The sequence below is a fragment of the Ochotona princeps genome, chromosome 18 (genome assembly GCF_030435755.1).
Source record: "Ochotona princeps isolate mOchPri1 chromosome 18, mOchPri1.hap1, whole genome shotgun sequence".
NCBI classification, from domain to species: Eukaryota; Metazoa; Chordata; class Mammalia; order Lagomorpha; family Ochotonidae; genus Ochotona; species Ochotona princeps.
Genome location: NC_080849.1, coordinates 38,469,036 through 38,920,288, shown reverse-complemented (window position 1 = coordinate 38,920,288; position 451,253 = coordinate 38,469,036). Strand labels below are relative to the sequence as shown.

The window sequence follows — 451,253 nt, the reverse complement described above, 5'->3', positions numbered from 1 at the left end:
GCAGAAAAGCAAACCAATTATTATTATACTACTAATAACTATTTGGTTATGTCCATTTGCCTTTAAATTGTATGTTATTCCTCACAAATCCTTGATTATATTATTCACGTTGCTTTGATATGTTCTTTAGAACTGTATTGTTTCTCGAGTCTTTGTAGAACATTCTATTCCATTGGATGAAATTACCTTAATGTGTTTCACTCAACCTCTATTTATTAGATAATTGCTTTGGTTCCTTTTCTGCACTTACAAGCAACCGAAACATGAAGATGTTCTGGGATACAAAGGTATTTCTTTTCTTTTTTTTTTTTTTAAGATTTTATTATTATTGGAAAGCCAGATATACAGAGAGAGGAGAGACAGAGAGGAAGATCTTCCATCCGATGTTTCACTCCCCAAGTGAGCTGCAACGGGCCGGTGCGCGCCGATCCGAAGCCGGGAACCAGGAACCTCTTCCAGGTCTCCCACGCGGGTGCAGTGTCCCAATGCATTGGGCCGTCCTCAACTGCTTTCCCAGGCCACAAGCAGGGAGCTGGATGGGAAGTGGAGCTGCCGGGATTAGAACCGGCGCCCATATGGGATCCCGGGGCGTTCAAGGCGAGGAGGACTTTAGCCGCTAGGCCACACCGCCGGGCGGTATTTCTTTTCTTAAAATAAATTCTTATAAGTAAATTACTGGGTCAAACAGCATGAATAATTTTAAGTTCATTAGTCAAACTGTTCCCCAAAAAGTAACATCCACTCGCACTCCATCATTTTTTTTTTTTTTTTTAAAGATTTATTTTATTTTTATTACAAAGTCAGATACACTGAGAGGAGGAGAGACAGAGAGGAAGTGGAGCTGCCGGGATTAGAACCAGCAGCCATATGGGATCAAGGCGAGGACCTTAGCCACTAGGCCACGCCGCCAAGCCCGCACTCCATCATTTTAAACTGGCCTTAGCCACTTTTGTCCATAATAGAAATCTACCAGGGTCTACACCTGCATGCCTCCAGATGGAAGCAGGTGTCGGAGGTCTGTCATGATCCTGGCTGATCTATCTAAACTCACACCACCTGGAAACACGTGGTCAGCTGATCGGAGTGCGGCTCTCACAAGTGACTGAGGAGCGAGCAGTTGGTTTTGTTTGTCTCTGAGAATCAGTGCTGAGCCACGGACAAAACCAGGATTGCAAAATGTGTCATCCTTGGAGGACTCTGAACAAATGCCAAGCCCAGGCTGTGCTTCCAGAAAGGAGCAAGATATTGTTGGAGTGGTTTCCTGAGCTCTGCCGGCTTCTCCTGAACCTTGTGAGTTTGCTTTGTTGCCATTGACGCTTTTGTGTCATAGATTCTTTCAGTTGGGCGCATTCACTAGAGATACCCGGAGCAAAAGCCAACAGAATGCAACTTAGAAATATTGACAATTCCCAGAACCAGAACGGGTTGTTAAAATCCCAGCCAGGAGTGGGGTCAGACAACCTACACAGACAACTGGGGCTGAGACACTGAGAAAAACATAATTGGCTACAGTCTGATCAGTCAACCAGTCAACTGATTATAGTTTCACTGGCTGTGAACTGCTTAATTAGATAATTGGCTACAGAGCCTCCTGCAACCAGCTAATACTATTAACTGCGATTGACTTCTGCATTGTGGACTGTTGGCCTAACGTGCTCCATCCAAATCCAAAGCCTCCCACAACATCTTATTTTACACGGGTAAAATTCCCATGATTTGTATTTGTAAACCCAAGACCCAGTCCTTCCCACGATCTTGCCCTCCAACAGGAAACCCACAGCAGAAACTTTTTTTTTAACGATAGAGTAATTTTACATCTTTATGGGTTAGTGTGTTGCTTTAATACATGTATGAGGGTACTTAAAGATAAGTTGATTTGGGTACAAAAAAAAAATTGAATTGGCACAGGTTTTTAAGTTCCTCAGGTATTTCCTTTTGAGAGATGTCTGTTGTGATCAATTGTCCATTTAGAATTTATTCATTTGCTGTTGAGTTTTTGAGTTCCTTGCAGGCTCTGGATACTAATCCTTTGTTGGATGAATAGTTTGCAAATATTTTCTCCCACTCTTGCCATTGTTTCTTCACTCTGTTGATTGTTCCCTCTGCTGTAAAAAAGCTTCTTAGTTTGATATAATCCCATTTGTCTGTGTTTGCTTCTGTTGCCTGTGCTTCGGGGGTTTTATCCAAATACTCATTGTCTGCGACAATGTCTTAAATGCCTGTGCTTCCTTCTAGCATAGTTTCATAATTTCTGATCTTAAATTTAGATCTTTGATCCATTTTGAGTTGATTCTCAGATATGGTGAGAGACAGGGGTCTGGTTGAAATCTTTTCTATGTCAATACTCACTTTCACCAGCACCATTTAATGAAGAGACTATTCTTCCTAGGTATGTTGTTGGCATCTTTGTTGAAGATCAGTTGGCTGTAGATGCGAGGACATTTTTTCTGGGTTCTCTATCTCTTACTAATCTATGTGTTGCTTTGGTTGCTATGGATTTAGAATATGTTTTGATGTCAGGCTTGACAATACTTCCAGGTTTGTTCTTTTGGCCCAAGATGAGCTTAGCTATTTGCAGTCTGTTGTGTTTCCACAGTTTTTTAAAAAAGAAACAAAAGGCAAAAAAACAAAAAAACATAGATAACACAATAGCACTGGTGGGAAGTGACAGATGTATTATATTTCCAGTTTCTTCATTTGCTAACCAATATAAATTGATTCCTTAGCACAGGAATTCTGGTACATTGCATATCTGACGATAGAAAAGCAGGGGCAACATTGGTATATCCTTGGGACTCAGTCTCGAGGCAAGGGCCAGTTATTGTCCCAAGTTAGAGGGCAGAGTCTTGGGAAAAAGAACATTATTAACTGGAAATGACTGTCCTTCCCTTCCTTCTAAAGGCTTCCATGATCCCAGAATGCAAGATGCCAGTTCCACTGCCAACAGCTCGAGTTCCTCATACATTTTGAATGTGTGGTTTGTTTTGTACTACACTGAGTCCTTGATGAGAATTGAGCATTTTGGAGGGGAGAAGGCCTAGAATTTTCTGCTGACCTTAAGTCTCCATGAACACATGTGGCTAGCACAGCACACACATTGCTGATTAAAATGTCCTTTGCTCAGAAGGCTTTTACTAATTAATCAGTAACTTTCATTGCTTCATACCCAGGCAGCACACATTCCTGGAGTACGCATTACAAGATCCATGTTTCTGGTGATGTAATTCAGCAGTGGTGTCTATCCTGCTTTAGAAAACAACTAACTACAGTGCTGTTAACAGAAAATATCATCTTTAATGTTTTCCCCAAGAAGACTAAAGCCCTTGTTGAGGGCTAGTTGTTTCCTGGGCCAGAGCCCAGTAGGGACTGTGACAGCACATGGCAAGCCCAGCTCCTAGTGGAGTCTGTCTCCTGTTCTTGGTTTCCTGTAATCCATTTCTCCCATTTCTCCACCACAAGAGGAAAGGCCCCTACTCCCATTTGACCTTGATATCTCAGGAGACACACTTGCATGGTTTGGTGGGGACTTCCACCTGCACAGCCTGTGTGTGCTACTCATTTTGCCAGCCGGAAAAGAAAATAAGAACAGGAACATAGACTAAGCATATTATCCTGGCTTCCATGGACTTGGGAGCTTGTCCTAAAAGCCACACAAGTACTCAGAGTTCCCAACTGGCAACAAAGGCAAGTTGTTCCACATAAGGATGGTACTGGGAGGGAAAAGGTAGGCAAGCAGATTAGTGAGGGAGGCTTGTGACTGGGGACGGAAAATTCCCAGCACCAGTGTGCCATTCACAGTTGTGTTTGAGTGTTTTGACGAGTCCTTCAACAAGGGCTTTAGTCATGTCCTGCATGAACAGGGTTGGAGAGAGAGGCAACATGCAATTGAGAAAATGAGACATGACAGATTCGCAAGATAGACTACAAAAGAGGGCAGCCAGAGGAAAGCCCCCTTCTTTGAAGAAGGAGGTTGACCTAGAAGACTCACCACCACAATCTTGTATTGAACTGTTTGGGGAGTCAAATTACAGGAATTGATGTGGCACAAACATTGATAGCTATGCCCCACATTGGTGCTAATCATCCAATGTGTGGTGACCAGGGAACAACAGTGTGGCCCATGTACAAAGTTGGTACGTGACTGTCTCAAGCATATCTTGCAGCACACAGGTTTGTGGCTTTGGACCATTTCCCAACTGCAGACCTTCACCCACAGGTTTCAACCTTGGTCTTTTACTTTTGCTCTCTTAAGGAATGTTGCATGCAGAGTTTGACCTTGGTCTCCAGGCACCAGCAGTCTGTGAGCTCAAGATTCCAGGCACAGTCTGTCCTGCACTTCTTTATCAAGTCTTACACTGTTTTTAAAAACTGCCTTCAGCAATGGGAAGCAGATGAAGGATGAAGTCCAGGACCTCCACAGCCCTCTGGTTACAACCAGCTGCTTTTGACTTTGTCAGTGGCCTTCTCAGCTGGTAGCCCAGCAGAGGACAGGCAGTTGAAGGCCCTGGGATAGTCATAACTCCCGAGGTTTGTCTGCTGCATTCCTGTTTACACCACCTGGTCACAGCTCTTGCCTTGAACCCTGACCAAGACGCTGACCGTTACCCTAGTTCAGGCAAGGGGGAATGGCTGCTTGCCTCTTCTAATCCTTGCTCCCACCCTCAGGTATCATTTGCAAGTTGCTAGAAGTTGTGCATTAGAAGGCTTTACTTTCACTACAGGCGCATGAAAAGCCTGTGACCACAGAGATCCTGGGTACTGCTACCATGATACCTCTGCCCACCTCTCTCCCTGCCTCAAACCTGGTGCCATCCAGGTCGGATGAGTTCATGGGTGCTGCTAGGTAGGAAAAGGCTGAGCAAGATGACTTGCAGGTTTCTTATCACTGACCCTGACACCCCATACGTGACAATAGGAGGTACTTGTGGATGTCATTCAGCCACACCCCAATGATTTGGTCCTGGCTTCTTGAGGAGTTACATAGCAACAAGCACACGCTGGCCACCACCCTGTGAGATCCACCTGCGGCTCATGTCTGTGACAGGAAGTCAGTCTTTGATGCTAGCCTGTGGATCAGGGCTGTAGTGTGGGACAACAGCTGAGAATCCAGGAAACTGCAACTGGAATCTGGGTGTTCCCTTTGCTGACCCGGAAGGGCCAGAAGGCAGGAGCCCTGAGGGCACCTCCCTCAGGGTCAGCTGCTGTAGTTTTGTTATGTACTGTTGCTGTGGCTACTGCTGTTTCTGTGTGCTTTGCTTTTGCATTCTCATCTCACAAGTCCTGATGTTGACCCCTTCAGGTTTCAATAGAGACACCTAGGAAAGAAATTGGACTTTGAGCTCAGTAGATGAGGGCTGTGGACCTTGGCCAGGGGCAGGTGCCCCAACTCAGCAAAGCATAATTCACCTGGCCCAACTCTAGCCATATGATTGAAAGGGTAACCCCCCCCCCCCAGACTCACAAGGAGTGCAGCTCCTTATACCAGGGGAGGAGTCATGGCAGAGTTGAGTGAAAGCCTTCCTGGTGCAGAAAGGGTTGTCTTTTACCTGGGATATCCTGTATTCCTCCTTCTAAAGGAAGTTACTGCAGCGCTATATGGGCTGGTAAGCAACCCATGAGCACTCTGAGCTTGTCTCCTTCCAAGAAGCATCTGACCATGGGACTGATGATGTGGCCAACAGGAGTGGTCATCTCACCCCTAGCTTCTGTCTTGCACAGATAACCATTTTAAGCACACACGTGTAAAATGTACAAAGTGATAGCAGATTTATTCAAAGTGTAAAAAAGTGAACACACATACACATGTGAGCTTGGAGAAATGCCTGTTGTGAGTGGGCAGAGGGTTAGAAGACTACCTAAAGGTAAGAGGTGGAGGAGGAGATGGAGGGGGCATCTCTGTAGCGCATCCAGCTGTGGTCACCAGCAAAAGAGAGAGCCTTTTCCTACTGTATTTTTTTAACCTTCATGCAAAATACAAGATCAATAGATATATAGGTAAGCATGCATGTACATATAGTCATCAAGAGGAACAGTATAATAGAGGCTGTCATCAAGATGTCAAGATACAAAGTAGTGTGCATCTCTACTTCTAAACCAAAGATGGACTCCCAATGAAACTTGTACGTATCTTAACAATAGGATGCTGGACTCTCTGCCCTTGTCTATACATTCAATGGCAGAATGATGGACTTAGAATTGTATTTGAAGGACTGTACTATTGTAATAATATAAGAGAAATCAGTAAGTGTAAGGAATTAGGGAAGGTAGGGGGAGGGAATCCCAGAGCCTATGAAACTATCATAAAAGAAATAAATTGATTAATTAATAAAAAAGATGTATTTATTTTTATTGGAAAGGAAGATTTATGGAGAGAAGGAGAAACAGAGAGAAAGATCTTCCATCTGATGGTTCACTCCACAAGTGGCCACAACAGCTGGAGCTGAGCTGATCTGAAGCCAGGAGCTTCTTCTGGGTCTCCCACACAGGTGCAGGGTCCTAAGGCTTTGGGTCATCTCTGCTGCTTTCCCAGGCCACAGGCAGGGAACTGGATGGGAAGTAGAGTAGCTGGAACATGAACCAGCACCAATGTGGGATCTCAGCATTTAGAAGTGGAGGATTAGCCAGTATAGCCATTGCACCAGACCCAGCCTTTTATTTATTTATTTTTAAGATCTATTTATTTTTGCATTGCTTTGCATGCACCAATCTGGGGTTGGATTACAGAAGCCAGGCACAAATGGGGAAAGCAAATGTTTCTGCTTGGCTGAGGAATGGATGAAGAAAAGTTGTAGGGAGCAGTTTTGGAAAGATCTGGCCTCTTTTCAAGAGACTTTCTCTACATCTGAACTTCACCTGCTGCTGACCTTGGGCTAAGAAAAGCCCAGTCAGCTAAGGGGTGGATATTTCAAACCCTAATGATGCTGTAGTGTTTCCAGTGATGACACAAATCCAAGAGCTCATGGGGCTTTGGCTTGAGGACACTCAGGATAATCAGAGGCTGGACATGGCCCTCAGGAAAAAGGCAGGGGAATGTAAAACACAGCCAACTCATTAGCTTTTGACTTCAGCTAGATGCCCTCTCTATATCCTTTTTTTTGTTTGTTTGTTTTTTCATTTTTACAACTCACTGAAATAGACATAAGCCTAATATAAAAGCACATATTATATAGCCAGAAAATGTGAAGTGCCCTGAACTGCTTTCCCCCATTTCCTTTCCTTAAACTATTTTATGTAAATGATTTCTTCTCTGTGCCTAGGGCATCATAAATATTCATTTCATTGGAGGCAGGGAAGAAGAGAAGACGATACACAAGAGGGAGAGGAACTGAAATATGAAGGTTTCCAAACCTTGCTCTTACTAGCACTATGTGTGTCATTACTCAAGGTTAATGGGCAATTGATCCATCACCCAATCAATGGGAATAAGAAGGAATGTGGTTGTTCATCTCTGTTGCAAATGAAGGAAACCACATCTTCTTCTGAGTCCCCACTATCTGTGGGTTTAGCTCAGTGAAACCATCAGCTATAGACAAAGAGCCTCTACCAGTGTTAGAAATCATTAAAAAGGAAAAAGGACCTTCTGGCTGTAGACAAGAACTATCCAACTAGGAGAACTGAATCCAGTATTGAAGGAGAACACCTGCCCTTCCTCACTCGGTACCACCAAGCACGCCTTCCCGTATCGTTTGCCAAGTGCTTGCTAGGTGCTGGACACTGTACCAACCCCTTGCCTATACCTCTCATTCAATCCCTGCAGTGACTTTGAGAGCCAGGTATTCCATTTCACAGGTGAGAAAACTGAGGCCCAGAGCATAAGCCCTGAAGGGACACAGCTGGTCCTGCTGTAAGTGTGACTCACATGTGAGCACCATGTGGTTCTGCCGCTTTGGCATCTGGGGCCTTTGCTGACCCTGGAAGAGCTGCCCTGCCAAGGGCCAGCTGATCCCCAATGATATAAATGTCTTGCCCATGAGAGTGTTCCATACCAGAATTCAGCAATTCAGAGCCCACAAGGGACCGGCAGAGCCTGCTGAAATTGTGGCAGCCAGGTAACCAAACCTGAGCCAGCCTTACTCATTGCTCCCCATGCAAACCCCACTCACAGCTCTGGCCCATTTCTTCCCTTACTCCTCTGTCTTCTAACAGACCCCAGTACTTCCCTGTGTGGCTTCCTATGGCACAGCATGCTACCTTCTCTTACAATCTGTAGAGTGTAACAAGGTTATTCAAGACCTAAATAATAAGACTACACTTTGATATGACCAGGCTCGAACCTGCACCATGAAAGATGAACCACGAAAGGGACACATCACATCCTGAGTAGTAGTATTAGATCTCTCAGACAATTGGATGTCTTTAAGAGTGTATGCCAGGGATTGGTATTGTGCTGATTTGTATCCCAGTTGCTTCGCTTCCCACCCAGCTCCCTGTTAATGCACCTGCAAAGGCAGAAAGGATAGCTGTCATGCTTGAACCCACGCTACCCATGTGGGAGTCCCCAGTGAAGCTCCTTGTTTTGGCCCTGCCCAACCCCAGTTGTAGCTATTTGGGGAATGAACCAGAGGATAAAAGATTCTCTCCCTCCCCCCTCTCTTTCTCTCCCTCGCTCTCTGCTCCTCTTTCCCCCTCTCTTCCTCCCTCTGTTCTCTGCTTTTCAAATAAATAGATCTTTTTAGCAAAGCATATTGCAAGAGGATGAGGAAGAGGGACTACTGTTTCATCCACTAATCCTCTTGAAGACCCAACCAGCAGCTATTTGTTTTCCCACTTGGAGGGGTGTGGGGGCTTGACTCGCATGTTCAACAAAAGGGCCTCTGTGTCTAGCATAATGGTTAAGACACCATTTGGGATGCCCACATCTTAGATTGTGCAGGTTCAAGGTCAAGCTCTGCTCCTGATTCCAGGGGGCATTTGTGCATCTGATGAAAGACCCCCTCTCTGTGCTTATCGAATATATATATATATACATAAAGTTTTGTTTAGAAGAGGGCCTTAGGAAAGGTTGTAAACAGCAGGCTTCCCTGTGGTAGGCTGACACCTTCCTTCCTCCACAAAATGTTCTTCTATCATAGATGAAAACCTTGTATCAGGAGGAAAGTTTACTTCCTAAAGCCAGATGGACAGAGCAGCATGCTTAAAGCAGAATATGAAGACCAAAGCTTTGGTTGAAAATAACAATTAATCACCAGAATAACCTCATCCTGCCTGCTGCTTCCTCACATTTGTCAAGGCTGACACTCACAGGAATGTGTGTTTCCTGGAGCGTTCTCATCCCAGTGACACATTCATCCAAAGCAGCTGACACATAAGTGAGCTCAACACCTTCAGCTCTGCGCCTACTCACCTTCCCTGCTCTAAATGACTTCTGTAGGCAGGGGCAAAACCCCATGCAACTGTCTAAAATGCAAGCCCTAAAACACTACCGAAACCCCACAGCTTCTTCCAAAGCCATGCTTTTTAGGGGTAATGTAGCTAGCTAAGACACAGTCAGCATGCAGTGATCAAATCACATGGATAACAGGATGTGCTGACCATGTGCACCCCGTGGAGTCACGGTCAGCACTTGCTTCCATTACTTGTACCAGATTAATTAACTGATGGGATACCTCCTGGAAATAAGGTTGCAGATTCTACAATACGGTGCATCCAACTCAAATTTTTCCAAAGGAAGGTTATCATTTCACTAGGATCATTCTTTTTGGTATCAAACTGCATGTCTAGAATGGGGCTGGAATTCTGTAAATATCAGCATGCCTGTAGCCTTGACAGCCTCTCTCTCTCTCTCTCTCTCTCTCTTTCTCCCCTCTCCCTCCCTTCTATTTTAATTTTCTTCTGTTTAATCATATGCTGAAAAGAAAAATTGGCTTTTCCTTTTCTTTCAAACAGACTTTTTAAATAAGGAAACATTAATGCGAAGGGAAAAACTTCCTCTGATAATTCCACGAACAACTCAACATTAAAGCAACATTGTCTTTTATCATTCCTGGTGGATTTCAGGGCTTAAGCATCTGAATTTTTTTTTAAGATGCTGTTAGCAACTCCACGTCTTGACTGCATCACTGTGAAATCATTGAATCACTGCTCTTAGGAAGGTGCGGGTATCTTATAGCTGACCCAGGAAGGAATAGCACACGGTAAACAGCACATGATCTGAAATGATGGTTCAATGAACACATTACCCATTTAACTACTGGCAACATATGTGTATTTCTACACTGCCACAAATGCTTTATGTTTACATGTCCAGTTTCTGAATAAGTTTTCAACGACATGGGGACTCCTTTTTCCATATCCACTTTGGTGTTGAATCCACACTCGTGTGTATCCAACTGCCAGTATCTTGAGCAGAGTAAGCACAAATCTAAATGATTTATTTGCCCCAAGTTGTTTATCTCCCGAACACCCAATTTCAGGAAATAGCATCATATCTGCCTCATTGCTCGAGATAAAACCCTATGGGTCATCTTTTATTCCCGCAGCCCATCCTTAAAGCTCCACGTCCTACATACATCTCAGATCTGTGCGCATGTTGAATCTTCCTCAAACAAAGGCATCAGTCTTTCTCCTGCCAACTCTCACTCCTTTATCCGTCATGCTTCCCATTGCAACCAGAGTATATTTTAATGCATCAGACTGATTAGGTCTGTCAAGAAAATTCTTTATTAAGACAAATGTTTGAGACACTTATTACCATGAAAATGTTAGAGTCACTTTTTTCAATCAGGTCTCAAGGGAGGAAGCCAAGGACTTGAGACTTTCTTGGGGTAAAAATATATCAATAAATAAAAGGAAGAATTCAAATCCTGTGGGAAATTCAGATGTAGGCTCAGTACAATTTTGTATGGCAATCAATGAGGCTTTTGCTTTAGGATTGATTATTTCACTCTAAGGGAGACAGTGTTATACCATTCAAATTGAGCTATCTCTTTCAATGTTCTTGCACACGAGCTGGGACATGGTCAGAAAGGGCAAGGACAGAGTGGACCCCAATCTGACACACTGAGCCCATGGTTCAACACCACTCAGGATTCATATTCTAAGAACCTCCAAATCAATGTCTATAAATATTCCAACCTTTCTCCCTAAAGATGAGCTGTAAAAGGCTTCATTGCACAGCCTGTCTCCAGGACCACTGGGTCTCTCACCTTCTCAAGGTTCTTTGTTAACAACTGCTTATGAGAGGCTTGTAGTCTCTAGCTTCAGCATACTTTTTAAACACTCTATCTTAATAGCCCTATGAAAATGATAGGTCTGCTCATTTTTCAATTCTACATTAAAGAATGTGAGATTTACAACTTCCTGCCTCCACTTGTCCCTCCCTCCTTGAGCCTGTTGTGTAGCTTCACATAGTAAATTTTTTTAAAGATTTATTTTATTTTTATTACAAAGTCAGATATCAGAGAGGAGGAGAGACAGAGAGGAAGATCTTCTGTCCGATGATTCACTCCCCAAGTGACCACAACGTCCGGTGCTGCGTTGATCCAAAGCCAGGAGGCAGGAGCCTCCTCTAGGTCTCCCACGTGGGTGCAGGGTCCCAATGCATTGGGCCGTCCTCGACTGCTTTCCCAGGCCACAAGCAGGGAGCTGGATGGGAAGTGGAGCTGCCGGGATTAGAACCGGCGCCCATATGGGAAATCCCAGCGCATTCAAGGCGAGAACTTTGGCAGCTAGGCTACAGCGCCAGGCCCACTTAGTAAAATTTCTTATGCTGAGGTCAAGGCCCTTGGCCAGTGTCCTCCCCAAGCCCCATCTGCTCATGCTCCAGCTCCAACTCTTCCGATCTTTTCTTCTTCTCCCTGTCTGAAGGCTTACCCCTGGCTCCTTTCCTAAGCTCATCTTCTAGTTCTTAAATGAGTCTCAAACCACCTCCATCAGCAGCAGCGGGTGAACAGAAACCAGACAGCTCTCTCATGAGCCTTCCTGACACTCTTTGCTGACTTTGGAGATGACATCAGCAGGGACGCGCCCTTTGGAGCACTCTGCTCTGGCACGCTTTCACTTTCATGTTTGTTTGATCCCAGTTTTGGAAAAGGCCCGCTGCCAGCCCAAATGGCTCATTCGTTTTGCACTGGAGACAGAGAGATTGGGGGAGGCCAGTAAAAGCCTTTCTGGGCAGGTGTGCACCACACCGGCAGCCTGGCTCTTCAATCTCATTGAGTTTCATGTCTGTTCTCAAGTCAGTTAACTCACTGAGGGCTTGAACTTCCACAGTGATTTAGTTCAGTTGGAGTGAGGGGGATTCACAAGCGAGGATTCCCAAGTGCCATAAACACACTGGGTCCCACTAAGAAGGAAAGGGAACAAGAGCAATCCATGAGTGACCCACTGGACCAGTGAACAAAAATGCCTACTGCCATGCCTGGACCATTCACAATCAGCTGCTCTGCATATATTAGCACACAGAATATTCATTATTATCCTGTGTGTCTCATATAAATCTCATCAAGCAAATGAGGCTTAGGACGGGGGCCTAACACCTGTGAAAGCTTCACAGATGGGAAGAGGGCAGATCCTTAGTCCACTAAATAACACACCATTCCTGGGTTGTGGCAGTACCTACTGCTCCCCTGTTTCAGATGCCCTTGACTCTGTTTTCAAGACAGTCCTCAGGAACAATTCCTTGCAGGCAACACTTGATTTGTGCAGTGTGAATCCAGGATGTTCCTATGCCCTAAGGCCACTACGGTGCACCTGTCCCACCAACTACAATCTGGTAACGTGTATGCACTCTGTCCAAGGAATACACTCTAGTTGATAAAGTCTGGCTTCCGGACCTTGGATGTACAACTGTGGGAACTTCTGCTTTCCCAGAACCCCAGAGGTAGAAAGCCCCCTGCCCATCACCGTTTGTTGGAGGCAGAACAGTGGCCCACAGAAATGTCCACAACGCAGTCTCAGAATCAAAGCACATGTCCTTGTGTGGCAAGGGATGTTTTGTAGATGTGACTGCCCCACAGACTTGGACTGGGGAGCTTTGCTAGCTTATCCAGGCTAAGCCCGATCTAATACATGAGCCCTGACCAGCCAAGGAATTTCACTGGCTCCAGTCAGAAAAGGCTGTGATGACAGAAAGGGTCAGAGAGAAATGGCCTTGTAGGCTTTGAAAATGGAAGACGGGGCCACAAGCCACGGAAAGCAGGTAATCTCTGGAAACAAGACACAGGGCAGAAAAGGAGTGTGTCGCAGAGGCTCGAGAGGAAAGCAGCCTTACTAAGGCCGTGGCTTAGCTCAGCAAGACCCACATGAAGCTTCCAGCCTACAGAATTGTAAGGTACTAACTGTACCGTATCGAGCAGCTCTGTTTGTTCTGTATTTTTAGAGCAGCAATGTGGTATTTGACGGACAGTGTCACTGTAGTGCGGCTATGTTGATTTTTCCTCCTCCTCTTCCTGTCCCCCCTCCCTAACTCCTATTTCCTAGGATTCTAATTATTCATACTCAAGCCCTTGTCTCCATTCCTTTTTAACTGCAGCCCCCTTGAAGATAAGGGTACACTTCTTACTGCCCTGTGCCTTTTTCAGTTCTCTGCCTCCTGCTCCCATACCCAGTCTTTAATCATTCTGGAACTAATTCACGGAGCAGCTAAGATCCTTAAAACAACATGTGTCTGGACAAATTTACAAGTCATAATAAACCTATACCTTTCTTGAGTGAGTAATTCAGATGCTCTTGGCCCCTGTGATCATTTAAAATTACTTATTTGATGGATAGATAATTCCTTCTAAATGTTGTCACTAAGATTTAAGCTTCTTCAAGGGCACTCAATGCCTTTTTAAAATGTTATTAAAATGGAATAGAGCCCAATTATTTTAATCGAGTCAAGATTTGGGGAAAATGTGCTTATCTATATTTCCTGATGATTTTAGCCTGATGTTTCACTATGGAGGATATATTAGTGATTATCATATTAGAAAGAACACAGTTGGGGCCGGTGTGGCACATCAGGCGAATTCTCTCCTCTATGATGGGCGCCAGCATCTCGTGTCAGTGCCCGTTAGTGTCCTAGCTACTCCACTTCCCATCCAGCTCTCTGCTAATATCCTGGGAAAGCAGCAGAGGTTGGCCGGAGTCCTGAGCCCCTACACCATGTGGGAGACCTGGAGGAAGCTCCTGGCTCTTAGCTTCAGATAAACTCAGCTCTGGCTGTTGCAGCCATTTGAGGAATGAGCTAGTGAATGAAAAACTTTCTATCACTCCTTCTCTCTCTGCAACATCTGTATTTCAAATAAAAACATCTTTAAAGAAAAGGAAAAAGAAAGAACCCAGTCCTCTGGCATATTCAGCCCAGGTAGCTGTGTGGGTCCTACAAACTGTCAGTGTATCACAAAGAGTTTGATAACTCATCTTCCTGCTGTTTTCAGGAAACACAGAGTAGGCTTGTGTCGTGGTCCCTTGGCCCGTGCGTAGCAGTCGTGCTGTGATTCACAAGGCAGCGTGCAGTCTCAGCGACCAGAGCAGATCCCACGGCACCAACCAGGCAAGAGCTGCACATTGCACAGCTGAGATACACTCCTCATCAAATTTCTTTTCCTATAACAGTTATTTTGCTGAAATCTGAACAGGCATAGGTCATGGTCTTTGCAAAGATTACTCACAAAGCCACTGGAAGCTCTAAGTGACAGGAAACAGTCTGGCTAAGAACTCCCCAGTGTCTGTGCCTTAACAGAGAGGTTGCTATAAATAGCCAGCCAGCCAGGAACCCACAGGGCTCCGCTCTGATGCATCTGTGACTTTGGTCATCCATTGCCCATGCGAGCAGTGGGCAGCTGTTTGCCATGTTCACTCTGATTGACAGCAGCTCAGTGTTAACAGCAGGAAGGGCTGCCACAAAGCCCCTCCTTTGCTTCATTTGCATGACTCATTACAGTGTGTCTTTGCAAAGGGAAGGCTTATAAAAGCAAAGGGTTGCTCCAAGGAGACTTAAGATCTGCATCCAACTGAATGACAAATAAGCCTGCAAATGCAGTGTCCCCATTCCCAGCCACACTGGCAGGTCCGTGGCTGCTCGTTTCCCTGCCTCACAGTGGCAGCTTTAGGCAACTAGCAAACAAAAGGTAGCAGCTGTTTTCAGATCAGCAAGAAAAGCAGGTCTGCAAGATAGGGCACAGATCAAGAGGAGAGCATCATGAACTCAGGCTTGAGATTTTTATTATTCCATGCATCAAAGCAAAGGAAGGGAAGCAAGGAGGCTGGGCTGCAGGTTCTGGAATGGAGTCTGCAGAAACTTTGGAAATGTGACTATGCTGTCTCCATCACTCAGCACTGTGCTGGGGACCTCACCTATCCCAGGGATGCTGATCAACCCAGGGCCCATAACTGTGCCACCTTGTTTGATTATGTAGAGTCCCACTCCCGGCCCTTCCTCTTTAGAACAGTTTGTCCTGTGCCCCCAGCCTCTGTGTCCCGCTGTGTGTCTTTCTACAAAAAATTAGTGTTGAGCCAATAAAGGAAGGGCAGTTAGGTGAGAGAGTGCTTCTCTTAGGCAAGGCTTTTCCGCTTTCCCACTCCAGGCAAAGCTGAAGTTTCACTATACTACTGACTCCCACAGAGTCTGGGTATTAGAACTGGTATCTCTCAAAGGCCATGTGTTAATGGCTTGGCCCTAGGATGGTACTTTTAGGAGATGGTGAAGACTAGATGTGTGAGCTGGTCCTTTCAGGAGGGCCTTAGGTCATAGTGGGTGTGGCCTCAGAAGGCAGTGCTTGGGGAAGGGCTGGTAATATAAGCCTTAGTTGAGCTCAGTTGGGTCTCTGGACTAGCTGGTTCACCATCTATGTTTTTATACCTGCTCCATGATTTTCCAGCCTTGCCTGATGTCAAGACCACTGAGGTCTACCCCATGTTAGACTGTGAGCACTTAGAATTATGAGCTGCCATAAAGCCTTCCTCCCTCCTAAATGGCTTCTCTCAGGGACTTGTTACAGTGATGAAGCTTTCTATTCCTATGCCAGCACAGCCCTGAGTCCTGCCTCTGGCTGCCTCCTCACTCTTCCTGCACCTCCTGCCGATTGTTTGTTCCTTCACTTTAAGCAGAGCACTGTTTGCAAACCAGCACCCCAGACACTAGCTCCTTACTAGAGACACTACTACTCAACATCATAGCCCATCCATCTCCTCTTGCCTTGCTTCCTTTTCCTTATGTTTAGGCACTGCTTACTTTCTATCCAATGCTCCCATGCTCTGAAAACCTGGTTGTGTCCCACCCCTGTATATAATCGCCCCTGAACAACCCATGAGCTATCTTTTTACAAGGGTGTCAACTAACTTCTCCATCACACACAGATCGTATGGCTGCCAGGACTGTTGGCATTCGTGTCATCAGAAAGCAACAATTTCCCTGGCAGCTTTAGTCTCTGCTATGATTGGAGTAAGAGTTTTTCCCCTGACTTTGCCCACCATGAACCCCACTGTGACAGTGCCCTGAGGTGGGGCAGAGTGTCCTTTAAGAGGTGGGGCCTGGATCATGATGGGTGGTGCCCTTGAAAGGGATGGTGAGGTCTCAGGAATGTGGAATGTTACAGAGCAGGGCCCCACACGTGCTTGGTCTGTTCTGTGTGTGGCCACTCCTTTCGCTTCTCCACCCCGTGTGAGGCAGCCCAAGGGGCCCTCTCTGGAGGCCACACAGACAGCAATGTCCACTCTAGGACTTTCAGCCTCCAGAGCTTGAAGCCAAATAACCTCTTTTCTTCCAGAATGTCCAATATCAGGTATTTTGTGATAGCAATACAAAGATGAACTAAAACAGTCTGCAAACCATGGGCAGCTTAAAGCTGTGCACACAGTTCCTCAAGCAGCTTTTCCATCTTCACAGCCAGAACTCTTAAAAAAAGGGGGGGGGAGGGAATCCGTGATTTTAAACAAATAATCATATATCCTGAACACAAGATCAATAATTACCTTTATGTAAATACAACCAGATTTAAAGCTATAGGGTGTTTTTGTTTTGTTTTGTTTTTTCCGTGAGGAACTAAGAATTGAGAAGAAACAGGAATATAGTCATTCTGGAGCTTTCTGCATTTTCAGGACAGATGACCCCAGGTGGCTCCCTACAGGGACCAGCTAAAGAAAGAATTCAAAGTGAGAAAATCGGAAACAAGAAAATTCTGATTCTTCCCATCAGAAGTGTCTAGCTGCCCTGCATTGCCCCTTATCATCCTCCCACTGGCCCAGCTGCCCGGGGCCCATAAACTCCCTTTCTCACCCCTTGCTCATCAGAACCTGCTCGTTAGAAAGGAAAAATGTATCCAAGTGTGGTGGAAAAGAATGCTTCAACATCAAACAGCAAGTCTCCGAGGAGTTGTGGTATTTTAAGTAGGAGAGAGGAATTCATCCTTAGAAGGAAAGCTTAGCTATCCCTTCCTCTGGGAAGCTTCCCCTAATGCCCACCACTGTGTTAATTGCACCTCTTGGGGCTCCCACAATAGTCTGTATGTATCTCCATATTGCAGCGGCAAAACCTCACGGCAGATGCATTTTGTAAGTTCAGTGGGGGCACAGAATAGACTGATCTGTATAGGTGGTTCCTGACTTGGAGCAGCAGCTGCTGAAGAGATGTGGAAGGCAGGAACAGGTGAAGGAACAGACTGTGTCTGCTTTCCCTTGTGGACCAGGGCACCTCAAGGACTAGGGTTATCTTGGTTACCTTTCCTAATGAGAGACAGTACAACATAATCCAGGAAGGCTCCAAATTCCATCACTCTGTAGCCAGTTGTCACTCCATTTCCCTCTTTGTAAAGATGGTTTAGCACCTGCCTCACAGGGTGTAGCAATGATGAAAATGACTAATATCCTTATATTAAACTGTAACATACCTTATAGCATCATGGGAGTGTAGTGTATTATTCCTGCAGGGGCTACTTGAATTCTCAGCACCTGTCCAGCAGAAATCCAGAAAATGATCATCGGTCACATGGTCTCACCTATTTTATGATCACAGGCTGCAGGTCCAGGGCACAGAGAGCAAGAAGATGAGAAAAAAAGGCCCCAGGAGACACTGTACCAGCTAAGAGCTTCATGGCCCTAGAGGATAGTTGGTGATGAGTTTCTGAAGCTGTGTGCTTATCAGTGGAGCTTTAATTCCTTGAGCTCATATCTCAAGTACCTGGTTCCTCTTCAGCCAAGAAGATTTTGTCTTTGAGTAGAGAGTTGAAAGCATTCCTGGTGACAACTCTTGGTCCTTTCATAGCTTTGTGTGACCCTTAAATAAAGTTGTAAATCTCTCAATGACTCAGCAGAAATATGGATCCCCATTCCTGCAGGGATTAAGATTTCAATGTTTTTAATTTGAGCATGACACAAACTTTGTGACCACAGCATCTGTCTAGTTTTAATCTTCAACTCCAAGAAGACAATATTCTCAAAGCAAACGTTTGTCTGCCTCTAGTTGAATTGTGACTTGAAAACTCACACCAAAGACAGCCATTTAGCCTAGCAGTAAAGGTATGTTTGGGATGCCCACAACCCAATTCCTAATGTCAGGGTAGGAGTTCCAGCTGTATTCCAGCTCTGTGCTACTGCTGCCTGGGAGGAGACAGGTAATGGCTCAAGCTGTTGGCCCCTGTCAACCACATGACTCAGCTTGAGCTCCCAGCTTCTGTCTTCAGCCCATCACAGCCCTACTGTTTTTCTTTCTTTCTCTGTTCCCCCTCCATTCTAGTTACATGTCAAATAAGTAACGTAAAAAGAAACATTGATATTCATCAAGTCACTTATCAGATATGTGTAAAAAATATCCTGGAGATAAAGTGACCTATATGTCATTTATCCATAATGATGTGTTTATAAAAGGAACGCCAAGTTTCAGATTGACTTGCTAATTTATCAAAAAGAAAGCTAACACATCTGCAGAAAAACATTTCAAGCAAAATCAGGACATCAAGAAAAAATGAAATGTAGAATCCAATCCCTTCAAAAATTCCTTGACTTTCTGGTTGAAATTCCTTAGACAAGATCTGATATCAGCTGACGCCTCAATTAAATTACTCCTGTCTGTTGCAGTGAAATAATTATAGGTACATATATAGGTGCTGCACATACAAACACACAATGAATTCTTTGTTTTTCATGCTTTTTGTCTGGCCTGATGCATTTTTACATACATATACCATTTGAATATAACATCTGTATGGGAATGATTTATTTCAGGAACTTGGTCCACTTCTATGTTAAAAATGCCTGGCAAATAGTAGATTCTCGATAAAAACAAATTGTCTCAGGAATAATAACCTCTCCTGTTCTATGGCATCACGTCACATTCTCCTGGGAAATTTAAACACTAGATCAAATTGTGAAGGCTTATGATGTCTCTATAAAACTCAGACCAGAAATTTCCAGAACAGAACCAGTGCTGTATTCTACAGGGGAAGGAGCTACTGGCTCCTCTGAATAGCAGCTGGCTCTTCCATCCAGATAGCTGGAGAAAGAGGCCAGGACATCAGCTACCTGGTGACTCTGAGGATAACTTCTGCTTCAACAAGGAGAAAAGGAAAGTGGAACAAAAATAGAAACATTTATGGGAACTCCTCCCTTGCCAGAAGATGTTCTAAGAAGAGAAAAAGATTGCAGACTAAATTTGCACATACAGATGATTTGGTTTGCACGGTACACATTATGTGGCAAATGCTTTCAAAAGGAACAATCTGCTGCCAATGAATGCACGGCTAACTCCCCTGTAAAGAACTGTGGTTATCGAATGTGTGGTCAAAGTTTGAGTTTAAATGAGTTTGCTGTTTCAACAGAGCAATGAGTATGACCTTGGGCTTATGACTTAATTGCTCTGTGTCTCTGTTTCTTGTATAAAAAGAAGAGAATAACAATCCCTACCTCTCATAGGGTTGCTTTGATTGGCTAAGAAAGTGCAAGGAAAGCCATGAGTGCCCTGGGACAACCACTGTTGATCATCATCGTCATCATCACCATCAGATCGTGCCACCAGGAAGTTTGGACTCTTCCTTGAGGACATAGTTTCACAGGAGGCTTCCTCTGCTGCTCTGTGAGCTCAGAAGATCCAGTCACTGTTTTCCAAACATGCCACACTTTGATTCGGAGCAAAACCTCTGCCCACTGTCGCTCTTGCTTTGCCCATCTGCTCCCTTGCTAATCTGCCCACCTCCAAACAGACAAAGAGAGTGTGTATTCAGCACTGCGTCCCCAGCCTGGCCAAACAGCTCATGAAAGAAGTTCAAGACATAATTATAACAATGAGAAGTCTTAATAATGTTAATAGTTTGTGATTCTGTTAGATAACTCCTTCTGCCAATGAGCATGACTACTCCTCGCATCTGATTTCAACAGCATCCATCATAAATACCAGAACAGAAACCCAAACTCTTCTAAAAAAGTAGTGAGAATATCTAAATGCCATACCCCACAGCAAGCTAGGGAAACAACACAAAAATGCTGAGACAGAAGTGATCATGGGTGCTGAAAAGTTCAGAGTCTCAAAAATACATGTATTTCTGATTAAAATGAAGTTGCAAAGAATTTTTTTTTTTTTAAAAAATTTATTTGGAAGGCAGAGCTACAGAGGAAGGGAGGTGAGAGGGAAGGAGGGAGAGAGAAGGAGTGAGGGAAAGAGGGAGAGCAAGAGGGACGCAGATAGAATCTTCCATTAGCTAATTCACTCCCCAAATGGTTGTAATGGCTGTGGCCATTTTTTGGGCCAGGCCAAAGCCAAGAGTAGGGAACTTCCTCCAATTTCCCCAACCACTTGAACCATCTTCCACCACTTTTCCAGGTGTATTAGCAGGGAGCTGGGTCAGAGTAGAGTGGCCAAGACTCTAACTAACATGGGATTCCAGTATTGCAGGTAAGCAGATTAACACACTGTAGCACAACACCAGTCCCACAAAGTCTAGATTTACCATTATACATGACACTAACAAAATGTACGAAAGTAACAAGAAATTAGGCAACAAGAAATGAACAACAAATGAAATGAGCCTAAGACTTCCCCAAAGTTACTGCCTTGAGATTATCCAGGCCACTGCACAGAGAGGGTCAATCTGGGTAAACTCCAGGAGACACTATGTATCAAGATGAAGCTGAGAGTCAAGGAAGGCTAAAGTGGCAGAGTTCACAGGACAGAACCACCCCTGGAGGAGACTGGGTGGGGGAGGTAGGAGGTCCCCTTCAAGTTTCCAGCAGTATCCATCATTGCCTATGTGCAAGCAGCAGCTGGAGGCTGGGGAAAGCCCACTCAGAATGGAAGGTAACAGATCCAGGAACATCAGTTCCCATCAGCCAGGCACAACACTTGATCCCAGGCCCACAGGTGCAGTGGCAGAGACCTTGCCTAGGTCATGGGGAGCAAGCAGTCCTGAGCACCCTCCTGGTCCACCAACACACCTTAAAAAACAAGACTGGAAAGGATCAATGTGTGCTCAAATAACACTATGCATTCCAGGACAAAGCTCAGTGGTATTTTTAGCAATACCAAAATACCAGTGTTCGGCAAGGTCAAGTTTACAATGTTTGTGTTTCAGGCTGGAGGTTTAAATATTAAATCTCAGTGCAATGGTGTTAGGAGCTGGGGCCTTTCAGAGGAAAGTAGGTCTAGGATAGTGCCCTCATGATCAGAATTCATGCCCTTATTCTCCTCTCTGCCATCTTCCACGGGAGGACACCATGAGAAGTCGGCAGCCTGCCACCAAAAACAGCATCCTCAGGAAACCCACCTAGGATGGCACTCTGCTCCATGACTGCCAGCCTCCAGAACTGTGAGAAGGAAGCACCTGTCACTTGCAAGCCACACAGTCTGTGATGATTTGTTATGGCAGATCAAACTAAGAGAGTCTAGAATTCAATAACAAGAGGAACAAAAATTTAGAAAAGAAACAGGACATGACTCAAAATGAGGATGAAAGCCAATCAGTTGAAACTGTCTCACAACCTACACTACAGCCAGCACTGATGGTATAAATACATTCTATGTGCTCAAAAATTAACTACATATGGGGAAGGAAAAGCAAAGATCCAGGAGCAGGCACCTGGCCTCATGGTTACAATGCCTCTTGGGAAGCCTGCATCCTGTATCAGTGTGCCTGCGCCTGAGTTACTGCTCCACTGTCAATTTCAGCTTCCTGCTAATGAACATTCTGTTCAGGGGAGACAGGATAAATATGCAATAATTAATTGAATTTCTCTTTACTATCAAAGACTATTTAGGATTTAGAATTTTGAAAAACAAGACCATATATAATATCAGCAAATATATGAAATGCTAAAGGATAAATCTGGCAGAAGAGGGGAAAATCTTTTACATTAAAGACTACAAAACATTGATGATAGGAATTAAATGATATCTAAACAAATGAATGGATTCAGCATTTTCTAAGGTCAGAAGTCTCAGTATTGTTAAAATATTTCTTTTTTTTTTTAATTATTTATTATTTAACTTCAGTAATTACATTGTATTATGTGACACAGTTACATAGATACTTGGGTTCTCCCCACCCCTCCCCAAACCCTCCCACCAGGGTGGATTCCTCCACCCTGCTGCATAACCACAGCTCAAGTTCAGTTGAGATTTCCCCATTGCAAGCGTATACCAAACATAGAGTCCAGCATCTTATTGTCCCGTCAAGTTCAACGGCTTCTTAGGTATACCCTCTCTGGTCTGATGACAGAGCCAGCAGAGTATCATCCCAGTCAATTGAAAGCTCCAACATACCATCAGCAAAAATTTACATCATTATGGAATTAATTGACATAGTAATGAGTAACCAATATGTTAAAAGTAAATGCGGGTTCCCAGCCACCTTCTGTGACCACCTCTCCGCAGATGGATCTGTAGATGTCTGTAGATCAGATTATTGGTGGAGTTAGATCATGGCTCGCTGAATGCCACTGGGGTATCAGTCACTGCAACATCACACGGTTGTGTTCGCTGCTTTCCTGTGTCTGTCAGTCTCCAGGTGCTTCTCTTTTGTTGTTCTGTCCTCCCATTTCCTGTAATGTGGCCTCTCTGCTTCACACTGGCTAATATTTCTCTGTCTGTTTAAATGTGTCCTTACCCTTTTTTGCCATCTTGATTCTCCCCAGATCAGATTATCAATGTGTTTGCAAAAACTGACAAACTGATTCTAAAAATGCAAGAGAATTAAACTATTCAAAACCAATATTCAAAAGAAAAATGAGGCTGGAAGACTGACAGTACCTGCTTTCAAGAAAATGTAACCTAAAGCTACGCTAGCCAAGATAGGAAGTGTTGGCATAAACATAGTCCAGCAGAGGAATGGAACAGAATAGTCCAGAAATAGACCTCCAGATGTGTGGTGAGGCTTGACAAATGTACAAAAGCAACACACTGAAGAGAAGACCTAGAATATCTGAGTGTCCATATGCCCCCAAAACTGGATTTGGATTTTATCAAATACTTTATCAAATAATAGTGGTGGTAGATTAAGCACACAAAAGTACACTTAACATTTTCCATTTAGAAGATATTGTACCAATGAGCTTTTGCAACATACTCATTACAATAACTAAAATTAAAAATATCAACCATATCAAGTGTAGATGAAAATGTAAAAACTAGAACTCTTGGATATGCTATTCAGAATAAAAATAGTACATACTCCAGCAAAGAACTGGCATATTCACTGAAAGTTAAATATACACCTTCCCTATTATCCAGGCATTCTGCTTCTAGGTGTTTAGCCAAAGGAAAAGTGAATGTGTATCCAACCAAAGACATGTGAATGAATGCTCATAGCACTTCATGTGTAAGAGAAGACTAGGAAAAGCCAAAATTTGCACGAGTGGCTAAATAGATATACTGTGTCATATTCAGTCAATGGAATACTACTCAGTAGTAGAAAGGAATGAGTATTCATATATGTTGTAAGTTTGCTGAATCTCAACACTATGATGCTGAGTCAAAGAAGCCGGACCAGAGTAAGCCCTCTAAGACACAATCTATTAGGCTCTTGACAAAGCAAAGTAACTTAGAATGACAGAGAGTAGATCCATTATTGCTGGGATGATGGGCTAAAGTATAGGGAGATGGGAAAAAAGGAAGCCGATGGAGCGTTAGGAAACTTTGGGATGATAGAAACGTTCACTGCCTTAATTATGATGTTTTTACAAGTTGATATACGTGTCAGAACTTATCAAATACGATGTTTTCATATGTGCAGTATGATCTAGTCAATTATATCACAATCACTCATTATTTAGTTACAAGGTAAAAAATGTCTGTGAGTAATAACCTTTGCCTTCAGCCCTTGGCCCTGGCCAAGAGGCTCTTTTTGCATAATTTCTTACAGAGAAGGCCACATCTTTACTCTTAGTAACAGGTAGCTGCTTCAATCACTGTAATAGTTGTGTTTCTAGCACTTGATTCATAGGAAGTACTTACCCTGTGGAAGGCAACAGTACACACAGTAGCTCTTTGGAGCTAAAATGTAATTTCTAAATAATTTTTATTTCAAAGGTGACATCCTAGAAATCGTGTGCATACAAGAACCTACATTTCAAACACAAGGAGAAAAAGAGCAACCGTTTAGTGAGACCCCGGCTTCAAGTGGTTCTGAGAATAATGATGCAGTTTGTGACCCTGAATCTGACTTGTGCCCAGGAACCATCTACCGCATGCAGAGCACGAGCAATATCAAAAAGGCTGGGGAGGGCTCAGCACAGTGGTTAAGACACCTGGGACCCAGGAAAGTCCTGGGTGACTTCCTGCTAATGCAGATCCCAAGAGGAAGTGGTAGCAGCTCAAGTACTTGGGTCCTTGCTACCCACAAGGAAAACCTGGATTGAATTCCCAGCTACTCGCTTTGGCCCAGGCCAGTCCTGGCTGTTGTAGGTATTGAGGGGCTAGATCAGCACATGGGAGCTTTACCTGACTCCCTCTGTCTTTCTGCCTGTCAAATTAAAAAAAAAATGGGATAACTGCTCACTGGTGGCAGGAAAGCTGCCAGTAAATTGGGTCCTGGAATGAAAGCAGCTTAACTCTTGCAAACACCAGTGAGCTAAAAACAGATTAAAGAGGCCTGTTTTTACACCAAATACTTAGTAGCTAAAATTTTCATTTTTGTTGCTAAGTGCAATCCACAAAAATGACACTATTCATTTAACATCTGTCATGTGTCAACAGGTGGTAGTCCTCATTTAGACTGTTACATACTAAGGATAAGTCACTGACTGCAACAAGATCTCCTTCCCAAGAAATTCTCATCGTTTGGACACAGTCTGCAGAATGAGGTAAGTGCAGTTCTTCCACAAGCCTGCAAAATTGACATGATTGTGAGCTAAGGTGCCTCTTTGTCTATGAACTTTTATATTTAAGTCTTTGTGGCCATCATACCTTCCATAAAACAAGAATTAAAAGGCCACCATGTCATTTTTTACAGGTCTAGCCCAGGAATAATCATGAATAATGCAGAACATACACCGAGTGTTGACATTAACATAGTAGAGTAAAAATCTCAATGAATACAGGGAAATCTATTTGGAAGATCTTACAATCCACCGAAATACTACAATCACCCATTCATTAAGCAAGTACAAGTGATCCATGCCCTACCCCCACAACTTAAGATGATTGGACATAATGATTTTCAACTTTAAAATGACGCAAAAACAGAATATATATTTCAGACTTTAAATGTTGATCCTTTCCTGGCCTTACAACACGTGGCAAGATGATGAGGGCAAACAACTGATACCCTCCATGTTTCTAGGATGTTGGGTGGGCCAGGTTAGTACATGTGGTTCCCACTTAGAGCATTTTCAATGGAGCAGGTATTGTCAAGGAATATCTGTCATCACTAAGGGCCTTCTATGGCCTAGGCATGTGTTGCGATGACCAAAACACACCTGTTGTCTCTGCCCTCATGTAGCCTAATGAGAGAGAGTGATCCAAAAACACATTGTTACACAAAAAGTGATCAAGATCTGTATATACTAGGAGATAGAGAAAAGTTTATATGCTGCTCTCCATAGCATCAGTTCTTTCCAGAAACAAGAACTCACTCCACTGTTGCAGCTTTGCTGTGTCTTTGCCCTAGTAGTAATTATGGACACTTGACATTTTCATACTTGGAGAGCAGCAACTTGCCTAACAAGCATGGCCTGCTCCCTCTTGGCATAGCCTCTGAGGCACTGGCAGGTGGACTGACCCAAGTGCGCACCCTGGACCAGAGTCAGCAGTCAGCTCCCTCCGGCTGACTGCCTTGCTCTGGAGCCATAGTATAGACACTGCTGGATTGCTTCAGGCTTTTCATTGCATGAATGGGTGAATCAAATATAAAAGCAGGTTCTGAGCAAAGCTGGGGAGGAGGGAGGAGAATTTTTTTTTACAGCAGTGGCAGAATTCAGAATTTATTTCCAGGTTCACTTCTTGTCCTTCCTGGTCACCCAACCCCAGCTACAACTGCACGCACTGTTTCTAGCTCAGAAAGACTGAGTTCAGGGAGAAGGGGCTCAATGAAACAGGATAAGTAGTAAGGAAAATCACCATTATCTCATGTCACTTCGTGTTTGTTTGTTTAAGATTTATTTACTTTTATTGGAAAGGCAGATTTACAGAGAGAAAAAGAGAAAGAAAAATAAATCTGCCATCCACTGATTCACTCCCCAAGTAGCCACAATGGCCAGAGCTCAGCTGATCCTAAACCAGGAGCCAGGGGCTTCTTCAGGGTCTCCCATGTGGGTGCAGGGTTCCCAAGGTTTTGGTTCATGCTCTACTGCTTTCCCAGGCCCCAGGCAGGTAGCTGAATGGGAATTGGAGCACCTGGCACATGAACCAACACCTATATGGGATCTCAGTACATGTAAGGTAAGGATTTAGCCCCTGAGCTATCAACCCGGGCCCACTACTTCATGTTTTTATCATTGTGTTGATTAAATTCTTCTTTGATGTTAGCATTCTAATGCAAACTTAAAATATGGTAAAAGACTTTTCCGTTCAAAACACATAATAAGTATGATAAGCAAGAATGCTTCAAAAATAGATTTCAATAAAATGTACAAGATTTTCTCAATGCCAGTCATACAAATCTCTGCTATTACCTGAGAGAATACCAGATGTTAAAGAATTTTCTGGTATCCCATGGAAGATCAGTTGCAAAATATACATTGATGGCAGATTAACAGAAAAGATGGGCAAAACATAATATTGACTAGAGTACTTAAAAAAGTTTAGGAAAATGTGGGGCTGGCATGGTGGTGCACTGAGTGAAGACACAAGCTTCCAGTCCAACTCCTTGATACTGTGTCTGGGAAAGGAGAAGATGAGAGACCAGATGAAGCTCATGGTTTGTTGTGGCCAGTTTGGGAATGAACCAGCAGATACAAGATATTCTCAATCTCTCTCTCTGCTTCTCCCTTCTCTGTTACTCTGACATTTGAATAAATACACAAATTTAAAAAACAAAGTTCAGGAAATTGGAATGAAAAGATAAATACGTATATGTATGTATGTATTTAAAGATTAATTTACTTTTATTGGAAGACAAAGAGAATGATCTTCCATTCACTGGTTCACCTCCTAGATGGTTGCATGGCCAGAATTGAGCCAATCCAAAGCCAGGAGCCAGGAGCTTCCTCTGGGTAGATGCAGGGTCCCAAGGCTTTGGGTCAGCCTCCACTGTTTTCCCATGCCACAAGTAGGGAGCTGGATTAGAAGTGGAGCAGGCAGGACACAAACCAGCACCCAAATGGATGCCACCCCTTACAGGCAGTGAATTAGCCAATTGAGCCATCGTACTGGCCCCAAGATAAATATGTTTTGGTACAAAAACATTTGAAATCCATGCATACAAATTGTGCACACAAGTGTATGCAAAATCTTCCAAAAGTTTATGAAAAGTGTGTTTTATGAAAATGAGAAAAAAAAAACAAAGCATGACTTTCTAAAACCGACTTTTCCACAAACTCCTTGAAGTGCCTTCATATACACAGATGCTCAATGAATGCCCACAGCATTTATACTACTAGGAAGCACACAATCCCCTTCTGACATCAGTAGGTCCCTTCTGCTCCCCCACCCGACTGAAAGTTCTTGTGCTCTTACTTGATTGAGGATTTTGAAAATAGCCCAAAACATGTGTCTGTGGAGTTCAGTGGAAGATTATAGTGAGAGCAAAGGGGAACCCTCCAGCTGTGAGAGTCGGAAGCTCCTCTTCTCCAACCTTGAGTTGCTGGCAGTCAAACGGCAGATCAAAGTTCGCTTCTCATAAATATTTAAATAGTGTCACCATGTGCAGTGCTGTTCTGGATAATAATTTAAATATACTATCTATTACAAACCAAAAAATATGTTTGAAAAATAAAGTGTGATACCAATTAAATTATCTTGGGAAATACAATAGGAAGGAAACAGAGTTTGACAGTCCATGTTTTGGTAGCTCACTTGATGTCACCAGCAATCAACCAGAAAGCTTCAAATTAACCCTAAGTGTGCTGTTCCCACTCACAAAGCTTTTCTCTGTGAGATTCAACTGCAGAAATTCATTTTGGAAAGCATTTAAACTACAGGACACTCTGAAAAGACCTGAAACTCTTGCGATGAGTCAGCAAGAAAGAAACGAAGGCTAAAAACAACAGAAAACACCCAGAACAAGATGTGCTCAGCTCTTCCAGTGAGCAGTCCTGAGCTCTTTAGGCTAAAGATCTGACCAGAAACACGAGACAACCGCAGCCGTGCAGCAGCCAAGCCAGCACCTGCTAGGCCTGCATCCCAGGCCAGAGGGCCTTGCTTCCCGTCACATCTAGCCTCCTGCTAACACTCCCCTGGGAGGTAGGAAGTGATGGCCCAGCCATCCACATGCACCTCACAGGGAGTTCCTAGTTCCCAGCTTCAGCCTGGCTCTACCCTGGCAATTATAAGCATTTGGGGTGTGAACCAGTAGGTGGAGGATTCTCTCTCCTCCCACTTGTGCTGTCTCTCAAATAAGCTTGAAAATCTGAAAAGTTTTTAATGTCTTATTTAAGAACCATCATACTATATTTTTTGTGTAATATTTTACAGTTTGAAAAATAAGATTGGAGAGAAAAAATTAGAGATCAAAGGAAATCAGTCTGTGTCTTGCAAATCTTCATGTGAAAGCCCACTCGTGTGGTTGGTAGAGGTTTGACAAATAAACAATCTATTATGAACTTTAAACGAAAGACAAGGAGAGCTTTTTGTATAAGCAGAATTCCAAAAGTTCCAGTGGAAAATGGAATTAAGAGACAAGTTGATTAGTGCAGGAAATACTGAAATCCATGCACAATTTTTGCATAGTACATTTCCATTATCTTTTGCAAGACTCCTATATGTGTTTTTACACCAAAATGAATTTATATTTTCATTCCATGGGCCCCAGAGTTTTTGAAATGCCCTTGTGCTTATATAGGATTCAGGAGAAATGAAGTGAAATGAAACCCTTCATTAGCCTGCCTTAACCTACTTCAGCACCATGTGCTTCCCAATTCCATCAGCTCATTTCCAGGGCTTCCACTCACACACTGAAGGGACAGCTCCTTAGGCAGTCCCATCAGTTGGCCACATTTCAAAGCTTTAAACAGCCTCATCATTATACAACCAGTGCTGGCATGCACAGCCCTGCTGTGCTGTTCCCTGGATGACAGTTTTCTAAATATCATGCTCAATAGATGAAAGACTCGCGGCAGCAGGAGCTAGGAAAGGCCACCTGACTACTGGTAGACCTCAGTACCACCTGATCATACTGCAAGCTGGGTCTCACCTGGTCATCTCTTGGGTGGGAGTAACCTGCTGGTGCCTGGACCCTATCCATTGAGATACTGGTTTCATTAGTCCAAAAGGAACCTAAACATCAAGATTTCTCTTACCTGCTCACTCACTGGTTCTCTCTCCCTCTCTAATTCATTAATCTACAGATTCACAGGAGGTTGCAATGTTTTCCCTAATGGTTACATCTCAAGTCACTAAATATTAAAATGAGGAAATTGACATTCGTAGAAAGAATGCGTCAATTTTTCTGATTCAGTCACATGTCTAGTTCATATGACTGTCAGTGTGATTAAGGTAAGACCCTTCCATGCACATGAAGATCTCTCTGTACTAACCCCGTAGAGTATCCTAAACCCCCTTCTTACCACCCCAAGCCCTGCTAACACTCATCTCTCATCCAGCTATTGGTGCCATTTCAAGAATGCCACACTGACAAAGTCAGCCAGTATTTGCCCTGGGGGCACTGACTTTTTCATCAGTACCATGCACCTGAGGTTCACCTAAGTCCTATGAATCAATAGTTCATTCTTTTTTGTTGCTAATATAGATGTATTGTAGTCGGGGGCTATTATCTTACATAAAGCTGCCAGGCCCATGTGCATGAAGTTTTTTGGGTAGGAACAAAAATTTTTCATTTTTTGGTGTAAATGCCAGCAGTGTGACTGCTGGATCATATGCTTAGTTTTTTCCTTTTCTTTAAGAAACTGCCAAACTGTTTTCCAGCATGCCTACACCATTTTCCATTTCCACCCTCAAAAGATGAAATCAGTTTCCTCCACCTCTTGCCAGCTTTGGGTATTGTTACTCTGTTTTATGTTAACCATCCTAATGGGTATGTAGTGAAATGTTGTGGTGGGTTCCAGTGCATTTCCTCTTGACTGGTCCTGTTGAACATCTTCTCAACATTTGTCATCTGTGCATCCTTCTCAGACAAATGTCTCTTGATTTCTTTCACTCATTTTCTGATGGATTTGGGCATGAGCTAGAAACCGGCCAAGATTTTCACTAGGTGTTTCTTTTCTTTTCTTAAAATATTTATTTATTTTTATTGGAAAGGCAGATCAGATTTACAGAGAGAAGGAGAGAAAGATCTTCTGTCCATTAGTTCACCTCCCTGCCACACACACACACATACATAGGCTGCATTGAGTTGAGCCAGTCCAAAGCCAGGAACTAGGTCTCCCACATGGGTGAGGGTCCCAAGGCTTTGGGCTGTCCTCTGCTGCTCTTTCAGGCCACAAACAGGGAGCTGGATGGGAAGTGGAGCCCTTGGAATTTAAACCAGCAACTATATGGGATGCCAGATCAGCCAATTGAGCCATCACTACCACCCCACAGCCGGTGATTCTAATGCAAGAATATATCGTAAAGTTCATGGAAAATGTGAATTAAATGATTTTTTAAATGTAAACTTTACTTTTCAACATTAGCTCAAACAAGTTCAGAACATTTCTGTAAGTGAAGCTACTAGCCGTTAGTTCCTCCCCAAAGAACTGAGTTAGGAACTTGGACTGTAAATGGTAATACTGCTGCCTCCACACCAGCATGGGAACTGGTTTGTGCAGCGGCTGCTCTGCTTCTGATCCAACTGCCTGGGGAAAGCTGCGACAGATAACTCAAGTGTCTGGGCCTGTGCCATCCACGTGGGAGACCCAGGTGAATCTCTTAGTTCCCAGTTTCAGTCTGGCACAGCCCTGGCCTTTGCAGTCTGTGGAAGCAGACGATTCTCTTTCTGGATCCCATTTGTTTAAAATCATTGAAACTCTTGCTCTTGTTTGTAACTGATCCAGGCACACAGTTTTGGCACCCATGAAGCTACATTAATTTCATTTGTTCCACTTTATTTCTTCAATCAACTGTGCAACCTAAACTATTTAAGACACCTGTAGTGCTGTTTACTGTTTCTGATATTATCAGTCCCCCTGAATCAGGCCACAAATAAAGATTAATTTTTTCCTTGAAAATTGATGTGGGTATTTTCCTATTGCAGGCCCAGCTATTCATTAGTAAGCTCATGATTCCTTTGGGACTTTATATACTTTTCTTAAAAGCATCACTGATTTTGCCATTTCTTCACCCAAACCCTAAGTCGGGTGTTTGTTGGAGCTTCAACTTTAGCAGAAGTCATATTCCTCTGATAAGGGCTCTTTAAAAATTAATACCTTATCCTTCTTAGGATCCTGTTCAGACATGTTGTAACACTTTAATGTAACATGGTTTTTTGGTTGTTGTTGTTCAAACAATTTTTTTAACCTGTGCAGTTTTCTTTTCTTTTCTTACATGATACACATTTTCCATGAACTTTTTGAACATACAATGTCTACAGCAAGGTTTGAGAAGTCCTGTTTATAACTTCTCTCTATAGGCATACTCTAACTAAGCGATTGCACCCATCGATACTAACATGAGGCCTGTGCAGCTACTGGTTAATTAGTTACGCCTGAGAGCCAAGGGAAAGACAACTGGATATGCCTCCCATGACCAAAGATGGTTTGTCTATTTTCACCATGGGGCAGAAAGCATGTCTGAGATGCACAGAGGGTAATGAGGGAAATGTGGTCCAGACACGTCCAGGAGCTTCAGAATCCCGGCATGTGTGTCTGTGAATGTACACACCTCCATGCAAGTGTGCAAGCTGTTGAGTCCCAGTTCCCAAACCCCAAACTTCTAGATCAGAACTGTGAAGATGAGACCTAGACATCTGCCTGGATTAGAAGATTTCTATGCTATCATGTAATTTAAGACTCACCTTGCTCAAGGAAAACTGGGGACCCCTGCTCTCCACCTGGGGGTGCCCTCCTCTTAAGAAACAGGTTTAAGGCAGAATGGCCTTGAGCCAATTTGAGGCATAGAAACTTACATCCTATCTCAGTGGTGTGGGATCCAGGGAGAGTAGGAGAGTGTGTTTGTGAGATTTCATTTGGCTAAGCTGGTCTTCCAGAAGCAACGTTTACATACAATCATCCTGTGATGAGGAATAATAATTTGCCTGATCAATATTTCTAATAACATCTGACATTTATAGTGTTAATTGTGGGATAGGTTCCCCCACTAACTCCCTTAATTCTTTTTTTTTTTTAAGATTTATTTATTTGAAAGGCAGATTTATACAGGAGTTATGGGAGAAACAGAGAGATATTCCCTCTGCTGGTTGACTCATCAGATGATTCCAATATTTGGAGCTGGGCCTGGCCAGAGCCAGGAGCCAGGAGCTTCTTCTGGGTCTCCCATGTAGATGCAGAAACCAGAGCATTTGGGCCATGCTCTAATACTTTCCCAGATGCATTAGCAGGGAGCTGAGTGAAAAGTAAATCATCCAAGACATGAATTGGCCCCCATATGAGATGCCAGTGCTACTGCTGGTGGCTCCACCACTGTGCCACAATGCTAGCCCTGGATTTCTGCATTCTTTTTGTAGGTATGGAAGGAGGTTTTGAGAGTCTGGTCATTTGGCTAAGTTCGTGGGGCTAACATGAAAAATGTAACCCTTTTACCTTTTTGAATCCCCTTTTATTGTTGTCCCAAATTCTTATTTGTTCTGTTTTGGTTTGTTTGTTTTTTGTTAGAGGATGCAAGAAGTCTTATTTTGTTCTCAAAGAAGCTGTAAGAATTTGTCAGTCTATTTACACAGTCTTGAATAGCCCCACAGGTCAGCACTTGTGCCACTGACATGGGTGCTGCACCCAAGTTGTTATATTGTTTCCCTTATGCAGTGCTACAGTCAGACCGGGGAGCCTCAGCAGGTGCTACAGAAAAAGACAAACTCCCCCGGTCACTGCAGTGGTGGGCCAGGGAATAGCGCTAGAAATGGCTTCCCTCCTTCTCTCAGGCATCTTTAATTAAAAGCAGAATGAGTCACAGTCTTTAACTACACAGGTGTGGCCCCAGCAGCTATTTCCAAGGTCACCAGTACCTGTTCATACAGGAGAAAGGCCTTTTATTTTCTAGCATGGGTGCTGAATAGTCTTGGATGGCTGTCTCAGTTCTCTGGGTTGGCTTAGCATGCCTGACATTTTCTTAACATGCCCAGCCTCATTGTTCCTGATTCCTGCCTTTGTGTTAGAGCCTCTAAGTTGAGAGCCATGGACAGATGGGTGTAAAGAGACAGTTTTCCCCATTCTCTCCGCAGATCCTAAACAAAAGTTTTTTTCCTCCAAGGTAGCATTCAGGAACCAAAAAGTAGAGATGTCTATGGAGATTCAGAGGCCAGCATTGTAATACAGCAGGTTAAGTTGCTGCCTACAGCATTGCTCTTGTGTAATGAAGTGCCAGTCTGAGTCCCAGCTAATGAGCCTGGGAAAGCAGCCGAAGGCTTAGGTCCCCTGCCATCCATGTGGGGGACCTGCGTAGAGTTCCAGGCTCCTGACTTTGGTTTGGCAGCTGTTGCAGCCGTTTGGGGAGAAAAACAGTGCATGAAAGATCTCTTGGTCTCTGCCTCTCTCTATATAATTTTGCTTTCAAAGAATAAATCTTGAGATGAGACAGAGAGAAATGGAGGGGCGTAGAGAGGAAGGAAGGAAGAAAGGAAGGAAGGAAGGAAAGAAAGAAAGAAAAGAAAAGAAAGAGAGAAAGAAAAGAAAGAGGGAGGGAAAATCCAGCCTGAAGCAAGTTCTAAGGTGGAGGATCTCCACCCAGGCTTGGCTGGTGACTTGCCTGTGTTTGTGGTCCACTCTGGTCTGTTCTACCAGTGCTTCTGTTATACATCACATCCCTGGAGAAGCAGGATTCTTGCCTTCCCGGGCCCCAGGTCAACCTGGATCAGGTTCCAGTAGAGCTGATGGCTTCAGGTCACTGGATCTATATTGGTCAAAATCTTTGATAAACACCATTAGAAATCAATCAATGAACCTCTTCCCTGGGTCTAAAGATTCAGTCTCTCTTTTTCTTGGGATAAACTTACACTTGTAGTCCATTTTGCAGATTCACCAACTTTCCCAACATAGTTGCATTGTCCTTCCTCTTGCCTCTCTTCTCTGTTGCTCTTGCTTTGCTGATATTTTTAATATCAAGCCAAATGTCCATGTCCCTTGACTTCCCTTTAACTTTGTCCAGCTTTTCCCTGAGCAGTTCTCACTGCAGTTTCCTAATGCCTTCTTGGTTCTTCACAGCCTTGCCTCCAGCATTACCAACATATCTTACCAGCAGTGTCCTGAAAAAGCAATTCACGCTATTGTGTTGCATTTGCTCTTGAGTGCCACTCAACTACCAATTTTCTAAATCCACAAAAAAATGTTTCAAATGATGTAAAAAGAGATCTTGAGGTTGAATTATTTTCTTTTCTCACGGAACCCAACATTTGTTGATAGGATGAGGGCACCATAATTCAATCTTGATGTTCCTTACTCATCCACCTGAGGGGGACATAGGTTGTTTCCTGCATTCTTGCTTTGGAAACAACTTCTTCCCCCACTGTGTGTGACTCTTGGCTGCCTCCCCATAGGATCTTAGTTGCCAATCATGGTATCCTGTCCTCCAGTGATTGGATCATGGTTGTCATGTGTCACAAGAAGAACTAATCAGAATCATCCTTGACAAGGGACAGAAACTGTGAAGAAAACGTCTCTAATCCTCTAAGGGTGGGCAAGCATGGAGATTATGCTAATTTACTGGAATGTCATAGAGAGGGAGCTAAAACAAGTGAGATGTAAATTAAAGACTTCAGCTTGACAAAATCTCTATTGGTGGCTATTAGCTCACAAAGATTAGAGATTGAATTGACCCCAATAGCTATCTAGAACTTGAAGGGCTAATGATGTGTGAGAAAATTCATCTGGCAAACAGGAGTTGGGAATACTTACAGCAGTGGTTCAAGATTGCAGTTAGTACAAACCTCAAAGTTAAAGGATCTGCATTAGCAAACAGCTGGAGTCAGGAGCCAGAGCCAAGACTCAAGCTCAGGTAGTCTGATGTGGAATGCAGGTGCCATAACCACTAGAATAAATGTGTACCCCTTTGTCTTACATTTAAGAGTTTTTGGATTGTTGGGATGGGGTGCCTGTGGCCTTGGGAGGCAAGCGTTCTAAATTATTGCTGTGTGCAGTACAATTCTCCAGAATGAAGTATTCTCCATTATCTACTCCCCCAGGAGAGAAAAAGGCTAATGTGCATGGAAAAGCAGGGTCCTGGTGTCCCTGATCACACTCTGCAGGTTCCTGGGGTCCACCTCATGCTGGGTCTTTTCCATTCAAGCCTGCTTGCATTACGTTTGGTCACTGGCAACGGAAAGGGAACTAGTCACTTCCCATGCAGACGGAGTAACAAGTGCTCTGACGTTCTGTGATTGTCCTGTTAAGTCCCTCATCTTCTTCACATTAAGTTAACCACTCGTATTAAATCCACCCACAACTCTTACCATGTCATTGCCATGGTTATTCTTTGCTCGGAGACTCCATAGCAAGAATGCAGAAAAGCCTCATCCTCTGAGCTCTCACCACCCCTCCAACCTCATCTCTGGCCACTTCCTGCCTCCCTCTACATTCTAGAGCTGCACAAGCTGAGGCTTTCTGTGGTTTCACCTGCCCACACTATTCCTCTTGCTGACTCTCCTTTCAGAGATGCTTGCTACCTTTTTCTTCCAGGGTCAGCTCTACCCTCAAATCTCTTACAGGTAGCCTTCCCTGAACTCGTGTGCATCTCTTGTGCCCCAAGGCACGTAACATACCACTGTGGTATGATCATCTTACATGAAATCATCTGCTGTTGTCTCTCACTCACTTGAGTGAAAGATTCTAAATCAGGAGTGATATCTTATTTAACTTCGTCATCCTTGGCACCTAGTAACAGTGGCTGACACACACTTGGTCTTCATAAAAGATACTATTGAATTGAACCAGCTCCTGTGATGGGTTGAATCTGATAGTACTTCTGATGTAGCCAGTCATCGGATCACTTTGGACAACATCTGGGATAACCTGCAATGTGTATCATGCATCTTTTTTCATTTTTTTAATTTGAGAGGAAAAAACCAAATTGATAAGGAAAGAACTACCACTCACTGGCTTACTCCCCACATGCCTGCAATAGCCAGGGCTGAGACAGGCTGACACTGGGAGACAGGAACTTAACCCAGGTCTCCCATGTGGGTGTCAGGAGGTCTGCGTATGCAAGAAAATAGAATTGGAAACAAAAGCCAGGAGTTGCACCCAGGCACCGTGATGTGGGGGTATGACCGAGACGTTAGCGGACTTGTGACTCTGGTTCTTGTGAGAAAAAGAACTCTTTAAAGACAGTTGCTAAAATTGCTTGAATCAATTTGTGGAATAAATTAAAAACAACCCAATTGCTACCTTAAAACTAACAGAAGAAGCAAAAGCATTTTTATGCACATAAGGGAGTGACAGTGAGGCAGGCTGACAGACCCTAACACCCCTTAGGCAAAGGTGGGGTCTCCTTTCTGGAACAGTAAAGGAAGTAAGATTGTTGGTGAGCCCAGCCAGCTTGGATTCTTTCATCCTGGTGTTTGGGAATGGAGCAGGTGGTCCCTGCAGTGTCTGGGCCTCCACTCAGCGCTCTGCGACTACGAGGTACCTTCTCATTTTCTCCTCGTTTCACAGCAGACTTTGCTGGTCCCTGTTTTTTATCTCAGAAGACACAGCAGGGGTGAAAAGGGCGAGAAGAAGGGAAAAGTGAAGAGATGTGTATTTATAGCCACGACACTGCTGGATGTTCCAATGCATCTTTTATAACCACATTTTAAAATACATGTCAAGAGTTTGGAATGAAGTGATTTCTCATTGTCCACAGCCTTTCCAAATGTGAGCCTGTCTCTTCATGGCCTGGTGACACCTGTGCAGTGTCTCCAAATTAGACATCAGAGCCACTGGGATGTGAAGAAAAACAAATTTAATGTATTACCTGAAAGAATTTGTTGGAAACAAAATCCATTTGACTCTAAGTTTTTTCATACACAAAGTTATTTAAATAACTTACCATCAACATCATATATTCAGCTGTGCCTTCCCTTGTGTATCCGTGCAGTAGTTCTCGAATGTGTAGTAAGGATATGAACTCAGGCCAAGGGACATAAACATGAGTAGTCACTCTCCATTGCCAGAGTTACCAACTGGCCAGGTCTTCCTCACAGGATGACTTAACATCTTCTGACATTGGACTCACCTGGAGTTTTGATAAAATTTGATGCCCGGACTTTATTCTAGTTCTAGTAAGTTAGAACAGAGTTTAGATCATATATTTTCATTTCTTCAAAATGTTTTCTAAATAACAAACATTACTATCATCGCTCTCTGCACAATGACTTCTCAGTCAATGGCAAACATGCATATGACAATCTGTATAAACAACAATATACAGTGTTTAACCTAGGTGGGTAGTAGGCACACCATCTAGGTTTGTGTGAACACTCACTATGATGCTTGCACAGGACGAAACTGCCTGACACACATCTCAGGATGTAGCCCTGCTAAGAAGCAACATGTGACTGTGGTTTCAGTGATAATCATATACCCACGAAATTCACACATGTATATAACCTAAGGTCTGCAAGAGATAACAGATTTTACTTTAATAGCTAGGATTTTATCACTGTGGACAAAGGGATCAATGTTTAAACCACAGTTTAATCCTTTCAGACTGTGTGGCTTCATGCAAGTTAACCAAATATCTGAACTTATTTTCACATCATAGACGTGGGATGCAGCCCACCTCACATTTACTTTGAAAACTGGTTGATCCACCCTTGCAAAAGGTGAATAACTACAAACAGATGGTGATGGCAGTCAGCACCCATTCCTGACTGATTAATTTTTCACAAGAAATTGTCCTCCCCCAGATACATGAAATCACAGAAATCAAACTATGAACTTCCTTTTCTGCACCCTGTGGCTTATACATATTACATATTGGAAACAGCCATTTAAAGTATTCAACTCAATGTTTTTTATTGATTTTATAAAGCTCGGTAACCATCTAAATGTTTTACAACATTTTCATGATGTGTTTATTTTCTCTCTCATTCTCTCTCTCTCTCTTTCTCTCTCGTATGTGTGTACTTTCCTTAGCCTGGGTGAGCTTATCCAACAGATTTTTTTCATCTAATTCTGCTTCTAGAATTGTCTTAAAAATGTATCCACGTTTGGTTAGGATCTTCGATGCTGGTACATGTCCTTTTGAAGATAGATGGACAAATGATCCAAAAATAGTGGCTGACTCACTTTGATAACAGATAGGGTGATTTAAACTGGCTAACACTATTGGGGGGATCAAAAACCAAGGACTGGCAAGTTAGTGAGTGGGATAATCTGTGGCGGCCCATATGCGAACTCTGAAGGCATAAAGAAGGAGCAAGTTAATGAAAATACCAGTGAATGGAAATTACAAGATGTGAGTTTGTTGCAATCATTTAGGAGATAAGTAAGTATAGTCACAACCCTCAAAATGACATTTTCACAAATGATGAGTCATATATGTAACAGTGACCCCAGAAGGTTATGATAGAGCTGAACAGCGGCTATCACCTGCTGATATAATCATAAACAAGGTCATAGGTCAACACATTACTCATTTATTAGTGCTGATATTGGTGTATTAAATATGTGGAGATACACAAATACCTACCTTCATGCTTAATTGCCTACAATGTTTAGCACATGCTATTCAGGTTGTTAGAAGCAATGAACTACACTGTATACCCTTGGTATGTTGTTGATTACACTACCCTAGCTTTGTGTAAATCCACTCTCTGATGTTTGCACAATGACAAAGTCACCTAATGATGCATTTTCCAGACCCTATCTCCTATGTTAAGCAAATGCCAAAATTAAATAAATTCTAACAATATTTGCATTAAGGTCCAGTAAATACTCTTGCTATATTGTATTGTGGGTGTATTTCTGGCTGAATTACTTTTCTTTTTGTAAGATTAATTTCTTTTTATTTAAAAGGCAGATTTTACAGGGAGAGAAAGAGAGAGAGGGAAACAGAGAGATGTCTTCTGCTGGTTCACTCCCCAGATGGTCTCATTGGCTGGAGCTGAGAAGATCTGAAGTCAGAGAAGATCAGAGCCAGGTGCTTCTTCCGGGTCTCCCCGCATAGGTGCAGGAGCCCAAGGACTCGGGTAATCCTCTGCTGCTTTCCCTGGCCACAAGCAAGAAGCTGGAATGCAAGTGGAGCAGCCAGGACATGAATCATCACCCATACAGGATGCCAGTGCCAAGGGTGGAGGGTTAGTGTGCCCCTGAGCTGCAGTTCTCATCAGCAGTTTCTCTGGTGCAGGGGCTTTGTGATATAGAGGGTCTTTAGAAAGTTCATGAAAAATAGAAGATGTTTATTTCAGTGCAAAAGGTTTAGAACTTACGGCATTTTTAAGTGGTCTTCAAGAATTCATGGAAATGTATGTTCATGGATTCTTGCATTTTATACCAAAATGAACTTACTTTGTATTTGCACATTTGCATGAATTTTCTGAAATGTCCCCATATTTATCTCAGTATTGCCAATACTTAACCTGTTCCTAATGGTGAGCGCCCTCAATGAGTGTTAGAGAAAACCAGAGGTTCAAATTCCTTGGCTCTGAGCCCCATACACTGGCACAGAGTTTATCTGCATGCATCACTCGCATTGACAAACTTTTCCTTCAACTGGTTCCTTAAATTACTGCAAGGACAACTGAGAGATGCAGAATTCTGGATGGAACACTGAACCACTAACCTAATCCTGGAGCTAAACACAAGTGATATATGTACGTGGAAAACATTATTTTATGTTAACAATGCATCTTTCTTTGCAAAGTAGACACAAGCTGACATAAGAGAGGCGTGCCAAATAGTATATATCTCCTTTCCCAATACCTCAGTGTCAGAAAATAATGAATTATGAAAGCAAAAATGACTCAAATTGAAACGCAGATCCTGGAAATGTAAGATATTTCCACATTTTGGAGAAAGCGTGTACTCTTCCCCTACTGCATTAGTAATAGTAAATATTCACTGATGACCTTAGGAATGGTTTAACTAGGCTTGGTGCAGTAGCCAAATGGCGAAAGTCCTCGCCTTGTATGCACTGGGGTCTTATATGGGTGCTGGTTCATGTTCCAACTGCCCTGCTTCCCACCCAGCTCTATGTTTGTGGCCTGGGAAAGCAGTTGAGGATGACCCAAAGTCTTGGGACCTGCACCTGTGTGGGAGACCTGGAGGAGGCTTCTGGCTCCTGACTTCGGATTGGCACAGCTCTGCCCATTGCAGCTGCTTGAGGAGTGAATCATCGGACAGAAGATCTTCCTCTCTGTCTCCTCTCCTTTCTGTATATCTGACTTTCCAATAAAAATGAAAAAATAAATCTTCAAAAAAAAGAGAAAGAAATGATGTAACTGTCTCCAAATGATATATATATAGCTATTTAATCACACAGATTTTCTTTTTTAAAATTTTTTAAAATTATTTTTTAATAATCTTTCTTAGTTGATTAGGGAACAAAGTGTCAAGGGCTACAGGGTGAAAGTGGGTAATACCATTGTTTCCACATCAATATCATTTTACCCTGTATCTGGGGTCAGGGAAAAAACAAAGGGAAAAGCCCCGCCCAACCTCCCACCCATCCCAGATCCCCAATGGGAGGCGTGCTCTGAGGGTCCTGCTCATACAGTTTTAATAGTTCATCAGTTCTGGATTGCTGCCAATCTCTCAGTTCCAATCGCAATGAACCCTATTCAGAGTCCACTGGCTGACAGTCTCTTCATGGTTGGGGTTCTAAGATCAGCAGTTCAGTTGGAGGGATCTCTAAAGAAACTTCATCTGAGATGCTCCCAGGCCTGATTCTTGTGCGAGTTTGCTAGTACAGAGTCCGACACCGTCTGTCACACCAATCAGCTTATGCTCATGCTGGTCGTTGGGACTGCTGGGTTCATTCTGTTTCCAGCCCTGTCTTCCTCATGAACCAACGGGTGTTGTAGTCCAGTTCGATCCTGCCCACTTCATACTCGGTGCTCACGCAAACTGGTTGGAGCTGCAGCCTAGTTGGGGTGACTCCCCATAACCCCCACCAGTTCTGCCCCCTACCCAGGTTCCCATGCTTGCCAGTATGCACTGCAGGCTTGTCAAGTCTGTCCCACATTCCTGTTTAGCTCTCGCACGTGTCGATGGGCATTGAAGCCCAGCTCAACCCAACCAACCTACTATCCAGCCCACATACCTACTGGCAGGTGCCCTTCTGTACAGCCACCCCTGCCCCTGTCCTGGTGTTCGTGCTGTCCAATGAGAGTGGTAGCCCTGAAGGAGGTGCCCACTCTTTCCCTTCTAGGCCACACTCACTCCCAGATTATGCACTCTCCAGGTAGTTCTGGCATTTGACTTGACAGAATTAGCTCCAACTGCCAGCCTCTGCCAGCTAGTACTGCGGCTAGCCCAACCAACCCTCACCCACTCTAGTTTTTGCTTGCACCAGTTGGAACAGTCAGCCCACCGTGGCCCTTCCCTTATCTAGCCCACATGAGGCCCACAGTTGTAACAGCCCTGCCTATTCTGATCTGCCCCCATCCCGACTCATGCTTTCCAATGGAAGTAGTTGTCCAACAGGGGAGCCCACATTCCCCTGTCAGCTTTGCCTCCTCCCCCTGATTATCACATGTGCTGTTTGGGCGCTGCAACCACATCTGGTATGGCTCATCTCACCTTGGCATTCCTTATTGTGTACTAGTATGTGTTGCAACCGAACCTGGCTCGACCCAGACTCTGTTCTGGTGCTCGGACTCACCAGCGGGTGATGTGAACAGGTTCAGCCTGGTCTGCCCCCAATCCATGCCATGTGTATACCAGTGGGACAATTTCCATAGCCTGTTCTGGGCTGTTTCCTATTGTGCTTCTTGCGCTTACCTGCAGGGACTGTGTCCTGCCAGAGGAGTTGCCCAGGCTCCTCCATCAGAAACTCTCCCAGTGCCAGGTTTCGCGCGTACCAGTGGGTCCATGAGCCAGCCCTGTTCAGTTCACTTCCTATCCTAGCAGAAACAGTGGTGTTTCCTGACTGTTCTTCAACCCAATCTGGTTCTTATTGTTGGATGTTTCAACCCAGCCATGGCTCTTCCATACCCCCATACAGCTTACGCATGGTTCAGTAAGGGCTGAGACCTAGCCTAGTCTGTCATACATTTCCCCTGGTCCTGCAGAGCACCAGATGGTGTTGGGGTCTGGCCCGACTTGGTGCTTTCATTCCCAGTCCACACTTGTGCCAAGTGGGATTACACTCATATCCTGATCGGAATGCAGCCCCATTTACAGCCCATGCGCTCATTGGTGGGAAACTCAACCCAGCTAGAGTATCCCCTTAGTTGCCCAACTGGGCCTATTCCCAGCCTTAGATCTTGTGAAGGCCAGTGGTTGCTCTGATTCAACTTGGTAGAGCCCCTCTCTTGTCGTGTCCCCTTAGATGCTGTGGCTTAGCATCCCTGTCTTACGCAGATCAGTAGGTGCAAGGACCTACTTGGCATGACCTGTGCTCCAACCTGATTTCTGTTGTTTCTTGTGAGTTAAGGTTTGTTCAGCTCTGCCCATTCTGTCCCCTTCCAGTGGTAGCACGGCCCACCCCACATCCTGTTAAAGGATGCACTTTCAGGTGCTGCTGCCTTGACCTGCGCTGACTGTTTTGGGTTCCTGCACCCATGTGTGATGGCAGATGGCATGGTCACATCTAGCTTAGTCCATCCCAACCCCAACTTGCGAGCTAACCAGGGGAACTTGTATTTCCACAGGGTTGGGCCCACACAACCCCATAGAGTCTACCCCCAGACCAAGTTCTCTCACGTGCTGGATAGAGTCTTGACCCTGCCAGATGTGACCACTCCACCACTCCACCAAACAGTTGGGTAATGGTACCCATCACTGCCAAAGAGGCCCCCATCCATAGCATTGGTGTGGGCTGGTGTGTGACGATCAGTGATGTTCTAGGCTAACAGGCCATTTCTGTATTCTGAATTGGGTTGGTATATCTAACTAACCGTAATTGTCTCCTGGGTACTTCCCTCCAAACCACCAGGTCTCAGTCCCCATGCCTGCCTAAAACTTCCATGACCCTGTCCCTGGGAATCACCCAAGATTCACTACTCACCTACACTAAAATTGGACTTAGTCATGGGTGTCCCCAAGCAGCAAACATATCTTAAAAAAACCCAGAGTTTGCCGCCAGATTTTCTTTTAGCTGGATATTTCAAGTTGATAGTGTTGACAAGTAAATGTATGAATGGAAGGATTTGCCATATTTAATATCAGAAAACTAATGGTCCATATTCAGATAACATTTTGGTATTACAAATTGACAAAGTACTTTTGTACATCCTCTATTTCATTCTGTTGCTTTGAAAGGACTGCTTTTCTTCACATTACAAATGAGGACATGGAGGCCAAAAGATTTGAACTAAAATCACTCCAGGTCACAGAGTTAATGCACCACAGGACTTACTGGAGTCCTAATCTATGATTTCTCTCCCTGGCCCAACCTTCTCTCCCCCTGATTCTGTCTTATACCCTTGGCAATTCATCTTTACCATGCAACTTACAAGCAGACATTGAGCACCTGCTTTGTGTTCTGGACTGACCTGAGGAATCGGATCACACTTTAAGGCTAGACAGCAAATCCACTCAACAGCAAATTGTCAGTGCTGCTGTTCTTTTCACCCCAAGTGGATCCGCCTGTGGGGTCTGGGGAACACACAGCTCTCTCCTCCTTCCTCCTACAGTCAGGGCAGCAGCCTCATCCTAAGAAGAGAGAGAGACCTGGAATGGCGCCATTTTTCCCCTGCTAAGGGAGGAGAGGATTGAAAATCTTACACTATATGACGAGGTTTATTAATAAGAAGTAAGGTAAAGTTACATGCGTAGAAGGAAAAAAGGGGTTCCAGCAGGATTATTCAGCGGCTAAAATCCTCACCTTGCAAGCGCAGGGGTGCCATAAAAGCATGGGCTCATGTCCCAGCTGATCTTTCTCTTTATCCTTCTCTTCTTTAAATCTGACTTTCCAATGAAAATAAATAATAAAAAAGAAAGAAGAATTAAGAGAGGATTCCAAGACACCTGAATAGGGAAAAGACACACTGATGTGTCATGGAAGATATCAGAAAAACAGGGGCGGGTGTGCATGCCTGGGAGATAGTTGGAGACAAGTTCTCAGTGCAGAATCTAAAGAGAGACTCCACGGAGCAGCAAGGCAGTTAAGAGGTCATCACCAGTGACACCTGCAGCTGGCAGCTGGCAGGGAAGCCATCTTCCCAGAGCCGCGTGAGAGGAGTCTGTGCTGTGCTGGTGGTCCTGTCTGGGATCAAGCCTCATGGTCCCCACTGAGTCCAGGAGGACGAGTTGGCAGGGAGCAGGATGCCCATTGAATTCTGTGAATGAAGGGCACATTGCTACTTTTCTCTCCCCCATCAGGCATGGGGTGAGCAGCAGGGGCAGCCGCCTTCCCAGGGTGAGGCACATGGAGGCCATGGCAGCCTGTGCACCCCTGGTGGATTTTGTCAGAGGGAGAAATTAGCACTCCCCAATGTGAGTAAAGGCAAATGAGCTGGGAAGGGGGAGCAGAGCATTCTCTTAACTGTGTGAATGAAGGGCACATATCCCCCTTCCCTCCCCCAGCCAAGGAACCCAAGAACCAGTGGGGAAGTACTAGCTTCCCCTAATAAGGCAGCTGGGGGTGGAGTCCAGCCTGAAGAGTTGGCAGGGGGCAGGGTACCCACTTGGCACACAGTTCCCTTCTCCCTCCCAACAATGCACCAAACTCAGGATCAGATGCCTGTCTCTGTGGATGGGGAGGCTCGAGGGGCAGAGAGTAGACCTCCTGCATTCTGTGACTATGGGAACCTTGCACCCTATGGCTGTGGGAACCCTGGAACTATGCAATAGCCAGGGAACCAATAAGGGTGTGGTATATGACTGGGTCTTAGGGAAATTACTGAACTTGACTGCAGAACCTCAAAATTCCCTGTAGAGTGTGTGCCTGAATGAAGGGGAGGTGCTGGACCAGTGAGGCTCCCTTTGGCATGGAAATTAAAAGGATAGGCTAAGATATTTCCATCTTAATAGAAAGACAAGCAGGAGTTGCCCTCTTAATATCATACAATGAAATAGACTTTAAGACAAAACCTTGGACTTGGCTCTGTAGCCTAGTGGCTAAAGTCCCCACCTTATATGCACCAGGATCCCATATGGGTGCCGGTTTGTATCCTGGTTGCTCCGTTTCCCTTCCAGCTCCCTGATTGTGACCAGGGAAAGTAGTTGAGGACAGCCCAAAGCCTTGAGACCCTATACCCATGTGGGAGACCTGGAAGAAGCTCCTAGCTCCTGGCTCCTGGCTTCAGATTGGCTCAGCTCTGGCCATTCCAGTCACTTGGGGAGTGAACCAGTAGATGGAAGATCTTCCTCTCTGTCTCTCCTTCTCTCTGTAAATCTGACTTTCCAATAAAAATAAGTACATCTTTAAAAAAAGACAAACATTTTTTTAAAGATTTATTTTATTTTTATTACAAAGTCAGATATACAGAGAGGAGGAGAGATAGAGAGGAAGTGGAGCTGCCGGGATTAGAACCGGCAGCCATATGGGGTCCCAGCGCATTCAAGGCGAGGACCTTAGCCACTAGGCCACACTGCCAGGCCCAAAAAAACCCAAACATTTTCAAGAGAGGCAAATGAGAGCATTAGATAATTATTAAGGAATCAGCTCAACAGGAAAATGTGATTATAGAAAATGTATCAGCACCCGATGTTAGAACACCCAGTTATTTAAAACAAATGTTAGTGGAGCTAAAGGAAAACACAAGCTTCAATACACTCATAATGGTACACTCCAACATCACACTGGCATCAACAGACAAATCCACAAGTCAAAAAATCAACAAGTAAGCAACAGTGCTCATCTATAGTTTGACCAAATGGATCTAACTGATGCCTATTGAGCATTTCATCCAGCAGTTGCAGAATGCACATTTTTTATCCATCTTTGCATGTAACATTCTCTAGGATAGACCATGTGGTAGGCCACAAAACAAGTCTCAACAAATTCAAGAATCTCAAAATCATTATGTGTATCTTTTCTGATCATAATGAAATCAAGCTGGAAATTAACAACATAAGAATCTAAAAAATATGAACAAATGGAAATGAGTAACATGCTGCTGAACGAACAGTGGATCATAGAAGATGTCAAAAGGGAAATTTAAAAATTCTTGAAACAAATGAAGATGACAGTACAACACAAAATTTATGGTATACAGCAAAACAGTGTCAAGAAGAAGTCTTACAACAATTAGTACCTACATCCAGAAATTGGAAAAAATAACACACACAAAAAAATTTAACAATGCATCCCAAGAACCTAGAAAAGCAAGAACAAACCACACCAAAAATTAGCAGGAGGAAAGAAATAATAAAAACTAGAGAAGAAATAAGCAGAATTGAAACAAACAAAACACATACACACAAGATCAATCTAGTAAAGTTTTTTTAAGTAAAAAAATTGACACCATAATGCCAACATACTTGAAATCAGCTGGAATCACCAGTCCCAATTGCTCTACTTCCAACCCAGTTTCCTGCAAATGGTCCTGTGAAAATAGTGGAAGATGGTCCAAATGGTTGGTCCCCATCACCCATGTGGGTGACCTGCATGGGTCCCTGGCTTCTGCCTGGCCCAGCTCTGGCTGCTCTGATGATCTTTTTCTGTCTCTCCCTCTCTGTCATTCTGCCTTTTGAGTAAATAAATCTCTGGAGAAAAAAAACAGCTGACACGACACGAAAACACAGTGATAAGTTTTCCTAGTGTCAGAATTCCATACACTTTGGGTATCTGCATCTATTTCAACTGATAATGCATATTTATAAAAATATCAAGACATGGAACATAACTATTAACATAATCAAAACAACTTATTATAACAAAAATACTCACCATACTAATTCTCTTAAGGTCGTTTATTCTCTAAACATATATAGAAGGTAATTTGAAGACCTCAAACCCAGTGTCAGAAGACAAGAGTAAGGGTGTTTTTGATTGCCATTCCGATATCCATTCCTTATCTCCCTGTTTTAAGGGACCTGGAGTTTCCCAATGAGATGGTTTGAGTGAAATGGAAATCATCTAGACTACTACTCACCCCCACCCTAGACTTCAAGGACGTTAATGGCTTAAGCAAACCAGAATGCTCTACCCCTCCTGGCCACATGGACTGGTTCAGGGATGAGCACTTGACTACAATCAAAGCACTCAAACCCAGTGAAATCTAATTAGGGGGTTTTCGTGAAGATATCAGAGAAGATGCTTTTCAGCAGGTGGATGCTTCTGGAAGTCATTCTGAGACCAGGCAAGGAGAGTGCATGAATAAAGCTCCCAGGCCCCACAGTGGCAGAGGTGTGAGGCGATAAGAAGCTGTTTGCAACCAGCCTAAGCTGCAGTTCTGGATACAGCTGCGTTTTTAGAGACCCCTATGCAAGAACCAACAAACTTGCTTCTCTGTTCCAGTCTGAGCCGTATTTTCCTATTATCTGAAACCAAGACTACTTATTATTTTTTTAATCCACCATGTGAAGGGTAACAGATGTTTGGGTTTGGGAGTTTCATTTTCACTATGAAATCAAGCAAAGAACCACAAGCTACTGGCAGTGCTCACAGGATGTGTAGAAGGGCTCTGTCCTTCTTTCGGTAGCTTTTCTTCTCTTGCTTTCCAGAGCAAACACTTCTGTGAATCCTATCTGACCCAGGCCAAGTACACTGGAGGCTGCACTGGCTTTGCAGGAACATGTAAGAACTTCGCACATCAAGAATGCAGTGTCCCAGAGTGTTGGCAACCTACATTTCTTTCCTTCTGTGGGTGAGACACACCATGACCTCTCAAATACCCATGACGATCTGCCTTTGCTCTCTGCCATTGTTAGTTATTGAATAGTTACTGAATACAGCCAAGCCTCCATTTTGCACTAGCTGGCTGAACCTTGGGCAGGAGTCCATGTCAACCACAGCTGCCACCATATTGCTGGCTCATGTGTTCACTTCCTTCAGGATTCTGGGGCCAATTTGGAATCTTTCTTGGATCCCTTACCACAGGCAAAAATTAAAATGTCCATTCATGATAATGATGCCAATCTGTCATACAATTAAATCCAACTCTGCATCTGTCTGTGTATACTAAATGGTAGAATTTGCCACTGATCTTCCTTGTCTACTATGGGGAACCGGGCAGTTATACTGAGCCTTGCGCTCAGTCATTCAATAGTTAAGTTTCCCCAAGTCTGCACATTACAGTGTTCAATTCTTGAGGCAGCAACAACTTCACAAAGATCGCTTTGACTTGGCTCCCTTCCTCCTCCCTTCCTCAGCTGCAGGGCCCAAAGTACAACTTACTAACAATGCCCATGGTGTCACCAATTCCTTGAGATCCTTTTTTCCCCCTCCCCCGTAACAGGGCCACAGGGGACTGTACTTGGCTGTCTTCCCTGGTGGGGGGAGGGTAGGCTGACTCTTAAGTCGGGAATGAGCCCTTGGCTTCCCTCCCTTATTTATGAGATCGTCTCAGGGTGTTGGGGCGGATGGGTCACAGTTCAGGCAGCCTGATAATGCTAGGTGTGCGGACAGGGACCTCACGTGGGTCTCATTGGGCAGTACAATGCCTAGCACCTGCTTGTCAAAACATACAAAGCCATGAATGTATGAAAGAATACCCTGGTGCCTCTGTCACCTGACCCTGACACTGGCCCGGTGGGATGTAGAATCCCGATCATCCATTCTCACAAGATCTGAATCTAGGAGAACATGTCTCATCTTTTTTCTTAAGTTTCCTGAATACAAACAGTTACAGCCTTTGAATGCCATAAGGCACTCTGACACTGCTGATATTTCAGCCTAACCCTAAATCCAGGAATGCTTAAATACAAACAGCCCGCTAGGCAAATCCTCCTCAGGCAGCAGGAACACACAGCTCCCTGCACTTCTACTCCGCTGCTCTGCATCATCTCCCAAGGGTGAGAACCACCCATTCTCTTTCTTTCTTTCCTGTTCCAATTTGTGGTTCCAAGCGCTCAAGAATTGGCATGGTGTTGCCAACAGTCCCTTAGGCCAGCTGGGAAATAACAACAATTCATGTTCCTCTTAAATTTGTAGGTGTGAGCGCTGGGAATGGTGCAATGATTTAGATGGTCCTGGAAGGGGTGGTCTAAGTCACAAAGTGCCAGCAAGTTGTACAATGAAAGTGAGTTACGTTGCAGTGTTTGCTGTGGATATTTATCATGCCCGGCTCATTATAATGCCGGCCATGTTTAAAAATCCCTGTGCTGTTTCTAAGTTCAAGTACTGTTTTTCATCCTCAAAAAACAATTCTGTAACAAGCACTGCAGCAGGAGAAAGTCTCTCCCACATTGAAATGATTCAAGTGCAGTGTGAAAACCTGCAACTCAAGAAAAGTGGACAGCTTGGACAATAAGAGCCTTGTTTAGACTGTAGCAGTGTGTATTCGGCGATTTTGCTAAGGCAGAGACAAAATTTATGGCAAAGCAAAGGTGATTTATGAATTTTCTCTAAATTCGGCATTCAGACACTACCGGCACAGAGACCTGGTTGGCAACGATTAATTTCAATCACCTACTAAAACCACACATACTAAAACCACACCTTTGCACTTATTTTTCGGTTGCTTTAGCATGAACGTCTAATCGTCAAAATGAGAACCGAAGACGCTTTAACGACTTAAGTTTGTAATTCTTAGCAGTTAGGATTCCAGCATTTGGGCCTCTGTTTCTCTTTCTCTGCTGGCCCCATCCTGCTGCTGACTGGGTCGGTGGGGTGCGAGCTGGGCTCCCAAGAGCGGTTCTGCAGGTGCTGGAGTCCCGTCCCCGCCGCCCACCACCTCAGCTGCCTCGGTCCTGGGTGCCTCGGTCCTAGCCGGTAGCACGAGTGGAGATGAAGTTGGGGGTGTCACGGGCGCTGGCCATCCCGGATTGCAAGCACTCGTGGCCAAAGCTCCTGGCCGCGGCTAGCCGGTCTGCAGCCTTGCGGGTGCCTTCCCCACGGACCAGGCGGAGTTGCTCGTGTCCCTTCCTAACTCGTTGGCTTTGCTTCGGCTCAGCGGTGCTTCCCCTCAGACTTTCAGGTCCAGCCCTATCGGGGCCGCGCGTGGTCCGAGCGGCCTCGCGCGCGCTGGCCCGGGGACGCGTGTGGGGACCGGGCGGCGCGCGGGGGCTGCAGGAAGCGGGGGTAGCGGCGGAGGCGGCCGCTCGGACACCGGCTCGGCTCGGTTAGAGGCACCCGGAAACGGATCCGATTCGGTGCCCGCGGGAGCCAGCGTTTAGGAGGGAGCGAGGGCAGCGCGGGCGGTTGCTGAGTAATCCCCCGCCGCGCCGCAGCCCTGCCCGGCTCCTCCCTCCGCGCCCCTCCCCGCCCCCGCCGCCCGCTGCGCTCGGCTGGGGCAGGTGCAGCCGGGTTCCGGGCGCGCGCGCGCGCGGGGCCGCAGCAGCCGCTGGCCGACCTCGCCCCAGCGACAGCGCAGGGCCTCGCGCCCCATGGCCGGCTCCGAGCAGCAGCGGCCGCGGCGGCGGGACGACGCAGACTCGGCCACGGAGGAGTCGGCGCCCTTGCAGGACGCCGAGCTGGCCCTGGCCGGCATCAACATGCTGCTCAACAACGGCTTCAGGGAATCGGACCAGCTTTTCAAACAATACAGGTGACCCGCGCGCCCCTACCGTCCGCTTGCGCGCTTCCACCTGCGACTCCGCACCCCGAGGCCCCTGCCAGCTGTCCCTCGGCCCCGAGCCGGCACCGTTCGCCCCGTTCCACTCCACCCCCTCTCGGCTGTGTTCTCGCTCCCCGGGACCCGCAGCACTCCCCTGCAGCATCGCCGCACTTTTTGTCCCAGCCTCGCCCTCTCCCGGGCTGTACCCCCTCCGGCTACCGCTGCCCCAGCCCGTTAACCCTCCGACGCTGCGGCGAGCCCAGGATTTGGCGGGGCGGCCACTAGCGCTCGTGCGTTGAGGGGCACCCTTTGTACCCCGGAGCACACACACGAACGCAGCGTGCCGTGCTTGGCGCCTCGCGTTGCTTTCGCGTCATGGTGCGCTCCAGGCGCTTGCATTGTTTGGGAACAGACATGCGTTTAAGTGCGTGGTCGTGCAAGAATTTTACCACCTCAGCCCAGCTCTGCTCCAAAAACTCATTCTTCCAAATCGTGCTGTCTCCCAAGTAAGCGTGTTTATTCAGAATTCCTCTAACTTCCAAAGAGAAGGAAATTGGGGGGGGGGGTGCTTTAAAAATACGTAAATTTGAAAGGGAATATACATGTGTTCCGTTATTTTTTTTCTCCCTTTAAAAAGATACAAACAAAAGAGCTGAAACCTGGTAGTTTCTTTTGTAGATATGGGAGGAGCCTTATGCTTTTGGGGACCAGAGTCATCATTCTCTTTCTGGTTTTAAGGCACAAGTTTGCGATTTGCCCTTGGCGGGTTGACAACGCAAAGGGCTGCGGAGGAGGCGCTGCTGCCACGCAGCCTCTGGAGTTTGGCTGGAGTGCCAGCGCCCGAGTGCAGTTGGTCTGGGAGCGCAGTTAGCAGGGAAATGACACTGAGGTGCTGACGCCTGGGGTTTCCACATCTCACTGGAGGGCGCTTTCTGCCCAGCCCAGCTCCCATAGGCTTCCTGGCGCAGCAGGGCACTTCTCACTCAAGCGATTTGACTTTTAAATGAGCTTCCCAACACCTCTTGCCCCTACCCCTTTGGGGCTGCAAAGAAAAACTTGGCTTTACAAGGTGTTTTATTTTTCAAGCGTGCAAAGCTCCCAGGTCAGGCGGGAATTTCCTTAAAGCCTACTGTTGGTGGAAGATTTAAAAGATTTGTTTGTCTCATGGCCTCTTCTGTAGTGGGCCTTTTTTTTTTCCTTGTGAAATTTTTTTAGCCTTTAGAATGTTTTGTGTACCGGGCTCTGACTTTAAACCTGCAGCTTTGTGTCCTAAGAAAGTTGGGTGTGTGGAGACCTTCTGAAGATTACCATCACTGATGAGTTAGTTGCTGAGAGATGGCCAAGCGAATTGCAATCTATCTTGTTTTTTAATGGTCCTCTCCACTCCCCACCCTCAGCTCCTTCACTGCAACTGTAGCATACCTAAACTGCTGAACTGCTACCCTGTTGTTCTCTTTCTGTTCAAAGTAAGAAACCTTTGCCTCCTGTCCCCCAATGGTGTGCAGTGCACAGGAGGCAGGGCTGGGCCACAGGGACCTACATTATCTTTCAGGTGTTTTGTAAGTGAGCCTGTGTTGCAGGGACATGAAGGAGGTGTCCATACAGGCTTTACTATTTATGGCTGGGAGCTGGAGCGAAGTGCTTGTGTTTGGGAATGGGAACTGGAGATAAGGGAGGGAAAAAATGCTGTGGTACCTGTTCTCTGCCAAGCACAGTGCTAGACAAATTTCCTTGTATGTTCTCACTGTTCACAGTGGGAGGAGTGAGGTGTAGCTGCTCCTGACAGCCCCACAGGGAGGGAGCTGAGATTCTGAGATGCAAGCGCTCCGCTTCTAAATCAGGCACTCTCAACTTGCCTGTTCTGCCTCCCTCATGAAATGTGTTACTTTGTGTTGTCTGCCTTGTGACTTTGTTTTCCTGCCACATCAGAGCTTTTTCCTGGGTGATAGGGAGGGTAGTAGAGGGTGATGGTGTTACCCTACTAGCCTTCCCTTGCTCCAACTGTTTTGTTTGTGGTGTAGAAAGTCACTGTAGTCTTCGCTCTTTTCCAAGTGTGCTTCTGCTCTCTGTTAACACAGAGGTGCCCAGAGGGGTGGCCAAAAGCCTCACTCCAGCTGCTAGGGTTCCAATCCCAGAATAACACTTTTGTAGCTGCGCACTTGGGCTTCTCAAAGTCTGTTTCTTTGCTGATAAGAGAGGAGTAGCAGATCTGACCCCATGGTGTGGCTGTTGGGATGAAGAGCCCCAACGTGAGGTGTGTGCCCCAGGGTGAGCCATCACTGCATACCTGCTAGCTTTTGTATTTAATGCTTTCCTGTCTAATCCTATGCTCTCATCTTGACCGCAGAGTTTGCAGGTGACTTGCAGGTCACGTTCTATATTCCAGCTGAAAGATTTAAGTGAGAGTAGATTGGTGGCCACATTGGTTTGAAAGAGTTAGAGGGTGGCCAGCATGATTGACAAGTACAAAATTGTAGTTAGGAGTGACAAGTCCTCTGTTGGATAAGAGCTAGAGAGGCGCACAAAGTTATTGCATAGCAAGGTGGCTAATGATAATAATAATAATAATAATAATAATAATGTGTTGTAGTAAAAAAAGCAAATAAGAGGATTTTGAATGTTTGCACCGCAAAGGGCATGATGAATGTTTGAGGAGATAGGTATGTTTGCCCTGATTGAATATTATACAAAGTATTCATGCATTGAATCACAGAGATGTAGAGTTTTTAATGTGTCAGTTAAAAAGTTAAAGATCCTTAAGTTAAAATTCTACTATGCGTCGCGAAACTTCCCTTCCTGTCCCAACATTGCATGGCCTGCTCCCTGGTTCAACAGGTGACCAGTGTCTGTGCAAGCCCTCTGGCCCAGTTTATCTGCAGCAAAGGGTTTGACCGGACTGTGTTGGTCGCAGGTGGCTGGTCTCCTCTTCCTGGTAAACTTCCTGCTGCCCCTTTGTTACAGGCACATGCTTTGCATCTGGCGTTAACAGTTTCATTTTTGTTAAAGCTTGAAGGACATCTTCTCCTGCTGCATCTCAAACAGAGGATGATACAGGATTGATCAAAGGGGAGCTGACGTTTAGCCTAGCGGTTCAAATGCTTCTGTTGCACATAGCTGTGCCCAAGGTTCAGTCTCCTACACTGGCTCCTGACTCTAGCATTTTACTAATGCAGATCCTGGGCAACAGTGGTGATGGCTCTTGGTACCCCTGTGGGAGACCTGGATTGAGTTCCCTGATCTTAGCTTTGGCCTGACCCAGACCCTGCTGTTTAGGCATTTGTGAAGTGAACCAGTGGCTAGAACATTCTCTCTCTCATTGTTTCTCTCTCTCTGTTTTTCTGCCTGTCTGCCTTTTGACCAAATAAAAATTTAAATTTTTAAAATTCCATCAAGAACTGCCTTATGACAAATGGTTGCTTTATAGAAACAGACTATATGAATAGAAGTAGAAAGTGTTTACGTGAAGGTCATTGAGTGAAAAATCTGATTCCATAGTTCAGATATTGTACATTTTGGAATTGGAAATGTCAGCACAGTAGAGGACTTTTCTGGCCTCTAACTCTGTCATGACAGTAGCAATAATACAGTGACAGGCTGCCCCATCTAGGAGATATTTCTACAATTACCGGATAGATGTGTGCTCCTTTGGGGCCTTTTGAGTCCAAGGGTATACAGTTGCAAATTTGTGATGTCCCCTACCTGAACTCAAACTCCTGATCTTGCTTGGTCTTTGGGCTCAATGCTCTAATCCAGCAGAACACAACACACACACACACACACACACACACACACACACACACACACACACACAGAGGCTGTGACCCTTAGCTCCACGTGCACACAGTAAAATAGACCATGGGTTATGCACACACAGCAGGGGCTGGATTTTAGTGGATAAGGTTGGCAGGCATAGGAAGGCTAGAAGCATATGGCAGAGGAGTGCCACCCAGCTCCGCTCGCAGGCCTGTTTTGCAGGGGTAATGATATCTGAGTGTCAAGTTGGACACATCCCAGTCAGGTGTGTGGGTAAGAGTTGGGAGGAGCAGGGGCAGGAGAAAGGAGAATGTAGAGATGTCTAGGAGGTGACAAGTGAGCAGCCTGCCTGGTGCCATAAAAGGGCGCTGGGAGAAGAGGGGGTCAGGTCTGTGAGTCAGGGTGACTGGACTTGCATGTTAGATGGCTCATTCTGCACCTGCCGTTTCTTTCTCCCCACTGGCTGGCCTATTCTTCTTGTAAGTCAGTGCTGTTTTATTGTTGCATTGCCACTCGGTGTCTGTCCAACTCACTTTTCTCTGTGAGCCTGGTCCACAGCATGGCCATCCCAGCTGTAATAAACTCCTGCCTGCTTGGGGTCTTTGGGGCCCTAACGTCACCATCTTTTCTCTCTTTGACTTGAAATGTTGCTCAAGCCAAGGGACTGGAAGGAGAGAGGAAGTCACTGAGCTGTGGGGGGCTGCTGGTGCAACAGATCTTTCCCTTGCTACTTTTGGAGTCCTTATGTTTAGGCTCTCTTCTTCCACTGGAGGCCTCTGTCCTATCTCCTGCTCTAAGTCTTGACACCTGCAGTCACTACTCTTAAGAGTACCTAAGAGTCCCTGGCTTCCAATATCATCATAAAGTTCTATTTAGCTAATGTCAAATCATCATATAATGGTTTTTATTCTGAATGTGCCCTGGTAGCCAGCATGCATGATGATACATATGTCCTGGAGATAGAATTAGCATATAGTTGGAGATCCATTTTAAATTCTAAAATGGCAAAAGCGTATTAAAGATGAAGAGCCAGAGAAATTCATGGTGGAGTTTGTGTGTGTGTGTGTGTGTATGAATCTGTGGGTCCTAAATTGCTGCAGTTCATGGCACATGACAAAGACATGAGATCTGTGGTCTTATTTGGTGAACGTGTTGACTATGGGGCCAGTACTCCCATAGGAATAGTTCATTGTTATCTCAGTGGTTGGCAAACCTTGGCTTATGGGCCAAATTTGGCCTGCTACCTGTTTTTTGTAAATAAAGTTTTATTGGAACACAGCCTGATTCATTGGTTCTGATGGTCTATGGCTACTTTTGCACTGCAAATTCAAAAAGAGTCGTTCTCATCAAGCAGAGGGTCTGCATAGCCTCGCATGCCTATTCCCTAGCCTTTTGCAGAAAATGAAACGAAAGCCAAGAAACCGAAAAGCATGGTTCAGTCCATAGGCTTCTCTGGGAAGACTTACAGGTGTGTGTGAGAAGCATTGGGGCAGCAAGTCTCTGAGCCTCCAGACTCCAGAGAACAGTACTAATGGGCACCTGCAAGGCACTCTTGTTTCTGGATACTCCGGCTGCTCACAGACAGCAGCCATCGCTGCACGTGTCCTCAGGGGAGTCTGCGATGCAGGAATGCAAGGCAGGGAGAAACAACAGAAAGCAGAAACGGTTGAAGGAAACAGGCAGAGCAACTGGAAACTCATCTGCTGCCATTCTCCACCCTGCGCAGCTCAGTGTTGTGTTTGTGAAAAAGCTCATCTTTTTTTTCCCTTCCGTCCATCACACTATTGGAAAAGGTCCCAATTAAATATTCATTAAAGATTCATCTGGCTTAATTGAGGTTCTTTGAAAAACGCAGCTGCCTGTGGGGTGTTGGGAGAGTTCGGAGGAAGTAATTAGGAAAGCAGAATACCTATGCTGGCATGTGTATATGTACGTACCTTCGTGGAGTTCGAGATGTGAACCCTGAGAGAATCTCTTTGCTTGGAGTCGTGTCTGCTCTGCTCACTGTTCATGAGCATCCCTGGCTGGGGGAGTTCTGATGCGGGTGAAAACAAAGAGGGGGCAAGACAGCTGAAGCAGGGAGCATTTTGTGCTCTAGTTGTGTGAAACCACTTGAAGACCCCCTGAATATATCGTGGTATTCCGGGATTCACACAGGCTGCTGTGGCTGCTAAAATAACCCTTTTTGCTCCCAGTCTCCTTTGCCAGGGAACATACTCCTACGTACTCAGCAACAGCAGGGGACTTTCAAGAAAAGCTGATACTGAAAAAGGCTCAAGGAGAGCACATGTGGGAGAAGCAGGGAAGCAAGGGGCTGTGTGGGAGAGATGAATTCACCTGTTGTTTCAGAATTGTGTCCTGTACTGCTGCACACCATGGACCAGGATGGGGTTCTGTCGGGAGGAGGGAGGTTCTCTCCTAGAGAGAATGCTCTGTCCTAGAGAGCAGCCCCTCCCATCCCCCGCCCCTTCCCTGCAGCGTGGCTTTGCATGATGTCACTAACCTGCAGGCAGCTGTGGCCTGAAAATGTCAAAAGGAACATTTCAGAGATAAGCAATGTATAAATCTTTCTGAACTATATTATAGTTGCTCTGCTTCATCCCTGGCTACTGTTGTTCATGTCATACTGTGGCTGAGTTGCAAATGAAGCTTTTTCAGTTATGTATATAATGGAGTGGGGGCAGAATCCTGGTATATGTAGGATTTAGAGACATTTGCAGTTTTTGCCATCCACTGGGGGTCCTGGGTAAGGGGGCTGGCTCTGCCTGTTTCAGCCCTTTCCATGTTGCCAGCACCCTAAATCCATGCATACGCCTACAACTTGGTCCAGTTTGGAATCAAACTGGGTTGAGCCTTGAGGATAATGCATTCCAGTTCCTGAAAAGTATCTGTTGCTAGACATTTTTGTATCAAGATATTCAGAAAGTTGCTGTGCAAAGTATAGAGTTGGCCTCCCTGAGATCAATGTGGAGATGGAGACAGGGCTTTTCTTGAGTAAAGATGGTGGGCAGGTGACCACCTAGTTTTGCCCGTGCTTGCTAAGCTTGCTTTCCCCATCTCTTGTTCCTTGCTCAAGAATTTCAGAACACAGGAGCCACATACGAGAGAGCAGATAGCGGTTCCCTGCCTTACAGGAAGGCCGTAAGTTACACAGTAGGGACTGGAGAGCAGGAAGTGTCTGTCTCCATTGGCATCTGTGCTGCGGGTTGAGTGACTGCTGGGTGTGGGGAGAGGGGGAGCGCGTGGCTGGGCTGCAAACAGGTGTTGCTTACCTCCTGTTTGCATTCAGACACTCCTCAAATGAGCCGATCACGCCCTTCCTCCTGTCCAGAGCTGGAAGATGGTGAAGTCCCTGGTTGGGGTGGCTTGTCCCCCACCCCATCATCCACATCTAACCAAGCTGCCAGCCAGGCTTGCTAAGTGCCAGGCTCCCCGCAGCTGGCCTTCCCTTGCCTGCTCTCCCCTTCTGCCCCCCACCATGCCACCTTCCCAGCCCTGGGTATCTTCTTTTAGCCCCAGGCCTGGCAGCAGGTATTGGCCCTGCTGGCTCTGTCACTGGTCTTTCCCAGAGAAAGGCATTTACACTGCTGACATAACTCCTGTGTCAGTGGGCCTGATACAGTGACATAACTCCTGTATCACCCCTGCCACCTGGAGGCCACTCCTGAAGTCGTCAGACACTCCACCCTCAGGGAATAGGCTGCCCTCTTCTCCAGTCTTAAACCACAGGTGGCTGCCAGCCTTTGGTTACCCTAAGGCCCAGCCCCTGGGCCTGGCGTTTCCTCCCCTCTCCGCTCGCTGCTCTTCATACCACTTCCTGTCTCAGGCTGTGTGGAGAATTGTGTGTCATCCAGTTAGGGAGGCCAGTTGCTCAGTTGTGAGAATCCTCCCAGCCTCGCCTTTGTGCAGCCTGCCTAAGAGAGGAGAAAAGCTCTGGACACAGTAATGCCTGGGCTTGCTCTCCAGGCCTCCCCTGCCTTTTCCGCCTTCCCCAAGTTGTTGGGATTGTGTGGGGACCAGCATGTGTTATAAAGCAGGGCGCCTCCGTTTTATTTGCCAGGCAGCAGGTGTTGCCCATAAGAACCCTGCAAGTCCTGTCTTCTCATTGCCCCCTCCCTGGCTGACACCAAAGGGGTGTCTCTTGACCCAATTTGGGATGCTCCAGAGAGGCCCTAGGGGGATGCTCTAGTTTCTCAGCAGCAGCTAAGGAGCTCCTCATCCAGTCCCAGCAGCTTTTTTCTTTCTGGGTGTCCCAGACTACTTGGCTAAGTAAGGGGGTTGGTAGAATCAGGGTTGCCACAGAATATAGCTGGGCTTTGCCATGGGCTTCCAGTTTGGTAGGGCCCTGGCCTGGGCAGGGTAGCTCTGGGGAACGCAGCTGTCCTACTGAGCTGAGTTCAGTCCCACAAACAGGAAACCAGCAGGCTTTCCTCTCTCAAGAGTTTTCATCTCTCATTTCTCTCCCAGGTCATGGCAGCCCCCAGCTGTTGGTGCTGCCAAGTGCCCTGGCATGAGAAGGCACAGATGTAACTGCCAGGCCCCAAGAGTCCCAGGTTGCAGGAAGAACCTGGGAAAACAGGGAAGTGGTGCTTCCTAAAGAGGCAGCTCTGTGCTGTGTCAGATCCCCCAGTGCTCTCTGTAGGTAACAGTGAGTTTGTAAGTTACCTGATCCTTCGATGAAGAGAGTGGGTGGAATAACCTACTGACACATGCAGTCAATGGAATGGCCAAATTGTATTATCAAAGCGAAGTGAAAATTCGTCATGGAGTGCATGTGTGGGTATAAAATGCAAATGCTCATACAACAGGAGGTTGTCATGCACTGGCTTAAGCCATCATTTGGGGTGCCTGCGTCTCATTTTGGGAAGCCAACTCAGCTGTTAACCCAGCTCCCTGCTGTTACACCTGGGAAGGCAGCAGAAGGTAGCCCAAGTACTTGGACTCCTGCCGCCCATGTGGGGAGAGACCCAGGTGGAATTCACAGTCCATGGCTTTGGCCTGTTGGCTGTTTGGCTCTGGCTGTTGTGGTCACTTGGAGAGTGAAGCAGAAGATAGAAGATACCTTTCTTTCTGTCTCTCCCTCTGTTTTGCTCATGCTGCCTTTAAATAAATAAATCTTAAAAATGAGAATCACAATCAATATATAATATTCATGATATAAATTTCAATATGTTATAAATTCTTAAGATTTTTGGATGCCAATAATGCTATACATGTATTGATTAAATTCATTGGTATCCAATATTTCATGTGTTCAACAGTTATAAGCATATTACCAGGAGCTTTTTGCGTCCCTGTTGAACATCAGCATGTGACAGCTGCAGAAGCAGACTGGCATCGTGGTTGGCAGTTCACACCCACAGGCAGTGTTTACTTTTTGGTCACATGATTTTCTTCCATTTGTGAAAAAATCCTGATAAAGTAGATATTTAAACTCTGCAAGGAATACAGCTGTTTCCACATCTGTAGATTCAACCAATAGTGGGTCAAAAATACTCTGAAAAAATTCTATGGGGCTGGACCCTGGGATGCTAGACTAAGCCTCTATGTGCTAGTGCCAGCATGCCATATGGGTGCTGGTTTGTGTCCCTGCTGCTCCACTTCTGATTCAGCTCCCTGCTTGTGGCCTGGGAAAGCAGTGGAGGATGGCTCGTCTTTGGGACCTTGGGACCCTGCATCTGTATAGGAGACCTGGAGGAATCTCCTGGCTTCAGATTGGCGTAGCTCTGGCCATTGAGGCCATTTGGGGAGTGAATCAGTGAATGAAAGACCTCTCTGTATCCCCTCTTTCACTCTAGCTTTTAAATAAAAATAAGTCTTTAAAGCAAAAACAAAGTTCTGGAAAGCCCTGGGAAGCAAAACTTGAATTTGCCACGCTCTGAGTACTGTACTGAATCCGCATGAATGGAGTGAGATACGAGTGTTGTGTTAGGTGCTGTAAGATACCTGGAGGTGAATTCAGCTATACAGGAGGATTTGTGTGCATGCCATGCACATACTATGCCATTTCTCATCAGGCACTTGAGCATTTCAGAATCTTGGTACTTTCTGTGGCGCTTGGAACTAACTCCCTGTAGCCAGCAGGGGACATTGTGTTTTATGGGTGAATGGAGATAGGTTCTAGAAATGAGTAATTGACTGGTTCTTTATTCATGTGAATTTCAGATGTTTCAGAGTGGTATAGCGTGGGAGACAGTGTATTAGAAGGTAGCCCACACTGCAGGATGCCTTGCTGCCTGGGCCCATTATTTACATTTGCCATATCACTCCCACAAGGCCCCATAGGTTTTCAAAACACCCCTGCTGAGAAGCTCTGAGCTCAGAGCTAGGAAGTTTAGGACAAAGTTTGGGGCTGATGCGGTAGCCTAGTGATTAAAATCCTCACCTTACACGCACTGGGATCCCATATGGGCACCGGTTCTAATCCCGGTGGCTCCACTTCCCATCCATCTCCCTGCTTGTGGCCTGGGAAAGCAGTCGAGGACGGCCCAAAGCCCTGGGACCCTACACCTACGTGAGAGACCCGGAGGAGGCTCCTGGCTCCTGGCTTCGGATTGGCTCTGCTTGGCTCAGCTTGGGCTGTTGCGGCCACTTGGGGAGTGAATCAGCGGGCAGAAAATGTTTGTTTCTCCTTCTTTCTATATATCTGACTTTCCAACAAAAATAAATAAGTCTTAAAAAAAAAAGACAAGGTGTGGACTCAGTAGCTGGATTCCTGGGGGTGATGACTTTCTCTTAGCCAAATCAGGCTGTGGGAAGGGGAGAGGCATCCTGACTGGCCCAGCTGTTGCTGAAAGAGGGCGTAGGTGGCCTCCGATGCCTCTGTCAGCACATGGGCTAGGCTGAAGCCCGGGTGGAGGTCCCTGCAGGCTGAAGAGCCCAGGCTGGGCCCCACAGGTTTCTGGCTGCTCACAAGCAGCTTTCCCGTTCTCACACACATTGCTTCTCAGGTCCAGAGAGCTCCTAAAAGGATGACAGTATTGTCACCCTCTGTCGTCTCTCATTGCAGGGCTGGAGAACCAGTGAGGGCCCTTGCCATCTGCCTTTGCAGTGCAAGCACTAGCCTGTGGGACTTATGTCTCTCTGGCTTCAGGGAGACTATTCCCCAGGGCTTGCTTTCCTGGCCCTGGCAGCACTCAGGTTTTCCTGACTTTGAAGTTCAGACTGTATGCTGGCCTGCATCCTTCCTGGGAAGTGGATTATGAACATTAAAGCAGTGTTAAAAAAAATTCTTTTAAAGGTACAAATCCCCAAGAATGAGGGTGTAAATTATCCTGAAGATATGCAGCCCAAGGGACCACCACAGAAGTGAGCTTTTTTATTGGTTTATTTTATTGGAAAGGCAGATTTACAGAGAGAAAGAGAGGCAGAGAAAAGATCTTCCGTCCAATGAATCACTCCCCAAGTAACTGCAATGGCTGCAGCTGAGCTGATGCGAAGCTAGGAGCCAGGACCTTCTTCTGGGTCTCCCATGCAGGTGCAGGATCCCAAGACTTTGGGCTGTCCTTGATTGCTTCCCCAGGCCACAAGCAGGGAGCTGGATGGGAAGTGGAGCAGCTGGAACATGAACCAGTGTGCATGTGGGATCCTGGTGTGTGCAAGGCAAGTATTTAGCCACTGAAACATCGCTTGAAAGTTAGTCCTCTACATGATGAGGGGGTAACACCAAGGACTTCTTTGGTGACTTCCGAGTAGAAACAAAAGGCCCACAGGGTTTGTTACAGAGCTTTCCCTGATCCCAGCCTTAGCAAAAACAGCAGCTGCATCCCATAATACTTGTGAGCGCAACCTGCTCTTGCAGGCTGAGTTGCACCAGAGTTTTCCTTGCTGGGTGGGGCTTGATGGCACTGATCATGATGCTTTGGCTTGCCAGTGCTTGCATGTGGGTGGCACTTGCCACACTCTCCCCTGAGGCCATTTGGTTATGTTGATAACTGTCTTTTGCTTTGAAATTGCACTTTCCACCTCATCCCTGCAGCCCTGCTCTCTACTTTAATTCATATAAATTATTTATGCGTGAACTAGCTTCCAAAGAGAAACAGATTTGTAAATGGTTGTATCCTTAAACCTCTATCACAATCTTTGCTGCTTTTAAAATGGAGAGAGAGAAATGTTTTTCATCCAAACTGAAGTTGAATTTGTGACATGACAAAATTGAACAAAGAAGCGGTGGGATTAAACTGAAAGCCATGCTGGTGGGCCTCTTTAAGATTGTTTCCCGGGCCCGGCGGCGTGGCCTAGTGGCTAAAGACCTCGCCTTGAAAGCCCCGGGATCCCATATGGGCGCCGGTTCTAATGCCGGCAGCTCCACTTCCCATCCAGCTCCCTGCTTGTGGCCTGGGAAAGCAGTTGAGGACGGCCCAATGCATTGGGACACTGCACCCACATGGGAGACCCGGAAGAGGTTCCAGGTTCCCAGCATCGGATCGGCGCGCATCGGCCTGTTGCGGCTCACTTGGGGAGTGAAATATCGGACAGAAGATCTTCCTCTCTGTCTTTCCTCCTCTCTGTATATCTGACTGTAATAAAAATGAATAAATCTTTAAAAAAAAAAAAAAGATTGTTCCCCGTAGGATGAGTCACCGCCCAGGTCCTGAGTGTTTTTGCCGCCTCTCATTAGGAGCAGTGAATTGCAAAAAGGCAAGTTAAGTGTTGTCAGCTCCGAAACAAGAAAGAACTTGATATCTTTGTGTCTTGCAAATCTTGCTAGACTTCTTTATTTAGGTCTGCGTAGAAGCGTGTTGAATTCATCAGCCGCCTGCTTGTCTGACGTGACTCTTGAACGATCCCAAGACTGGCTTTTCTAGTCCTGCAGTTCTTTGCGTAATTGAGCTTCTGACTTTGTTCCACAATTTACCCAGGTTTACATCAGTTTAATTGCTCAGAGTTTTTTTTGGAGATGTATTTATTTTGCTTGAAAGAGTTACACACACACGCAGAGAGGGAAGCAGAGATGAAGCTATCTTCTATCTGTTGGTTCACTCCCCAGATAGCCTCAATGACCAGAGCTGGGCTGGTCCAAAGCTGGGAGTCAGTAGTCTCTTCTAAGTCTCCCACGTGGGTCCAGGGCCAAAGGCCTTGGCCATCCTCTGCCACTTCCCCAGGTCATCATCAGGGAGCTGAATTGGAACTGAAACACTGGGACGGGAACCAGTGCCCATAAGGGATGCCAGAGTCACAGACAGGGGATCAGCTGGCTATGCTACTGCACTGGCCCTCAGAATCTTTTTAAAGACATGGAATGCCGGTTGCTTCAGCTATCAACCATGTGGATCCAGACGCTATCTGGTTATTTTTGTGTTGATGGTTGATGAGACATAACATTACTCGGAAGAATGATCCAAATGCCGTGGTGGCATTGTATGTAAAGATGCTACCTGTAACACCCACATCCTGTGTGAATGCCCATTCAAATCCTGGCTGCTCCACTTCTGACCTAAGCTCCTTCCTAAGGTACGTGGGAAAGCTGCAAAAGATGGCCCAGGTGCTTGGGCCCCTGGAGCTACATGGGAGACCTGAAAGAAGCTTCTGGCTTCTGACTTGAGCCTGTCTCAATACTGGGCATTGTAGCCATTTGAGGAGTAAACCAACAGATGGGAGATCTTTTTCCTTCTCCCTCTCTCTCTTTCTTGCTGCCCACCCCACCCTGAATTCTGCTTTTCAAGTAAATAAATAAAAGCTCTCAAAAATAAATTATTCTTGAAACAGTACAGGAAAAAAGAAAAGGAAAGGGGGGGTGAATAATTTAGCCAAGTGTTGGGACTTTCTGTGGAAAAATTCTTAGAAATGTTTTGTTCTGGAGAAATTGCTAGTGCGGAAACGCTGCCCGGATGTTTTTCTTTCGCCATTGTGTCGTGTTTTGGATCTGGGCTGGGCCAGTGAGAGAATAATTGAGGATAAGTGGAAATTGAGAGATTTTCTCTGGATTGAAAAATGTTGGGTTGTAAGAAGAAACAAAAGCTCATCAAAGAGTTCAAGGCGGTTAAAAACTGTAGGTTAAGATACCTAACAATAGTGAGGGGAACCCTTGGGGAGCTTCCTTGCCTGTGCTCTGCCGAAGCCAAAGGAAGACGTGGATGGCCTGGAGCATAATGACTGAAAAGAAATATTCAGAATTGGAAGGCCAGAGGATTTAACTTGCTTTTGCTTTCTATATTCTGCTAAAATGTTTTTTGCCTGCTGTAGTCTGCTTGCGGTGGAGAATAGTGAATAGCTGAACAGGCATTTTACAATTAGGGAGGGGAGTAAGGAAGTCTAAACATGACCTGCGAGTCTGAGAGATAAGGGGCTCCTGCAGCTGTATCCTGATGAGGCATGGGAAGGGTCTCAGAAAATATAGCCCAGAAACCTGAGAGGTCTTAGAATGGGCATCTCAAGAATTATGGCCTGGGAGTGGAAAGCCCCTAATTATGTGACTCCCCCCTCCCTGCTTGTGACTTAGCCTTTAAAAAGAATGTAATTAAAGGACTCGGGTTGGTGTGCTCAGGCTCCTGCGTGAGGAACTGGCCCTGGCCCCAGCGCGCTGGTAATCAAATAAAGCCTCTTGCTTTTGCATCAAGCCTCGTCTTCGGTGGTCATTGGGGGAAACACACTCTCTCGAGACAGACAGTAAGGTTTTCCCTTTTGGGGTGCCTTACATGACCACCTCTGGATGCTCTGGGTTTGCTTGGGTTTTTTTAAGAACTAGTTACTCCCCAGGAAGATGAGGAACTAGATTGGACTATAAGATGTTGGACTCTATGTTTAGTTTATGCTTGCAAAGAGGGACTCTCAACTGTTCTTGATCAGTGGATATGCAACAAGGTGGAACATTCCACATGGGGGGAGGGCGGGGGGAGGGGTGGGGTGATTCCCAGTTCCAACGAAACTGTATCACATAATACAATGTAATCAATGAATAAAAAAAAAAAGAACTAGTTACTGAAATTTATGAAGAAGTTAGTGCCTAGAGCCTCATTCTGAAACACTTTGTAACGGAAAAATAGAGCATCCCGAAGACCTAAGTGATGGTCAGCAATCAGCGTGGTTGAATCGCTGTGCAAACAGGAGTGTGCTTAATCCCCAAACTGTTGCTGCCGTTCGCAGATGATTGCCGCGTCACAAAGGAATTTGTTAGAACAAGGATGAGAAAATAATGAAAACATCCTGATCCATTTCACTGCTTGCTAAGTAGTCCTCCATGAAGGGCTTTTTCATTAGGTGATGAAATGCCATCTCGAGTGTTCCCCAGTTGCTTCTCAGTGCCATCTGCAGGTGCCAAAAGCAGTGACTGAGATGCTTATCTGTCTGTGTGACTCAAGATAGAGAAGGAGCTAATGCTGAAGAGGAAGGAAGATATTTGATACACATTAGTGGCAGATGAAGGAAAAAGAAATTGAATCTGAAGGATTAATTTCAAAATAGATCAGTTGCTATAAATGACCTTCAGGGTTTGCTAGTGTATCAGTGGGAGGGAAGGAAGGCTGGAGAGGAACTGAAACAAAGCTAGGAGGATAGGCCTGTCTACAGGCTCTTGATCTTAGCTGGAACGACTCCTGCACGGAGAATGATGCTGAGTGGGGATCCGGTGGGTAATAAGTGCTTTCTGTTCATGAGTCCTTGTGTCCTATGCATCTCCTCCCAGATGCCAGTTCTCTCAGTCCAGTGGGTAAGCATTGATGTCATTCTCAGGTTGCATGTGAGAGAGCTAAAGACTGTCCCGAGCTCCAGTTAAAAGGATGAAGAAAAGGTATACCCCTGGCCGGAGTGTATGCTCTTGAAACTGCTGTCTCCAAAAAAGCCCTGTTATTACACTAAATAGTGTGACGTGGAGCTAGCATGGGTACCGTTCAGTTGTTTAACTCCGAGCCTGTCATCCTGTATGCTTCCAGTGCTCTGCAGCTCAGCTCATGGCACTTGTTACAACTGGGTTTTACACACTCAGCCTAAAAGGATCTCCTGGCACCTCCTTTTAGCTCCCCTCTGTGTCTGCCAGTTTAACTCCCAAGTGTCTGTTGAGCCCATCCACTGCTAGCTTGGCAGATGCACTCAGGTTAAGGATCTTGAAGTGGGGAGCTAACACCCCAAGTTATGGGTGTGTGTGTGTGTCTTGGTCTTGTGGGCTGATTTCAATCACACATATCCTCAGAAAAGGGAGGAAGAGGGAGATTTTCACACACAGGGGAGAAGGCAATAGGAAAACCGAGCAGAGGAAGACAGGTTGCAAGGCACTGGCCTGTAAGATTGGGGAATGCAGACGGCAAGGAAGAGGTTCTCCCCACAGGCTGCAGAGAAGCAGGCTTATCCCAGGCAGCACTTTTGCCTTTCTGGCCCCAGCGCTGGGAAACACAGAGGCTAGAATATTGAGCACTGACCACAATTCAAAGCATGGTAGAGATGCTCACTGTGTATAACGAATGAAGTCACAGAAAATTGAAAGCTCTGTCCAAACTATTCCTTATAAGTCTTATGAAAAAGAAACCCTTTCATGTTTCTAGTATTTTAAATTATATCCGCTGAATAAATATCCTGTTATGTTTTTCATTTCCCTGTATGCTTATAAATAAAAGTCTGAGTTCTAAGATTATGTTTTTGGTTGCGGGAGTATATATGCAAAATACAGTTCACCACTGTGACCAGTTTTAGATGTTCATGGACATTGAATGCTTCGTCTTGTGCAGCCGTCACCAGCATCCATCTACTGCTTTTCTCATCTCCCACACTGAAACTCTGCACCCATCAGGCTCTGATTTCCCGTTACCTCCTCCCTGAAACCCCTGGGCCACCATGCTACTTTCCATCTTTGTGAATTTCACTGTATTAAGTACCTTGTATAAGCAGAAGTAGTAGACACTATTTACTTTTTTGTGATTGGCTTATTTCACTTAGCATAGTGTCATTAAGATTCATTCATACTGCCACATGTGTTAGAATTTCCTTCCTTTGTTAGGCTGCATAATGTTCCGTCTGTTACACACACACACACACAGATACACACTGTATATTTTGTTTATCCTTTCATTTATTAATAGGCACTTGGCTTGCTTCCACCTTTTGGCTCTTGTGAATAGACCTGCTGTAAATATGGGAGTCAGAATACCCATTTGAGCTCTCGTTTTCATTTCTTTGGGATATGTATACACAGAAGTAGAATTGCTAGGTAATAAGGTAATTCTGGGTCCAGTTACTTGAGGAATCATGACCCTACTTTCTATGCTGGTTTTTTCCATCTTATATTCTCCAGAGCCACGAATAAGGGCTCCAGTTTCTCCACATGCTCACCAACTCTTGTCTTCCTTTTTAGATAATAACTATTGAGACATTGTACCGGATTTGCATTTCCCTAATGATTGGCAATACTGAGCATTTCTCCATGTAGTTGTTGGCTATTTCTATATATCTTTGGGCAAAATTGGGTCCAAGAACCTTGAATCATCATCTGTTGCCTCCTAGGATGCATTGGCAGGAATCAGGATTTGAAGGAGAGTAGTCAAGAAAGACTCAGAGTGGCCTTCTGACAAGAGATGCAGGTGTTATCGCAAGTGGAAATGTAACTGGCTTCACCACCAACACCCACCCCTGGTCTTGATCTTAAAGGAAGAAATCTTCAGTCTATCACCGTCGAGAATGATGATAGCTGTAGTTTAGTATCTTGTTATCAGTCACAAGATGAGTATGATTTTCCCAGTTATTAGTAAACTCCATTTGCAGGATTCCACTTTTTGCATGGTTCATGGTATGGTGTCACAATAATGTATAAAGTGGGGTTTACAACATGTACTGCTCAGAGAATACTTTCCCCCAAGAGCTGTGCCCCCCCATGGGTAAGAACCCTAACTCCTCGGCTCACTGCCATGTCCCCGGCACCTGGCCTAATGTCTGGCATGTGGTTGGGGTGCTCAGTAGATGTTGGAAGAATGATCCTTATGTTCAGTGTGAGGTTTCCTTGTGTCCCCCTATCTTTAAATGTGTGGATTTCTTGTGATAAATATTTGTCCAGATTGTGAGGATGTATAAATAATTTGCAAAAAACTTCAAAGAAGTGTGCATTACGGAAAAGCTGTTGCATGGATTTCAAAATGTTTTTTCTGCAAAATGAACATCTTTTAATTCCATTTTTCTACAACTCTTTTTGTAGAGATTAGACTCTGTTTCTAATTTCTTCGTTAGTATTTAATTTATTCTCATTTTATTTGAAAGGCAGAGAGACATAGTGACAAAGAAAGCCCTTCAATCTGCTGGAACTCAGTCCAGGTTCTCCTGCACAGGTGACAGGGACCTGAATACCTGAGCCATCATCTGCTGCCTCCCGTTAGCAGGAAGCTGGATCAGACTCAAACCAGGCCTTCCAATTTCCCAAGCGGTACCTTAACTGCTGTGTCCATCATCTGCCTCTCTCATGTGTTTGAAGTCTTATGTAGATGAGGCATTCTGTGTGGTACTGACTGATTCTTCGGTGTCATCTGTAGCACGTAGGCACCAGATGCAATCCCTTCTGAAACACAGCATGCAGTAGAAGATGGTAGGAAGTGTGGTTGGTGGCTGGGTTGTTGTTGTGCACTCACAGTGCTACAGGCTCTCTAAAGGACTGTTTTACAAAGATGTGCAACTGCAGAGGGCACAGACCTACTGTGGCTCAGGTCAAGAGCAAGACATTTCAGTTCTTTTCATTCTGCAGTCTGCATAGTTCTTCAGAGCCTGAGGGCCAGAAAAACGCAATGGAATCTGTTCTGGTGGTACTGTGTAGCCTTGGTTCCTGGGTAGTTCAAGTGCATGTTAGATGCAACATTTCGCTGATCTTTTTTTTTTTTTAATAAATCCATTTACTTCAGAGACAAAGGCAGACAGAAAGAAGTCTTTCATCAGCTGATTCTTTCCCCACATGCTTTCAAGACTAGGCCAGGTTGAAGTCAGGAACCTGGTACCCCAGCCTGGTAGGCCACGTGGATGGCAGATTCTGAAGTATTGGAGTAACTGCCTGCGGCTTGCTGCCTCCCAGGGCTTAGACCAGCGGGAAGCTGGAATCCATGTCTCATCATTCAAAACAGGCTCTGTTGAATGGTAATGTTTGTTTGCAATGGAATTCTTGTGATTGTTTTACTTTGTGTTGTCTGCCTGCTGTGTTGAGTCTTGAGAGCAGGGACTGGGAGCCCCATTCCAGCCCTCAAAGAAGCACTAGTCTGATGAGAAAGGGCCATACAGCATGTGCTGTGATGAGTGGCCTTGGGAATGGTGATGCAAGCAGGTGGCTGTCAGTTTGGGCTGCCACACAGATGGGAAAGAGTGGTAATCTTAGGGGCCCTAGGTAATCGGGGCTGGAGGTCTGAGATCAAGATTGATGGTGGCATCTGCCTAACTTGCAGGTGGTCACTTTTTAAAAGGTATACATTTTATTTCTTGAAAGGCAGAGAGGTTTCGCATATGCTGATTCACTCCCCGTTCCAGGTCTAGGGTGACTGACCCAGGTCTAGGGCGAAAGCTGGGAACTCCATCCAGGTCTCCAACTTGGGTGCAGGGCCCATCAGCTGCTGCTTCTTAGAATGTGTGTTAGTAGGAAGCTGAAATCAGGAACTAAACAGGGGACCCCAGCACTCTGATGCGGGATGTGAGTGTTCCTAGCAGCATGGCTTAACTAGCTAGATGCCACTGCTATTTACTGAAAGAGAAAGGATACAGGAAGAGGAACACGTTTTTGAAGGATTATGTAATATGACAGTTTCTTTACTGATTTGTCATCCATTGAGAAATGTTACACTGTGTATTTTAATCCTCTTCAGTTTGTCATATTTGGTGTTGAAAAAGGACTTGAAGCACATTGCTGAGTATGTTAGAGGCCTCTTGGCTACTGTGATGGCAACCGCTGATGATTGAGTTAAAGCTAAAACAATAAGAATACAGTAATATCCAGTAAGCATTTTGTTCTAACTTTTGATGTTAGGCCAAGGCTTTTCCTTTGATTGGGTGTGTCTGTTGGTGATTTTCGGTGTACCTTTCTTGCATAAGCCACCCCTAGGTTGTATTCCTGCACTTTTGAAGATCAGGGGACTTTGAAGTGGAACAAGAGGTCAGAGTCATTTGCAAAGCAGTGTGGGCCGATGCTGCTTGTTCTGTCTTCTCACTCTCACCTGATTCTGCAGCACCTTTTATCTTTTGCCAAAGCTTTTCAAAGTATTTAATTTTATTTCTCACAGAGCTTAACATTTTTTCATGCTCCTATTTCACCTTTTGAATAATAAACAGCAAATTATATAATTGCAACAACAAAGGCATAATGCACAGCATGATTGTGAATAATCACTAATGACTCTTCAGTAAGCACACAGCTTAACTACGCGTGAGGGAAAAGCCTGCTAGCTTGAGTGTTCTAGGTGAAGGGCATCTATTTCTCTCCTGTAGTGTTGGTTAATCCAGAGATTTAGGAGGTTGGAGATTGGTAGACTTTCTCTCTCTCTCTCTCTGTCTCTCTCTCTCTCTTTCAGTGTGTGTGTGTGTTTATAAAACAAAGACAACTTTAGATATCAGTTGGAAATGGTGGCACTCTGTTTTGGGGGACTACATTCTAAATTACTGATTAAGTTTAGGAAAGGTATGTCAGGTGATATAGATTATTAGAAGAATTGTTGCAATGAATGTTCAGAATGGACTTGGTGTTAGTAGAGTTTCTCATTAGATATGGTATCAAAATGAAATGGATGGAGTTCAGGTAATAAGGTGGGGTGATGAATCTAGGGACTGTTGGGTAACAAGAGAGAAGCAAGATATAGTATTTTCCTATAAAAATCAATGTCATTTCACATATTTATAATTTCTTAGTCTCCTAATGACATCAGTTAGAATTATCATTGCTTCAAAGCGAGTCCACCTGGCTTTGACTTTGCTAAAAGCACAGGTTAGTATAGCTTCCAGAAGAGCCTGCACGTAGAGCCCCTTGTGGTCGGAACTCAGTCTTATTCCCTTGATGACAGGGTCAGCATTGATTGGCTAACACAGGAAGACAATGCCGGTGGCATTTGCGAACACTTGGCTCCTTGCAGCAAGCCTGGGTCTGAGAGATCTGTGGCCTGGCACGAGTCAGTGCCCAGCCAGTGCCCGGTGGCTTGTTCATGACACCGTAAAGAAGACCAGGAGTGCGCCTGCCAGGTCAGAGTACACTGAGCAAATGTGCAGAAAATTCCCTGGGGTGTGGGCCAGCAGCCCTGTTGACCTGGATCGTTATGTTATAATTGTGAAATAGCTTAAAAATCTTTGTATTCTCATCCATTTCCCTGATTTTCCCTTATTACTTTTTTCTAACAATTGAGCCTTTTACTATGTTTTTAACATTTCTTTTAAAAGTTTATTTAATTGCAAGATAAAGGTATAGGAGAGAGACTGAGTCATCTCCCATCTGCTAGATTTACTACTCAAATGTCTGTGACAACTGGGCCTGGCCAGGCCACTGTTGGGAGCCAGGAACTCAATCCAGGTTCCCTGTGTGGGTGGCAGTGACCCAAATAGTTGAACCATCACTGCTGCCCCCCAGGATCTGAAAGAGTAGAAACTTGGACTCATGAGCCAGAGCTAGGATCTGAACCCAGGTCCTCCAGTGTGATGAAACTGTAACCATAAGGCAAAATGTTCATCCTGAACGTAGTGTTTTAATGGATGTTATAGAACCTTTGCCTTAAAAAAGTTAAATATACAAAAAGGATAGCATAGTCTAAACATGCAGCTGCCCTTCCACTCAGTTAACAAGTGTTAACGTGGGCAGAACTACCTGAAGACTCTGAGAAGGAAAAAGCTTCAGGTCCAGCGACTGTCCCTGGGCAGCCCAGTGCAGGTCCATGTTCCTCTTTCCCCTCGTAGAGGCAGGTAGTGGGTCAAGTCAGCAGGTGACTTCCCGACCTGTGCATTTCTGTCATACGTTTCTGCCCGAACACAGCATTACAGAGGCTTTGATTTTCAGCCGTGAATGAGTAGCCTTCGTAATTTGCTGCTTTCATTCCTTGTGTTAGTTTTGTCGTCTTCTCATGTGGAGCTGTATAAATCAAGAGTCATCATCAGTGCGCTGAGATCAAGCCTTTCATGTCAGTGTGCGGTGTACCTTTTCACTGCTCCACTCTGCAGTGGAGAGTGCCTTGGGTCCCTCTGTGTTCGTGGCGGTCTACAGTGTACAAACTGTTGCTCAGGTGTATATCTAACCTAGACCTGGAATGACTTGGTTTAGGGATCAGTGATACTTTAGGTTACCTGATCCCTTGCCAGGGTCCCTTTGGGGGTTTCTCTTTTTTTCACCATTGCCTCTTCCCCACATGTGTCTTATTTTATTTTAATATAAAAAGACTATTCAAGCAAAAATGATTATGCCATATATAGTACACAGCATGAAGAAGGGGTATGCCTAAGGACATTTAGAATCGCAGGGTCGTTCAAGTAGCCATTGATTGATAACACCCTGTGTGCTGGGGCATTGTGGAAGCTTCTAGGATGGCCTGAGAATAGGACTTTAGAGTCTCATGAAGAAGCACAATATGAGCAAAGATGACATTTTGAGGTTAGATTATTGTTTATAGCCCTTTTCCTGCTAGTGTTTGATGAATTCTGTATTCATTGGAGGGTTAAGCTTGTGATTTGAAAGTGTGTCATTGTAAAAAGTTTAAAAAAGAAGGGAAAAGGGAGAGTGGGAGGGAAGGATGGAGGATGGAATGGGAGATGTCATTATGCTCCTAGAACTGTATGTATGAACCACCTGAAATTTGTTCCTCTTACATAAACTTTAAAACTTTTGTTTTAAAAGAAAATGTATTGTAGCACCTGCAGAGTCAAACATGTTAGTGATAAAATAAATGAAATCACCTGAAAGGAATAAGGCCTGGTCCCTGCTCACAAGAAATTCGTAGAGTCTACCTGGGATTGTACAATACAAATAGATATGAAAGACAGACATTTATGAATCAGCCTAAGAGTGATAGGAAAATACATCATGTGTAGAAATACCTTGAGAGACTAGTACTGTGGAACTGTGATACCAGCATCCCGTATGAGTGCTGGTCCCACTGCCTGTTCCTCTACTTCTAAACCAGCTCCCTGCTAATGTGCCTGGGAAAACAGTATCTAGGATGGCCTAGAGTCTTGGGCCCTTGCTGCCCATGTGGGAGACTTGGAAGAGGCTCCTGGTTCCTGGATATGCCTTGGCCCAACCTGGGCCTTTGGAAATTTTTGAAGCCATGGAAGAAATTTCTTCCTCCCTCCCTCTCCCTCCCTTGCCTTCCTCCCTCTGCTATTCTGCCTTTCAATTAAATAAATAAGAATAAATAGCTTGAAAATTAAATCAAAGTACTGTATATTTAAAAAGAAAAAAATGAGCTAAAAACTGCTCAGTGGTTTCATTCTTTTTCTTTTCAGGCCCCTCCTTTCCTCATCTTAGAATGAAGCCTTGAGTGGATCAAATTAGAGTATAGTTTTCTTTTTGGAAAGCTTCACATTTCAACCTCAGAAGGTTTTAGTTAGCACAATTCTGTCTGCAAGCATTCTTCGCCAGTCCCCTTTTCAGAAAATGTATTTATTTATTTCATTTCAATGAAAGGCAGAGATCTGCCCTATCTGCTGGGCCTCTCCAAGGTCCTACAGGAGCCAGGCCTGGGTCAATCCAGAGCTGGGGACCAGGAACTCAATCCAGGTCTCCCAGGTGAGTGTCAAGTGCTGAACTACTTAAGCCATTACCTGCTGCCTTGTAGGATGCATCTTTTAGCAGGAAGCTGGAATCAGAAGTGGAGCCAAGGCTTGACCCCAGACATGGTAATATGGGAGTTGCAGGTGTCTTAACCACTGCGTTGGATGCCTGTCCCAAAGTTACTTTTTTCAGACAAAAATCTACCAGCGTGCCTAAGACTATGGTGATCAAAATGTGGTTTGGAGACTGGTAGCCTTGGCATCAGCTATAGCTTGCTGAGAGGTGGGTTTCCGGTGGTCTGGACTGGCTGCGTGGGCCTGTGTTTTAACCCTCCTCTTCCCTGTAACACGCTGTGCTCACCTGCATGGTAGCCTGCACTTCCCTTCTGGGACCTCGCACTGAACCTATGGAGAGCTGTGTTCTGACATGCTACCTTCCTGTGGTGCCTTAAAAAAACCCCTGTAACTTGAAAACATTGCATGGCCAATGAAGTCGGGTGTCTGAAAAGCTGTAATACATGCTAAGCATACCATAATTTTCTAATCAGTTCTAGAACTGATGGCTTCATGAAAAGGTATGCATTTGTCATTCTCAGTATTTCTCCACTGCGGAACGTGAACCAGTGAGAATGGGGCAATTTCCATGATAGCCCAACAGGTGGTGGTTCCTGGAGTGGGGGATCTGCATACAGAGCATGGGGCTCTCTGTGTTCTTGGGAGTCTCCCCCTAATGCACCAGCAGTGGCGTACAGCTGGAATGGATGGCCCAAGACCAGGGCTCACTCAAGTGTGAAAAAGCGGGCTAGCATGGCAGGTTCAAGCCTTAGCTGTTCTATTTCCTGCTTCCTGCTAATGACTTCTCACCATGAAGTCTGGCCTACCGAGCACTCCCAACCCAGATTTCTTTCTCAAAACACTGGTGACAACTGTCCTCCTATCTAAGCATCCTTCATTTCCATACCTGGGGTGGTGAGCTGTTTTCCTGGGAAGAGAGAAGACATGATATACAATGACGTGATCCCCTCAACCATGGAAATTTCCTACTGCTTTGAATCATCTATGGAAAGAGGAACAATTTGTCCCCCAGGCGCCTCACAAACAAGTGAGGGGCCTGCAAGGAGGGGCATAAAATGAGCTGTTGGGTTTGTTGAGGATAAAAATGATTTTAATATTTAATTTGGGCTCCCTATAGGTACTGGAACAGAATTCTGTCATAAATATAATTGTACTTTTGTTTTCTGCATTACAAGCTGAAAAGTTTCCATTTTTTAAAGTGTCCCCATGGGAAAGTTTGGATTCTAGTTGCTGGAACTGTGATGGGATATACTGGCGTTCAAACAACGTTGGTTCCTTTTTGCTTTTCTGCCTATGGGATGTGCTGAGGAAGCTTCGTTCAAGTCCATGGCCACTGTGTCTGCGTGCTGTGTTGGAATGAGAGATTCACACAGCCAGTGCTCCACGGGCTTCAGGGTTGTCCCCTGAGCCACCAAGGAGGAGGTGTGTGCAGGGCCACACAAGGTGGATGGAGGAGTACAAAACCAATGGAGACCCTGACAGGAGTAGATTCCCCAAGACCAGGGCTCACTCAAGTGTGAAAAAGGGGGGGCTAGCATGGCAGGTTCAAGCCTTAGCTATTCCATTTCCTGCTGCCTGCTAATGCACCTAGGAAAGCAGAGAAAGGTGGCCTGAATGCTTGGGTCTCTGTACCCACACAGGAGATCTGGAAGAAGCTTCTGGCTCCTGGATTCTGCTTGGCTTCCTACTGGCCATTTGGGATGTGAACCAGCAAAGGAAGATCTCCCTCTCTCCTGCTCTTAAAAAACTGTGTGAAAAAGATCTGTGTTGAAGAGAGTCAAGAGGACAGTGAAACACCTTACCTCAGAGGTTATTTTGAACAGTGTGGGGAACTTGTAAGTGGCTGGAATCATGACTGGGGCAGTGGCAAGAGGGACTCTGTCTTTAACTGTTGTCAACCGTGAGTGTGGCTCAGAGTGTCATTTGGAAACACCTACCTGTGAAGTCAGGAAAGCCCCATGGGGAGAGACACCCAGTGTTTTGTTTAGCCAAAGAGGTTGAAGAGATTCTGGAAACTTCAGTGGTGCTTGTGGAGGTGGTTTGTTGGCAAGGACAATTTAGGCCATGAAAGAAACCCCAGGGACCACTGTTATAGCTCAGCAATTTCAGCTGTAGCCCTCGACACCAACATCCCATAGGAATGCTGATTCGAGTTCTAGCTGCTCTGCTTCTAATCTTGCTTCCTGCTAGTGCACCTGGGAAAGCTTCAGATGGCGCAAGTATTTGGATCCCTGCCAGCCATGTGTGAGACACCAGGCCCAGCCCTAGCTGCTGTGGTCATTTGGGGCATGAAACAGTAAGTTGAAGACTGTCTTTCTGTTTCTGCTCTACCCCCACCGCTTACTCCCCCAAATTAGGAAACTTTAATAGCTGCGGTGGCTTGGGTGGCAGCCTTATTGGCAAGGGGTTGATCATGAAGATTAGGTAAGGATAGAAGCAATGCTGGAGGTGATGATTTTGTCCACCACAACCACCAGTGTTCAAATTTTGAACCCCAGTAGGAAGGAAGCTTTGGAGACAGAAGCTGTGGTCACAACTTGGCCACACTAAGAAACCAGAATGGCTGTGGCCATCGCAGCAATAGCAGTAGGAAGGATGAGCCAGAGAAGCATCAGGGAGGCTACAGATCACAGAGGATTCATGACCTCATCCACACATGGGGTAGCAGGGCCAAGTGGCTACCTGCAATGTATGTTTTAAATGGTACTTCTGTGCGTGCGCAAAACTGGAGGCCTAATGTCGTTTCTATTCTGTGGAGTGTTGAAAGTGTTCCAATAAAGGATTTTCATGAAGAGTTGACTTTTTATCCATGCTGTGGATGGCTGAATGCAACCATGCGATCATGACATTGAACAAACACATCTGTCAACCTGAGCTGTGTAACATGAATCTTCTCTGAGGTCATTGGACTGAACTTACCAAACAATATAAAGCTGGCATTGCTTTGAAGTGATACTAAGCTCCAGTTAGAATGTATACGCCACTTGTTGGAGACCATTATGTCTAACAGCTGCTTTGGTCATTGTCTGAAGTTCACTGTGGAAAGGGTCACTCAGGCAAAATCAGATTGTTTGGTATGAAGTTGGTTATGAGCACACTCTAGGCCAGCTGAATAATGGTATCAGGTAAAATTATAGATAGGACTGAAGGTTGTGTGCTATCCCATGCTAATGAGTGGAATTTCATAAAAATATTTTGTCACATTTGAATAAGCAGCATGGATAAAATTCAATTATGCATTGATGTTTTTAAAATTATACATGTCTATTTTAAAGCATATAGTTTTGTTAATTTATTTGAAAGGTAACGTGACAGAGAAAGAAATCTCGCCATCTGTTGGTTCACTGTGAAATGCCTCTAGCAGATTAGTCTCAGGTCAAAGCTAGAAGCAGAGGGCTCAACCAGGTCTCCCTCGTGGAGGTGGGGTCCCCAGTGCTTGGGCCGTCATCTGCCTCTCTACCATACACATTAGCCAGATGGTGAATTATAGGCAGAGGACTCAGGACTCAAAGTGGCATTGGTAGTGGGTGGCAGCATAACATGTGGCAGCTTAATGTGCTGTGCTACAATGCCTGCCCCCGTTTGTATACATTTTAACACCATGTCTTGTGTCAATAAAATGAAAAACTCGTCAAGCTGTAAAGACGACAAAGCTTATTCATTAGCAGCTTAAAGAAGCAGAACATAAGAAAAATACACCTTGAAACTGCCATTGCTCCTGGTAGGATGTTTCCATGTGTATGTTTACATAATCTGTCCCACTGCACATGTTACTTTACATTCTGCCTTTCTGTGTGTCATCATGACAAGAAACTGCTCTATTGCATATTGAGTATATGCCAAGCTTCAGACTAGGTGTTTTCAGTGCCTTTTACAAATTTGTGCAAGGTGGTATCATTTTTTCAAAGTTTCTGCTGAGGAAACATGAGCTCAGGAGCATGCATTTGGGGCCAGCATTGTGACAGGCTAAGCCACCATGTACATCACCAGCATCCCATAAGGGTGCCAGTTCACATGCCAACTGCTCCACTTCTGATCTGGCTCTCTGCTGACATGCCTGGGAGGGCAGTGGAAGAAGGCCCCAAGCTTGGACCCCTGGCACCCACATGGGAGTCCTGGAGGAAGCTGCTGGCTCCTGGCTGGGGTCTGGCCCAGCCTGGCCATTGGCAACCATTGTTGCAGGGGTAGCGGTAGGGATGAGCCAGTGTAGCCCATGTTTCAAACACAGTGGAATAAGTGTTTACTTATTGATCACATTTTTTGGTAATCAACACTAAATATCATTTTTGCAAGGTGCCTAGATCAAATTGGCCTAAGTGGCTTCTATTCTTCAGTGTTATGTTCCTGTTTCTTGATATTATACAAACAGGCAACACTACATTTTAATGTAGAAATTTCTTTCTGCATTTGATTTGTGTTCGGTTCTGAGACACATTTGAGAGTATTTGCTAGATACATAGATGCAGAAATATAGAACTGTTCAAAAGGTAGATATCAATTTGTTTTTATTCCCATCACTCACTATCTATGCTATGCTATATATCTGAATACAAAGTAGGGCCACTCATACTTCTGCAGCAAAAAAAGGCATTGTAGTGTGTGTTTCCTTCAGACAATTTGAGCTTTTTGAAATATTTATTTGAAAGGAAGAGTTAGAGATGGAGGGCGGGGGAGAGCTTTTGTCTGCTGATTCACTCTCCAAATGGCTGACCAGGCCAAGCCCTGGAGCATGGAACTCCATCCAGGTCTCCCATGTAGCTGGCAGAGGTGCAGCCACTCATGCCACCACCCGCTGCCTTCCCAGGCACATCAGCAGGGAGGTGGATTGAAAGTGGGAATGGCTGAATCTTGAACCAGCACTAATGTGGGCTCTCAGCCTCACAAGTGCCACAACACTTCGACCCCCAATGTGTTTTTTAATTATTATTTCGTGAATATTTTCCTGAAATATTGAGCTGTGCCCTAGTTTTCTGATACACAGATGTTGACATAAGATGCATGCTGCCCTGATCAAATATATCCTGAGTTTCACGGAGTCCTAAGTTTGTGCCGAAGACACACACTGATATTGATATTTATTCCTTCATCCCAGAATTCTTTTTAATGAAGTGCAAGTCATGTATAGTTGCACACCCAATTCAGCGTTAAGGTGCATTTACTATCCCTTGCTTGCAAAAAGCATTGGTACCATGGTTAGGCTGTAGTACATTATTTCTCTGGGTTTTTTTCCTCTTTTCCTCTTCCTTCCTCCCTCCCTTCTTTTCCTCTTTTTTTCTTTCTGTGGCAGGGAGACACGTGATGTACAACGAGGAAAGCCTGTATATGTTTTAGCAACAGCCTAACCAACCAAACATACCCTTATGCACTCATGCATGTGGCTTCACTGGATACTTCAGTAAAACTCTTGAAGTAAGAAATATCTTCTGCTAATAGTTAGAATACCACCAGATGACTAGAGGATGTAACAGCTGTATGTTGACATTGGAAACAGTAGAGGAGTGTGCTGAAGATATGTGAAAGAAAGAACACCATCAGATTCATTTGGGTTAATTTTATCCGTTGCCAGCTCAGTGTTGTCTGCAGTGTAACTTTCTTAAATATTATCCCAGCAGCTATAATCTGTCATAAAGCTTTTCAGTTAGTTATTAATCTTTTGGAGGTAGTTTTTAAAATCAAATATGTGTTTTATTTTGTGTTATAATAATTAAAATGCACTATTTTAGTTTGATAATTTGCAGGAGGTTCATATACTAGTGAATTTGGAAAACAGATACATACACATGCTGTCCAAAATAAACTTCACAATTTTGAAATGACTAACCGTAGGAAGACATTAATATGTCTTTATTGTTGCTCGAAAGGAAGATCCACAGAGAAGGAGAGACAGAAAGATCTTCCATCACTGGTTCACTCCCTACGTGAACCCAATGAGGAGCTGAGCCGATCTGAAGCCAGGATCCAGGAATTTCTTCCAGTTCTCCTTTGTAGGTGTAGGATTCCAAGGCTTTGGGCCATCCTTGCTACTTTCCCAGTCCTAAGTAGGGAGCTGAATGGGAAGTGGAACAGCCGGGACATGAACCGGTGCCTATATGGAACACTGGAGCTTGCAGGCAGAGAATTAGCCAATTGAGTCATTGTGCTGGCTCCAGGAAGATATTAATACAAATTTAGGGCTTGTGTGAGTGAATTTATTTTGTTAAAATTTATATATGTATATTTTTAATTTTAGAGACAGCAAAATACAAATAGACAGACACAGACATCTCTTCTGCTGGAACACTCCCCAAATGCCCACAGTGACTGGGCCTTGACCTAGGGTTGGAACCCCAGTCCATGTCTTCCATGAGGGTGGCAGGGCCCCAGCTGCTGGAGCCATCACTGACACTTCCCCCGCTCTGCATTGGTGAACAAGTAAAGCCAGGGGCTGGAGCCAGGACTCAGTCGAGGCACTGCAATGTGGGAGGTGGTATTTTAGCCTGGATCTGAGCACTAGGCCAGTAGCCCATCCTTCAAGTTCAGTTTTAAGTGGCCTATTTCAGACTTGCTTAAATAAATGAAGTAGTTTTACTTTTTTCCTTTTTTCATTGATAGAAAGCTGCCCCTAGCCTCCAGGCAGCAGGCAGTCCTGCCAGCAGAAGTAGGAAATTAAAGGCCATAGCATTCTGATTTGAATGGTTCATTTCATTTCATGCGTAAAGTTTATTTTATTTATATGTCAGGTAGAATGACAGGAAGAAAAAAGCATGACAGAGAGAAAGAGAGAGAGAATATCTATCATCTACTGATTTACTACCCAAACACCTGCAACAGCCTGGGCTGGGTCAGGCCAAAGCCTAGAGCCTGGAATGGGATTTCCCACAAATTCTTGGCAAAAACCCAAGCATTTGGACCATCGCCTGCTGCCTCCCAAGCACGTTAGCAGGAAGCTGGACTGGAGGGAGAGGTGAGGTTTGATCCCACACCCTGCATATTGACTGTGCAGGCACCCCATGTGGTGGTGTAACTGTGCCATAGTATCTACCCCTGAATTGCTTATTTAAAAAACAATTGGGATGTGGATGCTTTTGTGCAGTGGGCTAAGCTACTGCTTGGGAAGCCTGCAATCCCATGTCAGAGCCCTAGTTTGAGTCTATACTGGTCTGTTCCAATTTCAGTTCCATGCTAGTATGTTGGAAACAGCAGCAGATGATGGCTTGGGTCCCTGTCACCCATGTGGGAGACCCAGATAGAGCTCCTGGCTCCAGATTTTGGCCTGGCCATGCCCAGGTGGTTGTTGAGGCCATTTGGATACGTGAACCAGTGAATCTCTCTCTCTCCCTCCCTCTTTTTTTCTTTTTCTTTCTTCCTCTCCCTCCCCCTCCTCCTCTTTCTAACCCTCTCCCTCCTTCTCTGTCACTCAGACTTTCGAGTAAGTAAGTAAGTAAATAAATAAATCTTAAACAGAAAGCTGTGATAAATATTTGAACTAAATGTATACTTTTAAGTTGAAACATAGCACAGTATTTTTCCTCCTATATTCTTCTGAAATACATTTAATGTCCCTTGAGCAAATATTGCTCTGTTTGTGCCCTATACTCCTGTTCCTTAAAAAATGATCACAATATTTCACCTGTAGGATACCACTTTCGTGTGGACTATCAGTGGTTGCTATCTTGAGGTTTTCTTCGTCTACCTCAAGTAACTGAACGTACAGATATTCCTTTAGTCATTGGCCATTCACTCACTCATTCCACAGGTGCCCGCAGAGACCAAGAATGGGCCCTGGGACAGGCGGTGGGCAGGTAAGAGCATGTTTTGATGGACCAAGACAAGGGGAGGAACCCAGCCTGAGCAATGCGGAGGGGTCAACAAGCAGCATCCTTGCGCCAAGACCCAGAAGCTGAGCAATGAGTCACTGGGCAAGAAAATGAGAGATGTGTAACCCGGTTCCCCATCCCAGGGTCAGTGGTGGCTATGGACACCCACAGCCCCACAGGGGTAGGCACACGGTAAATACCAGACAGAATGCACTTGTTCTTAGACAGTGATCTCATGCAGGTGCCTCTCTTTTGACTTCTTTGGGGCCCAGCACTCTGCCAGCCCAGTGCGAGGGGTGCCCAGGCCACAGCTAGGGACGCCTGGGCCTCAGCTTGCCCTGCAGTGAACAGCTCGCTCCCCTTGGTGGTTTCGCTGAATTGCCCATCATTCTGTCTGTTTGGCTGGATTATACGTTCTGTTGAGCAGTTGTGTCAAAGCAGCAGCTGAATTACAGGACATATTTAGAACAGGAAAATGGACCGAAATGATGGCATTTCTTCCCTGTCTTTGAAAGAGATATACAGCGTAGGGAGGAGGTCTGTGATGACTATAGAAACAGATCATGACTAGAGCAGCCCATGTCAGCACTGCGTAGATGGGCTTGTGTGGGAAAGGACAGTCTTCATCGCAACACGTTTTCATTCCTCTTTGTCCTTATGTGTTGGAACATGGTGCACAAGAAGCTTTTGTTCTTACATTAAATCCTATCAAAAAGTTTTTTATGTCCTAGGTCTGTATGCTCTTACGGATAGTTTTTCTCTCATGGGAAACATTTGAAACTGTGGCAAAATACACATAATGTGGAGCTTATCATCATAACCATTGTTTTATATCTGTGGTTTGGTAATGTTAAGTGCATTCATAATGATTTGCAGCCCATCTGCAGAAATCTTTGTGTCTTACAGAACCCAAACTCTATACACATTAAGCAATAACAGCCCCTTCCTTCCGCCACCCCCAGTGCCAGAGAATGCCCCCATTCTTCTCTCTCTGTGAATTTGACTATGATAGATATTTCTTGTAGGTAGAATCATGTAGTGTTAATTTTTTTGCGGCTAGCTTCATGTTGCATTCAGCATCATGTCATCAAGGTTCATCCATTTTGTAGCATGAGTCAGAATTTCTTTCTCTTTCATAGCTTAGTAATATTCCATTGTCTGCCTATTCCACAGTTTATATTATCCTTTTATCCATTCATAGACACAGAAATTACTTTCACTGACTGAATATTGTGAGTCATTCTGCTGTTAGAGTGAGTGGGATCTTATTGTGGCTTTGATTTGCATTCCCCTGGTGATTAGTAATATTGAACATCTGTTCATGGACTTGATAGTCACTTGTATGCTTTCTTTTTTTTAAGATTTATTCATTTTATTACAGCCAGATATACACAGAGGAGGAGAGACAGAGAGGAAGATCTTCCGTCCGATGTTTCACTCCCTAAGTGATCCACAATGGGCTGGTGCGTGCCGATCCGAAGCCAGGAACCTGGAACCTCTTCTGGGTCTCCCACGCGGGTGCAGTGTCCCAATGCATTGGGCCGTCCTCGACTGCTTTCCCAGGCCACAAGCAGGGAGCTGGACGGGAAGTGGAGCTGCCGGGATTAGAACCGGTGCCCATATGGGATCCCGGGGCTTTCAAGGCGAGGACTTCAGCCGCTAGGCCACACCGCGGGCCCCACTTGTATGCTTTCTTTGAAGCATTGTCTAGTCAAGTCCTTTGTCCATTTTTTAATTGGGCTGTTTCGATTATTTTGTTATTTAATTGTGGGCATCCTTGTTGTAAGTTTTGAAATGCATTTTCCTGATCACTCACCATTTTTAGTACTTTTTAATGTACTTATTTTTTATGGATTGTCAGTCATTTTTATTGATTCCTGAATGTTTCTTCAATATAAGAGGCCATGTATGTTATAGGTGTCCTCTTCAACCCTTGAGTTTGCCTTTTGCAGCCTCAGAAGAATGAACAGAAATTCCTAATTAGATCTTGATACCAGGTCATGTGAGTCTCCAGCTTTGTTCTTTGAATTGATTCACTATTCTAAATATTTTGTTTTTCCATTTTAACTCCAAAATCAGTTTTGAACACACATACACATACCACATGTATGCATGCGTTTTCTTTGGGATACACTGAATTTGTAGTTCAACTTAAGAGAAATCAGTATCTTAACAGCGGTGCGTTTTCTAATCCATAGAAATTGTGTATCTCTTCATTTCTATTAGTAGTTCACAACCAGGGTTGATTTCAGTCTCTGGAGACATTTGACAGTGGCTGGGTACCTTTAGGTGGTCACAGCTTTGGTTGTGGTTTGCCGTCTTATGGTTAGAGGGCGTGGATCTGGTTAATAAACATTAGATTAGGGACAGCCCTTCAACAGAGTTATGCCGGGCAGCCATTTGGTGCAGTGTTACTTGGGGCAGAGCCTGGTTCAAGTGTGGCTCTTCTCATTCCAATCCAACTTGGTGCTAATCCGCACCCTGGGAGGCAGCAGATGGTGGATTAAGTTCTTGGACCCCTGCCACCCACGTGGGAGACTTGTGAGGAGTTCTGGGCTCCTGCCCCGGCTATGGTTACTGAAGGCGTTTGGGGAGTGAACCAGGGAGTGGAAGAACTCGCTCTGTCTCTCTTTCTCCTTGCTTTTTTTTTTTTTTAAAGATTTATTTATTTTATTACAGCCAGATATACACAGAGGAGGAGAGACAGAGAGGAAGATCTTCCGTCCGATGATTCACTCCCCAAGTGAGCCGCAACGGGCCGGTACTATGCCGATCCGAAGCCAGGAATTAGGAACCTCTTCCGGGTCTCCCACGCGGGTGCAGTGTCCCAATGCATTGGGCCGTCCTCGACTGCTTTCCCAGGCCACAAGCAGGGAGCTGGACGGGAAGTGGAGCTGCCGGGATTAGAACCGGTGCCCATATGGGACCCCGGGGCGTTCAAGGCGAGGACTTCAGCTGCTAGGCCACGCCGCCGGGCCCTCTCCTTGCTTTTAAAATAACATGTAAATAAAGCTTATGTTAAGAATGCCTCTATTGGGAAACCCTGATTTAAATCTGTAGTTTCTGTTATGTTTTGCATTTTCAGTGTAGACTTATTGTTAGACTTACTTTTAGAAAATTAATAATTTGGTGCTATTATGAATAGTAAATTCAAGTTTTGCTCTAATTGTTACTACTATGTGTGTGTGCACGTGTGTCTGTGTATGCACGTGTATTAGTTTTTAATGTCTCTTATGGGTTATCTTTAACTGTTTCTACCCTCAAAGGTGGGCAGCATGTTCCATGTTTGGCAGGTGGGAGCTTCCATAAGACCTTACTGTGCTTTTAAAGCTTTTTCTTTGCTGCTGCTATAACAAGGTATTATGTGATCTTCTTGAACATGTCAGAGTCCTGACCATCAGCTTCCTCAAGGAGCTGTAATTTCTTTTCCCTAATGCATTTAGGGAGGAAGCTAGACTTGTGTGGTGCTACTGAATATCACTGTTTCTGGGTCATTTGGGGAGATGAAGCCAGGAAATGTGTGCAATGGCTTGATTGGATAATCCACTCCCTTCAAGTGTCTGGGTCTCATATGGATTCTTCTTCATGCCCCAGCTGCTCCACTTCCCATCTAGCTCCCTGTTGATGACCTGGTAAATCAGTAGAAGATAACCCAAAGCCTTGGAACCCTGCATCCACATGGGAGATCCAGAAGAAGCTGCTGGCTTTGGATTGGCTCCACTATACCCATTGTGGCCATTTGGGGAGTGAACCAGTGGATGGGATATCTTTCTGTGTCTCCTCTCTACAAATCTGCCTTTCCAATAAAGATATTTTTTTAAAAATCAGAATTCTAAAATGACTTATTTTTTGAGAGGTGAAGTGAGAAAGAAAGGGGTAGAGGAAGAAAGATTTTCCACCTACTGGTTCACACCCCAAATGACTGCAACCCTCAGGACTGGGCCAGGCCAAAGCCAGGAGCATAGAACCCTGTATAGGTCTCTACAGGGTCAGATTCTGCTGTTCTCAGGCACCCGGGACTCAAATTGGCACTATGGTGTGGGATACTGGTATACTAGGTAGTGCTTAACTTGCTGTGCCATAGCACCAGCCATGTGTATTTTTTTTAAGATGAAAAATACATGATCAGTTTGCATTGCTTTTGCTGGTTCATATTTGGAATTTTAAGCCCTTTAAAATTACCTTCATCCTTCTTCCTGTCACAGCATGCTAGGTTTCAGCAAGTGCCAGTTGATGTACCCATTGCTGGATCACAAACCTCACACCTAGTAGACTTCAACAATAACCTCCCAGTTGTCCAGGAAGAGTATGATTTCTACAATCAAAGAGTTGCTTGGGGATTATTTTGGGGGTGGGGTTTATAGTAGCACTAGATTGTTGGATTGCTGTGTCTTAAAGTACTTAGTGTAATTCTACTCTGTGTAGTTATGTTGCCAAATGGATTTGTATCTTCGGATCCTCACTCATTTTACTTCCAATGTTTAGAGATAGCATATTGCAGCTTAACTTGGTATTATAATTATATAATACATTTGTAGGGTTTGAAACCAAATCTAAACAACAAAACCTATAAAAGCAACACCTTATGGATAGTCATTGCTTTTTCAGTATCAAAATAGTACATGAGGGTACTTCAAATTGTTTCTGGAAATGGAATTAAATGATAAATTTATTTTGGTGCTAAAATATTTTTGAAACCAATACATAGACTTTTATGATACCAATTTCCCATGTATGTCTAGCAGACCACTCATACTTGCATAAACTTACCATCCAGTTCCATTCTTTCCACAAGCTTTTTGAAGTACCCTGGGACACATTTATGTCTTCCATGTGGCCTGATTCATTGCCCCATCTCCTTTTCAAAAGTACTTCCTTGTATTTAGAAAGCCTTGTAATTTGGTTCTAATACTTGCCTTTCTGTTGAACTATTCCCTGATACCCTCTTGAGCCGGCTCTTGACCTGAACAGTCTTGATGTGGGTTGGGAGCCTCTTTCCTTTTCTCCCCTAGGTGGACTGGTCTTGTAGTAATGACCCATGTGCTTTTATGAAAACTTTTCCACCTCTCCCAAGTGATTGCAACTTACATAGACACATGTGGTTCCAAACTAGTAAAGATGAAGCCACTACACTGAAGATCACTTGAAGTATGTTGAACTAAAACGCCAAGTGCATTAACTGAGCGAATCTCATTCCAGTGAAATCTTCTAGTGCTGTGTAGCACCTGTTTGGCACCTGTTCCATGAGCAGTCTGCGGGGCTGATGCTCCCAAATGCTGTAGAGGTTACAGCCAAGGAGGGAAACTGTTCTAATGAGCCAGGTTTCCATTTATTTTCCAACCTAGTGTTTAGAGGGCATGTGAAGTCTTAAGGGCTGGGCCAGGCACCATGAACCATTCATTGCCATGGCTCTCACAAACATTATGTTTGTCAAGAACCAGCACAAATGCAATAATGCCAGGCCTTCATTTCCAGCTGCTTTCGTTTCTTAAATAACACAGGGGTTATCACGTCAGCAAGGAAAGCGAGGAAGTCTACCCCGAAGCACGTCTGTTCCTGAAAGACAGAGTTCTTGATCCTTCCTCCAGCTACCGTTTCCTCTTTGAGTTGGAAGCCTGAGTGTGGAAGGCACAGGGGATACATAGAAGTGGGTATGGGAGGGCACTGTATGGTTGGGACTACTCTGCAGCAAGGATAGCTAGCATCCATGCCGGACAGGGCGTAGGGAGAACAGGGGCTTCACAGCAGTGCCCTATTGGAGCTGGGTCTGTGGTGTGAGTTGATGTTCCCATTTCATTTTTTTTTTTTTAAGATTAATTATTTTATTTGAAAGGTAGGGTTACAAACAAAAAGCAAGAGATCATCCAACTGCTGGTTCACTTCCCAAATGGCCACAATTGCTAGTGCTAGGCCAGGCGTAAGCCAGGAACCTGGAACTCCATTTGGGTCTCTCACGTGCGTAGCAGGAGTCCAAACCCTTGGGCCAGCTTCCACGACCTTCCCAGGCACATCCACAGGCAGCTGGATGGGAAATGGAGCAACTGGGACTTTAACTGGTGCCCATATGGGTTGCCAGCATTGCAGTTGGCATCAAAATCCACTGTGCCACAATACTGGTCCTCCTATATTTGTTATAGGTTTAAGTATCCTAGCAAATGAAATAAATCAGCTTGTATTTACTGCATAATATGGGTAGATGACAAATAGGTGAAAAACAAATGGTTACTAAAATTAAAAGTCCAGAGATGGATTTCTAGATATATTCCCCACCACACACACACTGGATATATAGGCCTTTTGGTTAAGTAATGCTACCTTCAGCAACTAATCCTCAGGTTATATTTATATTTGGCCTTGTGTGTAAAAATGAATGTACAAGGTCTTCCTCAGGTACATGTGTAGGCATGCATCTCATACGGTTGTGCATCTCCTAGCCTGTGTGCACTCGTGCACACACACAATCACTTTGGTCACACATTTTATTTCTAATAGAGAATTGGTTATCTAAATAGCTTTGTAAAATAATGACCACAGGGCTGCCCAGTGGCATAGGAGGCTAAGCCTCTCACCGTGCCAGCATCCCATATGGGCACCGGTTCGTCTCCCATCGGCCCCACCTCCCATCCAGCTCCCTGCTTATGTCCTGGGAAAGCGGTCGAGAACAGCTGTTCTGGAGCCGTATTAAATGTTCCTGAATGGAGCAGTGAGGCAGGGAGTCTGGTTCAGGGCTGAGACCCTTTGGTATTCTCTAGAAATAATGCTGAATTTATAAGTAGAAACTTGTGAACAACTTTTGCATTTTAAACATGCATGATATAATCTCTGGTCAGGTTTTTGCAAATGTCACTTTATCTTTACCATCTTTGTATTTTCTGAGTCAACTCTTGAACAGCTGCAATTTCAGAGTCTGTGTAAGACAGTCACTGCTGTAATTTGATGCTGTGGTACACCTTACTTGGAAGCAGCAGGGACAGATTCGGTCCCAGCAGCCAGAGCCACGAGCCTTCTTGCCTCTTTAACCGGGGGACGATGGGCATTTAATTTACTAATGACCTTAACTTGTGTCTAATTAGTAGGGTTATATCATGATCCTGATATATCCCATGTTTTTGAAACACCAAAGGTTATGAGAAAAATAATTTTGTTCTCTTTTCTTCACAGAAATCATAGCCCATTAATGAGTTTTGGAGCCAGCTTTGTCAGTTTTTTGGTAAGTTGATATTGGAAGAGCTATTGGCATGAAGCAAATGAATTTATAAAGTAACATCTGCTAGTGGCTATCACCACCATAGGTTTTCAGTGGGAGAAAATCTTTTAGGGCTTAAAACTGACCGATATTTCTCCTAGTAACCAGTGCCTAGCAGATAGCCTCTCTTCCCTAACTTTAAAATTAAAATGCTTTTATCTTACTTCTACAATATTCTATTTTCCCAACCAAAGTTGATTTGGGGATCAAATGAAAGAACCTCAGAAATTAAAACTGCATTAGAAGGAGAAGTGATCTGAATTTGGGTCACAAAGGCTTGCTCTGAAGTTATCACGTCCATACGGACTTTGAGGAAGCCGGGGTCACTGAGTGGAGGCTCTTTGTTAGTTAGCACCGCATTTCCAAATACTGACACTGGAGAATCAAGGGAACACATTGCAGTAACGATTTTCAAGAAAATGGGACAATGAAGAAAATTGGCTGTTTTTGTTTTACAGAAACACCGGTCATGCAAAGAGTTGTCAAACATGTAGTTTAAGGCTCCGATCATGTAGAACTGGGGCAGGGGAGGGGTATGTTGTGCTTGAGTAGAGGCTCAGAGAGAGAAAACATTTAGTTTTGAGTCTGGGAAAAATATCAGTGAGTTAGCAAGTGGTGCCCAGCTAGCTGGTGGCCCACCACAGGCACAGACCTGCTTGCCACGAGAGGGGGCTTCATTCCAGCCATTTAACTCCTGTGGCACCAGTGAGTATGCCTTCTTGGGACCATACTCTTTGTAAAGATATATAGCTCCTCACCTCAAGGATCATGATAGACACTAGTACCCAAGTGACTACACAGGCTGCAAGGGGCGGAGGAGCCAGGCTCTTGGCCAAGCCCGGCTGTGGGGGTAGGAAAGGGGTGAACAGGGTCATGGCAGGGAGCAGCTCCCAGCAGCTTGAGAAGACGGTCAGGAAGCAGAGTGCAACCACAAGGCTTGGGTAGAGGTGACCAAGGCCTGATTTGACTGGAAGGGGAAAGCAGGGGGCTTAGAATAGCTGGGTGGCACTGGCAGAATGAACATGGAGTGGAGAGCCAGAGTTCGCTAGGGTCCTTCCAGCAGCCAGACATCCTGCAGCTGCTCCGCCTCTTCCTAGGGAGCCCACTTGGCATGGTGGTTGGGCAGACTTTTAGTCGATTGCCCCCACCCCTCTTCAGTGGGGCCGATTACAGTTCATGTGAATTCCGTACCTAGAGGTGGGCTGTCAGTAAGCGCTTTGACCAGAGACAGTCCAAAATGAATCCCTCGTAAGTCCACCTGCTGCAACTGCTGTCCCTAGTGATTTTCTTTTTTCTTTCTTTCTTTATTTATTTAAATTTTTATTACAAAGTCAGATGACTGTTTTTATGAACAACAACAAGAAGTGCAAGGACCTCAGCATCTGTTTTCTGGTGCTGGAGTAATAGAACTATGTTCTGACGTCATGCTGGGGTTGTGTATCTGTGAGTGCACAGGGTGTGCTGCAATGCTTTGAGCCTTCACTTGGAACCAATGATGTGTTTTCCTAGTTTGGGATTTTGTTGTAATGAATTGGTCTGAAAGTTTAGACACGGAGTGACTCATTCATGCTTGCTTTATTTCTTGGAAGAATGCCATGATGACATTTGAGGAAGAAAAAATGCAGTTGGCGTGTGATGACTTAAAAACTACGGAAAAGCTGTGTGAAAGTGAAGAGGCTGGAGTGATTGAAACCATCAAGAATAAAATTAAAAAGAATGTAAGTCCTTCAGCGTGAAGGTGTGGCCTGTGTGCCACAGATTGAGGATATCACGCACTGACTAAATACTACACGGTTGCCATGGTTGTTGGTTGTATAAAATGTCTAGTAAAGCATTAGAATCTTCTGTAAGTCACCGAAGCCATTCAGAGTTCTTTGGCTGTCAGAATTATGCTCCTTGATGACGTGGGCATCCGGCAGAATGATTAGGACACTGCTCAAGAAACCTGCATCCCATATCAGGGTGCCTGGGTTCAAGTTCAGGTCTCCTTCTGATCACAGCTTCCTGCTCATGCGCACCTTGGTAGGCAGCAGGTGACAGATGACTCAAGAATGTGGGTCCCTGCCACACATGTGGGAGACCTTGATTGACATTTGTCCTTGGCCTGGCCCGTTCCTCGCTGGTACATGCACCACCAGATGAAGGATTTCTGTATCTCTCTGTCTCTCTGCATTTCAAATAAATAAAAATAAACTTTAAAAGTGGTTTTTTAAAGAATGATCTGATTTAATAAAGGGTCCTTGGTAAGGCTGTTACTAGGAGACTATCATATATATCATTCAAAAATGATGCAGTGGTAGTTGTCAGTGAGCACTAAAACCGTTGCATTTTTGGCAGGCTTCTGGAGTTCAGCTGTGTTCCCCAGGCCTCACATGTTTTTAGTTACAAGTCACAATGGTGTTGTAATCCGCACCCCTGGTTTTGCCTTCACCTTTCTGAACAGAAGGTCCACTTTGTGACAAGCCATGCTCCTGCTCTTATCGTTCCTGGAGTGCCGAGGGAGCTCCAGTGTCACATGTGTAACAGAGAAGCCAGTCTGATGGTTCCAACCCTGGAGCTGCCCTTTCTTTGAAACTTCCTGCATGCCAGCCCCCTATGCACAAACATAGAAGATGGCCTCCCCTCTGCTCTAGCTTGTCATGTCCACTGATGGGCCATGTATGCTGTGCTCTGATGCTGTAAAAGTCCCAGTGCTTTCCTTGCTTCCACCCTCTCCAACTCAGAGACCAAGTCCTATGAGGCTCTTCCTTGAGTTCCTCAACTTCCCTCCACCCTCATGCCATCTCTTCTATGCCAGCCACCATCCCTTTTGTTGGAGACAGATGGATGTTTCTGGCCCGTCTCATCATTTTCTAATTTGTTCTCTATACCACAGCATCAAAATGCAAATAATTGCACTCTTGTGGTTTTCAGTTCCCCACCTCCACTAGCCATTGTTACTGCCATGAAGCCTAAACCTTTGGCGTGGGTGGCTTGGAACTTTCCTGTTTTCCTTCTCCTTGATGTGGTTCCTACTTGTTCTTTTGTTCTTCCTGAATGTCATTTTCCCCAAGGACTCCTGCCCAGGGCTCCAGGTCCTGATGAGTATGTCTCCTACAGGCTCCCTCATTCTTTATACTTTACCCCACAAAGCACTCAGACTGTGAGCTTGTTTACATCTGTAACCTCAATGTTGACTACCATGCCTAGCACAGATGTTAATGATTAACATCAGTAATGGGTCCCTACTATTTGAAAAGTATTTTCTAATACAAAGACAGGATCTCATTAGCCCTTCTGTCAACCTGTGTAGAAACTGTTATTAGAAGCAGAAGCATGGGGCCTGGAGTGGTAGCATAGCAGCTTAAGTCCTCACCTTGAACACACCAGGATCCCGTATGGGCGCTGGTTCTAATCCTGGAGGCCCCACTTCCCGTCCAGCTCCCTGCTTGTGGCCTGGGAAAGCAGTCTAGGATGGCCCAAAGCCTTGGGACTCTGCACTCACATGGGAAGCCTGGAAGAGGCGCTGGGCTCCTGGCCTCGGATTGGCGCAGCTCTAGCCATTCCAGCCACTTAGGGAGTGAACCATTTGATGGAAGATCTTCCTCTCTGTCTCTTCTCCTCTCTGTATATCTGACTTTCCAATAAAAAAATAATAAAATAAATATTAAAAAAAGAAAGAAACAGAAGTATGGGTAAGGTGTGCTGGTGGTAGGAAGAATAGTGACCATGATGGTTTATGCTAAAATCTAGAATTAAAGGAAGCAAATTATTCTGTGTCATGCATGTTGTACCTGTAGATTTGTGTGTATGCCTATATAGGGACAAATTCTATCCTTCCTAACTCATTGGAAAAGCATTTGAAAGCTATTTAGCTGATTTCATTCAAGTTCACTTAGTGTTAAGAATTCAGAGTGTGATATTGTGGTGTGGTATTTTATGTAGAAAGTGGATTGACCTCCCTTGTACTCAGCATTGTGTGATAGACATGTCACTGTGTCAGCTACTTAATAACTATTTAGAATTTCATTGCATGGTTTCACTATGACTTATATATAATCAATTCCCTATAGGCAAAGACTTTGCTATTGAATTTTTTTTTGCTATTATAAATACATTTCAGAATTTTAAAAAGCAAACAAAAAGTGACTTGACCTTTTACTTTATTTGCACAGGTTAAATTTTAAGTAATTTTAAGTATGACTTGTGATTTATTCAAAACTGTTTTTTTAAATTCTTGCTTTATAAGAATTTTGTGCCTTCCATAGATACAGTTCCAAGAAGATGGGCACACTTTCCTCACCCCCCGCTGTTGCTCCTCATCCCACCTCCCTTACCTCTCACCAATAGTGTTTGCAGAGGCAGTTTTAACCCACTCTGTATTCACAGGCTTAGTTTTCCACTAATGATATTAAGTAAAAAGTAGGAAGACCATAATTCCACTGGCGTATAGGTATGGGGTAAATTGACAGTCCTATCCCAAAGTGACCATTCCATTCTTACTTGGTTTTTAAATTTTGTATTCACTGCTGCATTATCAGAGAAAGCAAATACTGTTTCTCTTTTGGGGAATGGCTTGTTTCACTAAATGGAGTTGTTGCCAGTTGCATTCATTTTGCTGCAAAAGACAGGATTTCCTTTTTTTTTTTTTTAAGCAACTGAGTGGTGCTCCATACGGTGTATACACCACATTCAAAGCTGATTTCCTCAACAGAAATGTTGTCAATTTCTTTCCCTCCCATCTCATTTGCTTGTACACTTCTATTAGTCCTACCGAAAGATTACTGGTTGTTAAATGACTTTTCAAGGAATAAGGTGGGTTTTCAGTTTTGAATAAAATTTAACTTCTTTTTTTAAGGTGAACCTCTAAAGTTTTGCGTTGATTTTCATGTTCTCCATAAATCTTTTTGCTGGAGTTAGCATGCTCTTCTGCATCATATGGGCTCGTTAACAAAACACAGCTAACCGTGGGAGTAGAGAGATACAATTACCAAGGCATAGCAGCAATTTGGTCTTGGCTTAAGTGACTATCACGTTTCACAATTCCTAGGTGCAGTTATTTTGTATAAGAGAACAATAGCTGTCAGGGTTTATGAGTGTGTGCTTTCTTTTCACCAAATAGGTTGATGTCCGGAAATCCGCCCCCTCGATGGTCGATCGGCTTCAGAGGCAAATCATCATAGCTGACTGTCAGGTGTACCTGGCCGTGCTTTCATTTGTAAAACAAGAATTGTCAGGTATGCCATAGGATTGCTTTCCAAGGCTTTGTTGCTTAATACACACAAGTGCACTAATAATTTTGCTTTAGAACGCCCTAGATGTCAGTCTTTGAAAACATGTGGCGCCTTTCTGGAGGGGGATATTGATTTATTACTTTAGAAATTGAAACCACAAGTGCTTAATGTGTGTTTCGTGGAGTGGCTTTAGTTCCGCTGTTTATATTTCTTCCTCTTGTTGCCACATAATGCTGTCATCCTTAGAGAGATTACTGGTGCCTTTCCTAGGCGTGGATGTGTAGATTCCTGATGTCCTTGGGCTCTGTGGGAATCAGGTTGCGATCATAGCCTTTCAGCTAAAATATGATGGGTTTAGTTTAAGTTTTTCAGGAAATTGTCACTGAAGGCCTGGGCATCTTCAGTGGTTTCAAAAATATTAGAAAATCATTCAAAATCATTGAAGATCCCCAATGTAATTAAATGACCTGAATTTTGCCAACCTTGGGCGAGGAACATAAATTAGCTCCTAAATTTGTCTACCATAGTATTGTAGGTTTTCACTGAATGCATCTCTGACAGCCTGTGCCAAGTGGGACTGGGTGTAGCTGGGCCTGATTCTTGCTTAGATGACTAGGCATTTCTCTGCAGCCACAGCAGGAGCCTGCACCTGGAGTGGATAGGATTTACTCAGAAAAGATGAAAGTTCACAACAGAAATCAGCTAAAGCTCAGTCAGGAAGAATTTTCTTCCAAACCTAAAATGCAGAAGGCGGCATTCCTGCTAAACCGGCAGCATCTGGATTGCTAGAAGCTAGTTTGTCTCTCTCCTCTGTCAGCTCTGCCTCAATCTTTCTCTTCCTCTCTTCTTTGCTTTTTTTTTTCATTTCTTCCTCTCCTCTTTCTTTCCTTTTGTCTCTATTTCATTTGGGGAGCTCTCTGGTCCTATTTGACTCAAGTCGGAAGTAGAATTCCACTTTTATTTTGACCTCCACTTGAACTTATCCTATTCTATTTGTTCTGCGGTGCACTTCCACCATTTTTCTTTGGTGCAATTCTTTTCTCCCCTCTTCATTCTTCTTAGCACCCTCTCCACACCGTGCTTACTCTGGGGAAGCTCACGGTGTCTGCAAACCGCAGGAAGATCCCCACTGCAGTGGCAGGGCTTATCACAGGTTAACTCTGGAGCTGTGGATTCTTTCTGATTTCTTGTATCTCCTTTTCCTCATTTGTTGAGAGAGAAGGATAAAGTAAATGCAGGGACTGGCATTGTGGTGCAGCAGGCTATAAGCTGCTGCTTCCAACCCTGGCATCCTGGATCAGAGTGCTGGTTTAAGTCCTGCCTGCTGTGCTTCCGATCCAGCTTCCTGCTGATGCCCTTGAGAAGGCGGTGAGAATGGCCCAAGTGCTGGGGCTGCTGCCACCCACATGGGAGACCCAGATGAAGTTCCAAGCTCCCAGCTCATGTCTGGCCCAGCCCCGGCCTGTGTAGCCATTTGGGGAGCAAACCAGCGGATGGAAGCCCTTTGCATATTTTTTCCCACTCTCTCTGCTATGAAATAAATCGGTAAATGTATCTTTAAAATAAAAAACTAAATGCAAGGCAAAATGTAAAATGTGTAAGTGCAAAAGTAAGCCAAAATTTTAAAAATGAATGACTCTATCTCCATTTGTTCATTGACTCTTGCGTTCCTGACATGTAATACGCAGTGTACATTATATGCTAAGCACTGTGTTCAGTGAACAAACACAGGCTGTCCTCCCATCCCCATGAACTTAAGAGCAATCAGATCAGATTACTGATTTTTAAAAATTATTCTGCTGATAAAATGACTAAATATTAGCATGGAAAATTTTCAAGAGATCACAAAGAATAAAACAAAGTAAGTCATCTTTAATTTCATTCCGGGGAGAAAATCACTTATTAATGTTAGTAGTCTGTTTTTCTCCTTGCATTTTTAAAAGATTTATTTTTATTGGAAGGTTTGATGTACAGAGAGGAGGAGAGGCAGAGAGTAAGGATCTTCTGTCTGCTGACTCACTCCCCAGGTGGCCGCAACAGCCAGAGCTGAGCTGGTCCAAAGCCAGGAGTTCTGAGTCTCCTCTGGGTTTCCCACGCAGGTGCAGTGTCCCAAGGCTTTGGTTCGTTCTCAACTGCTTTCCCAGGCCACAAGCAGGGAGCTGGATGGGAAGCGGGCACTGGAATAAGAACCGGTGACCATATGGGATCCCGGTGTATGCAAGGCAAGGATATCAGCCACCATGCTACCACACTGGGCCCTCTGCGTTTTTTTTTTTTACAAGATTAACCTACAAGAGCTTTGTGTCTTATTTCCGCTCCTAGATTGTATTTTGAATATTGTCCCTGTGACTCACTTTTAAAAATAAAATTTTAAATAATAGTATATTAATGTCTTATGGATGTGCCATGATTTATTTAACCAAGTGTTCCTGAACACTTATGTTCTTTTCTGTATTTTTTTTTTGGATGTTCATAAGGGAGCTTGAATCAGTTTCTTGCATTTTATCACTAAACTGTGTCTTTCATAAACTGCCTTCACGACCTTTATTCTAACACTTGGATATGAATTATTTATTCCATTTGTCATAAATGTTTGCAGCATTCTAAGTTCTTCCTAAAGCCTTATAATTTATTGAGTGTGATATTTATAATTAAGTGAAAATCTCACAGGCATGATCGTCTCAGGTTCTAATAAATATGTGTAGTTGTCAGTTACTTTAGGATTTTTTTCAAATGAATAATCATAATCTGAGTGCTTTATTTGCCTTTGTGACACCTACCAGTTTGGTTTTCTTTTTAATTTATTTAAGAGAGAGAGCGAGCACTCATATGACCACAGAGAGCATGTGCTCCCATCTACTGGTAAATTCTCCAGATACCCACAGTGAGCAGGGCTGGGCTGAGGGCAACGTTGGGAGCCTGGAACTCAGGCCAGGCCTTTGCAGGTGGGTGGCAGGATCCCAGTTACCTGAGCCAACACCATTGCCTCTCAGGCTCCCCATTAGCAGGAAACGGGAGTCAGGAGCTGAATGGAACCCAATCGCACCAGCAGGGGACACAGGTCACTTAGCTGATATTTACCTGCTAGATCAAATACCTGCTACATTCCCCTGTTTATTGCCCCACAAAAAAAAATGCATTATCTCATTATTGGAGTCCATTTCTTAGAAAACATCCAGATGGATTTTTTGGGAGCGGAGGGAATTACCTCCTTCTCGGGCACCTTTATTCAGGTGCTCCATCATAACCTCAGAGCAGTGTGGCAAGGAATGTGGGGGCTGGGGACAGCTCGGGGCATGCACACATATGGACCTGGGCTCTGGCTGGTCATGAGTCTGATTGAAATTGTTTTTATGATTTTTTAAATTTGATTTTTATTTGAAAGGAAAGGTAACAAAGAGAAGGAGAGACAGAAAGATCTCCCATTTGGCTCATTCCCCAAATGGCCACAGTTGCCAGGCCTGAGCTGATCTGAAGCTGGGAGCCAGAAGCTTCTTCTCAGTCTCCCATATGAAATCAGGGGCCCAAGGACTTGAGCCATCCTCTGCTTTCCAAGGCCAGAAACAGGGAGCTGGATGGGAAGTGGAGCAGCCAGGACTAGAAGCAGCACCTATGTGAGATGCTAGACTCACAAATCTATCAGATGTCCAGTTAGGATTGGGGGTAGAAGGAAGTAAAGTTTTCTGCCAAAACCTACAGTCTTTCTTTTGTACCTTCTAGTTCATTGATATGCTTGTTACAAAGAAAGCAATTAAGTGACAAAAGGCAAAGAGAACAGTTTGCTTTAGCTTTTTCTGTTGTGATGCATTGCAGCATTTAAATGTAAATTTTGTCTTAGGCTGCATGCTTGTATTTATTTTTCTTTTCTAATTGTACCGTGGGCATTTGGAGGGCTGGGATTATGTTCTTTAGTTTTTTGTGTGCTTTAAATGCCAAACACAGCCCAAGGCAAGTAATAGAAAGATAATCAATGACTGAGTCACATCTTTGGGATTCCTGTACAGTTTTTCTTTCATTAAAAAAAAATATTGTACTCTCTTGTTTCTCAAAACTTTAGATCCTAATTTCTTCCTTCTTTCATTTTTCCCTGATTTTGAAATGGATCTTTGGCTTCGTGGAATAGAACTAAGAGCTATCTTCTTCCTGATTTGGCAGTTAAGGGGGAATGACATCTCTCAGCAGTAAATACTGTGATCTGTTTACACAGTCCACGTGCATCCTTTTGTTTGTTGGCTTGCTGGTTTTGGGGCTTGTGTTCAGAGTTAGCAATGAACTAGACCAAAAATTCACTCTTAGAGAATAGGCAGGTGAGAGAGTTTTGAAGATGGTAGTAGTTCAGAGGATGTCTCAGAACACCTGAGGATTTCTGTTGGATTTCTGTAGCCTTCCCTACCTCGCTTCTTTCCTCCTTTACTCCCTCGCTTTCTATCTTTCTCTCCTCCCTCCCTTCCTTCTGGCATATGTTACAGTCATAATGCTATTTTGTAGTTGTTGAATAAGGGACTTGATATAACAATGAATAAAAAATATCTTACGGTTCTTACCAGTGGTCATATGGTCTAGAGAAGAAAGATCGACAACAAATGAGAGATTTAAATAAGCACAATGAAGAAAATTGGGGGCCTTGATCCATAGTAATTTTTATAGTTTGTACAGTTTTGCTCGATCCTTGTGTTTTTTTAAATATTCTTTATTATTTGGATACAAAATTGATCAAGAATACTTATGTGTTCATACTTTTTGCCCCCCTCTCTTTCTAGCTTATATAAAAGGTGGGTGGATCCTTAGGAAAGCCTGGAAGATTTACAATAAATGTTATCTGGACATCAATGCACTCCAAGAGCTGCACCAGAAGAAGCTAACTGAAGAGCCCTTGACTTCTGACGCTGCAAATGATAATCACATTGTGGCTGAAGGGGTGTCTGAGGAATCTCTGAACAGACTGAAAGGTGCTGTGAGCTTTGGATATGGCCTTTTTCACCTTTGCATATCCATGGTGCCCCCAAACCTGCTCAAAATCATCAACCTGCTGGGTTTTCCTGGAGACCGCCTACAGGGGCTTTCTTCACTGATGTATGCGAGCGAAAGTAAGGACATGAAGGCCCCTTTAGCTACGTGAGTAGCTGTATTGCAATGCTTTGGTAGATAATGTAGTGTTGAAAGTAAGTAAACTACAATCAGAATGTAAAGGGAACTTCAGGTAAAATGTGTGGTTGATTGACACCATGCGGTACTTGGTGTCCTTGGAATGCGACCCTGATGACTGCTTCTTGTCATCCTGTCAGGTCCTGGGGTGGTAGCTGTGAGGCAAGCAGCTGAGAACAAGGCGCTGTTCTCAAGTCTCCTGAGTTCTGTCTTTTAAACAGGTCAACTGGCATTGTCTTTCCTCCTCAAGCAATTTGAGATGTTCTTGTCACGTGACCACAGGCATCACCGTGACTTGTGATCCTGAGTTTGGGTCTTAGGACATAGAAATTTAAGAAGCCATTTCCCTGGTCCTAAATTTTGTATTCTTGTGAAGAATCCCCACTTTGGGTGATTTTTCTCGATTCTATTTAGCCAGTTGGTTTCTAATAGGTGGTGCTTCAGAAGATTTTTAGAAAGCTGAAAGTAAAAGTTAAGTTTATTGTGGTGCAAGCAATTTTAAATCCATGCACATTTTTTTTTCATAATGTGCATTTTCCATGAACTTTGTAAGGATCCCTCATTTACTGGAGGGATTCAGCTTTGATTCATGATTTAAAAATTTTTTTCTCAGGAATCTAGCACAATATAGTTGGACTGTTTTATGCACATCCACTAAGCTGAGTCATGGTACATTGTTCAGAGTAAACTGAAGTGAGAACTGTTGAAACCAGGCAGCGTGGGGACTCGGACAAGACCCTCAGAGGAAGGACCGACCCCTTTCTACATCAGTTGAAATGATGTAATTTTCTTCCAGTCTGGCCAGTATCTACCACTTTCCATTTGAGCAGTTTTGCTAAGTCAGTTGTTTTTGACATGACACCACAAGAATTTTTACAGAAAAATTACCGTTACAGATGTTCTCAACAAACTCTATTTCTACTTAGTGTAGAATGTGCTTGTTAAAGCCATGGTTAGCATTGTCAATTTTTCATTGGAAAGACGTTTATGCCTTCCCAGACTAATGACGTTTCACCAGCCATCGTCCTTCACTAACCTGAGTTCACAGACTTGTCACCCGTGGTCACCTGTCTAACTTACATCTTAATATCAGTTGGTGCTTAAAGGAGTGAATGTCATTAGGAATGTGAAATTGTGTGATTTCCACAAAAGCACTGAATGTCTGAGCACACCACAAGTACACATTTACAGAAAAATATTCTGTGTGCTGGCTAAACATTTTCATTTGTTCGTTAAAGCTGTTTACAATGAATCTGTTCGATTGCCCTAGATTTAATGTGTTCTTTTCCTTGAAAGTCGTGGCTTTGCAGTACAGTGTTTGAAACTGACTTGCTTATTTGCTTGTTTCCTACACTGGCATCCTCCAGGGCCAGAGGAAAGGCCTTTTATCTGTTCCTCTCACTTATTTTAATCTAACTTAGTAAAATTTGTGACTTTAGTTTCTGTGGTTAAATTTGAATTCTGAGCCTTGCGCCTTAACTTGGTAGAACTCAAGAGAAAGCAGGGTTCTTCTTCAGCACAAATTAAAGCTTTTATTAGGAGGGGACAGTAAATTCAAGGTCCTGGTGACTGTTTCTAAGCTGGGCATTGACAAAGGAGGCTGCTATTTTGGGAAAGCCAATGTGCCTGTGACCTGGCTCCAGCCAGCTGCGGGAGTGGGCATCTCCCCTTACGCCCCGTGCTCCAGCTACAGTGTCCCAAAGCAGACACAATTACAACCAGTGAATGTACTCTTGATTTTACTTCCTTCAAGACCACATGGTAAGCTTTTCGGAAAGACTGTTTGGGAAGGGCACATGCTGGGATTTTTGAAAACAACAGAAACTGTAAGAAAAATCACGCGCTCTGTGTCTCTCTCCTCCCCTGTAGATTAGCTCTGCTTTGGTACCACACTGTAGTCCGCCCTTTTTTTGCCTTGGATGGCAGTGATAACAAAGCCGGCCTGGATGAAGCTAAGGAGATTCTTCTCAAAAAAGAAGCTGCTTATCCAAACTCTTCCCTCTTTATGTTTTTCAAGGGACGGATACAGCGACTGGAGGTACGGTGCCTTCCTGCTCTTTTTGTTTGTTCCCTGAGCAAATCTCGGATTCTAGCCTGGGGACTGCTATCACCATGAGCCAGAAAGTACTAGGGCCTGGGAACAGTTTGTTCTCATGCCTCTCATTGCATCATTGCTAGGGAAGACTCTTCCAGGAACCCTGCCTATTAGTCAGTTGCCTTCTGTTCAGGGAATGTGGGCGAACCAGGGGTGAGTTGTCTTGTTGGTAATCAGACGAATCGGTGTGCTTGAAGCCTAAGGCACAGGAGCATGATGAAATCTGTCAGCTGCAGAACACAAAATACAATGGGTTTCCCCTCTAAGCTACCAGCAGTCTGTTTCTAAGCTTTGATCTTGATGGGCAATTGATTTCTATGGAAGTGAGTGCTGCAAGTGCCAGGACAGTATTGGCTTTGAGGTGACAGTAGCATCCCATTGTAGTCTCGTGTTTTATTTGGTGAAGCACTCCGCTGAGAACTCTACTTGTGCTGTTCCATTTCCTCCTCAGCACTCCTCAATGGCTTAGATGTACTGGTGTCATCTGCCAGAGAAAGAAAAAGACAAGCAGGGATCCCAGAGTTTTCAGGCTCACTCAACAAGGGGCATAAGGGTTCTCCCTCCTGCACATGCCTATTTTTCATTCTGCTTCCCAGGGGACATGAAGAATGACATTTTAAGAAATTTATGAGGGCCCATAGCAATGGCCCAATGGCTAAATCCTTACCTTGCACGCTCAGGGATCCCTTATGGTTGCCAGTTTGTGGCCCAGCTGCTCCACTTCCTATCCAGCTCCATACCTGTGGCCTGGGAAAGCAGTAGAGGGAAGTCCAGAGTCTTGCTACCCTGTATCCATATGGAAGATCCAGAAAAGCCTTATGGCTCCTGACTTCAGATGGGCTCAGCTCTGGCCATTGCGGCCACTAGGGGAGTGAACCAGCAGATGGAAGATCTCTCTGTCTCTTCTTCTCTCTGTAAACCTGCCTTTCCTAGAAAAATAAAGCAGTCTTTTTTTTAAAGATTTCTCTATTTTTATTGCAAAGTCAGATATACAGAGAGGAGGAGAGAAAGAGGAAGATCTTCTGTCTGATGACTCACTCCTCAAGCAACCACAATGGCCGGTACTGTGCCTATCCAAAGCCAGGAGCCAGGAACTTCCTCCAGGTCTCCCACGCAGGTGCAGGGTCCCAAGCCTTTGGGCCGTCCTCCACTGCTTTCCCAGGTCACAAGCAGGGAGCTGGATGGGAAGCAGGGCCACCAGGATTAGAACCGGCGCCCATATTGGATCCCGGTGCGTTCAAGGCGAGGACTTTAGCTGCTAGGCCACCGCGCTAGGCCCAAAATAAAGAGGTCTTTTTTAAAAAAAAGAAAGACAATTATATGGATGGAAGAAGGCAGCAGTGGTATTGGAGGTATCCTCTGTGTTCTTATCAATGGGCTCCAGTTAGTCAGTGGGAGGTATGAACTCTGTGCTCTACTTGGCCGGTGCCCATGCTGGGGATGTGTCAGTCGCGCGAACCCCCTGAGTGCTGTTGAAGGCTTTTCAGGAGGTTCTGAGAAGCCCAGGGATTTGGGTGGGTGTGTGGATGTGTGGGTGGTTGGTGTTTGCAGTGGAGTTTATGTTACTGCTCCCAGTCATTTCTTTTCCTTCACTAGGCAACTCCTTGCCTTACAGACTCCACAGAGCAAGTTCCTGACTTGTATTCTATAAGCCCCGTTAGAAGGAAAATATTCTTTAGAGAGTCTAATAGTTTATAGCTAGAGCACAGTACAGAAGGCTTAATAGGTTCTGAATTGTTTAAGCCCACATCCCAAGTTATTTTTTTATCTCATTATTTTGACACTGTTTTTTCCCTTTGCATTTAGGCGTGTGAGTCTTTGGCAGTATTTCTTCCTTTTCTCTCTTGCTCTTTAAAATGTAGCACTGATCAGTCTCCCACGCAATCAGCTCTATTCAGCAGAGTTCTTTTCTCTGGGACTCAGGGTGAGTGCCCTGCTAGCCGCAAAGGGGTTTAGGCTCTCTTCAAGGTTTGCTGCTCCCTTGAGTTGGTGCACCGTATCACTGTGACTTAACACTGTGAGGGGAAATCTGAAGTCGCCTGAGCCTCCTTACTTCAGTGCTCATTTCTGAGCTGAAAGTTGGGTACAGGGTGACTGCCCTCTTAGGTTTGCGTTTCTTAAAGGGCAGGTGTTATGCATTTGGAGTCGCTTTGAACATGAGGATTCTACATGAAGTGTTCAGCACACATTTGCTGCCAGGAGGGTGAGAGGACAGAATTTGAAATTGTGTACAGCCCAGCCATAAGGAACACGCACTAGGCGTTTGTGGGAATTCTCTCCCTTCACTGCACTAATGAGTACAATGAGCTGAGTTGGGTTTTTATAGTTAGATTGAAGTAAGAACTGGGGCTGTGTGACACAGCAGGGGACCATAGATAGTGTACTATTTCTTGGTTTAAAAGACCTGCAAGATAGGATTTGGAACACTTTCACTATAAAGAGATGTTAAAGGTATCTGTCCTGCTTGGATAGGAAACAGTGTCTCCATGTAACAAAATGTCATACTGTACTGCAAAAATACACACAAGTTTTATATCCCTGTTCACATTTTCTTAATAAATTTTTTAAATCAATTAAGTAGATTCTGACTTAAAACTGTTAAACACAAGTGTAAAGTCAGGATTTACATTTTGTTATGCTTGTCTTTTTGAGTGAATGTTCTCATTTGAAAATGACAATGCTTAGTTTTGGACAAGCTGATAACCACCAGCACCACCCATCAAAAAAAAAAAAATGAGACAACTCAATTTGACAATTTTGCATGGTTTTAATTGTGTGTGATTCATTCTCCCATTAGAGACTGAGTAAATGCAAAACATGATCATTCGTTGTGTTGGAGTGGGTCTGGAAAGCCACTCTATCAAAGGATTCTCAATAGTAGGGCTTTGATAGGGGTGGGGTACGTGTCCACAGGGAAGCTCTCAGCAGGTGCCTCTTTCAGAATAGAGCTTAGTGCATGAACTGCAAGTGACAGGGGGCGTCTGGGAGGGCCGCGGCCAGCGTGGACGGACTGTTTGGATGTTGGCAGAGTGTCCCTCAGCATCTGCCGCAGGGCAGGCAGCCCTGGCTCTTGGCATTTGAACTGCCTGCTTTTGTCAGCATGATGTCACGTTGTTATTTATAGGCTCGGGCAAGCGGCAATGCAGGGAAGGAAGGAAGTCCCTGGAGCTCTCTTAATTGTAATATTCTCTTGCTGAGACCTGCGTGATTCTCTTAATTACTTCAGGCACCAGGAAAAAAATGTAGGCCTGCTACTTATCCTCAGAAGTGCACAGAATGAGAGATGGATCTCATCTGGTGTGGGGGGAGAAGGGGGATATCTTTGTCTTCATTCTTCAATGAGATGAATCCATATCGTGTGCTGTAATGACCGTTGGCTGAAACAAGAACATCCTAGCAGCCCACATTTGCTAGTGAGTAAAATACATTTGCTGTTCTTTTCACCCTATCTTTACAGGCTGTTGGGGTAATGGCAAGTAGAAGGCCAATACTGGTTTATATCCCTAAGCTTACTCAGTGTGCATAAGAGGATAAGCTTTTGCTTGTCCTACATCAGCCGAGGTTCAATGGTTGGGGTCAAACACTTAATCTCAGTGTCCTTTATGGCAATATTGCTAACCCCATTCTCAGCAGCATTAGTTGCTGAATGGCATGTAACGGGTGGTCCCAGCATGTCTTTTGTATTCTTCAAGAAAATCCTTTCATTGTAAGACATATACATAGTATTTTCAGATGTGAAGCGATTTCATAGAAACAATAGCCCAGTGCTAATTAAAGTTTAGGCTTTTGTAGCTCAAATTGTTCTCTGACCTTTAATATACACCCAGGAAACTTTATGCATTTTGTTTATAAATCTAATGTTTGTGTGTATTAGCAGATTTCGTAAATAACTCGTATATGTTTATACAAATATGTATATAAATATTTCAAAGTAGGATATGCTACTACTTCATCATTTGCTATTTCCCTCATGTTGGGATATGTGGTGGTTGTTTTCCAATGTTTTCCTGGAATAGCAAGTTATACAATGTATGCCTTATCATATTTTTTCCTGAGTTGTTTCCTTGGGCTGCAGCTCTTGTATTGATCATGGTGAAAGCCAACAATTTTGTACAGTTCTGTAGTTCTTGTTAAATGGTGAGAGATGTCACTCAAGAAACAGTGGGCCAATGGGCCCGGCGGCGTGGCCTAGCGGCTAAAGTCCTTGCCTTGAAAGCCCCGGGATCCCATGTGGGCGCCGGTTCTAATCCCAGCAGCTCCACTTCCCATCCAGCTCCCTGCTTGTGGCCTGGGAAAGCAGTTGAGGACGGCCCAATGCATTGGGACCCTGCACCCGCGTGGGAGACCCGGAAGAGGTTCCAGGTTCCTGGCTTCGGATCGGCGTAGTACCGGCCCGTTGCGGCTCACTTGGGGAGTGAAACATCGGATGGAAGATCTTCCTCTCTGTCTCTCCTCCTCTCTGTATATCCGGCTTTCCAATAATAATAAAATCTTTAAAAAAAAAAAAAAAAAGAAACAGTGGGCCAGGGCATGGCCATGCCTGTCTTGGTCATGGTATAAGCATCAACATCCCACCCCACAGTTTTATTTCTATATTTGTTTACTTCTGTTATGATGCAAATTAAAACAATTTAAAGATAATTTTCAAAGGATTTAATTATTTGTATTGCAAAGACAGGTTTATGGAGAGGAGAGGAGAGGAGAGGAGAGGAGAGAAAGAAAGATCTTCATCCATTGGTTTACTCCCCAAGTGGCCACAACAGCTGGAGCTGAGCCAATCCAAAGCCAGGAGCAGGAGCTTCTTCCAGGTCTCCCACTTTGGTGCAGGATCCCAGGCTTTGAGCCATCATCCACTGCTTTCCCAGGCCACAAGCAGGAAGCAGGATGGGAAGTGGAGTAGCTGGGACCAAACCAGTGCCCATATGGGCTCCTGGCATGTACAAGGCAAGGGTTTAGCCACTGGGCCAGCCCTAAAGATACTTCTTAAAATATCATTGATGAAACATGTTCAAGGATCAGAAGACTTGATTGGCAGTCCTTCCCTAATTGAATCTCAGATTCAGTGCAGTCCTTACCAAAATCATAACTAGCATTTTCTGGCATAAATTCACAAGCAGAATCTCTACTTGAGGGGCCTAGAATATCTAAAGCGATCCTGAAAAGCTACAGTATGAGAAGATGCATACTTCATAATATGAAAACTTAAAACAAAATGACCAAAGTGCGTGTTGTGCTGGCATTAGATATAGAGATCAGTGAAAGTCTGAAAAAAAAACTCTTATTGTTATGATCAATAGATTTTTGACAAGGGCACTGAGACAAATGGACAAAGAATAATCTTTTCATCAGAGGGTACCAGGACAACTGAATATGCAGAAGAAAAAAGTTGAATTCTTATATACCAAAAATAACTCATAATAGATTGTATCCCTAAATGTGAGGTTTAAAACCATTAAACCTTTGGGTTAGGCAATGGTTTCTTAGGCCATTTCTGATTCGTGCTACCTTGGAAAAACTTTGAAAATGTGCTAAGCAAAACATCCAGTCTCTGACTATGTGTTGTGTGATTCCTTTCATGCAAAATCTTGAGAATAGGCGAAGGTAATAGTTTCAGAGAACAGCTTGTTGCTTGCTTCCGGGCAAGATGGAACAGTGACTAAGCGGTACAGGTTTTCTTTTAAGGTGCTGAAGATATTCTAAATTTAGATGTTGATAATGATTTATAGTTCTGTTATCACCTTTCTGTTTCTACTTATGATTTTTAAATGCTTTTTAAAAGTAGATATATTTGAAAGGCAGAGTAACAGAGAGAAGGGGAGGAAGGGAGAGAGAGCAAGCACAAGCACCCCCATCCACTGATTCATTTCCCTCATGACCATGACGGCCAAGTGTGGGCCAGGCCAAGCCCAGGAACTCCTTGTTCAGGTCTTCCGTATTGCTGAAAGGAGCCCAACGCTTGGGTTATCTGCTGCTGCCTTTCCAGGCAAATCTACAGGAAGCTGGATTGGAAACAGCAAGCAGGACTTGAAGTGGCACTTTGATATGGGATTCCATTATCATAAGCAGTGACTTAATCCACTGTGCCAAAGTGCTGACCCCCACTTATATATTATCAATCCTCCAACTTCAAGTGCCAGTGGCCCATATGGACACCCATTCATGTCCTGGCTGCTTCACTTCAGATCTAGTGTCCTGCTTATGGCCTGGGAAAGCAGCAGAGGATGGCCCAAGTCCTTGGGACCCTGCACATATGGAAGACCCCAAAGAGGCTTCTGGTTCCTGACTATGGATTGGCTCAGCTCTGACCATTGTGGCCATTTGGGGAGTGAACCGGTAAGTCTTTCTCTCTTCTTTCTCTCTCTCTCTCTCTCTCTCTCTCTCTCTCTCTCTCTCTAAAGCTGCCTTTCCAATAAAAATAAACAAATATTTTTTCTAAACATTAGTATTACTTTTATGTTATTTATTTGTGTTTTCTCAATTTTATGGTTTTGATTTTGGATAGTCATGTTGGCTTTTAGAGACATTTGAATTTTTCTGTTACTTTTTGGGGGGGAAGTCAGAAACAGACAGAAAGATCTTCCGTTCTCTGATTGGTTCCTCAAATGCCAAACCAGCCAGTGGGTGTAAATGCAGGTGTGACTGTGCTTTGAGACTTAGAAAAACAAGGCTGACCAGAATATGAAGTGTCATGTGACTTGCCTGTGGAGCTACCCCGCAGCTGGGTTAGGCTCCAGGAGCAGGAGTTATTGGGCTCATCTTGAAGAGTCAGTAGGCATTTACAGTCAGTGGCAGGTGCATGGAAGATGAACTCAGATCCAAAACAAAGCCACGAATTCAGGGGAGAGCACAGCCCAGTGGAGCCATTGGTTCTGGTGGGGCGCGAGGGGGCACAGGTGGAATCGGGGTGACTGGGAAGCCGCAGATCATTGTGTTTGTCAGTCCAGCCGGAGGCTCTCCTTCATGGAGGGGCTTCCCTGCTGCCTTCCCATTTACATGACACAGCTAGTTGTTCTCCATCACCCTTACTATTGTTGTTTATTTCTGGTTCTGCCTACATGTCTTCAGGTAGGTTTTCCTTAGAAGGTGATCTTAGCTGAGAAGTTCGCAGATCAGTGTTGTTGACAACAGGATTCTGTACTTGCCCGGCCGGGGAGATACCGTGCTCCAGCAGGAGGGTTTCCCAGGGTGAGGCTCCTCCATTGCACCCCGAGTGTGCTGACTCCCGTGACTTCCCCAAAGGTGGGAAACTTGACTGCATAATTGTGGTAGTAGGGGACTGTGCTCATACTCTCCCATGAAAACCAGAGAGAGAGAGAGAGAGAGAGAGAGAGAGAGAGAGAGAGAGAGAGAAAGAAATCGAAAAAAACAGAAGAACATGATTCTGGTTTCACTCATGTTTCTGTTGCAGCTTCTGCGCAGTCCCGCAGTCCCGCAGTCCCGCAGTCCCGCAGTCCCCCAGTCCCGCAGTCCCGCAGTCCCGCAGTCCCGCAGTCCCGCAGTCCCCTAGTCCCCCAGTCCCGCAGTCCCGCAGTCCCGCAGTTCCCCAGTCCCGAAATCCCGCAGTCCCGCAGTCCCGAAATCCCGCAGTCCCGCAGTCCCGCAGTCCCGCAGTCCCCCAGTCCCGCAGTCCCGCAGTCCCGCAGTCCCGCAGTCCCGCAGTCCCCCAGTCCCGCAGTCCCCCAGTCCCGCAGTCCCGCAGTCCCGCAGTCCCGCAGTCCCCCAGTCCCGCAGTCCCGCAGTCCCGCAGTCCCGCAGTCCCCCAGTCCCCCAGTCCCCCAGTCCCGCAGTCCCCCAGTCCCGCAGTCCCGCAGTCCCGCAGTCCCGTGTTTCTAATTCCTGCCTGTTTTTCCTTTGGCTAATGCCAGTGTCTACTTGTTGAGCTCTGAGCAACTGCGGAATCCAACTCTAACAAATTGTATTTCTCACTCTGACCTAACCTCTTATTCATTCAGTCCTATTCTATGAAATATCATGTTTTCTTATAATATCATATGGAATTCCTGTACTGAGTTTTCTGTACAAGTTTGGACTCTAAATATCCAAGCACATTTGTCCCTTAAACCTAACTTAGGGTAAATTAAAATTTTACCAGTCAAAAATGCCAACCTAGTTTCTTTTATTTTAAATTATTTTTTATTGCAAAGTCAGATATAAATATACAGAGAGGAAGAGAGACAGAAAGGAAGATCTTCCATCCAATGATTGACTCCCCAAGTGATCACAACAGCCGGTGCTGCACTGATCCAAAGCCAGGACCCCGGAGCCTTTCCGGGTCTCCCACATGCATGCAGGGTCCCAAGGCTTTGGGCTGTCCTCAACTGCTTTCCCAGGCCACAAGCAGGGAGCTGGATGGGAAGCGGGGCTGCCGGTATTAGAACCGGCATCCATATGGGATTCTGGTGCATGCAAGGCAAGGACTTTAGCCGCTAAGCTACTACGCTGGGCCTGAGTCTTGGGTTTTTAAGCTACCGCTCCCTGACTGCTTGTCTGGGTGGGAACCTGTATCTCAGCCAATTAGCAAATGGCTAGGCAATTCCTGTGCCACCCACTTGAAGGTATGGCCAAGATTTTAGCACACTTGGAGAGTCTCATCTTCCATCCACTGGGTCACTCCTCAGATGACCACAGTGGCTGAGACTGGGCCAAGCTGAAGCCAGGAGCCAAGAGCTTCATCTGTGAGTCTCCCTTGGCATAGGAGCCCAAGCAGTTAGGTCATCTTCCACTGTTTTTCCCAGGCACATCAGCGTGGAGCTGGATCTGAAATGAAACAGCTGGGGTACAATCTGGCACCCATATGGGATGACAGCATCTCAGGGAGTGGCCTCACCCATTATGCCACAGTGCCCACTGTATGATAGTGTTTTTAACGTAAGTCTATTTCCTGATTAGTTTTCTGCGTTTTGTCTTCAGCTGCTCTTCCATGATTTTAAAAGGCATCTTGGTGCAGTAGAAAGCATCAGGCCTATCTCAAGATGGGCTCTTCAGGTGACTGGCCAAGCTGCTGAGCTGGAGTTCTTGTCTTCATCTGTGGAAGGGCAGTCCTGCTCATGCAGACTGATGTCAGCCTTAAGTGATGTCACATGGGGAGGTGACATGGGGCTTCTCAAGTGTTACTTTCCTGTTTGGACAAAATTGTGTCTGCAGTGTAACCTCCACTTCCCATCACGTACTGTCAAAGTCATGTACATAACTCTTGCAAGACCAAAGAAATCCTGAAACTGGTGCATTATTCAGTTCCTTGGCCATTAGCGATGAATTGGAAGGGAATTCCACTCACCCACGTGGAATTGCTGAAAACATAGCTGTGAGAACCATTATTGTGTATAATGTATAAATTGGATCCTTATTGCCTCTAGTGTAAAATACCTTGTGGTGGAGATCAAGAAAAATATTTAAGAAAGTTCCTGCCCACAAGAAACTTACAACTGAAGTGTACTGGCAGAGGTAGGGGTACCTGCAAAGATAGTCATGTGATGCCATACAAAGGAAAGTTCTGGATGAGTGGATAGTGGGTGGTGATAACTGGAAACAGATGAGGAAATCTGGGAGACAGGATGCACAAAGATGGGGCCCATCTGAGGGGGCTCAGCCAAGCAGCCTGTCATTCAGGGGTCTGCCTGCGGAGATCTGTTGCCCTCAGCAACGCCCACAGGTGGTTGAGATGGCCCCCCAAGGAGTGGCAGCTTGGCCACTGTGCCACCAGTTTATTCAAGCAGCTTTACCTAAAGGCTCTGCATCCCTATGCGTGTTGCCCAGCACCTTGTTCTGTCTGAACAGTTCATGTTCATTTCAGAGCATAGTAAAATGCAAAACTGCCTCAAGGAGCACATAAAAATCTTGGATCCCACTAACAGCTACTGTTCACATATTGCCGTTGCCTATAATTGTGGACCATTTACATCAGTTGACTCTTGCATTGTAATTATTCATTGGAAAGTTCTGTCACTCATTACGGGAAGAAGTTCTTATACTGGGAATTTATCCAACCCAGGAAGAACATATGGGGATTTATCCAGACCAGGAAAAACACATGGAAATTCCCCTCAGAACCTCCCAAGGGTGCAAAAAGCTGTGTGTGATTTACCAGTTGGTTGTACCGGTGACGGTTCAGTGCTTTTTCATGTCTCGTGTTGATCATTTTGTTACATGTGGAGTTTTATTAACTGATTAGGAGCCCTATACCCCACAACCCCAACCTCCCCAGTCTAACCAGTGTTTTTCTTCTAGATGATGATAGCGTTGTCTGGTCTGACCCCTGGCTCTGTGCTCTGGTCTGTGCTTAATCAACCTGCTGACGCCATCACCTGCTGCCTTCCAGAGCGCATGTTATCAAGAAACTGGATGAGATACCAAGTGGTCAGCTCTCTAAGCACAGACTCCCACATGGCATGCAGCCGCTCCCCATGGTGATTTAACCATTGCACTAAAGCCCACCTCCCACATTCTTATACTGGCCTACAAGGTCCTAGATGAACTGGACCCCTGCTACTTCTGCAAACTCCCCCACCCTGTGTGGTCACCAGCACAGGGGGTGGCTTCCTTGCTTCTTCAAATGTATAAGGGTACTTTTAAAAATGTGTGCAGATGGGCAGAGTCTCATAGGTATTTATTGAGTAGAGGACACATCCTGCCAGAGTGGATGTCACCAGGGGGTGATCAGACTCCGACCTGGAGGGTGTTGAGTTCTCATGTACATTTAACACTCCAGTTCTTTGCATGATTCGTTCATGTTTATTTAGCAACCAGATGCTTTGTGAATAGTAGGTATCTCAGTCTTCTCTCTCTCCCCCCACCCCACTCACACTGGCTTTCTCTTTCTCTCAGTTTGCTGCTTTTTGTCCATAAAGCATCACATGACTTTTGTCTGTATTATTATTATTTTTTTTGCTTCCTACTTACTTAAAGCAACATTAGCAGATTGTGCCTATGTTTTATGAGAAAAAAACACTTTTTTAAATCTAACAGAGTTGAAGATTCCCAGACTCCAGTATGCACCTGACAGCTGCCGAGGGGGGGAACAGCCTTCGCAGCAGCCCTAGCAGGGAAAGCCTTGTATTCTGAGCTCTCACTGCCTCTCTTCTGTGGTGTTTAACCCAGTGCGAGGAGAGAATCCAGTGTGCTTTCAGTGCCGGCAGGTCAGCTCTGAGCTGAAACACATGTGTTTGTGACCTTTGTTGTTGCTCATAGTGCAGCATCTCTGGAGCTGGTGCAAAAGACACCTGCTGTTGGGTAGACGCCTCTTGCATGTGTTACAGATTCGGGCAAGTCTGAAGCTCCATGTCCCTGTGGTGCCATATTCTGTGCCAGAAGAACTTGGCCCTGGGTCCATTTCTGTTTCTCTTGGCATCCTGGAGATGGGGCCTCTTTGCTTGGGAGCTGGATTCACTAATTTCTTCTTGGTCTATGTGACATGGCTGGTGAAGTTGTTTGAAAAGAACGACCTGCGAGACTGTTGGAGCCCAGGACTAATGTGCTTACTCAGGGAAGTATCAGGCAATTTTGTGCCCTCATGTTTTTACTTTGAGATATTTACCTTCAAAGGGATGTTCAAAGTATTTGAATGTGGCACTTCACAAGGAGAATATCTTACATTTTTTAAATTGCATGGGAAGTGTGGCCTTGGGTCCTTCCAAGCCTTCATGTTTTATTTTCCTGTTTCTGCTCTCTCCAAAAATCCTCCTTGTGTGTGGATTTTAGACAAGAGTTTGTCATCGTATGTTTTGGTAGAATCTTCATTTACGCAGTTCTTAATTATACTTGCTTGATAAGTCTGGAATTTCTCCTGGTGAGTCTGAAATGTCGCTGGGAAACTTAATTGCCACTTACTGTGAGTGCTCATTCTGAATGCTGGAAAACAGTGTCATGAGTTATTGCCTAGCAGTAGTAACAGGTGACACTAATTCATTTTTAAGACAAGAAGTGTTGGCACAGCACTTGGGACATTGCTATGTGATGCATGGGCTCCTGTGAGTCCCAGTCGGTGTCTGAGTCCAGCTTCCTGCTACACACACCCTGCGTGAAGCAGGTGACAGCTGAAGCATGCCTCGCTCTGCCACCACCTGGGATACCTAGATTCAATTTCTCGTTCTTAGTGTTGGCTTGAATGAGCCTTAGCTGTTGGAGGCATTTGAAGAAAGAATCAAGGAGTAGAAGATCTCTCTCTACCCCCTCCCTCTGTCTCTCTACCTTTCGAATAAATCAGCAAACAACATGAGGCTTTCTGAAGGACCACTTATTTATGCCAGTTTCTTTCTTTTTTAATTTTTTATTTCTTTGATGGTAATTGCACAGTTGATCAGGGTGGGCAGGATCGAGGATCAGAGAAACGTAGGTAAAATCACTGCCTCCTAATTCTCCATTTCTTCTTGTCTCTGAGGGAAGTGGGAAGAGGAAGCAGGAGTCCACACCTGCCTCCCGGATGTTCTAGCACCCAGGGATGGGGAACCGCCACCCAATATCAATCCAGAGTCCAGTTATAGTGCATGTTCTGAGGGTTCTGATCAAGTGGTATGGATAGATCTGCAAAGCTGTTCCAAAGGTGACGCAGTCCTCTTAATGCCACTGGCTGATGTAGTCGACCTCAAGTCTCCATTCACCCAGATTCTTGCTGTCGTCACCTGCAGGCGTAGTTGTCCAATTTGCTCTGTTCTCCTTGTTCTACAACGGAACCAAATGGGCTGCCATATTCTCCATGTACATCAGGGTCTGTGTCCACAGGTAGGCCTTTTTTACTCGTGGACATGACCAAGCACCAGGCCCAAGTGACATGAACCTCGTCAGGTCCCCTATCCCCAGGTCTCACAAAACAAGCACCCACCACTCAGGCAGGCCACAGGATCCAGGCCAGGGTACTCAAGCCCCACCATACCCTCCACCCCTGGGGCTCACGAACCCAGCACCTACTGTTCATGTGAGCCAAAATACCTGGGCCAGGTGACCCAAGCCCACCAGATCCTCTGCCCAGGGGACTCATGAACCCAGCATCATCTGGCCGCAGGCATCCACTGGGAGTATAAACAATAGCTAGAAATTTTCTAACTATTTCTAAAACCAAAATCATGTTGATTATGGAGTGCTGCAACTTGAGAGCGTTGCTGGAAGTTTATTATTCGTTGTTACATTATGCACTTGCCAAAGCCAGGCCCACCCAGTTACCTCAAAAGGTTACACAGATGTCTTAGCCTTTAACGCAAATGCTTCAGCTATGCAGAATATTTTTAAATGCCCTATGAGAGCCTGACTGGGTCTGACTTACTCCAAAGATAATTGTGGGTCAGACTCAGAGAACTTAGTTCTTAGCCCTGCACTAAGGAAGTAATTGATAAGCCCTTACAATCCTATCAGTGATAGTGAAAGGCACTACTCTATCCTGATTTCTTAAAATGAAAGTGTTAGCTATTCCTAAATGGCAAGTTAAGCTTTCTGGTTGTGTGTATGTGTGTGTGTGTGTGTGTTAATGGCATCTAGAAACAGCCTGCAGCAAACTGTGTTTCAAGGGAGACATTTAGGAAGATCCTGGCGGAAGACAAGAGTGTTGCCAGGATGCGGGCTGCACCTGTTGTTCCCTGTTGTCTTGGCTGCTCCTGGCTAGTTGATGTGTAAGTCTTCTCTGGGGGAAGGTACAACACGGGCATTATTTGAAAATGGTTTGAATATTTCCATGGAAAATCTAAGAGATAGAAATGGCACTTTCTGAGCACATAATCATGTGATGGAGACCAAAGTAATATTGCAAGCATCTGGAGCTTTCCTGTGTACTAGCAACACTGGGGTACAGGATAAGATGGAGCAGCAAATCCAATCCACAACCACCGTAAGTGTTACTTACGGTGCAGCAGGGTTCAAGGGGTAGGGGGTTGATATAAGGCTTAAGATCCCCTTGGGATGTCTGTGTTTGAGCCCTAACTCTGCCCAATTCCAGATTCTTGCTGGTGTGGGAAGCAGCTGGTGACGGCTCCAGTACTTGAGTTTCTGCCACCTGTGCTATATCTGCACATGGAGTTTCTGGCTCCTGGCTTCAGCTTGGCCTGTCCCCTGCTGTGGAGGGCATCAGGGAATGAATCAGTAGATGGAAAAATCAGTCTTTCTCTCTCTGGCTTTCAAATACACAACTGATTTAATTTATTATTATTTACAAAAGGAACAAGGCTTAAGTAACTGGAGAACTTGCTCCCTCTGTAGTCACCGAGTAGGGGCTGCAGACTGCAGATTTCAGGCTAGCGACAAGTGCACTGTGTGATTTGGCACAGCTGTGTGGCTTTTGTGTGGCTTCCACGGGGAGCAAACAGAGCCAGCCGACGTTGTCTCATTTTCCTGGGGCAGAACCTGAGGCTCACGAGGGTGTGTGACAGGCACGGCTTGTCAGTGTGTTCTGTGTGGTTCTCACTCTTGGCTTTGTGGCTTTTTTTTTTAGTGAGCCCATTTTCTGTGCTCTTTTCTTTTTCTTTTTCTTTTTTTTTTTTTCACAGAATGGGATAAAACTTAATTCTTTGTAAGTTCTGCACATAAACAAAAGGCTGAGAATGCCCTTGCCGTCTCTGACAGGGAAAGCAGAGCAGCTCTGTTTCATGTAGGACAGCACAATTAAAGCTAAAATAATACAAAAATAATTTGAAAAAATCCCTTTTACTGTACACTCTCAAATAAAGCAAGAAAGATAAACAACAGTTTTCTTTTTCTGCTAGCCAGAAAATGTGTTTCTGTTCATTTGGGCTTCAAAGTTCAGTGTACCCACCAAGTGTGTGCATACAGGTGTGTGCCTGTGTGTGTTCTATGCAGTGCAGCAACCCCTAATCTTTTTAACTAGTTTGCCTAATCATTAAGCTACTTAACCAATTAGAATACTATTATATCACATTGAACAACTTTACATAATTGCTTCTTTGAAATACGAGGAACATTGACACATTTATTTGGCTTGTAAAGGACAGAAATAATACAGATATTATCTACCATTTTGTTGTTGTTTGTTTCAAGAATATGGCTCTTAATAGATTGGTTTTCTGAGTTCCAGAGCGAAAGATTCCTTTTAAAAAAATTTCTGAAACTGACTTGAAGCAGGAAGAATGTCTTCTGATTTGGCCAAAATTATGAAGAGTGTGTCATAGCGTCTAGAATTTGACGGATATGTCTCTCGGGGGGGGGCCCCGGTCGTCAATGGTTTTCGGGCAAGCTTGCCATGAAGCACATTTGTCGCAGTATCTCCACTCGGCCAGCAGAGGGCTCTTTAAACATCTCTACATTGCTTGGGGAGCAAGTGCAGATGATGCAGAAACACAGTGTTCGCCCTACATCAGGAAAAGTCTCGCAGGTTTTCTTTTTGAAATTCACAAAAATATAGAACACAGGGACTGTGCCACAGGGTTTCATCTGGAACGTAATGAGCATGTGTGACGTCAAGGAGGGAGGGGCATGTGCTGTCTACGGCATTGACTTCCGGCTGGCTTCTCTTCCCAGTGACTTCTCCCCTTTCCCAACTGAGGGTAGGGGGTGGAGGGAGTGGTTTGACTCTTCTGTCTGGGGCAGCTAAATCTGTGCTCTTTTCAAGCCAAGCTCTGCGTTGTTTTTGTTTTTTTTTCCTAAATGAAGTTATGAGTTGAGTGTCAAATGGAGGCTAATTCTCCTTTGATTCTGTGCTCATAGAAACTTGCATGCATCTTTTTATTTTTCCTTTGTCGCAAGTTAGTTTGGTGAAAGTAGAGGCTGGTGTGTTTGTGCTGTTTCCAAGGCTGCTGACTGCGGTTTCTCTGGGGGATCGGGGCAGCCCAAGGGCCAGCCCTGTGGCTGTGCTTGTCTCTGGGACCACGTCACAGAGGCCCATGACAGGACCTTGGAAAGTTCAAGGTCTGTGTCAGTCCTTTCTGCAGACTTTGCTGTTTAGAGAAAGAAGCAAACAGTATTTGTTTGCCAAGATCATATAAGAACTTACCACAGACTGGGGGCCTTAAAGCAGACATTTGTCCTTACACACTGTGGGCACCAGGGCCAAAGTCAAGGCACTGGCAGGCGTGGCTCCCTCCAAGGCTGCAGGGGAGAGTCCATGCCTTGTCTGTGCCAGCCTTAGCCCTTTTCTTTTAAAAAAAAAATTATTTATTTATTTGAAAGGCAGAGCTACAGAGAGATGGAGAGACACACAGAGGGAAACCTTCCATCCATTGGTTCCTTCCCCAAATGGCACTACAACTGGAGCTATACCAATCCAAAGCCAGGAGCCAGGAGCTCACCATGTGGTTGGTGCTGGGTCCCAGTGATTTGAGCCATCCTCAGCTGCCCTCCCAGGTCATTAACAGGAGCTGGATCAGAAGTAGAGCAGCTGGGCCCAGTGCTGTAGCCTAGTGGCTAAAGTTCTTGCCTCGCACGTGCCAGGATTCCATACCAGTGCCAGTTTGTGTCCTGGTGACCCTGCTTCCCATCCAGGTCCCTACTTGTGGCCCGGAAGAGTGGTAGGATGACTCAAGGCCTTGGAACCCTGCATGCACGTGGGAGACCCCAAAGAAGCTGCTAGCTCCTGGTTTTGGATTATCTCAACGTTAGCCATTACAGCCACTTGGGGAGTGAACCAGTGAATGGAAGGTGTTTCTCTCTGTCTCTCCTTTCTATATCTGACTTTCCAGTAAAAATAAATAAATCTTTTAAAAAAGAAAAAAGTAGAGCAATTGGGACTCAAACTGGTGCTTGTATGTGATACGGTGTTAGCGCTGCCAGTGGTGGCTTAACCCACTGTGTCATGGCACTGGCTCTTCTCCTTTTATTGTATACCTTTACGTTTAAAAAATTATTTTATTTGAAAGGCAGAGAGACAACAGGGATCTCTCATCTGCTGCTTCACTCCCCAAATGCCCACAACAGCCAGAACCCAGGGCCAGGGAGCCCCCCGGGTCTCCCAGCTGGGCAGCAGGGACCCAACTACTTGAACCTCTTGGGGTACATCTGAGCTGGAAGCAGGTATAGAGGGCAGAGCCAAGACCAGGCACTCCAACATGGGGCCTGGACATCCCAAGTAAGGTCTTTATTTTGTTTTAATGATTTATTTATTTATTTTTTATTGGAAATGCATATTTGCAGAGAGGAGAGGTAGAAAGATCTTCCATCCCCTGGTTTACTCGCTTAATGAATGCAATATCCAGAGCTGAGCTGATTCGAAGCCAGGAGACAAGAGCCTCTTCTGGGTCTCCCGTTGTTGTGGGTTGTTAGAGACATCACACCAGACAAGTCTATTACACATTAAGGGGTCTTTATTAACCAAGCCTGGTGATGGCAGGGCCCACTAGAAATCAGCCAGTGACGAGTCCGCATGGCAATCTAGTCGAAACCCTGAGAGGAACAAACAGTCATTACCAAAAGCATGTCTGTTAAAGTAAAGACTGACATTCCAGCTTCCATGCAGTATAAATTATGCTAAGACAGATAGCGAACAACCTGGACACACTTTAAAAAATGCAAGCATTCACCTTTTCCTGGCTTCTCTGCCCACATTCCACTACTGCTAGGCCTCAGCTCTCCTGGAAACTTGAAAATACAGATTAGAAATACAAAGCATCTTAGTATTCACACCTTCACTGTCCCACCCAAGCAGTGAACAGAGGGTAAGGAATACAGACATAGGGGCTGTGTTCAGGGGCTACCTGTCCTTGGAATCTGTCCACGGGAAGCCAGAGAGCACGGAGGTGCTAGGGAGGCCAAGAGTCGGTGAGCAAGAGCTATGGAAGCACATGACCAAGAGAGCAAGCCCCTTCCTATCCTGGGCCCTTATGGGGGCTCGAGAGGGGAGTGGTTAACAACAACACAATCATACCCCGTCTCAGGTTCCAGGTGATGATAGATAAGCGTCCCCAGTGGACAGAAAGGACCATGTAGGTGGAGGAAGAGCGGCTTCCAAGCTCCTGACCCTGAACTCGCTGCCTAAGACCACGACACCAGTGCAGGATCCCTAGGTTTTGGGCCGTCCTCCACTGCTTTCCCAGGCCACATGCAAGGAGCTGGATGGGAAGCAGAGCAGCCAGGACATGAACCAGCGCCCGAATAGGATCCCAGCACTCTGAATTGACAGATTTAGCCAACTGAGCCATCGTGCCCTCCAAGTAAGGTCTTCAGCACTGCCCTGAAGGCCTAGCCCTGCCTTCCTCTGCATGGGACTGCGTGTGGCTACACGCAGACACCCCCACGTGATCCTTTGTCACAAGAGCCTTCATTTACTCACACTTGCATGCATATGCTATGAAGAAAACAGACTTTGGAGACAGATTTAACCGAGCTCCTTAACTTCTTTGAACTTCATCTTCGTCATCTGCAAGTGAAACTAATACCCCTGTGCACCGTATAACATCTTTGAAAGGGTTGGGAGAAAGGATGTTAATTCAGGTATCCTTGCCTGCTACCTTCTTTCCTTGCATGCAAAGCCTTATTTTGATTCATTTTAGTGTCTACACAGCCTAGCATAGTGGTTCCTTGGTCAGCTTCCAGCCACATTCTTTTCTGTCCTCTGAGGGGCTTGGTGGCATTTCTCAGCCATGCACTGCACCCACAGCTGGGGACAGCTAAGTGGCGGTAGCTGTATGTGTTGCCTGAGTGCCATTCGCTGTGTGTCCAGCAGCAGCCCGAATGCTGTGGTTCCTGGGGAATGTGCTGAGTGCATGTTTAATGTAAGAAAATTGTGAGTGCCAAAAGGGAGAAGGTAGAGACCAGATGTAATGAACAGCTGTCTGTATGCATGCATCATGAAAGATGGGTTTGATTTTGACCTCCTTGGCCTTTTGTACTTGGGCTGTGCCCTTGGAATATGGGGCTACAGAGGCAAGGACTTGCCATGCTCTCCAGAGGGGTTCCTGTAGACCACTCCCACAGTCCAGGATGTAGAATTCAGGGTGCAGTGAGGCGACACTGCTATAGCTGGAACCATCCTGGCAGCAGTCTGCGGTGGGACTTTGGGACTTTGGAACCCAGACATTGATGAGTCCAGCCGTGGCCTTGGCCAATGAGTCTTTTGGCTTCCAGCCTTCCCGAGTCCCGGGCTGCCCTCAAGGTCACCTGACTCACAGGTGCCCTCATTCCTTTGTGTCCCTGGAGCTACCTCCAGGAACCTAGAGTGAGCAGGTCGGGGCTGGGAGCCTGGGCTGGGCCTCCACAGAGCCTACAGCTTCTCTTCCAGGACCTTTCTGTCCCAGGCTTGCTCCTTGGTGGAGAGAAAAGCCCCAGGCCGCATGGGGCAGTGTGTTGGTGGTATGGCAATGGTGTTATGTGGGAGCGATGGAGGGATGAGGGAAGGCCCCAGCCTGCTGATCCCACAAGGAAGGCAGCCCCTTTCCAGCTGGAGCAAGGTGGGAATACCCCAACCCACGTGTGCTACCCTGGGCAGGCTGCACCAGACTGTTACTTATAAATGAAACGTGAGGGCCCAGCGTGGTAGCTTAGCAGCTAAAATTTTCACCTTGAACATGCCGGGATCCCATATGGGTGCCAGTTTTAATCCTGGAGGCCCCGCTTCCCATCCAGCTTCCTGCTTGTGGCCTGGGAAAGCAGTCAAGGACGGCCCAAAGCCTTGGGACCCTGCGCCTGCGTGGGAGACCTGCAGGAAGTTCCTGGCTCCATTGCGGTCACTTGGGGAGTGAATCATCGGATGGAAGATCTTCCTCTCTGTATATCTGACTTTGCAATGGAAATAAATAAATCTCTTTAAAAAAAGGAGACATGATATCTACCACCTCAGTGCCTATGTGGGTGGCTCTTTTAGATGTTCTTATCAAGTGCTGTAGCATCTGCTTGGCAGACTTTGAAGGAGCACTTCGGTGGAAAGACAAATGCAACGTGTACAGGTCCACTGTGATCCACAGGGGATGCATCCCGAGTGGGTGCCTGAAACCACATATTGTCCTGAACCTTCTTTGTTTGTTTAAGATTTATGTTTATTTGGAAGGCAGAGAGAGGAGGAGAGAAAGCGATAGAGATCTTCCATCTCCTGGTTGATTCCCCAAATACATCAGTCTCAGGAACTGAGCCAGTCTGAAGCCCAGAGCCAGAAGTTTCTTCGGGGTCTCCCATGTTGGTACAGGCACCTGATGACTGTGGCCACTCTTTCCTGCTTTCCCAGGCCATAAGCAGGGAGCTGGATTGAAAGTGGAACAGCCAGGACTTGATAGCACCCATATGGGATGCAGACATGACAGATGGAGGCCTAGCTTACCATGCCACGGTGCCAGCCTGGGTACTGAATCTTCTATATCCTTATTTTTCTTCTATGTACCCACCTATGATGAAGTGTAATGTGTATGTTAGAATGATTAAAAGATTAGCGATAATACAATTCAGTGAGAGTAACAAACGTGTGGATGTGTTCCCTCTCAGAATACCCTACTATGTATAGCTTTTTTTTTTGTACAACCAAGACCCACAGGTCACTGACCCTGCAGAGACGGTAGCCTTGAGGGATGGGTGAGTACTGTGTTTTCCCGGGACAAAGCAGAACAAACATTTGGGAAACTGTTGAGTTCTGGGTAGCGTTTGGGGAAACTGAAGTTGGCTGTGTCATCTGGATCCTGAGAGAATTTGCAGAATGTTGGAGAACAGCATTTTGGGTGTAAGACCCCAGCAGGCGATTGAAGGGCAGAGTCTGCTGGGCCACCCAAGGGAGAGGCTGAAGAGGGCTGGCCTTGGTGCACCTGCTCAGGATGGAGCAGGAATCTCTCTGGCCAACACTGAGTGCACACGGGAGGATGGAATACTGTCCCCTTGCTTTGGGAAGCCATCCGCTAACAAAGAGCTAGATTAGTGGACATTAACAGTCACAGCCTGTTTGCTGCCCAGGCTGAAGAGAGTGCCAGAGGAGAAGGTGGTACCTTGTCTGCCTTAGGGAAGCCATGTGCCCTGTGCCTGGGTCAGCCTCACAGCAGTGATCGCTAACCCACTGGCATCGCAGCAGGCTTTTTGGCAGCACAGTGAGTACCAGTTGAGTCACTCAAATCCCTTCTCCAAGGGTCTGGGTTCAGGTCCCTGCTCCGCTTCTAATTCCTGCTTCCTGCTGATTCATACCCTGAGAGGCAGCAGGTGAGAATGGCTCACGTGTACGTGGGTCCCTGCCACCCACATGCAGAAGTCAGATTGAGTTCCCGACTGGCAGCTTGGACCTGACCCAGCCCTGAACCATTGAAGGCTTTGCGAGTGAACCAGCAGGTGGGAGTCCCCTCTCCCATCCCCTTCCCTTTCAAATTGCAGAAACGCACAAGTTGGTAAGTGAAGAATCCAAAGACCTCTCTTCCGCGAAACTTCATCGGTGCGAAGTGACTGTTAGGCTGTGAGTCCCCTCCGAGTGCTGGCAGCTGATGGAGCTTGATCAGTAACTTTTCTCCTCTTTTCTCTTCAGTGTCAGATCAACAGTGCCTTGACTTCCTTCCACACAGCTTTGGAGCTCGCAGTGGACCAGAGAGAGATCCAGCATGTCTGTCTGTATGAAATCGGTAAATACGAGATGCCTGTCTGACTTCTCCTTTTACAGAGGTTGAGGCGCCAAGTTCCCTGTTAGCAGTGCTACTCAGCGTGCATCTCAGCCAAACCTCTTGCCATGCCTGGTCATAAGGACACCGATGGTGTGGTGGCATGGCTAACAGCTCTGCCCTGCCTGATGCTCGTTGCCACTGTGGAACGGTTTTGGTCGTTTGTAATGTTTCATCTGCCAGTAACCTGAGGTGAACCCAATGAGGACCCATTTGCAACCACGATGTGAGACTGCAAGCTAGAGTTCAAAGTACTTGATTCTGCCTTCCCACCAGTGCTTGCTTGAGAAGAGCTCAGCACAGGAAGAGGCTCCAGTCACAGCTCCGCCCACCTGCTCTTAGGCCTCAGGGGTTGAACCCTGCGGGGGTTGTCTGCCTGTGGCTGAGGGTGTCTCCTCCTGCAGCCACTGGGGGGTCTAGAGGCAAGGATGGGTAGGAAACCCCCAGGGGCGCCTCTTGCCAGCTGTCTCCTCCTTGGCCTCTGCTGGGAATCCATTTGTCAGTGGACTTGGCAGTGTCTAAGACTCCCCACCACCCCCGCATCCATCTAAGACTCCACGTGATAGAGTCCTTTTCTGCAGCATTTTATCACTTACATTGAGTAGGGTAAACACAGGTTTGAGGTTGACAAAAGCACAATTTCTTAAAAAGATGGATTTTGTAAATGTGAAAGGCAGTTGCATAGAGGTAGTGACAGAGAAACAGAGATCGAGAGAGATCGAGAGAGAGAGAGAGAGAGAGAGAGAGGAAAGAGAGAAGGCGAGAGAGAGTCTTCCATGTTCTGATTCATTCCCCCAAATGGCCTTAACAGCCAGGACTGGGTCAGGCTGAAGGCAGGAAGCTGCAGGTCTGTGTGGGTCACCCGTGTAAGTGCCAGGTGTCCCCGTCCTTGGGCCATCCTCTGCTGCCTCCCCATGTGCGTGAGGAGGGAGCTGGATTGGAAGTGAGAGCCAGGACTGGAACTGGTGTTCATTATGGGATGCTGATGTTGAAGGTAAAGTAATCCCCCTTCTCCAATTTTTCTGAACAACAACTTTGCACTATAAAGTTTCAGCTTAGCTGTAGTTCTACAAAGTCACATCCCATACACGAGTGGAGAAGGAGTGGAGAAAGCAGAATGGAAAGATGAGGTCAGACTCTGGAGAGCCATGGACCTCCAGAAGGTGTCTGCAGAGGGACAGAGGGACGTGGAGGGGCAAAGCAGTGCATGGCAGCAGAGACACCTGGCAGTTCTCCACCCTGGGACTCTGACCGTTCAGTCACCTGCTGGCATCTGGATCGTCTTCCTGGATCCTCTTAAAGAAAAATGCAAACCGTAAGATTGGCAGCTGGATAATTAGAATAATATAAAATGACTATTTATGGATAAGGAAGAGGAAATAAAGAATGATCCCATAAAAAAATAAATCTGCATGTGAGCTGAACCCCGCAGGAGCTGTTTTGCAGCCGTAATATATGATTCAATGTGTCTGGGCTCCTGATTGGAAAGCCTAGCTGTTGAGGTGTGTATTTGGTACAGTGGTGAAGACACCCCGTGGGATGCCCATAGCCCACATCCAAGTGTTGATGTTTTGAGTCCCAGCTTCTCTTCTGATTCCAGCTTCCTGCTAATGGGCAGCCTGGGAGGGAGCAAGTAAAGATTCAAAAGCTTGGGGGCCCAGCGTGGTAGCCTAACAGCTAAAGTCCTCACCTCAAATGTGCTGGGATTCCTTATGGGTATCAGTATTAATCCTGGTAGCCCACTTCCCATCCAGCTCCCTGCTTGTGACCTGGGAAAGCAGTCGAGGATGGTCCAAAGCCTTGGGACCCTGCGCTCACATGGGAGACCCGGAAGAGGCTCCTGGCTCCAGATTGGCACAGCTCTAGCCTTTGTGTCCACTTGGGGAGTGAACCAGTGGATGGAGGATCTTCCTCTCTCTTCTCTTCTCTGTGTATCTGACTTTACAATAAAAATAAATAAATTAAAAAAAAAAAAGATTCAAGTTCTTGGGTCTTTGCACTTGAGTTCCAGCCGTGCCTGGCTGTTGCAGGCATTTGGAAAGTGAACCAGTGCATGGATAAGAGCTCTCTCTCTCTCTGCCTTTCAAATGAGTAACATAAAATTGTAGTAGAAGAAAAGTCTAGCTTGGTGGCCTTTTCTGCATGCCACACCAAAGTCTGTGGCAGCACAGAATGTTAGAGCCAATGGGAGCTTAGTGGTTGCCTGGCCCAGTTCTTAGGAAATGAGTTCAAGAGAGAAGTGGTGCCCCCAACATCTTTCTGTCTCTATTTTCTACTAAACTCAACCTTTGTCCTTGTGGCTGTTACAGGATGACAACAGCCCCAACTGGGACTCTTACAATATGTCAGCATTGTCTTTTCCTTAGTATGTGTGCCTTTTACGTGTATACACTTACTTCTGGGAGCTTCAATGGTAAAGCCAAGGTCATGCAGCCACTTAGTGGTGCCAGACTTTTCCTTTCATGGAGGCGGTATTGTCTCAAGGGAAGGGTATTGAACCTTGGTCCACAGAGCTTCCCTCTGAGTAACCGCATAGCCTTGACCACTCAGCCTTCTGTGCTCTCCTCGCTAAAGGAACAGGGAGAATTCTGTCAGTGTTTGACACACACACACATGCAGTTCCATCACTGGGACACATACCGGGTTTAGCCACGAGGACAGGTGCAGACATTTGGCCGGCAGGTGAGAGGCTGGCTGGGGTGCCGTGTCCCACGATGCAGTGCCTGTGTTGGAGCCCTGCGACAGCCAGCTTCCAGCTCCGGCTTCCCACGAATGCCTACCCTGGGAGGCAGCGGCGACGGCTCATATCGTTGGTTCTTGCTGCCTGTGTGGGAACTTGGATTGCGGACCCAGGGCATTCAGCAGATTGGGCGTGCTCTCTCTCTCCCTCTCAAATAGTACATATTTCTTAAATGTACAGAGGAAATAAAGCATTCTGTTTCAGAATGCCAGTCCCAAGAGAGTAGACAGAGCGAGCGAGCAGGCTTAACTTCTGGCTGGCTTGATCTGTGCTTCTCACAGAGGTCTGAGGATGCTTGGGAATAATTAACCTTCAGGGCAATCCTTAAAGACTCGGCTATCCCAGAGTGTCTCACCACCCAAGTGGATGTGACATCCACAGTACCGTGTTCTGCCCGGACTTTGCATAGCACACATTTAAGAGGCAGTGTTCTAAGGCTGAGGATTTCTGAACATCCCTTGGCATGATCCCAGAGGAAGGCAGTGAGCCATTTCCGGAGCTCAGGGGCAAAACGGCTCTATGGCTGTGAACTAACTGGGTCTCTGTCACAGGGTGGTGCAGCATGATCGAGCTCAACTTCAAAGACGCATTTGATTCCTTCGAGAGGCTGAAAAATGAATCCAGGTGGTCACAGTGCTACTACGCCTATTTGACTGCAGGTGAGTGGATGCGGTCCCATAGTATGCCCTGTCCCCACCCAGTGCCCAGCACGAGTCAGCCCATGGTGGGGCACGGGGAAGCAGCTGTGTTCTGCTGTAGCTTTCCGCAGCATATTGGCAGTTCATGCAACCACGTCAACAGAAGCAGCATAACTGTGTTCACCAAGAACTTGAGCCCCATCGTCCTGGCCCCCTGCTTGCCTGGTGATTCTGCTTTGGTGCCAGCTCTTTGAGCACTGTGTGACATCATGGAAGAGCACCTACCATGTCTGTTTTGAATGGCAGGGGTTTTTAGCCTTGTAGCTTGCATGAAGAGATAATTAATGCTGTGCTGCCACCTGGTGGACAGCAGGGTTGTCTGTACCCGAGATCCTTAACTACGCCATGTGGTTCCCAACTGAGGGGGAGTGGATTGAAGAAACACAAGTGCTTGCACATTTCCTGCCTTTGGGCAACCTCACGTAAACCGTGCAGATCAATATAGAGAGACACTCTCTATGTTATTAAAAATTCAGACTAATCCAAACACTATTTTAAATGCTTCCCATTCTTGTAAATCTGTGGGTTTAATGCAATATCCTACGCTTTCACTCCATCTCCTTAAATGCTCTATTTAAGAGTGTTATGGAGGAGTTTGCACTACAGCCTAGTAGGTCAAGCCTCTACCTGTGGTGTTGGTATCTCTTAGGGTGCTAGGTTCAAGTCCCAGTTGCTCCATTTTCAATCCAGCTCTCTGACTATGGCCTGGGAAAGCAGCAGAGGATGATCCAAGTCCTTGGGCACCTGTACCCAAGCAGGGAACCCAGAGGAGGCTCCTGGTGCCTGGCTTCTGGCTGTTGTGGCCACATGGGGAGTGAACCAGCAGATGGAGGATCTCTCTTTGTGTCTCCTCTCTTGTAGCCCTGTCATTCAAGTTTTTTTTAAAAATGAATAAATAAAATAAAGCTTTAAAAAAATTAAAGTTTAGTGATGTGGTGGTGAAGTTCCTGCCTACAGCGTCCGCCTCCCGATAGGCTCCTCCGTTTTGGATCCAGCTCCCTGTTAACGCTCCTGGAAAAGCAGCAGAAGAAGCCCGAGTGCTTGCATCCCTGCACCCACATAGGAGACCTGGGTGGAGGTGTGTTTGTGCTCTGTGTCTCACCGGTGTCACCTCACAGTGTCCTCAAGGTGCCACCAAGTCACGACACCTCTCAGATCTCCTTCCTGTCTGAGGTGATGCCTCACTGCGTGTGGCGCCCACATTTTGTCTGTCCGTTCATGCGCTGGCGGCCACACGCCAGGCTTGCACCCTCTAACCCTAGTGCCTGATCTGTGCTGTGAACGTGGATGTGTGTTCCAAGCTTTTGCCTTCGCTCCGTTGGAGTGCATGCCCGGGAGCGGAATTGCTGGATCGCATCCCTGTGCCTCTTGTCCCTTTTCTGGAAGCTTGAAATCACCCCCAGACAGATCAGCTGTTGAGAAAAGATAAGAATACTGCCATTTATGGGAGGGTGTCAACTTAGTCTTGTCAGGCATCCTGCTCTCTGTAGGGCTTTGTGTGTTAGGATACACCAGAGCCTCATGGACTTCAAAACCTCAGGGTGTTTTTTTTATTTGTTTTTAAGGATTTATTTATTTGTATTTGAAAGGCACAGTTAGAGACACAGGAGGAGAGACAGAATAATTTTCCATCTGCAGTTTTATTCCCCAAATGACCACAAAGGCTGGAGATGGATAGGTCTGAAGCCTGGAATCTCTTCCAGTTCTCCCACAGGGGGGCAGGGGCCCATCCTTGGGCCATCCTCTGCTGCCTTACCAGGCACATTAACAGAGAGCTGGATTGAAAGTGGAGCAGCCGGGACTTGAACCAGCACCTATATGGAATGCGGGCACCGTAGGTGGAGAATTAGCCCACACCATGCCACTGGCCCCACCCTCAGGATCTTTAAAGTCTCTGTGATGTAACTGTGCGAGGAGTCCCAGCAGCCCAGCACTGGGGCCCGTGACCTGGGAGTCGCAGGCCTTAGCCGTGGCTCTCATCCCAATGCTGTTACTGTGGTTGTAAATTTGAATGTACTGTCTTCATAATCCAAGAAAGGGCTCAGGCCAGGGGACAGCAGCAGTGGATCTTTGTCTCTGGTTTCTGTGTGGCCTTGGGCACACCCCTTCTGCTTGTGACCTGTGTGTTCAGGCCCTGATGAGGTCGTATGCATCCCTGTGGAGCACCGCATCTGGCCCCGTGAAGCTCCTGCCACCAGCTGGAGTAGCCACTCCGTTGGATGAGGCCCAGCCTCATCTGTCTGATACAGCGGGAATCTGGCAGCCTCAGCTTTCTCCATTTTCTGCATCTGACTAAACTTTTCTTTATATGTTTTTGAAGATTTACTTATTTTTATTGGGAAGGCAAATTTATAAAAAGAAGGAGAGATCTTCTCTCTGCTGGTTCACTCCCCACATGGCCACCATGGCCAGAGCTGAGTCAATCCAAAGCCAGGAGCCTCTTCTGGGTCTCCCATGTGGGTTCAGCGTCCCAAGGGTTTAGGCAATCCTCTGCTGCTTTCCCAGGTCATAAGAAAGTTGCTGGATTGGAAGTGGTACAGTCAGGACATGAACTGGCACCCATACGGGATCTTAGTGCTTACAGGCTAAGGATTATCCTGTTGAGCCATCACACCAGCCCCTAAGCTTTCTTTTTATCATATTAGATGCATGTGTGTGTATGTATGAGAGAGCAAGCAAGCTACAGTGGATCCCTCCTGCCCGTTTCTGCAGGGTGCAGGTTCGTGTGTGTCTCGGTCACTTTTGTTCCAGGACTGGGATTTCTTCTCCTATCAGAAGTCTTCAGGAACATTGTCTCCCTGTTCTTTCCCAGATTCCTTTCTTTTTTTCCTCCCTGACCTTCAAGGAAGCTGCATGCTGTGGCAGTAACTATGCATTTTGTTACCTGCCAGACAATGTCCCCAACAAGAGTACACGGACAATGGCTTTCCCTGGATCCAGGCTTTTCCTGCACAGTCGGGGGACACAGGCCCCGGGAAATGCCGGGCAGGTGGTGGCAGTCGGTAGGGCCAGACAGCCCTGCATGTGGCCATCCTTGTGCACTTGGCACTCATTTTGTCTCTGGGGTCAGCTCCCAGTGTCATGACCCCAGTTACTCCTTGGGGCACTCTACTCCTGCCCCAGCCCCACCCAAATACTCAACGGTTCCAACAATGGTTTCTTACAGTGTGTCAGGGAGCCACGGGGGATGTGGATGGGGCACAGATCGTCTTTAAAGAAGTTCAAAAACTCTTCAAGAGGAAAAACAACCAGATTGAGCAGTTCTCAGTGAAAAAGGTATGGGGCGGGGGGGATGTGGGAGGGGAGCAGGCAGGGCCTGGGGTCTGGGTTGGGACAGGCATGGGCATCTTCCGAGCAGCTGACTCTCCAACTGCTTCGACCAGGCTTTATTTTCCAATGAGTGGAGGCCACACTGTGCTGCGGGGCACATGTGCGTGTCTGCGGAAGGCATGTGTCCATTTCAGAGTTTCAGAAAAGTTCTGTAATCAGAGCCTGGGGAGATGTGCACCTGCTGCATGCTCAGGGCAGCAGGTGTCTGGCGTGCTGACACAATAGAAAGCAAACATGTACATCCCATTTCCAGCAGAAATGCCCAGAGCGACAATGCCCACTTTTATTCTTCACTCTTAATCACCAAACTTGGTCGCGTAATCTTGAGTTTTATGACCTCTCTCAGACCCTGTGTTCCCCATTATTTTACTTGTATGTGTTTTTATGATTTTATGATTTAGACTAGGATGGAGAAGGCAAATGACAGCCCAGGACGCAGGAGGAAGCTGAAAAGTCAATGGAGCCCAAATCACAAGGCATCTTGTCTTAACTCCCCCGTGTGAACCAATGGAATCCCTGTCGTTGTAACCCAGCTTTAGAAATTCAAATGATTTGAACTGAGATCCACCTTGCTTCATCCCTAAGTTTTCAGACCTATATCCTAGGTCTTGATTGGAGATGAGATTGAATAAGACATGTCTTCCAATGCCTTCAAACTAAGAAAGTAAAACTGTTTGAATGGAGAGACATTTCCATGCTCACCTGGTAGAGGCGGGCCTTTCCCACTGAACACAACTGCCTACCTTTCAGTGACCCCGAGGGACATTTGTAAGCTGATTAGGGTTTTGGAAACTGGAGCCTGATCTTTCTCCTCACAGGCAGAGAGGTTCCGGAAACAAAGTCCGACTCAAGTGCTGTGTGTGCTGGCTTCCATCGAAGTGCTGTACCTCTGGAAGGCCCTTCCCAACTGCTCCTTCGCCAACCTACAGAGGATGAGCCAAGGTAAGAGGTGGGGCAGAGATGCCATACACTGGCTGCTTCTGCTTGCACCGCACACCTGCTGTTGCCGTAGCACCATGTCCTTCAGTTAGTCAGCCTCTGACACAGTAAGCGTCCATCTGTCGCACCCTGGGAGAAAGTGTGTAGATCCCTTGCAAAAGAAGCCCAAGTGCCTACAGATCCACCTGCCCTGTGTGAAGTCCAGGCTGCTGCTGGCTCTGGAGAGGTACTTCATTCATCCTGTAGCCTCGGGCGTGGCTGGGAGCCTATGCTTTTTTCCCAGGAAAATCATTGTGGTTTAGTGGGTATGAGCATACACATTCAAGCGTATCTTCAGGTAAGCGTGTGCCTTGGCATCCATCACCACAGTCAGACAATGCAACTTTGCAGCACCCCTAACACTTTCCTTGTGCCCCTCCTAGTGGCTCCCCATCCTGGTATAACCACAGCTCTGATTTCTGTGTCTGCTGAATAGTTTTGCTTGTCTTGAACTTCCTATTAATGGAATCATAAAGGGTGTATTTTTCTGCACGTGGCTTCACGTGTTCCTAGCATTCGTGGGATTTATCCACGTGGCAGCCTGTTGTCAGTAGTTCACTCTTTTTTATTTGCTGAGTAGAACTCCTCTGGATGACTATGCCTTGTGCCTCAGGTTGTTTATTTGTTCTCCTGGTGATAGATATTTGTAACTTTGGTTTGGTGTGGTCTTTGGTATTTTATCTGCCTTGAGTAAAACTGCTTTGAATGAAAGTGTACAACCCAAGTTAAGGGCTCTTGTGGAGTGGTGTGCTTGGTTCTCTTGGGCAAATGCCTGGGAGTGTACACACTTTTTCTTTATGGATTAAGAAAACTAACACCATAGACAACCCTGGTAAAGTTATTCTTGTTGTGGTTGCAAGAAATGTCCGCAGCAAGGATGAACTCATGCTTTTATTTATTTGAGAGACAGAGAATTCTTCACTGTTCTACTGCCTGAATGCCCACCACAGCAGGGAGTTGAGTCAGGCTCGAACTAGGAATTGGGAACACTGTCTGAGTTAGTCTCACAAGGGTGGTGGGAAACCCAGCTGCTTGGGCTGTCAGCCCCTCCTCTCTTGGTGCGCATCCACAGGATGCTGGAGTTGGGAACACAGCCAGAAATCAAACTCATTACGCTGATGGAAGTGTGTGTGGTCCTCCCAATGGATGGCTTAACTTCTGGGCCAAATGCCACTTCTGCAAATGACATATTCCAATGACCCAGAGCATTGTTAAGTATTAAAGAAATAACCTACCATTTCCTGCAGGGGTGGGGAATGTCTGACCAAAACCCCAAATGTCCATCACTAGGAGAATGTGTTAAGAAATTGGGGTGCAGGCATAGCCATTGTTGTGGAGAATTGCTTAGCAAGTAAAAACCACAAAATCATTGGATCTGGTCCTGCCAGTGCAACCCCAAGAGGTACTTGAAATTCATTAAATCTCTAACAGGCTAGGATTTTTTTTTTAAGATTTATTTATTTTTATTAGAAAGGCAGATTTATAAAGCAGAGATGGCAAGATCTTCCATCGGCTGGTTCACTCCCTTAATGGCCACAACCAATGGAACTGAGCCAATCTGCAGCCAGGAGCCTATTCCAGTCAGGGTCCCTAGGATTTGGGCTGTGTTCTACTGCTTTCCCAGGCCATAAGCAGTAAGTACAATTGTGACGTGGTGCAGCCAGGGCACGAACCGGCACCCATATGGGATACCAGGGCTAGGAGGCGGTGGATTAGCAGGCTAATTTTTTTTAACACATGTATTTTTATTGCATTTCCTTTTTTTAATTAATTACATTGCATTATGTGATACATTTTTTTATATGCACTGGGATTCCCCCCGCCCCTCCCCAAACCCTCCCCCCACAGTGGATTGCTCCACCCTGTTGCATTTCCATAGTTCAAATTCAGTTGACATTCTTTCATTGGAGGTATTTACCAAGCATAAAGTCCAGCATCTTATTGTCCTGGTAAGTTCAATGGTTTCTTGGTGAGACCATCTCTGGTCTGAAGGTAGAGCCGGCAGAGTATCATCCCAATCAATTAAAAGCCCCAACATAATATTTCCAACCATTTACAACATTATGGCATTAATTGACATGGTATTGATGAACCAGTATGTTAATAAGAAAATGCAGGTTCTCAACCACAACCTGTGACTTCTTCATAGACATGTCAATTTTGGTTTACATTCAACCGTGTTCAATACACCTTAAAATGGCTTAGATTGCTATTCAGCTGTCTCATGCCTATTTTAATTTTAGTCTTTAGCAGTTTATAGCATTGAAGCATGATTTCGCTGAACCTGGCTGATTTTCGGGTGGTCTAACTCTATAATTCTAACAGGATATATGTCAACAGTTTAGGTGAGCATGTTTAGGAGGGGTGTGCAGAGAAATCTTCCATACCCCAGTGAGGAGTAACTAATCTTTGTGTCCCACCCAGTGAGTTATAAGTGCATCCCCGCTGACCATTTCCTGTCTGTTTCTAAGCTTTCCTTGTTGTTCTCTGTCTATCTATTCTAGTTTTGTATGTTTGTTTGTTTGTTTGTTTTGAGGGGTTTCTGGAGCGCTCCTGATGGTTATTACGAGAGGGGGTGGGAACCCAAAGTTGGAAGCAGGCAAGGACCAGAGAAAGCTCCTCTCCCTATTCCCGAAGGAAGTTTACTGTTCTTCTGTTTCTGCGGACCGCTCAGGGATCCTGGTTGTTGTTCCGATGACCTTGGATCAGGATTTGGACTGCTTCCATCCCATGTGGTAGATCCAAATGGGGGTGGTTGATCTCAGAGTTTCTGGTCTCCAAAGGCACTCCATTTCCCCGTGGTCTTCTTGGCAGTAGGGATGTAGTCCTCAGTGCTCGTACTGATAGTCCTTGGTGAGGATCTGGGAGTCATCAGGGTTGGGATAAAAGCCTCCTCCTGTCCGAGCAGGCTAATTTTTAACTTGATCATTTTGTATAGCCCACAGATAATGTTACAAATATCCGAATGGCCTTTCCTAGAGAGCAGGGATTCCCAAGGGTAGGCATCGGAGTGGCATCTATAGTTTAGCAAGTCATTTGCTGCACACTGTGAGTGGTGGAAGAGGAGCTGCAGACAGTACGGTCTGACCTAGTTTGTTATTGGCACATGAGTTTATTTTTACTTGATTTGAAAAGCAGAGCTCAGGCTCGGAGCTGTGAGGGGGCTGGCTTAGTTCCCTGGAAGCCAGTGGTGGTGCTGCCATGGGAGGGCAGCAGGCTCAGGGGCAGAGCTTAAGTTCTCATTAGACGCAGTCTCTCTTTGTGGGAGGGTGAAGGTACGTAAACCATGTAGCTAGAAGTACAGGTGTGAGATTGAGGTGGGAAAATAAAAATTCATACGTCCCAAAGGATTCTGTCCTGAGAAGTAATACTGTCTCTTTTTGGATGAATTTAAAAGAATAACACATGTACGCATGCGTACTTGTATTTAATTTGAGCAACTTTGGGGCTAGTGATGTGGGGCAGTGAATTAAACTGCTGCTTACAGTGCTGGCTATCTTAGAGTACTGGTTCAAGCCCTGGCTACTCTGCTTCTGGTCCAGCTCCCTGCTAATGCACCTGGGGAGGTGGCAGATGGTGGCCCAAGTGCTTGGGCCTGTGTACCCAGAGGAGAGACCAGGATGGAGCTCCTGGCTCATGGCTTCAGCCTAGCCCAGACCTGCTGCTGCAGCCATTTGGGAAATGTACCCATAGTTGAAAGAATTCTCACTCGCTTGTTCCTCCTCTTCCTTCTACTCTTCCTCTCCCTTTATCTCTCCCTTCCCGTTTGCCTCTCCCTCTCCATCCTTCTCCCTCTCACCCCCCTCTTCTCTTTCTGTCTCCCCCCTCCCTTCTCTGTTCCCTCTTCCTCACTCTGAGGTACATTTGAGCAAGTGCAAGCAAGAAGAGCAAGACAGAGAGAGCTAACCCTTGCACCTACATTGCTCAAATGCCTTCATTGATCCCCAACAGAAGCTAAAGCCAGGAGCCGGGACTCGGCCCCAGCTTCCAATAGGGATGGCAGGGACGCATTCACGTGGGCCCTCATCAGCAACTCCTCCCAGGCTCTGGGTTGGCAAGAAGCTGAAGCCAAAAACTGATATCCCCAACTGATTTGGGATATGTACATACTAATTAGCGTCTTCATCATGTAAACAAACAGCTGCCCTCGAAGGCGATCACACAGTACAGTGTGCATTTGCTGTGGAAATATCTGAAGAAAACATGTTGACTCACACACGTCTTAGACTGAATGTGGTGTTACACATCGAGTCACAGACAACTTCGCCCATTTCTTACAAGAAAAGCAGTCTGTCCACAAAGCTTAAGTCTTTGCCAATGTTGACATTCCAGAAATCAAGAGAAGCTTTGGTGGTGTCCCTGTAACTGGGTTAGGGAGGCACTTTCCTCAGGGAGGGCATGACTTGAAACAAAATCTCCTTGGATGTGTTAAGCTCTGCTGTGTTCATTTTAAAAAAGGGCGGGAGATGGCTTGCATCATTTACAATGTGTCCCTTATTGTGGAAGCAGATATATTATACCTGCCGGTGACTCACTGAGAGGAACAGGGAAGATCTTAAGTGTCCTTTCATGTCCAAGTGTGGGCTCTTATATTTCAACATAATTAAAACCCAAATGCAAATGTAAGCTAGACATCATTGACAGGCCCAGGAATGATTATTCCTCGCATGCAACTGGGTTGAACAGCCTCCGAGGCCTCTTCCAGGTATGGAAATGAGCACACGGGTAAACAAGGAGAAGTCTGCAGAGGCAGTTGGCTTCTGGAGTGGACACGAGACCATGCTTTAGTATCTAGCCCAGTGCTGAGATCTGTTCATTCAGTTCTGTCCCTCCACAAGCCCGTCCAGCAGGTCATGGTGTGGTGGAGAGCTTTGCAGAGCAATTGTCCCGTTCCAGGAAGGTCTGATGGCAGCCGCGTGGGCCTCGGTTGCTTGAAAGGCTGTCCCACTGACCCTAAGAGGCTTGTGCGTTCATCTGCCCCTGGAGCTGCTACTGGCCAAGCTGGTTGTGTTACTCCATTCTTGTCTCACGGTTCCAATCACAGCCCTGCCGGGCTGCCCCGTCCTATTGTGAGTTTTGCCTGATTTTAAAAGTCAAGGCATATGGTGTCACTGCGCTTCTCAGAAGTCTCTTCCATCTTTTACCTCATTCACTGGTTAAAAAAAAAAAAAAAAAAAAAAAAAAGATCCGAGCCCTTTCAGTGGCTGGCAGTACCCAGTGCCAACCCCGTCCTGCTCCTGCCCGCTCCCACCCCAGCACTACGTCTAGAACTCTTTGCTCTCTGTCTGCAGCCATGCACTTCCTCTCGTTGTCAGACACCCCCAGCAGTGTGGCCCCCTGGTCTTTGCACTAGCTCTTCGCTCAGCAGCTAGTAGCACTCACATGGTTCCTTCCCCCGTTTCCTTCAGGCAGCAGCGGGACCTTTTCCATGAACTGTACATCCCCATCCGCTTTCCTTGTCTGGCTTTCCTTGTCTGGCTTGATTTTTCACTTTGGCGTTAACACTTGTGTAAGATCCTGTATCTGTTTATCTTTTGTTCTATTTGTTCTTTTGCCTCCCACCCACATATAGAAGCTTCTGAAAGGCAGGAATAGTTTTTCCTGGCATGCTTTTTTTTTGTTTTTAGGATCACAGTTTTTGTTTTTATTTTTTTTATTTTTTTTTTAATAAAGCAAACATTTATTAAACTATAATAAAAACATTCCATCAAATTACAAAACCTGAGCAAGAAAAACAAACAGCACATGCTTAACTGTAGTTGACATTCAAATAAAATTTGCATTCCCAAAATATTATACAGTAATTAGAAAATACCAGCCAAAGTAATATTAGGATACTTTTACGTGCGATCTCAACAAATTTGAACAGAAGCAAATTTTAACAAAGGTAAATTTTACAGTGAAACATAGCAGTAGATTAAGGATCTTAACATGTTTATTTTACTGCTATTTGACACTATGATACAAAAATAAAAGGATTTACTTGACATTTTTAATAAATATCTCATGGGCTGTTGAGTGCCTTACTGGTGAAAAGATTTAACTGGCTAATCTCATCAGTCCATTTTGTACATTTAGTAAGCATCATCTCTGCCCTACATAACTCTTAATGCAATTCACAGCACACAAATGGTTATCATATTAAATACATAATCAACTCGGACTTCTCAACAACAAGGAAATTAGTAAATCATCAAATGGACTGCTTACCATACACTTTCCTCATAACTAAATAACACACAAAAAAATCAAAATAATATTTGTCATCACTCTAAACTATTGCCAGCAACTGACGGAAACTGCCAATTTGCCATATTGTTCACAACATGCTAAATATACTCTGCTGTTACTTCATCCATGAAATGCCAACATGCCTAGAACAGAGAATTTTCACCATCTCTTGCCGTGGGACCTGACTTGCAGCAATCAATATTTAGATCAGAACTCCATGGGCACTTGATGAACTCTACCTTTCCATGTTGGCTTTCTTATATGAGAGAGAATATATGGTATTTATTCTTTTGTGATTGACTCATTTCGCTGAGCATAATAGTTTCTAGTTGGGACCACCTGGTTTTGAATAGAATAATATCGTTCTACTTGACAGCTGAATAATATTCCATTGAATAGATGTACCACAATTTTTTTAACCATTCTTCCTTAGACGCACATCTGGTTTGTTTCCATGACATTGCTATTGTGGATTGTGCTGCTGTGAATATAGGATTACAGATCCCCTTCTCGTATGCAGATTTCACTTCTGTTGGGTATATTCCTAAGAGCGGGATTGCTGGGTCATATGGCAGGTTTATTTGCAATTTTCCAAGGATCACAGTTTTTATTTTTAAGTCATTCACAGACACGTGAGGATATTCAGATGATTGAAAGGGATGGGGAAAGAGCAGGATGTATGCATCTCTCCCATCTCGCCCCGCGGTCTCCCGTCCGAGGGCTCTCACTGCTCCTGGCTTTGTGCGGTGACCCTCCGGCAACGATGCTGATGCGTACCTGGGGCAGGCTGTGGCTGCGCATGCGCACACGTGTCGACACACAGACACATGGAATTACCAAGATGGGAACGTTCGCCTGTATGATTTTTTTTATGTCATCTAACATCAACATGTATATTTTCCTCATTCTTTTGAATGTGTTGGTGGCATTCCAAAATAAGAGTGATAGCTTGTTTAGTCCCCTGCCTGTAACACATGGGCCATCTCCAGTATTTTCCACTGCAGTGGACTAGTCCTCTTTTTTCCACTTAATAGTTTAGTTTTTTTAAGATCACGTATTTTAAATTTGCGTTACATTCAAAAGCTAAATGGTTCTCCTAAATAAAGTATTCAACAAATAAAACATCAAACGCTAAGTCCAGCAGGAAAATAGGCAAGAGCTTCAAACAATAATTACATGAAAGTATTCCAGTTCTACTCGTGGATTTTAGGGGGCAGTGCTGTGGCATAGTGGGTAAAGCCTCTGCCTATAGCACCAGCATCCCTGGCTTTGGGAGGCATTGAAGGATGATCAACTTTTTGGAACCCTATTCCTATGTGTGGGAGCCAGAAGAAGCTCCTGGCTTCAGTGTGGCCCAAGTTGTAGCCATTGTAGCCACTTGAGGAGTGAACCAGCAGATAGAAGATCTGTGTGTGTGTGTGTGTGTGTGTGTGTGTGTGTATATATCGTTTTCTCTCTCTCTCCCTCTCTGTAATTCTGCCTTTCTTGAAATAGTCACTGATTCATTAATACTACAATCATATGTAATTTCTGTACCCTGTTGGATAAGATGATTCAGCGAGGGCCTAGCACGGTGGCCTAGCAGCTAAAGTAAACATGATCTAGCTGACTCTCAATATCTTACTGGTCCATAAAAGTGGTAATTGTATCACTTCCTTTGTTGGCTCTGATAGGTTTCCAATCTCTCCCCCCCCTTTCTCATTTCCTTAGGAAAGTTCCCTCATGCCCAGCCTGTGCACCTAGGTTCAAAAATCCCAGCTCCACTCTGGCAGTGATATCTCAAAGAGTTGAGTCCCTGTCACCCATGGGGGACACCTCCATTGAATTCATGGTTTCTGGCTTCCACGTGGCCCATCTCTGGTCATTGTGGACATTTGAAGAGTGAATAGCAGATGAAAGTTTACTGTTTCTCTGTATCTGTCTCTTCCTCGTGTATTAATAAAAAGTAGTGTAAGTTCTCTTTGAGAATAGTTTTCACTACATGCTTGTCTCCTTTTTCTACCCCTGTCCCCATTAGCATCCCCACCTCAGGGTGGAATTTTTGTTACATGTCATAATCACCCAGGGTTCATAGTTCACTCTGTGCTGCACTGGTGTGCATTCTGTGAGTTTAGGCACCTGTTTAATGGCAATGTATCCACCATTGTAGTGTCACACAGTGGGTTTTCATTGCCCTACGATCAGCCATGCTCCACCTGCTCATTCCTCTGTCTTCTGTGTTCTGGGAGTCTGACTGTCTCCACTTGGCCTTTTGCAGCGTTCTACTTACAGGGAACATAAAGAATGCAGCCACTGAAGACTATTTTTTCTCACTTAGTAAAAATAGGATACAATTTTGAGTTTTCTTGGCTGGCTGAAATTTGATGCTTTTGCCCCTCCTTCATGCAGGACACCACTCACTAACGGAGAAGGAGAAAGTGCCCTCTGAGTTTTAGAGACATGAATCAAAGTAAATAGCCAGACACTACACTATTCACTTGGCTTTTGATGACATGAAAGAAATTCAATAAGAGTGTTTCCTGCTGTTTTTGCTCTCTCTCTCTTGAAGCTTGCCATGAAGTGGATGATCCGTCTGTGGTTGGATTAAAGTATTTGCTTCTTGGTGCCATACATAAGTGTCTGGGAAACTCAGAAGATGCTCTGCAGGTACAGTGGGAACGCGGTCATGAATCATGCAAAGAGGTCAGGTGCCCCTGCATCTGTGCTCACGAACAGGGGAAATGGAAGTGTTCAGCCGGCCCTCCCACTGCACTCGGTTAATCTCATCTCAGTTGCTGGGAGGCGCTGAGGCTAGTGCAACTCCCGTGCGGAGGATGCTCCTTTTATAGGTGGCCTTCCTTTTGGTGATAGTTGTTGATCAGCGATGATAGTCTCAGCTGACGGAGGGGAGAATGAGGATGCTGACAAGCCTGAGGAGCAGAATGTAGCCTCTGAGTCCGACAAATCAGGAAGGAGCTGCTCCGTTTGGCCTGCTGACTTTTCCTCTCTTTTATCACTGCAGGTTCCTGGAGCATAGGGGGGATGAGGTCTAGAAGGCTGCTAAGTCTGTGTGTAGCATATGAGAAAGAACTATTTATTATTTTCAAATATAGTTGGAAGGATTTTTCCAGCTAAGCATTTTGTTTTTTGTGTTTGTAAACCAATAGCACACTGACTTGTCTTTGAAGGAGTCGATTTATATATAGGCGAGTCTGGGCCTTAGAAGCCCTAGAATGATAATACTCTTTTATTACAAGTTTAAATTAATCTTTCAGTGTAGCATTCCAGTTATTACACAGCTCATTTTAGGTCACATGCTGGCATACTAGCAAGAAAGAATCAAGAGAGTTCAGGGCTGTGTAGACTTTTAGATGCAGATAAATGTGTTCTCTGCAGTAGGCTCCGTAAAGATTGATGTGGCTGCTGGAAGAATAAGGAACAGATTGGACTGACTGATGAGTCAGTTGTTTTAGAAGGAGGTCATCAAGCAAGTGTATAAAGAACTTCTCCAATATGGATGGGGTGAATGGGGGAGGAATGAGATTGGAAAGAGAAAAATCCGGTCTGGAGAGAAGAAATGTTTGTCTGCTTTGATGCCTCCTGCTCTAGGCTAAGCAGGAGCATAAACTCCTTCCAGTAACATTTGTATTGCTTCCAGTTCTTTCACCGAGCTGTTAAAGATGAATTGTGTCGTCAGAATAACTTGTATGTTCAGCCATATGCGTGCTATGAACTTGGCTGTCTTCTGATAGACAGGCCAGAGGTAAGATTCTCTCTCCCTTTCTCTCTCTGTCTCACAAACACACACACAGTTTAAAATTTTATTTATTTGAAAGGCATCGTGACAGAGAGGGAGACACAGAGACAGAGCTTCCATGCTCCGGCTCGTTCCCGAGTGCTTACAATAGCTGGCCCTGGGCCAGGCTGAAGCCAGGAGCCTGAGCCTCCTGTGTGGGTGACACCTGCTGCCTGCTCAAGTGTATTACTGAGCAGCGGGATGGAGCAGAGCAGCAGGAATCGGACATAGGCAACAGAAATAGTGCCTGACTTGCTGTGTGACCGTGCTGGCCCACTTTATTCAAAATAATGTTTATGGGCAAAAGCATGCAAATGAGCAGTCCCTAAGTATTCCTTCCTTTAAAATCAATTGATTAAACATCGCATTCTTCATCCACCCACTTCTTGGATGAATGTAAAAACACATAATCCTAAGGAAGTAGTATCTTCTTCGGAATTTGAATTACCCATGTACCTTTCTGGGCCAAGATTCACTTGAGGGAAAATCATTGTCTTTTTCATATCGGTGTCCTAGGTTGCTGTGTGCTGTATTCAGAAAATACAGAGTAAGTCAACCCGCCAGTTATCTCAGTGTATGTCACTAAGCATGTAACTTCCCTACAGAACTTACTTGTCTGTAAAACAGGAGGCAAGCCTCCTGGCCCGGTGGTAAGACACCCATGTCCCCTACCAGAGTTCCTGACTCAGAGCCCCGGCTCTGTTCCTCATCGCAGCCTCCTGCTATGGCAAACCCTGGGATGTTCCAGCTGCTGGTTCAAATCTGTGCATTTCTGCCATTCACATGGGAAACCTAGACTCTGTTCAGGTCCCTGGCTTCAGCCTGGCCTGGTTCTGACTGTTGTAGGCATTCAGGGATTGAACCAAGGGTGGGAGAGCTTTCTCTTCCCTCTCTCTCTGCCTGTCTCTCTCTCATCCCCTGCCTCTCTGCCTTCAAATGAAAAAATAAAGCAAAAACAAACAAACAGGAAGCAGAAACTGCCTTGGCAATTAATTGTAGTACAAATAAATGAAGATGAGACATGTGATCACTTAAACATTTAGAATACTATGCAAATTTGACTTGATAACTAAGACATGTATGTAAATTGATACATATGTTTTTTGTTTGGTTTTAATAGAGTTTCAAGAGTGTTTGAATTTACTCGAAATTTTCTTTTAGAAGCTCAGTTCCATGAGCTTCATGTGTTAATTTTACAAAGTTGTATCTATTAGTAAATTCAGCTCATCTTCCAAATGTATTGATTTTTCTAAACATTGATCTAAATCAATAAAAATGTAGAAAGTTTTTTTTAATTGGAAAGTCTAATTTTACCTAAACAGAATGCAGGTTTTCCGAATTTGAATAGAAAATTCAATACCACATTCTTTATTTTAATGAAAACTTTGTTCTTCATACAATATTAATAATACATGCAGAAAATAACAAACAAGATTGGCTGACATTTTGTTTGAAAAAATTGAATTGAGATATCATTTAAAAGGATATCATGATAAAAGGAAATATCATTTAGCAATTTCCGGTGAAACCTTTGATAATCGCTAACATCAGGTTATATATCAAGCTTTTAACTTAAGATATTACACTGCAGTTATGTCTTTTATGGAATAATGTGACTACAAGAAATCATTTGCAAGTAATGCCTTGGCGTAAGTGAATAAATATATTAAAGAAAAATCAAATCATTCTTGAATGAGCAATTGACTTGTCTGTTTGTTTGCCGTGAATTATATTAACTACCATGACCTCCCAATCTAACGTTTTCTGTCTGTGCCTGTATAATTGTAGATACTAAAAGACATCCTTTTCTTTTATTCCTAGACTGTAGGAAGAGGCAGAACTCTTCTTCTTCAAGCAAAGGTAAGAATCTTGATGCTGCCTCTTTCCAAGACCCTTCCTGTCCTGGGCCGTGGACCCTCAAGTCTGACTTCTAGAAAGTTTGTGAGGTTCTCACTGAGAACCAGAGAAGTGTTACCCTATTGGACAGGCAAGCACCTGACTTTTAAATGAAGTTGCCAAGATCTTAAGAAGTTATGACATAGTTCATCCTGGTTTTAGAGTGGGGAAATAATTCTTGGTAATGTGACTGTGTCCTTGAACTGGGCACTTAGACCGAGTACAGCAGAAGACAGCCCTAAAGTGGCATGAAGACAGTTTTGTAAACAGAGCGTTACCGACACTCCTATGGCATTTTTTAAAAAGATTTATTTCCTATTGGAAAGACAAATCTACAGAGAGAAGGAGGGACAAAGACTTTCCATCTGCTGATACGCTGCCCAAGTGGCCACAGTGACCAGAACTGAGCCGATCCAAATCTAGGAGCCATGAGTTTTTTCTGGGTCTCCTGTGAGGATGCAGGGTCCCACTTTCCCACCGTTTTTCCAGGCCACAGTCAGGGAGCTGGAAGGGAAGTGGAACAGTCAGGACACAAACCAGTGCCCACAGGGGATCCCAGTGGTTTTAGCCACTAGGCTATAATGCCAGGCCCACCATGGCACTTTTTAAATGAATGCAGCAGGCTGGATTGTGAAAGCCCCAGTGGTCGTGCAGCCTTGCTGGCAGCATGAGTGGTTTGGCCTGGGGCCACCCCATTGCTGCTGCTGGGGTTTCCAGTGCAGCCCTGGCACTGGCCTCACTCACAGAGCCTGTCCCTGTCTTTGTCCCCCTTACAGGAGGATTTCTCTGGCTACGACTTTGAGAACAGACTCCACGTCCGCATCCATGCTGCTCTGGCCTCCCTGAGGGAACTGGTTCCTCAGTGATGGGCCTTGAGGAAGCCTGCCCTGTCCCTCTCCTTCCGGGGACCCCCACCTTATAATAAAAGCAGAGGACAAAGCTCACATGAAGATCGGCTTTTCTTCCGAAAACCACGTGTGCCAGGGACATATTTTCCCAGTTAAGCTGACCCATTAAACATGTCCTCTTTCAAACAGTTTGCCGAAGGGTGGCCATGGTAATAATGATGGTGATGCTGAGAAAGTGACCACCTCGGGAGAAGGTTAAGTGACCTTGTTTAAGCATTTTAGGTTTTTTGACTCTTATTTTTAACATAAAATTCAACTAAGCATTCCGGCTGTGATCTTGCAGGGGCGCCTGGCTGAAGCACACCTGGGGAGGGTGACGTTGAGAGGCACCTGTGAGATGTGCAGGATCATGGCATTGCATTTATATTGTGTTTTGAAAAATAATAAAAGCACTTGCTAGTGTTTTACTTTATTCCCAGAACATTCCTATAAACAGTGCAGCACAGACAGTCCTAGCCCCACCGCACAGACAACAAAACTCAGGCGCAAAAGGTGAATGGACTGAATGAATTGTTTCTCTATTCCAAAGAGCGACAAATAGGTAACCGATCTCCTGACCGCCAATGGAATATTCTTTAGCTATTAAAGAGAACCATGTTAATAACCCAGAATTTCATGTTTCCCTTATTAAAAGAATGAACACTCTAAGTGGACATGTCATCAAAAATACTTATCTGTAGATTGTCTGCAAAAGGTTTCCCAGTGATAAACACTTTTTCTCTTGGAAGCAAATCAAGCAGGTAGTAATAGAAGAAAATGTTCCAACTGGAAGTCTGCTTTGCTGGTCATGAGAGAGCCTCAATTATAAATAAATATTACCTATGTTTTAGAAAATTGTCTAATGACTAACTTTTGGAAATGTTTGAACAGATTACTTGGGAAGTTCATTCTCAAATGAACGATGGTGAAATATTTGCAAGATTGTATATATCAAGATACCATTTTCCCCTTGGCTCAGGTTTTCAGATATTATAAAAGGAGTTTAGAGTTATTTTTAAAAATTCATTGCTGATTTTTGCATTCCTTTAGCTGATCTCCAAGCCCAGTTCTGCACATATATAGTTTTAAAGAATCTAAATACCTCAGTCAGAAACTTTGTTAAGAAACTTTGCCATAATTTGGCTGAATTTTGAGGTTGCATTTTTTTTTAAATTTCTGTTGAGCTAAATGATGTTGTTTTAGAGCATCGTTTCCATGCTTCTGGATCTCATGTGATGTTGATATTTTCGTATTTCTTTTCAAAATAAAACATGAGAAAAACAGCTAGAGTGTTGGCAATTTAATCTTGCTTTGAAAGACAAATTTTCTGTAAGATGTGTTTTATTTATTTATTTATTTATTGAAAGGCAGAGTAACAGAGAAGGGAGAAGACAGGCAGCTTCCATTCTAGTGGTTTGCTGCCCACATGGCTGTAACAGATACCGGGGCCAAGCTCTTGTTTTGGAGGTTCTCAGATGAATCTGCTGATTTCTAAGTGTCAGCTCTATTTTTGTATTATACTGTACCTATACAGAGAGAATTGGCTAAGGTATATTTGATGTACACCGAATGCATTTTTATAATTGAACATAGGCAGAAGTATGATCTAGTAATAATAATGTCAATATGTACTTTGCTGGTTAATATATTTAAGATTTTACCTTGATTGGATTAGATGTGTTTTTGTTTTAGTCCATAATAAGTAAGTCTACTAAGGGAAAAGAAGTATAACTTCTAGTTGTCAGAAAGAATTAGAATCACAATAATTGACACTATGTCACTTGTTGTATTTGCACTTTATATTTCTGTCTACTAAAATGACAGTGTGTATCTGATTTTTAACACACACACGGAAACACACACACACACACACACAATCCCCTTTGCTGTATAAACCTTTCTGTTTCTTCCTTAAGTGGATTGTAATGACAGGAATCAAATATAGTGTTATACCCATGAAGACAGACATTTACAGAGTCATGATGCAATATTTGGTTTTTCGGGGCATTATGTTTTTTAAAAATAAAATTGTCAAACCTGTATCATCCCACAAAGAATTATAATAGAGGTGAACAATCTGGTAGGTGGGAAGAGAGAAATGCTGGAAATGGAAAGAGGGAGAGACACAGAAAGAAAAAGAGAGACTGGGAGGTTGGGTCCTAACAGGTGGTGGTCCTCTTCAGTAGAGTGGCACAGGCCTGGAGTCTGCAGCGTAGCTGGCTTTCTCCTGAAACCCAGCAAGGGTGCATTTCAGAGTGATTCAAACCATCATTGACAACATCGGGGAAAAGTAAAGGCTTGTCTTCTGAGTTACAAGTCTTTCTACACAGGACCTGACATTTAATACTTGTTAAAGATCACCCAGTGGGGCTGACTAATCCTCCACCTGCAGCACCTGCTTCCCATAGGCGTTCCCAATCCTGTCCCAGCTGCTCCATTTCTGATCCAGCTCTCTATGGCTTGGGAATGCAGTGGACAATGGCTCAAGTCCTTGGGACCCTGCACCCATGTGGGAGACCCAGAAAAGGCTTCTGACTCCTGGGTTTGTATTGGATCAGTTCCAGCTGTTGGCAGCCATTTGGGGAGTGAACCAGCAGATGCAAGATCTCTCTGTGCGTCTCCTCTCTGTAGATCTGCCCTTCTAATACAAATAAATAAATCTTTATATATATATAAAGATGACCCAACAAGATTAGACTATTAAACCGTGCCTCCAGTTCCAAAGATAGCATAAATGATTCTAAATGTTTATACTTGGGATTGTAGCCACACAATTCACTATACTTTTGACAGTTGGTGAAGACAATGTATCTCATTTTTATTTAACCACTAAAGGGGCTGGAGGCAGATGAGGAAAATGGGAAGTGTACCAAAGGCAGACCTAGCGGGGAGCATTTCTTTATTTCCAACGTGCAGTCTTTGGAGAAGAGGGAGCATATTGGCGTGCAGTTGTCCTCAGAAATAATTATTAAAGTAAATGCAATTATCTCCAGAACATACTGTGTGCACAGAATGATGTGCAGGGAAGCCTTAAAATGACCCTTTAAAAAATGTTTATCTACTGGAAGAAGTATACTTCCATCTGCTGAATCACTGTCCAAATGCCTAAAACAGGGCTGGGCTAGGCTGAAGACGGGAGCTTGGGATAGCATCCCCGGCCCCTGGGAGGGTACCTGAGGCTGAGTGCTGGAGCCATCAGCTGCTGCCTCCTAGGCACCGAAGTTAGGACGGTTCCAGGACCCTCCACCAGGGTTGAGGGTGTCCCAAGCTCAGCTTAACCCCTTCACCCCGACCCTGGCATGCAGTCATGAGTTGGGTCAAATTACTCCTTTCTTTAATAATGATTTGTTTGTTGTGTAACTGCAGCAGAGGTGACAGAGGATTTTAAGAAGTCGTGTGTGGAAAGAAAACACGGCAAGACGGAAAGTGCCATGCTCGATCTCTTGTTTACCAAATCAGTTCTCTGAATTGAGCGAGCCAAGCCGCCGAGGCTAACGCCGCGGCCTCCCGCCGGCCGTTTGGAAACGCCAGTTTACCGCCCGCCCCGGTCCAACAGCAAGACTCAGGGCTCCGCCCTCCGCGCCGGGTTCCGTCCTCTCCGGCTCCCCATTGGCTGGAGTGACCATGGCCCCGCCTTCTCCCGAGGGGGCGGGGATTTGTGACGCACACTCTGACGTCTCCGAAGCTATAAAAGGCACTGCCCGCGACGGCGGTTTCACAGGAGCCGCCGGCAAGGGGGCAACGAGGAAGCTCGTTATTGCATAGCCGGAAAGAAAAGGTGGGGGAGGGTCCCGGGCGGAGGCGTCCCGGAGGCAGTAGGGCCCTTGGAGTGTCTCTGGAGTTGGGAGAGCAGACCAGGGCTTCCTTGTCGCGGAATTCGGGGTGGTCCCTGGAATGAGGGGTCTGTGGGTGGCTGGGCTGGCTAGTTCGGCCACCGCTGGTCCAGCGCGAGTGGCGGTGCCTGGCGTCCCTTTTGTCGAGCAGACTCGCCGGTCTCCTGCGTTTCCCTGTGGTCTGCCCCTGAGGAGCCACAGCCCCAGCTGCGGTCCTGAAGAGGCATTGGGCGCCGCTTCCTTTTCGTGTGCCCCCGCGGTCTCCACGCGTATCCTCGGCTCGGGCTCAAAGTGTCGCACCTGTGGCCGGCTAGGGGCAGGCTTTGGGGGTGGAGGGAGCTTGCCCAAGGGGGCGGGGCACGATGATCAGCCTCCGCAGTTTCTTCCGAGCGAGTACTCCAGAAAGAGATTGGAGAAGAATTGTGAAGCTGGTGCTTTTTTGAAATTTTTTGTTTTAATTTTAAATTTCTTTGCGAGGCAAATGTTCCTTCTGCTGGTTCACTCCCCACGTGTCCGCCAGGCCCCAGGCACTCCATGGGGATCAATCCCGTTGGGGGGGGGGGGTGTGGGGACCCAAACACTTGAGCCACCCATCACCTGCCTCGTAGGGTGAGGGTTAGCAGGCAGCTGGAAGCTGAGCAGAGTTGGCACGGAAGCACACCGGGCACCTTGATAGGAGATACAGCCAGTGTTCGAAACGCAGGCCCCAAGCTAGGGCTTCGAAATCATATGCTGTCCTTGTGTTTGTGACTGTACTTGACCCATTTGTGTTAGTCTTTATGTACTTTTCAAACCACGCCATTTCGGGGTGGTTTAGCATTTCTGGATTGCCTATCAGGGTCTCACATACTTAGGTGTGGTTCGTCCTGCCTCAGGTGGGAATGAGGAGTGCCTTGGGCTCAGGGAGCTCCTCCCCACCCACCTTCTGAGTTGGGAGCACAGCTGTCTACAAAAAGGCGGCTTTGGGAGTTGCGTCTGATTATTGGTGTCTGCTTTGAAAACACCTTTTCACCCCGGGGCATCTTAACAATTGAGTACAGGTGAAAGTGTACGTCTGTGTGTGTGTCGCGTGTGCTGATTGCTGCCGATGCCTTTAGCGTCTGGGCCAGAGCTGCACTACTGGTTCTCTTCAGTTAAACCATCTTAAAAAAAATTACTGTTACATGAAAGGATTTCATAAACTTCTTTGTAATCCAAAGGGTTTGCTTTGATGGACATTTTGTCATGGCCTTTGGGCAGATGCAGTGCGTGTACAAGTACTCAGCATTTTGCTGTGACCTGTTAAATGATTTTTAGTGGCAGTTGGCTTTGGATAGAATTTGCTCTAAGTGAAAGGTGCCTTCTCAGGCGGTGCTGTGGGAGTGCTGCTGGGGTGTTTCCCTATTCTCGGTATACGGACCAGAGCGGCTGTGTGCTATTCAGCCACTAATGAAAATAAAGTCAACCTGAACCATCGAAACACCGGTTTCCTGTTTCGTGTTAGCCGCTTGCTAGCTTGGGGCTTCAGTTATCCCATCTGTCAAGGAACTGTGGCTTGCATTGGGCAGCTGACCTCACTCACCCTCCTGGGATTTCACCCTGCTTTTCCTGCCATAACCTGCCACTCACCACTGAATTGATGCCCTTGTTTAAGCTTGTTATTTTAGGTTTTTAAGATTTATTAATTTTTATTGCAAAGTCAGATATACAGGGAGGAAGAGAGACAGGAAGATCTTCCATCTGATGATTCACTCCCCAAGTGGCTGCAATGGCTGGTGCTGCACTGATCCAAAGCCAGGAGCCTGGAACCTCCAGGTCTCCTGTGCGGGTGCAGTGTCCCAAGGCCTTGGGCCATTTTTGACTGCTTTCCCAGGCCACAGGCAGTGAGCTGGATGGGAAGCAGGACTGCCAGGATTAGAACCATCACCCATATGGGATCCCGGTGCGTTCAAGGTGAGGACCTCAGCCACTAGGCCACCATGCCGAGCCCATTATTTTGTATATTTACCAGCCTTCACTGAATTTTTTTAAGTGTACACACTATTCAGTGACAACACAATTTAGAGCAGCAACCTCTGCAGTTCTGAGGTTTCTAGTTGTACTGTGTGATTGATACCTTTGGTACCACTTCAAAGTCAGAACGCTGGAAGAAAGGAAGCCGAGGGAGAAGTAGAACCAAGAGGAGAGACGTGCTGCTGAGGGTAAGGGGACGTAGTATGAAAGGTAATTTATACCTATTGATTAATGCTGAAAATTAGGTGTAAAGCCAAAAATGTGTTCTTAAGGATAAGTAGCATGAGATGTCTGTGGAAGAGCGAGGAGACATTGTCTTCTTACACAGAATTACTGTGGTGCGACTGAGAAGTCAGGAGCGCGGTGTTTGGAAATAGACACACGAGGGGAATGGATCTTATTCAAAATGCTGCTGCCCAGCTGGTTTACTGAATTTTAGGGGAACAGTTGTGTTTTTTTTTTTTTTTTTTTTGGTTGGATTTTTTCGTTGCTTGCTTGGGTTTAACCAGTGTAGGGGTCCTTCAAAGCCTCGTCTAGGCATGGTGTTAGCTGCTAGCTCGCTCAGCTGCATGTCATAAGTAGTTTACAGTGGAACTTTTAAACTACCATCAGGAATTAGCCCATTTACTAGAATAAATCCGTGGAGATTTAGAACCAGAACTAGTTATGATAATGTAAGATAGACTTGTTATAGAAGCTGTAGTTGACTCGTGAAAAAGTTAAAAATCTGATACACTGTGTATAAGACCTTGTTTTCTTTCTTCATTATAGTTGAGATTACAGACATCCTGCCAGAATGATTTCTTCAAAGCCCAGACTTGTGGTGCCCTATGGCCTCAAGACTTTGCTCGAGGGAGTTAGCAGAGCCATTCTTAGAACCAACCCACCAAACATCACCCAGTTCGCAGCAGTTTATTTTAAAGAACTCATTGTATTTAGAGAAGGTTGGTTATTGCTTATTTACAACTATTTAGTCATCAAGTTGTGGCATATTTGTTGCTTTGAAAAGTGAAACCATTTTAAATTGTATTTGATTTCCTGTATTTCTGCAGGGAATACATCTCTGGATATAAAAGATCTGGTTAAAAGATTTCATCAGATTAGAGGTAAGTTCCATAAAGAATGGTCTTTAATAGCACTTGTTATAAATTATTACATCATTGCTACATACAAACTTAAGAATGACTCATATAAACTTTTGTTTTAAAACTTTAAAACTTTAAAAAAATTTATTTGATCCTAATCAACTAAGTAAGATAATTAAAAATAAATAAATAAAAAGGCAGAGTAGAAGGTCACAGGGGGAGTGAGCGAGCTAATATCTGCAGGTTCACTCCCCAAGTGGCCTCAGTGGCTGGGCTGCTGCAGGCCAGAGTTGGAAGCCCAAGTCTTTGGACCATTATCTGCTTCTCAGGTGCATCAGCAGGGAGCTGAAACAGAAATGGAGCAGACAAGGACTTGACCCAGCCCTCTGGTGTGGGATGCTGGATGGTTTAACCTGCTGTATTTCAAATGCCAATCGCCACATTTTCTGTTTAGTCACAGTGACGCTTTTATTTTTATTTTTAGACCTAAGGACTAAAAAATTGAGATTCTAAATCTCAAATGGGACAAGCATCTGTTGCTAACAATTTGATGCGATAAATATACCTGAATACTTGGTATGTGTGAATTTTGACTCAAACTTTCCCCAGAGTGCCTGTCTTTAGAGACATGTAATGAAATTTAAGGATTTGGGCACGGCACGATGGCCTAGTGGTTAAAGTCCCCGCTTTGAACACACCATGTGGTTGCTGGGATCCCATATGGGCACCGGTTCTAATCCCAGCAGCTCCACTTCCCATCCAGCTGCCTGCTTGTGGCCTGTGAAAGCAGTTGAAGACGGCCCAAAGCATTGGGGCCCTGCACCTGCATAGGATACCTGGAGAAAGTTCCAGGCTCCTGGCTTTGGATCGGCCCAGCAGTCACTTGGGGAGTGAATTGTTTGACAGAAGTTCTTCCTCTTTCTCTCCTCTCTGTGTATCTGACTTTGCAAAAAAAAAAAAAAAAAAAAAAAAAAAAAAAAATCTTAAAAAAAAAAATCGAAGAATTTTATTTCATTAAAGACTTAGAGTGAGATATATTGCTTCAGAAAGCTGTGCAAGTTGAGCATCAATAGTGTGAAATCCCTAGTCCATGATGAGCTGTGCAATGATGCTCAAATAGTTTGATTTTGGAGCAGTTTGGATTTCACATTAGCATACTTAGCTAGTAGAGTCTGCAGATATTTCAAAATCCAAACACTCCAAATCTGAAACACCGCTGGCCCCAGTGATTTCAAGGAAGGGATGCTCAGCCTATGTAAGCGCTTTTCTTGCTTGGAAGTTTTTGTTTTTTAAGAAAATGCTAGTCACTCAGTGTTGATCTCATGATGATTTTACCGCAGTTCAGGCTGGAGAATGAGATAAATTCGATTGCTTTGATCATGTTTTCTGTCCATTTTTCTCTGGAGAGACATTTTTTCCTGAGCCAGTGGTCTCTAGCATGATCTCAGATTTCAGGTTCTAGTCTTCTTTGTCGGCTCGGAAGAAACTTGTCTGTATTTGTAATAAATATATGAACATGACAGCATGGAACAGTTGATAGGAGTAGTTAAAAATGTTTGAAGAGAATAAAGTAGAATTTACATCACAAAATTTTGTAAAGATCACTATAAGTAAAAGATAAGATCAAGGACAGGCGTACATGCCTAAAAGAGTGGCAAGAACTAGCTTTTCGCACATTGTGGAGAGGTAAAATGGCATCCAGTGTGGGAATTAACTAGTTCTTACTGCATTGACTTGATTAGCACAATTCAGTGAGTTGTCAGGCACTTCTATGCTGTATCAGTTTGGTGATACTAGTAGACATTTGGCAGGGAAAGGAGGAGTAAGACCTAGGAAAATATAAAGATCATGAGGGTTTGAATCTGCAGGAACAGGGACATCACAAACAGAAAGCCAGATTAAGAACAGCAAGGGTGAGTATTTGAAGAGTTGAACAATGAGGTGGAATACTTCGGCTGCTTCCCTAGAGGACCCAAGGGCATTCTCACCGCAGGGACCAAACCTGGTGCTTGTTACTGCCAGCAGTGTATACACACAATGTGAGAACATGAACTTTCCTCCCCTTTCGCACGAGCAGTTGTGACAGTATTGTCTTTGCACTTGTCTCGTCTGTATTGGTTGCAGTTTGAAAGTTTTGAGAATGTGCAGATTTTCTCTGTTTGGGAGTGGTTGTCTTGGTCCATTTTCTGGGTAAGATACAAGAGGCTTATTTGGGACTTGTATCCCCCAAACACACACACACACACACACACACACACAGTATTACATATGGTGAAACAGCCCTGGGCAGAAGGGGCCAGGCAGGTGGGGTGGCTTCATTTAACTCACTCTCATGAAAACTAGCCTACTTCCACAAGAACTATACTAATCCTTTCAGAGGTGATCACCTCCATAACCTAATCACTTTCTACCAGGCCCTGCTGTTAAGGATCCACCTGCTGTTCAACCTTCTACCACATGAACTTTTGGAGGGCAAACCATGTTCAGACCCCAGCAAGAGTGATAAAGCTCCTGATGGTAACTAACTAGTAGTTTTAAGTTTAATTTTTCTTTTTAAATCAGATTTTACTTATTTGAAAGAGAGAAGGACAGAGATCTTTCATCACTGGTTTGCTCTCCAAATGCATAATTGCTTGGGCTGGGCCATGTAGAAGCCAAGAACCAGGGGCTTCCTCCAGGTCCCCTACATAGGTACCAGGGCCCAAGGTTGTGGACCATCCTCCCCTGCTTTCCCAGGTACACTAGCAGGAAGCTGGACCAGGAGTGTAGAAGCTGGGACTCAAACCAACACCCACATCTAGCATTGCAGTGCTGGCTCAACTTTCTGTACCACAGTTCCAACCCCAAGTTTAATTTGTTTACACCCTTCAACCTGTCATGTGGAGTAAATGTAGATTTTGGTCTCAGTCAACATTTTTTAGTTTCAGTGTTCAAAATTAATAGACTTAGCACAGTAAGTGGAGCAGTCACACTTTTGATGGAAGTAAAGAGTAAGAGATACTGCTACCTTAAGGAGATTGACGTAGAACAGATAATCCTGAACGCAAGCTCACAGTATTATCCCAAGACTGCTGTTGAGGCTTGTTCTACCGTATTGGTAAGACGAGGGTCTTATGAAGTTAGCCAAGAAATACAATGACAGAGCTCAGTGTTGGTGTCTGTTATCAGTTTGGTTTATTTTCCTGTCTGCTTTTTATTGTCCTGAATGGCTTCTTGCTGGACAGATGGTATCCGTTCTGTTGTAAGGCTCTATGAGTCTGTCTGCATCCAGGACTGCATTACTGAGGGCTAAGGAGGGATGGACTGATGGGGGAGAAGGGGCAGTGTTATGTTGCCACTTGGCAGGGCCTTTTCTCCCTAACTTACACCCTCCTACCCTCTAACTGGTTTAATTTACCAACGACTGTTCCAGGGGAAGTTCTGGAGTGATTTGCCTGTATGGTAATTGAATTGTCTACAATAAAATGTAAATGTAACAGGCATCCTTTCATCCAAATCTTCCCTTATGTTAAACTCAGTTTTAAATATGGATAGTGTGAGATACAATACCCTGAATGTTTCTTGGTCCCAAGGATCAAAGTCTTCCCAGGATTTCAGTGACTTGCAAAATGGGTAAATGAACTGTTCTTTGGAAACCAAGTTAACTGGCCCTTATTGTAATTTTTGAGTCTCAGGCATGAAGCAAGATCAACCTAAAGATAGCACCAGGTGTTAGACTTAGTGTTACAGAATGTATCTAATTGCTATCCAAGTATCTGATATGAGAAAGACATGATTCCTAAGAAAGCTAGTAGGGATGTTGTATTTTCCAAAGTTACTCCCAAACTTGATGCTTTGCTGCTCAATAGCAAACGTACTTAGTTGCCTGTACATATGTAGGATGTATTGATGAGAGCATGCCTGCCACACAAATGGTTTTGGATAAGTACTTTATTCTAGGATTCTTTCCTGGAAAATGCTTCATTTTTTGTGGGTTTCATCATGGGACCAGTAAGACTTGAGAGCAAATAGTTCTCCGCCGTCATCTTGTGTTCTTCATTTTCTGGAGAACTGCTTCTTTGGGCTGCTCCCTGGCCCCATCCAGGATGGTCTTGTGGCATATTCCCAACATGTACTCATTTCCAAAGTAGCTCACACTGTGAAGCTCTTTCTTGGACCTGCCTTGTGCTTTTCTGCGCTTGGTTGAAAAGATTCTTGCTGTCATGGGCTTTCCAGAAAACTCCCCCACTTCTCAGCCTTCTCTGGAGAGTTCTCATTATCCCAGTCAGTCATTACTTGTTGGGACTTTTTTTTCTTTTAAGATTTTTACTTGTCATCTTTTTTTAAAGATTAATTTTATCGTAAAGTCAGATATATAGAGAGGAAGAGAGAGAGGAAGATCTTCTGTCCATTGATTCATTCCCCAAGTGGCTGCAATGGCTGAAGCTAAGCCAATCCAAAACCAGGAGACAGGAGCCTCTTTCAGGTCTCCCATGTGGGTACAGGGTCCCAAGGCCCTGAGCCATCCTCGACTGCTCTCCCATGCCACAAGCAGGGAGCTGGATGGGAAATGGGACTGCCAGGAACAGAACCAGCACCCATATGGGATCCTGGGGGTTGCATGCAAGGCGAGGCTACCACGCTGGGCCCCTGTTCGTGATTTTTAGAAACTTGGGTGATACATTAAGACAAAATTGTCATTCCCTCAAATTATACAACTTAGTATATGCTAGGAAAAGGAAAAAAACTGTTTAGACACTTATCTCAATTCAGACAACCTTAAGCCATAAGGAAGAAAAAAGATGGGATAGGAAATACGTGACATCATTGTCATTTTACTCAGGAGAAATATGAGACTTGGGAGTAACTAAATAACATGTTTTTTACTATTAAGAAATTGGTTAAGAACCATGCTCTTTCCACCATAGAGTAAATGACATTCTCAAATCCTTTTGGGAAAACCTTAGGCTCTTGTACTCAAGTAGTAAAGAGCAACTTCAGCCCCTTTCCATGATGCAGTCTTCCATGGTTTTCTTTCTCTCTCTGCTGTTACATTCCTGGGTTGCAACCAAGATAGTACTGGTTCTGAACTTGGCAGAACTTGGTGAAGAGGACACTTCTTTCCCCTTCAGCCCTGTATCACCTCCCATCCTTCTAAGCCTAATTGGGTGCAATTTCCAGGGCCAGAGCTGTCCTAACTGCCAGCAGAGGTAGGAAATAGCCACAGCTTTGATGTCAGGAAGGTGACCCAGTCACCTGGATCCCCGACTGAATTCATTTTTCTACTTGATCCCAGACATTTTTGACTTGGCCTTGTTTCAGTGGTTGTAGTCATGAATTGCTGCTGATCGTTGAGTCCAGTTTAAATTCATATACAATAAGGAAAATAACATATATCACCACATATTTATTCCTATTAAATGTCCATAATATTATCCTGAGTTTTTACTTTCTTATGCTAAATTCTGTTGTTTGTTTCAGACTGGGTTACACATAGCTGTAACCATCCATTATTTAAACATGGACTATGTCCACTTTTAAGCCCATCCTTAAGTTGTGAGATGCTGGTGCTGCTATGAAACTTTGCTGACTCCCTGAACTGGGATGGGTGCTATACTAAAATGACCCTTTTATTTCTTGAGTGCTTCATTTGCCTACTCAGGTTGGTAATCATTTGTACCAAGGTGATCATTGCATTGTAGGTCCATTGGGATTTTCTGTTACAGTAAGTTTCATCAGTTGGAGAATGACTTTGACTAAGGAGAGGTAAATGATTGATAGAAAAAAGCTTTGCTCACAGTAAAGATCAGAAACATGTCAGGATTAAGCAAAGGAGGTCTGGGTAGGGAAGGAGAAAACCATTGGGCAGGGGGCCACATTGCCAAGATGCTGTCGGAGCACTGGAGGCTAGTTAGAACACAGGGAAGGAACGTTGTGGTTGTTGGTTTTCTAGGTTGGGTCTGTTGGTCTCCTAGCCAGAAACTTTGGTAACCGTAAAATCTACACTTTGTTGTCAAAATGTACTGCTACCTTTTTTTTTTTAAAAATAGTGTACTTCTGAGAAAGAATAAACTAGTGTACTTCTGAGTTTGGAAAGGCAGATACACAGGGAGAAGTAGACAGAAAAATCCTCTGTCCACTGATTCACTTCCCAAGTGGCCACAATGGCTGGAGCTAAGCTGATCTGAAGCCAGGAGCCTGGAACCTCCCCTGAGTCTCCCAAGCTGGTGCAGAGTCCTGAGGCTGCAGGCTATCCTCCATTGCTTTCCCAGACTGTCAGCAGGGCGCTGGATCAGATTTGGAGAAGCTGGGACATGAATCAGTGCTCATAAGAGATGCTGGTGCTGCAGGCAGCATCCTAAGCAGTTACACCATAATACGGGCCCTCAGAGACAGGTATTTTAACGATTAGATTCTGCCATAAGTGAGTATTTTAATGCAAGACAGGATAAGTTCGAGAAAGTAAATGAATACTTTCTGACATGTCTGAGTAGCAGTGTGTCAGTTTCTGGTTTCCTTGCACGAGTGTGACATGCAGAGCTGTGATATGAGTCTGTTCTGCCTTTGCAGTTGTCTCATTTCATGTCTTCCTGGACCTTAACACACTGGATTGACATGTGTCATATGAAAACGTCATCTGAAAATATGCAGTGACTGCCAATTTGCCAGATGTTGTGCTAGGTGAAATTCATTGGAGGAGAGATTTGTTTCAGCTATAGTGGAGTAGTTGATATTGGACTTGCCCTTCTATCATAAACAACCATAAAAGCTAAAAACTTAAGTCTGATGTCTGGATTCTTAGGAGAAGGGATTCATAGAGATTTAGTGCCGTATTCACCCTAATTTTCTTCTGGAGTGTATTAAAAATTCTTGTGCAGGGAAGTAGAGCCCAAGCTGTGAGGGTAAGTCTGGGAAAAAGAAACAGAATTTGTAGCTGCCAATGTGGCTGCAATTTGGGTGACAGAGTGCCAGAGAGGAGGTATTTTTCAGAGAAAGATCTCCAAAAGTAATTTTAAAAATTATCTTGAATTTTGTTTTTGTGTAACTTTCATGCTACGCCTATGTGAAGAGACTTATAGTTGGTAGGTGGGAGACTGGAACATAAGTAGAGATTTCAGAAGTGGTACAGTGCTGAGAAAAACTTCTCAGTGTGGTCCTGACCAAGATGTAGAGACTTCTGGGAGGCTTAGAACAAGTTTGAAATATACCAAGTCTAAAACCAACCCTTGAAAGATCAAATTGATCTGCTATTTTTAGAACAAATCAGTAGCATTTAGAAGGAAATAATCAGAACCTCTACAGTACATCAAAATTGCTACATACACTAAAAATTGATTTTGAGGGGCAGCATAGTGGTGTAGAATTCTAAGCCATTGCTTGCAGTCCCACTGTTCCATATGGGAACACTGGTTCAAGAACTGGCTGATCTGCCTCTGGTCCAGCATCCTGCTAATATACCTGGGAAACCAGTGGAAGATGGTCAAAATCGTTGGGCTGTAACCACCCTTGTGGGAGAATTGGATGGAGTTCCCGGCTCCTGGTTTCAGTATGGCCCAGAGAGATGGCTGTTGGGACTGTTTTGGGGGTGAGATCTAGCAGATGGAAGATGTCCCCCCCTTTTAATTTTACTTTTTATGATGATTACATAGTTGAGAAGGATGTATACCAACGTGGACCACTAATAGGGCAAGAAGGGCAGAGTAATAGGAAGGAGAAGGTAGATAAGACTGTTTCCAATTTTCTTTTTCTTCTTCCTGTATTTGAGGGCAGGGGAAAGAGAAGGGGAGAAGCTGCACCTAGCATCCTAAATGCATCAGTATCTGGGGACGGGGGATGGCCACCCAACGTCATCCCAGGGCCCCCATGGAGCATGTTCTGAGGATACTGCTCATGTGGTTTTGATAGTTCCGAAATGCTGTTGATTTCATTGCTCCAAGATAAAGAAATCCTTCTGACATAGTCCACCTTAGAGTCTACATTCACCCAGACACTTGCTGTCAAACCGCTTGGCTGGGAGATTGTCCAATTTGTTCTGCCCTCCATCCTCTGCTGTGGTACTAGAACTGCCATAACCCCCATGTGCATCTGGGCATACTGTCCATTGTACCATCTGAGGAGGCCCAGTTCTGACACATGCACTCTGGAGTCAGACCACAGATCCTGCAATTTTCCTTGTGGTTAGAGTTCTGAGTCCAATGGTCCAGTGTGTGTGTGTCGGGGGTGTCCCCAAAGAAACTGACTCCTGTATGTGTGTGTAAGTACGGGGTCTGGCTCAGTCCATCATCCATATCAGCTTACGTACACACTGGTGGTTGCAGTTGTTGGGTCAGTTCTGTCCCCAGCCCCATCTCTTAGACAAATCAATGGATGTTGCAGCCTAACTAGACTGACCCCTGGTAACCCTCAACAGACTCATCCCCAGCTCTGATTCCTGTGCACGCCAGTGTGTGCGACAGACTGGTCCAGTCCATCCCCATCCCATTTGGCTCTTGTACACATAAATGGGTGTTTGAACCTAGCTCAGCTTGACCAACCCCACTATCAGCCCACACTCATGCCAGCAGGTGCCACTGCCTGTCCAGCCAAACCTGCCCCCAGCCCTGGTTCCCATGCTTACTGGCAGGAGCCGCAGCTTATCAGAGGGGTTCCCTCAATTTGCCTGCTAGGCCACTCCCAGCCCCAGATCTGGTACTTTATAGGTGGTACTGCTGTCTAGCCTGACAGGACTCCCTCTCCGACCCCTCACTCCCAGCACCTGCTAGCCAATGCTGTAACAAAGCCCGACCAGCTTGCACGTACTCTGGCTCATGCGTGCACCAGTGGATAGGATCACTTAGCCCAGCCTGGCTCCCCCCAAAGCCTGGCTCCTCCCAAAGCCTGGCTTACATGCAGGCCAGTGGGTGTTGCAGACCTGCCCAGCCTACTCTGCTCATGATCCTAATGTGAACTGGCTGGTGTTGGGGCCCAACTTTACCTGACCTGTACCCTGTCTCAGTTCTCAGATTTGCCAGTGGGTGTTATGAACTGCCCAAGCCTGGCCTGCCCCCAGACCTTACCCATTCATGTTGTTGGGTACTGTAACCTGGCCTGGGCTGGGCTGCTCCTAGTCTTGGTTCTTGTGGTCAACTGTAGGGACTCCATGCTGACAGAGTTCCCCAACCTCCTCTATCAGGTTACCTCCCAGTGGCAGGACTTGCATACATTGGAGGGTCCTTGCCTGACTGGTTCTGCCTCTTACTGTTGGGTGCTGCAGCTCCGCATTCCCTGTCCACCCACAAACCCAGCTCTCATATGGGTCATCTGAGATCTAGCCAAGCCTATCATACACACAACCTGGCTCTTGAGAGTAGCAGCAGGTGTTGGAGTCTAGCCTAATCTGGCACACCACAGACCCAGTCCACGTCCATGCTGAGGGATACTGCAGCCATGTCTAGCCCGGTTTGATGCCCCCATTCAGACTCTCTCATTCACCAGTGGGAACCACAGCATAGCCAGGGTATCCCTTTAGCATCCTGACCAGACCTGCCCCCAGCCAGAGTTTGTATGTGCCAATGGTTGCTCTGACCCAGCCTGGCATAGCCCATCCCGTCTTGACCTTTGCCATCAGATACTACAACCTGGACTGGCCTGCCCTGTGCCCAATCCCAACTCTTGCTCCTGGGTGCTGCAACCTATCTGTGCCCAGTCTGCCCCCATCCCTGGCTTTCATGCAGAATGGTAGGTGTGATAGCCTACCCCAGCATGGCCTGCACTTTATCCTAAATCCTGCAAATGCCAGCGTGCTAAGCTTTGGCCTGGCCCTACCTGGTCTACTCCCACACACTTACAAACAAGTGGAGTTGCCCTGCCTGGCCTGACCAGTACCCAGCCCTGACTCATGCTCATCAGTGGGAGCTACAGCCCACCAGTATAGTTCTCCAAGTTCCCCCACCAGGTCTACTCCCAGACTCAGATTTCACATGTGCCAGTAGTTGCTAAGCCCTTACCTGACATAGTCTGCACCATTTGTCTTGACTTTTGTGTATGCTGGTGGATGTTGTAGCCTGGCCCACCTCACATCCTGTTGTTCAGTGTGATTGAATGCTGCAGCCTGGACCAGCCTGGCTTGTTCCCAACCCCAACACCCATGAGTGTCACAGGGGAGGTTCTGTGGTCATACCTAGCTCAGCTTGTTACTAACCCCAGCTCTTGAGCAAACCAGTAGAAATTACAGTTCCATAGATACCCCCATAAAGTCTGCCCCCAGACCTGGTTCTCTTGCATGCTGGTTAGTGTCATGGCCCAGCCTAACATTACCCATCCCCTGTGTCAACACTCACTGTCAGGTACTGTGATCTAGCTTTACCATGTAGGCCCCCAGCCCTAGCTTAATTATACACTGGTGGGTGGTGGTCACCAGTGGTTGATGCTAACTAACCCAGCTCAAGTTTCCCATCTATCGTTCTGATCAGGAAAGGTCCTCCAGCTTCCCTTCTTCAAACCGCTCAGTCTCTTTCTCCTCTCTTACCTGCAAATTCAGTGGTCTTGTCAGTGGAAGTCCCTCAGTAGTCATTCCTTACCTGTAACATATTCCCTCATTGGTCCTCCCTCTTGCACATCCCCAAACCCCTTCCCTGAGCAATCCACAGTCCCTGCACCCGGGAGTGCATGGGTTCCCCAGCCTGGTCTTCTCAAGCCCAGTCTTCTGGTGGGGTGGCATGCTGGCCTGGAGTTCTGCCTGCCCACCAGGTATCCACGCTCCTGGCATGTGTGCTGGCCAGGGCCCCCACCCTTCCACCCCACCAAGATCCAAGCACATTCACAGTTCCCCAAGCCCAGTCCACCAGCACACCACGCCATCATTACTAATTTAAGGCTCTACCCCATTATCCACCTTAGCCAGGATCAAGCCCATGCAGAAATCCCCAGGCTCGCTCTTTCTGCCTAGGTATGATTCCCAAGTCCTCATGCACCATTGCTAGCAACATCCTCCAGGCCCCCACCAGCCTGCCTGCCCTGGTGGAAGCCAGGTGCTCACAACAGCGGAAGCCCTGCCTCGCCGCTTCTCTGTCATTCTGCCTTTCAAATAAACAAACACATCTTAACATTACTATCCATTCAGTGAAGCAGAGAAGTGTTTGATCATCAAGGATTGGAACATAGAATGCTGAATAGAAGAGCAGTAGAAGAGCCAGATATTGGATTTACTATATGAGGACCGAAATTAACTGTGATTAATGTTTTAGAATGATAGACAAGAGGTATAAAACCTCACAGGGTACAAATCCACAAAAATAAATGGTGATTCCATAATTATTTAAAAGCTTATTGGATGACTACTAGAATGCAGATTTAGAAACTGTAAGCAGGGTAACAGGCACTCAAAGTAAAGTGGAGAGAATACAGATGTATTTGGGACATTGCAAAATATCTGATGTGTCACTGGAGCTGCAGGAGTAGAAAATGGAAAATGAGAAAGTAGTAATTAAAATGCAATGGTTCCAAGTCTGACTGAAAAGGACAGCTTGCAGAGTCAAGAAGTCTGGTGAACATAAGGCAAAACAAATGCTTGGGGGCAACCATCTTAGTCAAACTGTTAATATATATATTTATACACGTAAGAAATATATACATACACATACATACATAAGAAAGCAGGCAGGGTTAAAGAGCTGTTAGTGGTTTGTCACCTGGGCCAGGGTCTTTATGGCCCCAGACCTGTTTAGGATATTTGGAGCAGAGGAGGAAGAATACTTGCTAAGCTTCTCACTCTTTGCCTTAAAGGAAGTTGGGAGAGATGAGTGATGGTGCTCCAGGGAGATGTGGGGGGGGGGGGGAGAGGGAAGAGGGTGGAAGCTGAGAAAGAGCCTTTGGGGTTGCTCTCTATGGCTCAGGTTGAGTTTGCTGGTAGAGCTGGGGAGCCCAGGTCAGAATAGAGGGTGGAGGGTTTGATGTTGGCAGCCCCACTGGAATACAACCAGAAGCTGTTTCTCCCCAAACTAGCCATTTCCATCTTTGTTTTCCACTTCCTACATATGGGCCACTCTTCTGCTGGCACCTTTTCTTTGCCGAAGCTTAGCATCAATGACCAAAGCCATGGTACCCCATGGCACTGTCAGCAGTGTCCTATGGTCATCTGTATAGGTGCCACTATCCTTAATCACACTGTGATCTTCATAAGGTCTTTTTTTAAGCTTTATTTTATTTTTTTATTGGAAAGGCGGATATGCAGAGGGGGAGAGACAGGGAGGAAGATCTTGCGTCTGATCATTCACTCCCCAAGCGGCCACAATGGCAGGAGCAGAGCTGATCCAAATTCAGGAGCCAGGAGCTTCCTCCAGGACTCCCATATGGGTGCAGGGTCCCAAAGCTTTGGGCCGTCCTCGACTGCTTTCCCAGGCCACAAGCAGGGAGCTGGATGGGAAGTGGAGCTGCTGGGATTAGAACCGGCGCCCATATGGGATCCCGGGGCTTTCAAGGCGACGACTTTAGCCGCTAGGCCACGCCGCCGGGCCCTAGTGGGTTAATCTTGATAAGATGGCTCAAACTCTGGCAAGCCTAGTGTGCAAATTCATTTTTAAATGTTTCCCACTTGAGTTAGACTGCCCGTCTTTGGAGTGTCTGGTTTGAGTCCTGGCTGTTCCAAGCTTCTCCAGCTTCTGCTCTGGCACCAGGTAGGCAGTGGATGATGATCCGAGTACTTGTGTGCTGGCCAGTGATGCATGGGACCTGGACTGAGTTTCTGGCTTGGCGTGGCCGATTATAATAATAAAAGTTTCCCACTTCACACATTATCTCAAGGTTACAGCTAGCAGTTAGTAGGCTTCTTAAAGCATCAGCATTTTTTTTTTATCCTTCTTGAAAGGATACCAAGAGGAACTCAGTCTAGATTTATGTGTGGTAACTAGTGTATGTTTCTGTACACTGTCTCATGTAGTCTAAATAGCCAAGCCACACTCTAATGATGTAAAAGTTTGAGAAATCAAGACTTTTTTGAAATTATGAAACACTGTTGAAAAGGTTGTATGTATGCTTGTGTTGTGAGCATATGGCTTGTGCATTTAGGGTTGCTGAATGATGTATCTACCTTTAAATCCATGAGGCCGTTTTTTTCTTGTAGAAATGTAAGTGTATATTGGTTAAGCTAAGATGGCTGTGATGTCACTAGACAGTGTCTTATGGACCTGTCACCTTCAACAGCAGAGCACTGTTGACCAGAATGGCCCTATGCAGCACAGCTGTGCCCACGTTTACACTCCCTGCATCCTACCCCCAGCTGAAGAAATGGCCAATTCCATCTTTCTTTTTCAGACTTATTTGAAAGGCAGATTTACAGAGAGGAGAGGCAAAGAAAAAGATTTTCCATCTGCAGATTCACTCCCCAAGTGGCTACGATAGCAGGAGCTGAGCTGTTCCAAAACAGGAGCCAAGAGCCCCCTTGGGGTCTCCCATATAGGTGCAGGGTTCCAAGGACTTGGACCATCCTCCATTACTTTCCCAGGCCATAAGCAGGGAGCTGGATGGGAAGTGGAGCGGTCGGGACAAGAACTGGCACCCTATGGGATGCTGGCCATTGCAGGTGAAGGATTAGCCAATTGAACCATTGCACTGGCCCTAGCCAATTTTATTTTAATCAAACCTAAATTAAGCATATTGAGACTTTTGATTTGTAATTTGATTACAAATTTTCAAAATTGTACTGTATCTGTTTTAAAATGGCTCCTTTTTCATTTCTTTTGTTTCTGGAGGACTTCCAAGGGTGTTATTTCATCCATAAAAACTCCATGAGGTGAGAACTATCCCTGTATGGAGATGAGGAGGTTGAAGCTCACAACACCTGCCTTAGTAACTGTTAAATCACAGAGCTGGGACTGAAATATAACCATTACACTTTTAATATAAAGTTATGGGGATGAAAGCAAAATAGACTATCTGTGTGAATCATTACTGTCTCACATTTACACAATACTTTCTAGAATGGTTGGTCTTTAATCAGGGGTTAGGAGAAACGATTATTTCAAAGGCAGAGTTGCAGAAAGACAGGAGAGACACAGAGATGGTCGTCCCTTCTCTGATTCACTCCCCAAATAGCCAGGGTGGACCAGACGAAGCTTAGAGTCTGGGTCTCCAGCCAGGTCTCCCATGTTGGTGGCAGGGGTCCGAGTGCTTGGGCTGTCTTCTGCTGATTCCCCAGGTACATTAGCAGGGAACTGGATCAAAAGTGGAGCAACTGAGACACAAACCTTGTACTCATGGGATGCCTACATTGCTAAGACTACAATGCCAGCCCCATAAAAGTCATATTTTAAAAATAAAAGCACTTAAATAACATATAACCCCAGGGTTCTACTCCTAGATAAAACTTCAGTTATGAAATCCCTTAAGCAAAGGGCAGAAGTGCCACAGCCTGTTTCTTTGTCCGCATTCCCTCTCAGCTGTTAGCCTAATCGCCAGCCTGCCTCAGTAGGCAGCTCAACATGCTCTTGGCCCTCACCCATGGGGGCATGCTGCTTTCATTACTCAGTGTTGGTTGCTGGGCAGGTTCATTGGCTCATCTCAGGCCTAAGCCAGTTGTCCTCTGCACCTGGGAGTGGCTGGTTTGGATCTGCGATCAGTGTGGGCTATTGTTTCCCGTCTGTGCTCCCAGGGCAGGATGCTTGCTTAGTATTGGTATAGGATCTCACTCTCAGGCCTGTGGAAAATTGCCTGTATGAATTCCTCCTGAGACCGTAGTCCCAAGGATAATTCAGACTAACATCCTGCCCTACTTTTGTCCACTGCAGTAGGTGGAGAATTTAGTTGACACCTCCTAACCCACTTTCCTCCTGGGTTCTGCCACAGCTGAAACAATCCTTGTCCCTTTCTCCTGGGAGGGGCTTGCATCTCTTTGGAAGTCAAGTTACATATGGCCTCTCTGCTCTTGGATGGATTTTTAAAAAGTTCTGATTTCATGGATTATCTTTCTCTTGGGAACAATGTTTTTGTACCTTTATGTATATTAGTCGTAAGAGTAACTTTCCCACAGGCTTACTTACAACATTCTTTTCATCTTAACCAGTTCCAGGGTATTGGTTAGTACTGTTGGCATTAGGTACTTGAACTTTTTTACTTCTAATATTAATATATTTTCTCTATTGCATGTAAGCTAAATAAAGTTTCATCTTAACTGTTCTTTGGGTATTAAAGATGTTGGCTCTGCTAACTGGTGTGTGTGTGGTGGGTGGAGAATGTTCCAGAGAGATGACTGCAAAAATGAGTTTATTCTAAATAGAAGGAGATAAATTTTTTGTTTATCTTTTCGAATATTTATTGTGAATACATAAACTTTGGTTTTGGTGTCCAGAATTAGACACTTCAGTTAAATTTTTAAAAAGTCAGCAGCTGACGTTGAGGGAGACAGTGTTCTTTGGGAAGCAACAGAACATATGAAAGCATCTCCAAACAAATTCTTGACTTGAACCAAACACAATGGCAAAGCAAATTCTACTTTTCTCACAGACTTAAGAGTCTTCAGCCAGCAGGTATGAGAATTCAGTGAGCAACAAGTAAGGTGGGCTGTCAGGTGTCTGATGGACAGCATGTTCTCTGACAGCAGTTTTGTGGCTTTGGGACTTCCTGGAGCTGGTCGGTGTGGACCTTCAGCTGGTGAGAATTTTCCTCAGGCTCAAAGATTCAGAGACCACACCTGGACTCAGCTCTCCTTTTGCTGTCTTTTCAGCGGGTCTTTATGATGTTGGCCACATGATTACACCCTGCCAGCAAGTTTTCTATTTTCAAATTAGAATATATGATGCTTCCTAATGTGGAAGTAAAAGTCTGTAGTTACCTAGTCTGCCAGTTCATCGAGTTAAATTTATGTACCGATTTTCTTAAATGGAGAAGTGCCTTTATTTTGATAGCCCCTCTTATTATTAATTAGGACACCTAATTGTCCAAGATGGTTTCTGTTTCTTCCTTCCCTCAGTTTTGTGTGGAATTTTGCATCAGAAGCTTTTTCCATGCAATTTTTGACCTCCTTTTTTCTAGAGTTATGATCCTTCCCTTAATGCCAAATGGCTTAGGTAGTGTCTAATTACCATTTTAAATTTTATTTATATAAAGTAACTTTCATGAAACACATTTAGAAGCATAGGGGCTCCTCCCGGTGACCCTCCTCTTTTCCTACTGCCTCCCTCTTTTTTCCTTCCTAATTATTACAATGGCATATTTTATTCTCACTTCACAATCTGAGGCCTGACACTCCAATAGGGAAAGATATCAAGACATAGCAATTAGAGGGGAAAAAGGAAATTCTGTTAGGAGTAAAGACACAGGCTGTGAACAGTAATCCTTTATAAAGATTAATTTTTTAGTGCTCTATGTATTGTCACATATTAGGAAAAAATGTGTTTCTTTTGGGGACTGGCTTATTTTGACTAACCATAATGTTTTTCAACTGTATCCTCTGAGTTGCAAAATACTTCATTCTTTATTATTTAGTATTCCATTGTGTTTATATACCACATTTTCTTTATCCAGTCATCAGTTAACTATTGTAAATTGTGCTGCTGTAAACGTGGGTTTAGGTACTCCTTCATATGCTGATTTCCTTTGGATATATTTCCAGGAGTTGGATGGCTGGGTCATATGATAGATCGGTTTTCAGTTATTTGAGGACTCTCCATGCTGTATTTCATGATGATTGCATTAGTTTACATTCCCATCAGCAGTGGGTTAGGGTATTTTTTTTCCCCCATATGCTTAGCAGCATAGTCTTCTGATTTCTGTGTGACAGCCATTCTGACTGGAGTGAGGTTGGCCCTCATTGTGGTTTTTATTTGCCTTTCCCTGCTGGCTAGAGACCCTGAGCATTTTCTTCACATGACTGTTAACCATTTGAATTTTGTCCTTTGAAAAATGCCCGTTACGTATTTTGCCCATTTTTTAATTGGATTGTTTTGCTGTTGAGTTTCTTGAGTTCTTTATAGATTTTTGATATCAATCCTCTATCAGTTGAGTAGTTAGCAAATATTTCCCCCCATTCTGTTGGCTGCCTCTTTGTTGATGGTTTCCTTCTTTGTAGTGCAGACACTTCTTAGCTTCATTTTGCCCTTGTTTTTCTTTCATTGCTGTACTTCTAGGGTCTTTGCAAAGTATTTTCCTAAGTCTGTGTCTTGCAGAGTGTTCCTGTTGTTTTCCTCCAGTAATTTGATGCTGTCAGATTGTAGATTAAGATTCTTGATGCATTTAGAGCTAATCTTTGCATAAGGTGTGAGGTCAGACTTGTTTCTTCTGCACTGTACGTGCAATTTTCCCGGTGCCATTTGTTGAAAAGATTGACCTTTCTTCCTGGATTGATTTTGGTTTACTTGTCAAAAATTAATTGGCAGTAGATGTGTGGGTTCATTTCTGTGGGTTCTATTCTGGTCCATTGATGTCCATGTCTGTTTTTGTGCCACTACCGGGCTGTTTTGATCACAAACTGCTGTGTTATGTACCTTTTAAAGTCTGGTGGTGTGATGCTTCTAGCTTTTGTTTTGTTGTCTTAAGGCTGCCTTAGTTTGTTGTTGTTGTTGTTTAAGACTGCCTTAGCTATTTGGGAATACTTGTATATCCATACGAATTTTAGCATCATGTTTTTCTAAATTAAAGGTGGTGGTGTAGGTATTTTGGTTGGGATCCCATTGAGTCTGTAAATTACTTCTGGTAATATGAACACTGTGATGATATTCTGCCAGGCCAAGAACCTGGTTGATTTTCCTATGTTTTGATATCATCATCTATTTTTTCTTTAATGTTTTTGTAATTTTCATCATGCAGATCCCTCATATCCTTGGCTAAATTTATTTCAGGGTTTTAAACAAGGTCTTTAAGTTTTTTGGCAGCTATTATTACTGGAACTGCTCTTACAAATTCTTTCTCAGCCATGGAATTGTGTATACAAAGCCCATTGAGTTTTGTATGTTAATTTCATATTTTGTAACCTTACCAAAATCTGAGTTCCAGTAGTCTCTTGGGACTCCTTTGGTTCCCTATATATAGAATTTGTAATCTGCAAATAGGAATAGCTTGACTTACTCCTTTCAAGTCTGTATCCCTTTATTCTTTTGCTTTCTAATAGCTCTGGCTAAAACTTCCAGGACTATATTGAGTAGCAGGGGTGACTATGGGCATCCTTGTTTGGTTCCAGATGTTAGTGGAAATGCCTCCAACTTTCCCCCATTCAATCAGATGCTGTCAGTGAGCTTTCCAAATATCACCTTGATTGTGTTGAAGAATGTTCCTTGTATGCTCAGTTGACTTCAGATTTTTATTATCAAGGGATGTTGCATTTTATCAAATGCTCTCGCTGCATCTATCGGAAAAGCCATATGATTTTGTTCTTCATCTTGTTAATGTGTATTACATTTATTGATTTGTATATGTTAAATCATCTCTGCATACTAAAATCCCACTTGGTCAAGGTAAATGATCTTTCTGATGTGTGGTTAGATTTAATTAGCTAGTATTCTGTAGATTTTTGTACCTATATTCTTCAGGGATATTGGTCTACAGTTGTCTTTATGGTAGCTTTTTCTGGTTTTGGAAGTAAAGGATGTTGGCCTCACAGAAGGAGTTTTGGACAATTCCCTTCCTTTCGGTTGTTTAGATTCTGAAGAATTGGAATCAGCTTTTCTTGAAAGGTTTAGTATACTTCAGCAGTGAGGCCATCCACTCCTGCACTTTTCTTTGTAGGAAGAGTCTTTATTACTGATTCAATCTCTATCATTATTGCTCAGTTTAGGTTTTTGATGATGTTATAGTGGAGTTTCAGTAGATTATATGTATCCAGAAATCTATCCAGTTCTTCTAGATTTTCCAGTTTGTTGGTGAATAGCTGTTTGTAGTATTTCCCAGTGTTCCTCTGTATATCCATAGTATCTGTTAAATTTGCCCTTTTTCATTTTAATTTTTATTGGAAAGATCTACAAAGAGAAGGACAGAAAGCTCTTTCACCCACTGGTTGACTCCTCAAATGGCTGCAATGTCAGATGAGCTGATCCAAAATTAGGAGACAGGAGACCCTTGGGGTCTCCCGTGTGGATGCAGAGTCCCAAGGCTCTGGGCCATTCTCCACTGCTTTCCCAGGGCGTCAGCAGGGAGCTAGACAGGAAGTGGAGCAGCTGAGAAATGAATTGGCACCCAAATGGGATGCTGGTACTTGCAGGTGGAGGATTAGCCAGTTGAGCCACCATGCTGGCCTCTAAAATTCCCTTTTTATATTTGATTTTCTTGATTTGGGTCTTCTCCCTCTTTGATTAGCTGGGCCTATGGTGTATCTTTTCCCCCCCCAAAAGCCAGCTTCTTAGTTCACTGATCTTTTGTATTGTATTTGGTTTCAGTTTTGTTTATTCTCTAATTTTGATGCCTTCTGATTTTGTCTTCAGATTGCTGTTGTTTTTCTATGCCCTTGAGATGCTTTGAGAAATCATAGATGCATCTGATTTGTTGACGTACATACCAACATACCAACTGCTATGAACCTTTCTCAGCACTATTTTTGCTTTATCCCATAAATTTTGATATTTTGTGCTCTTTCCAGAATTTTTTTATTGCCCTTTTGATTTTTTTCTGTGACCCACTATTCATTTAGTAGTATATTGTTCATTCTCCATGTGTTTGTGTGTTTTCTGGAGTTTGAGTTGATTTCCAACTTCATTCCCTGGTGGGCAGAAAAAATATGTGGTATGATTTCAGTGCTTTTGAATTTGCTGAGGCTTGCTTTATGGCCCGCCATGTGGTCTATACTAGAATAAGTTTCATGAACTGATGAAAATATGTATTCTGCATCTGTGGGATGAAATGTTCGTAAAATGACCCTCACTGATATATATATGTAATATATAGATATATAACATTTATCAATGAGGACCATTTTAATCCATGATATAAATTAGCTATTCGTTTAATTTCTTTCTAGTTGATGTGTCCATTGATGATAGTGGACTGCAGAGAAAACCCATTATTACTGTATTGTGTCTCCCTGTAGATCCAGTTGTTTTAAATAGCCAGGTGCCTGGCAATGGATGCCTATGTGTCTACTATAGTCACTTGTTGAATTGCTCCTTTCATCATCAGGTAATGCCCTTCTTCATCTCTTGATAGTTGTGTTAAAGTTTGTCAGACATTAGAACGGCTATACCTGCTCATTTTTCTTTTCTATTATGGATTATCCTTCCATCACTTTACTTTCAGTCTGTATTTTTGTTGGCGAGGTGTGTTTTCTCTAAGCAGCAAATACATGGATTGCCTTTTGTAATCCATTCACCCAGTCTGTATCTCTTAATTGGAGAGTTTGGGCAATTTGTGTTCAGGGTTATTATTGACATTTTAACATAAATATTCTCATTGTTTTAGATTTCCTTTATACATTTATTAGGGAGTTTCTCTACCATCTTTCATTATGGTGATTATTTTTTCTGTTTGTAACACATTTCTTAAGTATCATTTGTAAGGGTAGGTGGTTGGTGGCAACTTTGTTTTGGAAAGTATTTCACTTTCATGTATAAATTAGAGGATATATTTTTCTAATTTTTGCTATGTATACTGAGTTAATTTCTTTTAGGACATGAAATATGTCTGTCCATTCTCTGCTGGACTGTAGGGTTTCTGGTGAGAAGTCAGCTGTTAAGTCTTGAGATGAGTCTGAAGGTATCTGTTTTCTGGCCATGCCTGTTAGGCATTCTATGCCCTTGCTGTACTTGCATACTCCTTTATTTCTCTGTGTTAGCTAAGTCTTCCATTATTATGTTTTAAAATAGGCTTTTTAATGCATTCTTTCTTACCATGCCTTCGGGAACTTGTAAGACACATATGTTATGCCATTTGATAGTATCCTATAAGTTGAACACTGTTTTTTGGTCTTCACTTTTTTTCCCGAATTAGAATATTCAGAAGACTTATTTTCTAGCTCAGATTCTTTCTTCCGCCTTTTCAAGTCTGTTGTTAAGGCTCTCCCACTCTATCTTGTATTTGGCATATTGGATTCTTCATTTCTGAGTTTTCAGTTTGATTCTCCTTCAAAATGTCTGCCACAGGAAAAGTTTTTATTCATGTCGTCTATGGATCTTTGTAATTCTTGCATTTGCTTTTTATTTTTTAGTAGCCTTACAATTATTTTGAAATCTTTTTCAGGCATTTCCTTGATATCTTCAGTTCCCCATTGTACAACTGAAATGTTTTTGCATTCCTTTGCAGGACATATTGTCTCCCTTGTTTATGTTGTTCATGTGTCTGCATTTCTTACACATTTCAGTAAAGACTTGTGGGTTTTGATGGTTTTTATCTTTGAACTGTGCCTCTGTGGCTTAATGGAATGATGGTTCCTTTAGTGGATATCTAGGGATGTGTACTGGGAGTGTGTACTTCCTGGTCCCCATGAGTGTACAGCTCCCTGCCTGTTCTCTTAAGTTATGTGCTCAAAGTATAGGGTTAAGTAGATGCTTGAGAAAAGCTAGGCATGTACTGGGGTTACAGATGTTCCTGAATGTGGAAGAATCTGCCAGCTGATCCAGGTCCCTGCCAAGATGGCACTTTATTCCACTGGTGTGGGTGTTCCATAGTTAATGTGGGGGGAGAGGTGTGTTCTCAACCCTCACAATAATCCATGGGGGCCTCATGACTCCTATTCAGTTCCCATCCAAACCTGGGGTTGGTGTGGTCACACAAGTTTCTATATTAAGCAGTGTTGCCAGCTACTCTGGCCATCATCACTGTTCCCACCTTTCTACCCAAACTCCAGATTCTCTTGAACTCTCCCCTGGAGCATGCCTCATTTGCCTCTGCCCGTCTGCCCCTTCCCAGACAAAATCAGCATGTCTTTATTCAGCCAACTTGGACCTCTTAATTATTTTTTACTGTGCTATTTACAGTCACTTCTAAGTATCCTGAAACACAGGAAAGTTTTATTGTACTGCATCAGAGTTGCTGGGAAACAAGGTAGATCTCTTCTTTGTGTGTGTGTTGATCAATATCTGAATGTTCAGTGTTTTTGCTTGCTTTGAGGTTCTTTGGGAGTAGATGCTAATTAATCCATATGGCTGTTATTTTTAGTGGAGAAATGGTCAGAAGGAGCAACACAAGACAAGAAACTAGGATGCAAAAAAGAGCGAGAAGGAACATCTGTAGTTTCCCAGGAACCTACAAAAATGGAAAAATCAACGGACACAGAGGAGGACAATATAACTAAACCACAGTACAGCAACAAAACCACCCAGTTTCCATCACTTCATGCTGAGTTCGTAGAGCCTGAGATGCCAGAATCAGCACGTGGTCCTTCCAAACCAGGCTCTCCTAAGGTTACCACGCCACCCTCATCACCATCTCCAGCAGCCGTCCCAGCAGAGTTTGCTTATGTGCCCGCTGACCCAGCTCAGTTTGCTGCTCAGATGTTAGGTAACGTTTCATCTGTTCATTCTGATCAGTCTGAAGTGTTAATGGTGGATGTGTCAACAAGTATGCCTGGTGTGCCCAAGGAGGTCCTGGGCTCAGAGGCTGCTGAAGAATTCCAGGTGACCAGTTCTCTTAAGTATTCTGGAGAAGTGGTAACTATGGAGGTTGTGAGCCAAACATCTGTCCAGGTAGATTTGGGTTCTAAACCTAAAGACCTTAAGGCTGAACCAACAACAGCTTCCTCATCCCCCTTGCAGGGTGAACAAGAACCTCCTGCTCCTGAGGTCCCTTTTCAGGCCGATGTAGAGATCACATCAGCTGTTCATATTTCATCCATATATAACAATGAGCCTGTGACTGAAGGAGTTGTTTATATCGAACAAATACCAGAACAAATAGCTATTCCTTTTACTGATCAAGTTGCTTGTCTTAATGAAAATGAGCAGTCACCACCAGTTAGCCCCAGACCTGTAGTGGCCAAGACAGCCTCAAGCATGTCTGGAAAATCTATAGAGCCTGAAAAACTTGCACAGTTGGAGAACGAAAAATATGACTCCCCGATGCAGACAGTTCTGTTTGCTGACACCTCTCTGAGCGTTCAGCCTGAGGGACCTGCAGAACCCCTGGATGCAGAGCGCTTTATCAGAATAGGCTCTGCGAAATCTCTGCACCTTGAAGTGGAGATCATGTCTGTAGACCCTGACAATACTGGGCAGGAGTCACGGGAGAACTCTGCACCCCGGGATACAGGGGGCGACCCTGTAAAGGCATCTAGCGGTCCCTTCCCTCCTGCTCCAGAAGGTCTTACTGAAACCGAAATGGAACCACAAGGGGAAGTCTCACCTGATGAACAGGTTTGATGAAGTCAGGTAAGAACATTAGATACTTAACACACACAATGACAAATTGCATTTCAGGTGGCATCTGTACTTCAGGTCATCATCTAGGTGCAGGATAGATGACTGGGCAGAATCTTTATTGTGAAATGAGTTTTTAAATGCCAAACCCATTTAAAGGCTTTGCTGTACTTGAAATTTTACTCTATTGTAAGGAGAGAGAGTTTTCAAGTAACCTCCCAAAAGCTTGGCTTCAAGATTGAGTAACCTAGTACTGCTGTGCCAGTGTTCTGCATATATATTAAATATATTATTAAAGCCTGTTACCAGGCAGCAGAAATATATCTGTGTGATCTGAATGATGCTGTTGCAAGACTAATGCAGGAGTATCAGTGTGAAATCTCTCTTGTGGGGTAAACTCAACTGCAGCACTGCATTTCCATGGGCTGTGGCATTTAAAAAGTCAAAGAAATGGTGGTGTGTTGACTGCTTCCGCGCTGTCGGGAGAGCTCTGCAAGCAGCTGTGGGGTGCCAGGGCAAGCACTGTTTCCTGCCTGGGAGCCTCCTGTGGCTGAGGGATGGGGAGAGGGAAGGTCAGGGCAGACCTCTGTGATGCAGGGCAGCAGGCAGGTGGCAACCACAGAGCAGAGCCTGGCACTGGACCCCCAGTGCAGTTCAGGCCCCCCAACAGGTGCCCCGCCTTGGCTGCTGCCCTGGGACATGGACAGGCTGTGACTTCCACCTCCGTTTCATGCTGGCATTTGGGCCGCCCACCCTCCTGCCCAACCATGGGTTACTGCAGGGGGCTCTTCTGTCTTCAGGGATGGAAAGAACATGCACAAGCCAGTGCCCCCATTCTTTTTGCAGACTCTTTGGCCAGAGTTAGAATTACCTAGAAGTGTTACCAAAGTAGGTGTTAAGAATAAAGACCAGATTCTGTCTGGCAGTGTGAGAGACTCTGCACAGTGGGAGGCGGTGCTGGGAGTGCAGCATGTAGGACTGGCACTGTATTTGTGGCTTAAGCAGTACTTCCAGGCCAAGCCAATGTTTCCAAGTACTTTTTTTTTTTAAAGCAAAATGGAGGTGTGTCCTCAGCACATTTAGCAAGAAAATTCAAATTGAGTTTATCAAACTGCAAAAAAAGATTTGGCTTTTTTATAAATAAGCTTGAGAGGAACTGAATGTGTTATCTGTAGGAAACATCCCTGCTTAATCATGTGTCTGGTGTGCTGTTTGTTCCTGCATCAGGGATGGATAGATCCTTTGGGCAAAGTGGACCTCTGCCCTGGGAACTTCTCTCAGGACCTATTGTGGCACTCAGCTCTGAGACCATATTGTCTTCATTAGACAAGCGACACCTGACATTCTGGAGTCCTTGGAGGTCATGTCTAGGCCTCTGTTCTCATAGCCTGCTGTGGGATGGCCTAGACTTTCACTGCCCCCTAGGATCCATAATGTCAAGCCTTGCCTAAAGGGGCACTCTGGGATATTCTAATTACTGTGGAGGGTAATGGTGCTGTGAAGGGCCAGAATACTTAGTGATGTGTCACTAAGACAGCATCTAGTGCTTGACTTGTTTAGGAATGTTGGTAACTGTCTGTTTCCTCTCTGAGGACCCCCAGGGAGCCATGTCTGAAGTTCAAGTACCTGGAAACAGCAGCTTAGAATGAGATTGCTACTTCTGCCCCAACACAGTAGTGTCCTTGCCACGGGCTGTCACCACTATATTGTTACCGTTTTCCAACTGTAGAGAATCTCTTCTCTCACATTACCAGGCCTAATTGACTTAGTCCTCTCTATAGCATGCTCTATGGCACATGTTATTACAGCTGTTTGTATGTAAAAGAATGACAGACATTACTGTGCATAGCACCTGATAGAGACCAAACCTTTAATGGCTGCAAATTTTGTTTTTTTTATAGCACTAGCAGCAAGCGAAGCAGGACAACCACCACCATATTCTAACATGTGGACCCTTTATTGTCTAACTGATATGAATCAACAAAGCCGCCCATCACCGCCACCTGCGCCTGGGCCTTTCCCCCAAGCAACCCTCTATTTATCTAATCCTAAGGATCCACAGTTTCTGCAGCATCCACCGAAAGTCACTTCTCCAACTTATGTGATGATGGACGACAGCAAGACGACCAGTGCCCCACCTTTTATTTTAGTAGGTTCCAATGTTCAGGAGGCTCAGGAGTGGAAACCTCTTCCTGGACATGCTGTTGTTTCACAGTCAGATGCCATGAAGAGATATGCTGCAGTACAAGTGCCCATTGCTGTTCCTGCAGACCAAAAATTCCAGAAGCCTCCCCCAAATCCCCAGAATGCTAGTCCTCCTACAAGTGGACAAGACATGCCCAGGCCACAAAGCCCAGTTTTTCTTTCTGTTGCTTTCCCAGTAGAAGATGTAGCTAAAAAAGGTTCAGGATCTGGTGACAAACGTACTCCCTTTGGAAGTTATGGTATTGCTGGAGAGATTACTGTGACTACTGCCCATGTTCGCAGAACAGAAACTTAAAACTGGTAGGTAAATTTTCCTACCACCATATGTAGGCCTTAATATTGAGTTTTCTACATTTCAATTTATTGGAGACAAATATTTAAAATTGAATTAATTGGGATATAAGCTAATGCTATTGTCTCCAATTGAATCACTAGTCACTAAAAATGTACAGCAGGTATCTCACAAAGGGGCTTTTTGTTCTTTGTCTAGTGCTGTGGTAGATTCTGTGGAAAAGGAAGTCTAGCGGGGAACTGCACAGCCAAGTTGAGAGAATGGGTAAATTGGAAATAGCTGGAATTCACTGTAGATAAAATATTTTAAATGATTATTTCTTAGCCCTGCGCTACAGCCCCTTGTTGCACTGTGGACAGCAGAGGCAGCTGGAAGACCACAAAGTACCTTACCCAATAGGAAGTATGAGGAGACAAGTTATTTTATTGGACACTGAGTTAGGGCATGCAGGAGCCAGAGAAGGGTGGAAATGTGAAGGGATGTGGGAAGCCAGCTGATGCTTTTAAGCGGAATGACAGTAGCTAGAAAAACACATGAATAAGTGGCAATAAATGGACTGAAAACCAAAATTACCTCAGTTACTTAAAACAAACTGAGCAATAGATAAAAGGTGTCATTTATTCAAAGGCAGGCTTCACTGCCACAGTCTAGCATTTCCTGGTGAAAAGTTTTCTTAGAGTATTTTAATACAAAAGCAGAGGTAATTGAGCTTGGTAATCAAGTGGAGGTAGATAATGCAATTCTGATTTTTCCACCCAGCTTAAATGTTGTTTCCAGGATTAAAAATTTTGATGTTTACATTACTCCTAACAGATGCTGAGAAAGACGCTGTTTGATCAACCTTCAAGGTGGAATCTGCCACCAAGCGTAATTTATCAATAAACTTCATGCAAGCATAAACCCTTGTGTCCTGATTTTTATAAATTAGGATCAATGCAGACCCCCAAAATACAAGACTTGAGTCCTTCCAGCTTTGGAAAGTAGCAGCATTTCCAGCTCAATTTTGTACTTACCAGAGAGCCTTACTGCTAAATGCCTGGGGGCAGCCCTTGGGCCCTAGAGTGGTGACACTATAAGGATTTCTTTGATGATGCCACTTGACTGATGAGAAGTGTCCTTTCAGTGTATTTAAAATTTTGAAGAAACCACACTATAGGGGGACATTCTAAAAGCCTTTATTTAGTATCAGGTAGATTATTTCATAACACTTGTTAATTTCAAGACAGCATTAAAATAACTTACTGGCAACTACCTAAGGCCCCTTAGAGCAATATTTCAATCTGGGTTTTGGGTGGATAAACACTCTAGGATTAATGCACCCCAATTAAAGGGGTAAAACTACTGTACAGTAGGTCTCCATACATATTTTAAGTACACAGGTACCTTGCAAACTTGAAATGCACAAGACCTCCTTTGATATAGAGTTGAACACTTACAGTACACACAGGAGTGCAGCTTAGTTTCTCTGGTGGCATTTGCCACTGGAAACAAGCATTTAAAAATCTTTGTCATTATGTAATGATTAAAATCTATTTCTACAATATTGTGAATGACTATACATTTTTTTCAATTCATACATGTACAATTTAAACATTTTAACTCATTGATTTCAGAAAATTAAAAAAGTGAATTCAGAACACTAAAGTAAATGAAATACCTTGTCCAGTTTAATTCTTTCACGATTTTTGTATCAGAATTACCTATTCTGAATTTTCAGCCAGCTTTTCCTTTTGGAGGCAGGAAGGGGTAAAATTGAGAGGTTAGTATGAATAAACGGCATCTTATCATTGTAGTGTTTACAAAATGACATCACCTCTACATCTGAGCACATAAACATTGTGTAGGAGGATTCTAAACATCAAAGTTTATCTAAAACATTCAAGCATGACAGCATAAAAATATTCAAAATAACTTGGTTTGGGATTTCTATAGAATTTCATAAAGCTAAAGTTATTTGGGTATAAACCTTCAGTAAATATGGCAACAGCAACCATAAAAAGCAATCTCCAGCACTTTGTCTTACCTCTATATAAAATAGTTCTTGAAGTAAGTAGGTTGGGATAGCAAAATTATGCATTTTTCCTAAGGCCTTCATCATCAACTTCACCATGTGCCCTACTTCTGTGGATCAAGTGCATATTATCCCATGAGCATTTTTTTAAAAGATGAGTAGAAACCAAGGGGAAAAAATTAAAAACCTAGATTTAAGACTTATTTGTAAATTAGCCAAACACTCTGACTTGTCTGCCATTTTAATAAATGTCAGGCAAATTGGAGTAGTTTCTGTCCCAATAGCTGCCGGAGTAGATCCAGTCTTGGGCTCCACTGTACGGATTAGGACCTTGGTGGAACCACCTGTGTAAAGAGAAAGGCCAAGATTTGCAAGGGCAAGAAACCACCCGGGGCCTTGGGGTCTTCCCATTCATGCAGGCTTCCCCTACGATTCAGTTCTTCTGTAGGTCAGGGATCCCCGAAAAGACTGTGGAACTAATGCTATTTCCCTCTGGGGACATGTACTTACACTAATATTCCAAAGGGAGTAATAATAGCAAGCATAATGGGGAAGGATTTTCCACAGCATTTAGCAACATCGAATCACTCAACACGAACGTGATCTTCAGAGTTGAGAGAAGCTGTGTTCAAGATCCTTGGCCTCATGTTTCAAATTGTCTAGGGCCAGCACTGTGGCCAGGCAGGTAAAGCTTGTGCCTGTGACACCAGTACTCCAGATGGGTGCTGGTTCACGTCCCAACTGCTCCACTTCCAGTCCAGCTCCTTGCTAACAGAAAGCCCCAGCCATCCCTTTGATAGCCCTGACTGAAGCTCCTGGCTCCACCCTAGTGCAGCCATCTGGGCAGTGAACTAGGGGAGTGAAGATCTCTGTCTCCCTTTCTTTCAAATAAATGGACAAGGTGAAAAAACAAAAGTGTACTAAGTCATTAATTGCTAAAAATATTTGGTTTGACTTTACAGAGTATAATTTTTCTAATATGCTCCAGATAACTCACTGAAATCAATCCAGAGAAAATCTGCTCACAGCTCCTAGAGCTTTAGGGTGCATCTGGCTTTTCTTATTTGAAAGAGGTTCTCTTAGTGACCTTTAAAACACACATTCTGTTTTCCACAGTACTAGTTTGCTTCCGGTAATGAAACAAGATCACTTGCTCAAAGGGTTTTGTGAAACATTTTCTAGATATGATTTAGCTTCTGCTGTAACAGTTTTCTACACCTCTGCTATTTCTTCCCAAATAAGCTGCTTCTAGAAAATGTGTGAAAGAGTAAGGTTAGATCTGTTTGGCGAATCTCCAATGTTCCTATTGTTACCACCACAACAACAGAAACCCTAAACGAGGGGAAAAGAAAGTTTTATCATAGGCTATTTCTTCTATGATCATACCAGGGTACTTGAAAAACCTTGCAAAAGATGTGTATTATGAAAAAACTGCAAAGAATTCAAAATTTTTTATACCACAAGTGCCCTTTTTAATTCCATTTCCACAATCTTTTGGGATATCGTAAATGCCTACTAGAACATATTTCCAAGTACAAAAATTGTTTAAAAGTCCAAGCAGTAAAATTACTTTCACTTGCAAACTTAGCAAAGTCAAGTACTTTAAAAAAAATCAGAGAAATCAGAATCAAGGGAATAACAACATGAAAAGCCACTCCATCCAGGAGTGGGTGGTTGAGGCTGGACTAGCAACAAAGATACCGACAGCTCCACATCAGAGTGCCTGGGTTTAATTCCCAGCTCTGGCACCTGACTTGGCCTACCAGCAATGCACGCTCTGAAGCTGCAGCGGTGGCTCCACAGCTTGGGCTCCTGTCACTCACATGGAAGACTCAGCCTGAGTTCCTGGCTTCTGTCCAGGTGTGTGGGCATCTCAGGTGTGAAACTACATAAAGGAATGCCTTGTGTGTGCACTCAAAGTCACAGACCCCTGTGCCATTAGATTTTTTTCCTTGTACAAAACTGAGAGGAGCAAAGAGTTATACACTGTACAGTGGGTCTATGTAAAAGCAACGGCTACCCTTGTGGGAGCATCTGCTCTTGGTTGCAGCTCTGTGGGAAGCCTTCTGGAGTGCTGGACAGAGGCAAGGCAGCAGGGTTTCCTTCAGCCTCCAGGCTGGGAGCACTCCTGCCATCTCCATCCTGCCCACCCAACAACAAAGAGATGCAGTCTCTCAAGTCTGAAGACTTTCAGACAAGTATATGTAACAGCAAAGGGCAGGAAAAGACCTCCTGAAATGATTTCTACAAGGGGTCATTAGTTCTAGCCAGGAGAAAATGCTTGGGGCATACAGCTTGGTGGTTAGGATACCTGCATCCCACATATGGGATAAAAACGAAGGAATGACTGGAAATCGCCTACAAAAGAGCAGTTTTCTTGCACAAGAGATTGGGAAAATGAGATGCATGAAACCTTTTCCCTGAGGGTGCAGTGAGCATCGTTTGTGGCTGTGACTGAGGGATGAGTGAAGCAGAGGCTCCTGTCTTGGGGTCTGCCCTTACACACAGGGATGCCTAGACCGCAGATGTTCACCCTGGAGACCACTGAGCTTTAGGTCCCTGGAGTATATAAATGGGCGAGGACAACAGGTGGCCAAGGTCCTGCCCCTCAGTAAACACAGTAGCTCTGACATACGTTTTGTAATAGCACATTATTTTAGTTTATTCAGAAAAATATTCCAGTGTCAAAGGTCATTTCTTGTTTTAATAATCATCTTTCTCTAAAATGCAAAAGAGCTAACAGTATCTACTGGAATGCTTGAAAAAATCATATCCATGCTGTATCCAGGATTTAACTGAATTATGGGATAATAGCTTATAAAGTGACAGATGTAGAAAATGTTGTTATTCCTGTTATTCAATACAAGTGATTATAAGAAAATTCCTGATTTTTTTCCCTAAAGTTTCAGAAATTAAAAGTTCCACTGCCTAGTTGTTTCTAAATGGAATCCAGGATGTGAATTTACACAAATCCATGTCCAATACTCATCAGAACCCTGTGTCTGGGAAAGTGCAGGAACTCTAAACATCAATAATACAGGGATGTCCATCCAAGACACAGGACTTGGAACTCAAGGGGTGCTGAACATTTCTATGCCGCAAACTGCCAATCTGGATTTCATTTTGCCCCTTGAAGGAAGGACAGAGCTTGCCAGAAGGGAAGAAGCAAGTTCATTAACTACCCATGACCATGTGTGGAAATATTTTAGCCTCAGTTCCCCAACAGCCAATTTTCCTTGTCATCCATGCAATCCTTTTAGCTTAACCAAGTCAGTGGAGGTAACTTTCCCTTCCAGGCCTCACAGTCAGGCCCTAGTCCTGTGGCTCCCCCTCACACCACAGAATACCCCGGGGGCTCAGCCACCTGCCCCTGTAAGGCACGCACCTTGTCTTCCAGTCCTCTTCTGACTTGGACCTGTTCTTCCGTGCTGCTCTTTGTTTTTCTTCCAGTCGTTTTTTTTCTTCACTAGCTTGATCTATAATAAAAACAGCAATGAGAAACAAGCTGTGTGTGGACCCTGTGAGGTGCAGGACTAGGCACAGCTTGGAGAGGGCCCACCACAGTATCTCACAGCCCCACAGGAGCAGTGTGGGAGATGGGGCACCTGTCCTGGCCCATGCTGTGGTGCCGCAGTCCAGATGCAGCTCAACTCCTTCCCAATCAAAGCATTCCGCAAGCTCTGCATCTGCTGAAACATTCCTGCTGGTGCTTAAGGCCAGAACAATTAGGCTTAAATGCTTTAAAGGAAAAAAAAATGGGTAGAAAAGCTGGAAGTGACATCCCAGGTTTTTGGGGAGGTCTCAGCCCCATTAGCATCTGTAAGAGGGTCCAGCAAGTCCCAGGATGACACTGCAGGGCATCCACGTTGAGCTGGGACAGCATCCCTGCACCTGGACCAGTGTCCCTGGCCCTGACAGGCCACCACCCCAACATGTGACAGCCAGAGTCCACAGATATTTGTCCCATATCCCTCATGGTATGGACCTGCCCCTTTGGGAGGAGGATACAGATCTTACAACTGAAGAGGAGAAGGCCATCCACTTGGAGGCCAGAGGGAGGATAAGAAAAGATCCAGAGTGTGCAGTGATCAGGCAAGCGACAGCACGCAGCTGATGGAGATGCTGCTGTTTCCACAAGATCTCCTCTGACATTTACCATCTGCCTCTGGTCACAGAGTCCATTACATTACCAAGGGAGGATTAATAAACTAACATGAGCTAATAAGGTCTTCCTCCAATTTCCAAACTAAAAAGAGGTTACTGAATTTCAATCCGCAAGTCCCTCAGAAAGACTAACGGAGGCCAGTGCCCTGGGGATGCTCCCAATCACCAGAGGGCAGTAGCCACCAGCCCTCAGGACAGCATCTTCACCAGAAGCACCATCACAGCTGAATTACCTATTTCTCCATTCTCCATGGCTCTGATATCAGGCCGTAACCTGCAGTCCGTCTTGGGAATCACGCTCTCCATCTCCTTGTCCACTTCGTTCAGAACCATGGCGAAGCTAGTGAAGTTATACATCTGCAAAGAGGCAACAGTGTCATGCCCACAGGTGCCATGGAGCAGCGGCAAACAGTCCTGATCACAGAATGGGTGCCGCCCCAGCACATGCTTCTCCCCACTGCCCTGTGACTGACAGTCACCTTCCTGGTTCATATACCCATTGTCTCCCCCAAAACCCATGGGTTCTTCATCTGAAAGAACTCCCGGAAATGGGACTCTCAGAACACCCCCTAACACCATCAACGTTAAGAATAACTGTAAGCAAAATAGACACTCTCTCTTCATTGACCCATCACGCATGACTGAGTCGGGATGAGTTGGAACAGGAGTGTGCCACCTTGTGTTTACTGAGGACCAGCCTTACCCACCCAACACACCTTCCTAGCCCAATGCCAGAAGGGATGTGCTTGCCAGGTCTCAGGGCAAGGAGGGGTAGTGGCACATAGGAACCAAGCCTGGGTGTTGGGGGGAGACAAGCATGCACAGGAGGCATTTGGGACAGTCGACCTCCAAGGCAGCACCTGCTGCTGGGCTGGCCCCATGGGAGCCAGGACAGCCCTGTCAAAGCATAAAAGAGGACGACTCACCTGGGCAGAATTGGGTGGTCGTGGGGCTATTCGCCAGAGGAGGACACTCCCGGGGATGACAAACACGCTTTCTGAATCCGGCATGGGCATTTCATCTGACTCCTCAGAGGTGCTCATCTAGGGAAGTCAACACATGGGCACGGCTTAGACAGAAGGCTTTAAACATGTGGGGACACACAACAGAGGCTAATCCTAACTAATGTCTCTGTTCCCTCAGAGAAGGACCAGGAAGCCCAGGAGTGACTGAGCTCTAGATGCTGCAGCACTGGCGTTAGCTGCATGCAAAGCAGCATCACCACTTTCCACTGCTCTCCTTCATCTTTGCACCTTCTGCCTCCCCTTTGGAAGACAACACGGCTCATTGCATGTTTCCTGAGGAACATCTGAACCCTCCCCACAGACTGCAATTGCCTGCTGAGGCACACCCTGCGGGGCCAGCAGCATGAGAGCTGTCTTGACAACAGCAGGTGCCGGTCATCCCTGGGGTGGGCCAGCAAAATCAGCAAGGACAACCCCAGGAGGAACTGTGAAGCAATCTGATGAGAGCCTAAAAAGATGGTGTACTGAAAAGAAACGGTCATTTCCTTTGCCTACCAGCCTGCTCCATGGGCCACAGCTAAGCTGGTGGGCCTACATGTGCAGTGCTGCTGTAACTACCTGTGAAGAAATACGCCTACAGTTTTACAGGCAGAAAGTTCAAACCTTTGCAAGGATAAGAGTCCGAAGTGACAAATATCAGCACATCTAGAACCACAGGTTAAGACACCTGCAGTGAACACAGACCAGGAACTATATAGTGTGTTGGTCAGTTCGCCTCCGCCAAGCCTCCTCCTGTTGACAGGAGCTATAGCCAAGAAGCTTAAGTCAGAGGCCCTGGGCCCCAGGGCGCTTCCTTTCCAGGACCACTGGCGACAGCCACAGAAAACAGAACGCAGGTCAAGGAGGCAGGAAGGTGGGATGTGAGGAAGAAAGCAGAACTGTGCAAAGGCAGCTGAAGAGGACAGAAAACACAGAAATGTGCCAAAGTCACAGGGGAGTGAGATGCTGAGTGTTCAACAGTACTCCTCATCCGGGACCCACGCAGAATCCAGCCGTCAGTCAGTCACTCACATGCCCACCCTCCACTTGTGAGGAACATCAGGATTTCTTTATCCTTGCTGTACATGTGGAATGCCAGAAGAGCCCCCAGACTGAAGCTGACCTATAGGTCTGAATGAGGCGTGGGAGTCTGTGGTTGGAAGGGGTCTAAGCCAGCATAGGCAGACCCAGGACACATGAACAGGACCTCAGGCCTCGGCCATCAGTCTCCAAGCAGGCCCCCTCCAGAGCCACTGCCATTTGTTAACTCACTGAATACACCGCTGTTGCCAAGAACAAACGAGGGCGCTCAGACATTGACCCGAGCTTCCATTACTCACAAACACTGGAGACAGGATGCTACAGCCTGCACTCTTAACCACTATGCTACTTACTGGAAAGGGAATCTATCTTCCAACAAAGATGCCATGCCCAGCTCTCAGTGTTCCTGCCTAGAGGAAGGGCAACAAGCAGCTGTGCGCCCCATGAGGCAGTCACCATCCCACAGAGTGGGAGTTTATAGGAAGGGACTTGCAGCCCAGGATGACCCTTTTAATTCTGATGCTCTTAATTGTGGTGATTTAATGACAGGAGGAGAAAACGAGTAGCACCCTTTGAGGAAATCTTACCTACCCAACAGGAGGAAAAGGAGATGAGGCCCACAACAAGATGGAGCCCAGATTTCCAAAGCTATGTGTATGGCATCCAAGTCCCATGCATGACTGCTATACGGCTACAAAGTGGCACATATCCCTGTGCTGCAAGGTGATGTCACACACTTGTGGCCAAGGCAGCTACCCGTGTGAAAGACACAAGGAGAGCATCGGCAGGCATCGGCAATATGAACACTTGTAACCAAGGCCGGCAGCGGGGCTGCCTCTCACGGGGTTGGGACAAAAGCACGAGACCAGCTTCTCACTGATAGCACCAGCAGGACATTCACCTGTTTGCTGTTCTTCTTCTCTTCAGTGTTCTTCTTATCATTTTTTTTGTAAGCTTCAAAAGTGGCAGGATCAACACTGTACAAACATTCAGTCCACTTCCCATAGAGGGCACAGAGCTTCTTTTTGCTGTCCAAAAGAGTAGACGTTTAGCCAATGATTAAACCAGTGTTTATCTGCAGCTGACTATTACTGTGAAGATGCTGATGAAGACATTCTTTAACAGACACCTCCATCTCAAACATCTCCATCTTGGGACCATTGTTGTGGCATAGTGGGTTAAGTCACTGCTTATACCATTGTTGTGACATAGTGGGTTAAGTCACTGCTTATAATGTTAGCATCTTACAACAGCAGTTCAAGTTTCAGCTCCTGACTGATGCCCTGGAAATGCAAGGCAGGACAGCCCAAGTACCTGGGCCCTGCCACCCATGTAGCAGACCCAGATACAGTTCCAGGCTCCTGGCTTTGGCCTGGATCAGCCCTGGCCATTGGGGTCATTTGAATCAGTGGATGGAAGAACTTCCTCGTATCTTGTTGTCTCCATTTCACTCTACCTTGTGAGTGTGTGTGAAATTTCATTATATACGTGTATATAATTAAAAAAATAAATATGGAAACATATGCATGATAAAAGGAATAAATATATAAGTAAAAGAAATACTGGTTTCCCAGGTTTTATACAGCAGTTTTATTTAGTGGCCATCACCCATATTATCTGACACCTATAGTGTAAACTTTACCTTTTATCTTGAATGTAGCCTTCAACTTTGTGCAGCTCCTTACCAAAAAGGCCACATGGCTTAAAATTCAGCACACATTTGTCCCCAGTCCTGTGAAGGGAATGTTAAGTCAGATTACTACCTGATGCCAAGCTGATTGTCCCCATGTCCTGGGCCCCAGACAGAAGTAATCATTCCTAGTTCTTGTTCACTACAGGACTCACCATCACACATAAGACAGGCAAGAGTCACCTAGAATAAGCGTCCTGCTCACATTCACAAAGCACACCCAACTGTTCTTAGTAATTCTTAAGCCCTGCCTGCCCAGCCAACAACTCTGTGTGACTAACACAAGCCTAGCAACCTGAGAAAACGAGCCAAAAATGGAATCAGGATACACAGGGGCTAGGAAGTAGAGCTCACCCAAACTCTTCCATCAGAAACTCTAATGGGCCTGATTCAGTGAGCTGATGAGCTTCTGTTGGCTCAGGGGTTGCATTTTCACCAAGCTCTGTGAAAGCCGCTTTGAAGACAAGGTGAGTCTGTGGGATCAGTGGAAAACGGGAGGAGTGGGCAGGAAGCCTGCTGGGCCTTACTTGTGGTTTGTGATCTCCACACTGCCATACTGTTCGATCCAGAGCTTCCCCACGATGATGTTGTGCACACAGCAGGTGGGGTTAGTCCATGTGTAGGCTTCACTGTGTCTGAAACAAACCCAGTATACACGTATCAGTAAGAAGCATAGGTCCGTGTCAAAATGTGTGTGCTCCAAATGCTAGCACCCAGGAAAAGAGACCATGCTGCTAAAGATGATTAAGCTTGAAGACTCTGCCAACTCCCTTGAGAACAACTCACAGTGAGAAACAGGTAGGACTGGGGCTGGTGCAATAGCTCAACTGGCTAATGCTCCACCTCCAAGCACTGGCATCCCATATGAGTGCTGGTTCGTGTCCCAGATGTTCCACTTCTCTTCCAGCTCCCTGTCTGTGGCCTGGGAAACCAGTGCAGGATGACTTAACACCTTGGGGGACCCTGCACCCATGTGGGAGGTCTGGGGGAAGCTCCTAGCTCCTGGCCTCAGCTCTGGCCATTCTGACCATTTAGTAAGTTAGCCAGCAGATGGAAGATCTTTCTCTCTGTCCTTCCTTCTCTCTGTGATTTAAATATTTAATAAAAAATGAATAAATCTTAAAAAATAAAAAGGTTGGCCTGGCACAGTAGCCTAGTAGTCCTTGTCTTGTAAATACCCGGAATTCTATATGGGTGCCGGTTCGTATCCCAGCTGCTCCACTTCCCTTCCAGCTCCCTGCTTGTGGCCTCGGAAAGCAGTTGAGGATGGCCCAAAGCTGCGTGGGACCAAGCACCCACATGGTAGACCAGGAACAGGCTCTCAGTTCCTAGATTTGGATCGGCGCAGCTCCAACCACTGCCATTTGAGAGTGAATCAATGGACGGAAGATCTTCCTCTCTGTCTCTCCTTCTATCTGTATATATGACATTCTAATAGAAATAAATCTTTTTTTAAAAAAGGTAGGATTTACCTATTTAAATAGAGAAGCAATGGAGTAAGAAAAGCCTATAGATTATGCATATAATTATCTTTTTTTTTTAAGGTTGTTTCTTTAAAAAAAAAAAGAAAAAAGATTTTTTTATTATTGGAAAGCTGGATATACAGAGAGGAGGAGAGACAGAGAGGAAGATCTTCCATCCGATGTTTCACTCCCCAAGTGAGCTGCAACGGGCTGGTACACGCCAATCCGATGCCGGGACCAGGAACCTCTTCCGGGTCTCCCACGCAGGTGCAGGGTCCCAAAGCTTTGGGCCGTCCTCGACTGCTTTCCCAGGCCACAAGCAGGGAGCTGGATGGGAAGTGGAGCTGCCGGGATTAGAACCGGTGCCCATATGGGATCCCAGGGCTTTCAAGGCGAGGACCTTAGCCGCTAGGCCACGCTGCCGGGCCCTTTCTTTTTTTTTAAAGATTCATTCCCCAAGCGGCAGCCTTGGCTGGAGCTGCGCCAATTCAAAGCCAGGAGCCCGGAGCCTCTTCCAGGTCTCCCACACGGATGTAGGGTCCTTTGGACAGTCCTCGACTACTTTCCCAGACCACAAGCAAGGAGCTGAAGGGGAAGTGGTGCTGCCGGGATTAGAATTGGTGCCCATATGGGATCCTGGAGCATTCAAGGTGAGGACTTAAGCCACTGGGCTACAGCACCAGACCCTATCTTATTTGTTTACTTGAAAGAACATCAGAGAGAAGGGAAAAGCAGACACAGAGAAGAGACAGAAACAGATGGAAGGAAGGCAGGAGGGATCCTTCAGCCACAGGTTCTTTTTCCCCAATGACTGCAACTGCCAGGTCTGAACCAAGATGTGAGTCAGGAGCTCCATCCTGGACTCCCACATGGGTGGCATGGGCCCGAGCATGTGGGCCATCTTCCACTTCCTTCTTAGACACACTAGCAGGAAGCTGAATCATAAGCAGCGCAGTCAGTGCTTGAACAGCACTCTGACACTGGACACTGGCATCAAGTGGAGGCTTAGCCTGCTGTGGCACAAAGCTGGCTCCCAGTTACTTTAAGCTTACATTTTTAAGCTTAAAGTTTAAAATCTGGTTAAATGTATGAAAAGTAAAATTAAATCTGAAGCAAAAAATAAAAATGAAAATTTACTTCGCACTTTCCAGAGAAAGTGCCCTCTAGCTCATCCAAAGCAAAAAAACTCCTGTTAACTCCAAATTTATACATCCTTTATCTTTGAAAAAATGTTTTGTGTCTTCGTGTACTTATTCTCATGCATAGTGTTCTAATTTATTTTAATTTGCATACAGTAAAATGCATTTCTGGCAGTGCACAGTTCTATGAATTCTAATGTCTGGAAAGATCTGTATAGCCCCAGCGACACAACCGGGATCCCATACAGGTGCAGGGTCCCAAAGCTTTGGACCGTTCCCCACTGCTTTCCCAAGCTACCGGCAGGGAGCTGGAAGGGAAACGGAGCAGTTGGGACACTAGCTAGTGCCCATATGGAATCTCGGCACTTGCAAGGCGAGGATTTTAGCCACTGAGCCATTATGCCAGGCCCGGAGCCACTTCCTGAAGGCACTGCTTCCCCCACTGTTGAGTTTTCAGACTGCTTTACATATCCTGCATGTGAGTGCTTTGCTGGATATATGATTTGAAAATAATTTTTAGTAGTTTATACTCATTCATTTTCCATTAATTCTGAATATTATTATAAGACTTTGTGTTCACATGATCTGGCAATATGAATTTTCTTACTCTGTTTTAGGAAGCAACAAGCAGTTCTAAGCAGGCCCCGATGCTCCTTCTTCAGGCTCTGATTCCTTTGTGGGCTCACTTTCTAAAACCCGTGCAGCGTCACTCACATCCAACCCTCCTCAGCCACGCAGGCACCCAGCTCTCACGCCTTGGGTGTATGCACCACTGCAGGTCACTGCAGTGCACAAGTGCAGATGCAAGCTTAGGCATTCACACACAGGTTCAGGGCTGCTGTCCTTGAGTGCTCTCCTCACTTTGGCTTTCTGCAGCCCCTTAGATACCTGGCAGCCCCTTCCTCCACACTCTGTCTGCCAGGCTGGGGTTGAGGTCTCTTCACTGAATAGCACTTTCCACACCCAAGGCTTCCTTTGTGTCAAAGAGGTGACGTGGAAGAACAAGAACAGGGATCCCATTCATATTTTTGGACCCTAAGGGCCTTTTTACCCATTTTCTCTGAGTTTTAGGTCCTTGTGCGGGTTACTGCTGTTGCCACCACTACTGCAGGAGCATGGCTCCAGTGCTTATTACTCTGAGGTGAGGCTGAGAGATCAAATAAAACAGGACTTAACCCATTAACCCCCTGCTCTAAGGACATCTTGTCCAGGTCCTCTACTGAGAGACAGAGAGAGATGGAGAGACAGGATTCTCACTGCCATCTTGGTCTCCAGGACGTGACTCCTCAATCTGCCTGCCTCCATTTACTTCTCAGAGTCGGAAAGTTCTTGCTTTATGCCTTCCATCCAGGGCTCCACTGTAAACACTGAAGAATCAGGCTCAGTGTGCTGACTGTGCATTCGCTGACAGTGCCTCAGGATTCAGACCCAATTTTCCAGTAGCAGCTCCCAACCGACCTGATGTCTAGCCTGCACCGCACAACTGTCATTGTGGTATTTTGCAAGGGGAACATATTTAAACAAAATATTGGTATCTTGACAAGCAGGAAATCTGTTTCATAAGAACCATCATAGAATGACCAATCCATTTATCTTACAACAGATCTAAGCTTCATAATCAACTGAAACATCCTACACCACCCAAAGACTAATTAGCCATGGCTATTGCCACATCTCTCAAGTTCTCCGACATGGTGGTAGCTAACACTTGAGAAACATCTTTTTCCCCTCTTCTGTGCTTTCGTGAACATCAAGGTCAGGTCTGTGTGCCCCGGTATCCACTGACACTTTCCAGCAGGTACCCAGGAGCAGAGCCCAGTGGAATGATGGACTTACTCAAGGAGCTCTAAGGTGATGGTTCCTTTGGGTTCTGCTTCTACGCTCTTCCCCCAGAACTTCAGTTTGGGGTAGATGGAGCCATGAAAGATGAAATCATTGTTTAATCCTTCTGCGTGAAATGCACTGATTGGTGGGTGATGGCTGACTTGTTCAGAAATGAGTCTGAATCCAAGGTCATCCCTTCGAATTAAAAAAAGAGGCAGCACTGTCATTAGTTTAAATAGCGAATGCGTGTACTGTTGATATATTTCAGTCAAAAAGCAAAATCAAAGTATTAAACAGGTCTGACACAATCAGCAACTCTATCAACATGATGAAAGAATTTAGCATTTGGCAAATTGCCCAAATTCAACCCCAAGTACTAAATCCACTGGTTACAATCCTACTTACCAAGACATATTAAAAGAAAGAACACATACATGAATTTTATAATTATACTTGAAACTACACTATTAACCATGTATAGGCAAAACTTTATATTAAGACTGGAAAGTTTGATGTGTTCATTTTCAAACAACCAGGGAATATATGAGTGATAAAATTTGTACAAAGAAGAGGAAGATTCAGAAAAGCTACAGCTAACTAAGTCCTCTGGTTGCAAATAAACAAGAACCAGGCTAATGAAGGCAAACAGAACTACAGTTCCGGATGCACTCACTAGCTTTTGGCCACAGCAGGTATTTATGCCAATATGTCTTATACGGTTATTGAAAATCCTATCATGTCATATGATGTATGCAATGGGAAATAGACTAATTATTCCCATGAATTCAGGAATACTAAAATTCCTGCACTTACTTTTTATAATGCTGCAACACATGTATGTCAGTGCTTTGGACACAAGCTCTAAAATAACAAGCTCCACAGAAACAAACAACAAAACTATTACTGTGCTCCAATCATACATGATTGCAGCCGGTGATGCTCACGACAAGAAGATTTTTCCTCTTTATATGAAAGATTCTGTAAAATCACACAAACCCAACCACCCAGAGGGAGGGACCTCACCGAACTAACTCGTAGGTCTCGCCCAGGAGTGGGTTGAAAGGCTTTCCGGTCCGTTCCCACTGGGAAGCAACAGCCGACACCGCGAATGCAGCCACACACTGGGGGACAGAGCAGTGAACCAGTTATAACCAATTGGCTCTTCATTCTTTAGGAACTGAAATTTTGCTAAGGACAGTCATTTACCGAGTTATTTTGAACTAATTACTTTGGGTTTTTAAAATGGCAGCTTCGACATTCAGAATGAAAATTAGCCCTGAATCTCTTAAGCACTATTCCCAAACATGGGCACGTGTATATTTTTTAACATCCTGTGACTGCCACAAATTCTCTGGAGGACATTTTAAGAACTTTCACAGCCAAATTACTTTTAATTCATCTAAAACCATTTTTAAAGGCACAAGAGTTTCAGTCACAGGGAAGAGATATAAACTAAATTGTACTGGTGTCAAGTCCAATGAGGCTGGGAAGGACCTATTTACATACATGAAACAACAGAATTCTATTCAGGATAGTTCCGCTTTGTTGGAATGAGAAAATGTGTCTTCTCTACTCTTACCTCATCTACCCATGTGTAAATATCTTCTATGTAAAACAAAAATGAGAAGTGCAACCTCACTGCCTTTTAATACACGTGAATGTTTTTGTGTGTAGATTTATACACACCTGGGGACAAGCATGTGTACATGTGTGGCAACACAGTCAGGAAATCTGCAAGAAACAATGCTGAACCGCGACCACGACAGCACTTCCTATAAAAAAGAGCTCCCGATGCCCATGTGTGGTCACGACCACCTTCTGCTTCTCCACTGGTCCCCGTCAGTCTTTCCTCCCAGGTCACACTCTGGCTAGCAGAAGGCAGGGGCCACAGAGGCCACGCCACAATGAAGCCCTTGTGAAGGTGACCCACCCCAGTGCTGGATTTCACTCTGTGTGTTGGCAGGTGGCTTGGGGAGCAGAGGTGGGAGATAAATCCCTAAGACTTAAATCTGCCATGGTCTGGCTGACACACACCTGCATCCTTTCCACAGGATCCGAAAAGGAGCTGGCTTTGTGGATGAGGTAAGTGTGCTCCATGTACTCCGTCAGCCGCTGCAGGAAGCTCAACGGCTCGTTAAATATCACTGGCATCGTGATCTTGGAGAGTTCCTATTCAACAGGATGGAAAAGCATTAAGTACTATACACACAGTGAACTGCGCACAATCTTTATATAACGTAATTCTGGAAAGGAAGTAACAGAAAATTGTGACTCATGATATTTAACTCACTAATATCTAACATCCATTCAATTTTACAAATCTTTGCAATAGTACCTAAAAATTCGGAGGATGCTCCTAATCCTTGAAGGAAGTTTGCCCAGGTACTCCTTGGCTTCAAGTAGCTTACAAGCCAGTGGCAAGCATAAGCTACTATTACTAAACGTGCATTCAAGCAGAACTGGGACATGGTATATGAAGGCACTGGGCTCAGAAAAAACTCAAGTCATGACAGTGGTGTAAATGCAATGAATGTGGGGTCTGTGCGGAGGCAGTTTCAGCACCGTGAGTTCTCACATGAGTGAACTAAAACCTAACTCAGGGTAAATTAAAATTTTACCAGTAAAAAATGCCAAGCTAATTTCTAACTCAGAACTTTGCACATTTCCCATCAGTGGTATTTTCTTTGTTTTGCTCCCTGAAAACACAACTCGGAGAACTTTCCCCTCGATAGAGCACTGAATCACGGGGGTGGTTCAGTGGGAAAGCTTGTGTGCTCCGGCACGTGGGTTAGCATTGTCATGTCACCTTGTGGGCCTGTCACCATGACTAAGGATCATCACGCACAGATAATCTTCCAAAACAGATCCCAAGACTGTGAACCTTTTGATTCTTTCTGAGAACGCCAATCTTGCACACACCGGGGACTAGGGTACAAGAAGGCAAATATTTGTATATTTTCTCAGACATAATTACATAATCACAGTAGATTTTCTAAGAGTTTAGTGACTGTGTAGAGTCTCCGACTTAAATTGCTGTCTTTCAAGTTTGTTTACCTGGTCTCCAGCTTGTGACATCCTCATGAAGTCTTTAGGTCTTTCATAAACTTATTTTGGTCTCTTCCAGAATATTCTGAAGATCTTCCCACACCTCCACCTGCCATTCTTCCTCCTTCCCTTGAGAACCAGGTCTCTCATAAAGCCCACTCACTAATGTCACATGGTTGGTGCATGGTCCAGGGAGATGTCTGGCTGAACTGTCACCTGAGTAGCTCTGTTCTCCCCCTTGAAAACTTTTACTGAACTACATAAATAAAAATAGTGCGACCTTCCCAAAACTGCAACCCAAGCACATTCAGAGGAAATAAGCTCATTAAATGAGAGACTGCAGAGCCAGGACAGACAGGGAGTGGGTCAACCTAATGAAAAGCAATAGCACACTTCCTGCTGCCTTGCTGGGGAGCTGAGGGAGGATGGCACCCTGTGAGCAAAGGGGAAAAGCCTCAGCCATCTCAAGCATACATGCAGCCTAAGATTCCACTAAACCCAGAGATTCACTGTTGCAGACAAGCCAAAGTAATGGACACTACCAATGTATGTCTTTGAGATATCTTGGTTCTTTTCCTCCTGCTAAAAGCAAAGTTCTACAATATATTCTTTTAATGCATAACTAAGAATAAGATACAATATAGGGCCTGGCGGCGTGGCCTAGCGGCTAAAGTCCTCGCCTTGAAAGCCCCGGGATCCCATATGGGTGCCGGTTCTAATCCCGGCAGCTCCACTTCCCATCCAGCTCCCTGCTTGTGGCCTGGGAAAGCAGGAGAGGACGGCCCAAAGATTTGGGACACTGCACCCACGTGGGAGACCCGGAAGAGGTTCCAGGTTCCCGGCTTCGGATCGGCGCGCATCGGCCCGTTGCAGCTCACTTGGGGAGTGAATCATCGGACGGAAGATCTTCCTCTCTGTCTCTCCTCCTCTGTGTATATCTGGCTGTAATAAAATGAATAAATCTTAAAAAAAAAAAAGAATAAAATACAATATAGAAGTGAGAACAGGAAAAGGTCTCTTCACTTCCCTCTCCCCTTTCTTCCCTGCAGAGGCACATAGCAGGTCTAGTTTGGGACATATGCCTACATATTAACACATGCATATGCACAAACAGATGAAAAGGGGGGGCAGTAGGGAGAGTGTTTTGTTTCTGTGAAGCATGGCATCGGCTCTTTGCTGAACTGTTAGTCTTACATACATGCGAGGCACGTATGTTGAGTCTTCAACCAAGTGCTTTATCATTGTGCAATTGAATAAAGGTAGGGCCACTGAACCTCTGCTGGCTGCTCTGTGCTTGGCCAAGTTCAACTCTGCTAGTTTCGTCATCAGTAACATGGACCAAACAGAACAGTATGCCTACAAAGCTGTAGTTCAGTTTTGGGCACATTAGTAAACGCTGTGTGTTAAATCTAAAACCAAGCTCATAAACGAACATATCCCAAACTAATCACACATCCTCGAGAATATATAAAAATACAGTTTCACAGATTCCTTTGAGTGCAGTTTCTGGGTCAAAAAGCACATTGTTGGAAGACTATACTATTGTTATAATGGAAAACTGTAGGGGGAGGAAGAGTTAGGGGGAAGGGTGGGAGAGTGTATCCCTGAGCCTAAGGGACTGTACAATTAAAAAAAAAAAAGCATGTTCACTTTGGATTTTTAGATACTACCAGGCTAAACGTCTTACAAACATACTCCGGGCAGTGATGCATGATACTCAGATTTTGTAAGACAAAAGCGCCAAACGACGTATGTACTACTTCCCATCTGCTTTGTCATCTCCACACACTCATCAAACATGTAACTGAGCAAGAAGCCAACGAGTGAACAGCATTCCAAAAGTAATCCCCCTTTATACCCAGCATTTTTCATCTTAACTAACTGTGCATTATAAACCCAACTGTTTCATGTTCAGGGGTCCTGTATCCCACGAATAAAGAGGAGGTACAGTGCTCCTCCTAACACCCACAATAACAGACTTGATGGCTCACACCTTAGCATCTGATCATATATCATCTTTGCTACATAATGGGTAGTGACCAACCCATCTTACTAACTACAAAACAGCAACTCCCAAGACAGACACAATTCTCCCACTTGCATTCTCATCACCTCAAGGACAGAGGGGTACAGTACAGGTGCCCCTGCCTCAGATGGGCCCTTGTGTTCCCAATGCCTGGAGTTTGTTTTTGGTTATCACACCAGTGCATTTTCTCTGTCTCCTTTATCGGACTATAAGGACCTTGAATACAGAAAAGTTAATGAAAAATGTCCAGTAACAAAGTGGTATACTTTTGGAATAGTATTCAGTACTAAAAAATACGTGAGAGAAATGCCATGAGGGACAGTGGTTAAAATATGGGACACCTGGATCCCATATCAGCATTCTCAAGTTCAAGTCCTAGTTTCACTGTCGATTCAAGCTTCCTGATGGCGCATAATGTAGGAGACAGTGATGATAGCTCCAACTACTGGGGTCCTTGCTACTCATGTGGGAGATCTGTACTGAGTTCTGTGTCTCTGACCTTAGCCTGACCCAACTCTGGCTAAAGTAAATAAACTATTAAAGTTCCAACGTACCAGCCTAGCAAGCTAAGTCACTGTGTGGGATGCCTGCAAAGCAGCAGATGATGGCTCAAATACTTAAGGTCCTGCCACCCACATTGGAAACCTTGATGGAGTTCCAGATTTCCAGCTTCAGCTTTCTATAACTATTATGGTCATTTGGGGAGTGAACCAGCAAATGTAAGCTCACTCTTGCGTGCTTTTAAATGTATTTTTTTTTAAATTAAGTAGGTGGCATAGCCGACAACGTGCCACTTGTAACACCAGCATCCCATATGGGTGGCCAGTTTATGTCCTAGCTGCTCCTGTCTAATATAGCTCTCTGCTAGTGGCCTGGGAAAAGTAGATGGCCTAAGTGCTTTGGTCCCTGCCACCCACAAGGGAGATCTAGGTGAAACTCATGGCTGTGGCCTGGCCCAGCTCTGCCCGGGGAGCCAATTGGAGAGTGAGCCAGTGGATGTTAAGATCAAATACTCTCTCTCCTATAACTTACTTTTAAAATTAATTTTAAAATCTGTTAAAAATTAATTTAAACCCGTATAATAAAAAATCTACCAAATCAGAGTGAAAAATGTGGGTAATTTGAATGTACATAAAGAAATGAAGCCAGTCAGTCTGAAGAGGCTATGTGCTGTACAATGCCAATTATACAACATTCTGGGCAAGGTCAGCGGTTGCCACCGGGAAAGGGACTGGGGGAATGCAGAGTGCATGGACAGAACACAGGGGTTGTAAGGCAGGTAAAACATTGTCTGGTTGTCGCCACAGGCCACATGTCGTCATAGGAATGTGTCGCTCCAGGAGTGAACCATAATGAACTTGCACCTCAGCTGATGATGTGTGAACACGGGCACATCAGTTGTAAGGGATGCGGTGCCGTGGGGGGAGGAGGCTGAAGAGGTGCAGCGTGCTGTGCATCCATGGGAACAGGGAGGTTATTGGAATGCTCTTTCCTCTCCATTTTGCTTGAATATTTACTTAGTAATATCCATCTACTTGAAAGGGAGAAAGAGATGAGAGATGGAGAAGAGAGGCATTTTTTACCCACTGACTCTTCAAATGCCTGCAACAGCTGGTGCTGGGCCACACTGAAACCAAGATCCCAGAACTCTGTGTCTTCCACATGGGTGGCAGGGACCCAAGTAAGCGGCCCATCTTCTGCTCCCCCCAGGATGCAGCAGCAAGCTGGCTCAGAAGTGGAGTAGCCAGGACTAGAACCAGCACTCAGATATGGGATCTGGGCTTCCAAAGAAAGTAGTGGCTTAACACAATATGCTACACAAACTGAAAAGTGCACTGAAAAATAAAATCTTTTAAAAGGTAACATTAGCGTCCGGCATGGTGGCCTAGAGGCTGAAGTCCTTGCCTTAAATGTGCCAGGATCCCATATGGGCACTGGTTCTAGTACCTGCGGCCCTGCTTACCATCCAGCTCCTGCTTGTGGCCTGGAAAAGAAGTCGAGGATGGCCAAAAGTCTTGGGACCCTTGACCCAGGTGTGAGACCCAGAAGAGACTCCTGGCTTCAGATTGCCTCAGCTCTGGCTATTGCAGCCACTTGGGGAGTGAATCATCCAATGGAAGATCTTCCTCCCTGTCTCTTTCTCTCTCTCCTCCTCTCTGTATATCTGACTTTCCAATTAAAATAAATCCATCTTAAAAAAAAAAGTAACACTGGGGCCCGGCATGGTAGCCTAAAGATTAAAGTCCTTTCTTCGAACACGCCAGGATCCCACATGGGCACTGGTTCTAATCCCAGTGGCCCCCACTTCCCATCCAGTTCCCTGCTTGTGGCCTGGGAAAGCAGTCAAGGACGAGGACAGTCCAAAGCCTTGGGACCCTGCACTCGTGTGGGAGACCTGAAAGAGGCTCCGGACTCCTGGCTTCTGGCTTCGGATTGGCGCAGCTCTGGCTGTTGCCGACACTTGGGGAGTGAATCATCGGATGGAAGATCTTCCTCCCTGTCTCTTCTTCTATCTGTGTATCTGAGTTTCCAATAAAAAAATAAATCGTAAGAAAAAAGAAGTAACATTAAACTGAACATATGATTTTTATCAGTAATACATGAACTATCTTTTTAGTTCTGTTGTGGAAAATCCTGTAACAGTACAGTCACCTCTGACAGGAATGTGTTACTCAAAATGAGTAGGAAGGGGCCAGAGCTGGGTGCAGCAAGTTAAGCCACTGCCTATGCAGCCAGCACGCCATGTCACAGAGTGCTACCTTGAGTCCCAGCTGTTCTACTTCTGATCTAGCTCCCTGGTAATGCACCCAGGAAGGCAGCAGCAGATGACCCCCCAGGTGTTCCCGCCCGGGTGGGAGACCTGGCTGGAGTTCCAGGTTCCTGGCTTCAGCCTGGCCCTGCTCTAAGGCAGCCATTTGGGGAGTGAACCAATGCACAGGCGATATTCTTTTTCTGTCTGTCCCTCCCTCCCTGTCACCTTTCAAATAAATCTTATAAGAAGCTTGTTTTTCTTTGAAGTAGGAAGAAAATAGCATTTAGAATAGTTCATTAATTACAATTTGTCAGTATTTTGGATTGATATTGTTCGTGGTATTTGTCAGGTATTTACTTCAAAATTTACTGTAGTTTCTTCTAAGTTTTTAACCTTAAACCCTAAACAAATTGGTTATGAAACATGTCTAAAACTATCACTTTAATACTCAGGATTTTAGACATATAAACACATACTCCAAGATTGGTATAAAAAAAGTTAACAGCAGCTATCATCAGGACCAGTAAAACAGCGCATTTAATTATTTTCTTCTCAGTATTTTCAACAATTCTTAAAATGAACATGTGTTGCTTTTCTACTCAAAGGCAAAACAAGAGATGCAATTTTAAACCTGGAAATCTGAGACTGGCAGGAAGAAAAGATGGGAACCCGCCGAGCTCACACTCCTTCCAGGGCACACATGTACATTTCTGCTGCTCACAACCAGGAGGTGGGGAAGTCAGCGTAAGTGCTGCCATGGGAGAGGAGGCACGCCACACTCACCATGGGCTTAGTCCATGCTGAGCTTCCAGACCCAGAGACTGCTGCAGCTGGAGAGTGGACCCTGACTACAAAGATCAGCATGGCTGCCAGAGCCAGGGAAGTCGGAGCCATGCAGGGCGATGAGTCCTCTGGGCGGATGCCAGCAGCAACAGCACAACAGTGTGGGTTTGTCTCGTGCCTCTGAACTGCACGCTTAAAAATGGTTATGGTGGGGCTCGGCAGTGTGGCCTAGTGGCTAAGATCCTCGCCTTGATCCCATATGGCCGCTAGTTCTAATCCCGGCAGCTCCACTTCCTCTCTATCTCTCCTCCTCTCAGTATATCTGACTTTGTAATAAAAATAAAATAAATCTTTAAAAAAAATGGTTATGGTGGTAAAGGCTACGTGTATTTTACCACAACTGAGAAGCAAAGTGGGAAAATGGGTTCTGAGATCAAACTCCCAGGGAGGAAAAATCTGTGTTCCACTGCCTTCTGTGGCTGTGGCCATGACCAAATCCCCAACCACCTTCTGAAGAGGGGATAGCTTCATTGCATACTTCAGAGAGACCTGGAGAGACTGGATTAATCCACACAAAACACTGAACAAGCGTGACAGGTGTAAGTGAGGTGAGAAGTAAATACTGCCTCCACCAACATGGCGTGCTAGAGCTCTAAGTCCCCCACGGATCCTCAGAAGCGAGGGTGCCCCCGAGGCTGGGAGATGCTTTAGGGGGAGTTGATGAGCAAAGGGCCAGCTCCAGCTCCTCCAGCATCCTCAGCTGGGAGGGAGTCCACTCCAAACCAGCAGGGACTTACTACCATATGGACAAGGCAGGGCCTGAGGACAGCCATCCCTCAAGCAGAAGGTGACAGAGACAACCCCCTTTCTGGCTCAGCCCTCTTCCTGTTCCCTACATCCCACTTTGCTGAGACTTCGCTAAGCATAACAGATTTTTCTTAAGGACTGTAAAAGACCGATTCATCAAAGTAATGAAGAACCGTATCAGTAAACATAATTCTGGATTTTAAAAGTACTAAAAACAAACAACAACAAACCAAAAAACCACCACAACTATAACAATTCCTGAGAGAATACAATATATATTGGAGGTGACATTTTAGTATTTTACACCTTCCCTAATTAGTTTCACTGAAGGGATTTTGCTCTGTATTCTAAGGAATCCCGGTCTAGGGACTTACACTTTCAGCTGGGAAATAGTGTTGTCTATACTGTCATCTTTTCACATCTATCTGCAAGGGAAAACACTCAGGCATGCAGCACTGTTCAATAAGACAGGGACATATTCATTTGCTACCAGCAGGCGAACACCAGCAGACCGGGATTAACAGTGATCGCTGACCAAGACTGCGGTATGAACTTGAGGGCCAGCGCATGAAGGATATGGGTTTATCACCAGCTCAATGGGTCATTTTATAAAAAGGTTTGATGCCAGAGTTACAGAGAAAGAGGGAGACACAGACACAGACACACAAAGAGAGAGCTCTATTGGCTGCATCACTCCCCAGAAGGAACCAACAGCCAGTCTTAAGCCCAGGAGCCAGGAACTCTATCTAGGTTTCTAGGTTTCTCATGTGCGTAGCAGGTACATGAACACGGGATGCCAACACTGCAAGGGACAATTTTACTCACTATGCCAGCATGCTGGTTCAAGAGGTCACATTTAAATTGCTTGACCCTGGGATGGTTGGGAGGCTGGATGTGGCTTCTCCCTTTATCTCTCCCCTCCCCGCAGATACAGGAAGGAAAAAAGATGCCTGTAATACACACCACATGAAAAAAAGTGCTTGAAAAGCTCCTATAAATTCTAAAAGCTTCTTTAACTAAAATTTTGTAATCTAGAATAATTCAAACACCTTTCTGCTCTTATCACATACAGAATGCAAGCAATCAAAGAAATGGTAAGGCATCAAACTGAGGAGGCATGCACAAAACCCAGACTGCCGTGCAAAAGACCTTGAAGAGCTCTTGAAAGACTAGAACATCTTATTTAAAAAATAAAGCAACTGACCTATCATGTACTGCCTCCATCATCTGCAATGATCTAAAAAGGATCTTAGTGATGTTAATTGTTCAAATCCAGTTCCCTAAACGGATGTTTAAAACCTGAGAGATACAAAGCATATTTTACCTCCTTCTCTCTTTGCAAGTCAGACACCCATGGTGAACTCCACTCAAGTTTGGTGACACATTCTTGAGAAAATGTATACCAGTCACTCACAGGTATATGCTCAAACTGGGTAAAGCAATTGTGTACAACATGAAGGTCACGCTTCAGGAAGAAACCTCAGCTAGAATAATTTTACTATTTACAGCATCAGTCAGCTGGAAAAATTCAATATTTATGCCAAACAATTCGGTCTTGTGACCAGGCTTAACACAAAGTTTAAATTTATCCATGCAAATCGATAGCAGCCAATGAGGAAACTGAAGAAATTCCTAATGGCAACTGCTCATTAGCTGTCAAACTGGGGAGACAAACAGAAAGCTGCTGCTTTACTCATGCAGTACCTGACCAAACCGCAAGGCCAAGTTTAAACTCAAGTGACAAGGAAAACAGTTGCCATGTGGAAAGCCAACTATTTTTACATTCAGTTGTGCAAATCCCTAAGTCCTGGGCCATCCAGGAAAAAATCGCCTGGGGGTCAGACCAAGCCTGTCTGTCCCAGTGCCCAGCCAGCAACTCGCAGACATGCTGCTCACCCAGGGCCCTATTCTTAGGGCTAAAGGCCCCAAGGGAGGGAGGTGGAAGGTGGCAAATGTCATCTCCCCACCTTGTGCCCCCTCCGCCCCCCAGTTCCCTCACAGAGAGGCTAGCTAACATGGTTAGGAGCTGAGTTTATCATTGTGTGAGAGGTTCCTGCTGGCTGAATTCCACTGATCGCACCCAGTGCAGTCACACTAAGCCACCACCAGGTAGCCTACAAGGACTGCCCTGGTTGGGCTACCAGAAAAACAAATCCTGCTGCTCGGACTGCCTGAGCTGTCTGTTATACTGCTATTCCTCAGCTCTCAGTGAGCTGCTGGCAGACAAACACATGTGGAAGAGGAGTGATCACACGGAACAAAGCAGGAAAGAAGGGTGTGTACAGTAAAGAGGTAGGTGGGGGGTGTATGTGTGTGTGTGCACGCTGAACTGAGCCATAACTATCTTCACGTAATTAGTGGGAAAATAGGAAGGAAAGAGCAGAAAAGCTGTAAGGACAAGGGTGGCTAGCATAAAGTTAGACCCTCCCTTCCCAGTTTTCCTGCTTAACAGCTCCACATTCTCAGGGCTGGGAGGTGGCCGAGACTTCCTCCTGACCATCCTATGGCCAATGTCCAGAAAAGCCTGGGCTGGAAGCCTGCCTTGCACCAGGTCTTCAGTGGGCATTCCTGGCTGGACCCAACACGCACCTCCCACATGCGCTGCTCCATATACACTGGCAGGGCAGGCTGAACCTGTGCCCATGCTGGGGGTGCTGTGCACCCCTCTGTGCCCACTTCCCTGCCACAACTGCCCTTCTGCTGCCCAAAGACCACAGGAAAGACAATACAGTAATCCCCCATTCTGGAATGACCATGTGGAACTCCTGCCAGGAGGGCACGAATGCCCTATGCGCTGGGCACAGGGCAACTTGGAAAGCAGAACAGCAGCAGCATCATAGCCTCTAGCACCCACGGCACCACTCCTCTCCCACAGAGCTCCATGGTGCGCCACGCTTCCATAACGGTGAAGCCACACACATCCTCCCCCGCCCTGAAACAGAACCTTGAGAACATTTCTCCCCATGTTGTGGGAGTACTTCACATCACCACAGAGTAAGGTGAGAGAGATGCCAGATTCTGCTTAGCTGCCTTGCGTCTTCCAGTCAGTATTTCTAACATTCTGTATCTGGCAAACTTCCAGTCAGTATTTCTAACATTCTATATCTGGCAAACTTCCAAGCCTGACCCAGGTCCGTGTAACTCTCAGAGCCAGGGTTCGTGTACAAGATGGCTGATATTGCTGGAAGAAGATGCTCACCTGGACCCGCCAGAGCAGCATGCTGGTCAGCTGGGCCCAAGCTCTAAACCTGCAGTCACGTGGCAGAGGCGCCAGGTGGAGCCACTGAGCTGAAGCTGCCTGAGAGCTCACAGGGATAAAAGCATGCCAGGGGAAGGTGTTATACTGCCAAAGGGGTGCGTCACTGAAACACATGCCAATGTCTCTGCACCCCCTTCTGAGTGCTGCCAGGAACAAGAGCAGGATGTAAGCAGAGATGAGTGCCCCAGGGAAGCTTCTCACAGACTTCCCAGTGACCGGAACGCCCTTGACCGTCATGCGGGAACCCTCCACAAGCTAGGCTGTTATAAGTCTTTGTTTTTAATAACATTGAAGAAGTCCTTGCTGAGCTGTCATCTTACAATAAATCACAAAAACAGTAGATAATATCACTTTTGGCATAATGTTTGTGTAAGGGGGTAAAAGATTTGAATGACATTACTAGATATTTTCAATACCCACGAAACTCCTACTCCCATCTGCCTAATAATATGAGCAAGGTTTTTGAATTTTTGCATCTATTAAAAAATCGCATAATTTTTACAAAAATTTCTCTAACAGTGATATTAATCCTTAGATATCTAAACCTAAATTCCTTTTCACTAGTAATATTTTATATTTTAGTATCCTATAAATTTAATGCCTGGAATTTAGATTGCTCATATGCAATATGTGCAAAATAATTCTTGCGAAGATATTTTTGGTACTAACAAGTTAAGGTCAGAGGATATACAGAAGTTTAAACTTCTTCTGTTTTTTTTTTTTTAAAGATTTATTTAGTTTTTTTATTGGAAAGGCGGATATACACCGAGGAGGAGAGACAGAGAAGATCTTCTGTCCATCCGATGGTTCACTCCCCAAGTGAGCCACAACGGCCGGTGCTGCGCCGATCTGAAGCCAGGAACCTGGAACCTCCTCCAGGTCTCCCACGCGGGTGCAGGAACCCAAGGCTTTGGGCCGTCCTCTCCTGCTTTCCCAGGCCACAAGCAGGGAGCTGGATGGGAAGTGGAGCTGCCGAGATTAGAACCGGCGCCCATATGGGATCCTGGGGCGTTCAAGGCGATGACTTTAGCCACTAGGCCACGCCGCCGGGCCCATAAACTTCTTATGTTTTAAAGTCTTATTTAGCTGACAGAGTTAGGGAAGGAAAGAGGAAGAGATCTTCATCCGCTGGTTTGTTCATTCCTCAGATGACTGCAACACCCAGGCTGGGCCAAGCCAAAGCCAGGAGCTCCGTCCGGTTCACCAACCTGGACGCAGAAGCGAAACACTGTGGTGCTTCCCCAGGCACATTTAAACAAGGAGCTCAATCAGGAGCAGAACAGCAAGGACACAATCAGTGCCCATATGGGATGCCAGTGTCCCAGGCAGAGGTTTAACTTGCTGTGTAAATTTTTTAAGTGTCTGACTTCAACTTTCATATGTATTTTTTGGTGATAGAGAAATCAATGAGGGCTTCAGAGGTTCAAAAAAAAGATAACTTTAGGGTGGGCATTGTGGCACAGTAGGTTAAACCAGTATTTGCAACTCTTGCAGCCCATACTGAAGTGCCAGTTGAGTCCTGGCTGTTCCACTTCTGATCCAGATGCTCACTTATGTGACAGGATGATGGTCCAAGGGCCTGGGTTCCTGCCACCTGGATGGGAGACCTGGCTGGGGTTCCTGGATCTTCGTTTTAAACCAATTCATCCCTGGCTTTTTGTGGGCATTTTGGGAGGCAACCAGTGCAAGACCTACTTTCCTCTCCTGCCTACTCCTACAATCCCCCAGCCTCACCTCCCCCCCATCTGTGTATGTGTGCACATGCCTCTCTTTATCACATCTTAAAACGAAGAAAGAAATCATCTTTTAAAAAAGTGAGATATAGGAAACATGAAAATGAGATACAAGTTAAAGGAGAAGAAAATTTGCAAGCTTCCAACTATTAAAGAACACCTTGGTCACACACTTATTCAACAGACTTGATGGTTGCTATCCCATCTTCACAGCATTTAGATTCCATTGGATACCTTTGAACAAGCATATACTACATTCACTTTAAGCAGTTTGCATTTATGACAAACCAGTCTTTGTCATCCCTTACAACAGGTCGGCCTTGAAAGTCTCTCACTCCAAGTTACACGAGCACCCACTGGGCTGCTTCTATGACCTTGAGAGTGTGCAGCAACTCAAATTTTGCACCTGGGTTCTGGCACTGCTTACTGAAGTCACTTAGCATGAATGCGCACAGTCTAACCTCTGGGTGAACCCAGCTGAGAAAGCCTCCAGAGACGGGATGGGAGAAGAGAGAAGGAAGAAACAGGGAAAACACAAGAGACCATGGGACACGGGATTTACCAGCAAGACAATGGGAGCGAAAGTAAGAGGAAGACAGACTTGCTTCACACAATTAACCATTATCAAAATTAGTTCTGAGGAAGGAGGAGCTTATTTGTTTGGTAAAAGCTTCAAACACAAAGAGACCCAGGGTTCAATTCCCATTATGTAAAGTATTCATTTCACGTGGTATAATTAAACAGTTTGGTAATGTAATCCTGACCAAAACAGAGTGGGAGAAGAGAAAGAAAGATGTAGCCAGTTTGGAAAACCCACATCTACATGCTTTTAGAGAAATGAAAGCAACATGCCTGTATAAGGGAAAGGGAGAGATGGAGGCACAGGGATTCCACCTGCAGCAGGTGTGGGGAACACAGGGGCCCAGCCTGACAGGTACCTAAAAAAGGAAACTTTAGCTTCAGTGATTTTGTCAAAATTAGACCTAGACCAGTCCTGGCAGAGAAATAACTGATTCTGTAAAAGCCACAGATCATCCTGCAAAATGACACTATTCCATGAAAATTCATTATCTTCATATCCTAAACCAAAGGCACTGTGTTAGAAACAGCTGAGATGGGGCCTGGCGGCGTGGCCTAGCAGCTAAAGTCCTCGCCTTGAAAGCCCCGGCATCCCATATGGACGCTGGTTCTAATCCCGGCAGCTCCACTTCCCATCCAGCTCCCTGCTTGTGGCCTGGGAAAGCAGTCGAGGACGGCCCAATGCATTGGGACACTGCACCCGCGTGGGAGACCCGGAGGAGGTTCCTGGTTCCCGGCTTTGGATCAGTGTGCACCGGCCCGTTACAGCTCACTTGGGGAGTGAATCATCGGACGGAAGATCTTCCTCTCTGTCTCTTCTCCTCTGTGTATATCTGACTGTAATAAAATGAATAAATCTTTTTAAAAAAAAAAAAAGAAACAGCTGGGATGGAACCCTGGCTGAGTGTGGAACTGCCAGGCCTGTAGGGTGTTCACCCCCTCCACTCTGCCCAAGACATCCCTCAAACTGACAGACATGAATGCATAGGGCACAACAAGACATTTCCTTTCCTACTTTCAAGGCCAACCATCAAATTGAAAACTGGGTAGGCAAAGTTTAGTGAAGAGGCATGAGAGCCAAAGGGCAGCTATGTGGCTTCTGTGAGCAACTAACCTCACAAAAAGGACTTGGAAGGCTCAAATTTATCAGAATCATTTATCTTATTCAAGAGGCAGAGACACAGAGATCCTTCATCCACCAATTCACTTACTAAATTCCTGTGATTGCTAGGGCTTGGTTCAGGCCCAAACTAGGAACTCAGTGGTGGGGGGCAGGACCCCAAGCGCTTGAGCCATCACTTGCTGCCTCACATCAGTAAGACACTCCAATTGGGTATGGAGCTAGGAACTGAACCCAGATACTCTCACACAGAATTTCCAGTGGGCATTTCCAGTGGCATCGTTACTGCTCCTCAGTGGGAGTGTTTTTTTTAAACCATTCTCGAACTTACATGCATGAAACAGACTACCAACTTGTAAGTTTTGATTTATTTTCTTTTAGGAGGTGAGAACAGCAGATATTGGAAGGGGTTAAAATCAAAACTTATAGTAAAACAAGTGTTAATATTTGCATTTCTGTCTCTACATATATTATTTTTTTTTATCTCTAATGTTGTTCAGCCCTTTTACTGTTTCTGCCTCCTGAAAGGGACAGAACCCTATGATAGCGTCCCCAAAAACAACACTTGCCAAGGCAGGATGGCTGCCCTTCATTCACATTATTAAATATTCTTCTAGAAGGTTAGTCTCATAAATCTCGGCAGAGAGCAGTTTCTAAAAATACTGTTTCCCCTGTAGCTTTCTGTCTCTGTGTGATTTTAATCTAAGTAAGTTCTATGGCTGCAAGTTTCAAAGCATTCTGTAGAACCTTCCAATCCCAGCTGCTCTGTTTTTATTCACTTTATTTCATTTATGACTCAGTGTCTGCTGGCCCATGTGGTCTGCTCCTCAATGTAAAGCCTTCTTCTAGAGACAGAGCATCTTTCAGAGGAAGAGAGGTATGACCCCAAATAACATCATCTCCCAAACTGTAAAAGAATGGTGAGTCTGAACTTAGAATGCCTGCTTTGGACATAAACTGGATGAACTGGTCACTTGTATGACCAACTTAATGACACCATCACCATCTCAGCTGATGCCCAGTAAAACAGGAGATGGTAGAGACAGAATCAGGCAAGAGAAACAGAGAATTGTATTTCCCGTAATAGAACTAAACCAGGCCAGAGGTTGTCACACAAGTCCTCTAACCCAACAGCCCTCGCCTGCTGCAGGAGCTGTTCTACAGTAACAGAATGGTGCGTGGGTTTGGTTCATCAGTAAGTTGTAAAATCAATGAGCTGGAGTTAGCGTTGTTAATATTATTTGTAGTAGTTACGACTATTCTTTCATGGGACTGGTTTTCATTTCAAGTACACACCCATACATTTGCACCCTGAGTCACAAAGTTAAGCAGATACCCTCAATGTTGAAAAGTTGTAACTCAGCAAAGTATCAACCTTCGACACTAAAACTAAGAATCACCTCGTCCCTCGTACATCAACCGCCTCCTTACCTCTCCATGTACCTGAAGCACAAAATATTGCCCTCATTTTATACTCAGGGAGCGACATCAACTTGCCTAGAATCTCACAGCCAGGATATGACAGGGCTGGGACTTGATCATGTCATCAGGCCATACAGTTTTACCCAAATTACTCTCCATATCAGACTCAGAAAGTGCTTGTTTAAACGTATGTATCTGGGATGAGCTGCTTGGAAATTATGTATCAACCCACTGAGAAAACAGAGATAACAAGGAAATGCCAAAGTCGGCACTTCAACAGCTGGAAGGATTCCAGGCATCAGTGTATCTAGAGGGCGACTCTCCTTCTCAGTACGTGCAAGGCCCTGCGAGTACTCCCCTACTGCACATGAACTACACACTGGAAAAACAAGGTTCCAGCCTGTTCCTTAGCATCTCTGGCCCCATAGGCCTTTTTAAGTGTCTTTGGTCAAAGTTCATGCTAGGACGAGAAGAAACTTTACCAGAAATTTTAGCCTTTGGCAACAGGATGGTAAAGATACAAAAAAATTAGATAAAAAGAAATGTCCTCCCAAAATGAGAGCACAGAGCAAAGATGACCCAGCAGACATCTGAATATTTAATAAATCTCACAAATTTCAGGCACTCACACTTGGTTTGCACACAGAAAGGCAAGTGAAATTACATGCTAAACTGGAGGAAGGGTTTGTTCTTCATGCAATGGTTTCTGGGGAAATGAAATCTGGTGGGACAACAGAAATAGAACATCTCCCTCCCTGCTTTCTGATTTTCACTTTAAAGCCTTATTAAAGAGTGGTTCAAATTCTGTCAGAAAAGCCTAATCTGTTTTCCACTTTCTATTTTTGTCGGTTGCTATAAATACTGCTCTGTATCACTTTATGCAAAGTTTGTCTCTTCCAAAATACAGGCAAACACATCTCCGCTTAATGCTCTATGATACAACTGGTAGCTAATTTACCATTCCAATACATTTTCTGAGGATGCTCCAGATACTGAAGTCATTTCTGGAAAACATAGGCGAGGGCAAGCTTGTTCTGAAAAAGAAAAGAAAAAACAGTTCATTTTAATGCCACTGACACTGGGAAGAGAAAGCACTTTTGTGCACGTGACAACCACAGGCACACGCGGAGACTCTTAGGACAGCGACCACCATCATGGGATGGCAACAGGGTCAAGACTGATCCTGCACCCTGCTGGGTTGGCCCCTGCAAAGTGTCATGTTGTCTGTCTCCAGCACTGTTCTGACCCAGAATTGGCTAGCCCTCCTGGGTCTTGGGGTCCAGCTTTTTAGATGACCTCAGAGCTACGTTGTCCTCTCCCATGCAGGCACATCAGAGCTTGCTATGCTGACACATCCACCGTGTTCCGGTGCTTAATAAATGATCATCCTCTACCAGCTGAGTAATGTGAACAAAATGACATCCCAGAGCCCAGCTGTAGATGTTCTCTAAGAAACTGAGACAGGCCCGGTGCAGTGGCCTAGCAGCTTTAAAGTCTTAGCCTTGCATGCAACAGGATCCCATTTGGTTGCCAGTTCTAATCCCGACGGTCCTGCTTCCCATCCAGTTCTCTGCTTGTGGCCTGGGAAAGCAGCCAAGGATGGCCCAAAGCCTTGGGACCCTGCACCTGCGTGGGAAACTCGGAGGAAGCTCCTGGCTCCTGGCTTCAGATCAGCTCAGCTCTGGCTGTTGCAGTTACTTAGGGAGTGAACCCTTGGATGGAAGATCTTCCTGTCTCTCCTCCTTTCTATCTGACTTTGCAATAAAAATAAATAAATCCTTTAAAAAAGAAAGAAATTAAGTGAGATGTAGAAAACCAGCTCGAAAAGCAAGGTAAAACTCTGGCTCTGGTTCTATAGCAGAGGTTACTGGCATTCAACAGAATGGATGCATAAGAAAACTAACAGGTTACAACAAATTAAACTCTACAAAGAACAACGTTAAAGCTTCTGCAAGTGTTCGGAAATAGCAAGCACTACGGTGGCTGTCCGGGAGAGGGGTCAGCACCTTGGAAAATTCATCTGCCAGGGCCCAGGGGTCCTGAGGCCAGGCCAGGAGGGTGTGAAGACATGCTTATTTTCCAGATCAGCAAGGTATACCATGGGAGCAGGGGCAAGAGGTGCCCATACCAGTTCTCTAGAACACTACAGTGATAATTCCTTCTTTATCTAAGGGATCGTAAAGAATGCTGCTTTTCCAGTTGCCTTCTGAGATCTGTGCAACTACAATATTAGCAAAAAAAAAAAAAAAAATCTTCGAGAACCTCTAAATTAAATCCATTTGAATTATAGAAGGTAATAAAATTTTTATGCTCTTAAATAAATAATATTTTAAAAACCTCCATGGTAAAGTTCTTCTCATTTTACTTTTCAGGAACATAACACTGCTCATTTGGCAGATCTGTCATCCACCCAATCTGCTGCTTAAGTGGCCACAGATGGTACTGAAATCACAGTCCCCACTCAGAAACCATCAATCAATCTCTGTGACAGGAACAATGGCTACCAGCAGTACGAGTGCCCGCTATGATCTACTTTTTGCATGTATAATGCAGGTTTAGAGATGTGTATAAACTATCATTCCCACTTCCTGTCTATGAAACACTTAATAATGTGACATACCCAAGCGGCTGTGAACCGGAAACAGGATTTGTGAAGAGTGAGTGAGAGCTGTGATTCCCTGAAAGAATGCTTACATGAAACATGCGGCTCTGCACTTCCATGCCGATTAAAGAGGACAGCAGTAAGGCAAGACCGCAGCAAACATCCTGGAGGCAGAGGGGTCATCCTAGTTCTGTAGCTGGTCTCACTGTAGAAATTGCCCAAGTCCCACTCAGGACCATGCCACCCTCTTTGGGACACCTGTGACTTTTTGTGGTGTTTTTTGTGAATGGAGAAACTTCTCATGCATGAGGAAAGCAGATTAGTTGCATCATCCTCTACTGTGAACAGACACAGGGGTGAGAGGGGCTCTGAAGGGGAAATGGTTAACACCAAGCCCACTGCTTCCTTGTGAAGGACACACAGTGCTGCCAAGCACAAGCCCTCTTCATTCCACATCATACACAATGGGCAAGTCCACAGTATCAAGGGGAACCGCTGGGCTCACGGCACACAGTAGGGCTGGTGACTACCATCTAAGCCAAAACCCACAGGTGCACTCCCAGCCCTTCTGCACCGCTGGGCTCACGGCACACAGTAGGGCTGGTGACTACCATCTAAGCCAAAACCCACAGGTGCACTCCCAGCCCTTCAATGCAGAAGACAGCACCCAGAGCACTGCTACAGCAGTTCTAGCTGGGATTCAGATCCAGCTACCATTGTCAAAGGAATTTACCCCAACACTCTCGGGAGGACTTAGCAGAGGAACAGCAAAGGGATCTGGACATCTCTTACAGGTGATGAGGAAAGAAGCATGGGGCCTAGAACCAAACAGACTGGAGGACGCGGGGACACGGGACACAAAATGGTGGGACCTGCAGTGGCAGGACTAGTACCATTCGCCAGACCCTAAGCTCCAGCAGCAGTAGCCTCTAGGCATCTCTGTCTCGTCTTCCTCCACAACACCGCCTGCCTTGTGACAGAGGCAGTCTTGCTCATTTGTTGACCATCTCCTACCAGCATGCACACGGCCTGCTCCCTAGGACAGTGTTCAATCTGGAGGAGGAGTCTAAGTATCTGTCCAATCCACTCTGGAATTTATATGGCCTGTTCATAGACATTAGCCATTATAAAGAAATCTCTTTATTCTGTGCTATTAAAGAGAGGAGGACTAACATTGCTGGTGCAAGTTTGTATTAGGATGGCTAATACAAAGACCTGTGTTACAACCAATTCCAACAATGGGAGACAAAGAGGTCCATTCTAAGGAAGGGTTTCAGATGGAGGCTGGAGCACTCTGGCAGGCAGGGCACTGAACAGCACTTAGACCGAAGGAGGGAAGGTGGTCCAGAACAGCCTGGCCCAAGATGCTGCTGGGCAGCCTATTGGCAGCAGGACGGTGCCCAGTTCCAAATGACAGAACTGCCAATGTGGAGAAACCTAGCCAGAGACCTACAATGAGAGTGTCACATTTAATACCAAATTGTCTACTACCTATTTAAAAAGTTAAAGGGATCAAGATAAATTGATTTTAGTAGTATTTTTAACACAACCTACCCAAGTAAGCATTTCAATGTGATTAATATATAAACTTCTATTAATGTCATTTTACCTTTTTACGCTATTTTCAAAATTTAATGTATTACATACTTAGAGCACATCTCAGCTATTGATTCTTTATCTTATTATTTTTAAAAGCTTTATTTATTTTGAAAGAGCTTTAGAGAAAAGATCTATCCACCAGTTCACACCCCAGATGGTCTCAATGTCAATGGCCAGGCCAGGCCAAAGCCAGGGAGCTTCGCCTAGGCCTCCCCATGCGTGCAGCAGGCCCAGACAATCGGGCCATCCGCTACTGTCTTTCCCAGGCTACTATCAAGGAACTCAGTTGGCATGACAGATAAAGGCTTTACCTACTATGCAACAATGCTGACATCCTAACTCCTAATTTTTAAAGTAAAATCTAGTCTCACCAAAACAAAGTTGTGTTTACTGTAGTAACAGGGTGTACTGCTTCCTTTTACAATTTAACAGATGTTAAGGTTAAAATTCAGTTTCCCAGAGTAGCCAGATTTCCAATTTTCTGAACCCAAACGTGGCCAGAGCCTGCTGCACTGGACAGACTGGATTGTTGTGACTACTTCTGAAAGCGAAAGAACTGTGCTGTTTCCTCATGAAGGAAAAAAACCTGGTCAATTTATAGAAGCCTAAGTCAAAGAGGGACCAAAAAAAAAAACAGTTCACAGCCTAATCATTAAGAAAATTCCAAATTTTCTGAGTGTTAGCTAAAAAGAAGCAGAAATATATATTTTTTAGAAATTGTCACTATGCTTTAAAATTGCCTTCCCTCTCTTAGGAAAAGGTAAGGAGGGAAGTCCGTTACTGAGAGTGGACAATGGTTTTACTCCAGGCAGAAGTAAGCACAGACAGGGCAATGACCACTATTCCCAGCTGAAAGCATAGATCAGTCATTCTCTTCTCCTGGAGTGGATCTAAGGGTCATTATTCTACATTCTATGCTTCCTTTTTGTCTACACACAGAGAGAAAACACCCGGTACCAGGGACTGACAGTGCTATACCCTGGTTCTATTTTCAACCATACAGATGATATTATGGCTATATACACAGTAACTTGCTCCAAAATGTAAACTGCCCCTACACTTGCCCCACAGTGTGATGGAAATGACTCCACTTGTTCTCACACCACTATTTCCCTACCACACACTGCTGTACACAGACCCCAAAATGAACCACATGAATTTATGAAGTGTAGCTAACAAATGTTGTGCCTAAATCCTCGATTCTGGGGGGAAAGAAAGTTACATAAGGCCAAGACATCCTCCTCTCCCTCGTCTCTCAAGCCCATGTGGATGGCAAAACCTGTACGGAAGGCTCAGCTTGAGAGGGCTTTGCAGTCAGGTGAACCATACAGATCTACTTCATGCACCTGCTCGATGCAGACCCACAGCCTTCCTGTTTCTGTTCCATGAACTGCCAGCTGAAATACACATTTGCTCACAGAAACCCTCTGCAAAGAAGTAGATGGTGATAAAAACAAAGGCAGGGCAAATTACACTTCAGCTGGAGCAGCTTCCAAAGTATGTCATACTTTTCAGGCTAGCCCCTTGATGGCCACAAAACCATCAATTAAATGTCTCATCATCGTAACCCACATATAAACACACACAGCTATCTTTCAGTATTCACTCTATGGAGAAGATAAAAAGACGTCATCATTCTGTTAATAGTCATTCAAAAACAAAAAACAGGTAACTCTTAATTCAAAAACTTTAGTAAGCTCATTCTTAGAAATCTAAAGTCAACACTGTGGAGCAGCAGGTAAAGCTACGACCCAGAATGACACATCCCACTGCAATGACGACATCTTATATTAGTGCTGATTCAAGTCCCAGCCGCTCACCTCTCCATCCAGCTATCTGCTAACGTGCCTGAGAGCAGTGGAGGATGACCCAAACACTTGGGCCCCTGCCACCCATGTAGGAGACCCAGCTAAAGTCCAGGCTCTGGCCTGGCCCAGCCCTGGTTGCCAAAGCCATATGGAGAATAAACCAGTGGATGGAAGATTTTCTCTGTCTTTCCTTCCCTCAATCCATTCTTCCATGACTATGTATTTCAAATAAACCTTTTTTAAAAAGCAAAGAACAAAAAAAACCCAAAAAACAAAGAAAACCCAGAAATTTAAGCTGTGTATCAAAATTAAGATATAACATCTTTGTCTCTAACATATCAAATGGTATTAAACAAGTTTAAGTGGCAAAAACAGTACACAGCACATTTCAAATTACAGAATATTATTACAACAAATTAATCTACAAAGAGCAAATTATTGGGCTAACACTATGGTACTGTGAGTTAACCTATAGTTTGGTAGCAACGACATCTTACAGTAGAGTACAGGTGCAAATCCCAGTCTCCTGCTAATTCACACTGGCAGTCTGTGGATGATGGCTCAAGTACTAACCCTGCCATCCATGTGAAAGACCCAGACAAGATTCTGGGCTCTAGGCATAAAGCCAGTCTCAGCTCTACCTACTGAGGCCATTTCGAGAGTGCATCAGTGGATGGAGATCTCTCTCTCCCCCTCCTCTTTGTTTCGAGTAGATAAAAATAAACATTTGACAAAAAGAACAGTCAAGTCATTAGCTGCCCCTTCAATACCAGCAGTAAGATCTGCTCCTCCCCACACTTCTCTCACTGTACAAACAAGAATGTATAATATTCTTATTAAAATAGAGATCACTCTGCAATCTCACTAAAAAATATATTAAGCATCCTCTTTCACCCTTATAGGGCATTTTTTCATGTATCTTTCCCAGCAGCAACTGGTGTTAAGTGTTCTTGCATGCTCAGAAGTGACACTACACCATCATCTCATTTTGATTTTCATGGCCACCAGTTAGAATATCTATTCCTATGCATAATGGCTATCTGAATCCACACACTTATAAACTGCCTGTTTGCATAATTAATACAACTAGATTTTTTTTTCTGTCAGTTTGCAAGAGTTTATACAGGACAGAAAATAATCTTTGATCACCTATATTGTAAATAGTACATTCGCACTTTTTTTTTTTTTAAAACAAATCACTCTCTCAGAAATAGCCTTTGTGCATGTAATCTGTGTTCAAACTAGAGTTGCTTTTCCTTGTCTGTTTTTGGAAATTAACCATGACATTCCAGTTCTTAGAGTGATCATACCATGCATGCAGATCTCAAGCTGACCTCAACACACGGAAACAGCTGGGCTCCTTTAAGGGCCGTGTCCTTGTTTGCCCCTTGTGGACTACCTGGGACTCAGGATTCTTAGGACCTCTGTCTCGCCTGCTTTTCTTGTAAGACAGAGAAGCTCGCTCTCAAGAGCACTCGGCTCACCTATGCTTCCAGGAATCTTAATGGTTTGCATTTTGATTCCATGTCATTCCAGCTTCCTTAGCATTTTCAGAGATTTTTAATAACGGTTCTTCATGCCCCAGGGAAGACAGGCGCAGGTACAATTCAGGAGGTTTTTAAAAAGCCATACTTTGAAAAGTGCTATGGTATCAAAACATCTCTGAGCTAACTTCAGATGAAGAAATACCTGAAAGCTAATGGCTAACATTTAGTGAGTGCTCCATTTTAGACCTTCTGTTAACCATTTAACATGCACCAGCTCATTTAATCTTCAAAATAATCCTAGAAATTAAGCACTCTTACTAAATAACTTGCCTATAGTGACAAATGGAATGAGTGGTAGAGCTGGAATTCTGTAACTGCAGAGGGTCATCCCCCAGCATTTGGAGCATGGAATGCCACTGACTGTGTCAACTTGAGCCCACGACTGCCCAACTATTCCAAACCTCAGTGTTTCTCCTTGAAACAATACTAGCATTCCCTGTGGCCACCGACAGGTGCTGACAAGGCAATACATATAGAGCAGTATTTTGAAACTGTGTTTTGATTGGTGCTATTCCTCTTCTCTGTCAAGAGAACTTCTTGAAGTATCATTTGTAGGGCAGGTTTCAAAGAGGCAAATTCTTTTAACTTTTCTTTACTGTGGAAGAATTTTATTTCAGTTTCAAAGACAAAAGAAAGCTTTGCTGGATATGTTATCCTAGGCCGGTAATTTTTTTCTTTTAGAATCTGGAATATGTCACTCCATTCTCTTCTTGCCTGTAGAGTTTCCTGTGAGAGATCTCCTGTGAGTTTAATTGGTATTCCCTTTTATGTCAATTGATTTTTTTCACGTGCACACAAAACCAAAGACAAATGGGAAGAACATCCCATTAAAATGACAATGGAAGACTAAACCAATGAACAACCCATTCCTAAAATGACAGGACCAAAGTACCATACATACATATTAAACTCTGAATGTAAATGGCTTAAGCTCAATCAAACATAGTAGACTGGATTAAAAAAACAAAACCCATCTGTTTATTGTCTAGAAGAGACACACTTCAACAAAAATCAGCAGAAACTATATCATATGGGTTTTGTTGTTTTCTGTTAGTTTCATCTCTAGAGTCAAAACACTTTCTACTGATTAAATCATTCAATGACTCATAGATTATACAGTAGCATCATTTTCTTCAAGAAGGTTCTTGATTTTCATTTCTCCAGCTACACGTTAGTCATTTAGTAGCATGTTATTTAACTTCATGGTGTTATTAATTTCTTTTTTCTCCCTGATGCTGATTTTGTTTTGTGGCTCTTCACTTAAGGGGATGTATAGTAGCTGTGTAATGGAGACTCTCATACCTAGTAATATGTCATTTAACTTCCTGGCATTGTAAATTTCTATTTTTCTTTCTATTGTTGATTTTGTATTATGATTTCTCATTTAAGGTGATGTACAGTAGCTGTGAAATGGAGACTAACATCCAGATGTGAGGATACAATGTAGTATGCATTTCTACTTCCAGACAAAGATGGACTTCGAATGAAACTGTTCACTATGTCCTGACAATAGGATGCTGGACTCTGCCATTGTTCATGTCCGCAATGATGGACATATGACAGTGTATGAAGAACTATATTTTAGTAACAATCTAGAGGAACTAGGTGGGGGGGAAGGATTTGGGGAGGGCATAAGGGAAATGCCAGGAGCCTATGGAACTGTATCATAAAATGATAATAATAGTAATAAAATGTAAAAAAAAAACTTTTATAAACTCAATTCCATGGTTAATACAACAAACATTATGGAACAAAAAAGAATATATCTACCAAAGATAGTGCTTGTTAATGAAAACTGCGCTCAACACACACACACACAAGCATGCACATATGTAACTCACGTGCTCAAATAAGATTTTTTTTTTTAAAGACATGGGATGCAGTTAAAAAACACTGAGCCTGATGTCTGGGCAGGCAGAAAACAGTCAGCATAATGTGGTCAGTTATACACTGTTACAATGAAGTATTTTAGGGACAACTCTTTTCCTGCTTGAGATGTTAAAGATTTAAACTGCTTTAACTTTCAGAACAGGTAATACATTAACCAGTTCCAAAAGCTGATCCAGCAAGATGGCTACTTATTGATCAAGTGTCATAATGAAGTAAAGGTTTTCTCAGAGAAGCAGGCAGAGAGTTGCCTGTAGTGAAAAACCAGCCATGAAATGCTTTTTCCACTTTTACGCCACTTCCCCTGGGAAAACTATACCAGCACCTAGAGGACACGACCAATTCTCACTTAGGATTGGACACCAGTGATCAGAGGAGATTTTCAAAGTAGTCCACTACTCCTTACCAGAACTTCAGGTTAAGAGCTGACCAGTAACAAACACTGGCTCTGAGCTCATTAGCACCTGCAAAGGACAGCTAATACTATGTTAGATGGAGGGTAGAACAAATCAGACAATTCTCCTGGCCAAGCTTTGACAGTGAGTATTTGGGTGGGGGGAGACGCTAAGGTAGATTATGCCAGCTGATGGACTTTGGAAGACTTTCCTCAACTGTGGAGCAATGAAATCAACAGCATCTCAGAACTATCGGAATCACTTAAGCAGTACCCTTGGAACATTCTCCACACTGGGGACCCTAGGATGGCATCGAGTTACCATTCTCCATCCCGAGGCACTGATGCAATCAGGCTGCTGGGAGCAGCCCTCTCCCCACTTCCTCTAGATACAGGAAGAAAAAAAATTAAATAAAATTGGAAACAAATGTCACATCCGCTTCACCCTATACCTCAACTCTTCCCACCTTAATTAGTGGTCCAAATGGCCATGCATCCTTCTCCACTATATAAACATCATCAAAGATAAAATTTTAAAATTTTAATTAAAAAAAATGGATCTGTAGCCAAAGATCTGATTAAGGGACAATGAAGCAACCTGGGAGAGACCTGGTTTTGAAGTCCCTTTCTTTGCTGACATTTAATAGTTGATATTCTTTGTTTCAATGTCACAAGACCTGAGTCAAAGTACTAAGGCCATTCTAACCAAACATTTCTCAGTTAATTGAAATGATGAAAGAAACAATTCCAAATTTAATTTCACCGTGCTTCAAACATTCCATTGCCATTATCAAGTGGCTTCTAAGCTGACCCTGCCCTGACATCTGACTTCCTGAGAAGAAAGCCCCTCTCTGCCATCCAGGCTTCTCTTGTGCACCCCGACTTAGGGATCACCTGGAACTCAATCATGTTTTCAGAATGGGACTTTAAAATCAACTCAAATGTTGTAATTTAATGCAACAAGATTTTCTGATTGCATGTTCTACTCAAATTTCAATTATGTATGTATGCATGTATGTGTACACATACACATATTGAAAGTCAGATTTACAGAGGAGAAATGAAGAGAAAAATCTTCCATCTGTGGTTAACGTCCCAGGTGGCCAGAACTGAGCCAATCAGAAGCCAGGAGCCTCTTCTGGGTCTCCCACACGGGTGCAGGGTCCCAAGGCCTTGGGCCATACTCTACTGCTTTCCCAGGCCACAAGCAGGAGCTGGAAGGAAAGTGGATCAGCCGGCACACAAACTGCTGAATCCTGGCACTTGCTAGGTGAGGATTTAGTCACTGAGCCATTGTGCTGGGCCCTAAATTTCAAAATATTTTAAAATTTCTTAATATGGAAAGCTGAGAGAGAGTTCTATCCACTGATTCACTCCACTAAAGATCTCTAACAGCTGGGCTGGGCCAGAATGAAGCCAGGAGCCGGGAATCCCACCCTGACCTCCCACATGTGTGGCAGGGACCCTAAGGACTTCATCCATCATCCACTTCCTCCAAAGGTGCACGTAAAATGACAGCTGGATTGGTAATGGAAGTGAGCCTCCATCCCAAGCCCTACAGTTTGACCTGTTGCACCACACTGTCCATCGCAAATTTCACAAACCTGTTTTCCCACCTCCACCCACCCCCTTGGTGATTTTCGCACACATTTGTCACTTGCCAGTTCACCTAAGGTTTTGAACCCCTTTGAGTCCACTATGGTAGGGAGTATTTTGTCTATGACAGGCACACCACGTCCTAAAATAAATGGTTTCACCTAGTAACAATTTAGTTAAAATGGAGTCAAAGAAAGAAAAGCAGCAAAACTGACATTCAAGAAGCTCGACAGGAAAACAATAATTGGGGCTGATGGTGTAGCAAACTAATCCCCTGCCTGCTAGCACTGGGATCCCACTCCTCGGACACTTCTAAACCAGGTTCCTGCTTGTGGCCTGGGAAAGCAGAGGACGGCCCAAAGCCTTGGGCTCCTGCACACACGTAGGACACCTGGAAGCAGCTTCAGAATCCCATTTTTACAACTGCTCAACTTTTGCTATTGCAGCCATATGGAGAGTGAACCAGTGGATGGAAAACCTCTCCTTTCTCTGTAAAATCTGCTTATCAAACAAAAACAGTAATAATAAAAGCAAAATAATTTTCCATCTGTAAGTTACTTTTAAAGAAAATATTAACAAAACTAACTTTTTAAACAGATTTTCATTTGCATTTATGTAAACACTTGCTTATGTTGTTTAACGTTCAACAGGAGCCACAATTTTAAGTAGAATATTCCTTTTGATAATTAGAAAGCAAAAATAGTCCACTTCTAAGGTGATTCAAGATGAAAAGAAGGAATTAAAAATGTAACCAAGTTCACAGAGAAGCAGACTTCACTATACTATAATGATGAAAACCTCCAAGTCTGTGTGTGTACTATACCAGGTTGGTGTCCTGCATTTGGTGGTTATACTTACTGCAGGTAGTAAATGCCTGTCATCTCTATTCTCAACTGTCAGAATTCTGTCTTTCCCCAAATCCTTCCTTTAAGTCCCCATTTCAGTATAACCCCAATGAACACAGCTTTAGTTTCTATTGCCCACCTGATACCTAACAACCCAAAATGAAAAAAATCCTCCAAATTAGCAAGTCACTAGAAATAAAACATAAAATCAGCTTATATTCATAAAGTTGTAGACTTTAAACTGCTACACAGTAAATTATTATGGTCATAAAAGTCTTATCTTTATTTGAAAAATAACATACAATTTTGTTTTCAAAGATGTTACACAGTTCATCCGAGGTACAGTTCCTAACTAATCCATAAACAAAGGTTGGTAAACAAATGTGCAGAAAAATCTAGCAATCTCATCACTGGATCAACATATCCTCCCCAATCACTTTAAAAGTATCACTTTCCATGGTTGGGAGTTTGCCACATTCTGTCCATTCCTTCTTCAGCCTTCTTAGGACATATAGAACCAAGAGAATATAACATACCCTCTCCTCCAATGACAAGAGTTTCTACAAATATTCCTATTTGTCTGCCACTCATCTCTTGAGGACAGACAGGGGCTATTATGATTCACTTACTTAACACTCTTCCAGCTATTAGATTCTAAGTTCTGTTGAATCCACAGCGAAGTGAGTAACACAGAATTTGGAATAAAGCAGGCACTCAGTGCCTGTGGCACATGTCAACTTTGTGCCAGTTGGTTTCCTATTCATTAGAATCCAGAAACTAAGCTGTGAAACAATGTGTTTATATGACTCTATCATAGTGACACCACCAACAAACAGGCATGCTGATTTCGAGAAACTAAAATGTTGCATCATCCAATTTTTGATACTCTTGAAACACCTTTCATTCATCTGTCAATTTCATGAAAAGAAACTGACATCCCTACCATCAGTGACACTAAACAATGATGAGGTTAGCAGTTGAAAGTTTGGGGTGAGAGCAGATGTTCGGTGCGGCAGTGAAAACACCAGTTGGGGAAGCCCACATCCCACATCAGAGTGCCTGAGCATAAGCCTCAGCTTTGCTTCCTGTTTCAGCTTCCGGATACTGTGCACTCTAGGAGGCAGCAATGACCATGCAACCAGTGCTACCACAAGGGAGGCCCAGATTAAGATCCAAGCTCCTGGGCCCAGCACGGTGGCCTAGGAGCTAGAGGCCTTGCCTTGAACGCTTTGGGATCCCATATGGGTTCCAGTTCTAATCCCAGTAGCCCTGCTTCCCATCCCGCTTCCTGTTTGTGACCTGAGAAAGCAGTTGAGGATGGCCCAAAGCCTTGGGATTCTACACCCACATAGGAGACAAGCCAAGAAGCTCCTGGCTCTTGGCTTCGGAATGGCTCAGCTCCAGCCATCGCGGCTGCTTGGCAGGGAGTAAATCAGATGGAAGATCTTCCTCTCTGTCTCTCCTCCTCTGTATACCTGACTTTCCAATAAAAATTAATAAATCTTCGGGAAAAAAAATGACCTGAAAATCTCATCACAGATTCTACTTCAAAACACAACCAAATATGTTTGTTGGGATACTCAAGCATTTCTCAAACTCTATAGTCTCGGGATTAAATTAACTCCAAAGTTGTTCAAGATTCTGAAGAATCTTCTTACAATATATCTGTTTTTTTATTGGACAGGCAGACAGGCAAGCCCACTCCCATCCACTGTTTCACTCCACAAGCTCCTGTGATAGTCAGGGCTCAGCCTGAGGCTGAGAGCTTGACCCATGTCTCCCAAGTAGGTGGCAGGGACCCAACAACCTACTAACTGCTTCTGCATTCAAACTGCAATCTCCCACAACAAGAAGTCTCACAAAACTTCTAATAGGAATGAATTATATGAAAAAGGCAAATTGTGGTTCCCTGAAGGTGCCCTGAGGTCCTATCCAGGGGTCTCCAAACCCCACTTTCTAGAACCGTTCATATAGACAGTAGAGATGTATTCCCCAGGAAACTTTGAAACAAGGCAGTTAAAAAACAAAACAAAACCCATTCATTCAACAACTAAATACTGACTGAATTTCAACGACCACGACTTGTCTGGAAAATGCTAAGAGCACATGAATGAAATACCAAAGAATGTTTACACTCAGGATGTTCATGGTTCAAACTGCTCTTTCTGGATTCTCTGGATACTTCTTTGGCTCAGTGAGTTTATATGTTTGGAAGCAGTAAGATAATCTGAACCAAATATGATCTCACTTTAACAAGATCAAATCCACAGTTAAAGATGCACTTTTTCATATGGTAACACTCCAGCCTCAGAGAAAATCAGTTTCTCTTGCCATGCAACTTAGAAAATCTCAGCTCAAGTTGAGATGATCTGATTTTATCAGAATGAAAATTACATTCTCGGGCCCGGCGGCGTGGCCCAGCGGCTAAAGTCCTCGCCTTGAACGCCCCGGGATCCCATATGGGCGCCGGTTCTAATCCCGGCAGCTCCACTTCCCATCCAGCTCCCTGCTTGTGGCCTGGGAAAGCAGTCGAGGACGGCCCAAGGATTTGGGATACTGCACCCGCGTGGGAGACCTGGAAGAACTAGAAGAGGTTCCTGGTTCCTGGCTTCGGATCGGTGCAGCACCGGCCCGTTGTGGCTCACTTGGGGAGTAAATCATCGGATGGAATATCTTCCTCTCTGTCTCTCCTCCTCTCTGTATATCTGACTTTGTAATAAAAATAAAATAAAAAAATTACATTCTCATATAGCCTGCAAAAACGTTTTCCCAGCAAAGTTGATAATATTTCTTAACCTTAAGGTTTATCACTTAGCACTCATTACATATAATATTAATTAAAATTTTGGTCCTAATGTATGGGAAACTAAAACTCTTCAAAAGCATCTCACACATATCTGGCAAATTTCATGTCCTGAAATCTATGCAATTAGCATGCCTAAAATTTACCTACACAATTCAATCCATAAATTTTTCTATTCTATTTCAACAGAAACAAAGTTTAGCTTGGGTTAAAAAAAATCAATTAAAATTTTGTTCTTCCACCTCTAAGATTATAATGTGACCTTTACCTCATTCCAGATTCAAATTCATACAACTACAGGAGCCACAAAGCTCTCTGCATATCTGGAATGCTACTCTGAAGGCTTGACAGACTGGCACCGTAACTTAGAGCTGAGTCAGACATCTAGGTGATGGGGTAAGCTCAACAGCTGGGCACGGAACCGGCTCTTAGATAGACATCTTCAACTAAAATTAGCCTCAACGCTCAGGGGCAAGTCAGTACAAGTATAAGAAGAAAGCTCTAATACTTGTTACATGCCTATTTTAGTCACGCAACTTTAAAACATCCAGTGACTTCGTTTCCTATTTAAGGTTAGTAATTTTATGTAACTATCAGCTATTCCTATTTGACTTTGGCATATATTTTGATAACCTGAGATTTTTTTCCATTTCTAGTCTTTTAAACTATGTATCTCCAGTACATGATTATTACTTAGTAAGTTTGATTCTGCACAGTCGAAAAGGTATGGTTGACGCATTTGTTTCATAAGAATTTTAACATGTTAAAATTATATATGCAAAAATTTTAAATGATCCTCATAGTGGATTTCTTAACATTTAAAAATGTACTGTGGGGCCCAGAGCAATGGCCTAGCAGCTAAAGTCCTCATCTTGAACAAGCCAGGATCCCATATGGGCATCAGTTCTAATCCTGGTAGCCCCACTTCCCATCCAGCTCCCTGCTTGTGGCCTGAGAAAGCAGTCAAGGACGGCCCAAAGCCTTGGGACCCTGCACCCACGTGAAACACCCAGAAGAGCTCCTGACTTCAGAACGGCGCAGCACCAGCCATTGCGGTCACTTGGGGGGGGGGGGGGCGAATCATCAGACAGAAGATCTTCTTTTCTGTCTCTCCTCCTCTCTGAATATCTGACTTTGCAATAAGAATAAAAATAAAATAAAAAATAAAAATGTACTGTGAAGCATAAGTAACATTATACAGACTTTTTACTATTGTCAGTTCATCACCATAGCTGGATCAACAGGATTTTACACAATCACCATATTTAAAAAATAGAAAAAAAAATGCCTGGATGAAAAAAAAAATCTCAATCAGTCCTCTGATTCAAAAGAAAATGTGACCTTAAGCAACTGGACCTCCTGCTGCACAGGAGGAGGAAGGATGGCTTACAAAGTTGGACCTCTGCCCATTCCGGGTGACTACTCCTTGTCCCTCCGTTACCTTTTAAGAGCAACAGATTTCACGCTGACGTGAAGCCCCTGAAATGAAGTCTTGATAGTCTGCAACTTGAGGAAACGATCTTCACGAAACTCATGCACATGCTGCACACACGAAAGCCCACTCGTGCTTACATTGCACACAGCCTCGCCTAGACTTCCCAGTGCAGACTGCTCAACAGCAGAGTGACTGACAGCTCTCTACTGGCCTGAAAGGCTCACAGGCACTGTCAGGTTTATCTGTGGGTAGGGGAAGGAAGCTTTTGCAACTGTGTAGCTTCCTGGGCTCTCTACTGAGAAATGCTCTGTAGGAATGTGACTAAGCTCTGGGTAGAACAGTCCAGTTGTAACACTGTGAGGCAGGTGAGAGATCAGCAGTTCTTCACCCTAAAGTATGCTTGAGTGCTTGACATTAACTGTTCCTCTCTGAATGCAACTCTGCAGTAAGACAATTTTCAATAGGCTGTGTGTTACCTGGCACACTGTAGGACAGGACTGTAAATCCTTGAAACAAGGGTTGGACAACTGTGCAGACAATACTTAACATCAAGAGAAGAAGCTGAGGGAATCAGAGATGAAGTGGATTCAACTACTCCTCTGCACTCTGCTTCTTTCCTGGCGTTAAACTTTGCAGACAAACTTCCCTGAAACCACACCCACGTTTTCAGAATGAATGTTCACCATCTGTTTGTGAGTTGCTTTTTTAGCTAGTTCCACAGCCTGGTTTTACTTCCTTTTTAAATGACGTGAGATGCTGCAGACTGCTGGCCTGTGGGAAGACAGAACTTCTTTGACCAGAGCGGAGCTACTGGTTCCTGCCTGCTCTGTGACACATGATGGCTCCAGGGCACTGTATGGTGGGTGCACCACTGTGCCTGTTTTCTCCCTGGCTGCTTGGAGCACACTGAAACACCTGTACAGTGAACCAACAGCAAGCGTCCTTCTTCCTACAGAAGGCGTCTCATGCTGAGCACACAAACACAGTCCTCACAGCAGATGCAGGGATTAAGTCTGTGTCAATTACATGCTGAAGGAAAACAGCCAAAATGTGGGGTTGCCACTAATGTTAGAGAATCCATAGTTCCTAAGACAAAACAGCTTCATATTCCCATGAAAACATCCTACCTTTAACAACTCCTACAGCCTCTGAAGAGGGGTTGGGGGGGAGAAGTCTGGCCCATGGGCCATGTAAGATCTGCACAATTATCAGATCTGGCCATACTAAGGCAACCACAGTGCGACTCAGATTCAATCAACTATAGCAGGCTAATTTTTAAGTTGCTAATTTTTAAGATGTTATAAATATCCAAATAATTCTTGGTAGAAAAAAATGGTTCCTCACCCATACTTCGGAAAGAAGCTGGTGATTAAAGGAGATTCTAAGAAGATTTAAGAGTGACTCAGGGGCCCGGCAGCGTGACCTAGTGGCTAAAGTCCTCGCCTTGAAAGCCCCGGGATCCCATATGGGCGCCGGTTCTAATCCCGGCAGCTCCACTTCCCATCCAGCTCCCTGCTTGTGGCCTGGGAAAGCGGTCGAGGACGGCCCAATGCACTGGGACCCTGCACCCGTGTGGGAGACCCGGAGGATGCATTGGGACACTGCACCCGTGTGGGAGACCCAGAGGAGGTTCCTGGTTCTTGGCTTCGGATCGGCGCGCACTGGCCATTGCGGCTCACTTGGGGAGTGAAACATCGGACGCAAGATCTTCCTCTCTGTCTCTCCTCCTCTCTGTATATCTGACTTTGTAATAAAATAAATAAATCTTTAAAAAAAGAGTGATTCAGAGGAGATTCCAGCAGAGGCAAAGGTCCAGCTGACAGAAGACTATCTGGATATGAGATCCACTAAGTGAGATCGTCCATGTCAATTATGTTCAAGCTTCCTAAAACAGTACAAAGGAAAAAAAACGATTCTAGAAAAAGAAAATAATATTTGCCTCTGGGAATAAGGAAAATAAATTTTTACCTCAGGCGTGTCTTTAAATACAATTTCCCATATGTTCTTTTTGGTTTGTTCACTAGTGGTTAAATGTGGTTAAAAATTTATTGATGACAAATTCCATATTTACTTTTAATTTGTAAAAATAGTCCCCATACTGAGATGAGAACAGATGGGTGCTTAAATAATGCTTTGTGACTAAAATGCTAACTTTCTGTAGATTATTTCATAAAAGAAGCAACTGCATTAATGAAAGGCTGGGACAAACTGCCTTAAATCTCAGTATGAAGCTCTTGTCTGCCCACACATATCTTTGTTATTTTAAGTACACAGAGTCTACATTTATTCTCCAGAGTGAAAAAACCTGAACATAGGCTTGACCATTTTATTGGTCAATTTCATCTGTAAAATCAAAGATAATCACATATCTCAAGCACCAAAGACCTAAGAGCTTGTGTGAGTACTAAAGAAATACTAATTGCAAATCCCCATGAAGGTGGGGACTGTTACTACTATGATCAGTCTTATAAAGAGCTCTGATCTGCAGTAGGGTTGGGAAACAACAGCCTCTGAAACCAAACCTGTGCTTTCTGGGATGTTACTCAGGTCATGGCACAAGTAGCTGAGGCTGGAACACAGCATATGCCTCCTGAAGACACAGAGCTCCATGTCTCAGCTTTTGTTACCTCCAACAACTCTCAGAGGAATTACTAAGGCATGAAGGAGGCATATCTGGTCTTCGAGCCTGGGAGCTTCATGGTACCTAGATTAGGAGGTACCTAATTACTGATAATTTCCAATAGCAACAATGGATGACCAAAACCCTCAGGAGCCAAGACCACCTGGTGGGCTAGGAAATTGAGACAGTTGGGCAGAACTCCACTTGTAAAACCAATTCTCTCACCTTCTGAGGACAAGCTCCAGTGACCTTCAGGTCTCCTACTAAGTCCACCTCCATCATGCCATAACTGATTCAACTTTCCATTCTGAAACCATTAATCATTCAGATGAATCCATCAACTGTTAACATAGACTCCACAGACTCCGGGGTTTACATGCTTGTGTGAGTCCAGGAGCTAAATTATGTCTACACTCTAGCATTATCCTAAACCACAGAACCAGAATCAAACACTGAAGAGGAAGTACATTGTCCTGGCTGCGGTAAACTTTCACCCACCAGAATCTTTTTCAATTAAAAAATTCAGAAACTCCAATTACTGAAGCACAATAGTAAAACAGCACTGTGGAAGCCATGGTCACACACTACGCGGGGCAGCACTGCTAAGAACTGCTGACTGCCTCACTGTCTCCCATTGTTGTGCTCTGACACTGACAGGACATCAGGCTCCATCTCTTACCTGGTCTGCTTAGACCAATGCACCATTCTCGCTTCAAAACATTTACACTTTCTACGTATGCCAGACATGGTAGCATTACACCCAGGCTGAGAACCAATGTATGTAATTAACATGAGGTTCTGTCACACAAAGAGAACTAGCTTTTACAGTATTAAGAGTGTAATGTGGAAATCCTGTTACAATACTGCTTCAAAGCAATGTGACAGAACGGATTATATCCCAGACAATGAGGATACTTCACATCTTGTGCAATGTGTTTTGAAAAGTTGTGCATAACACTTTTTCCCCTCAAGACTGCAAAGTCACAGGCAAATCAAAGAATCCCTAAAGAACTTGTATAAATGTTTTAAAATAATCACTTCTAGGGACAGCACAGTGACTCAATTGGCTAATTCTCCACTTGGCAGCACCAGCATTCCAATTATGTCCTGGCTGATGTCCCAGCTGCTCTACTTCCCACCCAGTCCCCTGCTTGTGGCCATGGAAGGCGAGCAAAGGATGACCCAAATCCTTGGGACCCTGCACCCAGGGGAGACCCAGAAGCAGCTTGTGCTGCTGGCTTTTGGCTCAGCTCTGGCCATTTCAGCCATGTGGAAGTAAACCAGCGAATAGGAAATCTGTCTCAGTCTCTCCTTTTCTCTGTAAAGTTGCCTTTCAAAAGATTAATTAAAGAAATAATCATTTCCCTAAGTTACGTTTATTGCACATTCTTATTATTATATATGTTATCTTTCAAAAGAGAGCAAAGTTCTTCCTAAGCCAAGAGGGAGGAAAGTTTTTCTGAGGAAAGCAAAGCAAACAATACCAATGTCCCCAGAGGCAAGAAGTAAATGGGCATAGCTCCAAAAGCAAAGGGATATTCTGATACATCTCTAGAGACTAAAATTTGTATGCCACCAGAAGTCAAGACGCCCAATCTATGCCTTACAGAATGTGCCCGAGTAAACACAGGTCAAGGCAGGTCAGTAAGAGACCACATGACATGGAAAAGGAGCTCACAGGCACACAGTCATACGCTCAGAGGGGACAGGAAGATGCCAAGCAAGGACATGCATTTTTAATAAATATTTAACTGCTTCTATCTGTTGAAATTTTGAGGATTGTAGAAAGCAAACCTAAAATAGAAATTGGATATTTACCTAAGAGATTGAAAAGTCTAAGGGCCAAAAGTAGAAAGTAATGAGACCTCTGTATGGGGGAAGCATTAGCAAGGGACCCAGGAACAAATATTAGGGCTGAAAATTTCTGGTCACCTCTTATTTACCTTCTGAAAATATAACTTTGCAACCAGTTTTGTAGAGACTAGCCATACCTCTATATTGTAAGAAGGGAAAAAAAAATGTTTCAATTAAATTGTATCAGGGACTATCCCTGTAAACGTAATGGAATTACAGTGCTGATTTTAAATACAGAGGCAATTTTTCTTATTTTACATTTACCAAGAAAAATGTGTTATTCTTAGAGTAACTTTCATTTCAGCTAACTCTAAAATTCCAATAAGACAATAAAACCTCAAAAATTCATTCAAACATCTTTCCATATAGAAAAATGCAAATTTTGCTGCTGTCCAGTGTTCATCAGTGTTGTACTTGCAGCACAACTGGAGAGTTCATGAGATAAAATCACCATGTGTGCTTTGCAGAGATTATCTAATTCAATTATTACAGCGAGCCAACAAAGTAATTCCCATTATCATAAGCATCTTACCAATGAAGATGATCAGTTGTAAAGAAACTATAATTTTTCTAAGATCAGGATTACGGAAAAGCTTGGGATTCAAAGTCAAGGAACTCGTCACACAGAGTTCCAGAAGGCCAAGAAGTGATCAAGTACTTCTTTTTTTTATATATATAAAGATTTACTTATTTTTATTACAAAGTCAGATATACAGAGAGGAGAGACAGAGAGAAAGATCTTCCGCCCGATGTTTCACTCCCCAAGTGAGCGCAACAACCTGTGCTGTGTGGATCCAAAGCCGGGAACCTGGAACCTCTTCTGAGTCTCCCACGCAGGTGCAGGGTCCCAAAGCTTTGGGCCGTCCTCTTTCCCAGGCCACAGCAGGGAGCTGGATGGGAAGTGGAGCTGCCAGGATTAGAACCAGCACCCATATGGGATCCTGGCTCGTTCAAGGTGAGGACTTTAGCTGCTAGGCCACGCTGCTGGGCCCGATCAAGTACTTCTAAATCACTGCTTTTCTAGTTTATCAATATTTTTCTTCAAATTAACTTATTCAGATTCATGCAAAAAAAATTAAGAACTGAACTATTCATATAAAAGCTCTTCTCAAAAACCCAGAGAGCAAGGAAGAAATTTTGGAAATTCCCTCATATGAGTGAAAATAGCAACACAGTACTAAAACCTATGGGATTCAAAAGCAGTACTAAAGGCAAAACTTACAGCAATCAATGCATGGATCAAAAACCGTAACAAAAAGCCAAAACCAGAAAGATCTCAAATAACCAACCTGCTACTGTTCTTGGAGAAACTAGAAAAACTAGAACAAGTCAAAACCAAAACAGGCCAAAGGAAATAATCAACAAAACTCAGTACTAATAATCAGAGCAGAAATAAATTACACAGAAACCAAAACACCAAAAGCAAATGAAATGAAGAGCTGCTTCATTGAAAAGAAACAAAACCAACAAATCTCAAATGGCAGGGGTGGGGGAGTGCAGAGATGGTGATTCAGTCAAAAGGAAAATGAAGACATTACAACCGACACCACAGAAGTATCAAGGTTTAATAGAGATTACTATGAATTAGAGGCTAACATCCAATAACTTAGAAGAAATGGACAAATTCTTTACACATACCCCTAACAAGACTGAATTATGAGAAAATAGAATACCTAAACAGACCAATAAAGAGTAGCAAGACTGAATCTATAATTAAAAACAATTTCCCATCAGGGCCCAGTGCTATGGTTAGCAAATTAAGTTGCCATCTGTAACGCAAGCATCATGGGCACCCACTCAGTCCTGGCTGATAGATTTTTGATCCAGCTCCCTGCTAATGCACCTGGTGCAATTGCTTGGGCTCCTGCATTTACAAGGGAGACACAGAAGCAGCTTCCCACTCCTAGCTTCTGTCTGGCACAACCCCAGCTGTTGCTGTTACTTTTGAAATGAGGAAGAGGATGAAAGCTCTCTCCATGTCTCTCCTCCTTTCAAACATGTAAATCTTTACAAATAAAATTACCATCAAAGAAAAGGCCAAATGGTTTCACTGCTGAATTCCATAGGCCTTTTAAAGAATAGGACACAATCTTTCCTAAACTATTTCCAAAAAACAAAACAAAACAAAAACCAAACAAACAGAAAAACAAAAACACAACAGGAGGGAATTCTTCGAAACCCTTTAAATGAAGCCAGTAATACTTTGACTCCAGAGAAGGAAACAAGCCAAAAGAAAGTTACAGGTCAGGCCCAGCAGCGTGGCCTAGCGGCTAAAGTCCTCACCTTGAATGCCCCAGGATCCCATATGGGTGCTGGTTCTAATCCCGGCAGCTCCACTTCCCATCCAGCTCCCTGCTTGTGGCCTGGGAAAGCAGTCGAGGACGGCCCAAGGATTTGGGATACTGCACCCGCGTGGGAGACCCAGAAGAGGTTCCAAGTTCCCAGCTTTGGATCCACACAGCACAGGTTGTTGTGCTCACTTGGGGAGTGAAACATCGGGTGGAAGATCTTTCTCTCTGTCTCTCCTCTCTGTATATCTGACTTTATAATAAAATAAATAAATCTTTAAAAAATATACTGATCTGCAACTTTCTTAGCGAACACAGATGCAAAGGTCCTCAACGAAATACCAGTACAAAATAAAAATCCAATAGCACATTAAGAAATTATTAACCATGATCGAGAAGGATCTATCCCAAGGATGACTCAACATATGTACTCAATAAATGTGATATACCACTGCAACAGAATGAAGGACATATCACACGATTATCTCTTCAGAGTCAGAAAAGGCATTTGATAAAATTCAACACCCCTTCATGACAAAAACTTAATTAGGAAAACAAGGAGCACACTTAAACATAACAAAGACCATATGTAACTTATCAATAGTTAATGTCAAACTGAATGGTGAAAAAACTGAAGGCTTTCTAAGATTTGCAATCAAATAAGGATGCTTACTTTTTTTTTTTTAAGATTTTATTTTATTCTTGGAGGAGAATCAAGATGGCGGAATAGGGTAAGGGCACATTTAAACAGACGGAAAAACATTTAATCGGGATGAAGTAGAGAGGACATATTCCGGGAAACAGGAAAGGACAGAACAACAGCAGAGGGGTACCTGGAGACTGACAGATACAGGAAAGCAGGGGACACAACGGTGTGGTATTGCAGTGACTGATACTCCAGCAGCATTCAGCTAACAGGCAATCTGAACTCCACCAGCAGCTGGAACTCCACCAGCAACAAGGTCAGAAGGGACTTTCACTGGGAGCTTGGGAGGTAAACCCAGACAAAGAACTGTCCGTCCTGCTGCTCCGTTTGATTTGACCAGGAACAGAGACACAGCAGTAGATCCCAGATGGGCAGTGTGAGAATAGGGCGGATTTCACAGCCTAATCAGCTCCCTAGAGCCCAATTGGATGCCATTTTGTGTAAGGAGGCAAAGGCAAGGGAAATGACTGAGCATGCGCTGAGCTGGGGGTGAACTCCTTTCTAACTCAGTGAACTGCAGCAACGTGGCATCCTACAGTACCACCCAAGACAGGTATGGGTAGCCCTCAGACCTGACTGCCAGCAAATCAAGAATTCTAGTAGGAGTACGTCTGGCGCCATTTTGTACACTGTGGCAATAGCTTTAGGACTGCAGGGGACAACAGTGAACTGCGCATGTGCTGAGCTCGAGAGAACTCACTGAGCTCAGTGGATTGCACTGGTCCCACAGGAAAATAATACCGACTGTGGCATCGTACGGGTCAAAATAGGTCCGTGTGGCACCCAGAGCTAAAGTCCAACAGGTTCCAGCAGGATCAGCACCACCAACAACCTAACAATATAGGACACCTGGTGTCTCCCTAATCTTGGGGCCTGCTCCAACCAGAAGGAGGAGAAAGGTTGCAGAGACAATGGTGCAGCCTCAGCACGGTATCACAGGAGGTGGAGAATGGTGAGTCAGGAGCTGGGGCTTTGGAGACTGCAGTGGAAATCTAACATAAGAACCCAGACCTGGAACTTGCTGAAGGCAGTGGCACAATTGGCTGTAAGCAAAGTGTTGTGTACCAACTGCAATAAGTAAAATCTCATTGTAGACCTGTGGGTGATGCAGCTTAGAAACCTGCCCCAAGGAGAAGACTCTGCTAACCAGAAGTACAATGATCAAGAGCAAAAGAAGAGACAAAGGCACAATGAATATTACTGAAGACTCCCCTGCAAGAAGCAAAACCCTATGCAACCTCAGAGCTAACTGAGGAAGACATCGAGAAAACGGGGCACACAGAATTCATAAGACTCATTTTAAAGCTTCTGATAAAAAATGAGAAACACATACAAGAGTTCAAAGAATTTAAGGAAGCAATAAAACAAATCAAGGCTGATATATCAGAAATTAAGAACACAGTAGAGCAAATTAAAAGTACAATGGAGAGTCTCCAAAATAGAATGAAGCAAGCAGAAGAAAGAATCTCAGAATTGGAAGATATTTCCTGTCATCAGGGGGAAGCAAACAAAAAGCTGGAAGCAGAGCTGGATCAGGCCAAAAAAAGTATTCAAGAATTGAAAGACACTATTAAGAGGCCAAATATAAGAGTTATGGGAGTCCCAAAAGGTGCAGAAAGAGAAGCTGAGTTTGCAAATGTATTTAATGAAATAATAAAGGAAAATTTCCCTAATCTAGAGAAAGAATTGGGAAACAACATCCAGGAGGGGTACAGAACTCCCAACAGGCTTGATCAAAAGCGATCTTCACCACGACATATGATAGTCAAGCTGTCTTCAATTGAACATAAGGAAAAGATCCTTAAATGTGCACGTGAAAAAAAATCAATTGACATATAAAGGCATGCTAATTAAACTCACAGGAGATCTCTCACAGGAAACTCTACAGGCAAGAAGAGAATGGAGTGATACATTCCAGATTCTAAAAGAAAAAAATTGTCGGCCTAGGATAACATATCCAGCAAAGCTTTCTTTTGTCTTTGAAAATGAAATAAAATTCTTCCACAGTAAAGAAGAGTTAAAAGAATTTGCCTCTTTCAAACCTGCCCTACAAATGACACTTCAAGATGTTCTCTTGACAGAGAAGAGGAACAGCACCTACCAAAACCAAAGGCAAATGGGAAGAACATCCCAGGACAATGACAACAGAAGACTAAACCAATGAACAACCATTCCTAAAATGACAGGACCAAAGTACCATACATACATATTAAACTCTGAATGTAAATGGCTTAAGCTCAATCAAACGTCATAGATTAGTAGACTGGATTAAAAAAACAAAACCCATCTGTTTATTGTCTAGAAGAGACACACTTCAACAAAAATCAGCAGAAACTATATCATATGGGTTTTGTTGTTTTCTGTTAGTTTCATCTCTAGAGTCAAAACACTTTCTACTGATTAAATCATTCAATGACTCAGATTATACAGTAGCATCATTTTCTTCAAGAAGGTTCTTGATTTTCATTTCTCCAGCTACACGTTAGTCATTTAGTAGCATGTTATTTAACTTCATGGTGTTATTAATTTCTTTTTTCTCCCTGATGCTGATTTTGTTTTGTGGCTCTTCACTTAAGGGGATGTATAGTAGCTGTGTAATGGAGACTCTCATATCTAGTAATATGTCATTTAACTTCCTGGCATTGTAAATTTCTATTTTTCTTTCTATTGTTGATTTTGTATTATGATTTCTCATTTAAGGTGATGTACAGTAGCTGTGAAATGGAGACTAACATCCAGATGTGAGGATACAATGTAGTATGCATTTCTACTTCCAGACAAAGATGGACTTCGAATGAAACTGTTCACTATGTCCTGACAATAGGATACTGGACTCTGCCATTGTTCATGTCCGCAATGATGGACATATGACAGTGTATGAAGAACTATATTTTAGTAACGATCTAGAGGAACTAGGTGGGGGGAGGGATTTGGGGAGGGCATAAGGGAAATGCCAGGAGCCTATGGAACTGTATCATAAAATGATAATAATAAAAAAATGTAAAAAAAAAGATTTTATTTTATTCTTATTGCAAAGTCAGATATACAGATCTCCCACGCAGGTGCAGGGTCCCAAGGCTTTGGGCCATCCTTGACTGCTTTCCCAGGCCACAAGGAGGGAGCTGGATGGGAAGCGGGGCTGCCGGGATTACAATTGGTGCTCATATGGGATCCCGGAGTATTCAAGGCGAGGACTTTAGTCTTTAGGCTAGGTCACCATGCTGGGCCTAAGGATGCTTACTTTCTCCACTTTTGTTCAATATACTACTGGCAGTGCTAGCTAGAGCAATTAAGTAATGTGCTCTTTTTTCTTATGAAATGACATTAATGACATAATTAGGTAAATATGTATATTAACTAAATGTTTGATTATAATAAGTAGGTTTTTTTTTTAAGATTTACATATTTAGAGCCCGGCGGCGTGGCCTAGCGGCTAAAGTCCTCGCCTTGCTCCGGGATCCCTGGGATCCCATATGGGTGCCAGTTCTAATCCCAGCAGCTCCACTTCCCATCCAGCTCCCTGCGTGTGGCCTGGGAAAGCAGTCAACGGCCCAATGCTTTGGGACCCTGCACCCATGTGGGAGACCTGGAGGAGGTTCCAGGTTCCCGGCTTCAGATCGGCGCAGCACCGGCCGTTGCGGCTCACTTGGGGAGTGAACCATCGGATGGAATATCTTCCTCTCTGTCTCTCCTCCTCTCTGTATATCTGACTTTGTAATAAAAATAAATAAACTTGAATTAAAAAAAGATTTACATATTTACTTGAAAGGTCGAGTTACAGAGAAAGGGGGAAAGATAGAAATGCTCTATCAGCTTGTTCACTCCCACTGCCTCAGCCTGGCTCCAAAGGCTGGGGCAGGGGGCCTGGATGGGATGCAGAGCAGTGGGCATAGGGGTGGAGACCTGGGTACCCCCCCACCTCCTCAAAGTCCTCCCTCGCTGCCTGATAACAAAAGGCAAAGATACAGGAATGTTTCCGTGGCTAGTTCACTCCCCAAATGGCTGGCAATGGCCAAAGCTGGGCTGGTCTTAAGCCCGGAGATTCTTCTGAGTCTCCCATATGGTGCAGGGGCCCAAGCAGGCATTTCCTCTTCTGCTTTCCCAAATTAGTAAGAAGCTGGATCCAAAGCGGAGCAATCAGGACTCAAACCAGCACCTCTATGGTATGCTGGCACCACAGGTGGTAGCTTTGCACTATGCCACAGCACTGGCCTCCAGAGAAATATTTTTTAAAATACATAGTTACGTATACTGAAAGTCAGAGTTACAGAGAGGAGAGACTGGGAAATACTCCATCCAATGGTTCTCTCCCCAGATGGCTGCAATGGCTGAGGCTGAGTGAGGCCAAAGCCAGGAACTTCATTCATCTCCCCACATAGGTACAGAGACCCAGGCACTTGAGCCACCGTCCCCTGCTTTTCACAAGCTATTAGCATACAGCTGGACCACAAGTGGGTCGGATGCGATATGAACCAGCATCCATATGAGATGTTGACATCACAGGCTTTATCAACTATAGCACAACACCAGCAATTAGAAATGGTATTCTAAAGATGATACCTCTACTGTGATAGGGAAGAGCAAGTATCTCAATGTTTTAGAGATACACAGAATTATTTAAAGATAAAATGAGAGCTTGTTCTGGTAGAACATACACCAAGAATCAGAATGACATATGCAAAATTAGAGCAGCTCTTGTGCAAAGAAGATAGACAAATTCACATAGCTGCCTCTATTTTTCAGGAAGAATGAACTCAAGAGATGTTTGTGCAATACAATGACCACAGTTATTAGAATTTTTTTTTTAAAGATTTATTTATTTCATTACAAAGTCAGATATACAGAGAAGAGGAGAGACAGAGAGGAAGATCTTCCGTCTGATGATTCAGTCCCCAAGTGAGCCGCAACGGCTGGTACGCACCGATCCGAAGCCGGGAACCAGGACCCTCTTCCAGGTCTCCCACGCGGGTGCAGGGTCCCAATGCATTGGGCCATCCTCAACTGCTTTCCCAGGCCACAAGCAGGGAGCTGGATGGGAAGTGGAGCTGCCGGGATTAGAACCGGTGCCTATATGGGATCCCGGGGCGTTCAAGCTGAGGACCTTAGCCGCTAGGCCACGCCGCCGGGCCCTAGAATTTATTTTGAATGATACTATAGTAAGTGTTCTCACCACACAACAGAGATGTGAAATAATGCCAAGTGTTCGCTTCATATAGCCATTCAGCAAAGCCTGTATCATTCTGAACACCAATAAATGACTGACTTGTCAATTAGAAACCTATTTCCTGAAAAGATAAGGAAAAAATCGTATACAAGTGTATCAGATTTTCTTTAAAATTAACAGGAGTTGGGGAATGAGGTTTGTAGAGGAAACAAAGAGGGACAGGGTAAATGTTGAAGCTGAACGATGCTGAAGAGGATTCAGGACAGTATTTTACTTGGACATGTTTGACAACTTCTACAACACAACGTTCTTAAAATAGAACTACACACCTGAAAATACATTCTTTTTCTTCTTACTCCTGGCAAGCATCATCCACCCATGAGCTATTAGCCATTTCATCCTTTCAAGCATAGCTTACCAGCTTATGGGCACCCTACAAAGCTGCCCTCATTTGCCCACAACCATCAGTGACGTAGAATAGATTAGAACAAGCCCTTAGAGTCAGGCAGATGTGCCTCACCATTATTTGCTCACAACAGACTAAAACAGTTTGTTTGGCTTTTAAAGTGTTTGAAGGAGCCCCAGCATGCCAGATGGGATCTCTAGGATTAGGAGCAGGTCAAAGCAGGTGGGCCTGTACCCTGATCCTCACCCTATTTCCACAACTCTTGATGTTTGCCTCTGAAATCAGAATAGGCTGGTGTGAATATTCCATGGAAAGACGTCTCAATGTCTTTGCAAAGGAACTTCTGAGCAAACTCAGCAGGCCAACCTAGTCCATGATCATTAATGCAGACTCGTAATTCCTTTTGAACTTTTTTGTCACATATCCCAAGTGAACCCATGATCTGTGAGTTGTTCACTTCAGACAAAATATTTAAACTGCATGAACAGCTCCCACCTGCCTTGCTGGAGAGATGGATGTTACATGTAACCAGCACGCTTGATGAGTTTTTGTCCTCTCCTTCAGCTATGGCCAATTCAACTTGCCAGCCTGTTCGAGCCTCCACCAGCCTCAGATAACTGACAGTCTCAGGAACACCAACAGTGTGGCCACTTGGCAGTTCTTAATGTCCAGTGCTACTGTCACCCTTAGGCTGGCTAAGACAGGCTACCTAAGGGTTGTTCAAAGAGGCAAACTGTAGAGCACAGCTGCTTAAGCTCTAGGGATAATCCTTCCCATGGCAGTCCTTACTCTCAGGGCAGTACGGACTCTGGGTCACAGAAACAGGGAGTAGCATGCAGAGAGAGCAGACTTGGAAGGCCTCTGAACACTGCTCCTCCAGTCCACAGGAGCAGACTCTAGCTCTTGCCCTTCAACACCCACATGTCCCTCTGAAACTCAGACATTGATCCAGTCCTGGTCACTACGTAACAATCAGGACCTACCCCAAATATCTCCTGGTAAGAAAATTTTTCTGCTCAAGGTGCCACAAGATGTTTGGGTGGGGTAAATGGGTACTATGCATGCATCCTGATCTAAACAAAAACCAGGCAGATTACATCAGCGGGGAGTAGTTTAAATTCCAGCTAGTTTTATTCTACTGACAGAATATTTCCAGAGTTGAATACTTTGTATTTACCACTATTAGTACGTTTTCAACCAGATTTGACTTCCTGAAAGATACTCTATTAACTTATATTTTCAATCTTTGTTTCACTGTAATCTGTGTACAGAAGGAAACTGTCATTTACTCCTCTTCCATTGCCTCCCACAAATCCAGCTGTAAAGAAGTAGCGAATGGTGAATGAATCTAAACAATCACCTGAACAACTATCACTCCTACAAAATAAACTTCTGAGAGATGCTGGGCCGACCCTTTTACATTTATGTGTCCCATCTGTCTATATTTCATGTTTATGTGTATATAAGCAATGGGTATCTCTTTTATTTCCATGGTAAGTGAGTGATCAGGTGTCAAACCATCCATCCTGTCCCGAACTCACCTGCAACGCTAGCTCTATGCTTTCCTCATGTGTAGGGGTCCTTTGGGCTTTTCCTTCCATCCCATTGCTCAGCCCGCCTCCAGGACAATTCTGCAGTAAAGGTTCACCATTTATTCAGACATCTAGAAGGGAAGCTACCTTCCTTTCCTATGACTTGGTTGTTGGGCACTTCCTTGACTCTTCAATGTCCTTTGTGCTTAAATATATGTTTCGGAATCTAATTGCCAATGCCCCCTGAAAAGCACATTGTGATTTTAATTGCAATTACATGGACTCTACAGACTAATTTGGCAAGAACATATCTGTAACAATGCATTTTCCTTTCTAGTAAGTTTTGTCTTTCAGTAAATATTTTTTGTTAAGATGTATTTGCACATATGTAGCTTTAATAGTTGCTCCAAATACCTCTTCTACTGCTTTCTTTGCTGTTCCTGTTGATGGCACACAGAAATATAATTAGCTGATTTTCACCTTATCAAATTTTTTACTCACTATAATAACTGTTCTATGAATAATGTAAGTGTTCTATGGGGATAATCACATCACCTATGGGTAATGGCAACTTTGCTTATTTTTGTGAATGCTATACCTCCAAATAATACTGCAATTTGTCACAACTTTCAACTAGGTTAGAGATTTTCTTCCATTGAGGCTTGCTAAAACATGTATCAATTATGACAACTTTACTGATCTCTAAAAATTTAAATTTTTTCTTTATTAAACAGAATTTATAGAATCCTAACATTTTCAGATTACCACCGATATGCTCCATATTAGAACCCTTTATCCTATATATTAAATGATATGGCTCAAACAAGAATGAGCATCTGTAACAAATATAACACCTTGGGCAAAACGAGTCAGAAGGTTCAAGAGCTCATAATAAACTTAGTAAATTACGTGGAAGACAGAGATTTAATCCTGTACAATACAGTCAAGGTGACACTGCAAGTCCTATAAAGATTAAACCAGACTGGAACATGATGCAGGCTAATTTTGCACAAAGCAATGTGTTTTCTGGAAAAAGATGTCAGCAAATGAAGATGGTGGGATTTAACCGCTTGTAATTTAAATTTCTGTTACAAAAATGGTTCTGCAACTTAAAAAAAAGAAGCGGGCCCAGCGAGGTAGCCTACCAGCAAAAGTTCTCACCACACACATGCTGGGATCCCATTTGGGCATCGGTTCTAATCCTGCCAGCCCCACTTCCCATCCAGCTTCCTGCTTGTGGCCTGGGAAAGCAGTTGAGGATAGCCAAAAGCTTTGGGATGCTGCACCCACGTGGGAGACCAGGAAGAGGCTCTGGGCTCCAGGTTTCGAATCAGCTCAGCTCTAGCCATTGTGGCCGCTTGAGGAGTAAATCAGCAGATGGAAGATCTTCCTATCTGTCTCTTCACTCTGCATATGCGCCTTTCCAGTAAAAATAAATAAATCTTTAAAAAAAAGAGAAAAAGAAGCCTAAAAACTTCCATTCATTTTTTTCTATTAGCAAGCTAGTTCAGCCAATATTTAATGTTTTCCGTGTAAACTACAATTTGAAAGGACTATCATTTCCCAAAAAAATAGATACTTCTTCTCAATTTATAATCCAGATGCGTTCATGTCTCTGTTCTTCAGTTGTCAACAACGTACTTATCAGGCAAGAGCAAGCTGGTGAAAGGTAATCAAGATCTTTCGTAAGTTAAATATTGAGCAGCTTAATCTTTAACATTATAAGAAATATTTCATCTAAGATTTCATAGGTCAAGTAAAATACTTCCACATCAACTTGATAAACCAAAAGATTTGAAGTACATGGTCACTTTAGGCCATTCCTCATCTTCAAAAATATCAAAATGAAAATCAATACAAATTACTAATATCAATATAAACAACTGCCTAATATAAGCACAGATCACTAATAACATAATTTAGGGTATAGGAAGAAGTATTTGACAATGAGTGACCATTTGTTGTCCTAATGTGAAATTAAACTTTATATGTTGTATATATTGCTTATTTAACTGGAGGAAAACTTTAAAAGAGAGAGAGCTTTTTAAAAACTACTATAAACACTACTTTGTAAAAGTATTAAATTGTGGGCCAAGCATGGTAGCCTAGTAGCTAAAGTCCTCGCCTTGCATACACTGAGATCCCATATGGGATCTCAATTCTAATCTAATCCTGGCAGCAACGCTTCCCATCCGGCTTCCTGCTTGTAGCCTGGGAAAGCAGTCGAGGATGGCCCAATGCTTTGGCACCACGCACGTGCGTAGAAGACCCAGATTCACTCAGTTCCGGCCATTGCGGCCATTTGGGGAGTGAATCATAGGACAGAAGATCTTCCTCTCTGTCTCTCCTCCTCTCTGTATATCTGCCTTTCCAATAAAAAAATCTTTAAAAAGATAAAAAAGGTAGTAAATTGTAAGATGAGCCTTTCGCATATCAGTTAAGAAGTTGCTTGGGCAGCCCACATCACACAAGAGAGCAGCCAGGGTTCAAAACCCAGCTCCACTTCTGATTCTGGTTTCCTGCAGAGGTACACCTGGGAGACAGCAGATGGTCCTGGTGCTTGGGTCCTTGCCATCCATGTGGGTGACCAGGAAGGAAGACCATGCTCCTAGCCTAAGATGCAACAAATATTCAGGGAGTGAACTAGGAAATGGAAGAGTGCTGTTTTCAAATACAATGAAAACCCAGGAGTAGTACTTTTTAAAAAGATGTATCTTGGGCCCGGCGGCGTGGCCTGGCGGCTTAAGTCCTCGCCTTGAATGCCCCGGGATCCCTTATGGGCGCCGGTTCTGACCCCGGCAGCTCCACTTCCCATCCAGCGCCCTGCTTGTGGCCTGGGAAAGCGGTCGAGGACGGCCCAATGCATTGGGACCCTGCACCTGCGTGGGAGACCTGGAGGAGGTTCCAGGTTCCTGGCTTCGGATCGGCGCATACCGGCCGTTGAGGCTCACTTGGGGAGTGAATCATCGGATGGAGGATCTTCCTCTCTGTCTCTCCTCCTCTCTGTATATCTGACTTTGTAATAAAATAAATAAATCTTTTAAAAAAAAGATGTATCTTTAGCTTTTCTGGTTAGATCACTATTTGGAGGCATGTATTTGTATTCTTCCTTAGTGACCTGTCCTAATTTCATTTTTTTGGAACATTTTCATCTTAGCTTTCACATTTGTACCATTCCAAGTTTAACTAAAATGTAATACAGCACGAGCTGGTGCATGGATTAACCAGCTAATCCTCCGCCTGCCAGCACCAGCATCCCAGCTGCATGCAGATTTGTGTTCCAGCTGCTCTACTTCCCATTCAACTCCCTGTTTGTAGCCTGGGAAAGCAGTAGAGGATGGCCAAAAGCCTTGGGAGCCCAAACACATGAGAGACCTGGAAGAAGATCCTGACTCTTGACTTTCGATTGGTTCAGCTCAGCCACTGCAGCCATCTAAGGAGTGAACCAGTGAGTGGAAGATCTTTCTCACTGTCTCTCATTCTCTGTAAAAACCTGTCTTCCCAATAAAAATAAATCTTTTTTTAAAAAAGGAACATAGCAATATATGAACATGATGTAACTCTCTAATGCAAAATAACTGTTGTCATGAAAAGGGATTCCACGTCCTGAAAATTCACAAAAACCTGCAATGACAGCATCCAAGGATGCGCATTCCTTCACTATTTCTGAATTTAGGGCCAGAATTTTTATGCTTCTGTGAACTTTCCAAAGATTTCACCTGTGTTTTCATTGGGTTGGCATGATACATGAGAGTAATTCAAAAATTTGTTGAAGACATGCATTATGGAAAAACTATGTGTGCATTTCTAAAAAGCCCAGGTACCCACAAGCATTTAGAAGTCCACTCATATGTGCTGAGTTAAAGGCCATCTGCTCTTTAGAGAGTGAAGATCAGCTAGGTTTACTACCGGGTATTTCATGTCCAGGACTTCAGAGGAGTCCACTATGGTTACCGCAGAAGGGGCTCGGGAAGACATTCACTGGCAGCTATGAAAGTCACGTTGACAAATGTAAAGGATAACCACTTACAAGCAAGTTTTCTTGTTACCTAAACTTTCTTAAAGAAATAAGAGGAAACTGAGACTTACTGTTAACACGAGGAAATATTCACAACCCAGAGAAGTGATGCATTACTTGTTCTAGAACTGAGACTGCTTCTGACCACAACAGTGGTGCACATGAAGTTAAGATGTGTGTAGATTGTGTAGCTGTAAACAGAAACTGTCCTGTAGAAATCAGCTATTAAGAATTCCTTACCCCAAAACGATCTTTACTACAACGCTTCTTTACTACATGAGCTCCAGTACACACATGCACTTCTGCTGAAACTAGAGACCTGGAGTGTCTGTTACACTGCACTCATTCGGGACAATCTCCAAGACTGAGCCGGCAAGGGAATAAAAACATACTAATGTATGAGACAGTGCAAAACAGGTACGTTCTACAAACTCTGGTTCTTAAAGACTGCCTGTTTCGCTTCAGCTAAACTGTGTCAACAGGCTGGTGACATTACCATCCATTCTTAACAAAACCAACAAGAAGATCAGATAACTAGAAACCAAAATAGCATTGGGAGGCAAAGTCATAAAAGATGAAAAAGAGAATGCGCATTAGTTTCAATAGGTAGTTCTGAATAACCTTTCTACATCCCTGGGCAAAGGGTGCTACATGTTTTCCTAAAGATGTGGCTGCTGAAACCAAGTTGTATGCTTTGGTTCTTTAACCACTGATGATGCTGTCTGCAATGAATGATGAAGATAGTGCTTAAGATAATATTCTTCCTTGTAGGTGATGTAGCAATACACATGCCCATCTCTTTATGAAACCATGTCTATATTATAGCAGAAAAGCAAATTGCCACAGGCTCCCCTACCTGTGTTTCTTGATGCCATTGGAAAGCCCATCTCCACCACCACAGTCCTTCCCCTCGGACATCCTGGGTCTTCGGCTGTTCAGGTCTTCCTCTTCCAGGGACTGTGCTGTCACTGCTTCCAACCTACTCATGGACTGCTCCGACTCTGAATCTGTGGCGGAACAGGTTCATGGTTAATCCCTTGAACTGGTGCAAGGATTCTGTAACAATGGATATCTCCTTTAATGTATCAGGCTTTGAAACCCAAGCAGCCTACTTTGTTCTTCAATAATCCACCCGTTAACTATCTCCTCAGGGATTTTCAGAGAACCTGCAACCAGTAAGGCCAAAGAGGATTTGTGGAACAGATGTATGCTTACATAAACTTACAATTAAACAGATTTCACATATTAAAGGAGACTTCCAAAGACTACTCAAGTTCTTTAAGAAATCATATTCACTTGTCCTCTGCCAAATTTCTATTTTCTCATCTTTCCTCACAAAGTATCAACTTCTTGAAAAAACGCCACTATTTAAAAAAAAATTGTAATAGTCCTATTTGTTAAAGTTTAAATGAGGCTAAACACTGCAGTTACCAATCCTTTTTTTTTTCCTTTACAGTTACTTTTTTTCATGAGTTGGGTATTGGTGTGGTAGTTAGGGTGCCACTTGGGAAGTCTGCAACCCTGCCAATGTGCCTGAGTTCAAGTCCCAACTCTGATTCCAGCTCTGTACTAATATGCACCCAGGGAGGCGGCAAGTGGTGGCTCAAGTACCACACAGGGCAGACTAGACTGAACTCTGACATTAGGAACACAGTAATAGACTAGAATGAATTCCTGACTTTAAACTGGCCTAGCCTAGGCTGTTGTCGGCAATTTTTCTCTCTCCTTATCTTCCTGTCTTGCAAATAGATAAAATTAAAAATAATTGAAAAACACACACTTTCACCCTTCACCTCCCTTTAGCAACTCAAGGACTCTGAGGAAGGCAAGGAAAAACAATGAGGTTGTCAACAGGGGTGCTAATGGTTTCAAGTCTTGCAAGTAGTTAGGTCAGAATGTGAATTAACATTTAATTCCACCTCAGAACAGTCACTCAATCTCTATAAAACTTTAAAGAAAGCCTAAGCCCTTATAAAAATGGAAATTCAAGGCAACTCACAACTTTCCACCTTGACCATCCAGCCTTTTAATTCTAATGAAGACTTTAGCATGCATCCAAGCACATTTCCTTAACAATTCTTGACAATCTGCTAAATTCAGATTATAGCTAGATTATCAGAATGTAAAATAATATACTTTCCATTCCTCTGAAGGCATTCCATAATTCATCGAAAATCAAGGACCATTCACAAGAAATTACTGGGCCAACAGAGGTACCAGTTGGACAGTGTTGTGTACCTTTAGCTCTGAATACCATACCGATCAGATGATGTAAGTTACTTGCACAAAGATTTTCAATACTGGGCAAGTTCTTTCTATTTCTGTAAGTGTAACTAGTGGAATTTCTGAAAATATAGCATAGCTATATTGTTCACCTCATAACAAAGAAATATACAGTATGTCCTCACCCCCTGTCCAAAACGCTATCCATGATTTCACTTGCTGTAGTTTCAGCTACTCAGCTATCAATTATAGCTGGAAAACATTAAAAGGAAAATTCCAGAAATAAAAAATTCATTAGTTTTAAGCTGTATGACACTCTGAGAAGTGTGATGAGCTCTTGCATGGCCCCACTCCCTCCAGGAAGATGGAGGGCACATGGGAGTAAACTGAGCATCAATTTTTTGGAGTAGGCAGACAGGTGTGAGGAAAGGCCAGTAAAGAGTGCTGACAGCGAATCCTCAGAAAACAAACAAAAAACAGTGCTCCCATGGAGGGAACCAATTGTTTTGAGGGACAAGCAGGAATAAAGTCTGATTCAGAGACAATGGATTGCAGCAGCCCTGGGTTGGGGATATGAGGTTGGGCTTATGGGTCTGTGTTTTACAATTCATAAAAGAGCTATGCATTTAAAGAGCTGAACAAAATTATTTTGTACAACTTCATATTATATAAGGTACACTGTTAGTTTATAATTTAGATGTCATGAAAACCAAAAAGCAATCAATCAAAAAATCTCAAACATTTATGAGATACTACTCCGCAAAGGACACTGTGCTTGCCATTTAAGAAATAACAAATCAAAAGACAGAAACCTGCCCACCTAAAAAAAATTCATTTAACAAAAAGGCAGATGCACATCAAACACTAAAAAAGGACACTAAGCTTCTATGAAGCAAATGTAGACTTTTCCCCAAACAAGATTTCAATGCAGGATAAACCCAAGCATATGACCTCCTAGCCTCACCTCAGTCAACTTGGGAACCCATACTCTGGCATATGCCATGGGTGGGAACCTCAGATCCCTGTCGTCTGAGGCCATGAGCACCTGACTTGCTGCCCTTGTCCCTTCTCTCCATCTCCCTTTTACTCCCTGGCTCCATGTTAGTATCTTTTCTATTTCTTACTTCTTTCTCTCTCAACTCCTTCTGACAGAATTAGACTTTTCTCATGCTTCTCCACAGAGGCCACTGATTATATTGAGACTCCAAGGTCTACTTTACAAGTCTTCCTTCTGCTTATCTGTCACTGCTTAATTCATTCCTATTGTCCTTGTATCATGTGCAGCCACGTGGTATCCACGTAACAGTAAGATCTGATCCCTCCCCAGGATCTGGCAGAGGTAGACTGTCTGGGAAAGAAATGAGTTCAATAAATTTTCCTAGCTACAATAATAACAGGAGCTGGAGTGGGGGTAGTGGGCTGCAGAGGAGACATCAGTCAATTTTATAGAGTGAAGGGAGAGTGTGTCAGGAAGCGCTGCTGGCTGATGAGTGAGCTGAGCAAACTGACAAGCAGCAAGACTGGAGGAGGAGAGTTACAACCAAGGACCTGTTCTGAGCAAAAGAACAGCATGACCCACTGCAGGGAGAAGCCAGCAGTTTGGGAGGATGACAGGCAGAGGGTGGCACTCAGTGGAAATGAGGTTCCAAGACAGTTATGAGGCTGACAATCAGGATAAACAAAAAGCAAAGGCAGGCATCAGGACAAACTAGGGCTGAGGTTGTTTACCAAACAGCGACCAAAGGTCAATTACAGAGGGAGTTTTCTAGAATCAAATGTGAGAAGTAATCATGACCCACTGGGTAATTACGGTTACAATGAGATCAATAGATCTAGCTGCTTAAACATCGTACTCAGTTATTTCTACTACTATGACTACAGGGCTGTCTGATGCATCAAGTATGAAAATTCTGGACTATCAGCAGTAGGGAATCATTCTTCCACAGATTGACCTTCACAGAATTATTACACCAATGTGCCCATCTCCAGTATGGCAGATAGGGAGATTCACAAACACTACTGGCCACAGCCACTATAGAAGCTTACTGAACCAGGTCAAAGCCTACCTGTTAGTCATTTTCAAGTCTCCCCAAGAAGTCAATCAGTGACAAATCTCAGTACCTCTAAGGTAATAATTCCATCTTTTAACTGCAGATTTTTTCATTTTTTTCATGTACATGTAAGTATCAAAAAGACAGGCTATCTACTGTCCAAAATTACTGGGTGGAAAACAAACGACATGAACAGGTGTATTTCATGCCTTCCCTGTGTCTGAGTGACAAAAGTCCCAGGAATGAACGTAATGGTAAGGTAATTAAGCTTGAGATAATGCAACCATCATAGAGAGATGCATAGTGAAGGCTGCCCAATAATGCAAATGTACTTAATGCACATTTAAAAATGGTCACGCTGGGTCCCAGTGCAAAATCCTTGCCTTGCATGAATCAGGATGTCATAAGGATGCCCGTTCATGGGCCCGGCGGCATGGCCTAGCAGCTAAAAGTCCTTGCCTTGGAGGCCCCGGGATCCCATATGGGCACTGGTTCTAATCCCGGCAGCTCCACTTCCCATCCAGCTCCCTGCTTGTGGCCTGGGAAAGCAGTCGAGGACGGCCCAAAGCTTTGGGACACTGCACCTGCGTGGGAGACCTGGAAGAGGTTCCTGGTTCCTGGCTTCGGATCGGCGCGCACCGGCCCGTTGCGGCTCACTTGGGGAGTGAAACATCGGACGGAAGATCTTCCTCTCTGTCTCTCCTCCTCTCTGTATATCCGGCTTTCCAATAACAATAAAATCTTAAAAAAAAAAAAAAAAAAAAAAAAAAGGATGCCCGTTCGTGTTCCAACTGTTCCACTTCCCATCAAGCTCCCTGCTTGTGGTCTGGAAAAGCAGCAGAGGATGGGCCAAAGCCTTGGGAATCTTGCACCCATGTGGGAAATCCACAAGAAGTTCCTGGCTCCTGGCTTCAGATGGACTTGGCTCTGGCCGTTGTGGTTAAGACAAAGCAAAGAACTTAATGCAGCAATTAAGACACCAATTTGGATAATGGGCTCCTCCACTTCCAGTCCAGCTTCTGAGAATGAACATTCTGACAGGCAGCAGACTCAGGTTCTTCTTGAGTCCCTGCCTGCATGAGACTGGGTTGGAGCTCCAGGTTCCTGGCCTTTGTCTGGTCCAACTATGCTCACGGCAGGCATTTGGGAGTGAACTAGCAGACAAAAAATCTTTTTCACCTGACTTTTTAACACAATAAAAATCATATCTTTAAAAATTTTAAAGAATAAATTTTATGTTGTGCATATCCTACTCTAAGAATAACAACAAAATAAATGCAAAATCCCAAACTCCTGTCAACCAAAAGTGAAAGATCTAACTGAGTGGATGAAAACTATATTCAGGTAAAGGATTTATCATATAGTCCTAGAATTCATTGAATTTTTGTGGGGTAATTAGAAAAAAGCAGTATATTGCTGAGCAATAGCAGAAAATGGAAAATTTGACGTGTACTAATCTGTAACTTAATTCCAGATCATCTAGTCCCAAAAAGATTCAGACAACTGAATTAATAATTACTGTGTATTTTGTAAAAAATTTTGAGTGTAACATTTTGAACTGACCATTTTACAAGAGAAATGTTCTAGCTTATAGAGAATACAAGTATACAAATCTCTGTGTAATTAATTCCTCAATTTAAATAGTAGTAATGATAGAATGAATAAAAATCCCAAGGTTTATTCTAATGTAACATATCTCAAACGGTCAGATCTTTGAAGTTCCATTCACAGAACTCAGAAATTGAGTATAATCCCTTTTTCATTCAAATAGTACAGAAGTCAAGGGCTATTAATGAGCGAATTGTATTTTAAAATTAGGAGGAGGGGCTCGTGTTGCCACTCAGCAAGTTAAGTCACCACCTGTGATGCCAGGTTCTAGTCCAGGCAGCTCCACTCCTGATCTAACTCCCTGCTAATCTGCCTGGGAAAGCAACAAAAAAAATGGCTGGAGTAAACCAGCAGATGGAAGATTCCTGGATTTCCTTCTCTCTTTCTCTTCCCTCACTCTTACTCTGTCTGCCTTTCAAATAAATATATTTCCAACAAAAATCAAGTTAGGAAGATCCTGAGCCTTGGCTACTTTGATTGGGGCAACTTTGCAGGTGCTCATTTATTTGTTCATTTGGAGCTGAGAAAGTTCACAGTATAACATGCTGGTGGGTAATTCTCTGAAATTTTCCTTCTGGGCACTTTTTAACTTGACTTCTGAAAACCCATCTGGACAAAAGCAGTGCAAAGGAGCAGGACATGTAAGAGTGATGGATCATGTCCAATCACCTTCCTACTGGTAGCTGAGGTACAAATGGACAGGAAACACATATGCTCAAGTGGATACCTTTCTGGTCTCTGGTTTTTCATGCAAAAGGCATGTCTTAATGGTGGCCAGAGTAAGCCAGAGCACTGCTTGAAATTCCAGGGCCCAACTTTTTAATATTCAGTTACAACTGCACACACTCAAAGACAACAAAACAAACTGACCACATTTAAAATGAACCGTAAGTTGACAATGATGATGCTTCCAGAAGGGGCTGTGCTGCCAAGAGATGACTATGATAATTTACAAAGGAAGTAACAGAAACTGGAAATGCAATTGTGGCAGCAAGCAGCCAGGGTCAGACATTCTACACAAATCCTGTCTGGATGAGGGCCAAGGACAAATGAACCAAAGGGTATAGTGTTGCTTCATACAGAGTTTCTAAAAAATATTGCCTGGTGCCCAAGCAACTCAAGATCAACTTGAAAAACCACACATGTAATTGAATATGAATAATTATCCAACCACAGTGTATGGGCTACCAGGAATCTTAGCTCCTGCTGGATTACTAAATCCATGTTGGACTACTACATCGGAAGGTTTTCCCATACGTCTTTTCGAAATCCTTTTTCAAAATTATTTTCAGAAAGAGAATGTATTCATTCTTTCTGCACAGATCACAGTAGAACCAAAGACCACTGACAGAACACTATGTAGTCAAAAATATTTTTGTATCATTGTAATGTAGTAAGTCAACACCTACCAAGTTCTTGCTATAATCAGATACTGGGGTAGGTGTGGCAAGGCCACTAGAATGTGGCACAATGCAATCATGTGGGAGGCACATGTGCCCAGCAAGCTTAGACAGTGACTGGGGACAAGGGAAAAACTGATGAAGTCTTAAGCATAGGTAAGTGAGCTATACCGGGAAGGCTCAGATCAGAGATGCACTATAACCCATAGGGGATGAGGCAGAGCACACGTCTTCAGGGAGTACAAAGATCACTTTCAATCACAGAAGCATTATTTCTATGGCCTCATTAGTCACACTGACGTCAAACTCAGTGCCTTCATACAACAAAACTGAATGTCTCCAAGGTCAAAAGTCAGAGGGCAAGACCACTCTCCCTCAGTAAGCTCTAACATGCAATCACTTCCTTGGGATTCTCAGCTTTGGTAGCTGCCGTTGTTTTCTGGCCTTGCAGCTGCATCCTCCAGGCTCTGCCCCATGTCTTCACATCAGCTTTCCTCTGGGGAGACTCATTTCCCTTTGCCTCTCCTACAAAACTCTCCTTGATAACATGTAGTCTCACACAGATAATCCTTGATCACCCCCACACCTTAAAACACTTCATTTTATCATGCGCACCAAGACTTGTAATTAGGCAATATTCCTGGGTTCTCAGGATTAGGATGTGGACATCTGTCCTGGAGGCCTATTTTACAGCCTGCCACATCCAATGATGTACAATGCAGAAAATGGACAAATTCTAGAAACAGGACCTGTCACAGGAAGGCAGCATCACATAGAGTTAAAAGCAAGGGAAGGCTGGATGAGACAACAGCAGCTGAGTGCTGGGGCAAGGCGGTATTAGTGGGATAGAGAAAACACAACAGTGAGATGTGGGGAGAGGTCCAAGGGAAGCTAATGGAAGACAATACCCCACTCATGGTTTTCAGTATCAGTGACAAGGGCATCAACCATGGCAAGGGTTATACGAGAAAGCAAAATAGGACTACACATTCAGGTTCTGTCACACCAACTTTGAGAGACTTTGGGCCAGCTACACACTTTCCATAAATAGATGGGAATCCAAGAGTTATCACTATTCTGTAGCACTTAAACCACATCTCCAATGTATCTCAAGATCTTACTCACTGGATATGTGAATCTCTAATGTGCTAGCATCTATGCTAGTTGCTAGGAACACATAGTTACTCACAGAACCTTCTATGTAATTAAACCATGGCAGGACTGACAGAAATCAACTAACTACAAATAAATACAAAGTTCTGATTGTGGGACGAGCAGTTGTAAGGTGACACACAGACAACTGAAAGCAAACACAAAGTCCACAGGCTTCCTGGCAGGAGCTTATTTTTGAGCAGAGCTCAGAGAGACATGTTCACTAACGCAAGTAGGGGGAGAAAAGGCAAACTTACCATCCTTACCAATGCTGTGTTCATTTAAGCTCTCCCTCATCTCTCTCCTGATACATGAGGACTTGACATAAGTCTTTACTACTAAAACATGAGTATTCTACTAGAATATAAACTCCTAAGACAGGACCAGGGCTGCCAGTTCGTGTAATGGCTGCTCCACTTCTGATCCAGTTTCCTGCCTTTGGTCTGGGAAAGCAGTGGAGGATGGCCCAAGTCCCTGGGTGCTATACTCACATGGGAGACCCAAGACAAGTTTCAGGCTCCCAGTTTCAGACAGCTCTGACTGGTGTGGCCATTTGAGGAGTGAATAATCTCTTTGTCACTCCCTCCCTCTGTAATTCTAACTTTTAAGTAAATACATCTTTTTTAAAAATGAAGATTACCCCAAACATTGAGCCCAAAACTTACATTTTCTAATGTGTAACTACTATACACACACACACACACACACATTATTGTTAAATGATGGATACTTTTGTTATCATCAACTAACTAGATGAAGAGCCCATTCCTCTACTTGGACAAGAAACTTAGAAAACATATTACATACAGATAGTATTTAATAAGCCATATTCTCTGTTTCTCATCTTGTTATATATATAATGAATATCAACTATCTAACCTCTCCTGTGACAAGCAACAGAGGAAAATATAAACAATACAACAAGGTCTCTGTCTTTTAGGAATACAATATTTTGGGAGAGAGAAAAAAGAAATATGCAACAGTTTGCACAAGATTCAACACAAGAATCGGGAGCATATAGCCAATTTTCAACTAAAATGTTAATAGAAAAATAAAAGTTTAAACGGTGTCTACTTGACGCTCCCAGCTAAATACACTGAGGACAAAGCCGGCTGAAATCCTCAACCCTTTTCATGGTCAATACCAATGTAGACATTATCACTGGTCTTGGTTATCACCTGCTGGCTTTATGGGCTGAACATTATTGGACATAAAACATGTCATCATCCACCACACAAAACTGAAGTGGTTATGTCACCACCTTTACCTTGGAACTGTTGAGAAATGCTAAAACTAACTTCAATTTCATGCCATGATTACCTTATTGGTTTTGCCTGTCAACACTATTGGATTTTATGCATTATTCATGCACATTTCAACCAAAATAGCATTAAGAGGAAAATATAGCAAGAAAGCTTTTCTTAAGCAACCGATCTCAACATGTTTAAAAAAGAAAGTGAACACACAATGAGAAAAGCATTTCAAACTTTCAATATTCAAAGAGCAGGAATTTTCCATCAAACTTGCTAACTTAAGCTAGGAGTAAAGAATAACAGCCATGAAATTACATATTTAACTGATAGTAGCTCAAAAATAATTCCATAGGCTATTTGACAGTTATAAAATCGAGCACTTTCTCACTTTCGCCCTCTCTGCAAGCAAGTCTGATAACTCCACCTTGACTAAGTTCCTGGAGATCAAGCTCTACCTTTTCATACCATCTAATTGTTGCTTTTTCCTTTGCCACACTGCCCCCCTCATAGAATCCAAAGGGTAAATGCGGATGCATGAAATTCACAATTGTTACAGATTATCTTGGATTAGTTACTGAATTTCATGCTATTTTTCACTATGTCAGACATTCATTCAACAACCTTTATTTAACAAGCATGTAGAGATCAACTCTAATTTTGTGCCACATACTTCACGGATGAAAAAAAGCATGCTTTGGGACACTGCACCCGCGTGGGAGACCCGGAAGAGGTTCCAGGTTCCCGGCATCGGATCGGCGCGCATCGGCCCGTTGCGGCTCACTTGGGGAGTGAATCATCGGACGGAAGATCTTCCTCTCTGTCTCTCCTCCTCTGTGTATATCTGGCTGTAATAAAATGAATAAATCTTTAAAAAAAAAAAAAAAAAAGCATGACACCTCCCATCGTAGTGAGACCGGCCTCAGTCAGCCTGGAGGCGTCAGGAAGGACTATCCAGGGGATGGCTGGAGAAACACCTGAGAGTTCTGAGACACAGACCAAAGGACCATATAAACATAAAGTGAAACGAATAGTGCAGATGGAGACAGAACCATTTTTGTCTAAAATGAAAAGATTTTTTTAAAGATTTTTTAAGATTTACTTTGACTGGAAATCCAGATATACAGAGAGGAGGGGAGACAGAGAGGAAAATGGTCCTTGCGATGGTTCACTCCCCAAGTGGCCACAATGGCCAGGGCTGGGCCAATCCGAAGTCAAGAGCCAGGGGGCTTCTTCAGAGTCTCCCATGTGGGTGCAAGGTCCCAAGGCCTTCAGCCGTCCTCGACTGCCTTCCCAGGTCACAAGCAGGGAACTGGATGGGAAGCGGGGCTGCCAGGACAGGAACTGGTGCCCATATGGGATCCTGGCACGTGTAGGGTGAGAACTTTAACCACTGGGCTACCATACTGGGCCCTGGAAAGTAGTCCCACAACTGCAGAATTAAGTATTTCTACAGAAGTAATTCGCCTTTGATTTGTACCATTTACATCTTTTTCCAGGAAGGTATTTACTTACAGTTGTATTAGAAATCTTACTTGACATCCTTTCATTCTTATACACACTCACATACATACTCAGTGACAATGAGAAGCTGTGTGAGATTTTGATTCTTCCCAGTAATTTCATATAACAAAATTCAAGTAATCATGAGAAGGCAATCTCAGCACTGTGTGGCATTTATGAAACCTATAATCACTAAACATATGTGAAAAGTTAATTTTCTCAAGAGATTCCATGGGATGCAAAACTTTTTAAACTAGGGCCTGGCATGATGGCTCAGTGGCTTAAATCCTTGCCTTGAATATGCAGAGACCTCATGAAATGCTGGTTTGTGTCCCGGCTGCTTCACTTCCCATCTAGCTTGTGGCCTGGGAAGGCAGCAGAGGATGGCCCAATGCATCAAGGGACCCTGCACCCACGTGGCAGATCCAGCAGAAGCTGCTAGCTTCAGATAGGCTCAGCTCAGCTCTAGCTGTTGTGGCCACTTGGGTAGTGAACCAGCAGATGGAAAATCTTTCTCTTCTCTCTGTAAATCTGCATTTCAAATAAAAATAAAAATAAGTTTTTAAAAACTTACTATACTGTACCGCTGGTTCTGCATCAAGGTTTACCTCTGCATCAACAACATTCCCCTTGATCCAGCACATTTGAAACAAATGTCAGGCATATAACAAGGACAAACAGGAAATCACATGGCCTAGTGGCTAAGATCCTCGCCTTGATCCCATGTGGCCGCTGGTTCTGATCCCGGCAGCTCCACTTCCTCTCTATATCTCCTCCTCTCAGTATATCTGACTTTGTAATGAAAATAAAATAAATCTTAAAAAAAAAAAAAAAGAAGGTAGTAAGATGACAGGTACCAGAGGAAAAGAGGAAGAAATGGTCTCAAGTTGGGGGTAAGAGAGGTTGGAGGTGGAGGAGGAAGTGCAAACAGTGACGTGGAAAGACTAAAGTGGAAAGATGAAGTCATTCAAGTGAAGGTTGCTGTGATCTCAAAGAATTGCATGGCTAGGTCAACAATAAGTCAGAGCATTTGGTTCTCAACCTTCCTGCAGTTTCTACATTCACACAAATGATCCCTGTAATTTATGGGAAGAAAGAGTAAGAATGGCACAGAAAGGCTAGCATATTTCAGGCACCTGCAGCAGAACCTGGGTGGGCCATACAAGTCAAGACACAGCAAGTACTCAGTGGGCACCTGTTTCTCCCTTCATTTCCAACATCCACAGCAGAATGGGTTGACTCATGTAAGCTCTTGTACTCATCCTCCTGATCCTTCCCCACTCAGCAATCCACAAAGCAGAAGCTAACACAAAGCACATCACAAGCCAGTAAGAACTGGCACCTAAGAGAAAATAAATTTGCCAGACCTCATCTAAGTATTATAGTTCTTATTTTCTCTTCTCTCAGAGAAAACCATGGAGCCATGGACTTCCACAACCTTTTAAACAACCCTTAAAAAAAATGAGCTAGAGCTATAACACTGATTTTATAGATTTCCAAGACAAATTTTCACATGATAAACAGATGCAGCCCATGGCTCAGCTACTTCTATTCAAAATAGAAACCCATATGCATATAAGCATGTATATATCCTTAAAAGGGGGCTAGAGTAAATCTACAGTTACCAGGAAGTTCATGGCCACTTAGGATAAGGAGTGGGTGAAGGGAATTTCACTGACTTTTATATGTGCAGAGCTGGAACTGGGACCAAGATACTCAATATGGAATGTGGGTATTTCAAAAACCATGTTAACTAGCCACTGCACTAAATGCCTGCCCTTGAAAACATTTTTAAAGTTTTTCCCTACCTTATACCCTTTACAAAAATCAATTCAAAATAGATCAAAGATCTAAATGTAAAACCATGAAACTTGAGAGAAAAAAAGGGAAACATTACAAGGCACTGGCATACTTAGGAAAAATTTTAAGACCCCGAAAACAGGCAAAAATAGAAAAAATGGATTTACATCAAACCAATAAGCTTCTGCACAGCAAAGGAGACAACCTGAAGAGAAAACTGACAGAATGGAGAGAATGATATACAGCTGACAGCCAGGTTATAAAATTCCAAAAACCCAACAAAATAATCTGGTTAAGAAATGGGCAAATCATTTACAGATTTTTCAGAAGAAATGCAAATATACATAAGAGATGCTCAGTTTCACTATTCATCAAGGAAATGCAAATAAAATCCACAATGAGGTATCAGCTCACTCCAGTTATAATGGCTACTATCAAAAACTTAAATAAAAAATCCCACTAAAAGTCAACTACCATATGACCCAGATATCCCATTTCTGAGGAGGTAGCCAAAGGAAATGAAATCAACATAGGAGAAAGATGCTTATACTTGCTACTCGCATGTTTATTTGCAGCACAGCAACAAAGGGATCAACCTAGACATCTATCAATGAATGAATAGAGAAATTACAGCATACGCACACACACACATAGACATACACACACACACACGGGAATATCATTCAGACTTAGCAAAGAATGATACCCGAACTCTGGCAATAAATAAATGGAACTTGAGATCACCATACTATGTGAATAAGCCAGAAACACAATTTTTTTCTCTTATTTGTGAAAGTGTGTCTGTGCTCATACACTTTAATGTGTGTACACCACACTACTTGTTATACACGCATATATATATTAGTCTTGACTGAATTATACCCCTTATGTAATTATGTACTTTTCCCCTCATTGTATATTTTTCATGAATCCTACGCTAAATGTTATTAATAAATCTACCTTTGCTTAAAAAAAACATATGCATGTGTGTGTATGTGAAACAGGATGAAGCATTAAAAACTTTTTTAAAAAGACTATGGAAGATTGCTTCTCGGCCTTTTGGCTAAGATCACATGTAAAAGACTATGGAACATAAATAATTGAAGTGCCTGGCTCTTTGTATTCACTTTTGTGCCTTTAATCCCCTAGTCCCTCCAATAACTGTCCTATGGACATCAGCTATACTGACACATCTTGCTCTCTCGGAGGACGCTCAGGGATCCTCAGGTGGCAGCCATCCTCTGGGGATATGGAGGGGGTGGACTCTCAGTGGCCACAGGTTACCTGAGATCGCATCGTAGAACTCGTCCTCGCTAAGGATGTCGAGAGGTGGGGATCCTTCAACCAGTGACTGCTCTAGTTCATGATGTTCAGTGGCCAGAGTCTCCAGTGCTTCAGACAAAATTTTGTTTTTTTCTTGCTCCTGTTCCAATTTAAAGTTCCTCACCTAGAAGAAAATAAATATACAAAAAGGACTTCAGAGAGAGAGGCAACAGAGTCTTACTCACACAAGGTGAAAATCACTTGCTTTTCATGAAGTTCAACAGCAGTATGAGAAATGAAAACAGTCACGTTACAGACACATGGATGAATGAGCAAAATTACTAAGCTAATTTTGTTCTTCCCGTGGGGCCTTTTCTCACAACAGCTTAGCTAATGAAAACAGATTAAGAACCAGCAAACAAATTCAGCTCAAATGATCAGGATCTTAGAATAAGCACAACTGTCAATCCAGAAATGACAAACACTTTACCTAGAGTCTCTCTTCCCTCTCTCTGAACTTAAATCATGTAAGAAACCAGTTTCAGCAAGGTTTTAGGCAAAATAATTAAAAACAGTTCAAATATTACAATATATACCACATCAAAGCATAAGATGTACTTCCAAAATACCAAATGAAGACAAATGAGTTGCCCAGGAATGACCACACACATTTTAATTTCTACTTCTGAAGTCCTTCCTTGGGTTTCAACCCCATGTTCTGCCTTTGAATTAGTATAAAAAGCAGACAGCTGACAGAAAATGGCAAAGTCCGTTCTGACCTTGAGTCCTCTGCAGACTGTCTCTTGCACCTGACCCAGAGCTTCTCCATCTTTGCAGCTGAGTGAAACCCTCTGCAACTGAAGGAACCCCATCCTCATGAAATAACACACACTGGATTTGCTAGGGACAGCCTCATCTATCTCTGTAACACAATCCTGGAAATGCCACTCTTCCTTAATCTCGCTCTATTTCTAGAGCTGACCCACCACTGGCTGAGGAACCATGAGGCTGGGCTCCATCATTTGTGTTCCAAAGACTCTCGTCCTTAGTTTCTTTACCTGTCAGAGGCTCCTAGACTCGCAGCAGTTGAGAAAACAGGACTGTGGTGCTGATGCTGGGTGTGAACCAGGCACCCTGCCCCTCTGCCTTTCTTCTCTCCACCCTGAGTAGTCTGTGAATCCAGGCCCAGGGCTGCTCCACCATTCTGCAAAGAGCTGGGTGGGGTAGCCTCCGCCATCTCCAGGCTCCAGGTCTGCAGGCAGTGCTCTCACACCTGCTCTTCTGCATTACTCACTCAGTGCAATCTAACCCTTTCCCTTCCTCTTGTTGCCTCTAGCATTCCCTTTCTCAAAGCCTCCCAGCGTGAGGTTTTTCCTTTGCCAGTTGGACTCTGGAGCCCCATGCAATTGTGATCCCAAGAGCCACAAGCCAGGTACAGCACTGAGTGGCCAGCACATGACTTAAGACACAGTGATAGCTAAATGCTAGGCTCATAGCACAAATGGGGTTAAATCTCAATTATCTTGGGAAGGGCTAGTCCTCAGGCACCTGTGCTGTTTATCATTACAGTATGACAGTCACCCGACTATAGCTATTAGAGCTGTGGTAATGAAATAAAAATAGCAAGAAATGTGAGGCAGTAATGAGTGGAAAAGACGCACAAACCTGACAAGTTATCTACATAACTGCAATTTTTAGGAAAAGAAAAAATGCCTGTGACTATTTCTATAATTGCAATGTACCTCCAAGAGAGGAAACATGCTACAGGTAGAACTGTAAAAAATTTTAAAAGCTGCTCCGCTTCTACGGTAACTAAAGGGTTTAACCCAGCAGGTAAACAGGGACTGCGAAACTGAGCAAAATGATCCTTTCTTTAAATGGAAAAGATCCATCGGCCCCATTTTGTAGATTCCAACAGACAAACTCCAAGAAGATCCAGATTGTTTCATCTCTGCCCACCCTCTCTCTCTGGTTTGATTCTTTGAAAAGCAAAATGCTAATGTGTTGCTGACACTGCACCTTTGCATGTAAAAATCAAATCATCACCTCTACTTGACAGAATACTAGCATTTTACCATCTAGATTTATCTAGCAGATTTCAGCAAAGTAGCAAAATAAATGACCAAAGGCCAAAAATATCCAGGCCCCTCAACAAAAGCTTATTCAAATTCAATTCCTCCCCTATCCATCTAAAATAAGGATCACTTTACTGCTGCCACATCTATATCTGTTCTCTCTTGCTCTGAAGAGAAAGAATAGGCGAGGAAGAGGCTCTAACCACATTCTATTTTTCACTGTGCTTTATCATCTTTCAATTGATTTGAACGTGCTTTTATTCATTTCAGGCCTAACAGGATTCTCTGCATGGAAGACACCTTACTATGAACAGCCCACCCACCTCCACGCCTGGCCCAGCCCCACAAATAGGCAACCTCTCCCACTGCGTAAGTGACGTGTGTAAGAGCACAGAGGTATACATCACAGACTCAGTACTGGTAATGAATGGGTGCTCACTCTCATTGCTTGAGAGCTTCAGTTGAAGAATACTTTGTGGCCATTAACACCTTCTAGTCACTTTCAAGGGACATTGGAACAGAGTACTTCCAAATCCTCCACCATCGCAACACTTCACAACAGTGAGGGGAATCTTTCCTGTAAAGTGCATGAAGAGCTGATGACAAAAATAGGCAGAGGGTAACTTCACAAGATAGCCACCTGATTTTCAGTTTCTACACTCCCCTTTGCTAGCTTAGCAACTATTCTCTAACAGAACTATCACCTTCTGTGCAATGCCTCTTTTGTTAACTTCCAACACCAGGCGTCCTGATTCATTTACCATCTTTCAATACACACCTTCTCAGCATTAGCTTTTTAAATTCTCAAATTACATTAATTACCCTTGTTATTATTAAATAAGGGATGTTCCTCAAAGAACTAGATGACACCAATGTGTGTTTATAATTATATTAGAACATTTCTAGAATAAGACTGACATTGTAACTTTCAAATAGAAGAGATAAGGTACATACTCCCAGCTTTTATGAGCGTCCCATAACAAAAATCAACACAATGTTAAACAAATATTATGATAAGTGTTAAACACTTAATTACAAAAAATTTAAGGATTGATTCATCAGGTGCTTAATAGTAGACAACGCTATGTCCATAGTCCCTTAACAAGGAATACAAATTTAAGCTCATCTGCTGGTCTCTTCAAACCACTTCACCACATCAGTCTTTCATTCCACTGCATTCCATTTTGTGTTAATACGTGAAATCTGCAGTGAACACTTGCAAGTGAATGAATGCCAGCAAAAGAATCTAGAGTCTTAAAAACAGCTATGTGCTGCCCAGCTTATATACATTTTCTCTCTCTCCCATAATAAGGTACTCTGTCATTTATCTATTTAACAGAGGTTAAAGGAGGTAAAGATGATCATTAAATCTGGCAAAGATACACTACTCAGTGAGGAATCGGTGATTAGTATTCACAGAACATTGCATTCAAGTACCCATTTATAAGAGGTGAAATTTTGGCTGCAATGGTCAATCTGGTTTAGTTCTTCCAACTGGTCACATTTCAGTTAGTTCAACAGTACTGGCCTTATTCATTTCTTATAATTGCAAGTATAGCCACAAAGAATGCATCAGATACTGAAAAGTTACTCTTAGATTTAAAAATAGAACAATTTATCCAGTTTTATCTTTAAGCTAAGGAACAACAGTGATACTTTTGTGGTTACGGGATTAAGAATATTCTTGCTTCCAAGTAGGTGACTCAGGGAGCCAGTGTGGAGGCCCAGCATTCTAACTCTCCACCTCAGGCCCTGGCATCCCATATGGGCACCAGTTCATGTTCCACCTGCTCCCCTTCCAATCTACATCTGTTAATGGCCTTGGAAAGCAGAGGAGGATAGTTCAAGGCCCAGGGCCCCTGCTCCCATGTGGGAGACGTGGAAGAAGCATCTGACTCCTGGCTTCAGATCAGCTCAGCTCTGGCCATTGCAGCCATTCGGGAAAGAAATTAGGCGACTTAGTCACACCATACTATTGCAAGGCAGCTAAAACAAAGTGTGATCATTTTTAAAGTTCCTAAAAGCTCTGTGGTCCATCAGTCCATCAGATGGAGAGCCCCCATGTCACATACAAAGAGTCAACACTACCTATACTGACAGCTGATTCCCACTCTCATCCCCAGATTCGGGGAAATTAAACTCTGATCTTGTGTCTAAGGCATGACATGGAATGGAAATCGGTCCCTATGTTAGTTTAGTATGCACATGCTTGGACAGACTTACACAGCACAGTGCACACATTACATTTCAGAGTCTTCCTGGACTCTAACAACCTTCTATACCATCCCTCACTGCTTTTAAAATGTAACTAATTTTCTCTGGCTCTTGAAAACTGCTTTCAGTCCTTCCTACCACCAGATAACATGACTCATTTATGGGTCAATATTAAAGAATTCACAACAAATCTTCCTCAGAAGGGTAAATGGACCTGAGACAGGAGGAAACAAATGAGGCAAGGCTGTGTGTAGACAGGGCGATGTGAGTAGTGGCCATCACTCTGAGAACTAAGGCTTTGACTCCGAAGGGAATGAGAAGCCACTGAAGATGCAGCAGAAGTTATCTTATTTTATGGATATTTGCATGACTGTCCTAGCTGTGATGCTGAAGGGGCCTGGGACTGAGCTGGACAGGAGGCAGAGCAAGCATGGACTAATCCCTGAAGATTCAACTGTAACAACTGCAATAGAAGACAGGTAACAGCAACACAAGTGCTGAGGTCAGATTTGGGCTAAACCTTAAAGGGAGTCCTAAATGATTTGAAACAGAGTAATACAGGAAAAAGGTGGAAACCATGGTTTTGCCCTGAGCAACTAGAAGAACAGGATGATTGTTACCTAACCCAGGAAAGACTGTAGGAGGAACAGGGAGCATGAGAAATGCAGGCATTCACAAATAGGTTATACCATGAGCTGTAAGACCAGATCGGATCATCCAAGGGCAAAGTAAGGGAGAAATGAGAAGAAATCCAAGGACTGAATCCAAATAGGAGATGACAAAGAGCTAGCACAGACCAAAAAGATGTAACGTGAAAACCAAAAATACACACTATCTTGGAATTATAAAACTTTAGAGGAAAAAATACTATATCAAACACTAGGAGGTCAGAGAACCAAAAATTCCACTGGTTTTTGGTGACATGGAGGTCACTGGTACAGTCTACAAGTGCAATGCTAGTGAGCATGAAAGGGACACTTGAGTGGGTAAAATCAAGAGAGGCTACAGTCATTCTTACCAAGTTCAGCTCAGACAGGAAGGACAGGACTGAGGCAGTTTGTGGGTTCAATTAGATTTTATTATGAAAGACAACCTGGTCTGCTTATTTACACTGATGAGGAAAAAATCAACAGAGAGAGGGGAATTAGTGATATAGGAGTGAGAGGAATGAATTGCTGGAATGTTCTTGAGTTTGCAAAAGGAGATGGACTCTAACCCACAGCGTACCCATGGTCTTTGCTAAGGTGCTGGCGGTTCATCCTTAACTGCAGAAGTGACGCATGGGGCATGTGTGCGTGTGAATTCACACGGCGGAGTCCTTAGCAAGGTTTTCTTCTCTCATCACTTCTGCTGTCTAGAGCAAAGAGGATATGGAGAACAGGTGGCAGATGACAAGAGGGTCCCAACATAAGATATAGTAAGCAGACCAGTTTCCTAACATATTCAGCTTAAAAAAATGTACATCCTGAGAGTGAAAATACAAAGCCTCCTCTTTAGACTGTTTAGCCCAACAAATGAGAATTTTTAAGCTCCGTCCCTTTGCTCAAGAATTGATTGTACCTAGGCCTAGGCACCATTTTAAAAAATACTACATTTCTAGCTGGCACTGCCAAGTTTCTCGATGTGGTCCAAGCCAAAAAGAAAGGAAGTCCCATTCAGAATTACCCTTGCCCCTGAGTATTCACTCAGGCACCATCAAGGGAGGGAAGGTAAGGATCTGAATGGTTGTTGCCTTGCTGACAGGCTGGAAGTGAGATCATCTCACTTTGTCAGAAAACAGTTGCTGATAATAATCTGTTTGCTCGATGACTTTCAAAATGTACCTTCAGACATTTACAAGGAGGCATAATTTGGTCTAAGACAAAGCTCTGTGAACTCTTAGAAGCACTTAGAAACATTCCCCACTCAGGTGGGGAATGGGGAGAGGCAGAAAAATAAATACTTGGTTTACAGTTTCTAAAAAAAGCTACATGATAATGATACTTGGAAAAAAAATCAATATAAGCCCTGAATAGTTGGCCCTTATTTCTGTCAGAATACTTTAAAAATAACTAACCATTAAAAATAAAATGGAAGACCAGTGCCACACACAAATAGAAATGTAACGGGTTTCTCTTTTACATATGTTAAAAAGCAGGAAAGAAAAATCTCTTTGGAAACACAAATAGGGTCCCCTCCCTGGAGTACCATGCACTTCACTGCCTTGTTAATGGCTCTGGCATTTAGTTACTTTCTTCTCAACAGCAAAACTGAACCACTTGACACTGTTTGTAACACTCACACAAGGAACTTCCACTGTAATTTAAAATCTCAATCATTACATATTATACAATTCAGAAGGTTATATTCCTCAAAGTGCTATATACCTCAATGTGTAATTCCCAAATTATTCCAGGTTATAGTATAGCAATAAAAATTTCAACAAGCTTTTACATTTCATGGAAAGCAGACAACATTAACCAACTTAAGACAGGTGTTAAACATAACATAAACATTTCAATTTAACATAATAGAACAGAACTGGCCACTTAAAACAAAATTCTCAACCAACTTATTCAATAAAGATTCTACAACTTCTAACAATCTACTCTCAAATCTCACAATTTCTTGTTTCATTAATGTTCCTGGGGCTGGCATTGTGGCACAGCAAGTTGAGCCCCGTCTGTGATGCTGACAACATACATGAACAGGTATTTGGTTTCAGGCTGCTCCACTTCTGATCCAATCATGTTAATGAACAGAAAGCAGCAGAACATGGTACAAATGCTTGGGCTCTGCCACCCACCCACACGAGAGACCTGGATGGAGTTCCTGGCTTTGAGACAGCCCAGTTCTGGCCAGTGTGGGAGAGGATTGAGAAAGTTGATGGAAGATCTGTCTTTTCCTCTAATTCACACTCTTTTCACACAAAAACTTTTTTTAAAAAAAGCATCTGTTTCTAATTGCATCCTCAGTGGTTATGAAACATACTCAGTGTTGAAAAAAATCTTTAAATGAATAAATAGGTATATAGTGAAACAAGGTGGTCTTAGGCAGTTAGTTCAGGGTCAGGAGTTTGGAAGTCACACCTCCCCCATGAACCAGACTCTTTCTGCCCACCTATGACTCTCACTTATCACCTGGAACCTAAGATTGGGTGTGATTGTGTTGTTGTATAACCACTCCCCTCTCGAGCCCCCATAAAGGCCCAGGATAGGAAGGGGCTTGCTCTCTTGGGTCATGTGCTTCCATAGCTCTTGCTCACCAACTCTTGGCCTCCCTAGCACCTCCGTGCTCTCTGGCTTCCCGTGGACAGATTCCGAGGACAGGCAGCCCCTGAACACAGCCCCTATGTCTGTATTCCTCACCTTCTGTTCACTGCTTGAACGACTCAGTAAAGATGCAAATGCGAAGATGCTTTGTATTTCTAATTTGTGTACTTTCAACAGTTCCAGGAGAGGTAATGCCCAGCAGTAGTGGAATGTGGACAGAGAAGCCAGAAAAAAATGAATGCTTGCAGCTTTGTGTGTCCAGGTTATCTGCCACATGTCTCTTAGGACAATTTATACTACTGGGGAAGCTGGAACATAGTTCTTCAGTTCAATGGATGGGTTTCATGGTAATGACCATTTGTTCCTCTCAGTGTTTCAATTCAGATGAGATAGCCATGTGGACTTGTCATCTGCTAATTTCTAGGGGACTCTATTATCACCAAGTCTGGTTAATGAAGACTCCTCAGTACATCCTAGAATTGTCTGGCATGATATCTCTCGCACCACACAACAAAGCAAAAGGACAAGACCGCTTTTCTATTCCTGAGACGATCTCCTTAAACAATACTAAGTATTTCAAAGTTTATAAAGAAGGATATAATCTGAGCACAAGGCCTTAAACAATATCTGAGAATCTCAATAATCTTAACTTCAGCATCAATTCATCCAGCAAGAAAAAAAAGTGAATTCCAGAGCATTTGTGTATAAAACACTGTCAAAGTTTAAAAAAAGCATCTTTTACAGACAAACTGTTCATTAAATCCTAACAATCTTATGAGGAATGTACATTTAAAAGGACACACAGATAAAATGAGGATTAAAAAGTCAAAACTGGTGGGTCTGGTATGGCACCTCTGTGGCTAAATCCTCTGCTTGCACGCTCCAGGAAAACCATATGGGCACCGGTTCGTGTCCCAGCTGCTCCACTTCCCATTCAACTCCCTGCTTGTGGCCTGGAAAAGCAGGGGAAGATGGTTGCAAGCTTTGAGACCCGGCACCCACCCTGGGAGACCAGGGTAAACACCTGGCTTCAGATCAGCTCAGCTCCAGCTGTTGTGGCTACTTGGGGAGTGAACCACTGGACAGAAGATATTTCTGTTTCTTCTTCTCTCTGTAAATCTGACTTTTCAATAAAAAAATAAATCTTAAAAAAAAAGTTCAAGTTTGTAAAGATAATACAGATGTTGTAGCAGCAAATCCCACAAGCTGTCCAGCCCACGGTGTTGTCAGTAATTCTTCAAATAACAACATTGAGGAAAATAAGTAATCATGCGTCTTTAAAAGCAGGTTTTACCTGCTTTCCTTTTGCATGGGGTTACTTGAAAGGTAAATGGTGGGGAGCTGGCAGAGGAATTCAGAGTTACATGGATTACAGGTCCAAATTCACCTGGTCTACAGTAGGGCATCCCCTAGATTGCCTTTCAGGAATCACATTACCGAAAAATGATATTCCTAGGGCAGAACACAGGTACATCAGAAGAGCTTCTCAATGCAGGCACTGGTGAATTCATTCCCTTCTAAAATGCTGCTCAGAGCAGAGGTTCCCAACAACAGCCAGCTAGCAGGGTCAGCTTAGATTCCCATGTGTGCATGTGTGTGTGTATCAATAAGATGGGCCAGTTCCAGCCCTACTTCCAAGAATGAACAAGATTTGTATATTAAGACAGACTACTGATTCTCCCCTTTTTTTCTTAGAATACCCCAACTTACTATCCGGTAGCACTGTCCCCCCAAGCAGTAAGACTATTTCTCTGTCTCTGGCAGCCATGGTCTGTGATTAAACAAGTGTTGTATAGAACCTACCAGAGCTATTAATCAGAAGGACCCACCTCCTTCCTGTTGACTAGAATTTGACACCTGACTGCCACTGGAGGCCCACAAGGACCGCCTCCTATACTCTTTAAGGTGACAGAAACATGAATCTCTAAGCAAACGCGATCTTGTTTCAGACATTTTTCCTTGTTAAATGATAAACCAGACTATTCTCACAAAATCTATTCTCTAGAGTCTCACCTTAGTTTAAAAAAAAATGAACACACAACCACATCAAAGGCACAAGAAAAATCTGCTATAAAAACCATATCAGCAAAATAAAATGACTACAAAATGGGGGAAAATTTTTGCAAATCATAGATCTGACAAAGGTCTAATCTAGATTATACAACTGTATACAAATAAAGAACTCTGTAGTGTGCAAAGATCTTCTCCCATTCTGCGGGTTGCTTTTTTACTTTGTTGATTGTTTCCTTTGCTTCATAGTTTGATGTAGGCCCATTTGTTTATTTTGGTCTTGACTGCTATTGCTTTTGGTGTGTTTTTTAGGAAGTACATAAGTGATAGGGGGCTAATCTCTAGAATATACAAAGATCTCCAGAACCACCAAAACAAACAAACCTCTCAAGAAATGGGCACAGGAAATGGGCAGACATTTCACAAAGGAACAAACCCAAATGGCAAACAAACATATGAAAAAATGCTCAAGTTCCCTGGCAATAAGGGAAATCCAAATACAGACATCAATGAGGTACCACCTAACACCAGTAAGAATGGCTCACATACAAAAAAACACCAACAACACTTGCTGGCGAGGATGCGGGGAAAAGGGAACTCTACTCCACTGTTGGTGGGGCTGCAGGCTGGTACAGCCTCTATGGAAATCAGTATGGAGAACACTCAAACAACTCAAAATCAACATACCGTATGATCCAGCAATAGCACTCCTAGGAATATATCCAGAACACTTGTTTTATAAGAAACTAACATGCACTCCTATGTTCATAGCAGCACAATCAGTAATTGCAAAAACATGGAAGCAGCCAAAATGCCCATCAGCAGAGGACTGGGTAAGAAAGCTATAGTTCATCTACTCCATGGAATACTACTCAGCTATTAAAAAAAAAAACAAAATGCAGTTCTTTGTGGCCAAGTGGGCCAAACTGGAAACCATAATGCTAAGGAAAATGAGCCAATCCCAAAAGGTTAAATACCACATGTTTGCCTTAATTTATGATGATATGATGTTATGTATAACATGTTATGTTATGTATGTTATATGTTGTGTATAAACTAAAATTGAAATGTCAATGAGGTGGTCACAGAGGTGGTTAAGAACTCGCATTTACTTTCTTTTTTTTTAAAAGATTTTATTATTATTGGAAAGCCGGATATACAGAGAGGAGGAGAGACAGAGAGGAAGATCTTCCGTCCGATGATTCACTCCCCAAGTGAGCCGCAACGGGCCGGTGCACGCCGATCCGATGCCAGGACCAGGAACATCTTCCGGGTCTCCCACGCAGGTGCAGGGTCCCAAAGCTTTGGGCCGTCCTCGACCGCTTTCCCAGGCCACAAGCAGGGAGCTGGATGGGAAGCGGAGCTGCCGGGATTAGAACCGGCGCCCATATGGGATCCCGGGGCTTTCAAGGCAAGGACTTTACCCGCTAGGCCATGCCGCCGGGCCCTCGCATTTACTTTTAACATATTGGTTACTCATTACTATGTCAATTAATTCCATAATGATGTAAATTTTTGCTGATGGTATGTTGGAGCTTTTAATTCATCGGGATGATACTCTGCTGGCTCTGTCTTCAGACCAGAGAGGGTATACCTAAGAAGCCGTTGAACTTGACTGGACAATAAGATGCTGGACTCTATGTTTGGTATATGCTTGCAATGGGGGAATCTCAACTGAACTTGAACTGTGGTTATGCAACAAGGTGGAGGAATCCACCATAGGGGTTGGGAGAATCCAAGTACCGATGAAACTGTGTCACATAATACAATGTAATTAATGAATTAAAAATAATAAATTAAAAAAGCAAAAATAAAAAAGAAAGCTATGGTTCATCTACTCCATGGAATACTACTCAGCTGTTAAAAACAAAACAAAACAAAAAAAAAACGAAATTCAGTTCTTTGTGGCCAAATGGACCCAACTGGAAACCATTATGCTAAGGGAAATGAGCAAATCACAAAAGGTTAGATACCATATGTTTGCCTTAATTTAAGGTGAAATGATGTCACTCCAAAATATAGTACCTGTAAATTAATATTATTTCAACCTCAAACAGCCTGTATCACATGCAATAAGATACTGTAATGTAACCAATGAACCAACAATCAATGGGAGTCAGACTCCTTATGATCTACATCAAAGAACTGTAAAATCTAATATACTTTTAATGCCCTATGTTACTCCGTAATGGGTCAGAAGAGCAGAGAAATCTTGCACCTTCTTGGAATGTGTGAGGAAGACGTTGAAGTAAACCTATCAAGAATATAACAGGTAACTTATAGACAACAGACTCGAATCAGCATTAGACAATAGTAAAACTACAAAGACATACAGGGGGAATCAAGAGTGATCCTGACAACCTCTTAACAGGAGGTCATATGCACAGAGCAGGGGGGCACCCCAGAGTGGAGCAGGACAGGAGGCAGCTTGTATCCCAACCCTGCAGACTCCCGGATCCTCACCAAGGACTATCAGTATGGGCACCAAGGACTATATCCCAACTGCCAAGGAGACCACAGGGAGTTGGAATGCCCTCATAGGCCGAGAACTCTGAGGGCATCTACTCCCTTTCGGATCTCTCCCACATAGGATGGAAGATGCCCAGATCCTTCCTCACAGGATCTAATGTCATCGGAGCAATAGCCGGGAGCCCTGTGCGGACCTCAGAAACAGAAGAACAGTAAACTTCCTTCGGGACTCGGGAGGGGAGCTTTCTCTGGTCCTTACTTAGTTCCAACTTTGGATCCCCACCCTCTCTGGCACTGACCATCAGGGTCGCTCCAGAGGCTCCCCCTAAAAAATTAGACAGAAAACAACAAGGAAAGCTTAGAAACAGACAGGAAATGGTCAGCTTGGACTCACATATACCTTACTAGGTAGGACACAAAGACTAGTTACTATTCACTAAGGTATTGAAGATTTCTCTGCACACCCCTCCTAAAACTGTTCTGCGCCTCAACTGTTGGCATATGCCTTGTTAGTGTTATAAGCCAGTTTGGACTATCCTAAAATCTGCCAAGTTCAGTAAAAATTATGAGTCAACACTGTAAACAGCTAAATACAAAAATGAAAATAGACAGGAGACAGCTGAATAGTACCCTATAGCCATTTTAAGGTGTATAGCAGCCAGTTGTGTATAAACTAAAACTGAAATGTCAATGAAGTAGTCACAGGATGTGGTTAAGAAATTGCATTTTCTAACATATGGGTCACTCAATACCATGTCAATTAACTCCATAATGTTGTAAATTGCTATTGATCTTATGTTGTGGTTTTTCATTGGATGGGATGATATTTCATCAGCTCTGCTTTCAGACCAGAGATGGTCTCCCCAAGAAACTGTTGAATTTACCTGGAAAACAAGAAGCTGGACTCTATGCATGGTACATGCTTGCAATGAAAGAATCATAACTGGATTTGAATTGTAATACTGCAACAAGATGGAGGACTCCACCATAGGGGGAGGGCATGGTGAGGGGTTGGAAGAATCCCAGAGTCTATGAAACTGTCATAAAATGAAATGAAATAAAATACTCAACAAGCTAACCAATAACACAAAGATTCACAGAGGATTTGATCACACATCTATCCAAAGATGATCATCCAAATTTCAACAAGCACATGATGTTTAACCTTTTCAGTCATCAAGAGAATGCACATTGTAACCACAGAAACAACTTGCGTTGCTGGGAGGTGTTTGCTTTGCTTTAAGGAGGAAAAAAAATGGACAGAGACGGAAGCTTAGCTTAGCAGTTAAGAGACCCTCACTCTCTTGCAGTAGCTAGGTTCAATACCTGGCTTTGACTCCTGCCTGCAGTTTCCTGCTCATGTAGATCCTGGGAGGCAGCAGAGATGGTTCAAGTAATTGGGTTCCTGTACCCACAGGAGAGACCTGGTTTGAGTCCTTCTCTGGCACCAACAATGAAAGAGAACAAAATACTGATATATCCTCAAAATAATTTTTAAGTTAAAGAAGCCAGATCTCTAGTCTCAAAAATTATATACTTACAATTCCATTTACACGAAAATCCTACTAATCTCTAAATCAGAAAGCTACTATTACCTGTGGACAGGGATAGGAGAAAAAAAACTCAAGAGGCAGGAAGCAACTTTCAGAATGAATGAAGTATTTATGTTAATTGCAGTGATGGAAATAAATGCAGAAGCATACATTCAACCTCAGTAAGCTACCATTCTGCCATTTATTGTTCATCCATCATGCCTCAATAAAGTTATAAAAAAAAAAAACCAGGAGCAACAGGAAGGGCATAGCAAAAACTGTTCAAGTAATGACAAAGGGAGTTAAAATTACCTTATTCTTATGCTGCCTTTAAAATGTTCTGAAGACATTTAAAATATTTTCAGAGATGCTAAGATGAAAAATAATTCCTGAAAACTGATGATATCAAGCAGCATTGTGAACTTTATTTATAGGCTCATACACCAATATAAATAACCTGAAACACTACAATCTTGCCAGTGGTTGCTGGGTTCTGATACCTAAACATAACTTCACAGAAATAACTTTTGATATGTTCCTACACCTCCCTGTTTACATAAAATAATTGTATAATTGGCTTTTTAAAAAGATGTCTATTTAGGAACTGATGTTTACATCTTCAAATGTGCAATGAATCAAAGCTAAACAATGTTTGCAAGGTTTGCAGAATGTAGTTTTTTCTCAGATGTTGAGTTTGGGAGCCCTTGCTTGCAAAGCTTCTCCCTAAAAATAGCTTGCTCTTATGTAATCACCACAGACTGGTGTGTTTTATATATCCTTGAAATGCATTTCTTTTTAAAGATATATTTCTTTTAAAGATATATTACTACAGAGCAGTTTAATCACAACCTAACCAACCCTGATTTTCAGAAGTGATGCAGGGACTCCACAGGAAATGCAGGAAATGAAGCAGCACCCTGGCAATTGTAACGTAAACAAAGTTTATTTGGACTCTATACATCTTGTGTATGTTTTGATTTGGTTTTGTATCTCCTTTCCGTAAAAGAGAGAGAGAAAAAGAGAGAGAGAGAGAGAAAGAGGAATTATATTCTTTAGTTTATTTTCCAAAGGTCTACAGTAGGCAGGGCTTGGTCAGGTCAAAGCCAGGAGTCCAGAATGTCATGCATGAGTTGCAAGGACCCAAGTACTTGTGCCATTACCTGTTGTTTCCCAAGATGTGCATTAGCAGGAACCTAAATCAGAAGCAGAGCTAGGACTTCACTTAGGCATTCCAATTCAGCATCTCAACTGCTAAGCTAACACATATCCTTACAGAACATGTTTGAGGTGACTGATACGGCTGTTACCCCGAATGAAATCAACACATTGTAGATGTATTAAAATAACACACTGTACTCCTAAATACATGTAATTACCTGTGTACTAGTCAAAACAAAAATATGTATTAAACACAGAACATTTCTATTACTTCTTCCTCAAATTTTCATGTGTCTCTTCAGGCATTCCCGTTTTTTCTGCACTCAGATCATTTCTCTGCAACCCAAATTTGGACAGCTCTAATAAACACTTGAAAGCAAATACTGCTGCTCTAATACTCATGTTTTATTTTTACCCATATCTTTCTTATAAATCAATAATGCTTATGAGCAAATAAAACTACACATAAAATACTGACTTATTAAAGCATCCAAAGTCATTTGAAAATTCCCAAAGTGCTAAAACAATGATCTTGACACATTGTGTTTTCCCTTCCTCAGGTAGCATTAATTTTTCTGATCTTTCCAACAGGAAAAAAAAATGCAGGCTTGACTATGAATTTGGTCCCAAGTGTCCTTTTCATATCCAGTATTAAGCAACTTCTGAGCAACTCAGAGTCAATTACTCTACTGTGCTCTTTATCCCAACCTGCATTTATCCGTCACCTACACCGTGTCATGCATACCAGGTGACAGGGAATGGCAGTGGATAAAATAGACAACAATCCCTGTACTCATTAAACTTACAGCCTACTGTGGTGAAGGCAGGCAGGCAGATCAGAGAAATACTCAGTGCTGTCAGTGGCAGACAAAAACACGGCTGTGAAGGAGTCCTGGGGGACAGGGCTGCCGTCTTAACACCCTGCAGCCAGGAGATTCGCAGAGTCGCCTGGCTTCAGGGCTGCCAGGAGCGCCAAGAGGCAGGCAAGCACAGCTGGGAGAACAGTCTCCTGCAGGAACAGCAGGAGTTCCTCAGCAGGCCTGGCTGGAGGGTTTACGGTACAGTGGGAAGCCCCTGTCCTTACTGCACAGCTGCCCATGTCAGAGGGCTGGCAGACACTAGCAATGCAAAGTCAACTCGAATACCATGCTCTGCACCCTGCCTTCAGGAGGACCTAGCCTTTGTTTCTGGATGACATGTTTTCAAACAAGCTTAGGATGGGTAAGCAAAGAGCAAAACAGCATGGTATCAGAGAAGGGGAAAGAATTTACTCCAAATAGCCAAGGAGCTGCCCCAAACAAGGACCCATGCCCTGCTGTAATGCCACAGAGCATAGGCCCCAAGTCTTGAATTTTCACAGGGCAAGGAGATTTTATGCTTGTTCCCCGATGTGATGGGTGTCTTCAAGAAATAATTCATGTAGAAGAGCATGGCAGCAGCCGTGCAAGCTCAGACCTCTGCATGTTTGCTCTAGGTTGGCGAGGTGTTAGGCTACATGTGTGGCTTATCTCATATACTGTTCCCCATCCACAAGCTTGAGCAGGAGGTAAATTGCCACAGATGAGGAAACCCCAGCTGGGTATCATGCCACGACCTGTCTAGGATCACACAGCTGGTGAGTGACAGGGCCTCTCTTCAAACCCTTTCTGACTCAGGCTGCACGCCCTTAGCCACTGGAGCATGCTGCCTGCATATCCACTGCTGAAGTGCTTATGAAGCACAAAACAGCCATACAACAGGCACAAGCTGAACAGACAATTCCTGCAAGCTGAGGAAAGCAGGGTGACTTGTAAGATCCCTTTCATAATTCTGTTGTGAAATTTTCCAAGATTCAATCCGAGTTTTAAAATCTTCCTTGACTACAAAGTTGTCAGAAATTTTGTATTCCTAAAGTACAGGCTAAAGATCAAGGCAAAACAATATAATCAGCACACATATTAAATGTCTGTTCAATTCCAATGCTCACAATTGTGATTTTCTTCCAGCTTTGAGCAATAAATATTCGAATTAATAGCTCCCATGTACAAGTGAAGGTGGGCCTGCTGTCCTTGGTGTAACAATTTCCATTTCTCAGATTTTTCTACTCAAACACGCCCTGCTTCTTGTTTTCCTATGCAAATTCCACAGAACAGAAAAAACACTTCAATTAAGTGTAATCAAACTATAGAAGCAAAACAACATTTGGGATCTGAAGTACTGAAAGATTAAAGTAAAACACAGGCTTATAAACTGAGTCTCAAGTCCATGAAAAACCTCCGGAATCATTCCTACTTGTGGAGCTGCTCTTCAGGGAACTGAAGGAAAGAAGAGGACACTAAGGAAGAATCAGGGCTGCACAAACTCCACTGCAAGCAGAGCCACTGCTACAGTCCTTGCTCAGCAGGGCAGCTAAGGGCAGCCATAACAAAAGACAGTATGGTAGCCTTCTGGTGAATATCTGGATACAAAATACTAATTACACCTGTACCACCTTCTTCCATACCACATCCAACATCTACGTGAATGACTACCATTAGAAAGGTGGGGGAGGGAGGTTGGGAGAGAGAGGAAACAAGAGGGAGGAGCATGTGAAGAAACTGGAATCCTGTGCGCCAGTGACAAGAACATAAAATGGGTGGTAGGTGCGGGCCAGTGGGTTAAGCCACAGTTTGGAATCCCACATCACGTACCAGAGTGTATCAGCACTTTGGATCCATCTTTCTGCTAATGTGTACCCTGGAAGACAGCAGATGAGGATGGCTCAAGTGTCTGAGCCTTAGTGCTCACATGAAGACTAGGTAGATTTCTGGGCTCCTACCTTCAGTCAGCCTGGTCCAGTCTTGGCTGTTAGAGGCATTTGGAAAGTGAACCAGCAAATGAAAGTTAATTCTGTTTCCTCCTTCACTGCAACAGCACCCGCACCCCCACCCCACCACCATCCTGCCTTTCAAAAAGATCAAAAAAAAAAAAAAAATTTAAAGAATATAAAACGGCAAATAAGGTGGTTCCTCAAAAAACTGAAAATAGGGACAGGCATTTACTCCAATGGTTAAGATGTTGGTTAGTATGCTCATGTCCCACACTGGAGTACCTAAATCTGCCTCCTTGTTCTCCCAAAAATAGCTTCCAGCTGATGCAGATGCTGAGAGGAAGAGCTTGAGAAGCTGGGTTCCTGCCACTCACATGGGTGACCTGGACTGAGATACCAGCTTCCAGCCTGGGCCTACTGTTAGCCATTGCAATGGGAAGCGACCCAGAACAGGCATCTGCTTATTCTCACATGCTTTGAAATAAGTTTTTAAAGTAACTTTCTATTTGAAAGACAGAATCACAAGACCTATCAATGACCATTTTTCAGTATATACTGAAAAGTGGTGGAAGCAGAGACTCAAACGTATTTTCACAATGTATGCATAGCAATGGTCTTTACAATGGCCAAAGGGGGGGAAGCAACTCGAGTGTCCACAGATGAATGTATAAACAAAATGTGGTGTACCTACGGAACAGAATTATTTGTATTCAGGCTTAGAAAGAACGAATTCTAACATGCTATAACATGGGATGGTTCTTATGCTAAAAGAAACGAATCAGACACAATAAGATAAATACTGCATGATTTCAGTTGTACAAAGTACTTTTAGGAGTCAAACTCACAAGGAGAATTGTGGGTACCACAGATTGAGAAAGGGATATAGGGTGTTCCTGTAAAATGGGTATGCTGTTTCAGGTGTGTAAGAAGAAAACATTTCTGGAAATGGATGTGGTCACAGTATCCCAACAATGTGATATATTTAATACCAGTGAACTAGATACTTAAGAACAGTTAATATGGGCCTGGCATGGTAGCCTAGCAGCTTAAATCCTCGCCTCACACAAACCAGGAACTCATATGGGCGCCGGCTCTAATCCTGGCATCCCTGCTTCCTATCCAACTCCCTGCTTGTGGCCTGGGAAAGCAGCTGAGGATGGTTCAAAGCCTTGTGACCTTGCACCCACACGAGAGACCCTAAAGAGGCTCGGGGGTCCTCGCTTCGAATCAGTGCAGCTCCAGCCGTTGCAGTCATTTGGGGAGTGAATCAACGGAGGAAACATCTTCCTCTCTGTCTCTCCTCCTCTCTGTACATCTAACTTTCTAATAAAAATAAACAAATCTTAAAAAAATAGCCAAAACGGCAAATAGTAAATCTTCATATATTTTATCACTAATAAAGTAATTTCCCCAAAAGATTAGACTAACACAACACAGTTATATTGACTCGTTCATATGAAAAGAAAAGTTCATGGTTGTAACATTTGCCATGTGTTTTAACTTGGATCCTTTAAGCCACAAAAGCCACTCTCAAAATGGATGTATTTAGACATAAAATTACTGGATAAAATAAACTATGTCCCTAACACTAACAATTAATTATTTAGTAGTATTTGCAGAAGAATCCCAAAGTATTAACATCATACATGAATGCACTCTGAGGCACAGCAACATTCACGCAACTCACAAGAAAACATTATCATGCAGTAATGGCCAAACTGTGAGGCTATGAAAATAAGAACAATTTCCGACATGGTAGTGGGGTAGGAGCTGCCAAGGACACAGCCTCACATCGACATAATGGACGTGCCACAAATCTGGTTCTAAATCCTCTTAAGGCCAAAACAGAAATATATTTAATTATGCCCTTTTAACTGTCCACAAGGAAAAAAAAGAATACCAGTACTTTAGGGAAAAGAAATTCTCTTTGCCCTTAGCTCTAATTTTTCAGCCAGGGTAATATATACAGAAATAAGAGTACAGAGAACAGAATAATCAAGCCATTGAAGCCAATTTTTTAAAGTCCTTTACGTAGAAATTGTGGGTATAAATGCAAATCACTACCGAGTGGGGGACACTTTTCTGAAAAACAACATAATGCGTTTTAGACTGAAGCATTCTGACAGTCTAATGTCATCTCAGAATAAAAGCTTATGGCTCTAGAGAAACAGACATATTCTGTATCCTTCCAAGATGTCAGACTTTCCAGAGTTCCATGAAGCAAAATTTCCACAAATAGATGAACAGTAATTTCCTACTGAGAGCCTAAGCTACACATACTCTGTGCAAAATCTGAAGACCTTTCAATACTTTTAGCCATCTGTTTCTAAATTTGGTATCCTTTTATCAGGTTGGCAGTGGCCAACACAGGTGGCCAAACCAGCTTTGAACTTGGGTGGATTGCCTGGGATGGGAACTTGGCCAGTAGTGAAGGTGCTGGTCAGGATACCTGCATCCAGCATCAGAATGCCTGAATTCTAGCTTACTGCAGCTTCACACCAACCTGACTCCTGGGAAGGAATGATGACCAAAGAAGCAGCTGGGTTCCTGCCACCCACGGTGCTGGGGGTGGGGCAGTGAACCAGCAAAGGTTGGTGATTGCTTCCTATCCCTGTCTTTCTGCCTCTCAAATTACTTAAAAATGGAACTTTACAAAAAAAAAAAAAAAAGTGGAATGTCATCGCCAATGGATGTGTTTTCCTAACTCGTACCGTGTGTGATACACTTGGATTGTCCTTCAGCACTCAGTGGAAGCAGTCTCTCAGAGCAGCAATCTGTTTTCTTCCCTTTTGTCTCCCTAAGTTCCAGCACAAATATGACCCTCTCTGCAGGCCCTAGACTCCTCCTCTGTAAGACACAGGAAAACACACAGATCATTTGACTGTATGCTGAGGAGGTACCTTAGTGGATGAGGGGTTGTGCTATGCCATCTGTCTTATGTATTGGCATCCACACCTGCCTCTACTCCACCCCCTTTCCTCCCCCCCCCCAAAAAAAAACACTTTGAGAACCATCAGACTAGATGCTGAACAATCAAAAACTATTACTTTAGGACTTTAAATTAATCTGTGATTAAAAAGTAAAATAAATACAAATGAAACCATCCAAAATTTAATCAGTTCTACCACAACAAGTTGCTAAAGACTATATTCATAAAGTAACATTTGTGATGAGGCCATTTAGAGCCCAGAATAACAAAGAAACCTTTACAGAAACCCTGTTCTAAGCTAGGCCTATTTCTCCAGTAAGTGAAAAAAGACCCAGCATTATCGGTAAAGGAATACACAGCGTCACTAAAGTATGCGTCTGCAGCCTGGGAAGCTCACAGTGCCCTGTGCCAGGGGACAGACATCTCCCTGCAATCTCTCAACCACTGGGCAGAACCCCTGTGCTTCTCATCACTCCTATCACCACCTACTGCCATCTATCACACCAGGCCACAGCCCACAGCCCACTTCTGCTCCTTCTCTGCCCTCTGAATTGTGGCCAAAAACATCTTAAGAGCTTTCCTCATGAATGAAGCACAGAAAAACTATCTCATATAAAACAGATGGATTTACCCTGATCTCATTTGCGTCTCTCTGAAACCTGTGGAGCAGAGACAAGGTCTGTGTTAATAATCCTACTATAGAGACAGATTGGGAGCTCAGGAATGAACTGCTCAAAGGGCAGGACTAGGGCTCTGCCGTGAAACTGGGGCCCCAGGACTCCAAACAGCATCAGGTTCCCAGGTGACCATCCACACCCTGTGTCCTTTGCTTTCCCCACACTCTCACTTGGTCCTCCTCAGTTGAGCTGAACAAGAACAATTATGTGACAATGACAAAACACCAATTATGTGACAATGACAAAACACTGAGGATCTTTAGAAAATGAGTGGCAGATCATGTTGACTTTTCCCAAGGTGCTGAAGAGAAAGGAAACATAATAGAAAATATTTGAACAAATGATAGAAAAATCCTCAAATTATAATGGGGTAGAACATAAGGGAAGAAGAAAAAATGGGCAGAAGGGGACAAGGGAATGGTAATCTTTCACTGCTCAAAGTATCAACGGATAAGAAAGAGGGTGTGGGAGAAAAAGGAAGATACTGAACAGCAAGGTGCAGAAAAGAAATACAGACATCAAGTAGTACAAACAGAAAATGGTGCTTAAAGAACCCTGCAACAAGGTTTGGATACTTTGTCTTAGGAGACAGTATCTAATGATATGGTATTTAATGATATGAAACAGCAGTTTTCAATCTGAAAAGATGGAGTCTACAAAGATAACTACTGCAGTCTATTAAATAATCCAAGTAATGAATAAAGCTAGCATTGGAATACCAGCACTCACTAAATTCCAAAGTACTAGAACTGAGAAATGCCAAAGTACTAGAACTGAGAAATGCCAAACTTGAAATCTGAAAAAGAACAAAGTATCCATTTCAAAGGACAGCAACTAATAAACAGTTTGACCCTAGGGAAAAGTTAAAGAAAGGGTAAAGATAACTAAAAATTAATTTAAAAGAAAAATCTGTAATAGATAACAAAGCTAAAGGGAGTTCTTTGAAAAGCAGATACAGCTTTCATGAATCAGAGACAACCATCTGAAGAGAGAAATGTATTCAGAGACAGCCAAATACTAAGAAAAAAATGGGAAAAAAATCAGGAAAGGAATGCATAATTACGGTCCCAACATAAGACAACAACCAGCGAACATCATGCACTTCTACAATAAATTTCCAAAACCCAAATGGAAACAGTAAATTTCTAGAAATAGTCCAACTTGTTAAAACTGACCCAAAAAGAAACTAAAAACTAAAACAGCGCTATAGCTATTAAGCATATCTATTTAACTGGTAGTCAAAACTCACAAGGATAAGATGGTTTTATGAAAAAGCTCTACTAAATGTTCAAATATCAGATTGTTACAATTTGATATGGCTCTTTCAGAAAACAGTAAGAGGGACTACTCTCAAACTCATTTTAAGAGGTCAGTTTAAACTTGAAACTAAACTCTGATGGGGACAGAATAGCAAGGAAAATTACAAGTTCATAGCACTTATACATGGATGCTATAATCCAAACCATACTACATTGAGAATGTTGAAGATAATACATCATGACAAAATCAAGCTCATTCCAGATATACATAATAGCTTATTTTATAAAGAGTGTAAAAATATAACCCAGAAGCTAAGCAGACTTTTCAAAACCAATGATCCTTTTAGTAGATGCATAAAGAATCTGGTAAGCAATATTTATTAAATATCATTCTTAACTATGAATCATTAGAAGATGCCTTTTTCAAAAGTCAGAGGAGTGAATGCAGATCTACACCACATCTGCCTCTAGTCAACACTGCTCCGAAGGCCTTGGAACTGGTATATGTACAGCATGAAAAGGAAGGTATAAAGAAGGAACAAAACTGTAGTTACTCTGTCGATGAATGTGTAACAAGACTGACTCACAATCTATCTTCATTATCTGTTTCCTCCCATCCCTCGCAGTTACTCCTCTGCTCACTGCAACCTGGCTGCATCCCAAATTATGCTTCCCAAATTTCTCTCATGAAAGACTCTAACCACCACCAGGTTCCCACATCTGATGAACTCAATTTAGTTTTTTTTTGTTTTAAGATTTGTTTTATTTTTATTGGAAAGGTAGATACACAGAGAGAATGAGACAAAAAGATCTTCTGTCCACTGGTTCACTCTCCCAGTGGCCACAACAGCCAGAGCCGAGCAAGTCAAGCCAATCCAAACCAAGGAGCTTCTTCTTGGTCTCACATGCGGATGCGGGGTCCCAAGGCCTTGGGCCATCCTTGATTGCTTTCCCAGGCCACAAGCAGGGAGTCAGATGGGAAGTAAAGCGGCTGGGAGATGAATCAGCACCCACTTGAGATCCCAGGCAAAGTAAGGTAAGGATTAGCCACTAGGCTATTGCATGGAGCCCCTCAATTCAGTTCTTACTGGCACTTGTGGAAACACTGGTCTCTTGCCTCTCTGGAGGCTTTTTCTTCAAGTCTCCTCTGTTTCCCTTTCCTCTATTTGTCATTTAAACATCAGTCATTTTGGATTTCAAACTCTTTTAAAGCATTTTTCCTAGGGGATACTCTTTACTCCTTTGATCTCAATTTCTAAATTTATTTAGGTGGTTTCCAATGCTAATGATTCCCAAATGTTTTACTGGGCAAGAATGAACTCACTTAGATATCAATATACCCACAAGGGTACTCTTCTTTCCTACTTAAATACCTGTTAACAAGTGAGTTAGGCTGCGAAGCTGGGGGTCATCCATTTCTCCCTCTTTCTCCCTCATTCCCCATGTATTATCTATTATCAGCTCCAATTTATGTCACTTATATTTGAAGCAGCTCTCTGCTATGTATCTTCCCTTCGTGTTTCTCAATGCAAACTTACTTCTGGCCCTGAATGGCTCTCTCTCTTGGACTCCTGCACCTGCTTGTTGGGCTCTCAAGTCAGTCTTCCTCTAATCCTTCTCAGAAGGAGGTAATCGAGTTAAATCTCTCCTGATTAAAATGTCTCAGTGACTCTAACTGCCCAAGGATGTTTCAAAGTCTTTAAGCATTTTTCACAAAGTCCTTCAAAAATACTGTGCTCCCATTCATGTAGACCTGTAGGCCTCACTCTCTCCTGCTCAATCACAAGGCAAGACTTAGCAGTATTCCTCTCTTCCAGTCCCTTCTGCGTGTGCTCTACCTTCTCTAGGAGAATCTAGCTACCTGGCTTCTGCAGTGAACTCTTAAGTTTTAGAAAGACAGACTGGCCTTCAAGTCTCTGAAAACATAAACATTCTATAAATACATATTTACAAAAGAGATCTCAAAGCCACAATGGACCATTATAACAATATGTAGGGCTTCAATCTCTCACAGTTTGAAGGTAAAATCAAAGGAAAATTATGTCTGCCTGGGTAACTCATTCAGAATTCATCACAGAAGACTGGTACTGCATTCCACACTGAAGATGTGGCAGGAATGAGACAAACACAATCACATGCAGGTGACAGATTTTGAACCATGATGAGATACAAGCTTATCAGATGAAATCTTAAGTCACATGAAGCATGACAAGCCTAACACATAAACACACACACCATTTAAAGCTATTTATATTTGTTTTCAAAAAAAAAAAAAAAACCACCAGTTACCAAAATAAAATTAGCTACACTGTATGTAAACTTACGTATAACTTATGCCCAGCCTGCTTCCAAAATTTAATTTGTACCACTGATCTCTGGATTATAAAGTAAGCTAAAATGCAGACAAAGTAAAAATCCTAAGCTTCTACTTTTAAGCAATTTAAAATTTGCCTTACACTCATCACAGATAAACAGTCATATAGTTGAATATCAACAATAACAGTAAGTTTATCAGATGTCAGATTGTACAAAGTCTGGCTATAATGTTGAATAATTATCAGTGATTTCAAGTATGATACTTTTAATGTGCTCGGAATCTTTATAAATTACCTCAAATGTTAAAGAGTACATTTGTTTTCAGCATGGAAAACTTAGTAAGCTATTTTTCCCTCCATTCCCAGGGTATATACTGAAGTAAAGGGTCATACAGCCTCATGAGATGCTCCCCCAAAAACCAACTTTTAAAGGATTTCTAAAGAGGAGACTCTTGAGGCCAGCAACTACAATGACAGTGAGACAAATTCCTTTAAAACTCCAGTCTAGTAACAGCAACACTGGGACAAAGCTCAAACAGCTGTCTGGTTTTCATGCTCAGATTAAATGTCCACTAAGTTAGAACTATGCTACCTTACCAAAGTCATCAGCTTCAGCGATACAAACCAAATACTGTTTGGAGCACAGGTTACCTTTGGCATGTCCTCAAATGGCAAATAAAGTTTATTTTCAGTCCCACATTCTAGCCTACAAACTGCTCCACCAACACACATTTCAAACATTTTTTTCTTTTGAAAAAAGATGTCGGCAAAGTAAAGCAATGCCTTCAAAACGAAATGCCTCAATTCCGGTTTTGAATCTAATTAAGAAACTTTTGAACAGCTTTATGAAGTCAGAAAGGCTGTGCTCTTCTCTGGCATCTTCCACTCCCTTACTTTCCCTCCAACACAGAGGAAAAAAAAAAAAAAAAAAAAAAAGCCTAACAGAAAACACAGAGCAACTGGCCCCAGGTCTCTGGCTCTGGCTCTGGCTCCCAAAGGCAAGGAGCCTGATTCCAGACTGGTGCAGGCTGCAAAGCCAGCCTAGGAGTAATCAACAATCCTTAGCCAAAACAGCCAAGGTAAAGGCTCCCTGCCCACTCCCTAACAACATTATCCTTTCTTCTCTCCTCTTCTCTGAGTATTCTTGGAATTTCATCGGCCTCCGGAGCTGCAATGCTAAGTTCATCTCAATGTAAGCCAGAGCAAAGACATGGCAAAAAACAAAAAAAAATCACTAACTTGAAAGGATATTTAGGACAATAATGGCTTTCACTGTCTCACTCCTCCCACGACAGCCCCACTTGACCTAATATTGATATTTAACAAGAAAAAAAATTATGTATGTCAGACAAAAGGGTTTCTTCCCTAGGGACTACTTCCCGCAGGGATCACAGGCCAGCACACACCCTGTGGGAAGACCCCAAGCCAGGCAGGAGAGGGGGAGGGGACACAACAGGACTCTCCTAGTTTAGTGTCCCCTTCCCCAGCAGGAAGCTGGCTCTGCTTGGCACACTGAGTACAACTATTCTGGGAACCACTCACATCCCTCGATCACAATCTGGTCACCCTGCCCCCTCCCTCCCCGCCATCCTCCTTCGCTCCTAGGCAGCCCCCACAAAGCCCAGGGTAGGCACGCACCCCACCCACCTGGGCCAGATCCGAAGACCTGGCTGGCGCGCTCGCGCTCCGTCCTGCACTCCTCTCCGAGATCCAGCACCAATGGCACTCGGCCTGTTCCTCCTTCTCCTCCTTCTCTTCTTCCTCCTCCTCCCCTCCAGTCCAGCGGACTGGGGAGGCACGACCCAGGGCGGCAGCACAAGGTCTCCGTAAGTCACCTTTACGTGGCCTGCCCCTGGCTCTGGCCAGGCACCAGCAAAGCCCGGCTCCTCCTCAATCAAATCGGGCAGTGGCGTGGCCGACCCTGTGGTCCTTGACTGCTGCGCCGTGCCGGGTGCTGCAGAGGTCGGCGCTGCGCCCCTTTGCCGGCCGGCCAGCTGCTTGTTTGCTCCCCTACTCGGCCACAGACCCGCCCTCCAGGGCTCCAGGGAAGAGCTGGGCGGGCAGAGGCGATGGCGTGGCCTGCAGCAGGCTGCTGTCCTCACCGGGTCTCTTCTCCCCTTCCCCTCCCCCTGCACGGAAGTGCAGGTAGGGCTTGGCCAGGGACGCCAACACTCCGCCTCGGCAAGCAAAGCCGCAGCCCGGCTTAACGCCGAGTCAAGGACTGAAGCTGCTCCCGGCGCTGGGCGTGCACGCGGCGCGCAGGCTCGCAGCCGTCCTGGAGTGGGCTGTGTGCCCCAGCCGCCCCAGCAACCACTGGCCCCACAACTTTTCCCCGGCAGTCCGCCCCCAGCAGGCTAACTCGGAGAAGCCATCCCCCGCTGCTTCAGCGTCTCTTGACACTTAGGCTTTTAGGTTCAACTCCTGGTGTTTATGAATCCTAAAGCAAGAGCTACACTACCATGTTCACCCCCTGGCAGTTCAGCAATGGGGAAAACAGTATGAATCCTACTAATGTGAAGCCTACCTACGTGAAACAGATGGTCTTCTGCTCCAGCCAGGCTCACCGGAGCCAACAAACACTGAGAACACAGGAAAGCCCCCTCACATAAACACGAAAGTGGGATGCTCACATTGAGATTTCTGGCTGGATACAAAGCTACACACACACACACACACACTTCATATTAGTCAAAAGGCCGAGAAGCGATTGAAGCTACACACACACACACAAGCTTTGTTTTCCAGAGTAAGTTTTCAACTTTCCTCAACGCTAAGAATCTTAAAGCCTCCTTTAGAGCTGGCCCAGAGACAAAAATAAACAAAACTAAGTATTTCCTTAACAAAATCCTGGGGTATGTGCACTTCCACTGCAGTCGCTGGATTTGCACTGTTTCTGCTAGCCACACAGAAAGTGTAAAAGACAGTAAAAGGCCACCCACAGGAAACCTAGCATTGATGATAGCAAGGCTCTTTGCACTGTTTTTGGAAGTACATCGGTTTGTTTTCTCTCTTGCACTGTAAAATGTTAACTAAGTATTATTACATTTGGAAAAGCCACATTTGGCGCTGAACAGGAGGCCATGTTACAAAATTTCCTTCCCTGGACAACTCTGAAAGTTAGAGCATGAACTCTTTACAAAAACTGCACCAAGCACAACAAACAGTATTGCAGTCACTTGGGCCTGAAAGGTAATTCCCAAGGTTGCCTAAAATGTGCCAAGCACTTTGCATGCAAGAACTCACCAGTATTTTCATCTTCATATTTGGAAATAGAACTGTTACGCATTAACTTATTTTAGTCTAGGTTCAGGGTAGAGGAGTTTAGATCAGATGGGTCTGTGTTTCACAAGCTTGCATTTTTTTCCCCTTTGTACATTTATCACTCAAACATCTATTAATCATCTACAGCAGGCCAACAAACATGCTACAAAAATAAAATGCAACTGCTTCCTGGAGAAGTCCAGCAGTCACTAAGTGACTATGTCATGATGACACCTGTGCAACAGAAGGGACCTCCTGCAATAGGAGGAGACACCTACCCTAGTTCTGAAGGGTACAGTCTGGACTTAGGAAATGGTCGCAGGTCTCTAACACAGCAACCCTGAGAATGTAATACAGTGGTAAGGCAGAACTTGGGTTTCATATTGGGGAAGCAGGACTAAAGGGAGACAAACAACTGAGATACAGTAAATCAAATAGACAAGAAGGATGAACCAAAGACAGCTCCCATGTCACTGTACAACACTGTCCTAGACACACTGGTTCTGAAACTTCCATTAAAATCATCTGTGTTTTCAAGACAACTGGATGTCCTGCTTCAGAGCTCAAAAGACATAACCAAGTTGTGAATTTCTAGCTGAGGTAGTAAGCTCATCCAGTGTAAAAACTAACAGTAGCAAAGGCCAGCCACAGGAACTTAAAGTACTGGTAGAAGAAACGCTGCTTTTCCCTCATCCTTGTGTCTTCAAAAAGCCCCATCGTCTCTTTCTGCAAAAGCATCTGAGTGTGTTCCTGTGGATACAGTGTGAAGTGAGCGTCTCCTCCCCATCTCAAGTCAGGTGCATCTGCTGCAGCTTCATCCTTCCCTGTGCAAATCTGCACTTGATCTTAGCAAAAAGGCCGAGGAGCAATTCCCTGTGCAAATCTGAACATTAATTCTTATCATAAGCTGTTGGTGAGAACATTAGAACAGGAAATTCCAAAAATTTGACAGAGAAAATAAACGTAAGTACCTAGAACTTTCCAGAAAAAAAGAAAGAAAACTTGCTCTTCAAGATGAATGAGAAATCACTGCTATAAATGAAGCCACAGAAGGGAGGTAACTATGGAAGCCAGAGAGAATTCCAGAAAGCAGGAAGTCATCAAATGTGAGCAAGACCATTTAAAAATGTCTTTTAGAGTGGGTGTTTGGCACAGTGGTTAAAATGCAGTTGGGATGTACTCATCCAGCATCAGAATGCCTTGCTGCCTGTCTCAGCTCCGCTTCCAACAAAACACCCAGGTTCAAGTCACCTCTTCCCACACAGCTTCCTGTTAGTGCACATCCTGAGACAGCTCAAGTATCTCTCTGTCATCCATGTGGGAGGTTGGACTGAGTTCCATGTCCTGACATCAGTCTGGCTTGGCTGTAGCTGTGGCAAGCCTTTATGGAGTCAACCAGTGGATGGAAGAGATCTATCTGTATGTCTACTGGCCTTTCAAAGAAAATGGAAATAAATGCTTTGAAAAACCAAGCGCTACAGAAAAATAATAAAGTGATCTCTAATTTAGCAATAAGGAGACACTGGTAAGAACAGTTTCAGTAGACTAATGAGTAATTGAAAAACCAGAAAGTATCAGATTTTTTAAAATGAATTGAAAAAAAAAGTAGGGAGACTGAGAAATGCTGTAACTAGATCATTCAAACGAAAATGGGAACTGTTTTTACAAAGTTCCCAAAGAAGCAAGATGGAGACAGATGCTTCCAACAAAACAAAGGAAGAAAGGATGGGACCAGATGCAGATAAAATTGGGGTACAGGAATGCCTGGAAGTAGGTGGCATATACAGAAACTGACTTGTGTACAACAAAAAATTATGCTCAGAGCAGGAGATAAACAAACACCAGAGATGAGACATTCAGAGAGGTGTGCAGACCTTTAAAAAAAAAAAAGGCAATGATCAGGGACACAGAATAACTAAGACAGGAAGAAAGCACAGAAAGCTTTATGAGCAGAGGAGACGATCTGCAGACTTTTAAGTCCGCAGGAACACATGACCTCAGAGCTATCAGCATCTGTGTACAGAAAAGCAGTACAGAATTCTAGTCTTTCACGTGGTTCTAATTTACAGTCTGAATCGTCCCATATTCCACATGCTCAGCACCATTACCGCCAGAACATACATCAGGGTCACCTCACTGCAGCAATCAGGAAAGTGTGCAGTACACATAAGAGTGTGAAGTACTTTAAAGGGGGTTTATACTACCATCAAATAGGCAGGTTCCTAACTCAGACAAACTGGTTTAACTACGATCAGGGGAACCCTATGACACACAGACACCAGCATCAATCATGGCTTCGGAGTGACATCCTGCAAGGAGAAAATCTTTCAAAAAAAAGTACCACATGAAACATGAAACATGAAACCTAGCCTTTTAAATCGAATCTTCAGATAAAATGAAAAAAACAAAACAAAACAAGCAGCACTGACATTGTGATGTTCCTCCAGATACCAGCCTCATCTTGTACATTCTCTTAGGGATATTAGTTACAAATTTTAATTTTCTATATTACAATTTTCAATAATATAGGTAGATTTATGTACAAATCAAATCTGCCAGCAATGTTTCACTCATTTACAGTACAGATGAGTTGGCGGCAGGGGTAGGAGGAGACTTTAAAAAAAAAACAACACTCTTGGACCACAGCAACGGAAGGCAGCAACATCAGGAACAAAGATCTGCAGCCACTAGATAGCCGCTGAGTTTCTCACAATCATCTTAAACTTACTGGGGGCCCAATTTTACCACCTTTGTTGATCTGCTTGTCTTAATAATAAACAAGAGACTTCTGAAGAGTCAATCAGAAGTATTAGGATTTCATAGTTAGAGGCAGGCACACCTGACCAGAAGAGGCAAAATTTTTTTTTTAAAGATTTTATTGTTATTGGAAAGCCGGATATACAGAGAGGAGGAGAGACAGAGAGGAAGATCTTCCATCCGATGTTTTCACTCCCCAAGTGAGCCGCAACGGGCCGGTACGCGCCGATCCAAAGCCGGGAACCAGGAACCTCAGAAGAGGCAAATTTTAAAAGCCTACTAAGGAGCAAACATTCAAAGTACACTGTCCCTGTTAGGAAACCATGTGGTGCTAAGTGTAATTATCCCCTGTGGACAGCTGCGCATGAAGGCACAGGACAATCATTAATATATCAGAGCACAACTCAGACATCTAGAAGACAAAAACTAAGCTTAAAATGTTTAAGCTAAGGACAACTGTGTAACACTTAGAATAACTGCCATCAAAACACACACACACTCTCTCTCTTCTGCTGAGGAAGCTGATGCCACAGTTATTGCATCCCTCCTTTGGAACAGACACTCAGGTGTTTGCCAGTATGTTCTCATTTACTCTTCAAAACAATCCACAGGTGTTTTAGTTGGCTACCACTCTAAAAAGGAGTCTGTATTTAAAAACTCCGTCAGAGAGAGATCAAAGAGCAAAGCTGGGAATTACACTCAGGTTGCTGAGTTCAAAGCTTAGGATTGCTCTTCTAATAATTTCCAGACAATAGAAATGTAATGTACAATGCCAGATAAATAGGGCATAATTATGCCACCCGGACCTCATTTAAGTTATTACATTATTAAATTCCTCTGCTATAATCTCTGGGTATTTGAAAGCCTAACTTAGGGATACTATTTAGTTTTCAAAGACTTAGGGGGTCCTACTCACTATCTATGATCTTGTTTCTCAGAAGGAATTGCAGAGATTCTACCAAGGGTATCACAGAGTTGAAACTTTACAGAACAGAAAGGGTACCTTAAAGATACCGTACAAGGTCTAGTACCATGGAGGGCAAACCAATTGGGCAGCTCTTCAGCCAAGCTTTGACAGCAAGTATATGGGCAAATGGAGACTCTAAGGTGGACTAGGGAGGGTTTCCTCAACCTTGGAGGCATGAAATCAACAGAACTTCAGAACTATCGAAACCGCTTGAGTAGCACCCTCAGAACATGCTCCACATTGGGGACCCTGGATGACATCAGGCGATCGTCTCCCAGATCCAGGGTCTGATGCAGCTGGAATGCAGACAGCGGCCTTCTCCCCTACTCTCGTCACTTTGTGCAGATACAGGAACAAAAGGAAGATTGGACGCAACTGTCTCCCATTCCCTGCCCCTTCCCATTCTAATCAGTGGTCCATTTGGGCATGCATCCCTCTCAATGAGGTAATCATCACCAAGAACAAAATGAATAATTTTTAAAATTAATAAATTTTAAAAAACATATTGTACAAGTCTGAAACATGAAATACCAGATACTAACTGCCTACTGCTTCCACATAGGACGGTAACACACTTTATATACATATAAACAATGTATATGCAGGTGGTCCTGTGCCCGGTGGGTTAGAGAAAGATTTAAACATGCCCAAACTTTCACACCTATGTTCCTAAGAAGCTTTCTATATGGTCTCCCTTACTTGAAAGATGAAGACATTGAATTTGAGACATTGACTAACCTGCTATCACTTAAGAATATGTCATAAATATTGTACCAACAATGTCGGAGTACACTTAAATAAGAGACTGACAGAATTATGATTCCTTAGGAAGGACTACACTATTGTAACAAAATGGGAAAAATCTGACAGGTGGTAGGAGTTTGGGGGGAACCCCAGCCTATACAAAATTGTACCACAATTCAAAATTCAAAATAAAAATATATTAAAAAAAGAATATGTCATAAGAATGGAAGTAGCAAACAATCATTCACAAGTAGTCAAATACACTTTAAACCACACTATCTCCTTCCAAAACAGGAATCCAATGTTAAAGAGCAACATTCCAAGATAATCATGAGAAAAGACTGCTTACAATGTCCATTCAATACAAGATCCTACAACTGTATACAGGACTTAAATGGTGTGTCAGGCACGATGTGAAGCGTTTTGCTTCCATTATCATCCTTAATTCTCATGAAAAACCTGAGAGGCTGAAACAGGTTACTTAATCTAAATCTCAGGCTAATACTCTTGTATATGTTCACTTTTACATCTAGAAGCATTTGGTTTACTTTTTTTTAGTACCTAGTTTAATAATCAGAATAAGCAGACCTGGGAGAATCAAGATCATGGAATAGGGTAACGACAAGTTTAAACAGATGGAGAAATATTAGCCAGGGTAAACCAGACAGGGAACATTCCAGGAAATAGGACAGGAACAACAGCAGAAGGATACCTAGAGACTGACAGACATAGGAAAGCAGCAGACACAATGGTGTGGTGTTGCAGTGACTGATACCCCAGCAGCATTCAACAAACGGCGATCTGAATTACACCAGCAGCTAGAACTGCAACAGCAATGATATGGAAGGGATGTCTACCAGGAACTCAGGCAATAAACCAGGACAAAGAACTGCCCATCCTGCTGGTCTATTTGATTTGACCAGAAGAGACAGAGAAGCAAGTCCCAGATGGGCAGTGCGGGAACAGGGTAGATTTCAAAACCCAGTCCTCCTCCTAGAGCTGTATTGGGCACTGTTTTGTTTAAGGAGGCAAGGGCTATGGATAGGACTGTGTATGCAAACAGCTGGGGGTGAACTCATTTCTGGCTTAGCGAACTGCAACAATGTAACATCCTACAGGTTCCACCCAAGATGCATACAGGTAGCACTCAGACCTGACTGCCAGCAGATCAAGAATTCTAATAGTGGCACATCAGGTGCCATTTCATAAGGTATGGCAAAAAAATTAAGATTGCAGAGACAACAGTGAGTTGCGCATGTGCTGAGCTTGGCAAGAACTCATTGCATTGCACTGGTCCCACAGGAAAATAATACTAACTATAGTATCTTACAAGTCAAAATAGTCCATATGGCCCTCAGACCTAACAGCCAACAGGTTCCAGCAGGATCAGCACCACCAACAACAACCTAGCTACATAGGACACCTGGTGTCTCCTTAATCCTGGGGCCTGCTCCAACCGGAAGTGGGAGAAAGGCTGTACAGACAACAGTGCAGCCTAAGCACGGGATCACAGGAGGTAGAGACTGGTGAGCCAGGAGATGGGGCTACAGACACCATGGTGGAAATCTAACGTAAGAACCCAGACCTGGAACTCTCTAGAAGGAGTGCACAAGTGACTGAAAACAAAGAGCTGTGTACCAACTGTAATAAGTAAAATCAAACTGCAGACCTGTGGGTGATGCAGCTTAGAAATCTGCCCCAAGGAGAAGATTCTGTTAACCAGAAGTACAATGACCAAGAGCAAAAGAAGAGACAGAGGCACCATGAATATTACTGAAGACTCCCCTGCAAAGTAGCAAAACCCTATGCCAACCTCAGAGTTAACTGAGGAAGACATTGAGAAAATGGGAACAGAATCCAAAACACTTGTTCTAAAGTTTCTTATCAACAACAAGAAGCACATAAAGCAGGCATTCAAGGAATTTAAGGAATATGTCACACTGGAAATGAATCAAATGAAAGCTTATATCTCAGAAATCAATACAGTGGAACAAACTAAAAGCACAGTGGAGAGTCTCCAAAATAGAGTGAAGGAGGCAGAAGAAAGAATCCCAAAATTAGAAGATATTTCTCGTCACCAGGGGGAAACAAACAAAGAGCTGGAAGCAGAGCTGGAACTGGCCAAAAAAAGTATTCAAGAATTCAAAGACACTATAAAAGGCCAAATGTAAGAGTTACGGGAGTCCCAGAAGGTGCAGAAAGAGAAGCTGGTTTACAAATGTATTTAATGAAATAATAAGGGAAAATTTCCCTAATCTAGAGAAAGAATTGGGAAACAAGATCCAGGAGGGGCACAGAACTCCCAACAAGCTTGATCAAAAGCGATCTTCACCACGACACATGATAGTCAAGCTGTCTTCAATCGAACATAAGGAAAAGATCCTTAAATGTGCACGTGAAAAAAAAATCAACTGACATATAAAGGCATGCCAATTGAACTCATGGGAGACCTCTCACAGGAAAGTCTATAGGACAGAAGAGAACGGAATGACATATTCCAGATTCTAAAAATTATCAGCCCAGGATAGCGTACCCAGCAAAACTTTGTCTTTGAAAATGAAATAAAATTCTTCAACAGTAAAGAAAAGCTCAAACAATATGCCTCTTCCAAACCTGCCCTACAAATGATACCTAAAGATGTTCTCTAGACAGAGAAGAGGAATAGCACCCACCAAGAAACAAAGGCAAACGTGAAGAACATCCCAGTAAAATAACAGAGGACTAAATCAATGAATAACCCATTGCTAAAATGACAGAAAAATTATCACCCATTAATATTAACCCTGAATCTAAATGGCTTAAACTCATCAATCAAATGCTCTACTTTCAAAGATGGACTCCCAATGAAACTGTTTATCTTGACAACAGGATGCTGGTCTCTCTGCCATTGTCCATGCCCGCAATGATGGACATATGACTGTGTATGAAGAATTACACTATCGTATTGATATAGGGGAATTCTTGATGGGGGGAGAATTGGGGAGGAGATAAGGCAAATCCAAGGGCCTATGGAACTCTATCATAAAATGATAAGAAGTTTAAAAAAAAATAAGGAGACCTGTCCAGAAATAAAGTGTAAAACATTCCTTTTAACTTCGTGCTCAGCCTTACAACCACACAACTCTGGGACAACAAGTTAGCAGCTGCATCCACCATGCATCCACCAGGTACCACCTAGCAGCCCTGAGTGAAATTCTGTGATACCACACTTTACCTTCAGTGATAATCTATAATGCGACCATCCTATTCAGATTCATTTATAAAGCTAAATCATCCCTAAGTAAATTGGCATGTAAAACCTGCAGACACCAAAAAAAAAAATTGAGAAGGGATACTTCTAAGCATATCAGAAGAATTTACTCTCTAAAATGTATAATGATTTCCTATAATAGTTAATGGGATTCTGTTGAAAAATTCTTTAAATTTGTTTTAAATGCACTGCAGTTATTTCCATATTTTTCATAATCTCCATGATATATGAAATTTATGGCACACATAATAGATTTAAAACTGCATATGAATTTATAAGGTTTCCATTCTAATCATGGGAAAATATCAAATCTCTATATAAAAGAAACATTAACTCATTTGAATCTATCATGTTTTAACAAAACCTAATCTTCAAAAGTTACAAATAATTATAAGTGTAAGAAATGTAGTTCATTAAACTAAAAATTTTAAAAACAGAAAAATATAAGTATGCAGAAATCAAAATGGAAAAAAACACTTGATACTTATTTTCAAATCATGAAAATTAAAAACAAAGCAAGAAAAATCTTAGGTTAGGTAACCTAAGTCCCATATTTATGACTGTTGACTCATTGGAAAAATAATTACTAAATTCATAAGCATACTAGTCTTCTTCAAATTTGGGAAAGCATATGAAAGGAAAGAGAATAAAGAGATAAAAAGGCACAAAAAATGCACCATGCAATGAACTCAGCTGATATTAGTTACTATCACAATACTCTGATATCTAAATAAAAGTGTTAAGTTTTTTTCTAGAATATTTTCTTATACATCTACTGAAATGTCACAACTTACCCGAGGAGATGGACTTCAAGCAGATTTGTTAGACAAGACTACACCAATAAATTCAAAAGAAATGAACACAAATTATTTCAAAATTAGCCTACAAAATCAAGGATGTTAGTTCTAAAGTTTGGTAAAAAATGAAGCTTTCCTTCCCTGTGTTAATATCGTTTCTTCCTTTGAAAATTTTGGAAGCAATAGCTTATTATAGGATGAGCTTAAAAAATCCCAATTCCAAACTACCTACCCCTTCTTGTTTAGTGAAGAGATGAAGGCAATCACTCAAAGCTACACAAGTTTCTCGAGAAGCTTCAGAGACAACTTCAACTTCCTGAAGAAATAATGGAAGCATATCTACAAAAGAAAGGAACACTATGAACGACACTGGGAGTAAACCTGAAGCAAACTAGGACCACACAAATACTTTTTACCTAGTAATTTCATGCTTCCTCCCATTTGTTTGCAACAATGCATATTCAGTAGTATATTTCTTGAATATCATCATTAGGCGTGCAATGTAATCAGGGCATGTAAGTTGACAGAACAAAGAAAAGTATACATGACAAGAAGAGTCCATGAAATTAGTAATAATAAAGCTTACAGAAGTTAGACAGTAAAACAAAATTAGGGCCTGGCACAGTAGCCTAGTGGCTAGGGTCCTGGCCTTGCATGCACCGGGATCCCATATGGGTGCCGGTTCTACTCCCAGCACCCCTGCTTCCCATCCAGCTCCCTCCTTGTGGTCTGGGAAAACAGTTACAGACAGCCCAAAGCCTTGGACCCTGCACCCACGTGGAAGACCAGAAGGAGGTTCCTGGCTCCTGATCAGTTCAGCTCCAGCCCTTGTGGCCGCTTGGAGAGTGAACCATCAGACAGAAGATCTTCCTCTCTGTCTCTCCTCCTCTCTATATATCTGACTTTGCAAGAAAAAGAAAATCTTTAAAATTAAAATTAATAAAAACAGTTGAGAAAATAACATCCTTACCCAGCATCAAAATTTTCTTTCATAATTTTGTAATGTTAGACAACTAATTTCATTCAAAAGCAAACTGGCCAAAACAGGCAAAAATAACCCTGTAGTTGACAAATGTGGCTAATATCTGGAGGAGGCATTACCACAACTTTCCCTAGTTCTTATCTGGATAAATATTTGTTAAAAGATAGGTCTCTACATCTTCAAAAGCATGTCCCCATGAAAGTCAAGGACTTTTTTTTAAGTCTAAACAGAAAACAAATGTGTGATAATATCTTTATTTTCCCAGATCTCCTTAAGAAAATCAATCCACTTTCACATTAGAAGCCAGTCTGAAAAGTTGGCAAGAAAAAGCTACCAAATCCTCATATATCACTTAAAAACGAGCAAAATTTCATTTCCTGTCCAATTTGATGTAAGAAACATAACTAGTGCAGAGGTTTGTTAAGTACACATTTATTATCTGTTCCTTCTAATACATACAGAAAACTTTTTGTTCAAACAATTAAATCTATAGCACCAGTTACAAATTTGTAAAAATCCATATTTGCTTATACTGTGTTACTAAAGCATGGCAAACAGTCAGTAAATTAACGTGATAAAAAAATCCAACTGCCAGCAATTTGCTAAAATTCGACTGTAAAACACACTGGATCCCACCTTTAAAGATGCAAAACCTTAAAAAAAAAAAAAAAAAAGATCGTCTATTTATTTGGAAAGCAGGGTTAACAAATGAGATGGAGAGGTTAAGACAGCGATTTGTAACATCCAAATGGCTGCCAAGTCTGGAGCTGGGCCAGGCTAAAGTTAGGAGCTGGGCACACCACACAGGTCCCCTACATGGGTGGCACACAAACAAGCACTTGGGTGATGTTCCACTGCTTTTCCCAGGCACAACAGGAAGGAGCTGGATCGGAGATGGAACAGACAGGACTCATACTGGTGGATGACAGCCCTGCCAGCAGCAGCTTGGTCCAATGCATCACAACCCTGGCCCCCGTGCAAAAATGTCTAAGAGTAGATCACTCAGTATCACACAAGATTCCAAAGCATATTTCCAAGAATATATTAATGGTCACTATTATTGGCTCAACTCTAGCCATTGTGGCCACTTGGGGAGTGAACTAGTAGACGGAAGATCTTTCTCTTTCTCTCCCCTCTGTGAATCAGGCTTTCCAGTAAAAAAAAAAAAAAAAAAAAAAAAAAAAAAAAAAAAAAAGATCTTGGGCCCGGCGGTGTGGCCTAGTGGCTAAAGTCCTCACCTTGAATGCCCCGGGATCCCATATGGGTGCTGGTTCTAATCCTGGCAGCTCCACTTCCCATCTAGCTCCCTGCTTGTGGCCTGGGAGAGCAGTCAAGGACGGCCCAAAGCCTTGGGACCCTGCACCCACGTGGAAGATCTGGAAGAAGTTCCTGGATCCTGGCTTGAGATTAGCATAGCACCACCAGCTGTTGCGGCTCACTTGGGGAGTGAATCATCGGACGGAAGATCTTTGTCTCTCCTCTCTGTATATCTGACTTTCCAATAAAAAAAATAAGTAAATAAATCTTAAAAACAAAAACAAGAGAGAGAGAGACAGAGAGAGAGAAAGAAAGTCAGCTAGCCAGAATTTGTGGCATAGCAAAGTAAGTTGGCATCCCATATCAGAGTGCCAGTTTTAGGTCCTGGCTGCTCTGCTTCTGATCCAGTTCCCTGACAAAACACCTGGGAAGACAACTGATACGATGGCCCAAGTATCTGGGTTCCAGCCTTCCACACAGGAGAGAGTTCCTTCCAGCCCAGGCCTGGCTCTTTCGGGCATTTGGGGAATGAACAGTGGTTGGAAGATTTCTCTTTCCCTCCCCGTCATTCTGCCTTTCAAATAACTAAATCTTAAAGGGAAAAAACAAACAAAAAAAGGTCAGAATGAATGAAGAAAGGTAAATGAACAAGGAGGCATGAACAATGTTTCACTAATATTGGAATATAAGACTAACTATATTTCAAATTTTTCATCTTACGGAGTAGCTTCCTAGCACTAGCTATTCTTTAAAAAAAAACCGAATAATTGAAAACTAATACACTCTGTATCTTGATTTTACATACTTTATTTTTCATTTTGAGTCTTGATACACATTGTGAAGCTCTAGCCTCTACCTCTGCTGTTTAGTTACTAAACAGCAGAAAGGAATAGCATATGCTAGTTGCCATATGACTGAAATAGCACCTCAACAGATGTCTCACAAAAAAATGTGGACCAAGCACTGTGATGTACAAGAAAAAGCTATCACCTCTGTCTGACATAAGTTTGTCTGGGTAATCTAGTAACTTTCCACTCTGATGAGACAAGAGGCATGATAATCCATGAGTGATTTCTTTTATTAAATCCTACCACATGCTTAACCACTCACAGCTTTGTTTTAGTTATTTCCTACTTTAGATATGTTGATTAACATAAATAAACAAAGTGTCCAATTCATTATTGGGGATGCTTACGACAAGTGCTTATACAAACCAATTCTCCTAACTTTCCAAAAGATATTCAAACTCCATTTTGTTTTTTTGTTTGTTTTTCAAGAATTCAACATCAAGACGGTGTAAACTTTTGTCCAAGTGGGGTAATCTCTAACAATTTAGTGTAAGAACAAGACTGTGGAATTCCTGTTAACCTGTCTAGGGTTACGGTTGGCATCTGCCACACTGCAGCGCACAGCATCAGGGCACACTTACATAATGCTGTTTACTCACGAGGAATGCTACAGAAAAACCGAACTGCTAAGCTTCTAGAAATGCCACCAACCGGGATTAACTGCAGTTAATATTTAGAGACTAGATTGTCATAAATAAATGTAAAAAGCCCAGCAAGTTACCTGACTTGGTCTACTATGAAAATCCGGTAATTTTGAGAAAAAAGTTCTTTTTTTTTTGTACTAAAAATACTTTTGCTCCCAAGAAAGCTGCTGGAAGATCACTGGAAAAGTGTAACTTTAAAAGACATAAAAAGCTCACAATCTGTCACTTCTCATGATTATGCTGTAACATTTTTAACTGGGTGAGTTTTAATAGTAGTGAGAAAGTACTTGTTTCTGTATATGTTAACAGACAGAAACAATCTTAATACAATCTCTATCATTCTCCTCAGGTACACAATGTCTACACTTTCAGCCTAACATTTAAGATGCAACATAAACTTAATCCACTTCAGCCAAACTGTTTCCCTTGAAATATCTTATCTCAAAAACAGTCTTGTACTTTATTGCCTCTAAACTTCTGTTCAAGATAGTCCCTCTCCCCTGAATAGAATACTTATTCAAATTCATATTCATTATTTAACAAAAATTTTTGGTTTTTTTCCAGGGCTAGCTCAAATATCATGCTCTCCCAAAGTCTTCAAATATCACAGTTCAGCGTGACTTCTCTACTGGACCCCAAAAACAACCAGATAAAAGACACTGACAACTGTACGTATGTGGTATATCTACTACCACGTAAACTAAATCTTTCAACCTCTCAGACTCTACATTAAGCTACTGTGAATAAAAGAAAATAAACTTACTTTCATAATTGCACAGAAATTCCTAATGATCTTAAATCAACTTTATTTTCCAAGAATTACTGTACTTTAAAATATAAAATGAAAACATTCTCATTTATAGTAGTACAGTGTGATCAGAATACACTGATAAAAGGTGATTCTTAACTGTATCTTGTTATTTTACTTCAAGCACAAGAAAATTCATTTTGCTTTTTTCATATTTCAGTTGGGGAAAGATGTCAGAAGAAAAAATTAGGACAAATGCCATTTTATTTCACCACCTAACTTCTGAGAGTGGTGCTGCCTTAGACATATTTTTCTTTTAAGTTAAACACAACTAAGAGTAACACTCAAAACTAAGCTGTAGCAATGCATCTAAGGATAATTGCAGACAAAATACTGAAATCAGAAAATTTGTCTTAAGGGGGGGGAACCAATAATGCACACAGCTATGTCCATGAAAGACCTGATCCCACCTGCAGAGAGAAGGTATCGGAACTTCCTCCCTAAAAAAAAAGCAGCAATTCAGGGCCCAGTGTGGTGGCCTAGCACCTAAAGTCCTCGTCTGGAAAGCACTGGAATCCCATTTGGGCACAGGTTCTAATCCCAGCAGCCCCGGTTCTAATCCGGCAGCCCCACTTCCCATCCAGCTTCCCTGCTTGTGACCTGGGAAAGCAGTTGAGGACAGCCTCGGTACCATGCACCTGCATGGGAGACCTAGAAGAGGCTCTGGGCTCCTGGGTTCAGACTGGCTCTGCATCAGCCATTGCAGCTGCTTGAATCTTTGTATATCTGACTTTGCAACAAAAACAAATCTTAAAAAAAAATATGAATTGATTAAATGCTTCAGAAAATTCATACTCTCTCATCAAAATTCAGAATGTTTGGACCAAAAACACAACCAATTTCCAAATTTCTTTTATGCAAAACTGTAAGTTGAAAAAACCAAGAGGGGCCCGGCGGCCTGGCCTAGCAGCTAAAGTCCTCGCCTTGAATGCGCCGGGATCCCATATGGGTGCCAGTTCTAATGCCGGCAGCTCCACTTCCCATCCAGCTCCCTGCTTGTGGCCCGGGAAAGCAGTCGAGGACGGCCCAAGGCCTTGGGACCCTGCACCCACGTGGGAGACCCGGAAGAGGTTCCTGGTCCCGGCATCGGATTGGCGCGCACCGGCCCATTGCGGCTCACTTGGGGAGCGAATCATCGGACAGAAGATCTTCCTCTCTGTCTCTCCTCTATATCTCTCCTCCTCTCTCTATATCTGACTTTGTAATAAAGTATAAGCCAAACACACCTAAAATATCTTATTAGTACTAATAGCAGGGCTACAAGGACGACAGTTACAGAATTACGGTCAGTGACCTCTAGAGCAATGAGAGGATTTCAGTTACAATTTATTGAGTGGCAACTGTGCAGCAGCACCACACCAGGTGCTGCACTTAAAGGAGTTAAGACAGACAGAAACTTTGGTTCTTTAGGAACTTGCTCCCAAACAGGGAAAACAGAAAATAAAGCAAGTACTACTGGTTCAATGATAATGATCAAAGGAGACTTTGGAAGAATGTAGGGCAAGCATAAGAACTGCAAGGAGGAAAAATAGAGTGTTGAAAAAAATTTAGAAAAGCATACCAGTAAAGGAGACTTTCTGGGGTCAAGGAAACAGGAAAGCAGCAAATAAAACCATAGAACATGCTTTGTGGCTTTTCTTTTGGTAATAATAGTGAAATGAAGCAGTGGGGAAGATTAATCAAGTAGAATAAAATCTTCAAGGTGGCAAGCGGATTTGCACCACTCCTGATTGAAGTGTCCAACAGATTCCCTATCTTACAGTAGGTGACCTTTCAAAAACAGTCGAGGTAAACAGTAAATAGAGATTACATAACCTAAAGAACACCTGTGGGAGGGCAGGTAAGGAGTCTTAGGTGTGTACTGCAAAAGGCGAAGAGAGACAGAGCTTGATGATACCTTAGAATTCATTTAGTCTGCATGCTTGAGAGGTCATCAGAGTATGATGCCTGCTTGTCTTCTACAGACTTCAAAAAAAGTAAAAATTAGCAATCAGTCACTTGGTTTTCTTTTTTTAAAAAGATTTATTTAGGGGCCAGTGTGGTGACACAGCAAGCTAATCCCCCTCCTAGAGTGCAGCCATCTCATATGGACACCAGTTCATTTCCTAGCTGCTCCAATTCAGCTCTCTGTTTATGAACTGGGGAAGTAGCAGAGGATGTCTCAAGTTCTTGGGCACCTGCACCCAGGCGGGAGATACATGTGGGAAGCTCCTGGCTCCCAACTAAGGACTGGCTCAGCTCTGGCTATTGGGACCATCTGGGGAATGAACCAGCAGACTGAAAACTGTCTACTTCTCTCTCTCTACAAAACTGCCTTTCATATAGAAAAAAATTTTTAATTTATTAATTTCAAAAGCAGAGGAAGAGAGGGACACAGACAAAAATCTTTAAGATTTATTTAGTTTTATTGATTTTTTTATTGGAAAGACAGATTTACACAGAGAAGGAACAAAAATAATTCCATTTATTGGTTTACTCCCCAAGCAGACTAAAGGCCATAGCTGAGCTGATCCGAAGCCCGGAGCTTCTTCCAGGTCTCCCATGTGGGTGCCTTGGGACATCCTCAATTGCTTTTACAGCCTACAAGCAGAGAGCTAGAAGAGAAGTACAGCAACTGGGACATAAACCAGCACCCATATAGGATTCTGACGCATGCAAGCTAAGTACCTTAGCCACTAGGCTACTGCACTAGGACCCAGTAAAGAAAGATTTTTACACAGAAAAAGATTTTCCATTCTCTGGCTTACACCCTAAATGGTCACAATGACCAGAGCAGAGAAGATCCAAAGCCAGGAACTTCTTCTGGGTTTCCCAGGCAGGTGTGGGGTCCTAAGAACTTAGGCCATCTGCTGCTGCATGCCAAAAGCAGGACATAAGCAGAGAGCTGGATCAGAAGTATAGCAGCTGGGCTCATACTTAAGATCCCTCTCTCTCTCTCTCTTTCCCTCTCTTTAACTCTGCCTTTTAAATAAATATAAATAAATCTTTCTTGGAAATTCTGAAAAAGGCTTAAGTTAACATGCCTGCAGTTATTAGAAATAAAAATTAAAAACACATGTTGTGAAATACTATGGGAAAAAATTTAAAGCCAACACCTAGAATTTCTAAAATGGAAAATACAGTTTCTAACACTAGAAATTCATTCCCAGCAGCTGCAAATGTAAATACTTCAGAAAAAATTTCATCAAGGATTTCAATAATCTCCACAATGAAAACTACAAAGCATTAAAGAAATGTAAGGTCACACAAAAAAGTAAAAATTTCTGTGTAGCTCTGCCTTTCAAATAAATCTTAAAAATAAATAAAAAGATAAAAGCCAACTAATATGGTACAAATTGGAGCAAGAAGAAAGGGACCTGATTTTAAACTTAGTATAATTTTGTACTAAGATGTAAGGTCACTAAGAATTACAACAAGAAATGGATTTTGCACATAAACATTTGAGTTTTTCATCTGAGACGTCTCTGGCAGACAACACAAAGCAGTTTAGGTGTGAAAACTGGATGTGTACCTATCCATTTCCTTAAAGAAAACACTGGGGATACAACTACGTAGAAACTACTGGCATGAAGAACTTATCTTCATCTCTCCAACTCCATTAAAAAAATATCCTAACCATACTTACTCATTGTATATAAAGTGCAATTCTTTTTATTACAATGAACTTTCAGAAAATAATGTTTATAACTGGGAATAAGCCCACTGGATTTATTATAGATAAATAAACAGGGTTGTCAGGTCACAGACCAACACTTCCTACAAATTATCACTCAAAATGAAAAAAATCTCTCCTGAGATCAAACATGATGCATATCTCTAAGCAAACATGGTTTTTTTTATCAGCTCTTCAATACGAGATAGGCAGTCACTGCTAATGCAGACATGCATAGCACCATTTTGAGTTACATAGCACACAGACGACCTGAAACCAAGAGATTTGATTCAAGCTTTAAAGAAAAAAAGGTCTAATTTGGTTGTGATTCTGATAAAATTTTGTGCTCTGGTCCAAGTGAAATAAATTCATTTCATGTGACCTAAGACTACACCTACATTTTTTGAATGTTAATATCTCTTCTTACTTTTTCCCTCATATTTTTATACCTCTGAGGGCAAACGTTTGAAAAGCCCACTGAAGGTCCTAACTGCCTAATTCTGAAATCCTAAAATCTACTGAGTTATGCATTTTGCATCAGTGAATGTTAGGTTATGTGAATGATATCCACTTGGTATTTTTAAAGTCCATTAAAAATGTCCCAGGTGTAGGCAACAATGTGGGTTAACTCATATCTATGCAAATGTTATAGAGCTAGGCGAAAAGCAGCGAATAGCTGGCAGGCATTCTGGGCCTGGTTAATGCCAAATCTGTGTTAACTGTAACAATGTAACAGCATAGTAGACTCCTTCCCCCACCCACCCCAAGATATGCAGGGAAGGCAGGGGACACTAGGCCAGCATATACCACCTGGTCTCCCAGGCATGCTGCAAGTTGCCATGCAATGCAGGAGCTGTGGATTATCTGGGGAAGAGGATCTAGGGACTGCTTGGAGTAAGAGCAGCTGAGGCCATATTTGACAGAGGAGTAATGATTTGGCGGGGTCTTCCACAGCCCAGGCAACTGCACTTGCAGGTTGATGAGGGAACCGAAGCTGGGTGGTTTAGAGGCGGGAAACCAGAGGCATGTCTGGGTCAGTCCAAGGTACCCACCCACCTAAGTGGGAGACCTGGGCTGGGCTAAGTAGCATGACCCACCACCCACCAGCACATGCAAAAGCTGGGGCTAGGGGGACATGCCTGATTTGGATGCATGCCTACCTGGGAGTGTTGGGACAGCGGATGGGCCAAGTCAGACTGGGCCACAAAACCCAGTAGAACACCAGAGAGTCAGATCTGGAGGCAGACTGTAGATTTGTGGGCTCACCTCTGAGGGCCTGTAGCACCTACAGATTTGTGAGAACTGGTGGCTGGACAGTGAAAGTCACCAACACCTGTCAAAGTCAGAGCTAGGAGGAGGCCAGGCTGGACCAATCGACAGCACAAACAGGCACGAACAAAGGTCAGCACTGAGGGCAGATCATGCCAAGCGGGGTCATGGCACCCACCGGTACATTTGATATCTGAGGCTGGGAATAGGCATGGCAGAGGAACTTGGAGAATTCCCCTGCTAGGCCACAGCTCCTGCTGGTGAACACCAGAGTCAGGTCTTGGGGCAGAACAGGCTGGGCTACGGCATCTGTTGTTACACATGTGGGCCAGGCCTGGGTTTGGGTTGAGCTGGGCTGGGCCAGTTTGCAACACACTCTGGCCTGAGCAAGAGCCAGGCTGGGTTGCAGGATATGCTGGGTCAGGCTGCAACAATCACCATTTCACCTGAAGGCCAGGGCTGGGAGTGGACTGGGCTAGACTGCTGCAGAGCTGGCAAGAGCTGTGACTGGGGATTGGAAGGTACAAGCCAGGTTGCAGTTCTTGTTGGCAAATGCCAAGACAGGGCAAGCCATGCCAAACTAGGCCATAGCACCCATCAACACAGAAGATCAGGGCTGGGAGTGGGCCTGGGAGGGGGATTTCAGGGACTCCCATTCTGGGTTGCTGCTTCCACTGGCAGGTGTGACAGCTGGGACTGGGGCCAGGATGGTTTAGGGATGGGTCAGGCTAGGCTAGGCTGCCGCACCTGCTAGTATTTATGAGAAACAGAATGGATACGGGCCAGCCAGGCTACGTTCCAACTCCCATTGGCAAGTGGTAGGACTGGGTACAAGATGTGTCAGATTGGAATGCAGCACCCTCTGGCAAACACAAGATCCAGAACTGGGAATGAGCCTGGCAAGGGAACTGTGAATACTCCCCATACTAGACTGTACCTCCTGCTGGTGAGCACGAGAACCAGTGCGGGGGGTGGGGCAGATAGAACAAAGCACCAATACCCATCAGCATTTGTGTGGGCTGGGTCTAGTGACATGTCAGGCTAAGTTAAGCTGCAGCACTCATTGGTTTGTACAAGAGCCAAGTGGGATACAGGCTGGGGTGGACCAGGCTAAAGCATGTGATAACTGGGACACGCAAAAACTGGCACTTGCAAAAAAACTAGATGTGGGATGAGCTTGGCAAGGGTTACTGGGGGTCACCCTGACTAGGCCATCGTTATCTACTAGCGTGCATAAGGATTGGGCATGTGGCAGGCTGGCATGGGAAAGGCCATAGCACCTGCTGGCTCATGTTAGAGTTGAGTCTGGAAGCAGAACTGACCAGGCAGCTGCATCCAGTGGTATGTGCATTGGCTATTGCAGGTGACAGACCAAACCTGACATTGTACTAGCTGGTACACACAAGAGTCAAGTCTAAGTTCACCTCAGGCAAGGTTTCTTGAGAGGATTCCCCAGCTAGACCACTCGACAGACACCAGTAACAGGAAAAAAATTACAAGATGTGTTCCAGTCTTGGAGTGGATGTATCGGGACCGGGCCGCCTCAGTTGCTTATGCCTGTGCAGTGGACAGCATTCCCAGATGCACACAGGACACATGACAGCCAGCTGATCTAGGCCAGCAAGGATACAGAGTGCTTCATCAGAAGGAAAGCAGAACAGATTGGATAACTCTTCTGGCCAAGCTTTGCAGCAAGTGTCTGTGTCTGTGGATGCACTAAGAAGGACTTCGTCAGCCAATAGGCCTTGTAATCTTGTTCTCAACCCTGGTGCAACAAAGCCTACAACGTCTCAGAACTATCTAAACCACTCACGTAATACCCTCAGAACACTTTTCCCCACATTGGGGTCTCTAAAGTGTCATCAAATGACATTCCCCCATCCCTATGTGCTGATGTACTTTGGCAGCAAAGAGCGGCCTTATTCCCTCTCCGACTGGGGATACGGGAGAAAAAAGTCAAGAACTAAAACGTCTGACCAACACACCTTTCTCCATACCTCAATCTTCTCCACCTAAATTAGAGGCCCACATGCAGTGCATCCCTCAACTATGTAAGCAGTATCAAAAATAAAACAAAAATTTTATTTAAAAAAAAAAACAGTCCATTGAGAATGAACAAAATACAATATTCCATCCTGCAGTTGATAAGCAAAATGATCACTGAAATCTTGATGCAACTCCAAACATGGAACAAAGAGACCACATGAGGCAGGGAGACAATGACAGCTTGCTGCTGTAATCTGCTGTCCTTGCCAAACCCATTGTGCATCCTATGGCCACCTCTGTTTCTAGAAATAAACAGATGCTGAGCTGAAGGAAAGGGACACCAAAGTCTGCACAGGCACAGAATACTGTGCTTAGCCTTCTCCAATGTGAACATTTCTTCGACACTTCCCTAAAAACACACAAACCAAACCTCAGGGTCCATGGAAGGAAGCTAGTTCACAGTAAACTGCTAATCATAAATTCACAGATAACTAAAGCAACTGTATTTTAGCAGTCATTTCTATTCTTATCATGGCAAATGCATAAGACAACTGTTAAAGTCTGAAGTCTAAAAAGCACAATTTTAATTTACAAGGAAATAAACCTTTTTTTCAGTTCTTAGATTTGGTATTATGCTATGTCAGCTCTTGATTTGTAACTGATGGAGAGTGAAGACATAAAATTTACAGCTGAAAGGAAAATCAGTAATTACACAGTTCATACATAAAGTTCCAAAAGTGTAAAGGCCAAGCGCTTGGAAAGAACCACCCCTCTATCTGACGGCAGAAATGTAAATGTGCTGTTAGAGTAACAACTTGTAAGTGACAAAGAATTTAAGGCAGTCTGACTGCAAAACCCACAGTTCCTAGAATTCTCAAGCAAAATTCTCAGTATGTAGGCAAAATGAATTCAAATCCCAAAATAACTTATGAACTTTCCTTTTTCTTAAAAGAAAAACATCAATACAGTATGCATGCAATCTCAATGAGCAGATATTAAATATTACATAATGTAGAATTTCTAAACATTTTTATGAATAGTAATTGTAAATTCAAAACTAAAAATTACTTAAAATGTAAAGTCAAAGTAAGACCACAAAGTGATGACACTTACGATAATGGTGATAATGGATTGTAATAAAATAGTGACTTTAGGTAATGTTTTTTTACCTTCAGCCATGCTGCATTCCTTAATCATTTTGAGAAAGTTGGAAATCTCTCTGTCTAGTTTTTGTTGACATGCTTGCACTTTCTGAAAGGAAAATAAGAAACAAAATTAGACCCAAAGAAGGTTGTTTTTTTTTTTTAAAGTCAGAGATACAGAGAGGAGGAGAGAGGGAGGAAGATCTTCCATCCGATGATTCCCTTCCCAAGTGGTCACAATGCTCAGAACTGAGCCGAGCTGAGCCGAAGCCAGGAGCCAGGAGCTTCTTCAAGGTCTCCCACACAGGTGCAGGGTCAAGGTTTTGGGCTGTGCTCCACTGCTTTCCCAGGCCACAAGCAGCAGGGAGCTTGATGGGAAGTGGGGCTGCTGGGATTAGAAGCGGCACTCATATGGGATCCAGGTGTGTGCTAGGCCACTTCAACAGGACCCCCAAGGAAAGATTTTTACATTACCTATGTTTTAATGATTCTGTCAGAACTTTCAGTTCATAGATTCACACACGTAAGAACATACACCTCATAGGAAGAAAAGCGTCAAGAAACATTTCCTTGGGAAGTGAATGTAACAGGAGCCAGCATTGTGACATGGTAGGGAAGGGCATCCACACTGCTTGTGAGCCCGGAGCCCCGGCTGCTCTACCTGGGAAGGCAGTGGAGGATGAGTCAGGTGTTTGGATTCCTGCCACCCATGAGATCCAGATGGAATCCCAGGGTGAAGGCTTCAGCTTAGCCTAGCCCTGGCTGATGTGAGATATTTGGGGAGCAAATCAAAGGATAGAAGAATGATCTATCTCATTCTTTCCCCCTCTCTCTGTCATTCTTTCAAGTAGATGAAAATAAAGTTTTTTTAAAAAACAAATTTTAACAACTGTACTTCTGGAAGAAAAAACTCTAGATGGCCCCAACATTCAGAAATCACAAGCTGATTTTCATCCTGCAGTCCAACAGCATCGGGCCCTCAGATCAGCAGTGCAATGTGGGCACCTTCTAAGTCAAAACTTATAAACACCAAGTCAGTCATACACAGCAAAAGTCCTTGTTTCCAAAGACAAAACACAAATATAAATTATGACACCAGTTACATTCTCATCTTAGTGTATATTTACAAGTACAAAATGAAGAGTCAGATAAATCTATTATGGTATTTTATATAGTTTCCTGATAAAGTAGGAAGAACAGTAAGAAAATGGCCACTGCATATACAGTTGCTTATGGTGATTAAAAATATTCTAAGAACCTTGACCTCACAAACATTAGTACTGTGTCCACAACAATGTGATTCTATCTCTAGCCTTATACAACTTCACTTCGTACTGCTAATCTCACCTGGCACATCACAAAACATTTTGTTCCCCCAATTTAATCTTCCATTGCTCAATGTGCCAAGGTGACCCAGGTAAGCACCCAGTTCTCCTATTTCACCTTATGAATTTTTCAGTGCTTATGAAGCTCAGCCCAACCACAGCAGAATTATTCATGGTACCACATCAGTGACAGGCAATGTTCTCTTTTAAATTTGCTTTACCCTCTTTATGTTTTTAGAGTGCTAACAATATCTCAATATAATTCAGTTATTTTCATTTTAGGGAGGCAGAATACCTAAATACTATGCAATTTAAAATGCCAAAGAGAAATGACAGGCTTGATAGTTCTTTCAAAAGTCTGTGAACACAGGCTGATGGCAGGGAAAAAGCTGACCTGGAAACACTGCGACCAAATGCACCGCTCATGATTTATTAACAGAAAATCGTCATCCTTGCTATATACATATTTAACATTCCTGATCACATGTAAGTCAACACTATTGTTTTCCCGTTTCCTTTGTACAAGAAAGGTTAGATGTACAAAAGCAAGCACTGGCTTCATCTGCTGACTGTCCATCTGTAAAACAGGTAGATCCTGAGGTCATAACTAAGAGCAGGAAACATTTCTCTGTCGCACTGCCTCAAATACTTAAATCACACTCACTTTCACTCGGCTCATCTACCTGACATATTGCTTGATTGATGGTTTATTGAAAGCTATGTGTCAGCTGGAGGAAACTAAATATTCACATCCATTAGGTACAAGGTGCCTTCTGTTCTAAACAACTTAGTGCCATTTCTGAATAGTTCAGTATTGTTGCACTGATACAAAAAGAAAATAAGACAGGTTATTAATACAAGAAATACAATCCAGTCTCTGATGTGTTATAATTCCCCTTAGCAGCTCATGGTAAACTGGAACATCTACTTGTGAATTTTAATGTTATGAATTTTTAATCTCCAACTCGTTGACATATGTCAGTGACTTCTTACAGTTGAGACACCTGCTTATTTACTCTCAGTGGAATCCACTCTGAGCACTGCTCTCAGCCCTAAAGTGTCACCGTGTTTCAACTTTGCCCAAGCTATCTGGGCAAAGCACAGATAACAAGAATGACGCACAGTGACCTGGAGGCACAGAGGGTCAGAAGGCATCAGCTGAGGCACCTAAGCCACACTGACTTCTGTCCACCCACATTTCAGCTAGTTGGTTGACTTCTGATTATATTTTAAACTGCCTTTACTGACCTTTGGGGCAACACAAAAGTGCACATCCAGAAGAGAAATAACTACAGAGAAGTAGATAACGAAAGATTAAGTTTTCAAAGATTACTGAAAGGCAAAAAGAGACAGACAGAGACCACTAATCCACTGGTGTGCTCTACATGTGCCCACAACATCCAGCAACAGACCAGGCCCAAGGGAGGAACCCAGAACTCCATCTGCATCTCCTGCATGAGTGTCAGAGACCTGAGCACTTGTGCTGCCACATGCTGCCTTCCAGGATCTGAAATGGCGGGAAGTTGATAAGACAGCAGAGCCAGGTGCTGAACCAACGCACTCTGATTTGGGACATGGATGTCCTCTATCTCCCAAACCATAGTGGCTTAATCATTGTGCCAAACGTCCCACCCCCACCCACAGAGAGGTCATTCATCTCACACTATACGCTACAGAAGCTCCATATTTGGTTAATTTAGAATAGAAATATATTACTTACTATGCAAATAAAAAGGAAAAAACTCACTACTACACTCAACAATATTACCGTGAGTGAAATACACCAAAGGAAACGTGCTGTATGATTCTGCTGGCATGGAATTCTAGAACAGCCAAACTGATAATGCCTATAATGACACTGTTATTTTGTCAGTCTCAGGAGATTGGTGGGTCCCTGAGATGAAGCTGGAGGGCACTGTCTGTAAAGAGGAGCAAGGTAACTTTTGAGTAACAAAAATCTCCTGTATCAGGGCAAAGACTATCCAGTGGCCCAGATAAGGCCCTTCAAGCTATTTGGTGGTCGTGAAAGGGAATCCCAGGCAGGACTCAAAATTTGTATTCAGAGGTGCGGCGCAGTAGCAGAATGGCTACTAAGTCCTGGCCCTGCATGTACCAGGATCCAACGTGAGCACCAGCTTGTTTCCCAGCTGTTCCACTTCACTTCCAGCTCCCTGCCTGTGGCCAGGGAAAGCAGTGAAGAATGTCCCAAAGCCCTGGAACCCCGCACCCATGTGGGAGATCCAGCAGAAGCTCCTGGCTTTGGATCGGCTTAGCTCCAGCCGTTGTGACCTCTTGGGGAGTGAACCAGCAAATGAAAATCTTTCTCTGTCTCTCCTCTCTATAAATCTCTTTCCAATAAAAAATAAATCTTTTTTTAAAATCTGTATTTCAAGTTTATTTTCAGATTGATAATTTTGTAGGGCCCATGAATAATGGTACAAATATCCAAGTGGCCCTTGGCAGAAAAAAGTTATCCACACCTGTATCTGCATCTTGATAGTTATGGTTATGCGTTAAATACATTTTCCAAAATCCACCTCATTGAACATGCTAAGTGAATTCATTTTGTTTTATTGATACTATGCCTCAGCAACATTAATTTCAGCCTCCAAATTATGGATTTTCACCTCTCATAATTTTTCTCTGAAGTATTGATGTCTAGTACTCATCTCAACATCACCCAAACTTCAGCCAAGTTCACTTCAAGGTTAGCCCCACACCCCACCTTCCTTGGTTCTTAGTCAACTCCCATCACAAATTCTTTGGTAGATCTAGTGAATACTGTAGTGTTCTTAGGGTTTAATTTTGCAACAGATATTTATACCAACTAAAAACAGAAAAGTAGCCTACAAGGAGAAGTCACTGTCCCTTTGTCAGTCCTGGAGCCCCTTGGCTTTGATCATTTCCCAGCCCCAAGGCAGCAGCTGTTCATTTCTCCCTCTCCAGGAAAGACCTAAGCCGAGGTAAGTGTGAATACATTCTTGCTTTTTCCCTCCCAAGTAGCATATCTGATGCATTGCTTGAGTTTGTCCTTTTACTTCACCACATATTCTAAGTATTTTAGTATATTTAAATCCCCTTCAGGGCCATTAATGTGGTCCATATGTTAAACCGCTTACAGCACCCACATTGGAGTGCTAGTTCATGCACCCAGTGCTTAACTTCCTGTTTATGCATATGGAAATGCAGAAGAGAATGGCTCAAGTTCCTGAGCCCCTGCCACCCACAGGTAGAGACCAGGATGGAGTTACAGGAGTTGTGGCTCCAGCTTGGCCCTGCCTTGGCCACTGCAGCCATTTGGGAAATCAGAGTAGATAGAAGCTAGCTTTCCATGTCCATCACTTTGCCTTTCAAATATAGATATACTTTAAAATGTCTAGTTCGTATTGGATTTACCAGCCTGTATCAGCCCTACACTGACATCCTTGTGTACATGTATTCTTATATATATATATATATATATAAAATGTATTTTTTTTAAAGATTTTACAGAGAGGAGACACAGGGAGGTCTTCCATCCACTGATTTCCTCCCAAATGGCCAGAATCACCAGAGGTGAGATGATCTGAAGCCAGGACTCTCCCAGGTGTCTCACGTGGGTGCAGGGGACCACAGACTTGGGTCATCCTCCACTGCATTCTCAGGCCATGAGCAGACAGCTGGATTGGAAACGGAGTAGCCAGGATATAAACAGGTACCCATATGAAATGCTGGAGCAACAAACAGCCTGCTGTATCAACAGGCTACACCCACACTCCTAAATCAGAAAATGTTCATATTATTTTTAAAAGGCTTATTTATTTTTCAAGATTTATTTATTTTATTGGAAAGTCAGATATACAGAAAGGAGTAAAGACAGAAAGGAACATCTTCTGTCCACTGATTCATTCCCCAAGTGGCCACAGCGCCTAGAGCTGAGCAGATCCGAAGCTGACTGATGCTTTCCCAGGCCACAAGCAGGGAGCTAGATGGGAAGTGGAGCAGCTGGAATTATAACCCGTGCCCATATGGGATTCCGGTGCATCAAAGGCAAGGACCTTAGCCGCTAGGCTACTGCACCAAGCTCAGATTTATTTATTTTAATTGGAATGGCAGATACACAGAGAGAAGGAGAAACAAAAGATCTTCCATCCACTGGTTCACTCTATGTGGCCACAATGGCTGAGCCTGAGCCAATCTAAAGCCAGGAGCCAGAAGCTCCTTCCAGGTCTCCCATGTGGGTGTAGGGTCCCAAGGTTTTGGGCCATGTTCCACTGCTTTCCCAGGTAACAAGCAGGGAGCTGGATGGGAACTGGGGCCACCAGGACACAAACTGGCACCCATATGGGATTCTGGTGCATGCAAATCGAGGACTTTAGCCACTAGGCTACCATGCTGGGCCCTCTCATTTTCTGATCTTATTAAAATTTAGTATATGTTTCTTAACAGGTCAGATCCTACAGATTCAAGGCATCCTCAACAATTGCAACCCCAGCTTTGCTACCAACACCGTAAGTACTTAGGAGCCTATCCTGGTGCTTCTCTATCTTTGCTGGCCGAAACGCAGTAAGACATGTGTTACTATAAGTACTTGAAATATAGTTATAATAACTAAATTTTTTTAACTGAAGTTTAATATATACAGCCACATGTGAATTTCAGCTTTGTACTGGATAGTGCAGTTCTATGCCAAAACTGTGTGTGACATTTCTTCTCAAATGTCTCTTTAGAAATGTCTTCAAGATGCCATTAAGGCAATAATCATGAGCTCAATATTCCCAGAACTTACACTTTTCTCCACAGAAGCCAAGCTTCAAGGTGAGGACAGAGAACCATGAAGACATGTTTCAAGTTTCTAGAGATTCTCATTCTGGGAGGAGATACAATAAATCCAAAAATATGATTTGGTCACTTTTCCAAGACAGAATTTTTACAATTTCTAATATGTCCAAGCACTAATCCAGAAGCATTCAGATAAATGAACATCAGGGTTTTTGGTTTGTCTGTGGTATATTTCAGTCGCAAAACACAGTTTCCCACATTTGTCGCCGCCGCCCAGCAGTGGCGACACTAAAAGGATGTGGCAAACTCTTGAGGGTCCGGGAAAAGCCGGCAACCGGACCCCTCACTACCAAAAGTGGCTGCGTTTAAAACCTTCTCTCCACTGCTCCTGTACCCATTGGTCTAAGCTTTCCTCTCCGCTTCTTCCGCCACCCTTCTTCCCACATTTCTTCCCATACTCTCTGCTTCATTCCCCAGTCTTTCTCCGCGTCGCCCCCCAGTCTTTCTTCGTCATCATCTGTTCCGTCCATCCGTCCGCCCCCTGTCATCCGTCCTCATCTGTCTGTCCTCCCACTAGCTTTTACCCGCTACTTCTATATAGTTCTCCACCAATCACTTCTCCCGGTGGGTCCACTTGGCATTACGTGATAGGCCAGTAATCACCACGGGGGGTGGGGGAGGAACTAGCCTATCCTGTTTACCTGCTGGCGAGACCAGCTCTGCCTCCTGGTCCTGGGCCAGCCGCCATCTTGCAACGGCCCCTCCCAGTCCCAGGAGCGGCTTTAGCACCCTGCTCCCCACACACATTTATTTTCATCCAGAATAGCTTTGTTCCATAAATTGTCCCGAAATTCCTTGTAACCTGAGGATCAAAGGTGTCCTGGAACCATTCCACTGTAATTAAAATTTACACAATTTAAAGCTCATTCAGTTTCATCTACTTTGGATCAATCACCAAATTGATCCAAATAGAGGTGAACTTTGGGCCCATTAAGATTAAGCTCTCAGGAATCCCATGTCTCAAATCAGAGTACCCAGGTTCAATAGCTGGCTCCACTCCAGGCTCCAGTGTTGTCTAATGCAGAGTCTGGGAGACAGGGTGATGGCTCAAGTGACTGGCTTCTTCCCACCCTGGAGACTGGCTCCTACTGTTCCCATCTTTGGACCTCTACTTGGGGTTACTCAGAGAGCGAGATTTTCATAGAATTAGAATCCAAAACACCAGCTGGAAATCGATTTGTAACCCAGAAAACATGAAAGAGCCCAACAGTCCCTAAACCTGTTTTTTATTTCGGAAGCTATAAAATCTAAAATAGAAAACTCTGGGGCCAGTGCCATGGCACAGTAGGTTAAGCCTTCACCTGCATACTCAGTATCCCATACAAGTGCCAGTTCATGTTCCAGCTTCTCCAGTTTTGATCCAGCTCCCTGCTTCTGGCCTGGGAAAGCAGTAGAAGATAGACAGTTCAGGTCCTTAGGCTCCTGCAGCCATGTGAGACACCTGAAGGAAGCTCCTAGCTCCTGGATTCAGGCTCAGCTCCAGGCAGGGCGGCCATTTGGGAAGTGAGCCAGCACATGGAAAGTCTTTATCCCCCTCTCTGTTCTGCCTTTCAAATAAAATTTAAAGACAAAAAGCAAATTAAACCTAAAATTTAATTTTACAAATTTCACAGTTTAAAATTTAACACATGGGGCTGTCACTGTTTGTAGACAGAGCACATTATGTTGCCAGTTGCAAAACCGGTACCCCATATGGACAGTGGTTCTAACTTTGGCTGGTCCACTTCTGATCCATATCCCTAATAACTGTCTGATAAAGAAGCAGAGCATGGTAAAAATTTTTGGGTCCCTTGCATCCACGTGGGAACCCAGAAGAAACTACCAGCTCTTGGTTTCGCCCTGACCCAGCCCTGAACCACTGTGGCCATTTAGGGAGTTAGCCAGAGGATCAGAGATTTCTCTTTCCCTTTCTTGCGCTTACTATAACTCTGATTTTCAAGTAAATAAAATCAATTTTAAATAAAGTTAACACATGGAAAACAGATCCAAATAAGGAATGATGAAAGGTACAGCTGAGATTGACAGCCTGAAAATTCATTCATTATACTACAGATATAAGCTTTATGTCTTTTTTTTAAACAATACACAGGTTTGGAAAGCTTTTATTATACAAGAGGTAATGGGCGGCGAGGAGAGAAGAGGGGAAAGAGGAGAGCAAGGGGGAAGTGGACAAGGGAGAGGAGAGGAGGAGGAGAGGGCACGGGAAGAGCAGCAGAGGAAGGACAGAGCAGGGAGGCGAGGAGACCAGCAGGGGCGGGGGGAGGAATGTCACACTCTTCATTGGATCTACAAACTATACTGAATCCATTTAATACTAAAAATAAAAAGGTTCGTATTCTGTAGTGTTCCATCATAAATTAAGATTAGATTCACAAAGACAAAATCTTACACATAAGACAATTTATAGGTCCTTAAATCAGAAAGACTCCATTAAGCAAATTTAACTTCATTAAAGTTGTTGATTTAGAAACATTCAAATGCTGTAATTCATCTAATCTTCATGCAAAATGATGAAATTTAGTAAATTCATTTGCTGTGACAGTTATTTCATGGAAATTCATTATGCTTTCATAGTTCAAATTCTTTTAACCCCAATTCCCATTCTTTTCTCAACAAAGAACATTTATAAGGCATAGCCAGAAAACTGTTACCTCTCCTAGCCCAAAATACACCTATTTCATTTCATTACATGTGCTGATCTTCTCTGTGGACAAGGCATGATGGATGTCACTTCAGCTGAGCTCCTCTCTGTTCACTCCTGTCACTCTGTACCTTACCTCTAAAGCAACCTGGCGTTATAGATTACAAGTGGTTTTACATGGAACTTTTGGCCAGTAGAGGCATCCCCACGACTGCATTATTCACACTAAACCATACAGCAAGTCAAGTGATGTATGCTGCCCCTACTGGCAGCACTCCTCAAGTAGAATGACAATCTGAGAGCAACATAAAGGGCAGTGGTTATCAAAACAGCGTGGTACTGGCACAAAGATAGAGAGGAAGATCAATGGAGCAGAATAGAAACACCAGAAGGAAACCCACACAGATACAGCCAAATAATCTTTGACAAAAAGACAAACGACAATCCAGGCAAATGGGAAGGTCTGTTCAATAAATGCTGTTGGGACAACTGGTTAATAGCCTGCAGAAACAAAAAAATAGATCCACATCTCTCACCATACACTAAGATCAGATCTAAATGGATAACAGATCTAAACCTACATCCAGAAACCTTCAAACTTTTGGAAGAAAATGCTGGAAACACACTGGAACACTTAGGGGTAGGCCCTCACTTCCTAAAAAAGACTCCAAATGCAGTAGAAATCGAGACCAAAATAAACAATTGGGACCTCATCAAACTAAGAAGCTTCTGTACAACTAGAGAAACAATCAACAAAGTAAAAAGGCAACCCACAGAATGGGAGAAGATCTTCGCACACGACATAGGTGATAGAGGGCTGATCTCCAGAATATACAAAGAGCTACAAAACAACCAAAATGTCAAAACAAACAAGCCACTCAAGAAATGGGCACGGGAAACGGGCAAACACTTCACAAAGGAACAAACCCAAATGGCAAATAAACATATGAAAAAATGCTCAAGTTCCCTGACAATAAGGGAAATCCAAATTAAAACATCAATGAGGTACCACCTAACGCCAGTAAGACTGGCCCACATGAATAAAAGCACCAACAACACTTGTTGGCGAGGTTGCGGGGAAAAGGGATCCCTACTCCACTGCTGGTGGGGCTGCAGGCTGGTACAGCCTCTATGGAAATCAGTATGGAGAATATTCAAACAACTCAAATTCAACATACCATATGATCCAGCAATAGCACTCCTAGGAATATATCCAGAATAATTGTTTTATGAGAAACCAACATGCACTCCTATGCTCATAGCAGCACAATCAGTAATTGCAAAAACATGGAAGCAACCAAAATACCCATCAACAGAGGATTGGATAAGAAAGCTATGGTTCATCTACTCCATGGAATACTACTCAGCTATTAAAAAAAACAAAATGCAGTTCTTTGTGGCCAAATGGGCCAAACTGGAAACCATAATGCTAAGGGAAATGAGCCAATCCCAAAAGGTTAAATACCACATGTTTGCCTTAATTTAAGATGATACGATGTTATGTATAACATGTTATGTTTTGAATGTTATATGTTGTGTATAAACTAAAATTGAAGTATAGGTGAGGTGGTCACAGAAGGTGGCTGGGAATTCGCATTTATCTTTAACATATTGGTTACTCGTTACTATGTCAATTAATTCCATAATGATGTAAATTTTTGCTGATGGTATGTTGGAGCTTTCAATTGACTGGGATGATACTCTGCTGGCTCTGTCTTCAGACCAGAGAGGGTATACCTAAGAAGCCGTTGAACTTGACTGGACAATAAGATGCTGGACTCTATGTTTGGTATACGCTTGCAATGGGGGAATCTCAACTGAACTTGAGCTGTGGTTATTGTGGTTATGCAACAAGGTGGAGGAATCCACCATGGTGGGAGGGTTTGGGGAGGGGTGGGAGAACCCAAGTATCTATGTAACTGTGTCACATAATACAATGTAATTAATGAAGTTAAATAATGAATAATTAAAAAAAATTAAAAAAAAAATGTAACACAAAGACACATGAAGACCAATGTCCACATCATTATATCTCAAGATCCAACTTTCAGAGGCCTCTGAGAGTATTACCACAAGAGACACAAATAGGAACAGAATGTGCCTATTTCCATTGCTGTCAGAAATCAATTACAAAATCACATTTTTCTTTGAAACTTTGTATCTTTAAAACAAGCTTATTAATGGGGTCAGCACAGTGGCTTCATAAGTTAGTCCTTTACCTGCAAGTGCCAGAATCCCATGTGAGCACTGGTTCGTGTCTTGGGTGCTCCACTTCTGACCTAGTCTCTGCTTGTGGCCTGGGAAGGCAACAGAGAATGGCCCAGATCCTTGGGACCGTGTCCCTATGTAGAAGACCCAGAAGAAGCTCCAGGCCCCTGGCTTCGAATCAGCTCTGCTCTGGCCATTATGGCCATTTAGGGAATCAATCAAGAGATGGAAGATCTGTCTCTTTCTCTCTTTAAATCTGCCTTTTCAATAAAAATAAGTAAATCTTTACAAACCATTAATATAAAGAGAAGAGTTTGTGAATTCCATAGGTACAGTTCTAAGACCATGACACTTCCCTGAGTCCCTTGCTCCCCTCCAACACCCCTCCCTCCATCCCCCTCACCAGTTTTTGCAAAGGCATAATTTTAATATGCTCTATAGTCACGTGCTTAATTTGCCAGTAATTCTAATATTAAACAAGTAAACATACACAGAGCACAAATCCACAGGAGTATAAATGCAGGCTAAAAACAACAATACCCCTAAGTGACCATTCCATTCCAACACTTTACATATTCTACATTAGCTACTGCCTATCAGAGAAACACTACGGTATTTCCTTCCTCAGATTGGCTTATGGTTTCCAATTGCATTCATTTCGTTGGAAGACAAGATTCCACTCTTTTTTATGGTCAAGTAGAATTCCATTAGATATATACTGCATTTTCCTTACCCGGTCCTCAGTTGATGCCCGTCTGGGTTGATTTCAAGTTTTTGTTATTGTGAATTCAACTACAAAGTTGTTTTTTCTTTTTATTAAATCGCATGACAATTACTGATCCAGTCTCCTGATACTTTCATAAAACAGCCAGTTTCTCTAAATTTTAGTCAACTCCATAGCACACTATTACTATCATAATTGCAACAGTTCTCAGATTATATCTGGCTCCCTAAAATACAGCAACCTTGACATTTTACAGAAATACCACCACTACCAAAATTTCTTGCCCTTTTCCTACATTAGGCCAACCCCTTCTAACTTCAAGTAGGATCAGGAAATGTGGTTTTTATGAAACCTGCATGACTCAGTGAGCCATAAAGGCCACTGACATTTCCCTACCTCTAAGGATTCCTTCAGGTCTACAGTCGAAACACCATCTTCCTCTTCATCCTCAGTCACCTGGTCCTGGGAACAGTAGTGAGTGCTGTAGGCAGAATGCTCTTCTATTGCTTCCAACCAATTCTGGAAGAGTCCCCAGAGTTAAAGAAATATGAAAACCAATTTTATTACCAAGAGATAATATGACAGTTATCTGAAAAGCATAAGATTTATATGGAGAAATGCATTTCAAGGACCCAAAAAACAAAGTAATGATGAAGCTCTCCTATCTACAATTTGGCTAAAAGTTTTTCCTGTATTTTTTTAAATATTAAATACAAATTTACTTATTCACTGTACATTATAGAACTTTAAAAGTTGGTAAACAATTTTCTTCCACTTAAAATTACAGGTTAACACTTATGAATAGTTGCTATATAATAATGGCTTCATACACAATTTAATAACTTTTAATCAAATAAGCACCAGAAATACAAGCTATTTTAGGATAGCAAACAACTGCTCTGTTGAACTTTTATTGTCGCTTACACAAATCTCAAGAACATCTCAAAAGAAGACCCATTTAGCTGAAAAATACCTGTCTTACATCTTCCCTATTTTCTTACACCTTTATTCAGGATCAGATCTTTCCATTTTATGAATACTGAAAAAGTCATGCATTGAACTGCTTTGAAGAGTCAACTTAGTCACTTTGGAAAACAGATTTTTTTCAATCCAAGATTTACAAACCCAGAAAAAAAGAAAAAAAAAAAAGAAAAAGAAACACAGGCTGATGCATACCACTGTGATTTAATATGAATTCTCCAGTAAATACTTGTATCATGAATTTCACTCAACTGAATCCAAATTTTCTCATATGCTGCCGCTGTTTAATTCAGGATGGAAAGAAGCCTAAACTATAATGAAGTAAATAGTACAACGCCCAGATGTAGTCCATGTTTTCTCTTACAAGTAGCATTGTCTTGAGAAATCATTTCAACCATAGCTTCCTATTTTCTCACCTAACAATTCAAGAGTAAATTGAATAATCCCTTAGCTTTCCTTAGAAGACATTCAGCGAATTGAAACAAAAAATTACAAACCATATGCTGATAAAGAACTAATTCATGGGCCAAATTTCAAAAGCTTCATAAAATTGCTCTTTCAGGGCCTGGTGCTGTAGCCTAAAGGCTAAAGTCCTTCACTTGCACGCACCGGGATTCCATATGGACAGTTCTAATTCCAGCAGCCCCACTTCCCATCCAGCTCCCTGCTTGTGGCCTGGGAAAGCAGTCGAAGACAGTCCAAAGTCCTGAGATCCTGCACCCACATAGGAGACCCAGAAGAAGCTCTGGGTTCCTGGTTTCAGATCGGCTGACCTCTGACCGTTGCAGCCACTTTGGGAGTGAATCAGACGGGACAATCTTCCTCTCTCTATGTCTGACTTTGCAATAAAAATAAAACAATCTTAAAAAAAAAAATTTAATTGCTCTTTCATGTATGTGTTATGAATACATATGAATCCATATGCTCACCTCTCTTGACTGCTGAAGGTTATTCTTAGGAACTCGGAAGCTGTGAATGGTGTCATCAAAGCACTTAATAAAGAAGAGGCGGCTATCAGTAGCTTTTACCTTGGGTATAAAATCAGTAACAACATTTATTCACATAAAAGGATTCTCAAATTATCTATATACAAAGGTTAAAGTACAAACTTGATTTAATACCGAAATGAAGACTTAAACTGATTGATGAAAACAAGATATCACTTTTACAGTGGGAATATGAAATGTACCATGACTTATCTGTGTCAAACCTGACTTTCACATTCCTACTTCCTCAAAGTAAATATCAGTCCATCTTGCATAGTTTAGCCCTTTTTCTACTAAGTATAACTTTGAATCATAAAACCCTTTCTATACCAGGTTCTATTTTCTTATTCATACTGCTCCGTAATTGTTGTGTTTGTGTTTCACTGAGTCCAAAAGAATGAGAAAAAAGATAAAAATCAAATAATTTTTCAAGTTTGGCATGGTGATGCAATGAATTAAGCCACTGCCTGAAATGCCAGAAATTCAATATAACCAGCAGTTCAAGGACTGGCTGCTCCACTTCCAATGCAAGCAGAGGGAGACAGAATCTTCATTTATTGATTCAGAGTCTAAAAGCCCACAATAGCTGAGGTTGGGCCAAGCCAAAGCCAGCAGCCTTGAACTTGATCCAGATCTGCCAAGCAGGTAGCAGGAATCCAAAATTTGGGCTTCCCAAGAATTCTGCAGCTTCCTAAGCACATAGCAGGAAGCCGGACCAGAAGCAGAGGTGCAAATGACTCACGCACTCAGGTATGGAATGTGGGCTTTCCAAGAAGAGGTTCGGTCCACGGAACCAACACCTGCCCTGTATTGATACGACTAAAAGCAAAGCCAGAAGTTGGGGCAGAGGGGGAGGGATGTCATGACTACTAAAGGGAACAAAGAATCCACGAAGGGAAACAGCCAGATGAGGGGTTCTCACAGTTTACATACACACGTCTCTAACTGACCCATGAACCGTATTGGCACAGAAAAGATTCCCAACTACTCACAATCTATCTGAATTGAGATCAGAGCTGCTCTAAAGCAGGGCTTACATGCTCAACCAAGAAATCCGTTTTCTAAAATGAAAACATTAACCAGGAACCTGGCCAACTCTCCAGAATTACCTGAATCACAAAGTAAAACACACAAACATGCCTAATTGAAAGGTAAATATCAAAATACTGATTAAAACATATTCTATCAGTAGGAGAAACAGAAAATATAAAGACACAGACTAAAATTAAATTGACAGAGAAAAGAGATACTAAACAAAGAGCCTAAGGTCATAATATCAGACAAAATTGATTTCAAAACAAATATAAGAGGGCTACCACATGATAAAGACCAAAGGAAGATAACAATCCTAAACATATGTGTTCAATAACAGAACAAGACTCAGAAGCTATGAACAACATAACAAGATTAATATTGATAGGAGCCTACACTAAGTATCAAAACACACATTACTGTTCAAGTGCACTTGTCTTGAGATAACCCATGGAATCACAAGTCTCAGTACTACCTGGCACAAGGAAAATTACATGATAATATGCTCAGTGGTAAAAATGAAATCATAAACAAGGAAAGTCCTAATTATATAAAAATTAAATGTCTCAGTATTACAGGACTCAAAGAAAACACTACAGAAATTAGAAAAAATTTTGAAGTGAATAATGAAAATAGAATGTAAAATTAGAAGAATGAAAAAAAAACAGCTGGAAATAGGAAAGAGCTTTAAATGACTGTACTGGGAAAAACAATAGGTTTCAACCAAGAACCTAAACTCAAGCAGCTGGAATTACAGGGGGGGGTGGCAGGCAGGCAGGGTGGTTTAAGCAGCCACTTAATGTAGGCACTCCACATGAACACAGGTTCAAATCCTGAAACTCTGCCTAGGATCCAGCTCCCTATCAATGTGTCTGAGAATGCGTCAGAGGATGGCAAAAGGACCTGGGACCATGAGAACCAGATGAAGACATACTTCTGGTTGATTAGACCCGGTCCCAGAAGTCGCAACCATGTGAGGAGTGAATCAGTGCATGGAAGATATTGCACAGGCATGCTTGTTTACTTGTTCTTTTACTTTGTCACTCTGCTTTTCCTATAAAAATACAATAAATCTTCATAATTTTTTTTATTAGAAAGTCAGAATACAGGCCCGGTGTGGTGGCCTAGCAGCTTAAGTTCTTCCTTAGAAATCGCTGGGCATTGGTTCTAATCCCGGCAGCCCAACTTCCCATCCAGCTCTCTATTTGTGGCTTATGAAAGCAGTCAAGGATGGCCCAATGCCTTGGGACCCTGCATCCACGTGGGAGACATGGAAGAAGCTCCTGGCTTCGGATTGGCTCAGCTCCAACCGCTACAGCCACTTGGGGAGTGAATCATTGGACAGAAGAATTTTTTATGTAAGATTTTTAAAATACACACACACACACACACACACACTTTTTGTTAAAGATATGTGAGGAAGGCAAGGAACGTCAGCCTGGGACACACCACCTCGTCCCTCAAGCTGAGGGGCTTAAGACTGCACAGGGAAGGGAGTCTAGGAGGGTATTATATGGGAACAGCCGAGGGTATGTTTGACATGAGATAAATAACCTCTGGGGGCCTCCACAGACCAGGCTACAGCACTATCAGGTAGGCAAGGGAGCTGAAACCAGGTAGTTTAGAGGGGCAACTGGAGGGCATGTCTGGGACAGGCCCAAGGCATCCACTGGCCTGGGCCAAACAGCATAGCCCTTTGCCTTCTTATGCACATAGAAACTGGAGCTGGGGGGCATGTCTGGGTAAGCCAGGACACAAGACTCACCCACAATTGTCAGAATGGGAAGTGGGGTAATCAGGCTGGGCCAATGCAACCTCAAGAATGCAAAAGAACTGAATCTGGAGGCATGTTCTTTAGGGTATGGGCTTCCTCTGTGGGACTATAGCACTCACTGATTTGCGTGTGGAGAGGTAAGAGAAGTGCTGGGCTGGGACAAGCCATAGCACTTGCTGTGGTACATACAAAGGCTAGCACTGAGGGCACACTACGCCAAGCAGGCCTAAAGCACCCACCAGCACACATGAGATCCAGGGCTGGGAGCAGGCTTAGTGGGGGAACATGGTGAACTTTCCTACTAGGCCACAGCACACTCTGGAAAGCACAAGAGCCCGGGATGGAGGTGAACACATAAAATTTCTTAACATTAACTGGTAAAAAATATTAACACATTAGTACGTAATAACCATGTGAGATTTGGACACCATTAGTTTATTAGTATCCTAAAGCCTACCAATCCCAATTTACCACACTGATGGAATGAGGAACGTCATAGGTCATTTCTATGAGAAAAGCATGTGACATAATTCAAGTTTCACACGACAGCTCTTAGTAAACCAGAAAATGAAGAGAAATTCCTCAACAAGAGTAAGATCAGCTATGCAACACATACACCTAATAATTCAATTGTGAAAAGCTGAACGCTTGAATGGTATATGTCACGTAAGAAGCAAACTGAGGGGGCTGGTATAGTGGCATAGCAAGCTCGCCCTGTGCCTGCACTACCCTTAGGTCCTACAGGTGAGAAAGCACAGCAGGGAAGCAGTTGTGGCATGGAGTAGGTGAGCTGCTGCTACTCATATCCAAGACTCAGATGAAGTTCTGGGCTCCCAGCTTCCACCTGGCTCAGCCTTGGCTGTTGTGGACATTTGGGAGAGTGAATCGATAGATGGAAAATCTGTCTCTATTTCAAATAAAACTTTGAAGAAAAGGAAGAATTAAAAAGAAAAAGAATAATAAAACAAATAACCCAAGTAAAACTCAGCTATTCATTAAGTAGATAAATCAAGAGCAGGAACGAAACAGAATGGCCAAGACTATACCAACTCAAGGCAAGAGATTAAACAGGTAAAATTGAAGAGGTTTTCCAGCCCCTTGAACCACTGTGAAAGGGGCAAGGGCTACAGAGTATGTCACTGGGACGTACTGCTGGGGAAGCTGCCTGAGGGTGTGAGTCCCCACAGGGAGTACCACTGGTCCCCTGAGAGTACACACCTTGAGAAAGGTAAGTTTCAAGCTCTGAAGGCAAAGAGACCACTGCACTGTGTTGGCAACAAAAGGGATTTGAAGCATGAAATAAGGAAGTATGCCTGGCTTCCATCTTGGAAAAAAAACAACTCAGTTATTTTCCTGGCTGTGAAAAGTGAAACAGTGAAGTGAATGCAGAAAATTAAAGACTCTTGCTTTTGATACAGGCTTCCAGTCTGATTTTAACCCCCAGAAAATATACATTACCTGCATTTACCTATGTTCCAATACACACACATCCCAACACACATGACAGATGTGAAAATCCCCATTTACATGCTTTTGGACATGTCAGCTTTCATTCCACCCAAGTGCAAAGATAGAAATAAAAGCTGATTGTATTTTTTTAAAAAAAATTTCAAAACAGATTTTACATTTCTTTTCATTTGATCTCAAACAAACGTTTTCTACACCATTTCATAATGCCTCAAGACTTCACAAACACTTTGGGACCATCACAAAACTGACTTAGAGTTTACGAGAAGGCCTGTGTCTCCCACCTACCGTGCACACTGCTTGAGTCAGGTGTTTGCATCCCTGGCGATACACATTACGGGCTGCATCAGGCCTTCAAAAGAAACGGTGAGTTTATCAACACAAAAGAAACAGTCTTATACGGGAAAATGTCATTTCAGTACTAGAATTTAAGAATTGTAATACTCACTGTTTCCTATACCATGAAAGGACTCCATGTTCTAATACCACCCAGAATAATCTCCATCCAAAAAACCTTGAACTCTAAAGGCAAAATGAGAAAAATTTCCCAAGCTGACACATTTGGATTCAAATACTTGACTGATTAAAAGTAACTAAGTTGTGATAGCTATGCTGGAGTCTTTCATCTAGATGGGAGCACTGAACACTAGAAAATGATCAAACATGAAATCAGTCACTGAATATAGGAATGAGAACATACCACACACAGTATAGTGACAGGAAAAGAAAAAAATGCCATACTAAAAATATCAATGATGGACGGTTTGTGGTTTTGACAATGCTAATAGTTATTTTTAAGAAATACACCAGAAGGGCCCAGCGGCATGGCCTAGCAGCTAAAGTCCTCACCTTGAACGCACCGGGATCCCATATGGGCGCCGGTTCTAATCCCGGCAGCTCCACTTCCCATCCAGCTCCCTGCTTGTGGCCTGGGAAAGCAGTTGAGGATGGTCCAAAGATTTGGGACACTGCACCCACGTGGGAGACCTGGAAGAGGTTCCTGGTTCCTGGCTTCGGATCGGCGCAGCATGGGCCGTTGCGGCTCACTTGGAGAGTCAATTATCAGACAGAATATCTTCCTCTCTGTCTCTCCTCCTCTCTGTATATCTGACTTTGTAATAAAAAAAAATAATAATAAAAAGCAAATCTTTAAAAAAAAGAAATACGCCAGTTATGGGACTCAAAGACAATTTCCTCAAAGTCATTAATGAAGTGTATGTTCAGAAAATTATCCTAAATTTATCTTACATAATGTAAGCCTCTATTACAGGGGGACTGTTTGTAAATGCAAACGAACTATGTGCTCTAACATGGTTAATTATAAAAAATAACTGTACTTCAATACACATTATTTTCAAAACTGGAAGAATTTCATATATGCTTCCTGTGACAATTCAATTGCTGCTGGCCTCCTAAGTCCAAGTTTAAAATTCAGAGCAAAAAATAATGCTATGATTCCTCGGTTCATTGAGAAGAGAGTATTTTTCCCATTTGTTCCATATAAACTTAGTCAACTAGAAGAATCAGACCACCAACGTATCAGTGGAAGCCTCTGCAAATTCAAGCACACTCTAAGATTCAAAAAGGGTCATGGTTACATCTCAATAAACCATCAGTTGAAAAGAAATCTAAGCTGAAAGAAAACACCCTTAATACACCTAACCCTCTTCACAGCCTAGCTCCTCTGGCCTCCCTTAAGCAAGCTCAGGACATTTACATTAGCCTACACTTGGGCAAATTATCAAATACATAGCCCATTTTATAATGAAGTGTGGAATGCCTCACACACACACACACACACACAGAGGCACCACAGTAGTTACAATGTGGGTGTGCAAACACTGAACATCCAGAGTACTCTGGCAACACAGGTCACTGAGAATTTTCAGTGGCCTCCCCCTGGGAACATCAGGATGATTGGCAGGCACAATTCCCTGGTGAGCACAGGAGAGCCCGAATACTAGCCCACCAATTGTTTGCCCAGGGAAGATCAACATTCAGAGTAGACTTTCCACTGAACAGGTGGCACTACTATACTGAAGTCAGCACTACTATAATGTCAAGAGATTAAAAATTCTAAGCTAGGGACCATCTGTTATTTAGAAATGACTGAAAACCAATTTCAACAGAATTTCTTCACCTGAGTCAACTTCTTTCCAGCCATAATTTGAAAACTGTTCCCACCTACCTTCCAAAGAGGGCCTTCGTGTCGTTTCAATGCTTTGTAAATGACCTGATGAAAACACATTTTCCATTAAAAAATGTATGTGTTGAGTACAAGCATTCAACATTTTGTTGTAAGGAGAGGATATTTTGCCGAGCAGTTAAGATATCCACCCACATCCCACAGCAGAGAGCTTGAGTTCTATTCCCAACACCAGCTTCCTACCAATGCACTCCCTGAGAGGCAGCAGTGAGACAACTCAACTGGGTTCCGGCCACCGAAATGAGCCACCTGGACTCTGCTCAGTTGCTGCCACTGGCCCCAGTCCACCCCACTTTGATGGCCAGTAGACAAGTGAACCAGCACATGGCAGTGCTCTCCCTCATCACCTCTCAAACTACGAAATTTCTAAAAACTATTAAGTTTAATCCATTATGACATACCTTGTTACCAAGAAGAATGTGCTTCATTTCAGCACCTTGTGCAAGATCAAAGGGCTTCTGCTCTGTGTAAAACAGAGAAAAATCATCAAAAACTTAACTAAACTACCAAGCTGATGCTGCAACATACAGTATTCCTGCATTGCTGCCACCCACCTGTCCCTCAAGACTACAACTTCTTCTCTTCAAAAATTTCCTGCACAAGTTATCACACCCATACTTTGTGGTCTCTTTTTGTAGTCTCTTTTTGGTAGTACACCACTAGCCAGCAAATCAGATTAACCTCAGAAAACTGGACAGGTTCCATGGTCATTCACGCTTTCCAGCCTAAAATCATGATATCTTTTTTCTATGTTTTGTGTTAAAAAAAACCTATATATATATATATATACACACACACACACACACACACACACATATACATATGCTTGAAACAATACGAACGGATTATCTTACAGCCTGGGAGAAAATTTTGTTCCCTGGGATAAAATCAGAGTGCAAACAGCTGCATTCCTTTGGGCCCTTTAGAGCAGAGTTTATTTCCTTGTTGTCCATCTCTAGGGGATGCCTGGGCTGCTTGCCTCTGGGTCCCTTTGTCCATCTTCAGAGTGCCTCGTCCCAACCTACACTTCCAACTTCTACTCCAAGCACACCTTTGCCCTATACATTCTGACCCTCTTGCCTCCCTCCAACAAGGATCTCTGTTTGGTTGATCTGGATCGACTCAGCACAGGGGCAAAATCACTTACAGCTCAGTGCACTGTACTGCTCTCCGAGGGAAAACAGTACTGACATGGCATCCTACAAGTTCCACCCAAAATAGGTCCAGGTGGCCCCCACACTTAACGGCCAGCAAACCCAGAATTCCACCAATGCTGCATCAGGCAGCATTTTGGGTCACAGGGCAGAGGCTGTGGGACTGGAAGGACAACAGTGAGCTGCACATGTGCTAAGCTGACAGCAAAATCACTTCCAACTCAGTGCATTGCACTGGTGCCCCAAGGAAGACAGCACTGACACAATACCCTGCAGGTTCCGCCTAGGATAGGTCCAGGTGGCCCACAGATCTAACAGCCAGCAAGTTTTGGCAAGATTAGCACCACTGACAACCTAGTTACTTAAGACACCTGGTGTCTCCCTAATTCTGGGCCCTGCTTGAATCCGAAGTAGGAGGAAGGCTGTACAGACAACAGGGTGCCCATAGTACGGGATCACAGGAAGTGGCCAGTGGTGAGATGGAGCAGCGACTACGGGTCGGTCTGTAGTGGAACCCTAGCACAAGAGCCCAGGCCCTAAACTCACTGGAGGGAGTGCCACAAATGACTAAAAACTAAGTATCCAAGAACTAAGGGAGAATATTAAAGGGCCAAATATAGGGCCTGGCCCGATAGCATAGTGGTTAAGGTCCTTGCCTTGAATGCACTGAGATCTCATATGGGCACTAGTTCTAATCCTGGAGCACCACTTCCCATACAGCTCCCTGCTTATGGCCTGGGAGAGCAGTCGAGGACGGCACAAAGCCTTGGGACCCTGCACCCATGTGGGAGACCTGGAGGAATTCCTGGCTCCTGGCTTCGGACTGGCTCAGCTCCAGCCGTTGCGGTCACTTGAGGAGTGAATCACCAGATGGAAGATCTTCCTGTCTGTCTCTCCTCCTTTGTTTATCTGACTTTGCAATAAAAATAAATTTAAAAAAAACTATATGGTCTGTCAAAATAAATTCATCAAGTACCTTCTCTATTGTCTTGCTAGTCTTCAATCGTTTTGGCTAACCTGGCTTTTGCCCAGTGGAACTTACTGTTTCAGAAACATGCACCAGGCACTGAGTCACTGAACTGCACAGCCTTTTCTTAGTGTTCTAAGGGCCTGACTGGGGAAGCTAAGTTTAAGCGAGCTCTTGAGTTTGTCTGATGAATGAGCAGGAAAAAAGCAGATTCACGTTTGCAGGGTTAAGACACACTGAATGCGTGTAGTGATTCAGTGGCTGAAAGGTATTGGATGTGGTACAAATACAAAATACCAAAACTTCACAGACAAACTGCTAAAAGAATGTAAAATCCCACTGATAATTACTTTTAATTACTAATTACATGTTGAAGCAGTATTTTGGATCTGTTCCTTTAAGTAAAATTCCCTTAAAATTAATGTCACCTGCTTTTTGGTTTTTAATTGTGGCTACCAGAAAACTATTTGTGACTTCTATTCTGAGATACAAATCTAACCTGCCTTTACAAGGTTGTCCCATATCATACTGTTCATGTGCTCTAGGAAATACCAAGCTGGAATTATCACCCAAACTTGATTTTTTTATTTTCATGCCTTTACTTATGTTCCCTGTTTATAATATCCTCTCGCAAATTCATGCTTATCAAAATCTTATTTAACAATAACACTGTTAGCTACACTTCTACTTGAACCATATGGAGCGGACCTTTCTCTACAGATACAAATGTAAGTATTTAGCAATGGAAAAAAAATATGTAATCCTATTTGGACTTTAGGGTCTAATACCAAGTATCTCTTCCTTCATAAAATGATTTTCAATTACTCCAAATCTTCTAAAAACATGTAACCCTTACCCTTACCAGGTGGTATATGTTCTACCTTAATCTAAGCACTGAGTAAACTAGATAGGAAAATATTCGACTGCCCTGCAGAATTCAGTCTCATGGGAGACAGTTACATAAGCCAACAATTACCAAGGAGGGTGCTTTAGGCTCTTATGGAGATGAACATGTGGCCTCACAAGGACCTCTGACCAATCCTAGTCACTGGCTGACAGGCAATGGGAAGCACTGTTAAAAAAAAAAAAGTGGGGGAGGGGACCCCCAATAGAATGCTCTTCTTTTATATACCCAAGATACCTTCAGCAGCTACATTTTTGGTTAACTAGTCATGCAGTTGACTCTCACAGAGCATTTGCAAACTGCTCATTGCTAAAATTTATTTGCAACTCTAAAACCAGTATCTGTGAATTTTTGGTAACCTCAAGGACATCCTCAGAATGGCGAAAAATTTAAATTACCCAGCACTTTCCTGATTGAAGTAGAACAACAAGGCCAACGGCCAGCCTTTTTGTTCCAGCTTTCCAGGAGGCCTACTGCACATTTCTGTGCTTCTGGTTAGTGATCTCAGTCCAAAATGGCCCAAGGCACCATGCTGAAGGGTTACTGTTCCCAAGTCCAGCATCTTAGCAGTGTGTGCATGCCTTACAGAGAAAAAGCTTAGAGTCCAGGCACCAGCTACTGTAACTGGTGGCCATAAGGTCACTGCTAATGAAGTTGCAATATACATCAAGTAAAATGTTTTAGCAACAAAAACACCCATAAAATGGTTATACACTAACCAGTAGATTCAGAAAGCTGTGACTCTAGGCTCACAGGAATCTAAGAACAAGAGCTCCACATCTGCTAACTCAGTGTGAGTGGCACTTTATAGATCACAATGACTACAAATAATAAAAACCAACTGCATTTATCTTGCCCCCGAGGGCTGGACCTATCTTAGTCATCATTAGTGCTTCCTGTGAAGTAGGTTGGCATTATCATATTTAAATCTTAAATGAGAAACAATAGTTTTGTTCTTTTTTTCTTGTGTGAACACTTTGGGCTCCAAAAGCAAAGAGGTCAAACAGTTTTAGAAGGGCTGGGTCCTGAAAATAATTTCATACAGCAATGACTTTATTTCAAGCTGCAAAATGATCCACAATGACTGCCATCAACATGCTTACCATTTTTGTTTCTCAGATTCGGGTCTGCTCCACTTTTCAGAAGCTTCATGGCACACTGCTTATGGCCCCGGTAAGCTGCACAGTGCAAAGGTGTATTTCCAAGCTGATCCGAACAGTTCACATCAGGAGGACTGGGTCTGTTGAACTAACAAATAAAGAAATAAAATGCAAAATCTTGTTTCAAAAATGCTCTCTCCTAATCCCAGGAAGGTGCTCCAGCAGCGTCTAGACCACAGCTGACCCCCTGGCACTTAGACCATCCATGTGGCTTCTTGTTCACTACCCCAGTCAACCCTGCCACCCCCATGCGTGTCCTCAGATGCCTGGGGACTCCAGTCCTATATCTGGGTCCCCTACTCAACTGACCACAAATAACACATACTATGCCAGCACCCTTCCATGAGCCCCTGAAATAAAGGTTTCACTAAGATCTGCTTGTTCCTTTCAGCCCTGCAATTCACATTCATGACAGCAAAATCAGTAAATCAGTTGAGCAGATAATCTTTTGGAAGAATCAAAACCACAAATGCTCAATGTATAAATGGCAGTGTTCTACTGAATCTGCCATTCTACCTTACTGTTTGAGAAGCTTCACATAGTCTCCATCTCAGAAAATTTAAAAATATTTCAGCCAGTATACTTAAAGACCACAGGCCTTTTAAAATAAGCTGAAGGGCCCAGCGCGATGGCATAGTGGTTAAGGTCCTCGCCTTGAACGCACCAGGATCCCAGATGGGCGCTGGTTCTAATCCCAGCTGCTCCACTTCCCATCCAGCTCCCTGCTTGTGGCCTGGGAAAGCAGGAGAGGACAGCCCAATGCATTGGGACACTGCACCCACGTGGGAGACATGGAAGAGGTTCCTGGTTCCTGGCTTCGGATCGGCGCAGCATGGGCCGTTGCGGCTCACTTGGGGAGTGACGGAAGATCTTCCTCTCTGTCTCTCCTCCTCTCTGTATATCTGACTTTGTAATAAAAAAATAAATCTTTAAAAAAAACCCAAGAGAATGATACTATAAAATATACATGAATATATATTTTTTTTCAAATTAGGATGACCAGTTTGAATAAAGCTATCCACTAAATAAACAAACACCTCTGACCAGCTCCAGCCGTTGCGGCCACTTGGGGAGTGAAACATCGGACAGAAGATCTTCCTCTCTGTCTCTCCTCTATGTATATCCACCTTTCCAATAAAAATAAAATAAATCTAAAATAAAATAAGCTGAAATAAGCTGAAATAACTCTAAGTCAAATGGCAAAGCTCCACTGCTGAATTCAGAACGAACATAGAGCCTCATGTTTAATCAGCAGGAAAATGGACATTGGGAAGTTGATCTCCTAATTAGAAGAATAAAATGGCACAGCTTTCAGTCTGCTCTCATATGACATCAATACCTCCAGAATGCTGTTCATTCTTTGCATGTTTCTTTCCATAAGTACACCACTCCCATTACAAAGTATCGCTCATCATGCTTAGAAAAATGTGCTTTTTCAGAATACAAGGGGCTTAAAATGGTTTGTACAAAAATAGAAGTAAAAGACACTGCACATTTTCCATGAATCTTCTGAAGAACCCTTATATGTTGTTTCAATTTTCATCAGGCTACCAAGGAAAAAAAATGTTTTTATCTTTATACTACTTACTGTGAAAAATCAAATTCTAATCTATCAGGTTTTCAATGGAAAGGAAGGATTGAAAATAAGAGATTCAGAAAAAAAAATCCTGCTTAAAATGTGTCCTGCTTAAACTAGTACCGTGTCCACCATTTTCATGTATTCAAAAATTTTCACTCTTATTTTTAAGTTTGCAATTCTTTTTGGTGCCATGTTCATTAATTATGAACTGAAGAATAAATAAAACTTTTCCGATGCGTAAAGAAACACTTTGTGGACTTTTACCAGCGCAGTGAGTTCTGATGTTCTCCCTTCCCTTGCGGCTGCTAGAAGTAATTCTTCAAGCTTTCTTTGCTGAGTCCTTTCTACAGCTGCAAAACGAAAGCACATGTTACTCAACCGTTAGGGTCCTGTTAGAAAAGTCATTGCAGAGACATATGAAGAATGAAGCGAACATGATTTCAATTCTCATTTCAACAACAAACTTTGTGGTTTTGGTTGCCTTAGATTTCAGATCACCGAGTTCTATTTCTTTCGGGTTGGGATGAATTTATGTTTATAGCCACAGTTCTAACTACTTTAATCACTATATTATCTATTATAAATAACTGCATTATTCTTATATACTGAACTACTTTTACACATTTATCTCAGAAAGGTAAGTAAATAAATGAGTTTCACACATTTCACAACTTAGAACTGTGAAAAGTAACATTCAGAAACAGCATTAGGGCAGACATCTTGCTGAGCGGCTAAGACAGCAGCTGAGACAACTGCCTCACACAGTGGAGCACCTTGGTTACAGCTCCAGCTTTGCTCCCTATGCGAGTTCCCTGCTACTGCATGCCGCGGGAGGCTCAAGTGCTCATTTCCTTGGGACTATATGGGAGACATGGATTGAGTTCCCTGGTCCCCTGCTTTAGCTTGACCCAGCACCAGTTGCTATGGCACTTGGGGGAGTAAACCCTCTAGTTTCAAAATAATAGTATTGATAGGAATATGTACAGAACCTTAAACATGCAGGTTGCTGAAAAGTTACTTACAGACTTCCATGTAAGATTACAAAGGTTATTTTCATTTTTTCAACAAATATTGCAATGATTCCTAAGTGCTAATGAAAGCTCTTTAGCACATTTATTTGTTAGGGGTCAGTGGGTGCTGTCTAGAATGTTAGGTCACTGCCTACAACACCAGCATCATGTTTGCACTGGATGGAGACCAAGCTCCCTGTTAATGTGCCTTGGGAAAGCAGCCAAAGATGACTCAAGTCCATACGACCCCACACCCACATGAGACCCAGGTAAAGCTCCTGACTCTGGCCTGGCCCAGCCCTGGCCACTTAGGTCATTTGGGGAGTTTATCAGTAGCTGGAAGATCTCTGTGTAACTACACCTTTCACATAAAATAAATAAACCTTAAAAAAATTAATTCACTAAAACTTCATAACTGATAGGGGGTATTATTATCATCCCAACTTTAGAGACGCACCAGATGGTTATGTAACTTAACCAAAACTACACAGCCAGAAAACGGAGAAGGTAGCATTCAAAGTTCAGGTTCTTATCTCCAGGTTTTCATTAAAGAAAAGAAATTAGCAATTGGCTATCTTAAGAGATTTAGAATATATAAATAAAGTATCATTTCTGTTAGCTCTGAGTTCAGCTTTGGCTTACACCAAAGAAGCAACTTCACAGAAAAGCTTAAGCCTCACTTATCACACTATGCAAAGGTGCAGGGGAGGAACTATAAAAAGTCTTCCAAGACTTCCAGGGTTGCTGCAGACATAGAAGCAGCCTGGGAATCTAGGAGACTAGAGATGAAGCTAGCCATTACCATTGCTACCCACCATACCAAGCACACCATCACCTCTAAGCTACAGGGAATATGTACGCAGAACACTGGGACAGCTCAAGTAGTTCAGCTTTGCCGTTAACGCCTAAGGTTAGAACACCTCATTACCTAGTCACATTTTTATTTCCACATCCCTGCTCACTGCCTCAGAAGGCCAAACCTCACATGGGCTTTCAGTGGCTGCTTCTATTGCTGGGACTCTCCATTTTTGATGCTTCCTGTCTCTTCCTACGGCCTCTGAACAATGACTTTGAGAACAATGATGCCCTTAATTCCTACTTCATACCTCACCAAGTTCCACATTACCCCAGGCTGTCATTTATTCCTACAGTCATTACCAAAGCCAAGCACCCTGTCTTAGCCTCCAGTGCATCAGAAGCATTTGTGATGGTACACAATTCATATCAGGTCAATAAATATGTGAATAATTAAACAATGGTTAATAATGCTGATTCCAGACTTCACAGAAAAGAAACAAATACACTCTATGTTTCTTTCTAGATGATCTAGGAGCATAAATAAAAGAAATTAGGGACTACGAGTTGGAAATGCCTAATCTGTGTTCCTGTATGTTTCCTGTGCTGTGTTCATCTGGGAAACTGGGAAAAGGCTGCTAACCCAGTCAGTGAAGCAAACATTCCCGTCGTGAACAGCGGCTCCTACAGCTTCTTGATGTGGGTGCTGTTCACATAGTTTGTTCTATTTACGAAAAGTGAGGAACACATCAAGGATGTAAGCTTTCCTGCACGTTTTATATTTCAATAAATTTTTAAAAATATAGCAGTCTTGTTTTGAGGTCTGAGAGGCTTGTGATGTACAAATGTGAGGAAATACTTCACTGTGCCCTCATAAAAACACACAAGTATTACATGCTAATAAAAAATTCACCTTTTAAAAAAGCAAATATTGTAGATCCAAACATATTATAAAAATTTAACTTTTATGAGACTGTATAAAATATCTTATCAGAATCTAGGAGAAGGGCTCTCCAAAGCCAGAAGTGGGCCCCAGCCTGATGTACGCTTACACACCTACATGTCCAACTGTACATTAGAAATGCAGGAAAGTACCTGGAAGCACACTGCAACGGTCAGAGAAAATTACTCCTTTGTAACTACTACATTAATAAATGATTTGGGTAAGTATTTTTAAGCATACTAAAACAACTAAGTTCATAGTAAACAGGATATTTATCATCACAACTTGTGTCCCCACAGACAACTCACTCATTTACAAAGGGAAAAGATAGTGTACTACTGAGTGTCAACCACCAGAAAGAGAATAAACAGCCTTGTTTTCTGGAGTGAAACATCCCTGTCTCTGCGCACTATCCTATGGCACGGTTTCTACTCTACCTGTGGTCTTGTTGGGTTGCTCTATGAACTTCCTGCAGTCTGTCAACAACCCATTTAATGCTCTATTCACAAGTGCTACTCCACCTGACTAAGGGGATTTCATTACGGCAGAATCACCCAATGCTGAGCTCCTATTTCTCAGGCTAGGAGCGTATCAGTTCACAAATCATTTTACTCAAAAAAGTCAACAAAAGCCTTAGCCGCACAGGGTTTAGATTTTGGAAGGGCCTTAGAGCACATCTTTACAATTCCCCTTATTAAATGTCAACTTGTCACACTAACCTAACATTCCAGTCTGTCAAGAAAACCTCAGCTCTTGGTTCTCATCTTGATGCATTAAAGTGACAGGCCAAGATCAAAGACAGTATCTCCTCTTCTCCACCAGGTCACAATGTATTAAATCATTGTACATGTCTAGGAATCCCATACCACAGCGCCTAGATGTATTAATTTGCTTGTTCACTGAAAATGAGTATACTCAAGTGAAGACACTGACGTTATTTTGTAACTATAAAACACGGGAAACTAAATTCTCAAGGCCAATTGGAAAGCAATAAAAAGCAGGAGCTTGGTTTTCACTATGAAAACTAAGATTCAATATCCAGTAAATATCTAATTACACTGCTCTTCTATGAATTTCAAATAAAGGAAAACATGTGAAACTACAATTTCAACTGAGCATTTTTAATCCTAAAGCACAAATTAAGGATCTTCTCTCTGCATTAGAAATGCCACCATCATGTCCTAACAGCCATGTCTGGTGATTCAAAGTGATCCTATGGGAGGAAGACTTCCCAATGCGAACATGAAAGTATTTTTGTTTTCATCTACTTTATAGAAACCCTCCTGAATTGCTGCAGATCCTTATGTCTTTGCAAATGCAATTTGGTCTTTCATGTTTGTACCAAAAAGTTGGTCCAGCAAGAAATGACTGTCATCTGTTATACTGTGATGAAGTCCTCAGGAAGTCCTCCTGGCCAGAGCCATCATCCCCAGCAGCAAATGACTCCCAATATTCCTCCTGCACTCTTGTGCTACGTCTCAATCATGCTTCATCAGCTTATCGGTCATATGCCTTCATTCTCTGACGGTCTTAAGTACTTGAAAAGTTTTTTTTTTTTTTAGATTTATTTCTATTTTTTTGTTGCAACGTTAGATATACAGAGAGGAGGAGAGAGAAAGAGGACGATCTTCCATCTGGTGATTCACTCCCCGAGTGACTGCAATGGCCAGAGTTGCACTGTTTGGAAGTCAGGAGCCAGGAACCTCCTCCAGGTCCTCCCATGCAGGTGCAGGGTCCCAAGGCTTTGGGCTGTCGTTGACTGCTTTCCCAGGCCACAAACAGGGAGCTAGTTAGGAAGTGGAGCTGCCGGGATTAGAACCGACGCCCATATGGGATCCCAGCGTGTTCAACGCAAGGACTTTAGCCACTAGGCCACCACACCGGGCCTTGAAAAGATTTTTTTTAACCTGCCATAATTTTGCATAAATTATAGGTTTATTTTAAATGTTTGATTTTTCATTGAGTCATATCTGCAGATATCAAGAGACATGTAGATGAGTTTATAGATATATTTTTTGCCCTAACATTTTCATGATGAGCACTAACACACAGGCGTGTTCTCATCTGTGCTGGTGTTTCAGAAGCCATTTTATTCACACATTGAGCTTGCTATCATTAAAGTACATGCTGGTCATGTTAATACCCGCAGCATTTACCTTGAAGCATGTTTCTGATTTCTTTGTCATGAGTGGCTTCCTTTGCAGTCTGTCCACTCCCATTAACAACAGTGGTGTCAGCATTATATTCTAAAAGAAGCATTACCAACTCCTAAAAAAGAGAAATTATTTTGAGATATTGAGACTTTATTGTATTATTGTCCTTATTCTAACCACAGATTACTACATTTTACAAAGTAGATACATGGACTATGTAAGAATCTTCATTGTATCAGTAATGCCTACAAGAATTGAATTACACTGACAACTGCCTCAACAGCTGCCAACATAACCAATATATAGTCCAATTTTATCATTGCTAAAGAAAATTTGATTGCTTTACCAAAATAATTCAAAATAGTTTGTGTGTCCAAACTAAGTATGTAAGTAAATACAGTCATTATTTAAATAAGAGCAGGTAGTACATTCACTTAATAGCATCCCTCTAAGGCCTACTGGAAAATAATTTTCTCAATAAACCTAGACTATTTAAAATTAACTTAGTGATCACAGAAAATAGATCATTATTACTTGAAGTGATGCAGGCTAATGGACAGTCACATACCAAAGAAATAGTTTAACAAAACACATTCTCCTGAACTAGCATACATACAAAGCTCATTAAACATATAGTAAGTGAAGCTTTTCAAAGTTCATGAAAAATCTCTGTGAAGAAAAATTATGTGGATGATTTTACAATTTTGGGGGGGTAACAAAATTAGGTTACCCTTCAGAGTTTGTTTCCCACAAATTTTTGAAGTACCCTGGTAATTCTGCTATCACTGGGTTTCTTACACAGTAACACTGCAAAAACAGAGGATGGAGACAATATCAGGTGTGCGGTGCATGGCTATCCTGACACACCCAGCCCCCAAGCAGCAGGTAAAGTCATGGCTGCTTTCTAGTTTCACACAATGTGAAATATTAATGGAAGCAGGCAGGGCAAAGACACATGATCAACTTAATTATATAAGAGCCAGCAATGTTCCTGATGTTCTCATAATAAAAACTTACTGCATAAGTTAACTGGGCCTGCGCCCAGCGTGACAGCCTAGTGGCCAAATCGTTGCTTTACATCTGCCAGGATCCCATATGGGCATGGGCTTATATCCCAGCTGCTCCACTTCCCTTCCAGCTCCCTGCTTGTGGTTTGGGAAAGCAGTGGATGATAACCCAAAGCTTTGGGACCCTGCATCTGTTTGGGAGACCAGGAAGAGGCTCCTGGCTTCGGATCAGCTCCTCTCCGGTCACTGCAACCACTTGGGGAGTGAACCAGTGGACAGAACATCTTTCTGTCTCTCCTTTTCTATGTAAATCTATCTTCCCAATAAAATAAAATAAATCTTCAAAGAAAAAAATGTTAACTGGGACTTTCAGATCCCACCTAGGTTGTAGACAACAGTGAAGAGATACAGATACAGGTCATAGAAAAATTGTAACACCTTGTATTAACTGAGGAACTGAGATCATGGGGCAACCCAATGGGCTGGAATCTCGGGGCAGGTGCTGCAAAGCCAGTGCCAGCTCTGCTGTGGCAGCCGTGGAGAGAAGGGAGAAAATGAGTAGATGAAAGAACTCAGGGAAGCCCTGTGGTCAATTTCTGTGACTGTGTGAGAACATGGAATCCCTGTAAGTCACACATCAGACAAAAGTTTACACCACTGGCAAGCCCTTCTCTATGGAACTCCACCTGGTAGCAGCTGGTGAAAAGACTTGGGGGATGAGGGTGACCACAGAATGCCTTCTTGGATAGCGCCAGCCTACAGCAGTGAAGCCCCCTGCAGAAAAAGCATGACAACCCATTCATGCCCAGCTCATTCCCAATATACTTGGGAAGGGCAACAAATACACTTCCAGCAGTGACAGGAAGCAACTTCACAGCATCAGGGAAGGAAAAGCAAAATTACCTTTTACCACAAGGCAAGGAGCTGGAAACAAGCAAGAGCCCAGTCCTTAGCCAGAGGTCAAAGATTGCTGAAGATGGAGGCTGCAAAAGCACAAGCAACTAGCCCCTGCCCCATACTCCCACATCAGAACCAGATCACAAGTAGACAACAGCAGTCTACTCGCGGGGAGAAGCTACCTGTGGAGACAAAGCTCTGAGGCCAAAGACTCACCATGAAGATCTCAAGCTGAAAGTGATGCAGGAATCTGGAGCAAACTCCAGAAAGCCAGCCTGCACCCGTGCAGGTGCAGGACTGGGTGCGGGGAAGGGAGGAGCTTGAAGGCAGGGCTGCTCTGCAGGTAACCACAGCAACAGCAACTCACCACACACAAGGAAGGCCTTTAATAGGAGACATCAGAGCACAACTAAGGAAAAGGTAAGATGCAGGAAACTGAAGACATCAGCCCACCCCAGCACTAGGAAAAAAAACAAAATGAAGAAAAAGAACACAGCATCAAAAGGCTGCGGGACATTATTAGCCTAAAATATGTGTAAACAGTTAATTCAAGAAATTATTCTCAGGTACTGGATCTCTCACATACATACACACATAGTAAAGAAGGAAAACAAGATAATGATATAAGTAGTGGCTACAGTTGTGGCACAAAACGTTAGGCCACCACCTGTGACACATCATCCCATGAGAGCACCAGTTCAAGTCCTAACTGCTCTATTTCCCATCTGCTCCGATAATGTACATGGGAAAGCAGCAGAAAACAGCCTAAGTGCTTAAGTCCCTGACACGTGGGAGATCACAACAGAGTTCCTGGCTCCTAGCTGGCCCAAGCCAGCTATGTGGCCATTTTTTTGGAAACCACGCCACAGATATCCTCTCTCTCCCTTTCTCTGTAACTCTGCCTTTTGAATAAATACACTATTTTTAAAAAGATACCTATTATCATTTGTCCATTTAATTTTGTCCTTGGGAAGTGTGTTATAGAAGGGCACTTCAAAAAGTTCATACAAAATTAAAAGATTAGCTTTAAGTTTGTTTTTTTTAAATATTTGAAAAGCAGAGTTCCAGAGGAAAGATCTTCCATCTGCTGGTTTGCTCCCCAGACGGCCACAACTGCTGGAGCTGAGCCCATCTGAAGTCAGGAACTTCTTCTCAGTCTCCCACATGGGTGCAGGGGTCCAAGCAAAAGAGCCATCTTCCACTGCCTTCCCAGGCCATAAGCAGGGAGTTGGATTGGAAGCGGAGTTGGCACAGTGAGATAGTAAGCCTCTGCTTCTGGTACCAGCATCCCATATAAATACCAGTTCGAGGTCCAGCTGCTCCACTTTCAATTCAGCTCCTGCCTGGGAAAGCAGCAGAAGATGGTCTAGGTGTTTGTGGCCCTGCTACCCACATGGGAGACCTGGATAGAGCTGCTGGCCTCTGGTTGGCCAGGTCCTGGCCGATGTGGTCATCTGGGCAAAGTCAATCAGTGGACTGAGGATATCTTTTTCTGTAATTCTTTCATACAAACCTTTAAGAAAACAAAAACAAAAACCCTACCCTCAAGTAAATAGTGTACAACTGATACGGCAAAATTATTCTTTTCTCTCCCTATCTTGGAAAACAGAAAGATCCCAAACTATTTTCATTCACACGGACAACAGAATCCATCTACGGTTCTGCCTCAAACCAGCTGAACACTCACCTGATCAATGACATGCTAACAGAACTAGATGAGCAAGCAGTAGCTAGAAAGCCTCAAGACTCATGCGATCCAGACTCCAGAGGCCTTGCCAGGCCAGTAAGTTCTTGGGAGTTGAGTGACTTAAGCAACTCCAGGTTGCATCCTCCAAAGGAAGGAGTCGTTATTGCAGCTTGTAGCACCCATGACAAAAAGGCAAACACCATGTCTTGTTGGCTCCAGCAGACTCTGTGCACCTCAGCACAAAACTCTGATCCACATGCTATCAGGCAGTCTGTGGCCCTAGGGACAGGGAGGGACACAACAGGGATGTGCAGGAGTAGGTTTAGCACGCAAATGGCATGTGGGTATCTCCTGATAGTTCTCCTATTTCAACACTGAGCAGGCAAGTACAGACTCCTCACCCTAAGAAGGGCATTAACAACCAGACCTTTAGGGATGAGGGCCTGTGTGACACCATCAAGTAAGCAACAAAGAGCAAAAGAGGCATTAGCCCCGAGCAAGGACAATATGGCATGGGCAGTACAGCAGAGAGAAAATGATTCCATTGTGGTGCCAAGACCAACCAGACTATAGCAAGAGGAACTACCCTGTCTCCTCTAAGCTGCTCCTACTCCCACAGACGTAGGAAGCACTGGATCTAAGTGGAACAAGGGCCGGGCTGTGCAAAACCAGACGTGCAGACCAGCAAGAATGGTCTACACACAGAAATCTACTAAAACCTGCTGGCAAGAATGAGGGAGAAAAGGAATCCTACTCCACTGCTGGTGGAAGTGTAGACTAGTGTAGACTAGTGTAGACAAGTGCAGCCACTATGCAAGTTAGTATGCAGAGTGCTCATACAACTGGGAATTCATCTACTTTACGATCCAGCTATCCCACTCCTGGAAGTATATCCAAAAGAAGTGAAATCAGCCTAAGAGCATGTGACCTGCAACCCTATATTTATAAAAGCACAATCTACAACAGTGAAGACACGGAAATAACTCAGATGCCCACTGAGAGAGAAGTGGAAAAACAAGCTGTGGTACATCTACTGCATGGAATACTATTCAGCCACTAAAACAATGAAATTATACCATTTGCAACAAAACAGTTCCAATTGGAGACCATTATGCTCAGTGAAATAAGCTAGTACCAAAAGGACAAACATCATTCTCTGATATAAGGCAACCACCATGCAAAATACAAGCTAGATACACATGTAAACAAGTATATACATATATTCTCATGGATGAATTGTATAAAGGAGACTAGCATGCCAGGAAGTGAGCAAAGATATGTCACAGTAGGTATCTCTACTTCTGAATTTTAAAAAACTCCCAATGAAACAGTTAAATATACCTTGACAAAATGGTACTAGATATTCTACCTTTGCCTATACCTACAATGACATGGCACATTTAAATGGCAGAATGTTAAACCTGTAACTTAAGGACTATAGCGCTGTAGTAACATGGGTAACAATGGTAAGAGGAAAAATGAGGAAGGAGGAAGGGGAGGAAGAGAGGGTACTCCCTGTACCTACAAAACTTTATCATGGAAAGTAGTAACAATAATTAAAAACAGAATAAAAGACTCACTATGCCCACGGCTGGGGCACCCAGAAAGTAGCTGTTGGTCCTCAGCCACTCTCATGGATCATCTCAGCCAAAAAGAACCATCTCTCTGAAGTCTCCAGTCCCCTTTCTGTAGTTGTCTCTATCCAGTGACTCACTGTCGCAAGGGTATAAAATCCACCCCTCACTCCCCCAGTGGAGAAAGCTTTGAAAAATCAGGTCTTCAGTAGACTCTCCTTGCCGCACCCCCCGCAAATTAGCTGGGACTATACCACAGCCTGACTTTAGTCCCTGGCCATTCCCTCTCCTCATTCTCAAAGGTGTGACTCTCACTCTCGGTCAACCTGCTGCGCACTGACTCCACCTGAGTCAGCTTCCCTGAAAATCCAACCCACAAACAATGGCAATGTGCAGGTCTCCACTTTGGAGGACTGTTTGTCACCAATTGCAATCCATCAGTCCAGACAGTGCCTTCAACACAGAAGCACAAGAGGTAGGGTCCTAGGAGGCCTAGAGGCATGCACAAACCCAGGGCCGCACACACCTTCCCCATGTTGACCAAGGGACTACTGCAGCACCTATTTCAAAGCTATGTGTATTCCCAAATTCCACTAAAAAATAAAGGTTGGTGTCACAACCCAATTATTGATTACACTATCTCTATTTTTACCCTGATTATAAAAGATACAAATACTCCGGATTTCCAGTTGTATCTGAAAAACAAACATGAAAAATAACACTTTAAAACTTTTATATTACCAGTGGACACTAGGGGGCACTAACGTCCCAAGAACAGCTTAGAAGTCTCCAACTTGAGGGGTGGGGATGAGTGCTTTTATATATTCTAGAACACCAGGACTTGTAATACTTTATAATGAGCCAAATATCGTTCAACTCGACAATCTATTAAATCACAAAATCTCATGGTTATATTTAAAAATATCTTCAAGGTAAAAGATCACAACAAAACAAGATCATCAGACTCATGGTACAATCAGAAATAAACCTTTTAATGCAGTTCAATCACACCTGAGCATATAAATTGAATGGTCTTCCTATCAGCTCTAAACATTTAGCTCCAACTGAACATTTTCTGATACAATAGATAACAAAATAAATATGACAATGCTAAAATCCAACCGAGGTCCAGTTTCACATAATCTCATGCTGCAAGTTCAACAGAATACCAAAAAGAACCAAATAGGTGAAGACCCATACACAGATAATGACGGCTTTACCTTGGCGATCACAGAGACGAAGAATAAGACCTGTATGGTGCTTATGGGATTAATTGGGGAAAATGAAAATGAAATGTACTGATTCCCTGCAAGATGAAGGTAACCCAGAAGAATGAAGACATCACCACAACGAGTAACACAAGTAGAAGACGAGTCAAAGCACAGGAAAACCGGGGGAAAGGCTTCCTTCTAAATGCAAGAAATTGGGAATGATGCATATACACTGCATTTGAGTTGCACTTTCTAGAGTGGATGCAGAAGGGCCATGTGGATACCAAATGGAACAGAAGCTTAGCAGGCACAAAGAGAAGAGCAACATGTGCAGGACTCCAAAAGGGAAACAGCAAGCAGTTCACACACAGGTCAAGCACATCAAACCACTGGCAGTTCATTTTTCAAAACCAACAATCCGGAATGACAGCTAACCTACTGTTTACTGTTTTAACTGGCTCTTTTTCCTCACCTTTAGTAAGACTCCTTAGCTGGTTCACAAGTGTGAGCTTGTAAACAAATAGGCAAGAACAGTGTGAAATGCACAATTTCTCACATGATCCACACATCCTGTGTCGACTTACGGTTTATATAAAAATTCATTAAATCTAGTCATTAGAATGATGAAAAGTATAAAACACTAATAAATTCTTCTGTGTGAAGAATGTACACAAACTTCCAGTTATGTATTTATAGAGTCAGGAATCACATCAAAGTCAGTAATCAGAGTCAAAGGAAACATTCTACATTGTAGTTAACATGCCAGATGATTAAAAAGCTTATGCTGGGGGGTTGGTGCAGTGATGTAACAGGCTAATCCTATACCTGAAGCACCAGCATCCCATATGGGTGCCAGTTCAAGTCCCAGCTGCCCCACTTCTGACCCAGCTCCCTGCTTATGTTCTGAGAAAGCAGTAGGGGATGGCCCAAGGCCTTAGGTCCCTCTACCCACTGGGACTCTTGGAAGAAGCTCCGGCCTTCAGTTCAGCTCAGCTCAGCTCTGGCCACTGTAGCCATTTGGGGAGTAAATCAGCAGACAGAAGATCTCTGCCTCTCTTCTGTGCATGTGTAGTGCATGTGTCAAAGCTGAGTCTCCTCAGAGGCTCAGACGGAGCAGTGGACAGCATACCCAGGTGCACATGGAGGAAATGGCAGTCCATCAGAGCCTGCAGAGGACACCTGGTATCACAACAGAGGACGGATACAGAACAAATCAAATGCCCCAGCCATGTGGTTGCAGTGAAAAACTGGGAAAACAGAGACTATAAGGTGGACTATGTCAACCAGTGGATTCTGCAGAGACTTCATCATGCTTGGAATGGTGAGCTTGGCAGCAATTCAGAACTGTTGAACTGTCAAAACCACTTGAGCAGTGCCCTCAGAGCATGCCTCACATTGGGGACCTGGGATGGGTGGGAGACAGGGTGGGGCTTCTCCCTTTATCCCCCTGCTTACCCCAGATACAGAAAAAAAAATGTGGAAACAACGGTCTTACCCACTTTCCTGTAGCCTTGACATCCCTAATCAACTATGTAAAGATTATCAAAATAAAATAATTACAAATAAATAAATAAATCTTAAAAGAATTTTATCATGTCTGAGGTAAGTGACTTTTGGTTACAGTGGCACAAAGAGCTCATAGAACAAAATTTTAGACTGAAGAACAGGTATAAAACTGGGCAAAACTCACAAAACTACATAGTGCTGGATATTGCTGCAGATAAGAAATCAAGAGGTAGTTACTCAACTGGTGCTGGTAGGACTTTAGATAAGAATATCAGGAGACTTCAGTCTTGCAGCCACAGGCTCTTAACTTTATCCTAGTTCCCCCCAAAATTTACAAGGGTAAGCCTAGCAGAGACAACCAGCAGATCTTCTGCCACAGTGAACAGACCTGATTCGGAAGAAGAGTTTAAAAAGGGGGGAAAGGAGGAGAGAGAAAAGGGGAAGGGGGAGAGGAAGAAAAGGAATGGGAGCGGAAGGAAGAGGAGGAAAAGGAAGGGGGAAGAAGCAAAGCGGAGGGGTGGGGAAACAGGAGGAGGGAGAGAAAAAGAAAAAATTAACAGTACATTAGCTAACCAAACTCATTCTAGCTAACCAAACTCATTCTAGATTCCCAAGATTAAGAGAAAGCCAGTACATAAATTTTTAAAAAGTACTGTGAGATCTGTATGTTAGAAACTGTAACACTGGGCCCAGCATAACAACCTAGTGGCTAAATCCTTGCCTTGCATCCACCAGGATCCCACGTCCTGGTTCATGTCCCACTTGCTCGACCTCCCATCTAGCTCCCTGACTGTAGCCTGGGAAGGCAACAAAGGAGGACCCAAGGACTTGGGACTCTGTCGCATGAAAGACCTGGAGGAGGCTCCTGGCTCCAGATCGTCTCAACTCTGCCATTGCAGCCACTTGGGGAGTGAGCCAATGGATGGAAGATCTTTCTGTATCTCCTTCGCTCTGCATATCTGCTTTTCAAGAGAAGAATACTTTCTCTGTATATCTGCCTTTCCAATGGAAGAATAAATCTTAAAAAAAAAAAAAGTAAAACACTGCTATTTGAAATTAAACATTCAAATAAAAAGAATCATACATTTATGTTCATGGATTAGAAAATACTGTTTGTCTGAATGGCAATCCCCTCCTAACTGAGATACAGATCAAGGTAACACAAAATCCACTAAAATTTCAGTAGGTATTTCCACAGAAATTAACCAAATTATCCTAAAATTGATATGGAAATATAAAGGACTTATGAATTTTGAATAGATCAGTTGGAGAACATTTACATTATTTGATATCAAAGCTTAATTTAAAAGCTACTGTGATAAAGCGGTATAATAGACATAGATCATTGGAAAAAAGTAACATCAAGAAATAAACCTTTATACTCATTATCAACCAATTTTCAACAAGATGTCAACATAATGGAATGCAATGCAAAAATAAAAAGGAAAAAAAAGAAAAAGGTATGTGTTTTCGATAAATGGTGACTAGGTAACAAAATGTGGTGGATCTTCACTGGATAAACACAGTCACAAAGAGGAACACGAGACCAGCTCAAACCCCCAACAGCATTATCTTAAAGAAACAGATGAAGCCATTTCTAAGAAGTCAGTGGGAAAGGCAAATGTCTAGAGACAGAAAACAACCCAGGGGCAGCCTGAGCCTGGAGACGGGAGCAAGGAATGAAGGCAGACACTGCAGGGAAACCTTCTCAGACAAAAGAAAACATTCTCAAACCAGGTTGTGATGACTGTAGCACCACTGCATAAAAGTAGTAAAACATCACTGACACATACTTAAGAGATGAGCATCACGTAGCAAGAATTAATCTCAATGAAGGCATTTTTATAAAGAACAGACAGGCATTCCCCATCACTCTGGCCCACAAGCAATCTTCTACAGGACATAGGAGACAGAAGCCCCATGACATTGGTGCTTCACCTCTCAGTCCAACTCTTAAGACCTTGTGCCCTTTTGAACCAAAGTGCAGCTTTATCCACATACTGAATGGCTTTTTCCAATGGCTGGAGAGATGGTTGTGAACACAGAAAATACTGATGCTTGTTCTTTCAAATATTTCACTTGCAAACACAGAAACAACGTTTTCACCTTTCGTCCTGTAAAGGCAGCTCGATGAAGTGGCGTGTCTCCCATGTCATTTAACACATTCACTTCCGCACCAGCCTGGTAAACAGGAAAACTTTATCTTCCACATGCCAAGAAATACACAAAGCTGAAAATAATTCCCTAAAAATATATTAAGTATTTCAAATTAAAATAATTCTTAACATTGTTTGGGTGTCACAGAAAACAAATTCAACTCATAGTAAACCCTAGGTCCCCCCCCGTGGGGGACCTAGAAGCAGCAGCTCTGGGCTCCTGACGTCCAACTGGCCCAGCACTTGCTGCTGCAACCATCTGGGGAGTGAACCAGCAGACGAAGAGCTCTCTAGTGCTTTAACTGTGCCTTTCAATTTAAAAAAGATTTTAAAAATAAAGATTTATTTTTATTTGAAAGGCAGATTTATAGAGGAGTGAGACAGAAGCAGAGGAAGTGAGAGAGCGAGACAGAAAGGGACAGAGAGAAAAGGGGAGAGATCTTCCATCTGCTGGTTTACTCCCCAAATGGCCACAATGGCCAGAGCTGAGTCTTTCTAAAGCCAAGAGCTAGAAGCCTCTTCAAGGTCTCCCATTTAGGTATAGGGTCCCAAAGACTTGATCCATCCTCCACTGTCCCCCCAGGCCATAAGCAGAGAGATGGGTTAGAAGTAGAACAGCCAAGACATGAACTAGCACCCACATGGGATGCTGGCACCACACGGTGAGGATTAGCCTACTGAGCCAAGGCATTGGCCCCATAAAATAAACATTTTTATTTTAAAGTAAATACCAGGTTTCCTAGAAGGTGAAAGTCTACCTGGTAGAATAAAATTTTTCTTTAAAAATCTATACACCTGCACGTCTCTTTTGCAGAGTCACACGGAAAAAAGCAGAACTATCTGAATGAAATACCTTATTCGCTTCTCAAAGACTTCACTTCAGGGGATTTTTTTTTTTTTTAAGATGTCACTATAAACATATAGATGGACTGTAAAATTAATCTAATTTCAGAAATCACAGGGGTGATGAGCACAGGCACTCAAGTACCTGCTGCACGTGTGGCTTGAAAATCAGCCACTCCGCCTCTGATTCAGCATCCTGTTAACGAGCATGTTGGGAGGCAGAACATGATGGCTCAAGTACTTGACTGCCTAACACCCATGCAGAAGACCCAAATAATATTGTGAGTTCCCGACTTCCACCGGGGTAGGCCTGGCTTTAGTGGCACTTAGGAAGTGAATCAGTGATAGAAGATTTCTATTTCTATCTCTCCTTGTCTTGTAAATGAAATCACAATAAAAAAGAAACATCAATGTGACAATGTATTCATCACAGAACTAAGAAATACTAAGTCTCAATTCTTTTAAGTACAGTATGTACTAAGAGATTGTAACATTTTTGTAACATTTTTAAAACCATTTAGCATGCACTTTATTTTTCAACTGTCATGTTCATAAAACTAAACAGTATCTATTAATATGCACACTTTCACAATTTTTAAAAGTCAGTAATATAAAACTCAAATGATCAAAGAATGAGAATTTAATTAAACTAGCTAACCTAATTTATCACATATTCTGTAAAGAATTGTCTTCAGTAATGAGCTGTTTTTTAAAAAAAATAATTTATTTTACTTGAATGGTAGTTACAGTGTGGGAGGAAAGGAGAGAGAGAAAAAGAGAGAAAGAAACAGAGAGGGAATGGCCTTCCATCTACTAGTTCACTCTGCAAATGGCCAAAATGGCCAGGGCTGGGCCGGGCTGAAGCTAGGAGACACTAAAGGTCTTCTTCAGGTCTCCTACTTGGGTGGTGTATGTCAGAGCCCTTGAGCTATCTTCTACTGCTTTCCCACATGCATTAGCAGGACAGGTGGGTCATATGGTATGCCAAAGTCATAGGTGGCAGTTTGATCAGCTCCACCGTAACACCAGCCCCCAAAATGTTGCTTTAAATAAGTCTTTATGATCCAGTTGCCTTTTCTTAGACTTGCATTTTATAATGTTCAAAAGAATAGTATTTATTATAGTCATTAAAAATTAAAGCCATAAAAAGACCTTCAACAGATCCTCGACCACTTGTTTGTGTCCAAAATAGCATGCCAGATGAAGAGGTGTCCAGCCTAAATTAGACTTACTTCTTCCTAAAAAGAAAGAGATAAGGCATTTTTAGATGTTACTTAGGCATTTTCACAATTGGTTAAATTCCTCCTTAACAGGCAACTTCATTCACTGGGTCATGACTCTCCTTCACATCACGCGGCTACTGAGTAGAAGCAATAGACACATCACAGGCTGTGGAATGGGTGCAAGAGGCTCAAACTCAGAAGACCCAGATGTGATGCCCCCTTTCTCACTCAGTGTCCTCATCTTTAACAGGATAGATGGGAAGCACACGGGGATCACGTTCAAACCAGAAGAACTCTATTGGCCTACTGGCTCTCAGGTTCTGAGTCTGCAACCAGCTTGCCACCAGCTAGCAAAAACGGGATTTCTTGGCATAACAGCGCATGAAAATGACTGAAAAACTGTACCACAAAGGAACCGGTAAAAAATATTCTTTGCAGCATTTGGCCAGCTGTTGGCTGTACGCAAAGTGACTGAAAATGGAGTCTGACACCAGATAAAATCTCAGGTAATAAGCATATTGGATTACTACAGTGCATGTCCACCTAGATAACCAGAATCAAAGTTAAAAGTCATGAAGTCAGATCCTCGCAGTAGAGCTAAGAACTATAAAACAAATGGAGTGCTGCAAAAAGTAAACCTATACTCTTTAATTTAATACAATGAGGAATGGGGACACCACAGCTCAGAGCTGGGGCAGCTCCAAAAGCTTGTCAAGAAGCACATTCAGCTGGAGAGGACAGGACCTATACATACTCCCAGAGCCCACAGCCTGGAGGTCCGTCACAATCCAGGAGAGTGCTGGCCCTGGCACTGCAAGGAGGAGAGCAGCTGGATCCTGGCCTAGTGGTGAAAGAGACAGCAGTACCTTCTCTGCCCCTGTACATCACTGCCTCTTGTCCCTACCTAAGGAACTGCAGGTGCCATGGCACCTCTCTGCGTGCCATCTACTCAAACTCCTACATCTGCTTCCCCTAAATGAATGCCCTCTGGAACCCCAAACACCCTCAGAGCCTCTGTTTCACTGTATCTTCTGTCTTCCGTTCTTCAGTGAAACCTAGCTTGGGGGCCAGCATTGTAGTGCAGCACACAAAGCCTCCATTTGTGAGGTTGGCACCCCATATGAGCACCAGTTTGTGACCCAGATGCTCTGCTTTCTATCCTGCTCCCTACTAACGATCTGGGAAAAGCAGTGGAGGATGGATGAAATGTTTGAGCCTCTGCTACCCATTTCAGAGACCTGGTTAGGACTTGGCCCATCCCTGCTACTTGCAGGCATTTGGGAGAGTGAACCAACAGATGGAAGACCTCTGTTTCTCACCCTGTGTGTAACTTGGCTTTCAAATGGCCTTTTTTAAAAAGAAGGAAAAGAAAATGCTTGCTCCTTTTCCCTCATGTGGAAGCCCTATTCCCATATCTACAATGTACCTCAATAAGCTGACGCCTTGTGAATCTCCATTAAAAAAAACTTCCTGCTGGGGCCCAGCACAGTAGCCTAACTGCAAAATTCCTCCCGAGTTCCTGTCCCAGTGGCCCCACTTCCCATCCAGCTCCCTGCTTGTGGCCTGGGAACGCAGGTCCCAGAACAGCCCAAAGTCCTGGGACCCTGCACCCACATGGGAGACCTGGAGGAGGCTCCGGACTCCTGGCTTTGGATTGGGTCAGCTCTTTGTGGTCACTTGAGGAGTGAATCATCTGACGGAAGAGCTTCCTCTGTCTCTCCTCCTCTCTGTGTCTGACTTTTCAATAAAAATAGATAATCTTTAAAAACAACAACAAAAAGAAACTAGGCCGTTCTCACCATCTCAAGAAAAAACTTCCTGCTGTCCTTGGCTAACGGCATCTTCCCTCATGTTGTAATCCCTCTTCTGAGCCCTAGTTCCCTCCAACGCCTGCTCTGCTGCCATCTCCAGACTCCATCCCTTGCCAAGTAATTTTCTCTCTCCGCAACCAATCCTGCACCATCCAAGGAAGATCTGCCTATTCAATAACCTGGTCTCAGACTCAGCACAGTAGCCTAGTGGCTAGAGTCCTCGCAGGATCCCGTACTGTTGCTGGCTGCTCTACTTCCAACTCCCTATTTGTGTCCTGGGAAGGCAGTAGAGGATGACCAAAAGCCTTGGGACGCTGCACTGTGTGGCGACCCAGAAGATGATCTTGGCTTTGGATCAGTCTGGCTCAGCTCCAACCACTGCAGCCACATGGGGAGTGAACCAGCAGATTAAGATCTTTCTGTCTCTCCATTTCTCTGACTTTCCAATAAATAAACAAATCTTCCATAACCTAGTCTCCAAGTCTTAGCCTCCCTGTTTTCTCACAAACTGTGCCTGTGTGTAACAGATCACACCATGATCAACATAGAAAGTCCCCTTCCCACAGGCCCTCAACGTTCTAGCTTGATCCTGCAGACATATCCTGACCTCTTCTGATTTCCTCACCCCTTGGCTCCTTACTTATTCTCCACTCATGTAAATTCTCCCCAGTCTCACTGCCTTCAGTTAATCTAGGATACATTCCTTCATGCTCCATGTCAACCTTTCTTTATGAACATTCCCAGTATCCTTACTCCATTACTTTTGTCAGAGCAGCCTTAAAAAACTCATCAGGAGCCAGCATGGTGGCACATCAGGCTAAGCCTCCACCTACAGCACCTACATCCCATACAAGCACCAGTTCAAATCCCAGCTGCTCCACCACTTCCAATCCAGCCCCCTACTTATGGTCTGGGAAAGCCACATGGGAGACCAAGAAGTTGTTCCTGGTCTCTGGCTTCAGAATGGCCCAGTTCCAGCCACTATGGACATTTGAGGAGTGAGCCAGTGAATGAAAGATCTCTGTCTGCTTCTCTCTGTGTAACTCTACCTTTCCTATAAATAAATCTGAAAAAAAAAAGAAAGAAAAAATTACCAAAGCCTGAAAAAAGTTAAAATGGCACAGCTCAGCCAGACAGTCCTTCACACCCTGTTCCAATGTCTCTCTTGACTTCACAACACGTTCTTTCATCCTTCACTGTGCTCCTTACCCGGACAGCTCTCTTAGTAAATGGCCTCCTCTTTCAGCATCACAGCGAAAACAGGTTGTATAGAATTCCCCAGTCCTCCTGGCTCCAAACCTGCCATCCCACCTATGTGTCCATGCAGTCTCCAATGCTTCCATCCTAATGGCCGACAACTGCTCTTCCCACATCCTGGATGCCAACCCTTATCACTTCGCAGGTGCTCCTTTTTTCGTATCCTCACCTTTTCCCTCTTTAGCTACTGACAGAAAGGAGCAAGTAAATACTCCTCTTGATATAACAAGTAAACCAGAGAGGACAGTCCCCTTGACCCCATGCTCCCCACCAGTTACGGTGTTCCCCCACTCTCCTCCCATTTCCACTCCTCACTCACTCCACACGCCTCCTTCCCATCAGCCACCCATCCACTGCAGCCTGTCATGTCCCAGCATACCATTACAGCCTTCCTCAAGCTTTTAACAAAGATACTGCCTCTGACTCTCAGGAGTATGCCATGGCTGCCACGTCACTGCAGCACTGTCCAACATCAGACTGCTCAATCCACAGTCCTCCCTGAATGCCACAGCCCTGCACGCTGCCTCTCCTGTCACTCACACTTCCCAGGTCTCATCTGTAAGTTCCATTTTCTCTGACTGCCTCAGTACCAGTAACTGTAAAAACTGCTCACTGTGGGTGCTTTCCCACTGTTTTGTTCACATGCTGCCAACACCAAGATCCAGATTTCCACTTCCAGTTACCTCTAGGACACCTCTCTTTGCATGACACAGGGTAGTGCATGCTCATAAGGTACAATGCTGAACTCACCTTGCATGCTACACACACACATGCAAAGCCTACTGACACACCCTAACATGTGTTCATTATCCATTGTCCCCTATCCACCCTACTTCTCAAACAGTATCACCTTTGCCATTTTCTCATTTTGAGCCCCATCATGTAACTTGTATTGATTCTCACCTCTAAACACGAATTGCATCCACTTCTTTCTACTCCCATTGCTTCCGCAAGCAACTAACACCTAATACTCCTACTCTATCAGCCTCTGAATTGTCTCCTCACATCTCATACTTCCAAGCAGAATTCTGGATCAAGAATTTAAAATTCTCAAAATTCTAACTGATTTGTAAAATGTTTCAAACTTCTTTTCCCTTTAATTTATCCTTACAGCTATCTTTTTAAAAATGTGCCTCCTGACCACAGCTATCTGCTAATGCAGACTCTAGGATGTTGTAGTGACTGGGTCCCTGTCATCTACATGCGAGACCTGCTTTGAGTTCCTGGCTCCCAGCTTCAACCTAGCCTATCTCCAGTTAGGGCAGGAACTGCAGGAAAAAGCCAGCTAATGGGAACTGGTTGTTTGTGCCTGTCTCTAATTAGTAAATCATGTTTCAGTGCATAAAAAATATTATGAAGACCATTTACAAGAACAGTATCCTAAAGGAAAGCATGAAGGCATTGGACAGGTTGAACTGTAGCACAACAGGTGCAATCACCACTTGTGAAACTTGCATCCCATATCAGAGTGCTGGGTAGGTCTTGACTGCTCTGTTTCTGACCCAGGCTCACTGCTAAGGAAGCTGGGAAAGCAGGGGATGAAGATCCAGGCACTTGAGGATGACACATGGGTGGAGTGCTTAGCTCCCTGCTTCAGTCTGACATAGGCATGGCTGTTGCAGTCATTTGGGGAATGAACAAGTGAATAGATTTCTCTCTCCCCACATGTTGTTCTTTCAAATAAATTTTTTTTTAAATCTGCAAAGACAAATAAATAAAAACACTGGGAAACACAAACATATTATCAGGTAATATTTTAATAACTTTGGACTTGCTAGTGAAGTGATAACAACACAGAATGAGCTTATTTGGCTTCTAAAGTTCATTTTTTGGAACATAGCTAACAGAATGTAAAGTATGTTACACAGACATTTTTTTATTTGCAAGAGGAGCACATACTTAAAACACAGAAACCACTACAGCAACACTTCCAATACTTTATAGCATAGTATCAGTATGTCAAGATTTGGAAGAAATATCTGCAAAAGATAATACTCAAATTCCAGGAAAGAGTCCCCCCATACATGTCAACAGAGCTCACATCCAACCTTTCCCACCCACCTTCTTCCCTTTCAGTGCACATCAGACCAGATGATGTCATTCTCTTGCATAAAGTTTAAGCTGCCCTTAATATAAAACCTGACAAAGTATGAGGTGAAATTTTGAAACCATATAAACATATTCCTCATTTTTACATTTTCAAGTGGATAACGTTCTGCTAACTAGCCTGAGGCAACCCACGATGGAGTAGGATTGGAGACAGAAAAGGGTCTTGGAGGACTATCAAATGCTTTTGGCATTCAAAATAGAATCCTGAAGTCAACATTAAGAAGGTCTGCTGAAAAACAGACAGGTTTTTAAATCACTTAAACAAACTTGGACTATTCCTGTAGTTTCCAGACAAGTTAGATAACAGTTTTTTCCCTTCTGCCATATAACAATTCCTTCCCACTGAGGGGAAGGCATGAGGTTGGCTGATCCAGGGTAGGAAAAAAAGCTGATAAAGATAGCTACCCCTAAGCCTGTACTTCCAGAACACAGACTATAAGACAGCAAGACAGAAGGTCAACATATGGCTCCTAATCTTATTCCAGAAAGTGGGATAAATTAAGGAGACAACAAGAACTGGGCCTGTCCACCTGCAAGGTGGATCCATCACAACGCTCAGAAGGCAAACTCAGGCAACCAGAGCTGCTGTAGGTTTCCATGTGTCACTGGGTGCCACACACTATCCTCCCAAGACAGGCACACGAGTGAGGCTGAAGGGAGCCAGCCAGTCTAGCCCAAGGGTCAGAGGCACCCATGTGACAGAGGCTCGGGGTGACAAAGCCAACAAGAGTGAAGGTGAGTCTTGTGATTCCACCAAGAAGCACCACCTGTATCACAGGACTCAGCAAGGGACCTGGCTTCAACTTTCAACCTCAGTGTGCCTCAGCTGCAAACACTTGCGAAACACTAAGAAGCCAATGATCAACAACCAACAGCAGGCTTCTCACGGATAGGAAGTCACTCTGCTTGTACTGTGCACACAGTAAGGCTCACCTTATACCTGAATGCCAACTGGGGCTGGGAGTGGAAGGGGAGAGGATGCAGGGGGCATGGCCAGGCATTTACCAAACAAGCTACTAAGACTGAAGAATCAAACCCATCTTTACTCGTTGCCTCCCTCACCCCTCCCAGGATGAGAGGCAGCTTGTTACAATACCAGAACCACTTTAAAGAACTGCTTATCGCTACCCAGAGTACAATAGTATAATACCACATGCTTAAACCTTGCTACACAAGGTGCATTTTGATTTGGCTCCTGCTTACCCACCTAGCCTGGTCTCTCCCTTTCCCCTCCAGCCTGTGGGCCCTCGCCATCCATGCTGCCTTGACATCAGGCCTTGGCACATGCTGTTGTTTCTTCTGCCTCACACCCTCTTCTTCCCTAGCTTGATCCAACTAACTCCTAAGAACTCTTTAATGCTTCACCTTTGATTCACTTCCTCCAGGAAACTAAACCTTCAGGTTCCAGTTAGAGACCTCTCCTATGTGATCCCATGCTACCTGCTCTACAGGATATGCACATGGGATCTGTTCATCCAGTGTACTGATCTCAGCAACAATCTCATCTGTCCCTCCATCACTGACGCCAAGGTATCTGCACGTGGGGCACAGTAAGCACTCAAACCTGCCGGTTCACCTGTAATGCCTTTGAGAGATGCATCACAGAGTGCTCTTGTGAACTCACCCGTGCAGCCTATAAGGTTTACTACAGGCTATTCATATGGCCTCTAAGTTCTCTGGTTTACAGGGGACTAGAATGGGCATTTTACCCAGTCCTGGGGGGTTTCTTCTTCAGAGAGAGATTTACCACACGAAAGATTAGAGATCAACACACCACGTAGCAGTGCAGATTCATGAGGAAGCTTAAAAAATACAAAGCTCACAACTAGGGGACAGGTGTTTAATACAGTGGTTGAGACGTCCATATTCCATACTGGATTCATGGGTTCCATTCCCAGCTAATGCAGACCCTGGGAGGCAGCAGTGATGGGGCCCACATGGGAGCTTCAGTTCCTTGCTTCTGGCTTCTGCCTGGTACAACCCCAGCCATTGCAGACATCTGGGGAGCGAACCAGCTGATAAAAGCTTGCTCGCTCACTTGCACTTCTTCTGAATCCATGAATACATATCTGCCTCTTTAAAAAATTGTGAAAACTAAAGAAGAAAAAAAAATTGTGGCCACTTGTAGCAGTTCAAGCCACTGTCTACAACACTGCCTCTCACGGCTGTGCAGGTTCAAGTCACAGCTTCCCTGCTTCTATTCCAGCTTCCTGCTAATGTGCCAGGGAAAGCAATGGAAAACAGTCAAGTGCTTAGGCCCCTGCCACCACGTGGGAGACCAGGATGAAGTACCATCCTCCTGGCTTCTTGCAGCTATCTGGGGCATTAACCAGTGAAATGGAAGAGCTGTCTCTGCTTCCCTCTAACTCTGCCTTTCCAATAAATAATAATTTTTAAACATATATTTTTAAAATATATACATATATTTTAAAAAGCTCACCTTTGCAATTAATGTCAGCAATTATTGCATTCCTCTTCATGGCTTGTAGTAACTGTCTTACTTCTTCAATGTTGCCATTTCTGGCATGATGGAGAAGCTGCTGTTCTGCTTCGGTATTCATTTCTGGATTTAAAAAATAACAGCATAATTAGTTTTTAGACAGTACCTGGATATCAGAAAGGAGAAAACAAGTACCTTCACTTTGTAGCTAACTACATAGTTTCTACATTTAACTAAGACACAAACTAACAAGGCAAGAACTCAACCGGGAGACTCTTACTACCAAGGAAGTAGCCAGTCAAGTTTGACTTCTCAAAGCCCACCTCCCTCATTCACAGCCTAAGAGTCTATGTAAATAGTTACTACATTAGTAACTAGAAATAGCTAAAATATGGCACTCATGGGGCCAGTGCCATGGCATTTAAGCCTCTGTCTGCAGTGCTGGCATCCCAAATGGGAACCAGTTCAATTCTCAGCTGCTCCAATGCAGCTCTCTACTACCATGCCTGGGAAGGTAGCAGAAGACAGCCTAAATCTTTGGGTCCCTGTACACTCATGGGAGATCCAGAACAATCTCCAGGCTCCTCCTGGCTTCAGATCCAGCCATTACAATCATTTGAGCAGTGAACCAGCAGAGGGAAGCTCTCCCTCATCTTCTTCTCATTTCCCTCTGTAACTTTGCCTTTCAAGTAAAGAAATAAATCTTTGAAGAAAAAAATGATACTCATACAGAAATACTCTAAGACTAAAATATACACGAGTAGTAAAAAAGCACTCTGAATAAAATAACTAAGCACCTAGAATAACTATACTTAGCTTTCCCTTATTTTCTCAATAAGCTACAAATTAAACTTACAAGGTTGCAAATTTGTTTTTTAAAGATTGATTAAAGGCAGAGTTGCAGGGTGAGAGAAAACTTTTCCATGTGTTAGTTCACTCCCCTGGCTACCAAGAGCCAGGCTGAAGCTAGGAGCTTCATCCAGTGCAACAGATGGGTACAATGGCCCAAGCACTTGGATCATGCTCCACCGCCCTCCTTGATGTACCAACAGAGAGCTGGATGGGAAGTGGAGCAATATGGAATGCTGGAACGCAGCTTTACTCATTTTGCCACAAATCTTGCCCCAGAAGTTACAAATTTAAAGCATTTACATCAAAATGGGCAAGCATTATGAACAGCAACTCCCAGGAGAAATGAAATTTTCTTTCTTATTTACAGTCAAAAATACAATTAAATCAAACACAAATTGTATCTAATTTGCATAAGAATTAAGCAAAAAATCTTAAAAAGACAAATAGACTCAATGCTAATACTAAACTACTAATATTCATGTAAACCCAATCCATTGTAAGTGCCAGTTGATAGGCAACAATTTGGCATTACCAAAATACACACACAACCTTTACTTCACCCAGGCAATTCCATGCCCAACAGTCTACCCTACAGAAACAGCTACACTAGATTATCAGCATATTCAGAAAAATTATATCTTCAATAGCAGAAAAGTTAGAGACAACTCCAAGTCCAAAAGAGACCAAAAGAGGTGTCTACAGGTCAGAGAATGGATAGCAGAATTGAAGGTTTGGCTTCCAACACCTATGTAGAGTGAACTCTGGGATTGTGAACCCCAATCCACACTCCTAACACATTCTGGGCTGCACTAATGCCAAATTTGTGTTAATTATACCAGTGTGCCAGCATAGCTGCCTATCCTACCTTTTGGTTTTTTTGTTTGTTTGTTTTGTTTTGTTTTTTTAAGATCTGTGGGAGAAGGCAAGGAAAGCCAGGCTGGAGGGCTGCAGAATGCATGGGTCTGGGGACGTGTTAACAATATGAGTGGCTGAGGGCATGTTTGACAGGGGAGGAACATAGAGCAGCCACTGCACTCATAGCTAGTCAAGGGCACTGAGACAGACTGGTGTAAAGGGGGAAGCCAGGGGGTATGACTGGGTCAGGCCAAGGCACTCACCCACATGGAAGACCTGGGCTGGGCTAAAGTAACACTGCCTGCCCCCGCTGGCACACTCAAAAGCTGGGCCTGGAGGGCATGTCTGACTGGGTTAGGCCACAGTACTTCCCATGAGTATCAGGGCCATGAGTGAGTCACTTCAGGCTGGACTGCAGCATCCATTAGAATGTGAGAAAATCAGATCTGGGGGCAGATTCGGTAGGGGAGTTGTGGGCTCCTCTGTGGGACTATAGCACTTGGTTTGTGCAAGACCTAGGAGTGGTGACGAGCCGAACCAGGCTGGACCAAAAAACTCACCTAACAGGAACTCACCTAACACTCACAGGAGCCAACCTGGGCCAGGTTGCAGCACTCACCAGCACATGCAAAGGCTGGGATTAAGAGAAGACCATGCCAAGCAGTGTCAAGACACCTGCCAGCACATGAGATTGAGGCTGGGGACAGGCCTGGTACAGAAATTTGTGGAACTCCCCTGCTAAGGACGCAGCTCCTGCTGGGGAGCACAACAGCCAGGGCTTGAGATGGACTAGGCCAGGTCAAGCAAGGCTGCAGCACTTGTGTGAGTCTGGTCTGGGAACAGGCCAGGTTGGGCTAGACCATGGCACCTGCTAACACACACAAAAGCCAGGATAGGGGGTGGGCTGCAGGACCCAGCTGGGTAAGGCTGCAACATTCACCAGCAAGAGCTGAGATTGTGGGCAGGCCATGATAGGCTCGATCAAAGCACCTGCAAGCACACACAAGAAGCCGTAGGCACTTGCCAGAACAAAATGGGTTTCAGACAGGCTGGGCTAGGATGCAGCAACTGCTGGATCAAAGGAGAACCAGATCTGGCAGTGGGCCAAGCTGGGATAGGCTGTAGCACCCACCGATGAGCAGAACAGGTGTGGGCCAGCTGGTTAGGCCACAGCACCCACCAAAAAATGCCAGAACTGAGGGCCATGTTACCCTGGGCCACAGCACGCAGTAGCACATGAGAGATCTGGAGTTGGGAGCAGGCAAAGTAGGAACTGCTAGGCTGTAGTTCCTGCTGACAACATGAGAGTCAGGGCTAGGGACAGGGTAGGTCAGGCCAGCCCAGGCTGGGATGCAGCACCCATCAACACACATGTGAGCTGGGTCTAGAGTCAGGCCACCTAGGCCAGTCCATATCACACACTGGCATCAGCCAAAGCCAGGACAGGGCACAAGCCAGGCTAGGTTACACTACATCTGCCAGGTCACAAGAGGGCTGGGAGTGAGCCAGGCTGGGCTGGACTGTTACACCTGTAAGCAAAATGCGGCTCTGAAGATGGACCAGGCTGAGCCAAGCTGCAGCAACTGTTAGCGAATGCCAGGACTGGGGGCAAGCCATCTCAGACTGGGCCGTAGCACCCACTGGCACACACAAGACCTAGAGCTTGAAGCAGGACTGACAGAGGAACTGTAGGCACTTCTCTGCTGTGCTGCAACTCACCCAGGTAAGCATAAGAACCCGGGCTGCAGGCAGGCCAGGCTGCACAAGGCAGCAGCATTTACTGGCACTTGTGTGGACCGATACTAGGGGTGGGTTAGCTGAGCTCAACTTAATACACATGGGTAGGCACAAGAGCCAGAGGGGACACAGCAGAGGCTGGCACATGCAAAAACGGGCTGGGAGTGGGCCTAGCAGGGGTAATTGGGGGTCGCCCCAACTAGGCTGTGGGACCTGCTGGTATGCATAAGGACTAAGCCTATGGCAGGCTGGCTGGGCTGAGCCGCAGCACCCATCGATTCACATGAGAAATGGAGCTGGGATCAGAACTAACCAGGCAGCTGCACTCACCAGAATGCATGTTGGCTGCTAAGGTGACAGACCCTACCTGATCCTATACTGGCTGGCATACAACAGTCAAGTCTGAGGTCACCCCAAACAAGGTTTCTTGGGGGAACTCCCAACTAGATGACTGGACTCAAATCAGCAAAATTCACATACAAGACAAATTCAAACAAGGGAAAATCAAGATATGTGGTCCATGTACATGTATCAGGACTGGAACTCCACAGCTGCTAATGCCTGTGCAGGGGACAGTACACTCAAATTCATACAAAGGACATGACAGCCAGCTCATCTAGGCCAGCAGAAGACATCAAGTACCTACTCAGATGGGAAGAACAGGTTGGACAACTCTCCTGGCCAAGCTTCACAGCAATTTCCTGGGTCTGCGGATGCAGTAAGGTGGACTAGGTCAGCCAACAGGCCCTGGAGATTTTCTCAACCCTAGCTCAAAGAAGCCAGTGACATCTCAGAATTATCAAAACCACCCAAGTAACACCCCTGGAAGACGGTTCCCCACATCAAGGTCTCTAAACTGCCATGATCAACTGACTGTCCCCCATTTGCAAGTGCTGATGTAGTTTAACAGCAAGGAGCAGTCCCCTTCCATTCCATTCCCCCTCCACAGACACAGGAGGAAAACAAAACAAAAGAACAAAAAAACACCCTGAAACATTTGTCCCACCCAGCTTTCTCCATACCTTGACCCTTCCCACCCTAATCAGAGGCCCACATGGGTGTACATCCTTCTCAACTATGTAACAATACTAAAAATAAAATTTTAAAAAGTCAAAAAAGAAGTGGAGCAATGGAACATGAATTGGTGCTTACATGGGATGCAGGTATCTGAAGCAACAGCCTTTCTTGCTACACCACAATGCTGGTCCCCATTTTTGTCCATCTTAAAAGCATCTCCTCACCTTTCTTCACAAACTATACTGTGAATACAAAATTTTAAAAAAGGTAATAGGGGGCCCGGAGGCGTGGCCTAGCGGCTAAAGTCATCGCCTTGAACGCCCCGGGATCCCTTATGGGTGCCAGTTCTGACCCCGGCAGCTCCACTTCCCGTCCACCTCCCTGCTTGTGGCCTGGGAAAGCAGGAGAGGACGGCCCAATGCATTAGGACCCTGCACCCGCGTGGGAGACCCGGAGGAGGTTCCTGGTCCCGGCTTCGGATTGGCGCAGCACCGGCCCGTTGCGGCTCACTTGGGGAGTGAATCGTCCGACAGAAGATCTTCCTCTCTGTCTGTCCTCTTCTCTGTATATCTGACTTTGTAATAAACTGAATAAATCTTTTAAAAAAAATTAAAAAATAAAAAAGGTAATAGGGCCGCCCTCTCGCCCGTCACGCAATGCACATTCGGGGGAACCTGGCGCTAAACCATTCATAGACGACCTGCCTCTGGGTCGGGGTTTCCTACGTAGCAGAGCAGCTCCCTCGCTGCGATCTATTGAAAGTCAGCCCTCGACACAAGGGCTTTTTTCTCTCTTCTTTATTATTAAAAAAAAAAAGGTAATAAAAAACTTAACAGGCAACAGACTTAGCCTTCCCATTCTACAGCACCCACCCAGTTTCAGCTCAGGCTCTAGCTTCCTGCGAACGCAGACCTGAAAAGCAGCGGTCATGGCTCAAGTAACCAGACTCTCCACCCTTGCTCTCTTCTTCCAGTTTTAGCCCCAAGCCAGCCCCAGCCCTTGTGGGTGTTTGAGGAGAGAATCAGTAGATGAGAGTTGTCTGTATCTGTCTTTATTTTTTTTTCAGTGTTTTTTTTAATATATATTTTTATTATATTATTTATGTATCTGAGGTGAAGGGGGATATTGAGGGAGAATCCCCACCCAGTCTCCCACCCGCCCAAGGTCCCAGATGTGGGGCATGCTGAGATACTTGCTCAAGTGGTCTTAATAGTCTTCCAGTTATGGATCGCTGCCAGTCACATCCCTCCCAGCTCGATTAGGTCATTGAAGAAGCCACTGATTGTCACAGTCCATCATGGAGTCTTCATTTGCCCAGTATTTCGCTGCCCAACGTTTAGCTGAGGTGGTTGATTGACCTGTTCCGTCCTCCGTCTTCTCCTAGCCAGGGCTCTGAGTCCAGCAGTTCGATTGGGGAGATCACCAAAGAGACTTAGAGGTATTCCCAGATCAGATTCCCGCATGTTCCAGCAAGCACCGGGTCCGGCACAGTCCATCGCCACAATCAGTTGGTGGTTGCAATCGCTGGGCTGGCTCTGTTCTCAGTCCCGACTTGCACTGGAACCAAGGGTGTTGCAGTCCAGCCTGGTTCTGCCCAGCACGCACTTGACTCTTTCATCAACCAGTGGGGTCTACAGCCCAGTCAGGGCGACCCACAATAACCGCCACCAGGCCCGCCCCTTACCCTGGCCTGCCAGTATACATAGCAGACTAGTCCAGTCTGTCCCGTTTCCCATATGGCTCCAGTACCTGTCAATGGGCATTGAAGCTTAGTTCCCTCCAACCAACTCAACTATCCAGCCCTCACGGATATTGCTGAGTGCCTCTCCTTCTAGCCACCCCAGCCCCCGTCCTAGTTTTCATGCCCTCTTGCGGGAGTAATGACCCAAGAGGGGGAACCCCACCACTTCCCTCTTGGGTCTCTCTCAGTCCCGGTTTATGATCTCTTTGGGTGGTTCTGTGGTTTGACTTGACAGAATTAGCTCCCAGTGCCAGCTTCTGCTAGCTGTCTGCGGTTAAGCCCAAACAACGTTCACCCACTCCAATTTATGCTAGAACCGGCAGGAATAATCAGCCCAACCTGGCTTTTCCCTGATCTAGTCCACGTGCGGTGCTCAGGTGTTGCAGCCCTGCCCAGTCTGGTCTGTCCCCATCCTATCCCACACTATCCAGTGAGAGTAGCTGTCCGCGAGGGGACCAGCCCCTCCATCCCCCCGCTGCTCTGCCCTCTCCCTTCCTGGTTCTCACGCTTTATTTTTTTTTAACTAGTAATAGTAAAAAGGCTTAATAGAGGAGTTGGGAAATAAAGCTAGAGGCATCTTCTAGAAAATAAAGCTGGGGACCAGTCTTGTGGCACAGCTTAGGACATCGACATTCTGTATCAGAGTACTGGTTCAAGTCCCAGATACTCCACTTCCCAGAGTGCCTGAAAAGGCAGTGAAAACTTGGACCAAATCCTTGTGTCCCTGCTCCCCACATAGGAGACACAGATGGAGTTCCTAGCTACTGGCTTTAGCCTGGCCCTGCTCTCCTATAAACCCCCACTGAGCTTCCATTAAAAAAATAAACCTTTAAAAAAGAAAAATGTTAAGTAGAAAATTCTCACTACTAGACATACACAAGAAAGTAAAAACACTGTATCAAAGACACTGCATCCCTGTATTTACTGCAGCATTACAAACAAAAGCAAAGATACAGAATCACTGTGTCCATCAAGAAACGAAAGGGAATATGCCAGGGGCTGGCGCGGTGACATAATACGCAAATCATCCACCCCCAGTGCGAGCATCCCATATGAGTGCCAGTTTGCATTGTGGTTGCTCCATTTATGATCTAGCTCCCTGCTTATGGCCTGGGAAAACAGCAGCGGATGGTGCAGGTCTTTGGGCCCCTGCCTACACAGGAGACACAGAAGCAGTTCCCAGCACCTAATTTCAGATCAGTTCAGCTCTGCCCATTGCAGCTGTTTGGAGAAGGAATGAAGCAGCAGATGAAGATCTTTCTCTGTCTCAGATCTTAGTCTCTGCCTCTTTCTCTCTGTAAAATCTGCTTTTCAAACAAAATTAAAATAAGCAAATAAATTTTTTTTTAAAAAAAAAGAACATGTGGGGGCTAGCACTGTGACAAAACATGTAGTCACTGCACTGTCAGCATTGCACATGGGCGCCTTTCATGTCCTGCCTGCTCCACTTTTTTTCTATTATTACTTTATTTTGACAATCTTTACATAGTTATCAAGAGCTACAGGAAAGCAGGTAAGACTTGTTCTTCCACATTATTATTGTTATTTTTTTCTCTGGGATAAGGGAAAGAAAAAGGGAGTAGCCCCATCCAGCCTCCCACCAATTTCAGGTCTCCGATGTGGGGCATGCTCCGAGGACACTGTTCAAGCGGTTTTGATAGTTCAACAGTTCTGAATTGCTGCCATCTCGCCATTTCAAGGATGATGAAATGTCTCCAGAATCCAATCCACTGGTTGACATAGCTGATTGATCTGCTCTGTCCTCCATCCTCTGTTCTGTTACCAGGGGTTGGCTACTCCACTTCTAATCCACTCCCTGCTAATGGCCTGGACAAGCAGGCAAAGATAGCCCAACAGTTTGGATCACTGGTCCCACATGGGAGACCCAGAAACTCCTAGCTTCAGTGTGCCCCAGTATTGGCCATTGTGAATATCTTGGAGTGAACGATCTTTCTCCCTCTCTATATGAATTTTTCAAATAAACCAATTGTTAAAGCAAATGTGGTGTGTATGTTCATTTAAAAAAGTGGTCTCTGTGTGTGTATTAATATTCCATCATAAAAAAACCAGAATGCAATACTGTCCTCTAATCCCAATGAATGGAGACAGAGGACATCGTACTAACTGAAATAAACCAGGCACAGAAAGAATTACACCCCATCTTCTCCCCTACCTGGTAGGAGCAGGTGGTGGGGATAGTAGAATGGATCATGCAGAAGAAAAGGAACAGTGAGACACTGAGGACAAGGAAATGCAGGAGGAAAGGATAGAGATCATTGGTACCAAAACAGTTGAGAAAAAAGGAATTACTTTTGGCATTCCATGATAGAAGTTAACTACAATCTACAATTTAGGACACATTTCAAAATAACTGTAGAGTCCCAACACATAGGAATAAAATGGAAATGCTTGGGAAACTAATCTGTTGGGACACAGTCCATGCAGGTGAGTGTAAGAACCACAATAGGGAGCAGCCCAGACCAAGCTAGGGAAAGGTATACCCACCGGCATACAGAGTGCAAGTGTCAAAGCTGAGCCTCCTCAGAGGCTCAGATGGAGCAGTGGACCGCATATCCAGAGGCACATGGAGGATACGGAAGTCCATCACAGCCTGCACAGGACACCTGGTACCACAACAGAGAATGGAGAACAGAACTAATCGATCAACTCCCCCAGGCATGTGTTGGCAGTGAAAATCTGGGCAAACGGAGACTCTAAGGTGGACTATGTCAGCCAGTGGATTCTGGAGAGATTTCATTGTGCTTGGAATGGCGAGCTTGACAGCAATTCAGAACTGCTGAACTATCAGTGCCCTCGGACCTGGGATGGAGTGAAAGGTCAGGTGGGGCTTCTCCCTTTATCTCCCTGCTTACCCCAGACACAGAAAAATAAATGTGGAAACAACGGTCTTACCCACTTTCCTGTAACCCTTGACCCTTTGTGCCCTAATCAACTATATAAAGATTATCAACAGAGGAAAAAAATTTTTTTTTAATCCCGAGTGTTCCACACTTGATCCAGCTCTCTGCTAATGCACCTGGGAAGACAACTGGAGACAGCCCATGAACTTCTCTGATACCATGTGGGAGACCCAGATGGGATTCTAGGCTCCTGGTTTGGGCCTGGCAGAGTCCTGGTTGATGCAAACACTTGAGAAGGGAACCAGAGGATACAACACCAAATGTCAATCTTTCTCTCTTGTGCATGTGAGTGTCTGTGACTCTGCTTTTCAAAGAATGAAAGAAGTGTTGGGTAAGATACATCCTTTTGACTCATGAGTGCTTTTTGCAGAAGCAGCAAGCCATCAGTTCACCCGGCCAGTCAGAACAATGAGTCAGTCTATGAGGGAATGCGTAACTGTTCACTCGGTCACTGTGGGAACCATTTGCAGTTTCTCCACAAATTCACACAACTCCACGGGCCCAGCACAGTGGCCCTAGCAGCTAACGTCCTTGCCTTGAACGCACCGGGATCCCATATGGGTGCCATTCTAATCCTGGCAGCCCTGCTTCCCTCTACCTCCTTGCTTGTTGCCCGAGAAAGCAGTCAAGGATGACCTAAAGCCTTGGGACCCTGCACCCACGTGGGAGACATGGAAGAGGTTCCAGGCTTCTGGCTTCAGATCGGCTCAGCCCCAGCCGTTGCATTCACTTAGGGAGTGAATCATCAGAAGATCTTCCTCTCTGTCTCTCCTCTTTTCTGTATATCTGACTTTGCAATAAAAATAAATAAATCTTAAGAAAAATTCACACAACTCCTGCTCCTTGTTTTGGAACAAAACGATTTTAATGGCCATGAGAACTTTCAAGGAAATAATCTAATATACAATACTTTGAGTAACAAACACTAAAAAACTAGAATCTGCTTCTGTCTTAGGGTTCCTTTTCTCCAAGATCCACTTGGAAAAGTTAAGCTTCTAATTTTTTCACAAAAAGCCAACTCACATTTTTCACTTTCATAAATACTGAGTTACTTAAGGTAGTATCAACTGGTGGCACTACCTCAGATCTGTATCACCAAGTCCTGATTTAACGTACTGCATTCTCCACAATTCTGAGAGCCTAACAAAGACCCTAAAATTTGTAGCTGAAGGGGTAATCATAATTTGAAAAAAAAAAAGTCTGTCAGAAGTCCAATTTTTTATAATTTGCAGTACTACTATTGTTTAAAACAATCTATAGAATCAAAGCAAAAAATTCATTCAGAAATCAAAATCGCTGAGGACCAGCAAATCAAAACACTTAATGATCTGTCCCTTTCTAGGAAGGAAAAGCTAAAACTCAATGACATCTGGATGAAATTTACCCAGTCATACATGTTAACAACACACACCTGTACCCTGTAAATACCAAGCACAAGTACGGTAGGCAGGCATGGGAGGCTTGTGTTATGTGAAGATACTGCTTCGAACGACGACAATCAGCACAGTGTCCCAGGTTTACGGCACACCCGACCTGATTCCAGCTCCACACTGCCACACACCCCGAGAGGCAGGCAGTGCCTCAAGCATCTGAGTCCTTGCCACCCACATGAGAGGCCCAGACTAAGTTCTGAGCTACTGACTTTGGCCTAGCCTCACTGTGGGTATTTAGCAAGTGAACCAGTGAATAAAAGACATCTATCTTGCTCTTATTCAAATAAAATAAAAATAAATATGTACATGAATCAACCACTCTTAACAAGATGGTAATCACACACACACACACACACACACACACACAAAATCCAACATAGATACCATATAAACCAGCAATTCTACTTCCGGATGGAACAGAGCAAAAGAACTCCAAATATGGCATCCATGCAGCCATATTCCCAGCAGCACTATGCAGGACACCTGAGGCAGACGCCATATCCATTCCCAAATGGACAGAAATAAGATGTTCTATCTATGCACATATAAAACAGAATACTGTTCCATCCTTACAAAGGACACATGCTAGAACATGGATGGGTCCTAAACATATTATTCTGAATGAAATGGACAAGGCACTACAGGACACAGAGCTGAAGTTAAGGATTTGCCATGTCACGACATGCTGAACTGAAATACACAACTTCAAACTGAAGTCATCAAAGGAACTGTAACTGCATAAAAGGCCATCTAGCCACTTCACACTCCTCAAGTCATAAAAACACTATTGGAAGAGTACCCATTCTATAGAGAGGCAATAAAACAGCCTTCAAATCAGTGCTCTAATAACCCAGAATAAACCAACTTGTTGGACTAACCCTTATCTAGTTTTTATGACTCCCCCATAAATCTCTTCTAGACATCCAACCTGCTACTCTACCACAGACACATCTATCCGGTCAATCCTTCACAAACTTACTACTTTTTGTCTAAGAAGTGTAAACACAGCTTCATGTTTTAGTCATTTCTTGAAGCTTCAGCAACTTGTGAAAATTTCCCGTGAAGTTAATAAAGCTTGAATATTTCTGTCTTGTTTAATCAATGCTGGATTAACTTGCTTACTCCATCCGGCCAGTCTGAGGCTGGCAGAAGTGCTGACTCAAGTTACTGGGGTGCTACTACTCCTATGGAGGCCTGGAGGCCGGAGGTGCAGCGCAGCTTCCCGTGGAGGGCAGCACACTCGCACACATTCTTTCTCTCAAAAGTAATTTCTTCAGCTCACATTCTCCCACAGCCTCTCAAATAAAATACACGTTTTTAAAATTTTAAATAAAACTGGTAAACCATAGGAATCAGGAAAAAAAATAGTATTGAGAGAGGACAACCTATTCCTGCAACACCTGAGGCTGAGCCCAGCTGAAAAGGAGCCACATGAGGGGTGGGGACTCCACAACTTGAGCTTTCCACCCACTGCCTCCCAAGACCTACCTTAGCATGGAGCTGGCAGCCAGAGTGGAGCCAGAATTCAATCCCAGAGACATAGATAAGGAACACAGCACCCTGACCACTGTATTAACCACTAGGCAAACACCTGCCCCAAGAAAATTAGTTTTTAAATTAAATCTTATTACCTCCTTGCAATCAGTAAATTATCTAATATGACATACATGTTTCTATACACATGAATATATTAAGGATCTTGAAAAAGTTGAGAGTATGTAATAAAAAAAGATGCATGGGGCTGGTGCTGTGGCACAGCAAGCTAGTCTTGTGGAGCCAGCATTCACTATCCATGCCGATTCGAAACCCAGCTGTGCCACTTCCTATCCAGCTCCCTGCTTATGGCCTGGGAAGCAGTGGAAGATGGTCCAAGTCCTTGGAACCCTTAACCCGTGTGGGAGACCTAGATGAAACTTGTGGCTTTAAAGAAACTCAGCTCTGCCTGTCACAGTCATCTAAGGAATGAAACAGTGGATGGAAGAACCCTCATCTCTCCTACTCTCCAACTCTGCCTTGAAAATAATATTTTTAAATGCATAAATTCAAAAAATTTTAAACATTTATCTATTTTTATTGGAAAGTCATATACAAAAAGGAGCAGAGACAGAAAGATCCATCTGATGATTCACTCCCCAAGCAGCCACATTGGCTGCAGCTGAGCCAATTCGAAACCAGGAGTCACTTCCAGGTCTCCCACGTAGGTTCAGGATCCCAAGGCTTTGGGTTGTCCAAACGGCTTTCCCAGGCCACAAGCAGGGAGCTGGATGGGAAGTGGGACTGTCAGGATTAGAACCGGCACCCGTATGGGATCCTGGCGCATGTGACATCAGAACTTGAGCTGCTAGGTTACCATGCCAGACCCTAAGAAGTATTTTTGACGAATTCATTTATTGGAAAGGCAGATCTACAAAGACAGATAAAGTTCTTCCATCCGCTGGTTCACTCCTCAAATGGCCACAACAGCTGGAGCTAAGCTGATCCAAAGCCAGGAGCTTCTTCCAGGTTTTTTATGCGGATGCAGGGTCTCAACTACTTGAGCTATCCTCTGCTGCTTTCCCAGGTCACAAGCAGAAAGCTGGATGGAAAGTGGAGCAACCAGGACACAAAGGAGCGAACATATGGGAGTCCAGTGCATGCAAAATGAATTTAACAAGAACCACTTCACCAGGTCCTCAAAAAATTTTTTGTACCAAAATACTTTTAATTCCATTTTCCATGAACTTTCTGAAGTTCTCTTCTTATACTCATGACATTTCTGAAAATCCAAGTCCCATTTCCTTGCTTCAGAATTCAGTACTGGCAACAGGCACTGTGGCACAGTACCTAAAGCTGCTGCCTGTGATGCCAACTCTGTGAGGTTCAAAGGCAGTTAAGAGAAAGATTTATTTAGGTAAAAGGAGTTTTATTAATCAGGGGAGTCTGATGGACCACTGCCTGAAGGGAGACGGCGCAGAACCACCTCGACATGGCAGGGTGACCACATGAGGGAACTGGAAGTTAAAACATACAGCACTGGGCCTTGGTACATCACAGGCACAGGGGATGGAAGAAGGCAGCAGCTCCTTGGCTTGCGCATGCTTGCTGTAGTAAGTGACCTGTAGAGCAGGTGCTTCTCACAGTGGGCTGAGCCAAGGCCTGAGTGGTTCCTGGAGGGCAGACACTCCTGAGGAGATAAGGCTGGGATCACCCATGTGGACTCACTCTCTCTGCCTCAGGTCTGCACCTTGCTCTGCCTAACAAACTCAGCTTCAACTTCCAGCCTCCACCTCAGATCCAGCTCCCTGCAGCTGCCTGGGAAAAGCAACAGGAGATGACCCACGGGTTTGAGCCACTGTCCCCACACAGAAAACCCAGAAGCAGCTCTCAACTCCTGGCTACCCCAGCCCAGGCCTGGCCATTGCAGCCACAAGATCAAAAATATGTCTCCCTCACTCTCAAATAAGTGAAACTTAAAAAAAATGCAACTGATTTATATTGAACTGATTTATATTAAAACTGAGAAGCACATCAATTAATTACTTGCCAAGTCTATGACAACACAGTCACAGTCAGACTGTAGCATTTCTAAATAAGGGGTGAAATAAAATTCAACTCAGCATCTAAAACAAAAGGCAATGAATTCTGATTACTATTCCTTCATGAGAACCAAGGAAGATGGATCCAAATTATGGGCTGATGGGATGGCTCAACTGGCTCCTCTTCTGCCTGCAAGTGCCAGGATCCCAAATGGCTGAGGGTCTGTGTCCTGGCTGCTCCAATTCCCATCCAGTTCCCCGTTTGTAGCCTGGGGAAAACAGTGGGGGATGGCCCAAAGCATCAGGACCCAGCACCTAAGTGGGAGACACAGAAAAATCTCCTAGATTTGGATAGGCTCAGCTCCCACCACTGTGACAATTTAGGGAGTGAACCAATAAACAGAAGATCTTTCTGCCTCTCCTTCTCCCTGTAAATTGCCTTCCCAATAAAAAGAAAAAAAATTTTTAATTACGCCTTCAATTGAAAAAACTCAGGCTTACATTGTGGTCCAGCAGAGCCGCTGCCTGTGACACCAGCAACCCAAATGAGCACTGAGTCCAGTACTGGGGCTCCAGCTCCAATCCAGCTCCCCGCTACTGCACCTAGAGAAGCAGCAGAGGATGTCCCAAGGGGGCCTCTGCACCCACATGGCAGACCTACAAGGAGTTCCAACCTCCTGGCTTAAGCCTGGCTCAGCCACAACCTTTGTGGACATTTGGGGAGTGAACCAGTGGTGCAAATATTCTTGGTCTCTATCACTATGCCTTTCAAATAAATCAATCTTAACATATATGAGTTTATGTGTGTGTGTGTGTGTGTGTGTGTGTGCATGTCCGTGTGTGTGTCTATTCACAAGAGTGACATCCAGACCTGGGAATTCAGGAACAGCACATTGGACTCGGTGCTGTGGTACAGCAGGCTGGGCTAGGACCTCAGTGCTGGCATCCCACATGAGTGCCATTCAAGTCCTGGCTCCTCCATTTCCCAGCACTCCTCAGGGGAAGCAGCGGGGAATGGTTCAAGCACTTGGACCTCTGCACACATGTGGGAGACTGAGGAGCAGCTCTGGGTTCCTGGCTCTGACCTGGCCCAAGCCTGGCCACTGTGGGCACCTGGGGTGTGAAACTGATGGAAGCTCTTTATCTCCTTCACAGCTCTCTTTCAAAGTAAAACAAATCTTGAAAAAGCAACATAGTAAATTGTAAAATCTACTTTAAGAAACACTCAGCTGTGTCACTTTGTTACACTTACAACTGCTTCCTTTTCAATGCAGTGAAACTTTCTGCTAACTTCCTCAATAAGTCTTGGTGCTCTAAGTCTTGATAAAGAACATTACTGTCCTCTGAACAAGACAAAGTGGCTACAATGATCACACCACGGCCTGTCAACCAGTGGAACTGCCGTAAAACGCTGAGATGCTATCGCTATCGCTCACCTCTGCCTTCTGCTGTTCACATTCATTACACACCCACACTGACTGCGATGCCCTACACACCTAACAGAGCAGGCCTACTCACTGCACATACACCCCATCACTGCCCAATAGTCATTAAAACCGCTACAAGTGAAATAAGCCTCATGGTTTTGCCTTATTAAGTGCTCTATACTCAAAAAATTTCCACTGGAATGATTCCAAAAATCCATCTGTTTCAAAACATGGTAGGAAGAAGGAAACATGGACAGTCCACAACCTGATAGCCATGCTTCAGGAAATAAAACACTAAAAACACAAGGTGTTACCTCTTAATGATAAAATTCGTCAAAGTTTGGACAACATGCATTTTAAATTGCCTTTTGGTTACTTCCCATGAAAATTATTGTTCAAGTTAAATTAAAATAATACTGATCAATTACTAATCAGAGAACTTTCTCTTCAAAGGAAAACTTAACCACAAAATAAAACCATGAGGCTACTTTCCATGGTCACATGACAGCAAAATGAACAACACAGCTGATTCACTACTTGGAACTTTCTACTTGCAGACTAATCAAAAAGAAAAAAAAAAAGCAGATACACTGAGTAAGCGAGTGCATCCTCTTCCTAGGACCATGGGGCACCTTCACACACCTGCTCAGCTCACAGCCCTCAACACTGACAGTGCCCACCCAGGAAACACAACATTTCCATGCAAGCTATTCAAAATACTATCATTATAAACACACACTGTACAGGATGCCCAACAATCTCCTCTGAAACTTCACTAATGAACTGCTGATAAACGCCCATGTGTATGCCATTACAACCTGTCCTCTTTCTAGGAACTGCAAAGACTCGGAGGCCTACTCCAAGAACTCCCAGGATCTCTCAAAATTTTATAATATTCAACCTTGCCCCCATCTTCTCCCCTCATGGTATTAAGCTGGTTCCCTCTACTTTTCTCTGTGCACACCTGGCATGCAGAAAGCTAAGCTTCCACAAAGTTACAAATTTGCCTCAAAAGACTCCAACTTTGAAGTGCTATAATCAAATATATGACTACATCTCTAGGTGAAATAAAGTCACAAAAGAGAATCTGGAATACTGTGAAAGGAACATTCCTTAGGCCAATAACACTTACTGGTATTGAACAGAGAAACATTGAGCAGTTCCCTGAAGCTCAGGCAGCTCCCAGAACAAGAGCAACTGAGAATACTTCCCAGCTCAATTAGACACCACTGTGACAGGAGCTGCTCCGAGAACTCAACTGCCTACAGCCTAGTCCATTTGTCTGCCTGACAAGCTGCTGACAGCTGGACCTGGTAACAAGCCACACGTCCTTCTGAAACCAATTCATGGTAAGTCAATTATACGCTGTTTGCCTGATGGATCTTGTGCAGGAGCCCAGCCTGAATCCAGGGCCTCTGCTGATGCACAAGGAGACACCTAGCAAGCTTCCCACAAAGGACTCTCACAAAACCCTGCTGGGGCGCTGCAACAGCTTCAGGTGAGCCCAACACTCAGCGGCACTGAACCCAAATTCTGAACAACAATTGCTCAATGTTGTGCAACAGTGAGTGGACTAGGGAGCAATTAAAAGTTGAACTTTTAAAGAATGTTGCTAAACTTCCTCCTACTTTTTCCCCTTAAAGACTGTAGAGTCCACCAAGCAGTGTAGAATTAGGAACTACACTATTGCGATTTTAAAAAGGAGGTGAGGGGAATGGCAGGAGGGGAAAGAAAAAAGGAAGGAATGAAGGGAGAGAAATGAACCCACACAGCTACAAAACTGCATCACAGACAAAAACTTAAAATCAGTGGATGAAAGGAAACATGGGTTTTGTAATCAGTTTGCTAATATGATATATATAATCCTGGCTGGGGGATTCTGAATTTACATCATTATCAGCACAGAAACAGATCTCAAGACAAAGTACTTTCCACCATGTTCAATCAACACAAGATATTCCAAATTCGGCATTTCAAATTCAGCACTTCAGAAAAAAATTCCTAAATATTTCAGGGAAAACACCACAGATCCTAAGATGCTTCTCAACTAGTTAATAGAGTTTCGACTAGTTTGTTAGCTTCCTACACCTGGACTTTATCATGCAGCCACAGGTTCGACCTTGCAGCTCTCCGCAGGTGAATACTAACAAATCAGGACAGCCACTCTTCAGCGTCGCGGCATAGGCGACTCGCTCCTGCGGCGGCAGCGCAGCTGGCCCTTGCACACTTTCTGAATCCCCTCTGCCATTCCCTCACGCTCGTGGAGCCAACAGCATGGCACAGAGTGAAAACAAGCGGTCACATGGGCAGCCCGTGACTCCCACTGTGCGGCAGTCCTCGTCTCGTCACAAAGAAACTGGGAAGTTACCACGGACGCCCGAGAGTCCCGGGAGCCGCTGAGGACCAGGCAGGTGCCCGCGGCGCGCCCCGCACAGACCCGAGCCCCAGGGCCGTGCCCGCACACACGGCCCCGCTCCGCCACTTCCCGCACCTTCCTCCCGCCCAGAAGCCCCCAGCCCCGCGCGGCGCCCCGGAGCCACGACCCTGCCGGACCACCGTCCCCACAGCCGCTTCGAGAAGCCCACGTCCCTCCACCGCGGGCGCTCCCGGGGCTCCCCGAGCACCAGCACGGCTCGGCCGCGAGAAACTCACCGACGCCGCCCCTCGGGCGCTCCCGGGGCTCCCCGACTGCTCGCTCCGGCCGCCACGCCCCGAACACCCGGCCGCCCCGCGCCACCACCCGCTGCCCCCGCGGCCGCCCGGGGCCCACAGGGAGGCGGCCCGCCCCGCCAGTGGCGCCGCCCTCCCGGCCGGATCCGCCGCCGCAGGCTGCCGGGAGCACGTGCGCGCGCACGCCCAGGCGGTTGGCCCGCCCGGCACGTGACTGCGCGCGCGGCCACACCCCCGCCGGCACGCCCCGCCCTCACGCCGCTCCTATTGGTCCCGGCCAGCCACGCCCCGTTTCCGGCTTTGCCTGCAGGGCCTGGAGAGGCTCCCGGGCTGGCAGGTGCTTGGTGCTTGGTGCAGGGTTGCAAGGAGCTGCACGTGCCCGGGACACCGAGGCCCGCCCCTCCGCCGCAGCCCAAGCAAAGTGAAAACACCGGGCCAGTATTCTGGACACTCGTTGTTAAAGCAAATATGTCCTTCGGCTGTCCAAATGTTGTGTTTGTTCTGCTTTGCTGCCTCTGTACCACACTGGATGACAGTGGGCCTAGATGGAGGACTTAGCTCAGTATATCCCCAAGTGAAGCCTCAAACTCTGCTGTATCCGCAGTTTTTTTTAAAAATGCATGTGATTGTCTAGATTATCCTAAAATCTGCCAAGATCAGCAGAATTATACTTCAACACAACAAATGGCTAAATACTAAAATGAAATAGACATGAGACAGCTGAATGGTACCTTATAGCCATTTTAAGGTATATAGCAGCCGGTCCTGTATATAAACTAAAATTGAAATGTCAATGAGCTAATCATAGGTTGTGGTTAGGAACTTGCTTTTTTTTTTTTTTTTTAACATACTGGTTACTCAAAACCATGTCAATTCCATAATATTGCAAATTGCTGTTGATGTTATATTGGGACTCTTAATTGACTGTGATGATATTCTACCAGCTCTAACTTCGGACCAGAAATGGTCTCCCCAAGAAACTGTTCAACCCATCTGGACAATAAGTAGCTGGACTCTATGCTTGGTATACCGTTGCAAGGAAAGAATCTTGATTGAATTTGAACTGTAATACTGCATCAAGGTGGAGGAATCCACCAGGGGGGTAGGGAGGGGGAGGGGTGGGGGGGTTCCCAGAGCCTATGAAACTGTCACATAATGCAAAATAATTAATAAAAAAATGCATGTGATTACAATTATGTTCTAACTAATTATTCTAATGACTTACATTTGTTAGAATTTAGAGTTATGTAAAATGTATTCTGTTCAGAATCATTTTTAAATTTCTTTACGTTTTCAAATGTATTTAATATGTTATTTTGTAATGAGAAAGTAATAGGTATCATTTTGAGATGCACTGCAGTTGGTTGGCAACTCAGGCTCCTTGATCAAGAAACGTGTACTGAAGACTTACCATAGGCCACTCGGTTCCCACACTACCAGCAATACATCAGGGGAAAGGTTTTAGAAGGATGACTTCTGGGGAGAAGAGCCACCTGCTGGCGCATCCCAGACTAGCCCCACCTTTTATTAATAACATAGACACTTATCTAACAACCCTCCAGCTGTGAAACATGTGCTGGTTACAGTAGCAGTGTTCTTTGGGAAAGAAGAAACCTTGGGCTTCAATGAGGCGGAGTCATCTTTACAGCTGAGGAGAGATGGTCTACCACGTGATTCCGTGAAAGCCTCCTTCTCACCCTGGTGACAGAACACATAAATTCATGACTTAACCACCCTCCTCTTCAAGCCATAAATGAAAAACAGGTTCGCCAATAGGAAGATGCAGTACTAGTCATTATAACTACTAGTAAGGCAGGTTGCAGTCCCAACAGGATGCTTGCTTGTGTTGTATTTTAATAGGTGTAAAGTATGTTAAGGAAAAGGCAGCTCCTTGCCATTTTTGACTGGTACTCAATAGAAGTATGAAAGAACTCATTCCAGAACATCACTGCCCTTAGGAACATGTACAATGATGGACATTTTCTCTCTCTTTCTTCTCTCTTTTTTTTTTCAAGATTGATTTATTTGAAAGGCAGAATTATAGAAAGAAGAAAAGAGGCTAAGAAATGTGGGAACTTGCCCCTGGGTCTCTTCCTGCTATCTGCTGTGTTTGAGCTACAGTTTAGCTGCCCTGGCCTAAGGAGTAACTTCCAACTCTGTATACAGAACATGACCTGTGACTGATTAGAAGGCCAACAGGATTAGTCGTGCCTTCCGTCCAATCACAGTGTCATTAAGGGTGAAGGGAACACCTGAAAATGCTCTCTTACCCTTCCTTTTCTTAGACCTTTATAAACCTGGAAATTGGGCTGAGTAAATGGACATTCCTCACCACCTTGTCTCTGGTGGTTCCTTCCCCAACTCGAAACCCCGGAAAAGAAAGCTCTTTCATCTGTAGGTCACTCCCCAATGGCTGCTACTGCCTGGGCTGGTCTAAGGTGAAGCCAGGGCATCTTCCAGGTCTCACACATGGTGCTCCAAGTCTTGAGGCACCTTCCACTGCTCTCCTAGGCAATTGGCAGGCAGCTGGATCAGATGCAGAGCAGTCGGCACAGGAGCCAGCACTCCCATGGGATTTCTGCATTGCAGGTGGTGGTCTTACCCACTGTGCTGCAATACCATTTTCAGATAGAAATTATTTACATAATTCTCTTTGTGGTACGATAGTCATGAATCACATGTGACTGGTGAGCACTTGAAACGGGGCTTATTGACTAACATTTTGAAGTTTGTTGCATTTTTTTATTTTAATGAACTTTTTTCCAAAGATTCATGTATGTTTTAATTGGAAAGGCAGATCTACAGAGAGAAGTGAACTTCTTAAGTTTATCTGAAAGGCACAGGTGGGGAAAGGGAATGTTCCCCTGCTGGCCTATTCCCCCAAATGTCCATTTTAGCTGAGACTGGGTCAGGCCAAAACCAGGAGCCAGGAACTCCATCTTGATCTCCTACATGTATCAGGGACCCATTGAGCCGTCACTTACTGCCACTAACAGGAAGCCAGAGTCAGAATCAGAGTTGGGACTTGAACCCAGGCTCTCTAAAGGGGCACCCCAAGTGAAATCTTAGCTACTAGACCAAACATCTGCTACTTAAAAAGCCACTTAGGATTAGCAGTTACTATTTTGGCCATTGTAGTTCGCAAATAACAAAGTTACCACTATCACACCCTCAGCCATGTCAGGTTCTAGTGATAATAGGACCCCTAGAACCAATTAATAAATGTTTCCTTCCTTCTTTCATTCTTTCTGTTTTTGCAAGCCAGTAGGCCTTTTTGCTTTGCAAATGGAGCATGTTACAAAGTAATCCCCAACTGCAAGTATGCCTTGTGGGTTCTTAGGGGGAGATGTGACCTGAAGAAATGGGGGGACAAGTGCTCTCTGAGGCAACTGACAAACTTTATTTCTAGGGTTCCAGTTTATATACATTCAGCAAAGCAGCAAGTCAAACATAGTTCAGTTCAGACATCGGTTATAATGATCAGGTTTGATGTACAACTCCTATCACCTGTGTGTAAGCAGAGAGTTCCAGGAGAGCTACCAAGGACCAGGATCAAAGCGCCATTGGTGTGAGATATTGATAAGGAGCACTACTTTGATCTAGGATAATTGGCTGAGTAGGCACAGATGTTTGCCATATATCAGGGAAGCATGAAAACACTCCAAGGACTCACTGGGGGCAAGAGTGCACTCTGGGTGAGAGGCCCTCTGGAGCCTCTTCTCAACAGGATCCCACAGGCCTCTGCTGTCCCAGCTACGCCACTGAATAATTCCAACACCCACCTACCACGTCTGTAAAGAGACACTGACCTGCAACCTAAGGATGGGCAGAAAAGGGACTTAGAGCTAACCAGCCCTAGTCCCTGCCCTTCCCATACCTGTCTGACTCAAACCCAAGGCTTAGCAAGGATATTAGACCAGGATGGATGTCATCACCACTGTCCATTGCCTGGTTTTTCTGGACTTGGCACGGGTTTTCTGTTTGTTTCAGGAGCTTTGGGAGCCCAAACCTCTCTACCACTCTTCCTTCCTGACATCCCAACGAGTCCCTTCCAAACTGGCCTCCACTCACATTGCAGTAACTGATGTTTGCGTCCCTACCATCGTCTCTGGAACCTGAGACACCCCAGGAAGCTGTGGGTGCACTGCACGTTTTCAAAGCATTCCTTGGTGCCAGTGTGGCTGTAAAGTGCAGGAAGGCTTGTTAAGTATTAATGAAAGAAGGATTTTATGGGCTGAGATTTTGGGGAGGGCCTTGGGTAATTACTGTGTGGAATGCAGAAAAAGCAGGTCAGGTGTCACCAGGCAAATCCAGATAAATTGTTGACTTGGGGGAAATGAACAGACCCTACAGCTATGCACTAGGCACTCTAATTAACTCTAGACCATCAAACTAAAAGGTCAAGTTGTGACTGTTTATTCTTAAAAAGTTGTCTGGGCCCAAAGGGGTACCCTAGTGGCTAATGCACCAGGATCCCATATGGGCGCCAGTTCCTGTCCCAGCTACCCTACTTACCTTTGGGCTCCCTACTTGTGACCTGGGAAAGAAGTAAAGGATGTCCCAGGGCCTTGGGACCCTGCACCCATGTGGGAGACCCGGAAGAAGCTCCTGGCTCCTGGCTTGAGATCAGCTGAGCTCTGGCGGCTGCAGCTACCTGCTGAGCTAAACAGTGGACAGAAGCTGTTTCTCTCTCCTCTTTGTAAATCTCACTTTCCAATTAAAATAAGTTTTTTAAAAAGTCTAAACTTTTTTGTGTTATCTGTACCATTACAGCCAGTTTCTGTAATAACAAAAAGGAATTCGTACGTTTTAGATATTAACTTTTTTTTGAAGTTTGTTTTGTTTTGTTTTTAAGCAATTACAGAGAGGAGAGACAGAGAGGCTTTCCATGCACTGGTTAACTACCTAAATGGTTACAACACAGAGAACTGAGCTGATCTACAGCCAGGAGCCAAGAGCTTCCTCTGGGTCTCACACATGATTTGAGCCATCCTGCATTGCTTTTCCAGGCTGCAGACAGGGAGCCGTATCAGAAGTGGGGTATAGTCAGGACATGAACCAATGCCAATATGAGATGCCGACACTGTAGGTGGAGGCTTAGCGTGCTACGCTATTGTGTCAGTCCCCCAGATTCAATTCTTTTGATCTAGGAGATGGCACTGTGTCACACTGGCCATCTGTAATGCCAGCATATTTATATCATAGCACTCGGTGTAGTTCCAGGCTCCTGGCATCAGCCCGGCCATTGGAAGATGAACATTGGATCGAAGGTCTCTCTCCAGCCTCCTACTCCACTCCCCCTTCCTCCTCTTTGTCTCTGCCTTTCAAATAAAAACATCTTTAAAAGAAAATTTTGAGGCAGGGCAGGCAAAGGGCAGCACGATGGCTCCATGGCTGAATCTTTGCCTTGCAAGCGCCAGCGTGCCATTAAATGTGCTGATTTGTGTCCCAGCTGCCCCACTTCCCATTCAACTCCCCTTTGTGGCGTAGGAAAGTCGGGGAGTTAACTAGTAGTGGAAGATCTTTCTCTCTGTATCTCCTCTCTGTATATCTGTCTTTCCAATTTAGAAAAATCTAACGTTTTGTAAGTTTTTAAAGGTATAAATAATTCTATTTCCCTTCTGCAAATTAGTTTAGCCAGCCAGCACAAAGACAGCCACAGATTACTCTCATAAATCAGTTTGCAGTTGGCCTAGCAACTAACCCCTTTCCAGAAATCTCTCTCCCCAGTCCCACCTCCCACCGCCCCGCCTCTCCACAGCTCCACCCTCTACTGGCCAGCACCTCCCCTTCTTCTGACGCCCAGGCCACATAAAAGCTCGGCAGTTCTAACGGTGGTGGCTCCAAGCCAGGCAGTGTTGGGATTTCCAGGGACCAATGACGGGGAAAGAAAAAAAGAGATGCCAAATCAGTGTCTGTGACGGATGCAGGAAGACTTATTCCGGTGGTCAAAGGGGGCCTGGCCAGCCATAAAGGCCCGCAGGTGGACACAAAGGCTGTACAGCAGATTCCTCCCAGCAAGGTCGGGCTGGCAGGACAGACCCTGGTGGCAAAGGTTGCCCCCGGGCTGTGGCAGCTGCACTTCAAAGGGAGCTGGAGGTAGGGGCGGGGAAGCAGAGCTTATTCCAGCAGCTGAAAGCAGGCCTGAGGGAGAGGAACCTGACTGGCTTTTCAATGGCTCCCTGATCCCAGCGCTAGTGTTGGTCACCTTGTGCGGTGACATGCAAGGCGGAGGCTGGGTCTCTGGGGTGGAAACGCATGGCTGCACGCAGCTGTGCCCGGAGAGCCAGAATCCAGCTCTGCTTTTTCTTTGCTGATCTTGGCGGCTCCTAGTGCAGAAACAAACCTGGAGGAGTGGGTTGGATTTTGCTTGAAACTGGATCTGGGTTCCAGGAACATCTGAAGTGAGTGGCAGAGCTACAGGCATGGGCATGGGCAGGTCTTCATTGTCTCTGGCCTGGTGTGTTTAGCCCTTCCCCTACCCCTACCGCCTCCATCGAATCTTGGGCACATTTGGACTATAAAAGCTCCAGGGGGTTTCATGCTCTGTGCGTGTCCTGCATTCTGTCTGTGCAACTAGTCACCCCATCCCAGCTTTGCACCATGGATACCAAGGGCAGGTCCTGATGGTGTCGATGTGGTCTAAGTATCCCTGAACTATTGGAAATGCTGCGAACCCGCAGTACCTACAGTTAAAAACAGACAGAGCCAAGAAACTGAGCATATGTTGCCTCTTGACACAGAGTGGTGGAAAGACAAATTACAGAAAGAACCAAGTATCATATAGTGCAAGAACTTAAAGGCTTATGTGCAATAACTTTGAAAGAACACACACATGATGTCAGAGCCCAAGCTGTGGCAGAGAGCAAGAGAGATCACACTGGACACAACTGTATAATGTTAGGAGAAGTCTTTTTTTTTTTTTTTTTTAAGATTTTATTGTTATTGGAAAGCTGGATATACAGAAAGGAGGAGAGACAGAGAGGAAGATCTTCCATCCGATGTTGCACTCCCCAAGTGAGCCGCAACGGGCCGGTACGCACCAATCCAATGCCGGGACCAGGAACCTCTTGCAGGTCTCCCACGCGGGTGCAGGGTCCCAATGCATTGGGCTGTCCTCAACTGCTTTCCCAGGCCACAAGCAGGGAGCTGGATGGGAAGTGGAGGTGCCGGGATTAGAACCGGCGCCCATATGGGATCCTGGGGCTTTCAAGGCGAGGACTTTAGCTGCTAGGCCACGCTGCCTGGCCCAGGAGAAGTCTTTTCATGGCCAAGCTTGGCAACAGCACCTCCCACTACACTCCAGGAGCTACTGTGTGCTGGCACCACCAAAGTCAGGGGGTTTTAAGCTCTCATCCGCTTGAGAGCCTTACACTACAAAGTTTCCATGCATTCAACTGGCTAAGTGACAGCAGGAAGGAAGGGAGCTGCCAGAGCCCTAAGTTCCCTGGTAGTGAATTAACCTAAAGCAGCACACTAGGAGGCAGGAGGGCCGGGTGGGTGGAGCCTCCACAGCCTTTTCCCGGCTTCAGTTACTTTAACTGACAACGTGGAACCAGGAGGGACTGGGCAGGAGAGGAGCCTCTGCAGCCATTTTTGCACCTTCAATTGACTTGAATAGTGCAGGAGTCAGGCGGGGTGCAGAACCTCCATTTCTGCAGTGTTGCTGCTGTTAACCATGCAAGCTAATCAACTGCTGCACCCCATCACACTTGCAAGACTATCATAGTTGACAGAAGAGACCTGTGCAAGCAGGATTCGTCACAAAATTAAATCTTGGAAGTAGATGTGAAGCAATTAAATCTCACAGCCTCACAGAGTGCAGACCAACAAGTAAGGAGACCAAGGGAAGAGGACAGACCTAGAGAGCTGGTCTGGGTAAAGGGGCCTGCCACAGGAATGCTTGCAACAGAGGCCACAGCCATTGGAGCTGAAACAATAATGAAGGGATGAGAATGCTCCAAAGGAGAAAAGCTCACGGGGTACCTTGAAAAGAAAACGAAAAGAAAGCAACACCCAGACAATATCCTAGTGACTTAAAACCTACCAGGTTAAGATGCCTGCAGCCCACACCACATCACACCAGAGTGCGAGTGTCCTGACCCACTCGTCCTGCTAGTCCAGGTTCTGGGAGCTAGACATGATGGCTGAACACAGGTGGGAGACCTGGATTGAGTCCAGCTCCCTGCTTCTGCCTTTCTCAGTCCTTCCTCAGTGGGCATTTGGGGAGTGAACCAGCAGAAAGGAGCTCACTTCCTGTGTCTCTGTGCCTTAGCTACAAAGGTAAAGAACAAATGTCACAGGTATCCAGAGAAGAGCAAGGTGAAGCACGAAACGACAAAACCCATGCTCACCTCAGATTCTTCCCTGTTACTCTTAAGTGCCAGAAGATGGTGGAACAATATCTACAGTTGAAGGAAAAATAATTTTGACCCAAGAGTGGCACAGCTGCCAAACTACTGCTTCCAGAAAAGGCAATTTGGAAGACACTCAGAGACATAAGGTCTTAAAACAGTGTATCAACCAAGAGCCTTTCCTGAGAAATGGGTCCGTGATTAACCATAGACAGCAGGGAGCATGCATTAAGATAATTCAAGAGTAGGAAGGTGATGTGCTAAAGAATTATGATATACATGGAAACAAGGACCATTATACTTAAGTGATTATATATGGAGTAATAAAACTGGAGAGACATTATAGACTCACTTGTAAACTGCATCTAAAACTTGGTGTTATTTCAGTGGCACAGAAATAGAGATCTTCCATGTGCTGGTTCACACTCCCATTTTTTCCCACACCAGGAACCGGGAACTCAATCTGAGTCCCTCGTGGGTGGCCAGGACCCAAGGACAGAAGCGTGCAACAGCAGGAAACCCGCTGGGAAGCAGAGCAGCCAGGACTTGAACCAGGCACCCTGACACAGGATGCAAGTGTCACAACTGCTCCGTCAGGCACCTGCTCCACAGCTCATGCAGCTTAGAACTGTGAAAGGACATGACAGATACTCAATCTATTGTACAATAAATATCACCTAACGATAACCAGGTGGCATCATAGATATGAGGTCTTCAGCTAAGTGTCTGTAAAATGAAAGGAAATTACCATTATGCACAGGACCCAACTATGAAAGGCATGGCCTGCTGACTCCCAGTGTGCATCCGCAAGAAGCTGCAGCAGAGCAGACGGTGCTGGAGCCCCTGCACTCTCGTGTGGTCCTTGGCGGCCAGGAGGCTGCGTGCTTGCCACTGTCACCTGCCCACCCCATCATTTCATCCCTGAAGCACTGACATTACAGCTGCAGAAGCAGCTCCACTGCCTGGGAGGAATAAGCTAGATCTGAGCTGCAATACCAATGTGAACCAGGAGATGGTGCCATCTTAAATATCAAACACTTGAGGCTGAAAATTCTATTTTGAGGAAGATGCTGGAAATTAGAGCATTCGATCTCTGTGAATCTTTGGAAACCTTGGTACATGGCTCTTACAATGAACAGCAGACAACTACTTCGGGGGCCACTGGTAAAAGCAAATACAAGAACAATTGTTTCAAGAAGGTAGTCATAGGTTTGTGGATTTGCAAGGAAGAATATAATTACTTTTTCAGTACATTTTGGGAAAGGCTTTTCCTAAAATACATTATTCGCAAGGCAAAAATTTACAATATTGTTACAAGGAAAAGAATAGCAAGTGACACCGGTGAAAAAAGTACAGAAGACATAAGCCGACCATGCAGGTGTGTGGAGGGTGTGACCTGCATGCCCAGAGCCCAGCACCTTGGCGGAACGTGCGGGATCTTTCTTTTGTGTGTGTTTCTTTAACTTTATCTAAAATCTCAGAATAGCTTTAGAATTACACAACAAATATTTGCAATAGTACCAAGTTCCCATATAGCTCACACTCAGCTTTCCCTAATTAATGTCCACAGTGTATATATTTGCCACGTCATTGTTTTATTTTGCTTACAGACTCTGTGTAGCCTCATCTGATTTTCTGAGTAATTCAATATAAAATGCTGAGGGTGAAAGAATTGTTAGGTTTCCTTCAATTGGAACACAAAATGATCTTAGTAATTCAGCAGCTGTGCTGACAGAAACAAAGGGAAAGTGGGGAACTGCTGCCATCTGGTGGACAACATAGAGACTGCGTCTGTGGAGAGGGGTGTAAAGCTCAGCTTTGGGTTTTCTGGGGTTTCTCAGGAATGAGGTGCTTACTGCTGTGCTGGCCCAGTCAGCGTCCACACAAGGGGCTGCCCTGGCCACACCTGTGCTAATCCTGTTCCAGCCTTCTCCAGTCAACACCAGAGAAACAAGACCCTCCACCTAGAAACAAAACCACTAAAACTGGATTCCGGAAAGAGCACAGGTGGTTCACTGTTCCTTGGGCCATGACCCCGGGGCCTGGATTGGGACAAGAAAACAGAAGATGGAGAAGCTGTTGAAATACCATGAATCTTCCAATTTCCAAAGAAATTCCCCTGTGGGGGACACACGGCTCTTCTTTCACGTCCTCGACCGTGCACATGTCAAGTCCACGTATAAACAGACACGTGTCCATGTCACCCTGAACTTGGGCTGCTGGGCTGTGTGTTCTGGTCACGTCTTGATGACCCCTGAAGAGAACATCACCTGAGCTAGTGGACCTGGCAGCTGCACCCACAGGCCCTTTCGCAGATCTACCACCCACAAACCCAGGGGGCTGGCTCTGTGTGAGCAAGCGCCCCTCTCCTCTGACTCCCTAGCGGGGGACTACATCCAGGAGGAAGTCACTAACGACGCGAGCCAGGAGAAATGCATCGAGAGAGACTTAGCAGCAGGCATGTAGCCTGGTGGTTAAGGTGACAGTCTGGTTTCCCTTCCAGCCTGATTCCAGCTTCCTGCCAATGTACACCCTGGGAGGCAGTGGCCATGGTGCAAATCACTGGCTCCCTGCCGTGCTCAGGGGACAGCTGAACTGAGTTCCTAGCTCCTGGCTGCAGCCTGGCTCAGGTACTGTGAGGAGGGTGGACCAGTGGGTGAGGTGTGTTCTCTCACTCACAGTTATTCACTCATTGCGTGGCTGCAGCGTCTGACTCCACCTGGGACCTTGGACAGCCTCGGGGGAAGGAGCACGCAGCTAGGAGCAGCCTGCTCTCCCGACACTCTTTCCTTTCCAGGCCCTCAGCACAGCTCTCCCCGGCAGGTGCATCTGCCCTGCTGTTGTCATGTCGCCTCATTTCCAGCAGCATCCATGCTCACCACTAAACTCACACTGCAGAGAATGTGTGCTGTGGAGAAGTAACCATAATCTTTGAAACAGTCTCTTCTATGAGGCCAGGAATGTGGTATTGTGGGTTAAACCACAGCCTGCCAGGTTGGCAACCCCATGTGAGCATCCATAAGTCCCAGCTAGTCCACTCTGCTCCACCCCCTGCTAATGCACCTGTGAAGGCAGCAGATGGCCCACGGGGGAGACCCAGATCGAGTTCCTGTGTCATCCTAGCTAGCCCAGCTCTGGCGTTAGGCCCCTGGGGTAGGGAATCAGCCGACAGAACAGCTCTCTCTCCTTTCTCTATCTAGTAGTTCTGCCTATGAAATAAATGTCTCCTTTGAAAAATACTCTGCTTCTATCTTCCGTCCTAGCTAGCACATAAGAATACATCATGACTGCATGCACTTCTGTCTGCTACTGCACCTTCAAAGGCCTCGTGCAGTACCGAGCAGGGAGGAGAGTGACAGACACGTAGTCCCGCTGCTCAGGAGTCTGAGTGGGTGTGGCCTGGACCGTGCTGGGCTTTGCCCTATGCAGGCCTTGCTTCCCTGGGGTTCTCGTTGTCTGTCAGGCTCTGGCAGGCTGTGCTCGCTCAGCAGCAAGGCAAGATTCTAAGAGAGGAGACGGGGGCCAGCAGCCCCTGAGGAGCGACCCTGGCATTGGCAGGGTGTCACTTGGGGTGCCAGCTGATGGGACAAGCAGTGGTCACACACACAGGCTAAGGATGCAGGAAGGGGCGGGTCCAGGACTTGGGCCACTGTGGCTGTGACACACAGGAGTGTGTGGGAACGAGCGTCAGGCCTTGGTGGTGTGTCCAACTTCTAGGTGTCTCCTGGAGTACTCATTTATGATGCCCACCCCTTGTTGCTGATGGTGACCCTTCAAGGGCTTTGGCTCAGAGAACTCTGCCCCCCCCCCCCCCGCTGGTCACAAACAGCAGCCTGTCCTCCTGTCGCTGCTCCACCCCCAGGAGATCCAGCAGCCTGCCTCCTGCCCTGGGGGAGCCCAAGAGGCCACTCAACACTCGGTGAGTTTGTTTCCTACTTGTGCCCAGAGAGACCCTTTCCTGTCTGCTTAAGAACAGAGTGATCAGGGCGAGCCTCTTACTCAGCAGTGAAGGCACTGCAGGTGATGCCCACATGTGCTGATCCAAAGCCAGGAACCCCGGAGCCTCTCCTGGGTCTCCCATGCAGGTGCAGGGGCCCAAGGCTTTGGGCCGTCCTCCACTGCTTTCCCAGGCCACAAGCAGGGAGCTGGATGGGAAGTGGGGCCTGCTAGGACACAAACTGGTGCCCATATGGGATCCCGGGCAATGCATGTGAAGCAAAGACTTCAGCTGCTAGGCCACTGTGCCGGGCCCGCGAATCATTTCTCAGCTCCAGCTCCTGACTCCAGATTCCTGTTCATTATATACGCCGGCAGGCAGTGGGTGGTGATGATTCAGTAATTGGGAGCCTGTCTTCCATGTGAAGGACCTGGCCCAGTTGCCAGCTCCTGACTTTATCATCCGTCCAACCCTGCCACTGCAGGCATTAAGGGGGTGAGCCAGCAGATGGGCCATCCTCCCCTCTCTCTCTCTCTCTCTCTCTCTCTCTCTCTCTCTCTCTCTCTCTCACACACACACACACACACACACACACACAAATAAATGTCTTAAACTGATTCAGGGGTCAAAATGGAACTACAGAAGGCCAAAGTGTGGTTCTGTGTCCACAACTCATGTCAATGAATAGCTTTGAGGCAATGCAGGCAGAGCTTCACCGGCTATGCCAATTTTTTAGGAAGAAAAGGATGAAAAGCCTAATTCTGTTGTGAATCGTGACAGCCTCTTGAGCCTGTGGTCCAGCCCAGATGCACCTGTGACTCACTCTCCACTCGGGGCCTCTCATAGGAGATGTAAGTGAACCTGCTGGGCCCCAACTGCAGAATCGCTTCCTCATTCCTCTCACTCCTGTCTTCAACAGCAGGACACAGAACATGCCAGAAGCACGAAGGGTGGAGCTCAAGGAAGCTTCTTCAGAATATGCCTGTTGGGTTTAGCAGCCTAGTCCTCCAACACACCACCCTAAAGTGCCTGATTTGAATCTGTTTCTTAACAAAGTACTTGATGAACTGGCAGGCTGCTCATGGTACAGTGGAGCCAAGTGTCTGTAGTTCTTTGCTTAAATATGTGGTTTCTATATCAACCCTGCCTGGCAACCCCCAGTCTGTCTTCACAGATTCCGTGCTGTGTGACTGGAGCCTCAGTCATGTTGAACTCTCAGACTGTCTTACTGACCGACTTGCATTTAGGCTCCACCCAAGGAAGGCTCCACCCAAGGAAGGCTCCAGCCTCCTGGTACAAGAGGAAGTCACTTGGTGCTTCTAGCTGGGGATGCCTTCCCTCCAACAGCCACGCACAGCAAGGTCCTGGATGCCCCAGACATTATCAGCAACAGCCACAGCTACCCTTGCCCTCGGTGGGCTGGGCACCAGCTGGTTCCATCCTGTTGTCCGCTCAAGCCCTAAGCAGAGTAACAAGGATCCAGCAGGAATCCAGGCTGCTGTGTGCCAATGACTTCCCCAAGATCCTGATGCCACTTCCTCCCTTGATTCTTCCCATCCCTAAAGACAGTAGTTACTTCCTTAGTAAGCTCTGGGTTATGTCAGTACCCACTGCCTACTCTCGGGCCTCCCAATATCCAATATTAACCAATCGCTGGATTCACCGCCTTATGAAACAGCTAACATGACTACTCTTCTTTTGACTTAAGGCTAACTGGTAGTAGTCATTGGGATAAAAAGCATGCTTCATGGGCCCGGCGGCGTGGCCTAGCAGCTAAAATCCTCGCCTTGAAAGCGCCGGGATCCCATATGGGCGCCGGTTCTAATCCCGGCAGCTCCACTTCCCATCCAGCTCCCTGCTTGTGGCCTGGGAAAGCAGGAGAGGACGGCCCAATGCTTTGGGACCCTGCACCCGTGTGGGAGACCCGGAAGAGGTTCCAGGTTCTCGGCTTCGGATCGGCGCGCATCGGCCCGTTGCGGCTCTTCTGGGGAGTGAATCATCGGACGAAAGATCTTCCTCTCTGTCTCTCCTCCTCTGTGTATATCTGGCTGTAATAAAATAATAAATCTTTAAAAAAAATAAAAAAAGCATGCTTCATATGCCACATTTCTTTTTCTTACTGAAATCACTATGAGTTTATTCAAATGCTGGGATCCTCACCACAGATTTGTGGACTAAAGTCGTTTCAAGTTGCTGTTATGACGACTGACTTGCTGCTGTCTAAAGCATCCACAGCTTATAAAAGCACTTGACCTACAGTATCATCCATCCTCAAGCCCTTCCTCACTCTTCCTGAGTCTATTCCTACACAGTCCAACTGCAGCCCGCACTTAGGAACCAACACTCTTAGAATTTTCTGCCACTTTTGCTAGTGGTGTTGGACTAAGATTTAAGATGAACAAATAGATACTTAATTTTGTTAACCAGCTCCGTTAGAAGAGGAAATGGTAATTACTCATTCTAGAATAGAGTCTCTATCTTATGAAAGGAAATACCCCAAGATTTCTTTAAAACTTTGATTGCTTACTGAGTGGGGCGACGGGCTGTGCTGGACCCTGTACTGGCAAGCACAGACAATAGTCAGGTCTGGGATCACCTTAGATTAAGTTTCTCTAGGGATCTCCCCAACTGAATTGCTGGACTCAGAACCCCAAATATGGAGAGAATTGCAGGTTGCATGATCTGACCATGGAGTGCAAGTGTCAAAGCTGAGCCTCCTCAGAGGCTCAGATGGAGCAGTGGACAGCATATCCAGAGGCACATGGAGGATACGGAAGTCCATCACAGCCTGCACAGGACACCTGGTACCACAACAGAGAATGGAGAACAGAACTAATCGATCAACTCCCCCAGGCATGTGTTGGCAGTGAAAATCTGGGCAAACGGAGACTCTAAGGTGGACTATGTCAGCCAGTGGATTCTGGAGAGATTTCATCGTGCTTGGAATGGTGAGCTTGGCAGCAACTCAGAACTGCTGAACTATCAAAACCACTTGAGCAGTGTTCTCAGTGCATGCCCCACATTCGGTACCCTGGGATGGTTGGGAGGCTGGGTGGGGTTTCCCCATTTATCTCCCCCCTTACCCCAGATACAGGAATAAAAAAATGAGAATGTGGAGACAATGGTCTTACCCACTTTCTTGTAGCTCTTGATCCTTTGTGCCCTAATCAACTATGTAAAGATAATCAACATAATAATAATAATGATGAAAAGAAAAGAATTTTGCTTGTTTAGATATATAAAGGCATGTTCCCAGAAAATGGAATTACATCAGGTTCTTCTTTTTTTTCTAAGATTTTTTTTAATTGCAAAGTCAGATATACAGAGAGAAAGAGATGAAGATCTTTTATCCAATGATTCACTCCCCAAGTGGTTGCAATGACCAGAACTGAGCTGGTCTGAAGCCAGGAGCCAGGAGCCTCTTCTGGGTCTCCCATGCAGGTGCAGGGTCCCAAAGCTTTGGGCTGTCCTCCAATGCTTTCCCAGACACAAGCAGGGAGCTGGATAGGAAGTGGAGCTGCCGGGATTAGAACCGACGCCCATATGGGATCCCAGCGTGTTCAACGCAAGGACTTTAGCCACTAGGCCACGCCGCCGGGCCTTGAAAAGATTTTTTTTAACCTGCCATAATTTTATATAAATTATAGGTTTATTTTAAATGTTTGATTTTTCATTGTGTCTGGGGCCGCCAGGATTAAAACTGCTGCCCATATGGGACCCCGGTGCGTGCAAGCAAGGACTTTAGCTGCTAGATTACCATGTTGAGCCCTCTTGTCTTTTTGATCATAGTCACTATAATTTGTGTGAGTTATTATCTCAGCGTGGTTCTCATTTGCATTTCCGTGATGCTTAGTGACACTGAACATCTTCTCATGTGCCCATTGTCCATCTGTATGTCTTCCTTTGAGAAATGTCTGTTGGAATCTTTTTTTCCTTTATTTCTTTGAGAGGCAGAGGAACAGAAAGAAGAACCCTCCCCTGACTGACTCTCCATGTTGGACCCCAGCTGTGACTCAAGTCCGAGTGCCAGGATCTCAGTTCAGGTCTCCCGCGTTGGGGGCAGCAGCCCAACCCTTGAACCATCATTCCTGCCTTCCGGGGGCCGCATAGCAGGAGGCTGGAGTGAAGAGCAGAGCTGAGTACCAAGAGGCAAGTTCTGCTCTGGATTCAGGGTCTTCATCAGCAGGCCAATGCCTTCATCATGAGCCTGTTTTTATTGGATTACCATGGCTTTGCTGTTGAGTTCAGTTTCTTATATATTCTGATTATTAACTCCTTGTCAGATGAAGAATTTATAAATATTTTCTCCCATTTATAAATGTTCTCTTCTCTCTGTTGATTGTTTCGTTTTGTGTAGTAGCTTCTCACAGTGGTAAAAATCCCACTTGTCAATGCTTTCCCTTTTCGGGACAATGCCTTATACATGTCTTTCAGTATGTATGTCACATGCTTGGAGTGTTCCACAGAATCTCAGAGTAAAGTTGTTGTTCCTGGAGAATCTAAATTTAAATCTAAGTTTTAAGGTATTTCTACTATAATTTGATAATACATGGTAAATTGGTATTAACATATTCATGCAGGTATCATCCAAATGCTTTGTTTTTCTGATTCTCATTTTATAGAGGATTAGCTTTAATTTGTCTATCAACCACATATATTTCATCAATTCTAAGATTCATACTGCCCCCTTTTCAACAACTCTGCCATCAAAATGGGACTTGGTACAATGCGATTTTAAACTATTCTATTAAAGATCGATTATAGCATGGCCTCTTTGATAGCAGTAAATACATTTTACAGAGCGAGTTGACAGCCTCTTTGATTGAATAAAATACAGCATATTATATAAATATATCTCCTTTGGAAAATATCTGTGACTGTTAATTTCCTTTCTTGTCCCTGAGAGTCAAGAGAAAAAGCTTTCATAGGACCTGGCCATTCAATGAAGATTCAATTCTCTGCATGCAACTCACACTGACTAGTTTATAAATGGAAAACCTACAGTGACTAGCAAAGACTTTCTCAATGGCATGTATTTATAAGAGTGTATTTCTTGGGTTTTTAAGGTTACTAACTAATTGTTAGACATGTATCTCTTACATTGAATTCATGTAATTGATGTAAGGGTGCCATGTATATAAAATTAGATCTGTTTCTACACATGCAAGCACTTTAAAGGGGTTCTTAGTGTTCAAAAGGAAACACAATAAAATATCTAAGAAATACAAGAATGGCTAATCCATACACAAACTCCGAGGAATTACAGGAGAAATGCTGATCAAACCTTGCAGATAAGATGGAATTAACTATGAGTAAAGAAAAAGAGACTAATAAACAAAAAGAGGGACAAAATATCCCTGAATTAAAACAATGCAAATCCTCAGGAAAGTATAATGTATGCTAACTAGAAACAGAATAATTCTGAGACCGACATGCAAAATGTAAAATATTGGGCATACGAGATAAACATATTTGATGAATACAGCCACTATTTATTAATAATTACTGACATGCACTAGTTCAGTGAGTGTTACACAAGGCATATTAATCCACTTTTCATTGCCTTAACTAAAGCGCTCAGGAGGAGCTTCTGGGAAAAGCAAGCACTTGTTTCAGTTCACAGCTTTGCAGGTTACAGTTCAGGACCAGAGAACTCCCAGTCCCCCTTCTCTGACTGCTCACAGTGCGTGCAGATGTAAGCCAGGAAGCCAAGAAGCCTAAACCAAATCAGAATTCTTGCAAGAGCCACCCTTGGGGGCACATCCCCAGCAACCCAAGGACTTCCCACCAGACGCACCTCCAAGAGGCCACAGTTAGACCAACTCTCCACCTCTAATTCATTCAGCATCAACAGGAAGATGTCAGAGTTAAACAGTGGCCAGAGTTTTGGGAAGACAAACCCTACTCAATCCGTAACAACGAAGCTAGCTCAGGAAGCTTAGGGGAATAGGAAATTGAAATGTAAACATTATTATGATGCACAAAAAACACAAACCTGAATACCTGAGGGATATTTGAGAAGTTAATGAAAAACATACAACATGAAAAAACTGTTTATGAATTTAAAATATTTTTTCACCAATATATGTTTTGGTTCCATTTCTTTCCAATATGAGCCTTCATGATCTCGTAGCCTTCCTTTTTCTTCCAATTTTCTCTCAAAGGGAAGTTTAAGCTAATGTAGAGGAAGAAGATAGTGGGCCAGGACAGCCAACCTTTCAGACGGATGCGACCACTGCCTGGCTCTCCCTGTCACCCTGTGGCCACCAGAGCTTCCACAATGATGCCACTAAAGCCTTTTAAAGATTAATTTTTATTTGAAAGATTTACAGAGAGAAGGAGAGAGAGAGATAGAAAAAGAAAGAGAGAGAGAGGTTTTCCATCATTTCCCAAATGGTCACAATGGACAGAGTTGAGTGACTCTGAAGCTGGGAGCCAGGAGCTTCCTTTGGGTCTCCCATGTGGGTGCAGGGGCCCAAGAACTTAAGCCATCCTCTGCTGTTTTCCCAAACCACGAGCGGGGTTAGATGGGAAATGAAGCAGCCAGGGCATGAACTGGGATGCAGGCACATACAATCAGAGGATTAGCCCGCGACGCCACTGCGTCAGCCCCCACTGAGGACTTACGAGAGCTACGTGAACAGCTCTTTTCTCTCTCACGCTCCATCTGTCCTTTCCTGAGGTCAGGAACATTGCCTGGGTATACACTCCAGCTTTCTGCTCTCGCCAACTCAAACCCCAGCTCACCTGCCACAGAGCTCCACAGAGCCACACACCTTCAGCTGCCCACCCTCTCTCCTCTACTGTGAGGCTTAGGGCATGATTCTCAGATGCGATACGTGTTTACTACTGTCAAGTAAACATGTGAAATTAAGACCGTACTGCAAACACTAAACCTAGAAAGAAACAAAAAGCTCTAACTTTCACAGCCAATGTCCTATCACAACCTCACAAACAGAAAGTGGTTATGCCTAGGAAAAAACACAGCACTTCTGCGCGTATGACGTTATCAAAATATCATGTTCTTAATTCATCGTTACATGATTATTATTCACTAGAATAATTTCCCACTGACTTTTGCTTCAAAAAAAAATTTTTTTATTTCTCCAGTGTGAGAGTTGCATGAATGCTTCAGTGAAAAGGCCAAAGTGAAAGCTGAGAGGAGGACTAAAATCCAGAGTGTAGTACATTATCTTGAAGAAGAAAATGACTGACTTTGTGATGTCATGAGCTGCTTTTTCACACAAAATAATTTCAAGAAAGCCTTCTGGAAACGCTTGTGACACAACGGATACAAAACGGGATTGATAAAGGAATTGAACCACTGAAGCCAGAATGCAAATTCATACCAACTTGATTTCGGGCGCTCCGCTGGGGGGTATGTTGAAATAACAATTGTGAATAAAGAATATGGAGCCCAGCAAATGGCAAAAACTGCTAAGAGGACAGCCAGAGACTTGGCTAATTTTCTGGATCTGAGCAGTTCAACATGTTCCCTATGGTGAAGGGATAAGGAATCCGCGTGGGCGAGGGAACTCCCTTTGGAAGCATGAATCATTTTGCTTTTCTTCTGGCTTCTAAAGGAAGCCAAAAGGCTGCTCTTTCTGCCTTGTCCCTGTGAATGAGGGGATGGATCTCCTTCCTCTGAGAACAGCCCCCATCTTAATGCTTGCCCGCCGTCACAAGAGGAGACAGAGAGGAACCTGCCACGGTGCCTGGTGAGGTTACCACGCTTCCACAGGCGCCGGTAAATATACACGTTGAAATAGGCAACGGCAATAACTGGGATCAGGAATTCCAGGAGCGAAGTGATGGCTATGACATACCACGCTGAAAAAAATCCAGGCTCACACTCATGGCTCCCGTTCTTCCAAGCCTCTGAAACGAGAATCATTGGGCCATTCACCAAGAAGGCCAGCACCCAAACAGCCACCATCTGAATGACAATCTTCAAGATCCCTGTGTTCTGAGCTCTGTAAGTTACCTAGGAGAGAGAAGATAAATTGTTTTTAATATAATGAACATGCAAGGGTTGCACACGGCATTCCAGAGACCCTCAGAAGTTGCAATGATGTGCAGGAGATCTGGCCGCTATCTAACCTGGGAATCATGACGGGGGTCGGGACAAAGGGCTCCATTTCAGGACAGTGTGAGCCAGAAAGCAATTTTTCTTGCTGATTTTCAACAGGAAGACAATAATCCTTGAGGCTGAACCTCTGTCCAGGCCAGTATCTGAAAGCAGAAAGCAACTTTTCTTGCCCCAGAAACCCTGAGTATTTAGCAACTGAAATTGGGTGTGTCCTATCACACACAGTATTACTCAATCTGGGTCATGACTAGCACTGTTGCTGATAATATCGAAGAGCCGATGTTGGACTGCAAGACACATAGTAAGGATCAGTGCTGATTGACACTTCATCAGATAGAATCATGACTCTCTGGGACTGCGGAAGGAGAGACAGAGAAGGAAACGCACCGACTGGGTTGTAGTGTACAATGTGTTCCTCACCGTGTCAGTCAGCACCAAAGGAGGGTGAAACCACTGCCTTATCTGATTCCAGTACTCAATCCACTCTGACGTCTATGCTGAGACTCGAAAGTGAGTCACGAAGAGAAAGATCTCTTGCATCAGCTCAAGAAGACCTGGCACAAACAGCAAAATGTCCAACCTGCAGCAGAGGCACAGGGCTGTTACTGGGCATGACCAAGCCACGCTTTCCACTCGCGTGCCCACCAAACAAACATATGGCAAAGCTGCAATAGTCAAATTGAAAGCCATGACTACGTAGGTGCCATGGTCTTTTTCAAGGGCAGGGAATGTTCTAGATTGACTTGGTCACAAAAAAACACCTTCCATAAGGGAAAATGAGATTCTGTGACTGAGAATTGCTCTCTCTTCGCAAGGCCCACTGTCCTAGCGTCAATGTGGAAAACTTTTAAAATGGTTCATTTGTTTTTGTGTTGAAAAGGCAGGGCGAGGCATCAGAAGGAGAAATAGACCACCCATTCACTGGTTCCCTCTTCACTCGGCTGTAATACACTGGCCTCCCACGTGGCCAGCAGCACTGCAAGGCCATCTTCTGACTCCCCAAGCACTAATCAGCTAGAAGTTAGATCATAAGCAGAACAGCCAGTGCTCAACTAGCTGGCAACAGAAGTGGCGGCTTCACCTACTGTATGACACTGGACCCAATCCTGAAACTTTAATATCTTCTAAATCAAAAGACATATAAGGCCAACCATGCTATATGAAGGCTAAACATGTAAACCAAGAATTAGGGGCCCCTCTTCGATTTTTAAAGCCAACTTCTCTGGCCCTCTTCAGGGTTTGCAAATTTCCTTCCAGCCTGACTGTTCACGTTTCCTGAATTTCCTCATTTGTAGCAAAGGAAAGGATCTTTAGCAAATGGGATGACATTTGAAGGGGAAGAAAATAACTCTGGCACCCTTGTCCTCTCTCACACTATTCTTGTGAATGTTCAAGTCCCACTCCACAATGTTTCTAAACAGGTGTACATTATTCAACACTGTCTTTCTTGGATGGTTGTGCGTGCTAAGAAGGACTCCCCAACAGCTTTCCCTTAGAGAAATCTAGTTAATAATTAATAATAATAATAATAATAATAGTAATAATAATAATAATACAAAGAAACCACTTTGTTTTCTTTTGAATTATAGGCAAATATAGGTGTTGTACTGGAACTGGTATATCTCAAGTCAAACTAAAATACACAGGATGTTGAGCACAAGTTCCCAAGAATGATACGTTTTTTGCCTTCTGCTTCTTGGGCCACAAAGTAGTACACTTCTTGCACTAGGTCTAGTGATTATAAAGATGGCAACAAAATGCAGATGGTCATACAATTGCATTTAGTGTTTTAATTGCTTTGTGCAGCCTTGGTAATGGTGTAGTATGTTGGAAAGTAATCCCATGAAGCATAAAGTCATTTGAGATCATGGACAGCAGAGGGATTTCAGTAGAGATAGCAAACATCAACATTTGTAGGAAGCATTTAAATTTTCTTTTCATTTTACTTTTAATATTATTCACAGGGTTGAGAAGGATGCACACCCATGTAGGTCTCCGATTAGAGTGGGAGGACCCAGCAAGGAGGCTTTCTCTTCCAGAGTGTTGTCAGATTATACTTCCCCAGGCCAGCAGACCTCTGTCCCCTCTCACACTGTCTCCTCCAGCTTCAGCTGCATAGGAGTTCAGTTTCCACGTGATCATGGCATCTAAGACCTTCGTGGTCTTGGAAGGTGTCCTCCCGGTTTCCCATGGCCACCAGTGAACCGCTACCCTGCAGAGCTGCGGGGCCTGCCTGAGTTCCCCTGCCAGCAGGGTGGCATTCTGAACTCCTTCTTTTTTTTTTTTTTTTTTTTTTTTAAGATTTATTCATTTTATTACAGCCAGATATATACAGAGGAGAGACAGAGAGGAAGATCTTCCGTCCGATGATTCACTCCCCAAGTGAGCCGCAACGGACCGATGCGCGCCGATCCGAAGCCGGGAACCTGGAACCTCTTCCGGGTCTCCCACACGGGTGCAGTGTCCCAATGCATTGGGCTGTCCTCAACCGCTTTCCCAGGCCACAAGCAGGGAGCTGGATGGGAAGTGGAGCTGCCGGGATTAGAACCGGCGCCCATACGGGATCCCGGGGCTTTCAAGGCGAGGACTTTAGCCGCTAGGCCACGCCGCCGGGCCCTGAACTCCTTCTTAATGATTTGACTGTACTGGGTGCTAAGGATCTAGCTGGCTTCACCATCACCCGTTTTTGGCAAGAAGAGGATGAAATAAGCCTCACTTTCCAGCTGAGTGTCTATCCTCGTTTCTCTAAGCACTTTCTCTAACTGGGCCAAGTTGTCCCTTTTCTGTCCACAGACTTAAGGATAGATTCAAAAGCGTTGGAAACCCAATGAAGAAGAAAAAGAAATGTCTGTATCCCAGCACTTGGCAACATGTTGTCCTACAGGAGTCCCCCAAAGGGTTAGGACACTGAGACTTGGAAGGACATTCACCAGCTAGACCCCAGAGTTCGTATCCTCATCTTGTATTCCACAGCGCCTTGAACCTCTCTGTCTGTATGTCAACCTTATCTCCTCCTTTACTGTGTTGCTGGAAATCATTGCTTGCTTAAGAATTGTCAAAAAAAAAAAAAAAAAAAAAAAAAAAAAAGAATTGTCTAACTTGCCACTAGAATTTAAATAGCATAGACCTACCTCCCAAAACTCACTTAGGACCTTCAAGCCCACGTCTTTGGGGAAGTTTGATCCAAATGTGTGTTTAGGAGCGGCCTGCTAGGAGGTGCTTGTGTCATTGAGAGTATGCTCTTGGAAAGTCATTTCCCCCACAGGATTATTGTAAGAACCTGAGTTTGGGGCCCAACGCAATAGCGTAGCGGCTAATGTCCTCACCTTGAACATGATGGGATTCCATCTGGGCACCGGTTCTAATCCAGCTCCCTGCTGTGGCCTGGGACAGCAGTTGAGGATAGCCTAAATCTTTGGGAACCTGCACCTACGTGGAAGACCCAGAAGAGGCTCCTGGCTTTGGATTGGCTCAGCTCCAGCTGCAGGGGCCACTTGGGGAGCGAATCAGCAAATGGAAGATCTTTCTCTCTGTATCTCTTCTCTGTATATCTGACTTTACAATAAAAATAAATGTAAAATCTTAAAAAAAAAAAAAAAAAAAGGATAGGCTTGGCGCGGTGGCCTAGTGGTTAGGGTCCTCTCCTTGAACTTGCCAGGATCCCATATGGACACCGGTTCTAATCCCGGCAGCTCCACTTCCCATCCAGCTCCCTGCCTGTGGCCTAGGAAAGCCCTCGAGGATGGACCAAAGCCTTGGGACCCTGCACCTGCGTGGGAGACCTTGGAAGAGCTCCTGGCTCCTGGCTTCGGATGGGCTCAGCTCCAGCCGTTGCATTCACTTGGGGAGTGAATCATCCGACTGAAAATCTTTCTCTGTCTCTCCTCATCTCCCTGCATATCTGACTTTGCAATAAATAAATAAATAAATAAATAAATAAATAAATAAATAAATCTTAAAAGAAAAAAAGAACCAGCGTTTGGACCAGTCCCCCTGCATTGGAGTTACCGTATGCCCTTTCCCCCACACAGGCTCCACCCTAGCCGTTTGCCCTGCCCCTCAGAGACCAAACCAATAGGCCCAAGCAAATTTGGATTTCAGTGTCCAAAAACTGTGAGCTAAATAATCCTCTTCTACTTATAAAGTTAGTTGCCTCAGTCATTTCACTTCAGCAGTAAAAGACCCAACATTTGCATTGATGAGGCCATTTCAGATCCAAGGAATCTAATCTGGTGTGGTGTCTTGGTCTTTCTGAGTGGTTTTGCTGTATAATCTGCCTGTTTTCTTTGGAGTTTCAGATGGACTCTCTGATCCCATGCAGAAAGTCTTGAATTCCTACTTGCCCATCGGCTTTCTTTCTTTCTTGCTTTTTTTTTTTTTTTTAAAAAGCATTATTATTATTTTTGGGGGGGGGATTTTTTTTTCATTCCTGAAATGTCCACAACTGCCAGAGCTGGACTGATCCAAAGGTAAGAGCCCCAATCTTCTTCTGTCGTCTCCCACAAGGGGGCAGGGCCCAAGAACTTGAACCATCCTCAGCTGCTTTCCTGAGCAGTAAGCAGAGAACTAGATCATAAGTGGAGCAGGGACCAGCTTGATGGCTCACTGGCTAAATCCTCACCTTGCAACTGCTAGGATCCCATACAGGTGCTGGTTCATGTCCTGGCTGCTCCACTTCCCATCCAGCTCTCTGCTTGTGGCCTGGGAAAGCAATAAAGTACAGCACAAAGTCTTGGGACTCTGCACCAGTGTGGGAGACCTGGAAGAAACTCCTGGATCCTTGCTTCGGATTGGCTAGGCTGGGGCTACTGCGGGCATTTGGGAGTGAACTAGCAGATGCAAGATCTTTCTCTCTGTATCTCCTTCTCTGTAAAATTTGCCTTTCCAATAAAAATCAATGAATTTTTAAAAAAAGAAGGAGGAGGAGAAAGAGAGGTGGAGCAGCCAGGACATAAAAGGAGTTCATGGGTGACACCAGTACTGCTGCAGAGGCTTAACCTACTACATCTGGCATAGACCCCACCCATCAGTTCTCAACTTGAAGAACATGTTTGGGTCTCAGTTCATCTATGGGGTGAAAGTGACAAACCCGTGGAGCTCCTGAATAACCAGCCTGCTACTGAGTACTTACACCGCTTCTGATAGTTTATCCTGGCTTTTCTTCGCAACTTTCTCATTTTAGTAGCCCACGGGTGGTGACTTATCCAAGTCAGAGTATGCGCTAATGAGAACTTTGTAGCAGATAAAAAAAAAGGATAGGGTTCCTCTTGGCTTGTCAAATAAAACAAAAATTGTTAGACTTATAAGCCAAACTTTAGGCTTATATTGTCTTCTGAGGGAGATAAGGTTTTACTTACTGCGTTCAAGACTGACTGGTATCGATCATAGCTGATGAGGACAATGTTGTACACAGATGCTGTACATAAAAGATAGTCAGTTACGAGCCAAAACAAGCAGATTTCTTTTCCAAAATCCCACTTAAACAGTGTGTGGGGTATGTACAGAGGAATGGAAATTGCACCTGTTAAGGGCAAAAAAAAAAAAGTCTTAAAAAAATACCCCACAGCAATGAATGCAAACATGTATATTCTTATTAGATACACAACACAATGACATATCTGAATTCACTTAAAAAAGGCTTTTGATTAAAACTTAGAACTTCATGCTATTTCAGCAAGCATCTCTAGACAGATTTTACTTTTTTTTCACTCTTTTTTTTTATTCATTAATTACATTTTATTATGTGACACAGTTTCATAGGTACTTGGATTCTCCCCACCCCTCCAGATTTTACTTTTTTATCTCTAAACTTGATTTTATTCGTACAAATGAGAAATGAGATGTATTTTTAACTTATTTTTTATTATTGTCATTTTATGATACAGTTCCATAGGCCCTGGGATTTTCTTTATTCCCTCCCCAGTACCCTTCCCCACTCACTGAGTTCCCCTAAATCATTACTATAGTATAGTTTTTCATGAACAGTCATATGTCCATCATTGCGGTCATGGACAATGGCAAAGAGTCCAGCATCCTATTGTCAAGATGTGGTTAACAGTTTCACTGGAAGTCCATCTTTGGTCTGGAAGTAGAGATGCGTACTGCATTGCATCCTCATATCTGGATATGATAATCTGCATTACACAGTTACTGTACATCCTCTTATACGAAAAGCCACAATGCAAAACCAACAACAGGAAGAAAAATAGAAATTTACGATGCCATGAAGTTAAATAATATGCTACTGGATAAGACAGTCTCCATTACACAGTTACTGTAAAAATGAAAAGCCACAAAACAGGGGCCTGGCGTGGTGCCCTAGTGGTTAGGGTCCTCGCCTTGAACGTGCGCCAGGATCCCATATGGGCGCCAGTTTTAATCCCTGCAGCTCCACTTCCCATCCAGCTCCTTGTTTGTGGCCTGGGAAAGCAGTCGAGGATGTCTCAAAGCCTTGGGACCCTGCACCCGTGTGGGAGACCTGGAGAAAGCTCCTGGCTCTTGGCTTCGGATCGGATTGGTGCAGCACCGGCCGTTGCATTCACTTGGGAAGTGAATCATCGGACCGAAGATCTTCCTCTCTGTCTCTTCTCCTCTCTGTATATCTGACTTTCCAATAAAAATAAATAAATCTTAAAAAAAAGAAAAGCCACAAAACAAAATTATCAGGAAGAAAAAAAATTAAAAATACTATGAAGTTAAATAACATGTTACTGAATGCCCACTGTGTCACTGAAGAAATGTAAAAGAACATCAAGAACTGTCTTGAAGAAAATGATGATACTGTATGATCCATAAGTCACTGAATAATTTATTCAGAAGAAAGTGTTTTGAAGAGATGAAACTAAAAAAAAAATCAAAATCCATGAGACACAGTTTCTGCTTATCTTTGTTGGTGAGATATGTCTCCTGTAGGCAACAAATAGATGGGTTTTGTTTTTTAATCCAGTCTACTAATCCATGCTGTTTGATTGATGAGTTTAAGCTATTTACATTAACAGTTAATATGAATGGGTGATAATTTGGTTCTGTCATTTTAGCAATGGGTTGTTCATTGATTTAGTCTTCCGTTATTTTACTGGAATGTTCTTCACATTTGTCTTTGGTTTTGGTGGGTGCTATTCCTCTTCTCTGTCAAGAGAACATCTTTAAGTTTCCTTTGTAGGACAAGTTTGGAAGAGGTATATTCTTTTAGCTTTACTGCTGAAGAATTTTATTTCATTTTCAAAGACAAAGGAAAGCTTTGCGGGGTACATTATCCTGGGTCAACAATTTTTTTTTGTTTGTTTTAGAATCTGGAATATGTCGTTCCATTCTCTTCTGGCTTGTAGAGTTTCCTATGAGAGGTCTCCTGTGAGTTTAATTGGCATTCCTTTATGTGTCAATTGGTTTTTTTCACGTGCCCATTTAAGGATCTTTTCCTTATATTCTATTGAAGAGAGCTTGACTATCATGTGTCGTGGGTGGTGAAGATCACTTTTGGTCAAGCCTGTTGGGTGTTCTGTGCCCCTCCTGGATGTTATTTTCTAATTCTTTCTCTGAATGAGGGAAATTTTCCCTTATTATTTCATTAAATACATTTGTAAACCCAGCTTCTCTTTCTGCACCTTCTGGGACTCCCATAGCTCTTACATTTGGCCCTTTAATAATGTCTTTCAGTTCTTGAATACTTTAGCTTCACTAAGCTCTGCTCACCAGCTTCCCTGGTGACAGGAAATATCTTCTAATTCTGAGATTCTTTCTTCTGCCTCCTTCACTCTATTTTGGAGACTCAACTGTACTTTTAATTTGCTCCACTGTATTCTTCTTTTCTGATATATCAGCTTTCATTCGATTCATCTCCAGTGTGACATATTGCTTGATTTCCTTGAATGCCTGCTTTATGTGCTTCTCGTTGTTGATAAGAAACTTTAGAACAAGTGTTTTGAATTCTGGATCCCCCATTTTCTCAATGTCTTCCTCAGTTAACGCTAAGGTGGCAAAGGTTTTTGCTCCTGTGCAGGGGAGTCTTCAGTAATATTCATGGTGCCTCTGTCTCTTCTTTTGCTCTTGGTCATTGTACTCTGGTTATCAGATTCTTCTTGGGGCAGATTTCTTTCTTTTATTTATTTATTTTTTTAAGATTTACTTGTTTTTATTGGTAAGTCAGATGTATATAGAGAAGAAACTGTGAGAAAGATCTTCTGTCTGATGATTCACTCCCCAAGTGAGCGCAATGGCCAATGCTATGCCGATCCAAAGCCAGGAGCCAGGAACTTCTTCCAGGTCTCCCACGTGGGTGCAGAGTCCCAAGGTTTTGGGCCGTCCTCTACTGGAATCCCAGGCCACAAGCAGGGAGCTGGATGGGAAGTGGAGCTGCAGGGATTAGAACTGGTGCCCATATGGGATCCCGGTGTTCAAGGAGAGGACCTTAACTGCTACACTATTGCGCCGGGCCCAATGCCTTTTTCATAACAGCTGTCATGAACCATGTACCTTCAGTGGCTTATTACTCTCTATATTAAGTACTTGTCCCTACCTATGTGTCCAGCCTTATACAGCAGACACTGTCTTTGTGTTCCTCCTGATCCACTGTCACCAGGATGAGCTACCACTCCCCTAAATACATCCCACCTTCTCCTACTAGAATATCTTCCTTTCCTCTAAACACGTTGAGAAGTCTTCACTGAGGTAAAACAAACAGACAAACAAACAAATGAGAGACAAGTTCAGATCATTCTTCTTGGAACTCCTTGGCCAACTTCCTCTGTCACCTTCCTGGCAATCTGTTTATACAGTCTTCTATTGTGCACAGTTGCTTTGTGCTTTATATTGGTGTCTCTCTCATCTGTCTTGGCTGACAATTAGGATACAATTCTGAGAATGTTTATATTGTCTACAGCATCTAAAGTTGACCAATGACTTGCACATTTAACTTAAGCTCAGAACAGTTGATATGTATTGCACAGTTACTACACTTCAACCATTTCACTGTGTGCATCTCAAATATTATCTCACTTAATCTTTGCAGAAACTTTGCGAGGGCGGAACCAAGATGAGATAACAGAACCTGAAGTTTAAAAAGAAGAAATAAATAGACCTAGTTCTGTTCAGTATGGAAGTCTGATCATTGCGATTCTTTTTTTCTTTCTTTTTTTCTTTCTTTCTCTCTTTCTCTCTCTCCTTCCTTCCTTCTTTCTTTTTTTCATTAAGTCTTATTAAGATTTTAGGTGATTTGTTCTATTTCACTGATGACCCAGGTACTTGAGCCCCTGCCATCTGCATGGGAGACCTGGAGGCAGTTGCTGGGTCCTGGCTTCTACCTCGCCCAGTCTTGAATGTTGTGGCCATGGTGGAGTGGGGGAGGCACATAAACAAGTAGATAGAAGCTATCTCCCTGGGCCCAGTGTGGTAGCTTAGTGGTTAGGGCCCTTGCCTTACATGCACCAGGATCCTATACAAGCACCAGTTCATGTCCCAGCTGCTCTACTTCCCTTTCAGCTCCCTGCTTGTAGCCTGGGAAGGCAGTGGAGGAGGATGGTCCAAAGCCTTGGGACCCTGCACCTGCGTGGGAGACCTATAGGAGGCTCCTGGTTCCTGGCTTTGGATTGGCTCAGCTCTGGCCATTGCGGCTGGAAGTAAACCAGTGGATGGAAGATCCTTCTCTCTTTCTCTCTATATATCTGACTTTGCAATAAAAATAAATAAATCTTAAAAAAAGACCTCTCTATGCGTGTCTCCCTTCTCTATCTAGTGCTCTGCCAAAAAAGTAAATAAATAAATTTATTTTTGGAAGAAAAAGAGGTAGCAGTGCCTTGTACAGCATAGTGGATTTTGGTGCTGATTGTAACTTGGCACACCAACATCCAAGCTCCAATTGCTGAGTTTCTGATTCCCCTTCCAGCTAATGTGCCTGGGAAGACAGCAGATAATGGTTCAAATACTTGGGTCGCTGCTAGCCATGCACGTGACCCAAATACAGTTTTTGAATCCTGGCTTGGCCCTTGCCCAGACCTGGCTATGTCAGCCATTAGGATGATAAACCAGTGGATGGAAATTTTTGCTCTTTCTCTCTCTAACTCTAACTTCCAAATAAATAAATAAATAAATAAATAAATAAATATTCAGGGGAGGGGGAACATCAGAGAGCTGTTTCTGTCTTCACAAACAGAGAAGGGCTGTGTAAGGGTGCAATTAGAAGCCGGCTGTCTATCAGCTGGGAAGAGTCCTCACCAGTAACTACACTGGCCACAACTGTGACCTGGCATGTCCTGCCTCCAGAACTGGGAGAAAATATATTCATGTTGCTTAAATCACCCAGTCTATGGTACTTCATACGGCAGGAGAAGGCAAGAGGAGAGCTCTGCATGGGACGTGCAAGTGTGACAGGCACACTTTATTACCCTGAAAAATTTAGTTCAGGCTCTGTTTGCAGCATCCAGCTTCTATCCCTGAAGATGCTGTCCAGGCCATAGATGTGCATTTGAACAAGGTACCCCAAGAGGACATGTTGGATCACATGGTGCTGATTATATCAAATAGATATAGATATGGATGGTACATTTTCCCGAATCCTCTACAGATGAGGCATATTGAAATAACATCTGATATAACTGGTACTGCTACTGTTTCTTTAATCATTTTCTACCTTGTACAAATAAATTCAGCCTGGAAAGCTAGCTTCTGAGATGTCACAAAGCTAGCTTTTCAACAGGAAAAGAAAGGCAGTTCTGCAACCTGTGGGAAGAGAGTTCACAGCCAGAAAGCCCACAGGCTGAACAAGCATGAGGTTCTTACCTCTCCTGCCATCTTTATGCAGTTCTTCAGCTCTGGGTCTCAAGACCCTTACATGAGGCCAGGCTGGCTTCCAGCGACAGAAAACCTCTCACAAGCCCTGTCCTGCTGCTCACAACCTCCACGTGTTCCTCTGGGCTCTGAGCCGAAAGGACCACTTGTGAGCACAGTGAAGGGAAAGCTTAGCACTGGCAGAACACTTGGATCTCATCACACAAAGCTCTCGCAGGCTGTTGTCATTCTCGTGCCATGACAAGTGTTGCACAAAGCAAAGCTCTGGATGAAGCTGGCAGGGGCAAAGGAGGAGTGAACGGAAGACCGGGAGATTAACAGGGATGCTGCTTGATCTGCCCCTCCTCTTTCTCCTATTCACCTACATTTGCAGGGTCATTTCTTGGAGACCTGCCCCATCACTGCGCTGTGCTACTGCCCCTTGGATGGCAGAGCTGCTGTGGGCTGACCTTGGGCTGGCACAGACACTCATTCTTGTCCAAAGCCATGTCTGTTCAGAGGCTTCGGGCTCTTTGTTCTCTAATGGAACACCTCTTCCCTTCCTACCAATAGGGTAGACAAGACCTTCCTGTCTAGCTGAATCAAAAGATAACATGCTTTTTAAGAGCTGATGTTAACAAGAAGTCCCACAATTCTGAGAAGGAAGAAGGGAGGGATAAGTGTGGGTGGAGCAAAATATTCTCTATATTCACATAAATATTCTTGTGCATTTGTACATGCTCATTGAGCCTAGAGAATGATGCGGAAGGATCTACATCAAGCTGCCCTTAGTGTTTACCTGGGAGGAAAGAACTGATGTGAGAACTGGGGAAATTGTTGCATTAAAAAATATTTCACTGTTTTTACCTACAACCCCGTCAGATCCATGCCAGCCATGACTCCTGACCAGTGGTGTTTCTGTGCCAGCATCAAAGTCACGGCCCCCCTCATTCCTCTGAGAATGCCATTGTTTCTTCACCTGAGAAGCCCAGTCTTTAGCTCATCTTCCTTGTTTTCTTGTCTGACCCCACCCTTTGTGGCTCTGCACCCCTGGCTCAGAGTCTCACCACAACTTCTGCCTAGATTGCCACAGGACTCTTTGAAACCACATGGCCACATGCTCTAGCTTCACACTTCCTGCCTTCTTCTGCCTCTGAGGGACAGCTTCAATAAAATCAGTCCTTATTATCTCCAAATTACCTGTTGCGCAAACGCCAACCCAGAGTCCCATTAGTGTTCACAGGCCTTCACTGTATAGATTCCAAATTCGTCTCCTGCTACTCCTAGCACTTGATTTTTTTTTTTCCTAGTACCTGCCGATGGAGAAGGAGCACCAAGCTTCCTAACTACATTTGCAGGGTCATTGCTCAAAGACCTGCCCTGCCAAGTTTAAGCTCACACATGGTAACATATGCACCGTGATTCTGTAAAGAATTAGTTATTTGTTTGAAAGTTGCAGTAATAGAAAGAGAAGAAGCAGCACATAGATCTTTCATCTGTTGGCTCATTCCTCAAATGGTTACAACAGCTAGGCTTAATTTCGGATGAAGCCAGAAGCCAGTAAGCCCATCCCAGTTTCCCACGTGGGTGACAGGGTCCCACATACTTGGGTCATCTCCAGCTTCCTTTCCAGGGAAATATACAGGAAACCAAAAGTCAAGTAGACAGGACTCGAACCAGTACTCCTATGGGATGCTAGCATGGCAATCTCTACCTTAATCCTCTGTGCCACATCAGCACCTGCACAAGGATTTTTTATTATTATTATTATTATTATTATTATTATTATTATTATTATTATTATTATTATTTTAACCAGCATGCCATTGGGCTACTTCTCTCATCTTCATCTCTGTGTAAGAAAATGGAATATACCCTTCACAGTGCATTTTAATGCTATTACCCACTAAATATGTCCCATCTCCTGCATCCAAGTGCCCCCATAGAATTTGGTAGGTCTTTATGGACCTCACAGTGTATTGTTAAGGCCACTTGCAAATTTTTCTTATCCATTCTACTACACTGCAATCTCTCTAAAGGAAAAATTAAGACATTCTTCAATGGCTCTGTCAATTACCTAATAGTACTTCCAAAGCTGACAGCACTTATGAATTGTAGGTACTGAGACAATGTTTGTGATCTCGATTTGGGGTGATACAATTACAGAGAGATCTAGAGAGGGGACCTTGTGTTTGTTGAACAAGGACTGTGTTGTAGGCCATCACAAACATTCCGTAAGTTTTATTTTAAACTAAAAATATATGTAATTAGCAGTAAAAAAGTCATCTGAGTATACTAGATTAAACAATACTAGACGGGTAGGCATTGAGCCCAGCTGGAAAGCTGGATCAGACTCTTAATTCCTGGCTCCGGCAGCTGAGTCCCGTCATCACAGACATTCGGGGAGTGAAGAGGCAGATGGGAGCACTGTGTTGTTTCTCTCTCTCATTCACTCTCTAATGAACAGACACAGATATAATTTTAAAGGAAATCAGACTTAGGACTTTCAATAAGACAATCACTTGATGTGTCTGCAAATCCACTCATTGTAATAAGCATTATTAAAAACGCTGATAATCAGGTAACAAAAAAAAACAACCCACTACAAAGTTTGTGTTTTTAAAAGAAAGCTTAATTTTACCTTCATGATCTCTTACCCACAAATAACACTGTGATATCTTATTAAATGCAAGATTATTTACTCTCAAGTGTATTTTGCCATATTGTAAAATGCATAAAATGACACTAAGAATTGTAGTCTGTAGCTGATCTGAATACATCTTTTTTCGTTTGTTCTAGTTACCAGCATACACGTTATCTCTATTCTTCCAACGCTGTGATACTGAGATGACTCCATAAAGGACACTTTCATTTCCAAATGTAAACATGCAAGAAAAATACCTCTAGAAACAAGTCATTCTTACACTCCGATTTTTTTTTATCATTAGTCTGAACTTATTTTTATTCCACAGAAACAGAGTAAGCTGTAATCAGATGAAAATTCCCCTCCAATCCTGATTTTCATATTCAGAACATTCCCTTAATGTGTCACCTAGCCCTCCTAAGTTTTTAATAATTAACATTTTTGTTTTATCTTCTATAATCTTCTACAGGCCCCTGAAGTAACAACAGTAAATTTCATGCTTTCAAAAATAAATTGTAACTGGAGAAGATTATTTTTCAATGAAAACATATAACTTACCCACAAAGAAGTCTGAAATGGCCAAATTAAGAAAAAAATAATTACTTCGATGTCTAAGATTTTTGTCCACCATAAAAGCTAAGATGACCACCGCATTTCCTACCACTATAAAAAAGGCTAGTAAGGACATTAAAAACCCTAAAATAATGCTAGTGTTTCCGGCTGAGTTAACTGTGCTGTTAGTATCGGGCATCACACCAAACGCTGAAGAAGCTCACAGGAGCCAGCGAGTCCAATGCGGCAATTCTGAGCAGTGTGTATCCCAGCAGGTGCAAAGCGCACAGTCTCCTGGTGAAAACAACTTTTAATCTAGTGCCCATCTCATAGCACTTCCTGATTCTTGAAAAGTAGATTTGTCGTAACAATTTCCCTTTAACTGACTCTCAAGAAAATTACTCAAAAAAAAACAAAAAAACAAAAACAAAAACAAAAACGAAACAAGACAAAACCCACTGGTGAAATGTTTTCTCTGAGACATTCTTTTTTTGTTGTTGTTTTTTGATACAATTTAGTTGGTGCTGGACTCTCCCGTCTCCCTGCCCCAAGTTCCCTCCCCTCCCCTCTGTTCTCCCTTCTAGTTTTACAATGTGTGTCTTCCATGAATTTTCCCAAGTCCATCATGCTGCCACTGGAGTGTCTCCCAACCATGTAGGAGACTGTCATTTTCTTGTGAGTTCATTCTAGTATCCTGGGCCCTAATGTAGGTACAGTGAGGATTAGATCTTCGTTATTTATTGGCAGCACCAATAACAGTGATAAAAGGGACATTGGTCATCTCTGAGACATTCTTTTAAGATTTTATTTTATTTCTCTGAAACATAGAATAACAGAGAGAGGAAAGAATCCGATTAAAAATTACCAGGCCTGACAAGAAAGTGGCAAATGAGAGAAAAAAAAATTCACCAGTTGAAAGCGATCCAGAACTGTCAGAGATATTAGAATTAACAAGTTATATTAGATATTAGAATTAAGACAATTAATGATAGCTCTACAAGCACTTGATATTTTCCAAAAGATATGTCAATATTCAGAGGATAAATGAAAACAGGATATCTAAATAGCAAATACATTAATATATTTATTGAATCAATGAGATTAAAATATTACAGAAGACAAAATGAATGAATTTTATTTTCCACAAAAAGGAGAATACGGTAGGAAGCATCTAGAATAGCAGCCGAGTCACCTCTCAGATGCCTCCCTGTCACGCCAGAGTGTGGGGGCAGGTCCTGGCTGCTCCATTTGTCACTGGGCTTCCTGCCAACGCACACCTGGGTGGCATCCGAGGATGCCTTGGGTACTTGGGTCCTTGCCAGTGACACGGAAGACCACAAGGGGTTTCTCTCTCGCCTTTCAAACCAAATGAAAATGTTTTTCCTTTAAAAACGAGACAGAAGTAAAAGAGACGTTTAAAAAATTAACAAGCATCTGTCACTTATAGGACAACTGCAAATGAGCTAATGTATGTCTAGAGAATTCCCTGAAGGAAAGAAGAAAGGGAGAAACAAGAAAAAAAAAATCAGAGAATTAATGGTCCAAAACTGAACATTGGATGAGAACTGAGAACTAACATAATTCATCTACAACACAAGAAGATTATAAAGAAAACTATACGAGGCACTTTAAAGAAAGCCTCTTGAAACCTGTGTTGAGAAGAAACCCTTCAGAGCAGCTGGGCGGAGGGAGCCACATAACACCCACGACCTGAAAGATCTGAATGTCAGCAGATTTCTCAAAGGAAGCCACACAAGCCAGAAGCCAGCGCTCGCAACATCCTTCAAACCGAGAATCCCACAAGTGGCACACGTGACAAACATGATAAAGACAAAAGATTTTTTCAGATGCACAAAACGTGAAATAATTCATCAGCAGCAATTTGAACTTCAAAAAATGTTAAAGAAACTTTCTCATTAGAAGAAAAAATGATGCTTAAAGGAAACTGTTTATCCCAGGGCAGGAGGAGCCACGGACATACACATTTTCTTGCCGCCTCCAGACGAGCAGAATGGAAGCTGCTTGAGGGCACACACGGTATTTTGTTTCACTTTGACACAGACACACATGTTTCACTTTGGCACACACATATGTTTTAATTAGTATTTTATATATATATATATTTACATTTTTTGAATAACAATCCCGTGCAAAAAAATAGAAATCAGAATCGCCTAAGCAATAACAATATAAATGGAACATACCCAATGACCTCCAGGCATATCAAAAAGAACCCCAACAGTACCCTCTTCCAGGTGGGGCTCTCAGGATTAAGTCTTTTTTTGAAAGGAAAGACAGATATACAGGAAGAAGGAGGTACAGAGAAAAAGATGCTCCATCTGCTGGCTTACTCCCCACATGGCCGCAATGTCCAGTTGAGCCAATCTGAGGCCAGGAGCTTCTTCAAGGTCTCCCACGCGGGTGCTGGACCCCAAAGTTTTGGGCCTGTTTTCCCACGTTACAAGCAGGGAGCTGAATGGGAAGTGGAACAGAGAGGACATGAACCGGCACCCATATGGGATCCCGGTGCATGCAAAGCGAGGATTTAGTCACTAGGCTATCATGTTGGCCCCAGAGGTCTTATCCTGACATCTAAAATCACACATTCGAGGTGAGCATTTGGTTCATGGGTTTAGATGCCACTTGGAGTGCCCGCAACCCCTATCAGAGTACCTGGCCTTGAATCCTGGTTCCACTTCAACTTCTGGCTTCTTGCTGATGCACACCCTGGAAGGCAGCAAGTGATGGCTCAAGTGTTTGAGTCCCTACACCCACAGAGGCCTTTGATGTGGGCTGACCCAGTCCCAGCTCCTGGCTGTGGACTGACCCAATCCCAGCTGTTGCAGACATTTGGCAAGTGAACCAGAAGTGAAAACTCTGTCTCAGGCACCCACAACTCTTGTTTTCAAAAAAATGCAAACAGGGCTCAGTGCAATAGCCTAGTGGCCAAAGTCCTTGTCTTGCATGCACTGGGATTTCATATGGGCGCTTGTTAATGTCCCGGCTGCTTAACTGCCTATCCAGCTTCCTGCTTGTGGCCTGGGAAAGCAGTAGAAAACAGCCCAAAGCTTCGGAACCCTGCACCCATGTGGGAAACCTGGAAGAAGTTCCTTGCTTCGAATCAGCTCAGCTCTGAGCATTGCGGCCACTTGGGGATTGAATCAGCCCAGGGGAATGAATCAGCAGATGGAAATTCTTTCATTCTGTCTCTCTTCCCCTGTGTAAACATGACTTTCCAATAAAAAAGTAAAATAAATCTTAAGAAAAAAAGCACACAAATAACTTTTAAAATAGAGAAGCATACATTAATCTCACCCACTTTTTAAAAAGATTCATTTTTATTGCAAATTCAGATATATAAAGAGGAGGAGAGACAGAAAGGAAGATGCTCCATCCGATGGTTCACTCCCCAAGTGGCCGCAAAGTTCAGAGCTGAGCCTATCTGAATCCAGGAATCAGGAGCCTCCTCCAGGACTCCCACAGGAGTGCAGGATCCCAAGGCTTTGGGCCGTCCTCCACTGCTTTCCCAGGCCACAAGCAGGGAGCTGGATGGGAAGTGGAGCTGCCAGGATTAGAATCGGCGCCCATATGGGATCCTGGCGCACGTTCAAGGTGAGGACTTCAGCCACTAGGCCATGCCGCCAGGCCCCTTTCTCTTATCTTTATAAATCTGCCTTTCTGATAGAAATACCTATATCTTTGAAAAAAGTTACCTCAAAAACTAACGAATAGAGAGAAATATCACAACTTCATGTGTGTTGAGTTTATACCAACATCTTGCAATTTGACTGTTGTCTGTAACCCTGCAGGACAGTGGTCTAATTACTTTTCACTTTGGAGTTCTTCGTTGGGAGGAGTATTGGGCATGTAGTTATACAATAAGGTAAAAGAAAGCAAGAAGGGAAGCAGGGAGGTAGGAAAGAACCATTGTATTCTGGGAATCATAATCTAATATTATGGAGTACAGCCAGTGATAGCCAGCACCCATTGACAGTGGGCAAATGGAATGTGGCTGTGTCCCCTACCCTCTGTCCTGAAGGTGGGTCCTAACAACAATGGAATGCTAATTCCATCCTCAGCCACTCCCTCCTCCCCCAGCCTAGGTATTCGCTCCTGCCCACCTGTGACTCACCTATCATCTGAGAGGGGATGGTATTACATTGTGTGTAACCACTCCCCTCAAAAGTCCCTTTAAAAGGACTATGAAGCAGGGACTGTCTCTCTTTCTGGTCAGGTGCATCCATTGCTCTGACACCTTGACTCTTAGCTGACCCAGGACTGGTAATCCCCTGAGCATGGTCCCTGTGCACTGCTTAGATGGGACAATGGATACAGCAGTGTTGTTTCTGGTTTGTGTACTATCTGGAGTTCCAGGAGAGGTGAGGCCTAGCAGTAGTGGAATGTGGGCAGAGAAGCCAGGGGAAGGTGAATGTTTGCAGCTTTGTGTGTCCAGGTTATTCATTGAATGTCTCTTAGAATAACTTAAATTGCTGGGGAAGCTGGAACATAGGTTTTCAGCTTAACGGATGGACTTAAGGGTAATGACCATTTGTTCCTCGTTGGATTATGTTTGGTCAGATTATGATTGGTTGGATTGCCATATGGACTTGTGATTTGCTATTTCTAGTGTGCTCTATTATCACTAAGCTTGGTTAATAAAGACTCCTTAATAAAACTTAGACATGTCTTTTGTGTTCTCACACCCTGTAACAATAAATTCATACATTAAATGTGTAAAAATTGCATCCAAGAACTATACTGAATTTTCTTTGTGTTAACATCACAGTTAACATAAATGTTGTTGAGTTCTACTATAGTAATTATCACATTTGCTGTGACATTGAGTGTATGTATTCATAATTTTTTAAAAACATAGTTGGATTTCAAATCCAGGCACTCTGATACAGGACTTGGTCACCTTAACCAATAGGGTCAGACACCTGCCCTCAAACCATGTGACTTCAAACAAGAAAGTCAATAAGAAAATCTTTTAGCCAAAGTCCTTGGATATAATATTAAAACAATTATGTAAAAGCAAGAAGATAAAATAGATGTTAGGGAAACCTGAGTAATGTGTATACACGGTTGACTATTTTTATAATTTCTTGTGACATGATAATTATTTCAAAAGGGTGCAGTTATTAAAATGGCTATTGGGAACTTTATCATATTACTTATTTTCTACATCTTTGACAGGCATGCTTTAAGTATATTCTAATACAATTATGGTTCAACTGAGGAAACTTACCTAGAGAACAGTTTGGCTGAACCAACTGAAACCTACTACTGTGCCAATCTTTGACCAAGAAATTTCATTTCTAAGAGTTTAATCTAATAAAGAATCAGAGATCGGCACAAAAAATCTACAAGCAATGACACAATTTTTCAGTTGTTTCATAACATGGGAATTTGTTTTAAAAAAGTAAAAATCAGAAATCAATAGTGAATTAGTAAATTATAGTATACCAAGGAGACAGAATATAATGCACTCACAAAACACTTAAGCCATAGAAGAATATTTATTGACATGGGAAAATGTTAACAATATACTTCTATATGAAATATGTAAGATACAAAACGGTATATACAGTTTAATACCATTTTTATGGAAAGAAAAATAGTCATATATACAAAATCATGCATAAGAAAAAAATAACATGTACGTACCAAATGTTAAAATGATTATCTCTATGGGGGAATTAGAGGTGATTATGCAACTTCTGCAATAAGTTTCACCAGCCCTCCAAATAGTATTAATTTCATGCTGTTCTTTCTGGATTGTTATTAGTTTTGATATAATTCTCTTCCGATAGTCTGTTTCATGATACATACCTCAAAAGCATACATTGGATGCAGCAACTGCTATTCCCACTTACAAAGTAGACACGACTTGCTCTTATATGCTGGCATATGGAGAATATCTTAAAGAATATAAAATATGCCACAGCATAGATCTGGTTATAGAAAGTAACTGGAAAATCCTCTATTCAAGAGAAATTTTAAATAGAGGAGGAAAATACTGCCATCAGTTAGCTTTTCCTTAATGGTAGGAAGTGAAGTAACCCAGAGTTCAGAACTAGAGAAATCTGGACCTCTCCCTCCTACACTAACTGATTTTGGGCAAAAGGGCTAAGAACATTTTTTTTTTACTCAGTAAAATATAGTTAATAACTATATAGTAAAAAACAAAAATAAGATTTTTTTTTTAAAAAGGAAAAAATAAGATCACAGGTATAAAGATGTCTTGTTTTCTTTAAAGACCTAAAAGAGGGGTGGGTGTTTGGCACAGCAGTGAAAATACTCTCTGAGATGCCCACATCCCATGTAGGGGTAGGAGTTTCACTCCTGACTCCACTTCCGATCCTAGCTTCCTGCTATGAACACCCTGGGGGCAGCAGGTGATGGCTCGGCTTGGATTCTGCCACCCCAGCTGGGCGCCTGGACTGAGTTCCATCCAGGCTCCTGGCTTTGGCTTGATTCAGCACCAGCCCAGCATTAGGGGAATGAAGCAGCAGATGCAGGATCTGTTCTCCTGTGTCTGTCTTCTTGCCTTTCAAGTAAAAAATTTAAATGATCTAAATAAATGTTAAACAATAAATTCAAATTTAGTTTTTTTACGAAGAATTAACTCATTCATTTTCAAATTACTGTCTTATCCTTTTCAAAGATCTGACATGTAAAAATTGTGGAATTATTTCATTAATTACTAACCTCTAATTTATTTAGTTTTAAGAGTTAACACACAGGATATATTTAACTCTTCATGGAATCTGAGGTACATGTTCCAATATACATAAAAGATCCTTCTAGGATTCTTGATCATTCACAGCATCAAATACAATTACAACAAAAATGATTTAGAGTTTGACTCATAACCTATCTTAGTGTAAAGCAATTAGCAGATTCTTAGTAAAAAACACCAAGTAAAAATTTTACACCTTTTAAAGGTAAAGCATTAGTAAAAGAAAATCTGTCCAGTTCTCTGTGCTTCCTATGCTGCCTCCTAATTTCTGTGAACAAGGAAGAACTTTTTTATTTAAAAAACAATTATTTATTTGAAAAGCAGAGATACAGAGGTGGTGGGGAATGGGGAACAAAGAAAGAGATTGATTTTCCATCCACTGATTCTCTCCCCAAACGCCTGTAATGGGCACAGCTAATCCAGGATTAAGCCAGGAGCCCAGAACTCCATCTGGGTCTCCCACATGGGTGACAGGAGCCCAAACACTCAAGACCATCTTCTTTCCCAGGCACATTAGCAGCAAACCGGATTGGAAGCAGAGTAGCACAGACATGAACCAGCACCTATGTGGGATATTAAGCATGTCAGGCAGAGGCTTAACCAGCTGCACCTTAACGCTAACCCCTAAGGAAGAACTTTTTAACAATTGTTCACAATCATACAAAGGGAACTGTTCATGACTTACTTTTTTATCTTGAAGATTAATTAATTGTCTGAATTGCCAGAGGCAACTTCAGAGGAAAGAAACACTGATAAAAAAAAAGGACAAGAGTGAAAGAAGACAGGATTTCTTTGTTTTGTTCTAACCATAAGTTTTTGTTCCTTCTCTCTGCAAAATCATAGAATTGAGAAAGCTGTCAGGAGCTCAGATGGGAAGTATGCATAAACTACCTTACCCATTCTTGCCCTGTACCAGCAACACTGTACCGCCTCTATCCCATTCTATTAATGTTCCATTAACCATAGCCTCCCTTCTTGCATGGTTCTAATTCCTCAATGAAGAACACGAGAAGGGTACTACTTTAAAGGTTTTGAAAGAAACTGTAATAGTAACATCAACACATTTCAGGGGTGGAAGGAGCCTACTAACACTCCATATTCACAGCTTTACATTACAAGAATTAACCCCCATTAAAATGCAGAGACTAGGAAATCACATTTTGAAACTTCACAATCACAAATTTGTGACAAAATAGAGGCATAACATTTATGCTAACAAATGTTACATGGATGATCACCTCAGCACGTAACTGTAGATGGGTACTCCTAGGTTTTCACTTGATCTATTATTCAATGATGAACACTATGGAGGTGACACTCATGAACCGAAATCACAAGAACAAACTCTCCAAGATCAATCCTCCATGAACTCTTGTTCCAGTAAGCCATTAAGAGCAGTAAAAGGCAACATTCATTTAACGGTACAAGAATCCCTACGACAAAAACTCAGGCATTGATTTTCCTCTAGAGATCTGTCTCCCCTACCTAACAAAGGCACTTGACACACACCAAAAAAGACAGTAATTCAAATACTGCCCTGGGCAACTGTTGCCTTCCAGAATTAGATGAAGTGTAATTAAGGTCCAATCAATTCTCTCAAGCAAGCCTGAAACACACATGAATATATCATAAGCTGGCTATTTTTGGTAGATGGTGTAACCGACAAAGATAATGCTGGTGTCCACGGTGAATTGGCTGACTTGAGCACGGTCAAGGATACTCGCGTACAATATACTCCTTGATGATTATGGAATGTGTATACACTTGTAGGCAAATTAGCCTTTCATAGAATTAATGCTCATTTCTCTTCTTATTTTTCACTTTTTTGTTCTTTCCCACAGCCTTAGATGATTCCTCCTAAAAAAGACACAAATCAATTTAGTATCACCATTTATGTGACTATGCAAACTAAAATCATATAGACTACATATAATAGTGAGTGTATAATCACATTCATATTTATTATCTTTCTCTGTTATAAGGAACTTTCACCCACACTGTTACAGTATTTTCAAGACAATGAAAAATAATGCAGGAAAATACCTATTTACCTAACATATTTGTATTTCAATAGTTTCAGTACTTTTAAATCTACTTCCATTTTCTCAAGTCAAATAGTAAAGTTTAAAATACAGATGAACAGGAGAGGACACTGTGGTCCAGAGGGTTAAGGCACCACTTGTGACACTTGCGTCTCACATTCAAGTGCTGGGTTCGAGTCCTGGCAACTCTGCACTGCCAATACAATTTGCTACTAAAGGGTTTAGGAGGAAGGAGAATAGGACCCAAGTACTGGGTTCCTGCAATCAACACGTGAGACCTGGATGAAGCTACTGTGTGTCTGCTGACTCTGGCCTGACCTAATTCTGGCTATTGCAGATACTGAGGAGTGAACCAGCAGAAGAAAAATACCTTCTCTCTCCTTGCCTTTCAAATAGAAGCTTAAAATAGGAAACAGAATGAAACTCAAAGAACAAATGCAGAAGTATCTAAAAGCACGCCAGGGGAAGGGGAAATATTTTGACACTTTTAGAAAATCTTTCAAGCCCATCCATCTAATGCAGGTGATGTCAGTTACCATCTCTGTGGGCCTCAGTTTTAGGAGGCAGAAGCTAGTTGGTCTTTAAAGGTCTTTCTCATGTAAACTCTGTGAACCTGTGAAATCAAAGTTTAAAGAGATGAAGTGATCGGCCCAAGGTCATGTGACTCACCAAGTTCTGACTACAGCCTATTTTCAGCTTCCCAGTTGAAAGGTTTTATATATGGATTATTAACATTCTGCCTCACTCTTAATTTCTATCATTTTTATTTCACAGGCAAAGATGAGAAGCTTTTTAGATATAATATCAACAGTCACTTACTGGTGTGCTTGTATAGTTCTTCTCCACCAGTATGTTTCTGGCACAGTTGTTGATATGTTTAAAGCGATCTGGTCCTAGCAGAATCCCTCCATACCAGCGGGACACTACCACCAGGACATTCCTCACATTTAAAATCTGTGATTTTCAGAAGCATAATTAGATACACACACACACAAATGGGTTTTAAAGTAGAATGTGATAGCACATATAAAAATCTGCACATAAAATTTCCCAGTGACTTTAATGGCACAATCATGAATATGTACTGTGTGAGGTTCATTCACAATTTAAGGGATGAGATGTTAGAACACAGGGTGTTTGGGTTCCACAATGTCCTCAAGTTGTACACTTTGGGACAACCAGGCAGAGCGAAGTGGAGCTCCTGCAGGTAAGATTCCAGGTCTTGGTGACTCCAAACAGAACAGTTCAGTAGGCACCCTTCTACCACTACATGAAATAGTGGTAACACCCTGCCTGCTTCTGAACAAACTAGCAGAGAAGACAGAGATGTGTGTATACCACTACTGCCTTCCAGAAAGTTCCTCGAAAGTGTGGCCCACCAGTCTACAGGCCTGACACTCACACAGGGATCCGACTCCAGGGAAAGGCTACATTAGAAGACAAACCTCCACAGACATTAGCAGAAAAAACTATAGTTAACTACCTTAGGGAAAAAAATAATCCATTCTTAAAATTAATGGACAATCAATGATCACCAGACAGATGAAGAAACTCCAGCAGCATGAAAGAGAAAGGACAAGATAAACTAAAATGGGCCAGGAAAAATTTAAGGGTGAAGATATCTGAAAAAGGAAACTCTAATTAATACACTCAGAAAAATTTTGAAGACACTGCATTCATGCATCCATACATCAAGAATGGGATACTATGAAAAGGGGAAAACAGAGTAAGATAGAGCACTTAGGAATGAAATACCTGGTTGCAATTTATATATATATATATATATATATATATATATATATATATATATATATATAAAAATAAATACAAAAGAAATTTTGGATGACAGCCAAGAAAATGTCTCAGAACATAAAGACAATGAGATGGACAACATAATAATAATAATAATAATAATAATAATAATAATAATAATAATAATATATATATTCTGAAGCTACCCAGAAGTTGTAATATCCAACTAATAGGCTTTCCACAAAGATAGAACAGAAAAAAGCAGGTAGGGGGAATATAACTTTCAAAGAAACAAAGAGGAGATGTACCTAAAGCTGAAGATAAATTTTTACTACCTACATTTTGAAAGCATGGTATTTGTTATTAACCACTTGCTCCATATCCAGTAGTTAAGCTTTTCAATCCATTAATACTTAAAAACCACTAACTAAACCATAGCTTTCTTATATTGCAGCATTTCACTGATTTATTTATGCCTAGATGGAGCCCTGATCCGTTGAAAAATTTTATGGCTCACTTACAATAGGATCCACGGAGTTTAACCCACACTTACCTCCATGAGGTGAAGGAGACGCCCACCTGCGGCAGTCTCCCCATCATCCTCAGAGTCCTGCAGGAAAGTCTGTTTGTCCTCACAAAATATTCTGGAGATAGATGGAGCAGTATTACACTTTGGGATTTCAACAGGTTAAATCACTTCTTGATAGCTGCTGCAGCCCATCTGATTATTTCTTTTTAAAATTTTTTTCATCTGATTACTTCTAAACTCAACGTATTTGTTTTAAAAAAATCTTTCTTGAACTACACATGAGTTACATCCTTGACTCCTGAAGAGTTACATGCTCACAGGGATTTAGCACTAAGATATACACTTCCTTATCTGGGGAAGCTGGCAATCAAAGATGTTTCCTTTCTATCAGAAATTCTGCTATTATGGGAAGGTGCTTACACACCTGACATTTCCTGTCCTTCATTTAACCCTGAAGCTAGCAGTTATACAGACCAGTCACTGAAAGGCAGTTATTGAGAATAATAGAAACATTCTAACAGTAGATGTAACGTTACAAAATAAGACAATGACATATGCCTGTCTTCAAAGACCCTAAGATCTAGTAAAAGAAACAAAAAATCAAATAAACAAAAAGGAAGGCCAATAGAAGTTAGTATGTTAGACTTGCACATTTTTCCAGGCATTGAGAATTTCTTATTTTGAGTGAGAATTAAAAGATTTATTTTCTTCTTTAAAAATCCCCCCTGGATGGTTATGATGGTTATCACTACCACAGACCTGGAAAGAGCAGCAGAAGACGGCCCAAGCGGATGGGTCCTTGTCACTCGGGCAGGAGACCAGAAGCTCCTGGCTCCTGGTTTCAACCTGGCTATTGTGGGCATCTGTGGAGTGAGCCACCAGATGGAAACCTATCTGTCTCTCTCTTTTTCTCTGTAATTCTTAACTTTCAAACAAAAACTATTTTAAAAGAATACAAAAGCTTATCTACAAATGAATTATTTTATATCTAATTCATTCTTCAATTCACCCACCCACTCAGTAAACATTAACTGACCACCTACTCTTACCATTATTCAGAGCTGAGCTCATTTCAGGAAAAGTTAGTACTATCAAACAAAATTTTATATGACAAATTTAAGGCTAAGAGGATTCAGAGGGTAGAATGTATATTAGGCTTGTAACCATAATATGAAATCATACTTTTATGAACAAATATAGACAATTTGACTATGTAAATCAGCAATTAAAAAAAATAAATTGGCATTCAAAGGGACATAAAGATAGTATTAAAAACTCACCTATCCAAACTGATAGGGGGTTTGAGTTTTGGTTAGCCTCTATTTTATGAATTCCAGCTAATTTTCATCATATTTTTAATCTGTGGCAAATCTTATGTCTCTGTTCTGAATTTAGGCCTTCTTTTTATATCTTACTACCTTGTACAATTAAAAAAAAATTATGCCCTTGACCTCCTTACTTACAAATCAGCAAATACTTTTCTAAAAACTTAGTAGTAAAAATTAAAAGGAGGGCCATGCTGTAGCAAGCAGGTAAAGTTGCCACATGCAACACTAGCATCCCATACTGCTTCTGGTTCATGTTTCAGCTGCTCCGCTTCTGCTCCATCTCTCCTAGTAGTGTAGCTGGGAGAGCAGCAGAAGACAGCCCAAGTGCTTGGGCCCCTGACACACATGTGGCAGACCTCGGAGAAGCTCCCTGCTTTGGTGAGACCCAACTCTGTCTATTGTGGCCATCTGGGGAGTAAACCAGTGAAATGGAAGATAACTCATTCTCTCCCACTCTCTATCTTCCTTCCCTCACCATTCCTCCCGCCCCTGTAGCTCTGACTTTCAAATAAATTCTAAAACAAACAAATCGCAAATCCTAAAAGGCACATAGGGAAGAAGTATGCTCAATTCACTGCCAAAGGTAGCAGAAACTGTTTCCAAAACACAACTTCAGAAAAATTTTACAATATTTCAAAAAGTTCCCAAAATCACACTTTTAAATAATTCTACTTATTGTTTTTAAATTATTATTTTATAATAAAGTTCCATAGGCTCTAGGATTTCCCCACCATCTTCCCCAAATTAATTCTACTTCTAAGAGTTTATTGTTTGACTCTCTTTGAAATATTGAAAGAAAAATTTGAAACAAAAAAAATATGTACAAGGGTAAAGCATTAAAAAAAACTTTACATGGAAATGCTATCAAAATATCATGAATTACATATGTGGCAGAAAAATGTGATTTTCTAATTCATGTTTTGTTTTTGTTCTTTGTAGTTTACAAATATTCATGTCTATTACTATTATAATGGGGAAAATATGGTTAAATATAATGGATTTTTATAATAGTTAATTTAAAAAAATCATGCATTATCTTTCCCCATTCCTCCATTTTGCACAAACTGAATCTTGCAAACACTGTGGTCTCACTCACCTGTAGGCATAGATGTTGTGAGTAGCACTAGATATTTTCTTATTCTCATAGAGTTTGGAAAGAACCATTTTCACCTTAAAAACAGCAGTAACACAAATAAACCAATATGTGCTCTTCACTTGCACTGTAAATGAAATGCTAGAAAGATATCTTAAAGCATACTAATGTGTATACTCTATTGAAACAACCATTTAAACATTCATTAGACTGAGAAAAAACATATCCAGAGTGTTCCCATTTTAGGGATAGAAACTAATATATGCACTTGTTACACAAATGAGACATTTTTTAGCATTAATATCAGCAAATATTTGGGCAGTAGCTACATCCAAAAAAACCTGAAAATTTCTTTCACCCACAGATAATTTAAAATGTAAGATTTTCTAAATATTCTGAAATCTATCAAATGTATGCATCCTATGTGACAGGTGTACAACAATGGCATGGTATGTTCCAGATGTCAGAAAATCACAACTTGCTAAGTTCATCGAGAAACCCTGAACTCAGGGGCTGGGTCTTATAAAATAAACAAGGGTTCTTCTGTACCAAGAGAGTTGCAGGGCACAGGAGGAAGGCATTCCACTCACCAACAAAACCAGTGCAGGAACTAAGGTGATCAGACTTGGCAAGTAAAGGTGAAGGATACTAGGGGCCAGTACTACATGTTTTAGCAGCTTAAGACCACCTATGATGCTGGCCTCCAATACAAGCCCTGATTCAAGTTGTGGGCCCCTCCACTTTCCACCCAGTTGCAGCTAATGTGCCAGTGAAAGCAGCAAATGTGACATAAGCACTCGGGGCCCCTGCCACTCATGTAGGAGACTTCAAGCTTCAGGAATGGGCCTGGCCTGATCCCAGCCATTGAGGGCATTTGGGGAGTAAAAAAAGGATATTGATGTAAGACTGAATCTTTAGTGTATGTCCATGTAATAATGTTTACCTGAAATTCAAATGTAACTAGGTGCCCTGTATTTTATCTGGCAATCCCAAGAGGAAGATAAAAGAGAAAGGTTCAGACAGTTTTAGGTCATTGGGACTTAAGAGTACGAAATGAGATGATATGTGTCAGGAATGATAAATTAAGGTCATGAGACAAAGGATCTTGTATAAAAGAGCTTAGATTTTTCTTTGTAGATGATGGGAATCAGAAAAGATTACGTGTGTGAGGAATAGAAGATAGAAGAGAGCAACATGTGGTCAGATTTATAAGGAAGTTAAATATAACTGGCAAGAAGTATGGAAGAAATAACAGGTGCAAGGAAGACAGCTGAAGCCAGCAAGATCAAATTTACTCATGAACTATGTAAACATGTATTTATAGATCTTTAGCTTTTCAGACCTCAGATTCCTGATTAATGAAATCATTAGACAATGATTTCAAAAGATTTGGTTCAGTTCTCACATACTACAAACCTGCAAAGCTAAGTGACTATCATCAGAAACAGAGAATTTGGGCTGAACAGGTTCAGAAAAGAATGGATGTGTATCTAAGGAGGATCCTGATAAGAGGGTAATGAGCAAGACAAAATACAATTCCTGAAAGGCCAGAAGGCTGCATGAGGTGGTTATCTCAATCATCAGTCAACAAGAAAAGAACTCCCTCTTGCAGAGACTTAAAGACCTAGGAATACAATTTTTGATAATAAAAAAAGTCTCCTGCTTACCTCCTGGGGCGGGAATAAGGTCACCCAAAAGGAAGTCAGGTAGAGAAGCCTGCACACAGCCGGTCTGTCCACTGTCCCCCTTGATGGGTAATAGTGGAATGGACTTAAGATCACAGAACTTCCACTCAATAAGACAAGAATTCTTTCGAATCACACTATTAAACATTACAATTTTCTACACACACAGTGGACTTCTCCATGTCAAGATTTATAAGACAGCTAAGCTATAACTAAAGTTTAGATATGGAGCTGGTGTGTGGTGTAGTGGGGAAAGCTGCTGGCTGCTTCACTTCTGATCTAGCTACTTCTAATGCAAAAGCAGCGGAAATGGGTGCAAGTGACCCTTTGCACCCACATGGGAGACCCAGAAGAAGCTCCTAGCTCCTGGATCCTGGCTTCAGACCAGCCCAGCTCTCGGCCATCACAGCCATCTGGGGAGTGAAGCAGCAAATGGAAGATCAGTATCTCTCTCTCGTCCTCTTTCTAAGCCTGACTTTAAATTGATAAATACATATTAAAAATGAATAAGGTTTAGATATAATTTTGAAAGCAGTGGTAAAGTAAAACAAATCTTCCACGATTCACAGTAATTTAAGAATGGGAAAATAAGGACAATATTACAAATTCATTTACTCGAGTTATTCTGTTCCAATAACATCAAAGTGAGCTGGACATGGTAACTTTACCTGCTCCGGGCAAACTACAGGAGCCAGGTGTGCCTGGAAAGTGCTTCTTCGGTCTGTGATAGGAACACCGTGATCAATCGGGGGTACTTCTTCCACTTCTAGAAATTTAAAGAATTAATTTACTTTATGATTTTTAAAGTCTCACAACTGAATACTAAAAAATTGACAATGGGATGGAAAGAGTTGGTAAAGAAATATAAACAACAGGGTAAATGAAAGCTAGCAAACACACTGCACGTGAGACAAAACTACTTGACTCAAATGATTTTTACCTGCCAAGCTCTGCTAGTGAAATGGTGGATTCAAATCCTGGCCCGCTGCAACAGTACAAGCTGACACAATACCTAATACAAGGTCTAATTCTTCAGAGTAGAAGCGGCCCCTGAAACCAAAGCCTAACAGGTGCTAATTTAACACAACTTACACCTTCACTGCTGTTGACAGAGAACTGGGTTGGGAAATCAATGGCTTTACATTATATAGCCATAATAGTGTGTTTTTTTTTTTTTTTGCTACAAAATGCTCATAATTTTTATGATAAATTAAATGTATTCAAAATCAAACAACAAGCTGGCACTGCATAGAGTATCAGGATTTCCGGTTATTCTGTCCCTTACACAATTTCAATAATCAGTTATTTACCCTTAACTGTCGGACAAACTTACACACCCTGGCTGCTGCTGCTTGCTTTACATTCCCTCTGATAGAGCCCTCTTTCTCAATTCATTATAACCACTGTCTCAGGCCCTTAAGTCAAACAGAACATTATTAAGGTCAATATGAACTACTGACATGTTAACATTATGTTTAATTATTTGTGATTTGGACCCTTTTCTTTTAATGGTGTTTCCAGCTCCCAAAAGGAATGTCATGTCAAATTTACAAACAGATAATGACTTCAACGGGGGATACTTAGGCCTTAACTTTCAGAGAGAATGATTGTTCCCTCTGGGCTACTATATTTTTCTAAATGATTTTCAGGAAACTGGTAACATTCAAAATTAAAAAAAAACTAAAATGAAACATCCTTACAGAAACACAGAACACAGAAACATAGATTTTATAGCATCAACCTATTTAAAAAGTTGGGCATTACTTAATTATGACTTTCGCTTAACAAAAATGAAATGTTAAAAATTTTATTAGAATTTTATGAGCTTAAATTTCACTGGCTACACTTTCAGTTGTACATTTATACTTGTGAGCATCAACCAAAATTTAATTTTAAGATATCGGGAGACAGCTGAGGACTTCAATACAGAAGCAGAAAAACAGAAAGTGAGCTGAAAATAGTAACAGATTTTTCTAAGTTTTATTTCAAGATATAAGTCAAAAATATAGGAAGTAGCAGAAAAAGAAAAAGCATTTTTAAATTTCTGCTTTTTCCCACTATTCTGATAAATCTAGAAAAATAACAAAATGAACAGAGTAGAAAGTAAATCTCGATTATGTGCAAATTAGCAACCAATTTCTAACACTTCTGAGTTTACATCTATGCTATCCTAAAGAACAATACAGAACACACTCCTCCAAAGAAACTAGCTGGTAACTCTACATACCTACTCGCTTCTCCTTGACTTTAGTGTTTGCTGCTTTAGCTGACGTTCCTGGCTGACTTGGTGGCTTGCGTGGTTTTTCACATTTAACCACCACCGGTTCAGTCTTCTTCTTTACTTCAGGACCTATGTTGATATCAGAATTATAACTGATATACATGAAGCAAGTAAAAAAAAAATCACACTTAAAAAAAAGTTAGTGGTCTCTAAGCACCATTCTTCAACAAAAAGGAAACAAGGTCCCTAGTAGAAGTCAATTTCAGGTTTGGAGCAAGGAAAATGCAAGATCAGCATAAAACAGCAAGTGGTTCCACATAGTAGAAAATCCTGGAAAAAATGTGGAGACTTAGGAGAACAACACAAAGGAGCCAACCTGAAGGCACTCCTTAAAGACCCAAGCTGGAACACCTTCAGCAGCAAAATAAATGGTGAGGAATTTTAACATGTGAAATAATTTGAGTTCATACTGATAAAAATAAAGGGACATATAAATAAACAAATGGGAATGACAGGCATCCTTCCTCACAATGAAATTCTGATAAATGAAGAAAACAGAAAATTACCACTGAGAAAAGGACACAGAAATACATTTTGTTGATCAAGATCCACTGATGAATACCAAAATTAGTGGGTGAAAGTTTAAGAAGCAAACGGATACTGCATTGCCTCAGAGTATCTGACCAAAGACATAAAGGGAAAGATGGTAACACTGATGGCTAACTTTATGTATCATTTTGACTAGGCCACAGTACTCACTCGATTAAACACCATTCTAGATGTTTCTGTAGCTGTAGACATGTGGTGTCCTGGGGTTAATATGCCGCCTGTGAGCGTGGCTCTATGAAAGGTTTATTTTGATACAACGAACATTTAAAATCAGATGCTGAATAAAGCAGATTTTTCTTTATAATATGGCTGATGGTCTTAAAAGGAAAAGACTGACTTGCCCAAAGGAGGAAGAAACTTTTCCAGCAGACAACCTTTGAACTTGAACTGCAATGTTAATTCTTCCCTGAGTTTCCAATCTGCTGCCCCCACCTGTGGAATTTGGACTTGCCAGCTTTCACTATCTCTCCCGAGACACACACACATACACACACACACACATATGTTCTGTTTCTCTGAAGGGTCCTTTGCAGTGGAGACATCTGGCAGACAATATCTTAACCAAGGATCAAGACAAAATATCACCAATAAGGCATACTGAAATCATGAGCTCTCTGATATGATGCACTGAAATCAACAGAATATCATTTTTATGGTATTCTTGCCAAAACTGACTAATCTCATTCGTATCATGAGAAAACATTGGACAGTCACAAACAGAAGAACATTCTAATAAAATAAGTGGTCAGTATTCTTTCAAAGTTTATAGAAGTCAAAGGGTGTGGAACTGATTATAATAATAAAGAGAAAAGACACAAACTATAACACAGAATCCTATTACACCAAAAATGACATTATGATAATACTGGCAAAACTGGAATAATGTCTTACCTAATATTGCGCCAATGTTAATATTCTACTATTCATAATTATACAATGGATATCAGATATCAGTTGGGAATCAGACTAGAGATACGAATTCTTCTGCAACATTTTATTTAAAACTGGTTCAAATTTAAACAATTGTCAATAGATAATAATTATTTCAAAATTTCAAAATTCTGTACTAGAAAAATATAAGTTTATGCTGAAGACTAACAGTACAATGACATAGCCTGATCACTAGCCCTTATTTTTATTAGTTCTTTCACACTATTAATTCTTCCACTTCAACGTGAAGCCTGCATAAAATGATTTTAAAGAAAAAACCAAATTTTCTGAAAAATAAAAATTATGAATTACACAAAACACAAATCAATAATTCTAAAATTGGAACAGTAGCTAAACTATTACTGATATATGTGGTAAAGGAAACATATCAGTTTTAAGATTGACTTTTCAAATTTCCTAGGAGTTAAGCAATCTCAGACTTTCTGAAGTACTCAGTTATTACTGATAGATTGATACATTGTTCCAAACCTACAAAGCAAATTGGCAAACGTTTATTGTTTTAAGAATTTTGAGATTATGTGAGTCATAGATGCCCTGAAAATGCTACAAAATCAGAAAAAAATCATTACAAAGTTTAGAAAACACCTCAAAAGAAGACAGGTTCATAATCTTCATGCCATCTATTTCTTTGATTTTAATAGAAGCCGTAAAAGTACATTTGCTTCTATAAAAAATGCACACTGCTGTCAACTTTACTTTGTTTGGACTTTGTTAAAGGAAGCCTAGATAATTGGTTCCCTCAATGCAGTCTTCTAAAAAATTAGTAGCTAAACTGCCAGGTTCCCTTTTACTTCTTCCTTTTCTACATAGTGAAAACAACTCTACCAGAAGTAAGAATAAAATTCTATTTGCAAGTATCAGGTAAAATTGAGTTATTTTACTGAAGGACTTTGTATTAACTGGAACAAGGTAAAGTATAGGAAATTGCCATGAAGTTATACACTTAACAAGCAAGTATCAGTTTTTAAACAGTCTGAGATTAGAAAAATCATGATGACAGCAAAACTGCGAGCATCTACTAAAACCTCAAAAACTGCATACATAAAAGGGTAATTACTGCAATGTGAATGATTTGTCACAAAAACCAATTTTCAAAGTTAAGTTCAATATCTTAATATGGACCATGGTGTCCAAAGTTCTTTTTCTGCAAAAATTAGGCTCAGTTGAAGCATTTCTGAAGAAATGTTACCACACTTGTATTATCTTAACAGACAAATAAAACAGATTTAGGGCACAAGTTTTTCATCATAAAATTTATTTTTTATATGAGTGCAATATGAAAGCAGTTAAGCTTTGTGGAAAGAAATAGCTATAATTATATCAGTAAATGAACTTTCCAGAAAAAATTTTTTTGTTATATACAAACTTTACACAGAATTCAAATTAAATGTAAAATTTCAACTAGAATTCTACATGAAAATGCAATAACTACAAGTTAAAACTTGTTAAGAACTTGCTAATTCAAGTTAAAACTTGAATTCTTTTTCAGCCTTACCTGGTTCTGCCATCTGAGCTTTTTCTATTAGAACATCTCTTATTTTCTCCACCCAGAGGTAAAGAATACTTTCACCAATATTCTGTCTAAAATTCAAGAGAAAAAAATTATTTCAAAAAATTCCCTTCTCAATTTCAAGAACACAGAAACACAATCACAATTCAGGACATTATATGCAATCTCATAATGTTCTATGAAGAATTTAGTAAAATGTGAGATTTATCAACACTTGTGTCTGAATGTTTTATATGGCTTATATCAACATGAAGATTCCAACAGACTCCAAGTTAACACAACACAACTTAAAGCTAGAAGAGTTGTAATCAAAGAGGCAGAAAAAGTAACGACCATGATCTGGATGAAGCAGATACATGGAAACAGGACTTAGCTTCTATTCCTGGACACAGTTCCATTGCACATGTCCAGTCACTATTTGCTTTCTAAACTTTTTGCGTAACTTCAAAATATTTACTTGGTGAACTTTAGCATACTTATTTCAACAAAAAGAAGAAGCAGACTATATGAGAAACTCGACTTACAAGATCTAAACTATAAGTAATTCAACAATTTTATATTCATTCCTTGCTTTCAACAGAACAGTCTATTAGCTCCAAATAATGTTTCTGGCTGTCTCATATAATTAAATCCATCAAAAGATCATTGAAAATAAAGAATGTGTCACTGGTTTTAAAGTCATTTCTATCAATTTTTGTTATGTGAAGGAAACAGCAATCAAATTAAAAGAGCCGTTGGAATATTTAAAAATTGTTTGCACGGGCCCGGCGGCGTGGCCTAGTGGCTAAAGTCCTCGCCTTGAACGCACCGGGATCCCATATGGGCACCGGTTCTAATCCCGGAAGCTCCACTTCCCCTCCAGCTCCCTGCTTGTGGCCTGGGAAAGCAGGAGAGGACGGCCCAAAGCTTTGGAACCCTGCACCCGTGTGGGAGACCCGGAAGAGGTTCCTGGTTCCCGGCTTCGGATCGGTGCGCACCGGCCCGTTGCGGCTCACTCGGGGAGTGAAACACTGGATGGAAGATCTTCCTCTCTGTCTCTTCTCCTCTCTGTATATCTGACTTTGTAATAAAATAAATAGATCTTTAAAAAAAATTGCTTGCAAGCAATACAAAATTATCAACTAAAAGGCTAGCTTGCCTTAGATTTACTGAATTTCAGGGAGAAAATGTATTTATGTACTATATCCTAAGCACAGTAGTTACACCAACACATTTAATCCTCGTAATTATCTAGGGAAGTATTACACTACCGTGAAAAAAAGTCACAGACCAGTTAACTTATCCACAGTCCTACAAGCAGTCAGAAGCTTGGAGTGGAAACATAAACCCAAGGGTGGGGTTCAAAGTTGAAATCAACTGCATTTTGCTCTTAGCAAGTAGCTCATACTTAAGTAAGCCACCCCCCTAAATTCTCAAGTCTCAATTTCCTCATCTATAAAATGAAGTTTGAAATATTCTGCCTCTAAGTATATAACCCTTCTTATAAGAAATGAAAATTTATTTCTTAAAAGCAAGTTCTTAAAGTCTGAAAACACAAATACACAAGAATATTTTTCAAGTAGACCTATCTCAACTCATTTAAGAAATCTTTAAGGGCCTCCCCTATATACCAGCACCTCTACACACAGCCCTAAATGTATAGTAATGGGGTCACTTGTCTGTGTTCGTAATAACAAATTTATAGGCTTGTACATAATCCTCCCATCTCCTAAACTGATGTGAAATATTTACATAATTCTTGCCCTAACTTGTGATACTAATTCCTTGTGTGTGCTGAACAATGATTATATACAAGACATGTAAAACAATGCTTTGTGTATACAACCACTCTGGAAGACTGGCAATTCATTTCTCTACGAATATACACCCACATCCAGACTTGGGGTGCTTTGGTTTTTACTGACACCTTAGGGGAATTTTTACATTATTTCTCCACAATAATAAAAGAAACTGGCTTTTCCCTCCCCAGGTCCTCTCCCCTGGCCATGGCTTTCTGCAGCATGTTGCTCAGCATGGTCTAGCACTGAGCAGCCACACCACTGCAATACAGTGCAAAGTTGTCATAGAGGGAGTGACAGGTTTCTTGTATAAAGTGAAAAATCATCCTTTTCCCTGGATCCCACAAGTCTATTACTGAAAGTGGTGGGTCTTTTTTCAGTTGATTATTGTCATTACTGTTGAACTCAGTTGTCTTGGAGGCATCCACAGTCTCCCTCCTGAGTTAGTTACTATGCTTCCTACAGAGTGCCCTATTCAAACTCTTCAGTTTTCTACCTGCTCCTCCTCAACCCCCATCTTCCCTCTGGAAAGGCACAGAGTAGTGGGGCAGAGCAGGAGGGAAGCACAACAAAGACACCTGTCATCCACCGTACTCCCCACTGATGCTCACTGATGCTGGGGCTGTGCCAGGTGAAAGGCAGCAGCCAGGAACTCAACTCAGGTCTCTCACCTGGATGGCAGGGACTCCACCAGTTGAGCCATTACCACTGCCTCAAGGGTCTGTCTCAAGAAGAAGCTAGAGCCAGGTACTGGACCCAGGCTCTCTGATATGGTTATAGGTATCTTAAAAGCTAGGCAAAATGCTTATCCTCAACCTTAATCTTAAAAAGCCCTGCCTCCTAACAGAGGGCCAGCATACAGTATATCCTCAATAAATGTTTACTGGAAAAACTGTTAATTTTCTGACTTATTTCCCCATCCTAGTGGGAACCAATCACAGTTCACCTTATCTATTCAAAAATCAAACTCAGCATTAAAAATGACTGTAATAATACAAAACTCAATATTGTCACAATATTCATAATCATGCATAAACTACAATCTTTGAGAAATATATTAATACACTTACAACATGTTTAACTTTTGAGGTTAATATTTTTTCACTTGCTGCCCCCTACTGGGATTATATTGAAAATATGATCAAAAACTGTCACAAAACTTTGGAGAACCCATAGTTTTACTGAAATCATATGCATGAAAATAATGCCACTAGTGTGGGTTATTTAGACACTTTTTAAAAAAAGATTTATTTAGGACCCGGCGGCGTGGTCTAGCAGCTAAAGTCATTGCCTTGAACGCACCGGGATCCCATATGGGCGCCAGTTCTAATCCCGGCAGCTCCACTTCCCATCCAGCTCCCTGCTTGTGGCCTGGGAAAGCAGTTGAGGACCGCCCAAAGATTTGGGACCCTGCACTTGCGTGGAAGACCTGGAGGAGGTTCCTGGATCCCGGCTTTGGACTGGCGCAGCACCGGCCGTTGCGGCTCACTTGGGGAGTGAATCATCGGACGGAATATCTTCCTCTCTGTCTCTCCTCCTCTCTGTATATCTGCCTTTCCAATAAAAATAAATAAATCTTTAAAACAAAACAAAAAACTTATTTATTTTTTATTGGAAAGGCAGATATACAGAGAGGAGGAGAGACAGAGAGGAAGCTCCTCCATCCGATGATTCACTTTCCAAGCGGCCACAATGGCTGGAGTTGAGCCAATCCGAAGCCAGGAGACTCCTCTGGGTCTCCCACATGGATACAGGGTCCCAAGGCTTTCGCCTGTCCTCGACTGCATTCCCAGGCCACAGGCAGGGAGCTGGATGGGAAGCAGGGCCGTATGGATTAGAACTGGCGCCCATATAAGGTCCCAGCGTTCAAGGCAAGGACCTTAACCACTACACTATCGTGCCAGGCCCTATTTAGACACTTTTAACACATATTATGTCCCATGTCCCCTCTTTGGAAAAAGTTGCTTGGTAATCTCTAATTGTCCTAAAAATCTGCCTTTCCAAACTATTTAGCTAGGGAGAATAAGTAAGTTGTGTCCTGTGGGAAGGTAGTAAAGAAAACTTTCTGGATTGTGAAAAGTAGGTAGGAAGTTTCTTTTCTTTTTTTTTTTTTAGAAGTTCTGACATCATGCATGGGTAGGAAAAAAATCTACCTGATGAAGGGGATTACCATGATGGATATCAAGTGTGGACTTATGTTCAAGAAAGGAGGAGGTGGTCAGTAACACTCAGACTTAAAGAGGTCAAGCCAAAAGCTAGAAAATAGCCATAGGATGTGTAATGCCTAATGGTTCAACTGAGCAGTGGGGAACAGTACATTATTCTTATTCTAAGAAAAAGGATGAATTCATAAACAAAAGTAAATAATGGATTACAGAGATTTTTGTTCCCCAACTAACATCAAATGATGGGCACGTCAGAAGCAAATAATATTTGAGTGCTAAGGAAGACATAATCATTCAATTGGGATCCAAGGAGGACCCTACGTCTCCTAAGGAGGACGCAGCAGAACAGACTCCATACAGACTTACCATTTTCTAATTAAATATTTTGGGAGGAAAACAAACCTGGTCTGGATTCTTGGGAATTCAAAGGAAAACTTCATTGTATCCAAAGGGTTGGTCACCTTATGCATGTAATACAACCCTTACTAGTACCTAGAGTAGAAGAAACTGATTGTCTAAAACATAAATCGTAGTAAATATTCTGAAATATTACACGTTACCAAATGAAAGTTGTCTCATTAGAGTAAGATCAAACCAACCATATTTTCTCTGGACTACCGCGTTAGCCTCTAGTTCTAACTGATGGCCCACATATACTCTTGCTACCTTCCAACTGGTTCTTCACATGAATATAACAACATGTTCTTAAAAAATATTCCTATCCTTGGCATCCCACTGTTTATACAACCCTCTGTGCTCCCAATTGCTCCAAGAATGAAGACATGAATTTGTAACAGGTGCATGTGTTTAGCTCTAACAGTTAAGATGACCACACTCCATTTAGGAATCTGTGGATTCAAAGTCCTCCACTGGCTCCTGACTCTTACTGCCCACCACTGCAGATTCCGGGGCCAGAGGTAACGGCTTAAGTAACTGGATTTCTGCCGCCCACATGGAGACCTGGATTATAATCCTGGCTGCCAGTTTCCACCCAAACTAGGGAGTATTGTAGGTTTTTGATTAGTACAAGTAGATGGGAGCTGTCTCCCTGCCTCTCAAATAAATTCTAAATTAAAAAACAAAAACAAGAACAAACCCCTACACACGGCCTACAAAGTTCCTTGGGACATGCCTCCAATACCCCGTCAACCTCCCACACTTGCGCTCTCCTCCCACTGCACAGCACCACTTCTGTTCCCTGCAAAGCGGTCAGCTCCTTGGCACAGAGCCTCTGTACACACCGGTCTCTCAGCCAAATTATCCTCACTTAATTAACTCCAACCTTAAGTCAATCAAGCCCTCCTGAACCTCCTGGACTATGACAGGACCTGTCTGTCATTGAATTAGTCCTGCAAAGCTGTTACACAGCTTATCAGGGCGACAGGCTTATATGCATTTTTCTCTCTCCCTGACCAAATCCTGTATGTCATAAAATAAAAAAGGATCATTTCTGGTCTTGCTAGTCAGATGTTTACAAGACCTACTACAGAGTCTGCCATTTGTTGAATTAAAATGAATGGAGAAAGGAATGAAAAACACATTATTACCAATTCACTTTCAGTCTTATGAGTGTTATGAGAAGGTAAATTCAAAATACTTAAGAAGCTTAATAAACATTTTAACATTGCTATTAGTTTGAATACACATAGCTTTTGAAAATATGAAAAGGAAAACAGTATCTCCAAATTTACTTTCACAAACTGGCTACGGACTCTAAATATTACTATATTTTTGTAAGTAAACATGATCTTTCAAGAGCTCTGCAAGTGAATGTATTTTTTGTCAACAGAAATGCGGCTTAACAGAGATAAAAGGTTTTAACGTACCAATTTCAACAAAAGTACACAATATTGTCACTACCAGCATTTTTAAATCACTTCACACTTACATATATATTTCCTCAAGGCTGTTCGATAAGTCTGCACGTTCTTGCCCTTTAAGCCAAGGAGCACTGAGGTTAAATAAAACACAATATAGATGATTATTTGAGGACTGTGTTTATATGTCAAACAGAAATCAGTGATTAAGTCACAATTTTTATTTTTTAAATTATTTTATTTGAAACGCAGAGTTACAGAAAGAGACAAAGAGATCTTCTGTCCACTGGTTCACGCCCACACCAGTCGCAATGGCTGAGGCTGGGCCAGGCCAATGCCAGGAGCTTCTTCCAGGTCTCCCATATAGCATCTTTCATTGCTTTCATAGGCACATTGCCAAGGAGGTAGATTGGAAGTACAACAGCTGGGAATTGAACTGGTGCTCATATGGGATATATTTTCATATAGTCAGCACTATAAATAGTGGCTTAACCTGATACACCACAACATTGGCCTCACAAATTGGTTTTATTTAACACTGGAAAATTGTTTTCATGAACATATTACCTTGTATTTACATTTATTCAGTATGAAATCTACATAATTCCAAATCTACACAGTTCCAAAATACTCTTATTAGCATACCTTATTTATTCTTCCCACACACCACGACAAAACCAACACAAAATTATTTTGTTTTCCTGATTTAAAAACCAGAAATGGTTTGTTGAACATCATAAACTTTCCCCAGGTTTATATAAATGGCAGAAAAGGTTCCAGAATCTGAATTTTCAGACTCGTAGTATCTACTACAATACCAGGAATTCCAGTTTTTTCTAAGTGGTGTTTCAAAAACAACACTTAACAAATAAGGTAATTGCCACAGGATTATAAAAAAATTACATTTTCTGAAAAAGGACAGTTATGTTTACAACCATTCTATATTTATTATTTGCAATAGTTAAAAATTCTAATTTATAGGATTGTTCTTAATAAGTCTTATTGCGTTGGTTTTGAAATACACACAAAAAAATCCACTGGTCCATAAAAACTGTAACTAACATTTTTATACAATTCTGTTCCAGTGGGTTTATATATACCATTATCTCAAGGGGACAAGGTAGCAGCTCCTAAGGGACTTGTATCAACAGGTCACAACTCAAAAGATGAAGCCTGGGCTGCTATGAAGGTGATTCTTTGCCTAAGACCCCCTGGGGCAGGAGGTCTTAGGCAAGCGTCCAGTAAGGCACTGTGACTAGGGAGCAGAGGAAGGCTAGGGGACACGCCATGGGAGGGTTTCCTTTCCCATTCCAAAGACAATTCTATTGCCATTTTACCCTAGGAAAGCTGAGATTCTTGCCTCTACCAGCACATTTCAGCGTGTTTTTACGTAACTTAATCTTTCATTTAAATACTTCATCCAAGATTGAGAGGTGCTTTCCTTTCTATACACACTTCAACAACAAAGGTATTTTATCTAAACACAATGTGCAATATGGAGAATGATGTTTAAAAATATAAACCCTTGTACAAATACAAATGTAGAAACATAGCTTACTTCAGCTGGTATATAGGTGGAGCTGTACCTGGGTATTCATTCGGCAGCATCACCTACAATGAAGTTGAAAAACAAATCTGTTTCAAATTCATCATGGTTCAAAAATGGCTGCATCTAAGAGTCTAGTCACTGCATAAATGACTCATTCATCAAACCACTGTTTTGCTCAGTCTCGGGCGGGCATCTCTTCCTCACAGCTGTCTATCACAATCTTATTGTTGCCTATGTTGCCCATTTTTAAAGAATGGGGGTTAATTCTTTACCAAGAAAATATAAGAAAAATTAAAGAACAAATTAAGGCAGAAAGGACAATTTAAACTGAAACAAGCACAAGACACCCCAAACCCAAATAGATAGAATGATATTATAACATCTTCAAGGTATTTTCCTGAATACTAAAAAACAAAAGACAAAAGCAAATAAAATCCTATGACAATGCCAGAGTGCTGTAAATAAAACAGCTACTGCATAATAAAGAACCATAAACAATTGCTTTCAAATCCATATTGTAAAAAACAAATGCTGACAGACACTTGAACAGACAGGCACTCAACAAAGAATAAGCTGGCCCTCAGAAAACATTAGCTCATCCGTTTTCACATATTTTAGCACAATGACATCTAGTCCACTACAAATCATTTACACTGCTAATCTATTCTTCCTCTAAAACGTTATCCCTCTTACCAGGTTCAGACTCTATTAGAACAATGAAATGAACTCACTTCTGTCAAATGGTGCATTAACAATCAAGACAATTAGAAAAACTGGGGTAAGAATGAATAGAAAAATATCCAAGCATGTCAGGAGAGTGATCTGACATTTAACCGCCCATTGATTACCAGCTAATCAATTAATAACCAATTTTGACAAAAAACAATTTGGAACATAACACACAAAAATAATCATTTGAATATAATCATTGTCAATCATATATGGTAATTGGAAAATACCTGTAGAGAAGGGAAAAAAATATATCTACCTGCAAGCAAAGTGTCCATTTGGGGTCATCTATATCGTCGCTAATCCTAATGCAAAATATTTTGGCACAGTCATCAATGACACACCATTCCTCCCCATAAATGGCTGCCATTGCTTCAATTTCCTCATTCTGAAAGAAATTGGTTTTTTGAAACAGTGAACAAATGTGCACATGAAAATACCCCCAGTATTTTATGGTATTCCATATGGATAGATAACATATAGTATTTACACTGTTTGGTACAATATTTGCATTGAACACCTCCAACCTGCACGAAGGCTTGCTGTAGCAGCCCTGGCAGCCTACGCACTCTTTCCCACATCACATCCATCCACCACCTTTCACCCCCTGGAAGGCTGCCAGGCACCACTGGATGAGTCAAACCCATCCTGCTACCCCATCACTGTTTCTGATCACTGCTGAACAAAAAATACACATGCACTTGTACACTCCATAGCTAGGAATCACACCAAAAACGCAGACCCCATCTTGTAAGCCAAGTCTGCATTCCTCCTCCAGCCCCACCCCACGCCTGCAGCTGTGCAGGATTCCCACATTCTGCTATGCATCTCATCCATTCTTCACTTTTTTTCCATTTTTAAAAATTGGAGCATAGGGCTTGGTGGTTGTTTTTGTCTATTCTTATAATGTGTATATATATATATATACATATATATTTATTTATTCTGTCACCAAATCCTTAAAACATTTTCAGAAGCATTTCTTCTGCTTTGGGGTTAGAAAAGGGAAAAAAAAGATATTTATTTCTCTTAAGGGTAATACAGAAGCCGAGTCCGCATGGTCTGACAGCATCTCACGTCTGTCCTAGCAGTCCTTTAGGAAGACCTTAGCGGGCTCCCCGCCAGTCCCGTACAGCAGGAAGATGAAGATGGGGGGATGACCCGAGGATTTGGGGGACTGTCGGGGGGCACTCGGGGGTCTGTGTGATCGCCCGAGGCGGACACCCGGGACTCCGAGGTGCCTCGTCCAAGGTGACTGCGGCAACGAGGCCGGCCGCAGCGGCATCCAGGTCTCTGCCTCCAGTCCCGCCGCGTGCCAGCAGTCCAGTCGGACACACGGCCGTGGCTCGCAGCCACGGGAGAGGCTGCCAGGGCGAGCCGGCTGCCCAGCCAGCGCGCGGGCAGGCGGGTGTGGGGAGGACGGGAAGGACCGCGACGGAGCCACCGCGCAGCCCCAGGCACAGGAGGCGAGGCCGAGCCGAGCCCGCAGGGGCCTCACCTGCCTCTGGTCGCTGCCTGCGTCCCCCTCAGCCATTTGTGCCACCGAGAGCTGCCCCGCAGCCGCCACCTCCTGCCCGGGTCCGAAGAGCGAGGGTGTGGCACTGCGGCAAGACAGACGCAGGCTGCGGCGCGGCACGACCCGGAACCGCACGCTGCTGCCGCGCTGCGCAAACCGCCTCTGCTTCCGGGTCGCAGGCCGAGGTGGTGAGGGGCGTCCCTCTTGGTCCGAGGGGTGCCGAAGCCCCCCAGCCTCGCGCGCGCTTCCCTTGGCCGGCATGGCCAGTGCCTACGGCTGCCCGGCTGCCGGAGGATCCTCAGGAGGCCTCCTTGGCTCCGTCTTCTAGAACCCTTTGGGGCTGGGGGTTCCTTGCTCGCCCATGTCTCAGGGGACTCGTGTTTACAGTCACTTCGCGGACAGGGACCGATGGTAGCCCGCAGTCTCAGAATCCTGTTTACATTTCAAAAGGGAAGGGTTTTGTTTCAACCTGTTTTCGTCTACTTTTGGCCGATTTTGGCCGAAATGAGTTTGATGTCCCCCCTCCCCCCAGAAAAGCAAGACAGCAGGTTGGGCCAGGTGTTTTGAAAGCATGAGGACAAACTGTTCGCACACTCACCGTTGTGTTGCTGTGATTTTACTGCCCTTCACTGTACCAGCTAGGAGGCCAGTCAACCACCAGTCATGCCGATGATGTAAGGGTCATTCTTTCCTAAGCCAGAGGACTGGAAACAGCTGTTGTCATTTCTCGTCACCTCTAAGCTGCACTTTCAGTGACAGATTTCAATATATTGATTATGATCTGTATTGGCGGCCTCATTCAAGTCACGTTGGTAGAGTTATTCCCTGTTCAAAATGCACTTTATTTCCTCACCTTACTTTTCCTCAAGCACGCATATATAAAAAAAACTTAAAATATTACTTCTTTGTTTTCTCCCGTCTTCTTTAATTATGAACATTTTTCTAACTTCCTGTGAGACTCAATCTTATTAGGGGTGTGCTAGGTACCCACAAACACTTTGACCTGCATTGCTTTAAATATAAGCCTTTCTTTTTTTTAGATTTATTTATTTTATTGGAAAGGCAGATGTACAGAGAGGAGCAGAGAGAAAGGAAGATCTTATGTCCAATGACTCATTCTCCAAGTGGCCACAATGGCGGGTGCTGCACCAATCCGATCCAAAGCCAGGATCCAGAAGCTTTCTCCAGGTCTCCCACGCGGGTGCAGGGTCCCAAGGCTTTGGGCGGTCCTCAACTGCTTTTCCCAGGCCACAAGCAGGGAGCTGGATGGGAAGTGGAGCTGCCGGGATTAGAACCGGCGCCCATATGGGATTCCAGGGCGTTCAAAGCGAGGACCTTAACCATTATGCTATCGTGCCAGGCCCGTATAAGCCTTTTCAATCTGTTAATTCTGTAGATACTTCTTAAGCTCTTACTGTGCTAAGCTACAAAATCACATATCTTTTTTTTTTTTTTTTTTTTTTTTACATTGTTTTTAAGGAACTAAAAGGATGGTACAAAACTCAGTCAACAGTAGACTGGACCTCAAGTGTGTCCTATGCATGGCACAAAGATGGATCTGAAGGCTTCAGAATTGTGCACTGTTGAACTTCCCATCACTGACATCTTCATGTGTCTTATGGCTTCTATTGCATAGTGGTTTTCACATTTAAAATTATATTCAAAAAATAAGACCATGAATCATTTCTTCAATGAAAGTACATGCAACAGAAACTAAATTTGGGGCTGAAGTAGTGGTGATGGACCTGAAGTCCCAACTACTCAGTCCTTCCCAAAGATCCCTAGAGATTAAACCACCACATGAAAACTGAACCTTCTGAACCAAGCAGAAATCACTCTATTACACACGTCACCCCTTTCATTACCATCTATTACACACGTCAGTTCATTTTACCTTTTGCAAAGTATGCCTGTGGTTTTCTCTTAATCCCCATTTCCTCATAGCTACAACCTTTCAATCTTTTAAACTCAAGTTCTAAGTGGGAATTACCCTTGATGCCAAAGGGGAAAAAAAAACCCATTTCTAAGCATGTAGCTGATCCTAAGAACCCTGACTGAGCCCTAAGCTTAGCGACACAAGAGCACTTTGGAGGGGAGAAGTAATTATTGAAGTAACACATGCAGCAGGCATCCTACACTTTCAGTTCCATATTGAAAGGAAGATGCTGTAGACAATTCAGTTGAGCAAGAATGCTTAGTGGGAGCTTTGAGCAGCTGCCTAAGAGGCTGGAAATGTTCTGCCAATTATATAGTCCCAAATGTGAAAGAGGTCATCACGCCAGATTCTGCTGAGTACACATCCAATTACTCAAGTGCTTCCTGACTGTCTCACACTCATTATGTGCAAAGCTGAGCTCACCAGTTTTCTACTATATTTATTCTACTATATTTATTTCTCTTGCTATCTTTTCCAATTCAATAATTTCCCAAGTTTTAAAGCCGGGAAATATATCACACCTTCTTCTTTATTTGCCTCCATACCCAAACTGCAAATTCTAATGCCTTAATATCCTATATATTCCTTTTGCCCCTCTGATCTCTGGTTCCACCAGGACTTTCAGTTATCCTTCTCATCCTGTTAATGCTACAAATGGGCAAGTCTGGTCATGTCATTTTTGAAATTCTTCACACTCTCTAGCTTTATACGACAACATTTAAACACCTTAACTCACTGGGGCTAGTGCCATAGCATAGCAGTGCTGGCAAACTATGGGTGCTGGTTTGAGTCCTGGTTGCTTCACTTCTGATCCACTCCTTGTTAATTGCCAGGGAAAGCAGCTGAAGATGTCCCAAGTGCTTGGTCCCCTGCACACACTGGGGAGACTGGAAGAAACTCCTGGTCCTTGGCTTCAGACTGGTCCAGCTCCAGCCACTGTGGTCATTTGGGGAATGAACCAGCAGATGGAAAAATCTCTCTCTCTCTCTCTCTCTGCCCCTGCAATCTTGTAGCCTTCTCTCAGTAACTCTGAAACAAATAAGCAAACCCAAAAACCGAAAACCACCACCTTAAATCACAAAGTGTGTTCCTGGCAATATAATTTCCTCTCTCATTGCTTTCAACCATACCAAAGCTTCATTTTTAGCTTTCTTTGAAGTAGAAACAGCATGGTTTCAGAAAATTATGAAAATTATAATTTTACATAATAGGCACAAGACACGCAAAGCGTGAAGGAAGTAGCCAGGCCTCTGTAGCAACAGGTGGGTAGTTACATGGTTATGACAATCTGGAAGAGATGCTGATGGCATGAGCCCTCAAGACATCCACCATAAAGAGAAATACCATCCGAATTTCTTTGTAGGGTTGGATTTAAAGCCTGAAATTGTTGGAAAGGCTTGACATTTTTTGCATACAATTAAGAAATATGGGCTGGCATAGTGGGTAAAATCACCTTCTGCAATGCCAGAATCTCATATGAGCACTGGTTCAGGTCCTGGCCACTCCATTGCTCACCCAGCTCCATGCTAACGGCTTGGGAAAAGCAGTGGAAGATGACCCAAGTGCCTGGGCCCCTGCTACCTCCACGGGAGACCTGGAAGAGATTCCTTGCTCCAGATTGCAATCTGGCCCAGCCCCAGCTGTCGTGGCCCTTTGGGGAGTGAACCAGCAGATGGAAGATCTCTGTCCCTCTTTCTCTCTGAACTCTAATTTTCAAATAAATTAATACTTTTTTAAAGTGAAGAATCATAAACCGTCCAAATAATGGAAAAGAGGGATATATATAACAGAACCGAAAAGAGAGAAACTCTTGGAATTCCAAACCAGGCTGCACATGTGCAGATGATCATAATATTTATGCAAGTTGTATGGCGAGGGAGAGTTAACAGTTGAACTTTACAGGCAAAAGTGAGAGGGTATTTGAAAGGGAAAAAAAAAAAAGCCAAAAACAAAACCCAAAACGATCCTACCCTGAAATTCTGTGCATTGCATTCCTGTGTGGAGTTCAGCACAGTCTGTTTAGATCGTTTAAATAGTATTCACTAAGGTCAAGACATCTCCAAATGTTCATGAAAATACATATTGTGACAAGATAGCATGCACTTTAAAATTTATTGCACTGGGTCTGGTGCAATAGCCTAGTGGCTAAAGTCCTCACCTTGTACAAGCCAGGATTCCATATGGATGCTGATTTGTATCTCAGCTGTTCCACTTCCCATCCAGCTCCCTGCTTGTGGCCTGGGAAAGGAGCCAAGGATGGCCCAAAGCCTTGGGACTCTGCACCCGTGTGGGAGACCCAGAAGAAGTTCCTGGCTCCTGGCTTCAGATGAGCTCAGCTCCAGCCATTGCAGCCAGTGGACAGATCTTTCTCTCTATATCTCCTTCTCTTTGCATATCTGTCTTTCAAATAAAAATAAAGAAATCTTAGATTTAAAAAAAAGCAAAATTTACTGCACCATGATAAACACCAACTGATTCTACCAGTTTTTCACAAACTTTAAAAAATTTCCTCATATTCTCTGGACTCTTATTATTCAAAATGAGGCCTGTGGATCCACAGCATCCATATTAAGCAGCTCTTCACTATCACACTGAAATAACCGAGAAAGGTCACTGACGAAGAAAAAGGTTTATTTAACTCACAGTTTTCGAGGCTCAAGGTCCAAAGTGCAGAATGCATGCTTCGGGGAAATTCCCGTGCTGGATGACAGGAGCAGGGCTGGGGAAAGAGCTGACGTGGTGAGGCCAGGAGCAAAGAGAGGAGGGGCCGGGCCTGCTCCTCTTCACAAACAACTCCTGTAAGAACCACCAAGAGCTCCATGGAAAAACACCCTTAATCCCCTTCCCAAGGCAATGCCCCCAGGGACGGGAGGAGCTCCACCAGAAGGGACTTAAGTAACTTCACCAGCCTCCACCCTGCACAGGCTGCACAGCACCTCCCAACGCCACACCCCTGGGACCCAAGACTTCCACACGTGGACTCTTGGAGGATTTAAACCCTATCCAAACCACAGTAGTATCTCATTATCTGAGAGCCTGTTAGAAATAACGAAATCTCGGCCCCTACCTTGAACCTGAGTCTCGTAAGATTCCCAGGTGATTAGAATGCACAGTAAGTTTTGAGAATCTTAGGATACTCAAGAGCCATTTCTGTCATGGATTACCTTCCGGTGAGCGCAGGGCATACTTACAGCGGTAGGTCTGTTTTGGGGAAACTTGACTCCTCTGATGGGAGACTTGAGCTCCAGGCCTTGCTGAGGGACAGAGGGCAATTTCATCTGATGATGTATTCCTCCAATAGCCGCACCAGCCACTACTGCACCACGCTAAAGCAGGGCCTGCGAGTCAGTCTGGGTCCCCTGCATGGTTGGCAGAGACCCTGGTAATGAAGCCATCACCTACTGCCTGCCAGAGTGTGCATTAGCACAAAATTGGATTGCAAGCAGAGAAACACACATTCAAACGAAGCACTCAGAAATGGGCTTTTGGCTGCAAGGCATCTTCAGGCTTTGTAATCACTGCAGCCAATGCCCACCCCCTGGGTCATTATTAAATGTATGTCTGATTTAATATAGAAAAGAGCATGGGTTTTTGCCTGCCAAATATAATAGTTCTTTTTAATTTTTCATTTTCTGGAAGCTTCTTCTTAATATCTTTCCAGAAGGGATGATGAACAGTTCTACCGTTAATTAGCTGTTACAATTTGGGCAAGAAGTGGATTGCGGCCAACAGAGAGCAGGCCCCTGCTGGGGGAGGCAAACAGGTGGGAACCTTCCACAGCTGTGCTCACTTGCATCTGCCTCCCATGTGCAGCCTGCTTACCTCTTCAGACGACATCTCAAATTTTTTCTAAAATAATTTCTTAACTCAAAATATAAAAATTGCAATACAATTAGGTCCACTTTACCTCAAAATCTGTTCAGAAATAATGTGTGCGAAATCAACTATTGGGTAAGAAACATACGATTTTTTTTTTTTGCTTTTCTCTGAGATGAATGTTCTTCCCCCAATTCTTCAAAAAAGTGTCTCCTTTCCCCCTCAGTTCTCAGCACAGTGACCCCGCCCCATGTTCCTATCTCTCTCTGTCTCTCTCACACACACACACATACACACACGGATGAAGAATTTCTCCTTTTTTCTTTGTTGGTGCTCTTTCCAGTGAATTCTTACATGGTGATTTTCAAGGAAGACAACAGGAAGTGGGGGTAGTTCTGTGATGGGCTAAGGTGATGAAACTTTCCGAGGCAGCAGAAGGAGCAGAGCAGGGGCTCCTACTGCAACGGGTAAGGAAGCAGCATTCACTCATTTGGTCATTTTAATGATTTGCACAGTGTCCTTGGTTTGGTTTATGCTCAGGCACAATTACTATATACTTTTTCTTTTGTTTTGCTCTGTCACACAGAGTGACCTAAGCCAGGGGATATCTCATTGTTTCATGAAACTGTGTTTAATAGAAAGACATCAAAGTCACCTGGGTCAAGTCCCCTCCCAACTTAAAAGTGCAATTTTCTTTCCCACATTATCCTATATAATTTTCTTCACAGTATGAATCGATACCTAACAATTATTTAATATACATTCATAATACATTTAAGCTCTGTGAAGATGTGTATTGTCTAACTCACTCATTGCTGCATTCCCAACACCAAAAGCAACCCAGGCAGAGAGCAGATACTCATTGTTAGTTACATGAATGCACAGATCCTATGGTTAGGAAAGGGGCTTACCTGGAGATGGGAGAGAAGTTCATGAAGGGTTGTGAGAAAGGATCTAAACACACACTCTAGTGGTGCTTCCATTTCAAAGCATCTCTGGAAGGGAGTTAGGGGTATTGTAGCAAGTCAAGCTATTTCAGCAAGTTAAGCCACACATGCATTCCCATATTGGAGTATTGGCTAGAGTCCCACCTATTCCACTTCTGATTCAGCTCACTGTTAGTGTACATGGGAAGGCAGAGGAAGATGGCACACATACTTGGGTCCCTGCCATCCACATTGGAAACTAGGGTGGACAGGGTGGAGATCCTGGCTCTTATCTTTGGCCTGGTGCAGCTCTGGATGCTGCAACAATTTGGGAAGTAAACAGTGGATATAGATCTCTCTCTCTCTGACTCTGCCTTGTAAATCAATCAATGAATGATTATTTTTAAAAGTCACCTATAGGGTTACCATGTTACTCTGATAAAATAATTGATCTGGGAAGAGATCAGGGCACTAACCATGGAATGAATCTTCTTTTGAATTCTGTTTTTTTTTTTTTTTGAGACTGTGAAATGCTAAAATGAATGTTCTGTCAGACAATACAGAAACTTTTCAAATACTTACCAATTTGGATTATTCTACCTTCGGAAAATATCATTTGAATGAACAAGGTCTTCCACTTTCATAACTTGCCATCCTAAAGTTTCTTGTTAGATTTTTTTGTTTGAATTTCCAGGTTTAACAGTTTTCTGCATCTGAAAGGGGTATTGGTGATCACTCCATTCCTCTCATTCGGTTATATTGCTATGTCTTGAAATCAATTTGAAATGTTCAAAGACAGCAAAATCCTATTGTCCTTACAGAGCTGACAACACAGGCATTTAGCCTAGCTGCTAATAGGCTGGCTAAGGCAGAGACACCTGTGTCCCACATTGGGTTCCCGAGGTAAACACCCCGTCCCTGACCCCAGGCAGCAAGGGCTTGAGGATGGGCCCCTGCCACCCCCATGGGACACACGGAGTTTCCAGCTGCTGGCTACAGTTCAGTTCGTGCCCAGCCTTTGTGTCTATTTGGGGAGTGAACCAGCAAACGGGAAGCACTATCTGGTTCATTCTTTCAAATGAAAGAAAGACTGTCTTAAATACTGTTCTTGAAAATATTCCTTGAGCCATTGTTCCCAAACTAACAAACATGTGCATGCAGAATGCAATAATAATTGATGCTTAGGGACCAGTGGGCCAGTGCTGTGATACGGGGATAACGCTTCCATCAGCTAGCATCCTACACTAACGTCGGGTGGAGCTCCAGCTGCTCCACTTGGGCTTCAGCTCCTTGCTGATGTGCCTGAGAAGGCAGGGCAACATGGCCCGAGTGCTCAGACCCCTGCCACCTACGTGGGGGACTACTTTGAAAGCATTTCCCACCAGCCACACACCCAGATGGCTCCCAGTTCCAGCCTGGCTCAGCTCTTGTCGCTTCTGGGGGATTGAGTCAGCTGCTGGAAGTTTTATTGCTTTTTCTCTGTCTCTTCTCTTTCTAAGTCTGCCTTTCAAATAATAAATACATCCTGTCAAAATATTGTTTATATATTTACATTTTGTGAATGTTACTACTGATGTGGGCAATGAACACATTCAGTTTCCAATCCAGGTTCTTTATCTCTGACAGAGATTGAAACATTAAACACAGACTGGTATTGAGTGTTAACAGGGAGGAAATAAACCCCCGTTCATGCACAGGGAGGAGGTGCGCGCCACAGGCAAGCACCCAACACAAATGGGCTCAACTATTACCCAAACCCGGGAGAACACCTCGGCAGCGGTACCTCTTCACCTGTTCATCGCGTCCTAGGAAATAAGAGCCAGCCATCCGAGAGTGTCCTCCAGTGAGAACATTCTCCAGCCTTCTGCCATTAGAACCGGCGCTCAAAGGGAATCGCAGCATGTGCAAGGCAAGGACATTAGCCACTAAGCTACTGTGCCGGGCCCATTCTGCAGCTTCTTTTAGGAAGTGGAGGGACACAGCCAGGTGGGCTCCTCACCAGGGCCTGTGACTGCAGAGTTGCATCTTGGGAAGGTGGGTGTACAGTTAAAGAAACAGCATCCACTTAAAAAATTTTTGTTGGGAAGGCAGATCTATTTTCTTTTCTTTTTTTTTTTTAAAAAAAAGATTTATTCATTTTATTACAGCCAGATATACACAGAGGAGGAGAGACAGAGAGGAAGATCTTCCGTCCGATGATTCACTCCCCAAGTGAGCCGCAACGGGCCGATGCGCGCCGATCCGAAGCTGGGAATCCGGAACCTCTTCCGGGTCTCCCACGTGGGTGTAGTGTCCCAATGCATTGGGCCGTCCTCAACTGCCTTCCCAGGCCACAAGCAGGGAGCTGGATGGGAAGTAGAGCTTCCGGGATTAGAACCGGCGCCCATATGGGATCCCGGGGCTTTCAAGGTGAGTACTTTAACCGCTAGGCCACGCCGCCGGGCCTGGCAGATCTATTTTCAAAAAGAAATGATAGCTAATATTACAGAAATTTATCTGTATTACAGAAATTTAGCTGATACCTAAACTGCTGAAAAATACAATGGTTCAAATAACTTCATGGGGCAGCCATAGCTATAGATGAACACTAAAATTGTGACTAACCATTTCCAAAATCAAGTTAACAACAGCAATTGCTCTTAGTGTAGGTGTATTATGGATGAAAAACTTTCAGGATACGACATTAAGATGGAGTTTTAACTGTAAGTGGTCACTTGTACTCTTTTGAAAAAATCACTCCACAAGAAAGCACATGGATAATTGAAAGGGAATTAATGTGAACTAGTGAGTAATGTGTCTGAGTTGCAGGAAACAAGTGACATCTTCAAAGGATTTAACTGGATAGAGATTAAGGAAGGGGATGTTTATACAAGGGTGATCAACTTTAAGAGATACCATAATGGATAGAAAAGCAGCTAGGGACTACTAGTTGTAGGAAGCTGTTAACATTAAAGGGTCTGGTTTTATTGGAGACCAGCAAGGGCTACAATCATAGAACAGGAACTGCTGACAGGAAGCTGTGGCTGTAGAAAAAATACAGCCCTGCAGAAGTTCTAGGTAAAGTGTCAGTAAGTGGCTGGGGAAGGACTCATCGGTTGGTACTTCTCATCCTCTGGATCAACTTGAAAGGTAGAGAGCAAGTTCGGATTTCAACACAGGACCAACCTCTCTGGACACAGAGCAGGGAAGGGCAGAGAATGAGGAGGTAAAAGGACAGTTCAGGACCGTAATTATTCTAGAATTTGAAGCCACCGAGAAAACTCGAGTGACATAAATCACTTCCAGGCCCATCCACAAACCCTCCAGTGCACCTGGCTGCATTTTCTCTCACTCTGCAGTAACTATGGAGTCCATTCATTGACAATGCTGGGACTCACGTTGGAAGGAATTTAGATCTTTGGATGACTATTTGTAGACTAGCCTTGCACCATAATATGAAGCCAATGAAGTTTCAGTCTTTTTAAAAATTATTTTATTTTATTTATATGAAAGGCAGAATTACAGAGTTGGGGGAAATACAGAAAGAAAGAGATCTTCCATCCAGGCCCGGTACGATAGCCTAGTGGCTAAATCCTTGCCTTGCATATGCCAGGATCCCATATGGGCACTAGTTTGTGTCCCAGTTGCTCCACTTCCCATCCAGCCACCTGCTTGTGGCCTGGGAAAGCAGTCGAAGATGGCCCAAAGCCTTGGGACCTTGCACCCACGTGGGAGACCTAGAAGAAGCTCCTGGCTTTGGCACATTACCAAGGAGCTGGATTGAAAGTAGAGCAGGCATTTCTACAACCTGCTTCATTGCATTGCTATCAGTCATCCTTTGACAGAGCCTAGTTACATGAAACATCTTTCCAATGAGGGCAGGAGACTGCTGATTAAAGGAAAAATACATCAAAACTCATTGACATGGCCAATTACCTGTGAAATTATTTAAAATGGTCATAGGGTGACAGGACAATTGATTCAATCATTGACTTTTCACTTGCACCTACGTTAGCTGTACAGGCCATGAAACTTCGGAGGCTTTCCCTCATTCTGTAACTTTGCTTTTCAAATAAATAAATAAATAAATGAAAAAATATACTTATTTTCGAATAAATAAATATTAAAAATTAAAGGAAAACTTCCATCATCATACAATGCTCCTCAGGGCAGTGATGTTCTGGAATAATGAGTTCTTTCACATTTCTTTATTATTTGTTTAAAGATTTATTTATTTTATTACAAAGTCAGATATACGGAGAGGAGGAGAGTCAAAGAGGAAGCTCTTCTGTCCGATGTTTCACTCCCCAAGC

The 451,253-nt window shown here is 43.6% G+C and overlaps 5 protein-coding genes and 1 non-coding gene across 13 annotated transcripts; 3 read left to right on the top strand and 3 right to left on the bottom strand.

Moving 5' to 3' along the window:
• Positions 1–50,785: 50,785 nt before the first annotated feature.
• On the top strand, positions 50,786–144,750 carry TTC39C (tetratricopeptide repeat domain 39C). The gene is made up of 14 exons (XM_004579600.2): positions 50,786–51,341; positions 89,765–89,813; positions 91,439–91,567; positions 94,951–95,065; positions 99,823–100,177; positions 102,077–102,245; positions 123,658–123,751; positions 127,079–127,186; positions 130,392–130,501; positions 131,374–131,497; positions 140,313–140,410; positions 141,402–141,506; positions 143,361–143,399; positions 144,212–144,750. Exons 1-14 carry the CDS (start codon positions 51,181–51,183, stop codon positions 144,299–144,301), a joined length of 1,746 nt encoding a protein of 581 aa, XP_004579657.1. The 5' UTR covers positions 50,786–51,180; the 3' UTR covers positions 144,302–144,750.
• Positions 109,437–109,599, top strand: LOC118758143 (U1 spliceosomal RNA). The gene has a single exon (XR_004995564.2). It is a non-coding gene; the product is annotated as a U1 spliceosomal RNA (small nuclear RNA).
• A 3,274-nt stretch (positions 144,751–148,024) lies between the features above and the next one.
• Positions 148,025–177,854, top strand: CABYR (calcium binding tyrosine phosphorylation regulated). 2 transcript variants are annotated; one of them, XM_058676972.1, is made up of 5 exons: positions 148,025–148,099; positions 150,917–151,091; positions 151,200–151,253; positions 173,262–174,469; positions 176,359–176,496. In XM_058676972.1, exons 2-4 carry the CDS (start codon positions 150,944–150,946, stop codon positions 174,458–174,460), a joined length of 1,401 nt encoding a protein of 466 aa, XP_058532955.1. In that variant the 5' UTR covers positions 148,025–148,099; positions 150,917–150,943; the 3' UTR covers positions 174,461–174,469; positions 176,359–176,496. The 2 variants fall into 2 exon arrangements, with proteins under 2 accessions (XP_058532955.1, XP_004579655.2); XM_004579598.3 differs by lacking the exons at positions 148,025–148,099; positions 176,359–176,496 and adding an exon at positions 177,768–177,854 and having other exon boundaries at positions 150,911–151,091.
• A 259-nt stretch (positions 177,855–178,113) lies between these two features.
• OSBPL1A (oxysterol binding protein like 1A) lies at positions 178,114–375,933 on the bottom strand. 6 transcript variants are annotated; one of them, XM_058677085.1, is made up of 28 exons: positions 375,913–375,933; positions 357,763–357,885; positions 350,075–350,160; positions 348,030–348,104; positions 338,045–338,156; positions 333,405–333,490; positions 331,505–331,649; positions 327,778–327,839; positions 327,359–327,403; positions 325,619–325,692; positions 325,459–325,522; positions 320,841–320,939; positions 319,327–319,449; positions 307,239–307,320; positions 294,856–294,962; positions 258,192–258,354; positions 244,777–244,927; positions 209,775–209,850; positions 193,325–193,459; positions 192,314–192,411; positions 191,303–191,485; positions 187,392–187,499; positions 186,817–186,906; positions 186,076–186,202; positions 184,056–184,172; positions 183,363–183,486; positions 182,351–182,441; positions 178,114–179,309 (listed from the first exon to the last, which is right to left on the bottom strand). In XM_058677085.1, the coding sequence occupies exons 2-28, from the start codon at positions 357,881–357,883 to the stop codon at positions 179,207–179,209; spliced, it is 2,847 nt and encodes a 948-aa protein (XP_058533068.1). In that variant the 5' UTR covers positions 357,884–357,885; positions 375,913–375,933; the 3' UTR covers positions 178,114–179,206. The 6 variants fall into 6 exon arrangements, with proteins under 6 accessions (XP_058533068.1, XP_058533069.1, XP_058533070.1 ...); XM_058677086.1 differs by having other exon boundaries at positions 320,841–320,903; XM_058677087.1 differs by lacking the exon at positions 348,030–348,104.
• A 19,455-nt stretch (positions 375,934–395,388) lies between these two features.
• Positions 395,389–410,533, bottom strand: HRH4 (histamine receptor H4). 2 transcript variants are annotated; one of them, XM_004579705.2, is made up of 3 exons: positions 410,274–410,533; positions 401,668–401,831; positions 395,389–396,205 (listed from the first exon to the last, which is right to left on the bottom strand). In XM_004579705.2, exons 1-3 carry the CDS (start codon positions 410,464–410,466, stop codon positions 395,411–395,413), a joined length of 1,152 nt encoding a protein of 383 aa, XP_004579762.2. In that variant the 5' UTR covers positions 410,467–410,533; the 3' UTR covers positions 395,389–395,410. The 2 variants fall into 2 exon arrangements, with proteins under 2 accessions (XP_004579762.2, XP_058532887.1); XM_058676904.1 differs by lacking the exon at positions 401,668–401,831 and having other exon boundaries at positions 395,924–396,205.
• Positions 410,534–415,428: 4,895 nt separating this feature from the next.
• IMPACT (impact RWD domain protein) lies at positions 415,429–440,420 on the bottom strand. The gene is made up of 11 exons (XM_036493601.2): positions 440,266–440,420; positions 439,027–439,155; positions 438,048–438,100; positions 436,561–436,623; positions 430,715–430,800; positions 427,666–427,788; positions 426,107–426,204; positions 423,757–423,830; positions 421,357–421,447; positions 419,871–420,005; positions 415,429–418,866 (listed from the first exon to the last, which is right to left on the bottom strand). Exons 1-11 carry the CDS (start codon positions 440,299–440,301, stop codon positions 418,801–418,803), a joined length of 954 nt encoding a protein of 317 aa, XP_036349494.1. The 5' UTR covers positions 440,302–440,420; the 3' UTR covers positions 415,429–418,800.
• Between the last annotated feature and the right edge of the window lie 10,833 nt (positions 440,421–451,253).

Bases quoted from the DNA above. Each gene is read 5' to 3' on its own strand.
- TTC39C (XM_004579600.2), top strand. From the start codon at position 51,181: ATGGCCGGCTCCGAGCAGCAGCGGCCGCGGCGGCGGGACGACGCAGAC. The intron at 123,752-127,078 runs GTAAATACGAGA...TCTCTGTCACAG, and splicing joins TGTCTGTCTGTATGAAATCG to GGTGGTGCAGCATGATCGAG. The intron at 127,187-130,391 runs GTGAGTGGATGC...GGTTTCTTACAG, and splicing joins CTACGCCTATTTGACTGCAG to TGTGTCAGGGAGCCACGGGG.
- CABYR (XM_004579598.3), top strand. From the start codon at position 150,944: ATGATTTCTTCAAAGCCCAGACTTGTGGTGCCCTATGGCCTCAAGACT. The intron at 151,092-151,199 runs GTTGGTTATTGC...GTATTTCTGCAG, and splicing joins ACTCATTGTATTTAGAGAAG to GGAATACATCTCTGGATATA. The intron at 151,254-173,261 runs GTAAGTTCCATA...TGTTATTTTTAG, and splicing joins AAGATTTCATCAGATTAGAG to TGGAGAAATGGTCAGAAGGA.
- OSBPL1A (XM_058677085.1), bottom strand. From the start codon at position 357,883: ATGAATACCGAAGCAGAACAGCAGCTTCTCCATCATGCCAGAAATGGC. The intron at 320,940-325,458 runs GTAGGTGGGAGA...TTTATACCCAAG, and splicing joins TGACTCAAGCAGTGTGCACG to GTAAAAGCTACTGATAGCCG. The intron at 182,442-183,362 runs GTAATTCAGCTG...TTTTTATTATAG, and splicing joins CATGGAGAATGGAGAAATAG to ATCAAGCTAGTGAAGAAAAA.
- HRH4 (XM_004579705.2), bottom strand. From the start codon at position 410,466: ATGCCCGATACTAACAGCACAGTTAACTCAGCCGGAAACACTAGCATT. The intron at 401,832-410,273 runs GTAAGTTATATG...TGCCCTTAACAG, and splicing joins CATTTCAGACTTCTTTGTGG to GTGCAATTTCCATTCCTCTG. The intron at 396,206-401,667 runs GTAAGTAAAACC...TCTCTCTCCTAG, and splicing joins ACCAGTCAGTCTTGAACGCA to GTAACTTACAGAGCTCAGAA.
- IMPACT (XM_036493601.2), bottom strand. From the start codon at position 440,301: ATGGCTGAGGGGGACGCAGGCAGCGACCAGAGGCAG. The intron at 436,624-438,047 runs GTAAGCTATGTT...ATTTAACCTCAG, and splicing joins CCACCTATATACCAGCTGAA to TGCTCCTTGGCTTAAAGGGC. The intron at 423,831-426,106 runs GTAAAGTTACCA...GCTGTTTTTAAG, and splicing joins CTGTAGTTTGCCCGGAGCAG to GTGAAAATGGTTCTTTCCAA.